This window comes from Bolinopsis microptera, chromosome 8 (genome assembly GCF_026151205.1).
Source record: "Bolinopsis microptera isolate Bmic1 chromosome 8, MBARI_Bmic_1.0, whole genome shotgun sequence".
Taxonomy (NCBI): Eukaryota; Metazoa; Ctenophora; class Tentaculata; order Lobata; family Bolinopsidae; genus Bolinopsis; species Bolinopsis microptera.
The window spans coordinates 9,859,542-10,395,541 of NC_087079.1; the positions used below are offsets into that span (position 1 = coordinate 9,859,542).

A 536,000-nucleotide genomic window follows, 5' to 3' on the forward strand; every position below is an offset into this window, starting at 1 on the left:
TATAAAATTAAACCTACGCGATTGATGTCAGATGTTATGTGATACTGGGCGGCGCTCTAGATCTGCAGCCTGTCATTCCGCCGAATCTCTATGTTTAATGTTTATGAACATAATAGTAATAGCTTCAGGTAAGATCGATGTACGTGAACTTAAATATTGATAATTTTTGGAAAGTACATATTTGTACTGCAGAGCACGAACCTGCCGAATCACGTTACATGACTCGAATGTCGGCATTTTTCTAGAACTAGAAGTCGCGAAATCAACTTGTTCATGCACTTGCAGCATGACGTTTTTCATATTTTTGAACGCTGATTCAGGATCACCAAATAATAATATGATATAGGGTTAAAACTTAAAATGCTTTTGAGTAGTCGATCTTAAGTTGACACTTGACAGTAAAGTTAGGTAGTGCGCCATCGACAGTGAGCCGCGCGTGCCGACTGTAGGATGGTTTTTTAGCGCTAATTTCGGCCAGCACAATTTTCTTCAAACAAATAGATATTAAGTATCTTTCCCGACCTTTGATTCACGATGTCAATCCTTCGCAGCTCGGTGAGGCACAGTGGTGCATCTCGCCGATCTACCGAAGCGAGAAGCAATATTTGATGCGCGCGCGACCCAGTAGTGCATCGCGCTACAATCCCGACCTCTGATTGCAACAAAAATTGGTAAGCTTACTCATAGACTTACAAGGAAGGTGTCCGAAAAGTTTAAAGCATATCCAACCATTAGAGTTAGACATTATGATACAGCTAAAAGCAGCGTATTTTGCCCCATTTTGATCACTATATCAACTCTGATATCCACCAAATTTTTCGGACAGTCGTGAAAGCCCTGTTGGAAGGTTGTCGCCAATTTTCAGAATGATCTCATTCAAGGAACTGAAGATATATCCAAATAATACGACAAAAATCAACGAATTTGGTCAAATTTTGTCAAATTACGCGACTTTTACAGCTAATTTTGCTCCAAAAGCCGCGCACCATCAAATATGGCACCTAGGCGAAACTTACTGATTTTTCCAAAAAGGTATGACAAATTTGGTATTGTGAAAATTCTCACAGTCTCTAGAAAACAATGGTACAAAAATTTTAAAAATCCGAGCAAGTTTATTTTTATGGTGCACCCCCTAGTAAAGTGAGCCCGTATTGGCTAGTGCGACCACAAAAACTAACTTTATTTGGTATGAACAAGCTTTACTCCCAACGGATGCTTCACACTCGTCAATGAAGAATTTCAGAAATGAAAATTTTGTTGTGCAAGTGTAACTGCTTTCGATTACACGATCATGTACTTAAAAGAACAAATAAAACAAATACGTTAAATTTGTATGATTTGACTATTCAATAAAATATACACAGGTTGGTTTGCCTAAGATAACGAAATTTGATCATTTAATCCCATGAGATATATGATAATTGCTGATCAAAATATTCTTCAGAAATTCTCCTGACTATGTCCCATCTTCAACCATTTATTCACTGATCATTTATAAACTGATCATTTGCAGCTCAGCATTTTCAGCTTTAATTTCAATTTGGTACATCATAAGACATAGGTTTAAAACAAACTACTCTGCGGTCCTAAATATACATCAAATGAAGATTTCAAATAAAAATAGGGACCTTCCCCATCTATTTCGAGCCGCAGAGTAGCTAAAATTAAAGACTTTTATACATTTGCTAGATGATTATTAGCTAAAAGTCAGCTTTTACATTCCTTCAAATATATTTCACATGATGCTAAATTGAACACATGCGTTTACAATTCGTGATACAAGATAAGGCCACCGAATGAAGATAAAAACCGTAATTGCAAATAAAGGTTTTCTGTCTAGACTGTAATTAATTGATACAGCAAGTAATCTAGTACAAATAATAGGATATACCACAAAAATACGATTTGTACCCTTGACATTACACCACCCGACATTTCACCCAGATCTGAACAGTAAAGTGATGACAGTTTAATATGACAGTTTATTCGTGGTTTCAAAGGGCTAAGAGTCGGGAGGCGTATTGTGTCAAAAACACCATCTGTATGCCGCGCTGCCTAAGTGCAACATATTAATATTTAATATGCTCGTTTCTTCTCACGAAATTGAAGCTGGTAATAGCAGTGGTACTAACAGTAAAAACTTGGCTCTTACGTCCTCTCCCTCACTTTAAAACTGTAACTGAGCTGCTCACAACTGAGATGCTATATGGTTGTCGTTGTTTCTATCGTTTGAGTTTGGTATAGCTGAGTACCCGTGGGTAAACTTCTCCTCCACTTTTGGAGACTCCTCCTCGCTAATTCTATTGTTCTGGAGGTCTCCCTTAGATCGCTTGAAAGCATATATCACTCCCATGAACATAGGTTTGGCGTATTCCTCCTCGAATTCGCCCTCTTCCAAGGATTTACCCGACTTTTCAAGTTCGTAATAGTAATTAAACCTTGATACAATGATAGGAAACGGTAGTGCAATGACCAAGATTCCCATCAGAGCACAAAATACCCCCACTATTTTCCCCAAAGTCGATACCGGTACATAATCCCCATACCCCACAGTACTCATTGTCACTATACTCCACCAAAACGCTTCTATTATCGAACTAAACTGGGAGCCTGGTTGGTGAAGGTCAGCGAAGTAAACCATGCTACTGAACAGAACCACACATATCGAGAGGAGGAGAAATAGAAGGGCTAACTCTCGACTACCCGCTCGCAGCGCATAAGCCAACGCAAGGAGTCCTGCAAAATGTCGAGACATCTTAAAAATCCTGAAGATTCTGGTAAATCTAATCATACGGATGAAGACCAAGGATTGGAGGTCCTGTTGGTCTCGAGGGACCATCAGACCGATGTAGAAGGGAAGAATAGCAGCGAGATCTATCCAGTTGATGATGGATTTCCAGAATTGTTTCTTGTTGGGACAACAAGCGAATCTGGCTAGAAGCTCTATCGTAAACCAAATGATACAGACGACTTCTATGCCGAAGAATATTTTCTGGTCGAGATGGGGTATCCTCCTAGGGGTGAGATGGAATTGGTAACTTCTAAAAAATAGAATAAAGGTCCTTCTCAACAAAAGAATAAAGGTGTTTATAGTTACCACGATAGTTAACTTTCAATTTGGAGTGACAAGAAATCAATACTGACTCAGTGACAATATAACAATTAGTTAGCATCATGTAATCAAGGAGTTATAAATTTTGAAAGCAGAAATTAGCCTTAGCTAGACAGAGACAAACTAGCTTGTCTACTATTTTCAAAACATTTCCCATGATTTTACCTGGCTTTAAGTTCCGCTGAGTCGTCTTCATGACGGAAGATGGGCAAGGTTTCTACACAAACAGACGTTATGGCAATCATGATCATGGTGATGTCAATATAGGCCACACATTTTGCGAAGATACCGGATTGTGGATCCTCAAATACCTGTAAAAGTTACGATTACTTGATCTAATTTAATCTGCCGGAGGTATCATTAACTTAGAATATATTGCCCCTTTTTGGTAGAATACAAGTCAATATTGTTCAAGGTCCCAAAATCACTTTAAAAGATTAAAATAATAGGACCATCGGTTTAGATTAGCATACAGCCATGAAAGTCTTCTTTTGGATGAAAATGCAACCGGTGAAGATTATTTAATATTTTCGATTAATGTGTTTATCGGGAATTATAGAATATCTTGATCTCATATATGAACAAACCTGCCAAACTCTCTTCTGCATAGGATGGTCAGGTAGGACGATCTGTTTAGTGTTACTCACATCAGGACTTAGCTTTTCTAGAATGTGCTCACCTAGTCTGAAGAACCTGACTTCCTCCATAAAAATATCTGCGTTCAACGTGGCTGGCAAGCAAAGCAGTCCGTCCGATTGATAAAAATACAAGATTGTCTCAAACGATTCTCTGTGACGGTCAAAGAAATACTCTTTAGTTGAACTGTTATAATGTTTTTCCCTGTCGGTTGATCCCAGGAGGGTGGTAGGGAAACGATTTAGGGTTGATTTCCTGGTCTGAAATTTGAGGCCACTGACGTTGATGGTGATGACATCGTCCATGTCCACAATATCCTCGTCAGATTTCATATCAACACTCCGAGCATCGTGCGGGTAACGGCTTCTACTCAGCCTGGAATTAGGATTGTGTAAGAGATTGGTCATATTCTCATATCTCTATTTGTGGAGGTGGAATTGTGGAATGTGTGAATGTGATGTTTAGAAAATAGGTTCCTTGCTTCCATGTTTCAAACAATTAAACCGCACCACAAGAGTCGAGAGATGACACGCACGGCTATTAGAAATCAGACCGTTTATTAAATTAAGGCGATCATATTGTGATGTCTAGTTCAGTTATCGATTCAGATTCCAGGCTCCGGACATATTGGCACCCGGGTCCCGGACCCGGTCAGTGGTTCCCAGTAGAAGTCAAGATCTTGTAAACGGTACATCAGTGGTAGTGGGGGAATATTTTGCTACCAAGTATTTGAAAATCAAGCATATAATTTGATTGTGTACTGTTATGCTGTGAACGAGTTGATTGGTAAGCACTGACCCATATTCAGATTATATTTGACGGGGTTATGGTAAATTTAGCAGGCCTTGACTAGCCACCCTGCCACAGCTATGTCAAATTTCCTCCGATCTTAGTTGTGAATTTTAAGACATCATGAATATTATGCAAATAAAAAGTAAATATATATTAGTATTACCTGACCCACCACAGGTTCTTTAAAGTTTTAAAAAGTTAAAAGTTGAATTATTCATATTTAGTTTTAAACTCATATCTGCTCCTTTGACTTTTTCTGTACTTATTATAATCAAGCATATTATTTATCGAGCTTGTCGTTAATTAAGCATCTTATTATTATTAGTTAAACAACTGTTTATCCGATTAAATATTTGCGTGAATGTTTTTCTGAGGAAAAAAGTTTTTAACATACAAGTTTATTGAATACGATGTTAATAATAGGATGAAAGATCAACACGATATTTTTTTCTACAGATTAGAATACGAAATATCAAACATTAATTAGCTCATGAACAAACATTTCTGTCCAGGATTTTTTCTCGCGTTATATTTTCACGCGAGATAATTAGTTATTTGTTATTAACGTAATTAGCTATAACCAAACAACTTTTTATTGGCTCAGAGTGATAGAAATTTCATAAAAACGAGGACAAAAGTAGTTTTTAGAAAAACTTTTCACTTACAAAATTTTTCGGTACTAACAGTAATTTAGTTTAATTTGTCTAAAAGTATTAATTTTATCTTACTCGGTGGTAGGAGGAGGCTTCCCACTATTAAGTCTTGCTCGCATGATACTCAGCTCACAGTAATCTTCAGCTAAAAACTATAAATAACGGAGGAGCCACGTGTAAAGTGGGAAGATGGGCTAAGGGCTTAACAAACAGCAAATATGAAACAAACTCCAATAAAATGTAAGTTATAACAACACTATTCCGTGGAGCGGTGGAGCCGTAAACAGTTTCACACTTGACAAAATTTTCTGAAATATGAACATGGCAGAGACCTCAAATTCAATTTTACTTGACTTTAATCAGGTTAAATACGCACGATCCTCCTGACTGAGTCAGGACCGAGGATCCTCAATCCAGGCTTAAGTGGAAAATGAACATTGCAATCCAAATCCATACATGAAAGTCACGGTTTGTATTTTTTCACAATGTAACCAAATTGACATTTTTCATTCCAACAAATGGTTCATTCCAATGACCAGGATTTAGCAATTTGATCAGATTTTATCATTATAGTGCCAATCAACGCATCATCCCCGCCAGATAAATATATGTTCGTTCAGTTCCGATAAACTGCAACTGTAGCCCACATAATTAGATTTAGCAGGTCTTTAGACAAATGAGTTTCTGGTTAAAGTCGATTTGTCACCGGGACTTGGAGAGCTAATTAAAAATATGCGGCCTTAAAACGTGGTACCACGTCATGTACCACAAATGCCATGACTTCATGCCGGCTAATCACTAGCTTTTTTCCGAAGAAAAAGGACCACCACAATGTACACACTTTTGTAATCTATCAGTGACGACCATGTACCGACTAGTAGATTCCTTTCGCGATTAATTACCGTCACATTCCATACGGAGTTATTTTTCTGAAGAAAATGTAGACAAAGGTTCGCAGTTGACAGGTCTGGTCTTTAAAATTAAAGACTAAGTCGAAAAATACACAAAAATACACAAAAATACACAAAAATACACAAAAATACACAAAAATACACAAAAATACACAAAAATACACAAAAATACACAACGTACGTTGTATCAAAACGAGAGCTAGAAAAATAATGTCAAGAATTTTACATTAGAAAATGTATTTTCGCATCTTTGATGGAACAGAAATGTGAAGAATAGGTATTTGATGAAAAAAACCATCGTGGTTGAACAGCCAAATTTATAAAACGTTCAAATTACAACTAAAACAGTTCCATTTTTAACAACTCAATACTGAAAGGTTAAATTTTCAATTTTGACCGATGAATTATGTATTAGTAGTTTTGTAATAGCCGTCCAAATATTTCCCAATTTGAATAAGCTTTATTGACATATCTTATTGATCAAATCTAAAACCCTACAAACATGATTTAGTTTAGTTTTGTGAATGTGGTCCTGTATAAATTGTGGAAACCTTATTAGCACTGACGCAATAGAGATTCCCGATGTATATCAGTACTGGAAACCCTGTTACAAGGCAAAAACAAACATATCAAATAACATGAAAACGGAATGAATCAACAGTTATAAAACATAATGATCTCTACATTGCAACACACGATACGCACTGCATCTTCTCTCACCATTCAGATACACTGAGAGGTTTAGGTCTGTCTTCTCCCTCGGCGAAGTGGAGGGAGACCCCCTGAGAGCCAGACCCTCGTGTCTTCATGTTCCGGGCGCCAGAGCCCGCCATTGCCTTCTCTTAAAGTCTTAACGGACTCCAAACACAGCCCCAGATACAATACCCCTTTAAACAACTATAAGAGTGATATTTTGGTGGAAAAGTGTTGTCAAAGAGTTGTCAAGGTGCGAGTGTGGTAACAGACATTAGAGACCACAACACGGCCAAACTGACGACAAGAAACGTAATACGAAAACTGTACGAGTGAGAACTAAAAGTACAGTAAAATGCTACAACAACTCGCAGGAATTTGGATAAAATGTGATGCCTAAAATGTTATACTTGCACCCGTAGTAACCTGCTCATTACTGGAGGGAGGCATTGTGGAACAAATGTCAGAGCTAAAGCAAGAGAAGGTGAACGGATGTCAGAATGTACAGGCCGTGCACATGGCTAAAAAGTTTAAACTATAACATGCAAACATTATACTCAGTAAAGTTGAAATAATAAGTTAACGTTACATAAGGTGACTGAAGGTGTTATGTGGGTACATATCGGCGACGAATATCCGATTAACTTAGTATACGTAACCAACTCCAGCTTTCCTTTCACTGATTTACACTGCATTTACGTACACGATACGTATGTAAAGCGTGACACTGTATAATCACCGATAATCGCACCGAAAACGATCCTTATCCTTATCACTTTATCAAAGCTGGCTATATAATACTATTCAAAGATTCAGCATGTACGCAATCATAATATCAAATATGTAAGTATGACTAATAACTAATGCATATCAGTCTGTAATGGGTGTTGGTGCAATGTGAGCCCCCCGAACTCAGTAATTTACCAATTTACACAGCGCTACACAGGGAAACACCGAACAAGCTGCAATAGAGAGAGACTCTGTACATTCATTACCAAGGCAAACATTGCGCGAACAGGGAAGGTATCTGGTAGGCACAAGTTAAACAGGTTAGTGGCCGAGAGAACGGAATGTGTCTGCAAACTTGATACAGTTGTGTTGGGGAAACCAACCGCAGGAAACTTGGAACAGATGCGTAAGCTGGGAACTAATCAGGAGTAAGGACCGAGGACTGAGAGAGGGAGAGAGAGAGGTGGAAAGAGAGGTGAAGAAGCTGGGGGAACTGCTCTTTCGTCTGGGATACGTATTACGTACATTGTACAAACATTAAACACTGCTGCATATTCAACTGTTTGCTATTACACTGGAAACTAAGACATGATACTGCTCCAGATTTGCTCCTGACTTATTCAATTGTAGGAGCAGAGCAGGAACAGAGTGCATGCTATTGGTTAATGACCATGCTGAGTGGCAGACCAGGCTTCCTACTCTGTGACTAATACGTCCACGTACTGTTTATTTTTCTATCGAAATCTCTGACAAAAGTACTTCGGAATTTGACGAAGGCAATGAACTAATAAACTCTGACAACGTTTCAACCGACTTGACTCAAAAATATTAGCAGTCATAAAATATTAGCATACATAAAACAAGAGAATAAAATCAGACGGTCACGGTAAGTGGGTATAACACTATAAAACTTCCAGCCCTGACACCCGCCTGATCATTCTTTAGAAAGTTATAAATGGATTATTTCGCGGTTACGTGGCAGATTACAATATCCCTAAACAAAGATTAGCATCAGAGAGAGGAGCAGGAGGAATGTTATAATCACAAGCAGACTTTACTCATGAGTATGTTACTAACTTTACAGCAAGCTAAACGCTTTGCAAGCCTCACTAGGTACAACAACGTTGAGCTTTGATATAATCTGGCAGACTCAGTCTGGAAAACAGGCAGACTCAACCTGGCAAACAGGCAGACTCAACCTGGTAACCTGGTTACCTGGCAACCTGGTTACCTGGTTACCTGGCAACCTGGTTACCTGGCAACCTGGTTACCACACATGCTCAGGACTCTTAGACTCTACCTTGTATAATACTACGCAGATTCTGCTGTGTCAGAGGTACACCTAATATTCCCTGGTTACCTGGCAACCTGGTTACCTGGCAACCTGGTTACCACACATGCTCAGGACTCTTAGTCTTACACTCTACTTTGTATAATACTACGCAGATTCTGCTGTGTCAGAGGTACACCTAATATACCCCAAGTTATAATTTTCAGACAGTCTATGCTTAATAGATTGAAGAGACACCCGCCTCGGACTGCTTTTTGGCAACTCACGCCTTGAACTTTGACGAGTTTATTGTTTTTGGCAGCCATTATCAAGTATACCAACGCAGTAAAATCCTAGAGAGAAGATGGAAACATAAGTTAAAGTACAAAAACAAGATAAAGGTCAACACTCAAGAGATAGGTCAACAGTCAGGTAACACTCAAGATAAGTGTCAGTTAAGGGGGGGGGGGGGGGGGGGGGACAATGGATATTTTTTTGTGAAACTTGATTTCGAGATAGCAGTTGACCAACAAACTAAGACCAGTGACCAAACTTTTGAGGGGGTCCCGGACCCCAACCGCCAAACGGTGCCCGCGGGGCAGCCACACCCATATTTGGTCCAAATTAGGCCCAATTTAGCCAAATACCCTGAACATGCCCAAACCCCAGATTTTAGGTGCTCTTCTTGTAGCTAGTGGTCTCCTGAACTCGTATATGAAATTTCATCAAGATTGGACAAAAAATGACTGAGTTATGGGCCAAAAACCATATGCCCATATTTGGGCATACGTACCAAATTTGGTAGATTTCGTCCCATAAATTGAGCAAATATAAATATTTTTGAATGAAACTTACTTTATAACAAAGGTAAGCCTAAACTACATATTCTCTGTAAGTTATAGCTTTATATTTGTTTAAATGTGGATACTAAGGCGAAAAAACCACAAAAAATGAACTAAATTGCCCGTATCTTGGTTCGCGATATTCGCGGAATTGATCTCATTAAAATTGTAACAACTCAATCAGTTTTCAAAATTTTTGCATGACATTTTCGGAATCGACTCGAAATCGCATTTCCACCTTATTTTAAGAACAGATTTTTGATTTAGGCCTCCAAAAAAATTTGGCGGCCAAATTCTGAATTTTTCCGGGAAAATTTTGGAATTTGGCCGCCAAATTTTTTTGGAGGCCTAAATCAAACATTTGTTCTTAAAATAAGGTGGAAATGCGATTTCGAGTCGATTCCGAAAATGTCATGCAAAAATTTTGAAAACTGATTGAGTTGTTACAATTTTAATGAGATCAATTCCGCGAATATCGCGAACCAAGATACGGGCAATTTAGTTCATTTTTTGTGGTTTTTTCGCCTTAGTATCAACATTTAAACAAATACAAAGCTATAACTTACAGAGAATATGTAGTTTAGGCTTACCTTTCTTATAAAGTAAGTTTCATTCAAAAATATTGATATTTGCCCAATTTATGGGACGAAATCTACCAAATTTGGTGCGTATGCCCAAATATGGGCATATGGTTTTTGGCCCATAACTCAGTCATTTTTTGTCCAATCTTGATGAAATTTCATCTACGAGTTCAGGAGACCACTAGCTACAAGTAGAGCACCTAAAATCTGGGTTTTGGGCATGTTCAGGGTATTTGGCTAAATTGGGCCTAATTTGGACCAAATATGGGCGTGGCTGCCCCGCGGGCACCGTTTGGCGGTTGGGGTCCGGGACCCCTCAAAAGTTCGGTCACTGGTCCTAGTTTGTTGGTCAACTGCTATCTCGAAATCAACTTTCACAAAAAAATATCCATTGTCCCCCCCCCCCCCCCCCCCCCCCCTTAAATAGCTCGGTTGCAGATCCCATGGATAAGATTTTCGTGGTTAAAAGGCAATCTAGATAAGCGACTCAGCGACTGGATTAAAAGCCGTCTAGTATCGATACGGCTTGAAGTTCATTAGAACTCGAAGACACCACCAATGATTAACGATCTTGCACATTTGAGCTAATCAAGGTAACGGTGATCTCATTAGCAACTTATTAATGTCGACAGGAACGTCAGGAATATTTATAAAGTACAGGCCTCAAAATCAGACTGGTGGTTCTCCGCTCACTTCTCTTCGCGCGGCTCTTGCCGCCCTCACCACTTGGGGTTGGAGCCAGACACTAGAGCTCACCAAGACGGCTTCTCAAACTAAGACCTGAGATTCTAGTCACATTACTGTTGATGGAAACATCCACAAGATCCTCCTTAGGTCGAGTCTACCAGACATTCCCTGAATGGAACTTCTTCTCCTCTACCTGAACTTTATCCCTCTTCACGGAACTAGGAGACCTTGTGTAACGGGATTTTACCACTTAGTCGGTGGTCGATAACAAAACTACTGGAATGTGCCACATGCACCAGTAATGAGTGGCACAACATCGTGACCTTAATGACGTCACCAAAGCCTCGCTCTGGCTACGAGTTGAGGGCTACAACCGTAAGTATGCTTACACTGGCTAACCAGGTGTAGTCAGATTCTAATCGTGGTTGGACATAAGACTCAACGTCAGGCCTTCAAAATCTGACATTTTGTCTTTACAGTCAACTGGTCAACACTCAAGAGATATGTCAACATTCAGGAGAAAGGTCAAAAACATTGAAAGAGAAAGGTCAACAACACTAGAAAGAAAGGTCAACAACACTAGAGAAAGGTCAACATTCGAGAGAAAGGTCAACACTCAAGAGAAAGGTCAACATTCGAGAGGAAGGTCAACACAGAGCAACGCTTAGCCAGCAATAGAAGAGGAAGTGGTACAGTTTAAGTTTGGAAATTGCGTAAGTACCGGTCCACCCTGGACTCGTCGAGCAAGATCAAACATGGTGCACCAGAAATAGCTTAATTTAGGAAAGCAGCGCTATTTTCATTTGGTAAGTCGGTAATTGTTTTGAGCTACGTGTATTATTTCATAGTCAACTGTTCAATACTGTGTTAAATATCCGTGTTTCAAATTAATTGCTTAAAAACCTGTATTATTTCATATATAATTGCTAAACAACATGTATATTGTATTATTTCACAATTAATTGCAACACCCATTGTTATTTCGTAATTAATTGCTCAGCAGGCTATGCTAGTCCCTTAATCCACAATTAATTGCACATCATAATCGACTATAACATATAGCGGACGTTCTAGGTTAGATTGAAAATAAAAATGAAAATCCCAACTCGTCGGAAAAATAACGGAAACATTTAGCTAATGATGTTCCGGGTAGAGCACCTAACAAGACCGGAGTATTTATAAGAGCCAGCTGAGGGAGGCGACACACTAGATACTACAGACGTCTGTCGAGACAGGGGGACATGAAGCAGACGTCTGATTAATCCTTATCATCTATCAAGGTGATCAAGGTGATTAAGGTGATCAATATCAAGATTCAAGATACGCATGATCATTGATCACCACCAGGTCCTACACGTGAAGTCAGCAGAAATACTATCAATGTTGTATGTAGCAAGTATCCCCCAACCTGTCAGGACTACCTGAAACCCATTGGTCATCACACAAACCCGTCAGAAATTGGCAGGCAGGAGTTGCCCACGTGCCTGACCACGTGCCTGATTACACTGGTAACCTGTCAGTCTACCTCATGGTAGCTGACAACCTGGATCACACCATTATTATCAGGATATGTGTCATTAATAATGCAGCATAACAATATCTGAATAATCAGTCTCAGTACCCACCTAGCGTTCGGATGATGATGAGGAGGAGGAGGATTACTATTAATAAGAAAATGGCATAGTCACCCGGCATCCGGCAACTTGTGTGGCTAGACAAAAGCAGTAGCAAGTTTACTGCGTATGAATGCTATCAGGGTAATCTATTTCTGTGGGGAGAGAGGTGGGTGGGGCCGTATTGAGAGGAGAAATGGGGGGAGAAATGAGTTATATTTATAACGAGTAAACACTCGCTTTAAGTGGCTAATAACGTTGGCTATTGCTTGGCTATCAATAGTCTGTTACCTGCTATAATGTTATGTATAGGGTTGATAAAAATTCTAAAATTAACTGTCCGCAGCCAGGCTGCCAGTGCTCTCAGAATGATGGTTATTAATGAGAAGGGATCCCGCGGGGCTACAACCCTCCCTTTAGACTACATCTGCAATCTGCATTATCTCTGACAGATGAATGTTTGAGGAGAGTGCATGCATTTACCTTGGACTTGGAGTGCTGCTATGGTATGTGGGTCTAAAATCAGGAGCAACAGCTAATCTTCTCATCTTTCACGAGCAATTTCCTCACTCCGCAAGCAGTTTCCTTACTCCGCAAGCAATTTTCTTACTCTGCAAGCAATTTTCTTACTCCGCAAGCAGTTTCCTTACTCCGCAAGCAGTTTTATTACTCCGCAAACAATACTCCTCAAACAATTCAAATAAACGTAACAGGGGTTCTAACAATCCGGCAAGGTGAGTGTATATTTTATTCGAACACGCACAGCTGAATCTGTAGTAGCAACTGCAGTACTGCGTTTATGAAAAGTGTACAAAAGTACCTGCATGGACAAAAATATACCGGAAATTTTGTTGAACAGTTTAAACTTGAGAAAAACCTAATTGCTTGGGCTATTGAGGGGGTAGGATTGTACTAACCGGGCAGTCTTCTGAATTTAAACTTGAATATAGGGAATACAAGGCCACAATTGCCGGGTAATTTAGTCGTAAGTACCGGCTCTCCTCACATGACGAGGTGAGGATTACTAATTTATGTGTCATCAGGGTTGTCACCAAGCCAATTATCTGGGTGTCAGAAGCTGAGTTGATATCGGAAATACAGCAGGTTTATGGGGGAACTAAACCTGAACATCATCAACAATATAAACCTTGACACACACAATCACCAGTATGTGACAACAAATCAATCACGCTGCAGCTGGAAACACTTATTGGCAAGAAAAAGGAATCCTACGCTGCTGCTGCTAGAGTTTGAGTTAAACGAGGAAGTTATGACGAGAACGAGAGAAGAATGCAGGTCATGATAGGATGCTGTTAAAGCTGCGAGACGGGCACCATATATACTCTGACACCTTGGTTATTTAGCTTTATTGAGCTGCAGGTTTATACACCTCCTAGCATGATACCCTCCACTTTCACCTTCCAGCAGGGACATCTAGCATACCTCCCACTTTCAGCATACCTTCCAGCAGGGACATCTAGCATACCTCCCACTTTCAGCATACCTTCCAGCAGGGACATCTAGCATACCTCCCACTTTCAGCATACCTTCCAGCAGGGACATCTAGCATACCTCCCACTTTCAGCATACCTTCCAGCAGGGACATCTAGCATACCTCCCACTTTCAGCATACCTTCCAGCAGGGACATCTAGCATACCTCCCACTTTCAGCATACCTTCCAGCAGGGACATCTAGCATACCTCCCACTTTCAGCATACCTTTTAGCATACATACTTATCACTAACAGATCCTTTATGTTGGTTTGATGGGAAGGTTTCAGTCAATTGGAGGAAATTATGAGTTACATTAGAGCAAATTAAAGTATGACGTGGTTTGCCCACCTTTTGAGAGTATGCATTCGTGGAAAATGAGGACGCACCCTCATTCCCTTCCCCAGACCCATATTCATGGTGCTGGTCGTTCTTAGTGCCATCTTCAACTGTGGCCTTTAAACCTCCCAATATGGAGTACAAACCAAAGAAAAAACAAAGACGAAGGGGTGACAAAGCAAAGATAGAGGCGTGTACCAAGTTTCAATATATCGCTTATAAACGTGAGAATGGTGAGAGAGGAAAAACTTGACAAAGCAATAAAGATTACCGTACACCGCACCAGCACAAGCAGACGGCCATATCTCCTGTGATGTGACAAAAGTGACACACAATAAGACACGCTTAGCAACAAAACCAGCTAAACAGGGATAATTGCGGGGATACAATATAAAATACGTAGTCAGATTAAATGATACATTGACTCCAGATTATCATTAGTCACCGTCGTTATTGGTTCAGTGTTTTTGTAATGGAAGGAAAATAGTTGGTGTATAATTGAAGGAATATGGTATCCGTTCCTTTTCTTCTTCAGCGATGTTGTTGAGGGAAAATAGCATTATAGCATTCTTTTCTCTTCTTTTTCATTCGTCGGTTTGTCTTGAAAATTAATGTCTTTGCTCGACATCATTTAGAGAGGTTTTTGACGCACAATTATACAAAGATATGTGAAATATTAGCAGTCAGATTTGTTCATTATGACACTGATGGAGTGATGAAATGAAGATAGTCTGTGTTATATTGTAAACCACGTTTAGGGGTGAGGTCTTCTTCTAGAAAAGTCGAGAATAGTGGGAATTATCACTAATCTGGGATCTTTTCAACTCTTTCAACAGTTTTTATCTTTGTTCACCAATTACAGATGACTTGCTGAATTCGTATCTTGTGTTGTCCAAGATGGCATGAATTTGAAACATTTGCTTTCGAGTAAGTGGTATCACATTTTTAACAGAAAGAAATGTTTGATGATATCATAGTGCTAAAAACTCCCATTTTACCAAAATTTGAGGAATAAATGGACAAAATGAATAAACTATCAAGACTAAAGTTTGCTTAAATTTGTTCCCTACCCAGGTTAGAATAATAAATAATTAAGTTTGGCTTACTGCAGTTGGCTCCTAACATCAGCGCTATAGGAGTCGGGCGAGTAGCATATAGAAGCTCTCATAGCCATGTTGTAGTTCCAGAGTAGTTGCTACCCAAGATAGCAACTACTATCTATCTTCCAAGATAGCAACTCAATAAGAGTAGTGTTAACTCCCTGTTTCAGTGACAGAAGTGGAGATCTGGAGCGGGCTGTCAATCACAGTATATCACTGTAGAAGAGCTTGCAGACTTTCTCTCTTGAGGGAGGTTCGTCAATAAAAGGTTAAAAGTGAATACAGAAAACAAACGAATACCAGTACAAAATGTCTGGAATTAGCAGAAAAGTAGAAATGGTATTAATATACTATACGTCTGGAACTAGTATTATTAAAGTACAAATGCCAGCTAAAAGTTTAATGCGATAAGCATAATGAGAGGCCACATAGACCAATTTATAATGAAATGTCTGAGAGTTAGAACTTCCAGGTCTATAGAACAAAGGCAACAAATTTTAACAGGACAGTACTAATTGTGTATCATTGCAGCGGGGAAGAAGGGCTCTTAAAAGTGCTGCTGCTAAATTTGTATTATGAGGGTTGGCGGAGCTGGCATAATTTCATTGTCCCCAAGTTTCCCAAGTTTCCGAAAGCGATTATATATTTTTTAATGAAGTACTGTTGTTTATAACATGTTAATATATAAACATGTTGTTTATATATTAAAATGTAATAAACATGTTGTTTATAACAAAGGTGGAGGTAAACAGTACAGTTATTAATTATGTATGGTAATCCTTGCAAACACATAGCATGATTGCTTAATAAACCCCTGAAACGCATAAATGTCTCATTATTGGTTGTTTGAGAGGTCACTGGTCACTGGTTATATTTATGAATATATTCCTGTGCCTTTATAAGTAAACGTTCCACTTACTGGGCTAAATTGCGGGTTATAACCATGGTTCACTCTCAGGTCCTCATTAAACGATCAAATAGTTTACGTCACAGAATCAAAGTTACAGTTAAATTCAACTTCAGGCTGATTTCCGGAGGTTCAAACCGCAGCCAAGTTCGAGGTTAACGCGCTTAAACAAGGCAAACAAGCAAGATCGGCATCACACGCAGGAAACATTAATTGAGCAGCTAAAAATGAAATCTGCTATTTTGAATTTAATTTGTGTAACGAACTTTTTAATTTTCGGGATAATCTGCCGTATATTTATTGAGTGGGATGATTCTTTGCTCGCTAATTTTTATTAAATTAGCTTCAGATGTGGCGCTTCGCTTGGGATGGAAATGGAAATCATGTTCAGCTGATGCTATAAATATTGATTCAGCCATGATTGAAACATGATTCAAACATTACCACATGTAATTTGATCACCGTATATATATATATAAATAATTACCGACAAATAATGAATCTGTGGAAAATATCATCGGCTTACCATGTGAAGGGGAACTAAAACGTAATTTAACGAAATTGTAAAATTTTGTTCAACATTCATGTGGCCCTGCGCTTTTGAAACAGCTCCATGAATATATTTTAAAACGCAAACTCACAAAGTAAAACTGTAGATTTATAAACATATACTGCCTAACCTTAGGAGTTTCCTACTTCACATGAGTTTTCCAGGGTTTCCAGTTAATGTACGAGATTTTAGTACCCTGAAACTACTAAATTTCCAGCATCCAAGGTTCTTAAAACCATAAACCTTTCTATGATGGATCACATAAAACGTGATTTGAATAAAATAGAATTTCTGACAGGACAACTAGACAAGGGTCCAAAACAATTGAATAATGAGCGAAATCTGAGCAAATTAACAGCAGCTTATTAGAAGGACTGTCTACTCACTGGACACGATTAGTGTTCCCGCCAAATCTGGCAAGGGATGAGTTGGACACACTTTTAGCCATCCCTCTTCCTTAAGTCCCAAACAGCGTCACATAATCAACTCCTTTACTTTTATCCTTACTAAACGTATAAAACAAAACGAAGTCAAAGATACGAGTCAAAATGGAGAAAAAGTGTGAATTGGGAAGACATGGTAAGTCGGTAGAAAGTAGAAAGCTGCAAGTGTTAGGGAGAAAGATACGGCACTTTACTTGTTAAATGTTTGTAAACGTGATGTCAATATACGAAAATTAGTTTCCTGCAACTATCACAACAACTGTTAGGTAGCAACATGATTGTGTCTAGAAAGGAATATATTATATTCAGTTGCAACTTTGTAGAATTTGGGCTACAGATGGAGATTATTTTTGGTAACTGATAGGTAATACCAGTATAGTTGATAACTGATTTTATTGCCAAAACCTAAAATATTAAAAACTGCTAATCGATCTAATCTCCTGTTTTTCCCATAATGATTCAAAACGATCAACAGGAACTATTTAATGTACATATGCTGTGCTGCCTGCAAGCCAGACTGCCCCAATTTCCCAGAATTGCTGCTACATGTGCCACGTGATATAAGTTAAATAAGTAAATACAGTACATTAACCTGGTTCAACGTCAATTCATATGGCTTTGTAACTCGATGTTACCAACATAAGTTAAACGGTTGCACATAAATACGGCACCGTAAGAGGAGAACGGTGCAACAGACTTCACTATCATGTTAATGACGTGACTTTTAACTAGAAAAACTAAAATAACTATTTCACAATGCTATTTATGATTGCATGCATTCCCGGTCGACCTCAGATCAAAACGAAAGCAAAACTTGCAGCCGTAATCAGTAAGGTGTAAATATTAGAGGCTTATTTGCTGCCGAACACAAGTTGAGGTTTACACGAAATTAACGAACACAACCACCACAAGACCTAACACACAACTATAACACAACTGTAACACAACAACTGGATCAGCGGAGTAGACAGCCTCACAACAAGGCTAATCACAGCTCTGAGAAAGAGAGGGAGAGAGAGAGAGAGAGAGAGAGAGAGAGAGAGAGAGAGAGAGAGAGAGAGAGAGAGAGAGAGAGAGAGAGAGAGAGAGAGAGAGAGAGAGAGAGAGAGAGAGAGAGAGAGAGAGAGAGAGAGAGAGAGAGAGAGAGAGAGCGAGAGAGAGAGAGAGAGAGAGAGAGAGAGAGAGAGAGAGAGAGAGAGAGAGAGAGAGAGAGATAGAGAGAGAGAAAGAGAGAGAGAGAGAGAGAGAGAGAGAGAGAGAGAGAGAGAGAGAGAGAGAGAGAGAGAGAGAGAGAGAGAGAGAGAGAGAGAGAGAGAGAGAAAGGTTGTGATTACTAGGGCCCTGGTCATGACCCTGGTTTAGACGAGATAATCCGTAATCGTTAATCCTGGCGTGTTTAGTACACAACTTATTATGAAAGGTGGTTCTTAGACCATTAAACACACTGTATAGTACCCAAATGATCTCCTCTATTGTTTACAAAGGGGGGCTTCTCAGAGTAGGACCTTTGTCACATGTGTGTGTACAAAGTCTAGGGCGTCATTTACAAGGGGGAGACAAAGCTAAAGAAGAGTCATGTTAGAGATCCTGGGTAGTTCGAGGTTGGTATAGAGAGAGAAAGGTACTGCAGAATACCCATTACCCAGACGAAGAGCGAGAAAGATTTAGAGAAATCACAAGAGATGAGTAAGGAGAGATGGCGAGTTATAGAAGAGACGAGAAGAGCAGCAGAAGAGCAATAGAAGAGCAGTAGAAGAGCAGTAGAAGAGCAGTAGAAGCGACGAAAAGAGACGGGAAGAGCAGTAGAAGAGCAGTAGAAGAGCAGTAGACGAGCAGTAGAAGCGACGAAAAGAGACGGGAAGAGCAGTAGAAGAGAGGAGAGATGACAGTAGCACCTCGTTACAAACCGACCTGATGATGACCAACTTTGCTACACATCCTGTTATTTGTTACATAACAAAGGCAATCGGTAATATTGGTAATAATCTCGATCATCATTATCGTGAGGAGGGGATGATTATTCGAATAACAAGCATGAACTGGTGTGTGTCATGTAGCTCAATACAACTGTAACCAGACCGAGATAGTAAGATAGTATTATTTATATTCTCTTAACAAATGTGTGTAACAAACAACAAACGCTGGGTAGTCAAGGTAACAAGGCCACATAACATTTATTACACTATACAATATTAAAGTCATGATCATCATGATGTGATAGTACATTAAAGCTGAATTTAAACGGAACTTTGAGCTGCTTCCAAAAACCGTCCTTCTTCCAAGAATTTAGAATGCAATTCCTGGTGTAAAGAAATTGAATTACTGGCTGCTGTGGCGACAACGGTGGAAAATGGTGGAAAACGGTCCCACTAAATTTGACGCAAAGTGCGTTACATCAGTTTCACACAGAAGAATGTCACAGCGGGAAACTTATGAGCAATTGGTTTAAACTTCAAATAGAGTTGAGAGTTGCGAATATATGTACCTGTGCAGTAAGCGTCATAGCATCACTGAATTATTTTTACCCTGGAATGCTTACAGAAAAAAGTGTTGAGACTCGTTTGGGTTATTTTGGGCAACAAATATACTAATATATGCTCCAAAACGTTCTAGAGCCAAATTTCGGGCCGACTGTCGTCAAAATTACTCAACGCGCTAATTGCAGCGTCACTCAGTTATATGAGATATGGGAATATTAGCAAATCGAGAAGTTTCCCTTGCCATTTCCATATTTATCAATAGAATTGCGGCGTTTTACAAACCTGCACTGCGCGTTTCCCGGACTAGCCCCGGACAACTTTATTGGAGCGTAGTGGTCTTTAGTAGAATTGTTTTTGGATCGAGTGCTGCTGCCGCTGCAAGTGTTGCCGGAGACACCCATTGAAGTAACATTGCTTCCCGTTGGCATAACAACACAGAGTGCTGTATAAAAGTTCTTGTTACAAAGTGACTCAGTCTTGTGTCATGACACAGTAACTACTGGTATGCTAACAATAATGAAAATGTATTAGTTACGCAAGCAATACTTATACATACTACCAGAGGGAAAACTGAAAAGTAACGAAATTCTTAGAAAATCGATCGCATTGGACCCGAAAATTACAAGAACTACAATAAAGTCAAGAATTATGCCGTACGGAGAGGTGTGCTTTTCTTGATACATTGGAGCGATTATGGGATATGTGGAATGCGGTATATTGACTGACAAATATAATTTACGGAACGATCAGCGAATAGGTCTTGTAGATTTGTAAGTACGATGTATTATGTTGAACAAGTTATATTATATATATATTACTGTACCGGAACGCTAGTTAGATAAAAACTAATATTAAAAATGCTAATAATTATTGCTGCAGTTACGATCTATCACACAATAACACTATTAAGTTTTAAAGTTTAAAAGCGATTAATTCGTTTAAATCAGATAATATATTAAATTATACTCATTAATTAATATTTCTTCTCATTGCAAAATGCACACTAAATATATTTATAGACACAGAGTCCTTAACCGGGCGAATTCATTTCACGAATTTTCCGTCCCTTCTAATTCACAACCACCTTAGCAGACAAATCAACAGTTAAATGTACCAACTCTGACGAGACCCACAATCAAGCTATCAGTGTTTGATTACCGACAGAGCCCCAAACATCATTAGTCCTGCCTGAGTGGGGGATCATCCCGGGGTGATCAGTCTGTTGAACTTGATATGTAGCCTAGCTACTGATCACAGATATGATGTCACAAAGTGATGTGGTAATTAGAGGTTCTGTAACCTAGTTACTGATCACAGATATGATGTCACAAAGTGGTGTTGTAATTAGAGGTTCTGTACTAGTTATGATCAGATATGATGTCACAAAGTGGTGTGGTAATTAGAGGTTCTGTAACCTAGTTACTGATCACAGATATGATGTCACAAAGTGGTGTGGTAATTAGAGGTTCTGTAACCTAGTTACTGATCACAGATATGATGTCACAAAGTGGTGTGGTAATTAGAGGTTCTGTAACCTAGTACTGATCACAGATATGATGTCACAAAGTGGTGTGGTAATTAGAGGTTCTGTAACCTAGTTACTGATCACAGATATGATGTCACAAAGTGGTGTGGTATTTAGATGTTCTGGCCTAGGTATCGCCTCAATATGGATTCAGCCTAGTGTTTAGAGAACAGACATTGCACGCTATTACCCCAACTAGAACAGACTGGCAATTACCTCAACAAGACTTCTTACGACCTCTGTGCTGGCCTGATAGGGATGTACGATAGAAAGGTACACTCGTGAGATTCAATGGTACACTGGTAGGTACACTGAGTTAGAGTAGATACTTCAATTCGTCGGAGATGAGCACACGGTTAAATAAAACGAGACATGTACTTCATTGTACTTGAGAGGAAACTGTTCTTAACATTACAAATAAATACGCCGATGAAAAAACGCGAGAACAAGCTAACTTATACTTGATTATAACCTGCAAACTTAAATGGCTTTAATAAACATTTACAACTGCATCGCTATGTCATGGGAGCATGGGGCAAGTTTATTTCAGTCCTCAAGAAAAAAAAGAAAATGAACAATATAAGCTAAAAGTTACAAAACGTTTGAGCAGTTTGCCTCATTTGTTAAATTTTGAGCGTCACTCGAAATTTGGAGCTGTAGTTACCATTGCAATTATCATTTCGCCACTCGGAGCGAACTGAGACACCTTAGCTTTGGATTGTGCTTTCGTCACATAGGGATTCCTTTCTTTAAATTCAATTATATCCTCATTAAAGTAATAATGAACGAAATAAAATTGAAAGTGAAAACTAAATTCAAAATTGAATCTGCAAAATCATGCAACATAATTAATCGACATAAATACTACATTTAATCATTCTAATTGTTTTAATTTAGAAGATTATTAAATATTGAAGTGCTAGACATAGACTGAATAAAAAATAAAATCATTAAAATATTTAACTATTCTCAGAGACTCTAGACACAGTACATAACCCTTATTTTTGAAATCAGATCACCTTACCATTCACCTTCTAAACCCTATACTAAAAACAACGATAAGCAATCTACAGTGGTAGATAAAGCAAAATACTATAATTTCTAACCGGTCAAAACAAAAAGGAACGGGGGTTTGTGTTGACGTTTTGATGACAGGAAAACAAAGTTATGTGTATATAATTTTTATGGCATTATGAATAGCTTCAGTACAGTTGTGTAGTGAACAGGTACGGGCGTGATTGAGTGTTTTATGCAGAATCTTCTTCTCGCTTTAAGGCATAATTATACCACAAATTCTGGTGATGTCCATTGTCCTAGTTGATTGTTAGTGGCATTTAATTCATTTTAAGAATCCAAGTTGAACATCATTCAAGTACATTGAGTTTCTATTAGATTATATTTTATAACTGTTGTAACCTGTAGCTAGTCTAATATCATTGAGTTCACGACTCACGTTTGTGATTGATGCTTTCTTTTCCTGCTATTACATTGTACTTGTTATTGTGTTTTACTCCTATGGCTTAATTAATGAAAGCCGGAAAATACTTAATAGAATTTTCGGCATATACAGTAAACACATTATGAAATTCAGAAAACTTTTAAAAAGGAGCACTATAAGCATAAGATCAATAATTATTTAAAATACAAGAGTGTGGTACAGACAGATCCGCCTGATAAAAAATCGATTTACCGACATAACGAGCTTTCAAAGGATTTTTTACAGTAAAAAGTGGCCTTAAGACACGTGAAGAATTTTGGAAAAGTTAGCCAGTCATAAAAATGGGACTCAAAAATCCGTTGAAAGCTCGCTATGTCGGTAAATTGATTTTTTAGGCGGATCTGTCGGCACTAGTGAGAAAATTGGAAGATACTTGATCTGCATCGTGTTTTTCCTTGTCGGTAGGCTGGCGCTTACAAGTCAATCAGGTATCAGATGTATTTACAGGTGACCATAATAACAATATTCGTTGATTCGTGAAGCCTTCCGAGAATAACGTACAAAAGTTGAATTCAAGTTGTAAGCTATCCTGTTAAATTCCTATAACATTCCAATCAAAATTTGTCCAAAAGTATAAGGCAACAAATTACAAAATATCGATCCAAGAACTCAAGAGACACAAAAAAGAAAACAATTCACCAATAAAACAAAAAGGATTTCGTTTGTCAGGCTTCAGCACCTCAGCTGCAACATAATTACTCTGTCCTAATTGGTTATGTGATTAGCAATCAATTATGCGGTGACTTTATATAGATGGTCTTCAGACTTCAGTTTGATTGGGATTTGGGAATATATCTCTGTCAAAATGTATTTGTAAAATGAGATCTGCTTTTGGCACTCTTGTCAGAGGTTTCACGTGATGTAATTAAATTTTATCCCTCTTTATTATAATAATAATAGGCAAAAATTAATTATCCTGGAGGCTTAAATGCAATATGACACTAATTACTAATCGATATATATTATACGAAGTTAGAGGAACTTGGTAGGGCGATGATGACCAGGGTGATGATGACCAGCTATCATCATATTTCCCTCATGGGATCAAACATTTCACTCCTCCACATTTTACTGCTCGACATTTCATCCCTCCACATTTTTTCCGTTCACACCCTTTTGTAAAAAGGCAATAGTGAAAGGTTACGAATGGAGGTTTTTGCAGAAAAACGTGGATTTCGGAGATTGCAGTAGATGGGTCTGAGTATGTCGTGTTCCTTGCTTCCGTTCGTTACCATGCAACGAAAAAGCCGCGCGCGTGCGCGAGGATTGCTTGCGGAGATGTGATGTATAGATAGCCTTTGGTCGATGAATAAGCGGCACGAGTGTATTTTAATGCGCGAAACGTGGCATGCAAGGTATGTATTGATGTGTACACGAGTATAGTTTACTTTTGCTTAAAGTTTCTTGCATTTGAATTGAATTTCAAATGTTTCCCCTATTTAATGCATTATTTATCAGTATTATTATTATGAGGTGAGCTGATTGGAGCTTATACTTAAAGTTATAGTGAATGGAAATCTAGCGTCCGCCAAAACGAAACAACGGGCGCAATTCTTGTTAAAGGTTTTAAGGGTTTGGGCTGGTTCAGGAACTTGTGTTCAGGTAAGCGTTTATGGTTAGGATCTGGGTTAGGAAAACGTTATGACTCATGGTTTGTCGAAGGTGTAAAGAAAAGCTCAAAGTTTAGTATAGCGGGTGTTAAAACACCGTGCAGAGTTGATATTTCCCTCTTAATCATTTCACCTTGAAGAAAGGGAACAGCACCAGGGGAATCTAGTTGACGTCTATAACTGCCTAAGACAAAAGCAACCTCCTTAAGTTAATTAGCAAGGAGAATAAGAGTGAGGGCCCCACCCTCCTTACTTAAGATTGTGCTTCCTGTAAATTAGAAGGAAAAGAGTTGGGTCATCTTGCGAACAAAGACGCAATAACATCGAGAGGATAATATTATCACAATATGCATTCCCGCAAATTCTGTTGCTATAAAAAGTTGTTTGATAATCAACATCAGAGTTGAATAATTTTGCTTGAACTCGTAGTAACTTTGATTTAACTATTTAAGAAAATATTTGACCATCTGAGTCTGTGAAAAGGGCACGATTATAGATAGAGTTTCAGTTATGCAAAGATAACTTATACCATATACTATATAGTATATACTGTCTGAAAGATTCAGGTTCAGAAAGGAACACCATATAACTGATCTTATGTCTGGGTCAACCAATTCAGGGATAAATCAGAGAACAATGAATATTGATTTCATCAAGCGTAAAATATTTGAAATCATGTTGGATATTTGAGAGCTTGGATTACAACCACAGAGCTCAAAATCTGTTTTTAAGTAGCTACATCCACCTTTGATTAGGGTACCTTACTATTTTTAGTGTATGCTGATGATTCAATGTGACCACAATGGATAGTCACAGCATGACCGACCAAAAGCGAACATAAAATCTGCATTTTAGTAGATTTATAGTGCATCGATAAATTTGCAATATTTTAATACTAATATCGGTTAAATACTAAATATAGCCCGTAGAATAACGACTAGTTTATATCGTGATAATACTAATCACGGGTTAAATACCTACTAAATATAGCCTGTAGAATAACGACTGGTTTATAGTGTGATGTGGAGAGCGAATACCTGAATTTAATTCATGCTCAGATAATGGGCCGCACCTTTTAGCAGTGATATGGTACAAAGGTGCTGTACATTACAATTGGAAGAGTAAAGTTATGAGTATCCGCCAAACATTTATAGTTACAGTTGTATATATAGTTATAGTGAGTAGACTGATTGATGGTTTGATCGACCAAAGAGTCTGGATTATCTAAGTCCGCAATATTGAAACCATTAAATTTAATATAAGAAATAAGAGTGAGTTTACAAATTGTATAGATATACAATATACATGTATGATCAGGTTAAGAAAATCATTGTTGACAAAGGACATTAATGAAAACAAGGACGTGCGATTTATGCGAGCTACCCAATGACAAGACCAAGTAACAAAAGCATCAATTAAACAATTAACTTGGCGGTCATAGGAAGGGATGTCTCCATTATGAAGGATCAATCATAACGCATGTACGTTGTAAGATCGAAGATGTTTCGGTTTAATGTTTATCATACAGAGTGGACAAGGATTATTGCTCTGTTGAGCTGTCACGAGGCCCTTCTGCCTGTTTGGGGAACAGTTGAATTCTATAAAACTGCATGTGTCAACAATGCATTAATCTTGGGCCATAAAATAGTGCCCAGAGCGGAACTTAGACTTATTTTTACCAACATTTTACAAAACAAGATAAAGTAGGTACATCTCGATGCAGTAGCCAAGAAATGCTACAAATAAAATTAATGATCTTATGAACATTATACTCAGACACTTAAGCTGCGGAAATAGCCAAAAGATTGATTAAATATAATGAACATCAAATTCTCTGACTCAGATTCAATTAATAATATGAGAACTGGTAAAACCTTGAATAGTGCAGAAAGTGCATCCCTTCCTTAACATTTATCAATCTCGTTAGAGGAAGGACTCTAATGAACCCACTTGTACAGAGAAATATTTTAAAGGGTGGGTATGGTGGTTTATCTTTGTGTTCCATGTGAACAATAGTCAACACGAGAGATTCGCTGGATAATCACTCCAAAAACACCACTGTGGTCTGTGATGATTGATCCATTTTCTTGCATATTTTTGTGAAATTATCTCTGAATTTTTCTTCGATTAATATTAAGATTTTCGCTTTTATTAATTCACTCGGCAGCGCTGTCACGTTACTTGGAATTTACCGTATTGTAACACTAACCGAAAGAAACGATCTCACCTTAACCATAACCATTAACCAAATTGGATAATAAAGTAAATCAATAATAGGTTTAAGATGTTGCGTGAATATAAGTTTTTACGCGCCCTAAGCACTTGGTTGATGGTTTATGAATAACGAGTTGATACAAATACTGGGATTACAAGGCGTACAATAAAGGATGTTAAGAGGTCTGTAGAATAGTAGTGTAGTAGTAGACTGAACCAGCGACACAACGTTAAACATTCTCACGGACGTAGCACCTATAACGGTACGTTAACCGGTCCTAGCTGAACAGCACAAACCCCCGAGTGGGACAGTGAACTGGACACGAGGGTGAAGGACACGAGGGTGGACGACACGAGGGTGGATGACACGAGGGTGGACGACACAAGAGCGGGGGACGCAAGGGTGGATGACACGAGGGCGGAGGACACAAGGGCGGCACTTTCCTAAAAGGGTGGACACGAGGGAGGATCACATGATACTCACTTTAACAATGTTATTGTGCCAGTAAAGTCTTTTCAAATGTAACCGAATTGCCGAATATGGCAATATTTTAAAAGGTATTAATTTATGTGTATAAAAGTAGATGGACTCTTATAAACAAAAGCTAAAATCAAATTGTTTAAGCTGATTACTAGGTACTTTATATTATTCTATTATTATTATAGTAGGTACAGAGAGGATATGTGGAGATATACGTGTGATATTTGCCACACGAAAACATCCTTCAATCGGAAACAGGGTAGTGAAGAATCGACAACTTGGAAATAAGGCTGAATGTCCCCAAAAAACATCACAGAAGTGCTCAGCCCCTGGATGCAAGACTTGCCCGGTATTGTTCGATCTTGACTCTAAGATCATGGTCAACGGCATGGAGCTTAATCTAGACGAATCCCTCACGTGCAAAGATAAGCACATTATTTACGTTGCACAATGCCAGCAGTGTAGGCCTATTGAGGGATCTGAGGACACTTACTTTGGGCAGACGTTGACTCCATTCCACATTAGGCTCAATGGGCACCGGAACAAGTTCAGCATTGACGACCGTGCCCTCTACGAGCACTCAGCCTTATCAATGCATTGTTACGATGTACACAAGGACACTTTCAGTTTTGACTGTTTCAAATTCGGGATTGTGAAAAAGACTAAACCTTCCCTATTAGATAGGGAAGAGGCTAGATTTTGTGCAAAGTTTAGAACTAATGTTTGGGGTTTAAATAGGATGGAAATTAAAAGGTAGTTTTTTTGTGGTTTTTACCAATATCTGTAATTAATTAATTTTAACAATTGTGCCAATTTTGCGTCATTTTTCTTTATAAATTTTATCTACCACGCTATCAGTGAAACAATTTTATCGTATTCCAATTTCTGATCGACTTTCATGATATTCTCTAATCATGACCTTTTTATAAATTTTTGAATCTCTTTGACTGAGTATTATGATTGATTTTATCTGACTAATTTATTTCTTTTTTGTAGGCTCTAGCGATGTAATAAACGAAGTTTCCAAGCCAAATTTGTGTGTTTCCCTTCGTGTCCAAAATCAATCATTTTAAGGTACAGATAGATCTCGACACAACGAGGTTTCAGAGGATTTTTAAGATTTTAGAGTCCCATTAGGAATCCTATATATTATGGCTGAACAACTTTTCCCCGTGTCTTAAGGCCACCTTTTGCCATTTTACCACCTTTCTTGTTTGTCAAATATCTTCAGTTGTGAACATAGTTATTATGCATAATATGCACATTCTACGTCATCATGTTTGGTTTGGATAACATATACTAGTTTTGTTTTCTAACTGCAAAATATTGAATATTGATCGATACCAAATATTTTAGCTATTCCGACCAGAGCGCTGGAAATCTTAATCCTCAAAATCTCTGGTTAGTACATAAACATTTCAATGATCCGATTGCGCTTTAACAGATCACGGCTTTAAGTGAATAAAATGATGATCATAACCCAATGTCTTTTCACTTATTTACTAAAAATAGTTGATGAACAAGAAAGGTGGTAAAAAGTGTCTACAAAACACGTGGAAAATTTAGGAAAAGTTGGTCAGTCATGTCAAAAATCCTTTGAAAGCTCGTTGTATCGGTAAATTGTTTTTTCAAACGGATCTTTCTGCACTATAATTAAAGAATTCATAATAGACAGATGCAGATGTCAGTGCAGTTGATCATAAGATACACTTGAGTCTAAAGTACGTACCCAAGTACGTATTTGGATACGTACTTGGGTACGTATCAAAAAATGATCATAAATTCATCACTAAACGGTTCATGTTCCGAATCGGAATCATTCCTTAATACATACTACATAGTACATACTACATAGTACATACTACATAGTACACTACATAGTACTGAGTACACTACATAGTACACTACATAGTACACTACATAGTACTAAGTACACTACATAGTACACTACATAGTACACTACATAATACACTAGATAGTACACTAGATAGTACACCACATAGTACACTAAATAGTACACTACATAATACACTAGATAGTACACTACATAGTACACTACATAGTACACTAGATAGTGCACTACATAGTACACTACATAGTACACTAGATAGTACACTACATAGTACACTACATAGTACACTACATAGTACACTACATAGTACACTACATAGTACTAAGTACACTACATAGTACACTATATAGTACACTAGATAGTACACTATATAATACACTACATAGTACATACTACATAGTACATACTGCAGAACCTAGTCCTCAATAAACAGTACGTACTCTCAAGGTACTATACTGAGGTGCGCACTCATTACTCCAGTATGTGCCACTAATTTGTGGTTTGAGGTATAATAACTTCAATGGTATCCTTCTAAAGTTCAGCTTTAAGTTCTAATCTCTCACTCCTAATGGTACACTGGTATCTTTCCTACCCCACATTAAAAACAATTAATCCCACGCGATCGCTATATTTTAAACTTTAAATCACGCTCATGATGATTGATGTAGAACCACGACAAAAGCTGATGACGCTAAATGCTTTACACCGTCATGTACATGCCGGTTTCATACAATTCTTCTCGGAAACTGGATATCTTGTATTTGTGGTGTCTAATTAATTGCATTCTATATCATAATGCGCTTGTACGCGATTAAGAACACTTGGAGTGTGAAATTAATAATGTTATCACACTCCAAGCAGTGATGTAACTGCTTAATCTTCAATTTTTTTAAATAGTTCGTTTGAAAATATCGTTCATAGATTTGATCGATATTCAATCTTCATAAAATTCTAGTTCTAATGCCTGTTACAAGATACTACAGTATAACAATGACAATTATGAGGTACTAAAGTACCTCTTTGATGACCTCAATTAGTCAGAACAACAATAAAGAATAAAGTAGTAAAAATACATAGTATAACAGAAGACAGTATCAAAACTGAGATACATAACGTAAAACAAACTTAAATAATACATTGAAAGGAAATTAGCCTTCATCAAAGTCTAAATGGAACGAGTCTGTCACAAAGTGAGATTGTGCGTGAGACTTTCACAATTTTAACTTCATGTTTGTTGAGGACAATTTTCTAATATTGCATTTGTCCAAACCGACTGATATCTTGGACTGTATTCAAAACTGTCAAGACATAAGTTTATCAGGATTCGGCTAGACACCAAACCAATTATTGTGTGATCGGAACGTGGGACTACGGAGCCATGGTTCTAAGCTGAGGTTTGAGTATAGACTCGACTTAAATGTTAACGCCTTAGTAAGGAAAGTCGAGTTAGAAAGGACGGAGTCTGGACCCCAAAATCTTCACCATGTAGTTTGGTTTTCTAAATTTGCCTGATGTTTAATGTTTACCTCCTTCTCTCTTTTGCTATCCCCTTAATCATCATGAAGCCGCAACCCCTTTTCTTAATTTTTCTTTTTCTCTAGTTAGCTTAATAATTTACTGCTATTATCATAGCTTAAAACCCATGGTAGCCTGGTCAGTCCAAGCGAAAAAGTGCGAACAGCAAAGTTAACGGAATGCCAACCACAATGTATCCACTGGATACTTGAGATGATTCTCAAAAAATGAACAGTAACTGCCAGTTTTCCACACGGCACACTTTCCCGAAATCTACTCAGACTGTTGAAAAATGAAATATGTTATAAATGTAGACAAATAAAAAATGTAAAATCAGCACTAATATCCGGGATTCCGGATTGTACTCACCCTGTCGGACGCATTAGGTTACCGCGCGACATACCGTCATCCGATTCCTCCTTCTGAAACAGGTTTCTAGGTCAATTATCAGAACATTGGGAAATTTTAAAACCATTTCAAGTATGGTTATATACTAAAACTGAGAAATTATAGTTGTTAAAGCTCTGTACCTTATCAGATTTTATTTGGATGAAAATTTCGTGAACGGATATAATTCTGGATGGAAATAATTCTGGGCGCAAGGGAGGATCCTAGAAAGTTTCGAAAGAATGAATGTTTTTATGAACGTAGATCGTAGGACGTAGCTGAAACTTCGAAGAGACATTGATTCCAATCCATTAAAAGAGCTGAATAGGTCCGATAAGATAGGTAGTTAATTAAGGGGACATACACCAAAACCTTTTTTGCCGGGACCCGGGATTTGACTTCATATTATGAAAGTATAGATTACAACTGTAAGATTTGAGGCATTGAAAAAATTTTTTGAGAGTACGCACATTCGAAAAAAAAATTATTTTCTTTTTCGAAAGTTTTGGAAATTTTGAGAAGTCTGTCACTGTAATACCGATATTTCAGTCATTTTAAACGTTGTTTGGCTGATTTTTTAACTGAACATTATTTACAATCCGTACAAGAAGCCCTTCAAAGGATTTTATAATTAAAGAATAGATGACGAAGTTACAGACCAAACAAGGTCGAGAGAAGCAGAATTGAAATTTTTGTAAAAATCAAAGTTGTATATTTTACCATTCACCCAGGTCATAAGATATCGCTTCACAAATTCTTGTGAGTGTAGCTGATGATCATATCCAACATTTTGGAACAGGATTTCTCTCAATTTTGAGTTTTAAGGTATGAAATGTGGCCTCAAACGACTTAGTAAAATTCATCGTAAAAAAGGGCCAAACATGGCAGATTTAAGGCTTAAAATGCCTATAACTCAAAAAGCATCAATTTTTTGAAATAATTTATACAGAATCGTAATCAGCTTGAGAAGACGAATCTTTTAGTACCAAATAGGTTATTTTAGAAGACAAATTGTCTTAAATAATTTTCTAGCTTGAACACAAGGGTCCCCCCTTGTATAAATTTTTTACAAATTGTACACATTTTTTTACAAATTTTGTGTCTTAAACTATTATAAATTTGGTACTAAAAGATTCGTCTTCTCAAGCTGATTACGATTCTGTATAAATTATTTCAAAAAAATTGATGCTTTTTGAGTTATAGGCATTTTAAGCCTTAAATCTGCCATGTTTGGCCCTTTTTTACGATGAATTTTACTAAGTCGTTTGAGGCCACATTTCATACCTTAAAACTCAAAATTGAGAGAAATCCTGTTCCAAAATGTTGAATATGATCATCAGCTACACTCACAAGAATTTGTGAAGCGATATCTTATGACCTGGGTGAATGGTAAAATATACAACTTGATTTTTACAAAAATTTCAATTCTGCTCCTATCGACCTTGTTTGGTCTGTAACTTCGTCATCTATTCTTTAATTATAAAATCCTTTGAAGGGCTTCTTGTACGGATTGTAAATAATGTTCAGTTAAAAAATCAGCCAAACAACGTTTAAAATGACTGAAATATCGGTATTACAGTGACAGACTTCTCAAAATTTCCAAAACTTTCGAAAAAGAAAATAATTTTTTTTTCGAATGTGCGTACTCTCAAAAAAAAATTTTCAATGCCTCAAATCTTACAGTTGTAATCTTTACTTTCATAATATGAAGTCAAATCCCGGGTCCCGGCAAAAAAGGTTTTGGTGTATGTCCCCTTAAAGCTGTCTTGGTTTGTTAATTTTTCATGATCGATCTTTGGTTATGTCGACTTAAACAACAACCATTCAATTTGCCTCATAATTATTTAATTGGACAATTCAGGATATTAATCTATTTCTTAAACAGAATCTGCATGAAAATGAAGTACTGGAAGATCATGTTTCCCGGATTAGCATTTAGCAGAGCATTTGTCTTATGACTTTCTGCACCTACTGTTCTTACTGAGGGAGATCACAAAAACATATGACAAACGATGTGCAAAGCTTGTTGAGATTTACCATAACAATTTAACAAAACCATATGCACCGTTTTTTGGGAGTAGTCGATATTATGTATATTAAACTTTTTGCTGGTATTTTGTGTTAGGAGAATGGAGATCTGCTTATGCTTGGGTTAAGGGATGGTTGTTATGGGTTAAGGGATGGTTGCTATGGGTAAAGGGGTGGTTGCTTAATGTCTAGTCAAGTTTACCTGGACCAATAACCTCAAACTCATAGCTAAGTAAAACGTCCATTTTTTAGCGAATTCTTCAATAAGATAGCCTTCGATAAAGGCGCGAGGGCTGCCACATTTTTCATGCACGGATGGTTTTAACAATTCGACCAATGGCAATGGTTTTTGAGTTTAAGTTGACAAAACGTGAAATCCCAAAGGCTCGTAAGCTCGAAGTACAAGCATAATACTTCTGGAGCCGCCCTAAAAAATAGGGTTTTAAACATTGGTTTCGTTGACAACCGAGGTAGTGAATAAGCTAGAAAATTGAGAGGGCAGAGAGTGTCTGTTCAGAAAGTCAAGTTAATATGAATCAGAAAATAATGGTTATATCTGTCTGTTATTTATCTTTCAGTTCATTTTATAAGTTGAATTTATGATCATACGGCCATGCTCGATTTTGGTTGATGATAATTTATGATAAACATAGAAAATCCGGTGAATGTATAGCAAATTGTATGCATCATGTACTTATGTACTTATGTAGATTATGGTATTCACTTGGTCCAGCCTCTAAATATTCACCTTAAAGACCTAAACGACCAATCTAGAGATTGTGATCATTATAAGTAGCAATATGAAATACAAAATATCGCTCACACTCTCCTTTATCAAATTTAACTGTGAAGCAAGCGAGATTCAAGCAAAGGTACACTAAATATAACGATTATAAGGTGGAAATAGTGCTAAATATCCACACCCATCACAATTGTACAAAATCTTGAATTTGAAATAATTACACTCGCAGGCTCCCTACTCGCGTAAAGTTTGCTTGGGGATCATTACCCCTAACCGTTGCACGTGCACTGGCTGGCTGCCAATAGCAACCCCTCTCTCAACTACACGTGACAGGCAACCACCAGTCTAAACAAGCACACGTGGCACGTGACTGCAGGACTGATGAATGGTATTGTTCTCTAAGACCTATTAGACACATGTAACGGTGCGGGATCCCAGCCATTAGAGGCACACCAGGGTTAATCCACCCATGAGTGGTCGGTGAACAGTTGAACACAAAACACCACTCCCACCTGTTGTCAACCCGCATGCCATTTCCTGGAGGGATATCAACGAGGGTGGTACTGAAGATACTAAACCGGCTGTGCGGGATACTAATTTAGTGGAAGTAGTAGGTTAGCAGAGGGATCGTCTCTCTGATCCAGCTTTCTTCCGGCCTAGGTACGATCATTAAAGATCAAACATGCATTATACAGAAGGTAGAGTAGTAGCTTGCTGTTATACAGAGAGAGAGAGAGAGAGAGAGAGAGAGAGAGAGAGAGAGAGAGAGAGAGAGAGAGAGAGAGAGAGAGAGAGAGAGAGAGAGAGAGAGAGAGAGAGAGAGAGAGAGAGAGAGAGAGAGAGAGAGAGAGAGAGAGAGAGAGAGAGAGAGAGAGAGAGAGAGAGAGAGAGAGAGAGAGCGCCACCACAACCCTTTATCCACATGTGAGTGAGCTCAGTAGAACAGGGTGAGAGGGTATAGGAAGATCTCTTTGAGGAAGGAATAATATGCGACCAAAAGTGTAAAACCGAATATCTTCATAGATTATAGCAGACTTTTTGTCAGTATTTGTAACAAAGACTGCAGAAAATTTTCTATTTCGGATTCTATAAAAAGAAGCCATTTAATTAATTTATTAGCTTATTAGGGTTTTAAGATGGGGCAAAATTTGTACGATCAAGGAAATTATAAAAAAGGGCTCAAACCTTTGAAAATGATTCATGTTCTTCAATCCTACAAACTGGAGGCATCCTGCAATTACGACCCGCGTATTCAGTACAAAATTTCAAACTATGTAGAAGACTATACGCAAGTTCACAACATCAGAATTAACACATATAAAAATGGAACAGTAAGAATATTGACTGGTTAACATTACCATTAAACAGGTACAAGGAAGCTCTGGCAAAAAGGTCCAGATATAAATGACAATGACACGTGCAATTAGCAGTTAGCACAATCCGGTATTACTACCAAGACGATAACGCGTAATAACCGTTAGTTCAGATGAGTATGTGCCTCTGGATCCACTTAAATCTTAACACAGTATTTCCGTGCGAGTTATTATATACATGTGTAATGTGTATGGTGTATCCAACAGGGAAAATGCAACTTCAATAGCTTTCATGTACCTATGCTGAAACTTGCATTCCTGGCGCGTCACAGCTGTCTGTGTATCATTGATTAGCGTGGTGATCTAAGAGATACGTTTGTAAAATTTGATTAAGTAAAACAAACAGCTATCTGTTCAAAATCAAACCGCAGACTGGCGCTGGCTGGCAGAAAAACGAGAGAAAAACATCAATAATTGAGTCAATCAACATACATCAATATACAGACTCTTGGCTACAAAGATTTTCCACCTGCGTCTCAGTGTTGACAAGCCGCAGTACTTGTTCGTTAACAAAGTCAAGTGAAATATATAGAGGGTGAAAACAAGCATGGTCATTAAGGGCCACAAATTCTGACAGCTACTGTTACGCATCTACTGTTAGACATCTAGGCCCTTGGTTGGTTTATCTGATGGACTGTTTTTACTAAGAAACAAGCCTGAACCTCTAGCTGCAACACAGTCAAAGTTGAAATATGTAATTGTTGAAAATACCGGAGCTAATAACTTACTTGCAGTAGTTGTCGTCAATTGGCTAGGTGCCAATCACCAAAACATTAACGTTAACGTCCCTAATGGGATTCAGGACAGTTTCTTATTGGCGATAATTTTCATTGGATATCATCTTTCATCGCTCTTAAATCGAACTATTCGGGAATAACACATTATAAAAGTATTCTTATTGCACAACCCTCCAAACCTGCAAAACTCAAAAGTGGCATCTTAATTCTTAAAATCTTAACGACATCGATAGAAATTTAGATTTGATTATGACTGTAATTACTTATTAATCATTGATGATTTGATTTCTGCAAAATGCTTAACTACTATCACGATGAACGTTAACTTGCGGTACAAATTTAACTCATGGAACGTTGAGTTGGGACACGTCAGTTTGACTTGTTACTTACAAATTTGGGCAGTATTATCTAAATTTAAAAAGTTAAAAACTAATTATTTTAAAACAATTCAACTTTAGTGGCCGAGGATAATTTGTCCAAATTGCAAGGTATATGATAAAGTGGCATCTAATTATCAGGTCATCAAAAGATAAGGAGGCAAATGAGTTGTTATATCTTTATATCCAAGATTTTAACTAAAATGTACGGTAAAACGTAGACCTGAACATGTTTTATTAAAGATGTCAAACGAATGTACTGAAATACTCGCCAAAATAGAAAATGTTTTAAACTGTCCAGTGCGATGTGTTTTCACTTTTCTTAAAATCCTGACAGAATATCCGGAGACTAAAGTGCGAGGCTCAAGTGCGAGACTCAAGTGCGAGGCACTTATATTAACATAAACGAGGTGCTGTGTCTTTCCGGCTTGCTTGTAAAAATTGAGAGTCTACACAACAACTAGACTTGTTTTGAGTTAAACGATCATTCCCAAATACATCCTGACCAGGAACAAAAGGATTTCGCGGCATGTACGAAATCGCGAAATTTCCCATTCTCCGCGACAAATTTTATGTATAGTTTAATGTATAGCATGTTAAATTTCGCGGTACCGCGATTTTTGGCCAAAATAATCGCGAAATCCTTTTGTCCCTGATCCTGACTATTTATCAAAACTCTCATCCTTGGAAGATGTCTCGCCCCAGAACCCAGAAAACGTTTTTCCTACGACCTATGCTGATATGAATTTTAGTCATTGAAAAAAATATGGAAGTAATTCAATTAAGTGTTCAACCTTCTTACGCAAAAGTTCGCTTGCACCATTTTTGATCGTATTAATATTATCTATATGAAACAAAACTAGAGAACTCTGATCAGACAAAATAAAAGTAAACGTGACAATTTTATTAGTCACTCTCATTTTAACAAGATAGTGAAAGTGCAATGGATATGTGACAGGCTTCGTTTTAAAGTCTTAAAGTTAATGTTTTGCCACTTACAAGCCTTCGCTGTCACAGATAGCGGCAGTTCAATAAATTTGTCATTTAAGTCTTACGTACATTGGGCCCCCTACATTATATTTATATAATGAATGAGTCATCAACTTTATAATGGGTAATTATTACAAATAAAATAAATGAAATAGCTAAAAATCATACCACGCTGGACCTCCTCCGGTCGAACTCAAAGGTGGGCACATCAAACTCAATAAACCGAGGACACTGACTAGTCCTCCTCTGGTTGGCGTTCCTGTTAGTGCTCATGCTTTGCATGGAGACTGTAGAGCACCGCCTGGAGCCCGGGGGTACCTCAGCAAGGTTGAATACCGTACTCAACCTAGCAGTTGCCATCATGTACCTTCAAAGAGAGGGGGTTAGTGGGATGCAATAATCGAAAGGATGGAGAGCAAATATCATCTTTATATTCCTTATAATATGCGATTTGTAATGTCTGTACCCGCACAGAGTGTTTTTTGATTGAATTGACTCTTGTCGAGATTTGGTAAAACCCATGTAGTCGCTGATCCAATGTAAACATGGAGGGCCCAATTTAATCTGAAATAACGCTATAAAAGTTAAAACATAGCGCATGTATTTCAATGTGGCATGGCAAAACTTTAGGACAGTTTAAGAATCTAGAAATTAAACCCTAAGAACATATTGAAACAAAATGTGAACTATAGCATAGATCTTAACTAATAACCGATATAATTGTATATTTTGATAAATTGTATATCATGCTAACACTTAGAAAATAATAAGAATAACACTAAATTACAGATAAAAAATGTCGTTTTAAATGCATACACCAAATAGTTGATGAAAATATAGGATCGTTTATTTTGTATCCGTATATCAAATAGTTAATGAAACTTGGATCGTTTATTTTATAGACATGAGTAACATGGTAGGTGGCAGTCACTGGCACGCACCACACCTCCCGACAGACACAGATCATTTGGAAAAAGACATTTTGAATTCTGGAACTGTAATTAATGAATAAAAATTTTCCATAATAATTGAGCGGGCTCCCCAAATTGAACTGTTGACTATGTTTTAATGGTATTCATGGGATTTATCCTTGGTTCTTAAAGTTTAAGCAACTATATCATTAGCTCATTAGGAAATAAACAGATATAGCAGTACTTCCAAGAATACCAACAATTTGGGGCACTCTTATTCTATTCTAAGATTCAGATAAGTCTGCCTTAGCACAGAGAATATATAAAACACAAAATTATCAACCAACCGAATTACATTATATTACGATGAACACCAGGCCTTTACAAGTTGTTAACAAGTAGTTAACAAGTAGTTAAGGGGTTAAGGGGTGCGATTATAACGCAATTTAAGACACAGATTGTATCAAGTATAAACATAGGGTGTTGGTACAGGCCATAACTATTAGACGTTTAGCTTATAAGGGTCAAGTGACTTCCTCTAATATAAAGTGGTCGCTATGGGAGCGTAATGGAATTAAAAAGGGGTTTATTCTGTCCATTTTGTTTCAGTGCAGCTACCCGAGGGTTGCCATCGCGTCTAGTAAACTCATTCGATTTTTACTGTGCCGTGAATGCGACCCTGTTCCTTAAATATAGTTTATGAATCTCCTTTCAATCTTATGAATGAAACACCATCTTAGCTTAAATCAAGAACACGTTTCTCACGTACTGAAGTTTATATTTATAACCGTGGCGATTGGAGAACACTACTCGAACTTTTGAGATAAAGTAGCTCAAAGAAAAAAAAATATTAAGCAAAAATATTGGTAGTGATCAAATTAGTCCTTAGCCCTCGGGAAAAGGTTTTGGGGCTGAAACCGGCACATCATCAAAAATCAAGCCATGATCTAGCGGCCACAGAAATTTAATATATTTACGATATATACTGTATTATTATATAACTAGTGTAACCCGGCCTTCGGCCGGGATTTCACTGCCGCAGTTAAAAAGGGTAGGAGTAATTACCCGCTGAGTCAAAACCCGCATTAGGTGACCCAATAGTATCTTAAACAATAATCTCATAATCAGTTCTTTCTTGTGGATAATTAAGTCATTATTAGCCATTAAGCACCACATTCCATGATCGTAAGGTCTGAACACCGACTATTACAACTCATCACTCCCTTCTTGAACCGCTTTCCATTTTTAACAGACCCCCTCCCCTAATAAGCTTATGGTATAACATTACAGCGAATCTTCCCGGGCTAACCCAATTATGACGCTACTTATGCAGCTACATAATATAGTAATGAGAGAGAGCGAGCCCCGTAACTCTTGCCGTTCTGCTCAAGCCATTTTATGTAACATTTGTGGTACAAAACCATCAATTAAACCACTTACCACCTGCCGATTTTTTTAAATTTACCATTTGACTTCCTCATAGTTTTGTCGGCGCTATACCGAAAAAACCGGCCACGTAACTCCTACCGTTTTTTTTATTAAGCCGGTCGGAAATTACACACAGACGAACAGAAAACACACATTCTGGGATTATTAAGTTGATGGTCAGCAGAGAAACGACCGGAGCACCATCAATTTATTAAGATGATATAAGGCATAGGAGGGTGTATAAGATTCTTAGGAGAGGATAACATGTGAGGAAACCTCAACTACAAGTAAGAAACCTCGACTAGTAACCGACTGAAGTGGTCTAGGGATCATTAGCACTTAGCAGCAATATTTTGTCTCCAAAAGTTTTAAGTTGCAGACGCTCGCTTTTATCACATACCATGAACCGCAGAATCAACCACAAAATTCTTTAAACGAAGCTAATCGGAACAAGGACATTGTTCTAGCACTCTAACTCAATAGTTGGAAGTCTCGCTAAAACGACAAACTGGACTCTGGAGATCTTCCAGATTTGCCAAATAAACAGACAGGATTGAAACTTTTAAACTCTTAAACGCAATAAAACATGCCGAAAGTTGTCTATTTGATCGTTGTTTGGGAGCATTTAGATTTTAGATGGCTATAAAATGAAGATTTATAGAATCTTAGCATAAATTATCATTTTAGTGGAACTATGTAAAAGGGGATCGTTGCTAGCGTTAAAACTGTTTTAACCCTGCCATAGTCAGTTGAAAGTCTGATAGCATATGTTCCGTTTGATTTGACCAAACTAATGCCTTTCATTGCTTTATAATTTTGGATACGGTTGTTAACTTCTGCATTCCATTAGGAACGGTCTCAATAACTCAATCCAGAGACTTGTTAAATGCGCGCTCTGAATTACAGTGAACACGCATCACGTCTGAACATTTGAGTACGCCTCTGCAGCCTCGGAATGCATTGAATACGTATCGCGTATTTGTACAGTGAATACGTATTTTTGAGTACTGGAGTACGACTCTGTAGCTTCGGAATGCAGTGAATACGTATCACATATTTGTACAGTGAATACGTATTTTTGAGTACTGGAGTACGACTCTGCAGTAGCCTCGGAATGCAGTGAATACGTATCACGTATTTGTACAGTGAATACGTATTTATGAATAATGGAGTACGACTCTGCAGTAGCCTCGGAATACAGTGAATACGTATCACGTGTTTGTACAGTGTATTTTTTGAGTACTGGAGTACGACTCTGCAGTAGCCTCGGAATGCAGTGAATACGTATCACGTATTTGTACAGTGAATACGTATTTTTGAGTACTGGAGTACGACTCTGTAGCCTCGGAATGCAGTGAATACGTATCACGTATTTGTACAGTGAATACGTATTTTTGAGTACTGGAGTACGACTCTGCAGTAGCCTCGGAATGCAGTGAATACGTATCACGTATTTGTACAGTGAATACGTATTTATGAGTAATGGAGTACGACTCTGCAGTAGCCTCGGAATGCAGTGAATACGTATCACGTATTTGTACAGTGTATTTTTTGAGTACTGGAGTACGACTCTGCAGTAGCCTCGGAATGCAGTGAATACGTATCACGTATTTGTACAGTGAATACGTATTTTTGAGTACTGGAGTACGACTCTGCAGTAGCCTCGGAATGCAGTGAATACGTATCACGTATTTGTACAGTGAATACGTATTTATGAGTAATGGAGTACGACTCTGCAGTAGCCTCGGAATGCAGTGAATACGTATCACGTATTTGTACAGTGTATTTTTTTGAGTACTGGAGTAGGGCTGTGCAGTCTTGGTGCTTCTGTCCGGGGTAATAACTTCGCGAATAATATAATGCTCATTGCTCAGCCAAGTCAGCCAAGTTTCATGGTGCTTATATACGGATACCTTATCCAGGTGCCCATACACATAAAATGTATAAAATTCCTACGTTCCTTCTTATATACAACGGGAAAAAATGCAAAAGTTAAAGTTCATGGTCTTATCGTAATTGAGATAATTGGTCTGCAATTAGCTATAGACGTACCAACAAATTGGTCTGACCCAGCAAGCCTGTAAAAAAGGGGTAATTAGAACAAGTATGCCTGATAGCTGTACATTTGTATAAAAAATGGCGAAGCATTGATGAAACCTAGGTAGCAATTATTTGCGACAGAGACGTAAAAAGAAAGAAATTCCCAAGCACCCTGCACCAACCAACAAAATATCATCTGAAAATTGTAAAATTACGCTACAATTGACACTGTAGCAACAAAATAACAGCACTGCCTAGCAAATAAAGTTCTGCAATAAACTTTAACTGTTGATTGGTGAGAATGGGGGACAATAAATTATCTGATGAGAAAAACACAACACAACTCTATTGATTATGGAGAGGTTTTTTCGTCAGAATTTCCAGACGTGATAACAGTCCCGTTGGTGTTCCTGTGACCTGTCATCAGACTTGGTCTCCCAAATTCTTTCTTTAAACAATTAGGCTCCTACCCTCTATTGATTGGCGGTGGGGTTTTAAACCCTTACTAGACGCTGTTGTGTTAAGTTAAATTATTTAAAAATAGGTCGTTAATGACACTTTCAGCTTTTCTTTGATGGTTGGATTGCGAGATCATGAATGGATTGGTTGTGTTAACAGAGATGAGTGAAGGTTGGTGCTCTCAAATAAGTGAAATAGGGATCAGGATTTGGATCTGAGGAACGGTTTGACCCAAAACTGGTCATGTGATCAGATGGACCACGAAATTCGGGTAAACTGTGCAGAGCAATATAATTGTTGAGAAGGTATTGTCTATAATATTGGGGACACATTGTGCAATAGTAGCAGCTGTATGGCTTGGTGCCTTTGTTCAGTATTATCACTGCAATCTCACCTTCAAGCGATCTGTAACAGTCACCAATAATATGAGCGCAAATGACTGTACACGTGTTCATTGTTCACAATAGAGCAAGTATCAGCTAGGTCCTGCTGCTGCACCCCTCACGTCCGTTTACTATTACATGGGGCACACTTATTAAATCTACATGTACATGGTTAAAGTAGCGACTATTAAACAGCTGGCACCCTCCCAAACTATCTATCAAGTTATGACAAAGATTTGTATCTGGAGAATGAGCTTCAAATACTGCGCGTAGGACGTTAAGCTGTAAGAAATTCTCTAGTTATGGTAACGTTGCAAATTTATGGTCATTTGACAAAGTCAGATTGTTAAAAAATTTTAATTAACAAAATCAGAGCCTTGGTACTTTGGTAATATCCAGAAAGATAGAACCATACTAACCCGAGTCACTTATTTACAAAAACTTTTTCACTTATTTACAAAAAAAGGTCACTTATTAATATTTACAAAAACAGGTCACTTTTTGATCAATTTTACAAGATCTAAACCGGTTGCTGGAATGAGCAACTGCCACTTTACAATCTTATGAAATAGACTTGTTTTGAGTTAATGTTGGAATTTATGCATCTTGGGAAATAAAAAAGAAAAACCAACCTCAACTCGCCTTCATCTAACGAACTTTAAGATTAAAAACCCCCAAATAAAGTTCCCTTATTTTACTAAGAGCCGACTATAATACTACTGATACTAATTAAGTAATTACACGGCTTTAGCAAGGGTATTGAATAATCAGCGGCTTTCGGGTTGTGCTATCATTTGAGCGGTTCGCCCTAATAAATATAAAGGGCCCACCGGCCACCGTACAAATTCAACTAATTTGTCTACGATAAATAACTCTTCATGAATAAACTATATTTCAAAATTTGAAGCCCGAATAGACTCTCTTTGAAACATTAAACAAGCCCGGTGTTCTGAAGTCTACGTTCTAACACGTCTAGAACATAATCCTCTAGGACACGGTTCGCTACAACCAAATGTTCTGGAATCTGGGGGTCCTCCTTCCGCAAAACGATCTTTGCCCAACTTACGAACTAACAAACGAAGATATAATTATAAAGGTATTGCATATTTGTATCCACGAAACACAGTTGTACGGTCAGTTCACTTCCTAAATTTACGAACTTTGGCTTACAGTTACCAACTATAAAAGTATAAAATAGATAAAAATAAATTCTAATATTTATTACACGCTTAGAAAAAAAAAAAGTTTTTGAATACATTAAGCGAGACTAAGTATGGAAATAGCAAGATAATGCACTTCTACCAAAGTTGTTCACCTTAATCCAGTCTACAAGTAAGTGATAAATTTGAAATAATCAGTAATGTGATACTTCTAATGAGTTTATTTCTACTTAACCCTTTACGAATGTTAGTTCGTAACATAGGAGCAATGAAATTAGTTTGTAAGTACGGGTTGGGTGTACTTACTAACAAATATTGAGAAAAGAAAATTTTTTGAGAAAATACAATTCTATCAATTATCACCAATCAATACAATCAATTAATATATTAATTGAGGAGCACTACCCGGAAGTGCAGTAATCAACACTAACGCCTTAAAGTTTAAAAACATAATATCCAAATAACTTTAAGCACTAGATAGTAATTCAGTTCCGTTAGTTGCATAGTGGTTAATGTAAAAAGACATAAATTATTAAAAAACCAGGGCGTATAGCTTAAGTTGCCAGCTGATACACGAATTATATATATACATATCACCGGAGACTCGCGGGCGGAACAAAATATTGCACGCGCACGCGCGTGCAATATTTCATATGTCCCCGAGGGCGCTAGCCCGAGGAGGACATATTTTCGTATAGCACGGAGGGCCCATCGGGCCCGAGTGCTATACGATTTTTACGCCCGCGGGTCGAGGTGATGTGGATTATATCCACCAGCGGGCGTATTACAGTTAATATATAATTTTATAAATAAACAATGGAGCTTGTATAAAAGTTAACTCTAGAAAAGGTCGCCACTAATTGTTGTAACCATGGTAACACGTCACGTGTTCAATGTAAGCCAATCATAAAGGGCTGTGTCGTATATAGGGGCTGGAGATGCACTGCATTCCTGGGCCGTGGGAATATCAATAATGAATGTAATGTCAGTGACGATGAATATCAATAATATAGGGGGATTATAGTGCTGATGTGTATTATGTAGTGTGTTATAATAACTTTGATATAAATCAAAGTATCATGTCATCTGCTCACGAGCTGCATGAGCAGCCCTACCGGACACAAAAATAAAATGTATTATATAGTCAGTGTATTTCACATGGATACGATACAGAAACTGAAAATATTTTAGAGAACTCCGGGCTATATTGCTACTGGTCAAATTAAATGTCACTTGTTAGCGGGCTATATCATGAGCGGGCTGTAGAGATATCGGGCCTTTTGACAGCGGGCTGGTGAGAGCCCGCTATGCGAAAAAGCGCACGCTGGTGGATATATACTACATTTGACCAAAACCCATAATCATGGGTAGAGTGGAGCGCTGCCAGTGTCTCTCTTTCCCGAACAAAAGGCAATGATATCAATTTGAATGACCGTTATCAAATGCAAAATTATACCGAGAATGAAATCGGTCGCTCGCTTTTCCCATTCATTTACAATTGAAATAGATTACATGTTATAAATCGAAACTTATTACAATTCGTAAGCCATGAATGAGTGGGAAAAGCGAGCGACCGATTTCATTCTCGGTATAATTTTGCATTTGATAACGGTCATTCAAATTGATATCATTGCCTTTTGTTCGGGAAAGAGAGACACTGGCAGCGCTCCACTCTACCCATGATTATGGGTTTTGGTCAAATATCATCTCTTTTTGATTATAATGTCAGGGTACTTTACAAAGCCGAAATGTAAACTCATAATTTCATTAATATTAATAGGGAGGTGATTTCAACAATTTCGAAATTTTTCGTTTAAAACCATTTCCTTGTGTTTAGGTAAGTATATCGGTCGATCGGATCACTGACTGAATATGCCATTTTATACTCATTCAAGTTGGCATTAAATTCATATATAATGACATTGAACTGTCGTGGCAAAGCAGAATTTGTTCAAAATCACGAATGAGCAAAATTTTAACCTTTCGCACGTGCAAACCTTAAGCGGACGTTGCGTCCGCATCTAATATTGAATCACCGTCAATTTTGGCGTGATGGTGTTTTATATATAGTTTGATAAGCATGAAAAGTTTCAAAGTATTTCAAGAAGAACTGTTATCACAACGGCACTCCAAAGTTGACAGAAATTGGTGAAAACAGCAATTTTCAGTGATTTTAGCAATTTTCTATCAATTTGGGCGTGGCCCCACGTGTGCAACTTTTCGATTTTCAACTTTAAAACTAGCCTATGACACAATTTAGATCTTTAGGAAGCAAAATTGAGCTCCACAACCCAAGGGATGGTGTAACACCAGAGAATACTAGAACGTAAAATTAGCGTTTTTATAAAATTATTCTTTAAAAAAGCACTAACTTCAATAGCGAATATCTTTATGAAGGAGCAAGCTAGAAACACTTTCCGGTAGATTTTGAGAATGCTTAAACAATTATCTTAGATGAAAATTTCCTCAAATTTTGAATAAAATTACTCCTCAATGGCGTAAAATCGATTTGAAAAATGACTACTTTGTGAAAAATCAAGTTTTAAAAATGGTTAACTTGATGACGTCATCAAGTGGTGATGATGACGTTGAATTACTTTTTAACATAATGTAAACTGAAGTCTAAACAATTATCTTCAAGACCTGTGGTCCGAAATGGCTGTATCTTTTATACTTCAGAATTTACGGACACTTAAATACAGGCTATAATTCACTGGCAAAGCGTCTATCCCTGAATATATATATATATGTATATATGTATGTATATATCACGACAATCTGTCGTAAAACAGGGGTTCTAGAAAACCCATTTTCCGATGCTCCTGAAACTTGAAACTTTTTTTGCAGTCGATTTGGTCAACGTCTAGACGCCCTAAAAAATTTCAGATCTCTAACTAAATTTTAACTTGGTTTTTAAGGCACCTGAATATGGCGATTTTGGGTTTTTTACCGAATTTCGTATAACAGTGCTGGCGAGTATTTTATGCAAATTTCTTAAAAATCTCAGCATAACTATTTTTTATTCCTGTCATCTTTGACATCAAATCAGAATGTTTTGAACTAAAAATAAATCTGCTGAACGACTTCCGATGAGTCTTAATGCCTGAAAAACTCCTGTCGGAGGCGGCGGCCTTCGGCCGCCGCCTCCGGCCGGAGTGCACGCTTCGCGTGCACGAAAGAGGCTTCCGACGTGTACCAAAGGGGGTGTAAAGTGTAAAGGGGGTATAATAGTAAAGGGGGTACAATAGTAAAGGGGGTACATAGTATACCCCCAATAAAGACACCGCTCGTGCTTGCCAGCACTGTGATAATATATTGCATAATATGCATGTTACCTTTTGCGAGAGATATTTCTTTGGTTGTGTCGGAATAGTTTTATTTACGTTAACCATTCTTTCGCAGTTTATTATTAAGCTTTCAAGCAGTAGACTATTTTGTTTTCTATATTCTATCAGACTTGATATTAAAATATAGAAAACTGGTACCTGGTATATTTTCTGGTACCTCTAGCAGTAGCGTCACTCATCGGTGTCAACAAATAATACAAGGACTATAATAAAGCTTTCCAACAATAATCATATTCATTAAGTAACAGCATCAGAATCAAACTAAACTCTAAGTAAACTAAAATGATACAAAACATAATATTGTAACATTGAAACAAGAGAAGACCAATCGTTATATCCACTAACCGAGGTGTGGATAGGCGATAACGTTACGCGGACTCCAATAAACGCAGGTGGAGTTTGGAGACTCGAACAGTGTTCACCGACTGTCTTAGACTGTCGCGGGAAGAACGTCAGTTCATCTTTTGAGGTATTGAATCACGATATTTTATCTATAATTACATTACACCTCTATCATAACGTTAAATGAAAAATATTTAACAAGTCTACTGTTCTTGTAAGATTTCTGGGCACTACTTATTATTTATCAAACGGAAATGATATGAAAAAGGCTTCATTCCCTATCTGCACGTACAGATGTCTTACAGTGCAAGTCTAACGACGTTTACAAGACCCCGTGCAGTTCACGTTCTCATACTCTAATAGCTATCAACTACAGACCACAAGGTTTATTAACAAATCGTCTACCATATCATCCAGGACACACGGGTGCCTAAGGTACAGACATTGGACCATATTTCTCCTCTGATATATAATGCAATAGATCATAAGTCTTGTTTACTACCCCTGAGCACTTGTCCGTGGAGAGAGCAGCTGCTAGTGGCAGTGCTATAAAGAGGGAGCCGAGGGGGGGGGGGGTCAACAGGCAACTTCTAGAGGTCTGTAAGTATAACAGGGTGTTCACGAGACATTGGAACGGTTTAAAATATAAGCGATCCAGGAACAAAGACTTGAACCGAAACAAAGGATATGGAGTGAAACTGTGTGGCATTGTTAATGCGTATATAACAGGGACATTTAGCCCAGGTTAAGTTCTTAATACCAACTACACGAACCTCAAACCTTATGAAACCTGCATGATGATATTCTCGAGAAATGATTTTGTGATAATGTTCCAATATAATTGCTGTGGAGCACAGCATGTAATAAGAAATGAGGACGAATTATAAGAAATATAAGCGTGCGTGACTACTCTACTACTGAACTGAGAAATTAAGGTGAAATAAGCCAGATAGCTATTGTCCTGCAGACGAAATAAGCCAGATAGCTTTTCAAAGGAGCTGTAATCTCCAAAATTGGTGTCTCGTTAAATTAGGATCGTGTTTCTACGGTCGTTTATACTCGAGTTATACACTGTAGAATATACAATATAATCTCAATTGACCAATAGAGTTTATCTGATGTAGGACCAACTTGGTTGTTTCAGTTGAATTTCAGCTTGTTTAGAGCTCAACGGATATTGGTCGTACAGAGATTGAAGTTTCGTTGTAACAACTAGCCAATTGTCTTGCAGTTATGTAATATGTCGTAAGCAGAGAATCTAAATGTAAACAGAGGTTTTTGAAACGTGAATACAGGCATGTATATATTACGTAGCAGAGTGTCGTTGTCCACATAAAAACAACGTACCTTATACAGTGAAGACGCAAGACAATCAGATTGAGAGAGCTTAACCTACGGCCTGAAAGAATCGTTAAACGACTGAGCCTAGAGTTAAACAAAAGAAAGGATCCAGATTCCAGAACTTTGATATCTCATTATTTTATAGTGGCGTGAAATTTTTTGGCGCCCCTACAAAAATCTCAAATATTTTTTTCGCGTCGACCGACCGTTTTCACAAAAAAAACAGCGTATTATACAGTGAAGACTCAAGACAATCAGATTGAGAGAGCTTAACTTGGCTGAAAGAATCATTAAACAGCTGAGCCTATAGTCAAACAAAAGAAATAATGTATAGAACTTTGATATCTCACCAGTGACGTATCGTTGAACCAAAAATACCAAATATTTCTTTTGCGTCGACCAAACGTTCAGTTAACTAGGATATATGGTACAAATCGTACGATTATATTCGTAAAAAAGACCTAAAATTCGGGGGAAAAAGCGTCCCCTCTGATGGTACTCCCTTTGTTACCCACTATCGATCACTGCAGTATGCAGAATAATTGGTAGCGTATACTGTATCGTATTGGCTGAGAACGAGCACAAGCAAAATAATGGTTCAAAGTGTTAAATATAGACAGTACGTTATAACTCCAGTAGTTGAAGTCGCAAATTACTGTATAAACTTTCATAATCGGTTAATAATTTAGTAATAATCTGTTAACTTTGATATTGGCTAGGAGCGGTATACAGCGAAAACAGAGCAGTTATACTTATAGGTATGAAACAAACGTTATAACTATAACAAGATAAAAGTATTATATAGGAAATATATAGGAAATCGTAGAATTAGTCGGAATTCACAGCCTGACACACAAATTGACAAAGGAATTAGCAAACGATATTCATATTCGGAGACAGGTATGAGAGTGAACAAACATAGAAATGATATAAGAAGCGCGCCCTCCCACGGGGCACGTGGGCGCTATTCTAGACTGTTCTATGGGAGAATTCTGGGGATCAGTTACGAATCACTTTCCCAGGATGATGAAGCATGCACAGAAATTAGTACAACATTTCACTTCTCGTTATCTCATCACTTTTGCCACGTTTCAACTCTCTTGGCGTTTTTCGATCCCAGTACCAATTTCGAAACTGTAAGTTTACTGTTTTAGTTTTTACATAGCGTCACACCTTAAATTAACCCTTAACCCAGTCAGGTCTCTCCTTACTCCGACCCTACCTTTTACTCTTTTGATTGTGTATTCACTGGTGTCTGGTACCTGAACTCAAAATAATTAAGGAGCCCTTTCGCCGGGTCCCCAGAGAGGACCTCCTAATAGTTGTATGTACCATAACTCCATGATATGTATTTTTAACAATGGATATCAACCCAACCAAAGGTGATATGATGCTATCTTGACTCGAAGCGAATCTACGTCCACGAGGGTGTCTACTGTCTCCGCGGATATGTGCAGGGGCTTTCGAGCTGGGCACCTGGCACATGCTAATTTCAAAATGAATCAAGGGATACGCCGTGCTGGGTCACGAGGTGAGACAATAAAAAATGTGCCTCAGAAAGAGAAATCTGAAAATAAGGTTGCAAATCCTTGAAGCGAAATACCTAGTACCAAAATGTACCTAGTACCAAAATCTCAAAATGATATCACTATATAAGGCTCTAAAGTCTAAATTGCACAGGGACGGAACACATTTGAATGAGAAGTTCGGAACTGCCGGTACGAGCTCATAAGAGGAGATATTTTCTGTTCGGCACCATGAATGCTGGTTAAAAGAAAACTTCTCCACAGTTGCAACCACCGTATTGCCGTGTTATCTATTATGCCTTATCTTAACGAGCAGTTAACCCGTGTTATCAGTATAAACATCGATTATAAAACATTTATCACCGAAACACTGCGTCTTAATTGAAGAGCTGACGTAGGGTTTAATCAAGAATCCTTGTAACAAGCCTCGCCAGAGATTACAGAGCGAGGACTTGTCCATAACAGCTGTTTACTGCGCAGTTTATTCCCTAATCTCAGCATGCATGACGTCATATTGAGATGTATCCCAAAAATTCGGAGTCCCTGAAATGCTGGTTAACCTAAGTTAAGGAGTTAAGAGAGCTATTTAGTATTTCTTGTCCAACGAAAACGGTTAAGATCAACCTGGTAACAAGCCGAATCGGACTGGCAGGACTTCTCCTTAGTAGAGGGTCTTACGGGTCAGTGAGAACCGTTTTACAGATCCTTATCTCTCAAATCTTATTCAAAATGGTAAGACTAGGTGAAATGCAGGGGGTAAAATATTATAACAAACGCAGAACGTACCAAATGCAGAAAGTAACAAGCTATCATATCGATAATATGTTACCAGAACTACATATAACCATTAACCATCTACGTTACTAATACAGTAATACGTTACTAATACGTACAATCAACCTTCAAATACTATAATTAAAGCGGCAGAACATAATAGAATGGCTACCTCATTCGTTCTCAGCCAGCACTAAATATGCCTTGTCATTAAATCAACCTTGTCACAATATTAATATAGTGCTGTCACTAAATAGCAATCAGGCCAATAACCAACCCCGCAGTAAAAAGTCCGGGTGTGTTTTTATCCTGGCTGTCTCTCCTGGATCCTGGAGCATTTTCAATCGGTTTTACATTATATAGGTGACCCAAGAAAAAACGATTGTCATAAACAATAAACTAAGTTAAAGGTCTGAGGTTAGTTAATAGATCAGGCGATAACTTCACTTAAAGCTAGGAGATCGTTATCCTCCGCTGGCGACTCTTCGACCGTGTACCAATTATTACCAGGTCATCAGCATACAGCGAAGAAAATCCTTTCTGATCAATTAATCGTAATTCTCGTTTTTTTGTTTTGTTCCAATAAATAACAAAAAGTCCTTCAGGTAAAAAGACGGCAATTTTGCAGATAAGCAAAAGTATGAATAACGGGTGGGTTATTGTCAAATATTTTATTTATAGCCATTTTGTGGCCACTTAGCCACTTAGCTTCAACTGTTACCTTTTACCGTGAATACAGGACGGTATAATACGATTAGGCCGTTTGGACAATATATTTTCCGTAACACGTACAATTTGGACGGATAGAGATTAGAGATATGATATAAATACGAATGGTGCTTTTATTTTAAGCGATCATTATATTTGCTAAAATAAATCAAATATGTTTATTTCCTTACAGCCTCTCTATTTTCAACCATGTAAACTATCACCAAAATAGTGCCGATTACTATAATGTAATTGTCAATTCATACACCTGGAGAGTTGATTTTTAGATTGCTGTAGATTCTTGACAAAGACTTGTCAGCTTTGGTTAATAAAAACCACCTTTCTCCCTCCAAAGTTTTTGCATACACGCAGTTATATAACTAGCTTTCTAGTCTATTTACGAGGTGCACCCTGGTGACGTGCCATATTCCAAAGATACCACTGTCTTTGACGATATTATCGGCCGAAATATCTCTATATTTGAGCAAATGGTCTGTGATATAGCATTAGCAAAGTGGGGACATATGTCAAGTCTAATGTAGCTAACATGTCATCTTCTGCTAGACGGGTGGAGGTATCACGTGAGAGAAATGCTTTTAGAAGCTCGGTAATGTAAATAACTTGCCGCAGCTCGCAGACCGTACTTTCAAGGTTGTGTCAAGTTTGTCAGGTTAGTCTCCTCTCAGTTGATGTAGAGCTTTGGGTTTGGACCAAGTTTCTGGCAGCTTATCCGTTGTCACCGTGGGGATCTAGTTGTGTGCTTCATTTGTAATTTGTATGAGTGGTTCTGTGGTGTTAACTTATTTGGTAAATATGATCTGATTTCATGATTGAGAAGGTCTTCTTGAGAATTTATAGTTATGATATTTCCTTAATAGACAACAAACAATCCCAGGAAACACTAGTCTTCCAAAATGTATGGGTTCATCTTCAACGCCATCAAGTTAGGGTTCTACAGCGACTTTGAGAAGAGGTCATGGTACATCATCTGCACAGGGGCGTCAGTTCCTGAGGACTATGACGATTACATCGACTATGAAGACCAACTTTTTCTAGAGCTTGCTGTTGGTGAGATATTGGGAACTTTAAAATTAATATTGGTGGGTATGCACTATGCAGGGCCATAAAATGGCCATACGATCGTATTTTATGCAGGGTATTGCTAACCGTCTGCAATATTGATGTCACTAACCAAGGATATCAGCCATTCCGTGAGATATCTGTATTTTTTGTGAATGATGTTATTTTCTACTCAGGAGTCAGTAAGCATGTAAAAAAAGATGTGAATGAAGTGGTTGCTCTGTTTGGGGAATGGTTCATCAAAGTCACTATTAAAGAATGGAACATGAAAGTAATTTGTCTTTAAATTTTAAATTTTACCCGCTCAAATTATCATTGCAGAACACATTTCAGAAATTCATACGTTATTGCTTTATTAATTAGTGCTCGATGATTTCCCGGATCAAAATTATATGCAACCAGAAGTCTTTGGATTTGATATATTCTCTCGTGAAAATCAGATTAGAAATTTAACAAAACAGTTATTATCTAACTCCTGAGTTTTAATCAATGTCATCTTCAGCTTCTCGGTCGAACCCCTGGAGACTTTTTCCGTTCCTGGAATGATTTCTTTGACTACAAGTCATACGAATATGCAGGTCAACTTTTCAACTCGTCGTTCATTCAAACATTTAGTTTTAAGAGTTAAAAATTTTATTTATCACATTTACAGAATATATTATTATATATCTTTTGTTTAAAACATTGTACAGTAAAACCACGATTTACCGCAAACCCCGATTTACCGCGGCCATCTTCTTTCCCCCAAATAAAGCTCAACAATCAACATGTATAAATATGTATAATGTCAACAAACAAAACCCAGATTTACCGCGGACGCGGATGTTTCTTATCCCCCAAACTATGCGGTAAATCGGGATTCGGGGTATGACTGTATATTTATTAACATAATTCCCTTTTTTTGAGAAGTGGCTGTAGCATTTTATCATACAGGTCTGATGTACGAGTCCTACACAGTCAGTCAGGAAGACGACCAAGGATTTGACCTGGCTATGAGATGCTGGGCTCCTAACATGGCCTTCTTTGGACTGGGTTAGATTTAAACATACGAGCTCTTTTGCTTTCATTACATTTCACAGATTTTATATCTTTAAGCCATACATTTTTGTTTGATCAGCTTTCCTCTCCGATCAGGATTAATCAAGTTCATTTTGAAGAACCTCTATCAAGTTCCAGAAGATGACATCCAGATCGTAGCCGAACCTCAGCAAATAGATGGGTATATATTCCAGACAAACTTCCGTCTCCAGTTTGACAATTCCCGGTTCTACGATAACCCGGACGACGAGGATGCTTCTGAGAGGGAAATGGATGAGATAATGCCTCTGACGTCACTTAGTATTCTTAATCTGTTCCCTTTCTTCATATACTTTGACAGGTAGGCTTCGCAAGAACCATCACAATTCCATTACATCATCATTTCGTTCCAGATCATCAGAATTACAGAAATTAAGAAAAAAGAAATACGAATTAACGATTTGATAAAAATCTAACAAAGTGTGATACCTCCCTCCAGGTTTAACGAAATCCACTCTGTGGGCAGCACCTTGGACCAGATCATGCCCAAATTGGTCCGCTCCAAACTCAACAAAAACTTTGCTCTGCGCAAACCAAGGTACATGCAGACGAAGCTATTGGTGCTCTTGACTTCTTATCTTAACTATAAAGTTATACCTAAATAAGTGCATTTTCCACCTTCTATCCGCCATGCCCGAAAGATGACAGTTGTTTGCACTAATTCATGTATTTTTCCAGCAACAAGCTACAGGGTATCAACTGATTTCAGTATAAATATTAGTGCCATGATTTCAGATATGGTACGATGACTTGGAACTACATTCGGAGTAATACTCACATGGTGTTTGAGTTGTGTAGTAAGGGAAGCGAGGGGGTCACTCAACTAATGAAGAACGAAGAGACAGAGATTGATCTGCACTTCCGCTTACAGGTGACCTGTTGTGTTGTTGATGTTTTGTAGTTGTGTTCTTGTTGTATTATTGTTGAGTTCTTGTTGAGTTCTTCCTGTAATCTTGTTGTGCTCACTTGATTTTTTATAATGTAAAATCACGGTAATTGCGTTTCATCTAAGCTTAGTTGCTTCATTCTAAACTGATATTTAATCAGATGCCTTAGGTAAGTAAAACTAAAATCAAATTCGTATTCAGGGTCAGATACTAGTGTTTGAAGAGACTGGTGATGCCATCTTCCTTTGTTCCCCACGTTTGGAGTCCATGTCGGCATGCAAGTCGGTGTTCCTAGGGGATCTGGAAGCTCACGACAATACTAAAAACCAACTAGTCTCCTCCTCACTTAGGTAGGAGTATTTTAACCAATCAGAGAGCTCAGAGCTGTATCATGATAGTCACGTGACACAAATAAACCAATCTAGTCAAGTGAAACTTTTGCACCACTTTATCTAAACAACCTCAGTTGTTTTTGGATTGGGCCTGCTATCGAAATCATAATTTAATATCTATCATTCGACCTAATTGATTACAAATCACTTGGTGATGAGGTAATGTCCCCAGGCTGCATTTGATCCGACGTCTGCTAGACGAGGAGCGGGAACAGAGCATGGTCCAGAGCCAATACCTCTCCGTCCTTAACACCGAGATGAGAATAACTGAGGGCCTCATTAAACAGATCATGCCGAAAGATGTTGCTCTGCAGGTTCGGTTATTTTTTATCTTATTCTACTTAGCAGATTCCGGCAAGAGGAGGACATTTTTACCAATATAGAAACAGTTTCACGAGGATTCTTCATATTCATTATTCATGTTGATATAAATATTTATGAGCGGAAATTCAAAACCTTTAACTGGAACCTTTAATTTAATTAAAAAATATTTGATAGATTAGGGAAGGGACCCCGTTTGTTAACACCTGTGAAGAGTATAGTGAAGCAACAGTTCTCTTTAGTGACCTGGTCGGGTTTACTGAAATTTGCAGTGGTCTCTCTCCTATGCAGGTTTGCATATTTTTACCTTGTATGTTATAGTTGAGGCCCTATTCAACTCAAACAACCCGACATATTTGGGTACTTTGTCAGTGATCATGATTTTATAACGATTTAAGATTTGAGCTACTCGTATGATCAGACTTCTAAGTTGACTAAAATAGATGGTCGAAACACGAATGTCGTTCAAAGCTTTCATCCGCTTCGAATCTTCCTAAATTGCCGTGTTCTGAAAGAATCTTAATACTCTACTTACCTCGTCAAATAACCAAGGTGGCAGGCTTGCTGAACAGGATGTACATGACATTTGACACGCTCACAGATGCCAACCCTAACGTCTACAAGGTAATGATAAATCACTCTGTGAAATATTCGAGGAACTATATTTATAGCGGGAATTTGTTTCGAGAGATTAAAATGTCGTAAATAACAACTGGGAACGTCAAATAAAGAGTATATTGCAATCGCCATGATCCTAACACTATCTTGGAAGTTCTAATTTTGGCGAGAAGTTATCGGGCTTGATTCACTGACCTCCGGGGTACTGAAGCTCGAGGTCGTCAGAGCCGAAATTCCGGACACACAGAGTACTGTGTTCTAGGGTTGAATGTGTTTCTACATATCAAACCATGAAACTGAACTATTAATATTTGTAGGTTGAAACAATTGGTGATGCGTACATGTTAGTAAGCGGCTTACCGGACCGCACGGAGCACCATGCCAAGCATGCTGCTGACATTGCCATGGATATGGTTCAGGCAATCCAGAAAGTCAAGATAACTTTCCTTAAAGAACCCCTAACAGTCAAACTAGGAATGCACTCTGGAGCAGTTGTCGCAGGTATAAAAACTAATTATTCAGGAGTCTCTTAGGATTTTTCCAGTATTCGACTGGATGTTTTTCAATGAAATTCGTGAAGAAGGGTCAACTCGGTGACCAACAAAATGTTAGCAATCTTTAAATCCAGCTACAGCAACACAATATACTGAATATTATGCGTTGGCATTTCTATAAACACATTCTATTACTCCAGGAGTTGTAGGTTGGAAGGTTCCAAGGTATTGTTTGTTCGGTGACACAGTAAACACAGCCTCGAGAATGGAAACCGCGAGTGAGGCCCTTAAAATACACATCAGTGACTCAACTAACGAGCATCTCAAGCGATACGGTTTGTCATGAAAGCAATTCATTAATTCATAGAAAATAATTTTGTATTTTTGTACTGAAACGAATCTTTTTCCATAACAGTCTAAGTTTATACAGCTATATAATATATATATAAGAAGCTTGCTTTCGGTATCATTTTTGCAACAAGCTGCTTGGCAAAAGCGAGCACTCCCCCGGTAGCACTTTCACAGAAGCACAACTCCCTGCAGGAAACTACATTACCCGTCAGCGAGGCTGGCATTCCCACAAAGGCAAGGGCCAGTTACCCACGTATTGGCTGTGCGGTCAGGGGGACAACATCCTACCCTCCTACACACAGACGGAGATGATGGAGGAGGAAGCGAAGAAACAGGTCAACCAGGTTCTGGAACAGGTACGTGGGATTGATCATCGGAATCATGAGCTACTAACATAAACTAGACATGATGACTTCGGCAATTTAAACAGTTTTCAGTTTTCCGAGGGTTTAATTTGCCATGCATGGCAGGGTTCAAAGATTTGTCTAAAAATTCCATTCAAATTTCTAGCAAGATGGTTTCCAGAGCATATGAATTAAATCACAAATGTTGATACATTTTCTCTTTGGTTAAGGAATAATTCTTTCTCAAACTTGAGTATCATTAATAAAAATCTTCTAGGTGAACGAAGGAGCTCAACTAAGTGCGGAAGTTCTAAACCAGTTGGGTAACAACCCAGCGATGCAACGACAGATAAATCCACTGCAGAAAGTGGCTGAACTAGTGGCGGATGGCAAAGTAGACGCCAATAAGAACTTAAAACAAAACTACCTAAAAGATAAACCCAAGTTCCATATTCGAAACATCAGTACAGTATGCACAATTATATGAATTTAGAGCTTATCATTTAACCAGAGACAGCAATGAGTCATGTAGTTATCAGTTATACTTATCCGAACAATGGGGGTAAAATTAGAGATGGTAAAAAAATAATACAATACTTTATAAGCGTAATTTTTATTTTTATTTCTTATATATACGATCACCCAACTATCAAAATATGTAATAGTAATATCATTATCAATCACAAATTGAGTTAATTGTAGTAGTAATTACAAAATCATTTCATATTTATGATACTGGTACGTGCATATTTTGTATTGTTATACTTATTGGTTGCAAATGTTGTAATAGTAATACTACAGTAATACCTATTTACAACGTGCACCCCTACGTTTTTAACCAAAATAAAACCAAATAAAATTCGCATTATTTCGGTGCGTGTCCGCGTCGCGTCAAAGCGCAAAGTTTGATTTGGGGGTCACGTGCTGCATAAGTTTATTTTTAGCGTTGCATAAATGCATATGTTGCGCAAGTTGTTAAAACTAAAAGTAATTTTCGTTCTGAATTAATTTGTAGGGAGTAAAATAGTCAAATGGGAAGTGCAGTGGCTCCCGCAGAAACTTTTACGGTTTACAATTACCGGGCCTAGAAAATGCACTCCACAGCTAGCTCTGTCATGTATGTGTAATGTGACAATTGACATGTAAGTGTATATTATGTAAATGTCCTGGCCCCACCGGCATCAGCCATCAGTATTTATTACAAGTCTCTGCACTTGCAGTGAATATTCTCTAAATTGAAGCAGTGTTTACGCTGTTTACGCTAAGCTCAGCTAGTGAGATTGGAGATCGTGCGCGGCAGATCTAGTTGCTAGTGTCTACAATGTCAACGTGTGACTATATATATAGTTTAAATTTACACATATTGCATATGACGAGGCAATTACTTTGTACCTTTTTGCTTTTGGTACCAAATTTAACAATGTTAGCAAAAAAATTTTAATTAAAAAAATATTTTTTTGGAATTGCGCCGGTTAGCGGACGCTAAATTTCCATCAACCGTAGGGATCTCCGTGTCTTTTACAATTTATTATTACAATTAACGATCGTTTCATACAATTACATGCTACATGAAGAGGTCTCCTCCTAGTCGTTGGAGTGGCCTGCATCACACACATCTCTTCTACGGCGTAACATGTTCCAGGTTCCTCCATTCCACTCGCTATTTACTTTTAGAGACAACTGTTTTACTGCATCTCTGCTGATGTTATCGACACCTGTAAATTCAGCCGCATCCTCGAGTACACAGGCCATCCAGCCTTTGCGGGGTCGACCTCTCAGTCTCTTTCAATAGTTTGGTTTCCAATCCATATCCAGTAAGAAATAAGGAAACCGCGTCTCTGGCATTCTGACAACATGTCCGTACCACCTTGTCCTTAGTCTAGCCGCACCGTTAATTGACGATGTCAATAATTCATGGCAGCTCGGCGCGGCACAGTAGCGCATCTCGCCGATCTAGCCATTATGTCGCTGTGAGAAGCCTCATTGAGTGCGCGGCGCGGCACAGTAACGCATCGCGCTACAAGCCGCACCGATGAAAGTTTCGATAGACTTAATTCCAGCACGCCTGAGAACTTTTTCATTGGAGACACGGGAAGAACCACTTTATTTTCAAGATTCTTCTCAGGGAGGTCAGATGGAAGACCTCAAACCGTTTCATTTGCTTCTTTGTTGTGTTCCAGACTTCAGCTCCATATAACAGAATGGTAATATCAGCATCCTTGTAGATACGGATCTTGGTGGGCGTTGGTGGAATTTGGGTTTTGTAAAACCTTTAAAAACCAAAGTCACGTGAAATTTTTGGGCGACAGAGGCACATATTAGGTGCGGTAAAAAATAAAAGAAATTATGCGGTACCGCACCCGACTATAAAGGTAAAATGTGCGGTAAGGTGCGGTAAATTTTTACCAATTATGCGGCAAATTTGCGACGATTTTTTCGAAATTTGTGCGGGAATTGTGCGGTTTTCTTTTGCATTTTCTGAAGGACTTTGGAAATTCTAAACGTATAACCGCCGCTCTTATCAAAAATAGGTCTGTTTATGTATTACTGAGGGTGTAGATCTTTACTAATAAGACCATAAGACCATGATTGAACCTATATTGAGATTCAGTTATCTGAGAACAATGACTTGATCTGGTAGAGATCAGGAGACAGTTATTTGAAGACGCCTCTTGATAGAGTCGATCACTCGATCAGATCCCATGCGTTATCGCAAATATGTGACACGCTTGATCGTCAGTACTTGTAAACCATTTGATCCAAGATCCATTAAAGCCCACTATAAAGCCAACGCTACAACGAATATATAGAGCTCATTACCCGATAAAAAGGGCTGCAGGTATGATCGAAGTACGGTAACGACAAGGGTTCCATAACGGCCTGGGTCACGGTCCCGAAAGGGCCTGGGTCACGGTCCCGAAAGGGCTTGGGTCACGGTCCCGAAAGGGCCTGGGTAACGGTCCCGAAAGGGCCTGGGTCATGGTCCCGAAAGGGCCTGGGTCACGTGGTAACCGGGTCACGTGGCCTAGGCATGAGTTCCAAAAGGGCCTGGGTCACGGTCCCGAAAGGGCCTGGGTCAGGGTCCCGAAAGGGCCTGGGTCACGTGGTAACTGGGTCACGTGGCCTATAGGTATGAGTTCCAAAAGGGCAGCTGGGTCACGGTCCCGAAAGGGCCTGAGTCACGGTCCTAAAAGGGCCTGAGTCTCGGTCCTAAAAGTGCCCGACTTTTAACATATTTTGGTTTTTACACTCAAAAATCTTAACGCGAAAATTTCAAAATTATGCGAAATTTAGCGGAAAATGCAAGATTATGCGTAAATATTCAGAAAATTACAAAATGTGCGGAAGTATGCGGAAAACAATAAATTATGCGGAAATGTGCGGAAAACAGTAAATTGTGCGATCCCGCACCCATGGCCCATCGCACCTAATATGTGCCTCTGTTGGGCGAGCGAATTTATTAGTAAGAGCCGGTAAAAATATCAAATTATGGTTCTTTATTCATCATTCTTGGGGCGCTACGGAGCATGACAAAATGAAGGAGTTGCCATATTGTCAATTATTCAATTAATTTTAAAAGTTAAATTGTAAATGACTGGACATACACCGTTATTGCGCCTGTGTAATGATATGCAGTTAAAAGTATAAAAAACAAAAGCCATGTCAAGGAATGGTTCTTTACAAGTTTATATATAATTTGTTAGATTAAATAAAATGGTAGTCGTGAAATCCGAAGTAGGTAATGTAACTTATAATAACATTTATGGTCCATTTTTGGAGGACTTCACCGATTCGACGCGCCGCGCAAACTAGCATTCTTGCTTCGTCGATCGTTGCTCTGCTTCGCAGAACAACGATCTCGATGTATTCAAGCTTGTATTCAAGCTTCATGATCATATTTGCATGAATCGTTCAATTTTAGTCGTTGAACACCAACTTATATTATTATTTTATTACGTTGTTGGTTGTGACCCCCACGGTCGTTTCACTATTATATTATATATGGTGTATTGTCCCGCTCCTACTAAATCGCTCGCCCAAATTTTAAGAAAATTCTTGTGAAAAGGCCCTTTGGGCATGAAAGTAAACTAGATCGGTGTATTTTTGGACGCTGATTCCGAATCACCCCCCATGACGTAGGGTTAAAATGCTTCCCTGGAGAGTTATGGGCAAAAAACCGTTTTGGTCACGTGACATGCTAGTAAAATACAAATTCGATTGTTTAGGGCCCGGGTTAGAGTTAGGGTTGTGGTAAGGGTTATGGTCAGCTTCGGGGTTATGGTTAGGGTTAGGGTTGGGATTAGGGTTTATGTAAAACCGTTTTGTACGGTGTTAAGGACGTAGGTAGTAGCTGAGAAGTCAAGTTGGTCCCAAGTGATGCCGTTCATTTGTAATTCATGTGTTAAATATGTGGATTAAAATGGTAAATGAACCATGTAAATTTGCAAATATTCTTCGTAACATAAGGTTTCATAAAGATGAATTAGGTGTTAACTTATATGATTAAGATGAATTAAGTGATCATTTATATGATTAAGATCTGATAGGAGAGATCTGCAGAGCACTGCAGCCATTGGTCAGAAAGGCCATTTAGTGTTATTAGAATTATTTATAACGAAATTATTGGATTAACAGAGTTATTGAATTCGTCAATTAGTGGAACGGTATTTTAACCAGCTTTAAAAACCGGGATTTGTATCAATAACCTGTTGTAATAACCTGTTTGTTGCTACCTGGATAACGCGCTATACCGCCTCATCCACAACTCCCCTTCCACGGAACACTCTAGGACTACAAAAGGATGGAAGACAAGTTTATCACTGCCTTTTTCTTCTGCCATCGCTCTTCTTCAGCAACTCCGGCCCGGGGTGGTTTAGTGTGCTGTCTCTCTCTCCCATGTCACTAGTCCATTAAGAAGGTTGGTAGCCCTTGTTTTAATCATTGACCTTATTGTTTGTATCCTTAAAGATCGTTTTAATTTAGTGAGGTTAGAATTAAGTTCATTGATCCAAAAGCCTTAGTATATTATGCGACTAAAATACTTATCCTTTCATCCCCACCAGAAGTCACCAGAACATTGCAATTGGTTCCCGTCACTTCCGTAAATTCCAGCTAAGCTAGGAAGTTTGTTGCTCGAGGTATTGTTCTATTATTATGTAACCCATTCATTAGATGTTGTTCATTGCAATGTTATTCCCAAATTATTGTTTCACATTGTTCGTAATACTAAGGTCATTCCCGATTGGTTATTAATTAGTCCCTAATAGTTTATCATTTCCTAGGTAATATTGTGGGTGAGCCCTATCCTAACCTGCCTGCTTGTCCCAACCTTAGCACCACCTACCTTATTATCTCGTAAGTCATTGAGCATTAATTGATACGTTCTACATATTTCGTATTCTACAGAATACTCTATTTAACTTTATCTTGTTTAATTTTATCCTAGTTAGTATATTATTGTCATTAATTAATCTGTCACTTGCTTTAATTTGTCCCTTTTCAGGACAAACCCCTCCCGCGGATTGTGCCTCGTTCCCAGCCGTTATAAAGAATGTAGGACTAGGAGAGAACGAGGTCAATCACGGTCAGTCAATTATAGATTTAATTTACATTGTGTATTCAATTATTGGTTATCGTTGTATTTACGTATTGTTTTATTATATGTTGATTTATCCAACCTAACGTGTCATTAGATTCTTAATTAATTATATGTCCCCTTTACGTCCTCTTACCAATTCCATTTCGCAGTGATCCTAGAAGCGACCTGTGATCCTAGAAGCTATCTGTCCATCGTCCAGAGAGAGAGAGTCAGCCAGCCCCGTTATAAATACACACTGCAGTTCCCATTGATCACCCAGCTACCCAACTGATTTAGGGTAACGGACTTTACCATGAGATTGAACACTTATTTTATGTACTATTGGATTGGTCTTGCATTATTTTACAATCCATATTCCCTTGTTTTAATTGGTTATCTTCCAGATATAAATTCATCTAAAAGTTCGAAGTTAAAACTCTAGACATAAATTAACCTAAAAGTTCAAAGTCCATAGTTATACATAAATTATTGTCATAATCTACACTTGTACACATGAGAGTTTGGGTTTTAACTGTGCCCTGAGTGAGTCTCAAGCCGGGAGGTATTCCATAATATCGGAACTTGAATTTCCATACTCTAGTTAAAAGGAGCCCATTATACGTAGTTAAATTAATAATTCCAATTTAATGAAATATAATACATAAATAATCTCTAGTAGTCATGGGAATTTGGAGCAGTAATTAGGCCGTTAAGTAAAGTTGTCGTGCTGAAACCCGAGTACGCATCTTAACATACGGCTGAGCTGCAAAACCATAAAAACCAAAGTCACGTAAAAATTTTGGGCGAGCGATTTAGTAAGAGCCGTATTGTCCTGACGATACAGGGGAGCCGCGCACGAAGTGCGCGGCGGGTCATACAGCGTATGACAAGCCCAACGGCGCTACGTTGATGACAAAAGTCTGCTCCTTCGTAATATAGACCACTTTCCTATAATTATGTGTATATGACGCGTCTGTTATGCTGCGCGTGACGCTAGTCATGTGTTAAGTGAAGTTCCTCCTTCACAAAGTTATTTTCCGCAATTTTCTGGATTGATTTATTATTGAATGATAGGATTGGTGACCATGCCTTTATATTCACCTTCACGTCAATTCCTACCGAAAACAGTACTGAAAAACTTAAACATGTTCGCTACTATGATTATTCAAGTTCCAAACTTACTAATTTTGTTAATGAACTCGAGGTGAAGGTGAATGACTTGACTCCCTCGGTAAACTTCAATGAGTTCTTGGACTGCTTCAATGAAACACTTGATAAACACTGTAAGCTTGATGTACCAAAAGTTACCAAAAGGACTCCCAAACTCAACCCGTGGATTACCGATGGAATCATTGTCTCAGTTGAAAGAAAACATGAACTCTGTAGAGACTGGTCAAGCACTGTAACAAATAGAAACCCTGAGGGTAATGTACTGCTCTATCAAGTCTTCAGTGACTACCGAAGAATGCTTAAAAGTATTATCAAGGTCGCCAAACGATCGTACTACTGCAATGAAATCCATAAAAATATAGAAAACAGCAAAAAAACGTGGCAGATAATCAATGAGCTCAGGGGCAAGAAAAAGAAGCAAACTAAGCCTCCCTTTATCATAAACAACGAACGAATCATGAATCGTAGAGTCATAGCCAATGGATTCAACTCTTACTTTGTTTCTATTGCCCCTAAGCTCAATGAAACACTTAGTAGCAGTGAGGCCTCTGGTTTACCAATTCTCCCTATAAAAACATTCTATGATTTCCTTGGAAAGACTAATGAAAAATCGATTATGTTAGAAGACTGTACACCTTATGAGATAACGGAAATAATAAAAGGATTTGAAAATGGAAAAGCAAGTGATATTCCTGTTAGTGTAATCAAAAGATCATCTCACGTAATTACACCGATCCTTAGTCGATACATCAACATCTTAATGTGTAATGGCACGTTCCCCGACGTTCTAAAGACTGGTAGAATAACTCCTGTACTTAAGAAGGGAAACCCTGAAGAGATAGAAAACTACCGCCCAATCTCTACTCTCTCTATATTTGGTAAAATCTTTGAAAAGATCATTTACTCAAGAATATATTCGTTTGCTAGCTCACAGGGTATAATATCTAAAACACAATTTGGCTTCAGGCAGTCACACTCTACTTCACATGCAGTTAATCACTCAGTAAACCTTATAACTGAATCTCTAAAACTTAAGCATCATGTCTTAGGCATATTCATAGACCTTAGCAAAGCTTTTGATACAATAGATCATGGTACATTACTTGTCAAATTACAGGGCTATGGGATACGTGGGGTGGCAAATGATCTTATAAAAAGTTACTTAACAAATAGATCACAATATACTGAAGTTGTTGGTGAGAAATCTGACGCCTTGAAAATACAGTTTGGAGTCCCTCAGGGTTCGATTCTTGGACCTCTCTTATTTCTCCTATATATTAATGATATCGCCAACAGCTCCAGTTTGGGATCATTTGTCACCTTCGCTGATGACACCAATATATTTGTGACTGGGAAATCTAAAAAGGAGGCATATATGCGTGGTAATTCTCTTTTAGCTAGTTTATATTCCTACATGCGAGCAAACAAACTCCATGTCAACTTGTCTAAATGCTGTTTCATTCACTTTAAACCAGCATCGTCCTCCCAGACTGACAATAATTCTGAATATACTCTAACCATTGATAACTTTCCAATAAAACAAGTTGCATCCCTCCATGAAAATTTCACCTGCTCAAGTAGGAAACCCACCCTTATACTAAGCCAAGCAGACCCCCCTGACAACTTCAATAGCAGAACGACTCGTATTTGGAACGTAATTGTGCCTAAGCTTGGTATACGTGACTACTGTCTAAGTGTGGCCTGCCTGAAGTCTAGGATGAAGCAATCACTGCTCGTCAACCAGCATAATTATGCATAACCATGCTGATCTTGATTGGACAAACAAAGATTTCGAATGCTCTAATCTAAATTTTGACATTAAGTCTACCCTAGGGTCCACACATCCAAAATGATTATCTTGAAATTGAAAATTAGCTGGGTGTGCATTTTCCTTTGTCTTACTAACGTGTGTGAGCGCAGTGTAGTGAGAAAGTGTTTTTAACAGATTTATTATTAGACTTAGGATTATGATTTTTAATATATTACATTGATATAAGATTTATTTTTGATAGGTACTTTTAATAAAGTTGATGAATTTCCCTCCCTATTAAAATTTTAAACCCATTTAGTGAAAATTGATAAACGAAGATCTAGATATTGATACATATTATAACCAACATTGCTTATATTCTGCCTTGTAAACAAAGAGCAAATCTTCTTAATGCCTTCTTCCTGTCCTAAAACTAAAACTTCATCCTATTAAAGTAAAGGCCAGTTGTTACCACAAGCTATTATACCGTCCCTCTCAAAAACATGCCTCAGCCTCCATAAAAAACAATTTTAGTTTTCAGTCCTTCTAGTTTCCAAAAATCTACCGAGCTAGTGTTCTGGTGTGCACAAAAGCCCCTAAGCCCGTGCATTCCTTGCCCCGCTAGCTGCCAGTCCTTGACAAACTTCCAATAGCAAAGATCAACTAGTCATTTACAAATTGAGCACTATACAATTTTAATTGTTTTAAATATTTGACTTTGTAAAATGAGCTAAAACATTGATTTATTAGTTTCATTGATTTATTAGTTTCATTGATTGATGCGCTGCACTACATTGCAATTGGTCAAATAAATCGTCAATTTTTACCATACACGAATCCCACTCATTTATAAAAAACATAGTATGCAAATAAGTTGCACTTTTTTCCAGTCACAGTTTTCACTCAAAATAATTAATGGTACAAGTACATCGTAGGGAAAATTGATTGTGCGTGGTTTAACCGCGGCGAAATTCTTGTTGACCTGGCACTTAGCTTCTTAATTGTGGTCAGTTATCATCTCAGAGACACTATCTACGATTACAGTGCATATGAGTGGTCCCATACGTACCTCCAGATGTTGTAAAGACAAGTGGGACAAAGGACCCTTTCTCTGACTGAAGTAAATTCTCCTGTAAGGCTAAAAACATCTAAAAGAAGCAATTCTCAAGCAGGTAGACAACTACACAGAAGACTGGAAACACAGCAAAGGAGTGAAAACCGAAATAACGACCGAACAGAATCTCTTCTATCTACAAAAACAAGCAGTAATACGCCAGGAGCTTGAGTCAATACCACTGGCAAAGTTGATGTTCCAACTAGCTGCGGAGAAAGGGGCAAGTGCTTGGTTAACAGCACTACCTTTAAAAGAGTATGGATATCTGATGAATAAACAACAGTTCTCAGACGCAATAGCACTCAGATATAACCTAAACTTAAAGGATAGCCCTAAGACATGTACGTGTGGCCAGTAATACTCGGCAAACCATGCGCTCATCTGCAAACTCTGTGGGTATGTGTCACTGCGGCACAACTCGTTGAGAGACACCTTTGCAGAACTAATGAGAACTGTGAAATGCAAGGATGTGCAGACTGAGCCAGTTCTTCTTCCAGTTGATGGCCTAGAGTTACCAAAGGGAACAGTCGTAGGAGACCAAGCTAGGCTGGACATTTCTGCAAGATCGATTTGGAATGCTTCAGAGAGGGCATATTTTGATGTAAGGGTATTCCATGCCCCAGCCCCCTCCAATGCAAGCAAATCGATCCCAGCAATGTACCAGTCCCATGAAAATGAGAAGAAAAGATGTTACAATGCAAGGGTTCTGGAAGTAGAGAAAGGAAGCTTCACGCCGTTAGTTTTCTCAACATCTGGTGGAATGGGTGGTGAAGCTGAAAGACTAGTAAAGAAGCTTGCTAGCAAGATGGAATACCACACAGGGCAAAGGTATTCAGATGCTGTTGGATACATAAGAAAGCGCCTTCGTTTCGAAATCCTAAGAACAACAGTGATTTCTCTACGGGGGGACAGAGGTGCGAGAAAGAACTTTGTTGATATAAACAGTTTAGATTTGAATTTGGAGCCACAAGGCAAAGGTTGATATTCAAATTTTTCTCCCAATATTTGAGATAGGGAATATATTGATTTTTTGAAGGGTTGTTTTTATATAGGGTCATTGTGACAATTATGTGCATGTGTATATTGTTTGAATAATTTTATAAGTACTCTCTCTTCAGAGAGATCTTTCTCATCTTTCTCATGCGTCTCAAAAACTTAAAGAATGCAAAAGAAAGTGGGGATTAATAACAAAATCAACTAACCGCAACTATGGTCTAAACGTTTACAGCCTCACTCTCCTCCTTAAGACAATGGTCCTCACTAAACTGTTCTACGCAGCACCTATTTGGCTTCACAAGTGTCTCAATCAATTTAAAAGCTTCTGGAATAAAATAATTCTAAAAATATCTGGATCAGTCCTGAACCCACAAAGGGAATTAACCGAACTTGCTCTCCACCTACCACCACTGGATGTGCAACTCAAAGCTCTCTCGGTTAAATTCATGTGCAAAATACTCACACAAGGTGACAATCTTTCAGCTACCCTCTACCAAGTTGATGAAAGCAGAATACCAAGTTTTCATGTCTTAACAATGTCACTGAAAAAGTACTTCCTTTGGAAAGAAAATAAGTCACACGGAACCAGAATGATAGACCTAACGCAGCAACATTTCAAGGATCTGGCCTATTACACTCAGGCAGACATAATGAGCTACAAAAATAAGATCTGGATTGACAGCATCGAAACAAATCTGCGATGCAGAACTGTCAGTAACAACAAGGAGACCAAAATACTCGGTGTGATCACAAAGATCAAAAACAGTGGGCTGCTCCTAGACAAAAACAACTTTTTATTCGGGCACAACACGAGTAAAAATCTGGACAGCCGAATAATGGACTACATTCACGGCAGCTCACCACTCTTTGCGAATATCCAAAAGATCATGGGTGGTGGCAGTGGTGAGGGCTGTCGTTTCTGTAACAGCTTCATTGATTCTCCCGTACACCAGCTCTTATTGTGTCTGGAGGTGCAAGACACCAGTTACCTGCAACTGAAAGAAGAGCTGGGTGGAGCAGACTCACATTCCTATCTAGATGAAGTGTTAACAAAAAGCAGCACACAAAAAGCATTCATTAGGAGAGTCGAATTTCTTTGGGGACAAAATGATGCTCTCCAGGATTTATCCGACTAGAAAGATCATGAAATAAAGACTCTGCAAACATCTCAGAGAAATATTACCACCATAAAGAACAAAGAGGGAGTATCCTGGACCCCGAAATCCACCACTTTTCTGTACTTTCAGAGGTACCAATGTGGCAGGAAACCAGGGCTCATGCTGCCGCTGAGCTAAAGCAGTAGAGGGGATGGCGGCTTCTCTAGGATCGAACACGTCCTGAAGCAGACCAACACTATGTCCCAACGCACTGGTGTTGGGATGTCTGCCCCCGGTGCCTTCCGGGTCAATAAAGCAGTCAAGCATCATGTATGTTATGTTGAGTATTCTCAACCAACAAATGTGGGAACACCCACGAAAGACCAAAACAGATCTAAAGAGACACTTAACAACATTGGAAAATAGACTTCAATTTGTTTATATAATCTATAAAGCGTATATTATTGCCCACGTTAAGGGGCCTGTTAATAATTTATTAAATTATTAGCTATTTTAGATTTAATAATAATCTCATGGGTACTGTAGATTTTATCTAGTGGCTTAAACGTATTTGAGTCGCAATTAGGATGAGTGACCCTGATGTCAAGAAATGTTCTTTCCAATGGTGCTTGGTTTAATTGGTTCTTATGAGGATGATCTTACCCATTATAAAGCATCTTGAACCTTTGGGATAGAAACTCTTCTTTCTGTTTCCTCAGTTCTTCTTTCTTTTCTTTCATCTTGCCCATATCCAGCTTGGTGATATCAGTGGCGTAACGTTGCCTTTTGGCGTCCCCGCCAAGAAAGCGCCCCCCTGTTGGCGCCCCCTCCACTTTTTGGGCCCCTCCCTAAAATTGAACAAATTAGGTGATTCGTTACAGCGGGGCCCTTCGTTACGCCACTGGGTGATATCCTGGTCTTGTTGGTTGATTAAACTCACAAGATTTTTAGAGAGTGCCACCAGTGGCGTAACCTTGCCTGTTGGCGCCCCGCCAAAAAAGCGGGGTCGGCGGACGGCGGGGCCCTTCGTTACACCACTGAGTGCCACTGAGTATGCATATTCACGAGATGCTATCCTGACGGGATTGGTGATACCTAGGCCTCCACATCGAATAGGGAGTTCAAGGATTTCTCTCTCATGCTGGTTGACAGGGCGACCAAGGAGGGCTGGAGTGAGCACATGCATGACCTTGCTCTCTAGTGGGACAAAGTGCTCTCCAATGTCTGGTATAATACGCATGTAGTATCTCCATCTGTGGCATATTCCTTTAATAAAGGCCAAATAAGCCAGTTGTGGTTCTTTGGTTGCTACATCTACAAGTTGATCAATATCAACTACCCATTTTTCGACATTTTCTTTGATGTAATCTTCCCTGAATTCTTTTGAGCTTACAAGATGGCGTTCCCCGAATGTCGTGATCTTAACTCCCAGGTGTTTAAATAGGGTCTCTGCTTCGTTTAGGTCTTCAGGATTTTTGACAATCAGAATTGTCTTTTTAGCGTTGGCCATTGGGGCGGTACCCATATCTTGGGCATATTTCACAGAGTCTATTCCACCGATGGAGCAGTTGGATGAAGCTTGCACATGCAGAGCTGTTGACTGCATGCCACACCATAATTGCTTCTACATAGGCTTTGAGATCATCTATTATAGGTCTGGTAGCTATGGAATAAAATTGCATTGCTGCAATTATATTAGAATATTCTAATATATTTATAAACATAATAACCTGGTGTCCCCAGGTAAATTAAAGCTTGACACGATTGAGGTTCTATTCTCAAAAAAAGCTTGGATAAACAGAAAATCATCAGAATATTATATAAAAAGAGATTTTTGAATTTTTTGAAGAGAAGCTTTTCTGCTGTCCCCTTGACCAAAATTTTGTGGTTTTGACCAGTGACCAATCAGTGAGGTCGGTGGGAGAGACACGAGTCGAGAAAACTTTTATGCTATGAAAATATTGAATATGTCCATTTGAAAACATTCCCCTTCAACAAATTTAATCCAGTGTTCTCGGCCCACAGGTTCCTCCTATTAAAAAATTTTGATTTTGGTAAATGTGTGCTGACTCCACCACCTATGTATTTAACCTAATATTTAGTGTATTACAGGTAGACATTGACTTAGGTAGGTATTTTTCTCTTAAGGTAGATATTAAGAATTTGGTAAATTTTTTAATTGTATGACTATTTCCATTATTGAAACGTTTTTAATATTTAATTTAAGAGGGTTTTTTTTATATAGGGCTGGTTCACAGTGTGAACAGATTCCAGATTTATGTATTTTTAAAGTGATATTTAATAAATGATTAAAAGAACCAATTTTAAAGCTGTCATAGTAAAGCCTTTAGGTCCAAAAATATACCCATTATGCTCACTTAAAAACAACTCTAAATCAGTAGGCTGTCACTATTAATGCACCACACCGCTCCCTCCACTGCACTAAAATTTGCACTACCATTTACAGGTCAAACCATGACCTGTAAATGGTAGTGGCTTTCGTTAGAGCTGCGAAAATAACTGCAGTTTGGGCTTTGCATTTTAAATTATGTGTTAACGTTCTCAAAGCACATCAGTGTACAGCTATGTAATGAACTTTGCTAATAGAGTTATAAAGCTCAACCAAACCCCCTACATCTGATGAATTAGTTATTATAATTATATTATAATTTCCAACTGAATAGTTTGATATTTTGTTGCTAATAAAATAAAAACTAAACTTATTATCCAGGATGAACTGATGTTGACAATGGAAAGCAGTGTGGCCTTTATCAGCATCATTCAACCTCCATCTCCCCAGGGTACTTGGACACCAATTGTTCCCCCGCCCAAATCAGATATCAACTTCAATTCTGTGGATAAACCTGTTACCACTTACATCAGACCTAGAGATGACAGAAAAATGAAAGCTTTTCCTTGCAAAGAAAAGCTGTTGAAATGTGTACTCTGTGATTACTCTTGCAGGTTTCAGCACGGCATGGATTACCACATGAAGAAACAACACGATAAAGGGGAGAAATTCGAGTGCTTCGAGTGTGGGTACATCTGTAGTTTAAAACAGAACTTGACGCAGCACATGCGCCAGCACACCGGTGAGAAACCGTTTGCCTGCGAGTTTTGTCAGTTTTGCTCCGCATCTAAATCCGGACTCAGATATCACATCAGGACTGTACATGATCAGAAATCCCTTATATCGTGTTCAATTTGTGGTTACAGAGCTTATAATACACACATTCTAACTCAGCATCTTAGAAAACATTCAGGACTCAAACCTTTCAGTTGTGAAATTTGTAGTGCTGCATATGGCAACAAAACTTCTTTGAGATATCATATGAAAAAGAAACATTTGAATGGTGTTGAGGAAAAGAGTGCACTCTTTTTTGAGTCATCCCAAGGCGAGAAGATTAAAATCAGAATACCTAGTTTGAATTTACCAAGCCCTTCAGATTTTCCTAGCAATTCAGATTCGCCTAGCTTTTCAGATCTAACTGGTTTGTCAAATTCAAATTTAAGCTCAGTTAGGGATGATTTAGGTTAAAGGTCAGAAGATATTAACCCGACATAAATCAGAATTAAATTATAGAATTAGGTTTTTGTAATATACAGTAATACCCCGATTTACCGCACCCCTATTTACTGCAAACCCTGATTTACTGCAGCAATTTTTTTTACCCAAATTAGGAATTACCATATTAGTGTGAACAATAAAAACCCCGATTTACTGTGGACCCCGATTCACTGCGGCTTAAATACCTTTCCCCAAACTCCGTGGTAAATCTGGGTTTTGTATGTATCTGGATAGAAGGTGAACCATAAACTTGAAACGTGACAGTGATTCTCCTTTTTATTGTTCACTACTGGAAACTGACTGGTCAATCTCTATCAAGTGATTCACTTCTCCACCAGTATCCAGATTCCAGATATTATATCAATTTCGATCATTATTAAACACGTATTTTCTGCTTATTCTGTAAATTTTACAATTTGTTGCAATAGTTGGCTTCTTGAAGTGTTATAACAGTTATAAAAATGCACATTTAACCAATAAGATCAGTATACCGGCTGCATCACTGTGGCAATTGAGGTATTGGATATTGGTAGCCCTCGTGATCAGTGGCGTAACGTTGGCTGTTGGCCCCCCCCCCCCCCCCCCCACTGAAAAAGCGCCCCCCCTGTCATGTTGGTGCCCCCTCCCTTTTGGCACCCCTCCCTAAAATTGAACAAATTAGATGATTTTAGATAAACTCTCTAAAAAAGTATGTTTCTAGATCAAAACGCGCAGTTTTGCTAGTACCGTAGTTAAGTTCTTCCAAATTGTCCCACATTCAAACGACGATTTGCCCCCCCCCCCCCCCGCACAGCTGGGTCGGCAGGGCCCTTTGTTACGCCACTGCTCGTCACGAGCAGCTCGTGATCCAAGAATCCCATCACTTATTATTTGTGTGCAATCTATAATCACTGTGGAAAATCTGTCACATTTAAAAAATCTCCTTTAATGACTGATACGGTTTTGTTCTCAGCGCCCCCTCCCATTATGGAAATATGTGTAATGTTTATAATCGAATTTCTTACATTTTTTCTTGATCACTGGAATATTTTAGGAATTATGACGAAACTCTACTGATAAGGTAAGTACAAAATCAAAATTTGATCAAATTTCTATGTTGAGCTTTGTAATCTACGAAAAATAACGAGGAGTTTATTAGCTCACAATTATTTGCTGTTATAATGTGACATTTTTGTAATGTTTTTACAATCCCCAGAAATCTATGCGCTGTTGTTCATTTTGATAGATTGTGTCAACGCTGATTGGAGTTGCTCCCAAATCATAACAATACTGTCGAATCTTTCATTTAACCATTTTCTAATGGGCTTTGTACAAATCAAATCAAATCAAATCAAAATATAATGACACAAACATCATCACACATCATCAAAAATATATCTACTAAAGTTTTAAAAATATCTTAAATCTATTGGCCTAAACAACCAAGATAAAATGAATCTAATTTACATACTTTCCACTACTATGTAAGTTAATAAAGCGTTTCTTAGCAACATGAGGATGACACACAAGATATTCATTGTGCTTCTCTTTATTAGTAGCATAATTTAATCCCTCAATCTTTCCTAATACTTCGTCCGAAACATACCAAAAATGAATATCATTTACGGATCCGTTTAAAATAGTCTCTTTTTTGAAAGCCTCTAATCTTATTTTAAAACTTAACACAGTCCCACAATTCTTGACATCCGAGGGGAGTTTGTTCCAATATGGTCTCACCCTCTCCGGAAGAAAAGAACTGTGGACTTTCTTCATTTTACTGCTACTTTTACTGCATCTACTGTTTGATACCAAATTAAGACCAGATCTGCTCATACTGAACAAACCAGCTCCGTAATTGGCCAAACCACTTATCATTTTAAAAGATTCAATGAGGTCCCCACGTATTCGCCGCTCTGCCAGCGTTGTCAAATTGAGGATTTCCAGTCGACGACTGTATGGAAGAGTACCCACCTCGTCAATCAGACGGGTAAACCGCCTCTGGACGCTCTCCAGCTGCAAGATGATCCCCCAACTTCCATGAGCCGCAACTGGACTCCACAATTGAACAAAATTCTCTAAATGGGGTCTTATTAAAGCTTTGTAAATGGATATCATCACAGATTTTTCCCTGATAATCAGATTTCTAACAATCCAACATATCATTCTGTTGGCTTTAGATATTGAAGCCTTAATCTGTTCATTCCAAAGCAGAGAGTTATGGGTTATAACTCCCAAGTCTTTTTCCTGTACAGATTCTGCCAATGTAACTCCATTAAGAGAATAACTTGATCTTGGGTTATCGTTAACATCTAAATGCATTACTGAACACTTAGTAGGATTAAACTTTAAAAGCCATTTACTCTCCCACATCTCTAGTTCGTTCAGATCATTAGCTATAGTTTCATGCTCGGAGGCATTAGCTATAAGCTTAAGATCATCAGCAAATATTTTAACTTTACTTTTAATGTTATCTGGTAAATCATTAATAAATAACACAAATAGTAATGGTCCAAGGACTGATCCCTGGGGAACTCCTGACCATACAATCTTCCACTCTTTACTACTCCTCCTAGTTATAGTGGGCACAGTCAGTTATTAAAATCTTACATCTGGACATAACTCCGGCCATTTTACACATCAGTCTCGATATTATGATTCCTCATATTTGGAGACATTTTGGAGACATTGTCTCCATGGGAATTTCATGGGAATTGGAGGGGAATTAGAGGGGAATTACGTATTATTGATATTTAAGCACTTAAATTAGCTGTATATGGCTTAACTGAGTTCTGGTCTGTCCCTCAAACAAACTAAGACCTTTCACATGCGAAAAGAAGACAAAAAGGGGGGTGGGGAACCATATTTGCCAAAAAAATATGTCAAAATTTTGTTTTCCATAATTCGCCCTAAAACGTCTCCAATGAGTTTGGTTGGCACCCTGGTTGACCTGGAAGTACGTTACCAGTTATTTGGGGCCTTCAGGGGGGAAAATGGGCCGAAAAATGGGCCGAAAAGGGGCATTTTCGGGTGTTTTCAAATTTGAGATTTCAAAGCCAGATTTTCGGCTTTAATTGGCTGGGACATGCCCAAATTGGTGTGGGTGAGTTGCATAGAGGTAGTACAAGTGTGATCCGTTGCAGAAATCCGGGTTCCCAAGATTCAAAATGACTTGAAAAGATTTTGTAAAAAATTGGAGACATTTTGGAATCCATGGGAATTTTTTGGAGACATCCATATTTCGCCCTAAAACGTCTCCAATGAGTTTGGTTGGCACCCTGGTTGACCTGGAAGTACGTTACCAGTTATTTGGGGCCTTCAGGGGGGAAAATGGGCCGAAAAATGGGCCGAAAAGGGGCATTTTCGGGTGTTTTCAAATTTGAGATTTCAAAGCCAGATTTTCGGCTTTAATTGGCTGGGACATGCCCAAATTGGTGTGGGTGAGTTGCATAGAGGTAGTACAAGTGTGATCCGTTGCAGAAATCCGGGTTCCCAAGATTCAAAATGACTTGAAAAGATTTTGTAAAAAATTGGAGACATTTTGGAATCCATGGGAATTTTTTGGAGACATCCATATTTCGCCCTAAAACGTCTCCAATGAGTTTGGTTGGCACCCTGGTTGACCTGGAAGTACGTTACCAGTTATTTGGGGCCTTCAGGGGGGAAAATGGGCCGAAAAATGGGCCGAAAAGGGGCATTTTCGGGTGTTTTCAAATTTGAGATTTCAAAGCCAGATTTTCGGCTTTAATTGGCTGGGACATGCCCAAATTGGTGTGGGTGAGTTGCATAGAGGTAGTACAAGTGTGATCCGTTGCAGAAATCCGGGTTCCCAACATTCAAAATGACCTGAAAAGATTTTGTAAAAAATTGGAGACATTTTGGAATCCATGGGAATTTTTTGGAGACATCCATATTTCGCCCTAAAACGTCTCCAATGAGTTTGGTTGGCACCCTGGTTGATCTGGAAGTACGTTACCAGTTATTTGGGGCCTTCAGGGGGGAAAATGGGCCGAAAAATGGGCCGAAAAGGGGCATTTTCGGGTGTTTTCAAATTTGAGATTTCAAAGCCAGATTTTCGGCTTTAGTTGGCTGGGACATGCCCAAATTGGTCTGGGTGAGTTGCATAGAGGTAGTACAAGTGTGATCCGTTGCAGAAATCCGGGTTCCCAACATTCAAAATGACTTGAAAAGATTTTGTAAAAAATTGGAGACATTTTGGAATCCATGGGAATTTTTTGGAGACATCCATATTTCGCCCTAAAACGTCTCCAATGAGTTTGGTTGGCACCCTGGTTGATCTGGAAGTACGTTACCAGTTATTTGGGGCCTTCAGGGGGGAAAATGGGCCGAAAAATGGGCCGAAAAGGGGCATTTTCGGGTGTTTTCAAATTTGAGATTTCAAAGCCAGATTTTCGGCTTTAGTTGGCTGGGACATGCCCAAATTGGTGTGGGTGAGTTGCATAGAGGTAGTACAAGTGTGATCCGTTGCAGAAATCCGGGTTCCCAACATTCAAAATGACTTGAAAAGATTTTGTAAAAAATTGGAGACATTTTGGAATCCATGGGAATTTTTTGGAGACATCCATATTTCGCCCTAAAACGTCTCCAATGAGTTTGGTTGGCACCCTGGTTGATCTGGAAGTACGTTACCAGTTATTTGGGGCCTTCAGGGGGGAAAATGGGCCGAAAAATGGGCCGAAAAGGGGCATTTTCGGGTGTTTTCAAATTTGAGATTTCAAAGCCAGATTTTCGGCTTTAGTTGGCTGGGACATGCCCAAATTGGTGTGAGTGAGTTGCATAGAGGTAGTACAAGTGTGATCCGTTGCAGAAATCCGGGTTCCCAACATTCAAAATGACTTGAAAAGATTTTGTAAAAAATTGGAGACATTTTGGAATCCATGGGAATTTTTTGGAGACATCCATATTTCGCCCTAAAACGTCTCCAATGAGTTTGGTTGGCACCCTGGTTGATCTGGAAGTACGTTACCAGTTATTTGGGGCCTTCAGGGGGGAAAATGGGCCGAAAAATGGGCCGAAAAGGGGCATTTTCGGGTGTTTTCAAATTTGAGATTTCAAAGCCAGATTTTCGGCTTTAGTTGGCTGGGACATGCCCAAATTGGTGTGGGTGAGTTGCATAGAGGTAGTACAAGTGTGATCCGTTGCAGAAATCCGGGTTCCCAACATTCAAAATGACTTGAAAAGATTTTGTAAAAAATTGGAGACATTTTGGAATCCATGGGAATTTTTTGGAGACATCCATATTTCGCCCTAAAACGTCTCCAATGAGTTTGGTTGGCACCCTGGTTGATCTGGAAGTACGTTACCAGTTATTTGGGGCCTTCAGGGGGGAAAAGCCAACTTAAGCCGAAAATCTGGCTTTGAAATATGGATGTCTCCAAAAAATTCCCATGGATTCCAAAATGTCTCCAATTTTTTACAAAATCTTTTCAAGTCATTTTGAATGTTGGGAACCCGGATTTCTGCAACGGATCGCACTTGTACTACCTCTATGCAACTCACCCACACCAATTTGGGCATGTCCCAGCCAACTAAAGCCGAAAATCTGGCTTTGAAATCTCAAATTTGAAAACACCCGAAAATGCCCCTTTTCGGCCCATTTTTTGGCCCATTTTCCCCCCTGAAGGCCCCAAATAACTGGTAACGTACTTCCAGGTCAACCAGGGTGCCAACCAAACTCATTGGAGACGTTTTAGGGCGAAATATGGATGTCTCCAAAAAATTCCCATGGATTCCAAAATGTCTCCAATTTTTTACAAAATCTTTTCAAGTCATTTTGAATGTTGGGAAACCGGATTTCTGCAACGGATCACACTTGTACTACCTCTATGCAACTCACCCACACCAATTTGGGCATGTCCCAGCCAATTAAAGCCGAAAATCTGGCTTTGAAATCTCAAATTTGAAAACACCCGAAAATGCCCCTTTTCGGCCCATTTTTCGGCCCATTTTCCCCCCTGAAGGCCCCAAATAACTGGTAACGTACTTCCAGGTCAACCAGGGTGCCAACCAAACTCATTGGAGACGTTTTAGGGCGAAATATGGATGTCTCCAAAAAATTCCCATGGATTCCAAAATGTCTCCAATTTTTTACAAAATCTTTTCAAGTCATTTTGAATGTTGGGAACCCGGATTTCTGCAACGGATCACACTTGTACTACCTCTATGCAACTCACCCACACCAATTTGGGCATGTCCCAGCCAACTAAAGCCGAAAATCTGGCTTTGAAATCTCAAATTTGAAAACACCCGAAAATGCCCCTTTTCGGCCCATTTTCCCCCCTGAAGGCCCCAAATAACTGGTAACGTACTTCCAGATCAACCAGGGTGCCAACCAAACTCATTGGAGACGTTTTAGGGCGAAATATGGATGTCTCCAAAAAATTCCCATGGATTCCAAAATGTCTCCAATTTTTTACAAAATCTTTTCAAGTCATTTTGAATGTTGGGAACCCGGATTTCTGCAACGGATCACACTTGTACTACCTCTATGCAACTCACCCACACCAATTTGGGCATGTCCCAGCCAACTAAAGCCGAAAATCTGGCTTTGAAATCTCAAATTTGAAAACACCCGAAAATGCCCCTTTTCGGCCCATTTTTCGGCCCATTTTCCCCCTGAAGGCCCCAAATAACTGGTAACGTACTTCCAGATCAACCAGGGTGCCAACCAAACTCATTGGAGACGTTTTAGGGCGAAATATGGATGTCTCCAAAAAATTCCCATGGATTCCAAAATGTCTCCAATTTTTTATAAAATCTTTTCAAGTCATTTTGAATGTTGGGAACCCGGATTTCTGCAACGGATCACACTTGTACTACCTCTATGCAACTCACCCACACCAATTTGGGCATGTCCCAGCCAATTAAAGCCGAAAATCTGGCTTTGAAATCTCAAATTTGAAAACACCCGAAAATGCCCCTTTTCGGCCCATTTTTCGGCCCATTTTCCCCCCTGAAGGCCCCAAATAACTGGTAACGTACTTTCAGATCTACCAGGGTGGCAACTTTAAATGTCCTCCCTGGTGTATTAGCACAGTTACAATTTCTTTTTATCTTGGAAATCCGGTTCCCAACTATGTTTTTCGATGAATTTAAGAATTAAAATTTTTGGCATATTTCACCTTCACTATCCTTTTTCACCGGTTCAAAACACTTTCCTGTCATATTAGAACTAATAATTGTAAGATATATCAGTTTTAGGCTGTTTTGGGCGAAATCTGAAATTGAGAAAATGTCTCCATTTTGAGGAATCATTATATGTCAGTCTCCCGCGCGCGAACGCCGCGTGCATCAAGAATGAGTAAAGTTTACATTGCGCTACACCACGCGTGTTTTTAATTTAAAAAAGGAGAAATTATACTGGCGGGAAGTTTTTCGTCCACCTCTAACCCACTACTTCCGTCAGATAGCTGATAAGGGGAAATCCGACTACTGGGCTAGCAAACTCGTAAGTTTGGTGTATGCTAGTTAGTTTTTGTAGAAACGGAGTCAAATCAATCTCAAGACAAGGATTTCATTTCAAACCTTTCAAGGTACCCTACAACGTACTACTCATTAGTTTTGCTTGTAAACTTGTTGGATCCTTGATTGCCTAACATGTTGAAACATTCTCCGAGATATCTTCAGTGTAATATATTTGTAAACTGTAACAAAATCCAGGCGGAAGTTCGAGCAATGTCGTCATCTGATGAAGCAGCTTCGGCGGCTCCCAAGGGCAAGGCCAAACCCGGGAACAAACGCATGAGCATCGAGCGTATATATCAGAAGAAAACCCAGCTGGAACACATTTTGCTGAGACCGGACACTTATATTGGGTCCTCTGAGTCTTACAATCAGGTTCGTTTCAAATTCACATTTGTAGTAGTAGTGCAGTAAAAATAGCAGAATTAGATATAAATTTGGAGCCAGTTCTTTAAACTGGCTTACTTATACTACTTAAAGGGTGTTCAAGGGTTTTCTATTGAATTTCTATTGAATTTTATATAGGGTAATTGTTATATTATGTGTATATTGTTTGAATAATTTTTTAATTTCAAATTCACATAATTTCAATAGTTAGTAAGGATACTGGGATAATGGATGTCTAGTAGTCACTTCTGCCAGCTGCCTAATTATATAATATGCCAAAAGCATATTATATAATTAAAATAACTAATTCACAGCAAATGTGGGTCTACGATGAGGGTATCGGTTTTAACTTTCGTGATGTAAGCTACGTCCCTGGACTCTACAAGATATTTGATGAGATTCTTGTCAATGCGTCTGACAACAAACAGAGAGACCCTAATATGAAGCGGATCAAGATTGACATATCACCGTAAGTTTCTCATTACTTACTTCTTACTTATTTAGCTTCCATTCTTGATTCTTGGATAGAATTATTTAACAGTTATCCGGTAGCCGCGACAACAAAAACAGTTGTCATAACAATGATTTAAACAAGTATCTGACTTAACTCGAAAATCTTTACAGGGAAGATGGCAAGATCTGTATTATGAATGACGGCAAAGGAATCCCGGTTGAAATGCACAAGGAGCACGAAATGTTTGTACCAACCTTAATATTTGGACATCTTCTCACCTCGTCGAACTACGACGATTCTCAGAAGAAGGTAAATTAATCGTAAAACTGGCTCTGATTTAGATCAGACATGTCAACACCCGCGGCTAATCCGGTAACTTTAAACTCAAAGGATATGTTTTAGAACTCTCGTACTGAAAGTTTCTTAAGAATATTTGAACCTAAATAAGACAGAATAAATAAGGGTTTACAAAATTAGAAAACAAATATCCATTATTTAAGGTAACAAGTGAAGAAGCTCTAAACCCGAATTTATGTGTCTCTCATTAACTCTTATCAGTTTAATTAACCTTCAGGTGACTGGCGGAAGGAACGGTTTTGGAGCTAAACTGTGTAACGTTTTCAGTAAGAGCTTTCTGGTAGAAACATCTAGTAAAAGTAGTGGAAAGTAAGTTATTTTATAACCTTGTTGTATTTTGAACATCAAGTTTTTAATTATTATCAACATTATTATTAGACATTTGCAAAGTATCGAGTATGATTATTATCATTGAATACAATTTAATTATTCGAACCGGACTTCAGGTATTTTAAACAAGAGTGGAAGGATAATATGAGTAAAGCTGGTAAAATCACCACAGCCACCAATAAAGCTACCGACTTTACAAGGGTGAGAATGAGCAACATTTGGGGGTGCAGGGGAGAGAAGTTTACCTAAATGGCAGATTATACAAAACTTGACTTAGTAAGTCACAGTCTTAACTTAGTCCCAGGTGTCAATGAATGGCAGATTTCTAAGTCATAAGTAAACCCAAAGTAATTATCACTTTATTCCCTCAGATAACGTTTTATCCTGATTTGGCGAAGTTTGGTATGACCATGCTTGAGCGGGACACAGTGGCCCTGATGAAACGTAGAGCTTACGACATTGCTGCTACTAGCCCTGGTGTCACGGTGGGTTCACGGCTGGTTTTGTTAGTTAGTTTGAATGTTAAATGAGACTGATAACTAAATCGTCAGATGATAATTATGTTAGCTTAAATCGACTTCACTTTTCCTCTTTTTAGTATTATTAGCTAACGTTATTCGTTAATTAAACCTTCGCAAAAGAGCAAAAGCTGTCCACGCAAACGCTTAACTAATTCTACAATCTCAAAGGTTGAATTGAACGGGGAGAAGCTTCCTATCAAGACATTCAGGGACTATTGTAACTTGTACATAAACGCGAGCAAGACTGACGAGGCGGACGAAGAGAATAAGAAATTGAGTCTAGTGTACGAGAAAGTCAACCCTCGGTGGGAGGTTAGTTATTTTTATCCTACTCTCGCTACATCTCCCCTACATCTTCCCTACATATTCCCTACATATTCCCTACATCCTCCCTAAATCTTCCCCACATCTTCCCTACATCTTCCTTAAATTTCTAACACTATAATCTGTTCGTCTGGCTGCGGGGAGAAAAAAATACTTTCGAGGAAATAATAATTTGAAATATCTCAGATTGCACTGGGTACAAGTCAAAAAGGGTTCCAACAAGTCTCCTTCGTCAACTCCATTGCAACCACCAAGGGTGGCACCCACGTCGACTACGTTTCTCAACAAGTCGTCACTAAAATCCTGGCTGCTTGCCAGAAGAAGGTCCAGTTTTTGATGTTTACCGTTCAAATTTTACATCGTTTACTACGACTGCAGTTCGTGGTGATGCGCTCATTTATTCGACCATGAATTTAATTTTTGACCACAGAATGTCACCGAGATTCCACTCACTCTTCATAAGTTCAGAAGTAGGAACTACGACTGAAGTAGGAACTATGACAGAAGTAGGAACTATGACTGAAGTAGGAACTATGACAGAAGTAGGAACTATGACTGAAGTAGGAACTATGACATAAGTAGGAACTATGACTGAAGTAGGAACTCTGACTGAAGTAGGAACTATGACAGAAGTAGGAACTATGACAGAAGTAGGAACTATGACTGAAGTAGGAACTATGACTGAAGTAGGAACTATGACTGAAGTAGGAACTATGACTGAAGTAGGAACTATGACAGAAGTAGGAACTATGACTGAAGTAGGAACTATGACAGAAGTAGGAACTATGACTGAAGTAGGAACTATGACTGAAGTAGGAACTATGACTGAAGTAGGAACTATGACTGAAGTAGGAACTATGACTGAAGTAGGAACTATGACTGAAGTAGGAACTATGACAGAAGTAGGAACTATGACAGAAATAGGAACTATGACTGAAGTAGGAACTATGACAGAAGTAGGAACTATGACTGAAGTAGGAACTATGACTGAAGGAGGAACTATGACCGAATATCTGACAGTTCTTGTTCCAGGTACCTAAAGGTGGGGTGGAGATAAAGCCTGCTCAGGTTAAACAACACGTGTTTCTCTTTATTAACTCTCTTGTGGAGAACCCGGCTTTCGACTCTCAGACTAAGGAGAACATGACCCTCAAAAAAAGTAAGCACCGATTTATTCTTATTAGGAGAAAAGATTCCACGGTAGTGGGACCTGGCAGTTTAAAGGTACAAAATAATAACAACGTTTGATCGATGATAATAAAAATCAAATTAGACAATTATACGACATTCAAACAAGAACCCTATTTAAAAAAACTTCTTTACAAAACGTCATTACAAATTGAACCCTTTATTAATTTAAAATGTGTTATTAAAATCTTAATTGAACATTCCATTTGGTAATCCCAAGTAATATATATATATTATATATAATAATAGTTGTATAAACTTGATCCTTGATGACAGTTAGGTTGGTAATGGTTGATCACAGGGCGCTTGAACCTGTGAATAGGATGCCTCCCATTCAGTCCTGTCAGGTGGATTGGAGAGGAGGGAATCAAATGTGTATAAATCTCCAGTGTTGTTAGCCGGCTTGATGCCGAGCAGAGAACAGAACAGATTGTAAAGCTCCGTGTTCATCTTAAGAGGTCTGTCTTCAACTCCAGGCACCTCTCTAAACCCCGGACCAGACACCCTCGCGTGAGCGTACATTTTGGGGAATGTGTTGTCATATCCGTGGCCGCCAGCAAGATAGTCCCAGGATGATATCACCACACCATCATCCCCAATAAAGATAATATCCGGTAATCCCTCTTCCTCCAACCCACACATCTGAAACCTGTTGTCAAGAGCAGCCGTTTCAACAGCCGATAAACCAGTCATCCCACTACTTTGCAGGAACCGGTTCAAATCTCTAACGTCCTCGGCTACACTTCTGTTTTGTTTCGAGTACCACCAAGGAACTTCCCCTTGGTAAAACAACTTAGCTTTGTCTCTGATCAACTTTGGAAGTTGGTATCTCCGTTTGTGGCTAGTCATCCCATGATCAGATGTTATAATCAGGTTGTACTTCCTGTTGCCTAATGCTGATTTCAGTAGACTGATCCTTCTCTCCGCAAGGTCTATTATCTCCTGAACAGTTTCATTATCAGTGTTATCATTCCTGTGGAGCGAGTGATCCGGTTCGTTCGAGTATAACATGTACAAATCACACCTCGTCCTGTAATCTCCATCCATGTTCTCAACCAGTCCCTGAACTGTCTGCTCAAAAGTATGAACACGATACCCGAACTCTATGTCCGGGATTAGTCCGCCGTAGTCAGCGCCCGATCCTACCCACGTGTCGATGTAAGACCTTAAACCAGCTTTTTTGGCAGTGACCCAAATCGGTTCTCCTTTGAACCAATCAAAGTCCTCGTTTTGATTATCCTCGTACCGAAACTTGAGGTTCCTTTTTTGGTTGTAAAACCCGTTGTTGACAATTCCATGCTGGGTGGGGTACAGACCCGTGGCTATTGACATGAAGTTAGGAAAGGTTTTTGTAGGGAAAACTGGTTGAATAGGGAATATGTTGGAATCTCCCGAAGTTTTATTACCATACTGTAGATAATGTTGGTGGGAGTAGCCATCTACACCAAAGATGATAAGAGGAACTCTTTCGTCGACCACGCTTTTCGCTAACACATTTTTTATCAGGAGAACATAAAAGATGAGTCCTAACATCTTTTTAAACAAACAAGGATCAAATTGTTTAACGTTACAAGAAAAGAGAAAAAATTCTAATCGATTATTTCCTTATATTATTTCTTTATTCATGATTAGCCAATAATTGAAATATTGAATTAAGTGATAAGGGGTCATTCACATGTACTTCGTAATCACTGAGAAAGGGGGTTTCCAACGCTTATGAAATTTTATCAAAATAGATATTAGATATGTGTAATACTGATTATGGAGGGAGAGGGGGTTACAAATTAGCCAAAAATTTATTACGTAATAATATAGGAACAACCCGCTTTTGGTCGATATTTTTAAGGATCCCGTGAAAGATTAGCTGATAATTAAATTGTCCACTGAACTGGAAACAAGAAGTAGAAAGTTTTTTCGTCGAATACTTTCAAAATGTTCCCCATCTGAAAAAGTCCGTGTTGAGAATTCGAAAACAAAATTGACACCAGAATGTGAAGCATCACCATTCCGGAAAGTACTAGAACCGGTAGGAACCCTCTCAGCTGCTTCCCCGGTAGACACGATCCTTGTAGAGCAGGCAGTCCAAAGAAATAGCGGACAGATCTGGACTTGGTGATGAGGTAGGACTTGGTGATGGAGAAGAAGGAAGTGATGATCAGCATGACTGGAAAGGTTCGGAGGTAAGGGATCCACATCGCAGCCGCACCGAACATCACATTAAACTGTTGGTGAATTAGGTATAAGGGCATGGCCATCATTCTGTATCTTGAGTGCCAGTCTTGTGGTAACGTGAACGTCTTCCTTGTCCATGCTGTAGATCCCATCAGAAAGAGCCAGGACCCTATCCCTCGAAGGAACCCCATGGCTAGTGGCTACATCCCGCAATGAACTGGCGAGCACCGTAAAGTAGCACATTCACAACGCACAAAACAGTCCCAATCAAGATACAAGTCCGAGACCAAACTTTGCCGTCCTGTCTTATCTGTTTGTCTGCTGCTCTTGTTACATAACCAAGTACAAAAAAAGCCATCTAGGGAAAGAAAGGGAACGATCGAAAGACCCAAGCGTATTCTGGAAAGGGGATCACTCGCTCAAAGGGGATGAGTAAGAAGGAGCGAAGAAAGCCAGGCTGTAAGGGAACTGAAGAACTGCAGACATGAACAGAGTGGGCACCAGGAGACGGTGCAGCCTCTCTGTTCTAAACTGAGTCTCCGTTCTTCGCAGCAGAGCCGAGTACACGTTCTGTCCGGATAGGTAGAAGAACATTGGCATGATTTAGGTATGCATAAATGCAGCAAACCAAAGTATATAATGGGGGGGGGGGGGGGGGTCAACCTCATTTTACCTCATGAGGCCAGCCAAAAAAGGCAAAATTGGGATGAGGTAAAATGAGGTAAAATGAGGTAAATAAATCTAGTTTTCTAAGCCTTTTTTTAGAGACAAAAAAGGTTTATTCGAAGTCATTATACTATAATTCGAGGCTGTGCATGGTCTCCCATGATATTTAATGGTTTATTAGGGGTGATGTGGTCCCTGGGAAGAGGCATTCCCAGTTTAACCTACTTACTCTCCAAACTTGGGGTAAATAAAACTTCGCATTATAATTATTATTTATGAAAAGAAAATTGAACATTTCAATTTCCATGATCCATTAGGATATTGTTTATAGCACTTGCTAAGTTTTGTAAAGGAATTAGCAATAACTTTATTGTCACTTTGGCAGTTGCCAATTTATGGGGATATTTCCGCATTGCATGACATGGACCATTTAAATAATATCTTAATTTGATATTGCGATTATCGAGTCACTCTGAAACAAATTGTGTCTAACTAGACCAAATGTAAACAACAGTTGTGCATGGAACTGGATTGGATATCTACATGAATTTAGTCGAAATTGCATAGTGAAAGGTCATTTCATAATAAATTTCTCATATAAACTCATACTTCATACAATTCTAAGTTCTTATGTACATGTTCAATGTTCATGATTCGCTGTAGAATATAGGGCGGTTCACAAAACCACTTTTCGTTCAAATAATTAGATATCACCTCCAATTAGTTGCTCCATAGGGTCAGGAACAACCAAAAAAATGTTTGTGTCTCTACGGTTTCGTATAATACTGACTTGGGCCACGCCCATATTTTTCACCAATTTTTAACAGGTAAAATTGTCTAAATCGTCAATTTAGTCACGAAGGAGTATGGAAGGAGATCTAAATGTGTGCTCCTCTAATATAAACAGTAGCAAATGGTTAACTTTAGTCGAGGTTTCAGGTCTCTACAATGTCGGGAAGTTCCTGCAGGAATTTTTGCATTGCGCTGAAGCGCAAGATCCACAGCGCTAAAAGCGAAGGTCGTAGAGACATGAGACCTTGACTAAAGTTAACCATTTCATACCATTGCTATGAGAGTATGCCACTTTCAGAGTCCTGAACACACTCCCATTATATCTCTTAATCGTCAATTATATGAATTTTACCTGTTAAAATATATCATCTTTAACTGATATCAATTTAGTTTAACACTGTTAGTTTTAAAAAAGAACATAATACTTCACACCAAACTAACGCACAATATGGTAATATAAAAAAGGAAGGTTTTCCTTGGATTCCAAATTCAACTTTGATTATAATATCCTGGCACTGATTATCATTTCTCGATTGTAATCCATTTTCCAATGCAGTCAGCAAGTTCCAATTTAGGTAGACTAGGTTTTCGCATCTTCATATTATGTTCAGAAGCAGGCCAGAAGGGGTTGTTACCAGAGGAATATCTTCTTGGAACAAGGGAATTAATGAGGTCTTCATTTATTTGGGAAGTTGGTCGTTTAGCTCCGGACAGTCTATGCACGGTCCCTGCACGGTCCATGCAACAACAAGAGAACACTCCATGCACGGTTCCTGCACAATGAACACTTGATGCACGGTCCCTGCACGGTCAGTCCCTGCACACTCCCTGCACGGTATATGCACGGTCCCTGCACGGTCCCTGCACAGTAACATATGAACACTAGCCGGCTAGTAGCCACTTTTGTAACAACAGCTCCTCAACTTCACATTACCAAACCGGCTACTAACCGGCACTTAAAAAGTGGTCACTACTAGCCGGCTAGTGACCACAAAGTGGCTACTAACCGGCTACTAGGCGGTCACTAGCCGGCGATTAGCTGAGCTCTAAAGCAGACCTACCGGCTACTAACCTACTAAGCAGACCTACTACGTAGGTCTACTTTAGAGCCAAGCTAATAGCCGGCTAGTGACCGGTTAGTAGCCGCAGGGAGTGTGCAGGGACTGACCGTGCAGAGACTGTGCATGGAGTGTTCTCTTGTTGTTGTATGGACCGTGCAGGGACCGTGCATAGACTGTCCGGAGCTAAACGACCAACTTGCCATTTATTTCTTCATAACTCGTCACTGACAGTCCGGACAGGATGAGCATTGACGAGATCCACTGATTACTTCATAGCTCGTCATTGAAAGGATCAGTATTAAATGAGGTCGAATGATTACTTCATAGCTCGTCACTAACTGGATCAGCATAACATGACTAACAACTAACGAGGTCCAGTGATCTTTTGCTGATACGTCAAGACAATATCAGTAAATAGCTATAAATATCGAAAAAAATTAGCTTAGAAATTACAGAGTACAAATGCCTTCTTTACAACTAACTCTTTGGCCTCATCTTTTTAAATCACTCATTCCCTCTGAAACAAGATAATGCTTAGGACTAGGAGGAACTTAGTTAACTTCTTGTATGATTCAGTAACAGGAAAATTCCTTAGTAAGCTAACATTCTTTTGCAGGATGTTACCACTTATCATATCTGTTATCCAGCATAATCCCACAACTAGACTCTCTTATTCTTGAGTCTTGACAATGACAGCAGCAATGTACACTATTTTGATGCTCGGTCCAGGTCTCCAAGAAAACCTTCCTTTTTATATTCTCATATTGTGTGTTAGTTTGGTGTGAAGTATTATTTTCTTTTTTTAAACTAACAGTGTTAAACTAAATTTATATCAGTTAAAGATGATATATTTTAACAGGTAAAATTCATATAATTGACGATTAAGAGATATGGGAGTGTGTTCAGGACTCTGAAAGTGGCATACTCTCATAGCAATGGTATGAAATGGTTAACTTTAGTCAAGGTCTCATGTCTCTACGACCTTCGCTTTTGGCGCTGTGAATCTTGCGCTTCAAGAGCAATACGCAAATTCCTGCAGGAACTTCCCGACATTGTAGAGACTTGAGACCTCGAATAAAGTTAACCATTTCCTACTGTTTATATTAGAGGAGCACACATTTAGATCTCCTTCCATACTCCTTCGTGACTAAATTGACGATTTAGAGAATTTTACCTGTTAAAAATTTGTGCCGAGATTTACCTCATTTTACCTCATGAGGCCAGCCAAAAAAGGCAAAATTGGGATGAGGTAAAATGAGGTAAAATGAGGTTGACCCCCCCCCCCCCTATAATAGTGAGAATTCCTAAGTTGTTATTCTCTGTCAAAGGAATCCAGGCATGTAAAAAATCTGGGACAAAGCGTAGAATATAACTAGGAGAGATGACAGTGAATTGGTTTTCATCCGGCCCTTTATCTGTCTCCAAATCTTTATATGGAAACTTGAACCAATAATTTCCGAAAGGTATGTAGATCATACAGATGTGGGTAAAATAAACACAGTACGTTAAAAATATCATGATTTCATCAATATACAATATCAGCTCTACTTCCTAGATCAATATCCACAGGCTGTTTCTCTGACGTGGTCGTCTTGTCCGAATCTAGCGTGGCTTCTTCAGCGATGTTCTTGGGCGAACTTGGGTTGTTGCTTTCTTCCAGACATAATCTTCTGGACATATTCTATAACTGCATGACATGTTATTTACTTTATTTGAAATATAGTTGAAATATAGACCACACCCGGGACTCCACTGTCACAACAATTAAACCGCGTATCAGTTATCGCTGGTCGATCTAAAAAACCTTTAACTACATTATTTCGTCAGAGTTTTGTCGACACTATAAAAACACGAATTCAAATGTTTTTTACTCTCCAAACGACACTAAACTAAAAACAGCAACTAAACAGTCACACAAACGTGTCGAAGGAAGTAATGCAATAAAATACAATGATTAGTTATAGAGCGCGCTGATCTAGAGCCACTTAAGAACTAGTAAGTAGTATGAGTAGTAGACTATCTAAGTGGCGATATTATGTAAAGTTAGCTTTTGCTATTATCGTATTACAGTGTTCAAATCTGAAGAAAGACTGTATGAAATATATGATACTTAAAATATCCCGTGGCTATTGAATTTAATTTCAATGAAAATTAAATAATCTTACACACGAAAATATGAACATAAGCCGTGAATAACGGCTGAGTGGAGAGAGCTATTCAGATTTGTAAGATCTGAAACCCTCCCAGATAAATTCGGTTCGACCTGCGAACCCTCGGACAGGTTCATGAAGGACATCTTAAAAACAGGCGTGTTAGACTATGTCATGGACTGGGCTACTACAAAATCTCAGAGGCAACTCCAGCAGAAATCAGCGGGGAAGAAGGGCTCCAAGATAAAAGGGGAGGCTAAACTGTCGGACGCTAAGGATGCTGGTACTGCTCGTAGTAAGGTACACTGTTTTAAGAGATAGGATTTCTGATCCTGTCAGTTGCTTGTTTTCTTTCTTGAAATTAAGAAATGGTGTGCTGTTATACATAATCTAGTTGTATTGCAGAATGCAGATAATTACAACATTGTATGATATAATTAGAATTGCAACTTTTCGAATCTTTTAAATATTATATACATTAGCAAATATTTCAGTTATAATTTTAACAGATTTTTGACATTTTCTGTTTACCAGGACTGTACATTGATCCTAACCGAGGGAGATTCAGCTAAAACCCTAGCAATTGCCGGGTTAGGTGTGATTGGTAAGGACAAGTTCGGTGTCTTTCCACTCCGGGGCAAACTCCTTAACGTTAGGGAGGCTTCTCACAAACAGGTTTGTCGGAGGGTTACTTAATTCATTAATTTATTTATTTATCTGATAATTAATTTATTAATTCAATTTTTTTGTTCACATTTTATTTTCCGTGCAAGACTAAAAGTCTTTGAGATTTAAAATTGATTTTGACATGCAGGCAGCGAACTTTTTTTTGATTTATCACGTTGTCAGACTACTGAAATTGGGGTGCAGTTCTTTAATTAAAATATTATTTGTATATAACTTTATTTGTAAATTTGTCATTAGAACTACCGGCACCGTCCGGACAACAAACAAATATTAGACCAAATCATGAGTGAAAAAAAAAGATGATATGTACCAATAACTATTAAAAGTTTATAAACACAATTTACGGCCATGAAACTGAAAGAAAAACTATTGAAATCGAAATTATCAGACACTCACTTATTTTATGAATTTCACATAGGGCCATTATCAAATAAACACTAAAACACTAAAAGACCCAATATCATCATCTCAAAAGTTTCTCTCGCCTAGACACCTTCCACACAACCCCTTCCTAACGAGTCCAACAAATACCACTCTGATAGAGTTGGTAGTGAGGATGTAAGCTAGCGGGGATATCCCCACCACAACCTGCAGAGTAGCGTAGAACAAATCAAACACCAGGGTCAGACTGTTGTTCTGTTCTAAACTCTCTGTCAGCTCCGTGCTGTACAACATCACAAAGGCCCAGGGGAGAGTGGTAGTTACAGTGATCAGGAGTGTGACTAGGATGGACCAGGGGATGGTTGATCTCTCTGTTGCCTCCGTGTGATTTCCAGACTTCTCTGTCTTGATCTCTGAGGTGGAGGTGAGACATGACTCGGTGAGGCGTCTGTGAGACTTCCTGGCCCGCACTGCTATCTGGTAAATGTAGACGTAGAGCCCCACAGTTCCCATGATGGGAACACCGAACCCAACACAGAGGAGAACCCCGCTAAACACCCTACAAGAGGGTGTCTTCAGATCTCCGTAGCTGCAATACTCGTACTTATAAGTGGACCTCATCCTGGTCCCACACACTCCTATACTGGGTAAACAAGCTATAAGACCAGCTATCACCACGGATATCACCAGTCCTATCACCTGGTTACGCATCTTCAGGTAGTGCATGTAACTTAGCGGTACCGTCACAAAGATACTCCTCACAACAGTGATGATCAGGATACAATACCCTGGCAGAACCATCGCGAACGTTTGAAACACCAGTTTTACCGCACATCTCCGTTCAGACTCCCCCTGTCGGACTATCTCCAGCAACCAGGAAGAGGTAATGACGAGGAGGAGGAGGAGTTGGCAGACCAGGTAGAAGATAACTGAGAGGTAAAGGTCGGAGAGTTTCCTGAAGTGTTGGCTGGTAATGTGGAGGATTGTTGTGCTGAATAATATTAGGGAAATGTAGCTGGGGATGCAGACGCTGGAGCTGATCCAGAGGCCCATTTTAAATGGATTTGGGTAATCGTAGATCATGGGTGTCTCCATCATTATAGGCGTCTCACTCTCCATCATATGTGTCTCCATTCTGAAGAGTTAGCGACTTTTACCGCGTATTGAACTTCACATATCAAACATCTTTAAGAAACGTAAATGTTAATAACTAATCTACGAGACAAGTATGTAATGGCAGGAGAGGAAGTATCATGTTATAATGGTGTGTAATACAGTGCTACTCTGATAGTACGGTTAAATGTCTTCTGGCGAGAACCAAAGCCGCCCAAGACGTAAACGCAACTAGTAAGGACTCCTCGAATCCTCTCAAGATATGAAGTCACATAATGTGTAGGAAAACAAGGTGCTGATTATGGTGTTTTACTCCTTTTATCTGACCCGCCATAGTTGTGAGACTGGTCACCGGTCAGTGAGGTTACTGGTAATGGCGGGTCGTTAAGAAATTGCTGATAATTGCAGGCATTATATATTTAACCGAACATGGTATTCAGAGCAAAGCGTTCCTACAGCTCATCTGTAAGGATGCTAATGATTTGGTGTGATAATATGTTCGAGAAATTAAATCACGTGTCTTTATTCATTTATTTGGGATAAAATATCTTATATATGTAGTTATGTTGCGCAAAACTATCAAAGATAAAAAGGTCTGAATAAGAAGCCTGAAATAAAGTCTCAACAGTATTTAAACTTACATTAAATCAGCTCTACTGTCGTTGTACAGCATTGGACGGGTAAAATATAAAACATGGACTGTTATTAAATGTGATTCTCAAAACGAATTGTAGCCCTCCAAGGAATGGGGACTAGTGACTTGTCCACTTATTGGTTTCTCTGTTTCTGATATAACCCCTAAATTATGCTCGCTCGTGCAGTAAATAACCCGTGGCAGGTGAACTTGTTTTTATATTAGTTGATATCATATTGTCGTATCCTCAGAAACGTGCACCGCAAAATAAAATCACCCTGCACCCACCCAGGCAACCTCACCTCCTCAGTTGAACACTCTCTTCCCTTTCAGATAATGGAGAACGCGGAGCTAACAAGTATGGTGAAGATACTGGGACTGAAGTACGGAAAGAAATACGAAACATCTGCTGATATCGCTACTATGAGATACGGCAAGATCATGATTATGGCGGATCAGGATGTGGTAAGATGACGTGCAGATTTTATTTAATCAGCAAAACGATGCTATATTAATTTTCTTCTTCTAAAGCGAATTTGAATAAGCGTTTGAATTTATAGACAAATCTAGCTTGATCTTAAGCGTAATATCTATTGTCTGTTATCTATAGTTACAGCTTAACTGACTTAGCTACATATTTACTGACTTAAAAACTACCGAAAGCTCATCACCAATTCTTAGAAAAAGTAACAAAATGAACTTGGCAGGACGGTTCCCACATCAAGGGTCTAATAATTAACTTTGTTCACCACAACTGGCCCAGTCTGCTGAAGATGAACTTTATTACTCAGTTCATCACTCCCATCATTAGGGCGTCTTGTAAAGGTAACTTGCAATTTAGTAAAATATAGCTGTTTAGTTTCCTAATATTCTATTCATAGCAACTATCTTCCCGGGTCGTCTCAAAGTGTTTATTCGCTGCGTTGTCCTGCTTGGGTGTTTTTGAAATCACAATTTTCCTTGGCGACTGGAAATGGTATAAATTAAGATATCAGATTTGTAATCGGAAATGTTTCAGGCAAACCCACTCATTCATTCTACTCCCTGCCCGAATTCAAAGAATGGAAAGATGAACAGACTAATATCAAACAGTGGAACATTAAATACTACAAAGGTTTTTATTTTTCATCTTTACAGAAAGATGCAAATTATCATTATTATTTAAAACCACGAATCGCTACTCTTCAGAGAATTCTTGGAAAATTTGGAACTGACAAATATTTTCTTTATCTTCTTTCAATCCAGGTCTCGGAACTTCAACTGGTCCTGAAGCGAAAGAATACTTTTCTGATATGGGTAGACATAAGATAAGATTCAGGTAATTTGTGACCTGCTGCAGTACTCTTGCCTATGTCTAGTTTAATGGGGGGGGGGGGGGATTTTTTTTGTGAAACTTGGTTTCGAGATAGCAGTTGACTAACAAACTAGGACCGGTGACCGAACTTTTGAGGGGGTCCCAGACCCCAACCGCCAAACGGTGCCCGCGGGGCAGCCACGCCCATATTTGGTCCAAATTAGGCCCAATTCAGCCAAATACCCTGAACATGCCCAAAATCCAGATTTTAGGTGCTCTACTTGTAGCTAGTGGTCCCCTGAACTCGTATATGAATTTTCGTCAAGATTGGACAAAAAATGACTGAGTTATGAGCCAAAAACCATATGACCATATTTGGGCATACGCACCAAATTTGATCGATTTTGGCCCATAAATTGGTCAAATATCAATATTTTTGAATGAAACCAACTTTATATAGAAGGTAAGCCTATACTACACATTATTTATGATTATCAGCTCAGTATCTACCTAACTGTGGATTCTGTGTTCAAATAATCGCAAAAAAATGAATAAAATCGCCGATATCTCAGTTCACGATATTTGCAAATCTGATTTCGCTCAAAACAATAGAACTCAATAGGGTTTCAATATTTTTTCATGAAATTTTCATAATCAACGTAGAATGGCATTTCAACCTTAAGTTTTGGACAGAATTTTGAGTTAGGCCTTTTTGCATTGCAAATTTTGGAATTTGGCCGCCAAATGCAATTCTACGTTGATTCTGAAAATTTCATGTAAAAATATTGAAGTATTTGGTTAAATTGGGCCTAATTTGGACCAAATATGGGCTTGGCTGCCCCGCGGGCACCGTTTGGCGGTTGGGGTCCGGGACCCCCTCAAAAGTTCGGTCACCGGTCCTAGTTTGTTGGTCAACTGTTATCTCGAAACCAAGTTTCACAAAACTTGGTTTAATGCTTCCATTTAAGCTATTCATTTTAAAGGTTCCATCATAGAATCTCAGGTTTAAGTATTTGATTTAAAGATTTTACTCACTAGATAAGACTCGTTTAATCTGAAAATGACTGCAAATATTCTCTCCCGTCAGGTATGTTGGAATGGAAGACGATCAGAAGATTCAGATGGCTTTTACTAAGAAGCAGGTTGAAGCTCGTAAGGATTGGCTTACTCAGGGAATGTTGGAGAGGAGAGAGCGGAGAGCAGCTGGTGAGTTTCTTAGTTAGTAACTCTAGTTACCAGCATGGTTACTAGCCTAGTTACTAACACAATTAGTAACCAAGTTACTGACTTAGTTGTTAACTTAATCACGTTGCTACCAACCAATACACTAACTTAACTATTAACTTAATGATTAACCTAGTTGCAAATAACTTATCAGAAGCTGATATAGTTCAACCCACTAAGTAACTAGACAACTAGCATACTACCCAGAACCCTTCCAACTACCAACTAATATACTAATTCCTAGGTGAGAGTGAACTGTATCTCTACCACAAAACTCAAACTGCTGTAACCTACACAGAGTTCATTGACAGAGAGTTGATTCTCTTCAGTAACTATGACAACGAGCGCAGTATTCCCTGTATTATGGACGGATTTAAACCTGCCCAGAGGAAGGTCATGTTTACCTGCTTTAAGAGGTGAGTTTTATTGATATCTCAAGATTATAGGTCAATTGTCGTACTAAGCTCTAGATTTCGCGACAATTGACCCCAGTGTAATTACATAGGGGGTCAATTGTCGGGGGTCAATTGTCGCGGTACCATGTCAGACATTGTTGGTTGCTGTGAATTGTGATGACAGTGAATCTTTCTAACAATGTTTTGTGTTTCAGGAATCTCAAGAAGGAGATAAAAGTAGCGCAGTTGGTAGGAAGTGCCTCTGAAATATCAGGGTACCATCACGGTGAACAGAGTCTTGCTGGCACTATTGTCAACCTCGCTCAAAACTTTGTGGGCTCTAACAATCTCAACCTTCTCGAACCAAATGGTACGTTTGATTTTAAACAAAAATCTTATGAAATGATTTTAGTTCAATATTACTGGTTTTTCTTTACTCCGTTGACCGTTTACCCGATGGTTGAAGTTTAGTTTGATAATGTATAGTATACATATATTATATAATAATTGAAATATTGTATACAATATTACTTTATGGAAACTTGAGACGTATACATTGTATACGTCTCAAGTTTCCATAAAGTAATATTGTCAAAACTGCTGTCCTACAGATGTTGAGTATATTGGTCAGAATGTTGCAGTTTAACATGTTTGTAACTTTATTAGTCCGTACATAATAATAAACTATTCCAGGGCAGTTTGGTACGCGACTAAGTGGAGGTAGCGATAGCGCGGCCCCTCGTTACATCTTTACGTGCTTATCTCCCCTTGCGCGGCTCTGCTTCCCCACAGTAGATGACAACATCCTCCAGTCCATCTGGGATGATAACAAGAAGGTGGAACCTGTCTGGTAGGTTGTTTTCCGTTAGTCTTATCAATCCCTTTTTTTATTTCTGCCTCAGATTTTATGCTCCTGCTTATAGTATTACTATCGGACCTGAAGGTAGCAGACGTATGAATGATTAAGCTTGTGAATTTCAATATTACATAAAAACAAAATTAACAAGAATAATATTGATTTTATATTTCTATACTACTCCCACACTATTCTCATTTCTCAAACTAACTTTGTTCCAGGTACGCCCCTATAATCCCCATGTGTCTAGTAAACGGTGGTCAAGGTATCGGTACTGGCTACTCCACCTTCATCCCCAACTTCTCCGTCAAGGAAATCATCGAGAACACCAAGCGGCTCATCAAGGGACAGGAGTACCAGGAGATGTATCCTTCATACCGGAATCATACCGGTCAAATGGTGAAAGTAGACGAGCAGAAGTATCTGAGCGTGGGTAAGATAATGAGGACAGCTAACTCCAAATTCCAGATCCTTGAACTGCCTGTTGGGACTTGGACTCAGAATTATATAGAGAAGCACATGATGCTGTTTGCGGAGGGGAACGAGAAGCTTCAGCCGATTTTCAAGGATTATTCGGATGATAACACGGATGAGATTGTTAAGTTCAACATTACAGGTAACTTGTAATGTTACACACTTGTTTACACTTAGTGCCGAGATCTTGTAATTGATGCTGACACATACTCGTGAAAACGGAGTACTTCTAAGCACACTTTGTTCTGACCGATTGCAGGGCACAATAAATTGATATCCTGCTATTAACAGCGGAACCAAGTGACATCAACAAATGGGAGAGAGAAGGAATTCACACCAAACTAAAGTTGACATCGGCCATTAATCTGACCAACATGGTCATGCACGATCAGCACGGTGTTTTAAGAAAGTACGAATCTCCTAAAGAGGTCATGGAAGACTTCTATCCAGCCAGGTTATATTTTAAACTGTTTTACACCGGAACTTCTGAAGGTTCAAATTTGTGATTTAGTGAACACGACAGAAGTTCTATATCTAAGATATTTTCAATAGGTAATAGGTATACTAATGTGAACGAAAAAGATTACCGGGGTCAAGACTTGAACTTGCACACCTTGCGGCGTCTGACCCTTAATCAGAATTGTTAACGATGATATCTTGACATAATTAAACTATGACGACTTGATCCGTTTAAAGCTATATTAATATTTCGTTTGATATCTAGTTATATCTTGCCTCGATATCGATGATGGCATCCTTTGATAAACTCTGTTATTGGTAATAAGAGGAGATGATGTCAGGATCTTTTCGTTAAAAAGATAAACTCACCCCAAAACTCACTCCCATACTAACATCTCGGGAAGATATAGACAGCATCTCAACCTGGGATTATTGATCGTTAACAAGATAGAAAATCCAATTATCTTCACTAAACCTGAGACCTGGGGTATATATAATATAAGGATCTAGATAGTATCCAAAACTTCCCCGGGGTGGCGGAATTGGTAGACGCATCTGATTAAGGGTCAGGCGCCGCAAGGAATGCAAGTTCAAGTCTTGTCCCCGGTAATCTTTTTCGTTCACATTAGTATACCTATTACCTATTGAAAATATCTTAGATAAAGTGTTCCACTGCTTTTACTGAAAGAAAGCTGGGGTTATGGTCAAACATGCAACTTTTAGTTTTAGTAGGTTAAGCTGTTATTTGCAGGTACCCGATTAACAAACTGCATTTTCTGTAATACATGTTTGTAATACTGTAATTTCATTTCAGGTTGGCAATTTATGTTAAAAGGAAAGATTTCCTGGTCGGGAAATTCGAGGCCGAAGCTAACCAACTTCTAAACAAAGCGAGGTTCATCGTCGAAAAAATAGAGGGTAAAATCAAAGTTGAGAACGTAAAGCACAGAGACCTGATTGCTGTTTTGTTAAAGCGAGGGTTTGACAGCGACCCGATGAAGAAATGGCAAACTGCCCACGATAAGCTCATGAACTCGAACCCCGAGGAAGTACCAGTGGAAGGTGATGAAGAGGAGAACTCCGAAGAGGAGAGTCCAGAAGAAAACCTCTCTCAACCAGGCGACCCTAACTACGACTACCTGATCGACATGTCCATCAGAACTCTGACTCTAGAGCGAAAGAATGCACTTGAGAAGAAACGTGACGAGAAATTGGCCGAGTTAGAGGAACTGAAGAACACTCCAGTTTCAAAACTGTGGTTGAACGATATCAAGGAGCTGGAGGAGGGATTGAAGAAGTATGCAATTGACCTGGCGAAGAAGCAAGCCCAGTCTGCAAAGCGGATGAAGCAGACAAGTACAAAGAAATACGTTAACAACTATGCTGATGATTTGGGTAAATTTATTTTACATTTCTGACTGAACTGACGATGTTCTAAATTTGAATCATCTTAATGTTTGGGAATTACCATATGATGGTCATAATCACCCGTTGTTTATAAGTTGACAGTGAATTTCGCAGTAAATTTAATGCGAGTTTAGACTTATAACCTGGTACATTTCAGGAGAAGAGGTCAGATTTAAGGTACCTATTGAAACAGTGAAAGTGAAACGAGAGCCTAAAGTCAAGAAAGAACCCACTGAACCGAAAGCACCAAAAGCACCAGCAGTGAAGAAAGAAAAGAAGGAAGCAAATGGTGAACCTCAACCTATGTCTCTAGCGGATAGGATGAAGAAAAAGCGCAAGAGCTCACCGATGAAGCCTAAGAAGAATCCATGGGAGACAGACAGCGAAGAGGATGATGATATATCAGACTTCAGTGGCGTATCAGGCGAGGAATCTGATGAAGATTTCAGACCAGTTACAAAGAAAGCTAAGTCAGCCACCAACGGGGCTGCTCTCAAGCTTGAGCCTGATATTAGCTTAGGTAAATCAATTTAACATTTTACACTTTTAAATTTTGTCACGTTCTTTTTTCTTCAGATTCGAGGGGATCGAGGTTACATTTATTTATTCATTTTATTTCTGAAACAATTTTTCTCAATTTTAGATTCGACTATGGACGACACGGAAGACTCCTTTTCTCTAAACGATAATAAGAGTGCACCTGTTAAAAAAGAAACTATTTCTCTGGGTTAGTAACAGCGTGGGCTAATACTTTATTTCAAACTTAAGATATAGACTAGAATAGATGTTCTTCTCCCCTTTACTTCTGGGAGAGCATATTTTTATTAGCCCTGAATACCTGAATGTCTGACGTCTGTATTGAAACTTCTGACAAAGCTACAAATTATAAAGCTCGTTTACATGTTTACTGTTAAAACTCCAACAATCTTATGTTTACGATCTGCTAATTACTGATCGTTAAGTTTACATATTTACGTCATAGTTAACGGGTGATTCTCGTAAAATATTTGTTTTAAATACAAGACCGTCGACGAGTCCAGCTCGGGGCGCGTCTTGGTAGGTTATAAACCTACAACGTCATAGCTAATTTTGATACTTCTTCAGACGACACAGTTTCACCAGCTAAACCACCCCCACCTCCACTTAAGAAAGCGCCCGAAAATAAAGCTCCCGCAAATAAAGCTCCCGCAAATAAAGCTCCTGCCAAGAAGCCAGTTGCTAAGACCACCTCCAAGAAGATCACTGATTTTCTTTCCGGAGACTCAGATCAGGAACTGAAGAAGAAAGCTGCCCCAAAGAAGAAGCTAGGTCCCAGTACCTTGGGCGCTAAGAAACCCGCGGCTAAAGCCGCTCCCGCTAAGAAAGCCAAAAGTCCGTGGAGTGATTCAGACGATGAATCCCCGCAAACCAGCAAGAAATCTAAGGTAATCTGTCGGCAAACTTGTTAGGGATTGGCAATAGAAAATCAAAATTTTAATTAGTATTATTCGATCCAGCTTGAACGTCTTTATTTTTCCTTTAGAAGTTTACAGTTATTTTGTTCAGAGGGACTTCATTAAAGGCTTCACATTAATCACTCTCGGTAAACTATCATGCGGGAAAATTGTGGGAGTAATTCCATCTCAATAAGAATTAAGATTAGAGAAATAATGAATTAGACCTTCATTGGATATCACTCACCAATTATTCCATTTCAGAAGAAGATGTCTGACAGTGATGGAAGTGACTTCGACCTTGGTGAGTAATTATTATTTCTCGCTCTGTTCATAGGTGCAGATTTCGTTTTGAGGTGAACTTTTAAGTTCCCGAGAAATTTTCTTAAGTTTGCTTTTTTTTCCTCCTCGGGCACATTCGTAACCTACGGGCCAGGTAAACCTAAACTACATATTGACCGTTATGTACGTCGGTATCTGTTGAGGAGCCAAATCATCTGAAAAGCCCTAAACCTACAGGGTGGGCCAAAAGTCAGTACCCATACGTTGGCCTTAATAGCTCCGCCGTGTTTTATATTTGAGAGCTGTTGCTTTGCAGATGGCATACTGTACTTACTGGTTCGAGGATTCCGTCGTCAAAATTTGAAAATTCGAATATTTTAGACCACGCCCATTCAATATTAAAACACCTATATTGTTTTCTCTGAACATGCTGAACGCCTAATTTTTTCAGAGACGGTAGATTATCAAATGTTGCATATGATCTGAAAACATGAGGCAAAACGGATTAGAAATGACAAAGTTATCAAGCATTTTCTGTATCTCGTTAACAATATTGACTGGGTGATTATGTGACACCGTGACACGACACCTTAATTGGGCACCCTTAACAATTCCCATAATGTTTAACGGGGTAGTTAACGGGGGCACCTTATTACGTGATTAGGTAAACCAATCACCTGATCACACGTAATGAATAAACTCGTTATGCTTCATATCTCGGTCATCTGAGAAGCTACAGTTCTAATTCTTTCAGGACAAACGTAATTCGAATGGCCAAACACAATTCAATAACATTTAGCTTGATCCGACTATCCAAACTATCAAATAAATGTGAAAATGAACCTCCATTTGAAAAAAATGAAAGCGAATATTTTTCGAGTTGACAATGCAAATTCCTCGAACCAGTGGTGGTACTAAGTCATACCAGAAAGAAGTATTTAAATTGGGCACTCAGTGACTGAGCTATAAAGGCCAACGTATGGGTACTTTTGGCCCACCCTGTATATTTTGCTCAGGCACGTAGCCAGGATTTTTCTTTGGGGGGGGGGGGGGGGGCTGTCGGCGAGTGAAGCTGCAAGCTGTGGCAGGGGTCTGGGGGCGCGGACCCATTGGCGGGGGCTAGGGGGGCGCAGCCCCCCGGAAAATTTTTGCAAAATAGGGTGTTTTAGGCTAAATTGAAAGTTTAATGAATTTACAAAAATGTATGGTTTGGCATAATCATTGCCTACAATCCTGACCTGAGTAATTTACCCCTTTGAGACTTTATTTTGGGTTGAAAATTGAGTTTATCGAGAGGAAAAGAAAAATCTCTGGTTCAAATTTGGATTTGAAGCCATGTTTAATTTTTTCTGTTTAGGTCAATTTTTTGCGCAGAAAGCGTTCGATTTTAGGGGAAAAAATTTATGTTTGCTTATAATTTTTATGGTGCCGACGGCACCTGAAATCGACGAAATCTGCAGGGGTGGCTCTGTTAGTCATTTCAAAGTTCTGAGGGAAGGGTCGATGCTCACATTGTTTAAATGTTCGGGCTTTCACATCATTCTCATTTCTTAAGCCATTTAATTTAAAGGCTTAATTAGAAATCTTGAACGATAACCTTTTCTCATCTGAATATTTCTGAATATTTTCTAATATTCCCAGATGATAAGCCAGTGGTCCACAGAAACTCGGGAGGAAGGAGCAGGAAAACTGTCAAGTACACCTTTGGGGACTCGGATGAGTCCGATTGAGTCCAGCCGGTCGCGGTCTGGTATGACGAGATTGTAAAGTTCCTTTCAAAGAAGTGGTCTGGACTCCCGATTGATATTTAATAATTTGGACAATTTTGTTTGAATGTTGAAAGTGTTAAAAAGAATCGAGCATTTTGTTATGAAACGCTTCCTTATCATGCTACTTATTTAAGTTTTGTTCAGCGGGCTGAGCTGCTGTATAACTATAAATATCTAACTATTACCACTGTAATTTCTCCTTAAACGTTTACTTGTTGACTATTTGTTGCAAGTTTATTTATCTTGAGGCTGATTCGCTTAAGTAATACCATTTTTGCTCCTTAGAATTAAGTTTAATAATGTTAAAATGTTGAACATTCTGACTTCTTGTAGAAGATACCAGCAAAGATTTATTTTGTATTCGTTTCAAACCTCGAGAGACCTGTCACGGTATTTTCAATTTCTAACACAACTTGTGTCGCTAAAATGGTGCCACTTGCCAGACAATTTTTTAAATTATATAATTTATAGCATTATTTTCATTTTCAAATTTATTTGTCCCACCTTCTAACAACTGTGTTTTACTGATTCCTTAACTGAACTTGAAGGACTGTTCACAGATTAAATATTTCAACGTTAAGAAGCGAAATAACGTCATATTTAATTAAATACTTTATGAGACTGAGAGATTCTCAAAATCCCGTCCAACAAATGCAAAATGCATACTACTCATCCTCAAAAGTAACGAATTCAAAATTGATCAACGATTTCAGAATTTCAAAAAATACCATAAATGTTTCCGATTCAAAAAAACCAAGCCTCCACAGTTGACTGTTTTTAATTGTGTTTTAAACATGACAGGGACGAACAAGTTCGGACCTTGACCATGAAGACGATACCGACTGTAGGACCTGGCGGGAGTTTCAGCTCGTTCATAAGCTCGTCCAATTCTCCGTTACAGATGAAGTCTTTTCCTTCCGCGACAAGCTGAGACGAAAAAAGGTTAGACTTCAATCAGAATTGAGCTAATTTTCAATTTAATGTCCAAGTGATGTTTATTATAATAGAGTATAATCAAATTTTATACGGCAAAACACAATAAAAAATTGTAAACAAAATTACTCAACGATCGCTTTAAGTTTAAGGTAACTCACCGCTCCTGTGACATCTTCTGTAGTTGAAGAAGGATCCTTCAATACTTCTGCTAAATGTTTAAAACATGTAAAGGACGAACAAGTTCGGACCTTGACCATGTAGACGATACCGACTGTAGGACCTGGCGGGAGTTTCAGCTCGTTCATAAGCTTGTCTAATTCTCCGTTACAGATGAAGTCTTTTCCTTCCGCGACAAGCTGAGACGAAAAAAGGTTAGACTAGATCCTTCAATCAGTTAATTTCCATGACCAATTTTATGTTCAAGTGCAATGTTTAATAGAATAGAGTAGAATCAAATGTTATACGCGGCAAAACACAATTTGTTGATCGCTTTAAGGTAACTGAAACTCACCGCTCCTGTGATATCGTCTGTAGTTGAAGAAGGATCCTTCAATACTTCTGCTAAATGTTTTTCAGAAATGCTGAAGACAGACATTTTAGTTGCAAAATCTGTCAGCTATCATGTATCAGAATTTCAATTTCTTTAATTCTAAGATTCTTTAAACATTATTAGCAAGATTTTCCTCAGCGATAAACTTTCGCCGAGGAAAAAATGTTATAAATTTAGTACAACTACAATGAAGTTGGTGACCGAGTGTGCACCTGTGCTTACAGGAGGATGAACAAGTCTGAATCTTGACCATGAAGACGACCCCTACAGTGGGACCAGGGTGCAGGTTCAGTTCAAGCATCAGCCTGTCCAACTCTCCGTTGCATATGAAGTCTTTTCCTTCTGCTTGGAGCTGAAGCGATTGAATAATTATTAAAGTTAAGTTACTATAGAAGTGAAATTTTAATTTGAGGCAGGGAATTGAGACTTGAGACTAAATTACATAAACAGTTCACTAACTGCTCCAATTATATCCTCTTGAGTTGAAGATGGGTCTTTTAATACGTCTGCTATGTCTCTCTGTGATAATCTGAAGAGTAAAGATTTCAATTAGTGAACGCAATAGACTAGTAGAGGAGCATTATCACTTTTATGAGTTATAGTCACTACTCCGCCAAAGCAACGCGTGACTACTCCGCCATTAAGCAACACGTCACTACTCCGCCAAAGCAACGCGTCACTACTCCGCCATTAAGCAACACGTCACTACTCCGCCATTAAGCAACACGTCACTACTCCGCCAAAGCAACACGTGGCTACTCCGCCATTAAGCAACACGTGACTACTCCGCCAAAGCAACGCGTGACTACTCCGCCATTAAGCAACACGTCACTACTCCGCCATTAAGCAACACGTCACTACTCCGCCATTAAGCAACACGTCACTACTCCGCCAAAGCAACACGTGACTACTCCGCCATTAAGCAACACGTGACTACTCCGCCAAAGCAACGCGTGACTACTCCGCCATTAAGCAACGCGTGACTACTCCGCCATTAAGCAACGCGTGACTACTCCGCCAAAGTAACGCGTGACTACTCCGCCAAAGCAACGCGTGACTACTCCGCCAAAGCAACGCGTGACTACTCCGCCAAAGCAACGCGTGACTACTCCGCCAAAGCAACGCGTGACTACTCCGCCAAAGCAACGCGTGACTACTCCGCCAAAGCAACGCGTGACTACTCCGCCATTAAGCAACACGTGACTATTTGGGATACAGTTTACACATGTTCTTCCTAAGATAGCCAATATGAATACGGCAATACTTACGGGCCTGACGCGACGAAAGCGATGATCGCAAAAATCACAACAAAAGCCTTCATATTACAACTGAAGAAGAGAACGATTTAGACGAAGTAAAAATGGTAACTTCCTAGAAAATGTTAGTTGATAACTGACCCTAGCCTCGGACCGTTCCTCTTTTTAAGGGATTTGGATGGTAGCCAGAAGGTTCTAAATCATTTACCATACCAAATTAAATGTAATAGTAAAGTCAGACACCGGTCTTACTAAAGTCAGACCGGTGTAGCTGACTCTGCACCTGTGCTTATGGATGATCCGATGATTAAATCTTGTAATTAGTTTAACTTCAAGATTTGATTTTATTGTTCAGATCTTAGCAATTAAATTTAATCCTTTGAAATTTCCTTAATTCTGCGGAATTGAAAATGGACATTTTGAGCTGAGAACATTTAATAGAAATGTAACCTGAAGTATTTAAATTTCATTTGTTAAAACATGATCAATAATGAGAGATAAAAATTATCTCCCGGCCTGCAAACATTTAATTGACTAAAGGAAATTTCATAAAATATGTTAAATCATTCTAGAAAAAACCAAAGACATCTGTGTATATTGTAAAACGGTGAATTTTAATAGTTGCATTAGCATTATACGCATGGTTACTGTGTCATGAGGTCACAGTAGACATGTGCACTAGTGCTAATTCAACTACGTGACAACCTGGTTACCATGACAAACAGGTTATTAGGGATCACGTGTTGAGGCTGGAACTGGCAGTGTCACTTCTGAAGCTGAGATGTTGCTCCACTGTAACGATCGCCTGATTTTGATCAGAGGTTGTGCAACAATTTTAGACTATGTGCTTAGTGTATCCGTAGATACATGACAGCAGTATTATGGGGTAAAACTAAAAACCATATATTTTACAACTGACCGCTTGGTCACTCAACACATCGCATAGTGGACATAACCACACACAATCTCAGCCTGGCAACATCTAAGACTAAGAGTAAGGGGACGTACATTACCAATCTGGGAGCTGTTAATTAAACATATATAATATTGGGGTACTATTCAATTTGACGGAAACATTTCCAATAATAAATACAACTTGAGTTCCTCTAGTCTGTATGCTATCCTCCATTTCCTCAAATTACCCTTTGATAATCCCAGTAAGTAGGAGATTTCATATTACCAATATGTTATTACTATTAGCTATAAAACATGCTGTCGGAATGTAAGCCATTCTTGCATATTTCCCCGAAAAGCTTCAAATGATTGCAAATAGATGTTATAAATTCATAAATTGCCTTCTTTTTTAATCCAAACCTCTATAAAACTGACAAAATTACATATTTTCAGATACCCCTTATCATTACTGACTAAGCGTCAATCTGAATCCCCAACCACGATGAAATGTCACCACACACCATGGGTACGTTGCTTGTGTTCAAGACACAACCGAGTAGAGCAACTGATAATGTTTACTGAATCTTGAGGTTGGTTTACACTTTACTGTACGTACACTAATGTTAACTCTGCTGCTGGAATGTTGTGTTCCACTCTCACTTACTTTACATACTTTTTATTGCTATATCATTTTTATCAGGTTTATTTGCTATTATGTCCCTGCGATAAGGTTTATTTGCCGTCATTTTTGCTCAACTTTTCTATATATTTGTCATGGTTTGAACATCGCCTTCCTAAGTTCAGTTTTGTTTTGTTTTCTTTCTTTTCTGCTACTTCAACCTTTGTTCAGGATACAGGCAATGGCCAATGGGAATATTATGTAATTAAATGTGGAGAATAAAATAGGAATCAATCAAACTGCAGGACAAATCTTTCCGCACCTCTTGAAGAATAAACAAGTCAGCTGTGAAATAAGGTTAACAGCGGACTCCAGAAAACTATTGGTTTTACCTTCCTCCTCATTGAAAGAATAACTCTTGATCTAACTGAAAGTTCGTGATCTGACTAAATTATCGTGATCTGATCAACAGTCACGTGACCTCACCCGAAGATGTGGTTATGGGGTACGACTATCGACCGGGCGGTCAGTGCTGCCTCTCAAGGCTCCATGTACGCCAAGTTTGAGGAGTCCGAGAAGGAGAAAGCCGCCAAACCTAAGCCAAGTCCGTGGGTAACCATTGGTAATGTAGCCGCTGAAGTTCCCATGAGTTCTGCAGGTAAGTTCGACCCGATACAATCTTATAAAATCATAATTATTCCCGTCATTCAATTTTTTGAAAGGTGAGATAAGATGCGTCTCCCTCGTTGAAATACAGTGGGTGACTGTTACCGAGTTATTGAATAATTGGCGTTCTTTCTTCAATTTGTTATCTATGATTTGCAGGGTTTCAAATCTGTCTGGTCCACAAATTATTGATTATATTTGACATAATAAGGGTAATTGATGCACATTTGTTCGGCCCAGACTTCAGCTGTTGCTCTTATGTTGTAACTTTATAAGATTAGGAAGTGGTCGAACAAATCAATGATGTTATAATTTGATGATCGCAGCTGTTGTCATTGGAAACTGCAAAATGTGGAAATTATAATGATTATTAAAGTAGTCATCAGTCGAGTCGTCCAACATCAACTTGAACACTTATTGGCCCACAATTTACATGAACATCTATTTACTATCACTAACCTGTTAAAAAGAGACAAAACTTCTCGAGGTATAATCCTTTCATCATCGAATATATGAACGATGTTTGAAACACCACCCTCAGCCCCTCCAGGCTCCAACCCCTCCCTTAACCCCCTCGGCCCTTACCTCCCACTCCCTTTCCCAGTAACCCCTCCTTCTACCCCTATCTCGCCCCTCCTCAGTGAGTCCTCCTCCTCCTCTCTTGATCCTCGCCCTCAACATCTCTCAATACCCCAGGTTTGCCTGTCACTGGAGCAGCTGCAAATGCGGAAGGAATACCGGGGTTCGACTTCGACGTCATGACTCAAAAACCATTCAGAAGAAACGATCTCGTAGACGATGATAAGGAAAAGAAAATATCTGAGGTTCGACCAATCTTAATATCTTGATTTGTGCACTTTCTATCTACCGCTTGAAACTCCTTTTTACAAGATTCTTAACGAATTTAATAGCGATTTATCTGATCAATAGCCAACTGTTTAGGATAGGCCAATGTGGACGAATCGTCTGGAGTTTATTTTGGCATCAATGGCTGCTATTTGGGGTATAGGAAACATGGGCAGCTTTATATACGCTATGCAGGAATTCGGAGGAGGTACTTACGTAGCTATAACTGCGTTTCACGTGCTTTTCTCATAATTTTCAACTGTTCAAATGTACTGAATTAAATTGCTAGCTGCAAATAATTTTGAAACATGGCTGTGAAAATATTGCCTCTTAAAGGACCAGTTAACTGAAAAAAAAGTTATCCTCATATTTTGACAGATTGTGACAAATAGCAAACTAAGCAACGAGTCGAAATTCCTAAAATCTCTAACTGCTCTCTAACGCGTGTAAATAGCGTTTGTATTATTTTGGCGATGACGTCATAAAGTCCCTTGCGCGCGCAGAAGAGCTCGTGAGACTGTATTTTACAGGTAGAAAATGGACATAATACAATCTTTTCCCCCGAATAACTCGAAAAGTAAGTAATTTAGGGTACATGTTGCTTCATAAGTTGTATATAAACATGGCCATTCTGCACAATTTGCGCACATTTAACAAATTTTCAGGCCTTCATAGCCCAATTTACCAGATACCCATATGTTTTGCATGATTTCTGGAACCGAAAATCAGTTTTTCGCCAATAACTGAAAAAGTAAGCACTTTAAGGCATATGTTTGTTCGTAAGTCATATATTAATATGCTAATTGCGGTTCTTTTGCACCCTGTCTCAAGACTCTATCACGATCCTATCGAAAATGGGCTCAGCACCACGCCCAAAATGGTTTTTGGCGAATTTCTCGAAAAGTAAGGATTTTAGGCCATGTGTTGCTCAATAACTCCTATATAAACATGCATATGCGGCTTCGTTTAAGCCTATTTTGAAGTCTCTACGACCTTCAGAAGCAAGGGGTCGGTTACGTTATTGGGTCAATATGGGCGTGGCCCTCCTGGGTTTTCTCCACGGTAAAAAAATGTCTCCAAACGAAAATCGTTTATTCATAACTTCGGGAAGGTTTGTGCAAAGTTTCGTGAGTATTTGAACATTTGCAGGTTCATTTCCATAAATGTCTATAAATGACTACACAACTTTAGAGTTAACTTTAGAGAAACTCATAAGTCATTTATCCTTTTATCTCAAATTAAGCTGTTAGTGTCCATGATCAACCTGTGGCGACAATGTTTTACGTGAAATGTAAAAATCAGGAGTAATATAAAAAGTGTATTTTTAGATTAAAGTGCTAGCTCATAGTTTTAGAATTGTATAGATTAACGTTGGTCGTTTACATCTAACAATCGATCGTGCCGTAATATATGGCCAGAGAATAATAGGGTCTTGGAAATTCTATAGTTGTTCAGTGGGTCGATTGACTGAACACGTTTGCACTTGGTATTCAAACTTACCAGTAGTTTATTTATGTTATGTACCGATGATAATGCAATTAGGATAACAACTAGGTAAGCCGTAAGTCTAATTCAAAACACACCTCACACCGTACACTCCAATCAGTATTACTATTTGGTAGACCGGGTATTTTGGCGGGAATTCTGTTCCCACGGCACTGTTCTGATAGAAGCTACTTCTATTAATGGTCCCAGAGGAACGGCCGTAAAGTAGCCAGACTTCTTGTCTCCTGTACTGGCTTACACATGCGGATTAAAATAAGAAATTTCGCTATGCTATAAATATAATTGCTCTCGGAATTGAACAAACTCCTACTTATCTGGATCCTTTCTAAATTCGTTAGAGTTTCATGGACTGGGGAAAAATAATCGGTACAGTCCCCCTGCTTGTGTAATTAAGCAATGAAAACAATCCAAAATTATCACATATGACATAAGTTGTAATAGCAGAAACTTTCTAACCGTACATTCACCCGCCACTGTTCAAGAACCTATATCACTGTTTAAAATCATGACGTGAGCACTGTACATCCAATCAACTATTCCTTTAGTTAGGATGATAGCCAAAACTATAAGGATTTTGGAGAACTAGGGTAATAGTCATAATTCTAAAATTTGAGAGAGTTACACGTGTTTTATTGACGATGATAAACATTTGCAATGTATTAAACGCTATGCAAGCGCGCACTGAGGGACTTTATGACGTCACGATCAGGCCACAGCTTATTATTGCAATAACACGCGTTACACGTACGCTAGAGAGTTGGTTCTTTCGGCGATACGATTCTTTACCAGTTTGTCACAGCTGATTTAAATCTTAGCCAAATTGGAGACTACAAATTTTTCAGTTAACTGGTCCTTTAAATATGTTATTGTTAATAATTTATAAACATATTCGAGAATAATCATCGTTACTTTTCAGGAGCGTTTTTGATCCCCTACTTTATATTCTACATGATGTTTTCTCTCCCTACCCTAATCATGGAGATGTTAATTGGTCAGGTGTACCGCAGGGGAGTGATTGTTACCATGGAGCGGATACACAAGTACTTCTCTGGCGTCGGAAAATGTTTGTGAATATCATTTATTTGGGGAATTATTTCACAGTCTTGATTATTAATGTTAAAAGCGAAAATTGATCGGCTTCAATAGATTATGACAATTAATTCAAAATCGTTGTCTTACAATCATTAATCTCTTCATGTGGCCCCCTCGTGAGCTAGATATTTTTGATACCTGGAGGTTTATAACCATATTTTGAACAGCCATTGCCATCCGAAAAATCGAATGCCAGCAACATATAAACTACTTATCACGTGAAGCCCTCGCCATTTTGAAAGGCTAGTTTTCAAATAACCACTAACCACCAGTAACCACTAACCACCTCTCAGCTATACTGTTTGTCACGATAATCTACAACATCTACTTTAACACCACCACCGCTTGGACCCTCTACTTCGCCTTTAAGGGTATGTGGGCAGCTATAGATGTTAGTGGAAGCTACCCGGGACATGGTACTTGCGAGGAGAAGGGCTGGACTGGTAGTGAGCTCAGTTGCTGCAAGGTTTTTGTTTTAATTGAAGTCGAAGAGACACATTTTTGTCATGTTGCAATATTTTGTATCTGTTTGACTGCTTGAAAGTCTAACAAGAACTTTACAAGAAAAATATATGTAATGTCCGAAATTTTGTATAGAACCTTTATTAACAAGATAATTTTCAGAGTTCAAATACTTTATTCCACTGGTATTATGAGTTCCTGCACATATCAAAGGGACCCTTGGACCTTGGGGATTTTAAATGGTATACGACGTATGACAAGTTTTGGCCATTTATCGTCATCATCTTCGCTTGGTTCCTCATTGGAGCCTTCATGTGTAGTGGACTCTGGGTGAAAGGAAAGGTAAGCAGTCAATAAGTTTAAGATTCTGTAGGTAATATAACGCTGTGACTTATAGTTATAGTTACTGAATTATAGTTATAGTATACTGTTATAGTTATAGAAAAACTTTTCTTTTCATAACAACTGTACTCGCGCGTTTCTCTTTAATTCATTTCCATAATCAATAACTTAAAACTTAGTTAGAATATGTCGTTTTTAAAGTTAAGTTGCAAGTTTCATCCCTGACTCTTCACCAGTTCCCTTACATCTCTCTGGTAATACCTCTGGTGGTGTTCCTGGGACTGTTTGCTAAGTCCCTCGCCACCTGGAACCTTGATGCCAATAATGTAGACGAGCCTGTTGCAAAGTTACTGGAGATATTTCAACCAGATGTAAGTTAACACAAGTCTGGAATTTTTAGCCGGGTTAGTTTGATTAGATGTCACCTAACATTTTATTTTGGTTGTTTCCCTTGACATTTTGCAAAGCCTGTAGCTACCCTAAAGTAGCTCACTATATCCCCTCCAGTTTGCCAAGTTACTGGACGCTTCAACGTGGATGAACGCCGCGACCCAGGCGTTCCGTGTGTCCCTGTGTGGTCTGGGCGTGTTCAGTACTTACTCTGGGTACGCTAATCCTCAATACAACCTCGTTAAGGATGGCATCCTCATATCAGTTTGGGGTAAGAGTTTTTTTGGTTTATCACTTAATTTCTATAAGCAAATTTATTGTGATCTTATCAATTTAATGATAATCTTGATGATTGCGAGGAAAAGGGTTGCCAGGTGTGCCCATCGGCGTCTCGCTGAAAAAAAATTGTTAAAAGAACCGGCTCCGGTTCCAAAATTCGGGCCGGCTGAAAAAAGTTCATCCGGTCGGTTGTTTCCATCCAAGATTTAACTCTCTTCTCCCTAGGAATGTTGGCTCCCCTTGTGACCACCCTCCTCCTTATCCCTGTTGCTAGTTACTACACTGTCGCCGACGATTTGAAGTCCCTTAAAGAGGTTACTTTTATTAGTTTTATAACTTTGATAAAATTGTAGTGGAATGTAGTAAATTTAATTTGTCGTTAAATGTTCATACATAATAAGGTTTTATTAGGTTTTATTTATTGAGGTTTATCTTAAGTTTTAATGATTTTTTCAGTTGCCGACAGATTTCAGTTTGGTATTCGTGATCATACCCACTGTTATTCAAAATCTGGAGGACGAAGTCACTGGAAAAACCTTCGGCAGCGTAAGTTTTCATTATCACCAAAATTAGTATATTTATCCGAAAATTCAAAGATCTCTTTGTCTGTATTCCCTTGCTCTAGTCGAAGATTTGAAAAAGATAAACCGAGAATTATATGATTTGTCCTGCAGATAGCGGTTGCAGTATACTTTGTGACCCTGTTGACACTGACTATGGTCACTGCTCTTGCTATTGGTGAAGTAGTTCTAACCACCCTGATGGATATTGAGTTCCCCAACAAGTTCTTCCCTTACGAGATACCAGCTAAACGTATCACCCTTTCAAGTGAGCAACACTAGACTCTCTAAACTCTGACTAACAAACTTTACACCGTTTATGAAAATCCTTAATTCGTCATGAAACTGATTTTCAACACTACTCGCACTGTATAGTAGAAAATGATCTTACGTAAAGTGCTCGTGTTCAAAATAACTGTGATCAGTGATACGACTGATCTTGTCTAGATTCGGGGAGAAGTTTCTATGATAAAAACTTGAATCTGTGTTTTAATGCCCCTTTACTTTCAGTTGTGTATTCCGTGCTGTCCTGTATTATCGGACTACTGTTTGGGCTACAGAACGGAGCCTATCTGTTTGAAGTTCTGGATCAGGTTATCTACCCCATACCTTCCATGTTCATAGCCTGTGCAGAGGTCTTCGCTATTGCCTGGATTTACAGTATATACAGGTATTACACTGGAGAGAGTGTAATGATTTTTTGGAGTTCCGAGTCCTAATTCCTAAATGATCGTGAAATGGTCGTTATGTTATGGAATTTGCGTGAAATGTAAAGTAGTAGACATTGACGGTATATCAACTGATACAGTTTGATAAAGTAACGTGTGACACTGTTCCATGGATCACCTCCCCATCAAAACCCAACATTTAACAAAATTATTCAAAATCTCAATAAATTATCTTTTCCTCCAGGTTTAATGACGATGTTTGGTTAAAGTGTGGTTATCAGATACCCATTCTGTGGCAACAATACTTCTCCTGGGTGCTTCCTCCAGGACTTTTTGCTACCTTTATATCAGAAGTGTATCTACAGGTCGGTACTGAATTTATTTGTGGGGAGCACCTTTTCCTACATTAGTCCCAGTGTTTTTGCTCGTTCCGCGATCTCAATTATTTTATGAGATTGAGAGAGAGGGGTGGGGAGGAGAGAAATATAGGTCCTCTTATTTTTCACTTTTTTGTGATAACTAAACACCCTCAGTTTAACAAGAGTATAGTATATCCGGAGTATACTACCGGCAATGGTACCCAGGTAACGTTGAAACTTAAGTCAACCAAAATAAATAATTTTTGTCTCTTTCAAAAAAAGGCTTTTTTTATAGAACTTGAGGATACCCCCTATCCTGATTGGTGAAATATTTTCCTAAATAAATTCAGTAAAAACAATACTCACACAATTGCAGAGTAAACAGTTTGTTAACTACGGTTATCCCGCACTGGTTGACTGCAATGTTTCTCCGGTAAGTTACAGCTGTTATAGACATATTATGTTCTTTTTGTGATCATCATGAATTGTTTCAGCTGCTGATACTCTGGTATTATCATAACTTACATATTCGAATTTTGGAATCGTTTTAGACAAAATGGAAGCAAAACTCATAGTCATAATGATATCCTTGTTTCGTGTCACTCTAAATTATACAAAATATACCTTTCCTCCAGGATTTCAGACAGCGAACAGAATGGCCTGCTTTCATCCTCTTCATACAATGGGCCCTCATTATATTCTGCGCCTTGTGGCCGATATGGTCCAGTCTGACATACAATGCTCAAACGAGGGAAAATTGGAGGGTCTACAAACACAAGTAATGATTTCAGTAGGAGAGGGAAAGGGGGTCATACAGTCATTGTTGTTAATGTTCGACAATTGTACAGGAGATTATAGCTTTTTATTTGTAGAACATTTTATATGACTGCGTATTCTTTACAACATTTCGACATTCGAGAATTCACAAATTTCCCAAGTTTTTCATTGGGAAATTCATTTATTAGATTTAGGTTGCAACAACGAAATTGAAACTTCTTAAAATAGTAAGTTCGTGTCAAAATAAATAGCTCTCTAACGTATCCTCAATTTACAGACGAAAATATCCTCTGGGAATAATCTACCCAGTAGATAACAGGGGTGAGTGGGCGTTTCCTCAAGCCTACGTCATAGCCCAATCTGGAGCGGCTATCGGAGTGGGAATTATAACAAGATTCGCTTACAAGTACTACGCCTTCGGAAAATGTAAGATTATATAACTAATGATTCTCACAAACTGGATTTTTATTTTGCATCCAACCTGCTAGGCTGTGTCTCTGTGATTAAAACTTATTATATAAATTATTCGATTTAATTTAATTACTTTTAAACGGGTTTTAACTGAGATTAAAGTGCCTGCCAAATGACACGATCAGTCTCCTTTAACATTTTACACTTCTAGTACAGTTAATAACTTTACACTAGACACTATTTTCAGATGTGTTCGTGATACAATGCTTTATAGTGCATTTGTTAATGTCCCTACCAGCCTTTATCCTGGAGATAGATCTTGGTCAGGTGTTCCGGTCGGGTCCCATCTCTGTGTGGAAGAAAGTTCATCCGTCCTTCGCCGGGGTGGGGTGGTGTAAGTAATTAGGATTTTTAAATGTCTCGATTAATAATTAATGTTGTTATTTTGGAAAATTATCAACAATATGTTTATTTGTCATGTACTTTATTTTGACAATGACACAGCAACAATTTGTTGATTTAAGTTAATTTGTTAACTGATGAATTTCAAAACAGAAGGAAAGTGGAAACTGCTCAGTCAGTTTATTCTATTTTTGTATAACAACAGATTTAATACAATATTGGGGGGGGGGGGGGTGTCACGTCCGTCTATGTCCGCTTGTCTCATAGAATCCAAAAAGGACAGGACATAGGCGGACATAGGCGGACATAGACGGACATAGGCGGACATAGGCGGACATAGGCGGACATAGATGGACATATGCGGACATAGGCGGACATTAATGGACACCTAAATTGCTAAATAAAATGTTTAATTTTTGCTGTTATAGGGGGATCATGTTTTTTGTCCGTTCGGTACCCTATATTTTCAAAACGGACAAAAAATAGAGCGGACAAAAACGGACAAAAATGGACAAAAACGGACAAAAATAGAAATAACATTTAGATGCTTCCTCCTACTCTTCCTCCTCCTCCCCCTGGGTCTTCCTGATCTTCCTCAGTCCTCTTCCTCCTCCCCTCCTCAGACCTCCTCCTACTCCTCCTCCTCGTCCTCAGTCCTCCTCATCAGTCCTCAACAGTCCTCCTCCTTCTCCTCCTCCTATTCAGTCCTCCTCCTCCTCCTCCTCCTCAGTTCTCCTCAGTCCTCCTTCTCATTTCTCCTAAGTCCTCCTCCTGAGTCCTCCTCTTCCTTCTGAGTCCTCCTCCTGAGTCCTCCTCCTCCTCCTCCCTCTCAGTCATCCTCCTCAGTCATCCTCCTCAGCCATCCTCCCCAGCCATCCTCCTCAGCCATCCTCCTCAGTACTCCTCAGTCCTTCTCAGTCATCGTCAGTCCTCCTCCTCAGTCCTCCTCAGTCCTCCTCAGTCCTCCTCCTCCTCCTGGGTCCTCCTCCTCCTCCTCCTCCTCGTCCTCCTGGGTCTTCCTGATCCTCCCCAGTTCCCTTCCTCCTCCCCTCCTCAGTCCTCCTCCTACTCTTCCTCCTCGTCCTCAGTCCTCCTCATCAGTCCTCAACAGTTCTCCTCCTCCCCAGTCCTCCTCCTGGGTCCTCCTCCTCATCCTTCTCATCAGTCCTCCTCCTCCCCAGTCCTCTCCCAGTCCCCCTCCTTCTCCTCCTCCTATTCAGTCCTCCTCCTCCTCCTCCTCAGTTCTCCTCAGTCCTCCTTCTCATTTCTCCTAAGTCCTCCTCCTGAGTCCTCCTCCTGAGTCCTCCTCCTCTTCCTTCTGAGTCCTCCTCCTGAGTCCTCCTCCTCCTCCCTCTCAGTCATCCTCCTGAGTCATCCTCCTCAGCCATCCTCCCCAGCCATCCTCCTCAGCCATCCTCCTCAATACTCCTCAGTCCTCCTCCTTCTCAGTCATCGTCAGTCCTCCTCCTCAGTCCTCCTCAGTCCTCCTCAGTCCTCCTCCTCCTCCTGGGTCCTCCTCCTCCTCCTCCTCCTCGTCCTCCTGGGTCTTCCTGATCCTCCCCAGTTCCCTTCCTCCTCCCCTCCTCAGTCCTCCTCCTACTCTTCCTCCTCGTCCTCAGTCCTCCTCATCAGTCCTCAACAGTTCTCCTCCTCCCCAGTCCTCCTCCTCCTCCTCCTCCTCAGTTCTCCTCAGTCCTCCTTCTCATTTCTCCTAAGTCCTCCTCCTGAGTCCTCCTCCTGAGTCCTCTTCCTCTTCCTTCTGAGTCCTCCTCCTGAGTCCTCCTCCTCCTCCCTCTCAGTCATCCTCCTCAGTCATCCTCCTCAGCCATCCTCCCCAGCCATCCTCCTCAGCCATCCTCCTCAGTACTCCTCAGTCCTCCTCCTTCTCAGTCATCGTCAGTCCTCCTCCTCAGTCCTCCTCAGTCCTCCTCCTCCTCCTGGGTCCTCCTCCTCCTCCTCCTCCTGGGTCCTCCTGGGTCTTCCTGATCCTCCCCAGTCCTCTTCCTCCTCCCCTCCTCAGTCCTCCTCCTACTCTTCCTCCTCGTCCTCAGTCCTCCTCATCAGTCCTCAACAGTTCTCCTCCTCCCCAGTCCTCCTCCTCCTCCTGGGGCCTTTTCCTGGGTCCTCCTCCTGGGTCCTCCTTCTCCTCCTCAGTCCTTCTCTTCCTCCTCCTCAGTCCTCTTCCTCCTCTTCCTCCTCCTCCTCCCTCTCAGTCATCCTCCTCAGCCATCCTCCTCAGCCATCCTCCTCAGTCCTCCTCCTTCTCAGTCCTCCTGAGTCCTCCTCCTGAGTCCTCCTCCTCCTGATTCATCCTCCTCAGTTCTCCTCCTCCTCCTCCTAGGTCCTCCTTCTGGGTCCTCCTCCTCCTCCTCCTCCTCCTCCTGGGTCTTCCTGATCCTTCTCCTCCCTCTCAGTCATCCTCCTCAGTCATCCTTCTCAGTCATCCTCCTCAGCCATCCTCCCCAGCCATCCTTCTCAGCCATCCTCCTCAGTACTCTTCAGTACTCTTCAGTCCTCAAAATGTTTGTCCGCTAATGTCCACCAATGTCCGCTAATGTCCACCAATGTCCATCCAAGTCCGCCAATGTCCGTCCGGGTCCGCCAATGTCCGTCCGAGTCCGCCAATGTCCGTCCGAGTCCGCCAATGTCCGTCCGAGTCCGCCAATGTCCGTCCGTGTCCGCCAATGTCCCAAAAAACACGTCCGTTGTCTCATAGAATCCAAAAAGGACAGGACATAGGCGGACATAGACGGACATGACACCCCCCCCCCCCCCCCCCCCCCCAATATTTGTTTTCCCTTCAGGTTGTTTGTTTATAAACTTGTTTCAAGCGGTGAACTACATGTATCCAACAATACAGATCATTGATTATATATTGCAATTAATAAACAAGATGTTCCTTGGAAAATATAGTGGACTCAGTGAGTATCTTACAGCTTTGTACATGATTTTATAGATGATCACAATATTTATTTATATTATATATATTTATATTTAGTATTTTTGATGCGTCTCGTCTCTCTTTTTTACAGGCAATTTCAATGTACATATCTTCAGATTATTTAGTCTCCACAGCAATCTCTGACTACGGTAGCGACCCCGTGGCTAATCCTCTACCATCCTTCATAGCTCTTGAAGCTCAAAACAAGTACGTGACTTTCACAAATTGTTGTCTTCCTTATCCGTTACAATCTAAGATTTATTATAACCATCCTGATAAGGAATCTTAGTAGACTGAAGCTGAACGCTTCCTTATGTCCAAATATTATCAACTAACAGCAAATGTGTTGAAATTCCTATCAATTAATTAACTATTTAAATAACACCTACAGTTTCCCTTGGAACAACTGTCTCTACCAGTTGTGCGACATGACTATACTCCCTAAACTCAACATAGACTGTGGAACCTCCAGTGACTCTGTTATAAACCTGGCTAACGGTTCTTATGAGATTACTGATCTGAATGTTTTGTGGGAAATGGTACCGGACATGTGCAAATATGCTCCTCCAATATACCAGTTCCAGGCTGTCAAACTTAACTACACAGGTATTATATCTCATCATTATACAATCAATACATAGTCACGTGGTTAGTGATTAGTGAGTATACAATATATATTAATATTGTATAGACTTGGATAACGTTCACTTGCGAGTACTGAGTCTGAAATAAGATAATAATTTTAAAGGATTTTTGTATGCATATAGTTTGAAAATCATGCGACTGTTCAAATAAACAGACAGCACCAAACTGATACGTGAAATACTGTCCAACATTTTGTTAGTATCTTTATTGCTGGTATGTAATTGTAACACTATTACAAATCAAACGACAATTGCTAAAGTGTTTATTCTCAGGATCCCTCAATGAAACTGAGTTATACAACTCGTTCAGCAAGGATTATGAAAGTGCTACTGATGTCTTCAAAGAGATTAAAAGACTCTTCATTGATGATGCTGACTCCCAGAACAGATACTTTTGCATCGGAACCTTCGTCTTCATTGGTTAGTTTAATTCCGATGTTTTGTTATTCTGTTCAATTGAAGCACTATTATATATATACTAGTTGTCAATAACTATTTACCGATTCAGACATTTTGATAAATATAGTTGATTAATTTAAATATTTAATTTAGGTAATCAATTTAAGTAATTAATTTAAGTAATTAATTTAAGTGATTAATGTTTCAGCGTGCATCACCGCCATCAAGCCATCTCTCCGTCATATCTTGTTCGGAATCCAGTACATCATACCACTATTTGGAATCGTCATTGGCAGTGTTTACATTGGTGAGTTTTTATTTTTATTTCCAGACAGATATCGTTAAATTGGAGCTTGAGGTTGCTGAGGTTCTTTGACGAATTATGAAGGCTGTTAGATAGATTGAGGGCCCATCTGTCCGAGCTATAGATCCCGGAGTCTCGTAAGAGCTCCCCGTAGTCCTTCTTAACAGGATCTAATCACATGATCGGTAACATGGTTTGATCGTGCTTCTGAAATCATTCGCTATCACTTAGAAAGAACCTGGTACGATCCACGTGATCAGCACCATGATCTGGTCATATCTACCATGAGTGCCCTACCGGCATTGTTGGGGGAAAAGTACTCGGACTCCAACAACGTTTAGCGAAATATTAGAGAAACACCACAAAAATGAAAATAATTGTCCATATCTCGGTTCGCGATAATCGCGAAAGTGATTACATCAAAATTGAAGTACCTCAATCAATTTTTAATATTTTTGCATGAAATGTTTTGAATCGCATTTCAGTTTTATTGTGCGCGGTGATTTTTTGATTTAGGGCTCCAAAAATCTGGTTATATATGTACTATATTAACGTATATTAAAGTTTAAGTATATCCCCGGGCGAAATTGGCAAAAGACCTCCATTTAAATATACTTTAATATGGTGTCGGTGAACCGGCGCACTACCGGCAGCTCTACCGGCGTCCGACCAGCATAGTTGGGAAAAACGCACTCCACGAACTTTTAAAAGCAATTACCGATCTTTTAAGTTTTACCCAACTCATTAACCGCATTTATATTTTCACAGCAGTTTACAGTTAGGCTATTTGGTTACATGTTTACCCAGTTATGCCGACCGGTGCCCTACAGGCAGCGGTATCCGCTCGTACCGCCGTATGAGGATATGAAATATAATTACGTTCTCAATTCAGTAATATTGGTGCGGCAGAATAGGAGAGACGTTCTGTATGGTCGATTGCGTACAGAAAGACAATTTATTGTTTAGGCAACTTAATAAAATTACTGTGATGCAGAAAATTAATTCAAATGATTGAGAATAATTATGAATCCGGATCATATCAGTGATCTCGCGTTTATTTTCTCTGCAGTGTTTAGCTTGATGGTATGTTCGACTTTATCTTAATAAAGATAAATAAATAAAAATTGCAGTTTATTGAGGCTTTGTGATTAATTTTGAAGACTGTATGATAAATTATGAAATTTTACATATCATTTGGGGACACTTCCGCTAGCCCGTATGGTTGTACTTGTGGTTACTAACAAACTTTCATGAAAATCTCAAATTTTTTCTTACTGAATTTTTTTCTTATTAATTTGGCATTTAGGATGTATTTGCAAAGCGTTTCCCGGTAATAAATATTTGTAAAATTTGAATTCAAGTCAATTCGATTATTGGCCTAGTATTTTAAAAATAAGTAGATTATGGTCGTTGGTCAAGTTACTTAATACTTTAAAAACAGCATTATTGTGCAGAAAATGAGCTCGGAAATATGAGAATGATCTCTAATAATTTGACTCTCAAATCATTTTAAAACCGAATATTTACTCTGCTAAGGAGCCGGTGCCTCAACACATCATGGGTCGACATACCTTAGTTCCCAAAAATTTGTGTGCCATTATATTGAGCACAATTTATTTGAGCCCGAAAAATTTGGGCAGAAAATTTGAACTCATTTGGGCGACCGAAAATTTGGGCACAAATTCTTCGAAAAATGAACGATTTTCCACTAAAATTTCAGTTAGATATTTGCCTTAGTTCATTATTATTCCTTATTATTCCAGTCATTTTGCTTTCCATTTTAAGCATGTAGGTGGTAGTCTGAGTTGTTTCACATTGTGAAATTTACGATCTAATCTGCCCAGTAACTACTAAAAAATACAGTGATGATGGCACAGTACAAAATGATAGATATACAATAGTGATATTTAGTCTCTCACTCAGCATATCTTATCATACCCCTTTCACATACAATTATCATTATGACGCCTCACCAGATGGTCGAAAGGTTTGGAAGAAAATTAGAAGGTTTACATCATGATCTATCAAACTAAGCGGCACATACGCTTAGCTTTGGGGGAAACAAAGGTGTACATAATTGTGTGTAGCGAACTACTGTAAACCCGGACCAAAGGTCTTGAAGTCTAATTCCAGTTATTTCTATTCATTTAAAATATAAGCCTTTTTACTTGGTCAAGCCATGAATGACAGATTAGAAAACTAAAATTTCAAATATTATTTCACTTGGATTATATAAAGAAAAATCCACCTTTCTATAGATTTCAGGGCCACAGGCCAAATGCCAAAATTTTGGTTAGCAAAAAATTTAGCAGACGGAAAAGATTTATGCAATTAATTTGGTCTGCAAAAAATTTGGGCGAGAGGCCCGCTCAAATTTTTGGGAATTAAGGTAACTTGTTTTTATTTTATTTGAATAATACACCGACCCCTTATAAACATATTCCTGCAATCCTACACTCGTTTGTTTGTTTATCTTCTTGTCTAAACTCTAAATTTTACCCTTAAAATCACTTCATGCTTCTTAAACTTAAGAGATTTTTTCTTCTTCAGAACACTTTCTTATTTATTGGTAACGATTCCGTCCCTAGCAATTACTAAATTTTCTACCCAGGCTGTGCGATATTTTTTAAAGAGAAAACTTAACTCGAACATTTTATACTGTCTTTCTAGACTTCCTGCAATAAAATTTCTCTTAAGCTCTTACACCGTTACCAATACTTTTATTTTGTCATACTTAAAGATTGAGGGATTTGAATAGACGAAACACGGCTCTTCCCCGAATCAATGCCGACTGATTTGACTGAAATGATATGGGTTGAATTGTTAATCGGTTGAAACCGTATCTGTAGCAGTGCACATTACGTCGATCACGCCACCGTCTACCATATTAGTCATTTGTATCGTGTATTTCTCATCTCTCGGAAGGTCAACACTGTCTACAAACAGTATTGGGAAACTTCCGTTATATCTGATAATATAAGGCTGCTCACTCAAATAAATAAAGCAAACTGTTGTTTGGCTTGCCTGCAGTTGGGCTCACAAGATCCTTGTGCGAACAGGTACGGTCATGTATTATCAATTATCATCATATTATTTTAGTCGGTACTTGCAATCTGTCAACAAATCTCGAACATGCGTGAACATTCGGACTGGGTCAGGTTTGATGTTCTCTATAGTGTGTCACATTGGAACTGACAGCCTAAAAACCGCGCCAACTAACAGTATTCCGTAGTTCTTCGTTCGTTCGGCACGTATGTCAAGTTATATCCTGTTTCACCAATAAAACCTGGCCTGAAAAACGATGTTTCTGTCATCGGTAGTCGGTACTAAATAAAGGTAAATTGTAAGATAGTATCATGATATTGAAGCCTTAGTTCGTTGAATTATGTTCTTAATTTTTATGGTAGCTGCGCTACTAACTTCTGATCGGGTATTCGTTAACCAGTAAATAAAAAGTTTATCTAAGAAATTGTAACCAATCAAATTACGCTTCATGTTTTCGAGTCATTTCCATTGTCCTAATAAATGTTATTTACTCCTACAGGGGTAAAACTGATTCTATCAGCGGATCAGGGGTAAAACTTTCATGCGTCATCAGAAATCATAATTTGACTCTATTACTATATGATAACTGCACTGTTCTGACTTCCTTGAGATGTATTCAGATTTCGGTACTGCTCAATGCTTATCAGTCATCAGACCAATAAATCAGGACAGCTGATACAAGTTCAAAAATCACAGAATAACTTTTTTTTAAGCAGCCACTATCATGATCATTATCCATTTCACTTGGTATGCCAGAAGTTCACTAATCATGGTAATTACCAATACTATAGAAACGTAGATATTCATTTTGGTTAAGGTTTAACATTGAGGGAATTACTGGAAGACCTGACGAACCTGTTATAATCGGACATTGCTTTTTTTCAAACTAAAGTAAATTTTCTATAAGTGTCTCTGACAATTTTATTTTAAAGTGTGAAAAAAATGGCAAGTATTTAAAAACAGTAAATCGAGGATAGATATTTCATCACCTTGTTAACGTGATTTCAGTATCACTGAGAAGTGAGATAATCCAATTCCATTTTCCACTCGAGACTGACTGAGTCTTTTTAGTCGATTTTAAATCGATTTAGACGAGTTATAGGCAGCAGAAAATTGATCACTTTTCTAAATTTCTGATTCTTGCGACTTGCGAGCACATTTTGTTTTTTATTATGGATTATCTCAATTTATAAGTAATTATAAGTAATTCATTACATATTTTGTATTTTACCAGGTTTTCCGTTCTATTTCATACTATTATGGTATTTTTTGTAAATTATTATTTCAACCGCAGAAACAACCCTATTTTTTAAAGACACTTATTTTACTCCGGAGTACAACAGCCACATTGTTACACAAGTGCAACCAGCCAATTACAGGAAGCCGAAGGATTTGTTTTGGCCAGTGACGGTTAAGGTAGTGTGTAGGTACCATACTTTCTTCGCCCGAGACTTTTGCTGCAATGTGCAGCTCCTCATTTAACCCTCACGCCCGATTTCTCGAGTATTCGGCTGAGTAGACCGGGGGCTGCATAGACCACTCAGGGTCCTTAGCTGAACGTCAACGACGCTCACCCCACGACCAGGCAGACAATGGGATTCGAACTCGCAACCTCACTATAAACAACAACAAATGAGTGTTCCATTAAAAATGGATGGCCCCTGGCGGGGCTGGGAGCAGTGGTAATTATAAGTAGTTTATAGAATACGTGATTCAATCTAGTTAAACATTGATATTTACCTTATTAGGTAAATTAGGTCAATTCATTGAACATTGCAAACATTGAAGACGTAAGGATCCACATTCCACACTATGTAATCTAATTTTAAGAACAAACCAATATCTTATAATGTGGATTACTTTACTTAACCTAATCATAAACCAACGTCACATTTATGTGTTATAACGCTTTGAAGTCTCAACTTGATAAAAAATTCTTTCAATTGGGATTTGCATCATTTAAATTCCAACGGAAGCCAATTCCGTCAGTCAGTATACTTAACGCCCCAAAAAACCAGCATCTGATAAAGTGATAAGATCAGTCGGCGTTCGGGTACCATAGCGACGTATTATGTCATTATGAGGCTTCACTAATAATTGTAACGTCAAAAATTGTCTCTCTGCGAAATTTTATTGTAATAAAACTTTCCGTTAGTAATTTTATCTTTGATTATGCTTTTATGGTAATAAAACTTTCCGTCAATAATTTTGTCTCTAATTATCTCATTCTCATATTATACGATAACAAGGACTATGATCGTGATAATGATCGTTCTATAATAAGATGATAAGATTATCTGTAATCTACACTTTAGACATGATATGTAATTATTACTTTATTACAGATTGAATGGAATGTGTTGGTATTCGGTACCTGGTTATAATTATACAGAGGTGGTACTACTAATTATATTACTAATAATACTAGTCAGAGTTTTAAATTTCATTGTAGAATTATCACCCCTGTTATTTCGTAGCCAAATATTTGGTTGCATTTTTAAATGTTTGGCACCAACTTTTGACCTGTTAAATCAATTGTTATATTGGGTCTATATTATGGCTGTTCCTTAACTGATTTGGGATAATTTAGCGTTCGATATTTGCGAGGCAGTTACCTAATATTTTTACAGCATGAAGCCTGAAGAATATTTTCATTTTAGAAATATTCATTTTAGAAATATTCATTTTAGAAATATTCATTTTAGAAATATTCATTTTAGAAATATATGCGAAATTTAGAAATATGCGACAGAGGGAAAATACTCTTCTCAGGAAAAGGAAATTGTCCAACGTTTCAGTCAGCTGGCGATTGTAATTGGTGTTGATACTATAATTTGTACGTCCAGGTTAATTGTGCAAATTGTTATTGTTGGAATGTTCCTCTGCTTTCCTTGGGATGTTCCTTTTTCCTCCACTACAAGCTAGTTCTGTAATCCCTCTATAATATTGCTTGATAATTGGAATTGTGTGCTTACTTATACCTGCTAAGAAACTGTTTTAATACATGGTGTAGTGTTGCAGGGCGGTATACTATCTCCATTAGCAATTTATCCACGAAATTTCCTGTTTTCGTCATAGAAAAATGTTGTATGAGTATCTTCACGAAATTGGTGCGAATATATCTGCCATCGATAGAAAGAATAAGAAAATATTTTCTCTGTCGAGTTGAATGTTCAAATTATTTAAATTTTCGCTATTTTCCAAGCAATCTGATTGCGTGATGGTAATGACACAACTTCGCCCCTCCATTCCCGCTCTAAGCTACATACGGGATAGGGCCTTTCGTGATATCGTGGATCAAATTAGATCTACTGAGATCTTGTTGTACTGATCGTCCTATAACGGTCTCTATGTAATTGCAACGGCTACGTTCAGACTTGATGCAGGGGAGTCCTTCAAATATCAGCTGGGTTGCAATAGTTGCACCTGAAATGTGTCAAAGTTTCAATATGCTGACTATAAAATCACGTTTATACAGATTCTGCAACACCCTGTGACGCATGATTAACAAACTTAGGTTGTGTTTTAAAAGTATCGCATTAGGTTCTCGATTACCGAATTAGTTAGAGAATCTCCTCTTTGTCTGATGCTAATTACATAAGCTTGATGTTCTGTCCGCAGTCCGTACAATATTTGTTATCCAGCAGTTATTGGCCGTGGAAAACTTTAAAATGTTCTCCAAGTCCATCGTTACTTTTTGTTAAATTTAATTCCAATACTCCAGAGTCCAGCACATCTCTCCAATGAACAGTTAGTACCTGTAGCGGTTATGTAACTTGTAATATTCTCCCTGACAGTTCACATCCCTGGTTTAAAACGTGTTTAAAGTTTCTAGACTGGAGCCATGAATTGTCATCGAGTGTGAAGCAACTTAGAATTATGACTAATAAATGACATGATCTGTACAGGAAATAAGCCCCAGAATAGCAAATATCCTGCACCTCTATCAGGTCACCGTGACAGCTCCCCTAAATTTTATTTTTACACCTCGCTTTTTACACCCTTCACCTTCAATATTTTTCATAATCTGATATTTTTTCTGGTTATCCCACCAGTTACTGTTAATGTACAAATTCTACTATCTTCAATCTTGGCGTAGGAGGATGATATGTTTGACAGATTGGGCGATATCGCTAGGTTTCCGCCTTGGAAAGCATAATATGCTGCATATTATGTCTGCAGACTTTGCACTTAACTTGCACTTAACTGGTTAATATCTGATTCTAATTTAAGGAATTCTAATTTGGGTACTGGTAGATCTCTGCAGTCTGAACGAAGTTCTTACTATCAATTGTGAACGGGTCAACTTATTACTTATCAAAGTCTTCATTCGTTGGGTAATTTTCGTGTACTCATACATGTATTATTCCAAATCAATATTTTAGTTTTTAATAAAAAGTAGATTTTCCGTATTAGAATACCTAGAAGAGTGAGTGCTTGGAGACAAAGTGTCGTCGACGAGGTAGTCTTGACTCTGTTTTAGGATTTCTCAGCTTTATTCGGCTCAACTCCACGATTTTCTTCTTTTAATACTGTGCGATTTAGGGTCAGCGTTAAATTTGCTCAAGTTTCTTCTCCTAATTTGTCCATTTCCTTGGACAATTCTTTACCATTACCTAATTTACAAGTCCTTACCGTCACGGATATCAAATATCACACGCTAGTACGCTACGTGGAACGATTAGAGGATTAGTGATAACGTGTATTACAACAAGCTCACCAGCCGACAACTGTCGGTCAGTCGGCCACAGTCCGTTGTTACAACACCACCACGTCACTAACACGTACCTTAGTCGCTACTGCATATTCGTATGAGATACTACATATGTAGTAGACCAGAACAGGTTTCCTCTCCAACTGTGGCTTCTTAGAGTAGTTGTGATCTGTACTTCCGCCCACTTCAGGGCGTGGGAGATATTTAAGGAACAGGTCGGGGTTATATCATGCAGTTCATGCATAGTTTGAAGAGTTGTAACATTCTTTTTTCCTAATTAATTCCTCGTCATAAGTTCAGTGGCTGTCAGCTTCAGATTAAATCATTGTTATATGTTGAAATTTTGTCGTTAGTTGTCTGCCTTAAATTCGAATTTTCCTTGGGGATTTTCGCGGCTTTGTGGAATCTTTTCTTCGGTAGATGAATGATTTTAGAAATAAATCGATTTATTACGTAAAACTTAAAGCTCGCTAGTTTTCGTGTTTCATTCGTATATCGTAGTCGAGCAGTTTGCACTGTAACTCTGTAAAATTATCTGGACGAATATTGTGATTTTTGAAGTTTGCGTTCTCAATGATTCTGTAACCTGACAAATAATAGTGTACCATATTTTTTCAAAACCACTGATCGAACCATTGACAAATGACACTTGAAACTTAAACAATCTTGTTCAGGAATATGATTGTCCTAGCTGTACTGGCTCTATTCAGCTGCGCTCTCTCCGCAGAACTGGACCCCTCGCTCACTGAGTGGAGGCTCATCGAATCTGACGTGGAAAAAGTCATGTTCCCGCTCAGAGACTACATCTTGGAGGTGAAAACAATCCTTCCTGACGAATACGACACCAACCCACCTTACGGTGAACTCTTCAGAACGGACAAGTCCACTACTATGATGGCTATGCTGCACGCTGGAGGATGGAATGGCAGGAGTAAGGTGGGTCGTCTGGTGTGGAACACCATCAAGTACGATAGAGGATTTGATGTGAGTATCGAGGAGTGTAATGCTAATTACAAAGCATACCGGAGCTTCCCTGGTAATGGAGAGAATGAGCAGATCTGGGCGTGGAACTTTTTTGACGATCTAGTTCTGCTTACGTGTAATGATGATTTGCAGTATTCTCAGCTTTGGGATAAAGCTGATGTTAATCCTCGCAAACCTGATCTGCCGGAGAATTGTGCAGCACTTGGTGCAGCTGACGTTGACAGGATCATCTTCAGACACATGTCTGGAGAGTATATCAGAGCAGTACCTAAAGAACAACCAGATGAGATAAGAGCACCCACCACTCCACCAGCCACCACCCCTGCTTCCACACGTCCATTAGCAACTACGCATGCTGCTTCCACACCAGTGCCTGATATCTTCCCCAAATACTACCCGACATGCAACTGTTGGACTAGGGAGTGTGGGTACTGCTCTAAGATGGAGTGCACTGTAAAACACGATCTCATCGGATCCGAACAAGGAGTCAAAGTCAGCTCGGTTCTGAACAGGAAGGAACTGAACACCATCGTCCTCTACGACGAAGAAGGTGAACAAGTTGGCAAGTTTAAGTGGAACATGAAGGGAATTTACCTGGACGGCTGCATCGCTTGCCGCACACCATGGCGCTTAAGAAGAGCTAAGGCAGCAGAGGGGGCAACAGAGTGGGAATTTACCCTGACAGACGGGATTGTGAGGATAAAGATAGACGGAGAGGTGCTGTACGAGAGTATATTGAGAGCAGAATGTGCAGGTGTGTACCGCAGAGCAACCAGGTTCGCTTTCTATAACATGGCCTGTGAGAACACCTTCACTCTTATAGAAGAGATGGAGCCTGGATCCAGTGTCACCGCTGACTGCGCCGGAGCTTGTCCTCTGGATCAGTGATGTTTCAGAAACATAGACTCAACTTTTAATGACCCGGGAGGGAAAAGAGGCTTAGAGGGGATGTTCCTACTCCAATAGAAGAACTGAACGTTTAGAGCCAGGATCTTTTATTGAATTAATGAAGTTACTTTTATTGTCTGGGAGTTGTTATAATATTTCATTAATTTTGAACGGTATTTTATTTTACTTGTGGGATAACTTAAAGATTTGATGTTGTACACTTCTTTATAGTCTTTATAATTATAACATTAACAACGAATTACTGATGCTCAAATTCGTTTTCTAATAGTAATAGTTGATTAATGTAAAAAGGTGCTTTTACTGAATTATAAGAACTGTTAAAATTGAGGATCACTTTATATTCAGCTTCAAGATCTGAGAAATTATGCCCTGTTACAATAAATGCTACTGTTCGCAAGAATCATAATATTTCATTTCATCAGAAGTTTGTGTTTTTAAGCGTAACTTAACTTGAATTTTTAAATATCTTTAAAACTGTTGTGTCACTCTAAAACCTTCAACGCTAAAAAGGATGGTTTTTGCAAGGAATTTTTAAAACAAATGCCAAGAAATGTTATTGTTTGGACTGAGTAGTTGCTAATAGGTTGGATCAGACATGATCCGGCGACAGCCTGGAGCCGTTTTTCAGCTTTAAGATCTGAGAAATCACGTCCTGTTACAATAAATGTGTTTTTGAGCGTAACTTAACTTGAATTTTTAAAGATCTTTAAAACTGTTGTGTCGCTCTAAAACCTTCAACGCTAAAAATGATGGTTTTTGCAAGGAATTGTTAAAAACAAATGCCAACCGGAATGTTATTGTTTGGACTGAGTAGTTGCCGATAGGGTGGATCAGACATGATCTGGCGGCAGCCTGGAGCCGTTTTTTGCTCGACGGCAGCGTGGACTAAATTTGAGCCAGCCTTGCATAGCTTGATTTTTGCGGAGCTTTTCAACTCCTTATATGTATCAATTAACATACGCCTTTTCATACAAATTTACGTTTAAATGATCGGGGACGAACCAATCTTCAGTGTCATAAATGAAAAAAATTTTCAAAATCTAAAAAAGGCGCCCTCTTTTAAAATTTGACGGTGGTGTGGCAAATTGGCGGTGGCGCCCATGTCTGCGGTGGATAGAGTGGACAAATTATTAGTCAGCTGTGTAGCCATAAGACAATGTATTTGTATCTCTTCAAAGTGAAAGAATATGTGCACAGAGAAAAAAAAGCTCTTGCTCTTAACCTGTCTATCTATACAGATATTTATATTTCATTGTATATTTATATTTCAATTTCGCTATTTTCGCATATTTAATTTTGTTCATTCGTTCTCCCCTCTCCTTCCCGACCGTAACTTCATTAATAAAGTACTTAAAACCGGCAGCGGGCAGTAATCAGTATCATGTCTCATTTTGTGTAGCAATAAGGGGTATTTTATGTTCTAGTAAACTTAAAGCTGTCATGGTGACGATCTTCACTCTCTCTACCACCACGCCTCAAAGCCTGCTGTACAATTCTAAGGTCTTAAGTTGAATATGGGTTTGAGCATATCTTCCAGACTGGGAAGTGTTTTGGGTTTGAGTTGGGTATTAGGCAGGAAGTCTGGGATAAAAGCTATGAAATACGGGTTCAGGGCGCACTCTACAGTCTACATGTGTGTTCAAACTTTAACACTGAACTTCACTCCAAATTTACTGGTCATGATAATTGTAGTACACCGCACATTGCACATTTATAATAATATCGGCATCACGAAACAATATCTTACAAATCACTTCAGATAATCAGATAACCAGTTGACACCTTATTACTTTATTAAAATTCCTTTGACTCGAGATAATATCTGAGGAATTTGACCCTGATTTTAACCTAATTTCAGCTCTTAGAGGTGGTGCTAATCAGAAGCTGGTGGACATGTTGTTCAAGTTGAACATTCCTGAGGGTGAGACTTTCTCAGATCACGTGACACACCTCTTATCTGAACCGTCCAACTGGGCTGAAGCAGGTATTATTCTATTAAGTTGTGACTTGTGTGTTAAAGAGAATTAAAATTATTTGAGAAGAGAATTGAAGACGTGAATTAGTTCTATTTTTGTTGAACTTGAAGACATAAATGTGTTCAAGTTCAACATTGTATTCTTATTTGTGAGAGCTGAGAATTAATGACTTGCGGAGAAATGAAACTGCAAACAAGATATTTTATTGCAATTGATACTTAATTGAAAATATTTCAAATATTATCGTAGTCGATAGTATGGCTATAAACGGAACAATGTTGACCTGACATATTTAGCACGGCTTGTAGCTGGGCATGTTAAACTTAAAAGTTAAATATTAATGGTACAGAAATTTCTTGGCTGGAATTACCCTGGCGCTGAGTATCCCGGCAATAATATTTACAACATTTTTTCCTTTTCACCCTTTTGAAAAAAGGCAATAGTGAAAGGTTACGATCATGGAGGTTTTTGCTGAAAAACGTGGATTTTGGAGAACGAGATAGGTGGGTCTGAATATTATTATATGTCGTGTGTCCTTCCTTCCGTTCGTTACCATGCAACGAAAAAGTTGGGCGCGCGCGAGGATTGCTTGCGGAGATGTGATGTATAGATAGCCTGTGATCTATGAATGCGCGGCGCGACTGTGTTTTAATGTATATGATGCATGTAATGTATAATATTACTATTAGGTAATACGCCCAATTTGTACGTGGCACGCGTAGTGTATTGATGTGTACACGAGTATAGTTTACCTTTGCTGATAATTTTTTGAATTACAGATACAAGTTAAGTTCTACGGCAATTGAACTGAATTTCAAGTGTTTCCCGTATTTGATGCATAATTTATCAATATTATTATCATGAAGATTGAAGTGAGCTGATTGGAGCTTATACTTAAATTTATAGTAAATGTGAAATGGAAATCTAGCGTCCGCCAAAACGAAACAACGGGCGCAATTCTTGTTAAACCTTGCTGTGACATGTAAATGGGTTTGCTTGTATAATTAATCCCCAGGCAAAGTTTACCAAACCTCCTATATGCTTATATAACGAATACTAAAAACAATAAAATAACGAGAGAATGATCCATAATCGGAGTTATAACCCCTCGCTCTAAAATCAGGTGTGGTGACGATGACCTTCCACGCGATTGGGACCGGTGTCAACATTGCTTTCTCTTCCTATAATCCACGGGACAACTGGGTTAACTTGCAAGGTAAAGTCAACTTTTCCTAAATTAAGATTTCTTAAAATCACCCTCATTTCAAGATTTTGTTTTATAAGCCACTAAAAGTGCAGTGAGTGTAGCACTTTAACCAGGGTTGTGAAAAACGTAAATGGTAAACTCAAAAAACGTTCAAAACGTGCTTTTTTCTATTTTTTTCAAAAAACGAGAAAAAACGTTCTCATAATATAATCAAGCAGACTCACTTGAAAATTCAAAATGTAGTGGTATGACCAATCAAACTTGCCAGTTTCGTTGCAACCAGGCATGGCTCCAGCCGATTATTCTGGGGGGGGTGCAACTTGTTGCGAAGCACCAAGGAGATTCACATACAGCGCCGAAGGCGCTGCGGCAGGGGTCTGGGGGCGCAGCCCCCTTTCTGAGGGGGGTCTAGGGGGGCGAAGCTAATAACCTTACCAGAAAGTGTCTGAATTAACTTGAAGAGTTCAATAAAACATAATGTTTTGAATGTGAAAATAAAGGTAAAAATATTTTAATAACAATTAAAACATAATTGACACTGAGACTGTTCAAATTCAATTCAACACAACTCTGCGGTTACTCTCAGCAAACTTGTCAATAATGACAGCAATGTCTATAGCTTTGACAAGCTCCTTTTCGTGACTGAGAAGGGTAAGGTCGCTTATCCTCTCGTCACTGAAGACTGTAATTTGCTTATATGTGATTGTGGCCCAGGCCTCAGTGTTCGTACTTCGGCTGGTTCGTTTACTGGTAGTCAGTGACCGTCAAAACATTGTGAATTTCCGTATAAATCACAACGTTTTTAAAATAAATACGCTAAAACTTGTTAAAAAAACGTAAAAACGCTCCAATTCAAAAAAACGTAAAACACGTATTTCACAACCCTGACTTTAACATTTCGGTGCTCGTGGAAGCTTTCAACCACCTAATCCCGAATAACAACCACATTCTTCAGGGATGGTGATCACGTGCTACGCGTGGTTAGGGAACTTCATGTTCATGTTGTTCTACTTCTTAAATGTAGTTTACATGGCGGAGAAAACTTCAGATCCCGTCCAACGGAAGATCTACGGTCTGGAAGGAAGACTGGTATCCAATATAGACAATATCATGGATAGGTAAATTCGTACTTTTTGTTCGTTCTGTGACTGTCAAGAATAAGTTAAGATTCTAAACGAATCGGAGATTGAGAAACTGTCAAAAGTCCACTTATTTAATGGTGGATCTACAAATCATATGATGAATAATTTCATAACGTCTGTTAACGCCCGCCCAACCCCCCCCCCCCCCCCCCCCCTGGCCCCCCATATTTTTTAACCGATTAATCTCAGGGGTCACGGAGGTTCGTATCTGTTCATGGCAACGTTAGCAGACTCTCTGTCTTACCACAAACACACAATGTTTGTCCTCCCTCTAATGCTCCTGTGTGTACTCCTCAACAGTATCGGCTCTATCCAGGTAGTCTAGGATCCTATCTTGAAACATGGGGTACAATGTACACATTACATACCAATACTCTTACTTAAAACTCCGTAGTTAACGAGGTACTTGTCACGTGTGCTCGTGACTGACCTCACTAAGCCACTATTGAGACTTACTCCCCCTTCACCAGGCAATTGTTGAAACTATGGCAACCTCCGTTTACGGTGCCGGATTCTTCCCCTTCTCCAGAATACCCTCCTGTTTCCTTGTTGCTGCCCTCTGTGCTCTCCTATCTCAGGTAATTTTCATATTCATACTCTTTTCAAAGGGAATCGGTACTATAAAAACTTATCATTTACAATTTCACCAGTGGTTGAGAGACAAATATACTAATATATAGTACCATATTTGCCGGCATTCTCGTAATAATCCACCATCATTTACAGTAACTCCTTTAACGCCATAATTGTTCAACAATTTATTTAACATTCCATACTTTGAGGAAAGTGAGGAACTTTCATTAAGTATAACTGATTATCTATAACAGGTGTACGCTCTGAACTCTGGATTTGGATTCTTCATGTACCAGATATTTGAGAGATTTGTGTACGGCTGGCCTGTACCTATCTTATCTGCGATCATGGTCAGTATTTTTATATAGGTCAATTTAAATATCCAAACACAGGGAATATTTCCTCCTAGCATGCTCCTAAAACCGCTAGGATCCATTTGGATTTTGGCGGGTCCTCATCAAAACGCCGGTCGCTGTCACAAACCTTCATTAGAGAAGCGTGTTTAACACAGGAATATTTCCCTTACCGTCCTCTGATCTAACTGTAATTTTCTGACTGTAACTTTATTATCAGGTGATAGCAGGAACGTGGGTATACAGCATGTACCGGCTAAATAACGCCATGTTTATGTACAGCATGCACCATCTCCACTACTACTGGATGTTTGTGTGGCCTTTCATCACTCCCATGGGTTAGTTAACATCATGTGAACTGGTGGGGAAGTAATTTGTTTTTGTACGTGACAGCGAACACGTGACAACTGACAGCGAATAACAAATTTGCGCGCAGCAGCCCTTGTCACGTGTCAAAACAAAATCGCAACATCCAACCAGCTGGTTTTGAGACAAAATCATGACCACTTTCTCAGTGGGTTGAACTATTTTGTTTGCAATCAATGAAATATTACACACTAAATTCAGCAATCTCCTGCAGGAATGATTGGAATGGCAGGGTTCAGAGGGTATCTAGAATACAGCAAGCTGCTAGATAACAAGTTACCTTACCTAGGATCACAATCTAGGGATTACACTGTCTCCCCAGCAGACGCTAATAACACCGGTGAGTTTACTTTCTAGAAATACTACAACACTTTCTAAAGATGTGTCACATCTTGACGTAGAGGTACAATATTTGGTGATCTAAGTAATAAGTTTCTATGTTATTTGGTAAGTAATTAGTAAATAATTATTAGGTAATAAGTAAGTTATTAGTATGTAATTGGTTAGTAATTAATAATTAATTTCACCTCCAGTGTGCTAAACAATTTCCCCTCAGAGGTGATGAAGTTATATCTAGTAGAGGCGTACTGGCCAGAGCCCATCCTTTATGTTTCCTGTGCAATCTACATCATGTACCTTGCTCCATTCATCTTTACTTTCACTCTTGTGGGTATTGTGAACTGTATCAGAGACTTCCCTTGTAAACCTATGTGCTATGACTTCTACGTGGAACCAGAGGAGGAAGTGGAAGAGGTGGGAAATCCTTGGTTATTTAACAGATTAAATAGTTTAAAATGCGACTTTTTAATTTGTACAGTCCTCTTTCTGCACGCATTTCGAAGGTCAACAACCCCTTTACTTCAAACTTGTATAAGTTTATGCCAATTGTAATTTTATTGTTAAAAGTAAATGTTAAGCTTTAAACTCAGTGAATGTTTAAACAGTCGCTAGGTTCCAGTGTTGTTGTTCTTAAACTTATTACAGGAGAATACTGTAACAGTAGATAAAGTGTTTTCCTAAATAAGAGCCAGGAGAATACTGTAATAGTAGATAAAGTGTTTTCCTAAATAAGAGCCAAGAGAATACTGTAATAGTAGATAAAGTGTTTTCCTAAATAAGAGCCATGGTGAAGGTACCATTTACCAAACAAGATAAACTGAAAATAATATTAAATATGTACTTCACCAAATCTTCGGTCTCATGGATGCTGATTGATTACTCCTTGTTTGAAATTTAATGTTACCAGGAAGGGTTGGTGATATCAAACATTGTACAAACACCTCGACAAGCTCTGGAAGCTAATGATGATGATAATGTCAGTATCGGGGGAATGTCAGTAAAGTTCTCCGATATTGACTCTGAACTTACCCCATCTGAATCGGAGGTGAGTTGTACTATTATAATACACTTTATGAGTGATTAACTTTATGATTAATCACTACGGTCAATGTTAGTAGTTCAGGGAAGTCTTGATTGAAATTGTCGGTTCATCAGCATTTAATAGGACTAATTACCACAAAATAAACTAATTAGTTAATTAAATAATTAACATTTTACAGGCGAGTGTGTATTCAGACTACACATCCGCCTCATCGGATGAGAACCCAGATGATCCGTTTAGCGTAAAACGTAAAGCAGCAAGGCGAGGTGAGAAGGCACTGATAGCGGAAGAGAAGGAAAGGAGGAGGTTGGAGGAGGAAGAGGAGGCGAGGAAAGAGGAAGAGGAGATAATGAGGAGACTAAGGGAGGAGAGGGTTGCTGAGGGGAGACGAGGTAAGTGGTTAAGCGAGTTGTTTTATGATGAGTTAAATTGTTTACTGTCGATAACATTTGATGTTAATTTGTTTTTTAGTCACTCAAATATAAATAATTTATATAATCAATAATTGTGACTAGCTCTGTCTAACTCTAAGTGTGTCTGATGTTTACTAAATTCCAAAATATTTCAGCTACACCAACACCTGAGCCCACCCCTGAACCGACTGTGATAGAAGATAAGGATGCTGAGGCAGATGATGAGGGTGACAAATCTTGAGATCCTCTTTTCGTGCTCAATCAGTGATTGGACCTTAATCAACCAAGACTCAAATCAGTTTGCAATGGCTCGATCAACCGACATAGTTTTCAATTTGTTTGCATTGTTATTTGATATAATATTATGTGATCGGGAAGTAGAGTGATGATTTATTTTCAGGATGTAAATTTTAAAACTATTTAGTTTCTTCGCTACAAAATTACAACAAATTGAGCCATCCATGGCCCCCATTTGAATTAATTGTATCTATAATTTTAGGATCAGCAGTTGATACGAATTTATGCGATTATCAAGTATTAATTGTTCGTGTTTTAAATATATTTCTGTTTTTGGAAAACGATTGTTTTCATTTTAGATAGGGACTGTTGCAAACTAAGGAAACTAAGATAGCTAAAGTGATTAAAACCTAAAAGACTGGCCTATCCAGCTCGCCATTTTTGAGATTCGAGCAAATGGAAGATGTTCAAAGGGCGCAGGATGTTCAGCTCGACATAATACCGGTGGAACTGGAAATTATTTCATAGGTCCTAAAATGACTCCTCCAGATCGAGTCTTAACCTTAAAAGCTTAAATTTGACATAACTCACTAGTTAAAGTGGCTTTGATACGTCGGGTTAGAACCTGTAAGAGTCTTAAGACTGGCATCCCCTTGTCATACGTTGTATGACCCGCCGCGCACGAAGTGCGCGGCTCCCCCTGTAGCGTCGAAGGGGTGGGGGCCGTAGGGGTCACCACGTGATACAAGCATCCCCGCGGCCGCCAATGCCATCCAGCTCGCCATTATTGAGATTCGAGCAAATCGAGGATGTTCAAAGCACAAAGTTAAGGGTGCAGGATGTTCAGCTCGACATAATACCGGTGGAAATTATTAATATTTCGTAGGTCCTAAAATGGGCTCTTACTAATTCGCTCGCCCAGAAATTATCACGCGACTTTGGTTTTTACGGTTTTGCAGGCTGCAGCAGAACAAAACGGTTTTACATAAACCCTAATCCCATGCATTTGCAACCCAAAGTACCCTAACTGTAAGTGTAACCCCGAAGCTATCCGCATAACTGATAATCATAATCCTAACTACAACCCGAGCCCTAAACAATCGAATTCGTGTTTTACTAGCCTGCCACGTGACCAAAACAGTTTTTTGTCTTTTCACAATGCCTTTTCACAATTCACAAGAATCTTCTTAAAATTTAAGGGCGAGCGATTTAGTCGAAGCGCATAAAATGACTCCTCCAAATCCAGTCTTAAAGTTAACCTTAAATTAGAGATAACTCACTAGCTGAAGTAACTCTGATAGTGATATGTTGGTATTTAGGATTAGGACCTGTATAATAAGCGGTAGGCCTCAAGGTCACCATTCTTGAGATTCGAGCAAGTCGAGGATGTTCAAAAGTTGTATACCTCTGGCTCTTTTCAATTTTTGGATTTTAGAAACCGAAGAAATTAAGGTACGATCATAAATCGGGTGGGCGACAGTTGACCCCCGACAATATAATTTAATACAATTAACCCTAACCCTAACAGTAACTCTATAAACCCAAACCCTAACAGTAACCTTAACCCTAACCTTACCTGGGGACCTCAGGCTATCATCATCATGTTCATAAACATAGCCGAATAGAGATTCGGCGGAATGACAGACTGAGCGCCACCCAGTAAACCCTAACCATAACCCTAACGGCCTAACCCTAATCCTAACCCACCCTAACACTAACGACGGGGGGGGGGGGGCAATGGCATAAAATGGCATAAAATGGAGACTTTTTCTATGGAGAAAATGGAAAAACCCATGAGTAATTGTCCATTTTCTCCATTTTATGCCATGAATTTTGTCTTCGAAATTTCATCTTTAACACAATTTAACACCTAAATTGGACATCACAACATGTTTATTTACGCTTACTAGGGCGTAACAAGCTTATGAAAGCTCATAGTACTATAGTAGGCTACTAGATGCTTATACTAGGTTAGTAGAGGCACACTTCAGGCAAACTCATAATTACTCAAGCCTAGTGTTAAGTTATTTCTACAGGCTTCAGCAGGAGTGAGTAATAGGGGAGAGTAATATGCACTGAGAAGTGAGACCTACATCCTCGAAAGTCGAAACAAGCTCGCACTGCAAAGGGGAGGCCTACCTTCCGAGATCGCATCACCAGGGGGAAACCAAATTTGTGTATCGAGGGGTAGGTGTAGACTTCGATAAACCGAAAAACCAAAAAAATATTTTCGGCTAATAATGAAGAGGGTAGCATGAAACGTAGAGAAAAGTGGTTTTTAGAAAAACTTTGAAAAATTTTGACTTATAAAATTTTCGGCCCGAGTCATTCTCGATACGTACCTCTCGTATCGAGAGCTCCCGATTCCGAGCTCGTGTTGCAAAGGGGAGGCCTGCCTTCCGAGATCGCATTACCAGGGGGAAGAGTCGAGTCCAAAATTGTGTACCGAGCGGTAATTTTCTAAGTCAAAATTTTTCAAAGTTTTTCTGAAAAAAACTTTTCTCCACGTTTATGCTACCTTCCTTGGTAATGTTGCCTTTAGTAAATTTCAGAAAGTTTGGATGAAGAGCAAGATTTCAGTCCAAAAGAAGATCAAAATCTACAACGCACAAGTAGTCTCTATTCTACTCTACAACTGCAACTCCTGGGCTGCACCACTAGCTTCGTTGAATGAACTTGATATTGCTCATCGCAAACACCTCCGAAGAATCCTCAACATCAGATGGCCTACTGGGGTTATTTCTAATGAGGCACTCTATGCTCGTTGTTATGTCACTCCCTTGTCTGTGAGAGTCTCTAAGTTTCGATGGAGAATGTTAGGACATATCTTAAGAGGACAGGAAGACTCACCAGCATACACCTCTATGTTATTTGCTATAAATTCTGATATTTTTATGGAAGGGAGACGGGGTAGACCATGTTTAAACTTATTAGATGTTATTAGAAAAGACTTGACTAGTAGAAATCTTGATATTAGACTTAAGAATTTGACTGATTTCGAAGACCTTAGATTTTTGGCTTTAGATAGGGAGGAATGGAAGAAGTTAGAAGATGGTTGATGTTTTTGTTTTCTTTTTTATGCGTTTTGATATCTATAAGGTGCCTAGGATGCTCTTTTAAAGAGATATTTCGTACTTTGAAAGATTTACTACTACTACTACTACTACTTATGCTACCTTGTTCATTATAAGCCGAAAATATTTTTTCGGTCAAAATTTTTCAAATTGTTTCTGAAAACCGCTTTTCTCCACGTTTCATGCTACCCTGTTCATTATTTGCCGAAAATATTTTTTCGGTTTTTCGAAGTCCACACCTTCCCCTCGATTCACAATTTTGGACTAGAGGTAATGCAATCTCGGAAGGCAGGCCTCCCCTTTGCAACACGAGCTCGGAATCGGGAGCTCTCGATACAGGAGGCACGTATCGAAAATGACTCGGACCGAACATTTTCTAAGTCAACTTTTTTCAAAATTTTTCAAAGTTTTTCTAAAAACCACTTTTCTCCATGTTTCATTATTGGCCGAAAATATCTTTTTTTTAAATAATTTTTCTCGAAATTCTAAATTTTTCAGGTTTTCAATGGCATAAAATGGCATAAAATGGCATAAAATGGAGACTATTTCTATGGAGAAAATGGAAAAACCTATGAGTAATTCTCCATTTTCTCCATTTATGCCATTGGCCCCCCCCCCCCCACACTAACCCTAACCCTAACCCGATCAATTGACCTCAGTGTAATTACATGTAATGGGGGGTCAATTGTCGTACTAAGTCCTAGATTTCGCGACAATTGACCCCAGTGTAATTAAATAGGGGGTCGGTTGTCGGGGGGTCAATTGTCCGGGGGGTCAATTTTCGATGGCCGGTCAATTGTCGTACTAAACCCTAGATTTCGAGACAATTGGCCCCAGTGTAATTACATAGGGCCAGGGGGGCCGGGGGGGTCAATTGTTGCGGTACCGATAAATAAATCACACTGCCAACTGCTGGCAAGCATGACCGTCAACCAGATTATTTTTAATTTTATTGATTTCTTATAATATAGTTATTGAAATTTAAATGTGTCAGCACATCGGAACGTAGGCTAATTATATTCCCTGAGTTAGCTGTGCCAAAAATCATTGGCTTACTTTTTAGTTATCAATTAACAGATTCCGATCAAACAATCAGCCAAACTTTAGTACTTGTTATGTTCCGTAATCTCTATAATAAATACTGCTGTGGATACGATCGTCTTGAAGAGGAAGTGATACCACTCAAGAGGATGTCTCGGCACTGTCCCCCACCAACAACACAACCTTTCAGGACTAACCGATGGTACGCTTCATTGGAGACACCACCACCTGGCGTCGTGACACCATCACCAATGCCACCTCTAGGTGGTGAAGTGAGCGTCCTAACCCAGGCCTGCTTCCCTCAACCACCTGCCCCAACTTGGAATCCAATACCGGCGAATCAAGGAAGTTTCGTCTGTTTCACTCAGCAACAAAACGGGGGTTTGTCCAGTAACACCCTCCATTACAACACACCGTACCAGTATTACTACCAGCAGAGTACTTTGAGAGCAGCTGGATACTCAGAGCAAGGACGGGTTATTGGTAATCCTCTCGTCGGAGGAGGAGCACAAACACACAGACATGCAAACACACAAACATCTCTCAGTCCTGCAGCACAGCAGTTCGTGCCTAACAGTAACAGAGGGGGTATTCCTTATAACAACCCCTACTTTGATATGAATAACATGAGGTATCAGATGTCAGGGCTAGGAGGGTATGGAGGTGGCTGTCCTGGCAACCCTTTCCTTACTCCTAACCACTTCACTCAGCCTTATAATACCAACACGTTCAACCCGTATCAGAGGCAAGACAAGAAGAATAACGTACACACCAACACTACACTACACCTCACTAACAGTACTAATATGTCACGTGACCATAACAACAAGTCACGTGACCATGGCAACAAGTCACGTGACCAGGGGACGGAAACTACACTAGTGCTGGGGTCTAAGAAGAGGAATAGAGCTCAGAAACTTCCTGTTAAACGACCTACAGAACACCTGGCAGCTCCTGGAGCGGAGAGAACTGAGGAGGTAAAGCAGAGAGAAGGTACTGAGAGACAGCAGAGTGAGGGAGCTGTGGAGACTGGACAGGGAGAGGACGGGACACTGCAGCTCAATGTGGAAGAGCAGCTTGTTCTGGAGATTAAAGTTCAAAACTCAGGCGAAATGATCTTGGATTCCATGAGAGAAGGTCCAGCTGAAATGATATCTCAGGAGCAAGTGAAAAGTGACTCATCTGATAACAGTTCAACACGGAGCATATCACGAGATCTTACAAAACAGCCTACATTCGCTCAGGTCTTGTCCATGTCGATTGATCAAGCAGTGGATTCGCCCATCAGAACAACAAGCATCGAGGAAATCTTCACAGAACAACAAAACAAACCAAAAGAATCTGACGAACATGAAACCAAGGGATCACCCACAACTAAGCAAGCACAGAAACCCCTAACACCTCTGTCACCCGGACCCCTAACACCTCTAACACCTCTGTCACCTGGGTTTGAGTGGTGCGAGGAGTATGAATATGAACTTGTTGATCATATCGAGCATGAGATGGTCGAGGAGGAGGACGCTTTGGAGATTGATCTGAATTTTGAGTTAGACAGCCCTCAGTCGGTCAACTCACCTGTTTCTACCGAGTAAATGTTTTCTGGGTATTTCTTGTAGGGGTTTCAGGAATTTATTTAATTATATAGTGGCTATTCATACATTGTTTCCTAAAAATGTTTTTTAGTCGATTAAAATTTTGACACATTGTTTGAGTATTGTAAAAATAATAGTTCATGACAAACATGATTAAATAATCTAATCTTGACAGAAAATCCATCAAACCTATTTCCCGATAAAACTATAAAAAGTTAAAACAATTTTAATAAGTTAAATAAAAATCACCTATAACGCTATCACGCAGCTAAAAACAAACGAAAGATGTGCGCTACACTTCTGTTTTCAAATTTAGAGCTAACTTTTAGTCCAACATTCTATTAAGATAGCAGACATGATTAAGAGATAAGAAGTTTACTTTTTTCCCTTAGACTTAAGTCTAATTTCCAGTCTTTGCAAGCAATCTTGATAATTTTCAGATAACTCAGCTATAGAGTCATCAGAAATCTTCATCTCGCTGGCTCTAGTGTTTCCTGCTTTCTTCAGCAGTTGATGGAAATGTCGAATCTGAAAATGAAAATTAGTAGTTTTTCAGTTAACATTCTTATCTGATAACTGTTCAAAAATTCTGCTGTGATTGTATGAAAATGAGCTAACATTTTTTATGTAGGCGAGCTATTTGCCGTTACATTTCTGGTCTGAAAGGCTTCTCTCTAGAGAGAGAGAGAGAGCATGAACAATTATGTACAAACTGATAAGTTAATGACACTAATGTGCTCATATTACCTCTTCATATCTGACGAGCGTGTAAGCGTAACCCACTTTTCCTGCACGTGCAGTTCGTCCCACGCGGTGCACATAAGTCTGCACGTGCGCAGGCACATCGTAGTTGATCACATGATCTACCAAACTAATGTCCATACCACGTGCCAAGGAGTCTGAACACACTAATCTGGAAAATGGAGGTTTTGGTGATAATTAGCTGCAACACGTTTTAAGAAAATGGTAACAGCATTCTTAATCTTTAAAATTTCCTAACTTACTAAATTTTTTAAATGCAGTTATTTTTCTGTTACTCACAGTTGAATATTGCCGAGAGAAAAGTCCCTCATAACTTTATTTCTCTGTTGGACTGAGAGAGTAGATGAGTACTCTGCAACTTTAATTCCACCAAATTCCTCTGTAATTAAATGATGTAAATTATACAATTAGTTAAGTAATACAAATAAGTTTAATTTAATGAATCCACCACAGTTTAAAGGACCAGTTAACTGAAAAAAAAGTTATCCTCATATTTTGACAGATTGTGACAAATAGCAAACTAAGCAACGAGTCGAAATTCCTAAATCTCTAACTGCTGTCTAACGCGTGTAAATAGCGTTTGTATTATTTTGGCGATGACGTCACGAAGTCCCTTGCGCGCACAGAGGAGCTCGTGAGAATGTATTTTATAGGTAGAAAATGGACATAATACAATGTTTTTCCCCGAATAACTCGAAAAGTAAGTAATTTAGGGTACATGTTGCTTCATAAGTTGTATATAAACATGGCCATTCTGCACAATTTACACACATTCAAAAACCTTTAGGGCCTTCATAGCCCAATTTACCAGATATCCATAGTTTTGCATGATTTCTGGAACCGAAAATCAGTTTTTCGCCAATAACTGAAAAAGTAAGCCCTTTCAGGCATATGTTTGTTCGTAAGTCATATATTAATATGCTAATTGCGGTTCTTTTGCACCCTGTCTAAAGACTCTATCACAATCCTATCGAAAATGGGCTCAGCATCACGCCCAAAATGGTTTTTGGCGAATTTCTCGAAAAGTAACGATTTTAGGCCATGTGTTGCTCAATAACTCCTATATAAACATGCATATGCGGCTTCGTTTAAGCTTATTTTGAAGTCTCTACGACCTTCAGAAGCAAGGGGTCGGTTACCTTGGGTCAATATGGGCGTGGCCCTCCTGGGTTTTCTCCACTGTCAAAAAAATGTCTCCAAACGAAAATCGTTTATTCATACCTTCGGAAAGGTCTGTGCAAAGTTTCGTGATTATCTGAACATTTACAGGTTCATAAATGTCCATAAATGACTAGACTACACAACTTTAGAGTTAACTTTAGAGAAACTCATAAGTCATTTATCTCAAATTAAGCTGTTAGTGTCCATGATCAACCTATGGCGACAATGTTTTACGTGAAATGTAAAAATCAGGAGTAATATAAAAAGTGTATTTTTAGATTAAAGTGCTAGCTCATAGTTTTAGAATTGTATAGATTAACGTATAGGCAACACCGTAGTGCGCAATAGAAAACTCAGTTCGTGCTCCGAAACGGATTCTTTCACCGTCAGCCAAAACTGTGGCGGGAGAGGCTGTGCAACCTGTCCCCAACTGTTCAACTCCAACGAAGTTATCACTGTCAATGGTTTGGATTTAACTCTGGATTTCCGGTTGACATGTAAGGACAGCAATATAATTTATGTCGCCCAATGCCAAATTTGTAATAAACTTCCCCAGAGCCTAAAAGACGACACCTATTTCGGCCAAACGGTTTCTCCATTTCATATCAGAATGAATGGACACAGAAACAAGTTTAAAATTGATAATGAATTGTCATTTGAGAAGTCGGCACTTGCCATGCATTGTTTTCTAGCGCATAAATCTGATTTCACTATGGGAGTTTTTAAATTAGGTGTAGTAAGAAAAGTCCGACCAACAGCACTTGATAGAGAAGAGAGCATTCTTATTTCAAAATTTAGAACTAATATTTTTGGGTTAAATAGGATTGTAGTTACTCGCTGAATAATCTGTTATGCTCTGTTGTCCATTCTACCTAGCACATTGAGCTCTTTAGTAAAGTTTCAGATTAAAATCTGTTTGAATTTTCAAGTTGTTAACTTTTAAATTGCTTTCATTAGTCTAACCTAATTTTATTTTTATAGGCTAGTGATGTAAATATACGAAGAATTCACCTATATTTGTGCTGTCTTACTATGTGTCCAAACCAAATTGATAGATTAACGTTGGTCGTTTAACCATCTAACAATCGATCGTGCCGTAATATATGGCCAAAGAATAATAGGGTCTTGGAAATTCTATAGTTGTTCAGTGGGTCGATTGACTGAACACGTTTGCACTTGGTATTTAAACTTACCAGTAGTTTATTTATGTTATGTACCGACGATAATGCAATTAGGATAACAACTAGGTAAGCCGTAAGTCTAATTCAAAACACACCGCACACCGTACACTCAAATCAGTATTTGTATTTGGTAGACCGGGTACTTTGGCGGGAATTCTGTTCCCACGGCACAGTTCTGATAGAAGCTACTTCTACTAATGGTCCCAGAGGAACGGCTGTAAAGTAGCCAGACTTCTTGTCTCCTGTACTGGCTGACAGATTCGGATTAAGGGGGGGGGCCAATGGATATTTTTTTGTGAAACTTGATTTCGAGATAGTAGTTGACCAACAAACAAAGACCAGTGACCGAACTTTTGAGGGGGTCCCGGACCCCAACCGCCAAACGGTGCGCACAGGGCAGCCACGCCCATATTTGGTCCAAATTAGGCCCAATTTAGCCAAATACCCTGAACATGCCCAAAACCAAGGTTTATGGTGCTCTACTCGTAGCTAGTGGTCTCCTGAACTCGTATATGAAATTTCATCAAGATTGGACGAAAAATGACTGAGTTATGAGCCAAAAACCATATGCCCATATTTGGGCATACGCACCAAATTTGGTAGATTTCGGCCCATAAATTGGCCAAATATCAATATTTTTGAATGAAACTTACTTTATATGAAAGGTAAGCATAAACTACATATTATCTGTAAGTTATAGCTTAATATCTGTTTAAATGTGGATACTAAGGCGAAAAAACCACAAAAAATGAACTAAATTGCCCATATCTCGGTTCGCGATATTTGCGGAATTGATCTCATTAAAATTGTAACAACTCAATCAGTTTTCAAAATTTTTGCATGAAATTTTCGTAATCGACTCGAAATTGCATTTCCACCTTATTTTAAATACGGATTTTTGATTTAGGCCTCCAAAAAAATTTGGCGGCCAAATTCCAAAATTATCTCACAAAAATTCAGAATTTGGCCGCCAAATTTTTTTGGAGGCCTTAATCAAAAATCCGTATTTAAAATAAGGTGGAAATGCGATTTCGAGTCGATTCCGAAAATTTCATGCAAAAATTTTGAAATCTGATTGAGTTGTTACAATTTTAATGAGATCAATTCCGCAAATATCGCGAACCGAGATATGGGCAATTTAGTTCATTTTTTGTGGTTTTTTCGCCTTAGTATCCACATTTAAACAGATATAAAGCTATAACTTACAGATAATATGTAGTTTAGGCTTACCTTTCATATAAAGTAAGTTTCATTCAAAAATATTGATATTTGACCAATTTATGGGACGAAATCTACCAAATTTGGTGCGTATGCCCAAATATGGGCATATGGTTTTTGGCTCATAACTCAGTCATTTTTTGTCCAATCTTGATGAAATTTCATATACGAGTTCAGGAGACCACTAGCTACAAGTAGAGCACCATAAACCTTGGTTTTGGGCATGTTCAGGGTGTTTGGCTAAATTGGGCCTAATTTGGACCAAATATGGGCGTGGCTGCCATGCGCGCACCGTTTGGCGGTTGGGGTCCGGGACCCCCTCAAAAGTTCGGTCACTGGTCTTAGTTTGTTGGTCAATTGCTATCTCGAAATCAAGTTTCACAAAAAATACCCATTGGCCCCCCCCCTTAAAGTTAGAAATTTCGCTATGCTATAAATATAATTGCTCTCGGAATTGAACAAACTCGTACTTATCTAGATCCTTTCTAAATTCGTTATTATTATTAGAGTTCGTTATTATTATTAGAGTTTCATGGATTGGGGAAAAATAATCGGTACAGTCTCCCTGCTTGTGTAATTAAGCAATGAAAACAATCCAAAATTATCACATATGACATAAGTTGTAATAGCAGAAACTTTCTAACCGTACATTCACCCGCCACTGTCCAAGAACCTATATCACTGTTTAAAATCATGACGTGAGCACTGTACATCCAATCAGCTATTCCTTTAGTTAGGATGATAGCCAAAACTATAAGGATTTTGGAGAACTAGGGTAATAGTCATAATTCTAAAATTTGAGTGTTTTAATGACAACAATAAACATTTGCAACGTATTACGCTATGCCAGCGCGCACTGAGGGACTTCGTGACGTCACGAGGCCACAGCTTATTATTGCAATAACACGCGTTACACGTACGCTAGAGAGTTGGTTCTTTCGGCGATACGATTCTTTACCAGTTTGTCACAGCTGATTTAAATCTTAGCCAAATTGGAGACTACAAATTTTTCAGTTAACTGGTCCTTTAAAATAGAAAGTCATGAGACCTTTGCAACTGTTATGATGGTCTAGAATTAATGTAATGTTAATTTGTCCCTGTATTTAATAAGTGTTCCTTTACTAACCAGTTAGAATAGCAAGGCGGTGGGAAGTATCAACAGAACTTGCAAAACACAGTACGTGTTTTAGCTTATTGACAAGGTGGATTAGTACTAGGGCTTTGTCCTCTAGCTGACATCGTATCTGGTTTTGCTGTAAAAATAAATTGTAAGAAACGAGAATTTAAACTATGGTTTAAGTGCGACAAAATATTCAATCTTTCAGTAGAAAGTAGTTGCAGCAGAAAATAACTTTAAAAAATTTTAGGAGATTCCAGATTACTAACCACGAGTGTGCTAGGTAACGTGTATTTGCCCCCACAACTATACAATTTAGGTTTATACATCTGTAAAGGTGCCAGTTTGGAGGGGTCGTGAGTAACAGTAGCTGAGAATAACAACTTCTGTAAGGGCAGGGCAGGTTCAGAGAGTTGTGAGACACTGAGGGGAGTGTTGGGAGTGTAGCGGCGTGTTCGTACTACTGGCTGCATTGGGTGTCCTGGAGAGAGGATCAGGATTGTTTCATGGTCAACTGCATGACTAACTCATGCATGTTTATAAGAACATTTTCATAACTTTAAGTTTGCCTTGCCAAAATTTCAATTTTAAAAATTATGACCTTGAGTAAGATAAATAATAATATAAGAAAGAAGGGTAACTTACTGTTCGGGTCAGGGTTGTACACAGTTTTATAAAGTGAAGGTAGCCAATCTTGGTAAGTTTGATTCAACAAGGTGTCCATTTCGTCAATAACCTGGGAGGGAGCGTTAATAAAAACTGCAGTCCAACATTTATAATTGCTTTGAGGTGATATTATAAAACAGCATAAATTATAATTACGAATAAACTCTTTTTGGTTTGCATAATATGATGAAAAAGTTTAAAGAATGAGAACCTATCTAAGAAATTAGCCCACCCTTTTGGCTTCTCCCTGTAAAATACTGGTGCTTAGAAATTAAAATCTGAATAAAACATCAATAAATCACATTTCTCGGAAAGACAAACAGCGCATTTACCAAGAATCGAAGGTTTTGTAGAGTAAAGAGTTTGGTGTCCCTAAGATGATTAACGAGTCGACCAGGGGTTGTGACCGCTACATGAGCAAGACATGAACCCTGGTCTGTGAACATGTTCTTCTGTTCCGTTGGGAATGTGTCCTTTCCGGACAGCAGCACAACCTGAACATATGATCATTTGTTCAGTCTAGGAATGTTTAAATTAGATGTAATTTACTAGTATTTCACGTCCTAAAGAGTTGTTTGTTTGGACAGCTTACTGCTTACATAATATGCGCTCTTGAATTCTCAGAATTGCTCAATCTGAAGTCATAATATCATGCCGTCAGATCAATAGAACCACGTTTGCGCGCGAAATATGCGCGTGCGTATTGCTAACTTAATACAGAATAATACTGAAAACTAGCAATCATCAAGACCTCTTTCCTGCTTCTTTAGAAAGTGTACGTACGCGTAGTTTACCGGAATCGAAATAGTCACAGTTTAGCGATTAACATAAATCATTAGATTCGAGAATGATATGATTACGAGACGAAACTGAATTAAGAATGTTATCATAATCGACGAAGTTAAATCAGAACCCTCAGAATGTTCGTAGACTGACCTTAATTAGTTTGTTGAAGTTGTTAAAAACTTGTTTCACTTGATTCGCCAGATTCTTTGTAGGTACCACGACTATAGCTTGTAGCATTGGTGGTAACTTGTATAGACACTGCGTATAAATAGCAACTTTTAGAGCGTTGATAATGAAGTTTGAAGGCTTCCGATTCTACAAAAATTGTCAAATTTTGTAGGAAAGCCTTTGATTTGATATATTCAAGAGTCAAGACACTGACTTAACAAACCGAACTTCCCTACAAATATCAATTATCAGCAGTACACGTCTCCACGGGGCAAGAAGAATTATGGCAGATAAAGGAAATAGAACTAAGTTGTGTACTCAACAAACCTGAACAAGAGACAGTACATACACTAGAGTTTTACCAGAGCCCGTGGGAGCAGACACACAGATATCAGTTGGAGGAGTAAGATGTCGAGTTAGCAGGGTGGTTTTCTGACATCCAGATAGTATGTCTGGGATTATCTGACTCTGTACTGAAATAATTCACATTTTATTTCTCAATATGTCATGGAGTGCTGTTATTGTACACGCAATGAACTTATTTTGGTGTTTCATTGGTTAAAACTTTCTGAGATAAGAACTATATTACCAACCAGGGAATAAAGCGTTGATTTCCATAGACGCTAGTACATCGACAAGGGATTCATCCAGCAAACCAAAGTCTGCTAAAGTGCAAACGTTTTCAAACTCTGGGTCCACGATCTCACAATTAACAATCCAATCAGGCAGATCACGTTTAACGTGTTTCGCTTTCTGTAGAGTCTTGTGTCTACCCAAAATGGTCCATTCTTCTTCTTCTTCTTCTTTCTCTACATTTGCTTCTTCTGTTTCTTCTTCTACCTTTGATTCAACTGTATCCTCCTCAATGGTTTCGGGATAATCAGTTACAACGGCACCATTCGTTTCTTCACACACTTGTTCAGAGACAACTCCAGAACTTGTTTCTTCACTTACTTCCTTCTCCAAAACTTCGACAACACGTTCTCTCTTCTTTTTCTTTCTCTTCTTTTTAGGTGAAGTTTCGTTATCAGCAACGTCACCACTTTCTGGTTTTTCGTTTAAAGTATCGACAACAGAATTAATCATCTCCTGAGGTTTACTGATGTCCAATGATATTTCATTATCTTTATCAGCTACTTCAATATCATGTTTCTTCTTTTTCTTCTTTCGCTTCTTTTTTGGCTCAGATTCTTCACTCTCGCCATTTATGGTTCCAATTTCCTCTTCTTCCATTCTCGAACATCCTTGTTGGATAGAACTATCTTCAGCAACTTTCTTCTTTTTTCTCTTGGGTTTAACAGCTTCATTTTCGCCTGCCCCGCTTACTTTTCTTCTTTTCTTAGGATGCTTTTTAGTACCATTTGACGACAACACATCTGATAACTCGGCCACATTTTTGGTAGGCTGTTTCTGTTTGGCAGCTATTTTCTGTTTTAATGCCTCTAATCTCTGTTGTGATGTTGTCTCATTCTGTTCGACAGTGTCCTCGAATCTAGCAAAGAACATTCTGGAAAAAGCACTGATTATATCTACTGTGAATGTAACTTGTAATTTTATATGATCAATTTCTAAGATCTTATTGATAGAATTTTAAAAGGATCGCATTATCAGAGTGCAAGTGTAAGGTAATTAATGTCGCTAGAAGAAGATAACAATGATAATTTAATTACGGTTTATAATTATCCAATCTATTTGATATTTAAATCTGAGCAGTAAAAGTCACATTTATGAAAACGAACAATTATCTATCCACGGATCTAGATTACAATTTACACCAAAACACTAAAGCCAAGCAGTTAAGAGATATTCAAGACTTGATGCAACCATTTAACATTATGTTTTTAAACTCCGCTTAATTTAACTTGAAATTTGAAATCAGTATATTTTTACTTCTCATCTACTCATTTAAAATAAACTTCATGGCACAGGACGTATCACGTGACAGTAGTAATATCTGTAACAATATCCAGTTTACATTTTATCTAACTGAAATGAGAGACACTAAAGCAGAAGCAATAGAATAGAAGATCCCAGATTATGAAATATGAATTCTAAGGCATTGGTACAGTACCACAAATACATTTTCACGGGTCACAGATTCATGCATTACATTAAAGATTCATGCACCTTTAAACAAAGAATTTAAACTGTTCAATAATGTCTGCAAATTTTTTCACTTTTGAGTATGCGCACTGCACAATGTGTATGGAAAACTGTTTGTTGTTGATTTTTTTCGGCAACGATAAATTTTAACAATTCAGTATTTATCAAGAAGTAATATCTTTTAATCCTGTACACTAAAAAAGTAAATTGGGAAATCTAAATCTTTTGGGAGTTCAAACTGTAAATTTGTTGGTTAATTTCTGGATCAATTTCTAATTACACCTAATCAAATTCACGACAATTACACACATATATGAATAAATTAAATGACTAATTATAAAACAATCAAAGCATAATAAACTTTCGAGTAATGTCAGTACAAAATCTCCAAGAATTTATGAGAAAATTAAAACTTTATATTTCCCCCGATTTATCACCACGTGATTGCAGTTTTTACATTTAAACTGTTGCCGAGCACATTTCAAAAAATTCTCAATCCAAGTTCTTTTTTCCCGCTTTTTTTTCTTACAACAGAAATATTTCGTCTGAAGAGCTGGCCGGTAGTTCGTCATCCGTGTAGAAGTCGCGTCGTCCGCGTTTGTAGCGGGTTCGCACGGCCGTTCTAGAGCCGTGTGGTCCAGGCTCGACGATACTCACTGTCGAGGCAGATCTGAGGGAGAGTTGTGAGTTAGGTCACGTGATATATCAAGGTTGTTTGTTGGATTGGTGAGGTCACGTGATATTACATGTGGCAGTAAGAGGCGTACCAATAACTTTCAATAAGGGAATGAGTGAAGCAGTGAATTAAGGGACCACCCTCAGGGCTCAGGCCTCAATAGGTGCTGATCCCTGGTGAGGCAGGGTTGGGTAAAATATAAGGTAATTCTGTAGACTTATAAGAGCCCCCACCCCCTTAGAGAAACTCAGGTACGTATTCAATGTCAGAGTGTGTATGTGCTGGTGGACTGTTCTATTTTTACACTTTTCAAATTATATTAGCGTATCTTGATGACAACATTACGCAATAAATGTGGAATACAATACTGTATCTAACCCCTTATATAATATGTGATTTACCTGATTGCTTTCATGCACAAGTTAACTGTTAAGTCTAAAAGAATACATTACATAACAGGATCAAAAATGATCACATTAATCAAAAAAGTACTTTATCTGCCCCAGGAGCTGAAGCTATCATGCAAATAACGAGATAACTATTAGAAATCTGTTAACTGTCTGTACGTATTATATGTATCATGTATGTTAGTAATATTATAACTGACATTTTAAGATGACATATGCTGTAAATCATGGCGAAATAATCTGAACTAAAAGACTAAAACTCATTAAAATTTAGTAGAAATTGATACTATTCAAGACTGTGATCAAATTTGATATAATCTGTGTTTTAGGTGTATAAAGTAAGCAAGTGTAACACACTATGTTGAATTAGCTGAAACTTATGACGTTTGATACTGGACACCATTTTACAGGTCGCAGAAACATGTACATTACGATGGAGAGTTTGTATTTAATACATCACATAGATAGTGTGAAGTTCACAACATATCACTACATGCACAAGTGTCAAATAACGTTAAAACAACAAACATTCCCTGGCCCTTGCACCTTGCAAATTTCAATTAAATGTTGATCGGAGAAATTTACTTCTAAAATCAAAAACGAGATTTTATCTTATTAGCGTATTTTAGTGTAAAATCCGGATTGGATCCGGATTTAGTGATGAAGAACTAGCGAATCACAAGATCACAAGATCACAAAGTCATCGAATTTGAGACGGCAGTACGAATCCCAGGGTCAGGCTAGCACTAGATTGAATCAATATAACTAAATTAGTTATATTGTTATTAATTAACTAGCGTCCCTTGGAATTCAACTGGCAGTCTTAACCTGATCAGAGATACACAAACATGTAGTACAAGACACATACACGTCTTTTACTATACCTCAAAACTACAAGAGGTGGAACACATTTAGTTTATACACTGAAAAGGGAGAGTTGGTGTTAAAGACTTTGGTTATTGACATTGTTATTTAAAATGCTATAATATTATATTATTAATAGAATGCAAGTATACTTTACTGACCAGTTATCTTTTCAAAGAATAATATAACAATTTCATTTTATAGATTAGTCAAAGAATAATAATATAAGGTTATACGAAGAATGGGAAGTACACATTTTACGCACAAATATTTTGTAAGACACGGATTAGGTTCACAATCATGCAGTGACAGAATGAAATTGTGATTACGGAAAAATAAATTACTGAAGTTCATTGATTAGTTAATTAATATGGATTCCTTTAATTAATTGAATAAAGACAAGAGTAAGCTACTATAATAATATACTAGGTATAATAAGGTTACAAATTATCGAAATTTAAAAAAACTTAGGTATTTGCTTCATATCAATAGAACCAACGTATAAAAGATGAAACTTGTATTATTATATTTTGCTCCGAAAATCATCTTCGTGCAAGTTACACTTTCCAGTCAAATACATTTTGTGATCAGTCATGAAGCAAGTTTTGAACCAAGTACGATGTTTTATTTCAGATCAAGTGTTTTGATGATTTTATTAAAACAAGTTTGATCACCCTCTTAAAAAACAGTAAGTTTCGTAGTACTGTGAGATATGCAATCAGGCATATTACAAATCTACAGATAAATCATAAAAATTCCATCTTCTCCCACCGTGCTTCTTGTGCTATTATAGTTCACACTTCACATCAAATACCCAAAGACAATGCAATCACTGCTGCACGCACATCAGTGACCTATAGGACCTGCAGCTCCAGCTTCCTGCGTGAAAGAAACGCCTTATCTACACCTCTTACTGAGATGCCTATCACTCCTGTACTTGCGAACCTGTACTCACGAACTGTACTTGCCCCCAAGTCTACAGCTGAACCAGTAAGCTCCCCGTCGCTGCACAACATACGTAGATCTTCTCTGTCACTATCTGGCCTCTCGCAACTCAACAGCATGGACAGCTCCCCAGTTGGATCTCCTCTGGCATCAAGCTCCCCCTCCGTGACCAGCAGTAAAACTTCAGTGTCTGATAGTGAGACATTCCCTCTCAGTTTGGAAGCCATGTTAGAAGCCATTGACTCATTGAAAGAAAAAACGGTGAAAAACGAACTTTCTCGTCATGGCAGCTCAAACTCAGGGTCCCTCATTGACTGTAAGAAACGACTCAAGAAAGCTGTGAAAGCATGCCACAAACGCCTTAGCGTGCTTCTTCTTGAGCCTCCTTCCACCTCAGCTGAGCCTGATTGCGTCACCCACTCCCTCCAAACCATGGAAAACTCTGTTATTGATCTTCAAGCTAAAATTAGTCTGCAACACACCACCCTGCAAACTCTTGTATTGTGTTCTGACGATAAATCCAGTCAAAAAGGTAGTACCAGCTCCCCTAATTTGTCCAACGAACTGAACACTGTGGACAAGAGACTCGAGAAGCTTGAAGAAATCATGAGCAGCATCAACTCAAAACAGCAAGACACTGCTACCTCCCTCAAAGCCTTTGAAGTTAATATCACTGCTATTAAGAGCGAGGTTGAGGACTCTAAGGCCTGCCTGCAGTCTCTCCAGCTCAAAGACCATACAAATCCCTCAAACAAAAGGCCCTTGCCCCACTCTGCTCAAAACCAGAACCGTGGAAGGTCAAATGGCACACTCCCTGACTCTCGTAGAAAAACCAGAAAACCAAGAAAAGTTCTCCTCCTTCATGACTCCCAGATGAACGGATTTATAGCAGAGTCTTTCTCCTCTGGGTTTAAGGTTGAAAAAAAGAAAGTAGGTTCCTATTCTGACCTAAACGGAACACACATGAGAGATGTGATTAAACAACCAGAGGTTGACTGTTACATTCTTCAGCTTGGAGTAAATGATTACAGATATAAAGACCGTCCTGTAAATAAAGCAGTCGAGGATGCAAAAAAAGCCATTGACACACTCCTCTCTAGCTCCAGTGCTAAGATTGTCGTCTCCCTGCCCACTCCAACTCCTGGCCCATTAAGTGATTTAACAAAACAATTTGTCTCGGAAATCACCCAATTTGTCTCCACGCAAAGAGAACTAAGTGACTTACACCGGCGCCTCTTCACTGTAAACAACACTGGAAACTTTTCCCGTGCCATCTCTGCTGCCGGGTCATCCCAAGACTCTCCTAACCCACTGAAGGAAGACCAACTTCATGTCTCAGAGTATGGTCTAAAAAAACTTTGTGTTAACATAAAACTTGGCCTTTATCGTGCCTTTGGTATGAGATCCCATAGAATGCAGCCCTCTACTGCAGAGCGCTAGAATAACCCTAAAATTCAAAAACAAACAAGCCTCACGAGATCAAGTCGCTGTAATGTCCTGGAACATTCAGGACAGTACAGGAGACGGATCTAACAAATTTGAAAATAACGAATTTCTGACAATCCTCAAACAAGCAAACATTCTATGTCTCCAAGAAACTAAGAAGCAGGTTAAAATCGAAGGATACCTTTCCTTTAATAGCAACCGCAAAAATTCTCGCTCAGGAGGGGTCTGCATTCTTGCTGAAAATGATTTAAGAAAAGGTGTTTCCTGTGTTCCTTGTAGTGAATCTGACGATATTATTGTTGTTAAACTTGACAAAAACTTTTTTAAGCTTGATTTTGATCTATTTTTAGTATGTTATTATATTAGCCCTGCATATTCGTCCTATGTCAAGAAATATCCAGACTATACTGCTAAGACCTTCTCTGCTCTTGACACCCTCTGTATTAGACTACGTCAAAAAGGAGAAGTTATCATGTGTGGCGATGCAAATGCAAGAACTGGAAAACTCCCAGACTATATCCTCTCTTGTAATGCACCTGCCATGCATGACATCTATAATGATATTGGACTTGAACATGACATTGAAGAACCCAGAAACAACTCTGACCTGACTATATCTGAACCCCACTGCCAACATTTTCTTGACATGGTTATTAATAACCAACTGAAAATTCTTAATGGGCGTACCCTCGGGGACACCACTGGAAAAATGACCTGTCACAAATATAATGGAAGCAGTGTGGTCGATTATTTTGTAATCACCTCGTGGGCAAGAGATCATGTAAACTCTCTTCAAGTTAAAGAGTTTACATCATACTCTGACCACTGTCCCTTAGTCTTGAAACTCACCACATTCGAACCATTTGTTGCCAACTTCCAGCTCCCAGACTTTTCTAATTTACCGTGTGGCTATAAGTGGGACAACAACAACTCCCACTTACTATTTAAAGCAGCCCTCAACTCGCCCGAAATTGTCCATAACCTGGAAAACATTGTAGCAAACGAATTTAGCGGCACCTTGGAGGGCAATAATGAACTGAACGATGCAATTACTAACTGTCTCCACAGTGCTGCTGATATAGCATTAAAAGTGAAAAAACCTCCTAAAAATTCTGCCCAAAAGAAATGGTTTGATCCACAAGTCAACTCCTCGAGACGCAACCTAAATAGGCTAGCAAACCGGCTAGGTAGTAAACACTGCAACAACATTCTCAGACGAGAATATTATAAGCAACGCAATAAGCACAGCAATCTTGTTAACAGTAAGAAATTATCCTTTCTTAGGAAGCTAAATGAAGCTATTGAAGAGGGTCATATTCTTGACTGGAAAAAATTTAAAAGGCTAAAACAAGAACATGACACTAGTCCCCTACTAGACAAATTCGATCTGGCTAGCTTTCATGATTTCTTTGCTTCCCTCTATAATAAACCAGACCAGGAACCAGATCTCACTCACCACAATCACAGACATTACCCTGAACCACCAGATCTGGACATCCTAAACAAGCCCATATCTGATTCTGAACTTACTTCCGCAATCAAAAAGCTCAAAAAGGGTAAAAGTTGCTCAAATGACTTGATCTCAAACGAGATGCTTCAGAGCCTAACTCCGCTTTGTTTCCAAGTCATCCTCAAAACATTCAACCACTCTCTGGTCTCAGGCTACTATCCATGGCATACCAGTATTATCACTCCTATCTATAAATCAGGCAACCCCTTCAGCCCAGACAATTACAGAGCAATAGCAGTTGGCAGTTGTATGGGTAAGCTGTTCTCTAGCATCTTACTTGAACGTCTGTTACACTTCAAAAAGCTCTACTGTCCTGACCCAAAAGAACAGCTTGGATTTTCGAAAGGTGCCCAAACTAACGATCACGTTTTCACCCTCAAGACAGTAATTGACAAATACACAAAAGCTAAAAAGGCTCGTCTTTATGCATGCTTTGTTGATCTAAGAAAGGCCTTTGACACTGTATGTAGGGACCTCCTTCTGCACAAAATTACATGCCTTGGAATAACCGGTAACTTCTTCAACTGCCTAAGTGATATGTACAAAAACTCTATTGCCCATATAAAAATTTCCAAACTCTTGTCGCCTAAAATTGATATTGGCAAAGGAACGGAGCAAGGACACCCCCTATCGCCAGACCTCTTTAAAATCTACATTAATGACTTTTCATCTCTCCTGAAATCTGTTGGTGACTATCCAGTTCTTGCTGACGTTCTGATATCACATCTGCTGTGGGCTGACGATCTTGTCCTTCTTGCTCTAAGTCCCGAGGCCTTGCAAGTCAATATCAACATTCTATTTGATTTCTGTAACTCCATGGGCCTTGAAGTAAATATTAAGAAAACTAAGATTGTAATATTCAGCCCTCCCAAACGAAAGCAGTCCTATGAAACATTCACATTGGGAGGTCAGCCCATCCAGCACACCGATAAATACTGCTATCTTGGCATAATATTCCACAGAAATGGATCGTTTACAGCAGCAAATACTGAGCTGAGGGCCAAGGCTCTCCGTGCTCTCTATGGCCTCAAAGGCAAAATAGTTAAGGATGCCCTCTCACACCGTGCCCTTAATATTCTATTTGACTCCTTAATAAAACCAATCCTGCTTTATGGCTGTCAAGTCTTATGCCCCCACTCAAAAACCATGAGATACCTTTCAAAAATAGATGACAAAGCCAACCCCCAGCATACCTTGAAGTACATTGCACAAGACCACTATGAAAAATTCCACCTAAAGTTTATCAAGTGGTCTTTGTCTGTACATTCAAAAGCATCAAATATAGGTTGCTGGGGCGAAAGCGGGCGCCACCCTCTATTCTTTGAAGCCTGCAAACTTGCAATAGATTACTATAGTCGCCTTGAAAACACTGAAAACGAACTACTCTGTGCTGCATTTCACGAACAAATCATGTTGGGACTTCCTTGGTATACCAACATCTCAAAGCTTCTCACCAAATACAACTTCACCCCCTCATCTTCCTCAAAATCTAAGCTCTCCACCCAAATCAGTCATAACATGAGGGAAGAATTCGTGAATACCTGGAAAGCTGCCAAGGCCTCCTCGCCAAAACTAGAATTCTATAACTTAATTAAACATGATTTCGAACCAGAGGCATACCTACGAATTATCAAAATACCGGATGTTCGAAAAAGTCTGACAAGGTTTCGTATCAGCTGCCACAACCTCTACATCGAAAGGGGCAGATACGAAACCCCCCTTGTACCAAGAGAAGAACGTTGGTGCACCTACTGCTTTTTCAGCAAAGGGCTCAAGCCTATTGAGGACGAAAGTCACGTATTGATTGACTGTTTGCTCTACTCCTCAGTTAGGGAAAAATTCAATTTCCATCCCCTAAACATTACTGACCTAGTCGGTTTGCTCTCCAACAAAACTCTAGATCCTACCACACTCACTGCCACAGCAAGAGCAATCCATTCAATTCTCTCTGTGAACGAAAATTATACAGCCTACTATAAGAGCCCAGATTTCCACTCAAATACTGGCAAGTGCATAATGCTATAGGACCTTAAAATAAGATTGAACCATACAAACTCGATTTATCTATTTTTCTAAAACTAGCATTATATAACATTTCTAAATTATCCCTACACACTTGTAAATAATTAGAATTGTGTAACTTAAATTATTTCAGAATTACAACTATTGTGTACTCAATAAAGTAATTATCACTTTTGTATCCTTGTATCCTTGTATCCTTGTATCCATCATACACCTCACTGTACACATGCAGTGATCACACAGGTATTAATCACACGTTTATCACACATCTATTACAATCACACCTTGTTGATCACACATCTCACTTACCAGTAAAACAAGTGTCAGGTATAACCGCAGCACTTTGTCACATCATGTGTGTGATGTTAACATGAAAGGAGCGTGTGAGTGATTGTGTGACTCGGAGTGAAATGTAGTTAATTTAAAATTATTAATCACATAATTTCATTATTTTATTTAGCGTATTATTTTATTTAGCGTATTATTTATATTTATATTATTATGTAGGGTGATGTTAAAAGTATGTTGATAGCAAGAGATATCATCATGAGGTTGATCATGCCTTTAAAGTAAGATCAGATATGGGCAATTCCACGTAGTGTAATTCACACTTTGCACAAAATTTAGCTTTTAATTGCATGCTAATTGTAGGCTAACATTAGCAGCATGATAATATAAAGTCAGAATGAAGTTTAAACGTTTGTGATGATGTGGCAACAAAAGTTTAATGTCTATCTCTTATACTTTTTATGTGAGCAGCATTTTAAAAAGTAGGCGTTATTCACAGGCATAATTTGGTGTTTTAGAAATCTTGCCTTAAAATTGCAATTTGTGCCCCAGTGTAATAGCAGAAGTTACAATAAGGCTTGATCACAATAAAGTACACATTTTTTCAACTTCCTATGTCCTTCCTAACATAAATTTGTGGAATGTGTGTAGTACAGGGACAATATAGGAAGTAAACGTTATTCACATTTGGACGTAGTGTAACTCACACTCTGCCCAGATGCTCTGTTTGTGCGTTGTATTGATGTTTGCTTGTTCTTAATTTGGTTGCTGCTATTGTAAAATGGTGAAGTAGACTGACTATTACTGATTTTAAATTAAATTGACTACTAATTGGTCCAATGAGATACTGGTAATGGTGTAGATTACACCCTACTGCCATACCACAGTGGTCCGGGCGCCCATGCGAGGTAGACATAAGACATAGGCATGACTAAGGGGTATGATATACCACATAACATGTATTCTAGGAGTATCTTGCCCCCAAATAACGTTTAAAAAGGTTTTTTATTTTAGAGTGATTAAATGGATATTTGACCTCAAATATTAATTTTACCTCATTTTTTGTCAAAAATTGCATTTTTTGGCAATTTTTTGCCATTTTTTAGGACAAACTACAAAAATAAGTTGCAAATTAACTTTGGTAAGCATCTATAAGTTGATCTATCTGTAAGTATAGGACATTTAGAGTAATCCTAGAAAAATGTACAGTGTAATATTGTGGCATGATTTTTTTATGAGCTCTCAAAGGTTCATGATTAGACAGAAATTGGGTGAAATTTATAACTTTTTGAATCCATTTTTAGACCATTTTATCACTTATATCAATTCTAAACTACTTCTTTGTGTTTTTAATGTGGAGAGGTCATCAAGAGCTTTAATTTGATGCCTCTATACATGGTTTTTGATGAAAATTAGAATTTTTTGGGGCAAAAACACTGCTCTTTTGAGCAAAATTTAGTTACGTGACAAGAAAATAAGGTAATTTTAGCCCCAAATTGCTGATATTTTCTGAAAATAAGCCTTTAAATTACTCAAATAAGTGTTCCCAGACCTAACAATGACTATAAAATACTTTCAAATCAATTTTGATGTCCTAATCCATTTAAAAATCATTATTTTTGCGATTTAAGGTCTAAAAGTGGCACATTTTGCCCTGGCGGAACCCTAATTTCGATTAAATTACCAACACTTTCAGGCAGTTGTTGAAAATAGGTCCCTGGAATTGCCCTGGAAGTATTGAAAGTACAATTTATTTCACAACAAAGCATTTAAACCACTTGTATTATTAATTTTCCGCTGTGTAAATTACACTACCAAGCTGTGAATTACGCTACCTGTGAATCACACTACCCCTACTTTTTGCACTTCCAGTGTGACAAAACGAATGAAATTTTCTGACCTTTATAGATGACTAAAGTTGCCGTTAGAGAGAGAGTTACGAATCAAACAGACTTATAGTGTAGCCACAGTAAAACATTTTTCACTATTTGGTAGCGTTATTCACACGCGAAGAGGAAAAATTTGATCATAAGACACTCAAAAAGTAAAGAAATTTGGCCCTCAAAATTAGGCTGGCCTTCTATCTGAAGCCCACTAGGTTTATATACAGGATAAAATATTGAATTCTACGATTAATAAAGCTCCCTAAAATCTTTCGGAAAATAACTGGATATTCACACTAAAGATACACTAAATTTAAGCCAACTTTGACGCGCTACAGTTTTTAAACTAGGCTAGATATCAACAAACGGTTTTTTGCCCCTGAAAATATGGTCAAATATCTTTAAGATTTTCTATCTCTCCCAAACCACCTCCAAACTTTATTATTTTGTTACTGGTTACCGTTATCGTGGAATTGCCCATATAGTAACTTAAGATGTGTAGAGATTAGCAGAGGAGATGTTTGTGAGATGCAATACTGTCTGAATCATTCAAATAAAATGAGGCGTGAAAAGTTGGAATACAGCAATAACAATAAGAATATATTGAGAGTATTAAAACTTTAAAACGCTTGCCTGGTAAGATTGGTAACGTTAGCGAGCTGAGGCGAGAAGTCTAGATTAGAGTTTGATCTGAGTTTGGTGGTGGACTCACGCGTGGCCTGCATCACGTGATCAAACCGTGAGAAGAGACTGTCAAGCTGTTTGTCTTCGTCGGGGGACGTGCACGCCGCGCGGGATATGGGACTAGGGTCGGAGGCTGGGGATGTTAGGTTAATCTGGAGATATTTTTTTTTTATCTCACACTTATTTTACTTCGGAGTATTCCAACAGCCACATTGTTACACAAGTGTAACTAGCCAATTACAGGAAGCCGAAGGAAAAAATATATCAGATAAGAAAATGTAATATTATAGGATAGATATTATATTTGAGTATTTTGAATACTGTTCATGGCACTCAGCCAGCTGGATTCAAACAAGAATTCAAGAATCAATAAAATACTTTTCGTTCTTTTATCAATTTCAGTGTTCACAAGCTTGGAACATGATAAAGGAAGTTTTAAAGCTTTTTCAGATGATAAGCCGCAAAATTGTAATCTTATCTAATTCTACATAATGTTATTTAAATATAAAGTTGCTCTACAAATTCTAAGATAACCCCGGCTCCCTCACGTACAACTTACCAGTTGGGGTAGTAGCGTCAATAGAAGCGGCTACTTGTGATCCTCTGTCATTATTAGGTATGGGATGAGTCACGTGATTAGGTGAAGTCACGTGGTTTGATGACGGACTCACGTGATGACCATTACGCTGTTTTGAGGGAATGTTTGGTACTGGTATCAGCAGCATGTCTCTGAGGAGATTGTTGAGATTAATTGAGTTTGATAAGATATATTTTAAGAATGAAACAGTTCAGTTCAGGCAAGATGAGTTTGCAGTCTGAATAGTTTGCAACATACATATTATATACGACTCTAGAAATTTTAATATTATTGGATCACGCCCCACTGTGACATTGTCAGCTGCATCATTATTTATCCTAATTAATCCCATATGTATAGTAATTAACCCCAGCTGACATATATAATGACTTACAGTATTAAAAGCAGCCTAAAAAAGGATATCAAATTTAATATGAAAGTCATTATATATTTTTTCTTTTTGTACGTGTCTTCAAAGTACATTTAAATTACACTCCAATTTTGGTAGAAGACAGTAACCCCCACTTCTGAATGAAATGGTAGTACAGTCACAGAGGCCACTAAACAGGTAATAAATTAAGTAATTAAGTAATTATGTAATTAAGTAATTACCTGAGGAATAGTTGATCCTGGTACCACATCTTATTAACTGTTTTAATGAGTTCCGTGGGCACTGAATATTTTACTGAAATACCTGAAAAAGTTTTTATTAATTTACTACTCATCATTGCGTCACATTAGTGCGTCACATCATTTTTCGTACACCCCCCCCCCCCCCCCCTCCTGCACCTCGACATTACCCTCATCGCTAGCAGGGGTTAACCATCTTAATTATAAAGTTTGAATTGCTAAGCAAAACTAAACAAAAAGTAAGTTATCGGACTCAGCACCCGAAGGTCTACAAGTTAAAGTGTAATGTATTTATAATCACTATAAATAGCCTTTATAAACACTATAAATACTTCAATTTATATCTTAGAGATTTAACTTAACCACTTTGTGGCGTCGTATATAAAATATATAATATAGATAGATCTCAGATGTATAAATTGTACGAAACATAGTACGCTAAAGATAAAACAGTTCTGAGAGTACTGATCGGTCACTAATCGGTCACTAATCGGTCACTACTCGGTTAGTCACTATCATAAACCCAAGATCAATTACACTGTATATTTGCACTTCAAAGCCTTTTATCGCGTGAGTTTGATCCACTATCCTAGTAATACTCACCCACAATTACACATACTATGTAAATAACATCCAAACTCACAATAACCAATTAACTAATTATGTAATTATAATTACCACCAGTAAGTACCTTGAAGTGTGTCAGTGGGGGATATCTTGTGTTGTAAGCACTTCTCTGGACTAGTTAGCCACTTTGTGTCTACTGTGTTAACTGCTCCGTACCTGTGGTTGGGTTTAGCTGCTCTCAGCTCGTTACTTTCTGAAGCTGAAATTAGTGTAGACTGTTATAGTGGTGTAGTGTGGACTGTAATGTATTGTGGACTGTAATGTATTATATAATAGTAATATACAATCTACATTACATTAGGCGCTCAGTGCTGTACAGACATAATACATTTCTGCAGACATAATGTTCAAAAAAATTACAGAAAAAGGTCACCGCTTTTGAATTTGGATTGAAACTGGACAATGAGTATGAAATTGATGTAGTGACAGTGTCAAAACTTCAGAGTTCAAATAAACGGGTTTCAAGACATTTAAATATTTCTGGTCATCGCAACTGCGACGTTAAGTCACGAGATAAAACAATCGTAGTTTGTTTTTAATATCAAGCGAGATCACCATAGTAACGAACCTCCAAAGAGAGATCTGGACTCCTCCGCCACGCTCCCGAACAGTGAGTCAGATGTTGTGGAGAACATTCTGGAACCGGTATTTAATGTGGAATACAGTAACAAGACTCTGCTAACAATCCTTCAAGTGTAGATCTGCTGTACAGAGGGAGGCGGCGTTTAGCGTGTGTTGCTGAGATAACTTGTTCTCAGTTAGCAGGACTGTATCAAACAGACTTCTTCATTTGCTATGAAGAGAAGGGTTAGACGTTATGATCACACAGTTATAGGAAACAATGTTTGAAAATTGTTTATTGAAAACCAAACTGAAATAAAAACTACAAATGTGCGATCTCTGATCAAATGTAGTATTATTAAACCTGTATTATTGAACCTGTAAAAACAAGACACAGATGTGAACTTGAACAGATAATAAAATACCAGGAGCACAATATCCTTGCTAGGATAAGAGAATACACACATGCTGTGACTGATTAAGTTAATTGGATCTAGCATCTGGCTCGGAAACCGCACGATAGTAATTCGAGACACTTTCTCAATCCCGGTAATCATGATGCGGAAGGACAACAGGGGAGGGTGATAACATATTATCTGTAATTTGTATGTGGGGTACAAACTGCTTGGCTAGGGGCTTATCTTATCTTATTTCACAAATATGCAGACTTATATAATATAATATTATATAAATATTATGTTATCGTAAATGTGACAATTTTTTGGAAATGCAGACGTTTAATGATAAATATGGGACTCAAGAATTAAAAAAAGAAAACTGGTAACAGAAACTAAGTACTAGAGTAAAACGAATAGGTGAGAGTCTGTAAGAATTTGTATATAATATAAACCAAATAACAACTTAACTTTTGATAGACATCAAATTTATTAAATTGTAATTAGTGCAGGCTTTGTGCCCAACCCAAAAACATTGCAGACCCAAAGTGTGAGAATCCCATATAATTATAACTCTTTTTTAAGTGTTTCGCCCATTTAAAAACTAACAATACCACACGTGCCACCAGTGAATCCAGATAAACAATTCAGGTATATCATTTCCTTCATTTCTAAATACATACTGTCTGCAACGTGGTTGTAATTAGGAGTCATTACCAGTGACGAGTTAATTGGCCCAGCTATACCAAAAATACACCGATTACATAGCCAAGCGACTGTACTGTGTACACAGAATTTTTGTACTGTGAGCACAGATTTTTGTAAGGATATTTTTATATCTGAGAGCGATAACTTCAGAAAAAAAGGACATAGGCGGAGAATTCGAAATTTAATTTCTATTGAATCAACAACCAGGAAGTCACTATCCAGATGTTAGATAACGTTACCAAACTTCCTAACACGACCGTGAAGATAAAGAACACATTGTTGTTTACAAATATTCAGGAAATTTGGTGTGTGTTTGCAGACAGTACATCCTTGTTCTTTGTTTAGATAGTGAAACACATCAGATTGTGAATAATGACGGCATTCGTGTAGTTTCTCTTCAAAGCTTTATTATATACCCCAAGCAATAAACCCAAATAAAATAGGAGCTTTTACAAATAGCGTTTTAACCTTTTGAACACCCACTTCTATATTCTATAACTACAACTTCCTTTTTAAAAAGCCTTCAAACCACTAATGATTTGATCTACAATTCATGACCAGATGAATTTTTATCAAAAAAGCATCTGAAAATTTATCAAACAAATTTACAAATACAACATAAATTAATAGAATCTATCATTTATAAATATATGCATTACTCAACCCAGCACCCCTGAGTGCCCCTAGCTCTTCCGTTGCACAATACAAGCATTAAGCAGTCCTGCGTCCGCGATACTGGAGCCCTCTTCAGACAGTACTTTGTTGGGAAATGTAGTCATGAGAGCGTACGCGGTGGGCGCGCCCGGGCGAGACAGGTTGATAAAGTTCCTGATGTCCCCGACCGTGTGTGTGTGGTTAAACTTTGAGACTAGTCGCGTACCGTCTGATAGTCGAATCTGGGAAATGAGGTCGGGGTTTTAGAATTATATTATGTACGGGTATATGCCTCACAGAATGGCCAAAAAAAAGAAAGGTCTCTCAAAATCACAAAACACACTTTATTCCAGTTTTTATCTCATAAGAAGCTAAGTTGACACTCATATTTTTCTTCCCGGGGGTTGATTTAATCTCATAACCATTTTTTCTTTGAGAAAAATTGGCCGGAGAATCTTCCTCCAAAAAAACATGCCTCACAGAATGGCCAAATCTGAACTTCTATAATTTTTTGATGGAGATACTTTTTAAATTTCTATCACCACACGTTGTTAGAAAACCTATTAAGGAATGGGGTAATAACCTAAAACTCACAAAAAAACTGAGCTGTGAAAAATTATTTCACAAACAAAAAAAAATGCCTCACAAAATGGCCAAAAAAAAATGAAAACGAGAAAATTTTATTTTTCTAAAACCTTTGGCTCTTGTTTCAGGCATGCTGCTGGTATAAATATGCCTTGTTAACACCCCCATATAGGTGAAATTTCTTAGAACTGAATAAAAAGGGCATAATTTCCTACACCAAAAATGGCCATTTTGTTCATATTCCCTGATTTCATGATTTATAACCTTCATTCGGCTGTAAAAACACTCCATCTGGGGTGTTATTGTATGATAAATAGCTTGTGAATACTTTAGACCATCAAAACTAACATGTCTACATCAATAAAAGGAGTTTTAAATTTTGGCCATTTTGTGAGGCATATTTTGGCCATTTTGTGAGGTGTGTAGCCATTTTAGCGTTTTTTTCTTCCTATATTGAACAATGTTCGTTTTTTTTTGATGAATACTATTCTTTAAACATCTTCTGTCATACTGGTGCCAGAAGTTCTCACCAAAATGCAAACTTAGTTCAAAAATTTGAGAACAAATTTTGTGAGGCATATTTTGGCCATTTTGTGAGGCGTGTATCCATTTTAGCATTTTTTTCTTCCGACATTGAACAATGTTCGTTTTGTTTGATGAATACTATTCTTTGAACATCTTCTGTCATACTGGTGCCAGAAGTTCTCACCAAAATGCAAACTTAGTTCAAAAATTTGAAAACAAATTTTCAGTGCTCAAAATTTCTACATAAACAGTAATATTTATGCCAGAAAATGTGGTCCTAGTTAATGATTTCACCACAGGAAGTGTTGCCAGAAGACTTTTGTTTCATATGGTATCCACAAAACCTACCGGTCTTATACAAAAAATTAGTTACAAAAACATTTACAAATTTGGCCATTCTGTGAGGCTAGCCATTCTGTGAGGCATATACCCGTAGGTGGATATCTTGCTGATTGGTAGAAAATCTCCAAATCAAGATGTGTCACCTCTAACAGTGCAGAGACACCATGATGGTACGTATGAAAAGGATTGTATTCACCAAGGACTGTAACTGTTACAGTGTTATAGAAACAAGTTTCCGATTTGTACTAAAGAATGAACCTGTATGGAAGTAACGGGGGCAGATTGGTCCACATCAACAGAAGCAGCAGTGGGTGGGTTAGTGGGAGCGCGTGGGGAGGGGCCCGAGTTTGTTACCACTTCAGGAACTGGACTTCCTAACTTGAATCCACTTCCTGAGAAGAGGGGGTTTTATTAAGATAAGGACAGCTTTATGTTTAAATTATCAACTTATCATTATTATATTACATATAGTTTTGTTACGTGTTGAAAAACAGAGCTCCCTTATCTCTGTTTAATCGGAAATTTTAACTGCCACTGCACTGCTACTGCACGGTGTTTGTACTTTACCTTTGTACATCTATACAAGTACAAATACACAATTGCAATGGAAAAGTCTGCTCATAACTCTGCAAAGAATCTTCTCGTCAACGGTTTATGTAAAGCTTGTTCGAATGATGAGGTTGTCAAAAGTACCGACATTGTACAGTGTTTTTGGTGTAAGGACAGTTTTCATGCTATCAACTGTGATGAAACTTGCAATGTCAGTGCGCCCACGGTTTTTACTGCTCACCTGTCTCATGCTGTGAACAACACTTCATCTTATGCTAAACGATTTGGTCGCTTTCTATTTATCTGTAATGATTGTAGTACTGCTGAGGAGGAAAAGAGGGCTGCTACTACCGTAGATCGGGTAGGATTGTTAGATAATAAAATAGATGCCATAAATTTGGAGTTCAGGGAAGAGATGTCTGAACTTAAAACCTTGCTGAAGGAACAACTGTCCCAGAAACCTGAGAGAGCTCAAGAGCGATCCTCAGATCAGGTTGATTTTATGAAACAATTTGCTGAACAGTTTTCATCTTTAAAAGAAGACCTCACGAAAAATATCAATGATGTTATTGACAATAAAGTAAACACTGTTGTAACAAAATCCGGTACTGTTTCTCATACAAAGGACGTTCTCTATTCCAGTTTGTTTACCGACTCAAACAGTTCCACACCATCTGCTCAACCACCACATGTTCCAATTGCTCCAACACGTACACAACCTTCATCACCCGAGATTCTAATTCTGTCCCCGAAAGAAGAACAATCGGTAAATGCTGCAACAATGACGAATGTGAAAAAATTTGCTACTGATAAATTAAAGAGCAGTCAAGTAGTATTTCTCAGATGTAATGAAAACAACAAGAAAGTTTCAATTGGCTTCCCTAATGCTGAAATTCGTGATAAGGCTACTTCACTTCTCAATGATGGAAATACCTTAGATTCGTATGGATATCAGTCTAAGAATGGCAACAAAATGCTGCCAAAAGTTACTATTTATGGTGTTTCTTCTGAAGTTCTTGACGATATAGACACTACAGCTGTAGGGAATGATGCCGATAAACTTAGGGATCTTGAAAAGAACCACTTAGTCGCCCAAATTGTGGAGAAAAACTCGTCCATCAAAGATTTGTATGAAGCAGGGCACACTATCAGTATTGTCTATCTCAATAAGATAAAACGTTTCACCAACGATAAGCAGGAACGCATAGAGCTCACTATTGGAATCAAACTATCACCATCTGTCTATAGAGTCCTCTTTAACCAACAACAAGGATCTCTCTATTTAGGTAGTCGCAGATACAAGGTAACTGATCGCTTCTACATCAAACAGTGTTATCATTGTCAAATGATTGGACACACTTCTGTTGACTGTAATGAAGTCAAAACAAATAAACATCCTACCTGCATGTACTGTATGGGAAGTCACCGGTCTTCAGCATGTCAATTTAAGCAGAAGAAGGACAAACATGCCTGTGCTCGATGTTTGGCTTCAACACACACTAATGATGCCGAGAATTCAAGAACACATAATGCGGCAGCTTACGATTGTCCTGTGTTGGTAAGAGAAACTAAACGTATTTCTGCTAACACTGACTTTATTTCAAAAAACGTAATGTGAAATTAGGTGCTAATCGACAGAAATCACAGCTTTCTATTGGTTGTTTCAACGCAAGGTCTCTATGCAACAAAACTTGTGGCGTACTAGAAATGCTTAAAGATAACTCGATTTCTATCTGTTGTATCACGGAAACTTGGCTAAAAACTAATGATCGGGCAAAGTTTGCCGAAATCCGTGATTTTGGGTTCGATATTATCAGTGCCCCTCGAAGAGGTAGGGGAGGTGGTGTTGGTTTTCTCTTCAACCCCAAAATGATATCGCCTGTACGCAATGATGTTACTAAATATTCATCTTTTGAAGTACTTGAATGTGTCATTAAAACTGCTGATGAGATTATCAGGCTATGTGTAGTTTATCGCAGCACTCAGGCCAAAGCGAAATATGATGAAACAAAAATATCTAAGTTTATGGATGACTTTGATGGATACCTGGACAATCTTCTGCTTAAAACTGGATCTCCAATTATTTGTGGTGACTTTAATTTCCATGTTGAAGACATATACAATAATGTTGCCCAGAACTTTATTGCTCTTTGTGAGAGTAAAGGCTTCCTTCAGCATGTCGACTCTCCTACTCACATCTCCGGCGGGACACTGGACTTGTTATTTACTCTAGGCTGTGTAAGTGACTCATTGTCTGTAACAGATATGATGGTAGAGACAAGCACTGGTACCAGCTCTGATCACTATCTAGTAAGTTTTCAGGTCCCAGTCACATTCGATCTTCATAAAGCTCGTACATATGAAGAAAAAGATGTCAGAGAGCTAAGCAAAATTGACATCGATAAGTTCAGGGAAGATCTGTTTTGTTCAGAGCTTAACCTTTCTGAATATCAATCCTTAGACGAGGCTGTGAACCTTTATCAAAATGTCCTTGAACAGGTGCTAGACAAACATGCCCCACTTATTACGAAACGATTTACTGCTGAAAAGTCTGATTTTTGGGATAATAAATGTCAAATTGCTGTCAGAGAGAGGAGAAGGGCAAAACGAAAAGCCAAAAAGTATCCAGAGAATGATGAGTTTAAAACTACTCATTTTGAAAAATGTGTTGACGCAGAAATCACTATCAATCGAGCTAGGGATGGCTACTATGATAAACAGCTCAGTTCTTGCAAAGGAGACTCGAAAGGGACCTATTAAGTCATAAATAAACTTTTAGATAAGGAATATGGCTCCAACAAATTGCCAAATGGTGAAGATATCGAAGTGGCTGCCAAACTCAAGACTTTCTTCGATCAAAAAGTAAAGACCATTTACTCTAATATTGAGAAGGAAATTCAAAATACTTCCCTAAACGGTCAAGGTACCAAAGACTCTACTTCGATAGATAATGCAAAGTGTAGACTTAATCAGTTTAAGGAAGTCTCATTATCAGACCTTGAAACCTTAATTAAGAGTCTTCCCAATAAATCAAGCGTACTCGATGTCATACCAATGTGGCTCTTCAAGAACTGCTTACCCGAGCTTCTCCCAATCATCCATTACATCGTGAATGAATCACTAAGAGTCGGAAAGTTTCCATCTGCCCTAAAAGAAGCATCTATTAGGCCTGGACTCAAGAACCTACCTTAGATGTTGATGAGCTGAAAAACTATCGACCGATTAGCAATCTAACTTATCTGTCCAAAATACTAGAAAAAGTAGTTCATTGCCAATTAAATGAATATGCTGATGTCAACAACCTGTTTTCCCCATATCAATCAGGCTATAGAAAATTCCATAGTTGTGAAACTGCAGTTACCAAAATACATAATGATATTCTAATGATGATTGACAGCAAATCGAATGTTGTGCTTCTACTCTTAGATCTATCAGCTGCTTTCGACACCATAAACCATAACCTTCTTCTTACGAAACTCAAGAATGCGTATGGTATTACAGAACTAGCACTCAGCTGGTTACAGTGTTACCTTAATAATCGCACATTCAAGGTTAAAGTAAAAAAAAGCCACATCTTCTGAAGGCTATCTGGATATTGGTGTACCTCAAGGATCCATTTTAGGACCACTACTGTTCATATTGTATACCAGAGATCTTGAAGAAATTGTCACAAAATATGGTTTCTCGATACATTTGTATGCAGATGACACACAGGTGTACTTTACTTTTGATGTTCACAGTTCTAATCCTGATTTAACGGCTGTGAAAAATTGCTTTCTGGAGATAAAGCAATGGATGACAGTTAACTTCCTAAAACTAAATGATGAAAAAACAGAGTTCATTGATATAGGACCATATGTCAGCCCAATCCAGACAATGGATTTAGGAGACCTCTCAATCTGCCCTGTTAGCAAGGCCAAGAACCTGGGATTCCTTTTCGATCACCAAATGAATCTGGACTCTCAAATAAATGCTGTCTCCAAAGTATGTTATTTGAATCAAAGGGACTTAGCAAGAATCGGTTCGAAGCTTTCCCATGACCTAAAAGTTCAGTTAGTTCACTCCAATATCCTCTGTTTCATAGACTACTGCAACTCAGTCTATTATGGAATAACAGAAAAGAATCTTCATAAGCTACAAAAGATACAGAACAATGCTGCTAGATTTATCTTTGGTCTTTACGGAAAAAAGATACGTGAACCTATCATGCCTTACCTCAAAAAGCTCCACTTTCTGCCTGTTCGGTTCAGAATTAAGTTCAAAATATCACTTCTGGTCTTCAAGTGTCTTAATAACATAGCCCCTCAGTACTTACAAGGACACGTCAATCTAAGGGAAGTACGAAGACAAAGTTCCAGACTAGATGATGACTTTTATTTGTTGAAAGTTCCTCCTGCTCCTCATTTCAGACGAACAGATGCTGCATTTATGTTTTGTGGACCAAAAATTTGGAATGAACTACCCTACTCAGTGAGATCATTATCATCTGTAGAATGTTTTTAAAATGCCCTAAAGACGTTTTATTTCCAACTAGCTTTTGATAATATTTCTAATATTTGTCCATAATGTCTGAACTGATATGAAAGTGCATAATTTTGGTAACTTCATACAAATATTTGTTCATAAAATCTGAACTGTTTAAAAAGTCCATAATCTTGCTATTTCAACACTAAGTCTCGCTTGAATGACTTTAATGTACATCTTTGTTGGGTATATTTTAATGTCGAAGCGTGTAATAAATGTTAGAATTTATTTATTTATTATTTACATAAACTAATAACCATCACTGCCACTGTCCTGAGGAAATGTGATGGATAATATATTCACATTGTGCGTCCTGAGTCTCGGACTGTGGTTCTGAATTACGTGTTCAGATAGTGTAACGAACTTAAGATAATCTTCAATAATTATTAATAATCTACCCAACCCACAGTAACTACACATTGATTGGAGCAGCAATTACTTACCATCAACTGCCTGTGCCTCGCCTGTTTGTTTGTTAGATTAATAGATAGGCAAGGGAACAGATAAATTTAAGTCAGTCCTTGACCTACTATTATATTGGAGTCCACTAAATTCACACAAATCACAACCAAAATTAAATAAAAATACCAGAGAAAGGTCTAAGGATGGGTTTAGGAGGAACAAACTCCTCAGTTCTCTTGTCCACCATGTTAACATGGACTTCAGCTCCTTGTGCCTGTCTCACTAACTCTTGTGGGATTTCACTGAGATTGTACACATGTTACGAAGGTTCCAACGAAAGTAGGGAAGTTGTAATAGAAGAGTACATTGTCGTGGAGTTTGGGAGATTGAGTTAAAAGTTACAACATTTACCCCTCGTAAACATATCAAAAATATATAAAAGTTTATAAGCCATGCAAATGAAATTACGGAAGCTTCAACAAAATAGTCGAATGTGCGAGATTAACGATTTAGTTAATATTGTTAACAATATTTACCCCCTCATGACAGCACTAAGAAACTCCTTGTTAGCAGGATCCTCCATCTTGCGGAGAGGACCATCGTCCACAGTGAAGCCTCCTTTCCAAAACGTTATAGTGCTTGTTTGTTCCTGAGCTGGAGCTGCTCTTCGCGCTGGGGATGACTTTGTGAAACTGCTGCTAAAGTGAATCACACAACTTTTAACTAAAAATGTTTTGTCTGGCTGGTCTGGCAAATCATGGTAAGAAAGGTCAACAAGCAGTGAATATAATATTATGGTGTTTGTTTGAGAACTGCAAAATGTTCAACAAAATGAACTATTAGGGACAGAACTGAATTGTACTGTGGCATCTAAATCTTACCAGAAGGTATGGGTTCTGAAGTTGAAGAAGAGTCGCCAAGTTTAAAACCACCCCCACCAAACGCTCCAAAGTTCTGCCCACGACTCGGTTTTCCTTGATCTTCTACAACTTCTGCACCATGCCTGTGATAGTTATAATTTTTAGTGAATATTGGACTAAACTGGGAGGAAGCTCTGAAGACTCATTTTTTTTGCCTGATGATCTTTATAATTAGCTATACTTACTCTTTGGCAGAGTTAAAAACATCTGTAACTTTGATTTTGTCTTTGTTCCCTTTAATGAGTTGTCCACTGTGTTCACTACCTCCCGCGTAATGTTTGTTAGTTTCATCATCTGAAGAGTCATCATCTCCAGTGTTTAATGATGCTATTGTGCCAAACCTGGATAAATAAGAGATTAACCTTTTTAATAATTTAAACAAAAAAACAATTGATTGGTGTTTTAAAATAATAAAATTATCCTTTCTCATCACTAACATACACCGAATTGATTAAAAATTGGAGCAAATTCATATAATATTCATTTATGAATAATTTGTGCAGAGATAAAAATAAAAATACCTTGGTGGATCTCGTGATGAGGGTTGACCTCCAGAGGCAATTTCTCTCAAAGTAGGAGGTTGACTACCAGTGCTAGTACCGGTAGTTACAGGAGGCTGACTAGCAGTGGTTGTTGGGGGAGCAGGTATTTCTTGGACCTCATCTTGAGCATCCATACCAGATGGATCCAAAAACGTGTTCAATGCAGACTGAAATTGTAGACTTTCTTGCAACAAAAGATGGAAAACTTTAGAATGATACACATTAGCATGTAAAAATTTACAAAAGTATTGACGATGAATCAATAATTAATTAGAAAATTTTACATCACCACCATTTGAAACACTAACCTCAAGCTCCCAATTAGATGCAGCAAGGAAGAATTTTGCTCTTTCAGGGTCACAGTCAGCAATGCCACAGAACGTTGATACCAACTCGTCTTGATCCATCACAAACTAAATTGAATGGGCAATAAAAAACAGTTTGAAAAAATGAAAATATTTTTACTAGAAACAAAATAGTATACAATATAATGTAGATTTATAAATGTCTGATTTTTTTATAAATAGAATGACGTGTTGCATCCTCATTACAACATTGTCATCACTGGATATGTTCATGAAAATTCATAAATTTCCATTTAAAAGAATGATCTGTAGTATTTGTACAGCAATACTAAGGTAATGGGACCACTGCGGACCCTCTACCGGCCAAACCTTGTTAACTAAGCCGCAGTCAAGGTTTGTAGTGGACATGATGTCGGAGAAGATAAAGGCCTTGCTCAGCAATGGGTAGGGTTTGCAGTTTAGCTAGCCATGTGGCACGCTGCAACTAAATTATTCTCTAATAATTTTCAAGACTTGATGTCAATTTATAATCGGAGAATAAGACGATCTATGAAGGAGCAACCTTACATTCTACTACATTACATTCTACTACCTATTACTCATTTCTCAAGATGTCCACTACATGATGTTGCTCTACCACTTTGACTTATGTCCCTTAAGCGCTTTTAACTACCGTTCACCAAACCTTGACTGCGGCTTTGTTAACAAGGTTTGGCCGGTAGAGGGTCTGCAGTAGTCCCATTACCTTAGTATTGCTGTACAACTACTACAGAAGTAATCCCGATAACACTCAACCTCTGCCTGATCCAGAGGATGTCATCATTTTACCTTCACACAGACATTGAACGCTGTAAGAAGATGACGTTTGCTTTTTCTCAGGTAAGGGCGCCAACATGCAACGTTACACCACTGCAGCTGCACTGGTAACACTCAATTTTGAGAGAAATATTGATATTCTTTCATATATGTTATCAGAAGGTTATGGTTTCAAGTCCTGCTTGAGCATTCAATTCTAAAGTGCGCTAAAGACGTCATTAGATCTAAACCTAATGTCTAGAATCAGGTAGCCCTGTCAGTTCTAGGATGTTGTAGGTGCATCTTTCAGTAAAAATTCAAGGGGAACAACAGCCAAGTATTAATTCAATAAGTGTGCTAGCAAATTTTTGAAACTGTTAAATATCATAATCGCTTTCGAAACAATCCATCTGATCAAGCTGCCCTTTTTAACGAATATTTTTATGAGCAGTTTTCTCAAGAGAGCGATTATGGCATTGACATAGATTTTCGTGATGATTGTTTTTCCAGTCTTGTGTTTAATAGAGAAGATGTTCTGTTTCGATACTTAAAAAGTTAAATCCTAACAAGGCCCCTGGCCCTGATGGGATTCATGGGAAAGTCCTCAAAAACTGTGCCCAAAGCCTTGCATACCCACTTAGTGTTTTATTTAACCTGTCTTTCTCAAGCGGATGCATACCCCCTGATTGGAAGCTGGCACTTGTAGTACCAGTGCACAAAAGGGGTGATAAGTCTTCGGTTGAGAACTACAGGCCTATCTCGTTAACATCTCTTGTAATGAAAGTCTTTGAAAGGTGCATAAAGACTGCATTATACGCTGCATGTTCTGATCTGTTGGATGACCGACAACACGGTTTTGTTAATGAACGTTCATGCACAACCCAAATGATACCTTTCACAGACAATCTTGCACTTGCACTGAACAACAGGTCCAGGACTGATATAATATATTTTGATTTTGCGAAAGCTTTTGATAGCGTTTCGCATGACCTCATTTTAAGTAAATTAAAGAATATTTTTAAAGTCGATGGACTAATGCTTAAATTTATCAAGTCCTATCTTGAGGGGCGACAACAACAAGTAGTGATAGGAGGCCAAACGTCTTCCTCTCTACCAGTTCGGTCTGGTGTCCCTCAAGGTTCTATACTTGGCCCTCTATTGTTTGTAATATTTATAAATGACATGTTCTCCTGTGTCTCTGAAGGCACCAATATCGCCCTTTATGCAGATGACACTAAAATTTGGAGGGAGATTCTTGGTTACCCTGACCATCACATAATCCAAAATGACATCAATAGATTGTATGATTGGTCAGTGAGAAATCGAATGAAGTTCCATCCACAAAAGTGCAAAGCCCTCTCTGTGTCCCTGCAAAGAAACGTGCTGGATAACTTGCCATTCAATACCTTCTTCTATAAACTTTCTGGAAGTGATATTGACTTTGTGCCCTCTCAGTCAGATTTAGGAGTCGCAATAAACTCCAGGTTTAATTGGGGTGCACAATGTAAAGCGCTTGTTTCCAAAGCTAACTCCAGACTTGGACTACTTAAGAGAACATGTCATTTCACTACTGATAAAAGGCAGAAAAGATCGTTCTATTTGGCGTTAATTAGGTCTATATTTGAACATTGTTCTGTCATATGGTCCCCTCAATCTGCAACTCATCTTCAACAGTTTGTTGCTATCCAAAAGAGGGCTATTAAATGGATCAATGGTGAACCCTACTCCAGTTATAATGACGATAAACTTGCTACAGAGCAAAAGAAGCTAAATATTCTCCCTGTCATGCAGAAGTTTATTTATAACGATCTTATGACCTTCTATAAAATAGTGAATAGCATAATCCCAGTTTCGCTTCCTACCTATATAGTCCTATGCCGTCCAGAGGGCACCCGATACACTAGGCACAATGCTCAAATAATTGATAGGTCGGATACTTCAACTTACATGAGTACCACTGTGCCCTGCTCGGATGCCTTCCGAAATAGCTTCTTTCATAGATCTATGCTGAAATGGAATAGTCTACCAGTATGTATCCGGCAGTCAGAGCGGATTTCTACTTTTAAGGCCAATCTGATCAAGTACCTCTGGGCTGCCGATACAGTCTGGCCAGACTAGCTCATCAGTCTTATGTTTCTCTGAAATGTGTTTTTGTTGGTTACAATTCTGCCGTCCAATTTCCTATCCGCTTGACCTATTCTTTTTTCTTCTATCAGTTGTGACGGAATTGTAATGAACAAAACCCATATATAATTATTTAGGATATGTTTGATTTTTTTGTTATTGTATGTAATTCAAATTTGGTAGACGGCCCCAACGTTAATGTGGCTCTTGCTATGTGTTGGTTCAGCCGAATTAATTATTATGTAATCAAGTTTATTTTTTTCTTTTAGTTAGTTGTCATCCGGCCAAACATTAAGCAACTTATATTGCAGTTCCATTTATCAATTAGTATACCAAAATATGTGATATGTCATTGTAATTTTGCATGGCTGAAATGTAACGCTTGATTTATATATATAATAATTAATTGAATTTTCAAATAAAAAAAAAGAATTGTGAACAAAGTATAACCAGAATATCATGGCTGAAGGTTAAATAAGGGGCAGCCCACAAATCAATGATAAATGTGTAGGATACAAGGATACAAGGATACAAGGATACAAAAGTGATAATTATTTTATTGAATTCACAATAGTTATAATTCTGAAATAATTTAAGGTTACACAATTCTAGTTATTTACAAATGTGTAGGGATAAAATAGAAATGTTTTATAATACTATTTTTGAGGTCCTATAGCATTATGCATTGGCCAGTATTTGAGTGGAAATCTGGGCTCTTATAGTAGGCTGTAAAATTTTCGTTCACAGAGAGAATTGAATGGATTGCTCTTGCTGTGGCAGTAAATTTTGTAGGGTCTAGTGTTTTATCGGATAGCAAACCGGCTAGGTCAGTAATATTTTTGGGATGGAAGTTAAATTTTTCTCTAACTGAGGAGTAGAGTAAACAGTCAGTTAGAACATGAATTTCGTCCTCAATAGGCCTAAGCCCCTTGCTGAAAAAGCAAAAAGTGCACCATCGATGTTCTCTTGGTACTAGGGGGGTTTCGTAACGGCCCCTCTCAATGTAAAGATTGTGGCAGCTAATACGAAACCTTGTTAAGCTTTTCCGAGCATCGGGGATCTTGACCACTCCTAAGTATGTTTCTGGTTCAAAATCATGTTTAATTTGATTGTAGAATTCTAATTTAGGTGAGGATGCCTTGGCAGATTTCCAGGTATCCACAAATTCTTCCCTCATGTTGTGACTGATTTGGGTAGAGCTTGGATTTTGAAGAGGATGAGTGGGGGAAGTTATATTTGGTGAGAAGATTAGAGATGTTGGTGTACCAAGGAAGGCCCAGCATAATCTGCTCGTGAAATGCAGCGGAGAGAAGTTCATTTTCAGTGCTTTCAAGGCGACTATAGAAATCTATTGCAAGTTTGCAGGCTTCAAAGAAGAGGGGGTGGCGCCCACTTTCGCCCCAGCAGCCTATATTTGATGCTTTTGAATGGACAGACAAGGACCACTTGATAAACTTAAGGTGGAATCTTTCATAGTGGTCTTGTGAGATGTACCTGAGAGTATGCTGGGGGTTGGCTTTGCTATCTGTTTTGGAGAGGTATCTCATGGTTTTTGAGTGAGGACATAAGATTTGGCAGCCATAGAGCAGTATCGGTTTTATTAGAGAGTCAAATAGAATGTTTAGGGAACGGTGAGAGAGGGCATCTTTGACGATATTGCCTTTGAGGCCATAGAAAGCACGGAGAGCCTTGGCCCTCAGTTCAGTATTTGCTGCTGTAAAAGATCCATTTCTGTGGAATATAATGCCAAGATAGCAGTATTTTTCGGTGTGTTGGATGGGCTGGCCTCCCAAAATGAATGTTTCATAGGATTGTTTTCTTTTAGGAGGGCAGAATATGATAATCTTGGTTTTTTTAATGTTTACTTCAAGGCCCATAGAGTTACAGAAGTCGAATAGGATGTTTATATTGTCTTGCAAGGCCTTGGGACTTAGGGCAAGTAGGACAAGATCGTCAGCCCAGAGCAGATGTGATATTAGGACGTCAGCTAGAATAGGATAATCACCAACAGATTTCAGGAGAGATGACAAGTCGTTGATATAGATTTTAAAAAGGTCCGGTGATAGGGGGTGTCCCTGCTCTGTTCCTTTTCCAATGTCAATATTAGGGGACAAGAGTTTGGAGATTTTTATATGAGCTATTGAGTTTCTATACATATCACTTAGGCAATTGAAGAAGTTTCCAGTTATTCCAAGGCATGTGATTTTGTGCAGAAGGAGGTCCCTACATACAGTGTCAAGTATAGAAACCTCAGTATATATTGTAAAATTTACAGAAAATCTATTCAAACTAAGATTAATGCTTTTAATTAAATGATTCTGCTTTACTGTTTACGATCGGCAATTATCCAATATATCGATGGGTGCAATTCAAAAAAAATAAGACAAATGTATTTTAATCCCAAAACGAATAGTTTTAAAATTGCGCGAACAATATTTTTATGAGTTTGCCTTCTTGCATGGCTCTTTTAAGTACTTGGTGAGGTATAAAACGTGTGTCAACGTATCAAAATTGTTTAATTAAAAAAATTACAAATTTGTCGCAAAAAAATGCGTGTTTGTGCTTGGTGCTGCGTGGCCATTTTAAAAATATTTTGGTACATTTGTATATTTGTTGCAAAAATTTATAAAAAATCGGACAAAAATGTTTAAAAACTTTTTTCGAAACAAAACTAGTAAGTTTACAACGTACCAGGACGCGCGCCGAGTTGGACTCAGATATGGAACAAATATTTTACAAGTATTACCCGTTAACAAATACAATATATTTATTTAAAATTTATCAAAACATTTTATTATTTTAAAAACCTAATCAAACTTCTCGCAGTGAAATAAAAATTCGCTTTTTGCCACATATGCATGAGGATGGCAAAAGCCACAATATGGCCGCGCGGCGGGCCCACACCTCGGTGCAAAATAAATATGATTTAATTTGTTTAATAAAATATTGACTATCAAATTGAAACTTTTTGAGAGTTTGAATTACATGCCATAGTAAAATGATTGAGTAAAATGAATATTTATTTGTAAATCAGTCATTTTAAAACTTTTTGAGTTTAATTATACCACATCGTTTTAGCGTTTCCGAGATTTTAAGAACTATAAATTTAATCATTGTCCATTGTTAATGGACTAGCCCGGCGCGCGCTACTTCGTAGCACTTGGCTCGAGAAGAAAGCGGCGCGCGCAACTTCGAAGAAATGTATACGAGTTACATCCGTCAATATAAATCATAAATTAACATATTTGTTGTGCTTTTGTGCTTTTTATTTGTGCCAGCAAAATAAAGATAATCAGTAGTGAATTTTTTTGAAACCCATATAATATTGACAATTTATCAGCATAACTTTTTCAAATTCAACTTTGCTTTGGAATAACTATTTTAAAGTTACGACTGCATACCTTGATGATACGAATCGTAAATTTATGTTGTTTACAGTGCACTCCAAGTTCTGGAGTCCAATGTATGTGTGATGAAGGGGAACCTTCACATTTAATAATATATCTCAGTTTTCCTGACTATGCTGAGTTGAATGGTGGGGCTGCATAGACCTAGTGTAGTGGAGTCTTTAGCTAATAGCTTACCATTGCGATCGATGGCACAAGCGACTCTAACCTGCACTCATACGCCTCTAATGGCAAATTATCAATGCCACTGAACTACCAGACCCTGTTATGGTATATTTAAGTACAATATAGTGTAGATATATTGGAGGGGTATCTAAGAATGATTCTTGATCTTAGGGCTGGCCCCTCTTGATTTTACATTCAATCACCTTCTTCTGATCATTCGAGTCAACGAACAAAACATCGCATAATTACACAAATGTGCAACCCCATATTGGTCAAACAGATCCTTAGCTATCTCCCTAGGCTAGGTGGCGAAAGGATTCGAACCCTGGACCTTCTGCACAGAAAGCTGAAGCAGTGGTGTAACGAAGGTCCCGCTGACCCTGCTGTGCGCCATTTTAGGGGGGGGGGGGGGGGCATGCAAATCTATGATTTAAACCAATAGAAACTAGCCATTTTGATTGATTTTCCTTTAACAGGGAGCTGGTTATGCTAAACAGCTAAGGAATATTAGAACTTAGCCATCACTCTGATCAATATGTTTCACTGTTCATTACTTCAGATGAAAATGGTTTAACATAGTAATTGGTAGTAACTTCGATGCGTCAGTGGGAGAAGAACCCAATACCTTGACTTCATTAAGCAACAATAAGGGCATTGTATTTCCTCAATCAAACACAAAATTCCAGCCAATTTAGTATTTATGGAAGGTAAGTTAGCAAGAGCTCAAGAGATGCCCATTTTTTTCACAAGGTGGTTTAGTGCCCTCACTGCTACTGAGCAGTAGTGTGGCCTGAGCATTGTCTTCCTCAACTTATTGGGATTAAATTATGCATACTAACTCACGGGTCCGTATTGCCTGATTTAAGTTACAGAAAAGCCAGCGGATGGCTAGCGGGCGCCTAACGGAGATGCACTAAAATGCAGCATTCTGTTACTGTTACTGTTTAGTCCTGGACGGCTTTAATCCGTAACCGGGTTTCTCCTCCGGAGTAGGACCTCAAAATTTCTTACTGGTAGAGGTTCGCCGTTCGGCCTCCCTTCTAAGGGAATCCACGGAGATAGGTGCGAATAATGGGCTATCTGGATAAGCCTTCAAGCCCTCGCGGATCCTTAAGTATCGTCCTTTCTGTACTGGCTGTGCACATGAGGACTTCCCAGCGACCTGTGGGGCAATATGTCTGCCACTGAAATCAAAGCAACAGAGCAGAATTATTATTATAAGACATAATCGTCCCGAGAATTAATGGCCAGATGTACGGGCAGCCAACTGACCATTTTCCTCGTGAGAGTCATTCCATACTAATCATGAGTTGGGACAGTGAAAGACCCTCAGAAATTCTGTCCCACCTCCTAAAGTTTCTGCGAGGAATTGTTTGGGTTTAGTTTTGTGGTTATTATTTGATCGAGTTATAATTGGACGTGCTTGTGAGAGGTTCACAGGATTTCAGTGTCGTGGGGAGGCTGGAAGATCTCTCTTTTTGGATAGGGTTTCAGATTTTGTGAAGAATTTGATTATGTTTTTAGTAATGTGTTTTTTTGTGTCTTTATTTTTTAGTAGTTCTTCTAATGTGAGAATGGGTTTTCCAAAGGTGTATTGTCTTTCTTTTGTGAAGGCTGCACAGTCTAGTAGGATGTGCATAGCAGTTTCATTTTCCTCAGCGTCTTTACAGTAGTCACATTTTGGGCTGTCTGCAAGTTTTGCTCGGAAGGCATGGTTGTTGAGGTTGTTGTGTCCAGTTAAGATTTTAGTGAGAATTGCTGTGTCTTGTTTGTCTAGATGTTTAATTGCCTTTGTTAGCCAATTGTGTAAGGTTTTCATGGCAAGTTTTGATTGTAATGTGTTTAATGATCGTTTTGTCAAGTGCTTTGATAGCGGCTTGAGAGTCGGAGTAAATGATTATGTTTTTGTTTTGTGTGTCTTTATCTAGTAAGTTAAGGGCCAGTCTGTTAATGGCAAAGGTTTCTGCTTGGAATACAGAGTTTGAGTTATTCAGCTTGCCGTGTTTCCGAATAACCTGAGCCTTCCCTTGGGTCAATGATATGAAAGTCAAATCCTGTGTTGTCTTTTTCATCCTTGGAGCCATCTGTGTATCCTATTATGACATCCTGGTTTTGTGTTACTTTAAAGTTAGATCTAGTTTGGCTTTGCAGATCATAAAAAATCACATTTTCTCCCATAACTTCAAAGGGAAGCATTTTAGGGTGTTTTGTTGTTCATAACTCATATATGAATGTGCTAGTTGCGGTTATTTTGCGTCCTTCAAAAAGTCGCTAGCACATTCCTATCAAAATTTTAGAAAAATCAGTAAATATGAAAAACGAAAAATGTGCCTAAATTTGTTGTTTGGCTTTGAAGTCCAATAGATCTGAAGATAAATGAGGAAAAACATTTTTGAGGTTATCAAAAACTGTGCCAGAATTCAGAGAACAAGTTCATGTTAACCATCAAATCAATCCGATCTTCACTGACTGACTTTTTGGTTAAAATAAGTCTGAAAAGGACAATTTCAACTTTTTGACTTTTTTAAACTTTAAAACTTTATAACACACCAGCCTTTTTAGATACGATATCAAGATTTTACACACACCTTGAAATAGATGTGAATAGACGGCGAGCAAAATTTCAACCCGATACCGCAAGAAATGATTAACTTATATATATAGCCTCTCCACGAAACAAATTGTGTTTTTCCGAAAATTCCACTCTAACCAGGAAGTGCTCGATTACAAAAATGGGTATTCTCAAAATAATTTTATTTGATGTGGAAACAGTGCGCTAGATGGTCACTGAACTGCCTATGAGGTCATTTGGGTTGGACGGCACAAACCACTGTTTTGGTGTATGCCCCCTTAAGGCACTTGAAGACCAGAAGAGCTATTTTGAACTTGATTCTGAACTAGACTGAGTTGCAGTAATCTAAGAAACAGAGTTGGAGCGAACTGAACTTTAAGGTCATGGCAAAATATCATATTATAATTTGTTACATGATATATTGATAAGTTGTTGAAACCATTTTAAGTAACAATCTAAGTGAATTGGTGATTGCCTATATTACGTTATTACAGGGAAGGATGGCTTTCTTACGGATGAAGATACTGTCTGTAGAGGTCGACCAGGCCACCAAAGCATCCTACAGTGACTTTGAGCCTTATTGTATGGTAAACATCAAGGAAAAAGTTGAGGCATCGGTTTCTTCTGCTCATGGAAAACTTTTCACGTGAGTTTTAAACCGTTTGATTATCTAGCCTTGAAATATTTTGAATGACCCTTTCCGAAAAAACATTTAACAATCATTTCACTTTTTTTGGGTGCTATTTATTACAATCTAACCCAAACTAGAATAAAAAATGTTAAATCTAATATCGTAAGAAGGCTTTTGATGCCTTCTGTTATTGCCACTGCACTCTTAAAATTATTTAGAAGAAAGTTAGATTTTAATGATTCGACTGATACCACATACATCAAAGTACTATCTATATTATATATATATAATATTATAGTACATGTCAAGTTTTAATTCAAGCAACGAGACATTTAATATTTGGTACCTATGCAAGCCCTTTAAAGACCTTTCATATTATTTATAATGGAGATATTATAAATCGAACTCTTTCAGCCAAAGAAAACCGTCCTTTTATCCCGAGCACAATGAGTTCGATTCTCATTTACACAAAGGAAGGCTGATGCAGGTATTAATACCTACCTATATTGATAAATAGATAAAGTAGCATTTTATGATATAAAATACCATCACAATGGTGGCTAATGTCACTATGATATCAGAATCCTTTGATAAATAAGAGTTAAATATATTTTTCAATTCTCCATTATAGATTAGTCCTTATTAGATAATCTGTTTTGAGAGCGGCTCTTACATACAAAACAGTTATTAATACTTCTAAATATGTCCCCCGTAGTCTCGTACAAGCTAAATTTTAAACTTGTTCACTTCAAACTTTCATATCTGATATGATTATAGAAAATTACCACCTAACTATAATCAACACAAGGTAATCGTGCTGAACAGTAATGATGGGTATATGATCGGCGAGACCCAAACTTTGCTTCGTAACCTGGCCAAGGAGACCAACAATGGACTCGAACCTGCTATATTATCAGTAAGTTGAGCCGTTTGCTTTATAAATTTTAAAGATTATTAGTTAATACTAGTCAGATTTTCCTTTTACAAAAGGAAAATCTGACTACTAAAAAAACCTGGTGCACTACTATTTGTGTGTCTCATTGAAGGAGATATGATCTCGAAAGTTCGAAAATCTGATCTCGAAAGTTTGAAGATCTGATCTCGAAAGATTGAAGATCTGATCTCGAAAGTGGGAAGGTTTTCAATGAGTCTTGATTAGATTCGAATGAGCATAAACGTTGTTTAAACATGCATTACTAACCAACATTTAACGAGAGGCCTACTCTGAATTTAAATCTCACTCAAAATTTATTCGGATTAACCGAGTTGACCAAACTTGTGTGCAAACTTCGTATTTTTTCTTATCATTATGACGTCATAAGTATCATGTTACATCACAATTCTTACATTTTTAACATTCTTTACCTACAAGTGGGTTGGGTGTGTTTTTCAAACAGCTCCCAACAGCGTTAACATATTTGTTCCAGTTCACTGCAATTTAATTTACGAAGTTCGAACAAGTTTTAAATTAACTGCCAGTGTTTAGCGTTGACTTCGACAACAATTTAGTTGTTTGCAACATTCTTGAGAGTTTTTATTTCAGTATAATAACATCGTTTTACGTTGGAACTTAAATTCCCATTGTATTTGTGTTTCATTTGAGTCTGATCAGGAAAAATTAGTGACTCAAAATTTAATTGAGTACTATTAATGATGAGAACCTTGACGTGGCAAAAAGACTAATTTATTTTTTCTGTTGTTTAAAAGTACTAAAACCACATCTCGGAAAATAACAAAAATTTGACAGCCACTTACTCAACAATTTGTCATAATTACTCATGCTGCAATGTGCTTGATCATTTAGAAAAAAGTTCTGCAGATGTACATTCTTGTACATTCAACATTGTACGATGTGTGACTCACACAAAATTGAATTAAGGACAAAGTCAGTAAATTGCTTTTAAATTTCTATACATAACATTTCTACAAGGACTAACTCCATTTTAACACCAGTGTAAAGCTTTAAAGGTAGCCAATGTAGAATTTATAATTTAGAATGCAGAATGTAGAATGTAGAGTTTTAAATGTAGTAAACCAGTGAATTAAAACTTAACAGTATTTCCCAGTTGCCTCTAAGCATTGGAACTGATATAAAAGGCAGTGTCAAGCTACAAGTGGTCCAGTACGGCCAACAAACAGGTTTGTAAATTTCAGTTATTTATTGCTTGTCACTTTTTCACGACCTTTTTTCGCGACCTTTTCTTCTAGTTTTCATTGGTGATTTAGATAACCTACCAAGCCTACTAATGTGCGCTTTACAGAGGAGGCAATGGCAGATATACCAGACGAGCAGCTCCCAACTGAAATGACGCAGTTCAGACCCCGTCGTAATGCTCTCCGTCAACAGAAAGTACACAAGAACAAAGGACATCACTTTATTGCCCGGTGGTTCCACCAACCTACTTACTGTGCTCTTTGTACTGACTTTTTGTGGGGACTTACCAATAAACAGGGTTACCAGTGCAAAAGTATGTTTTTAACTTCTTCTTTTGAGAATGATTATGTTATTATGATTAGTCATAATATATGATTTAATCCTTAATCTTCGAACAAGGCTATAATTCAGATCATTCTGAGATCATTCTGAGATCATTCTGAGGTATTTCTGAGGTATTTCTATACTTCTTATACTGATCGAGTTAGGGGTTGATTGATGATTTCACCAATTTAATAAAAGTAGACATACCTCTTCCAATATTCAAACACTCCTACCCTATTATAATAAAGAATAATATATTGTTAAAGAACGCTTGGTTATCCCAATGTGCTAGAATATCATTTAAAACTTTCTTCTGCAGCGAGAAATATCAGGGAAGAAAGCTCATTATATGTGTTGAGATTTTAAAATATCTCTATTCCTATTAAATAAAAGTAAAGTTTGTTATTAATAGTTTCATTACCTGTTACATCCCTCAGTGTGCTCTATGGTGACACACAAGAAATGTCACCACAAGGTTATGACAACCTGTAAAGGAGCGACTTCTGTCTCTGATTCTATGGAGAATACTCTTCTAGCTAAGAACAGATTTAGTCTTAATGTACCTCATAGGTTGGTCTTCATTACTGTTTAAATAGTTATTAATTAATGATAAATAGATTTCCAAAACCGAAAACGTTGTGTATATTATTATTATATTAAGTACAGGTATCTCCTGATATTTAACTGTTATTATGACGATTTCATCCACATTATCCATTCTGTGTTATATAATCCATAAAGATTCCCAGTTATTTAAACAGTTATTTTAGTGTTTCCCTAAACTATAAACAAGCTTCATTTACTTAGCTTAATTTGTGCTGTATAAAACTTAATTTAATTTAAATCTATATTTACCTATCTAAAAAGTCACTACCAGGTTCAAGGTACATACTTACTACAAGTTCACATTCTGTGATCACTGTGGAATGTTGCTAGTAGGTCTGAGGAGACAAGGAATGCGGTGCTCCGACTGTAAGATGAACTGTCACATGCGATGTCAGGATAGCGTGAGTTTTGAAAACATTTCCTCGTGTTTCACATCCAAGAAATGTGTTTATCTGTTTTGAAGATTTTACCTTTTGCTGTATTATTCACAGTATGACATGGTAATGTCTCCTAAGCTATCTTGACTAGATACGATTTAAGATACAATTGATTTTAGAAACAATTAGGCGCACAATGAGTACCACTGTCTCTAGCTCATGCTTATATAGTCACTGTACAGCTCCCATTGTATTCAAGACACAATACCAAACACTAATCCCCAGTTCTATGAGGTTTGTATTATCGTGTTATGGGCAATGTGAAATTCTCATCTCAATAAGATGGAGCGGTAACTAATGTGATCGTGTTCTAAAGCGTTCGCGTTGTTACGTTACAGTTACAGTTACAGTGTTACTGTAACGTAACAACGCTTTAGAACACGTTACATGACACCATTACTTACAGTAACTTGTGTTACATTATATTATATATTATATAATTACAGGTGCCCAACTTATGCGGCCTTGATCCCAAGTTGATGGCAGACGCCCTTGAAGATCTACAGAAAGGGAAGTTAAAGTCAGTTCAGAGCGTACGACCTTCTAGTCACCACGGAGATGGTGCTCCCGCTGGTAATTAATCTAATTAGTCTAATTAGTTACATTTGCATTCATAAATATTAAATTGGTTAATGATAATATGCACTAAGGAAAAGTAAGAACATACATAGTTTTACCTATTATCACAAAGAAGACTTTTCTCAAATACTTCTGAGATATGAATAAAGTATCAATAATTCATGATTCTAATCGAAATCTGCGACAGAGTTGAGTATTAGCTAAATTATCACATGCGATGATGCGCATTTTAGACCTTTCCATCTAGATTTGAAACAAATTATTCATACTATGGAGCTCTAGGGTATGGAGTGTGGACTAGCTACACCTGGTTAAAAAGTTGTCATCCCATTAAATAATACTCAAATTATTTGTTATAATAGCAGTGTTGAAAGTATTAAAATATAAGCATATATTTTCAAGATACTATGATACAATTGTCTGAGGTCAACTAAGTAGAAGTGGAGATTGTAGGTGTTTATTGTAGCCAGGTATAAAAGCCTCAGCCAGACTTAAAGTTGGCAGAACCCCAAACAACTTGGCGGGGGCCACTCCCGAAAGTTGACACTTCAATTTAGTAATTAGTTATTAAACTTGACGTATTAAGTCCTCATTAGGGAAGCAGTCCCGAGGGATTATTATCTCTAATTACAGTTTAAGTGTTAACCTGAAGTGCAGGCTGAACAACGTCCAGAACTTCGCAGCTAGTATAGTATAATATAATAATACAATATAATGCACTGATGTAGAGGATGGTAACTATGGGGGAAGTGGTTCAAAATTTTGTTGTAAGGACTGAAGGGATTATCAAAATTATAACTTTTGTTTTCGAGCATTTATCCATTAGATTTGATCTCGCTTTGGCCTTTCTTATCGAACGAAATTTGTAGATTTTTCATTATTATATCTATTTAACGCGTTATTCATAACCTGTGGGTGATGTTACCTCTTAATTCATGTAATTGAATTAATATTAAATAATATGATTGATATTCATATCACAAACAATACAAGTTGTAAATACAATGAGGAACTTAATAACACTGTCCTCAGCTGCCCACCGTTCAGTAAGCGTACCGTTGGATATAGGAAAATCTGGAGTTTACGACGACACTATAGAGCTAGCAGGTAATTATCTTTATCGTGTTATTTTTAGTAAGTTTTATCTTGGGGCGGGGGATGAGGCTACCTGGTATCACAGGATGGTTATTTATATTAAGTACTGATTCAGGATGTCCATCTCACGTGATATCAGGATGTGGGATCTTTTAGTATTCATCATCCTGAGGTCTATTATAAGAATCGTCATATTGCATAATATGAGCTGGCCAAGTTTCCAATCTCGTCGTTTCAGACTGGGTTAACAAGGTGTCGAACAAGGTCACCTCGAGATCAGGTGATTGGGTACAAGGTCACGTGATTGGGTTCAAAGTCACGTGATTCTTGACTTCATTGCAGCCCTATTTCCCGTAATCGGCCAAAACTTTCAACCGTCCACTACTACTGTAAGGCATCATGTAGCCGGTGGGCCCGACTTGATACGACACACCTCGACACGTCGGGGTTTTGTCGGGGTTTGTCAGGGTTTGTCGGGGTTTGTCGGGGTTTGTCGGGGTTTGTCGGGGTTTGTCAGGGTTTGTCGGGGTTTGTCGGGGTGTGTCGGGGTTTGTCGGGGTTTGTCGGGGTTTGTCAGGATTCGTTAATAATGGATGAAAAGTGATTGGAAGTTGCCTAAAGAAGATTGATCAATGGCAGTATAATGGCGCAGGAGGGTCAACCTGAAAAAAACAGTGCTTGACCCTCCTGCCCCACACATGGATCAGGAGGCTCATTCCAGAAAAAGAGTGCTTGACCCTCCTGCCCCGCACATGGATTACAGGGGTCATTGGAAGCCACAAGACCATGTGCACGTATTACTACAGCGCGCGATAAGTACGCGCGTGATTACATAAAATCTTACCGCGCCCTACGCCAAGTAGACGAAAAAGCTTGGACGAAGAGCGAGAGTTGGTACAATGTGGCACACGAGTCACGTCGGGCAGTAGTTGATAAAGTTTTTAAAGTTGTTTTTAAAATATTGAATTATTTAGTACATTGAATTATGTAGTAGTGTCAAATTACCTGGGAACTGTTTGATACTTTGATGCTGAAATATTGTTATTTTATTTCTAAAAACATCAAGTTCTTGTTTTGGGAACTAAGATTTCTCTCGAATTGATCTTTTTTGGACATTGATTCATTGTACTTTAGAAGGCATTGTGATTGATTTGGAGAGTTTTGTAAGGTTTCATAATTTTCATGTAAGTTTTGTTTTGAAATTTTTTGAACGATGGATCCCAAAAGTTCCAAACTTGTCTTAACTGTCCAATCTCCACTCCTTCCCGCCCTTTACTCCTTTACCGCGCTCTCTGATTACGACGATCAACGGTGCTTAGTGAATGTTCACTTCGGTACGTAATGAGCGGATCTATGTTAATATACTGGCCAGTACATTACCAATTATCATATTTTGATATCATTATAATTGTGATGCTATATAATAGATATTACATTGTTTTTTATTATTTTAACAATAACAAAAGGCTACACGTTAAATCTTCTTACAATGGGTTGTAGTTTTTAGAGTTCGACACATGTAGAAAATTATCAATGATAATTAAGAATATTTGTTTAAATTTTACAAATTGCATGATATTTTGGCCTTTGGGATACGTGTACTTCTAAGTTGTATAATGCCTTGTAAAGTACATTTTAAAAGTTACTCTTAGTATTAGTAATACTTTTGAAACTTTCAATAACTTTTATACGTATGTATGTTATTTAAAATACATGATACAAATTTTGTTGTTTTTATTCAGCATCGCTTGTTTCATTGAATTGGATTTAGGCAAGTATTGGTAAGTATATATAAGTATATATTAGGGTAGTATATACTGCTGCAATAATAGGGGTATAACTCTTAGGGCAACGTCTTCTAAGGTTCTTCAAATGGTTCTTCTTAAGAGGCTGGATGTTGGAATGGAGTGTCTTCTTAGGGAAAATCAGTGTGGGTTCAGACGGAACCGCTCATGTATTGATCAGATTTATTCCATCCGCACCATTATTCACAACTGCATTGAGTTTAACATTCCACTTTATGTTAATTTCATTGATTTTAAGGCAGCGTTTGATTCCATCAGAAGAGAGTTTATTTGGTCAAGCATGAGACACTATGGACTTCCTGAGAAATATGTTAGAATCTTTCAGGCATTCTTCAACGGAACCATGAGTGCTGTCAGGGTTAATGGTGAAATGTCTGATTGGTTCTCTGTTAATTCGGGCACTGGACAGGGTGATATCCAGGGCCCTCCTGTATTTAATTTCTGTCTGAACTTTGGAATCTTTTTGGCCGAGGTTCACAAGGCAATCAGTCATGGTGCTGTACTGCAAAAGGAACTAAAGGGTGCAGATGAAAAAGTTATCATGGATAGTGACTACGCTGATGATCTGGCAGTGATGGACAATACTGAAGAAGGGCTGCAAGAGTCCACTGATCTTATAGCTTATTACACCTCTTATGCTGGGTTGAAGATCAACGCTAAAAAGACACAATGCATGGCGATCAGCAAGTGTGCGTCCCAGCGACCTTACACCGAAAGAGACAGTATAAAGCTAACAGTGGAGGGAGAACCTGTTGAACAGGTCAGCAACTTTGTTTATCTTGGTGCCAACATCAGTGGGGATGGTACCATTGACCGAGATCTTGACATCAGGATCCAGCGTGCTAATGGTGCGTTCCATCAGCTTTGGAAGATATGGAACAGTCGAACTATAGGAACGCCCACCAAGATCCGTATCTACAAGGCTGCTGTTATTACTATTCTGTTATACCGAGCTGAAGTGTGGAACACAACAAAGAAGCAGATGAAACGGTTTGAGGTCTTCCATCTGACCTCCCTGAGAAGAATCTTGAAGATAAAGTGGTTCTTCCATGTCTCCAATGAAGAAGTTCTCAGGCGTGCTGGAATTAAGTCTATCGAAACTTTCATCGGTGCGGCTAGACTAAGGTGGTACCGGTACGGACATGTTGTCACAATGCCAGAGACGCGGTTCCCCAATTTCTTACTGGATTGGAAACCAAACTATGGAAAGAGACTGAGAGGACGACCCCGCAAAGGCTGGATGGCCTGTGTACTCGAGGATGCGGCTGAATTTACAGGTGTCGATAACATCAGCAGAGATGCAGTAAAACAGTTGGCTCTAAAGCGAGTGGAATGGAGGAACATGTTACGCCGTAGAAGAGATGTGTGTGATGCAGGCCACTCCAACGACTAGGAGGAGACCTCTTCATGTAGCATGTATGTATTGGTAAGGAAGTGAACCGATGCGGCGAAGCAAAGCCTGACGCAACACTCCTTTCTTTTCATCCTGTGGCTCTTACTGTCTCCCACTCTTGCTCTTTTGGTCTCTTGCGCTGCGCTCTTGCTTTCTCACAATCTTGCAGTCCCGTCCGGTATAGTACTCTTCTCTCGTGCTCATAGCTTCATAGTGCGTATTAGATTATTATTATACTGAGTGCACAGTTTTAACAAGAATTGCGCCCGTTGTTTCGTTTTGGCGGACGCTAGATTTCCATTCACTATAACTATAAATATAAGCTCTAATCAGCTCACTTTATAATAATAATATACACAGAGTACATTATACTACGCATGCCATGTACAAATTGGGCTTATTACCTAATACTGTACATAACATAGCATACATTAAAATACACTCGCGCCGCGCATTCATTGACATGCTAGCTATATAATATACATTAAATCTCCGCAAGCAATACTCGCGCGCTGCACTGCGCGCTAGTTGTCATGGTAACTTACGGAAGGAAGGAAGGACTGACGACATATTTATAGCCACTTACCTCGTTCTCCAAAATCCACGTTTTTCTGCTAAAACGTCCATTCGTAACCTTTCACTATTGTCTTTCTACAAAAGAGTGCGAACGGAAAAAATTGTATTATGAGAGCTCCAGAGTATTATTTTCGTCAATTTGATACCGAAATTATTGGGCAAACTGACATAATCCGACATACCCTGACATATCTCGACACGTCGGGATATGTCGGGGTTTGTCGGGGTTTGTCGGGATATGTCGGGGTTTGTCGGGGTCTGTCGGGGTTTGTCGGGGTTTGTCAGGATATGTCGGGGTTTGTCGGGGTTTGTCGGGGTCTGTCGGGGTTTGTCGGGGTTTGTCGAGCCTGGAGGCTACATGATGCCTTACTGTACTGCTATCAAACAAAATTGGGATTTTTATAAAATTTGATTTTTGTCAAAAAGGATACACCACGAGCACATGCATTAAACATTTAATCTGAAACCATAATTATTGCATACCTAGATTATAATGTCTATTGTATGATGTGTTCTATGAAGTGTGTTGCAAGTAGTAAAACTCAGGTACTGAAGAACTGTAAACAAAAAAACACGCTTGTCTTTGAAACTTGATATTTCTTATCTTTTGATAATAACTCCTGCAAAATGCTAGGATGTAAATTACGTAAATGTTATATAATATGATGGATGTTGCAGTTGAGCAAAAAATACAAATTCTTGACAGTTTATAATTCAGATTGAAGGAACATATATTATGTCCCACATTCAGATAGTACACTGTAATCTTGCCCTAATCAGACACCTTTACCGTGTATAATTGTATTAGCATGTTTTCCAGTGTCTTGTGTGTATTTTGTCATTATATGGTCCACTATGTATAGTGCTATGTATAATGTATATTGTATGATATGTACGCTAATGTCGTGTTACGTGAAATGCTACAATGCTAATTTTGAATGTAGAAATATTTTCGCTAAGAAATATTTCAGATAATAGTAAAGTCAAATGTTCTAACTTATTAAAACTAGTCAGATAGCAACGCTTGTGATCTTCAATCTTCATGACTTATAACTTCCAAGGGATCGAAATATGAACCCTTAAAGCAATGTGAACATTCTGAGATGAAATTGTAGTTTTATAGCGGCCACATTGTTTTGCGACCGCAACTATTCAGTACACACTACACAGTGTATATGTGTTATTCACAGGATGTCTGTGTATACATTGCATCGGTCATGGTATGTGTGTGTGTACCGTGTGTGTGTACCCACACACAGCGCACACATCTTGTCCAATATATTCCATGTAATATTTATTAATTATAACATGACAGATCAGACAAGGTTACTCTTCTAGTGACCGTCACTCTTATTCTATGTGAGCATTTCAAGGGACCAGCTTCTGAGCTTCTGTTGCTCCAGAAGGCCAGGTATATATGATAGTATTTTAGAGTTGCAAATATATTAGTTATTCTTTCTTTGTGGACCAGGACTAAGAGACAAATACAAATATTATTTATATTTAGAATCGTTGTTAGCATTGAAACATGATGCAGGATACAATGTCTGTACGTCTCCCTTTTCAGGGTATATTATATAACACTAGGGGTGCAAGTACAGTCAACTATTTATCGTTCTATTTATAACTCTGGCATTCTTTAGTTCTCGACTCCACCTGAACGGCTCTTAGGACTGATACGGAACTTTACTTGCTATAATAATAATATTCAACACTCAGACTTTTGGCTGAATTTTGGCATTTTCTGTGCACTATGTGTCAATGGGTTCCTGAAATTTGACGAAATAATAATCGTATACTCACGATCAAATGGTCCCTGTCCATAATATACCAACTTTTTTCATCGGACTTTTTCTCGGCCATTAAGCTTAAAATAAACATGTCAAACATGTTAAATATGTTGAATATATTGAATATATATGTTGAATATGTTGAATATGTTGAATTGTAAAAGGTCGAGTCAAACTTTGTAGCTATCATAAAACCAAACCCACAGAATAATTCGAATCTTAAATAAAATATCTCCTGTATCCAAATTAAAATTATAATGATCTGCACATGATTATTGACGTGGTGGTAATGGTTTAGTACGTGGCTAATGGGTTCGTACTGTGCACTGAAACTCCCGGAAATATGTCTGCTATGTGTTTCGTGACAAGTTAAAACAGTACCCGCTGCTTGTGTCAAGAAAGGGTTTATTGTTTAATTTGTTAACATGTACGTATCGCATAATATGATGTATTTACTAGGGATATTCATGCACCGTTCTAGAATGCATAATTCGTGCATAATTTATGCTTCCTGTATCCGAAATGATGCAAATAGTATACGAATGGTCGTCTCGGTCATTCGCATTCCTCATCTGCATTCCTCATACAATAGAAATAATTCATATGGTATCTGAATACCTCTCTATTATATGATGATCTGTAACGGACCTTGTGCGATTTCATCGGGAAATTGGAACTCAAATATGTTCCTACATCGAGTGTGCCGCGGAGCGTATTCCTCGTGCTGTACTAGGTTTTATGTCATACATCTGGTTGGTATTGACCACCTTTCAGTGGAATTAATGGAGGAAACTACACGTACACAGTTAAAAATATCATTCTAAGAAATAAAGAAGCCATAGCATATAATGACAAGATTAGGTATTTTCCATAAATTTAGACTAATGTACGTTTTTAACATTTCGTAATCTCTGCAGGAGCGAGACCAGGCACTCCAGATCTGGACAGTTTAGCTGTTAAAAAGGAGGGATCTCACTTGAGATACACTATTGACGACTTCAGCCTGTTGAAGGTCCTTGGTAAAGGTAGTTTTGGAAAGGTATGTTATATATTTATCTTATCAATCTTTCTTTGTTCCTAAAAATGTTATTGAGCTATGCGTTACCCCTGTTCCAATGACTGTCGTGATTTGTGACACCACGTATCAACATTTTCATATCACAATACCTGATACACACTCTGTTAAATTTTAATACTATTACGAAGGAATTCCTTCCGTGAGCCCTGATATCTAAATACCATCTAAAGGAACACTCTAAATTAAATTCTCTTCTCCGGTTACGTTGTACTGTCTAGTTCATGCGAGTTTCAAACGGTTACAGTGTCTCATGACCTAGCTCACTACTTTCTACTTTTGATTGTAGATAGAATCAACATAATGCAATTAAAACAAGAAATGCGGAAGAATTTCTTATCGGCTTATTTGGGCGACAGCTAAATTTCCCGATCCATAAAGGTGTCTTATATCATATTCCATATCGATTATGCAAATCATTTCTATGTCTCTACAACCCTATGCTTATGGCTTGATTGACGACATCCATCTTGTAGCTTTGTTACGATCTCGTGGTTCCAAGAAGCCTAATAGTGCATCGTGCTACAAGCTTGTTGCTAATGCAAGCTTACACGGATCTGGGCATAATACTAATTAAATTCCATGATATAAATTGCAAAATATTTATACATCCGCCGTTAGACCATATCTTCCATAAATGAGTGGGATCCAATTTATATGACCAGTTTAGTTACTAACAACAGTAACTCAATCCAGAATATCGCGCAAAAATAACTTTTCGAGTATAACCATAGCAACTAAACGGGCCAGCGGCAACCATGAGGAATGAGAAATCGCGCGGACACAAGCTACCATATACGCAAAAAAACATCGTTCGCTAATCCTAGTCCTGACTATTTTGTGGCTAACGGCACAAGAATCATGGATCGGGAAAAATCTAACACTAAAATAGCCTGCATAATATTTAGGTTGGACAGGAATGCACAGCAGCAAGATCTACTAGAATAAATTGTCTGGGATGATATATATATAACACTTGCACATGGACATGTTCTATATCATCACTTAATATTGAAAAATACCCACGCTCTGCAGTCTGCGTTGCTGTCATTGGCAATCATTGGCAAGCAATATCTGTTTGTGGCAAATCGTACCCTTAAACCCGGGTTTGGTCAGCGCGCGCTGAAAATAAAATCTTGACCGTTGCCGCGCGAATAACCGATCACACGCGCCAACGTATCACGTGATCATGTAGAATTAAGAAAGCCCCTTCAGATGACCTCACTTAAACTCGATCCAGGTTTTGCTAGCGGAGCTGAAAGGCTCCGGTAAGGTGTTTGCGGTAAAAGCGCTTAAGAAGGACGTGGTTGTGGAGGATGACGATATCGAGTGCACGCTGACAGAGAAACGAGTGCTGGCACTCGCCTGCCACCATCCCTACCTTACTCAGCTACACTCCTGCTTCCAAACGGATGTAAGTTTATTGATGATCTCATGCACACTCACTGTGCTATATAATGTAGTGAAGTTATAGGAAAGTCGGATCCTACGTCGAAAGTGATTCTATTAAAATATCAGGATGTACATGATGTATGGGTAGGAATTACAAAGTCTTCACAACTAGGGTTACGTAATTTATTAACAAACCTCATTAATGCCACTTTTTGTTTCGGGTTTTGGCACCTTGAATCTACGATACAAAAGAATGGAAAGTGCAATAACGTGTCATTTCTCACCTGAAATCGATTCGACTAGCAAACCATAAAATTCGATTATCCGTCATCCGTATACGGTCCAAATTAAATTTTGTATGGTTACGTCGCTGTGTGAATCAAACTAAACACTGTATTACATACACAAATTATATTGCCTTATTACGCTCCATGTAACAGGAATGTTGCACAAATTCTAGAAATTGGAAGTGGAAGTTTGTTTTGGTTACCTATTTCCTAATTAGATTGCCCAACGTGATCTCCAAAGATATGACGTCACACATTATGACGTCACACATTCCCCCAGGACCACCTGTTCTTTGTAATGGAATACCTAAACGGAGGAGATCTGATGTTCCACATCCAGACAACCGGTAAATTCAGCGAGGAGCGCACTAGGTTCTACACCGCTCAAATAATAAGTGCTCTCCAATTCCTTCATTCCAAGGGAATAGTCTACAGGTAAGTTTTCCACGTGGAAATATATTATGATTTATGATGGAATTATATATGATTTAAACCAGATGTTAATAAATGAGTTGCTACAAATAACTGTATCGTATTGTCTGCGTTTTTAGTGTCTGAACCAAAGCTGTCTACACCTGTCTATTAGTAACTAAGCTATCATCGTGTTGCCTAGTAACGAGTTATCCAATACCCCCCGCCGTGCCAAGCAGCCAGCTCACTGCACTTTTATGGTTTAGTAATGACCACTCATTTGCTTAAGTGGCGGATATTGACAGAGTGGTAACTAAATTTAACAGTATTTGTACTGTTATGGGTGTGCTGGTGGTGGTGACCAGCATATTCTCACCTTCATTCCACTTCAGGGATCTAAAGTTGGATAACATATTGCTGGATAGCAAAGGGCACGTGAAGATAGCTGACTTTGGTATGTGTAAAGAGAACATGGACGAGGGAGTAACGACTAACACTTTCTGTGGGACACCCGACTATATCGCTCCAGAGGTATTTTACCCGTTAGTACTATGGTTTCTTACTCGTTACCATGGTTACTTCACTGTTATCATGGTAACTGTTCTCGTTACCAGGGTTACCTTAGGGGGTTCACCATGATATTGTTATAGCAGTGACCAACAAACTAGGGCAGGGCACGGGACCGAACTTTTGAGGTGGTCCCGGGCGCCCACTGGTGCTGCTGGAGAGAGATCGTTCTAGGATATACTTTGCAGTTCATAGTACAAAATCCCACGCTTACGTCTGTAATTGCAGGGTACATAAACATGTACTAACAAGGAACCGTTTCAGATTTTGAAAGAGTTGCCGTACGACAGATCTTGTGACTTCTGGTCGCTGGGAGTGTTGGTGTACGAGATGTTAACAGGGACCTCCCCATTTGTTGGGGATCTAGAGGAGGATCTCTTCAGGAGCATTCTCAACAGCAGAATTACATTCCCCAAATACCTCAGTAAAGATGCCATGGCTTTCCTCAAGGGGGTCAGTTGATGCTATACAATTTGAGGGAAATTTTCAGATTGATTATTCGACTTTGTTATCTTATTTTGTGATGTTACATTGAACCCTATACATCACAGCCAACTGGTAATGAACCAAGCTATAAGAACTGACCACCCCCCCCCCCCCCTCCCGCCCCCCCCCTCCCCCCCCCTCCCGGCCCCTTCAACTTACCAGCCCCACCTCAGGTCTTAGAAAGAGTAGTTGGCAACAGACTAGGATACTGCACCCGAACTAACATTAGAGAGCACCGCTTCTTCAGACCCATTGACTGGGAAGCTCTGGAACGGAAAGAATTAGAAGCTCCCTTCGTTCCTAATGTGGTAAGTTAGGGAGATAATATTTTTGTTAGGATTTTTAATCGCATCTAGTAACGAGTTTAGTGAGAAATAACGTATAACGTGTTCTAGATCGATAATATAATCGATATATCTACTTACAACAGGTTGTACAGATTAGTGTGGGATGAGACACAATTATTTACGGTTTCGATACATAATTTACATATTATATGAAATTGTAGAGTGACAAGTGTACTGTAAGATGAAGGCCACTATTGTCCGCTGATACCCGCACTACTACTACTGCAATTGTACATATAATATGTTACATGACATGTACATATTGTCTTTTGACATGAATGTACGTAAGTAATTTATAAAGGTTAAAAAAGCTTCGCCCTACACACTTCACTTATAATTTCAGAAATCAGCAGTAGATACAGACAACTTCGACCCTGAGTTTACCATGGAGCACGCTCAGCTGTCACCAGTTGAGACAGCGCTTATACAAACCATCAACCAGGAGGAGTTTGCCGGATTTTCATTCGTCAACACCGACTTTGGGAGCTTCAATTGGTGAGCACCACGTGTAAAGCTTTGAGCACGTGGAGTCGCTGAAATTGTGCACGTGTGAAAGATTTTGCGCGGCGCATATCGTGCATGTGTGATTACAGTGCGCGGCGCTACGACGAGTTTAGTCTTAACGGAAGAATAGAAGGAGTACTTAGATTAAGATATTATCGATTGTACAGAAAGTTTGTTTCTGTCGTGTATTCTGCAGTCTGGTAGCCAGCAAGTATTCGGCTACTGTATGTCCGTGTGTAAGTTTGTATGATACCTGTTTTTGTTGATTTTGCTAATAGTTTGATTAACGGTTTTTTTGGTCATTTAATTATTACTGGATTAGATTTAAGTTTGAACTGTTTAGCACCTAATTTGGGCGTTTTGAGGACTATTTCATGAGACATCGTTCTTAGGAAATCATGTATTATTATAGTATCGATTGGTATAATATTCTGTAATTACGTTTGTTATTTTCACCTGGCATATGAATTAATTTTAACAACTTCAAAATATTCCGTGGGCTCATTGTTATATTGATTATCAGTTTCATTAATTTTAATTCAGAGTTCAGTTTTTTTGCAATCGTCTGATAAAGTCGTGACTGTGTAGATCTGTAATTAGTATTATTAAGTAAATATTAAAATTAGTATACTCTATCATAGTTGGATATATACGTACATAGTTTTGTCACATACCACCAAGTAATAGTAACAGTTTCGATGAATGTAAAAACGACTGGTTTTGATTTTTGATGTTTTATGGTGAAATTTTCATGCGCTTAATCGTACTTCTTCAAGGACTTCTGACAAATACAGTACTTAAAGTACTACTATGGGTGTTATTGATAAATCTCATTCAAATATCGACAACAACAGTATCATTATGATTAATAAATGTATGATATAGATATTTTAATAAAAGCTTACATTTACTCTGTGTATGATCTGGAAGTTGATTATCATAAGAATAGACGGGTTTAGATAACGTTTTATCTGATCCCTGCTCAATAACTATAGTCGAGGAGCTCCATTTCAACTTCATCCCTCGCTGTCATGGCGATCAAATAATTTCAATTAAGTTAACAGTTAGGGGTCGTTCACATATTACGTAATCAGCCGAGGGGGAGGGGGCTTTCCGAATGATTACTTTAGTGTAATTTTGACACAATAGCTATGTGTAAAAATTATTACGGAGGGGGAGGGGGGGTTAAAAATTGGTCAAAAAGTGATTACTTAATATTATGTGAACGACCCCTCATGATGTACTCGATTTAAGGTCCAGTTTGTTAAAAGTTATTTCGATCACTTTTACCCAGATTCCTTTCTCTGATAGTATTATAATTACAGTCACAATTATGGAGTCACGTTTTTGAGCTGTTTTTGTACAATACACTTACGTAGTTTAATGACGATTCAATAATTATATAATATGATACAGCATCTCTCCAGTTTGGGAAGATGATGTATGAAATGAAATGCGGGCTTCTCGACAAAACATAATTTTTATGGTATCAATGATAACTTTTTACTATTGTTTACTAAACATGTTTCCTGATCAAATTTGTTTAGCTTAGTTAAAATTATGTAAATATCGCGGTACTGTAAATATCAAGAGACCTCGCTCGGTGGCTCTGCTTTTACACGCCCCGCCCCAGTGAGATATTACTGGGCAGCACTCAGCTTGTCAGTGTCATTCCGCCATATCTATGAACACTATTAGTCTAGAGTCAGAACGTGCTAAATCACTCTACATTATAACTTCGAAATGTTTCGAAAAGACAATTGAAACCAACCTGAATCGATTATTTTTGAACGTTGATTCACGATGTCAATCCTTCGCATCTCGCCGATCTGCATACGTGGTTATCTGCATATGTGGTTGCGAGAAGCATTATTGGATGCGCGCGCGACCCAGTAGTGCATCGCGCTACAATTTTGAACGCTAATTCCGAATCACCCTACTCCCTTGTCATACGTTGTATGACTCGCCGCGCACGAGTGCGCGGCTCCCCTTCACTATAGTGAAGCGACAGTGGGGGTCACCACGTGATCTGATACAACTACTCCCTAAGCACTAAGCCAATGGCATAAAAGTAAGAATTACTCAAGGGTTTTTCCATTTTCTCCACAAAAAAGCTAGGATTCCTGATTCCGGGGATCACACTATACTACACATTTGATACCAATTACTTTAAAGTTGGAATTTCAGATTCTTTATGCCACTGGGTCCGCTCCTACTAAATCGCTCGCCCAAATTTTAAGAAAATTCTTGTGAAAAGGCGCCCTTTGGGCATGAAAGTGATCTAAATCGGTGTATTTTTGGACGCTGATTCCGAATCACCCCCCATGACGTAGGGTTAAAATGCTTCCCTGGAGAGTTATGGGCAAAAAACCATTTTGGTCACGTGACAGGCTAGTAAAATACGAATTTGATTGTTTAGGACTCGGGTTAGGGTTAGGGTTGTGGTAAGGGTTATGGTTAGCTTCGAGGTTATGGTTAGGGTTAGGGTTGGGATTAGGGTATATGTAAAACCGTTTTGTATGGCTGCAAAACCATAGAAACCAAAGTCACGTGAAATTTTTGGGCGAGCGAATTAGTAAAAGCCCACTGGGTAGTGGTAGGAGGTGCACCATAAAAATAAACTTGCTCGGATTTTAAAAATTTTTGTACCATTGTTTTCTAGAGACTGTGAGAATTTTCACAATACCAAATTTGTCATACCTTTTTGGAAAGATCGGTGAGTTTCGCCTAGGTGCCATAATTGATGGTGCGCGGCTTTTGGAGCAAAATTAGCTGTAAAAGTCGCGTAATTTGACCAAATTTGACCAAATTCGTTGATTTTTGTCGTATTATTTGGATATATCTTCAGTTCCTTGAATGAGATCATTCTGAAAATTGGCGACGACCTTCCAATAGGGCTTTCACAACTGTCCGAAAAATTTGGTGGATATCGGAGTTGATATAGTGATCAAAATGGTGCAAAATACGCTGCTTTTAGCTGTAACATAATGTTTAATGGTTGGATATGCTTTAAACTTTTCGGACACCTTCTTTGTAAGTCTATGAGTAAGCTTACCAATTTTTGTTGCAATCGGAGGTCGGGAAGGATACTTAATATCTATTTGTTTGAAGAAAATTGTGCTGGCCGAAATTAGCGCTAAAAAACCATCCACCAGTCGGCACGCGCGGCTCACTGTCGATGTTGACCATTGTTAATGGTCTGGCCCGGCGCGCGCTACTTCGTAGCACTTGCCGTCGGGCCAGAGAAGAAAGCGGCGCGCGCTACTTCGAAGAAATTTAGACGAGTAACATCCGTCAATGTCGATGGCGCACTACCTAGTAGTGGGTCAGTCCTTTTGCTTTCTGTTCCACTCCATCCACAAATACAGCTACAGTCATCACATTGTCCATGTCCGGTTTCACTAATTCACTCGCCATGGATTATTTAACGGGTGATACTCGTAAAATATTTGATTCATATACAGCTAGGACCGTCGACGAGTCCAACTCGGCGCGCGTCCTGGTAGGTTGTAAACCTACAATGGATTATGGGAAAAGCGCGCTATTTTGTATTTCGCGCGCATTGGATATAAAGATGCATGACCAATGATATTGCAGTGTTTAAGTCACGTGCACGTGATATAGCTGATGAAAAACTGAAAACAATTCGATATTGTTTTATTATACTGCTTATATTTTACTCTTACTGGGTCGCGCTCAGCCTGTCATTCCGCCGAATCTTTATGTTTATGAACATAATAGCCTGAGGTCCCAAAGTAAATTTTACCCTTGACCAACAAGATCTATAAAACCTTTTATAAAACCTACACAGTCGCTTCACTGTAGAGTTTCGATCGTTGTCATGTGCGCGGCTCCCCCTGTATCGTCGACGATACAGGGGGAGCCGCGCACATGACAACGTGTAACAATGAACACGTTGGATAGTGATTCTGCGAACAGAATTAAATTATAATTTGATCCATAAATTGCGAGTCGTAGCCGGCCCCCAATTATTAATAATACATTTTGCTCTAGTATGAACACTAAAAAATAAAACTAAGTTTTTATTTGGGTTTGACTCGGATGATATAAAACGAGTCTAAATTTTTTCAAAGTATTGCTTGGCCTTCACCTAACTATGTCACATGTGCCACTGCGGGCGCGCTTGTTTCACATGAAGTAAAGACAGCGCCTGGCGCCAGGGCTCTGGATAGAGCAATGCTTGGCCCGTTGTTACGAAGTAGCGTGTGTCGGATTAATTCATTAACAATGGACAACCTTGTATCACGTGGTGACCCCCACGGTCGCTTCACGATACAGGGGGAGCCGCGCACTTCGTGCGCGGCGGGTCATAGAATCAAGAATGTATGACAAGGACAACCGACCCGAGGTCCCCAGGAAGATTTGAAATATGCTAAACAAGGTCTTATTCAATTACAACACTTAATCGCTTTTCCAGCAATTTGTCAACAGATTAGTGGACCTTATAGCCAGAGCCCAGAAATAAAGAGGAAGGAGAGGTATTTTGTCATAAGTTGTATGACCCGCCGCGCAACAAGGGCGCGGCTCACCCTGTATCGTCGAAGTGGGGGTCACCACGTGATACAAGATGCAAGAGGTATTGTGATGTGGTAAGGTATGTAAGAACGAGGATAAGACTAGATTTGCAATGCTAAGAATAACACTTATTGATATATGTGGGTACAGAGGAAAGAAGATGGACAGCAAACATGAGACCCCTCTATCAGAAGTCTCATGCAACATCATCCCTGCAGCTGCCCTATGATGGAGTAAAATTATGTTTTTCAAAATTTTGTGTACATATTTGATTGTTTCAAGTTCAAAAATATTGGTTACAATGGCAAATGGACCATTTCCGTTTCCTATGTATTGTGCTCTGCCAATTGCATCACTTCGTTTAATTGAATGTATATATTGTTTGAATGACCTTTTCATTTCGGCAATTATCAATTAATTCATAAGATTTATAAAATTTTCTATTTATAAAATGTTTAGCTATACTAGACGCAGGGAGACTACAGTGCAAAGAAACTGCTGCAAACTGCTGCTAACTGCTGCTAACTGCTGCTGTCGCGTGCGCGCCATTTGCAGCAGTTAGCAGCAGTTGCGTGTGGGTGCGCTGCGCAGTTAAGACACGCATAAACCTGCTGCTAACTGCTGCTGACTAGCAGCAGTAACAGCAGTTAGCAGCAGTTTCTTTGGGGGGGGGGGGGGGGGGGGGGCAGAGTTGAAGTCCATGCTGTATTGTTGGGAGCATATTGCATCTTTAGGAGTTCCTTTTTAGGAAGATTTTATAGGAGTACTATGGTGCTCCAGATCTTGGGAAATCTTGATATAAAATCTCTAGATTGGAATTAAGCAACGAGGGGGGGGGGGGGGGGGGTAGGGGTAATGGATATTATGCCTTTACTACAATCAATTTATTATAGTAAAATGGAATCTTACCTTCTTTCTTCTTCCTTTCTCCTCACTCTTCTACGTTTTCGTCCTCTACGACTTCGTTATCATTGTCCACTTCATTGTCTTCATTGTTGTTAGTGTCACGTACTAAATTGAGGTCCAGGTCGTCAACAGGGATCGCTTTATGATAGTACCGTCCTCGGTATCCTTTTACATGGATAAGTACGGTCTTAACCCATATAATACCAACAACTCTAAACGTTCGAATTTTTTGGCGAAATTTTGTTTCCTAAGCACTGAGGTACCAACTCCGACGGTGCAATAATTATTTTGAAAAAATTTATATTTTTTATAGCTTTTTCGACCCGTACTTTTAAAAGTTCATTGTTGGAGCTTGCTTTTTTGGAACATTGCATCGTACTTTTAAAAGTACATCATATTTGAATGATGTACTTTTAAAAGTACGGGTTTAATAAATAATGTACTTTTAAAAGTACGGGTTTAATGAATAGTGTACTTCTGGAGGTACGTTAGTTAATTAAACAGAAACTCAGGGTCAGATAATAAAACTAAAAGCCCTTGTCAGAATCGCTGAATAAAATTTAAACAATACATACAAAATTTAAGTGGTACACTAAACAAATCATGATGGTGGGAACAGCTATATACTTATAAACTACTATCATAATTCCATTTACCAATTTACTAGAATTTTACGAAAATTTTCGGGTTTTGTGCTTTTTACTCTAACTGATGATAAGGCTAAGGATAAACAAAGCACGCAAAGTGCAACGTCACACACTTCACACTTAGCCAGACGCTTTTCACAACTTAAAGAATACCGAAAATGGTGAGAATGAGAAGAGAGTAGCAGAGGCTGAGACAATTCTAGAGGAACAGAAGAAAGTAGCAGAAGCTGAGAGAGTTCTAGAGTAACAGAAGAGAGTAGCAGAAGCTGAGAGAGTTCTAGAGGAGCAGGAGAAAGTAGCAGAAGCTGAGCGTATTCTAGAGGAACAGAAGAGAGTAGCAGAAGCTGAGCGTATTCTAGAGGAACAGAAGAGAGTAGCAGAAGCTGAGCGTATTCTAGAGGAACAGAAGAGAGTAGCAGAAGCTGAGAAAGTTCTAGAGGAGCAGGAGAAGGTAGCAGAAGCTGAGCGTATTCTAGAGGAGCAGAAGATAGTAGCAGAAGCTGAGCGTATTCTAGAGGAGCAGAAGATAGTAGCAGAAGCTGAGAGAGTTCTAGAGGAGCAGGAGAAGGTAGCAGAAGCTGAGAGAGTTCTATAGGAACAGAAGAGAGTAGCAGAAGCTGAGCGAGTTCTAGAGGAGCAGGAGAAGGTAGCAGAAGCTGAGCGTATTCTAGAGGAACAGAAGAGAGTAGCAGAAGCTGAGCGAGTTCTGGAGGAACAGAAGAGAGTAGCAGAAGCTGAGCGAGTTCTAGAGGAACAGAAGAGAGTAGCAGAAGCTGAGCGTATTCTAGAGGAACAGAAGAGAGTAGCAGAAGCTGAGAGAGTTCTAGAGGAGCAGGAGAAGGTAGCAGAAGCTGAGCGTATTCTAGAGGAACAGAAGAGAGTAGCAGAAGCTGAGAGAGTTCTAGAGGAACAGAAGAAGGTAGCAGAAGCTGAGAGAGTTCTAGAGGAGCAGGAGAAGGTAGCAGAAGCTGAGCGTATTCTAGAGGAACAGAAGAGAGTAGCAGAAGCTGAGAGAGTTCTAGAGGAACAGAAGAGAGTAGCAGAAGCTGAGCGTATTCTAGAGGAACAGAAGAGAGTAGCAGAAGCTGAGAGGGTTCTAGAGGAACAGAAGAGAGTAGCAGAAGCTGAGCGTATTCTAGAGGAACAGAAGAGAGTAGCAGAAGCTGAGAGAGTTCTAGAGGAACAGAAGAGAGTAGCAGAAGCTGAGCGTATTCTAGAGGAACAGAAGAGAGTAGCAGAAGCTGAGAGGGTTCTAGAGGAACAGAAGAGAGTAGCAGAAGCTGAGCGTATTCTAGAGGAACAGAAGAGAGTAGCAGAAGCTGAGAGAGTTCTAGAGGAGCAGGAGAAGGTAGCAGAAGCTGAGCGTATTCTAGAGGAGCAGAAGAGAGTAGCAGAAGCTGAGAGAGTTCTAGAGGAGCAGAAGAGAGTAGCAGAAGCTGAGAGTGTTCTAGAGGAGCAGAAGAGAGGAGCAGAAGCTGAGAGAGTTCTAGAGGAGCAGAAGAGAGTAGCAGAAGCTGAGAGAGTTCTAGAAGAGCAGGAGAAGGTAGCAGAAGCTGAGGGGGGGGGGGGGGGGGGATCAGGTACCAAGTGCTGTACGTGACGTCGACTAAGTGCAACTTTGGAATTTACAAAAAAGACCCACCCACCCCCTTCGCGGTACTAACTTTTTTTTTTCGGATAATATTTAGGACACCCACCCTTTTTGCGGTACTAACTGTTGAGTAATCACGGTACTGACGTCTGACTGTGTTTTGGTATACAAAATAAGATACCCACCCATAAATTGCTTTAAACAGCTCATTAAACATTGGGAATGGACAAAGTATACCCACTATTTAATAGGGGTTTTGTTTTCAATGCAGTCGAATTAAATAAAAAGTTACAAAAAAAGGAAACAAAATAAAAAAACCCAAAAAAAAGGAAAAAAACCTCAAAACCAAATAAAATATGACCCACCCCCCGCATTAAGTAAGAGTATACTGAAGGCCGCTCTGGAAGACGTGGAATAACCGGGTGAAAACGTGGATCCTTCAAGATCGACTAAATCCCAGAAGTCACAACAGAAAGTTTCTGTTGTGACTTCCGTTCTGATTCAGAACAATTTACCTGCCATTACAGTCTTACCGACATTAATCATGCCAGCACACATTGTGTAGTCTATATAGATTATAAACCTGTACTTTTAAAAGTACATTTTTCGTGAAACCTGTCCTTTTAAAAGTACAATATTCGAAGATAATGCACTTTTAAAAGTACGTACTTTTAAAAGTACATCATTGTCTAGAATGATGTACTTTTAAAAGTACACCCAATTAACATCTCAATTAGAGGCAATTTATGATTTTTATGTCGCCCCACATTATTGCCTATTTATTGCACAATCGTTTAGGCAATATTAAAAAACCAAATTTGGGATCCATCAAAGTTGGAGAATTGGCTGGTGGTACCGAGAATTTACCATTTTTCAAAGTACCATTTTTGACCACCTTTGCCAACATCCTATAAATTTCTTGCTTTTTTAGACCATCTGGCCAGGGTGTTGAAATCATCAGCAGACTTTTTCTTACCTAATGCAAAAAACTGTATCAAAAAATATTTGTCACGAGACAAGTTAGGTCACTGTTTATGAACCGTACTTTTAAAAGTACCGTGGAAGAATATGGGTTAAGCAAATCAAACCCCAAACGACATCTGAGATTTGCCATATTGAGGCCTAACACGCAATTTTACACCACTGCTTACTACATGCCTTGCTCCAGACCAATCTGACAGGGGGTGATCAGATGATTTGTTTCATGTCAGGACCTTCCAGGAAACTAGTATTTGCCTGGAGACATCTTTTCGATGAACAGGCATTTACCTGTTGCCAATGTCATAATTTGCATGAAATAGTAATGATTTGAAAATCTTTAAATCTCATCATAACAATATTATACAGTCGAATGTAAAAAAGCAAGAATGATTAGAGGACTCAGGAACTTACATCATGCCAAGAACCTTCAACAGATATCTGTATCTTTCAAGTACTTTTCAGCTAAGGTAAACATTACGATACAACATGAACATGTTTAATGTTTTACACAGGCTGTTCTATATAATTGTCATCAATCAATGTGATTAAATATGTTACATCAAACTCTAACGATGCTATATAACAGTACTGACACTGAATAGTATCATACTTCATTCAGACAGAGGGGAGGAAGATTTCAAAGTTGCTGATAGCAAATAGAGGAGAGATTGCGATACGAGTGACCAGAGCTGCACATGAGCTTTCTCTAAAGTCTGTTGCCATTTATGGCACCGAGGACAGATATTCTATGCATAGAGCTGGGGTTAGCTCATCACTTTCTTGTATAATTCCTTTACCTCACATATCTTAATCAATATTTTTATCATTCCATTAATCCAATACTATCTCACTATATAATTCATTTGCTTTCATTCCATATTATGGTTGTTAATTATGAAATCGTATCAATAATTAACACTACGATTTTTTGACTACAGGCAACAGAGTCGTACGAGATCCCGGGATATAAAGATAGTCCGGTGAGAGCATACCTTGACCAGGATGCTATTATAAAGATAGCCCTTCAAGCTGGAGCTGAGGCGATACATCCTGGTTATGGGTTTCTATCAGAAAATGCTGAATTTATTAAAAAGTGTGAGGACAGTGGGATTATATTTGTGGGACCGCCTTCTCATGTGGTGCAAGGTATGTTGCTTTGTTGGCACTATTTGTAAGGGAATCAAGTCTTGTGTCATCAACTTATTGATTAGCTGATAAAACCGATGAATAAGTTGGTACTAAATTGGTGGTACTAAATTTTTATAGAAAACCGACAGGATGAAAGATGTTTAGAATTCTCTAGATGTCTATGATTATTAAGACTACATTTCAATGTTCATGGTTTTGTGACAGAACTGTTTTATGCAGGTTTGGGAGACAAGACTGCTGCACGTGACACAGCAATAGCTGCGGGACTTCCGGTCATTCCTGGATCTGATAACACGGTTAGCTCCCTGTTACTACAGTATATTTCTGATCGACTTATCGAGCTTATAAGAAACGAAATTTTAATAATTTTAAAACCTTACCAGATTTTAATCCAATACTATGATATCATAGTGAAATTAAACTATTAGTTTATGGTCCATACAGGTGGCAAATCAACCTTTAGTACGGACGTTGTGAGTAGTGAAAGTAATATATAGTTTATTAGGTTCCTATTGGGTAAATTATTTGAAGAAACTGTGAAAATTTCGGATAAGGCAAGAGGTAAGAAACATAAAACTATTATCTGCTTCTTGATCTATTTAATTTAATTCTATTTCAAACAAAGAGAAACACTCACTTGGCGGGCAAACGATCCGTTTCATGATATTATATAGAAAACAATACCAATTGCACTGAGGATTGGTATTGTTTTCTACATAATATCATATAATATAACGGATCGTTTGCCCGCCAATTTGAGTCATTCTGTTTGTTTGAAATATAATGCTCCTGCTTGATTGCAGTTGAGCATTCTTTAGGAAACCAAGCAACAACTTATCATTAATTTAATTCTATATAGATACATAAGGTGAAGCTCATTCAAGTTTCTCGCTTTAGATAATTTGTAAAATTTGATTACAAACACTTCCAAAAATTATTATTATTTAATTAAAGAATTTAACAAATATTCTAATTCCCGCTAACTCCCACTAATAACTAAGTGTTTGAAAAAGGAAGTCCCTCTCTACACAGGCACGTATCTGCAGTACACAGTCGTTTTGATTTTGTGGTCTTTGGTCCAAATCCAGGATGCTTCCCTTGAGATATCTCCTACAAAACCTCTCCAGGGTTTAACTCCGTCGTGTTTTCTTATCATATCTCCTTCTTCCCAAGCCTCAAAATCAACTTCAAATCCAGGTTTTGCCCAGTCTTCTTCTTCCTCTTGAGTACATAACCACGTGTCGTCAGTTAACACTACAATCTCTCCGCTCTCATCATGTAGTGAAGCAAGGATTCCGGCGACTACTCCATTGTCAACACATTTGATACCAATAACTTCAAAGTTGGACGGGACAGGAATTTTAGATTCTTTATGCCACTGGGTCAGTCCTTCTGCTTTCTGTTCCACACCATCCACAAATACAGTCATCAAATTGTCACACGTAGCTCTGAGGGTGTAGGTTTGCACCTGCACATGCACTGGTTCGTAGCGACAGTAAACAGTTGTTCGGATCTTGTGGTCTTTGGTCCAGATCCAATTTGCGTTCCTAGAGATTTGCCCTATGAACGTCCAAGGACTAGCCCCATGCTTACCAATGACGTCTCCTTCCTCCCATACTACAGAATCAGAAGCAAATCCAGGTTCTACCCACCCTTTCTCTGCCTCTTGTGTACAGGTCCAGGACTCGTCTGTGACCAATATCTCGTCTCCTGCTTCATCGTGTACAGAAGCTAGGATTCCGGGGATTACTCCTACGTCTACACATTTGATACCAATTACTTTAAAGTTGGACGGGACAGGGATTTTAGATTCTTTATGCCACTGGGTCAGTCCTTCTGCTTTCTGTTCCACTCCATCCACAAATACAGTCATCAAATTGTCACACGTAGCTCTCAGAGTATAGGTCTCATCGCTTGCTGCCAGAAGTGCAATAGCTGCCAAAGAAAAGAGTACTAGCCACGTCATCATTACCAAGTGAGGAGGATCAAGAAATAAGATGAGGATTTTACTGAAGTGTTTATAAGAGAATCAATAGATATACTTCCAGAAGAGTAATCTATTTTCAGGCCTAGCCACTGACCAGATGGTTGGTAAGTTGTCAGTGCTTCAGTGTGATTGTATTAACTTCAAAGTAAATGATCAAAGCGGTCTATCATTGGGAAACTCGAGGATAATTACTGTAATGTTAATTTCCGGGGATTTGTAAAGAAGGCTAATGAAATTGATTGCTAGGTGTGGCAGTAAAGTATGATGTTTTTGCCTTTGAAGAAGTGGTTTTATTGTATAACATATGGTGAGTTAAGATCGATTGATCCATAAGTGAGCTCCGCCAAACAACTGTTACTCAACCCCTGGAAGGGTGTCAGACCGAGGCTATGTGTTTTAGAAGTGTTTAGAGTTTCTGAGTGCTCAATGTTTGTTTGTCAGAACAATAACATCAAACATTTATAAACTGTTGGAATATATAAAATTATTTCGAATTGAGATTGTTTTGAATAAAATTGTTTCATATAAATTATAAAAGAAACAATTTCCATTTCAGGTGACGTTGTCAGAAGGCCGGGAGTTTGCAGAGAAGTATGGGTTACCTGTCATGTTGAAAGCAGTACACGGTGGAGGTGGCAGGGGTATGAGGGTTGTCAAGGAAATGTCTCAATTTAATGACAGTTTTCAGGTATCATTCACTTCAGACATTGTTCCGATCTTTTCAAATCTTTTAAGCTTTAACTTTCGATTTACCAATAGATTTGATCCATGGAAGGAGTTCATACAACTACAGCCAAATTGCCACAAATTTATGACACTTAAGGTACGGTTACCATAGTTTCTTCAACATCTAACAACTGTTGCTATAGTAACGGTTACTCTGATTTTTATTGAAAGAAGGCGTTATTACCAGGCGTGTGTGAGAGAAGCTGAGCAAGCATTTGGTAACGGAGACATGTTCATTGAGAAGTTCCTGGATAGACCCAGACATATAGAGGTTCAAATACTGGGTATGTTTTTAACTTTCTTACAGTCATCATAGTTATCACACACTACACAGCCATAGTTACTAAGTTACTAGTCAATCGAAATTCGGGCCGATTGTCTCTCTCGAATAGCTTTTCGCCCCAACTGTGCCCCAGGAAATTCAATTTTGTGCCCCAAGTGTACCCCAAGTGTTCCTAGCTTTATTACCAAATTGCCTAACGGACGTTGTTCATCAACTGGAGACTCTATCATGTTTTGAAAACCGGTTGTAATATCCAGGTGACAAACACGGCAACATAATACATTTGTTCGAGAGGGACTGTTCAGTGCAGAGACGACATCAGAAGGTTGTAGAGATTGCTCCCTCTGTTAATCTTGGTACGTCTTTTCTATCCTCTAAATTCTAGTAGATAGTTCTTATCTCCTTTTACTTAGAATTTTATCATTTACTATGTTAAAGATACAGACTTGATTACTAGTAAGTGTACCTGTTTGGTAAGTAGAGGCATATCTGGCTCATAGCCAATGCCCAAATATGGTATACTACATATTATCTCACCAGAGTCCCACTAACAGATCCAGTGCTAAGAGAAAAGATGCTGAGTGACGCGGTGAAGCTGGCAGAACATATCGGGTATATAAACGCGGGTACTGTGGAGTTTCTAGTAGATAACATTGGTAACCACTATTTCATGGAGGTGAACCCTCGTATTCAGGTTAGATTTTTAGATTATTTTTGTAGCTTATTATCATAATTCAATATTGTTTTAGTTTAAGAGAACACTTGGTAATCACCATTTGAGCTGGTGCTTGTTTGTCTGGCACGACTTTTATTTAAGGGATCTTTCAAAATATCTTGTCCAAAAAAAGTGAGACTTTATAGTGTATGTCCAAATATTTATTGATCAACAATCATTACAGATATATTTGTAAGAAGTACTAGCACTATAATTTCACTTTGCTCCAATAAGTTTGCTCTTAAATTCAGATTTTATTAGCACCGTTAGACCAAGATTAAAGGTATCCAAACCACGTACCAGAAGAGGAACTTTGATATCTTTCAAATCTCAAACGAACACGTACACTAGACGGAGGTTCTAAGATTAAATATTCACGTTTGGGAGGTGTTATCTTTATTCCATTATTCAATATGTAGGTTATTTTTATTTCACCCCGTGTTCAAAGTTATTGTAGCCGGTGTTATACTAATGGTAAAGGAATGGAGTCAGAATTAAGTTTAGACCAGCGTGACAGATTCATACGTAAAACTGTGAAATGTTATATATATCTTACTATATATATAAAGCGAGAAGATATATATGTGTTTATCCGTACCATTTTACTGACACCACGGCATCAACTTTAACACGAATTTCCGCAAAAAACCGTAAAAGATATAAAACTTAAACTTTTTTGACTGAGTCAGATGCTTTAATGGCCTTCAAATCAGCATGAAAAAATAAAAAATAAATATTATATACATAATGTAACATAATGTACATATAATATGTAATAAAACACCTTCGACTAAATTCATCAAATAGTCCAAATATTGCTGTAGTATTACCGTGGACAATAAATATGTTTGATCTTCGAGTTTTTAAGTATAAGAGTTCTGTATTACCGCGAGAGAACCGCATCTTATTTCACCTAGTACTTCACACGAAGTATTTCACTCTTGTAACACTACTTCAGGTTGAACACACTGTAACAGAGGAGGTGACAGGTGTAGATATCGTATGTTCCCAGCTTGAAGTTGCTATGGGAACGTCTCTACCTGAACTTGGTCTTTCTCAGGTCAGATTCTAGAACTTTTATAATATAGTAACCATGGTAACTTTGTATGTTCAATTATTAGATTCCGGATCAGAACTTACAAACATATCTGAATGTAATTTTACTTTCGCTGTATTTCCCCGAGGCAATGTGATAGATAACTGCAGTACATTTGCAGGACAAAGTAGAATGTGTAGGCTCGTCTATTCAATGTAGGATAACGACAGAGGATCCAGAGAACGGGTTTATCCCTGACAATGGCCGAATAATCACCTATCGGTAAATATGACTCTATGATAATATTTTTCTCAACTATTAAACTTTGTTTATATATCTTGTCGCCTCTTACAACTAAATTGATTCGTGAAACAAGTAAAAAACGCTATGCCTTCTTGCTGACAAAACTATGCCTTCTTGCCGCCATCACAACATAACACTATCCGGATATTACTTATACATAATATGTATTATAATTCATATCCTATATATCGTAACCGGGTGTTACACAACATACCACCTTATACATACCTAATACCTACTTACTATATACCTAATACATACCTACTACATACCTAATACATACCTAATACATACCTAATACATACCTAATACATACCTAATACATACCTAATACATACCTAATACATACCTAATACATACCTAATACATACCTAATACATACCTAATACATACTTTATATATACCTAATACAGTACATACTATATACCTAATACATACCTAATACATACCTAATACATACCTAATACATACCTAATACATACCTAATACATACCTAATACATACATACTATATACCTAATACATACCTAATACGTACCTAATACATACCTAATACATACATACTATATACCTAATACATACCTAATACGTACCTAATACATACCTAATACATACCTAATACATACTTTATATATACCTAATACATACCTATTACCTAATACATACCTAATACATACCTAATACATACCTAATACATACCTAATACATACCTAATACATAACTTACATAACACCTAACTAATAATACCTGCAGGAGTCCAGGCGGGTACGGAGTGAGACTAGACAGAGGGAGTGGGTACAGTGGATCTGTTATCACACCCTACTACGATTCTCTGCTCGCTAAGTGTATCACTACTTCCTCCTCATTTGACAGTTAGTTATGTTCTTGTTTGATTGAAGTTAAAAGAAGATAAAAAAGGGCAGGTTAAGCTTTTACCAGGGAATAAGGATATTTGATATGTTTCTTGGCCGATGAAGCATATCAAACGCTACCTTTTTTCAGTACTGAAGCTCGGTTATAAAATGCTATAAGCTGTATCCCTCCACTAGGCTATAATTTCAATTTCCCTAGGGTATTTTTTGTAAGGTTTTTCGAAAACGACGTACTTAATAAGGCAGTTATTGTAGGAGTTCTACCTTTAACAATGTTTCACTCTATCAGGAGCTGTTGCCAAGATGGTACAGGCCCTGTCAGATTTCAGAGTGAGAGGTGTAAAGACTAACATTGCATTCTTGGAGCGAGTAATGCATCACCCTGACTTCATATCTGGAAACAGTCAGTTTGTTTATTTGTTTATTTGTTAATTCTATAGATACGATAGATATTTTCCTGATGGGCTTATCAGTGGCGTAACGTTGCCTGTTGGCGCCCCCTGCCGAAAAAGCGCCCCCCTGTTGGCGCCCCCTCCCCTTTTGGTGCCCCTCCCTAAAATTGAACAAAATAGGTGATTTTAGAGAATACGCCGGTAAAATCTCTAAAAAAGTGTGTATCTAGAGCAAAACGCGCAGTTTTGCTAGTACTTTAGTTAAGTTTTCGAAATTGTCCCACATTCAAACGACGATTTGGCGCCCCCCTAAGACGGCGCCCCCCTGCACAGCGGGGTCAGCAGGGCCTTTCGTTACGCCACTGGGGCTTATCTATCTATTTTACAACAACTTGTTGCCCGAGAATTAAGTAAATCTAACCTTATCCATTCCTTCAGTCGACACCTCGTTTATCGAGAAAGAGAGCGACTACTTGCTCGCTCCCTGGGACGACAAGTCAGGAATGTTAAACACCTTGAGATACCTGAGTGAGGTAATGGTGAACGGCACTGACATTCCGGGTCTCCAAGGAAAACCAGGAGCAAACCCAATACCTTTAGCTCCTGTGGAGGAGGTGTATCAGAGGGGGTACAAACAGGTGCGAAATAGGGTTGCCATTATCGGTACAAAATTTTTTATCGCGATAATCGATAATTTTTTCAAAATTATCGCGATAATATCGGTTATCGGCGATAAATTTGGCAATATAATTGAAGTAATATTTATATGCACTCTGCATACTTGAATTATGCTCATATGCTATGTTACATCTTGTGCTGATTGCTTTGTTAAAGAATCAGTTGCAATATTGCCCTTTTATTTAACAAGCCCAAATTTCATAGACAAAATATGTTATTGCTTTTAGCAAACAATTTTTAAAAAGAAATCAGCACATGCACGACGTATTTCTTTGATAGTGTCAGTTTCCTGCCTGTTAGCAGTGAACAGACCTATCTCCCGAGCAAGGGTATCTGTCCTTGCTACCGTAGTCAAATCACTGCCCTAATGTAGGTCTGATAATTCTTTTGTCAGCGGGATAGGATTGGAATCTGGTATCTGAAATTGTGGGAGTCGCCTGTGAGTCCTGAGGAACAATCGTCGAACTACATGCGAAGCTCAATCGCTGTTTGTCTCTTTCTGCTTAAACAACCGCTGGTGCAGAGACTTAGAGTTACGTATCAAGGTTGACTTTGTGATAACTCTGTATTCTTGTCCTACATCTTCATCTAGAATACCGGGGTCCGAGTAGAACTTTACCAGCGATACGAAGTGAAGGCCCTTTCTCTTGGCATATCGTGTACGTAGCCTATCGAGAAGGGTTCGAGAAAGTGGCGAGTCTATCTCAGATCTCTTCTAGCTTGCTGTCAATAAACTAAATAATCACTTCTGCTTGAGCGAGCATGCTGTCTCTTTTACACAAAAACTCAGTTACAATCTTGAACGGTGCGAGAGTCTTGGTAATGTCTTTTAAAGCTAACTCAGTCTCTTCTACATCCAGTTTTAGATTGCCTAGCTCCAAGTCATCTAAAATTCCGTGCACTGCATCAGTTATCCGGTCATATCTCTCCAACATACTGCACAGCGAGCTCCAACGGGTTTAGTAGTCTCGTTGCAGTCTGCAAGTACCTTTTCGTGCTTCAACAAACAACAATAACGAGGTCTACAACCTCCAAGTAGACTGCAAATTATGCTAGCACTGGGTTTTAACTTTACAAACAGAGAAATGGATTCGAAAAATATGTTAAATGTTGGCCATCTTACCCTAATAAAAATTTGTTGATTATCGCGATAATTCTCGAAAATTATCGCGATAATCGATAACGATTTTTGGGAAATTATCGCCGATAATTATCGGCCGATAATATCGGTTGGCAACCCTAGTGCGAAACATGTCCTCTAAATTCGGGCTTATTGTGCGGACATTTAATCTGTGATTTTACATGTATCTCTATATGGAATAATAATCCTTACAACGGTTTCTACAGATTACAGACTGCACATTTCTGTGCTGCATGTCATCTTGCGATGTACATTGTATGTGTATTTCTCGAGCTTGATTAATTACCAGGTTGTAGTGTTGGCAGCTAGGAATCCGGCAATAATGATTACAAAATATGCTTGGCTTATTTTTAATTTTACAAGAATCGCTTTGGATAGAATGAGGCTTTAGCTGACTACAATTGATTAAAAGTAGAGTAGAGCAGTTTTGAACAGCTATATAAGATAAGTGTAGAGTTTAACCTGTACTCTATCAGGTGTTAAATAAGAGTAGAGTTTAAGCCCGTACTCTATCAGGTGCTAGATAAGTGTAGAGTTTGACCCGTACACTATCAGGTGCTAGATAAGTGTAGAGTTTGACCCGTACTCTATCAGGTGCTAGATAAGTGTAGAGTTTAAGCCCTTACTCTATCAGGTGCTAGATAAGAGTAGAGTTTAAGCCCGTACTCTATCAGGTGCTAGATAAGTGTAGAGTTTAACCCGTACTCTATCAGGTGCTAGATAAGTGTAGAGTTTGACTCGTACTCTATCAGGTGCTAGATAAGTGTAGAGTTTGACCCGTACTCTATCAGGTGCTAGATAAGTGTAGAGTTTGACCCGTACTCTATCAGGTGCTAGATAAGTGTAGAGTTTGACCCGTACTCTATCAGGTGCTAGATAAGTGTAGAGTTTGACCCGTACTTTATCAGTTGCTAGATAAGTGTAGAGTTTGACCCGTACTCTATCAGGTGCTAGATAAATGTAGAGTTTAACCCGTACTCTATCAGGTGCTAGATAAGTGTAGAGTTTGACCCGTACTCTATCAGGTGCTAGATAAGTGTAGAGTTTAACCCGTACTCTATCAGGTGCTAGATAAGTGTAGAGTTTGACTCGTACTCTATCAGGTGCTAGATAAGTGTAGAGTTTGACCCGTACTCTATCAGGTGCTAGATAAGAGTAGAGTTTAAGCCCGTACTCTATCAGGTGCTAGATAAGTGTAGAGTTTGACCCGTACTCTATCAGGTGCTAGATAAGAGTAGAGTTTGACCCGTACTCTATCAGGTGCTAGATAAGAGTAGAGTTTGACCCGTACTCTATCAGGTGCTAGATAAGTGTAGAGTTTGACCCGTACTCTACCAGGTGCTAGATAAGGGTAGAGTTTAAGCCCGTACTCTATCAGGTGCTAGATAAGTGTAGAGTTTGACCCGTACTCTATCAGGTGCTAGATAAGAGTAGAGTTTGACCCGTACTCTATCAGGTGCTAGATAAGTGTAGAGTTTAACCCGTACTCTATCAGGTGCTAGATAAGTGTAGAGTTTGACTCGTACTCTATCAGGTGCTAGATAAGTGTAGAGTTTGACCCGTACTCTATCAGGTGCTAGATAGGTGTAGAGTTTGACCCGTACTCTATCAGGTGCTAGATAAGTGTAGAGTTTGACCCGTACTCTATCAGGTGCTAGATAAGAGTAGAGTTTAAGCCCGTACTCTATCAGGTGCTAGATAAGTGTAGAGTTTGACCCGTACTCTATCAGGTGCTAGATAAGAGTAGAGTTTGACCCGTACTCTATCAGGTGCTAGATAAGTGTAGAGTTTGACCCGTACTCTATCAGGTGCTAGATAAGAGTAGAGTTTAAGCCCGTACTCTATCAGGTGCTAGATAAGTGTAGAGTTTGACCCGTACTCTATCAGGTGCTAGATAAGTGTAGAGTTTGACCCGTACTCTATCAGGTGCTAGATAAGAGTAGAGTTTGACCCGTACTCTATCAGGTGCTAGATAAGAGTAGAGTTTGACCCGTACTCTATCAGGTGCTAGATAAGTGTAGAGTTTAACCCGTACTCTATCAGGTGCTAGATAAGTGTAGAGTTTGACTCGTACTCTATCAGGTGCTAGATAAGTGTAGAGTTTGACCCGTACTCTATCAGGTGCTAGATAGGTGTAGAGTTTGACCCGTACTCTATCAGGTGCTAGATAAGTGTAGAGTTTGACTCGTATTCTATCAGGTGCTAGATAAGTGTAGAGTTTGACCCGTACTCTATTAGGTGCTAGATAGGTGTAGAGTTTGACCCGTACTCTATCAGGTGCTACATAAGTGTAGAGTTTGACCCGTACTCTATCAGGTGCTAGATAAGTGTAGAGTTTGACCCGTACTCTATCAGGTGCTAGATAAGAGTAGAGTTTGACCCGTACTCTATCAGGTGCTAGATAAGAGTAGAGTTTGACCCGTACTCTATCAGGTGCTAGATAAGTGTAGAGTTTGACCCGTACTCTATCAGGTGCTAGATAAGAGTAGAGTTTAAGCCCGTACTCTATCAGGTGCTAGATAAGTGTAGAGTTTGACCCGTACTCTATCAGGTGCTAGATAAGAGTAGAGTTTGACCCGTACTCTATCAGGTGCTAGATGAGTGTAGAGTTTGACCCGTACTCTATCAGGTGCTAGATAGGTGTAGAGTTTGACCCGTACTCTATCAGGTGCTAGATAAGTGTAGAGTTTGACCCGTACTCTATCAGGTGCTAGATAAGTGTAGAGTTTGACCCGTACTCTATCAGGTGCTAGATAAGTGTAGAGTTTGACCCGTACTCTATCAGGTGCTAGATAAGAGTAGAGTTTAAGCCCGTACTCTATCAGGTGCTAGATAAGTGTAGAGTTTGACCCGTACTCTATCAGGTGCTAGATAAGAGTAGAGTTTGACCCGTACTCTATCAGGTGCTAGATAAGAGTAGAGTTTGACCCGTACTCTATCAGGTGCTAGATAAGTGTAGAGTTTGACCCGTACTCTACCAGGTGCTAGATAAGGGTAGAGTTTAAGCCCGTACTCTATCAGGTGCTAGATAAGTGTAGAGTTTGACCCGTACTCTATCAGGTGCTAGATAAGAGTAGAGTTTGACCCGTACTCTATCAGGTGCTAGATAAGTGTAGAGTTTAACCCGTACTCTATCAGGTGCTAGATAAGTGTAGAGTTTGACTCGTACTCTATCAGGTGCTAGATAAGTGTAGAGTTTGACCCGTACTCTATCAGGTGCTAGATAGGTGTAGAGTTTGACCCGTACTCTATCAGGTGATAGATAAGTGTAGAGTTTGACCCGTACTCTATCAGGTGCTAGATGAGTGTAGAGGTTGACCCGTACTCTATCAGGTGCTGGATAAGTGTAGAGTTTGACCCGTATTCTATCAGGTGCTAGATAAGAGTAGAGTTTGACCCGTACTCTATCAGCTGCTAGATAAGAGTAGAGTTTGACCCGTACTCTATCAGGTGCTAGATAAGTGTAGAGTTTGACCCGTACTCTATCAGGTGCTAGATAAGAGTAGAGTTTAAGCCCGTACTCTATCAGGTGCTAGATAAGTGTAGAGTTTGACCCGTACTCTATCAGGTGCTAGATAAGAGTAGAGTTTGACCCGTACTCTATCAGGTGCTAGATAAGAGTAGAGTTTAAGCCCGTACTCTATCAGGTGCTAGATAAGAGTAGAGTTTGACCCGTACTCTATCAGGTGCTAGATAAGAGTAGAGTTTGACCCGTACTCTATCAGGTGCTAGATAAGTGTAGAGTTTGACCCGTACTCTATCAGGTGCTAGATAAGAGTAGAGTTTAAGCCCGTACTCTATCAGGTGCTAGATAAGTGTAGAGTTTGACCCGTACTCTATCAGGTGCTAGATAAGAGTAGAGTTTGACCCGTACTCTATCAGGTGCTAGATAAATGTAGAGTTTAACCCGTACTCTATCAGGTGCTAGATAAGTGTAGAGTTTGACTCGTACTCTATCAGGTGCTAAATAAGTGTAGAGTTTGACCCGTACTCTATCAGGTGCTAGATAGGTGTAGAGTTTGACCCGTACTCTATTAGGTGCTAGATAAGTGTAGAGTTTGACTCGTACTCTATCAGGTGCTAAATAAGTGTAGAGTTTGACCCGTACTCTATCAGGTGCTAGATAGGTGTAGAGTTTGACCCGTACTCTATCAGGTGCTGGATAAGTGTAGAGTTTGACCCGTACTCTATCAGGTGCTAGATAAGTGTAGAGTTTGACCCGTACTCTATCAGGTGCTAGATAAGAGTAGAGTTTAAGCCCGTACTCTATCAGGTGCTAGATAAGTGTAGAGTTTGACCCGTACTCTACCAGGTGCTAGATAAGTGTAGAGTTTAACCCGTACTCTATCAGGTGCTAGATAAGTCTAGAGTTTGACCTGTACTCTATCAGGTGCTGGATGAAGGAGGACCGGACGCACTGGCTCGCGCAGTCCGACAGAAAAGCGGTCTGCTACTGACGGACACGACGTGGCGAGACGCGCATCAGAGTTCACTCATGACCCGCATGAGAACACACGACCTCTGCAAGGTTTGTTAGATTATTTATAAATAAACTATTTGTAAACAGTATAAACAGTGATAAGCAGGTGTAGAAGTTGAGAATAAGCTTCCGTGTAGAGGAATAATAATAGGAATAGCAGAGAATCAGAGAACATCCGAGAGTTTACTATACCAGCAAATTTCAAGAGATAAAAGCAACAGCGTAGAATTGAGAGTCAACTAGCAAATTTCAAAAAATAAAAATTATAGCGTAGAATTGGATAACTTTCGACATGCTATTTGCTACTACATGATCTCAATAATTAAAATGATTGGAGAATGGTCGAGAATGTACTACCAACGTAGCGGTATGGTTAATTTGTGATTTTCATTGACAAATGTGCCTTACAATGTAGTCAGGGTTATATTAAGTAATTTATCCTCGAATTAGCCTAATTATGCTGTTGTACTATAATTATAATGAAAACACTAATGCTTCAAAGTTCAATGGACCATTGGTGCTTTTATTAATTTATTATGAAACCAACAAATTATCATAAGATTTACAATCGTGTGATGTCGTCTTATGTGATATTTAATATTATCATACGATGCATGGTGTGATAGTGAATATTTATCTAAGAAGGTGGTTTGAAGTGCTGGTCCTTGTGCTGAAAGGTTACGTAGTACTCACTACTCAACCTACTCGACAGATAAAAGGCCGGTATTGGCAGTTCTACTATTAGAAGTATATACAGTTTTATCAATATTATAATCAGAATATATACAGTTTTATCAATATCATCCACTTTTCACTGGTATTTCTAATATGTTGACATAATTTTCTGATGAAGTTAGATGATTTAATCATGCTAGTGCCTTGAATCTGTAGAATGCTGATTGCTGGTTCGTAATCTCACTAAATTGTACCTGATTCGGACGGGTTATAAACAAGTCAGAAGTTGAACTACCGTTTCCACAATAATTATCACGATGCATAACACGTTTAACTTCTGCAAATAATGCCATTATATTATGGGGTATGTAATCCGAACACGAACTACCGCTCCCACAATATAGCAGTTATGATCACCAAATCACGAATAACCTCTACAAAATGCTGATGTTGTGTGTGCGTGTGGCAAGGGGAGTCTTGATTATATTATGGTGAACATTTCCGGATTACTAGAGAATAAAGATCCGTTATGTAAACAAAAGTAATGTTAACAAAAGTCACATACTAACTACGTGTATTCGTAACCTGTTTGTAGCCCAAAATATGTCCTAGAAAATGGAGATTTTTTCATGATCAAGAATGTGCCAGATCTTCCATATTCTGTTGGAAACAACTAAACCTGTATATAACTTTTTAGTTATATAAGAGCTATGGTTTGGGCACAGACAATATTTGTATCATGTTCTCGTATTTTGAAAGACTCGCTAAATTTGCCATCATGAACTACTACAGGCATATCCTATGTCAAACGTATTTAAAAAATCACATTACCAATACCAGCCACAGAATATAATGTAGGATAATAAGATGATGCCACAGGACACGATCCTGTGGCAAGATGGGGTACAGTTTGAAATGCTCTGTTTCAATCTCATTATCAATCTCATTATCAGGTACATATCTCATTAAGTGTTTCAGGTGAAGACTGTACTACCATGTTTCAATCTGACAATGTGTTTCAGGCTGCTCCTATGACTGCTAAGTACATGAACAATCTCTTCTCTATCGAGATGTGGGGAGGCGCTACATTCGACGTGGCTTTAAGGTTTGTCTTCAAATTATTATGTACACTATCATATATAATTACCATAATCAATAATATACAGTGAAATATCAATTTCCGGACTCAGGACCTGTTGATTCCGGACATTACTGGACCATCTTTTAGTTGTCTGGCTAATCAGATAACCACACATCAGGTTTCTACACGAATGCCCTTGGAGGAGATTAGAAAGACTAAGAGAGGCTGTACCCAACATTCCTTTCCAGATGTTGCTGAGAGGAGCAAATGGAGTTGGATACACTTCATACCCTGACAACGTGGTAGGTTACTGACAAGTTACCATGACAACGTAGTAGGTTACTGACAAGTTACCCTGACAAAATGGTAGGTTACTGACAAGTTACCCTGACAACGTAGTAGGTTACTGACAAGTTACCCTGACAACGTAGTAGGTTACTGACAAGTTACCCTGACAAAATGGTAGGTTACTGACAAGTTACCCTGACAACGTGGTAAGTTACTGACAAGTTACCCTGACAACGTGGTTGATTTACTAACGCAATGTCTTCCAAATTTCATGTAGTTTGTTGAGCCATATCGTGCTGTGTCATCTTGTAAGTTTAAATCAATTTTTTTATCCTTATCTTGTTTTATCCTTTTAGGTGTACGAGTTTGTAAAGCAGTCCTCGGAGGCCGGAGTTGATATCTTCAGAGTGTTTGACTCCCTCAACTTCGTGGACAATATGCTGCTAGGTAGACTTTCAACTTCAGACCTTGTTATATTGCCCAGAATCACGTGATATTTCTAATTGAACCTCCAGTATAAGACAGTATGTTCTTCTTCCTCCAGTTTTTTAAACGGGATAATGGACCTATCCATTTTAATCATAGTATTGTACTGCTATTGTAACATAAACCATGGTATTGTAACATAAACCATGGTATTGTAACATAAACCATGGTATTGTAACATAAACCATGGTATTGTACCACTAATAATAGTACATTTAACCAGGGATAGATGCAGTGAGACAAACTAAAGGAGTAGCAGAGGCTGCTATCTGTTACACAGGGGACCTATCAGCTACTAATGGTGGAGGCAAATACAACATTGATTACTATCTTAACTTAGCAAAGGTACAACATTGATTACTATCTTAACTTGGCTAAGGTATGGTCACAGTTGTGCAGCTTAATAGTTAATATTGCTGTGTGACAGCAAGGTCCTCTTTAACAATCGTGAAATCGTAATGATATATTGTTGGAGACTTTGGAATCTGTCTGACGAATTAAAATCTAGTCAAATGCTTTTATCGTCGTTGTACAATATCTTTGCATATCTATTCCTCTGTAGATTAAGTATATCTTACTAACTACTGCCTACTCAATATCTCAGGTATTTGTTGAAGCAGGAGCCCACATTCTCTGTGTAAAAGATATGGCAGGGTTACTGAAACCGGCTGCGGCGACTACACTAATCTCAGCGCTTCGAGCGGAGTTCCCGGATACGCCGATACACGTGCACACACACGACACTGCAGGTATACATTATACATTGTACATCCTGTATACACTATACATCCTGTTCAGGGTCATAGTTAATTGTATTTGTATACACGGTGGTTATGTCAATAAGCTCAGACTAAACTGAATTATAAAAAGGTTTCAGGTTAAATTTCCTTGTTATGTTCGTTCTAGTTATTAAAGTTTGTCGCAAGTTTAATTGTAGATATTACATGCACATGTTGATGTAAGATCAGGCGATTATTTATGATAGATATTTTCAAGTTCAACAGTTATTCTCAGTCCGATTATATGCATAATAATATGGTAATGTTTGTAATCCAGAATATCCATACATTCAACAAAGACTCTCTTTTAACCTGGAACAATTTTACTTGCAAGGATCACGATTCTTCCAGTTCGCCTGTCATAGACTAAATTTGAATTTCTGTGGTGATATTTATCGAATTTTCGTTACAAAGAAATCAATTTATTAATTAACAGCATTTTATCAAATTAAGGAAACGACTAAATCACACTATAGTGTCACCAATAAAACGAAGGGGAAATATGAACTAGAAAACTCCAATTTTGGTAGATCTATAAACGGTTTTAAATCGGTAATAAAAATTCATCATTCTTTCGCAACTACTTGTGGTCACTGTACTGAAAGTTTTCTGTTTTATAGGATTGATGATATGACGATGAATAATATTTATTTAGGAACTCCCGCGCCTTGGGCTGATTACGACAATTGTAATTTGTATGTAAAAAGGTGGGCATCGACAATACTTCCGCGCGCGCGCGATTGGACGTGACGCGCGATGCAATGCTTCATTATAATATAATTTATATTATGATATTTTCGGCGACATATCAGATCAGCTGTTCAATCTTTCAGTCCGTTCTTGCAAACTTGTTAAGGCAGATTCGTCCGAGTGCCGATGTTTTACCTGATGTCTCCACAGATATACAGTTGTATTTAATTGAGTCTATAGCCACCACTGTACCAAAGTATCGGCCATCTCCAGATATAAATCTATGTATTTACTATTTCTCGCTTCCTTGTGTTATTTTTCTCAGATTATTAAAGTTGAAGTCTCAGTTCACTGATTCTAAAAATGTAAGGCCCTATTATGCATTTTATCACTCATCTTGATCTTATACCACGATAAGTCAGCACAACGTCGTTTAGTAATGTTAAATCCCAAACTTTTGTGAAGAGTCAAGAGTGAACAACTCCCGAGATTCGAGAATAACATACACTGAGCGAATTTTCTGAGAACTGGCATGAAAGCAAATTTATAATTCGTGATTCATTTCGGTATTAATCAACTTGAAATTATCATGTTAACATCTAAAATCCCAAATATTTCAATGTGCTTTCTATCGAATTAATGCAATTTTACGTTATATCACGAATTGTCGTGGATACTGGATATCCTCGAATTTGTATTTTTATAATTCATCGCAAGGATTCACCTTAGTATAGGTCACTGTGAGGCTGTCTGATTTGAAGGACTATCAAAGAATTCACAACGCTGACAACAATTTTTATCAGCTCTCAAAAACTTAAACAAAAATCCCTCCACTATTAAAAGAGATGCAGCTTTAAATTGTTTGATCACAAAATTTAATCATAACGTGGGGGCTTTCAATTGAATTGCAGATCTTCAAATATCACTTGTTCATGCTGAATAGTTCCAAATGTATTTTGTTGAATGTTACACTCGTCCTTATGTTAGTAAAGTCCCGGCATGTGTCCAAAGCGTACCTCGCATATTTCCTCTCTCTTTTACTCCTCTAGGTCCTCATCAATTGCCCTTAACTTGGTGTCTCCTCTCTTAAAAGAAACGTTTTTAGAAGTTGTGGTCGGATAAGTGATGTAGGCCGACGTCGATTGCTTCATCTCAGAAAAAAGTTGCTTTTTCTCATTGATCGACTTTCTGATACTTTCTGTGGCCTCATCTTGGAAAATTATCATGGCTATGAATAAAAGAGGACCCTGCATGCCCGATAGAACGATGAACAGATATTGCACGAAGGCTCTGAAAGCTACAGGGCCCACAGCTAGCCCAATAACGATCCAAGGTAGCCCTACTGACACTGCAACTACCATCATAGCCCTCGCTGCCTTTATTACATTTGTATTTCCTTTACCAAGTCTCGCTGATTTGATAATCACTCTCGCCACCATACCAAAGCACACGCAATTGAACAGTAAGATCAGGTATCCAGGTGCTAGGAACCCGATGTATCTCCATGGATTTTCAACCCAACAGCTTGTTCCGTTTTCTTTGCTTGCTCCGACGTAAGGCATGGTGTATCCGTCCTTGTTCTGGACTTTGAACAGAAGTAATGCTGCAACTGGGAAAACTGCTGGACAAACCCAACTGATTACAGCGCACTTGTGAAAGTAATATTTATCCGTATTTCCAAAAGTCTTGATTGCGTTCGCGATCTTTTTGAAGAAGGTCCAAGCAATGCAACCCATCCAGAAGAAAGCGGAGAGAAAGAAGTACTGAGTCAGGGTTACTCCTGCCACACATCCGGTGTTTAAAGACAAAAGAGGATCTCCCGATGCGTCCACAGTTATTCGGGCGGAAGCGGAAAGTGAGGCGAAGGATACGTGCCCAAGTATCAGAGTTAAGATTAAGCTGAGTTGGATTGCCACCAGCTGTTTATTCCTCAGCTTCTTGAAAGGAGCTACCAGGCAGAATGTCAGCGAGAGGAACATTATATTTATCAATCCTACGATATAGCTGACCAGCTCTTGTGTATCAGTATCGGTTATTTTTGTTGGGCTCATCAGAATAGCAAAGCTTGTTGTGTGAGAACAGTTGCAGGTGCAGGTTTCGTCTTTGTTGATAATGGTTGTGCAACCGTTAGTCATCCATTCGTCAGTTGTAGTGTTTAAATAGACACACTGACTTTCCATAGTGTATCCTTCGTGCTCTGGGTATTGCTTTAGCTGGAATGTCAGTGAGAATGAGGATTTGGGTACTTTTTGAGTGTTCATGAAGTTTACTGACACGATCGGAGAACCGATAGTGTCGTTGATACCTTGAGGTTTTGGCAGAATGTCTTTGAAAGATTCATCCATTACAACCACGTTAGCCCTCTGTCCTTCTTGGGTCCCAAAGTTAATTCTTACAGGAAGATTCACTTTTGGTACGGCTTTCGGAGCATCTAACTTTACCCCTTCTCTCTGTGAAACGATTGACTTTGCCAACATTGAAGCTGTCGTGATATTACTGCCCTCTTTTAACGTCATTGACACGGCTTCGATAATCTCTATAATTTCAGAATTCTTTTTCTCGTTGCTAAATTCGGGTTTACTGTTTTTAACGATTTCAATTATCTCCATAATTGCTGTACTAAGTCCCTCAATGTTTGTTGAAGCATTTTTCAAGAGATGTTTGATGGATGACAATAATTGTATTAATTGTTGGGCATTTTCTGGTGACAGGGAAACATCTGAATTCACGATAACATTGAACCCATTTATAACACCTTGGATATTGCCAGATTTGAATGCCCCGTTTAAAATGTCCATGTATTCAGATGTTTTGGACTGACAGCTGTCCAAACGTTCACATCTTCTGCAGGGCGGCCGATCTCCGTTAGTAGAATGCCATCCAAGTGTACAACCTGAAAAATACAACAATTCACTGCTTCAAGACTTCTACTTCTATACTTTTTAATGTTTTGTTGTGACAATCATTCTGACTAAAATTACACCTAAAAAGGGTAATATTCCCTGCTACTTAATTTAAAGGTAAAGTATAAAAAGTAACTTACTACAACTAGTAAAGTTAGCATTAGCTTCGGAACCAGCCGGGCAGGTAGTGCACTCTGTTGAACCGACTTCACTGACAGTGTTTACTCTGCAGTTTGCACATGTAGTCATATTATAGCTTCTGTACTGACCGGCAGGGCATTCTTCTGAAACATACAATATTTTGAAAATATGTATGTTATACAAGGAAACGATGTAAAAACTCGTAATCTCGTGAATCAAATAAAATCTGAATGAATGCAGTTTTTGATCAGTTCTCATCAGAATAATTACAAAAGAAATGAAATATCAAACATTTTAAATTCCTTTGTGAAAAGAATGGTGCTAACAAAAGCAAGTGACAATATCCAAACTTATAATTTAATCCATTTTTACCAAAGAAACAATCATCTGATGTAGATCCAGCTTCAGAAACCATGCCCTCAGGACAACTCGTACAAGAAGAAGCTCCATCAGCACTGAAAGTGTTCTCTCCACATTGTTGACATCCAATGTCTGTCATGTAGTTTCCAGCCGAGCATGGTGCTGCAAAAAGCGTACAAGTAGAGACCAGAAAAATGAGTTCATAATCTTACTAAATCGAAGATATTAATTTGAACTGTCAAATAATACAAATTTAATCACTCTTATTCTTACCAAAGAAACAATCCTCCTCTGATCTAGATCCAGCAGTAGACACCATATCCTCAGGACAACTTGTACAAGAAGAATCATTATCAGTACTGAACGTATTCTCTCCACACTGTTGACACCCATTGTCTGTCATGTAGCTTCCAGCCAAGCATGGAGCTGAGGAACAGTGATCAAGACCAGAAAAATGACAGTTTTTTAAAGAATTAAAGATACAATTTTGAATAGATTTAATATCGTTTACTTAGCTCTTAGTGATCAGCGGTCAAATGGGACAAATTTAGTTAGTCTTACCGAAGGAACAGTCGTCCTCTGATGTAGATTCTGTTGCTGAAACCATGTGCTCTGAACAATTTGTACAAGAAGAAGCCCCCTCAGCACTGAAAGTGTTCTCTCCACATTGCTGACATCCAATGTCTGTCATGTAGTTTCCAGCCGAGCATGGTGCTGCAAAAAGCGTACAAGTAGAGACCAGAAAAATGAGTTGACAATCTTATTAAATAATTAAATCGAAGATTTTATTTTGAACTGTCAAATAATACAAATTCAATCACTCTTATTCTTACCAAAGAAACAATCCTCATCTGATGTAGATCCAGCTGCAGAAACCATGCCCTCACGACAACCGGAACAAAAAGAAGCTCCAGCAGCACTGAAGGTGTCGTCTCCACATTGTTGACATCCATTATCCGTCATGTAGTTTCCGGCCGAGCATGGTGCTGCAAAAAAAGCTTAAAAGTAGAGACCAGAAGAATTAACAGAAATTTTTGTAAATTGGAGATATGTTTTTGAACTGTCAAATAGTAAAAATTCAATCACTCTTACCGAAGGAACAGTCGTCCTCTGATGTAGATCCAGCTGCAGAAACCATGTGCTCTGAACAATTTGTACAAGAAGAAGCTCCAGCAGCACTGAAAGTGTTCTCTCCGCATTGCTGACATCCACTATCCGTCATGTAGTTTCCAGCCAAGCATGAGAATGTAAGAGCAGCCAGAGATTCTGATGGTTTTTGTGAAAAAAAGAGAACGATTTATCGTAATATAGTTAATGAATTTGTTGTAAATTTTTGTTCCCTATTTCATTTAAACTATTCGAACAGTCTTCACCGAAGTGGGATACATATTATTTTAGCACCTGTTGTCGTTGATCCTTGATCCAACACTGCTGATGTTGTTGATTGTGGTTTAGTCTCTGAACTCTCGGTACTTCCTGAACAAAACGAATAACTGAATTCTTATAGGTACAAATATTTTCGATTTTCGGAACGAGATTCATCAATAAATGATTTGTATCATTTTGATAGATTAACAACTTGGAAACCAATTATATCTTACCAACAATTAGCACATCAGTAGTTGCTGTCGTAGGCGGGGGCGTAATTGTGGGAAGAATTTGATCTTCTGAAAGATTTTTCATTTTGAAAAAATGGCAGCCAACTACCAAAAGTGCATGAACTTTGATAGGGAGTCGCCAATTGATTTACTTATTACTTGCAAAAATAATTGAGCTGGGAATGATGAGGACTACTTTAATATGTTGACTTTAATGATTTGTTTACTTCATATATATACTAATAAGTTCTAAATAACGGATAGTGTAAACACAACGCTGCTATCTAATCTTTCTCTAAAGAAACACAATTATAAAACTTGCATTCTGCGCCGATTTGCTCTGTAAAAAAAATATTCCTAATCTAAACATTCCCATGTTGGAACTACATGTTCTTACCTTTTCTTAGTCCTATAACAGCAATCTCGCGAACTGGCAGTACCCAAGCACTGCTCTTCACATTAATGGTGATAATGTCTCCGTATATACATTCCGGACGAATCAGTTCTGATGACACATGAGCTTGCTCAGTAGCGGTACTGACTGTTGCGGTGTAAAGACGGCAGAAAGTGTAAGAACCCTTACACTCGCATGTCCTGCCCGAGCATGTCCATGTCCCTACATATGGGCTCCTTGTGAAGAACAAAACCTGCTGAATACAGTGCACCTGATCAAAGAATACCTTAAACCAAGGGTTGGTACCTCCGCCTGCTATTAGTACAGGTATGGCATTGGTCTCCGGGTCCAAGTCAATAGCGTTGGAAGCCCCGTGCTGCTCCTGTTTAGCCCACGCAGCTCCGGACTGTTCAGCGCGTACTGGTACAATCTCACCAGCTAGTCTTTCTCTTTCTAAAACAACAAATATTTCAATGAAACCCAGACCGGTCTTAACCCAACAAAAAGCAATAAATATTTTGGATATGCCAATGTTTTTAATATTTCATAAAATTAAAATCAGCACGATAGGTGTGGATACTCGTGAGGTAACCCATATTTGTTCTGACTCGTGATCAAAAGCTGGCAGTCATCCAATGTAATTATGCCATTAGCTGAAACCACGTGCTCTATAAAATTGGTTTCACCAACTAAAAACTTTCAGCTTTTGGTGACATTGAAACAGAAGACACTGATATCAGAGAACAATTGCAAATTTGTGTGATCATAGTCTAGACGTCCAGTGAGCTCGTGGTGAACAAAAGAGTATTGCATTTTGATTTTTAGCACGTGAGTTTAAAATCAGGGTCAACCCCAATTCGGAAAGAGCCCGAATGGACGAGCATTAACTAAAATGCTCGTTCGGCTTGACCCCCAATCAAAATTCTTTGGGTTGCACTGACTACTTTATACTTCATTGAACAAGTCAAGACAACAATTTGTATACTTAAAATGTTAAAAACGTGTCCAAATGTGTGATCTTACCTTGAGTAGCGAGGAGTGGAAGATAAATGATATTGAAAATCACAAAGTGTATAACAAAGTAGCAAGCCATGTTATTGATCATAGATCCAATCATGTTGGCAGATCATGAGTTATAATCAAAGTTCCTTTCAACAACACGACCATTTAGCAATCGCAGCTGAAATTGAAACAATAGGGAATGATTGAGAAATAAACATTATCCATACGACTTTATATTACTACCTCATACTACGAGGCGTTAGCGGAGTCGTTGGATTGCATTATCATATCATTTTGTCATTACCAAAATATCATTCTGCGCTATTACTTTTGCCTAACAAAAGCGTCGTTCCTCACGAGGAATAGCATCAATTAGCACAACAGACAATTACTATTTTAGTGAAGTAAGCTTGTAATATTGTACCACAAGTGTAGTCGGCTGCCTCCTTTCTGCTTGAGAAGAATAAGCTTAGTAATACTTAATAGTAAACATTTGACAAATGGCACTAATGATCAACAAATGGGTAATGAAAGGAAAAAACATACTTTTTCTCAGATACCTATTGACTGACTAAAAGGTGAACACAAGCAAGAGAAACTGATTTAAGTTTTAAGATTTTTTTTTCGCCACCACTTTAAAGCATGACCGTCAGCCTTTGTACCCCCTTAAATATATAATGTTTAGTTTAGATTCATCAGAAGTCGTTTGGCAGGTTTATTTATAGAATTTCATAGTTCAAAATATTATAATTTGATGTTGAAGATGACAGGAATACATAATACCTATAAAGAGATTTTTACGCAATTTGCACAAAAAAGCGCTTGCACTGATAAATTAAATTCGGTTAAAAAACCCAAATTCGTCGATTTCGTGCGACCGATTTCATTCTCGGCATCATTTCGCGTTTGAATACGGTAATTCAAATTGATATCATTTCCTTTTGTTTGAAAAAAGGAGACATTGTGCATTGGTGACAGTCCACTATAACCAATATATAATATTCTGGTTTTAGAATAGTGAATAACAATTCGGCACATAAAAGAAGAATTTGTATAGATAAACAGGCAAAAGGAACGTTTCTATTTCAGATAGAAACTGCAGTGCGGGATTAATCCGATAGACAGACCCGAGTTCGCAGTGTTATCACGTGACAGTGCCGTCACAAACAATTGAATAAATCATTAGTGAAAAAAGTGTATCTATTTTAGATGAGTCGGCCTGCAGTATGAGTCATGTGAATAAAATTACTAATTAATGGTGTAAAATCGATTTAAAAAGTTGTCACTTTGTCAAAAAACAAGTTTTAAAACGGTTAACTTGATGACGTCATCCATTGGCAATGATAGTGTCAAATCATTTTTATAGATAAAGTAAACTGAAGTCTAAATAATTATCTTCAAGATCTGTGGCCGGAAATGGCTGTATCTTTTATACTTATATATGCACAATTTCAGATCTCTAACTCAATTTTAACATGGTTTTCAAGGCACCTGAATATGGAGATTTTTGGTTTTATACCGAATTTCGTATAACAGTGCTGGCGCGTATTTTACGCAAATTTCTTGAAAACCTCTAAATAACTATTTCTTATTCCTGTCAAAGCTTGTTATTTGTCTGATATTAGCTGGCTTTAACTTGGTATCTTCACTCATAATCCCGGAGAGATATATAAAGCAAAGGGCTTGACATGTTGTAAATCGTAAAATTCATACCCAACAAAATAAAATGATAAGCGTTCAATAAAAATCTGCTTCCCAAGAGAACGTCCAATACATCAACAATCAACATATAAAAAAAGTAAAAACACGTGTCTATATGCAAAAGGAAATCTATAATTGAAAAAAGGGAAATCAACCTGGCGGCTTCTTTCTAATCCGCGACAGTCCTGCCAACAATGATCATTGTGATTGAGCACGTACTACAAATTCGGCTGGTCCAATTTAATCAAAACTAATTGTAATGATCTTTTCTATTAATAATCTTCATTGTAAAGCACCGAACATCATCTGAGCAATAAAGCATGGTCTGAATACGATATAACATCCGGTGAAATTGTAGCTTAACTTCCATCTGTGCACGTGTTCATCCAACGATGGCCAATATTTGTCAATAATCAAGAAACAAAGCTTGAAGTTAAACTACACGTACCGCAGGCATGCCACCGGAATATACGGGTAACTGTCACTTGTCAGCCAAGATCTGCCACAAATTATTTTGGTGGAAGCCATCAAATTCAATCATGGTTTGAAATCATTATTGCAGTTTTCTACACAGAAGTGTCCAGAAAAAGGTGGTTTAAATAGTCAAAGTGGTAAAGGTGGTTAACACAACATTATCACCCAGGTACCGGAGTTGCGAGTATGGTGGCATGTTATCAGGCTGGAGCTGATATAGTCGACGTCGCAACGGATGCTATGTCTGGGGTAACCTCGCAACCTAGCATGGGGGCTGTGCTTAACTCCCTGCCTGCCATAAACTCTGACTTTGACCAGGAGAGACTGTTCGAGATTAATAATTATTGGGAACAGGTGGGTTCTACTTTGTGAAAGTTACATTTTAGTGTCATAATTATTTTATAAGCTGTTGTAACGACGATTGATTATTTAGTTGGGTTAGTTGGATAGAGTCTGTTGTGTTTTATCATTTCAGTTGTATATCTGTATCAGCTGTAATGATTCCAAAAACGACCGTAACATAAGCCCCCTACAAGAAGTTTTATCAAACGTTTTACCGAACCTGTTTTATCTTGTAACGGAAGAATTCTTTGCTTTCAGATAAACCTGCACAGATTTGTTGTAACCCAGAATAACCTAGAATAACCCAGAATAACCCAGAATTACCCAGAATTACCCAGAATAACCCAGATTTTATCTCAGGTTCGACAGCTTTACAGGTGCTTTGACCCAGGCACCCAGGCTACCAACACTGAGGTCTATAAACACGAGATTCCGGGGGGCCAGTATACCAACATGCTCTTCCAGGTAATTATATTTGTTTGTTTGTTTGTTTGTTTATAGAACCCGTCCCCAATCTCGTATCGGAAAATGACTAAACTCAGGTCTGAGTGTGAATACGGGTGGTACCTGCAAGAGTGTTCATTAAGCATTTAGAGTTCTGTAAAACTGCAGTTACAATTGTGCTAGAGTATTTTTAGTTTATACGATTGGTATCAGATATATATCCCTACATGCTTCCAAAATTTGTAAAGCCGTAGTACATACATATCACATTACACCGGAGCCTACACAGTGCAATCTCCTCCAGTCGATCTGCGCCGCGTATGTTTATATAAGCGCGCGGCGCAGACTGGAGGAAACCACACTCTGCAAGTTCGATCCAGTGCAATGCTACATGTACGTACTACGGCTTCATCTCCAACTTTCTGCACAATGTACTGGAATGTTTTGAAGGAAAAGAAAGAACCAAAAAAAAAAGATATATATAAATAAAATCAGCGATTTAATGTTAGCCTTAGGAGGGTAACTTTAATTGAAATTCCCTGGTTTCTAAAATCATCTTTTAAAAAAAAAAATAATAAAGTATGTAACGTCGATACCAAACCGATTATTGAGCGATAATAACTGAATAGTGGATTCCTGGGTTGCAGAGTCATTCAGATGTTTCAGTCTTCGAATGTGGTTCTTTGTTCAGTTTTGTCCATGTTTCCTCGTGTTATGTTCAAAGTTTTAGGTGCCATGTTGTCCTGTGATGATAATTTCTAAAGCGTGTTATTTATGGGCTAACGTGTTTTAGCGAGTGTAGAGTAGCGTAGCTTGAAGATATTTATTTTGATTTTTATTTTTATTTGATTTTTTTTAAATGAAGAAGAAGTACATTGAGTAAAAGAAGTGTATGATGGAATATTAATTGCAATGTATCATAAGTGAATATAAGTAATGTATCTTGAGTGAAGTGAAAAAATCCTAAATTGTAAAAACGGAAGGCTACAGGATAATGTAGTTACGGTATGAAAAATATTTAATCGGACCCTCAAGAATTAGCAATAGAAATAATTGTATAGTAATGTAAATCATTGTACGTATTGTCTAAGGAAAATTTCGCTTTTTTTAATGAATGATAATAATTTAAAGGATTTTATTTTGAAAAGGTCATTTATTTTAAGAACTGGAAAACCAAAGGTAGCGCTTCGTAAGGTGAATAAAAATGGGCAATTACAAAGAAAATGGACATTGTCTTCTGGTTCTAGATGGCATCGAGGACAGATATCTGTAGGTTTCTTTTTTATTTTAAACAAAAATGAGTATAGAGGTGCTCTGTTAGAAAGTATGTTGGTAAGTTTATGAAGGTCCGCTGTTGTCATTTCTGTGATGGTGGATAATGATTCTTTCTTATGGAGGGAGACAACTAGCTTATGAAGCTTATTAGTGGAGGGTGATGCTTCTAAAGATGATTTGCTTTGCGCGAAAGACCAACTTTTGAGTTTGGCTTTGAAGCTGGAGTACGGATAATATATATATCATTACTTTAATTTATTATTATATATGCATGTTACCTCGTCCGTGATCTATTCACTTCTCCCTTTGATCGTTTCGGAACAGTTTTATATCACGTTAACTATTCTTTGGCAGTTTATTATTATCAAGCTTTCTAGCAGTATATATTTTGTTTTCTATATTCTTTCAGACTTTTATTTAAGTCTAGTTATACATTACTTTATCATATTTTATCGAACTAAGGTGTAGTATTGCCAGATCCCAGTTCATTTTGTAACGGAGTTTTATATTAACAGGAAACGGTGTAACAGAGTCGATATATTTTAATGCTGCCATGGGGTGGCAAGTCCCCATACATCGTGGTCCGGTAGTTTCATTGCGTCCTAATTTATATATATAATAATAAATTAAAGTTTAATAACACCACTTTTAAGATAAAACTTATACATAGTAATCTATATATACTATCAGGTCGGTAGAAATCCAAGTATTTTGTTAGCACGCACTGTACAGGCCACAGGGATTTTTTTAGATAAGCTAGGTGTGGCAGCGAAATATTTAAAAACCACGGCGACTGCAAAATATAAATGCTTAATCGGATTCTTATAATATTTAATTACACTAACTTTTGAGCTATAAGACTCGCATTCTTAGACCTGTTATATATCTTTTATTATCTGTTTATAATTATGAACCGTATTTAGCATAAAATAATTGTCGAAGATATAATAGCTTTTATGTTACATTTTTCTTTGTCGTAGAAATATTTGTGATGCCTATTTTATAATTATTTTATTATAAGTAGCGCGAATAGCGTTAGCAAATTAGCGTAAAGATTTAGTGCCTCAAACAGAAGTCCGATAATATTAATACAAGTGCAATTGAATTAAGCTGTCGTTTAGCATCTTTTGCACTTTGTTTGGAATGGAACTTTTAAGTTTTTGGCATTATACCAGAATTTATAGATATTTTGATTTAAGCTGTTCGTTGCGTAGACTCCAACTAAGTTTTGAGCCAATTATGACGCCTAAAAACTGTTGATGTTCACTTTCCATTAATAGTTGTCCTTCTATACTGGTATTTATGTATCCTCCGGTGATCTGTTAGTGTCAACTCCTCTACACTGAGGCCCTGGCAGACAGGATTGACGAAGACAACGCGGAGAAACACGCCGACGTTCTCCGTATCTCTAAGGACCTCCTGTCTATGAACGGGACCAGATCAGAGCAGCTTCGAGGCCTTCACGCAGATAACCCTTCCGGAGTCCTGAAGCCTCTTCTTAGATATGATTGATTCGTTACTTTTTTGATTTACAGTGTGTTTGTATTACAATATTAGCTTATACATTCCAGATTAGTTGAATTCCCAACCTTATAGCCGGCTTATAACCACTTTTGATACCTAAACGGCTTATAGCCGGTTTCCCTGAATTTCTTATAGCCGGCTCCTGACTATCGTTCAGTACGATGTGGTTGAATTAATATCTTATAGCCGGCTTATAACCACTTTTGATACCTAAACGGCTTATAGCCGGCTAATAGACGGCTTATAACCGGCTAATAGCCGGTTTCCCTGAATTTCTTATAGCCGGCTCCTGACTATCGTTCAGTACGATGTGGTTGAGTTAATATCTTATAGCCGGCTTATAGCCGGCTTATAGCCGGCTTATAACCACTTTCGATACCTAAACGGCTAATAGCCGGCTAATAGCCGTTTTCGCTGAATTTCTTATAGCCGGCTCCTGACTATCGTTCAGTACGATGTGGTTGAGTTAATATCTTATAGCCGGCTTATAGCCGGCTTATAACCACTTTCAATACCAAAACGGCTAATAGCCGGCTTATAACCGGCTAATAGCCGTCGCTCAACAACAAATGTAAGCGGCTATAAGCCGGCTATAAAAATTGTAGCCGGCTATAAGCCGGCTTATAGCCGGCTTATAACCGGCTTATAGCCGGTCGGTGATCTACCAATTTCCCTTGACGTGAACATATTATCGTCTCCGTTAATTGTTAGATATGACTCGAACCAAAACAGGCTGAGGCGCCCTTACACCAGTGTTCCAGCTTCTGAAGAAGTATCTCGCTGTCAACTAGATCAAATACCTTGGAAAAGTCTACAAGCATTATAATGCTTATTGACTGTTAAAAACACGACCGATTTTAACAGGCCCAACTCATGCAGGCGCTGATATAATCCAAATATTAAACTGATCTATCATTAGTGTCGACAGTTGACGCAGAAATTATTCCGTAAACCGTTAAACGATCAGCCTCTAGTTCATCTTACTATTAGTAGGTGCTGGTGCCAGTATTTATAGATATGCCAGTATTTGTTTTTGTTGTCAGCCAGTATTTTTGTTGTTGTTGGACGTTCAGAAAATCGCTCTAACCTAATCTATCCTCTCAAAGGTTAGCTGACACGATACGATCATCGCAAAACGACCTCTAATTTGTCGGCCTGCTCGTTACTAAAAGTCCTTGTTGATATTCCTATCACGATCAAAATCTTATTGGGGTTCCTGAGCTTGTACTTCTAATATGATCATAGCAGACGGTGTGGTAGTTATCAATATCATTATTGATCCAGATCATAATCAGGTCATGCAACACATTAACGACTAAACGACTCATTGTTGGAGAGGGATGAATATGGAGTGAGGGTTCTGTAGGGAGCTGCTAATTTATTATTAAAGTGGGCAGTTGTATTGGTCTCCTAATTTAAATTACTATTGTGGTTAAACCATTAGTCAAGAAAATTACCGGAGATAACACAGACGTCGACATACATGTAATGCTCGGTAGTTATAATTTCGCCGTTGGGGGGTTCTAATCGTCTTATCGTCTGGTAGATTCTGAGATAGCAGTTGAGGTCCGTGAGCGAAGTCGATATAATTATGACTATGATGATTGATGTACGAGTGGGCGGGAACACCATCGTATCGGCAGGCACGTAGACAGGGGGGGGGGGGGGCTAGGGGGGCGGCAGCCCCCCCGGAAAAAATCGAACCCCAGAAAAAATATAAGCCCCCTAGTCCCCATGGTCGCCTGGTAACTGGGCTGTGTTTATGACTGCAGTCAGTCAAAGATTTGAACTGTGGATTATAGTAAATATCTGTCATAAAGTAAATATCTGTCATAAAATCTGTCATAAAATCCAAGCAAACATTCTAGAAGACTTCTATAAATAGTCAATAGTGTCCCCTAGACCGTAGGAAATGTAAAAATCTTAAGACGATGAGGCCTGAGTAAGTCGTAAATTCTGATTGGAGAATGCAGATTGCTGTTGTGAAGTTACCAAATTTACGTGAGTACTTGATTCTTTTCAATCCCAGTTTATTGCTGTCCTACAATTTTCTTTAGTGCCAAATGTCGTCTAAAACACCCTGTTTCGCAAAAAAATTCCGGGCAGTCCGTTAATTATCTTTTTAAAGAAGCGTTGAGATGTGGAGTAGGTTATTAACAAGTTAAAATAAATATTCTACCTTTCTTATTGCTACCTATTTCATTTTTCTGCTCAGCAGCCGCCCGAATTATTGCTTAAAATTTGATAAATTTTTTGCAGGAACGGCATCATACAATGTACAATTGTCTTCTGTATATTTTTACTGTTACAAACGCTAAGTGGTGTTGCAGTGAGCACTATACCGACCCGAGCTCGAGGCGTACTGGTCCTAAAACAAGCCTTGATAGATGATTCGCCACCCCAATGCCCTTGTTTAGGTCATGTTAAGGCAGCACGATAATTTGTGTGTGTGTGTGTGTGTGTGTGTGTGTGTGTGTGTGTGTGTGTTTGTGTTTGTGTTTGTGTCTGTGTCTGTGTTTGTGTTTGTGTTTGTGTCTGTGTCTGTGTCTATGTCTGTGTTTGTGTCTGTGTTTGTGTTTGTGTTTGTGTCTGTGTCTGTGTCTGTGTCTGTGTTTGTGTTTGTGTTTGTGTCTGTGTCTGTGTCTGTGTCTGTGTCTGTGTCTGTGTCTGTGTCTGTGTTTGTGTCTGTGTTTGTGTTTGTGTTTGTGTTTTTGTTTTTGTTTGTGTTTGTGTTTGTGTTTGTGTCTGTGTCTGTGTCTGTGTCTGTGTCTGTGTCTGTGTCTGTGTCTGTGTCTGTGTCTGTGTCTGTGTCTGTGTCTGTGTCTGTGTCTGTGTTTGTGTTTGTGTTTGTGTCTGTGTCTGTGTTTGTGTTTGTGTTTGTGTTTGTGTTTTTGTTTGTGTCATGATGATATTGATATTGTTAGTCCCAGTATCATTTTGGCTACATCTGGTTCATATGCGTATATAATCTTATCGGGTTCCTTATTAAACTGAATCTAAATATTTGGTCTTTGGGGCTCGTTGTAGCAGCAACAATCATTGGTTAGTTGTGTTTAGCAATGTGTAACCCGGTATTTAAGGTTACTAGCAGGAACCCGTCTAACCCTAAAGTGGTGTCAAGACTCGAGAGACTAAAATGATTATTACCTATTTAATTCGCGTTTTTGACACCACTTGGGAGTCCAAATTTTGGGCACTAAAATTATTATTCCTTGGCCAATTTTTTATTTTTTCATGCTGATTTGAAGGCCATTAAAGCATTTGACCCAGTCAAAAAAGTTTCAGTTGTATATCTTTTACGGTTTTTGCGGAAAGTTGCGTTAAAGTTGATGCCGTGGTGTCAGTAAAATGGCACGGATATATACATACATATATATCGTCTCGCTTTATATATAGTAAGATATCCATTGAAGCTGTTGATTTAATCAGTTTTTGTTTCCTATATCGAGTAACTTGTCGTTACATATCTTTTTGAGAAGGGATTTGCCTTGACAGGATGCTGTGTATGAAGATCATTATTTAATTTAATTTATTAAATTAACTTATTTTAATTGCAGGTGGTAGACTCCAAAATCCAATTGAAGCTGTTAAACTTACCCGGTACCTTGTATAGAGGGCATACCGCAGTTTCTGTCAAGAATCAAGTTTGCGACCATTTGCATTTTTACCACCTGTCAATGGTCACACTCACATGCGAACAGACAACAGTCTGAACGAACGCCAAGACATTGAAATTTAATAGACATTAGACAATGAACTTAATTAATTCGTGCAAGTGCATTAAGATTATAATTAAGTTCATTATGATTGTAATTAAGATTGTATTTTGTAATTAGGGAGCGCTTGTCGCTTGTGCCTGATATGACCTTTACATTAAGTCTGTTATTGTGCTGCGTTATTATAGTATGGAGTATGGTGTATAAATTATTTAAGATAACTTATGCGCCATAAATTGTGTATTAGCTCCCAGGACATACATGGGTATCTGTCAAGACTCTGTCAAGACTCTGTCAAGACTAAAAGCTGATGGGGGAGGGGGGATGAACCAGCACAGCTGTGAAATCATTGGACACCTGAATGTTTAAAGTATCTCCAGAGGTTCTTAGTTGTCGGAGCTGATTGGATTTCCCAAGCTAGCATGTTAATTAGTTAACTAGGTAAAATTGACAGGTTCTTAGTTGTGCGTCAGCCGTTTTAATGCGTAGATTCTGACATATCAAAAATGTCCAGAACATAACATAGCGATGATCTGAATAAATTGAATCGTTGACAATTTGCACACACATACGATTGTCGTACCGCTAAATTGGCATGTCACAAATTGTTTAGATAGGTAATGTCGAATGCATATGTTATCAGTCACAATTATACTTAATGACCTATGATTTAATTGGTCTGCGGAGCAATTTTCACTCAAGGCACTTCATTGATCAAACACAACACATGAATATTTCATATTATTTCTGTCCGATTGATTGACTGATTAATTGAGGAGCAATAACCGGAAGCACTGAAACAGTACTCGGTGCTAACCAATGATCTTCATCATATGCCTATCACATAGTAATTCTTGAGTCGTGTAACTTTGTAAATGACATTTCTGTCATTCGAGAAATCTGTTGCATAACTATAGTGACCGATCTTTAGATTGAAATTGCTTATTTTGTAATTGTTTAGCAATTGTTTAAAACCATTTGGTTAATTTTGCATTCTTGAAAAAACAGCTAAATTTATTCAAGAATGTAAAATCAATATCGAATCTATTAAGCTCGATTCGATAATTTTGAGACTATTGTAAACTTAAAGACTTCGATTAAAACCAATTATAAACTAGTATACTAAATGTGTGAGTAAAGATATATTATAAGCTACGTCAGTGAGCACCTCGTGAAATAAAAATGTTGTTAAATAACAGATTGTTTCCAATTATATAGTTTATAAACATAGAAATATATTGAAGTAAACTTACGGCGAATTCGGTCGGATTAGTTGCCCCCTTGAGTTGTTGCCGCAATTTGACATCTGCCAGCAGAGTCGAATATGTTCGAGAAACTTCGATTGCACACTTGATCTTTTTCTCTTTAAGAGGGCTCAACACCAGGGCGATAAAATGGATCTCCTCTGCTCCGGGACCCAGGTTAATAGTGTTGTGGAGCAAACACATAACCACGTGATTCTCTGTGACCTCATTGCTGCTACACAAGATTGTAATTATATTTAATTGATTAGTTAATTGAGTAATTTTTATTCAATATTTCTACATAATTGAGACCATAAATTTTTTTGATAGATAAATGTCCAATTTACATGCTCATCACAGAAGTAAAGATTAATATCAACTGATATTTACAACATATTAGTTAGAGGCGGTCCGTGTAGGCCTTACACTGTGCTTTCAGCAATACTCATATAATAAAAACTAATAACTGATAATCCCTCATATGAAATAACATTTTCTTTAAAATGCTGCAATTCACGGCTACTAAGAATCTTATCTAAATAATTAAATCCTGCGACTTTGCGAGTGAAATTGTCTTTCATAAATAATAATAATATAATAAATCAAAACTCGTCCACTGATCTCTAGACTCTAACCAAGATTATTTTTCTCCAAATTCACCAATGATAATAATACAAGGATTCACATAAATATTCTGGCTGCTACGAGTGGAATAGTTTGTGAAAGATTCCTCCTGAAATACGATGATATAATAAAGTTATTCATTGTTTGATGTATGACTATGGGCTCAACAGAGAGCTATTAATTATTAAATTAATCACAACGTCCCATGCCCGCAGCTATATTCAATATTTAAACATGAACAACCACGTTCAAATGAAAAATTACCGTGATGATGATGATGATGATGATGATGGGTGACTTGCACTTTTTGGTGCTTTTTTATTTTAGGTACTGTATTTCCTGTTGCATCAATGATGGGTAGCACTATTACCAAGAGAAGTAGCAGGAGGTATATCGTTTTCATTTCTTGCCTGTACTAGTTAATTTATTTTAATTTATAGGATGGTGTGTGACTGTAACGGGTCCGCATGACTGCAAAAGTCAGTACGTTTAACGCCTCGAGGAAGATCGCAGGATTCCTAGTCTACGCTACTCTTTTCATCATGGCTACGACACTCAATTTTGGGACATGGAATGTTTGCGGTCTATCGACCACATACAGGCAACACTTCGTTGCAGAGGACATTGACAGATATAACTTAGACATTTTAGCACTTCAGGAGACCAAGACACGTGAATACTTGGAAACAACACTCCCCGGACATCATCGATTGTTTTTGTTTGATCAGAGACACGATAGACACGGTGGACTTGGGTTTATTGTTAACAAGCGTTTTTTGGAATGTATAGTATCTCATCATCAGATCAGTGACAGAGTTGTTTATATGGACTTTAAATTAAGTGCTAAAAGGGTGGATCAACCACCTTGTCATATCAGAATTGTTAATTGTTACAGCCCTACGAATCCCAAATCAGTTCAGAATCCCCGATTAGCGACCCAATTTTATGATGAGCTACTCGAGGCTATCAGTGTTCCTGCTAGATTTGAAGTATGGATGTTAGGTGACTTTAATGCCAAACTTGGCAAAAGAAGCCCTGTTGATGTAGAAAATGGTTTACAAGTGAATATTGGTAGACATGGTGTTGGGAGGAGGAATGAAAACGGTGAAAGGTTGCTACACTTTCTCACTGCTAATGGCCTGTTTGCTGCCAACACTTCATTCTCCCATAGCAGCAGACACATTACCACACGGACTGGTTGGGTTCGGGATCGAGCAACCTGGAAAAGTAAATCTTATTTCCAACAGATTGACTTCATACTCTGCAAGTCCAGAAGCAAGGCACTGCTAACTGATGCCAGGTCATATGCAGGTACAAAGCACCGCAGTGACCACAAACTTGTTGTTGCCAAGGCAGATTTTTCGCAGCGCTTCAATTTGTACAGGGAGAGCAGAGCATTTCAGAAGAGTTATAACACAACAACCTTGATTGGAAGCAAACAAGCTCAACAAGAATATCAGCAAGAACTTCATCAGAAACTTGAGCAAACTGTATCAGATCCTGACTTTACCTCCAACAACACGGAACAGCAATTTGATATGCTTTTTGGTGTAGTTAAAGAAGCTGCTGTTTCCACTGTGGGTTTTCGCGAGCCACAGCGAAAGAGGAATCATTCCTCTGACAGTCAAGTTGTTAGCATGTCTGAAGAAAGGAAACAACTTTTACAACAACTGAACAACAACGAATACAGAGACAGGACAGCTCTCAGAGCTAAAATCAACAGGCTCTCTAATGACATTACTAAACGGTTGAAAACATTGAGAGTTGAGTTAGCAAACAGCCTAGCTGACTCTATAGCCACCATAGACGAAGGACGGAGAATGTTTGAAGCTGCTCGTCAACTATCAGGCAAACAGAAAACGGGTGCAGGCTCTGTGTCTGTTTTCAACACTGACAACCAACTGGTAGATAATGAACGAGACAAGGCTGAAATCATTCGCCAGTACTTTGAAGAACACTACACTGGACCTGACAGTGAACCACCACTACAACCGTTCACAGGTAACCCTAGGCCCCTTCAAAACCCCATTACAGCGTTTGAAGTTGAGCTTGCGGCCAAGAAACTCAAGAACGGTAAAGCTGTTGGACCAGATGGGATCCCAAACGAGTTCCTCAAACACTCTCCTGAAATCTTTTATTCCACATTTGCACAACTTACTAATCGATCTTTTGAGCTCCATGAACATGTACCTTCTTTCACAGAGGGATACCTTACTCCGCTCCAAAAACCTGGAAAGCCACTAGGCCCCCCTAAGAGTTTGCGCCCACTTTGCCTACTTAACGGTACTAGAAAGATATTGTCCATGATAGTCTTAAAGCGCATCCAAAGGCAAGTATCTCAGTACACTGGTCCTTGGCAGAATGCCTATAAACCTGGCCATAGTTGTGCAAATATCGTTTGGACCCAGCGAATACTAGTATCAGTTGTCAAGGAAAAACGCTGGTCTCTTCATAAGATGGGCATTGACATGTCCTCTGCTTTTGATACCATAAAGAGGTCGGTATTACTTGACATTTTAGCTGATGCTGGTTGTAGTGAGGAGGGGGGGGGGGGGGCCAATGGCATAAAATGGCATAAAATGGCATAAAATGGAGACTTTTTCTATGGAGAAAATGGAAAAACCCATGAGTAATTCTCCATTTTCTCCATTTTATGCCATGAATTTTGTCTTCGAAATTTCATCTTTAACACCATTTAACACCTAAATTGGACATCCTAACATGTTTATTTACGCTTACTAGGGGCGTAACAAGCTTATGAAAGCTCACAGTAGGCTACTAGATGCTTATACTAGGTTAGTAGAGGCACACTTCAGGCAAACTCATAATTACTCAAGCCTAGTGTAAAGTTATTTCTACAGGCTACAGCAGGAGTGAGTAATAGGGGAGAGTAATAGACACTGAGAAGTGAGACCTACATCCTCGACAGTCGAAACAAGCTCGCACTGCAAAGGGGAGGCCTGCCCTCCGAGATCGCATTACCAGGGGGAAGCCTCGAGTCCAAATTTGTGTATCGAGGGGTAAGTGCAGACCTCGATAAACCGAAAAACCAAAAAAATATTTTCGGCTAACAACGAAGAGGGCAGCATGAAACGCGGAGAAAAGCGGTCCCCAGAAAAACCTTGAAAAATTTTGACTTAGAAAATTTTCGGCCCGAGTCATTCTCGATACGTACCTCTCGTATCGAGAGCTCCCGATTCCGAGCTCGTGTTGCAAAGGGGAGGCCTGCCTTCCGAGATCGCATTACCAGGGGGAAGCCTTGAGTCCAAAATTGTGTACCGAGGGGTAATTTCTAAGTCAACATTTTTCAAAGTTTTTCTGAAAAACACTTTTCTCCACGTTTCATGCTACCTTGTTCATTTTAAGCCGAAAATATTTTTTCGGTCAAAACTTTTCAAATTTTTTCCGAAAACCGCCCCCCTCCACGCCTCATGCTACTCTGTTCACCATTTGCCGAAAATATTTTTTCGAAGTCCACACCCTCCCCCCGATACACAACCCCGGACTCGAGGCAATGCGATCTCGGAAGGCAGGCCTCCCCTTTGCAACACGAGCTCGGAATCGGGAGCTCTCGATACGGGAGGTACGTATCGTAAATGACTCGGACCGAACATTTTCTAAGTCAACATTTTTCAAAGTTTTTCTGAAAACCACTTTTCTCCATGTTTCATGATTCTCTGTTCATTATTGGCCGAAAATATCTTTTTTTAAAATAATTTTTCTCGAAATTCTAAATTTTTCAGGTTTTCAATGGCATAAAATGGCATAAAATGGAGACTATTTCTATGGAGAAAATGGAAAAACCCATGAGTAATTCTCCACTTTCTCCATTTATGCCATTGGCCCCCCCCCCCCCCCCCCCCCCCAGTGAGGATGACATTCGACTGGTAAGGTATTTGCTCGCAAATACTAAACTGAAGATCAAAGTGAACTCAACAATATCGGGAGAGTTTATTGTCACGATTGGAGCTTTTCAAGGCGACAGTTTGTCTGGAAACTTGTTCACTCTATATCTGGCAGCAGCACTTTACCACCTGCGTGCTGTTATGTCCTATCTAAGACCTAACCCTCCCATAGCTGAGAATCTATTACCCCTCGAGTGGGAGTACGCAGATGATGTTGATTTTACTGATGAGGATAAAAGCAATTTGGAGTCTTTGTTGCCAATATGTAAAGAGATATTGGAAGAGTGGAATCTTTTTGTCAATGAGTCAAAAACCGAGTTCACCCATTTCTATCTGGCCGGCAAGATCGAGGTTGATAACAAAGGAGAAACACTCAGAGGTAGAGAACCTTGGAGGTCATCTATCTCTTTAGGCTCTAAGTTGTGTAGCATCGAAGATGTCAAGAGACGATGTATACTTGCTAACATTGCTTTTCAGAACTACAAAAAAGTCTGGGAACAATGTAGACGTATACCCTTGAAGATTCGACTCAAGATATATGAAGCACAAGTTGTTTCAATACTGATGTATAATTGCAACAGTTGGGCAACATCTAAACAACTCCTTCAAAAACTTGATGTCTGCCACAGGAATCATCTCCGTACGATCATCGGCATGACCTACCCTAATGTCATACGAAATGTGACTCTATACAAACGCTGCGAAGTTGTACCACTAAGTGAGCGTGTTGCTCGTGCACGGTGGAGAATGCTCGGTCACATCCTCCGCAGTGATAATAACTCACCTGCCCAGCTTGCCTTACATTTTGCTGTAGAGAGTCAGAGTTTGATGAGAGGTAGAGTCGGACGACACCAGTCAAACTTGTTAAAAACTATTTTGAACGATTTAAGTGATAGAAACTTTAGACTTGTAAATACAGACGATTTATACCATTTAAGATTTTTAGCGACAAATAGAAAAGCATGGAGAGAGTTAAGCATGATTTAGTTTATTCTGTGTTATTTTTCTCTTGGTGACTTATCAGGTCATCAAGATGTTCTTTATGTTCTATTTTTGATTTGAATAAAGTTATATAATAATAAATATAATACTAGTTAATTAGAGATCTTTTTGAATCAATAAAAACTCAGAGGTTTGCACACTACAGTTATCATAAAATCAGGAATTTAATTCTTTGATAGAGAACTGATAAGATTGTCCGGCTTGGAAAACTGCGAAAGGTTAGCCGAAAAATCTCGAAACAAAATATCGAACATCATATCAAACATCATAGCTAATAGTCAAAGGCAGGAATTTTCTGAACAACTTTTTATACATGGTTCGCAAGATAGAAAATTTGAAAACCACTAATTCTAATCAGTGTTATTTAGCAGTACGAAACTTATTTTCCGGCCACTAAAAGTTAATAAATAGAGTTCAATCCCACACCAGCATTGGCTATTAACGCGTCACGTGACAGAAGTTATGCGATCTGATTGGGCAATATACTCATCAGTATTCAGTATTATCACTGACTTTAGTTCTTTTGTTTTGAAAGATTCTTTACAATCTGTCATTACATCAGGTCTTTAGTTATTAGCGATAGCACTGGTATTAGACTCTGTGTATTGTGCTTCTCTGGACACTAACTTGAGAATCCTTTCAATGCCATGTCATTGTCTTCTCAGTCTCTCACTAATTAATTTCAGTAATTATCAAGCGATTGTTTATCTGGAGACTGGATTTATACTTCTACAATCTACAGCTAATATCTTTAGATCTTGAGTCTCGACTACTAAATTTGACGTTACGTGTTGATTTAGAATTAAGAATGTATGATAAACACAAAGACTCTTTATCAGGCACAGTCTTTGGGACTGGGAAGTGAATGGAAGCGCGTAAAGCAAGCCTACACTGAAGCTAACCAGATTCTAGGAGACATCGTTAAAGTCACCCCATCCTCCAAGGTAAGAATCTGATTGAAGAGCACATTATATCCTGAAATGTTTTGATATTGATGCAGTTTTTAACTGAGTCATTGTGAAACTGTGAATTGTAGTCTCACTCTAAATGTAATATTAATGTACAGGTAGTGGGTGACATGGCTCAAGTTATGGTATCTAACAAACTCTCTAAAGAGGATGTCCTCAGAGACGCAGGTTCTCTAAATCTACCAACATCAGTCATACAGTACCTTCAGGTATTAATAATAACTAAACTTCGTTGTTGGTAATTTCTTTACAGTAGTGATGGGGATATAAATTTATACATTACACCTGCTTGAGTCAGGAGAACGGCCCTTAGGTACACAAAATCCTGATTAACTAATAACTTGCAAAGTGATAGGGATGTGGTGAAAGCTTGTATAAAAACATGTCGGAAAAATGAGATTTGATTGCATGTTACTGTGAGTAAGAGTTTATCAGCTGCAGACAAGTAAAACGCCCTCCACAGTGCACATCTCCCCAACATTCTCGTACATTATTACAAAACTTAAGACTGAAGAAACACGAAGGTGATTTAACTCAGAATACGTATTACGTATCACTAAAGAGATATTTACCAGGGTTACTTAGGAGAACCAGAAGGTGGTTTCCCAGAGCCGTTTAGAACCACAGCGCTGAAAGGCAAACCAATGGTTACTGGTCGACCTGGGGCCGCACTACAACCACTTGATTTGGAGCAGATTAAAAAGGATCTGACAGAGAAATACGGTTCATGGATAACAGACAGGTACATTAAAACTGGTTATTGTTATACACTCTGAATTCTGATTGCAGCGTTTATACAAATAAGTCTGATTGATCGAGTGCTTGAATCTCAACACTGTTTTAAGTAATTTTACTACAAAATTATGCGTGGGTAGTTGACATATCTGAGATACCTGACCTGCTATCTGACAGGAATGTTACAATGATTTCAGGGATGTTATGAGCTACGCGATGTATCCTGCTGTATTTGAAGAGTTCGCTCAACACTTCAATATGTACGGGGACGTCAGCAAACTCACATCTGACATGGTTTGTCACGTGACCAATACAGTTTATTGCCCATAACTCCCCGTTCCCCAAGGACCCGTTTTTTACCCTCATGATTCATGGGCGGTGATTCGGATTCGTACGAGAGTCTAGAATACCGTATTGTACCGAACTCTACCGTAGTTTCTAATTCTAACTACAGAGTACCATACTGATCCTTCAAAACAGAAAGTTTTAGAGCTAGTTCCAACTTGCGATTATAGTCTGTTGGATAACGCACTTGGTTATAAATATAATTATTACTTTGCAGGTGTTTAAGCCTCTGGAAGTGGGTAAGGAGTATATATATGATCCATCGAAAGGAAAGCGGGCCTACATCATGCCCATAGCTCTGGGACAAGTAGACCCTAAAACTGCCGAACAGGATGTCTTCTTCGAGCTGAATGGAGCACCTAAACGAATAACGGTTGCCAATAAGAGCAGCGCTGCTACTGTAATTACACGCAAAAAGGCAGATCCTGCCATGAAAAACCAGGTACGATTTTAGGTTCTATTAATATTATATATAGGCACTATAACGTAACATTATTAGTAATCTTAATCTATCACACTTGCACTCTATTGGTATACAACTATGAGACAACTATAAGACCCCAGTATGATCACTTAGTCACAATTATTAGTATGACTTGGTTTTATCCCTAATTTGTACATATTATATCCAGCGCTAAATAGCTGTCAAGTCCGACACCCTGGGCTTCAAAGTGACTATGCTTACCTGGCTCGCCAATCTCTGTGCGCGGCGCTCTTTTCACTAGCTTCCTGAACAGGAAGCTTGAAGCTATGCCTATGGCTATACGCGAGCAATAGACTAGCAAGCTAAGTAAGGCTTACGTTCGGTAAAACTACCTACCAAGTTTCCCCTGACAGCTGTTTTATACCCAGGTTGGAGCACCCATGTCAGCTAACATCCTAGAAGTACGAGTAACGGAAGGAGTGAAGGTAGCAGCAGGAGATCCCCTCTGTTTGCTAAGTGCTATGAAGATGGAGACGGTTATTAGCAGCCCCATATCCGGTACTGTTACTTCTGTTGAGGTGTCATCTGGGGAGAGCATAGGAGCACAGGACCTTATGTTCGTTATTACTCCCAACTAACAGAACTTAGAGTTAAATCTTACATTAAATTTGAGCTTAAGAAATTTTATTATGGGCGTTATTTAATTTCAAATTACCTCTGGATAAAGCTGAGAATAATTATAATTACTTTCTAGCTCACATATTATACCAGTACAACAATAATAACGCGTTATATAATTATAAATATATAATAACGTTATACTTATAGGGTATTATGTAAACTAGTTGTATGAATTTGTTTCTACTTGAGAAAAGTACATATTTTCTGAAGTAGTTCAGCACTCAGCAGGCTGAAGTGCAGCTCATAATTAACGTGTATTTAAGTATTTTGTTAGGACTAAGATAAAATACCCCGCAACAATTATTCGGCTATTTTATGTGCGAAGTAGATATGTATCGTTTTTTATCGTTTTTTATAACATTTCTTCGGCTATCTGGCAGAATGACAATTATATTTATAACCTATAAGAAGATATATTTGTTTTACAGAATTATTGGATGTTTTTATGTCGAGGGGTAGTTATGAGCTAAAGGGATTTTCAGGTGGTTCAATATTCAATAACCATAGGAATGGATGTTAGTTTAATTGTTAATGGAAGATAAAAGATTATCAAAAACTTTGAAATTGTACAAATTCGATTTCATGATCGAACGCCTGAAGATCCGACCCCAATTTGACAGAAAATGCAGCGTATTATAAGATTTGTTAGTGTTGAGATATAGATGTTTATATGTTAAATTTAAACTTGTTTATAAATATATAAGATTAGTGGTTGTTATAAATTTTATTTTATTTTTATTGATTATACATCGTGTGGTATTACTTTTATTTGACTGATCTTTAAAACTTAACTATGTGCAAAATACACAGCTCCCGGGAGTGACATGTCGTACTGAAGTGCACGTTAAGAGTCACCACTCCTTTCTAGAGGAATTTTATATTTTCCTGCGCTTGAATGCAGATTGATCATTCTATCCTCAAAATAATTTTCTAGATAATCAAAAAGAAACACGAAATTGTTCGAAAGAATTCACACATAAAATCAAATGCAAGGAAAAGTGCAATAAAAGAAGGGCGGTTATAATATCTTACTATTTACTACCATCTTTTTGTATATTAATATTTTAATCAAATTACTAAAACAGTGAATACTCAAGATACCAGCAAATAAACACCATGGAGTTATGTAAACTATCAAGGTTTAAAATGGCAATAAATGACAAAATTATTTCCGGTCAAGAGAAAAGGTTGTGTTACTTTCTTGCTAGCTCGCCGAGTGAAATAAAGTTAATATCACGATAAATACTAACTCTGGTATTCATTAACCCCAATGTGCAAAAATGATAAACAAAATAAACAATTCAAATAAACAAAATACAGCTAATTATCATGGATCGCATCTGGGCTGAAAAGTTATGATAAAGTTATTTTGATCTAATTCTAAGTCTTAGTTGAAATTTGAATAAAAAACGCAGTCATGCAGGGTGCCTATCTCTAACAATCGCAGATTTACAATTGCGCTAATTTAAATCATACATTCGACTAATTGGTGAACACAATTTTTTCATATTCACAATAAAACATTAAATGCCATGCTGTAGTTAATGAATGATGTATTTAGTATTAACTTTACACTTATAGTATTCACAAGATTAGGAAATACCAGTAATTATAATTCAAATATTAAATCAATCAAGCAAAAACGCGAAAAGATAATATGGGATCGTCAACAACATCATTCTTGAATTTTAAATAGCTAAAGATTTTGAATAGTTAAGCGAAGTTTCTTAATCGTTCTCTTCATTTCTAACACCATAAATCGATTGGAAATATTGGTTAAATACGCAGCATATCTGGCCATTAAGTTTGCTCATAGCTCACGCTTCTGAAGCTGAAATTAAATTTAGTGGCATTGACTCCATTGAGTAGCTGTATGAGCTAATATGTGTACACTCTTTGATGCTCAAACTTCCTACCAACAAATACTCGTCTGATTGAAAAATGCGGAAAACACCATGAAAATAGTGGGATTAAACAGCGATATCAGAGTGGTCATATCAAAGAAACACAAACTGTACCCCTGGCCATATATCTCCGAAACTTCTTATAAGCAGTACTCTTTGCTTACCAGTATGAGCAAAATTGTAGCAAAAAAATAGTGAAATAGGGCTGCCTGATAAATCAATGTGAATTCTTCAGTTCACCAGTTGAAGTGTTTCGCCAAACTAAAATTAACTTTAATACGGTCAAATTGTGTACTTATTAAACAAGCTCTTCCATATGCTCATAAACTGTCAAAATTGCTTTATTTGTTGCAATCTCTAGTAACTATGCGAATGTTGTTGTAACTAAGCTCGTTGTCATGGTAACTACTAAATAAGCTTTATGTCATGGCAATTTTAAGCTTGGGTGAAGTTGGAAGGAACATCTGGACAGTTTTCATCAGTTGGTTCTTCGTAGTCACTTTCACCTTCGGGGTCGTACAATCTGAGGAGGTTACCATGGTTACTAACTGCTCTTACAGTAACTCATAGACATACTGGTTACAATAAAACCCCGCGCACTCTGATTTACAGCGGCCATTTTTCTTTCTCTCAATTGGGGCTTAACACTAACAGTTAACAATAACATACATAACGTGAACATTGAACAATCAAAACCCCGATTTACCGCTAGACCCGTGGGTGTTTCCTTTCCCACAAACTCTGCGTTATATCGCACTATATAGGTACTAATACAGTATAACCTCTCTATACCGGGCTTCTCGGGAGAAACGAAAAGTGCGCGCTATAAGTATAGAAGAAAGAAAACGCTATAGAGGTTCAGGTAATCCCAATCACAAGTACTCAGTATCTGTAACCTCTGCAGAGCTGTCGTTCAGAGCTCTGTAAGGACATACCATCTCATTATGTGCCTTGCATTATGTCGGTGGAATCATTGCGATGGAATTCAGCTCGATATGTACTCATAACACCAAAAAATGTAATGTAAGCACTAAAAAATTACATTTCTTCTCTTTCTTGCACGGAGTGGCCAAACACGGGCTAATCGACTCAAACTTTGGGAGAGAAGAATATACCCGGCAATCGGCATGCCGAGGTTTTACTGCAGTAACATATAACAACAGTTATATGGAAACAGACAGTAACCGTAGTTACTATCTCCCTCAGGGTAGTATAATCTGAGCAAGTAACCTCGGTTACTAACAAGCAACTCCAAGACAAACTGGTTACTAATAGTTAGTAGTTACATTACCAGATGTACTTAGTAAAACCTAACTAGCCGGGAGAACTGTGGAATCTTCTGGATAACCCTGTACTAGACACAAGGGGTGTTGTGCAACTAGGAAACTCTCAGTAAATGTGGTTGAATTAAATAAGAGGTTTTGTTGAATTATTAGAATGTTATAAATCTCAATACCTATGAAGCTGAGTGACGATGAATTTATAGAAAGCTTTGTAACCCCTCCAGTAGTAATGATCGTAGCTGGAACCGGGCCTGAAAATACAGTCGTTACTATGGTTACCAAGTCGTTACTATGGAAATACAGTCGTAACTATGAGGGTAACACTGTAACAGTAAGGAGTGGGTTTTCGAAACATTGATCAAAATTATTTCGAAAATAACAAGCTTTATAACTTATTAATATTCTCCAATCTTTACCACGAACACGAGGATTTAGAATTAATGTATGTTTTTGCAATCTTAATCAAGTCCAAAACCCTTGCACGTGGATATATGCAGATTGGTGCGGATATCTGACACGTGGGTAGCATGAAAGTGGCACGTGTGCAGTATGGTAGTGGCACGTGTGCAGTATGGAAGTGGCACGTGTGCAGTATGGTAGTGGCACGTGTGCAGTATGAAAGTGGCACGTGTGCAGTATGGTAGTGGCACGTGTGCAGTATGGTAGTGGCACGTGTGCAGTATGAAAGTGGCACGTGCAGTGGGCAGTATGAAGTGAGGGTATTACTTACATGCAGATATTGACAGCCCCAGAGTCGTTTATCAGATATTTGCAGATGGGGGCGGGGTTAGAGGTGTTTACTACATTCACATTCAGGGGCCGAGTCCTTTGAGCCTCGTCCACATACTTATCTATTGTACCTGAGTAGATGATAAATTTAACACACTAGCCTGAACCTTTTGTAGATTTGTAGATTGAGAAGGCCCAGCTACTCAACAAAATTGAAAAGATAGGCAATGCCTGGTTTAAGACGAATCTAAATACTGTAAAAAAGTGAATAAAAATAGCAAATAATAAATAGTATTCCCTGGTATAGGGAGGAGTTTTACCTAAGTCAGCTGGTTTGACTTTGTTACTGTCTACAGCAAGTGTGTTCTTTGGTTCCAGACTAATCTCACTAAACTCTATAGCAGTAGCCTCCACTCCGTCCTTTCCTACTGATGGTACAGGTTAAATATAATACTAGAGTCACATTGAGGCAGAACCTTACGCTCACACTCACACTCACAGTTCACACTCACACTCACTCACACTCACACTCACACTCACACTCACTCACACTCACACTCACACTCACACTCACACTCACACTCACACTCACACTCACACTCACACTCACACTCACACTCACACTCACACTCACGCTCACACTCACACTCACACTCACACTCCACTCACACCCCACCCAATCACCCATTCTCTCCATCTTTCTCTCTCTTTCTCTTACATTCACACATACATTCAGAAAAACTGAAAACAAATATTCCGATAGATTACAATAGTTCACAAATTACGCACCTGCTTCACCCAGCTGTGGCTGGAGAACAATGATTGTGTCGTAAGCGTCCAGTAGGATAAAGGAGTTTTGCACTGACTTAACTGTAATAGGGCTCAGAGGTAGAGAGAGCCTGAAAAGTGGTTGGGTTACTATAGCTACATGCATTTCTTTAATGTCGCCCACCACTGACCACATCTTTCAGCACCTGTATTTTATTTTAAACAAAGAAACCAGTTCGTGCTCTCTTTATCTCCATTCTCAAAAGCATTAGCAGAAATGTGCACAAACTATAGAATTGGTGTACTGTGTTGTCTTCTTAGAGCGAGCTGAGAGGTCAGATTCGGCTGAGAAGATATATAATTGCTTATTGCAGGTGTGGTAAGCCTTTATAGTTGTTGCAGCGGCCTCATCTGACCAACAATGTATTTCTACCTGCACGCACGAGCAACAACATCTGTCATGTATTAATTATTATATTCATGCACGCGCGCCTGCACTAGAGCTTCGTATATACGAACGATCGTTACGTTCATTGATGTCGAAGAAAATGCGTTAGGCGATGCAGTGTATGCACCGCAAACCTTTTCGCGCGTTCCATTTAAGACAACAATAATTAATCATTTCCTAAAAGTAGACGCTAAGTCCCACATAGGACAAGCTGGACAGCTTCTTGCAAGTTTGTGGCAAATAATACAGCGATCATGCAGCAATAGCTGGATTAACACCTTCTAAGAGTACTAGCAAACCCGAGCTGAGCTGTACACTAAACCGAGCATGGATTATCAGGAATGTTGCGCAAGTTTGTTTTGAACGGCAGCTTGCAGAATCGACCGACAGCATTCCAAAATCTTGGTCCAGATAAGAAGGAGCAATTTTAAAACATAACTAGAACAAACCCGGGTGATTGATGTGGATCCTCGAAACTCATGAGATGAGGGTAGAACAGGAGGGCGAGGTGTTCCGGGTTGGCTGATCTGAAATTAGGGTGGTTTTATTGCAAAGAATGTGCATTCTTCTGCGTTATCTTTACTCTTCCTATTCCACCAAAAAGATTATTCTAACTATTCTAGCTTTTCCAACTGCAGGTGAACTTGGAACTGCAAGACCAGTTACAAATAAATCGTAACATTTATTACACGCTTCTACATTAAAATATAACCCACCGAAGATTTACATTTTAGTCATTCAAGTGAGACTTAGTATGGAAATATCAAGATTCTATATAAGTTCAGACCAATACCAGCTACATATTTTTATTTCTGGGAATAGCTAAAGTGTCTGGTCAAAGAACGACGCAAAATAGCGAACAAAGTTGACTTTTATGACATGTCATAACGTCTATAGAATGTTAATATCTTTGGACAGAGATTGAAGATTTCTTATTTGTGTGAAACTGTATTCTGAAGTGTCACTGAAACATAATCTTCTCTCGAAAATCCACATCTAATCAAAAAAATATTATTACAGGGAAAATGTGTAATGTTTTGTTGCCATGGTAACACTCACATGCACTTTGATTGGAATGCTACCAATTGATCCAGGGAAATATCGGGTCTACATGACATGAAGGGGCAGATGAACATTCCGTATACCAATGCTGCCATGATCTGAAAATATTATGTTTATCTTTCAACAATTTCAATTTATCTACATTTGACGATCTGCATCGTAACACTTTAAGTTATTAAAATTAAATGTGACAGATTCAGAAATATAAAGTAGACCCTGGTCATTAGAAACACCCCTAAAAGTTCGTTTTTGAAAAAAAATTTAAAACATCCTTAATTTCATTTCTGTTTTAGTTACGCATTCAATTTTTTGTATGCGTATAGAAAATCAATACGGCTTAAAAATGAGATGTCCGGCGACCTCCTAGCTCACTCACAAAACTCAGTAGGAGTGATTGAACTGCGAGGGACAATTGAGGCTAACAAATTTACTCATTATTTTCAAAAAAGAACATTCTCGTGTTACGTCCATGATATCCAAGTTGCAAGTATAATCCATAGTGATTATACTTGATCGAGATCTAAGCTTTAATTCTTCGAGGTGAAAATGAGGCTAACCACCTTTTGAGAGGGTGAAATGAGGCTAACAAGTATACTTTTGTGTATATTTTTGAGCAGGTTCGGTATTGTGACTATTTAATATGTCAACAATAAAAATGTATTCATCCTCTTCAAGCTCAACATTTCAGAAATCGCCGAGTCTACTTGTAGGAGGCCAAAATGAGGCTAATAAAGAATTTGACCGCATTTTAACTTTAATGTACGGAAACAGGTTATGGACCCACTAATAAACTTGTTATTGAAGCCCGAAGGTTATTGAGACTTTATCGATATCTAAGCTTCAAATATTCGAGGTGAAAATGAGGCTAACCACCTTTTGAGAGGGTAAAATGAGGCTAACAAGTATACTTTTTTGTATATTTTTGAGCAGGTTCGGTATTGTGACTATCTAATGTGTCAACAATACAAATTTATTCATCCTCTTCAAGCTCAACATTTCAGAAATCGCCGAGCCTACTTGTAGGAGGCCAAAATGAGGCTAATAAAGAATTTGACCGCATTTTAACTTTAATGTACGGTAACAGGTTAACAACTCACAAGTTACTTGATATCTATGTTGCACATTAAATTCCTTGGGATTATAGCTTCAAATATTCGAGGTGAAAATGAGGCTAACTACCTTTTGAGAGGGTGAAATGAGGCTAACAAGTATACTGTTGTGTATATTTTCGAGTAGGTTCGGTATCGTGACTATAATCTAATATGTCAACAATAAAAATTGATTCATCCTCTTCAAGCTCAACAGTTCAGAAATCGCCGAGTCTACTTGTAGGAGGCCAAAATGAGGCTAATAAAGAATTTGACCGCATTTTAAGGGGGCCGGGGGGTCTTCATCAAAATTCTCTCGAAATTGATTTTATAGTTGTTTCTGATAGAGGGGAGTGATATCTATCAGCTGCTTTTGGTCCCATGGAAAAATATTGTTCCTAGCCAAAATTATCGCCAGTCAAAGGTCAGCGCTTATGTGTAATTGTATTGCGCGAGCGATTTTCAATCGCGCGCCCTGAAAATCGAGTCTAAAAATCTATCTTCTCCTACATTTTTTGAGCAATCACCCTGAAACTTTCAGGATATGTTCTATGGATCATTTAGAAGATATCTGTCGAGCCGAATTTTGAGATAGGCCTTAGAAGATTTTTTATTCAATTTTGAAAATCTTGGACCTCATTTTTTTACGATTTTTCCAGGTCCAAGATTTTCAAAATTGAATAAAAAATCTTCTAAGGCCTATCTCAAAATTCGGCTCGACAGATATCTTCTAAATGATCCCTAGAACATATCCTAAAAGTTTCAGGGTGATTGCTCAAAAAATGTAGGAGAAGATAGATTTTTAGACTCGATTTTCAGGGCGCGCGATTGAAAATCGCTCGCGCAATACAATTACACATGAGCGCTGACCTTTGACTGGCGATAATTTTGGCTAGGAACAATATTTTTCCATGGGACCAAAAGCAGCTGATAGATATCACTCCCCTCTATCAGAAACAACTATAAAATCAATTTCGAGAGAATTTTGATGAAGACCCCCCCCCCCCCCGGCCCCCTTAACTTTAATGTACGGTAACAGGTTAACAACTCACAAGTTACTTGATATCTATGTTGCACATTAAATTCCTTGGGATTATAGCTTCAAATATTCGAGGTGAAAATGAGGCTAACTACCTTTTGAGAGGGTGAAATGAGGCTAACAAGTATACTGTTGTGTATATATTCGAGTAGGTTCGGTATCGTGACTATCTAATATGTCGACTTTACTACAGTAGTACAGTGGTGAACTAGATGTAACTAAATGCACCAATATCGAATATTTATCAGATGGAGTCGGGCTCTGAGATCGATACTATAATAGTAATATGTGAAGTTTACCAATTTTGTTTGTCAACTCTATAATTTTTGTAGTTCCATCAATGATCAAGCGTATAATATAATATATTCTTGAAGCGAGTTTGTGACACTTGAGTTTAAATGTAACAACATAAACAGCGCTGGTTACTTGGGATTCGAGTTATTGTGCCAGTTCACGATCTTACGACTGTCGACTATATAATGACCTGATGTCATTTCCATTCTAAAATGGTTATACAGTTCTGAAAATGTATACTGTAAATAACTGTAAATGTACCTGTAAGTGAGGATAAACGGAGAACTCGACATCAAACTCCTGAGAATCGTAGGGTAGCGTCTCGTTGTAGTGGGATAGCAGGTACACGTACGTGTCTAGCACGTTAACCCGACCTTCATTTACCCCCCACCTGTAGCAGGCGTCCAGACTCTGGAACAGTTTATGTTACAGTTATGAAATATTAGTATTATATTTAAATAAATAATAAATAAATTCTAACATTTATTACACGCTTCGACATTAAAATATACCCAACAAAGATGTACATTAAAGTCATTCAAGCGAGACTTAGTGTTGAAATAGCAAGATTATGGACTTTTTAAACAGTTCAGATTTTATGAACAAATATTTGTATGAAGTTACCAAAATTATGCACTTTCATATCAGTTCAGACATTATGGACAAATATTAGAAATATTATCAAAAGCTAGTTGGAAATAAAACGTCTTTAGGGCATTTTTAAAACATTCTACAGATGATAATGATCTCACTGAGTAGGGTAGTTCATTCCAAATTTTTGGTCCACAAAACATAAATGCAGCATCTGTTCGTCTGAAATGAGGAGCAGGAGGAACTTTCAACAAATAAAAGTCATCATCTAGTCTGGAACTTCGTCTTCGTACTTCCCTTAGATTGACGTGTCCTTGTAAGTACTGAGGGGCTATGTTATTAAGACACTTGAAGACCAGAAGTGATATTTTGAACTTAATTCTGAACCGAACAGGCAGAAAGTGGAGCTTTTTGAGGTAAGGCATGATAGGTTCACGTATCTTTTTTCCGTAAAGACCAAAGATAAATCTAGCAGCATTGTTCTGTATCTTTTGTAGCTTATGGAGATTCTTTTCTGTTATACCATAATAGACTGAGTTGCAGTAGTCTATGAAACAGAGGATATTGGAGTGAACTAACTGAACTTTTAGGTCATGGGAAAGCTTCGAACCGATTCTTGCTAAGTCCCTTTGATTCAAATAACATACTTTGGAGACAGCATTTATTTGAGAGTCCAGATTCATTTGGTGATCGAAAAGGAATCCCAGGTTCTTGGCCTTGCTAACAGGGCAGATTGAGAGGTCTCCTAAATCCATTGTCTGGATTGGGCTGACATATGGACCTATATCAATGAACTCTGTTTTTTCATCATTCAGTTTTAGGAAGTTAACTGTCATCCATTGCTTTATCTCCAGAAAGCAATTTTTCACAGCTGTTAAATCAGGATTAGAACTGTGAACATCAAAAGTAAAGTACACCTGTGTGTCATCTGCATACAAATGTATCGAGAAACCATATTTTGTGACAATTTCTTCAAGATCTCTGGTATACAATATGAACAGTAGTGGTCCTAAAATGGATCCTTGAGGTACACCAATATCCAGATAGCCTTCAGAAGATGTGGCTTTTTTTACTTTAACCTTGAATGTGCGATTATTAAGGTAACATTGTAACCAGCTGAGTGCTAGTTCTGTAATACCATACGCATTCTTGAGTTTCGTAAGAAGGAGGTTATGGTTTATGGTGTCGAAAGCAGCTGATAGATCTAAGAGTAGAAGCACAACATTCGATTTGCTGTCAATCATCATTAGAATATCATTATGTATTTTGGTAACTGCAGTTTCACAACTATGGAATTTTCTATAGCCTGATTGATATGGGGAAAACAGGTTGTTGACATCAGCATATTCATTTAATTGGCAATGAACTACTTTTTCTAGTATTTTGGACAGATAAGTTAGATTGCTAATCGGTCGATAGTTTTTCAGCTCATCAACATCTAAGGTAGGTTTCTTGAGTCCAGGCCTAATAGATGCTTCTTTTAGGGCAGATGGAAACTTTCCGACTCTTAGTGATTCATTCACGATGTAATGGATGATTGGGAGAAGCTCGGGTAAGCAGTTCTTGAAGAGCCACATTGGTATGACATCGAGTACGCTTGATTTATTGGGAAGACTCTTAATTAAGGTTTCAAGATCTGATAATGAGACTTCCTTAAACTGATTAAGTCTACACTTTGCATTATCTATCGAAGTAGAGTCCTTGGTACCTTGACCGTTTAGGGAAGTGTTTTGAATTTCCTTCTCAATATTAGAGTAAATGGTCTTTACTTTTTGATCGAAGAAAGTCTTGAGTTTGGCAGCCACTTCGATATCTTCACCATTTGGCAATTTGTTGGAGCCATATTCCTTATCTAAAAGTTTATTTATGACTTTATAGGTCCCTTTCGAGTCTCCTTTGCAAGAACTGAGCTGTTTATCATAGTAGCCATCCCTAGCTCGATTGATAGTGATTTCTGCGTCAACACATTTTTCAAAATGAGTAGTTTTAAACTCATCATTCTCTGGATACTTTTTGGCTTTTCGTTTTGCCCTTCTCCTCTCTCTGACAGCAATTTGACATTTATTATCCCAAAAATCAGACTTTTCAGCAGTAAATCGTTTCGTAATAAGTGGGGCATGTTTGTCTAGCACCTGTTCAAGGACATTTTGATAAAGGTTCACAGCCTCGTCTAAGGATTGATATTCAGAAAGGTTAAGCTCTGAACAAAACAGATCTTCCCTGAACTTATCGATGTCAATTTTGCTTAGCTCTCTGACATCTTTTTCTTCATATGTACGAGCTTTATGAAGATCGAATGTGACTGGGACCTGAAAACTTAATAGATAGTGATCAGAGCTGGTTCCAGTGCTTGTCTCTACCATCATATCTGTTACAGACAATGAGTCACTTACACAGCCTAGAGTAAATAACAAGTCCAGTGTCCCGCCGGAGATGTGAGTAGGAGAGTCGACATGCTGAAGGAAGCCTTTGCTCTCACAAAGAGCAATAAAGTTCTGGGCAGCATTATTGTATATGTCTTCAACATGGAAATTAAAGTCACCACAAATAATTGGAGATCCAGTTTTAAGCAGAAGATTGTCCAGGTATCCATCAAAGTCATCCATAAACTTAGATATTTTTGTTTCATCATATTTCGCTTTGGCCTGAGTGCTGCGATAAACTACACATAGCCTGATAATCTCACCAGCAGTTTTAATGACACATTCAAGTACTTCAAAAGATGAATATTTAGTAACATCATTGCGTACAGGCGATATCATTTTTGGGTTGAAGATAAAACCAACACCACCTCCCCTACCTCTTCGAGGGGCACTGATAATATCGAACCCAAAATCACGGATTTCGGCAAACTTTGCCCGATCATTAGTTTTTAGCCAAGTTTCCGTGATACAACAGATAGAAATCGAGTTATCTTTAAGCATTTCTAGTACGCCACAAGTTTTGTTGCATAGAGACCTTGCGTTGAAACAACCAATAGAAAGCTGTGATTTCTGTCGATTAGCACCTAATTTCACATTACGTTTTTTGAAATAAAGTCAGTGTTAGCAGCAATACGTTTAGTTTCTCTTACCAACACAGGACAATCGTAAGCTGCCGCATTATGTGTTCTTGAATTCTCGGCATCATTAGTGTGTGTTGAAGCCAGACATCGAGCACAGGCATGTTTGTCCTTCTTCTGCTTAAATTGGCATGCTGAAGACCGGTGACTTCCCATACAGTACATGCAGGTAGGATGTTTATTTGTTTTGACTTCATTACAGTCAACAGAAGTGTGTCCAATCATTTGACAATGATAACACTGTTTGATGTAGAAGCGATCAGTTACTTTGTATCTGCGACTACCTAAATAGAGAGATCCTTGTTGTTGGTTAAAGAGGACTCTATAGACAGATGGTGATAGTTTGATTCCAATAGTGAGCTCTGTGCGTTCCTGCTTATCGTTGGTCAAACGTTTTATCTTATTGAGATAGACAATACTGATAGTGTGCCCTGCTTCATACAAATCTTTGTTGGACGAGTTTTTCTCCACAATTTGGGCGACTAAGTGGTTCTTTTCAAGATCCCTAAGTTTATCGGCATCATTCCCTACAGCTGTAGTGTCTATATCGTCAAGAACTTCAGAAGAAACACCATAAATAGTAACTTTTGGCAGCATTTTGTTGCCATTCTTAGACTGATATCCATACGAATCTAAGGTATTTCCATCATTGAGAAGTGAAGTAGCCTTATCACGAATTTCAGCATTAGGGAAGCCAATTGAAACTTTCTTGTTGTTTTCATTACATCTGAGAAATACTACTTGACTGCTCTTTAATTTATCAGTAGCAAATTTTTTCACATTCGTCATTGTTGCAGCATTTACCGATTGTTCTTCTTTCGGGGACAGAATTAGAATCTCGGGTGATGAAGGTTGTGTACGTGTTGGAGCAATTGGAACATGTGGTGGTTGAGCAGATGGTGTGGAACTGTTTGAGTCGGTAAACAAGCTGGAATAGAGAACGTCCTTTTTATGAGAATCAGTACCGGATTTTGTTACAACAGTGTTTACTTTATTGTCAATAACATCATTGATATTTTTCGTGAGGTCTTCTTTTAAAGATGAAAACTGTTCAGCAAATTGTTTCATAAAATCAACCTGATCTGAGGATCGCTCTTGAGCTCTCTCAGGTTTCTGGGACAGTTGTTCCTTCAGCAAGGTTTTAAGTTCAGACATCTCTTCCCTGAACTCCAAATTTATGGCATCTATTTTATTATCTAACAATCCTACCCGATCTACGGTAGTAGCAGCCCTCTTTTCCTCCTCAGCAGTACTACAATCATTACAGATAAATAGAAAGCGACCAAATCGTTTAGCATAAGATGAAGTGTTGTTCACAGCATGAGACAGGTGAGCAGTAAAAACCGTGGGCGCACTGACATTGCAAGTTTCATCACAGTTGATAGCATGAAAACTGTCCTTACACCTAAAACACTGTACAATGTCGGTACTTTTGACAACAGTTTGTAGGTTAAAAGTACTACCTTGGTAAATCATATTATATACATATTATATTATATGTATTATATGACCATATAGTTTTATAGTTATACTGGAGCCTGTCAAGACGACAAGTTTATATCCGTCTAATATCTCGACAAGGCTGCCGAGTTACAGATTCAGGTAATAATCACAAAAATCAAGATCTAGGCTTAACCACTATTAGTATTACTCAACTAAGCTACAGTTGGGGTGGTTAAAATGTTTTCAAATTCATCCTCAACACCTCACGTGTTAGATACATCATCTAACGTTAAGACCAGAGTATAATGACTGACTTTAGGTATTACTGTCAGAGAACGCTCCGATCTTGTCATTTTAGAGAGATAGAGAGAGAGAGAGAGAGAGAGAGAGAGAGAGAGAGAGAGAGAGAGAGAGAGAGAGAGAGAGAGAGAGAGAGAGAGAGAGAGAGAGAGAGAGAGAGAGAGAGAGAGAGAGAGAGAGAGGAGAGAGAGAGAGAGAGAGAGAGAGAGGGGGAGAGGGAGAGGGAGAGGGAGAGGGAGAGGGAGAGGGAGAGGGAGAGGGAGAGGGAGAGGGAGAGGGAGAGGGAGAGGGAGAGGGAGAGGGAGGGAGCACCGCGACCGTTTGATCACTTTTTTAATCATCGGCTAGTTTCAGTGACATTTTGACAGATATCGAAGATAGCTAGTGGCTTCCAATTTTAGGAACGTAACGTACTCTGGACCTAAATCACACTTTAACCTAATTTGATGTACATTCCAAAATGTGACGTTTTTTGCACATATTTTACGCTCCATGATCACTGATCAGTTGCTGATCATGAAGCGCATCTAATGAGTTAAAAGCTCTATCTATTTTCTCTGGACTTTATTGAGTTTAAGAGAGTGTTTGGCCATTTTCCATCAACTGACTCATTTCAAAGATTCCAATAATGAAAGTTCTAACAAAACACCCGCCGGGAATCCAGAGACATAAAAATAGAACTAGAAGGGGGCCGGGGGCGACAGCTACTCTGACTATCATTTAAAAGGTGACATCTAATTATGCTCTATAAACTGCAGTAGCTGTAGAAAGACGAAGGGAATCTGAGAGGGGCACAGAGGACCTGATATTATAAACGCTGTATTAATTGGAGTGACAGTGGTTCTCTTTATCCTGTAAGTAGTCCCGCTAATGGCTTTATAGGGCATGAAACCAGGCGAGTCATATGATAATTTGTTTATAATAAATATTATGAGAGGTGGAACGATTCCTTATATTTAAATGAACTGCGTAAGATTTCACGTGGGAGTCTTTTGATCTTGTGGCGATTTGAGTAGTTGAGGCTCAGTGTCTCCCAAATAGGGCAAATAACAAATATCTAATTTCTACGTTTATTTTGCGATTTATTGAGAACAAAGCAAAGTGTCATGCAGATAATTGCTTTCTTACATTCTCATTAATAGATTAATAGGGAGATAATAATATGTAACTACAATATATTATGTAGGAAAGTGAGAGGTATCCAAGTAAATTGTCAACTAATTTATTTATTCATTTAACGTACCCTGTAGACGAAAAGTTTTGTGATGACTTCTGGATCAGCATTATCAAACATGTTCTCAATGTACTCAACCGTTGAAATCTTCAGCGTCTGTATTCTGTGATAATTGTTCTTAAATTACAGCTTTACAGACCTTATCGAAATTTTAGGAAGTAAGTGGCCCGAAGATTAGAAAGATAGGACCCCGGCCCGGGTTACTCCATCTACTAGAATACTGCTCTATAATTCGGTTTTGTCTATATTCGGTGTTAATTCAATAATTCGCTATAAATAGCGAATTAGAGAAATGTATTACCGATATGGAAAATACGAGGTATAATGTGAACTCTAGGTTCCGATACGTAAACATTTAAACACTTTGTAAATAGTACATGTAGACTTAAAAAACACAATATTTAAGTTTTTAAGTCAAAAATTTACCTGAGTTTTCGTTGTCCCAGTTCGTTAGTGTAAGCGAAAGTTAGTTGTACAATTGCTGGTCTCTGCTCTTCGAATGCATTAACTGAGCCGCGGTAAAACGCAAACTCTGCAGCAAACGCCTGGACGAATATTCATTATTCAATTATTCATTTAATATTAAATTATTATATTATTCAATTATATAAGTTCGATAATCCATATGATTTTTCTCACTATTGTAACTAATAAATATTTAGAAATTGTAAAATTTTGTTCTACTAATAAAGTAATTCGATAGCTAGTTTCTTAATCATAAGGTAGTTGTAGCAATATGAGTACTAACACTACCACTCATAACCTATCATGCATCGACTGGCTGTCAAATTAACATTTTTCTTTATCAAATTCTGTTTCATTAAAACAGCAAATTGAATATAATTAAATGTCAATGCCCGGGCAGTGTCACTTCAAGTGACATGTAAATGCAATATCACGAACAGTGTCACGCTCGTTGTACCTGATGTAAGTCCAGCCCAGCTGCATGCAGAACGTCGTCTCTGTAGGGATCTGGCGCGCAGGGTCCCCGCACTTTAGAGACACGGAACTGAGCGGAGGTGCGGATACGTAACATGCCCCGACCTGCCCCGTAAAGCTTGGCTAAAGTTGCACTGAAATCAGTTAGCTGTTATTTTATACGGTATTATCGTGTTGTATGTGGTAGATTATTTATATATGATACAAAGAAAACTCCATTCACGGACGTGAGGAGAGTTAGGACTCCTCCATAAAGATCCTCATAAAGATCAGGGTCACGAGACGACTATTTAAATTTTAATAGTTCTAGTTTCTACTTTCTATAGAAACTAGTCTAGTCAACTATTCGCGTCGTCTAGTCAAAGATTCGACAGAAATTAGAACTAGCCAATACAATTGAAATTGGCACAACTTCAATACGAAGAGTGGTTGATGTCGTCAAACTGACAGGAGCCAATCAATCAATAGAGAATCAGATACTCAACTACAAAATTATAAACGTTATTGGGAATATGCGCAGTTCTGATAGGATATAAGGATCTTAGATCATGACAGCAGTTTAGCTAGTTGTTATGTGACCTGCCATTGTCTCCGAGCCCAGAGGATGACGCAAGCATGAGGGGGATCTTAACAGGTTAACAAGTTAGCAGTACCACAACCGGTATGGTCATTTAACAGTTAAAACACCACAAATTCCTATTCCCTTGCTGACTCGGCATGACACCACCATGCCGACCGAGTCAGCAATATGATAATGTGCCCTTACAAAACTATACGGCTATTGCAATTGGGCCAGTCGTTTGAGATTTCACCTCTCATAAAATACAATAAAACTAAGAGACTTTACAGGGTAGGAAAATTAGGAAACTCTACTTCAAATGAACTATTTAACAACACAACTATTTGGATTATGGAGGGAAGTTTAAACCGTATATTTTCTCAGCAAAAAGTGACTGGGTTTAAGCAACCAGCTTCCAGAAATGACCAATCAGCTTCCAGCATTGACCAATCACCTTCCAGCATTGACCAATCACAGCCCAGAATAACTGTAACGTGTCAGTCTGATATAATCAGAGAGATACTAACCAGTCTTTAGAGAGGCTGCACTCCACTGGGTCGGTGTAGTGGACCAGACGCCCACCAGTAAGTTCACACACAGATCTGATACTGGCAAGATCCACCCACTCACTGGATACCACGTACACGTCAACACTGACTCCGCGGGAGGAGGCTAGCATACCCTGTGTGAGGTTAAAAGTGAGGTTAATATTCCTTGTGTGAGGTTAACAGTGAGGCTAGCATACCCTGTGTGAGGTTAACAGTGAGGCTAGCATACCCTGTGTGAGGTTAAAAGTGAGGCTAGCATACCCTGTGTGAGGTTAACAGTGAGGCTAGCATACCCTGTGTGAGGTTAACAGTGAGGTTAATATTCCTTGTGTGAGGTTAAAAGTGAGGTTAATATTCCTTGTGTGAGGTTAAAAGTGAGGTTAATATTCCTTGTGTGAGGTTAACAGTGAGGTTAAGGAGGTCTTCATGAAAATTCTCTTGAAATTGACTTTACAATCGTTTTTGATTATAGACTAGAGGGGAGTGATGCGATATCCATCGGCTGCTTTTGATCCCATGGAAAAATTGTTCCTAGCCGAAGTTATTGCTGGTCAAAGGTCAGCGCTCATGTGTAATTATTGTAGTGTGTGGGCGATTTTCAATCACGATCCTTGGAAATACATGGTTATTTTGCAACATTATGCATTTTATGCTATTGTGTAGTCTAATGGATATTTGTTAATAATAAAGTCCAGCTGGCAGCCGGGCAGCCAAGGTGTTACTAATTTCAGCAAAACTACACGGATTTTGTTGTTCGATTAACTAGCTGCACGGCGGTTTTTAATAATGATTCTCAGCAATCCAAGTTTTCCAAGAGTTATGGTCGTGTGTTCTGAGATCGCATTTCTGAGAATTACAATGATACCAAAAATTCGAGAAAATAGACATTTTTTACCACCATCAGAGACAACTATAAAGTCAATTTTGAAGACCCAAGCCCCCTTAATGTTTCTTGTTTGAGGTCGACAGTAAGGTTACTATTTCTTGTGTGAGGTTAACAATTAGCAAAGGTTTAATCTACTCAATAAATTTGAATATATTTCTCTCGACTTTAAAAGGAATTTACAATCTCTCTAGAGCTCTAGTAATAGCTGATTCTAGTAAATATTAATAACTATAAATTGCCACACCCAAGTATTTATCGTTATCACAACAGTTCAGGACACATTTTAAAGAGCAATGGCAGCAAACCTAAAAGATCTTTAAAAAAGGTTGGATAATTTAAATAGTATAGGCGGCAAACTTACCAGATCTTTATAGAAGTTGGATTGAGCTTGGAAAACTTTCTTGTGTACTCCCTCATTGTAAACATCTTTACTCCTGGTGGTGAGTAAATACATAACACTTGATTAAATACATAACACGTGATTAAATACACATGACTTTGAATTTTGATCACAGCCGCATAATTACATATTAACATAATATTTGAAATATTTCAGTAATGGAAAATATCGAACGCACTTAAAGGACAATTTATGTGGAGATCATGTTAAATATCTAAGATATTTCTTGACTTACTTGAATATGCCCTGTTTGTAAGTGTTACTTCGTCTTTGTGTTAGAGCCTCGACACCAAATGTACAGGGGCCACTTAGGAACGTTAGCAGTCGAGCTGAAAGTCGTAAGAAAATAATTACAAAAACTAATAAACAAAAAAGTTTATGCACTTTCAGCCCACTTACGAAATTCTAGCCATTTTGAGTGAAATTATATATTTTTCGTAACATTTGGGTACAAATAGATGAAGATTAGGATATTTGAATACAAACAATAAGATTGATGAAGGGGGTACCTAATTGAAGGGCCAGCCTTTCATGCGTAGGGTAATTGTAAACCCTGGATGTAGTAACTACGTTTACAGAAATATTTAGGTCCTAGAGTACATTAATAGTTGAAAGGGTAAAAGCATGGTCTTCACTGCACGTGGGGGCTGGGTATTACATTAGCTCTGCCAAACAAATAATTATGACGTTACGTTGTACCAACATACAGTTTTTAACTGTAATGTAATGTATACATTAAAACACAATTGTATCTGATGCGAAGCATGTGCACACGCACACAGTACACACCACCTGTTACTGCTCTATAGTTATATAACATAATGTAGATTATACAGTAGTTTATAATATGTTATAATATATAACTGTGAGATCAGTATTTAAATCCAGATCCAGCTCAGGTGTATTAAAACAATTAATATTAACATATTATCATTGTTTGCATAGAGCCGGAGTGGCAATGCCAGGTACGTGCCTTTAAACATTAAATAGTACAAAAGCTGTATTTTGTTTGATAAATATAAGCTGGGAAATATTATTTTCAGCTGGCTAGATCTCTAGCCTAGCCCTACTACATGTTATGTGACAGTTGCAGTTGTTCTTTTTTAGATCATTGATTCATTATAACAGTGTTTTATTTGTTGTATTACCCATCTAACACGTGTCAAATAAAACCTAGTTTTGTAAAACTCAGACCTCTCGGGTTACATGCTACAGCTTTAGGGAGCCGGGGCCGGGGGGGGGGGGGGGGGGGGGGGGGGGGTGGGGGGGGCGTGGGTCTTCAACCTGTACAACCCACGTACCCAAACTAAAAACTTCCGGAAATGAAACATAAGATAACATAATTATAAATATGACAAACCTCTAAAAGTAGTGTGTCCCTGGTAGACGGAGAAGAACTCTACCAAACTTTGTACGGCCGCCCCAAAACAGCGATTACCTCCTTGCTGGGCTATTTGGGAGATATTATCTATTGCTGCGTAGATACTCTTCCTCATATCACCCACCTGATAAAATATAGCGTTATTTAAAATAAACCAGAGACAACCCAGAGTTATATCTATATCCTTTTAAGGTCAAGATATTAACCTATTAAACATGGATATATTAAAACAGTAAATGACATCATTTATTAGATATTATATTATCAAAGACTGGCTATACTCCGAAATTGACAACAATAGGGTAAGATTACAAACGAAATGTTGCAAAGAAAACGCCTACCCTAACAAGAGTGTCATCATGTTGTATCATTTCCTGCAGATTTATGGGACAGGAGCCGTTGGCTATGCGCACGTGTCGCACGTGCGGTTTCGCGCAGTACAGATTGTAAACTCCTATCCTTTCATCGTACACAACAAGCCCGAATAGAGAATCTGAATAATATAATTTAAATTATCATTTAAATGGTTAATTCTAGGATAGACTATATGTAATCCTATTAAATCATAGCCTTATTAAGGCTCTTCTGCAGTTTGCCGCACTGGAGATTGCAAGTGACACGACTGTGTTTAAGTTCTTTAATGCTATTAATAAATCTGCAGTTAGCAGTGACCAGTGAAATACGCAAATACCGCTCACGTACCACAGCCTCCACCTCTTCATATGAATTTAATCTAGAAATTAAAAATAGAAAAGGTGTGGTTATCCATATAATAAGGTAGGCTTACCGTCAGCTAAGTTGTCAATGATGGAGTAGAGGGATTTCTGGACAGTTTTAATGAAGTCTGGGCACCCGGTTACATCAACTACACCAATATAGATAGGCAACATAGGAGGATCCTGAATATAGAACGCTTTATATAACTTTATAATTAAACATGTAACCGGGATTACATGTTCCGGTTTCAGCTTAAACTATAATCAAGTCAGGATTATGTGAAAATGTTTGAGCGATTCCAACATAAATTCCCAGCAGGAATTTAAAACTAACCGGGCAGAGAGCGTTATCCTCAGCATCTGGGCTGATATCGAGTTCTATTAAAGTCTGACTGAGTTCAGGTTGAGGGGTAGCATTAGCGTACCTCGGTATAACCTCGTTCTCAGAGTGGCACATCATACAGTGCCAGTGGGTCTTGTTTACTACAGTAAAACAGTTTATGTAACTGTAGCAGTTGTGGCATCGTGCCAGTTTTGAGCATGATTCAGGAACTATACACTCTGGTGGAATTTGTGTAAGTGGTTCTAACGAGCAACCCCAAGGTATTCCTGTGGCATCTTCCAGTTCCTCTGAAATAGTTGGTTTATTAGTAAACTTGACAATTACTAATAATTGTGGAATTGGATTTTAGACATGATACATGGTAAGACCAAAGACTGATAAAATTGATAATAGATTGAAGTTTAATGACAGCACTTTTAATATAAAAGTTATACTCAGCAGTATTATTGTTATTAAACATTAGGTAAGCACTGAAAACTTATGCTTGAAAAGATATATACATAATGCAAAAAACAAAGTTTGTAAACTTACTGTTCAATGGAAATTTTCGCAAAGATAACCGGATCATCCCTCTACCTATAATGATAGGATAAGAATCTGAGTAAAAATATCATTTAGGAGGCTTGTATATCAATATCAAATCAAAGCTGAACTCCATTAAACATTTAACGCGAAAATTACATGTCACAGGTAAGTGGGCATGGTTAGTGGGTTACCATCAAACCTCTGGGAATTTTCAAAAGGTGCCAAAACGTTAATGGTTTAATTCCTTGGAATAAAATGCCAATCTTAAAATCTGTCACCAGACTTTAGAAGCCTGGCTCAAACGAAAGTGTGTATAAAAGTCACTCTTTAGTGGGCCTGTGACAACGTGGTATGTATGTAACGTAGTTTTTTGTGTGTCAATAAGTTTCTGCAACTAAATATTCAGCATGCGCATGGCAGCAATCATTAACATCAATTAATGACGCATTATATATAACTGTTTAAGCCTCAAATCATTAATATAAGTAAGAGCTGTCATGGGTTTTAAATATCACCAAGGAACACGTAACAGGGCAATCCAAAGTAATATAGGGATTTAAATGGCTATTTCATGGGGAAATATAAACATTAAACTCATGACCCTATACCGCTGAGAATCTTTCGTCAAAATTTGACGGTCAAGTACAACTTTTATTTAAAAGCTTCTAAACACATATAATATTTAATAGTAAACCTAAGTCTTGTTACAGGCATAATGCGGGAAAGCTGCAAGATTGCTAAAGTAACCCACATTCATAAAGGAAGAGATACAAAAGATCCAAATAAATATTCCCCCGTCTCAATCCTACCCATACTAGGAAAGTCCATAGAATTCTTTGTAAACTCTCAACTACCCAATATCTAGATGATAATGGAATGATATCTCATCAGTACTGGTTTCGTAAACAATACTCTAGTTCTTCCACTTATCTTATGTTAGATCTGTTTGATAATATAGTATATACTCACTGCAAAAAGGTGATAAAAAATCCTGCAATCATCTTCTTCTAGATATTAAGAAGGCTTTTTATCACAGTCAACCATGATATCCTAGAGCAAAATCTGAAACACCATGGTATCAAAGGAACAACTTTTTAAATGGCTCATTTCTTTATCAACGAATTAAGCCAACAAACTACAATTTGATGTAAAACTAGTGACATCCATATCATGACCTCTGGAGTGCCACAAGAAAGCATACTTAGAGTTCGGACCAATCCTGGAAAGTTTTGAAATCTTTGACCTCTGGTACAACTTTTATAAAAAGCGTAGAAATATCTGATCTCTGATTTTTTTCTGAAAAGTTTTGAAACTTCCTATTAGACCCCAAGGTCACCAGCATGTAACTTGATTGCCTGACATGACATTTTATCTAAGGACTCACCATGTTACATAATAACCAGCCTTCCAACCATTTCAAAAATAAAAACCGTGAAAATGAAGGTTCATTCAGAATAAATTAACACCATTGGAATAAGCTGCCTCTTGAAATTAAGAAATGCATGTTGTTGGACTTTTCTAAATTGTATGATCTAAAAATGTTTCTTTTCAAGCGTGCATATGATATTCCTGAATAGTTTCTTAAGCTACTACCTCTTTTAATCTATAATGGTTTATAATCTAAACCTGTGAATTTTAAGTTGTTGTGCCACTATCATAATATAAAAGTTTAAATTATTATTATTTATTTGAATTGATATTGATAATAGCAAGTCATACCAGAAAAAATTATTTGAATCATGCGCTCAGTGACTGAGAAATAAGCCCCAGCGTATGTGTATTGACATAAAGTTTGTAACAGTTTAGCTGACTCCACATAGCTAAATTCGGCTGGAAACATAGGCTACAACACACCAGTTTTCCCTAATCAATGAACATCTTCAAATGCTACGAGGATACTATTACATAACCATACTTCTATACTAGAAGTTGCACACTTGCAATAGATTACTATAGTCGCCTTGAAAACACTGAAAACGAACTACTCTGTGCTGCATTTCACGAACAAATCATGTTGGAACTTCCTTGGTATACCAACATCTCAAACCTTCTCACCAAATACAACTTCACCCCCTCATCTTCCTCAAAATCTAAGCTCTCCACCCAAATCAGTCATAACATGAGGGAAGAATTCGTGAATACATGGAAAGCTGCTAAGGCCTCCTTGCCAAAACTAGAATTCTATAACTTAATTAAACATGATTTCGAACCAGAGGCATATCTACGAATTATCAAAATACCTGATGTTCGAAAAAGTCTGACAAGGTTTCGTATCAGCTGCCACAACCTCTACATTGAAAGGGGCAGATACGAAACCCCCCTTGTACCAAGAGAAGAACGTTGGTGCACCTACTGCTTTTTCAGCAAAGGGCTCAAGCCTATTGAGGACGAAAGTCACGTATTGATTGACTGTTTGCTCTACTCCTCAGTTAGGGAAAAATTCAATTTCCATCCCCTCAACATTACTGACCTAGTCGGTTTGCTCTCCAACAAAACTCTAGATCCTACCACACTCACTGCCACAGCAAGAGCAATCCATTCAATTCTCTCTGTGAACGAAAATCATACAGCCTATTATAAGAGCCCAGATTTCCACTCAAATACTGGCAAGTGCTTAATGCTATAGGACCTTAAAATAAGATTGAACCATACAAACTCGATTTATCTATTTTTCTAAAAATAGCATTATATAACATTTCTAAATTATCCCTACACACCTGTAAATAATTAGAATTGTGTAACTTAAATTATTTCAGAATTACAACTATTGTGTACTCAATAAAGTAATTATCACTTTTGTATCCTTGTATCCTTGTATCCTTGTATCCTATACTACTAACTACTGGAAAGTGCATAGTACACATTAACGTTTTATATAGTGTATCAAGTTTTAATGATCTTGCATGGTTTATAATATTAAGTCATAAGTGGATTGCTGTTCAGGTTTTAATGCATCTTAAACTATTTTGGTAGCACACTTGTCAATTTTAACTTGTTTTGCCACTATTATAAAAAAGTTTAAATTATTATTATTCTATAGCTATATAGCCACAACTTTTATTGTGGCTTGTTTACTGCACACTTCAGTCCAGGATCAAAAATTAATCTGAATATTCAGTCAAGGTTGCAACTCAACGAGTTGTAATAGGGTAGCTTATTAACATTCATGATTTAAAGAAAATCAAACTGACTGTATTGAATGATCAAATGGGTACATTCAGGAAAGAGTGACTTTTAATAATTTTGTTTCTCTAATTCCGTCGAATTATACTTCTCTAACAGGGTTATTGTGGAGGAACCATGAAAACCAATTCAGTTCCAACCATGAATCACGATGAAGCATGGTGAAGATAAAACAGTATGCCACATAAAGACGAAAGAATTAACTTTTGAGGGATATTATTTTTATTAAATCTTAGATAGCTAATAATTTAATTAATTTGAGGGATAAAGCTAAAGCATATCATAATAATAACATGGGGAATTAGTGTAGATGAGGACTCCGCATCAGTAAGGATACATAAAAACATAGTTAATAATCAAATAACACATCGAAACCATTGTTTATTATACATAAAGGCTAAGGATATTCTGAAATACAACATTAACACTGAACTCCAAAGAAATTCTTGTAAAAATATAACAGTCTTCACTTCAGCGCTCGATTTTCATTCTACTATGAAGTAAATTGGCAAAAATATGCGCGGCGTACAAAAATGTTTCGTTTTAAAATGATTATTTTTTATTTAACGTACGATGATGACTATTTTTTTACTGGGCCGCGCTCAGCCTGTTATTCCGCCTAATCTCTATGTTTATGAATAACATAATAGCCTGAGGTCCCCAGGTAAACTATTTGACACACCGCCTGTACTGTGTGTGAAACTGATTACGCAAACAGAAAAGGGGGAAAAAGTTAACAATTAATAAATAAAATTATGAACGTAATTGGTAATATGCGAACTTGATAATTTGTTTTTTTGATTGACGATGTCAACCCTTCCAGATCGTTGTTTTATAAAACAACGATCTAGTCAATGCGAAGCAAGAATGCTAGTTTGCGCGGCGCGTCGAAGCGGCGAAGTCCTCCAATTTGTTTTTATGTCGGTATAAATCAACAAAAACAAAAAACAGGAAACGTTTCCAGTTTCAACAGTATCAATTCCTGCCTGTGCGAAAATTTTGAAAAGCTAAAGAGTGCCGTGCCGTGAATACTAAAAACGTATTAAAAATATATTTTCTTTAATGCGAGAAAATATACTTTTACAACATGAATATTTTACGTTGCCTTAATGCTAAATGAAGTATTTACTGCTACTGCACTAGCTGTAGGCATGAGTTCAGCTTTTAAAGTTTTTTTTGTGATGTCAAACTAACTGAAGGATTTAAATTTATTTATTTTTCGAATAAGAAAATGTACAGCTGATTGTATATTTTGAAATTTAAGAAACATCCTTTATTTTTTTTTTTAAATTAAATACTTTTCAAATTTTACAGAGTACAGCAATAGATGAATATAAAATAGAATCGTTCAAAATATCGCCCCCATCTGTAAAATATGATGGGCACCCAAACACGGTAAACACATAGTGAACTATGTCCGCAGTAACTTGGACCCATTACATCGAATTAATCTAAATCCAAAAATTTATGAAAAACTATTTAATAACAAACAAATCCATGGTGAATAACTGTGGATATAGAGTCAAAATTGGAATTTCAATACGTCAAATTCCAGATACATTAGATACAGGTCTGAAATGGTCATTAATGTGTGAGAAGGTGTGCGGGTGAAGTGTGATATGATGTTGAAAGTATAGGAAGGTAGATGAAAAAATTAATAAAACAAAAATAATAATAATATGGGGAGCAAAGAGACTAGGCTAGACTGTTGTTTCACTATCCAATAAACATTTCCATAGATGCTTAGTGACCTCAGCTTTGAAAAGACTAGTAGACACAATCTGTCTTACCTGTAAAGGGAGTCCATTCCACAGTATATGGGTTCTATAGAAAAATGATTTTGCCAGTGGGCTATTTGAGGTACATGTGGTGTGTGAATTCTGACTTAACTTAGGTAAAATTGATGACACAATAGACAGACTGTCGAGGTGGCAACGTCTTAGTCGAGAAGTGCCCTGATATAAAGAGAGATAGTGAGGCAGCGATACAGGAATTAAATTGTTAAGAACTTTGTGGAAAAAAATAAGATCATTCAAGTCAAACTTTAATTGAAAAAGTGACAGGAAAATGATCAGATTTGCACACGGAATGAGGATCACAGACATTCAAGTTATCGATTGTGTTATCATAATTACTGAGAAGAATGTCTAATGTATTACCACTTTTATGGGTGGGTGATGTGATCAACTGGGAGAGAGAAAGATCACTGAAAGAATCTATGAAGGATTGCTCAATATGTACGGTACTGGATGAAGATAGCCAGTCTGTATGGGGGAGATTAAAATCACCAATAACATAGATTTTAGGGGGATTCTTTTTGGAAACTAGCTTGCGAATATAGCTAACTATGACATCATGATTAGGTAACCCAAGAGTTCCTACTCTATAACAAGTACAGATTACAATACTCTCTTTGTTAGGAAAAGCAATTTTAACGGCAAGCATTTCTGCACCTAGGCTAACTGGTAGTCGGGTTGTAGTGGCATCGAGATCAGACCGAACAACCAAAAAAACACCACCTCCATTTTCCCTAAACTTTTTAGGGTTATTAGGATCTTGAGGATGAGTCTTTCTCGTGCGGTCATTGCGGAAGATTTCATATTGAGAAGAAGGAAAGATTTCGTTGCTAGAAATAGACTTTTTGAGCCAAGTCTCATTTAGGGCAATTATGTCAGGCTGCTCTATGTTAGCAAAGGATTGAAGTTCGGAAATCTTATTACCATCAAGAAGGGGATGGGAGGAGCTTAGGTTACTGAAAGGAATAAGACCTTGTACATTTTGGTAGAGTACAGATAGGGAGTTGGGACCTGGATTAAGCATAGAAGGATTAACAAGAGTTATCAAAAGAAAGTTAAGAGAGAAAACCCAAAGAATGAATAAAGAGACTAGACGCCTGAGGCGGCTGGAATACTTGACTCTATTCATCTTACCAGGGAGAAGAACATTTCTTATAAACCATGAGGAGATAATTACAAAGAAAAGTTTGATGTGGGAGCAAGCAAGAAATGGTATAAGATAACGTGAGCTGTCAAGGAGTAGAGAGGAATAAATATTAGAATCTAGGGGAAATACGGTGTTTATGGACCTAGTCGTGGAGAGAAGAATTGGGAGAAAGTAAGTCATGATGAGAGAATAGAAGAGAAACATATGATTATGACAATTGTAGTTGATGTGTGGGGTGTATGGAGAATTAAATGTGTAAATTTTGTTAGGTATAAACGTGTTGATATGTATATGTGAATTTCTTGACTGAGTACGAGGCCTTTTGCATGCAAAAAGACCTATTCTAAGTCTAAACGATTCATTGTCTAACATATGGGAAAATGGTCAGTGACCGAATGTACCTGAAATAGGAGGCATAAAATTTAGAAAAAGATTAAATCAGAGATTTGTTTGAGTTTTAATTTTAGGTGCAACGTCTTAATCAAAATATTAAATGAAAGAAAAGATCAAAGATTTAAATTCCCAGAAGATTATTTACAACCCTGTCAAAACTGTGTTTGTTTACAACAAACTTAAGCCAAGTGGAAAGTAAACCTACTCCTCTCATGTTGAGATGAAGCCAATCATGGTATAGAAGTTCATTACATGATCTAAAGTCTCGAGTTAAGAAGTCTGAGAAACAGTCTAAGAACACGCAATTACTATTTAGGCATAAGTCTTTAAGTAGATTATTAAAATCTAGAACATTCTTCGCTATGTAGGAATATAAACACTTAATAGGAAGACAACATTGGATTATTATAATTGCAGCGGGAAATAACTGCTTAGTGGTGTCAATTAAGTCATTAAGATACTTCCTAAGGAACTGAACCCCATACTTAGAATGTTTTATGTCATTTGTACCAACACTCAATATAATTTTTTCAATATCGTCAGCTTCTGCAGCTGCACGAGTTTTATGAAAATGCTCAATGTTTTCAGTGATGTCTCTAATTTTTGCACTACTTTGGGACACATTGATTACTTTCCTTCCCCGGAATCCCAACTTATTTGTCCGTACGAATTTTGTCATTGACGTACCAAACAGGACAGTGGTTTTCCTGCTCTTCGGTTTTCTTGGAGCATTTCGGTAGTAAAGGATTGGTGTTGAGGTGGTGGTAGGCGGCATAGGAATTGTAGGAAGGACAATCTGCTCCCTGACTACATTTTTATCTGTCTTCGGTATCTGACAGCGAAAAGATAAGCTATACCGAGTCTCCTTAGCTGATCTCTCTGCACGAACCTTGTGAAGACAATATTCCTGACACCCCGGTTTCATAATATACAAACTACAGTCCTTTGGGGTGATATGGCATTTACTGTTACATCGCTTATCCCCATTTTCTGGAATTATGTCGATGGTCCTCTCAGCTCCAAATGAAACTACATAGATACCTTGCGACTGGTCAAGAGACACCTCGTCGTCGTTGTGGTACCTAGTTGCACAAGAACCAGACTTGTACATGCTTGCTAGGCATGAGTTTAGCTTGCAGCCAAACTTGGAGTTGATATCATGCATAAGCTCTGATATCCCAGGATAATTTAAAATATCGATTGGCTCCTTAGTCGTGGTGTGTCCATTTGAGGAAGACCATACATATTCTTCTCCAGTGGAAGTGACCCACTTTGTGGCAGTTTTCTCAGCAGTTTGCTTGGCCATAAGTGTTTCAAGTTCAGACATCAACGTGCCATGTTGAACACTCTTGTTCTGAACAAAATCTGAATGCAACTCCAAGAAGTCCTCGCATTTAACAGAATTTCTCTTAAGTTTCATGACATTATCAACACTGGCCTTAAGAGCTTTCAGCTCATTTAATGAAAACGAGTTTAAAACATTGGTAACAGAATTCAGATCCATAGTGATGAGAGGAAGAGGGAGGAGAAGATGGCGAAGTCAATACTGTAGCCCAGGAAGTAGATGCGTTGCTTAGGATACAAACGGTCACGTCATAGTCTCTTCTATCGCTTTGACATTGGGACCTAAATAAATGTATTTAATTGTAGTTGTGAAAATAGTTTAAAACTGGGGCACCTAAAAAAAATAGTGTGATAAGAATTGCAATTGCTTGTAGTTGTGTAATCGAACGGAGATGGGCAGATGGCCACATGTTTTTTCAAGCTTGTGCACTGTTTTATTATTCACTTTTATGATTAATACTCATTCTCATAAATTTGTGTATCAATTACTCAATACAAAACAGCAACTTAACAAATTCCACAGAACAGTTAACGTTTTAAAATAAAAATCTCTTCTTTAGTTCCTTTATGATTATTTTATATCAAATCTGTCAAGTGTCAAAAGCTCCTTTAATAATTTCCCCGCCTGTATTATACGAAAGCAACATTTAATTGCGTTGATCGAGCGTGCTAAATCACTCTACAGTCGATCTATGAGATCAAAGATCGTTCTAAAAGGGCTCCAGACATTTAAAACCGACTTCAATCGATGTATTTTCGGACGTTTATTATAGTTTTAATACTTTCAACACTACTATATAACAAATAATTTGAGGTTTTTACTGCGTTTTAAACGACGACCAACAGCTTTTAGTGGGTTTATCAAGTACTTTTCAGCACTTACCACTATATTTATTTGGTTTGAGTTAAAGTAGAGAGGTCTCAAATCCTTTACAGCAATGGTTATCACTGATGTCTATGACAAGATGGAAAAGGAGTTAGAAACGTTAAACGACAGTTTAAAAGGTAAGAAGAAGTTGGATACTATAATTGCAGATTCTTTAGACTTACCCACAGGGAATAGCAAGCCGGATATGTTTGAAGTTATAAAGGAACTATACAGTTTCAGTAAGAGGGCCCTGTCACTACTGAAGACCAAGTCTATACTAGACACACCTGCACCACAGGAAGGGACAGCTACCGAGGCACTAGATATAGTGAGAAAGGAGCTAGCACAATTTAGACAAATTCTCATTGAGAACAATAAAGGTGGTCCATATATTATACCTGAGATTAAGACCAATCTCGGACCCAGTGAGACTCATACTTTAACTCTGGAAGGGCAGAATGAGGCAGATAAGATAACAGAAGAACTCTGGTCCTCAAAGGTGAAGAAACATGTCGCATCAATACTGCCCAGCATCCCTATTAAGGGGGTCTCAGGTGTCAAAGAAGGCACAGCAAGGTTAATATTCAAGAACAAGGAACTTATGGAGAAAGCTAAAGATGCTCTTAGTGTGGACTACAAAGTGTCTGCAAAATCCCACACCGTGACAATGCTTGAACCTAATCTCAAGGGAGATTTTGAGTCATCTGAAGAATTGCGCCAGAGCATCCTTGATAAGAACAGTTCCATTAAGAGTTTAGTTGAAGATGAGAACAACACTTTCAAGGTTATTTTCCTGGAGAAAAACAAGACCTGGGCATGCCTACAAGTGTCAGTGAAAATCAGGCAGTCTATAAGGGAGTCAGGTGACTTTGTACACGCTGATCTTGGACAGTATAAAGTTAAGGATAGGTATCATGTAATCCAGTGCTTTGACTGTCAGAGCTTCGGACACATGAGTGGCAGTGATTACTGTAAGTGTAAGAAGTATAATGCCGACCCAGTGTGCTTCTACTGTGCAGGTGCCCACAAATCGAAAGATTGTGAGAAGAAAACGGCGGGCCGAAGATCTAGTATCAAGTGTACGAACTGTAGCAACAGTAAAGACAAGAATGTCAAAGATAAATGCAAGACACATTCTGCAGCTGACAGATTATGCCCATCTTATGTGAGAGAGCAGAGTTATATCATGGCCAGAACGAGCGGATGTGAAACATCAAAAAACTCTTATCTCCAGTGGGCAAAGATTCGACAAAGAGAGCTTGGGATAAACTAGTCTTAGCCACGTTTAATGTTAATCGTCTAGTGAACAAGACAGTAGAGGTTCTTGAGCACCTAACTGATGAGGGGGTTGATATCTGTTTTCTTCAAGAGACTTTTCTTAAGGAAGCAGATACTGCAAAGCTACAAGAGATACGAGATTTTGGTTGGGGTATTTTATCCAACCCAAGGAAGCATCGTAGTGGCGGAGGTATAGGCATGATTTTCAATAAGAACCTTAAGTTGAAAAGCAACGGTAGAGTCAAGAAGTACAAGTCTTACCAAGTCATGGAAGTTGTACTTGAAACAAATAGTGGGATAATCAGACTTATTGATGTGTATAGACCGCCTTACACCAAAAAGGCCAGGTACACTGAGTGCCACTTCTTGGAAGAATTCAGTGAATACCTGTGTGATTTAAATCAAGAGGCTTGCATATAATGAACATATTGACACGGGTGCAGAGTTGAGTCTGTACGGAACCTAGTAGTTTCAGATCCTTGTTTAACTTGCCGTACAGCAAGGTCATCCACTACTTTAGCCCGGCGAGGCACATAACTCCCTCTACAACTCCATATCAAATGTTTCATATATACTAGCCAAGTTCACAAGATATATCCTTGTGTTTGAGAAGAGCTCGTTAGAACTGCTTCCTTTCCCTTCAGTATCCCACAGTCTCTCGAGTTTCGTAACTACCAGAGAACTCTCTTAAACAATTTGTCCGGTAAGCCAGGAACCCCGGTGATTGCAGGGGATTTTAATTTACATGTTGAAAGACCTAAAGATCTTTACCCCGCAAAGTTTCTTTCCCTTCTTGATCAGCTTGGTTTCATCCAATGTGTACCACTAGAAAGAACTCACAATCAAGCAGGAACTCTTGACTTCGTGATAACGACCAAAGTCTTTAAAGACTCTATAACTTCTATCAACATTGTGGAATCTGGGACTAGATCAGATCATTTTCTTGTTAAATTTGTAGTGTCTGTGAGCCTGAAGACCTCTTTGAATGATACTAGGGTGATGAACTACCGTGATTTTAAAAGTATTGTGGTTGAGGATTTTAAAGCAGATATTTTGGTTTCTGATCTCTGTAAAAGAGATGCTTGGTGCTCTGAGAGTCTTGATGAGTCAGTTAAGATGTACAATAGTATTCTATTGGAACTTATGGACAAGCATTGCCCTGTGATCAGTAAGGAGATGAAGAGTGAAGACAAAGGTAAACCTTGGATGAATCAGGATCTGAAAGCTTTACAGAGGCAGAGGAGAGCAGCTGAGAGAGCCTGGAGGAAAGGCAAGGGACAGAAGGATATTTTTGTCTACCTCAGGAACAAATTTATTGTCATTGAGCGACAGAAGAGGATTACTTACAATAGAAAAGCCCTCTTAGCCTCTGCGGGAGATACGAAGGCTCTGTACAAGAAAGTTTATAGACTCACGGGTGAAACTACCCAAGAAAGGCCACATGGTAATGACACTAAAAAACTTGCAGAAAGTTTTAAAGTTTTCTTTGCGGATAAAGTGAATGATATCAGACTTGGGATAGAAGAAGAAGGAAGTCATATCGGAGGGAACTTGTCATCGTCAGAGAATCTTGAAAGCACCTATTCAGGGCCATCATTTGATAAATTTCACTCCATCACTAGGCAGCACCTGTTACACACCATTTCTAAGATGTCTAACAAGTTTTGTAGTCTTGACCCTATTCCAACTTTCATGTTGAAGAAATGCTCTCAGGAGTTGGCACCGATCCTCCTGCACATAATAAACAGTTCTATGTTGAAAGGTGTGTTTCCAGCCGAGATGAAGACTGCACTGGTCAAGCCCACTATCAAGAAGAAGAATGCTGATCCAGATATTCTGAAGAATTACAGACCAGTCTCAAATCTTGCAGTTATGTCTAAACTGATTGAAAAGATTGTACTTGAGCAGTTAAACAATCACTTACATTTAAACAGTCTGCATTGCCCAGTTCAGTCTGGATACAGAGCGAACCACAGTTATGAAACCCTGATGGTCAGGATGGCAGACGATATTCTTAAGGAAGTGCAGAAGAACAACATTGTGATTGTAGTCTTACTTGATCTCTCTCTGCTTTCGACACGATTGATCATACAATCCTTCTTAAGAATTAGCTGGCAAAAAATTTTGGTATTAAGGACTCTGCATTGAAATGGTTTAGTTCATACCTCTCAGGCAGGTTTTTCAAGGTTAAGGTAGATGACTCATTATCTGACTTCCTGTGTCTGTTGTTTGGGGTACCCCAGGGCTCTCTATTGGGACCTATCCTGTTCATCTTATACATTAAGCTGCTCCAGGAAATAGCTAGAAAGTATGGTCTCGATATTCAGCTTTATGCAGATGACTCACAACTTTATATAGCTTTCCACCCGATGAGACCCATGGAGCTGCAGAATGTCACTAGTAGGATCAATGACTGTCTGTCTGAAATCAAAGTATGGATGGTTAATAATTTCATGAAACTGAATGAGAGCAAGACAGAATTGTTAGTCATTGGAAAGCCTTTGGTACTGAAGAAGTTTGACCTTGAAATAACAATAAAGTTTGGTGACACCATTATTACACCAACTGTATGTAAAAACGATACCTGGAAGAGTCTTGGAGTGTTACTAGATGAATCTCTCAACACGGAAAGGCAGATTAACAACGTTAGGAAGAACTGTTGCTGGACAATGCACAATCTTAGAACTATCAGAAAGTATCTAGATGAGAGAGTTAAGCTCATGCTGGTCAAACAACTGATCATATCAAAGCTGGACTATTGTAATGCCCTTTACATGAATCTTTCAAAGACTAGAGTGAAGAAGCTGCAATCTGTTCTAAATGCAGGGATACGTTTCATTTACGACATCTATGACAGAAATACTGACTTGTCTCCTTTCTACAAGAAAGCTCATATTCTCCCTGTTGAAAAGAAGATATTTTTCAAAGTGTGTCTCATCTGTTTTAAAGTGACCCATGGATTGGCACCAATGTACCTCCAAGAGTTGGTTCAAATGAACAGAGATGATAAGGCTGTCAAAGAAACCAGAACAAAAACAGCATGCAACCTTCTTATGAAGATACCTAAGTTCTCTAAATTGAAGGCAACTAGCAGGCGGTTCAGCAACTATGCACCTGAATCATGGTATTCTCTCCCTCTTAATGTCCGTAACATCGACAATATTGTCTCTTTTAAGGGTAAGTTAAAGAACTATATGTATGATCAGCTATAGCCTGGTTAAGCTATTTTTTGTGGCTTCTAGTCTTTTTTGTGTTATTTTTTGTTTTCCGAGTATCCACTTCTTGTTTTTCTGGTTTTTATCGGTGTGTCAATAAAATCAATTATGTAATATGTATACTTTAACCATTTTTTGCGACAGTTAATCTGATATTATCTCTTTAACATTATTTAGTATTTTTTGATTTATGAGACCCGTGTTTTGTTTTTAACTTTCTGCTCCGAGGAGGAGAGAAAGTTATTTGATGAGAGCCGCTCAGACATGGGCACCGTATTGTGTAAATTATTTAGTTATCTTTATACAATATCTTTGTCGCATAGTAGCGGGGTAGTAAATACAGTGTTTCGTTTCGTTTCGTTTCGTATTCCGAATCACCCCCATGACATAGGGTTAAAATGCTCCCCTGACGAGATATTGGCGAAAAACTGTCTCTATCACGTGATATAAGGAAGTTAGTATAATTTCTCGTTAGGGTTAGGGTTTCAGTATAATATGATTTTGTTAAGGATTGGGTTAGGGTTAGGGTTGGGATCAGATTAGAGGGTTAGGGTTTCGAATAGTCGTTCAGGACCAGCTAGAGAACGAGTTGAAAAAGTCACGTGACAGTCGAGTTTAAAGTGATTAATCATCATCCAATTGCATTGGGTAAGGTTAATGCAATATTGACATAATATCGAACATTTTTGTACTATCGGCTGTTATTCATTCTATCATATATTATGATGCAGTTAAACTATCAGACTACGATGTATGGGGACTTGCCACCCCATGGCAACATTAAAATATATTAGGAAAACAAATTTTTTTTTTTTTTACAAATTTAAATTTTGGTATTTATTAATAACAATCAAAACATATCATATCATAAAAATAAAGCCGCGCGTTGGTTGACTGCCTCAGTAAGGTGAATAATTTAAGCTTGAAGGTGCCCTGCGCATTTACAGAACCTTATGCGGCGATCACATATTCACGAGGACCTGTGAGCGACAAAATTAATTTAAAGTTTCTAGAAATCATACATCACTACGAGTTACTCATGCTTTTGGATTATAAGAGTGCGGATTGTCAGGTATTTCATTCATTCATACTTAATCGGTTTAAAGCTGTATATTTAGAACTCACTATTGTTTAAACTAGAAAGCAGAACGTAGATAATGGACAATATACCGACGACAATATTGACTCTTGTTACATTGTTTCCTGTTAATATGAAAATATGTATGTACTTGGTACTGCTCTGTACAATGAGCTGGGATCGACATACCCATAACTATGTTTACAGTTGAACATTGTTCATTACCTAACATCAAAAACATCGAAAGAAAGAAAATATCAAAGCATTTTCGGATATATAGTTTTCAGTACCTCAATGGTGATTTGTTTTACTCACACTGACCCAGTGGCGTAACGTTGCCTGTTGGCGCCCCCCCCCCCCCCCCTGTTGGCACCCCCTCCCCTTTTGGCGCTCCTACGCTACCTAAGATTGAACAAAATTAGGTGGTTTTAGAGGATATATGCTGGTAAAATCTCTAAAAAAGTGTGCTCCTAGAGCAGTTTTGCTAGTACCTCAGTTAAGTTTTTCAAAATTGTCCCACATTCAAACGACGATTTGGGCCCCCTAAGGTGACGCCCCACCCCCCCCCCCTCTGCACAGCAGGGTCAGCGGGGCCCTTCATTACACCACTGCACTGACCTCAATGATTGGTCACTGGCAAAAAATTCAGTCAAAATTGTATAATTTCAATCAAGGAAACGGAAAAAAAGCTTTTATTCAAAAATATCTCCTTTTATTCTGGTTGTTATCTGTTTATCAGAGCTTTCAAGTTGGTAATCTAACTTTCAGTACCTCAATCGTGTCTTTTGCCATACACAGTAAACTCATTAATTCGTCATTGAGGAAAATTCAGTCAAACTTGACTGAAATTTGGGTTGCGGAAAGCTGAAAATGTCCTACCGCGGTAGGACATTTTCAGAATTCTCCTTTCATCAAAGATTTCTCGGATACACAGCTTCCAGTACCTCGGTGGTGAAATGTGTCACTCATGTTACCACTACACCACCCAGCCGAAATTCCTATTGCATTGATCATTTTACCACATCTTGGTAAAAGGTTATCATATGACCACAAATTCTCATGATGATATTATGTTGCAATAGATAACTTTTGCATCTCAGAAATATTCAGACTGCTTATGTTTGTTATACACTATACAGACAGCTGTCAGACACTGACACAAAATAATCCAGGTATGACTTTTCCTCAGTGACAAAGATTTTATGGATTCCATGGATACTACTTTCAAAACTTCCACGCTTTTGCTACTTACTTTAGAACATTTGTCAGAACATTTGTCAGACTGTAAACGTTTGCATTAAAGTGATTAAAGGAAATCTATTTCAAACAAAACCATTGCTGAAAACACGATCAAAACCTCACTCATTGGGTTGACATGGGTGATATTTTTATGGCCTGTAAACAAGGGGATCTGACAAGGATTAAAATACTGGTTGAAGAAATGATGTGCGATGTGAATGTGACAGACAAATGGAATTCTACTCCGCTGTGCGTTTTGTAACTGCATGGAAATTTAAATCAAAATTTCATTTTTGTTCCGGCTATTTACAATAAATTTCTTCTTAAATGATATTCTATTATGATTATCTTCAGCTGAGTTTTCACTGATTTTTTATTGGCTGTACCTTTCACTGAAATTTTTTTTCAGATAAATTTGTTTCAGTGGTCCATGGGATGCAACCTGTCAATTATTTTGAAATGAACGATGATTTTAATAAGCAAATATTTGTTTCAGATATTACGCTTGCCTTTCGGGTTATGAAGATATTGTTGTCTACTTACTGCAGTCCGGTGCTACCTATGATCATTGCAAGTTTTCTGGGGAGCGATGCATGAACTGTGCTTTAACTGACAAGACCCGCCGCATTCTACGCAATCCCCCTGAGCAGAAAACCTCCCAAAGCGCCCATTTCAGAGACACTATGGAATTGTAAGTTAAACCATTACAGTATCTTTCAAAATAAACAAGGTCAACGATAAGACTCAGTAGAATCTTCTTACAGAATAAATGTTAAACATTAATTTTGAATTTAAAGACGATATTGAAAATAATGATTGCTTCAGAATGTTTAGTGATGCATATCAGAATTACAGCGATGTTTGCTTGGTTATTGGACCGGAAAATCACAAGATCTACGCCCACAAACTTGTCCTCTTCAAACAGAGTCCATACTTTTCTCACTCCTTACTGGGACCTAACAGAGGCAAAGACTTTATCTACTTCAAAAATTACAAGGTCAGTAGCGTCAGTTGGTTAGTGTAACTTATGGATAACTTCTGGATACAATAGCATCTTCCTGGGATCAAACAATTTCGATCTTTCCTACCATCTAGCTGTAATGTAGACTTTAGTGTTGTGAAACAGTTATTATAGTTTGTCATGTGCATGTCTCCACGTCTGTTGGCTGACGTGATGGAGAGAGGAAAATGTTTTGTGATTTATATTAGTAATTGGGCGAGTTATTACCATGTTTATTTTGTGTTTAAACCCTTACTAGCTCGCTTCTTATTTCACCATCAAATATATTTCCTGTAATTTTTTATTGTCACGTACAGAACGATGTATCTGGAAGATGCTATTAATGTTTTTAAGTAGCTTCAATGAGGGGTGAAAGAATTTGAAATATGTGGTAAGATACACGAAGTGTACCTCATTGCTTTCTTTACCGTTTATATTGAAGCGTGTATTAAAGTAAGAAATAAGTCTAAGTGTAGATCTTATGAAATCGCAACGCTGCGTCTTACCTATAATTCATGTCAGATTCATTGTGATCATAGTTAGCACGTGTTCTGAGGTATAAAACGTAATATCCTGAAGAAGGCGAGTGACTGCTTCTTTAAGTAACCTTTGAGTAGCACTTTCTCTCCGGTTTGGTCACTTTATATTGTGTAACAAAATCGCATTAAAATTCATCTGATGATCAGTGAAATGTTTGATCTAAGTTTTCTATTAGTTTGTAGTAATAAAAAAAATCATCACAAGTGCACCACTTTTACTTTTGACTGTCTGCAGGGAGACAGTATTTCTGTACTACTGTAATAATAGAATCTGTTTCCTACACTAGTTAGCTGTTGTAGTCACGTGATATACTCACCTCGCTAATATATTATGACTATATGTAGACTGTAGAGCCACATATTGGCACAGATAATATCGAATACTACAGCGTGCTGCAGCAGGCACACGCACAACATCATGTCTTATTTATAATGTATTATATTATGTCAGATTACAGTGTACATACCACACAATTATGTGTGTAATTGTAATGGGATTTAGACATTTTCATTGATCTAATCTATCAGCCATGTATAACCATTAACCAATTATATGTTTTAGCTAAATCAATATTGTTGAAAATTAAATCTAAAACGTCGATTATGGGAGCTATCCCTATATTTGTCTATATTTGTATAACAAGTATATTGACGTAGTGGATGGTTGAGGGGGTTTCAAGCACAGGTCACTCTCAAATCCTAAAGATAAGCAGTGGCCTTCGGCACTTGAAACCTCTTCAAACCTCCCCTGATTTATTTATTATTGATATTGTTTGATTGTGCCGTAAAAATAAATATTTGTTTTATTAAAATATTTGTTTTATTTACAATTTAACAAATATTGCTCCTTCATAAACACTTTTATATTCAGGAGAGTTCGGTTGAAGCATGGGTACAAGTGCTAAAGTACATGTACACACAACGACTCAGTATTGGGAAATACAAGCACCTTTACAAAAACATACTTCATCTATCCAGACGACTTGGGCTGCAGGAACTGACCTCGAACTTGCGTGCTGTTTGCAATAAACGTAAGCCATTCAGTATGGTTGCAATTATCATTAACTGTGATTTACTGGGAGTTTCTTAGTTTCTAAAAAGATTTTTTTGCATAAAATATAAAACCCCTATTACCAGGGATTGTAAAAGTTTATTTAAACGGGATTTGATGATTGATAGAGGAGATCACAGTTACCACATTCTCTCTCGAATTGCTTTCTTGAATTGATTAGATAGCTTGTTATTGTATCTGATAATTAAGTTTAGTTGCTTAAATAATAAATACAACAAACGCGCTTCCCTGTGGAATGTTTGCTGATTCTGAACACCGTACTAAGTTGAAGTACCGTGTTGTACAGTAATAACTTAGTCAGTTTACTTACTTGGCACAGTAACAGGAAGCTTGTGGTGAGCCTGCCAAAACAAGCCCACAAAGCGAAGCTGTACAGTGTAAATATATCTCTTAGTTATTACTTATAACATTGAAGAATATATTATAAATATGATAAGTAAGTTACATATATGTTTAATAACCTGAATGTTAAAACTTCAAAAATTTTGGTTACATTAACTTCTGAAAATTTTTATACAACTACAAGCCTATTACTCTATTAATAACCGGAAAGAATTGTTAAATTGTTGAATTGTTTACATGACGATCAATGAATTATAATATAGAATTTTCTAGAATACTTAATAGTTTTCACACTTAAACTAAGTTTTACCGAGTAAGGTTTAAAGTACTGCCAATTTTAAAACTATGAGTTCTCTAATAAGCTAATATCATAATAGCACAAATATAATGCTAGCCAAGCATTATAATACCAACATATCATTATAACTTTAAACGTTTAAGCAGATATTGACATTTCAATGTAAGATATGGCAACTTTCCAGGAATTTGTTTGTTGTAAAATTGAATCTGTGAGAAATATCAAATACTTAGACCCTACTCCCAAGTATGAAGTTCAAAAAATGATTTAACTTTTAAAGAGTTAAAATCCTTATTAATCATGCATGGCATGCACTGTGTTTTATTTTTCACTATTTTTGACTCTTGACTATCATCTCCACTTTCAGTTCACAAAAAATACCCTGAGAAGATAATGATCGAAACAGAAACTTGTACCTACCCCGACATAGCCGAGATAGCTATATCTGATCTTAGATCTGAGGTATTGCTATCTTGTTTTTATAATTTTAAATCTAAAGATATCATACATTTCGATTGTTAAATGAAGTCATTGACATTACTAGATAGATTCTTAATTATATTAATTTACAGGGCAGAATAGAACGACAATACTATTCGGATCTATGTTTCATCGTGCAGACAAATCGCTTCTATTGCCACAAGGTAAGGAAATTCATGGCAGTTGAATTTTCATTGCATTTGCATGTTACTTTTTAAACTAAGAAATAGTGCACATTCTGAATACCATAGTTTATTTGTTGTTCACTTCAAACGTCGAACTCTTCATTCGATCTGCCTGATTGTAAATCTGTATTGCATCTCATAATTATAAACGTACCGGCTATCATTGTCATGGGCCAATTTGTCGTTTAATGTTGACATGCTAATCGTTATCTTATATGGTATACTTTTTTTCTTGGAGCATCACAGAAATCTGATTTTCACGTGCTCCCAGGAGTTGTTTTCTATTTTTAGCCAAACATTTTTTAATAATTTGATATCTAAAGTTGTGCGCGCTCAACGTTAGCAGCTAGTAATTGAGAGTTTGAGCCGCGCATTATTATTCATCTTTTGGAAATTCGCCAACTTTGAATTTGCTATTCCATCTAACTTGGAGCATTCCATTTAAAACTCAATTTTCATTATTCTTGAGTAGCACACCTGATCTAATGCGGTTTCAGGGGTTTGTGGTGGCACACAGTCCTTATTTTGCAGCATTGTTGGATACCAACCAGTTCAGAGAGGTTACAACATCAAACAGAGGGAAATTAACCTTCATAACGCTGAGTAACGTTTTAGCTGAAACGTTCGCATTACTCCTCAAATTTATCTACACTGGCTCTACAGAGGTGTGTATACATCTTACCGACTTAATAAGTTGTTCCATCCGCGGATATTCCGCCTAAATGATACTATTGTCCCACACGGCACACCTGGAGGCTGGACCAATATTAGCATGTTCATTAGACAGATCAGGGAGGTCTGATATAACTATAACCAAAATCTGGATACGGTAATACGTGAGTCGTGAACGATCGCAAGTTCACTGAACTTGAAGTTCAGATAGATCCGATTTGGACGATTTATTTGACAATTAATCACCATTTATTATTACAGATAGTTCCAGAGACATTACAAGACCTGCTATTCTACTCAGATCATTACATGATACACGGGTTAAAGTTAGGTTGTGGTGATCTCTTAGCTACACAGCTGAACACTGTAAATGCGGTGCAGACTCTGTCTCTCGCCAGATTGCTCATGATGTCCAAACTCCAGCATGCTGCCCTCAAGTTTATTGCTTATAACTTCGAGAATGTAAGTTCAATAATCAGTTTCCGGATGTGGAACAAACGCGTACATTTAACATGCACAACGGAAATACTTCATCAAAAAGTTTTAACTCTTCCAGTTTCATTTTCTTTATGTATTTTACTTTCTGTATAGATTTTTAAAGAAACAAATTTAGAAAAATTAATAAATAAACCGAATTGTGTGGTCCTTCCAATCTACATTCTTTTGTTTCATAAACATGCAAGTGATTAATGTAGGGAAGATCATGGGTAATTTTTCAAGCAACGTAATTATCCACGGTCAAATTTTACTGGTCGGGTATTTAATAAAAATATATGCATATGTATTCTAGTTACCCGTCAAATCAAATTTCATGATAGTACTATGTACCAAACATAGCCTCATAATCATGCGATATATCACTGGTATGTTTTGCTTAATAAGTGACCGGTGTGGTGGTAGAGCTCAGTAAGTAGAGCAATGGTGGGAACAAGCCCGGACTCCGGTTAACAAGATCAGCATATAGATTAAAATGCAAACTCAATACTTCAAACTACTATTTCAAACTACTAAACTGAGTATTTCAAACTGAGTATCTGTAAAAACACGTCAGATAGTGGAGAAGGAGGAGCTGTCTAAGATCATGGTGCTGGACGAGCAGACAAACCGGACAAACAGACTGGTAAGAATCAGTGAGAGCTCCGTTGACAGTCTGGATGAGGTGGAGAATGAACTTGATGAGGAACAACCCAGTGATTACAAGGTATTTTACCGCTGATCACGTGTGATTACAAGGTATTTTACCGCTCACGTGTGATTACAAGGTATTTTACCGCTCACGTGTGATTACAAGGTATTTTACCGCTCACGCGTGATCACAAGGTATTTTACCGCTCACGTGTGATTACAAGGTATTTTACCGCTCACTTGTGATTACAAGGTATTTTACCGCTCACGTGTGATTACAAGGTATTTTACCGCTAACGTGTGATTACAAGGTATTTTACCGCTCACTTGTGATTACAGTCACGGTATTTTACTGCTCACGTGTGTATTTTATTGCAAATTAACTTAACTTATTCAGATATACTTGTCTCCGGTATTTTTATCTGCTTCATCTCTGATTTAATTTAATCCGTTAGGATCTCAATATCTAACTTATTGTAAAGGAGTGTGTCCTTCAGGATGCAGGAGTTGACGTACAGTTGGATCTACGTTTGTACTTCAGGGAAATTACCAACAAACAGAGACACTCAGTTGAGGCCCAGAATAGGGAAGAGAAATGCGTCAGAGAACTCCAGGTCATGCTTTGTAGTCATGGAAACGCAATGTAACGATAGCAACACCTGATGGCGGTGTAAACTGTAAACTGGTTGTCAGACATCTGTGGGCAGATAGAATGCTACCCGTATCTTTTTTTGTGATTTATAACAAGAATCAGTGTTGTTATCTATTATCTAACTTTTTCCTAAGACTTTGATCTTTTACTCTTAACAAGGCGAGGATTGGTGACAATAATTTCATCTGACTGTCACAAGGGGAAAGATTATTAAAACTGAAATATTTTGCTGTGTTAAATAAATAATGATTTGAAAGCAATTGTATGGTGTATTTATTTTAAAAGCAAACATTTTTTCAATAACCCTTGTCACGTGTGTCAATTTTGGCGACATTATGTATGTCGATGATCAAAACAGATTTTAATTTCGTGAAACTATTTTAATTTTGTTAAATATATCTTTATCAGTTTATTCTTTTCTACCAAACAGCATTTCGATCTGTAAATTTTCTGTAAATAAGATTTCAGAATATCAGGATATTATTGATATTATTGATATTTATTTCTACAATTTCTTTCGATACTATTAACATTTTTGTGATTCCTTTGTAAGTAAGCCGGTAAGCGAGCGCGGATTTCTTTTCAGTTCCTAAGGTTACAGCATGACATTGATAAAGCAGGAAAATGTTAATATATTCAACAACAATCACATCGTTACATTACATGCTGCAGATTATACCGAATATCCTACTGCATATTCTTAAATATGAGCATGTCACGTGATAGTTAAGGCAATAATTTTAACTCCATATCAGCATGCAACCGTGAACCGACCAGAGTGACTGATACTGATATTTCGATCTCGCCGATCTAAAGTGGTTGCGAGAAGCGGTGATGCTCAGTCTAGTTGCTTCTCGTATTGCGGTCATTCCAAAGTCGTGGAAAAGTGAAAAGGAGATAAACTCATTTAAGTTTAACGTATTTAATATGCAATTCGTTTGTTCTTCGTTATAACATTACTTCTGTTCACAAAGTTGCAATAAGCAGAGGATGACTTTCATGACTTTCATTCACTCTTTTTCAGGATTGTTCACATATTATGTAAGCCATCTTTTGGTAATTTTAGGTAACCCTCTCCCCTCCGTATTGCTACACGTTAATTGTATTTGTATACCTCTTAATATCTTATGAATGGCCTCGCAAAAAGGGGTTTACAACGTGTATCAACCTCTGTAAACCACTTTACTCTCAGCTACTGTGTAGAAATTACACGTAACATTTTCCGAATCTGATCACTCTATATACGCCTGTAGTATGAATATAAGTAAACGAGGTCGTGACCTAAACGAATTTACCCAAACATCTGCTAAAATCCTGATCTCAGAGTGGAAATATTCAACTTTCTTATATGGGCATTTCACGTGATCGAAATTTCACAGCATCCCGAGGAAAATCAATGTAGCGCTGTGGAGACTCCTGAATCCTGATACTCGATTAACAAATCTAAATTAACAATCTAGGTAATTGCAAGATTGATCTTTGTGAGATTAGATTAGCCTCTCGGGAACTAGCAAGAACCTTAACGCCTTAAAACCATATCCAATACCGTTCCACTTCAAGTCCGGGCTAGTTTTTTCGCTTTTATAATTTGTTGGGTATTTCCTTTGAAGTTATCTGGGTTGATAAGACTTGGTGAATGATGAAGTGGGATGATTTTAAATTTAATTAAAGGTGTCTAATCGATTAATTACCATATTTAACTTGTACTTGTCTTTTGGCAAGCCACAAACATCATGGGCTATCTCATTCTCATGGTCGATAAAGTAAACTTTTAAAGGTTTTAAAGATCTCGCGACAAGTTCACATATGGTAAATTTTGAATTTAGATAAAGATCAAATTCCTGAGTTGCACCAATGTTAAAGTAATCTAAAACAAATGTCGAAGTCTTTGTGGTGGCGAAAAGTTTCGAGTAAAACTCCGTGTCCTGTCATGTCAAAAATAATTGATCACTCTATTTAGAACCTTTCACAAACCACAATTTTATATTGGAACATTCTAGAAACCACTGCGCTGGAGTTAGCTGTGAAACTAGACAGCTAAGCTTTATACAGTGGTTAAGCTATGAGTATTGAGTATATATCGGTGACTCACAACCTTCGAATTTCAGAACCTTCCATGTCAAACTTGCTACTAATAAACTCGGCTTATAGTTATACTCTTTCTATATTTGGTGCACACAATTAGTTTGTTTTAATTATTTATACATATAAATTGTATAAACTTTATTAAATTTCCGGTTATGGGAATTAAACATTTCGAGGAATTACTAATGAATTTACCGATAGAAACGCATGATCAATAATTGCAATAGTCTTAATTTAATCAAATGTAGATTAAATGGTGTAATCATACAAGTTTATTACTGGTTCATCTCGTGTCCATGGCCATGTTAAGTGAGTATCACTATCATGTGATCCGCCCTCGTGTCCACAATTTTATTTTAGGAAAATATCGCCCTTTTGTCCAGGTGTCCTACGCCCTCGTGTCCTCTGCCCTTGTTTCCACCGCTTTTGTATCCTCCACCCTTGTGTCTGATTCCCGTGACAATTCAAAATAGTTTAAATAATGTTAATTTGATTCAGATTGTTTTATTTGGTCTGGACTCCTAGGTGTTCGTTTTGTTTTCGAATTCTGCCTATGCCTACATTCTTTCTGTAGTAAACCTTAGTAGCCGAAACCTTAGAAACAACTTGAAGTTGACACAGTACGACAGTACGTTGCAACCCTTTTCGCGCGCACGAGAGAGGTATACAACGAGTAGCAAGAAACAATTGCATCTCACAAACCAATCTCGCGATTTATTATTGGATTTGGATGCTAGTAAGCTAATGTACGTGTAATTATTCAATAATTGTGAAGGAATATTCTTCGTTTTACAGCGTCAATTACCCCCTTATCTTTTTCCTAATTGTGCGGACCAATTTTCGCTCTCTCGCGTAACACTCATTGTTTTGTTTTTTTCGTTAACGTTGGTTTTGGATGGTTGCACCTTAAAATAAAAAATGATATTCGAACAAGCGCAATTCACGTGTCTGTCGTCTGATATGGTCCCACTCATCTTAATCGGCCTATTACTAATACTATTATTAGTTGGTTGTACAACAGAGATAACAATAATATTGCATTGCAGTTATTATCAGTGCCTTTAATGGCGGCAAATTCATCGATACTAGTTATATCAATCAATATCGATAAAATTGATAACTGGGTATGTGGTAGGTAACTTAGGGAAGTATTATATTTATATTAAAGTCATTACAATTGGCGCCAGCATTGAATCTAGACCCATTTTGAACGAATACCATCGACCCCAGCCAATAGCCATAATAATTCAATAATTTAAGTACAGTGGAACAGCTTTTAAAACATTGACGTTCATTCTCTGCATGTCAAATTCTCAAAGTATTGTTCTAGAAACGACTGAATCTCACAAGCCGAACCTCGCGGTTTATTAACAAGATCATGCCGTCTCTTGGAGACTAGTTATAGGATAAATGATAATGTACGTGTTTAATTATTCAATAATTTTGAAGGAATCTTTTTCGTTTTACAGCGTCAATTACCTCCTTATCTTCTTCCTAAGTGCGGACCACACTTTCGCTGTACCGGTATTGCTATTGGATGTTATCCGGTGATGGCTCCAATCATCTGCCGTCAATGGAAGTCCAAGGGTGTAGGAAGAAGGGGGGGAGGGGGCGACCCTTTGGGCTATCCTGTCTAACTACAGTCTAACAGCACGATAGTTGCCCTTTGTAGTCTAAATTAACATTCCTTAATTTTCCCATATTTTTTGCCCAATCTTACAGTTCTGTTGGTGAATCGGGAGATTTGCTGTAGAACATTGTGGGACATTCTGCTAATATGCAATGTAAGTTAATTGATTGCTTTGGCAGGTAACTAATTGACTTAATTAAGAAACGTAAAGTCTTGCAGTCGCATATTAAGTGATGTAACTTGTAATACTTGTAATACTTTCATATTTGATATAAGCATTAAGAAGTGAGTAAAGTAGTGCGATTAGTTTATCAGCGAATTTAATCCCAATTTTAGGTGGATAAGAATACTATTGCATTATCAAGTGTGGGAATTTATTGATAACTTTACTTAATTAAAGTTGGTCTTGAAATATGTCATTTTTATTTGGAGAAAATACTGGATTTATCATTTCACATCGCTAGATTTCAGTTCTGGAAGCAAATTTCCTGAAATGTTTTTCGAGAGAATACAATATGCATCCCTTTTTCGAACTACACTTATTATAATTATATCAATATGAGACAGCTAATTACGTCAAAATTTCTTTTAATAATTTAAGTACAGTGGAACAGCGTTTAAAACATTGACGAGATCCTCTGAGCGTACGTGCTAAATCACTTTACAGTCGAATTTCAAAACTTCCTCTAAAACGGGTCCTCTGCGTGTCAAATTCTAAAAAGATTATTCAAGAAACAACTGAATCTCACAAACCAAACCTCCCGGTGCTTAACAAAAACACAGTTTATTAACAAGGCGGCCTGAGGCCTGGAGACTAATAGGCTTATGTACGGATAATTATTCAATACTGATAATTATGATTCCGAAGGAATCATCTTCATCTTACAGCGTCAATTAGTATTACCTCCTTATCTTCTTCCTAAGTGCGGACCAGTGGCCGACCAGTGCAGCCGACCAAGCTCTTCCGTTCTTTCGCGTAACACTCATTAATCTTTTAGTCCGGCGTGTTGTTGTTGCTCGTTCTGTTGCTCGCGCGTTTCTGTCGTTATTTGTTCTAAAATGACAGCTAATTACCACGCTATTTCTTCTCCTGATAAGAAGACAATGTTGGGGCGGTTCTCCCTACCAATATTTGGATACGTCGCTTTTGTAAGTTTAAACTTTATTAGTTGATCAATAATTTAAAACTTTACCTTTACAATTCCAAAATCAAAATTTAAGTTCAATTGAGTGCTGATCGGTTGTCTCCAATGAGTGGATACATTATAGCGCCATTGCCCATTAATGACATCATTGGTGATAGAGCTGATAAAGCTAAACATGTTTTTATTCTTACTTGTTTCAACCCGCAGCCAATATTATATTTATTTATTCTCGGGAATTAATATTTAATCTGGATTCCCTGCAGGCGTTGGTTCTGATCCTGTTTGGAGTATGTACGACTCTGGACGGAAACAGTGTTCTGAAACTGGGCGAGGGAGCCAATAACAGGACCAGGATTATTATACCTGCTGGAGCTAATGCTATGATGGGGTCTTACGGAAGTTAGTACTGTTTAGTTGGACTTTTAACCGGGTTAAAAACCTGGCCCGGGTTTCGCCTTTTAGGGGTGGTGAGCTGGGGTTTTTGTACCTTAATGTTATTTGGACAACTGAACGTCAGTTTTATCTTCTCTCACTAATTTGAAACAGTTGACCGTGCTGCTGCACAATCTGTATGGGTACCTTAACCAGTTAAGTGTAATTAGGTAATTAAATACAGTACGACCGAGTTCTTGATCTGGAGATACTAATTTTACTAAAGTTTGTATCTCCAAATATTAACTTAGAGTTAGAGTAATTAGTGTCCAGACCAGCCGAGGTTTTTGAAATAACCGGGTTAGTTCAATGTAACCTTAGACACTAAGTCTAAATTCCATCCAATAAAATCTTCTCAGTCATATATATGTATGATCTCTGGCAATATAAAAGACAAATCATACCGTTTTAACTTGTATGAATGAAAAGCATTAATAACCTAAAGTTAAACTTTAGGTTAACTTAATTCAGCATCAATCTATTTTTAGAAATTCTTTATATTATTTAAACTTCTATCTTTCACCAATTCGCCAGGAAGAATATATTCCGGAAATTATTTGTCTTTTTTATTGCCAGAGATCATATAAGACTGGGAAAATTTTATTGGATGGAATTTAGACTTAGTGTCTAAGGTTACAGAGAACTAACCCGGTTATCTCAAAAACCTCGGCTGTTCAAGACACTAATTAAGTAATTACTCTAATTTTATATGTTAAACCCTTTTTTACGGAACTTTGTAATTAAAGGCACGTCCAATTTTTATTAAACCGTACCCACGTACTGTTTTACTTTTACCCATATTGATGGACAGCAGTATAATTTTAAGGAGACGTTCAAACAAAATTGACATCAAATATTATAGTTTTCTCGCTGAGCTGCGAAGAATTGACATCGTCGATCAAGCAAGTCTTCAATTTAAAACTCGTCTTAAAATTTGCATGGCTTGTTAAATCAAGCGTTATACGCTTGATTATCTTATCAAGCTTGAAAGCAATAAAAAGCCCATGAATTGAAAGGAAAAGCGGCAGAATTTTTAAATGTTCGTATTTAAGACCTCACAGTATACACTGCTCAGATACAGAGAGTTTAGTCATAAACGAAATATAAAAAGACTTGCACAATAATTATTAATGCAGTTGAAGAATTAAACATCTTATGCGTATGGTTTAAAATGATGCACGTAGGACTAGGCACACTGGAAGTGGGTGGTATATTTTTACCAACAAATTCTCATTTCAGTGATGATGGACGCAACAGCTATGTGTGTCATGGGTTTTGGATTCCTCTACGCTTTTTGTAGGTTTGTGTGTATGTCTATGCAGACCGGTTCAGAATATCGTCAAAATTTGGTGAATTTCCAGCGGTGTGAAAATTGTGTCACACCACAACAAAATTAAAATTAATTCAGGTTAATAAAAAATAAATCTACGGTACCGTAACAATAACAGTAACAAGAAAATAAAGCTGTAAAAGTTGCAATTGCAACGGATCGACTTAATGAAAGTAACTGAAATACTGAATAACATAATTATAATGATTAAATTAATCGATTATCACACTTTAATTTCTATCCGGCCAGGAAATATACCTGGGGAGGCATTGCATTCAACTACTTGATCTGTGGAATGTGCTTCTTATGGTGCCATGTTTGCACGTGCATCATCCACGCTATTTTCAACGGAGAGTTCGTCAAAACTGAAATAAACCTTGCAGCGTGAGTAATTATTTTATTTCAACTCGCTCAGAACATGTTTTTTAAGCTTTATCGGTTTTTGGGGATTCCAGGAATAAAGTATATAATCGGGAACTATCCGGGAACTATACGGGAACTATCCAATAAGCTCTACCTCCATTCTACAGGATGATAAGCGCTGATCTGGTAACAGCAGCAGTTCTCATCACATTCGGAGTGATTTACGGCTTCGTGTCTCCTTGCCAGCTCATCGTCATCTGTCTCTTGGAACCCCTGGCTATGAAATTCAACGAGCACATCGTCGTTCATTACCTTAACGTTAGTTGAACGAGTCTTAGCAAAACGAGCTATTTTTCGTTATGACTTATTTTTAATGTTTATCGGTATTATAGTCTTCATATTCCTAAAAGCATAAAGTGTTTCGCAAAGTCTCAGTTAGGTCTCACGACTTAATTTGTCATTCCAATCTAAATTTAATTTAACGAATTTATTTGTACTCATGGATCATATTCATACTGAAAATTGAATTTGCAAACTACCTGTCCCAGTACATCAAGACCAAACAATTTTACAAATATTTTAGTTTTTAAATATAACTTGCCCCTGCAACACCACGGTTGGCAACATTTCAATATTTGATATTTCAGACTTCAGACGCGGGAGGCTCGATCCTAACTCACGCATTCGGTGCTTTCTTCGGACTGGGCTTAACCCTGGGACTTGGAGTAAAACCCAAACACATTCCAGAGGAGAACAGGCTCACAAACTACGTGTCTGACACCTTCTCTCTGGTGGGAACTATCGTCCTCTGGATGTTCTGGCCTAGTTTTAACGGTGGGTAATCACGGATCCCTCTTAGAGATGCCGGTTTAGGGGGTTTTCCAGCCTATTTTTAGCCAAGGGTAATTTTAAACCACTCTTTTAACTGGAGGTTCCAATGGTTGGGACGTTGTGAGCCGGGCTCCGGAGTGGCTGAGGGGCAACATTTGTAGCCGTTAAAACATTTAGGGATTGGGATGCAATCATACAGTTGCATGATGAATATTAGACTTTTAACTGCTGAGACCTATCACGATCAGCGATTTTGAAATATTATCATTAGGCTTTCCATCCTTAAATAAATAAGTTATAACTTATCTTGTATTGCATAAGTATAACCGTCAAAGTATTTTTATTATGCTAAATCGTCATTATTAAGCAGAAATGTCGAAGAGACGGCTTTCTAGATTTTAGAGAAATATAATTATAAATGCACAGTCACCTAAATCGGGCTAAATCACCGTGATAGAAACTGAGTATACAATTTGCATAATCAGTGAATACAATTTGATCATTGTAGCTGAGAAAATTAACTAGACAATGCGATGGTAAGGGAATTTGCTAGACATTTTTTATGAAAGCTGTCAAATCTCTTTTTCGAACCAAATTATCTCACAGTTCCCTCAAAGTACCAAGAAGTTCCTCTTATCACTCTAATGATTATTTATTAGTTTGGGTGTAATATTATGAAAGATATAGCACAAAATAACTGTTAATAAATGAGTAATGAAGTACGAACTAACTATTTTGTTCAAAGAATTCCGATTTAAAACAGATCTAACATCACCTCCCTCAGGATCTTTGTTGTTTGACGACGCTTCAGTTCAACACAGAGTGGTGGTTAACACCTACCTGGCTATTTGTGCCTCTTGTGTGACCGCCATGGTCACCAGTCACCTTGTTCACGGCGGTAAAATCAACATGGTGAGTAGTAAGTATCATGGGTATTGAACAGTCAACATATGTTCCACATTGTGAACGCCTGATTAAACAACATAGATGTTTATTGGAATTTGATCTCGATGTCAGTTAAATTAGTGGGCCTGTTTAGTTATAATTCTCCCACGAAGTCATTTATTTGGAGTGGCCGGCATATGGACACGGTACAACCGGAATTTCAGGAATTTCAATTAATTGGCATCTTAGTACCATCCGTTACTTGTTCGTGGTACAAATTTTAACTCGGAAACTTAACCCAACTAACACCCCATCCCTCAGTATACCCGACTAAACCCAATTCAACTAACACCCCGTCCCTCAGTATACCCGACTAACACCCTACTAACACCCCGTCCCTCAGTATACCCGACTAACACCCCGTCCCTCAGTATACCCGACTAACACCCAACTAACACCCCGTCCCTCAGTATACCCGACTAACACCCCGTCCCTCAGTATACCCGACTAAAACCCAGTCCCTTAGTATAGTGTATACCCGACTAAAACCCCGTCCTTCAGTATACCCGACTAAACCCCCGTCCTTCAGTATACCCGACTAAACTCAATTAACACCCCGTCCCTCAGTATACCCGACTAAAACCCCGTCCTTCAGTATACCCGACTAACACCCAACTAACACTCCGTCCCTCAGTATACCCGACTAACACCCAACTAACACCCCTTCCTTCAGTATACCCGACTAACACCCAACTAACACCCCTTCCTTCAGTATACCCGACTAACACCCAACTAACACCCCTTCCTTCAGTATACCCGACTAACACCCAACTAACACTCCGTCACTCAGTAAACCCGACTAAAACCCAACTAACACCCCTTCCTTCAGTAAACCCGACTAACACCCGACTAACACTCCGTCCCTCAGTATACCCGACTAACACCCAACTAACACCCCGTCCCTCAGTATACCCGACTAACACCCAACTAACACCCCGTCCTTCAGTAAACCCGACTAAAACCCAACTAACACCCCGTCCCTCAGTATACCCGACTAACACCCCGTCCCTCAGAATACCCGACTAAACCCAACTAACACCCCTTCCTTCAGTATACCCGACTAACACCCCGTCCCTCAGAATACCCGACTAAACCCAACTAACACCCCGTCCCTCAGTATACCCGACTAACACCCCGTCCCTCAGAATACCCGACTAAACCCACCTAACACCCCGTCCCTCAGTATACCCGACTAACACCCCGTCCCTCAGTATACCCGACTAACACCCCGTCCCTCAAAATACCCGACTAAACCCAACTTACACCCCGTCCCTCAGTATACCCGACAAACACCCCGTCCGTCAGTAAACCCGACTAAACCCAACTAACACCCCGTCCCTCAGTATACCCGACTAACACCCCGTCCCTCAGAATACCCGACTAAACCCAACTAACACCCCTTCCTTCAGTATACCCGACTAACACCCCGTCCCTCAGAATACCCGACTAAACCCAATTAACACCCCGTCCCTCAGTATACCCGACTAAAACCCCGTCCCTCAGAATACCCGACTAAACCCAACTAACACCCCTTCCCTCAGTATACCCGACTAACACCCAACTAACACCCCGTCCCTCAGTAAACCCGACTAACACCCAACTAACACCCCGTCCCTCAGTATACCCGACTAACACGCCGTCCGTCAGTAAACCCGACTAAACCCAACTAACACCCCGTCCCTCAGTATACCCGACTAACACCCCGTCCCTCAGTATACCCGACTAACACCCCGTCACTCAGTATACCCGACTAACACCCAACTAACACCCTTATCTCCTCAGTTGGAAGTTCAGAACGCCACTCTAGCAGGGGGTGTCTCTATCGGTATGAGCTGCAGCTACAACGTTGAACCTTGGGTGCCCGTCCTCATTGGTGGTCTAGCTGGTGCTTTGTCCAGTGTTGGGTACGGACACATTTCCGGCTGTATGGAGGTGAGAGTTTAACTTTGTAACATTTCATCTGATTGAAATGAATGTTTGAGTTATTAACTCCCCGAGTTATTTGTTATTAGAGTTATTTACTCCCTGGCAGAACCTGGGAGCAATGGACAGTGCTGGAGCCACTCAGTTACATGGAATACCGGGAATATTTGGAGCTCTGGCAGCAGGGATTGTAGTCCTCGCAACCACCAACAACCAGTAAATTACCATGTCACATATTTTATATGAAGATATCAGAACTTTATTATATGTAAAAATGTTCCCACATTACGTTAAAACTTAAAACTTAATCATTGCTTGTAGTTTGTACGTGACTTTCAGTTTTAACAGGTCACTCATTTAAATTTAATTTCTTCAGATACTTCGCCGCCGATACAGTATGGACAGAAATGGATGACAACACAAATGGGAAGCAGTTTGGGATGATAATAGCTTCGATACTCGCTACTGTAGCTATAGCCGTAGCAACTGGAATTCTCAATGGTAAATTATATTGTTTTTAAAAAGTTTTATTTACATTTTATACATATTTCCTATTATGTAATGTTTAAGGCAGCCACTATTAAATCGGTTCAAATACTTTCGATTTTGAAAATATTAAAAACATTATTATAAATAACATATTTATATATTCTGTGATTAAATTTATTTTGTTGATTATAATGTTGTGATTGCATATTTATTGTAAACATATTATATTTCAATATTATTTATAAACGCGATGGAAATATTTTAAGCGGATAATATCCTGTCCAAACCCAGGATACATAACATGAAAAATTTGTTGTAACTTTGTATGAAAAGTATTCTGCATTAATATGTTTAATTATTCAAATAATCTAACCATTATGAGTATAAAACTTATCCTTACAGGACTGTTGATCCGTGTGCCAATTTGTGAGAAAGTGGAGAGGAAAATGTACATCAACGAGGCACCATACTTCGAGGTAACTTACTTCTTGGTTTGATAATGCTACAATTATTACAAGACTTTTAATATAGACGGCAAATAAATTTGTGCCGCAAATTCGTTTGCCAAACGAAAAAACTCCGTACGCTTTCTTGCCATTTTTCTATTTCACCTAATGTTAATAGTTACCGGATGATGAAGACACCACTATAAAAGTCTCAAGTGCTTAATTTTCAAGCGTGTAGTGAGTCTCCTTGTTAAGCTGTTCCAATAATTTCATCGTCAGCATGTTTTAGAGAAAAAATAATTTATAGTATCAGTAAACACGTGATTGATGTGTCGTCATAATACGTGGTGTGACGTCATAATACTTGGTGTGACGTCATAATACGTGGTGTGACGTCACATAGATAAATGTTTTTCATTGTGTAACTGTAAAGCATTTTAAATGAATAAAAAATAATTGTGATATTCAGGTTTTAACCTGCATTTTTTAGTGCCGAGTAATGCCTCCTGGTAGTGTTCCTCAATCAATCAATAAATTAGCTTGAAAATTATTTGTATTTTCACTGTTGATCATCGATTCGTGGATTGATAAAGCTCTAGCTGAAGTAATCGATAGCACAATTTTCATGTTCGTTTATTTATTTTCTAACAATTTACCCGACTGTGAAGTGTATTACATCAGCCATAATCAACTGGTATTGGAAATGGAAAGTTTGAGATATTTGATATGTCCACCTATCGTGATTAAAATTACTTCGCCTTGAGCCTTGGGGATACTGCGGAGTGATGAAACTCCATTTGTGTTTCACTATTCAATTCTTAACAGTTGATATAACAATTATTGTCCTATCATATTTTGTGATTTAGGATAGTTATTTAAAATTTTAAAGACCCATGGCTGGATTGTCAAATTGTACATTTATTCTGACACCGAATTTCATGTTTCAGTTATCTCAAAGGGTCGTGTATCAATGTGAAACTCACAACAACGGTGAAGATAAACTACAAGTACAGAGTGGGCCACGAATTACAGACCTTTTCTAAACTGCTCTAGTTTGGTCATTTCAAGTCCAATCTTTACAAATTTGGTCTTTTCTTGAAGCTTCGATAAAGAATTTTTATTTATTATCATGATTTTTAGGGTCACAGTTTTGAGGGTCACGGACTATACCCCTTGAGGAAAGTCTCCCCTGAATGGCGTGCTAACTAGTGGCTTTCTATCAACAATATTCCAAAAAGTATTCATCTAAGCATCAAGATAAGACCAAGTTTGTGAAGATTGAACTTGAAATGACCAAACTAAAGCAGTCTAGAGAAGGTCTGTAATTTGTGGCCCATCCTGTAGAAATTTGTCATACGTTGTATGACCCGCCGCGCACGAAGTGCGCGGCTCCCCCTGTATCGTCAGGACGATAAACCATAGTGAAACGACCGTGGGGGTCGCAACGTGATACAAGTAGAAATGCAATAAACAGTCAGCTGTTAATAGTACTATGTTTTCTAGAACTATTAAAACTGCTACTTATGTATTAAACAGGTAGGGATGTTATACCGATTGTTTGGTCTGTGGTAGTAGATTTTACAATTTTGTATCATTATTCTTTATTCCATAATGAATAATATATCGTCAATACAGGAGGGTTATGATTATAGAGAATATGTCTGAATATGTTTCATTTATTTAATGTATCTGCAAATAAAATTTCAAGCCATTTTAATGTACCAAAACTAACCAAAATTTATGAATATAAGTATCTTTAAAGTATCAAATCTATTTAAGAAACTGTGCTACATTTTCATGTCCAATTTGTTCATATACTGTTTTATACTTTTATAGTACTAATACGCTACGTATCTTAATCTACTCAATGAGTATAAGTTTATTATTAACTATTATCTCTATCATAGTTATTGATTATGATATTTAGTCGTTTTCTTGTAATACTTGAAGTGTTCATGATTTAATGAAACTGTGTTATTAGCATGGTTACGCGGTTAATTATTGTTTATTATTTTCGGTTATTAGGATTACCTTAATATCTTATAAATGTCTAATAAAAAGTTTATAATGTTTAATACTTTAATATATTAAAGTATTAAACAGTATAAACTTTTTGAAGTTTGTATACAATTCATATTGTATACAATTCATATTGTATACAATTCATATTGATTAGAATAATTTCATCCCATAATAAAACTTGTGGTTGGTCTTTATAGTTTCAATCTTATAAAATACAGAAAATACCCGAAATACCGAAAGTACCTTCCAAAATCCTGACTGCAATTATTCTCTCTTAATTATTTCTACTTGCTATTTCTAGTTTCTACTTCCGTCTTTTATCAAGTGCTAAAAATCTCTTAACTGTAGGACCACTCTTTTGCTCTAACCAGAGCGCTTGTTAAGTAGCGCGCGCCCGCCGCGCCGAAGGCTCATTACATGGTTATGTGAATTGTGAAACCACTCATTAACTTATTAAAACCTGTTGATAAAGTTCAGTCTAAAAAACCAAGGTTTCAATATTTCTCCCAACCCATCAGGGTATTCAAGAGATTTGCAATTTTTCTCAAACGTAATAAAAAGGCTCCTGATAACTGAAATTAACTTTATTTGAAATTAGAAGTTATATTATCGTACAAAACATGTATTGTCAAACAAAATCAGAAAACATATCATACAATTTCAATTAGCATTGTAGTAGTTAACAATCAAGGAATCAAGGAAAACACCGCCACGTTCATAGGAATTCCATACATCATAATATATCCAAAATATATGCAAAATCACGCAATTTCAAACCAAAAGCTGATTAATTTTCAAAAGTTTCTGATTCGAGCCTAAATGTTTCTCCATATCAATCCTACAATCTCTCTTAATAAGTGCCATTCCAATTCTATACCATGTCATCTGTGTATCCCTAATTGAAGAAGTCCAAAGCTAAATTCATAATTACATATTAACAGTCATATGATGATGGAGGTCATGCAATTCGTATTTTAATAACTCTGATAATATCATTTCGTCATTGATTTGGTCAAATTTCCAGGTAAATGATAAGAAATTCATGCACTTCCATAGCCCTAGTGTTGTCATAAAAAGATATACATATAAAAATATCATGCAGAATACACCCTAGGTGATTTGTCGCTATAAAATATTGTTGAATTAATTAATATTATCAAAAGTTTAAAGCAAATAATGAATCTTCCCCTGTTATGTCATGTGATATATGCATCTGAAAGTGAAATAAAACAAAATAAACTCTCTATAAGGTCCCTCGCGCAGCTAAACAGCTAATTAAAAGCAGTCGGCTGATCCCTGTATCTGATAAACCTTATATTATCTCTATCAGTAATCTACTTGAAGTCTACTAACTCCTCCACGTAGGAAGCAGGGAAGAGGCCTCTGTTAGTTCGGATCCTCCCGTAGATCCATCCGTTGTTCTGATCTTCTAGACGAAATATCACCTGAATATGAGAAATATATGAGAAATGTAAGTCAGAACTAAAATTACAAGTGCGAGAATAAAATTGTATTTTAATCTAATAGTAAAAAATTAACATTAAAGAGAAATAGAAAGTACCTGTCGGCTGTCCAGCAGATATGGTGATATTAAAGAGAAAGAGAAATAGAAAGTACCTGCCCAGCAGATATGGTGATATTAAAGAGAAAGAGAAATAGAAAGTACCTGTCCAGCAGATATGGTGATATTAAAGAGAAATAGAAATAGAAAGTACCTGTCCAGCAGATATGGTGATATTAAAGAGAAAGAGAAATAGAAAGTACCTGTCCAGCAGATATGGTGATATTAAAGAGAAAGAGAAAGACGCAGTACCTGTCCAGCAGATATTGAGATATTAAAGATAAAAAGAAAGAGAAAGTACCTGTCCAGCAGATATGAAGATATTAAAGATAAAGATAAAGAGAAAGAGAAAGTACCTGTCCAGCAGATATGGTGATATTAAAGAGAAAGAGAAAGACGCAGTACCTGTCCAGCAGATATTGAGATATTAAAGATAAAAAGAAAGAGAAAATACCTGTCCAGCAGATATGAAGATATTAAAGATAAAGAGAAAGAGAAAGAGACAGTACCTATCCAGCAGATATTGAGATATTAAAGATAAAGAGAAAGAGACAGTACCTATCCAGCAGATATGGTGATATTAAAGAGAAAGAGAAGGACGCAGTACCTGTCCAGCAGATATGGAGATATTAAAGAGAAAGAGAAAGAGAAAGTACCTGTCCAGCAGATATGGTGATATTAAAGAGAAGGAGAAAGACGCAGTACCTGTCCAGCAGATATGAAGATATTAAAGATAAAGAGAAAGAGAAAGTACCTGTCCAGCAGATATGGTGATATTAAAGAGAAAGAGAAAGACGCAGTACCTGTCCAGCAGATATGGAGATATTAAAGAGAAAGAGAAAGAGAAAGTACCTGTCCAGCAGATATGGTGAGCTCATCAGGACGTTGGGCCTGGTAGTCATACAAACAGCGCAACACAGCCCCTCTCTCTGGAATCTTCTCTAAATAGTTGCTGGGGAAATATCCCGTCTGCCCGTTGCACACCCCCTGATAGGAACAAATATATTTAATGTTTAAACATTTCAGAACATTTTCAGAACAAGACACTAGTATATAAATCAAAATCTCGCTCTGCAGAAAAAGAATGAGATTTCAGATACAGAGAATCTCAACTATGGTAATATCTACGGAATGGTAATATAATACTAGTGTAACCCGGCCTTCGGCCGGGATTTCACTGCCGCAGTTTAAAAGGGTAGGAGCATTTACCCGTTGAGTCAAAACCCGCATTAGGTGAGCAATTCTATTCGGAGTGCCCTCACGTATCCAATGGTATCTTAAACAATAGTAATAGTATCTTAAACAATAATCAATAGAAATTAACCCTTAACACCACACCCGCCTATCATATTTGTGAACACGCATAACATTGTCGTATGAAAGTATGAACTCTTTCTCTGCAGTCCAAACAGTGCCCCTCCCCTAATGAGATTATAGTATAGACAGCGAATCTTACCCGGGTAACTCAATTACACTAATTATGCAGCTACATATGCGAGCCCCGTAACTCTTACCGTTCTGCTCAAGGCATTTTATGTAACATTTGTGGTACAAAACCATCAATTAAACCACTTACCAACGACCGATTTAAAAAACCTTTATCATTTAACTTCGTCAGAGTTTTGTCGGCACTTTACCGAAAAAATCAGTCCCGCAACTCTTACCGTTTTCTTGATTAAGCCGCTCAGAAATTACAAACAGACAGACAGACAGACAGACAGACAGACAGACAGACAGACAGACAGACAGACAGACAGACAGAAAACACACATTCTGGGATTATTAGTTAGATAATCAACTTTAAATGATTGGTACCTTGTGCCAGTCCTCATTCGTCTCCTCTACAACATCTACTCTAAACCCGGGCGCGCACCACGCTTCACTGCTGTGTTCCAGGTCTTTATACTCGTACAGTGCCACACACACGTACAACGAACCTGAGTGTGGTCATGGTTACTGGGGTTGTTATGGTTACTGGGGTTGTCATGGTTACTGGGGTTGTCGTGGTTACTGGGGTTGTCATGGTTACTGGGGTTGTCATGGTTATTGGGGTTGTCATGGTTACTGGGTGTTGTCATGGTTACTGGGTGTTGTCATAGTTACTGGAGGTTGTCATGGTTACTGGAGGTTGTCATGGTTACTGGGGGTTGTCATGGTTACTGGGGGTTGTCATGGTTACTGGGGGTTGTCATGGTTACTGGGGGTTGTCATGGTTACTGGGGGTTGTCAAGGTTACTGGGTGTTGTCATGGTTACTGGGGGTTGTCATGGTTACTGGGTGTTGTCATGGTTACTGGGGGTTGTCATGGTTACTGGCATGGGGGTTGTCATGGTTACTGGCATGGGGGTTGTCATGGTTACTGGCATGGGGGTTGTCATGGTTACTGGGGGTTGTCATGGTAACTGGGGGTTGTCATGGTTACTGGGTGTTGTAGTGATAACGTGATAGCACTATTATCTCCAGGAGTAAGAGAAAGTATTTGATTTCAAAGTTTACCTTCAACTATAGGATTCTGCACTAGTAAGTTCACTTCTTCAGGAGGAAAGTCTGGTCGCACTATCTCTGGAAGGATAATTGAAGGTCAGCTACACGAAGGGATACAATCCAATTTAGTAATATAAGACTGAAAGCCGTTTCAATTGACGAAGGTCCTCAATAATGCTTTTATCATCCGATAATCGATATCCATATATTATTATATGTACAGAGTACCCACATTGAGCTATAAAATTGAATCACAGTTAAAGCGCTGGAGTACTGTACATACCTGAGTACACTAAAATAAGCCGAGAATCTTAATAACATCCAGCCCAATGCTCCAATGACTAACAATGGAATTAAGTGTGCTAGAAAAGTAGAAACTTGTGAATCTTTAGACATAAAACATCAATTTCAGCAGATCTACCCTAACACAGCGACCACTGACAGGTGTAACCACAGTTAGTGAGTAGTGACCACAATAACCACAGTTAGTGACCACAATGACCACACTTAGTGAGTAGTGACCACAATAACCACAGTTAGTGAGTAGTGACCACAATGACCACACTTAGTGAGTAGTGACCACAATAACCACAGTTAGTGAGTAGTGACCACAATAACCACACTTAGTGAGTAGTGACCACAATAACCACAGTTAGTGAGTAGTAACCACAATAACCACAGTTAGTGAGTAGTGACCACAAATCACAATGACCACCATAAATGACGAATACAATGACCAGCATTGTGTGTGCCACGACAACGCACCGTCATACTCATTACAAGGACTGGTAGGAGTACTGCGAACACGTGTTAATGATGTTTTGTGAGAGCAGAGTTTTGGGAGTTCCAACTTGTCGTGAGACTGAGACTTCGTGTACTTTGCTCTATCTGCAACCACGGTTACCATGGTTACCATGGTAAAAAATAACCTGTTGCTTTGAAACCTTATATAATTGTAACTCCATAAACTCAGGGGGTAGTATCACCCTTAAACTTTAAATATAGTAGAATATGTAATTTTTCTGTCCTACTAACCAGGAGGTTTGGGAGGAGCTAGGGGTGGTCTCCTCTGGTGCTGATCTGACTGTCTGATTATCATGGGAGCTTTTATCTCTTCCTCCCTGTGAAGAGGAAGGTTTTATTTGTTATTCATTTACACATTACGGTCAGTATGTTATTGTCAAGATCAGTCGCTAAGTCAGTAATATGTATTAACACGACCAAGATCTAACGGTTTATAAATTGGGTATTGTTAGATATACGATCAGGTACAGATTCTGACACTTAAACGTTTGGTAGGAAAGCAGGGGTGTTAACCACTACACTGTAACCTGGTAGGTTTGGGAGGGGGTTTAGGAGGCAGGATGACACTGAGATCTGGTTTAGGAGGAACAGTTGGTGAAGTACTCTTTGTTCTGAGTGGAGCGCGCCCCTTCCTCTCAGGTAGGAGTGGGGGAGTGGCCCGCTCTACCACCTCACTCCCATCCTCAAATATGGAAGCTTGTATTGTAAAGTCTGAGTCCAACATTGTTCCGAATGTGTTAGGGGTAACGGAGCGGGTGATGGTGACCTCAGATTCACTGTCGTTATCTGTGATTGTCGGTAAGTCTGTCTGATTGTCTGTATGTTTGTCTGTATGATTGTCTGTTTGTTTGTCTGACTGTTTGTCTGTCAGTGCCTTATAGTCTGCTATGTTTAGGTACGTGTCCATTTCCACATATTGACTGATATAATACCTCATTATAAAACAATACTCTAACAGATCCAGCTCAATAAACTGCCGGTAACTATCTTGATATTACCAACTGTTCCGTTTAAAACACAACTGATAATGAGAAAGATAATGTAATTTAAGTAAGTGTTAGTTGACTTTACTTACTCTTCTGACTCGTCAGATGGAATGCTCTCTTTGTTGATTTCTTCTATATTATCGTACACATCTTCTACATCATCGTCATCTAACCAAGTAGGTTTTAATAATAATTTATAAAGCTATTAGAATTTATGCGGTTGAAAAGATGCCACAAGGTCTAAAAGGAGCCAACATATTTGTTATTGTCAACGTCGAAAACGAAAATATTATTATCAAAAACGATCGTTTGATAAGTTCCGAGCGAAACTAACCACTGGCGAAGTCCGCGAGGTTTGGAGCCTGAGCACCTTTCTGCAAAGTCCACCATTCTGCGCTAAGGGTCTGGTCTCTTCCGTCACTTATACCAGAGTCTGGAGCTGTAAGGAATTTGGGGTTAGCGTTATGTTTATAATTTGAACATTGAAGTACAGGGTGTACCGCATATTAAATTTGACTTTTTTCCACTTCTATAATTGACAAAGTCAAACTTCATTGTTATTATTCACATTTTTATGAGACCCCTTAATTACAGTAAGCTTAAGTTCCTGAAGTACCACCATAACAGAACAGCAATTTGTGAGAAATCAAGTAATGATATAGACTTGAAACTTGGTGTGCACAAATTTCATACATTGTGATGAAAAGTTTCGGCAATTGCTCTTTCATTAAATTATTTATTATTTTTCCAAATAAGTCACACTTTATGGGGTACACCCTGTATTTAATTTATAACAAAACGGGGCTAGTGTTCATTAGTGCGATGTAAGCTAACATGAGGTGAACAAAAAATGTGGCTTCAATTGAATGCTTTAGCTATTGTGCAGCCTTGAACACACAATTCACACCATCCCTGGAAATTATCAGGGATTTAGGTTATAATTATCATTGCGGTCAGCGGTCAGGAGTAAAGTTCTTGTTAAGCTAAGACTGAGGCTCACCAGCGAGTAACCTTATTAGTAATAACCTGGCAGTTACTATAGTGCTTAGTAATCAGTCATATAATGTTTGTACCGTCAGTCCAGTTTTTAAAGTCAGGTTTAGTTCCTGGAGCCAATGTCCACCACTCTTTGCCGAGCGTGTCGTTTTTATTCAGTCTGCTGTCAAATGTCGGAGTCTCGAGCTCCGGCGAGCTACCTGCAGTCAACACATGACGTCATAGCATGTGATTTTATAACACTTTAAAATAACACGTGGTAATATGAAACGTGAGTGGTATGGTGTGACTCAGTCATTCAGGTATGGTGTGACTCAGTCATTCAGCATGATAGTATCTGCACATGCCTTATTGGACAACTTCGCCTTTAATTTGAAGTAATAAAACCACTAAATAGTAAATATTGATGTCAAATCCGAAAACTGATTAAAACGAATCAATTTCGATCCAACGCATAACTGTCGTGCAAATTATCTAATGATTATTGGAAACAGAAAAGATTAAAAGTATATATTTAAATCACAGCACCGCAAACAAACACAGCACCAAAAAAATCACGTGACGTCATCAGAATTACATCACGCATCATACAATCACATAAAACCATCGTAAAAATCACGTGACGTCACCGAAAAATCACGCGACTTGAAAATTAACCACCACAAATCACACTTTTCTTACTGTCAACGTCGATACACTCATATATGTCAGAATCCGAGCCCTTATCATTGACTGAACACTCTTCTGGGAGGGATTTTGTAACACTTTTTAGTCTGACTGTTACGTAACTTTTCATAAGTAACACATTTTGTTTTCTTTCTAGAATACACAACTTTTTCCAATTTTCCGAATATACCAAATAAAATATAGCTGTTAAATTATAAATCGTTCGAAATTCGGACTATTTTCTCGTTGAGACACCACTAGCTTGCTTGTTTGTATGTGGGGCACGTGCTCTACCGGGGCTCTACCTCAATACCTAAGTAGGGAGGCTACCTCCGCCATTTATAATTCACATGAGAGATCTGACATTAGTCTCGAGGTTACACGAGGCTCATAAATGGGTGCTGCTCAATACCATTTAAACATTAGCCAGGGTCCAGCTCGAGTCTCAAGGAAGTGGCCAGGGTCTAGCTTGCCGACCTATCTCTTTAGCCTACACGGCTAGCAGTAGCAGGCGGTGTTGTTTTGTTTGTCATTGCTTGCCTTTTTGATGTCTATAGCATTTATCACAGTAAGCAAATTTGATAAGGAATTATTTTTTGTTGTGATGTAATCGTCGCGTAGTTCGTAAATGTTCAAAAATTTGCATTGCAAAAAACCTGTATATAGATGTTCGGGAATTTTGCCGTTTTCCTCACCTTTTTAATTTTATGAGAAACCAGCATTTGACCGGGACCGGGACCGGGAATAGCTCAAAATTGTCAATCCCGGTACCGGGATTCCCGGTACCGGGAATCCCGGTCGATTACTGGTGCATGCAACTGGCCAGGTTTAGGTATCAGGTGATTTTTCCTGCAATTTGGTAGTTGTGAAACATCACCTTGGATTTCTGTTGTCACAAAACGTACCTTTTTAGACCTTTTCTCAAAGCATATAATAGCATATAATAGCATATAATCGCATATAATAGCATATAATAGCATATAATAGCATATAATAGCATATAATAGCATATAATAGCATATAATAGCATATAATAGCATATAATCGCATATAATCGCATGTAATATCATTCGATCACATATATAATCCATTGGGTGGGCGAAAATTGTCCCCCCGACAATTGACCCCCGATAATTGACCCCCCGACAATGTAACTCAATACAACATCACCTCATACCATACTCCTCACGGTTCTCTTGATCTAGGAAGAATGCACCTTTGTTGTGGTGTGCCACACTCCACATGAATAGATTCTTGGAAAATTCAGATGCTCTCCCCATAGCTAGTGGCACAGACGGGAATCGAACCCGGGACCCTGTGAATGCGAGACATTTCACAAGCAGGCAGACTAACGAACTGTGCCACATAGCCATTTATAACTATAATGTATTATTTTAAACTGACTTGAAGCTCGTAAATGAAATGTCAAGGTTACGTGACAAGTTAATTGACCAATAAGAAGCAAGTACGTTATAATATCATCCGTCACGTGATATTCGTAACGATCTTGTTAAACATGTTCATATTTTCATTTTAACAGCGGTCCATCTGGAGCCTCAGGTTAGTGAGTTAACGGCAACTTTCCTATGCAGGACAATGCGGGTTCAAATCCCGCCTAGCCTACTTCTCCAGATGGATCGCTCTTTTAAAACATTTAATTTTATCTATTTAAACGTAACGACCATTGGTATTCATTTAAATGCGATTATAAAATATTATATGCTATTATATGCGATTATATGAATATATGTTGGAGATGGAACTATAACTCTTGAGTCTACCGAATGCGATTATATATGCTATTATATGCTATTATAAGCTATCATATGCGATTATATGATATTATATAATGCTATTATATGCGATTATATGATATTATGTGCTATTACATGCAATTATATGCTGGCGATTGAACTGTAATTCTTGAGTCTACCGAATGCGATTGTATGTTATTATTATATGCTATTATATGCAATTATATGCTATTATATGCTATTATATGCTATTATATGATATTATATGCTATTATTTGCGATTATTTTCAGTATTCATTCAGTATTCATTCAGTATTCATTCAGTAATCATTCAGTATTCATTCAGTATTCATTCAGTATTCATTCAGTATTCATTCAGTATTCATTCAGTATTCATTCAGTATTCATTCAGTATCCATTCAGTATTCATTTAGTATTCATTCAGTATTCATTCAGTATTCGGCATTTATTCAGTATTTAGCGGATTTGTTCATGTGGAGTGTGGCACATCACAACAAAAGTACCTCCTTCCTAGATCAAGAGTATCGTGAGATTTGTCCATGTGGAGTGCGGCACACCACAACAAAGGTGCATTCTTCCTAGATCAAGAGAACCGTGAGGAGTATGGTATGAGGTGATGTTGTATTGAGTTACATTGTCGGGGGGTCAATTATCGGGGGTCAATTGTCGGGGGGACAATTTTCGCCCACCCAATGGATTATATATGTGATCGAATGATATTACATGCGATTATATGCGATTATATGCTATTATATGCTATTATATGCTATTATATGCTATTATATGCTATTATATGCTATTATATGCTATTATATGCGATTATATGCTATTATATGCTATTATATGCTTTGAGAAAAGGTCTAAAAAGGTACGTTTTGTGACAACAGAAATCCAAGGTGATGTTTCACAACTACCAAATTGCAGGAAAAATCACCTGATACCTAAACCTGGCCAGTTGCATGCACCAGTAATCGACCGGGATTCCCGGTACCGGGAATCCCGGTACCGGGATTGACAATTTTGAGCTATTCCCGGTCCCGGTCCCGGTCAAATGCTGGTTTCTGAGCAATAAAATCGACAAGAGTATTAGCAGTTATCATTTGAAAGCAGAAATCAATGGTGCGCCGACTACTGGTTATGAATGATAATCCAGAAAGTGATAGATCTCGAAGATGATCTCCGTCTGACTAGTTGACGTAGAATTTACCATGATCTCCTTGTCCTGTCTGGTGTGGTCCTTTAAAGTCCCCACTAGGAAGTATTCCTACATGTTGGGTGCAGTCTTTGGTAGACTCAAGAGTTACAGTTCCATCTCCAGGATGATGCTTGGCAATCAGCATGAAAATAAATCTTTGAAAAGATCTTTAATAGGTTGAATGCATACGTTGGATCATATTCACCCTGCTACTATATGCGATTATTTGCAATTATATGCCAATTATTTGCGAGTATAAATAATAAAATGTGATTTTAAGAGATAATATACGTGATTATATATGTGATTAAATGCGATTATATGCTATTATATGCTATTTTGCGGAATTATTTTGCAATTATATGCGATTATTTGCAATTTTATGCCATTATATGCTATTATATGCTATTATATGCGATTATATGCGATTATTTTGCGATTATTTGCGATTTTATGCGATATTGCTATATAATGGTTGTTGCATAGCATTATAAAACGTTTGTACTGCAGCTATGAATTCTGTAACCTGCTCATTCTGTGACAAGTCTTTTGCCAATAAATATAGTCTGTCCTCACACATTAGTAGGTATCATCGAGAGAACCGAGAGTCAGATGAAAGTTCTGCAATTCTACTGCCGCTGTCAAAAGCTAACTCAGATGTGACTGATGTCAAAATGGAGGGTCCTGATTCTGTATGTTTCAGATGCTGATACAATAGTTTTCTGAAGAATCTCAGCAAGGTGGTTCTAACTCTGATGTACCAGGTAGTGGTGATGATGAATTTAGTGGTGTAACAAGTAGCGATGTATGAGTCCAACAAAGAATATAGTGCTAAAGAGTTAGAATCTGATACTGACTGGGCAACACGTAGGCAAGGGAAAAGGAGTACCAATCAAACAACCAAACAGTAAAAAGATATCGAGTTTACTTAAATCTCTAGACGTCCTGTTACAAGTAAAATTGTGTAAAGAGCAAAATAAATGTTTTGACATTTTATCTCATACATGATGAAAACCGAATTGTTTGTTGTCTTGATGTCAAATCCGAAAACTGATTAAAACGAATCAATTTCGATCCAACGCATAACTGTCGTGCAAATTATCTAATGATTATTGGAAACAGAAAAGATTAAAAGTATATATTTAAATCACAGCACCGCAAACAAACACAGCACCAAAAAAATCACGTGACGTCATCAGAATTACATCACGCATCATACAATCACATAAAACCATCGTAAAAATCACGTGACGTCACCGAAAAATCACGCGACTTGAAAATTAACCACCACAAATCACACTTTTCTTACTGTCAACGTCGATACACTCATATATGTCAGAATCCGAGCCCTTATCATTGACTGAACACTCTTCTGGGAGGGATTTTGTAACACTTTTTAGTCTGACTGTTACGTAACTTTTCATAAGTAACACATTTTGTTTTCTTTCTAGAATACACAACTTTTTCCAATTTTCCGAATATACCAAATAAAATATAGCTGTTAAATTATAAATCGTTCGAAATTCGGACTATTTTCTCGTTGAGACACCACTAGCTTGCTTGTTTGTATGTGGGGCACGTGCTCTACCGGGGCTCTACCTCAATACCTAAGTAGGGAGGCTACCTCCGCCATTTATAATTCACATGAGAGATCTGACATTAGTCTCGAGGTTACACGAGGCTCATAAATGGGTGCTGCTCAATACCATTTAAACATTAGCCAGGGTCCAGCTCGAGTCTCAAGGAAGTGGCCAGGGTCTAGCTTGCCGACCTATCTCTTTAGCCTACACGGCTAGCAGTAGCAGGCGGTGTTGTTTTGTTTGTCATTGCTTGCCTTTTTGATGTCTATAGCATTTATCACAGTAAGCAAATTTGATAAGGAATTATTTTTTGTTGTGATGTAATCGTCGCGTAGTTCGTAAATGTTCAAAAATTTGCATTGCAAAAAACCTGTATATAGATGTTCGGGAATTTTGCCGTTTTCTCACCTTTTTTAATGATTACAGAAAGAAACAGTGTCAGTAAGGATTTCCAAATTTTACTAGGGAAAGATTGAAGGCCGATACCATCAATATTAGACATAAAACATTATTTCGCAATTATTGGTAGGATTTTGTTCAGCAAATCGGAACTCAAGTTTAACAATTCTGAGTTTAATTTTACTAAGTTACCGAAATGTGACGAAATTCACTTTTCCTGGCATGGGTTTCTATATTTCCTGTATAAATCCATTCCAACTATAATAAGGACTGTTGATGTGAAAGAAAATCTATCTAACTAATATGCAATGACTGATGTGACGAAATTTACATTTCTTGCCCCTATTTTGAAGAATCATACCTTGATTAGGATATAATGTTTCTTTATCGCCATACATATGTCGATAAACTAGTTATTTCTCCAACAAAGAGCAAATAAAGTTGTGATATTTTTTTGTGACGAAATTTACATTTTTTACCATGTTCAGGTGTTAGAATTTTGCCAATGTTAACATATTACTGCCTTGTAATAATTTATATGACCGGTGTGTGGTTGAAATATTGTTTATTGATCCATAGTACGTAATATAGGGTGTTTAACTTTAAGTTGGTATACTAATATTTGCTCAATTTCACACATGTTGAGATATCATACAAATATATGTGACAAAGTTTACCTATTTCTGCCTTCTGTATTTTTATTTGCTTATAACAATGAGATATGTTAACAATTTCCAACACATTCAGCTCACAAAATAATGCTAGATTATTCGGCATTTCTTGTCAGGATGTCATAAACATCCCTCATATATAAATTCCTTAAATGTGTGACGGAGTTTACATGGTGCTACCATATAACGAAAAAAGTCGCTAAATATGTAGTTAATAGTCCTATGCAACTATCCTATGAACTGGAAATTCGAAAATTAGGTCAAACACGGCAGCAAGGGGCCATGTAAACTCTGTCACGTTTTTATAGTGTGACAAAGTTTACAACTCACTGCCGGCCAAATTTTAACGACATCTTATCATCTGATAAAGATATCGTTATGTGATAAAGTTTGCCTAGAGGATGAGACGATTATCCTAGCCATTGAGGGTTTCTATGGTTTCATAGTGTGACAAATTTTACCTCATCATGCCATTTAATCAGAGGTGGGCGCCGCCGAAAATGCTGCAGCGGCGGCGTGAGGCCGTATTTCACTCGGCGGCGGCGGCGTATCGGCGGCTGGAACCAATTTTTTGGCAACATAGTCATTGTACCACTGACTGACATCTTATAAGCTAATGTACACTTTGTGTGCTAAGGTTCATTTCAAAATTGAATGACGATTTGAAAGAGCAACTATTTATACTCTGTTCAGCAACAAGCAGATAGTTGGCTACGATAACGGCACAACTGATGTTACGAAATGTAGTTTCAAATTCTTTTGTAACACCCGAATGTCAAGACTTGGAGGCTGGCCAAATTAAATTATCCGTTGCGTAATTCGATGTACGTGATTAATTCATTTTTTTAACTGTTTAGGCAAAAATTTGACATTCGGCGCGCCGATCGAAATTTATCGGCGGCGGCGGCGTGTCGAATTTATCGGCGGCGGCGGCGTACCGGCGGCGGCGCCCACGTCTGCATTTAATAGGGTCACTAATATGTACCAATATCCTCAAACTTCAATGAACGTGTCCATATACATATATTAATATATTACAGGTAATATGTAATGACCTTCTTCTTGTAAGAATAAACACCACTCCTCAACTTTAAATGAACTAATTACAACAGCGTGATCGTTCACCCTCTGTTCACCCTTTTGGGAGAGTCACTTTGGATTTACATTGAGACATCTCTTTGTGTGTATTCCGTGTAAAATTATCTTTATCCCGGTTGTTGCGACAAGTGAAAATGCTCTTATTAGGGAAAGGAGTTTACTCGACGTTTCAATGTAACTACATCGTATTCATGATCTAAAAACAAGTGTTAAAAATTCAAAACGTAAAAAACATATATCTGAGGCAAAATTTGTGTACATTAATTTATTTTTAATCAATCAACTTTATCCAAAAATTCGATACAAAAAAGTCATAACAAAATTCTCTTTAACAAAAATCTCTTTGTGTGGAACACAGCGGTATTGTCTGCCTCGTACGATTGTAGAATTTACCATGATTTATACAACATTTTATAATTGTAGACTCTTGGTCTTCGACCTTTGGGTGGTGTGGTTAAGTGAGCTTTAGATCCGAATGAAATGAGTTACGTGGGGTTTATATCCGAATGAACTAAGTAACAAGTCTAAGCCTTCGTGTCTTTCAAACCCGTGTCAGTCGTGGTAATTAATTCATAATTTTCGACAGCTATAAGTATAACCTTATCCAACTACTATCCAATCTTGAAGATTAATCTTCAGTGATTTAAAAAGCTTTGAATCTAAACTTTTGTGCTAAGTTGATAGCTTATTAGCAACTTGGGCTTGACATTGAAGTTAATGAATGTGCTTTAGCCCGTACATTGCACCTTGCTGTTTACACTGATCTTCTTCTTCTTCTTCTTCTTCTTCAAACGACTTGTTATTCAAATTTCGTAGAAAACTCAGCTTGATTGACCCTACTCACAAGTTAGATGGCGTAAAATTATTTATTTAGGGTGTGATGAGCAGGATTACTTAACGTAATTAGGAAAAATTGATTCTGATTAAATTATAATAAAGTTCGTTTAACTGGTTTATGCAAAGTAAAACTGTCTTACCTTGTCCACCTTTCTTGTTCTGAAATGGAATGATTGATTAGTCAATTAAGTGATATTCGGAACTGCAATCAATTCATTTGCTGTTATAGAGTTTTCCATTTTTCAGCTTATTGCACGAATTTGTCGAATTATACTTAAAGATCCACGTTCACAACGATTTTAACAAAAACCATGCTATTTCGAATAAGGAACTTAAACTCTGGTCTAAACAACGGTGAACCACCTGACTGTCCACAAAAAAGTAAAAAATAAGAATATAATTAGGTAGTTATTAAGTTGAATAACATATGATATTCAATTTTTGTCGAAGTGACGACCCAATAACGACCCAATAAAATCATTTTAAAAACAATTGATACTATAGAAGTTACAGGTTTAAAAGTGGAAAACAGCAAATTTCACGGTGAAATTATGTTATTTACATTTTTAGACAATTTTTTCCCCTACTCTTGCCGAAGGCAAAAAGATCGTAGGGAATAAGTAATCGGATTTGGGTATATCATATAAGAGGTGGCCCGACGGACCTACGGTGATGACAAACGTCTGCTCCTTCGCAATATAGACCACTCCCCTATAATTATGTGTATAAAAGGAGTCTATTTTGCAAACGCGACGCCAGTTATGTGTTAATTAATTACAGGCATAGCAACCAGTTTTTGGTGTTTGACGACTGTTACATAGGTTTCCATCTGGTTACAATTTACTCTCATAACTAATTCATCAATTTAGCGTACTAGTCCTCTGAGCGGATCAATCATCAATTCGAGTGTTATTTTTATGAAACAAGCTTAATGAATTACCAAGTGATAAAATTCAAAACAAATACAATTATGATATCAGCTGATATAATAAACTTGCGTCTGATTATTTAATAGTTCGACACTGAATGGTAAACAGCAAATACATAGTTGAAAAGAGATGTTACTTTGCATTTACATTCAATGGGCAAATAAGATTGCGGAATGCTGACCAAAGAGGAGCGAAAAGAAAGAAATATCGTGCATCAAAAGCCGCCAAAAAGGTTGAGTGGATGAAAAACCATGTGGAACGGAACATCAAGGGTAAATTGGTTATAAACCTTTCTTCACAAGAAGTACCGGACATCGCGTACATGTATTTAGCAAAAGGTCTCAACTTTGTTGAGAGTAGACCAGTAGCAAAAGAAGATTTACTCTTTGACGTTAAAGAGTTCCTGCGAAAGATGGAATGGAAAGCATACTTCCACCAAACCCAAACAGATACAGCCGGTGATACTGAAGATATCCACAAGGATTTGCGACTACGGTCTAGAAGGCATCCGCAAGACTACAGTCATCCCCTGTTCGATGAAATCAAAACAAGATTGACGGGATTCGTCACAAACCCAAATCCTGACGACCCACATTCAAACCTTACTGATGCCGAACAGAGAGGAAAGGGCTGGGTCTTGAAATCAATAGAGGATCAAAGTATATTCGTCACGAGTGCGGACAAAGGTGGAGCTACGCTGCTTTTGGACTATAGGACCGTGATGGATACAGTTAAATCTGAACTGGAGAAGGAGACAAAATTTACAAAATTGGAGATAAGTGTAGGAGTGAAAATGGAGCAGACTCAATTGAAAGTGAAGGAAGCAGTCCTCAAACATCATCATCTGAACATCATCTCTGAGGAGGTAAAGAAGCGAATCACAGGTATAAATGACAAGGGGAACATGGTCCACGCACCTGAAATCCGCCCTGAAATACCATATGCGTACCCTTTATACAAGGTTCACAAACTATCTCAAGAACAAATCGAGGCAAAGACTATACCACCTGTCAGATTAGTTCACGCAACTAAAGGAGGGCCCCTTTATCGTTTAGAGAAGTTTGTGAGCCCGTACGTCACTCAGATCAGCAGAAAATACTGTGAGGAGGAGTTCATCTTGGATACCCCAGACATTATTTCTCAGATCAACAGCTACAACAAGGAGACGCTAAAGGGCGCTTCTAGAAACTTGCAGCTCTTTACTCTAGACGTGGCAGCATTATATCCTAGCATCAGGCCTGAACTAGCGCTTACTGCTCTTGAGGATGCCCTCAATAGTGATACCAACTTCTCACAAGAGCTAAAAGCGGCTTTGCATGAGTTCACTGACCTGATTTTCCGGGAGTCCTTTGTCACTTATCAGGGAGAGGGATACATTAACAAGGAGGGTATCCCGACGGGAAATTGTATCTCAAGACAAGTGGCAGATGTGACGATGCATTGGCTATTGTTTAAACAGATCAAAGGAAAGATGAAAAACTGGAGTTTGGTAGACCTCTGGAGGAGATTTATTGATGATGTACTTGGGGTGTGGTTAGGAACAGTCCGACAGTTCAATCTATTCGTGGAGCAACTGAACAAACTGGCAGAACCATTTGGAATCAGATTTGCTGACCAACAAATCGGTAAAACTGTTAATTTCCTTGACATCACTCTAACCTTGGATACTTACAACCAGATCCAATATAGACTCTACAGAAAGGAGACAGATGCTAGGAATTACTTGCGAACGGATAGCTTTCATCCTCACCATGTATTCGAATCTGTGGCGTTTTCCCAGATGATACGAATCATAGAAAGGAACTCGCAAGACTCAACCTGTGTAGAAGACTTAATGGAGCTGAAAGCAGATTTATCTAAAAGCGGACATAACAGCGTTAAGTTAGAGGAGATCGAGCCGAGAGCAGTTGTCAGAGTACTGGAGAACACCCACGGAGCCAACAGGTCTAAGGAGAGTGAGAACGCTGATAACTTAGTCTTTTCAGTACAACACTCTTCGGACAACATTCAGCTGAAGAAGTTGATTCACGAACTTGGACCGGACATCAGGAGGATATGTGGAGATATACGTGTGATATTTGCCACACGAAAACATCCTTCAATCGGAAACAGGGTAGTGAAGAATCGACAACTTGGAAATAAGGCTGAATGTCCCCAAAAAACATCACAGAAGTGCTCAGCCCCTGGATGCAAGACTTGCCCGGTATTGTTCGATCTTGACTCTAAGATCATGGTCAACGGCATGGAGCTTAATCTAGACGAATCCCTCACGTGCAAAGATAAGCACATTATTTACGTTGCACAATGCCAGCAGTGTAGGGCTATTGAGGGATCTGAGGACACTTACTTTGGGCAGACGTTGACTCCATTCCACATTAGGCTCAATGGGCACCGGAACAAGTTCAACATTGACGACCGTGCCCTCTACGAGCACTCAGCCTTATCAATGCATTGTTACGATGTACACAAGGACACTTTCAGTTTTGACTGTTTCAAATTCGGGATTGTGAAAAAGACTAAACCTTCCCTATTAGATAGGGAAGAGGCTAGATTTTGTGCAAAGTTTAGAACTAATGTTTGGGGTTTAAATAGGATGGAAATTAAAAGGTAGTTTTTTTGTGGTTTTTACCAATATCTGTAATTAATTAATTTTAACAATTTTGTGCCAATTTTGCGTCATTTTTCTTTATAAATTTTATCTACCACGCTATCAGTGAAACAATTTTATCGTATTCCAATTTCTGATCGACTTTCATGATATTCTCTAATCATGACCTTTTTATAAATTTTTGAATCTCTTTGACTGAGTATTATGATTGATTTTATCTGACTAATTTATTTCTTTTTTGTAGGCTCTAGCGATGTAATAAACGAAGTTTCCAAGCCAAATTTGTGTGTTTCCCTTCGTGTCCAAAATCAATCATAAAGTATCTTATATCAAATCAAAGGCTCGATAGTCGATGGTGCTGTAGCCTGTAGATGTGTCGAGTAAGCATCAAAATGTATTAGTTTATGTTTAAAGATACAATCAATAACTAAGATGAGACAGAATATTATATAACAGTCAATAAGGTTGGCATACGATACAATAATTATAGGACGTGACAATAGCATGATGTGTGCATTGTTTATACGAAACAAAACCGCGACTGCGCAAAATATGAAGTGTTTTTAAGTTTTGCACGCCTAATAATTAATAAAACGATCTGGGATGCAATATAACTATAAGTAAAACAATTACATTGTAGGGAAATTTGATCGTGCGTGGTGTAACCGCGGCGAAATTTTTGTTTGTACCAAATTTATTAAAATCGCGATAGGAGAGAAAAACATTAAGTGCCATCTTTTGGCGCTTATTACCAGTGCAGAAGATATTTTTATGTTCTGATATAAGTGGTCACCGGACCTGCATAGGATGTTTATTTGTTGTTCTTATATCCCCATTGGACACCTTGTTAACTGTGTGGATAAGCCAAGCAAGAGTTTTCCACATGAAATAGCTTTGCCTAAAATTGACAAGATAAAAATGAATCTGACTAACACCATTCTATAGATATGACTACGTCAAAAGGGCCTCAGTTGGATGTTCCTAAAATGAAGCTGACCATGAAGATGATACTCGTCCTCCTGTTTCAACTACATATTTCTCAAGAGAGTGCTGTCGAGATACCTGAAGAGATGACACCAAAAGCAGTCTCCATCTGGGCTGTTCAAGAGCGAAACCATTTTGCGAAGAGGGAAGCCATCACCAACGAATGTCCCAGGTGTTATCCGTACGCATACTATTACGGAGGCTATTGCTGTAAGACAAACAAGGAAAATAATGGTGTAAGTGGAGCAGGGTGCGATGGGAGTGAGCTAGGAAAAAAAAAAGCACGTGTTGTGAAGGAAATATTTTTATCCAGTGTACAGGAGGGAACTGTGTCAACAACCAGCAAATACATAGGCAACCGAATCGATGCACAATAACCCATCCTTATGCTTACTTTAACGGAGGTTATTGCTGCCAGACGAACAAGGAAAAGAATGATGGGAGTGGAGCTGGGTGCGATGGGAGTGAGCTAGAAAAAGATAGCACGTGTTGTGAAGGAGATGTGTTTACCCAGTGTCCTTGTGGGACGTGTGATGACTACCAGAAAGCAGAAGGTAGGTAAATAAGAGTCTTCCTGGCTCAGAGCAATAGTTCGCGGCTCAGAGCAATAATGCACGGCTCAGAGCAATAATGCACGGCTCAGAGCAATAGTTCGCGGCTCAGAGCAATTATGCACGGCTCAGAGCAATAATGCACGGCTCAGAGCAATAGTTCGCGGCTCAGAGCAGTAATTCGTGGCTCAGAGCAATAGTTCGTGGCTCAGAGCAATAGTTCGTGGCTCAGAGCAATAGTTCGTGGCTCAGATCAATAGTTCGTGGCTCAGAGCAATAGTTCGTGGCTCAGAGCAACAGTTCGTGGCTCAGAGCAACAGTTCGTGGCTCAGAGCAATAGTTCGTAAGTTGGTGGTTCAGAGCAATAGTTCGTGGCTGAGAGCAATAGTTCGTGGCTGAGAGCAATAGTTCGTGGCTCAGAGCAATAGTTCGTGGCTCAGAGCAACCTGCAACAGTTCGCGACTCAGAGCAATAGTTCGAGGCTCAGGGCAATAGTTCGTGGCTCAGAGCAATGGTTCGTGGCTCAGAGCAACAGTTCGCGGCCCAGAGCAATAGTTCGAGGCTCAGGGCAATAGTTCGTGGCTCAGAGCAATGGTTCGTGGCTCAGAGCAACAGTTCGCGGCTCAGAGCAATAGTTTGAGGCTCAGGGCAATAGTTCGTGGCTCAGAGCAATGGTTCGTGGCTCAGAGCAATAGTGCACGGCTCAGAGCAAAAGTGCGCGGCACTATCAGTAGGCAAAACGTTTACCTTATCACGTATTATCCCTATTATAAGCGTATTTGTCGAAATCGCCGGGTTTTCGCCGGATCTTCCGGTCTTCGTTGAGCCTTCGCCAAATAAAATGTTTACCTTACTTCAGATATCAATTTCAGCTGCCTGGTGATACAGGTTGAAAACAATAAGCGGAAAAGAATTTAAATATATAGTTCAAGGGGGCTATATTTATGAGTCGCATTTGAACTTGATTTCTCTTGGAGAATTTCTCTTTAGACTCTTAACTCTAAAGTTTCTAGCCTAAAATTTGTTCGCAAGTTAAGAGTCTAAAGAGAAATTCTCCAAGAGAAATCAAGTTCGAATTTAAATATGATTATAAAAACTAAATTAATATAGCTGAGGACACGTAAAGTTTATTATTTATAATTATAGTTTATACAAAATTCAGCCAAGTGTTTAATAATTGATAACAAAACTAAACACGAAATGTGCATCACTACATAACATACGGCACAATAACAATGCTCATGTCACCACAGTTATAATAAATACGGTTACTAGAAAATGAAATCTACAGTTGCTGGGATAACCACGGTTGCTGTAGACTCACGAAGGAATTTCTTGCTCGGCTCAGGGCGTCAAATAATCCATATGTCTGTGAACCGGACTCTCCATCAATCTTCAGACGTTATTATGGTTACTACAATTCACCCAATTACAATTGACCTTGATAAATAACGATATAATAACATCTAAGTCTAATTTGGTGACCTAAGTCTAAAAACTGATAAAAACAAAAAACTGTTTCATTCAGAACTTAGGAAGGGTCTACAATATGAAATATGTCCCAGTCGACTGTATAAAACAATGTACAGTAAAACCCCGATTTACCGCGCCCCGATTTACTATTTTCTCTTTCTCAAAATTCACTTAAAAGATTTTTTGAAAGATTTTTTGAAAGATTTTTTGAAAGATTTTTTGAAAGATTTTTTTTGACAATTTTGATCCTTTTTTTTTACAGTTTGGTCAGAATGCTTCGACAATTTGAATTTTTGGTTCTAACACCATTTACGAGCTGAAATTGACTACAAATAAGGGTCATTTTTTTGGTCAATTTTCCCGGTTGCTGGGGAGATTTCGTCAAGTTTAAAATATAGTATAGATAATTACTATTTGAAAACATTTAAAAGGTACCACCAAATTGTTACCATAATAAGGTACAATTATTGTTATTATAATAAAGAAGCTACGACTACTAGTTATATAAACAATATTTGAATATGTCCCATAATAATTATTAAAATCGTTCCTTTATCTCCTTAATACGCAGATGACGACGAGCTCGACGCACACTATCACTAAGGTGATCAATATTGCAGCAAAAGGATCGAGGAATGCAGCTAGAGATGTGCCCACCACGGCTCCAATCACTCCTGAGGCTAAAGTCACAGCACTTCCCAACTCAAATCCAGAATTTCCGTAGTAGTCGTAATCATATAAAAGTATTCTATTTTCTGTAGACTGCATGGAGTAACATAATTTTGCCAATCCGAGAAGGATCACTGAAGCTACGATACCAGGTTTTGCCAGTACAAAACCGTAACTCAGAGCCATCATGGCTGTGATTGTAGATTGCAGGGTCAAGAACTTTACACGACTCCATAGAAAATACCCTAGTGGTCGCCCTACGAGGTTGGTTGCACCAGTTACTGCCGCTAGAATCAGGAAATCGTCACCTTGCACCACTTCCTCGCAGTTTCCATTTTCGGTATCGTGAACAAGATCTTTCTTATAGCTTCTCATCAACCACGGAACAAGAATAATGCATCCGAACCCAGAGCACATGCTGGAAAAAATAAATAGACTTGCTTTGAAGACTCTTATGGTATAATTAGAATTCGGTATATTTTGTGGCATTTTGTCGACGAGTCCGTCAGATTCGGTTGGAACAGTATAAATCTCTACCACAGACTCGTTATCTCCTTCTTCTACTTCATCGGGCTTTTCATTGAGAAACAAGTGAAGAATGATGATTGGAGGAACAAAAAGTGGGATAGAAGTCAGCAGAACGAAGACTCTCCAGTTCACGATGTCTAGAATCATCCATCCTAGTAACGACACCCAAGTTCCTCCAACTGCGAAACCAAGTGTTGAAAGAAAACAGCTTTGAGTATGAACTTCTTTAGAAGAAACGAGCTTGGCGAGGGATATCCCGATTGCACAAAAGTTCAATCCAACGCAGATACCGATCAGAGCTCTAGAGAGGAGGAGGGTGTAATAGTTGGGAACCACTGCACATAAGATAGCAAAGCCAATGGACAGATAGAGTGACAAGAGCATTGTAAATCTTTCTCCTAATTTTTTTGAAATCGGGACTGAAATCATAGTTGCGATTGCCCAAAACAGAAACATAATCACAGCTAGGATTCCCTCTTGAAAGTCCGATAGACCAAGTTCACATGATACTGTCTGAGTAATGACTCCAGGGAGAAAAGCCTCAACACCATCACCAATATTTATCAGCACTGCCAGCGAGGCTAGAAGGTAATCCTGTTTAGTCCATAAGTGGGACCTTGAGGAATCACAAGCGGAGGTGGAAAAAGATTCCATGGCTATATCCTTTACGTCGGACATTATATTACAGGATGCTTCTTTCCTAAATAATATTTCTGAGTGAAAAAGCATTAATTGCTTGAACCGGTTTATTAAAGATATTATGGCCGTTTATTAAAGATATTATGGCCGATATAAAGCATACAAGCGAATAGAAAGGACAAATCATCTTTAACAACATTTACATGAATAATCAATATAACTGATCAGCTGATATTAAATTAGCGTGTACGCTGTATTAAACAAGCGAATTAGTAGCTCCATGAGGATCGAGGCTTATTTTGCTTATAAGTATTAAGACAATAGTGTTTAGGCGTCGTGAACAGTATTTAACAGGAGATATACTCAATCTACTGCAGACTAAATAGCTCTCTTCAAAACGTGTCACTCCTCCAGATGAATAGTCCTCAATGTCAGCTTATATGAACGAATATTAATAATCATTGAGAAAGAATGATGTTTAAGATCATCAGTTGAGTTTCACTAAATTATCATCCAAGCTTGTTAAGGTCTGAGGAGGTAATAACCTGTGTTGATCTGCTAATAATGGCTAAAAGCAACGAGCTGGCATTGAGGACTATTCATCTGGAGGGGTGATACTTTTTGAATAGAGCTGTTTAGTCTGCAGTAGAGGAGGTATTTAGCTCTCATGGAAGACATTTTTAGTCCAGAATAGGAGCGTTTGGACTGGCGAGTTAACTACAGAGGCATTCTTGTAATCTTATTATCGGAGCTTTCATTGCGAAATTATTATGTCTCAGATAACCAGTTTAGTTTGACTAAACTATCGTCCATTATCTTACTATATATAAAGCGAGACGATATATATGTATATATCGATGGATGGATCCGTGCCATTTTACTGACACCACGGCATCAACTTTAACGCGACTTTCCGCAAAAACCGTAAAAGATATACAACTGAAACTTTTTTGACTGGGTCAAATGCTTTAATGGCCTTCAAATCAGCATGAAAAATAAAAATTGGCCAAGGAATAAGAATTTTAGTGCCCAAAATTTGGACCCCTAAGTGGTGTCAAAAACGAGATTTAAATAGGTAATAATTATTTTAGTCTCTCGAGGCTTGACACCACTTAAATAATTAAATTTGCAGGTAATCAGCACTGTTGTGCCGTGTGGTCGGTCAGCAGACTTTATAATTCGATAGAGAATAAATGTTAACAACTTAAACATCCTGCACAGTAAAAAGTAAAGCTATTAACCTGAAAAATTAAACTATGCCGCAATATAAATTATGGAGTGGGTATAATTGTGGAGAGAGTTAGAAGATGAAGTTTAGCACGGAGCTGAGTAAAAATAATTATGACTATTAGCTTGGAACCATGTCTCAACAGACGGGTCACACACAAGGTCACGCACAGACTCAGGTAGCGGGGCTGGTTATATCATCACCACTGACAACAACAACACTACCCTAGAGAAAAAATCATTCAAGCTTCCTGATTATTGCACTGTTTATCAAACAGAGCTCATTGCCATCATCGAAGCTTGTAAATATCTCTCAACTTATACCAACACACACACACACACACACATCATCATATGGTCAGACAGTCTCTCCTCTATTCAAGCTATATCCTCAATCTCAACGAGAAGTAGAACTACTAGAGACTGTTACGACACCCTCAATACACTCGGATCCACTAACACCTTCCCACATCCAGAAACACGCCATCTTGCCAGGCAGCCTGGGAGGACATTTTTTTGGGAGGAAAAAACGGGAGGAAAAAGAGGAAATTTGTAAAAAAATCAAAGAGGAACATCCTGTCAGTTTTGGAATACAGTGAAATATTCTGATTTGAGAATGCAGATTGCTGTTGTGAAGTTACCAAATTTACGTGAACTTCAGATTCTTTTCAATCCCAGTTTATTGCTGTCCTACAAATTTCTTTAATGCCAAATGTCGTCTAAAACACCCTATTTCGCAAACATTTTCCGGGGGGCTGTGCCCCCTACCCCCCGCCAAGGGGCTCCGCCCCTGGACCCCGCTGGGGGCTGCGCCCCCAGACCCCTGCCACAGCTTGCTCGCTTCGCTTGCTGCGCAGCTGGATAGTTTCAAGTTACAGGAGTATCAGGAAGTGGGTTTTCTGGAACCCCTGTAATTCTATTAGAATTAGAACACACTTTATTAAAATCATTTTGGACGCTGATTCCATATGACGGGTAAAAATGCTTCCCTGGAGAGTTATGGGCAACAAAACTTTTTGGGCACGTACGTGACAGGCTAGTAAAACACGAATTTGATTATTTAGGACTCGGGTTAGGGTTAGGGTTGTGGTTAGGGTTATTCATAGCTTTGGGTTTATGGTTAAGGTTAGGGTTGGGATTAGGGTTTATGTAAAACCGTTTTGTTCGGCTGCAAAACCATAAAAACCAATGTCATGTGATAATTTTTGGGCGAGTGAATTTAAGCAAGACTAAGATTTGTCTAGAAAGAGACTCTTTTGTTAAGGGAATCCTCAGGTGGAGTATATTGTGTTCAAGATGAAATATTACCTCTTGCTTCTGCAAGATGCAGGGACGCGAGACTCACAACCACTAATAAAAGAAACATAATGTAACATAATAGAAAGAAATGTGATTGATGATCATAACACCGTTGCTCCAATCAGCACGTCTTGGAAAGATGTCTGTTTATTACAATCGCAAACTTTGTACATTTACTATCACGTGGACCGTGGCTACTGTATACTAATCCATTATATCACGAGGTCCGGCCGTATGTGTTATATAATATATTGAACAACATACTGAGCAATATTCTACAACTTAAGGGGATTAACCCTAAATTTGTTGTGAAACTTGTTTTCGGATTGTAGTTGATTGTCGTATGCCCAAATATGGATATATGGTTTTGTTGTATACAAGTTCAGGAAACCTCTTCCTAAAAGTAAAGCGCTTAAATTCTGGGATTTTGGGCAAGTTGGGGTAATTTAGGCTGGGACCCCCTCGAAAGTTGAGACACTAGTTTGTTGGTCAACTACTACCAAGTGTATAAGAAAGATGTAAAAGGATGACGTGACCCCCCCCGCCCCCCCCCCCCCCCCCCCCCCCCCCCCCCCGTGACTCGTTCTCTGTTTTATAGATCTGGTACATTGTTCGCTCGGAATGTTGTTCAATATAACACATACGGGGTGATGAAGTGATCACTGTGGATTAGTCTACCCAGCGGTCTCCAGTACTCTGTCTCTATCGGGTCCTTCAACGTTAAGCTGTTAAGCTGATGTTGTCGTTCTATTGTTTATATTGTGTAAATATAGTGTGGATACATGCGAATATATATTCTAAATAACTGAATTGTTTATATTATCTCTATAATAGACGAAATAACGTGCGCTCATTGGTCAGATATTTAATTGATGAACCAATGGACGTGGCGATCTGAACAGCGAGTCTCTTAACTTTATTTCTGCACTATAACCATGCTTGTATAGAAGAGAATTTATCACTACAAGTTGACCTTTAATTGTTTGTTAACACAATTGGAAACTATGGGAAGATGTAAAGGGATGACGTGTTCCCCTTATAGATCTAGATTGTAGAATATGCTATTTAGATATTGACCACATTTGATATAATATTAATCGCAAACGGTCGGATATCGATTTTAAACCGAGTGGCAAATAGGATTAGGATAATTTAAATTTTCGAAATTTTCGACCGCCAGTTGCTAGAAATTTTCAAAAAATTATTCAGTATCCAGGAGAAACCCGACCAGTCCGTGGACTACTTATGACATGCTGGTAAGCAGATCATACCAGCTCAAAAGGTAGGTCTGTCTTCCGAGATGATCGCATTGCAAAGGGTAACCTCAATTCCGAACATTTATTGAAAACGGTTGATTACAGAAGGGAGGAGGGGATAAGAATTACCAACAAATTAATTCCGTAATAAGTATGTGAACGACCCCTTACTATCATGTCAAAAGTAGTCCGCCGACTAGGTCGGGCTTCTTTGATACTGCCCTAGGATCTGTTATTTGTCTTGATTGATATGTCATTGTACGGTTCTTTTGCGATAGTCAAAACGCAACAACTAGCGCTGGATGGCGACAATTAGCGCTATCCAGCGCTAGTTGTCGCCACCCAGCGCTAGTTGTCGCTATCCAGCGCTAGTTGTCGCTGGCTATGCGACACTGTCGCACCCAATAGTTTGGGATGGCCAGCGCAACTGGCCATCGCAGAAAACAGTTCGATAACTAGCGCTGGATAGCGACAACTAGCGCTGGATAGCGACAACTAGCGCTGGATAGCGACAACCAGCGCTGGTCCAGCAGGGGCCCTGTTTTACGACAGATTGTCGCCCACATCCAGAAACACGCCATCTTGCCAGGCAGCCTGGGAGGAAATTTTTTTTGGGAGGAAAAAACGGGAGGAAAAAGAGGAAATTTGTAAAAAAATCAAAGAGGAACATCCTGTCAGTTTTGGAATACAGTGAAATATTCTGATTGGAGAATGCAGATTGCTGTTGTGAAGTTACCAAATTTACGTGAACTTCAGATTCTTTTCAATCCCAGTTTATTGCTGTCCTACAAATTTCTTTAATGCCAAATGTCGTCTAAAACACCCTATTTCGCAAACATTTTCCGGGGGGCTGTGCCCCCTACCCCCCGCCAAGGGGCTCCGCCCCTGGACCCCGCTGGTGGCTGCGCCCCCAGACCCCTGCCACAGCTTGCTCGCTTCGTTTGCTGCGCAGCTGGATAGGACACGTCGGCTCGCTTCGCTCGCCAACAGCCTCCCCCAAAGAAAAATCCTGGCTACGTCCCTGCTCGTGAATTGGTCCAGTGTTAAAAATTTGCGAGCGAAACGAGCGGGCCACAGAAAAAAGGCAAACTTGCGAGCGAAGCGAGTGGGCCACAGAATTAAGAAAAAACCGCATCTGGGAGGAAATATAAAACTTTCTGGATGTGGGAACACCTTAGAAATCAGATGGATAGCTGCTCACTTCGGATTGTGGGGTAATGAAAAAGCAGACGAGCTGGCCAAAATTGTAACAATAGTACATGCGTGGGAAATGGTTAATGGATATATTATAAGCCTCAAAATATGTTTAATTTATTCCGGCTATCTCTAAGCTGACCTAATAAAAATTTATAAAATAACTGATAAAATTAAAACTAAAAGGCCTTATCAAGAAACTTACAGGATGCCCTCGACTGAAAATACCTCCAGCTCCTTTCATAATTGTATCTCTGATTTTAGATACTTTGTCAGCAGTCTGTTCAACTAGCGGCTGAAAGAAATTTCTAGGTCAAATTTAATACTCAAACCCGAATTTGGGATTCCTCCATGAATCATGCTTAATGTAAGAAGAACAGTTTGATGAGTTGAGTTAAAAGTTCAGATTACATCGAATCTATGTAAAGAGAAGCTAGAGGTACTGGTCACAGAACCAGTACTGTCACATCGCTCTAGGGTGCTTAGTTTGTCTGTCAGTTTGTCTGTCAGTTTGTCTGTCAGTTTGTCTGTCAGTTTGTCTGTCAGTTTGTCTGTCAGTTTGTCTGTCAGTTTGTCTGTCAGTTTGTCAGTTTTGGTTTTGTCCGTAGTATTCCTTTCTCGCAAACTTTCGGTGAAACTCTGTAGTGATCAATATAAAGCTTTGATATGAAAGGAAAAAGCGTTAATAATAGTACTGGCAACTATTGTGAGTATAACCCTTAACCATGGCCTTGTAACACTGTAACTATGTTATTAACTATAACAGTATAACACCTGTAACCATGTTAGCATCTGTAACCATGGTGATACATGTAACTATGGTGACACTCACCTGTCCGACGCAGTCAAATACTTTAGTTCTGCAGCCGTTGTGTACGTTAACTTTACATTTGTTGCACTGGTAAACCCGCTGTAACATCGTGGCTGAAAAAAATTCAGATTAAAAAGATTAGGCGAATTTAAAAAGATAAGGCGAATTTCTAGAACTGGAGATTCGACGAGATTTGTATCATCCTCCCTCCTCCTGACTCAAGAAGTCGTATGAAATAAGAGTTATTGAATTTTTCAGTAAACTCACTGTCTGTAAGATAACCTACACTGTCTGTAATAACCTACGTTTTTGACAATGATCACATGACTTCATCTCCGTCATGCTGAGTTGAACCCACTCATGTTCACCTTGTTCTGAAGTGTTAATATCGTCACTATTGGTAACGGGTTTTTACTGAGCTGTAATAACATGTTGTTCATATGAATAAATAATCTATCAGCTTGTAAAATAACAATGGTGAAACAGTCCTTTTATGGACTGAGAACAAGATCAACACACGCAAATAATGGTTCCTGAGTGAAACTGACCTATAATGCTGTTGATACTTTTATTGTCCTCGTCATCAGAAAGTGAGCCACTGTTCACAACCCCAGACTCCTCCAGCAGTCTTAACTGAAATAAAATACAGTTCAGAGAAAACGTATTAAGTATTTCTAGAGAAGATTCCGTAGATGATAACTTACTGCGATTGAAAATATTTTGAGACGTGTAAATTTAAGACGATTGAACAGACAGTCACATTTATAGATTATTAACCTATAGTTCCCCAGCTGTTGTAGTCAAATGAACCGTAATAATTAGAATCTGAACCTTGTGGGCATGGAATAAACTGGTTTTATTTGTATTCTCGAAAAATTGCCTACAACATTGACTAAAAATGTAGCCTGTGAAGAGGGATCGAAGACTTTTTTAATGATTTTATTATCATCCATCATATTTTTCGATCCAACAAAAAATATTAAGTAAAACCGCTTGAATTTTCTTTTAAAACGGATTAGGTTATAAACAGAAGTTATACACATTACACAGGACGATCAATATAATACAAATATATAACAAACCAAAAAAACCGTCATTTACATAAAACGATAATAATATCTCTTAATTCAAAATTCGACATTCCCCATTTTCTATCCTTATATAACCCTTTGTTATAGCTAATAAAGGAGCTGTTCTTCTCTAATGTTTTAGAGCTAGTCATTACCTTACATTTATCATTCCTGCATTTTCGTGATGGTGATCTTCGTGATGGTGATCTTCGTGATGGTGATCTTCGTGATGGTGATCTTCGTGATGGTGATCTTTGTGATGGTGATCTTCTTGATGGTGATCTTCGTGATGGTGATCTTCTTGATGGTGATTTTCGTGATCGTGATCTTCGTGATCTTGATCTTCGTGGTCGTGATCTTCGTGATCGTGATCTTCGTGATCGTGATCTACGTGATCATGGTCTTCGTGATCTTCGTGATGGTGATCTTCGTGATGATGATCTTCTTGATCGTGATCTTCGTGATCGTGATCTTCGTGATCGTGATCTTCGTGATCGTGATCGTGATCTTCGTGGTCGTGGTCTATATGATCTTCGTGATCTTCGTGGCATGTTTTGCATTGTTTTGCGCACATAACTGTGAGAGGGTTTTTCTTCATGGGGCACCGAGAATTGCAGAAGTTGCCGAATTCTGTGCAATATTCCCAGTTATCATCACAAGATCCAGCTGAAAAACAATAGGTTTTTAAGATATAAGAATAATGTAGCTATTTGTTAACTCATCTGTTGTTCTCAGTTTGAAAGCATGGCTGACTGAATATATAATTTATTACGAACTGTACGAGTACAATAATTGAACTTATTTTTACAATTAGTTACAGAATTACAGGAACATCGATCATGGGACATAGCAATGAATGTGATATTCGGAAAATATCCTCACCTGGGCTTTCTAGCAGCATATCCCTGGTAGCACCGAACATGTACATTTTCCTAACCAACTCCCCACTCTTAGCAAGAACACACTCCATGTTACTGATCTGTGTGCACTCAGTGAGGAAGGCTCCTACACAGGCCTGGTCAGCTAAACACTTCTCCTGACACTCCTTTACTGTTGTAAACTTGGAGCGGGACAGAACATCTGACTCCTCGTACCCGTGGTAGTATTTCCAAGCTGGAGGTCCGCTCATCAGATCAGATGTGGTGAGAGGTGAGTCCTCAGAGATGCACAAACCACAAGTTTCAGGACAGTTCTCCGTCATCCACTCAGAGTAAAGCCCGTCATCACAGAGTTCACTACAGTTGGTGCACTGGGCTGATGTGTCTTTACACTCTCCTGACTGGAACATCTCCTCTCCAGTTCCCCAGGGCAGCTGGGTGTTGTCTTTAGCTGGACAGGAGCCACTCTGAGCTGCATTTAAGCTAAGGGTTAGAGCGAGGAGGAGGAATCTTAGTGAACAGTGAGAGGAAGACATATTCCAGGTTGCACAATCAGAAGAGAAGTGGTGAGATAATGAGGAGTTGAGATTAGAGCACGGGTTTTATATGATAATTGTCAATTAAGCTGGCCTTTTGTTCTAAATTCCTTGCTTTATTCAGGTTTCAAAACTATTGTGTTGTTATATGTTTTCAAAGCTTTATAATATTTAACAAGCTCTGAATTGAGTTAGGAAGAAGAAAGAACATCAAATTAATTTTAAGCGAATCAGTATTAACAAATAACAATATATAAACATTAAACAATCACAAAAGTTTTAACTAGCCGTTTCTTTGTGTTAAATCCTGCGTGATCTTTGACGAAGTCGAGGTCTTTGTTGCGTAGGGAGTTTCACCATGTAGATGAACTCAGATATCTTCGTTTTGAGAAAATGTCTAAAACTTCGCAAGGTGAGAGAGTACACGAAGAAATTAGACATGATATTGAGATATGTAAGGTATATTGCAGCTCGGTATGCTGTATTGCTGTGCTCCATTCCCAATGACGATGACACTATCACCACCATCGAAGGTATATAGGAGACAAGGAAAACTCCCAAAGTTAGAAGCACTGTCATCACACCCTCCCATCTCAGAATCTCTCCGTGGCGGGAACCAGCTCTCTTTGCCACGATCAGGAGAATAAGTGATGTTGCTGCCAGAGTGACATATGACAAGATACTGACCGCAAGAAATATGATTGAAAAAGACGACATATACCACGAAGGAAGGCTGGACGAGAAGTAGTCATAGTTACAAGTATATACACAGTAACTAAAATGTATTGTGTCCCTGTCGTAGAATATGTTGACCACTAGAGTTGGACAATACAAGCCCAACTCAAGGAGCCACATAGCAGTACAGATACTATGTCCAAACCTCATGGACCAAGCTCCCGTTTTCAGGGGAAACTTAACGATTATCAACTTCAGTGTACACAAAGTACATGTCAGGTATGTGGTCACACCTCCACAGATATACGTCATGTTTTCAGTCGCGTGACAGAGCAGCTCACCCCATATCCAGCGATCTGCGATAAAAGCCAGAATGATGGGGAAGACTCTGAATACAGTCTGCAGGATATCACTTCCAGCCATGTGCTGTATCACTGTCACTATTACCTTGTGTTATTTGATAGCGTCATGTTTGATAGTCGCTACAAGAATGATACTGTCTCCTATTAAAGATGCTAGCAAAACAGTCAAGCTCCACAAAATCAAAATGTATCGCTCTCTCTCATCAACTATCTCATTCAGAGTCTTGTTGTCAGTCTGCATATTTTTATGGAGTCTTCCTGGTCATTGGGAGACGGTTACATAACATATTACAATACCTCTCAATGACAATATGTTGCATATATGTGCATTTAACAACTCCTGCTTCAAGATACAACAATAATAATAATACCAACAAATGTCCAGTATTGTTTTGCAACAGAGAACAGAGAGACATCAGATCGGTTAAAGTACTCAATGCGACTCATACAAAACGTTGGGATGGCAGTGAATTAATGAACCTCATCCTTTTATTAAAGAGTACCAGAAAAGCAGAGCCTGCTAAAATATTCGGTGAAATTTTGATTTTCGATTATCTTAGACTTAGATTTGCGATAACTATGCACGTGATCTAAAATGTAAAATACCATTGGTTGTGGGAGTTGATAGATGAATACACGGCATGAAATTTGTTCTTTAGTAGATACAGCTTCTCCTAGAGGATAAAGCATCATACAGTCTTCCTCATGAATCCAACTTCATCATATTAAAAGGTGATCACACCTCACGGATTCTGACTTGAATCTTCATTTGAAAAAAATTAACACGAATATTTTTCGAGTTGACAAATTCCTCGAACCAGTGGTGGTACTAAGTTATACCAGAAAGAATTATTTCAATCGGGCACTCAGTGACTGAGCTATAAAAGTATAAAGGCCAACGTATGGGTACTGACTTTTGGCTTACCCTGTAATAATCTGGATACTTCGGCGATGAAATAATAAACTCGATGACAAAAACAGCAGGCGATGCTCTGGTAATTGCTATTGCTCTTATTTAAGATTACTGAGGCTGCAAGTGTGAAGGGATAAGATCTACAAATGGTTCCCAATCCACACATCATTCGAGTCTTTCACTACATTATAACTGCGCTGTCTCTGTTGTTATCGCCTACTGTCATGACGTGTTTGTACAGGGTGGGCCAAAAGTCAGTACCCATACGTTGGCCTTTATAGCTCAGTCACTGAGTGCCCAATTTAAATACTTCTTTCTGGTATGACTTAGTACCACCACTGGTTCGAGGAATTTGTCAACTCGAAAAATATTCGCGTTCATTTTTTTCAAATGGAGGTTCATTTTCACATTTATTTGATAGTTTGGATAGTCGGATCAAGCTAAATGTTATTGAATTGTGTTTGGCCATTCGAATTACGTTTGTCCTGAAAGAATTAGAACTGTAGCTTCTCAGATGACCGAGATATGAAGCATAACGAGTTTATTCATTACGTGTGATCAGGTGATTGGTTTACCTAATCACGTGATAAGGTGCCCCCGCTAACTACCCCGTTAAACATTATGGGAATTGTTAAGGGTGCCCAATGAAGGTGTCGTGTCACGGTGTCACATAATAACCCAGTCAATATTGTTAACGAGATACAGAAAATGCTTGATAACTTCGTCATTTCTAATCCGTTTTGCCTCATGTTTTCAGATCATATGCAACATTTGATAATCTACCGTCTCTGAAAAAAATTAGGCGTTCAGTATGTTTAGAGAAAACAATATAGGTGTTTTAATATTGTAGGGGCGTGGTCTAAAATATTCGAATTTTCAAATTTTGACGACGGAATCCTCGAACCAGTAAGTACAGTATGCCATCTGCAAAGCAACAGCTCTCAAATATAAAACACGGCGGAGCTATTAAGGCCAACGAATGGGTACTGACTTTTGGCCCACCCTGTACTTTGTAGGCATTTTGATATTGAGCGACGGTGATGGTGCAATTTGTAAATCATACTGATCAATCTTCTGAAATGAAGGAATCAATTTTCCGGAAGAGTTGTTTCTCAAGTCCAGTATGTAATATAATTACTATCCCGGCCCATGCAGTCAGATCGTGAGATCACATCCTTTTACAATCTACAATCTCCATGTGCATGATCGATCGATTAGATCATGTATGTGACTTATTATATGCGCGTAAGTAAACTGCGCGTTTAGTTCGCGCGCTAACTTCTGGAGAAAACTTTTACGCGCGTGACGTTTACCGATTTCAGAAGACGTTTCCCTGAAATGTGTAGTGGATTTTGTAGTGGATTTTGCGCGCCGCACGTACGTTACAATATTTATTATTGTAGAATCTACGACGGTAGCCGTCAGAGTTCTCAATAGACTGCTCGTATTTTTAGACAATAAGATATGAATAACGTAATAACACATCCAACCCCATTCAGCTGAATGGATCAGGCCGTCCATCCCAAAATAGCTGAAGTCCCCTAAAATACAGACTGAGAATCTTGACCCCCGTAGTGCATTTATGTTCCGGGGTAGGTGGAACATGTTTTGGTGGTTAAATAGTTAGTACTTGTCCCAAACCATCAGAAAAACCGAGTTTCGACCTCCCAACCCACTCAGGCCACTCCCAGGGGCCACGCCCATCCCAAAATTACTGAAATCCAGGTAAAATCAAGACCGAAAATCTTTACCCCCGTAGTGCATTTATGTTCCGGGGTAGGTGAAACATGTTTTGGTGGTTAAATAGTTAGTACTTGTCCCAAACCATCAGAAAAACCGAGTTTCGACCTCCCAACCCACTCAGGCCACTCCCAGGGGCCACGCCCATCCCAAAATTACTGAAATCACTGAAATTACTGAAATTACTGAAATTACTGAAATCCAAGTAAAATCAAGACCGAAAATCTTTACCCCCGTAGTGCATTTATGTTCCGGGGTAGATGGAACATGTTTTGGTGGTTAAATAGTTAGTACTTGTCCCAAACCATCATAAAAACCGAGTTTCGACCTCCCAACCCACTCAGGCCACTCCCAGGGGCCACGCCCATCCCAAAATTACTGAAATCCAGGTAAAATCAAGACCGAAAATCTTTACCCCCGTAGTGCATTTATGTTCCGGGGTAGGTGGAACATGTTTTGGTGGTTAAATAGTTAGTACTTGTCCCAAACCATCAGAAAAACCGAGTTTCGACCCCCCAACCCACTCAGGCCACTCCCAGGGGCCACGCCCATCCCAAAATTACTGAAAATTAGGTAAAATCAAGACCGAAAATCTTTACCCCCGTAGTGCATTTATGTTCCGGGGTAGGTGGAACATGTTTTGGTGGTAAAATAGTTAGTACTTGTCCCAAACCATCAGAAAAACCGAGTTTCGACCCCCCAGCCCACTCAGGCCACTCCCAGGGGCCACGCCCATCCCAAAATTCCTGAAATCACTGAAATTACTGAAAATTAGGTAAAATCAAGACCGAAAATCTTTACCCCCGTAGTGCATTTATGTTCCGGGGTAGGTGGAACATGTTTTGGTGGTTAAATAGTTAGTACTTGTCCCAAACCATCAGAAAAACCGAGTTTCGACCTCCCAACCCACTCAGGCCACTCCCAGGGGCCACGCCCATCCCAAAATTACGGAAAATTAGGTAAAATCAAGACCGAAAATCGTTACCCCCGTAGTGGATTTATGTTCCGGGGTAGGTGGAACATGTTTTGGTGGTTAAATAGTTAGTACTTGTCCAAAACCATCAGAAAAACCGAGTTTCGACCTCCCAACCCACTCAGGCCACTCCCAGGGGCCACGCCCATCCCAAAAATACTGAAATCACTGAAATTACTGAAAATTAGGTAAAATCAAGACAAAAAATCTTTACCCCCGTAGTGCATTTATGTTCCGGGGTAGGTGGAACATGTTTTGGTGGTTAAATAGTTAGTACTTGTCCCAAACCATCATAAAAACCGAGTTTCGACCTCCCAACCCACTCAGGCCACTCCCAGGGGCCACGCCCATCCCAAAATTACTGAAAATTAGGCAAAATCAAGACCGAAAATCTTTACCCCCGTAGTGCATTTATGTTCCGGGGTAGGTGGAACATGTTTTGGTGGTTAAATAGTTAGTACTTGTCCCAAACCATCAGAAAAACCGAGTTTCGACCTCCCAACCCACTCAGGCCACTCCCAGGGGCCACGCCCATCCCAAAATTAATTGAAAATTAGGTAAAATCAAGACCGAAAATCTTTACCCCCGTAGTGCATTTATGTTCCGGGGTAGGTGGAACATGTTTTGGTGGTTTAATAGTTAGTACTTGTCCCAAACCATCAGAAAAACCGAGTTTCGACCTCCCAACCCACTCAGGACACTCCCAGGGGCCACGCCCATCCCAAAATTACTAAAAATTATGTAAAATCAAGACCGAAAATCTTTACCCCCGTAGTGCATTTATGTTCCGGGGTAGGTGGAACATGTTTTGGTGGTTAAATAGTTAGTACTTGTCAACCAAATCAGTCACGAAAGGGAGCACTTCAGGGTATGATTTTATTCGAATTAGTATTACATACTGCAGAAGTCCGCAAAGGGATTAAAAATGACGAAGTTATCAAGCAACCTGTTTATCTTGGTATCGAATTGGGTGAATAATCATGTGATAGCGTGCTAAGGCCTAAGATACCGTAATTGGGCTTTCTGCACGATTCCCATAGGGCGGATCAAGTCTCAACCCAATAAACTGATCGCACGTATGCGTAAGGGGTCGTTCACATATCATATAATCGATATTTTGTCAATCATCCTCGATACGTACCTCTGAAGGCAGGGCTCCCGCTCCCGAGCTCGCACTGCAAAAGGGAGGGCTGCACTCCTTGAGTAATTCTTACTTTTTATGCCATTAAGGGGTCGTTCACATATCATATAATCGATATTTTGTCAATCATCCTCGATACGTACCTCTGAAGGCAGGGCTCCCGCTCCCGAGCTCGCACTGCAAAAGGGAGGGCTGCACTCCTTGAGTAATTCTTACTTTTTATGCCATTGTCCCCCCCCCCCACACCATACTACACTGATCGTTTATATTGTATATGATATGAGCCAAAAATATTTTGTCTGGGCCAAGAGGTGTAGGAAGCGGGGGGAGGGGCATCGCTTCCCCCATGAAATCCGGGCAAGGGGCCAAAAAGGGCCAACTTTTTAATTTAGGTTCCTAAAAATTTTTCCCTGAAAATTTTCAAAGTCAAAAATTTTCAAATTTTTCTTGGAAACTACTTTTGTTCATGTTTCATGCTACTCTGATCATTCTGAGCCAAAAATATTTTTTTCGGTTTTCGAAGTTCGATATACGATTTTGGAATCAAGGGTTCCCCTTTGTAATGCGATCTCGGAAGGCAGGACTCCCCTTCGCAATACGAGCTCGGAAGCGGGAGCTCTGCTTTCAGAGGTACGTATCGAGAATGACTCGGACCGAAAATTTTCTAAGTCAAAAATTTTCAAAGTTTTCTTGGAAACTACTTTTGTTCATGTTTCATGCTACTCTGATCATTCTGAGCCAAAAATATTTTTTTCGGTTTTCGAAGTTCGATATACGATTTTGGAATCAAGGGTTCCCCTTTGTAATGCGATCTCGGAAGGCAGGACTCCCCTTCGCAATACGAGCTCGGAAGCGGGAGCTCTGCTTTCAGAGGTACGTATCGAGAATGACTCGGACCGAAAATTTTCTAAGTCAAAAATTTTCAAAGTTTTCTTGGAAACTACTTTTGTTCATGTTTCATGCTACTCTGATCATTCTGAGCCAAAAATATTTTTTTCGGTTTTCGAAGTTCGATATACGATTTTGGAATCAAGGGTTCCCCTTTGTAATGCGATCTCGGAAGGCAGGACTCCCCTTCGCAATACGAGCTCGGAAGCGGGAGCTCTGCTTTCAGAGGTACGTATCGAGAATGACTCGGACCGAAAATTTTCTAAGTCAAAAATTTTCAAAGTTTTCTTGGAAACTACTTTTGTTCATGTTTCATGCTACTCTGATCATTCTGAGCCAAAAATATTTTTTTCGGTTTTCGAAGTCCGCACCTACCCTTCGATATACGATTTTGGACTCGAGGGTTACCCTTTGTAATGCGATATCGGAAGGCAGGCCTCCCCTTCGCAATACCGAAAATTTAACCACCAAAACATGTTCCACCTACCCCGGAACATAAATGCACTACGGGGGTAAAGATTTTCGGTCTTGATTTTACCTAATTTTCAGTAATTTTGGGATGGGCGTGGCCCCTGGGAGTGGCCTGAGTGGGTTGGGAGGTCGAAACTCGGTTTTTCTGATTGTTTGGGACAAGTACTAACTATTTAACCACCAAAACATGTTCCACCTACCCCGGAACATAAATGCACTACGGGGGTAACGATTTTCGGTCTTGATTTTACCTAATTTTCAGTAATTTTGGGATGGGCGTGGCCCCTGGGAGTGGCCTAAGTGGGTTGGGAGGTCGAAACTCGGTTTATCTGATGGTTTGAGACAAGTACTAACTATTTAACCACCAAAACATGTTTCACCTACCCCGGAACATAAATGCACTACGGGGGTAAAGATTTTCGGTCTTGATTTTACCTTTTTACCTAATTTTCAGTAAATTCAGTAATTTCAGTAATTTTGGGATGGGCGTGGCCCCTGAGTGGGTTGGGAGGTCGAAACTCGGTTTTTCTGATGGTTTGGGACAAGTACTAACTATTAAACCACCAAAACATGTTCCACCTACCCCGGAACATAAATGCACTACGGGGGTAAAGATTTTCGGTCTTGATTTTACCTGGATTTCAGTAATTTTGGGATGGGCAAGGCCCCTGGGAGTGGCCTGAGTGGGTTGGGAGGTCGAAACTCGGTTTTTCTGATGGTTTGGGACAAGTACTAACTATTAAACCACCAAAACATGTTCCACCTACCCCGGAACATAAATGCACTACGGGGGTAAAGATTTTCGGTCATGATTTTACCTAATTTTTAGTAATTTTGGGATGGGCGTGGCCGCTGGGAGTGGCCTGAGTGGGTTGGGAGGTCGAAACTCGGTTTTTCTGATGGTTTGGGACAAGTACTAACTATTAAACCACCAAAACAGGTTCCACCTACCCCGAAACATAAATGCACTACGGGGGTAAAGATTTTCGGTCTTGATTTTACCTGGATTTCAGTAATTTTGGGATAGGCGTGGCCCCTGGGAGTGGCCTGAGTGGGTTGGGAGGTCGAAACTCGGTTTTTCTGATGGTTTGGGACAAGTACTAACTATTTAACCACCAAAACAGGTTCCACCTACCCCGGAACATAAATGCACTACGGGGGTAAAGATTTTCGGTCTTGATTTTACCTGGATTTCAGTAATTTTGGGATGGGCGTGGCCCCTGGGAGTGGCCTGAGTGGGTTGGGAGGTCGAAACTCGGTTTTTCTGATGGTTTGGGACAAGTACTAACTATTAAACCACCAAAACATGTTCCACCTACCCCGGAACATAAATGCACTACGGGGGTAAAGATTTTCGGTCTTGATTTTACCTGGATTTCAGTAATTTTGGGATGGGCGTGGCCCCTGGGAGTGGCCTGAGTGGGTTGGGAGGTCGAAACTCGGTTTTTATGATGGTTTGGGACAAGTACTAACTATTTAACCACCAAAACATGTTCCATCTACCCCGGAACATAAATGCACTACGGGGGTAAAGATTTTCGGTCTTGATTTTACCTTTTTACCTAATTTTCAGTAAATTCAGTAATTTCAGTAATTTTGGGATGGGCGTGGCCCCTGAGTGGGTTGGGAGGTCGAAACTCGGTTTTTCTGATGGTTTGGGACAAGTACTAACTATTAAACCACCAAAACATGTTCCACCTACCCCGGAACATAAATGCACTACGGGGGTAAAGATTTTCGGTCTTGATTTTACCTGGATTTCAGTAATTTTGGGATGGGCAAGGCCCCTGGGAGTGGCCTGAGTGGGTTGGGAGGTCGAAACTCGGTTTTTCTGATGGTTTGGGACAAGTACTAACTATTAAACCACCAAAACATGTTCCACCTACCCCGGAACATAAATGCACTACGGGGGTAAAGATTTTCGGTCATGATTTTACCTAATTTTTAGTAATTTTGGGATGGGCGTGGCCGCTGGGAGTGGCCTGAGTGGGTTGGGAGGTCGAAACTCGGTTTTTCTGATGGTTTGGGACAAGTACTAACTATTAAACCACCAAAACAGGTTCCACCTACCCCGAAACATAAATGCACTACGGGGGTAAAGATTTTCGGTCTTGATTTTACCTGGATTTCAGTAATTTTGGGATGGGCGTGGCCCCTGGGAGTGGCCTGAGTGGGTTGGGAGGTCGAAACTCGGTTTTTCTGATGGTTTGGGACAAGTACTAACTATTTAACCACCAAAACAGGTTCCACCTACCCCGGAACATAAATGCACTACGGGGGTAAAGATTTTCGGTCTTGATTTTACCTGGATTTCAGTAATTTTGGGATGGGCGTGGCCCCTGGGAGTGGCCTGAGTGGGTTGGGAGGTCGAAACTCGGTTTTTCTGATGGTTTGGGACAAGTACTAACTATTAAACCACCAAAACATGTTCCACCTACCCCGGAACATAAATGCACTACGGGGGTAAAGATTTTCGGTCTTGATTTTACCTGGATTTCAGTAATTTTGGGATGGGCGTGGCCCCTGGGAGTGGCCTGAGTGGGTTGGGAGGTCGAAACTCGGTTTTTCTGATGGTTTGGGACAAGTACTAACTATTAAACCACCAAAACATGTTCCACCTACCCCGGAACATAAATGCACTACGGGGGTAAAGATTTTCGGTCTTGATTTTACCTGGATTTTAGTAATTTTGGGATGGGCGTGGCCCCTGGGAGTGGCCTGAGTGGGTTGGGAGGTCGAAACTCGGTTTTTCTGATGGTTTGGGACAAGTACTAACTATTAAACCACCAAAACAGGTTCCACCTACCCCGGAACATAAATGCACTACGGGGGTAAAGATTTTCGGTCTTGATTTTACCTGGATTTCGGTAATTTTGGGATGGGCGTGGCCCCTGGGAGTGGCCTGAGTGGGTTGGGAGGTCGAAACTCGGTTTTTCTGATGGTTTGGGACAAGTACTAACTATTAAACCACCAAAACATGTTCCACCTACCCCGGAACATAAATGCACTACGGGGGTAAAGATTTTCGGTCTTGATTTTACCTAATTTTTAGTAATTTTGGGATGGGCGTGGCCCCTGGGAGTGGCCTGAGTGGGTTGTGAGGTCGAAACTCGGTTTTTCTGATGGTTTGGGACAAGTACTAACTATTAAACCACCAAAACATGTTCCACCTACCCCGGAACATAAATGCACTACGGGGGTAAAGATTTTCGGTCTTGATTTTACCTAATTTTCAATTAATATTGGGATGGGCGTGGCCCCTGGGAGTGGCCTGAGTGGGTTGGGAGGTCGAAACTCGGTTTTTCTGATGGTTTGGGACAAGTACTAACTATTAAACCACCAAAACATGTTCCACCTACCCCGGAACATAAATGCACTACGGGGGTAAAGATTTTCGGTCTTGATTTTACCTGGATTTCAGTAATTTTGGGATGGGCGTGGCCCCTGGGAGTGGCCTGAGTGGGTTGGGAGGTCGAAACTCGGTTTTTCTGATGGTTTGGGACAAGTACTAACTATTAAACCACCAAAACATGTTCCACCTACCCCGGAACATAAATGCACTACGGGGGTAAAGATTTTCGGTCTTGATTTTACCTGGATTTCAGTAATTTTGAGATGGGCGTGGCCCCTGGGAGTGGCCTGAGTGGGTTGGGAGGTCGGAACTCGGTTTTTCTGATGGTTTGGGACAAGTACTAACTATTAAACCACCAAAACAGGTTCCACCTACCCCGGAACATAAATGCACTACGGGGGTAAAGATTTTCGGTCTTGATTTTGCCTAATTTTCAGTAATTTTGGGATGGGCGTGGCCCCTGGGAGTGGCCTGAGTGGGTTGTGAGGTCGAAACTCGGTTTTTCTGATGGTTTGGTACAAGTACTAACTATTTAACCACCAAAACATGTTCCACCTACCCCGGAACATAAATGCACTACGGGGGTAAAGATTTTCGGTCTTGATTTTACCTAATTTTCAGTAATTTTGGGATGGGCGTGGCCCCTGGGAGTGGCCTGAGTGGGTTGGGAGATCGAAACTCGGTTTTTATGATCGTTTGGGTCACGTACTACCTATTTAACCACCAAAACATGTTCCACCTACCCCGGAACACAAATCCACTACACCTGTGAAATCCACTACAAATCCACTACACAAATCAAGGAAACGTGCTCTCACCGATTTTAGTAGACCTTTTGATAGCGTAGAAATGGAATGCAGTAGAACCGTAGAAATGGAATGCCGTCGTATTTCCGATCTTATTACAGCGTAAACAAACCAGATGATATTTTTGATTACTGATGATATGTAGCTCATGACAGCTGGGCTAATTCGGCAGATGTGTCACCCAAATTTATTTAGTAACGATTTCAACTTTCAAGTTTACAATTGGACCATGTGGCTACTGCAACAGTACAATAAAAAAAGGTTCATGTAGCCATTTTTTCTGCCTTTTTACCTGAGAAGACAAACCGAATCTCGACATCTCCAGCATTCTTAACTCGTTCCTTAAAGTTGACATTTGCACTTCTATGTCAGACGCCTTACCGTAGGTGGGATTTTCTTGATACCTGAGATACATAAGGATTAGGGAATACCAATTAATAATACGAAGACATACTTACTTTGCAAATACCGTAAAAAACTTGATATTACAAAGTTACAACGGATAAAGCATGGGGTGGGAAAAGGAATTTGCACCCCAAAAGAATAACGGGGTGTATGGGTGTGGAAAATTGGAAATGAGCCAATTTCTCCCAACTTTGTTTAAAGATTATCGCATTGAATTCAGATACCGGACATTTTTAAAGGTCTCACATTCTTACATTGGTATGAAGACTGCAAATTTGAAACAAATCAACATGATGATCAAACACTTGATGACAGATAAGGGAAGAAGTAACAGAAACAGTAACAATATTATTTAATAGTTAAACAAATGATTCAATTCTTACGTAGACAGAAGTTTACTTAAAGCGTCCAAATCCTTGTTCCTTTTTTTAACTTCCACATCCAAGTTACTCAAATCTTTCTTTGTTCTCTTGTACTTTTTACCTATTAATGGATTAGAGATTTTTTAAATGTGCAAAAAGAATTTGACCTTGATATTCTTATGGCTTCATACTATGTTTCAGCAATTTAACTTAAATGATAAATGCACTGAGACAACATAATCATTAGAAGATACTGATATACTAACTTAGTGTATGGGCAGTGTATTCTTCTTTAGCCAGATACCCGTTACTGATGTCCTGAGAAGAAAGGTTTTGAAGAAATTAAAAAGTAATAAACGAGGTGTGGGGAGGCGGCATTGGTCTGTAGTTATGCTGAGTGTATATCAGGTAACATTAAGCTTGGAGATGAGTTGCATGTTTATTATTTACATGAGTAAGTTAACTCTAGCCAGCCCTGCTGTAATCTAGATACAAGTAGTGACTAGTGATAACACTAATTGTGAATGGTGAAGAATAAAGATTAGAATTTGCTAGTGAGTACCACTAGAAGCGGCCGCACCTTTACTTTATTGTCTACAACTATGTACTAATTGTTATAACGTCATTATTATACATATTAAGGGAAGTCGGTTACGGTAAATCTTATTCTGAGACTATCATAAGACTTGAGTCTTGACCCACTTAAGCTTGGTCACGTGACGAAAACAGGAAATAAAATCTCTCTAGGCTCATGTTAAGAATCTAAATGATGGTAAATCAGGTGCACCTTTCCCAGTCCACAAAGTATACCTACACCTAACCTCTCTAATACAGTATACACTGTAGCTAACTATTTAAACTTCATAATCACCTTAGGAATTCCTGAATCTTCAGTATCAGCCGGAATGAACTCCTTGTCCAGATAGATGGGGTGTACTTCTGGGGGTAACACTAGACTCTCTCCTAACTTAGCTACGTCCCTGAAAGTCAAATAGTTAATAACTAAGCATAAATTTTAACCAAGGCTCCACCGGAACCGCTTTTTTGGGCGGGACCAGGACTGGAAAAAAAGGGGCGGTAGCGGGATTAAGACGATTTTTTTAAAAAAAATATTTTACTCAGAATAGTAATTTAGACCGATTTTGACTGGGACCGGGATTAAGTTGGGATTCCGGTCGAACAACGGACACAATATGTGAACATTTTTCACATATTGTGTCCACTATCCATTATCAACCATGACAGTTTCATCTTATATGGCATAATACGTAACTTGAACAGAAATCGTTTGTTAATACACACAAAGTAATGTTACTTACAAGGCAGGGTCGATGTTCTGAATGGTGTTAGAGGAGTTACTGACAATATCTCTACACTCGTTAAAATGGTGGTCCTGTCTGCTGAATGTGTAGCTCAGTACTGACACAAGGAAATTGTGAAGGTTGTGTTCCACTGCTTCAAGCTCCTGAAATGTTACACTTTAGAATTACAGCTGGAACAATCAACAATGACGCTAAAACATTTCTCTCTCACTAAATACACTATTACATTTAATACTTGCTGCAGTACATTAATTACGAATAGCAGTTAACACAAATAAATTGCAAAAGCAGGACTTTCAATCAGAGCTCTGAATTTGATAGTTGAGTTTCAATGTACGTGATTGAACATTGTGCTCAACTGCATACAAACGCACCATTATTCCATAATATGTTATATTATCATTTGAGCAAATAGTAATATATTATATTGGGTTCTTAAATAACACTATTTTTCATGCATTCTATTGTATTTGACTCCTCAAATATATGTTCTAAAGAAATACGAGCGCTCGCCTGAATCTATTAGAATTTTTGAACACATCTCATGCTCAATAAAATAATCTGAAAAAGAACCTGAAAGTAAAAAGAACTTACAAATTAATAACACTGTACCTGCATTAGATTAGGTAACTGTACATCAAGTGCACTTTTGTTCATCCCGTTAGAGTAGGTTAGTTGCAGTAGATAGCTGTTGTAAGCTGTGTATGTCGGCATTATTGAGCCTTTCTTTGTCGTTCCACTATTCAACTTAAATGGAATTATTATTACTTATTGATAGAGATTAAACAGTCGAAATCAGATATAAATAGCATCAAATATAATCATAATGATAATGGGATTTACAAGAATAAAATTAATCTCAAAGTGAAAGTGAAACTCTCTTAAAAACACACCTGAGCTGTGTACTCTCAAAGTGAAAGTGAAAGTGAAATTGTCTACATAACAGTTAACTCACCTGAGCCTTGTACTTGCCCCACAAACCAGAGTAGTCTTTCTGGCCCTTGTCCCTCTGCTCTGCCTCCCTGACAGATGACGCACTGATACCGTCTCTAAACCCGTATATCTGAGAATAGTGGCAGGTTGAAAGGTGAACTGTGTCTAACTGATGATGCTCCTTCAGCTATGTGAAGTATTTTCTTATTATCACTTTCTAACCACATGTCAAACGTTGTTATGAAGTGTCTTATCTTGAAATATCTAATAATAACAGCGTACTGTTATGCTCTGTACAATGCACACAGTATAGTAGACAGCTTGTATAGCATAGTATGGCAGTGTTACATAATACAGATATATAATAGGGGCTATATATAATACATTCCGTGTTACACAATGCAGATCTTAGCCGTTTCAGATAGTGTAAAGCTAATGATAGTGGACCTTATTACGTGTCTGACTTAGTGAAACATAGAACAACAACAAAAAGATGAAAATGTGTGAACGAATCGTTGGGGTATAACCTAAAACTAATTCTTTAAGAGTTTACAAGCTTTTCAAACAAAGACTTCATGACAAAGAAACTAAGAAAGCTACCATTTCTTTGCTATTATAATAAGTTCTAACCGATATAATAGCGCTATATTTCTAGAATACAAAGTCAAATATCCAAGTGAAAGTGAAATTACCCTCTTAACAGACTCTTTAACATGGTTTCTCTGTTCTTGAAGAGTCACCACAGTCTCATTCTTTATATCCCCCGCAAACTTGCTGTGTAAGGTTCCCTCCTCTTTGAAGTTCTCTAATAGTCCTAACCAAGCCGTCAGTGTTGTGTTCGGATATTGTAAACTGAAAAAAAGTGACTTGTTAGATTTGTAATATGTGAGATATTTATGTTAAACTAGGCGTTGAGTACGCCTAGTTTAACATAAATATCTTTAATAAAGGCGTAGGTATTTTTTCTATTGTTTAATTCTTGTGTACATGTCCCAGAGTCACTAATAATGGCAAGAGTTGAACCTTTAGATTATGAATTCTAATGTTTGCTACAAAGTGATAAATGAGTGTTAAACTATATTGCATATTTAGAATTACTAGAATTAAGAATAAAATTAACATCTATATAACGCTAGTTAGAGTATGATGATGTAGACAGCTAGTAATATTAAACTCTCTCAGATGCCCTACAAGAAGCGTGAACACACTACACACTTCAACAGGATTGTGCTTAAAATAGCATCAATCTAAAATCTAGAATACCGTGAGTATTGGGGTCACTGCTGACAATATGCCCTTTTCGATCAGCAATTTAGGAAATTCACATAATGGAAGATTCGCACCGTAATGGAATCCTATGTGAGATGTTTGAATGCTCTGGGTGTTACTATAAATAGCGCACATACTTTTCTCGAGTGACCTCTGCTATTTTCTTCTTGTTCTCTTCGACAAGCTTGACAATGCTTGTCCCAGCAGTGTCATAAATACTGCTTAGTGAATTCAGGAAATCGTGGACTGAAACGGATAAGTGTTTTAAATAATTGTTTTGAATAACTGATCTTATTTAAAATATAAGATTAACAAGTAGACTTAAAATAAAAAGCTGGACGTAAAAGTAGAACCGATAGCAATTGATGCAACTTTCAGAATAAAGAAAAGTTATCTACAGAAACGAAAACGTTACTTTACTAATTCATTTTAAATAAATTAAACAACAACAAAAAAACTAACTTATTTTGGTGAAGTCTGTTAGTTTAGTGCACTCGTTTTTCAAGGTCTGCTGAGCTAGCGGGTGCACTATCTGTCTGTAAACACTCTCATCTTCTCCCATGCTAATTATAGTGTAACGATTAATTAATTAACTAGGCAAATACTTAAATCATTGACTAAATACTTAAATCATTAACTGAATACTTAAATCATTAACTGAATACTTAAATCATTAACTTAATACTTAAATCATTAACTGAATACTTAAATCATTAACTGAATACTTAAATCATTAACTGAATACTTAGATCATTAACTGAATACTTAAATCATTAACTGAATATTTAAATAATCATTCAATTATTTTGAACATATCAAATTACAAATGCAGAGAATTCATAATTTGAAATGATGTAACATTTCATTCCCCGCTAAAAATGAAGATCTGGTTAACTGAAAATTAAGAAGTCTGTTGTGTTATCTTGAGGTAGGGTCAAGAGAGGGATCGGGTTCTAAAAAGTAATTATAATAATGATGCGAAGATAATGTGTTCATACGAGAGATATGACTTATAATAAGGGTGAGAATGCCAAATCTCAGACAATCTCGGATGACTGAGGTATGTGCCAGGTATGTGCCAGGTTGTAGTCGTTCCTTCTGTCTAGTATGAGTTGTAATATTGCAATCTTTTCGGTTTCGTATCTGTCATATTTTAGTGATCTTATCCTTGCTTATTGTGATTTTATATTTTCAACACCAGTCTATAAAGCAAATCATTTTAGCGAGCCGACTGTTTTTAGTCGAATGATCTAGTTCTAGCTTCAGACACAATAATTATCGTGATTACTTCTTCACCTTAAGTCACTGACAACTCATAACATGTGATATAAATGATAAGTTCTTTACAACATATTAAAATGTACCCGCTTGTAAAATCAATATAAGTTATTTTAAGTTATTTTAAGAATGCGTATGAAATTCTTTTTGTAGAAGAAAGAATTGTTTATACATTATAGTTTATATAATCTATTGTTTACTATATATATTATGCTGCATACTGCATAGTAACACTGGTGGTTTCAGTAGACGTGCTTGTTATCTAAAGATGTGTGCAGGTTTTAACACCAACAAGCCAGACTACTATCTGTACTATTTAACAATTAATTAGTTTAATAATTAATTAGAGTTTAGACAGAACCTCAGCTGAACAGCCGCTGTTTCGTCTACGGTTTATCCAAGAATTCTCGCTATTAATTTATATCACGCGATAGATTTAGCGGCTTCACAACTGGTCATCTACGTTAAAGTACTACGACATTACCTCCTACATACATAGTACAAACAAGAGAGCATTCAGTTTTACTTAATCGCGTGACTTGAAATGTACCACGTGGTTAACACGTGACACGCACGTGGGCTGAAGTGAGGAGGTATGAGCAGGCTTGTAGCATGCTCTAAACACAAACAAGGCTAACCAGTGCCACTCAGCCAGCTACTGACCGAGTGGTGGTCAAAAACGGTTCACTTTCTGCACGGAGCTGCGGGCTATCTTCTAACTGAACGAAGTCTGATGTTATTGTTTCCGGCAAAATTAATTCTTTAGTAAAGACAGACTCCAGGAGCTTGTAGTGAGTAGTCTGCATTGTTAAGCACGGCACTATGTAACGTATTACCTTAATCGGTACACAGTTCGCTTTGTCTCCTCTTAATTTGTTTGATCTTAGTTTATTGATCCGTTTTCACGAATCATGCATACAATGTCGGCTCTGATTTTATTTTAAACTTTACAGCGTCATCAATGTCTTGTAGTAAGTTTTGTGTTTTTGCAGTTGTTTGTCCAACAATAAATTTTGCAGCGAACTGAAAGCTGCAACTTTAGTTAACCTATCATAACTTCGTTAAAAGATATCGTTTTATTATTTTATGTCTGTCCGCAAAACGTCCTCTCAATTTGAAATCATCTTTTAAAACATAGAATATGCCGCTGTTGAATTCTTAACTTGCAAAACATCCGCTCAAAAACTTTAAAATAACACGAATATTTGTCGAGGTCCCCTGCAAAGCCACTAGTAAACAAATAATCAATTTAAATAGCACGATATAATCGAACACCTTCCCTCGTAGGAACACCTTGGCACAATAGAAATGATTAAATTGCTAGACCAACGAGACGACCCTCTCTCTTTTATGAACAACGTTGAAAAGCGTAAGTTTTTTTATCTTTCTTTCATCATTTTTTAGAGATTTATTTAATAACGTGTTAGGTGGCTGCTGAACTATCATTTTTAAAGTCAGTAGCTGGAGTCAGTTGTTATAGTCACTTTAAAATCTCTAGTTTTCTGTAGTCACTAGGTTTCTGTAGTAACTTGTCGTCATGATAAGCTCCGTGATAGTAAGTTCTGTGGTGTTCCCAGGTTGGCAGATGAGTCAACTAGCCTCGATACCAGAGAACGGGGACCCTTTCTACGGGCTCACAGACTCATGTCCTGTTACCACGCCCCCACACTCTACTGGCACTCTGCCAGCAGAGTCGCTCCCTAACATCCTTCTAGCACCCGCCACACCCAGCGCTATAACACCCAGTGCTGCACCTAGCGCTACAAAGCGCAGAAGGTACAGTGTAGATCCGCACATAAAGATCCTGGCTAACCAACTAGTCCCACCCTCCACCAAACCCACCCGAGTACAGGAGCTTGGCAGGAGTATCAAAGATATCTGGCAGAAGAGATTCACTCCTAAACGAATCCTGAACGAATTGTACATGCCGGGGGTGCTGTACGCGACGCGAGCGCGCTTTGTAAGAACAGAGCAAGATTATTGGGCAGTCTCTCAGGGTGCTCTACACAGTAATGCAGGTTTAGTGTTATTTTTACACGGTTGAGATCACGTCATGATTACACACAAGATCTTGTGTGCGGTATGAAGTGGTTAATGTGATTGTTCAGATAATTGCGGTTATAGTTTAACATATTTCGTGATCTATTCCTCCTTAAACAGATTTTATATTATCAGTCGAGGATAAAATAGATACTTATTTCCATAAATATAATCGTCCCAACAGAGCTCTTGAAATATCCTTGAGATAAACACTTGCAAGACTATCTATTTGGGTTGATGAGGCTATTACAGCATTATGAATTATGTGCAAGCCCAGTGTCTCAAGATTAATGCTGTCTACCAAACACAAATTACCTACGTTAGATTAGATATTACACACCACAGACTAGACAATATTCAAGTATACAAGCAAAAAAAACAAATGATTGCATACCACAATAACACATAACAACATGTTCTAACTTCTAACAGTACTATCTCTCTATCATGTACTTCCTAAACAAAAAACACGCTCAACACTAGTTTCTCGTGCACACATCTGTGACAAACGAATTCAACGTTTAAGGACAATATATAGGAACAAGTATATCACATTACCATCGTATCAAGTTGCTCCCAAGCTATAGTATCACATTACAATCTTGCTATCAAGTTGTTCAGGCTATAGGAAGGTCTCCCATGACCCCCTTGCGGAGTTAAGCGGCTACAATTTTGACGCTTTCTCAGTGTACTTAAGAAGAGACAGTCACATGTCCGCAGCTAGCTCTTCCAAATCTAGCTTCTCTAAAACGAGGTATTTTATTTTACACTGTTACTTTAAGGTTTGACACTGCAATTCTTGTTTTGTTTCAAAGACGGAAATTTCTGCAAATTTGCAAAATCTAAATTTCAATATTCATTAACACGAGAGTAACAATGATAATTAAACTTTTAATTAACTTTTAATTAACGGCCTACTTCTGTCAGGTCACTAGATGGGACAGAGAAAAACAAGTCGAAGACAAGTCAGGAAGCGATGCTAAGAGTAAGTTCAAAGTTGTTTAAAACACAAGTTTTACCGTTTTCATGCTTGAAATAGCGACATCAAAAATTATTTTGACCTTAATACCAGTATCATATTTCAATTGTACGTTCTTATCGACGATTTCTGAAAATTGAGATTCAAGACGTCCCTAAAAATTAGGACATTTGTAGTAACTGAATTATGGTAATTATACGTTATATTCACAAAATAGAGCAGGTTTTAAATCAAGAATCTCTCACAGGGGCACAGCAACTCTGCTCACGACGAAAATTTAATGTAAGTTATCCATTATTATTATTCCATTAGTTTTATATAAAAATAATGACATTGTAGTTTGACATGGATGAAATTGAAAAAATCAAAACGATGCACAATTACAACGGATGTTCAATGATGATGAAATATCATATCGTCATTTACAATATTCAATGTTTCAAGAACTATGATGGAGTCCTAAAAGCAGATACATAGTGCAATGAGTAGCACTAGAAATAGCAAGTAAAGCATGTACCGTGTGTATTGTGTACTGTGTAAACTACCAGAGCTGGACCACACAATCTGATGAAAGTATTGTATTAAATGTCACAGAACACATTAATCCTCTTCTCTTGTAGATTGTTCGGAGGACTTGCAAAAGATGATCCAGGTACAGTAAAGCATGACAAGAAAAGAAAAATAGCACCAAAAAGTGTTAAAAAGTAAGTTTCATGATTAATTTTAAATGTAACTTTTACAAATGGCCACTGAAAGATCTATATTATTTACTATTTGATAGTAAGAATGTGGTTATAATAATTGAAACGATGACCTGTAATATACATCATAAGTAACGACAATAAGTAAAGAATACTAGAATACTATTGTGGTCTTGGGTAGATATACTGCTCTTATATATTGTATATGAACATATAATAATATAATGTCATGCATTGTCATATTGTTCTCATATTGCAATCCTATTTAGGGAGGTTTGCAGGAAATTGTACAATTAAAAGTAACTGCTGCATCACTCCTGTATCAAAGATATTTGTCAAAATGTACCTACTTGAATCAAATTTTAAATATAACATTGTATGACATATTATATTTATTTTATGTCATGGTACATATATTTTCAGATTCCAGATGTCACCAGGTAAGACTGTCCAAACGTTTGAGAGAAGAAAGACACGGCCTGAAGACAGCATGTACGAGAGTATTGATCCACCTGTTCTGAACAAAACAAAATTGTCAAAAGCATTCTGTGATAGCTGAAAGAGAGAGAAACAACAAAATTCAGAATTTAAATATTTTAAAGAATGTTGCACCTGAGACCAAATGATTTATCTGTTAAACACGTAACAGGGATCTAAGAAATAACAGAGATGACGTAACTGTCACTAATTAATGGTGGAATTATGTATTTTGACTACTGACATGTCTCTGACTTTGATTTGAGCCGCCAATAATGATATTATTGTAAATTGAACTCCAAAGCGCAATTATTGATTAATCAGTTTATTATAAAATAGATAAACCTGTCATTGATTTTCTGCAGTTACTTTCTTCCAGGGGAGGTATCATGGGGGGCAGTAGTGATAAAGACCTAAGGGGGTATTAATTATTTATACGGAAAGTTGACAAGATTTCTGAGTTTATTTACCGTACACTTCATTTTGGAAATTTAGAATCATTTTAATAATACAGTACCCATTTTGTGTCTAATCTTGCATTATGAGCTGATTTGAAATCGTATTGGAGGCAAATGCTTGATGGCCTAGTGGTTGAGCTAAGTCTGCCTTCTGCACAAAACATTCGGGGTTCACCGTTCGAATCCCAGTTTCACCTTGCTAAGGATCCATTGGATCTATGAAAAATTACACTGTGTAATATCAACTCAGTCGACTCAACCGATTGATTGGAACCGTGATTGAGGGTTAAAGGAGGGGCCGGGATCAAACATTTTCTTATGATACCCCTACAGTACATCTACATTGTAGAATACTGTAAAGATAGCACTATATTAAACTATACCAAAGCACAAATGGCCACATTCATCTCCAAAAAGAGTTTAAAGGATGAATCCTTGTCCAGATCTTGCTCAATCCTTGTCCAAACCAAAATATTGAGCAAATATAAATAATTGTTTAAAATCAAATATACGTAGTCACAGATCTAAGTTATCCTTTTTTTTTGATTCCGGCGAGGTTGGTTGCCCAAACACCCCACCAAGCTTACCAAATTTGGCCACAAGACATACCTGGCACAACGAATTTGATCTCAAATTCAAATTCTTTCTTGAACTTGAATTAGCATTGTGTTGTTAAAACATTCTTCAGTACAAAAGATCACAATCCATTATTGAGAGTTCCGATTTTGAAGAGCTCATGATCACCACCCCTCCTTCGTTCAAAGGATCCAAAGTCTAAACATCTAGGAGACACTCTGAAAGACCTTCATTGGATGCCTAATAGTTACAGAATTCAATATAAGTTATTGCTTCTTGTCTATAAATATCTTAATGGTATGGGACCAGATTATTTAAGTAATACGTTTAAATATGCCAATTATAAAATATTGAATAAATTACATTCAATTTTAGCAATGGCCAATTGGCTGACTATTTTTTTATTTTTTTATTTGAAAATTCAATTAATCATTATATATATAAATCAAGCGTTACATTTCAGCCATGCAAAGTTACAATGACATATTTTGATATACTAAATGATAAATGGTACTGCAATATAAGTTGCTTAATATTTGGCCGGATGACAACTAACGAGAAAAATAAACTTGATTATATAATAATTAATTCGGCTGAACCAACACATAGCAAGAGCCACATTAACGTTGGGGCCGTCTACCAAATTTCTATAAGGTCTATAAGGTCATGGCCTGAACAAACAATTTTTTTAAATAGTCAAGTGATGCTAAAGCAGAGCACAAATGTGTAATAAGTTAATAGATTAAAAACTGATTCATGTGATGCATTACGCAGAGCACAGATAAAAATACTGATTCAATGATTAAAATGATAGCTGTGAGTGTCAATAGATTCAGTTAAACAAAAATCAGTTAAACAAAAATTTCAATTTTATGCCATTTATTACAGATTAAACAAGTTTACAATAAATCAATTTGATATTTAACGGAATCCTAATTCAATGTGCAGTATGGTTGTCACTCTTTAAATAGATTAGATATAGGTTGACGGGGCAAAGGAGTGTGCGTGCTGTTCGCTATTGCTCACACCAAACGGCAACCTAGTAAATGTTTTGTATGAACACCGGTCTCCATCACGACACAAAATTAGGATTGTAGAATTTATTGTATAACTATTAGTGCAGTGGAGGTAGCGGTGTGGTGCATTAATAGAGTGACAGCCTACTGATTTAGAGTTGTTTTTAAGTGAGCATAATGGGTGTATTTTTGGATCTAATGGCAACTTTAAAATTTGTTCTTTTAATAATTTATTAAATATCAGTTTATGAAATGAAATGAAATGAAATAATGTGCTTGTATACCGCCCATATGGTTAGCAACTGACACAAGTGCCAGGTACTAACCATGTCAGAGCGGTTCTAAAGGGTGAGGTGAAAATATCCAGCAACAAACAACTAAATCATCTCAAAAACAAATCTATTTAGGAAAAATTAAAACTTTAAATATATCATATAGTAATCATAGGAAGATTTATTGATATATACCACACTACGATTAACAATAAACCACCAAAAAAAACTCTTCAAAAGTAACATAATTTACTTATAGGAATCAAAAGAAGGATTATTAATATGTTAATACACATTGCACTAATAAATAAAGATACACCCTACAACAAATCATAAGACCAAAGAAAAAACAGCACTAATCACATACGGTCATATAAATAATGTTTAAGGGTACCTTTGAAACTGTCTACGTTGCGTAGTGATCGTATCTTCCAGGGAAGTGAGTTCCAAGCAGTTGGTGCGTAGTTGGTGAATCGACGTTGATCAATCTTACTATTTGTAGTTTTAGGAGTCTTTAGTCTGTAACAATCTCCTTCTACTTTTGATCTAGTACTTATACTAGCTATTGTCAATGGGTTTTCAATCACTACAAGATTCTGTATGTAGGCCGGTGCAATCCCATGCACAGCTTTATAAGTTAACAGGCAGACTTTAAAGAAAATCCTTTGGTCAAGAGGAAGGATATGTGCTCTCTTGTAGTAGGGAAGTAGGTCTTCTGATCGGTCTTTGATATTGTAGATGAACCGTATGGCACCATTGAGGGTTGATCGTAGCTTGTTTAGTCGTGTCTTTGGTAGGTTCATGTAAAGAGAATTACAGTAGTCGAGCTTTGATATTACAAGCTGTGTTACCATCATGAGTTTCACTCCTTCATCCAGATAGCGCCCAATCGTCCTTAGATTCATCATTGTCCAGCTGCATTTCTGTTTGACACTATTAATTTGTCTTTCCATGGTAAGAGACTTATCAAACTTTACCCCAAGACTCTTCCAGCTGTCACCTTTACATTCAGTTGGAGTGATAGTTGTGTTTCCGAACTGAATCGTCACCTCCATTTTGCAGTCTTTAAGAACTTTTGATTTGCCTAGGACAAGTAGTTCTGTCTTCGACTCATTGAGTTTCATAAAGTTTCCAACCATCCAATGCTTGATTTCCGAGAGACATCTATTTATCCGATCTTTGACATCTGCAAGTTCGCTTGGGAAGCTTGGATGAAAAGATATGTATAACTGAGAGTCATCCGCATATAGCTGGATGTCTAGTCCAAATTTGGCAGCAATATTCTGAAGGTCTTTAATGTAGAGTATAAACAAGATGGGCCCTAGTAGGGATCCCTGAGGGACTCCAAAGAGGAGTTCAAGAAGAGACGAGATAGTATCGCCAATCTTTACACAGAAATATATGCTCTCAAGGTATGATCTCATCCATTGAAGGGCTTTCCCAGTTACACCATAATGCTTGAAAAGTTTCTCAAGGAGGATTTCGTGATCAATAGTGTCGAAAGCTGCACTGAGATCCAGGAGTACCACAGCCACGATGTTACCTGCTTGAATCTCCTTGTTTATGTCGTCAGTCATCCTGACAAGAAGGGTCTCACAGCTGTGCTGAGGGCGGTATCCAGACTGGACAGGGCAGTGAAGGTTGTTTGTGTCCAGATGGTCATTCAACTGGTTCAGTACAATTCTTTCCAGGAGCTTGGATATAGCAGAAAGGTTCGATACTGGTCTATAGTTACTTAAACTGTCAACATCAGCGTTCTCTTTCTTAAGGGTTGGCTTAATAACCGCTTTCTTCATTTGAGAAGGAAATGATCCTGTCTCAGTAGACGTGTTTAGGATGTGCAGGAGTACAGGTGTTAGCTCATCCACACAGCTCTTCAGTAGGAATGAAGGAATGGGATCCAGACAGCAGAACTTGTTACTCATCATTTTAACCAGTTTTCTGAGGTCTTCAGCACTGATAGGGGAAAACGTGTGAAGAGTTGAAACAAAATCAGGTTCACTTGAAAGAGCAAGTGTTTCCTCCGGGACATTTTTGGATGCATCCAATTCAATGTCTTTCCGTATTTTGTTAACTTTCTCAGCAAAGAAGTCTTTGAAATCCTCTGACAGTTTTACAGGGTCTTGATGTTTGGGGAGATCCTGTGTCTCGTTACCAAGAAGTCTGTTAAGCTTCTTGTAAAGGGCCTTTGAGTCTCCTGATGATGCTCGAAGCGACTCTTTGTTATAAGAACATCTCTTCACAAACTCTAAACTAACAAATCTATCTCTGAGATCTATGTAGTCTTTCCTGGTACCCTTTCCTTTGCGCCATGCACGTTCGGCTGCTCTTCTCTTTTGACGTAGCAAACTAAGGTCTAAGTCAAGCCACGGCATGGGTTTCTTCCGAAATTTCTTCTTTATAACAGGACAGTGCTTATCCATGAGTTGAGTAAGGACAGAGTTATACAGTGAAGTCGCTTCTTCAGCAGTTAAAGTTGGATCAATAGTTGACAGGTTGGAATTCCTTAGATCATCCTTAAAAATTTCAATGTCTATGGATTTGAAATTTCTGTAGCTCAGAAATTTGCCATTATCATTCTTACTAAGTCGAGTGTCAACATCGAAGAGTACTAGAAAATGGTCTGAGGAAGTTCTTGACTGAACAATGTTAAAATTGCTGATCTTGTTCTCAAGAGACTGGGTAGAGATTACTAGGTCCAGGGTACCGCCCTGATTATGAGTTGGGACTATTGGAACATGTTGTCGGAGGTTGTACTGAGCTAGCAAGTCCAGAAACTTCTTTGGATAGTGTTCATCGGGTCTTTCAACATGAAAATTGAAATCCCCAGTCAAGAGAGGGTTTCCTGGCTTTGCACACAGTATTTTAAGGTATTCTTCAAACTCCTTTAGGAAGTCACATTCTGTGTACCTTGCTTTCTTTGTGTAGGGGGGTCGGTAGATGTTTACTAGTCTCAGCAACTCTGATTCAGCACTCAGAAGTGATTCCATCACTTGAAATGACTTAAACTTGGTCACTTTGGTATTAGGCTTCAGTTCAATCGAACTTCTGTAAACCATTGCTATACCACCTCCACTGCGGTGTTTTCTAGGATCAGAAAGTATGCTCCAGCCACTATCTTTTATCTCAGTGAGTTTTGCTTTGTCGCCATCTCGAAGAAATGTTTCTTGCATAAAACAAATGTCACAGTCTGTTTCCCATAAATGTTCTAAAACACCAACAGTCTTGTTTAAAAGAGATCGGACATTGAAAGTTCCACATCTCAACTTCTTCCTAGTCTCATCTTTTGGTCCTTGACCCTCTGGCGATAGGCGTTTTTTATCTGCTCCGTGCATCCTGCAGTTCTAGACATGACTCGTTCTTTTTCTCTTATAAAGAATGGACAAAGATTATCAGCAGCTTTATGCGTCTTTGCAGCATTTTTCTCTGTGGCACTTTTACTATTAAAGCAGTTAGAACACTTTATCCGATCAGTCCTATTTTTTATCCTGTTTTCACAGTCTTTAGAAGTATGTGCTCCAGCACAGTAGAAACATGTAGGAGAGGCATCTTTTAGCTTGCAGTACTGTGACTTTGCCATATGGCCAAATTGCTGGCAGTGGTAACATTGTACTACATGGAGTCGGTCATATACACGATGTCTTTGTAGGCCCAGGTATATATATAATAGTCACCACATTTTCTGATGACTTCTCTAGCCTCTATGGGCAGTTGAATGACAGCAAATTTTTCTTTGATATCATAGTAGACTACTTTGACATTAGCATCCTTCATACCTGTGTTCTTTTCCAATAGTTCATCAAGGATCTTTTCTTTGCTGTCAAAATCAAGGTGAATGTCAGATATTGTTAGTTTGGGATCTAACTTCTTTGGTTCTACTGACTTTGAATTGACTTTAACTGACTTACACTTTTGTGTCAGCGCTCTTTCCGCTTCTTTCATGTCATCTTCAGTAGTAAAACTCAGCACTGTTGTACCATTACTTACCCGTTCATCTTTAACTCGGACACCTTTAAGAGATTTCTTCACGTCCTTACGATAAACTTCGGTCCATTCATGGTTAGTGATAGTAGTCTCTGTATCATCCTCGTTCACTGGTGACTTGGCTATAGTAATCGTGTGCCTTGCTGGCAGGGGCTTCTCTATTGGAAGGTTAGCTTGCAGGGATTCCGCAGGGGAAATGGCAGCCACTGAAATAGCTTCTTTCAGAAGATTAGGTAGGACTTCACTCAATTGTCTCTTAATTATGTTTTCTAGAGTTTGGCTGTCCTGTTCCGGAAGGGGGACAAGTGAGGTCTTTGCAAGATCAATAGCTCTGGTTGCAATGATGTATAGTTCTTTACAAACCTTGAAAATATGTTCTTTGTTGTTGCTGGTGGGTATATCTGTTAAAATCTTTGATTCGTGGAGTGTTTTCTTACCTTGAAAGGACTTTTCGTTGATTAGGTCGAGCTCTTCTTCCAGTTTCTTCAAGTCATCCATATCTGCTAATGAAATCAAGGTCCTATACCCAAGATAAGCTGTAAGTTTTTAGAAAAACTTAAACAGCTACAGTAACGTAGATCTGGGTGTGTATGATAACAACTTAACAATAGAAACCTCAAATAATTTGTTATATAGTAGTGTTGAAAGTATTAAAACTCATTTAAAAATATATAAATCTGGAATCTGTTCACTCTGTGAACCAGTCCTAAAAAAATTCCAAAAACCCTCCTAAATTAAATATTAAAAACGTCTCAGTAATGGAAATAGTCATACAATTAAGAAATTATCCAAATTCTTAATATCTACCTAAGATAAAAATACCTACCTAAGTCAATTTCTACCTGTAATACACTAAATATTAGGTTAAATACATAGGTGGTGGAGTCAGCACACATTTACCAAAATCAAAATTGTTTAATAGGAGGAGCCTGTGGGCCGAGATCACTGAATTAAATTTGATGAAGGGGATTGTTTACAAATGACAGCTGCATTATGTCATAATCGCTTGTGGTCCATGCCGAATCATTATAAGCATGTTGCAGCTTTAGAAGTGCCTTTTTCAGGCGACTTTTAGCAAGGCTAATCTTGTAGGAGTAGTCAAAGAGCTTAAGTTTAGGTGCAATTGTGTTCCAAATTTTGGTGGATCTTGATATAAAGTCATTAGATGGGAGTTGTGAAATGATAGTGGTTTCCTTTCTAGAAGATGACTGATAATAATTACTGTGTCATAGAAAAGGAACGATGTGCACGTGATCTGAGATACCAATATCTCAATATCAAAAGGATAGTGTCTAGAAACATTCATAGTCCATGGTGGCAGGTATCAAGTTAAACGAAGTTACACTTGTATTATAATCATCTTATCTATTTGACTGAACCTAGCATACATACACAGTATGGAGAAATATCGTTTCCGAAAGTTGGCATTATATTATGGAATGAGCTGCCTCTTGAAATTAAGAATTGCATGTCACTGGAATCTTTTAAAGTGTATCTGAAAAAGTTTCTTTTTAAACGTGCTTATGATATTTATTTATTTTTACTTTTTCAATGTTTCTACTGCTAAGTGCATATAATACCCTTTACCTTGTAATTTAGTGTAACAAGTCTATACAATTTTCTATGGTTTGGAACCTAAATGTGGATTGCTTTTCAGGTTTTCTTGTATCCTGACTTGTTTTCGTGGCACACCTGTGCATTTTAAGTTGTTGTATCACTATATTATAATCTATAAGTTTAAATTATCATTATTACTTTACATTCGCATTATTACTTTACATCGCTTATAATTTAAATTCGACAAAAAAACGGAATAAGACATAATATAACTACATTTTAAATCCTCTCTGTATTGTGTAATAGTGACAACAATACAACATTCATGCATGACAGACATAACCACACGAATGAAATTACTGGGCGGCGCTCAGCCTGTCATTCCGACGAATCTCTATTATGAACATAATAGCCTGAGGTCCCCTAGGTAAGGTTTTGTATGGTACTGTTATTCTTACCCAGGTAAGAATGACAGTACCATACAAAAGTCAAACCTTTTATATATACTATATATTAGCGCTCGATTTTACATGTTACCGTGCACATTGCATTGCAGTAATAAATGGAAAGAAAATGCGCAGCTCCACTACAATATTTTGTAATTTTCTTCATGGTTAATGATGTCAACCCTTCCAGATCATTGCTCTACAAATTAATTGTCATATGTTGTCAGTTGTATGACCCGCCGCGCACGAGTGTGCGGCTCCCTCTGTATCGTAAGATACTTGTATCACGTGGTGACCCCCACGGTCGTTTCACTATAGGGGGAGCCGAGCACTTCGTGCGCGGCGGGTCATACAATTAACGTATGACAATAAGATACCACTTAATGAAACGACCGTGGGTGTCACAACATGATACAACATACAACAAATAAACAAAGCAACGATGCGAAGCAATAATGCTAGTTTGCGCTGCGCGTCGAAGCGGCAAAGTCCTTACTGGGCCGCGCTCAGCCTGTCATTCCGCCTAATCTCTATATTTACAACATTAAAGCCTGGGGTCCTCAGGTAACAAAGTCCTCAAATGATTTTTATCGAGAGCCCCTAAAAAATAAAAACATAGCAATATTATTTCATTGTTTTATTTTAAATAATTTTAGCAACGCATTTGTTGAAATAGCAATGGACCATTACATGGTCAATTTATTTAAATGTAAAATTAAACTATTTTTTCGTTTTGGCGGCCGGTTTTAGTTAACGGGTGATACTCGTAAAATATTTTTTCAAATATTAGGAAAGTCAAGATCAAAATCTACGAGGCACAAGTAGTCTCTATTCTACTCTACAACTGCAACTCCTGGGCTGCACCACTAGCTTCGTTGAATGAACTTGATATTGCTCATCGCAAACACCTCCGAAGAATCCTCAACATCAGATGGCCTACTGGGGTTATTTCTAATGAGGCACTCTATGCTCGTTGTTATGTCACTCCCTTGTCTGTGAGAGTCTCTAAGTTTCGATGGAGAATGTTAGGACATATCTTAAGAGGACAGGAAGACTCACCAGCATACACCTCTATGTTATTTGCTATAAATTCTGATATTTTTATGGAAGGGAGACGGGGTAGACCATGTTTAAACTTATTAGATGTTATTAGAAAAGACTTGACTAGTAGAAATCTTGATATTAGACTTAAGAATTTGACTGATTTCGAAGACCTTAGATTTTTGGCTTTAGATAGGGAGGAATGGAAGAAATTAGAAGATGGTTGATGTTTTTGTTTTCTTTTTTATGCGTTTTGATATCTATAAGGTGCCTAGTTGCTCTAACCAGAGCCCTCTCGCTTGCAGTAGCGCGCGACCGCCGGAGGCGGCAAAGAGGCCTATCCTACTTGTTATGTGAAACAAGCGCGTCACGCAGTACGCGTAGGCACATGGCTATGTGAAGGTGCCTAGGATGCTCTTTTAAAGAGATATTTCGTACTTTGAAAGATTTACTACTACTACTACTATTAGGAAAGTCGACGGGTCCAACTGATCGGCGCGCCTCAGTGAATTATAAATCTACAAGCGGCCGCAGACAGTTAAATTGAAAAAACGATGCGATCTCTGAATAAAATTTTGCAGTTAACGTGAGTCAACATTCATTTGGAGCGCAAATTTATATAATATAAGTTGGACGGCGCTTTTTCCGAGTTTCGCGTAAGTGCAAGTGAAATTAAAAAGCGAGCAAGAGATTAGAAAGCTTAGCAATGTTAACATATTTACATTTCGCCTAACCATGTGATTTTGAACCACTGCGGGCGCGCAGCGCATGTTATGTTTCACGAATAAAAAACTGTAAGCGTAATACAATACAATACAAAGGCTGTAGAGTTTGAATAGAGCAAGGGATTGGCGTGCCAAATTGAATTAAAACTTATTCCTATAAAAGCTTAACGAAAAACAGCTAAAATTTCATTTTATACTATTTATTGTTTAATCGTGTTATCTTACTATATATAAAGCGAGACGATATATATATATTTATTTATCCGCACCATTTTACTGACACCACGGCATCAACTTAAACACGGGTTTCCGCAAAAACCGTACAAGATATAAAACTGAAACTTTTTTAACTGATTCAAATGCTTTAATGGCCTTAAAATCAGCATGAAAAAATCGAAAATCGGCCAAGGAATAAGAATTTTAGTACCCAAAATTTGGACCCCCAAGTGGTGTCAAAAACGCGAATTAAATAGGTAATAATTATTTTTACTGGGAGACTTTAGGGTAGGAAACTGATCCGGCCACCAAAGAGCCTTGACACCAGTCTTAAAGGTTTGACGGGTTCCTGCTAGTTTACATAACTCGTAAACAGGTTTTTGCTAACAACTTGCCATGTCACAGTACAGGCGGACTATATTGCAAAGAAACTGCTGCTAACTGCGCGCGCGCGACAGCAGCAGTTAGCAGCAGTCATGCAGCAGTAGTCAGCAGCAGTTGGCAGCAGTTAGCAGCAGTCAGTAGCAGTCAGCAGCAGTCAGCAGCAGTTTCTTTGCAATATAGTCATCTTGTGGTGTGGGAAGATTTGGAAGCTGTGTTTTTTTTTCAAATTTTAACTTCAAGCAATTGCCTAGCAACTTCCATTAACTTGATAAAATTGAGAACCAAAGCACTATTAATACAAGCACAGGCAGCTGACTTAAAAGATCTTATTGCAGCGGCACACACTTACTATTATTATCATGATTGTACTATAGACTGAAAATCTCTCAAATCGATTTTGGGAACCATTTGTTGTAATGTTTTTAATACTAAATATCTAGATTTATAAAATTTTTAATCGGAACGAATTAATTAATATTTGATAATTTATTCGGTAGTTTTGTCTGATATTGATATTGATTATATTGATATTGTTATTATCTTATAAGGCTAATTCTGGACATAAATAATATTACTTCTTTTAACAAAGGGACTTGGAGTATAAACGACCAAGTTTGCATAAATTTCTATCCAACCAAGAATTCAGGAGGCAAAGGTGGGTGAGTAAACATTATGGTCTGCACTCTCCGATCCTGTATCACCCTGGATTCTTTTCCACGTATCTTTGTAAAAGGTATATATAATTTTAGTTATGCTAATAGCAAGCAACATATTTTTGAAGTGGCTGAAGTTAAAGCTAAAGTTAACTATGAAAAGAAGATTACATCTAATTTAAAGCAGAATAGTAAGTCTTTTTACTCATATTTACGTAACAAAAGGCAAGTGAAATCAAGTGTGGTTTCCTTGGATAGAGGAGATGGTACACGCACAGATAGTTCTGCTGAGTCTGCTGAAGTACTTGCAAGTGCCTTCAGCTCAGTGTTTGTGTGTGAGCCACCTGGCCCTCTTCCTAAAAATGACACTTTGGATTATGATAAAGATGTTATTAGTGATTTGCAAGTTAGCAGTGCTGATATTAAGAAGCAACTTTTAAAGCTTAATATTTTTAAGAGTTCAGGTCCGGATGGTGTTCATCCAAAGTTATTAAAATCGTTAGCTTATGATGACAACTTTGTAGAAGCAGTCACTAAATTATTTAAAATGTGTTCAGAAACGGGATCTCTTCCTGAAGTGTGGAAGTCAGCATCCGTTGTAGCATTGTTTAAAAGGGGTGTTAAATCAGATCCCTTAAACTATAGACCAGTTTCCTTAACTTGTATTTTGTGCAAAGTGTACGAAAAGTTGGTGAGGGCACATTTATTGGATTTTTTAGAAGAACGAATATCAAAGCATCAGCATGGATTTGTTAAGGGCAAATCTTGCTTATCTAATCTTTTAGAGACATTTGATAATATTCTTGATATTTTAGATGAAGGTGATCCTGTTGATCTACTGTATTTTGATTTTAGTAAGGCCTTTGACACTGTCCCCCACTTTAGACTTTTATCTAAATTGGAGGGGTTTGGGGTCAAAGGAAAAGTTTTAGATGTTATTAAAGATTTTCTTACAGACAGAACCATGAGGGTTTGTGTAGAAGGACAATGGTCTGAGGTGAAACACGTGTTATCTGGTGTTCCCCAGGGGTCAGTATTGGGTCCTTTGCTATTTATTCTTTATATTAATGATTTACCTGATATAGTCAAGAATAAGATTAAATTATTTGCAGATGACCTCAAGTTGATTGGTAATGCAGCTAACCACAGCAGTGTTGCTGAAGATATTGTAGAACTGGAAGTCTGGGAGAGTATTTGGCTTTTGAAGTTTAATCCTGCTAAATGTAAAGTTGTTCATATTAATCTTAATAGCAACCCTAACTTAAATTATTTAGTAAATGGCGTAGAACTTGAAGTATCTGATCAGGAAAAAGATTTGGGGGTTATTACCCATAGTTCCCTGCTTTGGAATGAACAGATAAAAGCATGTATTTCCAAGGCAAATCGTATGATTTGCTGGATTGTAAGGAATTTGATAATTAGAGAAAAATGTGTAATGATAGCCATCTATAAAGCTTTGATAAGACCTCATCTAGAGTATTGTGTCCAATTGTGGAATCCAGTTGCGGCTCATGGAAGTTGGGGGACTGTTTTGGAGCTGGAGAGCGTCCAGAGGCGGTTTACCCGTCTGATTGATGAGGTGGGTACTCTTCCTTACAGCCGTAGACTGGAAATCCTTAATTTGACAACGCTGGCAGAGCGGCGAATACGTGGGGACCTTATTGAAGCTTTTAAGGTTATTAATGGCTTGACTGATTATGGTTCAGACTTGTTCAGACCAAGCAGATCAGGTCTTAATCTGGTTTCATCCAATAGATGTAGTAAGAGTGTGACAAAGGTCAAGAATCTTCAGTGTTCTTTTCTTCCAGAGCGGGTTGTTCCTTATTGGAACAAACTCCCTTCAGAGGTGAAGAACTGCTTGACAGTTTTGAGTTTTAAAATTGGATTGGAAAGTTTCAAAAAGAATATGTTTTCTAAATGTATTGTAATTGACTTTCATTTTTGGAATGTTTCGAAAGAAGTTTTAACAAGAATTGAAGGTACCAGTTATATCAGTAATAAGGAAAAACACAATGATTATCTGTGGTTCCATCCTTATGTAGCAAAGAAACGTTTTATAAATCTTTACTCAACTGGGAAGTATGAATAAATTAAATTTTGTAATGTTGTTTTTATTCATGATTATATATTTGATAAATTATTACCTTTAAATTTGATGGAGAAATAGTTATTTTTCCATGTAGTGTGATGATACTTTGTAGACATTAGTGATGATGTTATGTCATAATTTTTTTTAAAAACTTTAGTCAATCTCTTGCTACCCCAAGTCCCCTAGGGAATATATTTTTGTCGCTTTAATTGATATTAAATAAAATTGTTGTCTTCTTGAAATTGTTGTTTTCTTAAAAATACATCGATTCACGTTTCGTAGTGTGCAGTATGGTTAAGTGCATGCGATGTCAACTTTATGGTAAAAGTCTTCTCGAATTTTGTTGTTTCTTGAGTACTTAAGTTCTACAGTAAACTACAATTGTGTTATTATTATAAATACTCTTAATAAATACAAAATATTTTTGTTGGGACCCTCGGCCTCCTCATTTAACCATTGGCTCAGTGAAGTCTGTACTAAAGCTGTCATTTGAAAACAATCCCCTTCAACAAATGTAATCCAGTGTTCTCACTTCTCGGCCCACAGGTTCCTCCTATTAAAAAATTTTTGATTTTGGTAAATGTGTGCTGACTCCACCACCTATGTATTTAACCTAATATTTAGTGTATTACAGGTAGACATTGACTTAGGTAGGTATTTTTCTCTTAAGGTAGATATTAAGAATTTGGTAAATTTCTTAATTGTATGACTATTTCCATTATTGAGACGTTTTAAATATTTGATTTAAGAGGTTTTTTTTTATAGGACTGGTTCACAGTGTGAACAGATTCCAGATTTATATATTTTTTAAGTGATATTTAATAAATGATTAAAAGAACCAATTTTAAAGTTGCCATAGTAAAGCCTTTAGGTCCAAAAATATACCCATTATGCTCACGTAAAAACAACTCTAAATCAGTAGGCTGTCAATCTATTAATGCACCACACCGCTTCCTCCACTGCACTAAAAGTTATACAATAAATTCTTCAATCCTAATTTTGTATCGTGATGGAGACCGGTGTCCATACAAAAATTTTACTAGGTTGCCGTTTGGTGTGAGCAATAGCGAACAGCACGAACACTCCTTTGCCCCGTCAACCTATATCTAATCTATTTAAAGAGTGACAACCATACTACACATTGAATTAGGATTCCTTTAAATATCAAATTGATTTATTGTAAACTTGTTTACTCTGTAATAAATGGCATAAAATTGAATTTTTGTTTAACTGAATTTTTGTTTAACTGCATGTAATATGTGATGTTTTAAATGATATTAATTGTTATTTCATTCCTTAGCACCCATGTGAACACTAGGTTAGTGTTATCAGTACAATTGGCTGAGACGTTGAAGTTGCTATGCTGAAAATCTTGGCAAATTTCTCAATGAAAGAAATACAGAGCAGAGGTATGTTGAAATGTCTGAGCAGAATGTTACATATCACAGATTTATATGACTATTGATTATTGGTTTTCTAGATGTATTAACCTTTTTCCCACTCTTGTTGTTTGGGATTCACCCAAACGCTTAAGTTTAGAGTTACAATACAGATGATAGACTTATTATGCTTGGTAAAGTGATACAGATAGATTTTACAAATTATATTCATTACAATAATATGTCCAAGTAATTTCAGTAACCGGGATGAGAACAACACAGCAGTCTTCATGGTCGAAGGAAGAGATATTCTTGGTTCTGTACTGATTTAGATTTTACTCGACCTGGAACTTATCCCAACACTTGTTGCAATGATCAAGCAGTATGTCCGAGAACTGATAATAAGATGATGTTACGGTTTCATGAATTGTTTACAGTCAATGATGAGGAAGAAGGCTTCAGTGGGTAATTTTTGGAAAATAACACTTACTTATGGTGAGTTTCTTGTCTATATTCTGTTAAGGTATGTGAACCAGTAACTACGCCATGTTGTAAGGTATTAAAGGAATCTTATGAAGACCCACAGGATATCACATACGCCTGTCAGCAGGTCAATGGACTTTAAATTGCTTAACTTTACTTTACAATAGAAACAAGTCTGTACCGAATACAGAGAACATCCTGTATGATTAAGTATTAGAAGTTTATATATTAAGTATCACATTAAATATTTTATTACGCAATGATTAATCCTATGATATAAAACGTTAAATTGTCCTTGACACGCCTACAGCAAAGCCCTGAGATATAAGATTGTTTAAAGTCATGAAGGCAACATAACATCCTCTGATCTATCTCATTATTCTTTATCCTATTCGGTTCTTGTTAAACATTTCAGCCCAAGTAAGTGAATACTCCTACATTTATTCTTGATATTTTGAATTTTTGTTTAATTCCTGCGATGATTTCTCTGAGATTTGGCAGTCCCTGTGTAAAGTAGATTAACCTATATTTTGATTGTTACAGCAATATGCAGGTTTGTCTTATTACAGTTATTTTCAAGAATAATCGTCTCTTACAATTACCGGTTTTTTGTTAGTGTTAACTCGGAGAGGTCTTCATACCCTGAAACATAATTTAGATGAGGCAACAATATCCTTGAATAAAGTGTAAATCACAGTTTAAAACTCAACAAGTAGAAACAAGTAAAAACGACTTCAAAACAAATATAGTAAATTATATTGACTCTTTTTCAATCTTACCCGATTCCGGCTCCAACCCAATCCATTCTAGAAAGTAACTTGTCATTATTTTATTGTTCTGAATTTTGATCCTAGTTAGAACTTTAGAATGCACTAATCCCAGACACCGAATTCCCAATTTGTAAACATTTTCCTATTGTTAAAATTGCCTGAAATCAGCTTGATATATTTGCAGGGCACAGTTTGGAAAATGCCCGTTTTTTAGGTTAAAAGTTTGAAATATTATATTATCAGCTGAGTTCAAACCTGCACTTGGCACACAACTGTTGCCTTATAAAAGATCCTGTCTTTAAAAGGGTTGGCCTCGACCGTCACCCCGGTTTTAAATCTTGACCCACTAGCCTACGAGGTTGGCCACATATTAATACGTAAGGTATAATAATATGTTATTATAATAAGAAATCAATCATATTGGTAAACAAAACACTGATGATAAACTGGAACTTAAAAACTCTGGGGGAAAACTACCGTGAGTGTATAGTAAAAAGTAAATAGTAAATACCTAGTGAAACCAGAAAAGAGAAAGAGGAAGCAAGAACTCCTAAACAAAAATACTATACCGTCAAGTCACTTCTCACTACTCTTTCCGCATCACAGATCTGACGTATCTACTGTCGATCGGAATCTGTGAGAACTAAATAAACTGGGACACTCCTCTCTCTTGGGGACCAGTAAATTTTCCATTCCAGTGATAGCATTGATCCATTTCTGTTAGCTGTAACTCTTGCAATTCTAGATGCAGTGTCGGGTTGCACTGCTCATTTAGGTGGTAGCATTTCACAGATTTGTTAGCCATTTGTATACCTTTGATGGTGGCTACAAAGCACCGTTTATCCTTTATTACCAGGACAGGGTCACCTACGTACATAGTGTCTTCCAGTGTACCGCGGGATTCTTCTACATCTACTGTTATGTTCTGTGTTAACTACTGTTCTGTGGTAACTTGGAATATTACCCTCAACATTAGCTTTGCTACTGGTGTGTACGGCCAATGCTTTGGGGAGAAGCCCTGAACCTGTTGCTTCGCTGCCGAAGCCAAACCTGTAACGTTCACTTGTTACCGAACAATTTACAAATCATTTATTCTCTGTATAATGGCCGTGTTATTAATGCTATCAATCATTTTTCTGGATACAATTATTCGATGTTTGTGATTTCATAATTACACAATAGTTCTTCTCTGTAATTCTATCGGAACGAATATCGAACTATTTGATATTCGAAAACCTTAGTCTGGCGGAATGTCTACCACTGTACACAATTTCGAGTTCAATAGCACTAATAATTAAAAGTTTAACTAATACTAAAAATAGGGTTTAGATCTTCACAGATAATTAATTAACTATAGATTACGAACCTGTCATCTTTGCTACTGGTGTGTACGGCGAATGCTTTGGGGAGAAGCCCTGAACCTGTTGCTTCGCTGCCGAAGCCAAACCTGTAACGTTCACTTGTTACCGAACAATTTACAAATCATTTATTCTCTGTAGTGTCGGGTTGCTCTGCTCATTTAGGTGGTAGCATTTCACAGATTTGTTAGCCATTTGTATATCTTTGATGGCAGCTACAAAGCACCGTTTATCCTTTATTACCAGGACAGGATCACCTACGTACGTAGTGTATTCCAGTGTACCGCGGGATTCTTCTACATCTACTGTTCTGTGCTAACTACTGTTCTGTGGTTACTTGGAATATTACCCTCAACATTAGCTTTATCTTTACACATTTTCTTCATAGCGAACTTAAACTTCCCCACAATAGATTCAGCTTGACCATTAGAACTCGGGTGAATAGGAATAGGAATGTGCTGAATTCCGTTTCTCTTACAGAACTCTCCAAACTCGTGTGATTTGACAAGCTGTGTAGTATTGTCGCTAACTAGAATCTTTGGCAAACCAAATCTACTAAAAATGGTCCTCAAATTACGAATGGTTGCGGTAACTTTCTTCTTTTACCGACTGTATTCCAATCTCCCACAAAAATAATTTGGTCGTCTCGTGTACGACTAATTGAAAGAAAAGAGAAAAGACTAAAAGAGAAAAGAGAAAAGAGAAAAGAGAAAAGAGAAAAGAGAAAAGAAAAAAGAAAAGAGAAAAGAAAAAAGAAAAGAAAAAAAAAGAAAAGTAAACGTTAACCAAACACAGTTTTTACGGGAATCGTTCTCAAACTCTAAAAGGATTGCAGGACCTTGACTGAAAGTACGATGGTTGTTGATAGTAAGATTCGAAGTATATTGTTTGACAAGGAAGGCAATACCCGCCGAATTTGATGTACCATGGTTAAAAATAATATCCCCATCCCACAAGTTTTCCAATCTCTTTTCAACTTGTGGAGTTGAGTGTGTTTCCTGTAGACATAAATTTGAGCAGGTTCTCTTTTCAGCCAATTTAAACCATGCTACGTTTGATCGGGTTTCCCGTACCGTTGCAGTTGTGTCAGCAGGTCAAAGGACAAGAGAAACAAGTGTCATACCGAATATAGAAAACCTCCTGTATAATTAAGTATTAATATCATGTTTACACATTAAGTATTATGTTATACAATCATTATTATATGAAACGTCAAAAGTGACGAGTGTCCTTTTAGTAATAGAATATTGAAGTTAATTTAATTCATATACTTTTAAGGATTCCTTCGAAACACTTGCAACGACCAAGTTGAGTGGCGGCTGCCAGGCCCTGGTCGGAGGAGTGGGATCGGGAGTCCGGGATGACCCCGAGCAATTTCTGCCAGCCCTTTTCACAGAAAAGATATTGTAGCTGTTCCATCTCCTCCATTTTTAAAATGTCGGGATCCGAGTGCTTCTAAGGTAGGTCGATTTTGGTACAACATATTAGGGTAACGTCCTAATATTTCTTAGCGCCTGAAAACATATTTTTCGCTTGAAAAATAGTGTGATTTCTTTGTATTCTTTGAATTTATGGTCTGCCATACTTAACTCCTTTTTACAAAAATCATTCTTAAAGTAACTGTTGTACTGCTAAGGTTACAATTGCCGTCATTGATTTCATTTGGGGGTGGGCGAAAAATTTCTTTGCCTCTCAAAAACCAAACCTCTGTTAAGGACTATAATATAGTCAGTGTACGTGTCCGAATTCTCCACATCAAGTATCAACCACTTTCATTCGTATTGATATGAAATGTGCTTAAGTAATCAAACTCCAAATAAGCCGGGAGGGCTTAAGTGGTCTGTCCATGACCTTAAAAATTATGTTATATTAACAATGGGTTTAAAATTGTTGCCTAAAGTTTAATTACAATTGTGGATTTATAACTATAAACATTAATTATATTTAACCACACCAAAGTTTATGCCTTTACATGTTCCTAATATCATAGACTCGAATTTTAGCCCAGGCCAAATACATTTCCCTAACATGACATCTGCTCGGGAGTGGCGTGCTACCTTTAAATCAATTTTAAAATAAGGTTCAGAACTTTCAGTACATTCCAACAAAAGTGATACTTAGAGGATGAGAACTTTCGTCTTGTGGGGTTATTTTTTAATAATATCTCTTTACAAGCCTTAAATAAATTTAATAATCTTTAACGGAATGTCTGGCGCGTGCGGGAAACTCTCGATTTCGATTTCGGTTAAGCCCTCTTTTACGTAACGTTCGATTCCATACTTCATAAGGGTCGAATACATGTTCTGTCAAGTGTTTAGAGCACTGAACATTTAAATACGGGTACATTTTACACTTCCAATTATCTTCTAAATGCTACACGTGTGCTTAACATTTACTTTTCAGCTACGTTTGATCGGGTTTCCCATACCGTTGCAGTTAAAAGAGTTACACCCTATAATTGCTACCTAATATAATACACGAAGTGGACATAGTAGACACCATGCCCATATTTGGATTAATCGTTAATTGTACGGGTAGATGTGAGCAAAAAACTGAGAACAAACATACATGACACACCTTCGATACAGGTGAACTGGTTTGTGCAGCGTTCAATAGACCATATAAACCATTTATTATTTCTTCGGGGTGTATTTCTCCTATCCGGGCGACTCCCTCTATATTTTTGCTTCTCTTTTTGAGCAGAGTCCTGAGATTTCTGTGGCGATTACGGTTAACAATCCTTCTTCTTTGGTACATTTACGGGTGTTGTTCGATGCTGTCGTTTTTTCCTTGGCCAGAGATGACTTTTTTGCACCAACTGCAGTTGGTGCAGTTAACTGCACCTCACTTGAGGCCGAATTATTTTTACAATATCGAGATAAAGATACCATAAATCACCATATATCATATCCTTCAACCTTATCTGAATTTCCTTGTTTAATAATATAAAACAATACGTCTAACTGTATAATAATAATGATTCTACTGTTACCGTACCCGGTTATGTTTTCCTTATTGAATACATTATAACATGCTGCTCATGCTGCTAGCAAGCTCGTTTGTATGAAATACAGTCAACATACACTGACGTATAATCCACATGGCATATCTTTAGCCATACAGCTTTTTTTCGATCATATATGATTTACAAGAACTCTAACCGTAAACCTTATTATCGCTCAATTAATGGTTTACTCACGTTGGGGATGTCCAGGGAGCATTTTTTAATATAGATAACTGCTTCCCAGCTACATAGATTATTCAATAAAAGATACAAATATAATCAAAAGATTAACTTAATTTGCTTTATCTCATAAATTGATTTGTTTTTAGGTTTAAAGACAATAAAAATAAAACATACCTTCTTCGTTATAGTGGAATTTCACGATGACTTGTGTCTCTCCTCGCGGCATCGGCATGTCATACAACTTTTTTCCATAACATGACTTACAAGAACTTAAAATGTTTTTAATTTAGAACCATATTTTATTTTTTACATTTTGTCCTTTTACACCGATCCCTTGGTTAAAAGGGGACAGTTGTAGTATAAAACTGGTGGCATCATGACCATATCCAGTGTGGGTTATCAACGTTCCTGTTCTTTCCAGCAGGATACCTCTCTCCGGTACCGCAACATAGCTCTAATGTGTTCTGACATAAATATACTCAACATATTTGTTGTAAAAAATAGAATAAAATGGTAAAATTTATTAAAATTTGATCATTATAGACTCCTTGATCGTCATATTGCCAATTTTTTGACCGTATGACGAGGCCAACAAAAGTAACCTTCTTTTAGGTTAATCAACCTAGAGGGAGTAGCTCAGATGTGGCCACTTGCATTTATCGGATTCTAAAATACGCCGCGTTAGTTTTTACGACTCACACAAGGTGCATTATCTAATTCCTGAACGTTTTGAGGTCGTGATTTATAATTGCATGAAAGAATCAATTATAGACGGTATTTATGACAAGATAGTAATAAGTAATAAGTTATAATTTTATGATACGTAGGTAATAGAAATAAACCATTTGTTTTGCACTGGGATTGTAAGGAGCGCATCCCTCTTCCCAGTGCAAACACTTTGCATGTCATATCTTAAGCAAGTGTCATAATCGCTGTTTTGTGTTTGTGCCCAGAATCCATTCTGTTTAACGCTTGAATAAGGATAAATCGGGTCTACCCCGAAGTCAGGGTAAGTTATTGGGAAAGTGAATTGCAAATTATCGAAGTCCGCGTTTGCCGTTTAGTATACTTGCCATTGCTGATTGGTACAACATATTTAGGGTAAGGCCCTAATATTTCTTAGCGCTCGAAAACATGTTTTTTGCTTGAAAAATAGCATATGTGATTTCTTTGTATCTCTTCATGGTCTCGTTGAACTTATGGTCTACCATATTTTACTTCCTTTTACAAAAATCATTCTTAAAGTAAAGTAACTGTTATACTGCTAAGGTTATGATTGCCGCCATTAATTTCATTTTGGGGTGGGCGAAAAATGTTCCTTGCCTCTCAAAAACCAAACCTCGGTTAAGGATTACAATATAGTCAGTGTACGTGTCCAAAATCTCCACATCAACGGTCAACCACTTTCATTCGTATTGATATGAAATGTGCTTAAGTAATCAAACTCCAAATAAGCCGCGAGGGCTTAAGTGGTCTGTCCATGCCCTTAAAATTATGTTATATTAACAATGGGTTTAAAATTGTTGCCTAAAGTTTAATTACAATTGTGGATTTATAACTATAAATATTAATTATAAAACACACTCATCATATTTGTTTTAAAGCCTTTTTAAGGTTGTCTGCTGCCTCCAGGTAAAATAAAGCTGCAATATTATTGAAAATAATCAAAGTGAAAGTGCTCTTAACATTATAAAATATAAATTTTACAGCTTACCAACTCTTGTACGTGCGAACCTCAGCAATGTGGATCATGACCATTCGCTGTATTAACTTACTTATTTGTGGAGCAGATAGTGGCCTCAGCTTCGGCTGCAGACATCTTTTTATCTGTATCGCCGCAGGTGCAGGTGGTAAATGTGTAATATATTTCCTGGCCCTTCTTCCGTGCTTCGATCATGTGGTGAATGGTGTCAACGCTCAAAATATTTGAGGTGAACAGTTTTAACTTGAAGAGCTGTTATTATACTTCCTCATTCAAGAAGTGCAGAATTGCTGCAGCGTTTTCTTTGTTCCGGTTCTGACCACCACACGAATCTGCCCAAATGACTACATCTGTATTTACACAGCCTCCCTAAACTTTCTATCGTTCACTATTTTATTTAGAGGCGCCATCGGCGGCGGCACACGCTCAGAGGTCCTCTGTAAACCTTACCCGTCTCCGCTGCTTTTATCTCTACCTGGTTGTCCATATTTTTAGACCAACATATCACCATTGCCTCATCGTGATTCGTGGGTGGAATTCATTACATGCGTTTGCAGGTTCTGTTTCAGCATCTTTTCATTCATCTTTGTTTCCTGTTTCCTGGTTGGATATCAGGCTTATAGACAGCTTGTGAAATTTCCAGGGGTGAGGAGAAGTGCGAGGGTGAGCAAGCCAGTTGTGGGATCTCGTTTGTATAATGTATATAGACGATGATACCTAGCGCAGTGATGTCAAAGGGCGAATTTCTGACGTTATAACTTTATAAGGGGCGGATCATAATCTTATAATCTCTTACCAGCTTCTCGGCGCGGCGGTTCTTCGGGTAGATCCCTAAACGTTATATTTGTCCATTTGGACTTAACCGTGCCATCATATTTAAAAGTTTTCTTCTCCTCTTTCATGATTCTGTAGCCATAACTAAAACATGGCATGACATAATTAATTAATCTGATTGATTCTATTGTGCTTCAAATCACCACATTGTAACTTAACCCTTATATTATTGGAACAGCTCCAGCTGCCAGTCAGCTACCGTCTTGGCAGTTACGAGTGGCTGCATAGGTGTTATTATGTACAGTAATTGAATTTATTTAATCTGCCAATGTACGTTGGCGTCACGGGGTCTGTCTCATTGTATCCTTTAGAAACGTTTCCATTAAACATTATTAACTGCAGCGCGGATGGATCTCTTCTTTTCAAAAAGCTTCTCTTCTTATATATTCTGTTCTGGTTTTGGTAGCAACCAGAACAAACTGTTAATGTTTAAATTATAAAATCATATTGTATTATAGTCCAGTAAAAGTCACGAAATATAAGGTCAGGTTGCAGTGATATAGTGTATTCGAATTGTTCTTATCAATCTGTTAATTAATACAATATCCACAGCAGTTTCAGGTATGGCTCTATGTTTGCCATTTTTACTGAGTCCGACAGTGATGACAGTTCGTAAAATATTTGGTAAAATATTTAAATGTTCTTGTGTCATAGTATGAAAGGTGGCGGCGGGAGGGGCGACAGCAGCTGGATGGTGGTGGTGGAGGGTGCGGGTGGCAGTGGAGGCGGCAGCGCGAGCGGTCGCGGCCCCACAAGTTCGTCCAGGTAAAAACTTTGAAGGTCCTGGATGGTTATCACCACTGTCAGCAAAAGGAGTCACAGCATGATAGGCGGCGGCAGGAGTGGCAGGTGGAGGGGTACGGGTGACAGGGGGAGGAGTGGCGGTGGAGGCGGCACCGGTCGTAGCTCCACAAGTTGCTGGCGAGGCTGGAGGGGCAGGAGCCCGCCATTGTATTATAAGTCCAGTAAAAGTCACGAATTATTAGGTCGGGGACATCCTGTAAGTAATAAAATGATTAATACATAACAGACGTAATAATAGAACCTTGGACTTTTATCTATTTAACGTATGAAATTCAATAATAAATACAACTATTTGCAATCTAGTGAAATTCGAAAATAGCTCTTTACATTCTCCGCCATTCCATTGTTCATCCGTTCCATTGAAGGGCCACTCTTTCTTCTGCTTCCTCGAGTGTATTATATGTATACTGTATAATATGTACTGCCCAGACAGCTAAAATATTGTACTTCTAATAGTAGTAGTAGTAGTAGTAGTAGTAGTAGTTGACGGAAGCTTTCTAAGCTTTCCGTAGTGCCCCCAACCTGCTTTCAGATATGGGGGTCATATAGGCCCTCAGTTTCCACCCGGTGAACCTGGTCGGCGAGCCCCCAGGTTTCAACTGCGCATAATAATATTGCTGTGCGGATAATAAATCCCGGGTTGGCTTCACGTGTATTCAGTAAGTGTGGCCGACCCCACTCCTCTGCTGCGCGTTGCCGTGTTGGGGTGCTATCCCGGAGCTAGCCCCCCTCCCCGGCGTCCGCGCGCTTCGGCTATTTCGCTATATCAGAATTGAACTCTGCGGTCGTTTTCCGTTCTGTGTGTCTGGTAAAATAATTATTGGTAGAGAATCAGGGTTGCCATACCGCTCGCCCGAGCTTGAGCGCTCGGAGTCTTAGGAGCCAGTCCAGACACTTGCCTGGATTGCATCGCAATAGCTCCGTATTGACTCCTTACACCCGAGCAAGTTGTTATATACTCTGTAAGTTTCACGTTAGCGTCTGAGGTACCAGTCCAGACTAAGTGTCTGGTTCGCATTGCGATGGTCCTATAATAACGCTTTGCGCTTAACTCAAGAGATGTGAGTACGATGAGATTGTAATTTTATTGTAGGACTGTTTCTTGGAGAGTATCAATCCGATCTACCTGTGGTTCTATTTGTATTCTGATGACAATTATCCGGGATGGTTCCAAGCAGCTTGCTTGGACCGCATCGCGGTGTTCCCAGATCGGCTGTCGTCAGAATGTTCAGAGATCTGAGTAGTCGACGAAGTCTAGTAGATTTGTTAACTTAAGTGCTTTGGTTTGTGCTATAGATCGAAAAATTAATGTAAAATTCAATAATTTATTTCATGCGACTTCCTCTTGAAACGGTTATGTTAAGGAGGAGATTGAGTAGCAATGTAAAGGGGACGGGGGTGATAGTAAGGGGTGTTTGGTGGTAATTAGTACTATTTGGGTTTAAATTTCGACTGGGATGCTTAGAATAGTTTAGAATTTTACAAATATCAAATGTAAAAGTAACGAGAAATTCAATAATTTAACACTTACAAAATCTTTGAATATAGTTTAAAAAGATGGGTCATACCCATTTAGTTTTACAACGTTTTACAATTTGAGTTTTGATTACAGATTGACAAGGTGGTGCCAAGGAGTGTGATCTTCCAGGCGTTCTTGGCAAAATAAGATTGTGCCGTGTAGTCTAAGGAAGTGTAGTACAGGATCTTCCCGCCGGGGAGAGTCTTGGATGGCTGGTACTGTGAAAAGGATGCGGGATTCAGAGTGGGGTGGTGGAGAATTACTACTCTAATGAATTGATTTGCGTTGAGAAGAGGTTCAAACCATTTCGGGAGCAGGATTTTTACTCTTAGCCCGGGTACGTCGGTCTCGTCTATTACTCTGTATATCTCATTTTTTTTCCGTTATAGTTTTCACCAGTTGAATTGTTTCCCAGTTTTTAGTTTTTATGATGAATTTGTTACCCGAGATATCCGTGATGTTGGCTGTAACGTCGATATTGGTTGTTGATTCACCGTTATCGAGGACGCCCGTGATTAGTTGAAGGCGAATTCTATTTATGTGTTCTTGTGTGAGTACTCCCAAGTTCTGGAGGTAGATGGAAACTTTAAATGTAGGTGATGGAGGGATGTCTTCACCTAGGAGATATGGTGAGAACTTGGTCGGTGAATTGGGGTAAGGAAAAACACGGCAGAACAGGAGAGACAGTAAATCGGGGGACGAAAAGAGAATGAGGAAACATGGGACAGTTCACGATTGCAAGAGGGTTAGCTGCACGCATAATAATAAAAGTACAGCCGATAGAGAGAGTGAGGAACGGATATATACTGCTTAAGTGGGCTTCTAATAACATGTGCAAGGCGCTAGTTTAGTGTTAGAGATAAGAAACACTGTCAGATATGTATATTGCTACGAAGGATTTATAGCTAATGAAATATCTCACCAGGTGATTCAGCTGTCTGGGGAGTTTTCGTACTAGATGGGGTTTGGGGAGACTGTGTGCTGGATGGGGTTATAGAAGACTGTAATCCGGGACCCGGCTGGGGTAGTGTGAAGAGGTTGTGTTCCGGATTGGGTACTTCTAATACATGTGTATCTTTCTATTATGATTGAACGGTTATATATCCGGTACCCGCGCTGTACTACATGCTAGTTTCCTTTGCCACCCTTAGTTATGTTTAATCGAAATAGTAAAAGACGATACGAAGTATCGTTTCACGAATCTGTTAGGGAGTACACCTGATGTGGAAAACGAACATCCTAGAATCGAGACTCAATTTGAAGGACTCAACATCAGTATAGAACCTTTTACTCTAGAGGAGCTCAAAGCTGCTAAACTCAGGATTAAAGAAGGTAAAGCACCAGGTGATGACGGTATACCACCTGAAGTCCTCAAAAGATGCCACCTGGATGAAATCGTGTTGTCCTTCTGCAACAAAGCCCTGACAGATGGTATTGCGCCAGATCAGTGGAGGATAAGCAACATCATTCCGGTCCCCAAAAAGGGAGACTTGACAAACCCTGGAAACTGGAGGGGGATATCTTTGACTTCACTTGTAGCTAAGACTCGCAATAGAATGGTGCTTAATAGGATCCAGCCGGCTATAGAAGGGGTACTTAGGGACACTCAGAATGGTTTAAGGGAAGGACGGTCCACTACTAGTCATATCTTGGCACTCAGAAGGATACTAGAGGGTGCTAGACAGAGAAATCTACCGGTTGATTTTAAGAAGGCCTTTGATTCACTTCACCGGGAAATTTTGATGCAAATACTAAAGGCCTATGGGATACCGGACAGTATTGTGGATATCATTAATCTACTCTATGTAAACACGAAGGGCAAAGTTATTACACCTGATGGGGATACCGAGCTATTTGATATCCTGGCAGGAGTTCTTCAAGGGGATACGTTAGCAGCATACTTGTTCATTATAGCCCTTGACTATTAATTGTATGAGACAAGCCTTAAAGGGTGAGTAAATGCAGTTTTTACGACACATGTTTAGTGCTCTGTACTCCAAAAGTTTAATTACAGCAACATTTTAGTCGAAGTTTGGATTCTCTATCTACTTCCTTCACCCCACTAGCGCTAAAATAAAAAATGACTGAATACGTCACATAGTCCCCTCCATTAGCAAGCACCCTCAATTCTTGCTGTGTTTGTATGTCTGCTACGTTTCTCCAAACTTTTGTTGTTGTTGTTGTAAAGACCCGTATAGAGCCACCTCTAAGGGCTTTGAGACAGTTTATTAAATATAATAATCAATAATATCGAAAGTCGTTTCAAAATATTTTCAAACTCAAAGTTGAAATCACACTCACACTAAAAATCAATTATTTTGTCAAATAGTAAAAATTAAAAAAACTCTCGACACATTACAGTACGTGAGCATGATTCGCATGCCTTTCATTTTATTTGTACCACTTAAGTCCCAGAACTTTTTATCTCTTAATTCTGCTTGCTATAGTTTGTTATAATATACGGCTATTCTAATTTCTAGAAATTTTCAAGAGTGACGATGAAAATTTTATCGCGAGAATTATCTTTAAGATTTTGTGCATTAAAAAGCCGCGCGGAGTGGGGTAAGGCTTGCTGTTATCAGCGCTTTGGCAGTGAAAAATATGCTGAAATATGTCAGTCCATTAAGCGAACGTTGTTTATTACTGCTCGTTTATTGTGTGTTTGCTGTCGTCCTATGTTATGTTATGTTATGATATGATGTCCTGATTTAGCGATTATTGGTCGCTGTATTACTCAATCATCCCTCATCTATTGGACTTCCTCAAACCAGGTACGTTGTGTAGCAGAAATGCTGGCCAGCTGTCCTCTGAGTTAGCTAGTGTTGACTGTTGCTCAAGAAGCACGCGTTTTGCGTTCGATTTGTAAATATTTATTGAAAATAAGCTAGGTAGGGACGTGATGTTCTTGTTGGTGTCTGTTAGAGCTAGTAAAGGTCCTTTAAAAAAGATGGATGCTTTGAAACATCGGTTATTGTACGTATCTAGCCATTCGCTACTGTTCTCATGATTTGAACCATGCGTGGGTATGTTATCTGGAAACAAATTTCTAATTGATACAGGTACTGTGTTAGGAAAGTGCTTCATGCGGTGCATTAATGTAAGCGCATTCTTTACGATGATGCCGTGTATTGTCAAAATCTCAAATTTGCAGAATGCTTCTCTGGTGCGAGCTGGCAATTTGCCGTCTTTGTAAAAGTAATTTACATATCCTGGCATAACCATCCGCATTCCTTGCTTTTGTCTACGGAATAATGTCTCAATGTGACATTTTGCCGCGAATCCCCAGGCTAACGAGCAGTAGTTAACATGTGCCTCAATAAAACTATGGTAGAGTTGTAGTCGCACTTTCAAATTTATTTGAATTCCCTGCCAGCCACTTTGACAGTCAAACGGAGACTTCTCAATATAATCGCTAATGACAACCGCTGGCGCGGCCGCCATTCATTATTTCATAATGTAGAACCAATTCTAAAATTACGGATCATCATTTAATTTGCGCGCCGCGCATTGTTCGATATCAGGCAAACATGTGCTCGTTCGATCGTGTATGCTCGTTTTGAAATTAATATAACACAATATTATACAACCTCAATAGATATATAATAAGTTACACTTTTTTCGGTAAGTTCTGAGAAAATATCTGCTTCCAGTCTAGTGTTTATCTTTAGAGTTACCAGATATGTATGCATTCATATCTGTTTCTTTCTAATATCCGGAATAGTAAAGTAGTGTTGTAAATTTCTTACGATGTTAAATACTTCGCAGGAATCAATTTTTTATCACTTCTTCAATAATACTATTATATTAAAATTTTAAAGTTTTAGAGATTGCTTCTTATAAAGGAATAGTTCTTTTTATGCGCCATTTCAAGAACATGGTTCACGGGTGATTTCTGCCCCGAGTAATTGCTGCTCGAATTCTTTTCATCGAATATATTTCATGTTCAGGTGTAGTTAAAATATAAAACAAATATAAATTAACATATCAACATTGTTCTATCTATCAAACACTATAATGTTGAAACTAAGGTGGTATGTCTTGAAGTAAAGCCGTTTAATTATCTTTATCCTGGCTCTTAGTAGCCTGGCTACGTTTCAAACACTTTTTTCTGTCACTGTACACTTAAAAATAAAATAAAACTGATGGTAGCACAGTTATAATAAATAATTATATAATTTTAAAGTTTAAAACATAGTATTTTAAGAAAAATGCTATGTCAAGAACATGGTTCGCAAGTGATATCCGGTCCGTACTCTTCTACTTAAGTCTTGTATCATTCACTTTTATTTCTACTACAGAGTACAGATGATTTGTTCGACAATCCAGAGTTCCGACTTTATAATTTAATTATTTTATATATATGTATTGTCCATAACTAGGGTGGCCTGCTAACAGAACCATGATCTGCCTTGATTCATCCTTCAGCACAGAGAAAAGCTCCTTTTTTTATACATTATGATTACAGAGGATCTGATATTTAGATATATATTGCTGTGCTGTAAAAATTGACTTTATTTATTTATTTATTTATTTGATACATCTTAAGAAAAATAAAAAAAATAAACGAAAATTCATATCATCCTCTTAAATGAATGGGTTGAATGTACATAAAAAGAAAGGGAAAAAAATAATACCAGAAAGATTAAAGAAAGCAAATGAAAGAAAGTTAAAAAGCCCAAAATATAAAGAAATTGAAAATATCAGTCGTGAACTTCTGGCTAATGATAGTCAGCGGCCAAGAGTCGTTTTCTTCCGAGACTTGTCCTTTTCTTGCATGATAGTTAATAGGAGTAGTTAATAATAATAGTTGCATGAGCAACCAAGATAACAATACACGATACCCGCTGTAACAGGTGCATCTGTTGGCCTGGCAGTTCATTTTGTACAAATGTTATAACTGGTCCTCATGTTCTGATTCGATTGATGAACGCTACCGTATAACAAGTAATTATTAATCTGACCAGTGCAGTCATAAGATGTGGATCACCGTCACGTGATTTCTAGTGCATTCATTGACCAGCAACTTGTAATTACAAATTCTTCTCACTGCCTCAGGTGTTAACACTATTTTGAAAGTCTGTTTTTCAGCTGAAAGTTCATGTAATCTGAGGATTTTTTCCTTTACTGATGGAATAGCAAGGACTAGTGATGAAAGGTTTTTCAGCTTCTTTGAGGTCTCATCTAAGTTATATGGGTTCCCTCTGTCACAGATGAATGTCTTCACATTGCTGACACTCTCATTTATCTCTTTGATCTTGTTCCGTGACAAATCATGATGCACGACTGTTTTGTCATATGACTGAAACTATTCAGGTGCCAACAGACTGTGCGATAGTTATTCATTTATTCTACTTTCCTTTAATATAAATTATAATATAAAAGTTAGGTTATAAGCTACTTCTCCTGTTCAACAATCACATGCTACCCTTACAGTGTTGATTGTACCCATACGCCAACACTAATAATATTTCCATCAGGGCAATATGCTATGATAGTGACAATAACGCCACTTATTCAATATTTCGACTCGTAAAAATCAATTATATTAAATTTTGCTTATTAATTTATTCAACTCCTTCATATTGTCGTTCCTTTTAGAATATCTCCGCAGCACAGCTCAGCCAGGTCCGATTTTATCTATTCTCTACAGTCTACACTTGCAATTATTTCAGTGGCCATTGCTTCATTAAAAGGGAGATAACCAGTTAAAGAAAGGCACCAACCACATATTATAAAAGAAACCTGAGTGTGCAGTTCAAATTATAAAATTCTTATAGCTTTAACTTTATAATTATTAAATACATTTTCAGATTTTTAAGCTTGCTTTGGCAGTGGCGTCCTCGTTCCCTACATAATTTTCTTGAAGACAGTAGCTCAGTCTTAACCTGAGCCACGAACTGTGCGGAATGCTTAGTGATCTGGTGCATGTGTTCCTTTAACTTTCTGTTCTCTGAAGGACTCTTCAGGATCTCATAGAAGTGACCAACTATATGCATTCTTTCTAGGAAGTCGTAATCTGACCAGGCTCTTTTGTCGGTGTTGGGAGTAGGATGAGCAGTGGTAAGGTTCAAGTCGTACCCTTTTCTGACATCGTGGTACTTTTGGATGTATCTTTCGATGAGCGAATTATGTGCTGTCATAGAATTTAACACTATTTCACTTTATTTGATACATCTCAAGAAAAATAAAAAATAAACGAAAATGCATAGCATTACATGCTCTTAAATGAATGGGTTGATTGTACAATAAAAAGAAAGGGAAAAAAGTATACCAGAAAGATTAAAGAAAGCCAAATGAAAGAAAAAAAAGCCCAAAATATAAAGAAATTGAAAATATCAGTCGTGAACTTCTAGCTAATGATAGTCAGCGGCCAAGAGTCGTTTTCTTCCGAGACTTGTCCTTTTCTTGCATGCAAGGGTCGACCGAGTCCTCGGCCTCGGTTTTACCGAGGAATGGCGATTTTTCCTCGGCCTCAGCCTCGGTCAGGAGGACAATTCCTCGGTTCGCCTCGGCCTCGGTCAAAAATAGATTCGAAATTCCTCGGCCTCGGCGAAATTTGACGATTTTGACCGAGGATTTTTGTTGAAATTTTGGGAATTTTTCTTCAGACTTACAGAGGTTAATGTAAACGAATTTGTAAAATTGAAAATAAAACGACCAATTGACCAGGACACAAAACTAAAAATATCATAGTCTAAGATTCATCGTCTGATGAAATGACAATATCTGAGCACTCTGAATCAGAATAATCTTCTGTGCACAGCTCAGCTAAGGGGGACAGTCCTCTTTATTTGGGGCTTCAAATTCATTTGGACAGGGGCCGAAGTCGTCCCCAAATGTTCCGATGTTCTTTTTGAGAAACAAGCACCCCTCAAAGTTTGTTGGCTTAAGGCTGAGGCGATTTAACTTCAGGATGTGCCCTGCTGTAGAAAACAATCTCTCTGGTGCTGCTGAGCTCGCCGGCGCAGATAGATATTTCCTTGAACACTCAGCAAGGTTCGGATAGCTCTGCTTATTAGCTTTCCAGTAAACTCCTGACTCTTGGCGAACTTGCCCCTTCATAATGATTGTAACGTGTGTACACAGTATAGTACACAGTACAATCTGATTAGGCCAGGTACAGTGCGCTTTACCTAATAAACAATGCCCTTTTTCCCAACAATTTTTCTGCCAAAATTCCTCGGCCTCGGTCAAAATTTGCACTCCTCGGCCTCGGTAAAAAAAAAGAAACCTCGGTTGTCCTCGGCCTCGGTCTTAACTAACTGTATTTTCCTCGGCCTCGGTCGAAAATCCTGCCCTCGGTCGACCCCTGCTTGCATGATAGTTAATAGTAATAGTTAATAATAATAGTTGCATGAGCAACCAAGATAACAATACACGATACCCGCTGTAACAGGTGCATCTGTTGGCCTGGAAGTTCATTTTGTACAAATATTATAACCGGTCCTCATGTTCTGATTCTATTGATGAACGCTACCGTATAACAAGTAATTATTAATCTGACTAAGATTTGGATCACCGTCACGTGATTTCTAGTGCATTCATTGACCAGCAACTTGTAATTAAAAATTCTTCTCACTGCCTCAGGTATTAACACTATTTTGAAAGTCTTTGAGTTTTTCAGCTGAAAGTTCATGTAATCTGAGGATTTTTTCCTTTACTGATGGAATAGCAAGGACTAGTGATGATAGGTTTTTCAGCTTCTTTGAGGTCTCATCTAAGTTATATGGGTTCCCTCTGTCACAGATGAATGTCTTCACATTGCTGACACTCTCATTTATGTCTTTGATCTTGTTCCGTGACAAATCATGATGCACAACTGTTTTGTCATATGACTGAAACTATTCAGGAGCCAACAGACTGTGCGATAGTTATTCATTTATTCTACTTTCCTTTAACATAAATTATAATATAAAAATTATAATATAAAAGTTAGTTTATAAACTACTTCTCCTGTTCAAAAATCACATGCTACCCTTACAGTGTTGATTGTACCCATACGCCAACACTAATAATATTTACATCAGGGCAATATGCTATGATGGTGACAATAATGCCACTTATTCAATATTTCGACTTGTAAAAATCAATTATATTAAATTTTGCTTATTAATTTATTCAACTCCTTCATATTGTCGTTCCTTTTAGAATATCTCCGCAGCACAGCTCAGCCAGGTCCGATGTTATCTATTCTCTACACTTGCCATTATTTCAGTGGCCATTGCTTCATTAAAAGGGAGATAACCAGTTAAAGAAAGGCACCAACCACATATTATAAAAGAAGCCTGAGTGTGCAGTTCAAATTATAAAATTCTTATAGCTTTAACTTTATAATTATTAAATACATTTTCAGATTTTTAAGCTTGCTTTGGCAGTGGCCTCCTCGTTCCCTACAGTAGCTCAGTCTTAATTTGAGCCGCGAACTGTACGAAATGCTTAGTGATCTGGTGCATGTGTTCCTTTAACTTTCTGTTCTCTGAAGTGACCAAATCTCATAGAAGTGACCAATTATATGCATTCTTTCTAGGAAGTCGTAATCTGACCAGGCTCTTTTGTCGGTGTTGGGAGTAGGATGAGCAGTGGTAAGGTTCAAGTCGTACCCTTTTCTGACATCGTGGTACTCTTGGATGTATCTTTCGATGAGCGAATTATGTTGTGCTGTCATAAAATTTAACACTATTTCACTTTATTTGATACATCTCAAGAAAAATAGAAAATAAACGAAAATGCATAGCACAACATGCTCTTAATTGAATGGGTTGATTGTACAATAAAAAGAAAGGGAAAAAAAGAATACCAGAAAGATTAATGAAAGCCAAATGAAAGAAAAAAAGCCCAAAATATAAAGAAATTGAAGATATTGGTCGTGAACTTCTGGCTTATGATAGTCAGCGGCCAAGAGTCGTTTTCTTCCGAGACTTGTCCTTTTCTTGCATGATAGTTAATAGTAATAGTTAATAATGATAGTTGCATGAGCAACCAAGATAACAATACACGATACCCGCTGTAACAGGTGCATCTGTTGGCCTGGCAGATCATTTTGTACAAATGTTATAACCAGTCCTCATGTTCTGATTCGATTGATGAACGCTACCGTATAACAAGTAATTATTAATCTGACCAGTCATAAGATGTGGATCACTGTCACGCGATTCCTAGTGCATTCATTGACCAGCAACTTACTTCCTAATAATTCATAATAGCATCTCTCATCGGAACATGACATCTGAGAAATACATACATGAATGAGCGACTTTTCGAACCATGTATATCTTTTTGGTGTAATCCTCATTGAAGCGGTTTCTCCTCATCCGACTTAGATACCGTAGGTCCTCTTACTGCAACTGGAGGTTCGATGCTGCATTTTGTCAGTAAATGTTGTTCCACTATCCTCCTTTCGAAAGCTGAAAAACACGTACGGCAGTGATAATGTTTCTTATATGCCCGTGATTCATTATAACTTTGCATCCATCTTCCGCCTCTCTACATATCTTAATCAAAGATTCAAAAGATCGTTTCTCAGATTTTCTGTTTTCTCCCTCATCATATATGTTGTTTTTGTTATATCTTGTTCAAGATTGCTATTCTTCTTCTGTTTGGGTTTTTAGCGGAATTTTCTGCCCGTAAACTGCCAGCAAGGAACAAAATTTCGGTTTTGATGATTGACAGCGGGGTACGGCAGCAGGGTAGACCAGTCCTCCAATCAATGTAGACTAGACGATTGTTCCGGTTTTGATGATTGACAGCGGGATACGGCAGCGGGGTTAAAAATCAATGTCCAAAAAGGCGTTGAGATCCTGAAATATATAACCGGTTTTAACAATATTATTTGAAATAAGTATACTATAGTTGAATTATAATAAATTCAACTCATTCTGAATAAACGTCAATATAATAGTATTACTTGTGTATATACATATGTGCTTTGTTACAAAGTCATGAAAAAACTAGTTTAGAAAGAAAACAATTAGTTACTCACAAGGGCCTTTCCCTTGCTGGTGGTTGCTGCGGGTACTCGGGGTGCTCGTTTTTTCTTAGCCGGGGCACTAGTGACATGGGCTGCTTCCTTTTCATACACTTTTAAAGTTACGTAGCCGTTTGTTGTGGCAGCGATACCCTCGATCATGTCCCCGTTCTGAAATTTTTTTACTCATGAGAAAACATGTTCTTTTCTCTCAGTTGGATACAACATAGATAACATTTTTCTGACTAAGATGAAGATTTGTTTATTCATTAAAGTATCTTATATTTATTTAAGGATTAATTATTATTATAAATAAAGTCATTTGTGAATCATGTATTAAAAAATATAATAGCCGCTAAGACTTACCACAAACCGATCTTCTTCGTCCGAGAAATATGAAACCACCTCAGTGTGTTCACCAACAACGGCAAACATTTGCATCGGTTTGCCGTTGTTGGTGGACTTGTTGCGGAGGAATTTGACTACCCCTTTTACATAGGTATATCTCTTTTCGCTTGTAGATAGGTATAAAGAAATTGAAAATATCGGTCGTGAACTTCTGGCTAATGATAGTCAGCGGCCCAGAGTCGTTTTCTTCCGAGACTTGTCCTTTTCTTGCATGATAGTTAATAGTAATAGTTAATAATAATAGTTGCATGAGCAACCAAGATAACAATACACGATACCCGCTGTAACAGGTGCATCTGTTGGCCTGGCAGATCATTTTGTACAAATGTTATAACCAGTCCTCATGTTCTGATTCGATTGATGAACGCTACCGTATAACAAGTAATTATTAATCTGACCAGTCATAAGATGTGGATCACCGTCACGTGATTTCTAGTGCATTCATTGACCAGGAACTTACTTCCTAATATCATAATTCATAATAGCATCTCTCATCGGAACATGACATCTGAGAAATACATACATGAATGAGCGACTTTTCGAACCATGTATATCTTTTTGGTGTAATCCTCATCTACACATTGAAGCGGTTTCTCCTCATCCGACTTAGATACCGTAGGTCCTCTTACTGCAACTGGAGGTTCGATGCTGCATTTTGTCAGTAAATGTTGTTCCACTATCCTCCTTTCGAAAGCTGAAAAACACGTACGGCAGTGATAATGTTTCTTATATGCCCGTGATCCATTATTACTTTGCATCCATCTTTCGCCTCTCTACATATCTTAGTCAAAGATTCAAAAGATCGTTTCTCAGATTTTCTGTTTTCTCCATCATCATCTATGTTGTTCTTTTCAAGATTGCTATTCTTCTTCTGTTTGGGTTTTTAGCGGAATTTTTTGCCCGTAAACTGCCAGCAAGACAAAATTTCTTGACTCCATATCCTTTGAAATGGACTTTCAGCAGTTCTTTTTTACGAATTCCCCCTTTGATCAAGTGGAAACAGCTACCGCAACTGTCGCTGTGAAGATCATCAAACGATCTGAAAAGAGCAGTTTCCCTTGGACGCATTGTACGGAAATATCAGAAATTTTGAACTCTAAACATCGGGGGGGGGGGGGGGGGGGGTTATTTTTTGTCCGTTTTTGTCCGTTGATTTTTGTCCGTTTTCAGAAAATAGGGTACCGAACGGACAAAAACGGACAAAAATTGATTTAAATTTTCTCCACAATTTGTAACAGGCTATCTGCAGAAATTGGTAGCCCGGTTAATGACCATGGTCCTTTCTTAAACTTGTAAACCTCAATTAGGTACAAATAATAGTCTACAGATTTTATAATAACATAAAAAGGAATTAAAATCTCTTTATTTGTGAAAAATATCGAGTTATGTAACAACTTTTCCATAGTTCTGGAGAATAAAACTCTGTTAAATACAAATATTCTTGAGCTCAAATGCATTATACAAAATTTCAGTAACAATAAAATGAAAATCCCAAAGTAACGAGGCAATGTTTCCTAATTACTGCACTTTATGACCAATTCAGTCTTTTAAATGTTTACGATGTCAAAACAAATGTAAATGTAGTACGAGAACTGAGAAGGTATCGTACATTTACAGCTCGGCTAGCAGCGCTTCATCGTCATCTGAAAGCTCGTGTTGACCTTTCTCGTCAGAACTGAGAAGTCGTAAAGATTACTAGTACTACATACCCTGCATTATGTCGGTACTGTAATATTTCACGGCTAGGTTTATCAATGATCATATTGGTGAGGACTATACATAGCTGTAGGTTTAATGGGCGTTTTCATAGGTGAGGTGGGAGGAGGAATATTCGCCTTGAAGTAGATCCTGTTTTCTTGAGGTGCAACGTTAATGTGCAGGTTCGTTCTTGATCCTGTAGTCTGTCGTAAAATATATAGTTATATAGAATGTTAATCTTCTGAAAAGCATCAAAACTTATAACAGCTAAGCACTCTTAGTCTTAACCTCACTACTCCACAGTTTTTCATTAGATTTTAGATAATAAGTTCGCAAATCACAAATTGGCTTGGAAACGTGTTAAGTAATTACCTTGCTGATTCCACAACTAAAGCAGGTCTTTCGTTTAGCGAAGTTATTCTTCATACAATGACGACATAACCAGTCCCCTTTCATAACTAACATCGATTCTCCTTCTGACTTAACTCGTCCACATGAGGTGCAGTTTAATGTAGCAAAACTCGCCATGACATTCCCACAGGGATTGGGATACTTCCATGCCATACCTAGTTGGGATAGAATTAAATTTCGAGAATAGAAAGAATCTATTATACAGATAATATCAAAATACGCGATAATATTAAAATACTCGATTCATAGATAATTATCCGATTACGCAATCCAGACACCATTATTATGATTAGAATAAGAATTGAAATTAAATTCATACAGCAATACAATAAGAATGAAAATAATTCAAGGAAGCTTCATCCTGCAGGACATTCAAGTCAGTCGAAAGAATACCCTTATAAGTACATACAATCAAAACATACAATATTTAATAATATATATTAAGTTAATGAATATGTTGTTAATGAATATGTTGTTCATTTGTCATTATGGAGAAAGCTAACTGCCCCGAAGTAAAACCAATGATTCACTGTCTTTCCGATAATTATATAATAACACTGCTCATATCAGGCAATATTATACTCCTTATTAACAAAACGTTACTTTCAACAAAACTAACTCAAGTGTCTCGTGAAGTGGGTTTATACATTTCAGAGGGTACATCTGATATAGCTATGACCAGACCACAACCATATGTTAGCATCTGGTTTGTGATGGCGGCAGGCAAACTTCACCGGAACGAAGTTTCGTGAGATGAATCTAACAGTTCCCTGGAACATCACAATAATGCGACTCCTCAGTAATAATACGTTTTTATTGTCGTAGATTCCATTTTTTGGGTTACTTTCCGTATGCCATCTATAATATGAATTGCTGGATAATACCCACATCTGTGAATTACTAAAATTTTGTTTTACTATTACACACGGAATTTTCCTGATCCAGCCTTTTTAAACTTAGGTTATGTGACACAGCATTACCTAAGTGACGTGACCTTTGTTCTGCTGATAGTTTTCCTTTGGGTCTATGGCTTCTTTTAAACGGTTGATTGTCTTTTCAAGACAAAAAGCCCTGATTAGACCTTCTGGTTTTCCTTCAACTTCGTTCTATTTTTTGTGCTTTTGCGGCAAGGATTCAAGAGCGTTTCAAATCCCTTTGTGATTATGTGCAATTGGTCAAAATTTGTCAACTTGTTCACGAATACCACTTATTGACTTGGGAGGTTGAGTCATACTACCAAGCTTAGCCCAATCTCGGTATTTTTCCTTTTCTCTTCTGCTAACGCCACGCCCCCGGCTTAGGTATCGTATATCTTGACCACATAGATGGTAAATTAGCATAGTAATTTATTCAATACCTGTATTATTATATTATAATCAAGCTTAGGATGGAGTGTTTAAATTATCTGGGAACTGTTAGGATTTAACGAGAAACTATTCAGGTGCCAACAGGCTGCGATAGTTATTCATTTATTCTACTTTCCTTTAAAAGTTAGTTTATAAACTACTTCTGTTCAAAATCACATGCTACCCTTACAGTGTTGATCTGTAGAATCCTGAAGGCAAATAGTGTGCCCAGAACTGAGAACACATCATCAACTTTGCTGAAAGATAGATTAGTGGACTATTTAATATAAGATATGCAATCATAGTTAGCAAGGATTCGAGTGATCATTTGGTCCATTCCTCCCGAAGTAAGAAATAACATTAAATGTTTTGCATTCATTGAGCTTATATCATCTTTCTGAATCAATAATTCTTCTCGTACTATCTTCCCTTTTTCTTCTGCCAATGCCCGTCTAAAGGATCGTTTATTACCATTATTGATAATTATTTGTTCAATAACTGATTTATTATATTATTTAAGTTAACAAACCAATGAGTCTAGCGTCACAGTCTGGCGAAAACCAGATCACGTTGAACATCATTATATTGATCTTGTGTTTAGTTGTCTTTTTCCTTTTGTCTTCTTCTAACAACCGGCTAAAGGATCGTTTATTTAAATAATAATTTATCCAATAACTGTATTATTAAAGTAAAACCAAAGCTTAAGTTGAAGTATTTAAATTATCTGAGGGACTGTTTTGACCTTCTGCTCTCGACAGCTGATCCAATTGCCTGTATTATATTGATGTATAATTCTTCAAAAAGCCTAGACTTTAAAGTTCTCGAAGCTGCAGTAGAAGCTATAATCGTGAACAAAGGAATTTTACAATTAACACGCCCCACTTATATAACAACTTAGGCCAAGTTACGGAATCATGTTATATTATTTCATAATTCATTATTATGTTATATAATCATAAATCATAATATAAAACAAAAATCATTCTTAAATTATATTATAAGCGTCAAAAACTGAGTGTGTATAAAATAAAAAGTAACACACCCTATTTAAGTACTTAGCTACATATGCCAAGTTACAGGATTATAATTATGTTATAAGCGTATTAATAAAACAGTTTATTAAACAAAATAAGCGTTAATGACTGAGTTTGTATAAATTAAAATCAACTGGGCTACGTTAAATCAAAAACTGAGTTTGTATAAATTGAAATCAACTGGGCTAGGTACTTTAAATACATCGTTTACAATTTATAGAAATTTAAAAAAGTGCACGGCTACTTCACAGTAGACGATTGACATTTTAAAACGAAATTAAAAACAACAAAACAATCATAAAATTATAAATCAATCCTACCAAGCTATTAGCCGAAGTCGATGTCAAATTCAGGGAATTCTAGGTCTTCTTCATCATCATTTCCCACACGTCCAGTTGGACTACTGATTCCATCATCATTTCCCACACGTCCAGTTCAGACGTGGGCGCTGCCGAAAATGCTGCAGCGGCGGCGTGAGGCCGTATTTCACGCGGCGGCGTATCGGCGGCTGGAACCAATTTTTTGGCAACATAGTCATTGTACCACTGACTGACATCTTATAAGCTAATGTACACTTTGTATGCTAAGGTTCATTTTAAAATTGTATGACGATTTGAAAGAGCAACTATTTATACTCTGTTCAGCAACAAGCAGATATTTGGCTACGATAACGGCACAACTGATGTTGTAACACCCGAATGTCAAGACTTAGAGGCTGGCCAAATTAAATTATCCGTTGCGTAATTCGATGTACGTGATTAAATTACAGCGCGCAAAATAAAATGCTGTCGCAATAGTGGTTTTAATGGTTTTGGGGGGGGTCCAACTACAAAAAATACGAATACGAATTTCAAATTTTAGGGGTGCGTTCGTATTTTTTCGTATTTTTTCGTATTTTTTACCAACATTTTTTTACTCTAGAAATAAAGAAATATCCCAGAGAAATGGATCTATAAATCCATTGGTTTTCTCCGTTGTATCTTTGTATATTACACTGTATGACATCAGAGAAGATAAATAAGACGCAGCAAAACTGGTGAACAAATGAAAATACAATACTACGATTACCTACATAATTAATAATTGGAGTTTAGCTGCTTGTCAATCTCAAGTAAGCGTATTTATGTCAAAATCACTGGGATATTATCACAATTCAGATATTATGATGTATTAATTGTGATTTATAAAGGTCTTTGAATGCTACATCACAGAATATTATTGCCAAATACGCATTACGCATACTTTTAAAGTCTGTTAAGTTGGGTTCCTAAAACGAAATTTAATCAGCTTCGGCTGAACCCATTATATATTATAACATATAGACTATATATGGCACATTCATATTAATATTCTATCAGATCTTTCCTTAGATAAACTTATTACACAAAGTAGTCATGGTTATAGTAACAGCTTAAATTCCTTAGGATTTAAATAGAGAAAAACTTCAAATTCTCTTAGTGATCTTCAAAACTTCTTTTGATAGATAAATCTTACAATCTACATCAGACTTCACCCAAACATGATAGTTCTGATGGGTAGAACAAAAGGAGTTAGTGGGTACACGGCAGACAGACGACCTGTCAGCCTTGCTGAATATATGCGATGTTGACATGAACAGAGCCTGCCCGCGGAACTTGACAGCTTGCTTGAATTTTTTCTTGTCGAACCAGCCCTTGATACCAACAGATACACGTTTACAGTCTTTTCCAAGCGATTCACATGGCCGAGAAAGTGACACCCTGGCGATACTGTAGCCTTTGATTCTCCTTTGGCGTGTATGACCTGCCATTGATGACCGACCGTCGTTCATGAACTTCTCAGCAGCAGTATCAACATGGTACCAACGGCCGTCGGTTGTGAGAACTCCAGTTGACTGGTTATAAATCTCCATTTCATCATCATCATCATTGGGGGCCTCAAGCTCAGCCTCTTCCCTGTCTTCATCATCAACTAGAGTGTAACAGTCGGGTTCAGTAGGTATATCGAGTTCGCACCCGGACAGCTTTGTGTGAGCACGAATCATATCCTTCCCCATGTCGATGCCTTCCCTGAGTGCTTTCCTAAGTTTCTTGAGGCTGGTGTCTCTGCCCTTGTACACCCGTGTTTGGTTGGGATTGGGAATCGGTGGTCTTCCCCCGAGTGTGTGCAACGTCATTCGCCACAAGATGGCTGCCTTTCGCATCAAGCTCAAGGCACCGATTTTTCCTTGCTCTGGCGTCCTTTGTGGAAGCCAGTGCGAAGGAAAGCAAACAATTGTTCGCAAGAGTCGGAAACAAAATGCCAGGGAGCAATATCACAGTCCTTGTACTTAGTTGCACATTGGACTAGATAATGAACCATCCTTTCAAGGCCAGTTATAAGGTCCTGGAACGTTGGAGCCGTGATAAAGTGTTTACCTTTAGCCTTTCGCTTTTCGCAAACATGATCCCCTGAAGTGGAGGAGGAGGAAAAAGAAGAGGAGGAGGACTGAGGAAGACTGAGGAGGAAGGGGAGGAGGAGGAGAAGGAGGTGAAGGAGGAGGAGGAGGACTGAGAAGGAAGACGACCATGAGGAGGACGACCATGAGGAGGACTGAGGACGAGGACTGAGGAGGGGAGGAGAACTGGGGGGATGACTGAGGAGGAGAAGGACTGAAGAGGACTGAGGAGGAGGAGGAGGAATAAAAAGATGAGGACTAAGGACGAAGAGGACTGATGACTGAAGACGAGAGCGAGGACGACTGATAAGAAGGGGAAGGAGGAGGAGGAGGAGGACTGGGGAAGAACTGATGAGGAGGAGGTCTAAAGACGAGGAGGACTGAGGACGAGGAGGACTGAGAAGGAAGACGAGGACGAGGAGGACGACTATGAGGAGGACTGAGGACGAGGACTGAGGAGGGGAGGAGAACTGGGGGGATGACTGAGGAGGAGAAGTACTGAGGACAACTGAGGAGGAGGAGGAGGAGTAAAAGGATGAGGACTGAGGACGAGGAGGACTGAGGACGAGAGCGAGGACGAGGAGGAGGCCGACTGATAAGAAGGAGAAGGAGGAGGATGAGGAGGACTGGGGAAGGACTGATGAGGAGGAGGTCTGGGGGAGGACTGAGGAGGAGGAGGAGGAGGAGGATGAGGAGGATGATGACTGAGGAGGATGACTGAGGAGGAGGAGGATGACTGATAAAGAGGAGGTCTGGGGGAGGACTGAGGAGGAGGAGTTCAGGAGTAGGAGGAGGAGGAGGACTGAGGAGGATAAGGAGGAGGGGGAGGAGACTTAGGAGGAGGAGGAGGAATACTTAAGAGGAGGAGAAGGAATAATAAAGAGGAGGAGAAGGAGGACTGATGAGAAGGAGGAGGAGGACTCAGGAGGAGGACTCAGAGGACTCAGGAGGAAGAAGACTGAGGAGGAGAAGGACTGAGGAAGGAGGACTGAGGAGGAGGAGGACTGGGGGAGGACTGAGGAGGAGGATGAGGACTGGGGAGGAGGAGGTTGAGGAGGAGGACGACTCAGGAGGAGGAGGAATACTTAAGAGGAGGAGAAGGAGGACTGATGAGAAGGAGTTCAGGAGTAGGAGGAGGAGGAGGACTGAGGAGGAGAAGGAGGAGGGGGAGGAGACTTAGGAGGAGGAGGAGGAATACTTAAGAGGAGGAGAAGGAATAATAAAGAGGAGGAGAAGGAGGACTGATGAGAAGGAGGAGGAGGACTCAGGAGGAGGACTCAGAGGACTCAGGAGGAAGAAGACTTAGGAGGAGAAGAAGGAGGAGGAGGAAGACTCAGGAGGAAGAAGACTTAGGACGAGGAGGAGGAGGAGGACTCAAGCCAATGATAAGCATGTGTCACGATACAAATGTACTTTACTATACATTTAAGGTGCAGTGTACTATAGTGATATTATGGTATGTTTAAAGACCGGACCACAAAATATAACCCGGCACCTAGTGTTGTACTAATACATAATAACAAGTAACAGGGATAAAATCAATGAGCAGAAACAATCGATTTCACAAGAGGCGAAAGCACTCGGGTCTGGGAGTACATGATAACTCCAACTAGTAGTGAGCATACTAGCCCCTGCAGTGGAAAAACACATAAAACATACTAATGAAATGTCCAATTGATTCGTTTTCTCGTCACAATATAATATAGCATACGTATTATGTAGGGGTTCTGGTTGAATTATATCACTTCTGAGAGGTTTTAGAGATCGATTCTGTAAATTTCTCAATTTTCCGATTTTTCCTATTTCGATTTTGGCCTCATCAACCCTCATATCGGAAATCGGGTTGTACCCCCCCCCCCCCCCCCCCCAGTTAAATGGACCAATTTCCAATAAAACATAAAATGGATCAGAATATATCCCAAATTTTAATTTAAAAAACGATAAAAAGGGAGCGACTTTCAAAATTTTGTGTGAGTTCATCGTTTTTGTTGTTGCACCCCCAGGTTTTATGTATGATACATGATGGTTTACATATTATTTTAATGTTTCTTCACTGCTAAGTTGAGCTTAGATCTGATTAATTACGAAGATGTGTGATCTTCTATTTATCAAAATGACGATTTGTAAAAAATACGAAAAAATACGAATACGAATTTGAAATTTTAGGGGTGCGTTCGTATTTTTTGTAGTTGGACCCCCCCCCCCCCTGGTTTTAAAGGAAATAAACGATGACAAATTTTAAACTGTCAAGTGCACTTGTACCTTTCCAGCCAGACGTCTTACGGCTATCGTGCAATCGCAGACCTGCCACTCGAAGAGACCACACTTACCTAACCAAGCTAAGAGTAAGAATATTGTTAGACACATCGGACCAAGGTTACTGCACTGATTAGTTAGTCAGCACTAAGCAGAGTTTTGAAGCATGCACAAGTTCAAATTTCAATTGATAGCGTTCAGTGGAACTAAGACAAGACAAGAGAAACTCTGAAATAGCCATCTCCAGAGGAGTAACGAAATAGTGGAGTACAACTACAGAGGGGTTACAATTGAGTAACGAAATACAATATTGACGAATTGGGGATGATAACTAACTTGTCATAAACCTCATTTACTTTTAGAAGATGAATGGTCGATTAGTTAGAACTCAAAGTTAGAATTTCACACAATCCTTAAAATACTTAAACTTACAATTTGTGAATATCAGATTTCGAAAATTGTTCGCAGACAGGCGGGACCTTTTGGCTGTAATTATCAGTCCACCCTCGGACCAAACTCTTTCAATTGGGGCGGCTGTTGCGGGAACACAAAATAACGCCCTAGCCAACTTGGCTAATACAGGATATATTTTTTGGTTATCCCTCCAAAAGTCTAACGCATCGAACGTGGCTAACTTCTGATCACTGAGTCTAATGCTAAGATAGTTAACAAGTTCATGATCAAGTGCACCGTTAGTAGCAGGGCGTTTGGCGCCCACTTCTTTTAAAAGTTCTAGGCGTCTCTTTTGGCCGGCGCGGTGTTAAGTGACGATTCTGCTGTAACCTCAGGAGTCGACAGGGTCTCTACTTCAAGACGTACTTCTGGCGGTGGCGAGGAAGAACGAGCGTCAACGTCAATATTCACCATCGCTGCGTATTCACGTAGCAGACTCTCAGACGCTGACGGAGGAGCTTGACCGCGATACTACTGAAATTTCGTTACTGTGAAAAATTTGATGTAGTCGATAGTCGAGGGAAAAATTAAACTGTATACTGCACAGTGGAGCAATATCTTAATCTACGAGTCGCACATCTGATAATTTAAACCAACATTGTAATTTAACTTTTTCTTCGCACTAACTGTCGTCTCAGTTCTCATGGCCATAATTACCCAGATTAACAATCTCACAGGATTTAAAACATTTTTCAATGTACATACATGTTATAATGGTTCAGAAATTATCTACTTGCTTAGTCGGATTCCGTTATCACTTATAACTTTATAAAAAAAGAATCATTTTCAGACTAAAATAAGAAAGATAGTCAATTATGAATTAGGTATACGTACCTTTTTCAAATAATCTTCCAGGGATCGTAAATCTTTGAGAGAAGGATCTAGGATTGAAGTTATGTAGTGTATCAGGAGCGATGGAAGTCGTGTGTCCCATTTACCTCGCATAAGCTTCTTCACCTGTTTCAGGATGGCTGAGTCACCCACTCACCCTCTTTATCCTGTATCGCTAGATAAAGTTCTTCACGAACTAGCACTGCTGTAGAAAGCGTAACATAGTTATCTCCCTGCATTTCCATAGTAGACCTTTTGAAGTCATCTAAGAAACGGAGATACCGCATGCACGGAATTATCAGAAATTTTGAACTCTAAACATCACAGCAATGCGACTCCTAAATAATAATACGTTTTCATTGTCCTAGATTACATCTTTTGGGTTACTTTCCGTATACCATCCATAATAAGAATTGCTGGATAATACCCACATCTGTAACACACGGAATTTTCCTGATCCAGCCTTTTTAAACTTACCTTACTCGGGATTATTATAACCGGGATAAAGTGGTGGGTTTTGGAAGATTCCGCCATATTTTTCCCGGTCAAAAATTTTACCAGTCATAAAATAACCCGCCGACTCAGATTATGGGGTTCCAAGGGGGTGGTGATCATCATATTTTACCTGAAGTCTCATATGTGCTAGAGAAGACTTTTGAAGCAGTGGATGGAGGGCTGTAACTTTATTGGCGGTTGCTACCATAATTTCGTTATAAAAATCACAATTTGGTTATAGAAATCAGATTTCAGGGTGGACCGTGATTCTCATTTTTCTTGCCCATGAAGTGAGTAAACTGTGCCACTATTTCATGGTCCACGGTGGATTGATTACTGGAGCAGTTGAAGATGCAAAGCCAAGACGTTCCCCAATACCAAGCGGTGGGCAGGAAATTAAGCTCCGGCTGACCTTCAGAGCAGTAGCCCCATTAGCGGACAAAATGAAAGTCTTGTTAAGACAACAAACCAACTTCGAATTTGACGGTCAGCAGCAGGGGGATATCAATAATGATAATGGAGGGGACATTAGCGATAATGAGAATGAGAATACGCTTTAATGAAGATTTGACTTATTATTGCTATAGATTTATTTTCCTTTAAATACTAGACGTGTCTTTTTTTCTATTTATGAGTAATATCAGTAACTGTAAATTGAAATAACTTCTTTAACAAGTAACAAAAACAGAAATTTCGGTTGAAAATTTGTTGACCTCTGAAATAATTTGGCGGGTTTTGGGAAAGTCCGCCATATTTTTCCCGGTTATTAATTTTCCCAGTCATAAATTAACCCGCTATAATATTCCCGAGTAAGGTAGGTAATGTGACACAGCATTACCTAAGTGACCTTTGTTCAGCTGATAGTTTTCCTTTGGGTCTATGGCTTCTTTTAAATGGTTGATTGTCTCTTCAAGACAAAAAACCCTGATTAGACCTTCTGGTTTTCCTTCGACTTCGTTCTATTTTGTTGTGCTTTTGCGGCAAGGATTCAAGAGCGCTTCAAATCCCTTTGTGATTATGTGCAATTGGTCGAAAATTGTCAACTTGTTCACAAATACCACTTATTGACTTGGGAGGTAGAGTCATACTACCAAGCTTAGCCCAATCTCGGTATTTTTCCTTTTCTCTTCTGCTAACGCCACGCCCCCGGCTGAAGTATCGTATATCTTAACCATATTGATGGTAAATTAGCATAGTAATTTATTCAATAACTGTATTATTATACATGTATATTATAATCAAGCTTAGGATGGAGTGTTTAAATTATCTATTATCTTTTTTCTTCTGCTAATGCCCGGCTAAATGACGTTATTCCTTTTTTTTAAAAAAAGGATTTTTCAAAATTTAAAAAAAAAAATTTTCCCCGGGGGAAAAAAAAACCCCGGGGGGGGCCCAAAAGGGGGCCAAAAAAATTTTTTTAAAAAAAAACCCCTTTTTTTCCCCAAAAAATTTTTTTAAAAAAAAAAAAAAAAAAAAATTTTTTTTTAAAAAAAATTTTTTTTTTTTAACCTTTTTTTTTTTTTTTTGTTTTTTTTTAAAAAGGGGAAAATTTTTTTTTAAATTAAAAAAAAAAAAAAAAAAAAAAACCCAAAAAAGGTTTTTTTTTTTTTGGGGGTTTTAAAAACCCCCGTTTTTTTTAAAAATTTTTTGGTTTTTAAAAAAAAATTTTAAAACCAAAAAAAATTTTTTGGCCCAAAAAAACCCCTTTTTAAAAAAAATTTTTTTTTTTTTTTTTTTTAAAAAAGGGGGTTTTTTCCCCCGGGTTTTCTTTTTTTTTTTTTTTATTTGGTTTTTCCAAAAAAAAAACCCTTTTTTTTTGGGGGGTTTTTTTTTTTGGGGGTTTTTTTTTGGGGGGGCCAAAAAATTAAAATTTTTTTTTTTTTGGTTCCCCCCCAAAAATTTTTTTAAATTTTTTGGGGAAATTCCAGCAAATTTTTCCCCCCTTTTTTTTAAAAAAAAAAAAATTTTTGGGGGTTTTTTTTTTTTTATTTTTTTTTAAAATTTTAAATGGGTTTTTTCCCTTTTTTTTTTTTTTAAAAAACCCTTTTTAAAAATTTTTTTTTTTTAAAAAAAAATTTTTGGGGGGCCCCCCTTTTCCCCCCCCTTTTTTTTAAATTAAAAAAAGGGGGGGAAAAATTTTCCCCAAAAAAAATTAAAAAAATTTTTTTTGGGGAAGGGTTTTTTTTTAAAAAAAAAAAATTTTTTTAAAAAAAATTTTCCCCCCAAAAATTTAAAAAAAATTTTTAAAAAAATTTTTTTTTTAAAAAAAAAAAAATTTTTTTAAAAAAAATTTTTTTTTCCCCCCTTTTTTTAAAAAAAAAATTTTTTTTTTAAAAAAAAAACCCAAAATTTTTTAAAAAAAAAACAAAAGGAAAAAAATTTTTAAAAAATTTTTAAAAACCCCCCCCCCCCCGGGTTTTGAAAAAAATTTTTTTTTTTTAAATTTTGGGGAAAATTTTAATTTTGGGGGAAAAAAAATTTGGTTTTTAAAACCAAAAAGGTTTTTTTTTTTTTTTTGGGGTTTTTTTTTTTAAAAAAAATTTTTAAAAATTTTCCAAAAAAAGGGGGGGCCCCAAAAATTTTTAAAAAATTTTTAATTAAAAATTTAAAAAAATTTTAAAAAAATTGTTTTTAAAAATTTTTTTTTTTTAAAAAAACCTTTTTTGGGAAATTTTTTAAATTTTTTTTTTAAAATTTTTTTTTAAAAAGGGGGGTTTTTTAAAAAATTTTTTTGGGGGTTTTTTTTTAAAAATAAAATTTTTTTTTAAAAAAAAAATTTTGGGGGGGGGGGGGGGTTTTTTAAAAAATTTTTTTTAAAAAAAAAATATTTTTTTAAAGGGGGGGGAAATTTTTGGGGGAAAAAAAAAATTTTTTTGGGGAATTTTTTTTTTTTTTTTTTTTTAAAAAAAAAAAAAAAAGGGAAAAAAAAAAAATTTTTTTTTTTTTGGGTTTTTATTAAAAATTAAAATTTTTTGGGTTTTTTGGGGGGTTTTTTTAAGGGGGAAAAAAAGGGGGGTTTTAAATTTTTTAAATTTTTTTAAAAAATTTTTTTTTTAAATTTTTTTTTTTTTTAAAAAAAAAATTTTTAAAAAAAGGGGTTTTTTTTTTTTTTTTTTTTTAAAAAAATTTTTTTTTTTAAAAAAGGGGAAAAAGGGGTTTTTTTAAAAGAAAAAAGGGGGTTTTTTTTTTTTTTTTTTGGAAAAAAAAAATTTTTTTTAAAAAATTTTTTTTTTGGGGGTTTTTTTTTAATTTTTTTAAAGTTTTTTTAAAATTTAATTTTTTTAAAAAATTTTTTGGTTTTTTTTTTAAAAAATTTTTTAAAATTTTTTTTTTTTTTAAAATTTTTTTTTTTAAAAAAAATTTTTTTAAAAATTTTTTAAAAAATTTTTTTAAGTTTGTTTTTTTTTGGGGAAAAAAAAAGGGGTTTTTTTTTTTAAAAAAATTTTTTTTTTTTTAAATTTTTTTTTGGGGGGGAAAGGAAAATTTTAAAAAAAAGGGGGGGAAAAAAAAAATTTTTTTTTTTAAAAAACCTTTTTTTTTTTTTTTAAAAAAAAAAAAAAAAAAAATTTTTTTTTTTGGGGGGGCCCCGGAAAAATTCTTTTTTTTGGGGGGAAAAACCCTTTTTTTTTTTTAAAAGGGGGGTTTTTGGGGGGTTTATTTTTTTTTTTTTTTTTTTTTTTGGGGGGGGTTTTTTTTAAAAATTTAAAAAAAATTTTTTAAAAAAAAAAGGGGGGGGGTTTTTGGGGGGGTTTTTAAATTTTTTTGGTTTTAAAAAAATTTTTAAAATTTTTTTTTTAAAAAAAAATTTTTTTTTTTTTTAAAGGGGTTTTTTAAAAAAGAAATTTTTTTAAAATTTTTTTGGGGGAAATTTTTTTTTTTTTTTTTCCCCCGGGGGGTTTTTTTTTTTTAAAAAGGGGATTAAATTTGGGGTTTCCCGGTTTTTTTTAAAAATTTTTTTTTTAAAATTTTTTTTTTTTTTAAAAAAAAATTTTTTAATTTAAAATTTTTTGGGTTTTTTTTTTTTAAAAAAAAAAAATTGGGGTTTTTTTAAAATTAAAAAGTTTTAAAAAATTTTTTTTTTTTTTTAAAAAAATTTTTTTGGGGGGAAAAATTTTTTAAAAAAATTTTTTTTTTAAAAAAAAATTTTTTTTTTGTTTTTTTTTTTTTTTTTAAAAGGGGTTTTTTTTTTTTTTTTTTTTTTGGGGCCCCCGGAAATTTAACCCCCCCAATAAAAATCCAAAAGTTTTAAAAAAAAAAAAAAATTTAAAAAAAAAAAAAAAATTTAAAAAAAGAAAAAATTTAAAAAAAAAAAAAAAGGGGGGGGGGGCCTTTTTTTTGGGGGAAAGGTTTTTTTTTTTAAAAAAAAATTTTTTTTAAAAAAAAATTTTTTTTTAAATTTCCGGGGGCCCCCAAAAAAAAAAAAAAGGGCCCCAAAAAAAATTTTTTTTTGGGTTTTTTAAGGGGGTTTCCCCCCCCTTTTTTTTAAAAAAAAAAATCCTTTTTTTTTCCCTTTTTTTTGGGTTTTTTTCCCTTTTTTGGGGGAAAACCCAAAAAAATTTTGAAAATTTTTTAAAAATTTTTAAAAAAAATTTTTGGGGGGTTTTTTTTTAAAATTTTTCCCCTTTTTTAAAAATTTTTTTTAAAAAGGTTTTTTTTTTTTTCCCCCTTTTTTAAATTTAATTTTTTTGGAAAAATTTTTTTTTTTAAAATTTTCCCTTTTTAAAAAAAAAATTTTTTGGGGTTTTTTAAAAAATTTTTAAATTTTTTTTAAAAATTCCCCTTTTTGGGGGGGGAAAAAAGGGTTTAACCCCAAAAATTTTAAATTTTTTTTTCCTTAAAAAAAAACCCCCCCTTTTTTTTTTTTTTTTTTTTTTTTGGGAAATTTTTTTTTTAAAACCAAAATTTGTTTTTTGGTTTGAAAAATTTTCAAAAAAAATTTTGTATAAAAAATTTTTTTTTGGAAAATTTTAAATTAAATTTAAAATTTTTTAAAAAAAGGGAAAAATTTTTTTTTAAAAAAAAAAAATTTTTTTTTAAAAAATTTTTAAAAAAAAAAATTTTTTTTTTTTTTCAAAAAAAAAAAAAAAAATTTGGGTTTTTTTTCCCCCCAAAAATTTTTTTAAAATTTATTTTTTTTTTTAAAAAATTTTTTTAAAAAATTTTAAAAAAAAAAAAATTTTTTTTTGGAAAATTTTTTTTTTTGTGGGGGGCCCGAAAAAAAAAAAATTTTAAAAAAAATTAAAAAAAAAAAAAAAACCCCCCAAAAAAAAATCCCCCCTTTTAAAAACCCCCAAAAATTTTTCAAAAAAAAATTTTTCAAAAAAAGGTTCCCCTTTTGGGTTTTTTTAAAAAATTTTTTTTTGGGGGGGGGGGAAATTTAAATTTTTCCCGGGGTTTTTTTCCCCCCCCCGGAAAAAAAGGGGGGGGGGGGGGGGGGGGGGGGGGGGGGGGGGGGGGGGGGGGGGGGGGGGGGGGGGGGGGGGGGGGGGGGGGGGGGGGGGGGGGGGGGTTTTTTGGGGGGGGGGGGGGGGGGGGGGGGGGGAAATTTTAAAAAAAAGGGGGGGGGGGGGGGGGGGGGGGGGGGGGGGGGGGGGGGGGGGGGGGGGGGGGGGGGGGGTTTTTTTTTTTTTTGGGGGGGGGGGGGGGGGGGGGGGGGGGGGGGGGGGGGGGGGGGGGGGGGGGGGGGGGGGGGGGGGGGGGGGGGGGTTTTTTGGGGGGGGGGGGGGGGGGGGGGGGGGGGGGGGGGGGGGGGGGGGGGGGGGGGGGGGGGGGGGGGGGGGGGGGGGGGGGGGGGAAAAAAAAAAAAAAGGGGGGGGGGGGGGGGGGGGGGGGGGGGGGGGGGCCGGGGGGGGGGGGGGGGGGGGGGGGGGGGGGGGGGGGGGGGGGGGGGGGGGGGGGGGGGGGGGGGGGGGGGGGGGTTTGGGGGGGGGGGGGGGGGGGGGGGGGGGGGGGGGGGGGGGGGGGGGGGGGGGGGGGGGGGGGGGGGGGGGGGGGGAAATTAAAAAATTAAATTCCTTTTTTTTTTTTTTAAAACCCCCTTTGGCCCCCTTTTTTTAAAACCCCCTTTAACCCCTTTTGGGGGTGGGGAAGAAAAAAATTGAAAAAAAAATTGGGTTTTTTTCCGGGGTGGGGGGGGGGAAAAAAGGGGGAAAAAAGGGGGGGTTTTTGGGGGGGGTTTTTTTTTTTAAAGGGGGCCAAATTAAAAAAAGGGGGGGGGAAAAAAAAAGGGGGAAGGGGGGAAAAAGGGGGGGGGGAAAAAAAGGAAAAAATTTTTAAAAAACCAAAAAACCCCCCCAAAAAAAAAAAAACTGGGGGGGGGGAAAAGGAATTTAAAAAAAAAAAAAAGGGGGTTTGGGGTTTTAAAAATTAAAAAAAAAGGGGGAAAGCGGGGGGTTTTCCCAAATTTTTAAAAAAAAAGGGGCTAGAGACTCACTTTGAAAAAAACCCGGGCCCCCAAGGTCTATAGCCTTGATAAAAAACCAAAAATTTAAAAAAATTTTTTTAAAAAATTTTTTTTTAAAAAAGGGGGGGGCCTTTTTTTTAAAATTTTGAAAATTTTTTAAAAAGGGGGGTTTTTTTTTTTTTTTTCCCCACCCCCCCAAAAAAAAACCCCCCCCCCCCTTTTTTAAAAAAGGGAAAACCCCCTTCCCTTTTTTTTTAAAAAAAAAAAAACCCCCCCCCCCCCCCCAAACCCCAAAAAAAATTTTTTTTTTTTTAAATTTCCCTTTTTTTTTCCGGTTTTTTTAAAAATTTTTTTGGGGGGGGGAAAAAAATTTTTAAATTTTTTCCCCCTTTTTTTTTAAAAACCCCAAAAAAAAAAATTTCCCCCCCAAAATTTTTCCCCCAAAAAAACCCAAAAAAATTTTTTTTTTTTTTGCTATTCCCAAATTTTAAAACCCCCCCCCAAACCCCCCCCCCCCCCCCCCCCCCCCCCCCCCCCCCCCCCCCCCCCCCCCCCCCCCCCCCCCCCCCCCCCCCCCCCCCCCCCCCCCCCCCCCCCCCCCCCCCCCCCCCCCCCCCCCCCCCCCCCCCCCCCCCCCCCCCCCCCCCCCCCCCCCCCCCCCCCCCCCCCCCCCCCCCCCCCCCCCCCCCCCCCCCCCCCCCCCCCCCCCCCCCCCCCCCCCCCCCCCCCCCCCCCCCCCCCCCCCCCCCCCCCCCCCCCCCCCCCCCCCCCCCCCCCCCCCCCCCCCCCCCCCCCCCCCCCCCCCCCCCCCCCCCCCCCCCCCCCCCCCCCCCCCCCCCCCCCCCCCCCCCCCCCCCCCCCCCCCCCCCCCCCCTTTTTTTTCCCCCCCCCCCCCCCCCCCCCCCCCCCCCCCCCCCCCCCCCCCCCCCCCCCCCCCCCCCCCCCCCCCCCCCCCCCCCCCCCCCCCCCCCCCCCCCCCCCCCCCCCCCCCCCCCCCCCCCCCCCCCCCCCCCCCCCCCCCCCCCCCCCCCCCCCCCCCCCCCCCCCCCCCCCCCCCCCCCCCCCCCCCCCCCCCCCCCCCCCCCCCCCCCCCCCCCCCCCCCCCCCCCCCCCCCCCCCCCCCCCCCCCCCCCCCCCCCCCCCCCCCCCCCCAAAACCCCCCCCCCCCCCCCCCCCCCCCCCCCCCCCCCCCCCCCCCCCCCCCCCCCCCCCCCCCCCCCCCCCCCCCCCCCCCCCCCCCCCCCCCCCCCCCCCCCCCCCCCCCCCCCCCCCCCCCCCCCCACCCCCCCCCCCCCCCCCCCCCCCCCCCCCCCCCCCCCCCCCCCCTTTTCCCCCCCCCCCCCCCCCCCCCCCCCCCCCCCCCCCCCCCCCCCCCCCAAACCCCCCCCCCCCCCCCCCCCCCCCCCCCCCCCCCAAAAAAAACCCCCCTTTTTAAGGGAAAAAATTCCCCTTTTAAAAAAAATTTTTTTTGCTTTTTGGGGGGGTTTTTTTTTTCCCCCCAAAAATTTTAAAATTTTTTTTTTGGGGTTTTTATTTAAAAAAAAAATTTTTTTTTTTAAAAGGGGAAAGGGGGAAAAAAAAATTTTTTTTTTTTTTTTTTAAGGGGGGAAATTTTTAAAAAAGGTTTTTAATTTGGGGGGGGGGAAAAATTTTTTTTTTAAAATTTTTTAAAATTTTTAAAAATTTTTTTTTGAAAATTAAAAAAATTTTTTAAATTTTTTAAAAATTTTTTAAAAAAAAAAAAAAATTTTTTTTTTTTTTTAAAAAAAAATTTTTTTTTAAAAAAAAAAAAAAAATTTTAAAAAAAAACCTTTTTTTTTTCTTTTAAAAAATTTTTTGGGGGGAAAAATTTTTAAAATTTTTTTAAAAAACCCCCCTTTTTTTTTGGGGGGGGGGGGGTTTTTAAAAAAAAATTTTTTTTTTTTAAAATTTTTAAAAATTTTTTTTTTTAAAAAAAATTTTTTTTAAAAATTTTTCCTTGAAATTTTTTTTTGGTTTTTTTTTTAAAAAAAAAATAAAAATTTTAAAACCCCCTTTTTTTGGGGGAAAAAAAAAATTTTTTTTTTTTTAAAAAAAAAATTTTTTTAAAATTTTTTTGGGGTTTTTCCCCTTTTTTTTAAAAAAAGGGGGAAAAAATCCCGGGAAAATTTTTTTAAAAAAAATTTAAAAAATTTAAAAATTTTTTTAAAAAAAAAAATTTAAAAAAAATTTTTTTTTTTTTTTTTTTTTTTTGGGGGGGGGGAAAAAAGGGGGGGGAAAAAAAAATTTAAATTTTTAAAAAAAATTTTTATTTTGGGGGGGGGTTTTTTTTTTTTTAAAAAACCAAATTTTAAATGCTTTTTAAAAAAAAAAAAATTTTTTTTTTTTAATTTTTGGAAATTTTTCCTTTTTGGTTTTTTTTGGGGGGGGGGAAAAAAAAAATTTTTTGGGGGTTTTTTTAATTTTTTTGGGGGTTTTTTACCTTTTTTTTTAAAATTTCCCCTTTAAAATAAAAAATTTTTTTTAAAAAATTTTTCCGGGGAACCCCTTTTTTGGGGGGGGGGGGGTTTTTTTTTTTTTTTTAATTTTTTGGGGTTTTTTTTTTTTTTTTTTTTTTGGGTTTTTTTTAAAAAAAAAATTTTTTTTTTTGGGGTTAAAAAATTTTAATTTTTTTATTTGGGGGGGCCCCCTTTCCCCCTTTTTTTTTGGGGGGGGGGTAAAAAATTTTTAAAAATTTTTTTAAAAAAATGTTTTTTTTTAAAATTTTTTTTAAAAATTTTTTAAAAAAGGTTTTTTTAACCCAAAAAATTTTTTTTTTTTCCCCAAAAAAAAAATTAAAAAAATTTTTTTTGGGCCCTTTTTTTTTTTTTAAAATTTTCCAAAAACCCCCCCCCTTTTGGGAAAGGGGGGGGTTTTTTAAAAAAAAAGTTTGAAAATGGGGGGGCCCCCCCCCAAAAAAAAAAAATTTTTTTGAAAAAATTTTTTTTTTTTGGGGAAAAAAACCCCCCCCCCCCCCCCCCCCCTTTTAAAAAAATTTTTTTTTTTTTCCCTTTTTTTTTTTTCCTTGAAAAACCAAAACCCCAAAATTTTTTTTTAAAAAAAATTTTTTTTTTCCCCCCTTTTTCCCCCAAAAAAAAATTTTTTTTTTAAAGGGGGAAAAAAAGGGGGTTTCCTTTTTTTTAAAAGGGGTTTTAAATTTTAAAAAAAAACCCCCTTTTTGGGGGTTTTTTTGGAAAATTAGGGTTTTTTTTTGGGGGTTTTTTTTTCCCCCTTTTTTTTTTTTGGGGGTTTTTTAATTTTGGGGGAAATTTTTAAATTTTTTAAAATTTCCGTGGAAAAAAAAAAAAAAACAAAAATTTTTTTTTTAAAAAAATTTTTTTTTTCCCCCAAAAAAAAAATCAAAAAAATTTTTAAATTTTAAAAAAAAATTTTTTTCCCAAAAATTTTTTTAATTTAAAAAATTTTTTTTTAAATTTTTCCCCGGGGGCCCCCCCGGGGGGGAAAAAAAAACCTTTTAAAAAAATTAACCCCAAAAAAATTTTTTTTTTTTCCTTAAATTTTTTTTTAAAATTTTAAAAAAGGGGGAAAAAAGGGGGGGGGGGAAATTTTTTAAAAAAAGGGTTTTAAAAAAATTTTTTAAAAAATTTTTTTTTTTTTTAAAAATTTTTTAAAAAATTTAAAAATTTTAAAAATTTTTTTTTGTTTTTTTTCCTTTTTTTTAATTTTTTTTTTTAAAAAAACTTTTGGGGGGTTTTTTTTTTTAAAAAATTTTTCTTCCTTTTTTTTTTTTTTCCCCGGCCCCCGGGTTATTTTTAATTTTTTAAGGGGCCCCCAAAAAGGGGGGAAAAAAAATTTTTTTTTTGAAAAAACCCGGAAAAAAATTTTTTTTTAAAAAAAAAGGTTTTTTTGGCCCCCAAAAATTTTTTAACCCAAAAAAGGGGGGGGCCCCCCCCAAAAAAAAAAATTAAAAAAAAACCCAAAAAAAAAAATTTTTTTTAAAATTTAAAATTTTTTTTTTTTTTTTAAAAAAAACCCCCCCCCCTTTTTAAAGGGGGAAAATTTTTTAAAAAAATTTTTTTTTTTTAAAAATTTTTTTTTAAAAAAATTTAAAAACCCCCCCCCAATTTTTTTTTTAAAAAATTTTGGTTTGGGGCCCCCCCAATTTTGGGGGGGGGAAAGGAAAAAAAAAAAAATTTTTTTTTTTTTAAAAAAAATTTTTTGGGCCTTTTTTTAAAAAATTTTTAGAACGGGGTTTTTTTTTTTTTTCCCCGGGGGTTTTTTTTTTTTTTTTTAAAAAGGGGGGGAGGGGGGGGCCCCTTTTTTTTTTTGGGGGTTTGAAAGGAAAACCCAAAAAAATTTAAAAAATTTTTTTTTAAATTAAAAACCCGGGGGCCCTTTTTTCCAAAATTTTCCCAAATTTTTTAAAAATTTTAAAAAAAAATTTTTTTTAACCCTTTTTCCCTTTTTGGGTTCCCGGGAAAAATTTTTTTTTGGGTTTTAAAAAAATTTTTTTTTAAAAATTTTTTTTTTTTTTTTTTTTGGTTTTAAAAAAAAAATTTTTTTTTAAATTTAATTTTTAAAAAATTTTTTAAAAGTTTTTTTTTTCCCCCCCTTTAAATTTTTAAAATTTTTTTTAAAAAAAAAAATTTTTCCCTTTTTTAAAAAAAATTTTCCCCCTTTTTTTTTTTTGGGGGAAAAATTTTTTTTTTTGGGGTTTTTTGGGTTAAAAATTTTTTAAAAATCCCGGGGTTTTTAAAAAAAAACCCCCCTTTTAAAGGGGGGGGGGAAAAAAAATGGAAAATTTTTTTTAAAGGGGGGGGGTTTTTTAAAAAGGGGAAAAAAATTTTTTTTTTTTTTTTTAAAAATTTTTTTTTTCCCCCCCCGGGTTTTTGGGGGGAAAAATTTTCCCCGGAACAAATTTGGGTTTTTTTTCCCCCAAAAAAACTTAAAAAAAAAAAAAAATTTTTTAAATTTTTTATTTTTAAAAGGTTAAAATTTTTTTTTTGGGGGGGGCCCCAAAAACCCCTTTTTAAAAAAAGAAGGGGTTTTTTTAAAAAAAATTTTTTTTTTTTTTTTAAAAAAAAAAATTTTTCCCGGGGGGGAAAAAAAAAAAAAAAAAAAATTTCCAAAAATTCCAAAAAAAAATTTTTTTTTGGGGTTTTTTTTTTTTTCAAAAAAAAATTTTTTTTTTTGGGGGGGGCAAATTTAAAAAAATTATTTTCCCCCCTTTTTAAAAAAAAGGGGGGCCAAAAAAAAAATTTAAAAAAACCTTTTGGGGGGTTTTTTAAAAAAAACCCAACCCAAAAAAAATTACCAAAAAAAATTTAAAAAAAAAGATGGTAGGAGTTATTATGATGATCTGGTTGTTTCTCCTCAGTTCCTTCCCACCTTCTGAAGCTATGCGTAAGTAATATATCAAGTAAATAATGTACGCGAATTTATTCTAAAATTAAATCGCATACACTATTTTGTATGTAATAGGGTAAAGCACATAATTTTGTCATTTTTGGTAATTTTCCGACTGCCTGATATAAACCATGGGTTTTAACCTCGTCTGAAATTCCGATTTAGATGAAACCTCCACCATGTTATAGTAGACAGTCTAGGCAAGTTCTAACACAAAAATGATCGAAATTGCTGGGGTTGAAGATGTTCAAAAACATTATTTTGAAAAAAATGACAAAATTAGGTGACTTTACTTAATTTTGTCACCCCGAACCTAATTTTGTCACTTGAAGATTGTGCAAAAAGTAACCGTTTCTCGGTATTTTAGACTACCTGGATGCATCATTCGAGCGCTTTTTTTACCAACATTGACCTCAAAAATCCCAAAGATATGATGTTTTCATAGTTTTGTAGCTTGATGAAAAGATGACACTTTTTGGGTATCTAATCTTAGAAAATAGCCCCCAAATGCCCCTGAAACCACTGGCATCTTGAAAACTTTCTATGAAGCATGAATCAATATTGGTTACTGATTCACGAAACTATATTTACCAATAGCTCTTTAAAACCCAGAATTACAGTATATTTCTCGGCGAAAATATGCTATTATAAGTGTTTAAATGCTATTATAAGTGCCTTATACATATCCTATGGGCAAAAAAACTTCAGAATAGTTGTATAAGGCCATTTTCAACACAATCTGTGATTTACAAGAAATTTGAGAAAGGTCGATTTTTTTGACAAAATTAGGTACTTTTGGCAAAATCGAACCTAATTTTGTCACCCTCTGTAACTCTAACAATAATTGCGCTAGAGACTTGAAAATTTGTACGTATACTTCTGCTGTAGAAGATATTTGAAATATGCAATGGCATGAAGCTAGCTCAATTACTTTTGAAATAGCAATAAATCAAAATTTTGAAAATTCCTTAAGAAAACTTTAAGGATCTTATTTATTTTTCGGGTTAACAGTTTCGCCTTCATTTTTGACACAGATGCAAAAGAGCTAGAAACTTAAACTTTGTAGGAGCAGTTTCAGCAAAGTCTAAGCTTTCTTTTTATACACAAACCTTTTCTTTCAAGCTGAAATTCCGAGCCGAGGCAGTTTTTCAGAGCAAAATGACAAAATTAGGTACCCTGACAAAATTACGTGCCTTACCCTATTTCAAAATCATCTCTTAGTTAGTATTAGTATTAAGTGACATGAAAAATTTGTCCTGTGAAACTGTCAACTCTATTTTTTCACGTATTTAACTTCAGACTACGAGGTTGAAGAAGGCATGATTTTCACGCTACACTGTAATTCCCACGCCTTCCTGGACATCACTTCTGTTAGATATTACTACCCAAACCTTTCATTATTATGCTATGACCCCAGAGCTTACTCTGTTACTGTCAGCCATTGCAACAACAGATTTCACTGTACAATCGACACAACTCCTGGTTCATTTTACCAAAATTCCTGCGATTACTCTTGGTATTCGAATATGCTAGAGGTAGTATTTTTATTAAATTATACATTAGGGTAACACTAACAGTAAGATAACTTAAACTACGCACCGCAGTAGTTTTGTGGAATTTTTCATGTATATGAGATTTTCGGAAGCTTTATTTAGCTATTTAGAGTACCAAAAAGTCCAAATATTACCGATTTAATCGAACATCGTCCATCAGTACAACTTTTTAACTCCTCAGGTGCACTATGATTGCAGCACCTGTGAAGAAGGTCACTACTTTTCACCTGGGTTAGGATGCAGGGTGTGTGAAGAGAGCACTTTCAGTCCCGGTGGGGTTCACTCCAACTGTGCACCCTGTCCTACTGGGAAAACTGTTCAGTCTGGTCTGGGATCTTCCTTGGGTGACTGCACATGGAGTTAGTAGTTTAACAGCTGATATTTCATGTTGAATTAACAATCTTCAAGATGAGCATATCGAGGATAAGACATTATCTGAAGTCAGATTATTTTCACATAATTTCTGTCCTCTTATTTCACAGGTCCTTGCAGTGGTGGTGAATATCTTGACCAACATACTGGGTGCCAGAACTGTGGGGAGTCGACTTACAGTTCCGGAGGAACAGCGACCTCCTGTGTGGGGTGTCCTGAGGGTACGTATGTAGCAGCAGGACAAGGAAGCTTGGAGACAGACTGCTGTAAGTCTATTTAACAGATGTTTTGTCTATTTAACAAAGTGATCAGTTATGGTCTGTAAGAAGCCTGCACTAATTTAAGCTGTTCATAAATTTAAGCCGTTCAGAAATCAGAAATTTAATCGTTCACCATTCAGAATTTTAGAATTTTTGTTGTTTCATTTCTTGAAACTAACCATTTTAAATCTGCAATCTGATAATTTTCCAGTTGATAACAGCGACAGCAGGAAAGAAGGAAGAGACAGACTTTTGCCGCGTACGTTAAATTTTCTAATTTTACGAATGAAAAGGATTCCCAGAAATTTTAAATGCAAAGCAGTCTCGAGGCTGGCTGCTTTGTCTTCATAATTTCTGTCATAACATAATATCAGTATCAAAAAGTTTGACGAAGGACAAAAACCAAGGTTAATTGCTTTTTTGGTGATTTTACGCGGTATATTTAAATTTTTATTCATTTTTGATACGGTAATAATTTATTAATACTGTTGATCGCTGTATTACCGCCAGTACGACATAACTTAATGAAATTTAAAGCTATCCATTGATTTTAAATATGATTTGGGCCAAGATTTTTCTATTCTTACCCCAAATAAGTCACTAAAAAAACAAGTTGAATATTTACAATTCTATTTATTTAAGCAATAACAAATTAAAAAGCGGACATATTTATTTTTATTTATAACAGTTTTGACAGTGTTAATATATTATAATTGCAGTTATTTGAATTGTTAAACTTTGTATAATAGAATTTCAATTTATTTAATTTTAGTTAAAACTGAAGTATTCAATTGTTTACCACCTTCATTCCCACAACATAATGAGAATCTCGCCAAAACATGATCACATGACTATTGTTTTTGCAGCATGGGTAGAAATAAAACTTCCAGCACCTCGATCGTGTCATAATATGCCATCTATAGTTGACTTACTAATTGGTTGCGGGTAAAAAAATCAATTAAAACTGTAAAATATCGGTCCTGAAAATTTCATCTTCAAAAACGGAAAATGGTTCAGGGGCCATCTATTTAGGACGTCCACCAAAATCACGGATTTTCAGACCTCGCCCTGGGTGTGTCCGAATTTTCAAAACCACCCTCCCCCGGAAGTCCGGACTTCCAGCTACTTTTAAGAGTAAAATTAAAACCAACTCAAATCCATTGTTAATAAAATGTGTAGTTACTTAAAATATACAATAATACACTTAGTGTCTAACAAGTTTAGCACAGTTACATTTAAGTACTTAGTCTTAAGTACTCAGTGGCGTAACGTTGCCTGTTGGCGCCCCCCTGCCGAAAAAGCGCCCCCCTGTTGGCGCCCCCTCCCCTTTTGGTGCCCCTCCCTTAAATTGAACAAATTAGGTGATTTTAGAGAATACGCCGGTAAAATCTTTAAAAAAGTGTGTATCTAGAGCAACACGCGCAGTTTTGCTAGTACTTTAGTTAAGTTTTCGAAATTGTCCCACATTCAAACGACGATTTGGCGCCCCCCTAAGACGGCGCCCCCCTGCACAGCGGGGTCAGCAGGGCCTTTCGTTACGCCACTGTAAGTACTAGTAGCAATCCAATCGAATAAGTTTTAAGGCAGTAGGAGAATATGCGAGATGTGTCTCGGCTCTCATGAGCTGCTCCATGGTGCATGGGAATCGACTTCTCGTTCAAAATACAGGGATCTAAACTTACAGAGTAATTAGTGTCAAAGAGTTGAATAAATGGGACTTTTTCGTTAATTCTGCAAAATTTCCGAACGTCCGCATTCTCAGAAACCACCCCCTCCCCCTGTCTGCATTTGTCCGATATTCCAAAACCACCCCCTCTCCCTATTTCAATTTGCCGGACGTCCTAAGTAGATCATAGATGGACCCCACAGAGATTGGGACAATATGATTTTGCGATTTTATTCGGGATTTTGACTCCCAGTACCCAGTACCTCAATTAAGTTGTATACCATCATCAATTAACTGACTAATTGGTTTCTGGGCCAAAATTTCATCCAATCTGTCAAATTTGTGTTCAAAAAATTTCATATTTGAAAATGAGACAGAATTTTGAAAATACATCTTTTTTAAGCTTTCTGCTGTGGGCTTTCTCCGACCGAAATCAAACTTCCATCACCTCAATCGTGTCATATGCCATTGTATCTATATTCTATAGATGACTTACTAACTGCAAACTGGTTGCGGGTAAGAAAATCAGTTAAAACTGTAAAATTTCTGTCCTGAAAATTTCATCTTCAAAAACTGAAAATGGGACAATATGATTTTGCAATTTTATTCGGGATTTTGACTCCCTGTACCTCAATTTTTGGTTTTACACCATCATCAATTAACTGACTAGTTGGTTTCTGGGCCAAAATTTCACCCAATCTGTCAAATTTGTGTTCAGAAAATTTCGTATTTGAAAATAATGGCATGGGACAGAGTTTTGAAAATGCAACTTTTCGTTTTGTTAAGCTTTCTGCTGTTGGCTTCCTCCGACCGAAAACAAACTTCCAGCACCTCGATCGTGTCATATGCCATCTATAGATGACTTACTATTTGGTTGCGGGTGAGAAAATCAGTTGAAACTGTAAAATTTCGGAAAATTCATCTTCAAAAACTGAAAATGGGACAGTGGACAGAGATTGAGACAATATGATTTTGCAATTTTATTCGGGATTTTGACTCCCATGCCAGTAGCTAAATTTGGTTTCATACCATTATCAATTAACTGACAAAAATTTCATCCAATCTGTCAAATTTGTGTTCAGAAAATGTCATGTTTGAAAATGGGACAGAATTTTGAAATACGCATTTTACCTTGATTGACGGTGTCAACCCATCGAGATCCAAGATCGTTGCTCTGCGATCGACGATGCTAGTTTGCGCAGCGCGTCGAAGCCCTCCAACATTTTACCCTATACTAGGTTATGGGATTCAGAATCAGCTTCCAAAACTACACTGATTACGATTACTTTCATACATTCAGGGCCTTTTTCACAAGAATTTTCTTAAAATTTGGGCGAGCGTTTTAGTGGGACTTGGAGCGCCTTATTACAGTGGAGTTCCCACCTACGAGTGGTGGCTGAGATGGCGCGGTGTATGCAGAGTATAATTATGTCAGGCGGGAACTCCACTGTAACCCAGGTAGGAAAATGAGGATTTGGGGGGGGGGGGGGGGGCAACCATATTAAAGTATATTAAAATGTAGGATTTTTCCCGATTTTGACCCGGGGATATACTTTAATATACTTTAATATACCTACAACATACTTTAATATATCCCTATCTCCTTGGAGGCCTACATCAAAAATTGTTGCCCAAAATAAGCTTGAAATGCAATCGATTCCAAAAAGTTCTTGAAAAAATATTGAAAACTGATGGAGCTATTTCAATTTTTATGAAGTCATTTTGGCTAGTCTTCCGAACCGAGATATTATGTGCAATTTTCCAAATTTTGTTCATGGAGGTCTTTTTACTTAGTATCCACTATATTCAACAAACACTGAGTTATATCTTTCACATAGAGTTAGTCTCATTAAAAAATATTGAAATTTTATCGAATTTGGGCAAAAGCGTATGCCCAAATATGGGCATATTTTTTTAAGCTCATAGCTCAGCCAATTTTTGACCAATCTGGATGGAAATTCATGTACTAGTCCTAAAACAGGCTTATCTTGCGAATCTGAGTGAAAAATATAGTTCATCATGTAAATCTTAACGAAGAATATAAATCTTCTAATTGTAGGTATATTAAAGTATATTAAAATGTAGGATTTTTTCCGATTTTGACCCGGGGATATACTTTAATATGGTTGCCCCCCCCCCCCCCCCCCCCCCCCCCCCAGAGCCCCAGGATTTAGTTCTTTTTATTTGGGTTATTTCGAAAAGTATTGTTTTGACTGAATGCGATTGCAATTGGAAAAGAAAAAACTGATAGTCAATTTTAAAATGCAAGCGTTTTGAAGTGTTAAAATGCACAATTTTTAAAATGTACAAAATCGACTACAAATTGATGGGAATGTCAACATTCAAAACGTTGTATTTAGCTTAAATAAATCGGCCAATATTTAGCTCAAACAAAACACATCATTTTGAACTCTCTTCAAAAAGAGCATCAAATTTTCCATAAAAATCTGCGTCAGAGGCAAAAAAGGAATAGTTACCGATTAATTTTGGTCATCAAATCGTAGGGTCCAATACGCAATAATTTACAAAATGCTACGAAAATTAAAATATATCCAATAAAGGAGACAGGTTGTTTAGAAATTTAATCACCACACATTTTATCATATTCAGATAGATTAAAAACTTCCCCCAACCCAACGTCATATTTCCTATTTCTCAAATCCAACTAGTTGTCAATATGTTACCACCCAAGAACATATCCCACCATTCTATACAAAATCCCTTCGTCCTTGCGAGGTAAGAGAGTCACATCTTGAGCTACCTGGATATTAATTAATTAATCAATTTATGACTGTCAACTTAAACAGAAAGGAGCTTGAAGAATGAAAATCAACAGTATACTCCAATCTGTCACGGTTAATTTATGGTTCTCTGTGGACTATAATGATGATCAAACTTGTTCAAGTCGCTGGCATTACACTGTACTAGTAATCAACAACCTAATAATAAGAGTAATAATATCTCGATAACTAACCTCGTGTGGTTTTGCGTGTCGTTTGGGTGTGTGTATTACTGAGGAATTTAAACTTTCCCCCGAACTTTTAATTCTCTGAAATGTGTACTGTTATTTGTGGCAGTCTTGATAATTGAACATCAGCCTACAGTGAGATTATCTACGATCAAAGGAGAAGGTTAACGAGTTAACAAGTCGTGACTCGTGGACCAGATTTGGTCGCAAACACACTTGATTTGCCATATATTATACTGCTGTGTAATATTGTGTGTTGCAATAAACTGATTAATGAGTCTCCCTGTTAGCCATGAAGTCTTCATATTCCCTAGTCTGCGGCAAACGTCCACCCTATGTTGACTAAAGGCCAACTAATTACTATGTTGCAATCGTCCATTTATGACGCTTACATCAATCAGTAATCGAGCAAACAGCCCAATGGTGCTCCAGGGTGACGAAGTGAATATCTGCATTCTTTACCCACTGCCCAGTTATGTGTTGCCCGTTTAGTAATTGTACCTACATGTAGTTATTTGCAGTGCACGATCCTTTCTGAACATGTAGTTACTCGCAGGATTTGATAATATTGCACATGAATCGTGTGATCAGATAACACGGTAGAAGAGTGCATCGCCGAGAATTTGTAGACAATTATTTCGGCTACACAGTTTATAACATGATTCCTTATTAGTTGTTTTGGCTGATTTAATCGCTTTTTGTAGATTAAAAAGTTCATGCTTTTTCTAATAATGACAAGTCATTCGTGAGACACCTCCTACGACAAAGGAAGAAGGTCTAGACAAAATCGCACACCAAGATATTAGATATGTGTCAGTTGTGTCTGGTTTTATAGAAAGGTACTAGTTCAAATTGAAAGCAACAAGCACAATTTACCGGCCGATATTTGAAATTCAAATAGAAACCAGCGCGCAATAAGCGCGCCTGAGAAAATGTGGGCCATGAAAACTGTATGGAAATATTTATTCCGCGCCCTACGTTTTAGTTGAAGTCAGATTAGCTCTGAGAGACCGTCGCTAAGCGTTCTATGTTTATCAGCACAATTTGAACAGATCATGCAAAGAAGATAAAATTTAACAAAAAAGCAGTATCTCGTTCGATTTTGTTAACTTAAGCGATACATCGGTCAAAATTACACAGATGAATTCTACAAATGGAAATTGGAACTACTAAAACAACTATTAACCCATAAGTTACTTACTTAATCACGAAAGAAATAATTACCTGATCAGTACATGGCACTACACCAATCATTATATCTCTGTTGAGAACAGACCCACTTCTACTCAGGGCCTGAAGTGATCATTATAAAAGTGCAGCTTAATCATTGTACAATTTGAAAAGCCTAGCACAGTTGTGGAATGTAGGCACGTAATAAACAAACTGACATCAACTCCCATCAAGTAAAATAATTTCATGGATAACTGTAGACGTGGCTGGGGAGCTGAAGATGGTGCAAGTTTGTTTTGACACGTGACAAAAATACAAGTACTTGATTGATTGCAGCTGCAATCTGATTCTAGCTATGGTTGTTCCATGTCGCAAGCTGATTGGTCTATCGCTGTAACGTGTAAAAACAAGCACACCTTCTTTGTCTATAATCGATATTATACTGACCTTTCTAGCTTGTATTTTAGATTCGAACATGAGATGCAGCCAATTCCCTTGTGATGGCTTTTCGAACTTTGTTATTTTTCCGAACTGCGAGAAATGCTGCAACACAGATTCTGACGAATTTGACGGAAATCTGAAACAATAAAATATGTCAAATCAACAGCTAGGGACCATTAAAACCATATTTTATCTGTCTGTCTGCGGCCTGCCTGCCTGTATTTTTGTCTGCCTGTCTGTTTGTCCCTCTGTTTGTCTGTCTGTTTGTCCCTATGTTATGTAACTTCTGTCTGTAACTTACCCGAACACAGTAACCCAAGTGTCCGGTAACGGTTCCTCGTACATACTCTCTCCAGCTAAAGTTCCTAATCTCCGGGCGGGGGACCTGGACCTGGCTCTGCTTCCTGGGGATTGTTGGAATTTTATAACTAAGAAGGGGAGCACAGCCCTAGGAGTAACAGCTGTTACTAAAATGTGTGATCGTCCACAGTTCCTCGCTAAAATATCATCAGCAAGACATCGAACCTTAAATTACTCACCTAGGGAGTAGCTAAGGATCCATTGGATTCATGCGAAATTACACATCTGTGTAATGTCCCTAGGTCGAGGAACATAATACTATTCAAAAGCCTACGTCTCACGAACATGTGAAATGTTACCACAGACAAACTGTTCCTTCATTATTAGGTACTGAACAGCTAAAAAGTTCAGTCGAAAGTGAGGTGCTTGTTATAATACGATATTATGGAGGTGTGAGTAGAAAAACCCCAGGTGGTAGAAAAACGGAACATTTTTAGAGTCCTTTATCCTACGATTTTTCTGACAGCTTTTACCGGCTTCTGTATCTTTTTTGTTTTTGACAACTGTAGATTCAGATTATAAACTGGTGTTAATCTTTAGTAAACGTCATGATACTGGGTCTGTACTCATATAAATTTGTAAATCTTGACTTGACCTTTCAATCTAAAAAATTCCAAGGATGCAAGGAGTTTCCTTTTCCAAATAAGTTCCCTGATTTAATATAGTACGTATTGTATTATCTTTATTAAAGAGCTGGCACCAAATATTTAAAGCAATGCTATGTTCAATATTCACGGCAGCGAAAATTAGTAATGACCAATTAACATTTACGTATAAATGACGAAAATAGTCATTGTGCGAATTCACAATCCTCAATTCGTGTCTGAGAGTGAACTTTTCATGTTGTTGCTAGTTGATAAAGCCGTACATGAGTACATTGTAACATTGTTCAACTGATTCGGGTACCCGTTACACAGTGCGGTCGAACGTAGTCAAGCCTGGCTTTATTCTATTTTCAAATTTGTTGTCGTTGTTTTCAAGTGTTATTCTTTGCTTTAAAATTAAATGAAATGCGGACTTCACTTGAATTGATTCAGCTTTACCACCAAATAGAATAACAAACTACTGTACTACCCACAATCAGTTCATCAATTAACTAAATTAATCTTATAATTGAATTACCTTGTAATTCAGAACAACATGTAATTCAGAACAGCATGGAACTTGTACGTTCCCTATTAATGTATCTGAACAATGTGCATTGTCAACACTACACGTAGATCTTAAAGATCTATAATCTATTCTTCTACGCTCAACTGTTTCTTAGTTTCTATGCCGTTTGTGTGTCTATGTTAGTGTTTGAGGTTTCAAATTTTTTTAATTTCTAGTCAATTCGGTCACGGTTGTTAGTGACATGCTATTTTTACTGGTGTCTGGTATTCAGTATTCACGTGTAGAAATTGTACAGGAAATGAATTGGTCCAATATTAATTGCTTATAGTAATCACCTAAAATCACCTAATTTGTCCAATTTAAGGGAGGGGCGCCAAAAGGGGAGGGGGCGCCAACAGGCAACGTTACGCCACTGTACTAAGTTACTAGACAATTCACTCCTACAATCTTTGAAGGGGGGGGGGGGGGATCATACACATAGTACCGTACGTGACGTTGGGGGGGGGGGGGTGGGTCATTTTTTCTTCCAAAACACAGTTCGTACATGGTACATTTCCCAGAAAAACAGTTAGTACATGGTACTAAGGGGGGTGTCCAACCCCAAAAAAACACATTTTACCTTTTTTGAGTTTCTTTTTGGGGTTTTTTGAATTTTTTTCCTCTTTTTGTAACTTTTTATCTAATTAGACTACATTGAAAACAAAACCATTACTAAATAGTGGTTACAATTTGTCCATTTTCCAATGTTTAATGAGCTGTTTAAAGCAATTTATGGGTGGGTATCTTATTTTATATACCAAGACACTTTAGTACCGTGATTTCTCAACAGTTAGTACCACAACAGTTAGTTTGACAAAATTCCAGAATCACACTTAGTCGACGTCACGTACAGAACTTAGAACCTGACCCCCCCCCCCCCCCCCCCCCCCCCCCCCCCCCCCCCCCCCCCGACTATCTTTGCACAATGCACATACAAAAGCACTTAGCCAAGTTCACAGTATCATTAACATTTGAATTGAACTATTAGCTCATATTTCTCATGTTCCGTATAGAATTGGAGAAGTCACTGAATCTACTAATATTATTATGTACTTGCGGGAAATTGGTAGATCACCGACCGGCTATAAGCCGGTTATAAGCCGGCTATAAACCGGCTTATAGCCGGCTACAATTTTTATAGCCGGCTATAAGCCGGCTTATAGCCGGTTAGTAGCCGCTTACATTTGTTGTTGAGCGACGGCTATTAGCCGGTTATAAGCCGGCTATTAGCCGTTTAGGTATCGGCTATAAGAAATTCAGTGAAAACGGCTATTAGCCGGTTATAAGCCGGCTATTAGCCGTTTGGGTATCGAAAGTGGTTATAAGCCGGTTATAAGCCGGTTATAAGATATTAACTCAACTTCATCGTACTGAACGATAGTCAGGAGCCGGCTATAAGAAATTCAGCGAAAACGGCTATTAGCCGGTTATAAGCCGGCTATTAGCCGTTTAGGTATCGAAAGTGGTTATAAGCCGGATATAAGCCGGCTATAAGATATTAACTTAACTTCATCGTACTGAACTGAGTTAATATCTTATAACCGGCTTATAGCCGGCTTATAACCACTTTCGATACCTAAACGGCTAATAGCCGGCTTATAACCGGCTAATAGCCGTTTTCACTGAATTTCTTATAGCCGGCTCCTGACTATCGTTCAGTACGATGTAGTTGAGTTAATATCTTATAACCGGCTTATAGCCGGCTTATAGCCGGCTCATAACCACTTTTAATACCAAAACGGCTAATAGCAGGCTTATAGCCGGCTAATAGCCGTCGCTCAACAACAAATGTAAGCGGCTACTAACCGGCTATAAGCCGGCTTATAGCCGGCTATAAAAATTGTAGCCGGCTATAAGCCGGCTTATAGCCGGTTAGTAGCCGGCTTATAGCCGGTCGGTGATCTACCAACTGGCCAAATTTTGTTTACTTTTAAGTTATGTAAACCTTCTAACTAATGTAAAGAACTAACGTCACGTAAAGTATCTAAGTAAAGTAACAACAAACCAGGAGTGATGATAGTAGCTAAGTTAAGTAAGTATCTTACTATATATAAAGCGAGACGATATATATATATATATATATATATCTGTGCCATTTTACTGACACCACGGCATCAACTTTAACGCGACTTTCCGCAAAAACCGTAAAAGATATACAACTGAAACTTTTTTGACTGGGTCAAATGCTTTTATGCTTTTCAAATCAGCATGAAAAAATAAAAAATTGGCCAAGGAATAAGAGTTTTAGAGCCCAAAATTTGGACCCCCGAGTGGTGTCAAAAACGCGAATTAAATAGGTAATAATTATTTTAGTCTCTTGAGTCTTGACACCATTTTAGGGTTATACCGCCGAACAACAACAAAAGGAAGCAAGCAGGTTTTCATCGAGGAAGAACAATTTGTTATCGAGGGAATAGGATCTAAAAGTGAAGTCATCGAGGAGTCTGCGTACATGATCCCTCCTGAGGATGAGGTTGAAGTGCAGAGTATACCTATTCCTAGTATCCCTGGTTCCTCCGCTAGATTTGAAAACAACCAGCTGTACTCCCCTCGGCGCCTTAGAGCTCATCTAGCTCCTACTAGAGGCAAGTCAGGAGGTCCACCTAAACATGACAACTCGACAAGAGATCATAACCAGACCTCAAGCAATCACTGCAGTGACAGAACAAAAAAACAACAGAATATCAAGGTTCTAGGAAGCCATGACACGAGGCTTTCATGTGAGACAGCCCCATCACCACTGGGTACTAAACGACCTAGGAAACCATCAAACAAGAAGGAGGACCGGGAAGAAGCCACAACTTCAACAGCCAACGATACCAATGGCCAATGCCGACAACATGAACCAGAAGGAAGTAGTCGATCACAGCCCCCCTCCGAGAAAACCGATCTTGATAAGGATAAGACTCCAGGAATAGATCAAACTGAAAATACAGGAGATTCTATCCCAACTAGCCATGTGGCAACAGTAAATAGCACTCATGGAGAAACCGTATCTGCTAACAACCTAAGCCACAAGGAGCCAGCACAAAAATCACCAAAGGAGAATGCCCAGACCAGCCCAGAAACACCAAGAGGAAGATCACATCCGACCCAGCGGTCGAACCGAAAATGTCTCCTTGTTCACGATGATTTTTTCAACAAATTTGACGGGACCAAATTTAGCAGTCGTTTTGAGATCAGCACATATCGAGCCTTCTCGGTCGACGATATCATTTCGAAAGGAGGCCTCGTATCAAAAGTGCGAAACACAAAACCAGATGTCGTGTTCGTGCATACAGGATTTCAAGACCTATTCTGGCTCAAACTTTCTGCTGACGATCTTTTCGGTAAATATAAACAGATGGTCTACAACATCCTCGAATCGACAACGGCTAAACTCTGCCTATCAGCGATCATCCCAATCCCTGGCTACCCTCGTCTGACCGAGGAGATTGAATCCTTTAATGGCTTGCTGTCAACTTTTGTGAGCAACCTCAGATCAGGACAAAAATACCGAAACCGTGTCTTTACATCGTGTAATCGTAATCTCGGTGGATTCATAAACAAAGGGACAGGAAAAAATGGCGTAGAACTGTTCCTCTCAGAAAGAGGCCAACGGAAAACCTGGCTGAAGTTTCGTGATTCTCTTTATAGAACTGTAGACATGGAGACCAGTCACGGGAATTACGAGGACGAAACTGGATACAAACCGAAAAGGAAGCGCAATGATTAATTCTATACCTGATAGGACTACGAGCCACCAACAAGACCTTATGAGGATCTTGTCGTGGAACATTCATGACGCAATGTCCTTCAAAGAGGGCCCCAAGGCCGATGATGAGGACTTCGTCAAACTTCTCATTGGGTGTAACATATTCTGCCTGCAGGAAACGAAGGCTGAGTTCCACCTTCCAAACTTCAAATGCTACAATAGCCTTAGAACCGGTTCGCGCTCCGGCGGGCTATGTGTGGGGGTCCATCGATCCCTGTCAGGAGACTTCAAGCCCGTAAAAAGCTCCCATCCAGATATCCAAGCGGTGACTTTTTGCCCCGCCACTGATGATACTCTTAAGTTCACAATAATCAACGTATACGACTCCCCAGAGCAGTCATCCTACAAAAAGAGACTGAAAAACAGCAATGGTGGACCATCCCAGTCAACACTCGAATCCATTATTGACTTTGTTGCTGAAAACACAGATCTCGGCGAGAAACTGGTTCTAGGAGACTTCAATGCAAGAACAGGGGACCTCAACTTTAACTTTGATGATGAACCTCCAGCTGACATCGAGGCTTTCTCAACAATCGCAAGCTTTCCAGAAAAATCAACAAGATCAAGCAAAGACTCTGTGATAAACCCAAGGGGAAAACTCTTTCTGGACTTCATATCCAGTCTGAACCTTAGCATTCTTAATGGTGATACACTAGGAGACATCTTTGGGGAACCCACCTCAATTAATTACAATGGACACAGCGTTGTAGACTACGTAACAGCATCCCCCATGCTAAGGGAATCGGTGCAAAGTCTTAAGGTCTTAGATCTTACGAAATTCTCAGACCACCGCCCATGCTTATGCACACTGAAACTGAGTCATAATTATATAATTGATCCGGACGAAATTCTATCCTCACTCCAGCCAGCCCCAATAAAACACAAATGGGACGAGAATGCTTCAGAGAATAAACAGCAGTTCCTAGATGTCCAAAAAGAACCCCAGTTTGCAAGCAGAATCGCGGAACTGGTTGAAGCTGTTTGCGTAAAAAAGGAGGATGTCATTAAGCTCAATGAAAACATCGTCGGCATTTATCGTGATATGGCTGATCAGGCCCTACCAAGACCTAGAAAACATAAACAAAAACCCCTCAATAGGAAAACTCGGGGATACAAAAGGGCAAAACCGAAGTCTCCATGGTTTGATATTGCCTGCATCATCGAAAAACGTGAACTAAATCGATTAGCTAAAACATACGGTAAAAGTCCTCTTGATAAAGAACTGAGAGACAGCTACTACAACAAACGCCGCGAATACCGAAAGCTCGTGAGACAGAAGAAGGCCAAGTTCGTGGAATCTCTTTGTCGTGATGTTGACGAGGGGCGCGACATAAACTGGAGTCGCTTTAAGAAACTTAAAAGCTTCTCCTCAAATGGCTCAAAGCTGGACGTTTTCGATATGATGAACTTCTGTAAATTCTTCAAAGAGCTGTACTCAAAACCTTCCATCCCGAATGAAGAAACTGCTGACTTCACGGAACGCAGAAAGACTGAACTTCGTGTTCATGAACTCGTGGAAGTTCTGGACAAAGATATCGAAATAGAGGAACTTCGGACCGCCATCAAAGGCCTTAAGAAAGGGAAAGCCATCGCCGAAGATAAAATCCTGAATGAGTTCCTCATTTCGTCAGATGAACCAATGCTGTCAGCTGTTCTCAACCTGTTCAACCACTGTTTGAAACTCGGAGAGTATCCATGGACGACCTCTCTAGTTACCCCCTTGCACAAAAAGGGGAGTGTATACGATCCGAACAACTACCGGGCGATAGCCGTGGCGAGCAATGTTGGGAAGCTGTTTTCAACTATCTTATTACAGCGCCTACTCACATTCCGGTCACTGAACTGTCCAGACACTATAAACCAGCTAGGGTTCTGTAAAAAAGCACAGACGAGTGACCACATACTAACACTCTCAACTTGCATCCAAAAGTATGTAACGCAACGGAAAAAGAGGCTATATGGATGCTTCGTCGACTACGCGAAGGCGTTCGACTCTGTGTGCCGAGATGCCATGCTCTATAAACTCTGGGAGCTAGGAGTAAGAGGTCGATACTTTCAATGTATCGAGCAGATGTATTCACATTCCTCAGCAAAAATCAAACTGTTGAACAGATTGTCAGAGACAATCGACATTCACTGTGGGACTGAGCAAGGTCACCCGATGTCTCCTGAGCTGTTCAAGTGTTTCATCCACCAACTCTCCCTAGATCTGGATAACGCTGAGGAAGTCAACGTCCCTGAACTGAATAATGTTAATATCACTCATCTCCTCTGGGCTGATGATCTTATACTTCTTGCCCTTGACCATACTGGACTACAGAAACTTCTAAACGTTTTACACAGTTACTGTATCGAATGGGGACTAACCGTTAACATCGGAAAAACGGCAGTGATGGTGTTCAACCGTTCCGGGAGGCTCCTTAAAGAGAGTCTGACATTCCAACTCGGCGAAACCAACATCACATCAGTTCGAGAATATTGCTACCTCGGGATAACCTTTACCCTCAACGGTTCTTCAGCAGTAGCACAGAACAAACTGAAGCAAAAAGGTCTCAGAAGCTACTTCGCGCTAAAAAGCAGTATTGACTTAAGACACTTCAGGCGAACAATCGTATTCAAGCTATTCGACGCGCTTGTGGTACCGATTGTGACATACGGATGTCAGGTGTGGCTCCCAGAGACTCTCTTTGTCAGAAACTATCAAGATAATATCAACACCAAATCTCTCCTGAAGGAGACTGCAAGAGATCCTCTCGAAAAGCTTCATCTCTCATTCCTCAAGTGGACCTTAGGAGTGGGCAGAAAAACCTCAAATGCGAGTGTATGGGGTGATACAGGCCGCTGCCCCCTAGTGATAAAGGCATCAAAGCAAGTATTTGGGTATTTCAACCGACTTGAGCAAATGGACAGAGCTGGTTGCACAAGTCTAGCCAGACAGGCGTTCATAGAACAACGCACACTCAATCTGCCATGGTACAAAGGTATAGAAGATCTCCGACAAAGCCTTCAGTCAGTATCATCTCGCAGGTTGACCTACCCCAACCAATTCAAAACAGCACTACGTAGTACTTTTATTAACTGTTGGAACGATGAGCGGCAAAACAACCGGAAGCTCAGTTTCTACAACACTATCAAAAGTGAATTTACAGCTGAAGCGTACCTGAACCTGCAGCTCAGTGGAGAAGAGGTGAAGCGGCTGGCGCAGTTCAGAATGAGTGCTCATAAGTTCAACATCGAGACCGGTAGATACGCCATCAACCGTGAAAATCCGCTCAGTCGCATTTGTAAGCACTGTTCTTCATCAGACCTTGAAGCTGTCGGTATACTGGCCGAACTACCAATGTTTGAGCCGATCATTGAAGATGAGAAACACGTTCTCACGGATTGTTCGCTTTACGACGACCTGAGGCGAAACATAGGTCAGCAGGCGAGAACCATGATCACCTCTGGAGCGGAGACCTTTGCCGACCTCTTCAAGGATATCCTATTGATCAGAGAAACTGCCAGATTCTTGAGTAAAGTGAACAAGCGGAGGTTCCCCCCGAGTGACAGAAAAGAAAAGGAAGGACCTACAACATGACTCACGGACTCAACATGCGAAACGTGGATCCGACAGTGTGTTATTTTTCGTGTGCGTTTCACACTTTTGATTTAGTGTGGAATTTATGTGTGGATCTTAGGCATGGACACAAAGGACTGGTTGTTCGCGTCATGAACATTCCTTTTTAGAATAGCTCGGTTTTTAAACTCTTTAGACTATAACCGTCAACCGTGCATTTTTCAGGACAGGTTTCGGTTTTTTCGTTTTTGACTTTCATTTATCTTTATTTTTTAAAATTTAGATCCGACACAATGTTTATTGTAATGATCATTTTATTTTGAAATCCTTTTTTTTTGAAATCCTTGAAATCCTTGAAATCCTTTTTGAAATCCTTTTTTGAAATCCTACGGGTTCCTGCTAGTATAATTAAAGTAACAACTAACCAGGAGTGATGGGAGTAGCTAAGTTAAGTAAGTATTTAAATAAAGTAACAACTAACCAGGAGTGATGCAATGGTAGTAGCTAAGTTAAGTAAGTATCTAAGTAAAGTAACAACTAACCAGGAGTGATGGGAGTAGCTAAGTTAAGTAAGTATCTAAGTAAAGTAACAACTAACCAGGAGTGATGGGAGTAGCTAAGTTAAGTAAGTATCTAAGTAAAGTAACAACTAACCAGGAGTGATGGGAGTAGCTAAGTTAAGTAAGTATTTAAGTAAAGTAACAACTAACCAGTAACCAGGAGTGATGGGAGTAGCTAAGTTAAGTAAGTATCTAAGTAAAGTAACAATTAACCAGGAGTGATGGGAGTAGCTAAGTTAAGTAAGTATCTAAGTAAAGTAACAACTAACCAGGAGTGATGGGAGTAGCTAAGTTAAGTAAGTATCTAAGTAAAGTAACAACTAACCAGGAGTGATGGGAGTAGCTAAGTTAAGTAAGTATTTAAGTAAAGTAACAACTAACCAGGAGTGATGGGAGTAGCTAAGTTAAGTAAGTATTTAAGTAAAGTAACAACTAACCAGGAGTGATGGGAGTAGCTAAGTTAAGTAAGTATCTAAGTAAAGTAACAACTAACCAGGAGTGATGGGAGTAGCTAAGTTAAGTAAGTATCTAAGTAAAGTAACAACTAACCAGGAGTGATGGGAGTAGCTAAGTTAAGTAAGTATCTAAGTAAAGTAACAACTAACCAGGAGTGATGGGAGTAGCTAAGTTAAGTAAGTATTTAAGTAAAGTAACAACTAACCAGGAGTGATGGGAGTAGCTAAGTTAAGTAAGTATTTAAGTAAAGTAACAACTAACCAGGAGTGATGGGAGTAGCTAAGTTAAGTAAGTATCTAAGTAAAGTAACAACTAACCAGGAGTGATGGGAGTAGCTAAGTTAAGTAAGTATTTAAGTAAAGTAACAACTAACCAGGAGTGATGGGAGTAGCTAAGTTAAGTAAGTATTTAAGTAAAGTAACAACTAACCAGGAGTGATGGGAGTAGCTAAGTTAAGTAAGTATTTAAGTAAAGTAACAACTAACCAGGAGTGATGGGAGTAGCTAAGTTAAGTAAGTATTTAAGTAAAGTAACAACTAACCAGGAGTGATGGGAGTAGCTAAGTTAAGTAAGTATCTAAGTAAAGTAACAACTAACCAGGAGTGATGGGAGTAGCTAAGTTAAGTAAGTATTTAAGTAAAGTAACAACTAACCAGGAGTGATGGGAGTAGCCACCACACTTTGTCTACTTTGTCTCTCAGGTGTCCTGTGAAGCACACTCTTATCTGTTATCAGTACACTGTCGTACAGTGATTCTGTAGGTAAACAGTTCTCTTTGTTCGCTGAACTCGTCGATCTACCGTTTTTTTAGGTTAGGATATTTTTGTAAGTTTCTAAAGTTAACGGACAAAATTACCGTTGGCGGTTGGACACTGTATGAGTTTAACCGAAGTGCACTTCGGTTAAACTCATACAGTGTACTTAAAGCACTTAAGTGCTTTAAGTGGATGATGTTAATAGCAAATCATATGCTATGAACATGCTTAATAAGCATATGGTCATTGTTAAGTGTCCACTGAACGCCTTAAGTTCTGGTTATATGTTGAACTCTCCATGTAAATATGATAATAAACTTGTTCTGCTTTTCAAGACAAAATCCCTAAGTTTAAAGAAGTCCTCGACATTTCGTAAGCTTAAATCTCTTGGATTAACGTCGGGTATAAAGAATTTAAATAAATCATTTCGATGTCGACCTTTTCTACTCATTCGTCAAGGCAAATCGTAACATATGACAAAAAATTATCCAGCCTTAGTTTATTAGAGTATTAGGTTTGACTCTTTTAGAAAATGTGTTTGTTTCACAGCTATTATACAGTTCGTTGATCAATCCAGTAGGCCAATGAATCTTGGGAATGTGTCGGAGGTGCTTTCTGTGGGTAATATCTAGCTGTACTAGTTTTACTAGAGGAGCAGCCTAACTGTTGCTATTGCAGAGCAGTTATCAACTACGTTGATAGAATTAATATTGTTCTTAGTTATACTCTTTATAAGTACATGCACTACTGCACTGCATTCTAAAGCATACACTTTCTATAATCTATATTCACATTTTACATGCTTGTTACAACTAGTGCTAGCTAGATCGAGCTTTTGTTGTGGAGCAACTTATTGTCAGAGCTTTAATAAACTGAAAAGAACGACGCACGGGCCCCCCCCCCCCCCCCCCCCCCGACGCACAGATATTTTCCTTTATGTTTATTATTGATGGCGACAAAAAGCTTATAGTTATTATAAAAGTAAATCTGCGCTGAAAGGTTAAGTATAAGAAATTTAAAATTTAAGAACCCCGACAAACCGTTTAGGAGCAAAGCGGGAGGGGGAGGTTGATCTGATATGTTCTGGAGTAGGATTGTAGCTGACATTGCTGGCTGGGTAGTTGTAGTTACAGACCGGTGTACGCTGGAATAATGATCATAGTTAGTCACGTGATCATAGTTAGCCACGTGATCATAGTTAGTCACGTGAGAAGTGTAAAAAGAGTAAAGCCGCTTTTTTCCCATTTTGTGAATGCCGAACTGTGGAATTTACCGAAGCTGAAGTGCGAGATTCACATCAAAACCAAAGGTCGTAAAGATATGACAGTGTCATACCTCTACGTTCTTTGGTTTTGATGATAGTTTGACAATAGTTAACCAATTCCTATCATTAACATTAGAACTTATAGATTTGCGGAGCCCTGAACACACTCCTTCATCCCTAAGTGGACAATTACACGAGTTTCACCCACCTGCTCAAGGTTATAATTCTACTCTGAGTAGCAAATTGCGGCTAAACGGCTAATCAGTGACCCACGTGAATATTGAAACATTGTCCATTGTTTGAAGTAAATTACTCAATGTTACAGTCTCGTGTGATTTGTTGCTATGACTTTTGATAATTTGACAGTGAAAATGTCTCTACCCGGTGTATTTTTCAGTGATCGATTTACACTTCGAACAAATGCGTACAATCTTCTTGCTTCTATCTTCACGAGCCATGACGATATAACAGACACACAATCATCGATACAATACTAAGATAAAACAGCGAAATGAGATTCATCCCAAATATTAAGTAACTGATAAAAAGTAAGATGGCTAACCGATGGTGATTTAGGAGTTCCGAGAAGAATGCCAGGTAGGGAGGTTGCAGTACCTTGTTGAGGGGTAGTACTCGGACTTCGTAATAATTCTGACATTGTACCACCTTGTATACTGAGTTAGTGTGGTTAGTGAGATGGTGATGATGGTGACAAAGCAATATCACTATAAAATCACAAACGTGTAACATAGTCTTACGATACAGTTGTGAACTGATTTCTTAATAGTTCATCACAAATTTTCCTCGTAAGTATAATATTCATGAAATTGACAAAACTTAATTATAAATGCTTTCTTTGAAATGCTTGCCTTGAACAGATCCCAAAGATGGCATCGAACTTTCAAGAGTGATATTTTCATGCAGACGAGAATAAAACTATTGACTGTTGTGTTTCTGTCATAGTAAAAGTTAGATCTGTTGGACAGAAGAAATGCAATATATCTCATGAATAGAATATGATATAAACTTCAATAATCAATATAACAAAAACATGACAACATTATAAAATCTTTCAGAGTCAAGTAGAGTCGTTCGATGTTCAGTCATGTAAAGGATACATTCTTAAAACAGAAGTCAAACAATTCAACATAATGGACAATATCATGAAGGTTTAAATAACTTATGGGTCAAAAGTGCGACATCATAAAAATACAAGAAAATTTCAGCGGATCAATCAATCATATAATGTATAATCTCAAATAAAACTATAAATTTTGAATCATAAACTATCGAATTTTATAAAATGCATTTAATCTAAAATATTATCTCTGCTTCAAATACAACAGGTATGGTATCAATGTTTGATATAGTCTCTTAGGAGTTTTTAAGAGCTGATGCTTGGGAGGCCGTGCGTTTGCTTGTGATTCTTGATAGCTTGAGCGTACCAAGTAGTTTCAGCAACCATCCGGTCTATGTAGTCAACCATATTCTTGTCGATACAGGACCCTGGAATAGGTATGATTTATAATATTCAATCAGTTAATCTCGTACCTTAGCCAGCTCTCACCCACTTGCCATAGTAGGGCTTGACAACAAGATTCGGACGCGCCCCAAAGACTAAATATTTCCCGATTCTAGCCAAAGCTACATTCTGAAGTATGTCTCCTCTCCGTAGTACAGGATGGAAAAGATTTAAACAATCAGTAGCTTTAGAATATACAACCAGTGGTCTAATTTGAGTGGTAAGGAGCAGTTTATTCACTTTGTTGTTTATTAATGAACCAGTTCTGTACGAGCTGTTTAGCTAGATGGCGTTTACTAGTGAGATAAGGGTATTATATTCAGTTAATATTTACTTTTAATTATACAAAGCAAATAATAAATTAGGGTATTATATTCAGTATTAATTCGGATATCATCTCTATGTAATCAAGACCGACCTAGTTTAAATAAATCCTAGCCACAATTATATTCGCTTTATTGTTTAAATACACGTGCACAGTAAAATGATCAGAGTTCATTTGGATATCGTCTGTTTAAATCACGAACTGATCCCTACAATAGGTGCTGTCCACTAATCACCACCTAATGTACACGTGACTAGTCACTAGGTTGGTACTTGTAATATGGAGCACTTAAAAGGATCCACAAAATATGGTCACTTGATGGGGATACAGCTTTTTTAACGGACACTATCGCAGAGGTCTTGCCTTGTTGCTTCAAATATGCTGTTTAGTATTCCATAAAAAATCAGACGTGTTGATAGTTGCCATGACTACTGCGGTAAAAGTGATTTTTGTTATATTAGCATGTATTAGTAATTGCTACGATATAATTTGTCGTTGAAAAATGTATTGAAGGCTACCATTACAGGCTACAGCAGAACGGTGTTTAAAAGCATACTGTATATTTTGAAAAAATTAGAAAAATTAAACCCAAGCTGTCCAATTTTAACATACTGCATTCAAGGAGCCAGCATAACACAGAATACCATAATTACCACTATAATGTTCGTTAATGACCCCGACTTGACGACGGCAGCTTTCTCACTATTGTTAACTTTAACACTTAACTTTACTGAGACATTGTTAAACTTGCTTCAGGTGGAGGAAATTGGATTATAAATCAGATGATTATAAATTCATATCCTGAACTTCATGATACAATGCATGCTCCACAGTAAGGACGAAGGGTGTATAACCTTTCAGTACCTTGAGTGTGCATTTAATTAAAGTAAAGTCGCTCTATATAGCAGGCCAGAGGTAACCTGTCTCTACTATATGTAGATTATCTGGTAGGGTTAATATAGCCTTTTGGAACTTATAACTGTCAAGAACTAATAACTGTCAAGAGCAACCTTATCTTTGCGTCAGTTTTGTAATTCAGCTCTGTAATTCATCTGCCTAATTTTCATGCAGAATATCGACTACGTGGGCCAAGCTTGATGGATTCTGTAAATGTTTAATTGATTCGGTAATTGATTCATTTCCGTTATGGACAGAGAATGATTGATCAAATTTATAATTTAGTATGTTTTGTTGTAAAAATGGCTTTAAAATGTTTTTCGGTGATCGCACTATCGCAGGTTAAGATTTACTATATAGTCATAGTTGAAAGCATTTCTGCGTTAAGAACCTTTTTTGATCGGATCGATTTTTATGTGAATTTTGATTGGCTGACCTCAATGATAATATCTAAAAAACCGCTTATGATTGATAAAATGTATTTAGTATTTTTTGTTGTAAAAACGGCTTTAAAACTTTTTTCAGTGATCGCACTATCGCAGGTTAAAATTTATTATAGTCATAGTTGAAAGCATTTCTGCGCTAGGATCCTTTTTTTACCATAGAATCGATCGAATCGATTTTTATGTGGATTTTGATTGGCTGACCTCAATGATAATATCTAAAAAACCGCTTATTTTAAATCGGCGCACTTTCATTAGCCACAAATAAAAGTAAGTTACTTATTTAAAGCATACGTCTGCTCCAAAATGAGCATATATAATCGTAATTATTTTTTAACATACTACAGTTATTTTATGCCTGGTCTGTGGTCTCCACTCTCCATACAATTCTTAGCTAAACCATCAGACTTATTCCCAAAAGAATACTAGAGTTCGTTTAATAAGTTAGAAAGGTCGAGAGTATCCAGCGCCACAGAAGATTTAAACCGTCACGTTCAAAAGCCCGCTATCTGTTTGACTATCACTCAATAATAGGTCCTGAAATTCCAGTAATCTGTACACTGTAGCACTGAACTCTGGTCACAACCAGCACCCTGACAGGCTGACATACAACTATAGTAAACACAGCCTAATATCGTGGTGCTTAAATATAATGGTTTAAGTTACAAAGCACTGAACTCCCTACAATTTCATTGGCTTATTTACTAAGATCGTTCAATGAAACTAATCAAATCTGGCTCCTCGCAGGTTCATAGAAACTTCATTCATTATAACTTCAATCTTAATGAGCTCTGAACTTTGCACAAAAATCCTTTAAGTACGAGATGAGATCATGACAGACCATCATTTGCCACGCGTTTTTAGCAATTCCACGCGTTTCTCCGCTACCCATAGCTTGTAATACTGCGACTCAGAGAGCATGGATTAGCCTGTTCAATGCCTTATTTTAGTTTAGTGAAAATGACAGTCGACTGCACTAATTTGACTATCATGGTAACTGACAAAGTCACTGGGTGGGCCGCGGGATTTGGCGGCCACCCAACAAGGCACATACTTTGGGCTGGGTGGTTGTTATTAGTTTATTACTTTTCATTTGTCACTTGTTATCACACTCTTCAGCGGTTTACGTCTAATTTCAAGTCTAGGAATATGAGTACGTTGATAACTTGGTGTGTGTTACAAGCGGTAATTAGTTATTCACGGGTCGGTATCTTTCACTTGAATGTGTTAACAGCTTCCCCGATTTTACGCATTATTCGAATTTTTTCATTGAATTTGCGTCCCGGATTTTCGTAATCTCGTTGGCAAAACATTAAAGTATTTATTCCATAAGTTGTTTAGACTGCAAGCTTTGCTGTATTTAGAGCATCTAGGACATCAGTTGTAACCGTTTATCGTGTTGATCATTATCCTAATTGTTGTAATTTATTATCAATACTTTCAAGTCAAGCACGTGATAAATCACTGAACTTGATTCTAAGATTTTCAGCTCATTGTCCATGCAAAGGGGAACGATGACAAATAACCACATTTAAACAGCTCACTATGAGCGATAACCACAGCTGCTTCTCTGTTATTAATAGCGTCACAATTTATAATCGGACTGCATATTTTCTGTGATTTTATTGTTGCCAAACATATTCTGCTTAATCAGTCGAAACAGAGTACATCTTTTTAGTCTCTAGTTCAAATAATTGCCGGGGCTGAAAGATCAGAGTTTTATGATTTATGATCGGTCGACGATTTTACGATGATCATTCAATTTGTCGCGGTCCCAAACCTCCAAAATATGACCTACCTCGCAAGTCTCAAGAGAACGGCAAAATTGCTCCAACTATAATAAATTCTGTAGAGTCAGACGGATACTAATGATTTTTGAAATGTCAAGTCACTAGTAAAACTAGTAATTAAAGTACGGAACCATTATTAAAAGAAAATGTATCATTTCTTTCAATGAGGGTTCCAGGTCGTTGGTGAGACTATAATCTGAAAACTTTACCCAAACTTGCTAAATTATAGAGAGTATTTGGCACTGTATATTGTTTAGTGTTATAGTGGCCTCATGTAACCTCATTTATCTTTTGACATAAGCTCATCTAATACTGGCCAAAAATACGTTTTTATGCTTCATCAGTTTCGTAGATCTTACTTGAAGATATTCTCATCACTGTCACCACATCGGCACTAGAAAGGAAAGTGCCCGCTAATAATACCAAGAGGTGCTGGAACCAGGTGCTGATGCGCTGGTATTTCTAAATTGTCATTTAGCACTTATAATGACGATAGCGCTGTATCATGATGCCCGATATTGATAGGAACGTGACTCTTCTCGTAAAATTAGTTATAATACAAATTGTAAAGTTACATCAATTTGGGGTTGCTGTTTTGTCTTTGACTTCTGCACTTGAGTTCTTTTACTGAACATTTTGACTCGTAATTTTATAACTTTTTCTAACCTATTTTCATTGTATTTTACTGTGTATGATCCAAATGACCCACCCACCCAAATGTTGGACAAGGTAAACGTGGGAACTGCTGTTTTTTCTTTTTCATATTAGTATCACCTTTTTCACCTTCCCTCACACAAATGCAGCTGGACTGTGAAAACATTGTACGAGCTCATTTTAATTGATTTAGCTGACCAAATAAACCAACTGATCCATGTCAAAACAAATGGGTTCGGCCGCTTGATATCTTTTGTCGCATAATGCATATACAGGATTAATAACAGAGATACCCGGGCTTTTGTACTGGAACGGTGGGCCGTGGGAACATATTTATATTTGTCTCACCAGTCACTGTGTAACCCCACGATAAGCAGCGATCTTTGGTACTTGTCACCTCTTCAAACCCTCGATGATTCAAATATTTCTGATAAAGATCTACTACGTGTATTGAATCTAATATTCCTATTGTCTTAATGTAGCGTGAAATATTTGATTCTTTTATTGAATATAATCCAACCAAATTTGATGACAATATCAAAATGCATATAAGAGATCTTGAATCTTTTGATATTTGATTAGAATATTTCTCAGGAGAAGATTTTGCATTGGATCTAAAGTATCCATTCTTAACAGTACCTCTTGCACGATTACAAAAGATCATAAGAATTCGATTATTAGTAACTTATTAGTACAAAGCGCCGCGAAAAACTGACTACTCCTAATTTTCAAAGGAATTGGAACGCAGTATGTGGATCTGTTTAAACCCATCGCAGTTTGCAGTAAATAGTTTTGTTTTCGCACCAGTTTTTAACTTCGTTAGTGTAGTTAGAACTAAATCAGTGTAGTTGCCTGCAATTATTGTACTCTGACTGTATACAATGGATTTCTCGGTTAACTTACTTCACACCATGGAAAAGGATATGAAGTTTGGGATTCTACAAGTGTTGAAGGCTGCTAACGTGTCTTCCACGATGGAACTCGATAAAAGCATTCTGATGAAGGTGGACAAGGACCCGCTTATAATATTTGTTAACAGTCTAGTGAATTTAGTTGAAAAGAATTTGGAACTATGCAAATTAGCCGCGAATAAAATAGATCAAATGAAATCAGAACTGATTGAGAATCAGAAAGAGCTCCTGAAAAAACAGCAGGATCAGATTGATTCAGTGCAGAAAACAGTTAAAACTGAAATCAAAAGCTGGGCGGATGTTGTAAAGAAGAACATAAATCAGACCAAACTGTTGACAACAAAAACAGTCAAGGAAGCCGTCAGAGCGGTTAACAATGAGGAAGAAAGATCCAGAAACTTCATAATCTATGGCTTGGAAGAAAGCGCAGAAGAAGAAGAGGAAGATTTACCAGCGATTGTTTGCGGAGTATACGACAGGACTGGGTTTTCTTGTCCTGCAGGCACCACAGATATTTACAGACTAGGAAAAAAGACACCCGACAAAACGCGTCCTATCAAGGTTGAGATGGAAACACTGGGAGATGTGCAGTTCATGCTGAAGAATGCCTACAAACTGAGAGCAGATGAGCATTTCAAATTAGTTTATTTAGCCCCGGACCGGACAAAAGAAGAAAGAAAAGCACATGGTAAACTTATCAGTGAGATGAAAGAACTGATCAAACGGGACTCAAGCAAGCACTACTTCATTCGTGATAATAAAGTGAAGTCTGTTGATAAGACCTTATCTACAGGCTGAATATGTTTTGTGTATTAAAAGTGTGTTTGGTTAATGATCAACCAGCATTTTTAATTCGATGCCAGATGTAGATATCTGCAGCTCATAATAAGTTTTCATATTATAGTACTAGTCTTGTCAACAAACTGAACAGCAAGGTCCTTTCATGACAAGTGAATTTTATTCTTTGTTATTGTAATATTATTATATATTATGACTGCTATACAATTTTTTTACTGACTGAAGTAAATTGTCAGTCAAACCCAAAAATAAAAGCGTCATTTTGTTCACAGCCGCACTGGCCCCTGATATCTAGAGCAATTTTACTGGGTGCTCCATTCGTGTGCTCCTATCCTGCGACAAAGATGTAATAATGCCAATGAATATATTAGAGCAATTTTCATTCTCATGCCAATTAATTGCATAAAGGTTAGAACAATCATACAGAGTATTATTGTCGAAGGATCTTTGTCGCATGATAGATCATACAAATTGCAGACGAATACAAAGTGCTTTTTCATGCTAATTTGATTAAGAATTGAACAAGAAAAGCAATATCAGCAAAGGTTGCGTTTGCACTAATCCCGACAATACGTATCACACATACGAATTTTGAGATGTGATCTAACTTAATCATTGTCACAATGATTCATTGTGGTGTTATTTTGTCGGAGAATGAATTCCTTTTCCTATTCATATGATGTTCCTGATTTGATGGTAAAAATGAACTGTTCATATCGGGGGGGGGGGGGGGGGCATACCAGTCCTATTGTCGACTATATAAGCAGTGAAATGAGGTTCAGATAGCTACATGTGTGATCGCTACCTGGTAAATATCTGTAAATACCTGTAATTTGATGACACCTGATACGTGCGAATAAAGGAGGAACCTTCTAGCTTTAACACGATTCGTTATGACCTTTACTTTGACAACGTAGTTAACAATGTTCCGATAATTTTCCGGTGGTAAGCGTAATTACAAATTAGGGTATTTAATATTCATGCCACTTAATGTTAACTTACAGCTCCAACGGTAATGTAACTTGCTAAGCTAGTAACGACTGCTATAAGGATAAAAGGTTAACTAAGTTTGATTATTTTCGTGTGCTTATTTCATCAAGTGGTAAGGTACTAAATCGAAAGTGAAAGTAATTTGAGTTCCTTGGCTCGTCACAACTCACGTCACCATTTCTTTACCTACTCGAGATTTCTGTTCTGTAAACCTTACTTACGGTCTTGGTGTCTTGTGAATTCACACATTCTAACAGCTAACTCAATAAAGTGCATGCTTCAAAATATCTAAAAGGGTCGCGTCGCGATCCTTAGTCCTCAAGAATAGCTAATAAGCTTCCCATTTATTTTAGCAGATCATGTTTCTGAAAAACCAATGTAAATGGTGAATATAATGTATATCCATCATCTAGTTCTCAGTTTTGACAATTTAGTCTCGAATATTCGTGTAGCAGGATATTGTTAATTTTTGCACGTGGACGATTAACTCTGATATTTTAAAATTTATTGCACCACGTGCAAGAATTAACAATATCCTGCTATACGAATATACGAGACTAAATTGATATATATCCAATCTTTCTGTGCTATTGCTGGGTTCCGAAACTTTTATTGGTTCCTTTCCCGGCTTACATGTCCAGGGTTTGAGCTTCTATTTTGTTGATACAATTGTTTAACTGGTATTTATTTGTATACGATGCCGTATGTCATTAAACAGATGATACTGGTATAGCATAAGTATTGAGTTACGCAGGATCAGTTTTTAACCTTAGATTGCCAAGATGTCAAGTAGATTCTTGATTATGCTCGAATTTGTAATGAGTACTAATATAAGCACTCATAAGTAATATAAGCACTCATGAGTACTAATATAAGCACTCATTAGTAAGGGCATTGTAAGGGTTCATGTTTTTTTAATAATACTATCCGATACAAAATTATATGTTATCTGCAAGAGTATAATATCATACTGTAACTGTAAGCAGGTGAGATTGGATGGCTGATCCATTTGATATCAAGGAAAATGTCTGTTTCAACGAGACGGAAGTGTGCTCTTTTCGTATCATTAACGTGAGTAGTAAAAACTGCTGAATTTGTATTTCAGATTAGGATGGTAAAAAATCACAAGCTCCTTAGCACTTTATTGTACAAGCAGAAAAAGCAGTGCTCCTGATTTCCTAACACAGTACATATATCTCATTACAGGGTTCGATACTAACGGTGATCGGTATTCTTGGTTTCTCAATGTCCAGCACAGTGCTCTATCTCTTAGTTTTCAATGTCATAAGACTTCCAGGCAATAAGGTAAGTCTGTTACAAATTACATTCTTTTCACGAATTTGTTAGATTTTTCTTAAATCTGGTATAAATTTGTATTATTATAACTCTGACCTGTCCCTGTTTCAGAACATATTTATAATAAACGTGTCCATGTTTGATGCGATGTTAGCTATAATTGGTACAATCAGAGGATTGGGTATCATATCTAAATCAGTTCTTGGAGTCGGAGATGACTTGGAGGCCTCGTCCTGGTGTCGCATCTTCACTATCATAGCTGCGCCGTTATGGTGAGTCATTAACTTTTGGTACGTTCCATCAGAAAATCTTAAAACCATTAATGTTTCTCAAGCTTAAGAGAAGCGTGAACTGAAGCTATTCTAAAGAAATTTGAGTTCACTTCAATGAGGATAGTTTATAAAGAGAATCATGATGACGTTTACAACCAGTAACACATAATTGAAATGTATTCAACAATATTTATAGGGAAAGTTTAATAATCTCGCTTCTCCCGCTCACTCTGGACCGCTTTGTGGCGATAGTCTTCCCCACAAGATACAAGAGGTTAATGACAGATCGATCAAGCCTTGCTCTGGTTGTTGCTTCCTGGGTGCCACTGATCATTTTAAATCTTCACGATATCCTTTCCTTCAGATTAGGAAAATTACAGGTAAGTTACTGTTATTGTTAATCTCAGAATACCTTGTCACATGATAGACCTTTGACAGTTGTTTTTGTCTTACAGCACTAAATCAAAACTTAATAAACCACATCAATCATGATTATAACCATCACGATCGTTCTACCTAAAAGTCGCAAGTCGGAGTCAAAAGACACAATCTATATTTCAATAATTAATAATTAAATTAATGATAAAGATAAAAATAAAGAATTAAATTAATAATTAAATAAATGCCATCTCATATTTCAGATTGACTATTTCCACCCCTACAACCGCTGCGCGTACTACAACCCCTGGAAACAACAGCAATCCCTCTTTCTGGGCCTGCCCTTCCTTCTTATCTTAGTGATGTATATCATCATGGTAACTGTTATCATCAAGAACAAAATCAAAGCTACCAAACTAATCCTCACCACCTCTGTCATCATTGTAACTAGTCTCCTTACCACCCAACCCTTCTTGTTGATGTCAAGTTTTGGAGTTCAGATGTCGTATGAAACTTCTCAGATACTCACTGTAACTTGTTATTATTTGAATGGTATTGTCAATCCAATAATTTACTTGTGCTGTAATACGAGAGTTCAGAAACAGTTTGTTGCTAAAGCTTCAAGGCACAGATCAGAGGAGTCCAGTGGCAATGTTATGAGCTTCAGTTTGTCTTTTAAAAACAAGACAAACAGTTGAATTGAGTTGTTACAATAGAATTGTCACTTATAAGTTAGGTCGTATTGTTCTATCATTTTTATTAGGTTCTAAATTCTTTGCTTCTTGGATCGCATCAGTTGTGGGCACGTTTTAATTCTAGCTCATTTCGAGATCGAATGTCAAATGATTATTATATTCGTACGCTAGCAGAAGAGTTATTCCATGCCATGGTTAAGTTAGTTCCGTTATCTATGAATCATTGTCATATTCTGTTGATTTCAATATCTATTATCTAAGATATGAATTTCAATACGCTATAATTTATATATAATGAAATGCATGGTTAAAGGGAAAAAAATAGTTTGTTAAATAAATAATTCTCTCCGCCTCGTAAAGAATAACAAACTTACCGTTCTCATCAAACTTCTTGTTAACAAAGTCTACTTTGACGGAGGCCGGAACAGTAAACATACCAATGTCCGTGACCATGGCTTTTAAAGGTGTTTGTACTCTTAGTCCACCTCCAGAGCCCATACTGTACGTGACTAACCCTATCATTAGAATTAGTATTAGAATTAATTTAAACTATTTACCAGAGACTGTTATCAGACTGTGCATGTGGGTGATGTACATAATCAAAACCATTTGCGTGGAACACACTGAGATTTTAATATTGAATTATATGTTATGCTTTTAACATTACATAACTTCCGCACATACCGATAGGTCTGTGTTTGAACGAAGCAGGTGGAAAGTGATCGAGCATGTTGGCCAAAGCAGGCGGTATAGCACAGTTGTATTCTGCTGAACATGCTATGAAACCATCAGCTTGCTCAATTTCCTTTTTCCGGTCCATCATCCATTGTGGTACAGTACTCTAAATCAGATACCTGTGTTTAGTGGTGGGCTACATTCGTGTGCAGTAAAATTTTAGTTGTAAAAACAGATTATGAATGAAAACTAAGTCTGTCTTTCATTAAAAACACGAAATTTTCGCTAAAATTGATTACATATTTCGTGGGAAAGGAGTGGTCACGGTAGAGGTATGTATGAGATTTTACCGTACCTTGTCTTTTATCATCTGAATAGGTTGTTGTAATAAAGGGAAGTTGAGAACTTTAGGATCCCACATTGACACCTCGTGACCTGCACTCTCCACACGTGACTTTATCACTGCTCCAACTCTAGGTACCATTATAATTTATAGGATACTTGTAGCAAACTTACAGTGGGATATGTCAGGTAAGAATTAAATGCTGATTCGAAAGCTAGATCATGACAAATTCGTAAGAAACAAGAATTTCCCCGGGCCGCGGTTATACCAAACCCTATCGAATTTCTATATTTTCTCTCTCCTAAATCAAGATATTCAATAAATGATACTGACCTGTCACCCCAAGATCCATTACCAGTGAAGCTGGGACCAATTCTAGTAGAAGACAAGAACACTATAAATCTCATCCTAGGGAGTGGCGATTAGTGTGGTAGTTTAATTGATTGATTAATCTAATTGAAAATAATTTTTGAAATGTTGTTAAATTAAAATATCGATTGACACAATTCCAGCAAATCAATATTTCAGTAAATCAATATTTCAAGCTTTAAAATACCATAGTGCAGTGTTATGATCGTAATCTCTTCGATCAATATTTAAGCTCAAACCAATATATTCGTAATCAATGAAACAGCATTAATAATAAGGGTTTGATAAATTAATGAATGATTAAACTTAAATAAGTATATATGATAAGCATATGTACATCTGTAAATATCTTTATACACTTTACAATGTGATAAACTGATTTAATAAAAATATCTGATCTGACCAAACTTGAAATCAACTGAATAAATATTTTAAGCCGAAAGAAAGTATTACCGTATTAATTAACAGTTCGAACAAACTATGCACTTAAAGTACTAACGTACACACAACACTTGTATCCTGTGAACACTTCAACACATCACTATGTAATTTACACAGGAGATTTGTCCAGGGCAGTGTTAAGCCCATGGTACTCGTAGTTGCCCGCAGCAGCCATGTGCGATGTAAACTTGTTACCTCGGCCGTGGAACTGGTTAGGCATGGTGTGGATTGAGGGAGCTGTTCCTCCGTAGGTGCTGGTAATAAGAGGAAATAGTTAGCATGTTTTATTATAAATACCTTGAAGTTCTGATAAAAATTTCCGTTTTAAGCCTAGGTCCATGTTTTTAGCTACGTCACTTTCATATAATACGGATCTAGTGCTAACAATTAGTTCTGCCAACCTGCTAGAAGTACGGTAGACAGGATGAAGAGGCTTCTCTTCGTAACCTTTTAGAACCGAGGGATCATTAAACCTGTGAAATTGTAACAGTTAATTATTACTTTTAATTAGTTAAATGGTTAATTAGTTAATTAGTTAATTAGTTAGTTTCCAGTTAGTTATTCCTTTTAAGTTTTATCTTCAGGTCAAAGACTCTTTATTAGTTTTAACATGATCTTACAGGCTGCAATTTAAGGATAAAATCTCATTTTAAGCATTTGTATGCTGTTATTATATTATCCTGTCCATGAAGCCATGATAAACATGTTGATATTGTTTTAGATGGGCACTGATTACCTTTCAGGAAGTTTGGTCAAAGTCTTGTACACGTCAGACGTTTTTGCCTGAAAAGTAAACTTCATGTAGGAATTGATCACAATGATTCTCATTATTTTTGAATGATTTTTCAAAATTCAGGATCAAGTATAGGCTTGGGGTTATTAGGGAGGTGATTTTGGATTCTACTCGATTGGTCCCTGGTAAAGCTAATTGAAATCGCCTGTTAGATTACAGTATACTTTTTGATTATAAAAAACGATGATTGCATTGGTTAATATTCCGTAATGCTTGAACTCACATTGTCGGTTTTGGGTGCCTCAGCCATGCTTGCTTGTATCCTAGAGCGATACAATTAGATTTATGAATTTAGCATTGATTGAATAGACTAAAAGTTCGAAAATAGTATCAGACAAAATAAGGGAAATCAATTTTAGATATGAAAGCAATGAAACAAGTAGAAACCAACAGTTAAGTATTGAGTAAAATCATAAAAAGCAGTAAAAGAAGTAAGAAAACATTCATTGATTTTTGAAACACAGTAAAAATCAAATGGAATATGTTAAATTAACACTGTTGAGTGAATGTGTGCTGTGGAATCAGAATATTATTTGTTTAGTGTCCACAATCCCTTGTAAGTCATTAATCGTTTTTGCAGATTTCAGATTTTGTCTTGCATGTCAAACATTGCATAATTTTACGAAAGTTTAAATTTAACCAGTTAGATTCTAAAAGCCGCTGTCTACCGATGAGCAACACATGTGTTACTGTTTGTGTGTAGCACATCTAAAATAAAAATGGCTTAAAGCCTCTTTTATATCACAAATGTTTTTTATTAATTAAGAAACACAGCTGCGATAAATTTTCAGCAATAGAAAGAGAATCAGTTTTGTAATTTAAAATTTGATGACTCGACTTAATATCATAAGAGGGCTCTGCACTATAGACTAAGGGTTGAATCGTTTTTATTGGCTTTGTAATTTCTTTCCCTTTTCCTGTAAATATATGTCATTATAAACAATTATTGACAATTATAAAAATTTTCTTTGCGTGTGCCTTTCAGCCACCTACTTTGCTGTTCTTGCTTATGCACTCACCCACTCCTCAGTGGGGTGTTTAATTGCAATGTTCCAAATTATTTTTATAAATGTTCCAATGTTGTGGTGACATATGAAACTTAATGCTAGAACAAAGAACTAAAAGGGGGATTTTCAATGAACCTACCTTCTTCTGGGGGTAACTGAATCACTCTAAGGTGAGGTATCAATCTCTGTTCTTCCTCCTGCAAAAATTGTCCAAAATATAAATAATCATGCGCTTATACTTATGACTCTGTTGAAAATATTTGAAATACCAACCTAATTATGTCATAACTCTAAATAAAATTATCGAGAAAAGACACTATGACTGTTATAACCTGCTCTTGAAGAAGAATAAAAATGTTTTCATTCTCTCTGAATTTCTCAGGAGGATCTCCTCTGATTTTACACACATTGTGACATATGTCGTCTATCCAGTTAAAAAACTCATATGATGAGTCCTCTTTTCTGAAATCATGGTCATTGGCATCAACAAAAATGTAGATTACATAATACGAAAGTCAGAGAAATAAGTTAATAAACAACAGTTGCAGTGCTCAAACAGAAATATTCACTTAAAAATAAGAAAAACCTAAAAATATGAACTAGATATTATCATTTTAACACTTACTGGAAACGAAAAGTAATTGAAGACTTCAAAAGATTAACCTCCAACCTCCTGAACGGCGGATAAACGTTTTGCCATCTATACTGGCCAAACCTTTTATGTTCAGGTTTAGAGACTAATTTATAATGAAGATTCAGCAGTGTCTCCATCATCAATTCAACCCAAAATTCAGACTGTTCGTTATTGATAGCAAGAATAACCTTATCATTGCCATTTGGATGACTTGTGAACTCGGTCACATCAGAAATGACGTCAAATATCCTTAGTTTTGCAAAGAGCTCTTTTGTACTGTATGCAAACTTTACTTCCATTCTAAAAGAGGTTTAAAATAAGTTTGTGTTAGATACCCAGTTTGTGTTAGATACGATACCCAGTTTGTGTTAGATACGACATTATTGTCGTATGTACAAAACCTGTAAAACAAGTTTAATTATGGTTAGGGCACAGCCTGTCAAAAACCCTTTTCGCGACACCGCCTGAAGGTGACTTCATAATAACGGATCAACGTGGAATCAAACGTTAATAAGCTTGCAGCTTCCGATGTCAATGTATCCATCCTAGTGTCGCATGCTTGAACTGGTTTTGGACCTCTTCATGCTTTCAATTAATTTATTATTGTTATTTAGTATTATGAGCTGATGTGTACATATACATACGGTATCTAAAAATTAAGCGTATAGCGAGCATATTTAAACAATTTTCAAGCAATAATGTATTGCAAGCAGCTTCAACTTAAATAACGCATAAAAATCATTTAACTTAAAACTAAAATTTTATTGGAATATAGGGAAAACTAAAATAAAATTAATGTCAGACCCGTCGCCACTCTCAGCAGTCAACCAGGGCTCATAAAAGCTTAACAGCGCCTGGGTCCGTTCACCAACTGTGCTAATGTGAGTGGCGGTGTGGTAAGACCCATTTTTAACAGCGTGAATATTTATTAAATACAAGCGCGCTAGCTGCTAGCATACTTGTTTCATTTAATTTTAAATCAAATTTATTCGGATATATATTTATTGATTATGTATTCAATTGGTGATAAATAATAAAATTGTCTTTTCTCAAAAAAAATTGTCTTTTCTCAAAATACTTTATTACATAACAAAATAACTTTGAATTCAACCAATTCCAAATAAATACCTAATGAATAACGATTATAAATACCTACCGATTGGACGGTAGTCTGCTGCCACTAATCCGCAACTCTCCGCTCCAATCGGTTAATCCACCATTTTTTTTGACGGAGGAGGAGCCTAGTTAATCCGTCTGCATCGCTTAATCGAGTTAAAAATTTAGCCAATAACAAACTAAATTACATGTTATACTGATATCAGACGTAGAGTTTATAACATACAAATTCTAAATTTTTGACGGCTGACGATGGTAAGTCGCTACGTTTAACTCGGGACTTTTATAGTTTTAAGTCTTGGAGCTCAAAATGTCTCGTGCTGTGGGCCGTATAAACGGCGCACACCACCGCCCCGCCTTACTGCTTACATTACTTCATGGTTGCAGGGCGGAGCCGGTGCCGTTTGTCTCGGCCTCGAGTGGCGAGTGCTTGCCCATCGAATACACGATTGAAACACTAATTATTTACTGGCATTCTACAGTTTCCAAAACGAAGTACGAAGGTATATTAACTTTGAGCTTTGTTTTGGCGACTGCTTCATCGATGGGCGAGTAGGTATTTGTTGTTTAGCAGTGTTGAATATTGGAGCAATTATATGATGTATATCTCCATCATAATATAGGCTAGTGTAAACATATATAATCAATAATACAAACAAATAGTATTATATTATTGGTAACTCGCTAGATTATAAATGTTATTTAAACACATATGTTTACGTCAATTATTACTAAAATTAATATTCTTTTTGCTTTAATATAATTACATGTCACATAATTGATTAGTTGAATGAAACGTGTGCTACAAATGTCTACGCCTCACGCAGAACTGCGTACCGCTTAGTACTTCATGCTTGAGCGGTACTGCTGTTCACAGAGTTTTAATACTTTCAACACTACTATATAACAAATAATTTGAGCAATGGTTATGTTAACAATGAACTAGAGACCTTGTTTGGACGATGGGGGGCTCAAGGAGGATGGATCACTGCTCCTAGAAAATGAGTTGAGTTGTCAGTTCGGTTCGTCATGTGTTCACATACCACTAGTCACTACACCTAATAAAAACCATTGCTAGTCCAAAAAATTATATAGTAGTGTTGAAGTATTCCAAGATAGGCATTCTCTGAATACCTGTCTCAACAAATTTTTTGCCCTGAATTTATTTATTTTTACTCTGAAAATTCTGCTCAAACAATTTTACCTACACACTTAACAATTTCAAACCAAATCACCCCATCCAAACCCAGTTTGTCCTGTTGTTGTTAGTGTGTCTGACCTTTGAATGATTTACATATTTTTGAATACTTCAATCACTCTTTTGAAAGTTCTTGAAAAAATTCTATTCAATCATATTCCCACTTAACCCACCTCATATCACTCACAATGAACCGGCTGATGCTCTTCTCCTTTCAGGTGCAGGGGTCTGTCCAAGCTGGCCCCCTGGACTCCGGACATATCTCTGATATCATATCATCATGGCTACTACCTCAAGTGCTAGTACCCAAAGGCGTTCCCCTAGACACACTCCTCCTCCTACCAACCCAGGATCCAGAGCTAGCATGTCACCATCCGGCAGAGGAGCTTCCTCCCAAAAGAAGAAACCTCTAGCAGACAACAAAGCCCTGCGCAGGAACAGCCCTAGTGCAATGGCCCAGAAAGCTGTGCTGGGTAAACGTCCATCAAAGTCACCCCAAGAACAACCAGAGACATCTGTTCTTAAACCTCCAGGTAATCTGGTTATTGAAAAGATCAGCCCAAACCTGATATCAGCTTTAGAATCATCGAACCTCAGAGAGAGCCCCAGCAGTCCAATGAGCCCTCTGTACAAGTCCTTTCCTCCATTCTCCCGTGCTGAAGAGTCTGCTGAAGAACTTGAAATCCAGGATAAACCTACAGTAAAACAACGGTGAACGTGTTAAAGCCAACAAGGTCAGTGCAATAGACCCTAAGCTCTGCATTGGTTATAGCAACGTCATCTTAGTTTGTGGGACCAACGATCTACGAGTTGAAAATGTGCAGTCACCTGGTGATATACACCAGCTGGTAGACGTTCTCCACCTGAAAATCCAGCAGATCCAGAAACTGTGCCCTAAGGCGAAGTTGTTTGTCACAGCAGTTTTACCGTCTAGACTCCCTAAGATGAATAAAAACATTATGGCATTCAACAGCTTGGTTGATGAAATGTTGTACTCTAGCTTTAACCAGACTGTATGGCACCTTGGTGTTGGCCACTTTTTAGACGGTAAAGGGTTGCTTGCTATGAAACTCACGAGAAATGGTGATGAAATCCATCTCGGAGAGCTTGGTATTGCTAAATTTGTGAGATGTCTGAAACAGTGGGTGTATGTGAGGGAGAGACAGGAGAGAGTAAGACAAAGGAAGGGCACCCGACCAGTGGGAGTTTATCCCACTTAGTTTATCATGATTATGAAACTTATTAAAGATGTGTGCGACCCCTGTAGTAAATACATTAATATTGGCCAGCCACTCTTAGAATGTGAAAATTGCAGCAAAGTTGTTCATACTAAGTGCTTCAGATCCGCGAAATTTACAAGCAAAAACGGTCTATGGATGTGCAGTGATTGCTGTAGTACAATAGAAGATAGGTATTGCCCATTTCCAAGCAGCCAAAGATATGATGATTCAGATAAATTCTATGATACAAACAACCAGGAAGATGTCACCATAGCTAAATTCTCTTCAATACTTGAAGACTGTAAGCGTTACACAAAACAAGAACTAGCAAACTCAATCAGCAAACTTTTTCCTGAGAAAAATAAAAATTCTGCTTATCTGCCCGCTCTGTTTTGCAATATAGATGGGTTTGCTAGTAATTTTGACAGCTTTTTAATAGAACATAAGACCCTCCCGTGTAATTTTGATGTCATTGGATTGGCTGAGACCAACATCGATCCAAGCCAACAAGGCTTATACCAAATCCCCTCCTATACAACATTTTGTCAAGTACCATTCCCTGATAAGAAAAAAGGAACAGGAGTATCCTTATATGTCTCTGATCGCCTGAATGCTGTAGTAATCGAAAATCTATCTCACTGTACAAAAGATATTGAGTGCTTATTTGTTGAAATTACTCTTAGCTCGGGTGATAAACTGACATATGGGGTTGCTTATCGTCCTCCAAATGGCTGTAGTGAGACCTTTTGTCAAACTCTTGAGGATATATCTAAGCAGTTGGCTGGTAAAAAGTTCCATATTCTTGGCGATTTTAACTCTAACCTCCTCAATGTACAAACCTCCAGCCAGCTATTTGAGGACACGTTACTTCGTAACAATATGTATCCTACTATATCACTTGCTACCCACTTCCGTCCTAACTGTAAAAACTCATGTATTGACAATATCCTCACATCAGAGATAGATCATGTACTTCTCTCCGGTGTATTGAATGATAGGATTGGTGACCATGCCTTTATATTCACCTTCACGTCAATTCCTACCGAAAACAGTACTGAAAAACTTAAACATGTTCGCTACTATGATTATTCAAGTTCCAAACTCACTAATTTTGTTAATGAACTCGAGGTGAAGGTGAATGACTTGACTCCCTCGGTAAACTTCAATGAGTTCTTGGACTGCTTCAATGAAACACTTGATAAACACTGTAAGCTTGATGTACCAAAAGTTACCAAAAGGACACCCAAACTCAACCCGTGGATTACCGATGGAATCATTGTCTCAGTTGAAAGAAAACATGAACTCTGTAGAGACTGGTCAAGCACTGTAACAAATAGAAACCCTGAGGGTAATGTACTGCTCTATAAAGTCTTCAGTGACTACCGAAGAATGCTTAAAAGTATTATCAAGGTCGCCAAACGATCGTACTACTGCAATGAAATCCATAAAAATATAGAAAACAGCAAAAAAACGTGGCAGATAATCAATGAGCTCAGGGGCAAGAAAAAGAAGCAAACTAAGCCTCCCTTTATCATAAACAACGAACGAATCATGAATCGTAGAGTCATAGCCAATGGATTCAACTCTTACTTTGTTTCTATTGCCCCTAAGCTCAATGAAACACTTAGTAGCAGTGAGGCCTCTGGTTTACCAATTCTCCCTATAAAAACATTCTATGATTTCCTTGGAAAGACTAATGAAAAATCGATTATGTTAGAAGACTGTACACCTTATGAGATAACGGAAATAATAAAAGGATTTGAAAATGGAAAAGCAAGTGATATTCCTGTTAGTGTAATCAAAAGATCATCTCACGTAATTAAACCGATCCTTAGTCGATACATCAACATCTTAATGTCTAATGGCACGTTCCCCGACGTTCTAAAGACTGGTAGAATAACTCCTGTATTTAAGAAGGGAAACCCTGAAGAGATAGAAAACTACCGCCCAATCTCTACTCTCTCTATATTTGGTAAAATCTTTGAAAAGATCATTTACTCAAGAATATATTCGTTTGCTAGCTCACAGGGTATAATATCTAAAACACAATTTGGCTTCAGGCAGTCACACTCTACTTCACATGCAGTTAATCACTCAGTAAACCTTATAACTGAATCTCTAAAACTTAAGCATCATGTCTTAGGCATATTCATAGACCTTAGCAAAGCTTTTGATACAATAGATCATGGTACATTACTTGTCAAATTACAGGGCTATGGGATACGTGGGGTGGCAAATGATCTTATAAAAAGTTACTTAACAAATAGATCACAATATACTGAAGTTGTTGGTGAGAAATCTGACGCCTTGAAAATACAGTTTGGAGTCCCTCAGGGTTCGATTCTTGGACCTCTCTTATTTCTCCTATATATTAATGATATCGCCAACAGCTCCAGTTTGGGATCATTTGTCACCTTCGCTGATGACACCAATATATTTGTGACTGGGAAATCTAAAAAGGAGGCATATATGCGTGGTAATTCTCTTTTAGCTAGTTTATATTCCTACATGCGAGCAAACAAACTCCATGTCAACTTGTCTAAATGCTGTTTCATTCACTTTAAACCAGCATCGTCCTCCCAGACTGACAATAATTCTGAATATACTCTAACCATTGATAACTTTCCAATAAAACAAGTTGCATCTGCTAAGTTTCTGGGAGTCGTCATCGATGAAAAGCTAACCTGGGAAGAACATATAAAATCACTTAGGCGTTCTCTCAGCCATGCAACATCAACTCTCTGCCGCCTACGCTGCTCCCTCCCAGATTTCTTACACCGCCAGTTGTATTACACTCTATTTGAATCACACCTCTCCTATTGTATCACGGTTTGGGGTGGGGCAGCCAAAACTCGTATAAGTTCTGTATTCAAAGCACAAAAATATTGTCTCAGGGTACTGTTTGGCGACAGGGAGGCATACCTAGATAAATTTAAGACCTGTGCTCGTGCTCGACCGTTTGGCAACCAAAATCTGAACAAAAAATTTTTCTTGAAAGAGCACACAAAACCTTTGTTCAAGGAACACGGAATACTTGCCGTCCAAAACCTGTACACTTACCATTGTTTCCTTGAGCTCTATAAAATCATGAAATTCCGTGCTCCGATTTCCCTCCATGAAAATTTCACCTGCTCAAGTAGGAAACCCACCCTTATACTAAGCCAAGCAGACCCCCCTGACAACTTCAATAGCAGAACGACTCGTATTTGGAACGTAATTGTGCCTAAGCTTGGTATACGTGACTACTGTCTAAGTGTGGCCTGCCTGAAGTCTAGGATGAAGCAATCACTGCTCGTCAACCAGCATAACCATGCTGATCTTGATTGGACAAACAAAGATTTCGAATGCTCTAATCTAAATTTTGACATTAAGTCTACCCTAGGGTCCACACATCCAAAATGATTATCTTGAAATTGAAAATTAGCTGGGTGTGCATTTTCCTTTGTCTTACTAACGTGTGTGAGCGCAGTGTAGTGAGAAAGTGTTTTTAACAGATTTATTATTAGACTTAGGATTATGATTTTTAATATATTACATTGATATAAGATTTATTTTTGATAGGTACTTAATAAAGTTGATGAATTTCCCTCCCTATTAAAATTTTAAACCCATTTAGTGAAATTTGATAAACGAAGATCTAGATATTGATACATATTATAACCAACATTGCTTATATTCTGCCTTGTAAACAAAGAGCAAATCTTCTTAATGCCTTCTTCCTGTCCTAAAACTAAAACTTCATCCTATTAAAGTAAAGGCCAGTTGTTACCACAAGCTATTATACCGTCCCTCTCAAAAACATGCCTCAGCCTCCATCAAAAACAATTTTAGTTTTCAGTCCTTCTAGTTTCCAAAAATCTACCGAGCTAGTGTTCTGGTGTGCACAAAAGCCCCTAAGCCCGTGCATTCCTTGCCCCGCTAGCTGCCAGTCCTTGACAAACTTCCAATAGCAAAGATCAACTAGTCATTTACAAATTGAGCACTATACAATTTTAATTGTTTTAAATATTTGACTTTGTAAAATGAGCTAAAACATTGATTTATTAGTTTCATTGATTAGTTTCATTGAGAGGCGCGCACTCAATTTAATCACAAATAACGAGCGCGCGGTTTTTGGAATTTCTCCATTATTATTACTCGATCTATTAATTAGATCGCAGTGCTCACGGCCTGTACTGCGTGAACGACAGAAATATGTTTTAAATTATTTTGCTTCTGAAATTTTGGCTCTAGTAATTAAGAAATGCGACATGTAATTGTAAGATAACAATTAAATAAATACTGTGCGCGGCGCCTACAGCTGACCTACGAATTTCTGAACAATTGAAAATTGTGGCTGTGTGCGCGGCGTACTGTATATGTGTTTGAAATTGAAATTTGAATTTATTTATGAATATAACATTATGTATTGATTGTTTTGTGGTAAATAAAAATTTTTTCTTTCCTAAAATTTTTTCTTTCCTGCTAGAAAGGGTAAACCCGGTTAAATGTAGTCTGTCACAAAAGGTAAATAAACATGTGATCAGAACTAACATTCCCCGGTTTTCCTTTTCCGGCAATGCTAGCCCCATTTTCTCTCAGGGTTGCACACTTTTTACCCAAATCTACTCTCAATGACCCTGCCTGAGAGATCAGCTGTCTTGTTTCTCATCGAAGAGCGATAACGGTGGTTTATTACCACATTTTATCGTTGGCCAGATTTTTGGATAATTTATCGGATGATGATTAATCACTCTACACTCGACTGTCACGTGACTTTTTTAATAGTTCCTCTAGGTGGCTCTGAATGACTATTCGATATCTCGCTAGGGAAGCATTTTAACCTTATTTCATGTGGGTGATTCGGAATCAGCGTTCGAAAATATATCGAATCAAGTAGATCATTTCAACCATTTCAGGGGCCCTTTTAGAAAAATCTCGAAGATCGACTGTAAAGTGATTTATCACGCTCGTAATTTATCAGCTTACTGGACAACAAGCTTTTTAAAAAGGGGCTTGCCTGTTTTCATTCCATCTGATGCTGCATCCTATATAATCTTAATCCCCTTTAAGGTTACTTTAACTGCTAAATATGCATTTATTGTGTAAGTTATGGAATATGGATGCGTGATTTTCTTTATGATCGTTATAATTACGAATAATCAATAATAATATACGTCATAGGTATTAAATTTTTTTCATTCCGCTAGATGTAAAATGCTATGATCTAGTTTAAATCCTATGTAATGGTGTTAATGATTCATTTATATATCCAAAGAAAGTATAGTGAAGTTCAGTTTTCTGTCATCATAAAAAATTAATTATAAAAAGTGTAAATCCACAAAAACGTGCGCGGCGCGCTTAAAATTTAAAAATATGTGTTTTTAAATTTTAAAAAAAGATTTTTATTACAATTGCATTTGCAATGTCAACTGTGCTTCTCAAATAAAAAGTGTGATCTGATTAAATAATATAAATTTGGCAAATATTGTTTTATGCACCAGCCGGCCTGTTCTGTGTTCCATTTTGGATTGTTGGGCCTGTTGACTACTGCGTTCACAATATTTGCTCTATCCTGAGCCCTTGCGCTTGCAGTAGCGCGCGCCCGCCTCACGGCGGTAAAACTTGTGAAACAAGCGCGCCCAAAGTGGCGCGAAAGCACATGGTTAGGTGAACGTTCACATAGCCATGTGTATACGCGCGTACTGCACAGGGGGAGCTGAAACCAGGTTTTCGATCAAACGCTGCCATGTGTAGTCAAACGTCGCCAAGAGTTGCTCTCGTCCAATGAAATCGCTGCATTATGTAAGCCAAGCTCCGCATATGAATATATGTAATTCAATTATGCATACTAACTTGCAAAATGCAGCGATTTCATTGGACGAGAGCAACTGTTGGCGACGTTTGACTACAAATGGCAGCATTTGATCGAAAACCTGGTTTCAGACCCCCCTGTGACTGCATGACGCGCTTGTTTCACCTTCGGCGGTCGCGCGCTACTAGCTGCAAGCGAGAGGGCTCTGGTTAGAGCAAACTACTGCGTATTGGATCATGTCGCGCATCAAACATCAAATTATTTTCTTGCCACCAGTAAATCTGGGGAAAAAATAAAACGTATTTTTGTTTGTTGTTTAAAAAATGACACGCCAAGTAAATATATTTTTGGATCTTGAGGTAAAAATTGTACTAAATTGTGCTATTGGGCCGCACTGCGCAAATTATTTTTCTTGTTTAGCTACCGTCTGTTGTCGTCAGATTTATGTAAAAGACTTATTTGAATGTATCGAATAAAAATATTTAGGCGCGCCGCGCATATTTTCGCATATTAATACCGTAGTATAAAAATCGAGCGCTACAGCGAGTATTTCATATTATTTTACATAACTATCATAGGAGTTGTTCCATCTTATTGAATCTCATATATTGGAATACCTAATATCTATATGTGAACTTTGCCTGGTTTCTAACATTGTTTTCATATATCCTTACTGATGAGAAAAGGGGGATTCCCATTGTCTCCAGTGCATTTTATCCTCCAGTAACTTTAAAACGCGACCATGAAACATCGTACTTCGATGTCAACAATTCATCTTTGTTGCTTGTTACTGAAGCTACATCTAAATGAATCCTCTAAGTATCTACTCTTTTTTGTCTTTCTATGTGACTATAATAAAACAAATATTTTAATTAAAAAAATATTTATTAGATATTTTGAACATGCGACAGTTCTGTAAGATCACATTGTAACAAGTTTAAGCCGAGAAGATTTAAATTAGTCCGTCTTTATTTTGAAAGGGGTCTTGGTAGAAGAGAACAACACGGAATTTTGTACAACAACAAGATACAAAAACAAGGGCAGGTCTCTCCTACAAGTTGGGATGACCTGAGGTGCTATCCCCTTTTCGGTAACCCTAAGCTACTCTGTGCTGAGGCACTATACGATACTAGCTGTAGGGGGTTAGTCCTTCGAGCCAGAGAGTGTGTATCACCAGCCGAAGCTGTACCAAATCACAGCTTGGTAACTGGCCGACTTGCATCTGACCGGATTTGAACCCGGGCCTTCTGCATGGGAGGTGATCGTTGTACAACTCTCGATCTTATTTTTTAAAAAAGTACATTTCGTATGTGGTCCCAATTCAGTTAAACAAAAGTTCAGTTAAACAAAAATTCAATTTTATGCCATTTATTACAGAGTAAAAAAGTTTACAATAAATCGATTTGATATTTAAAGGAATCCTAATCAGCAAACGACCGGGGCTAGGATTTGGCCGGGCCGGGGCCGGGGCCGGGAATGTCCAAATTTTGCTGGGGCCGGGAATTGGCCGTTCTGGAATTTGGCCGGGGCCGTGAATTTAATAAATCCACGGCCAAGTTAGAACTTTTCAGGACTTAGGATCTGAACTTATTTTTACATGACAATATAATGTTCGTATCAATTGAACAGTTTAGAAGGTAATTAGATTTCATATATATTTTGGTAAAATAAATAAAAGTTGGCACTCTGGACATCATCCTTTCAAAATTGAAAATCCATTTTAAGATTTATATGAAAGTTTTAGGCCGATTTCGATCAAAAATTCCCGGCCAAATTCCCGGCAAAAATTGAAAATCGGCCGGGGCCGGGGCCGGGAAGAAATAGCTCCCCCGGCGCCGGGATTTCACGGCGCCGGGAATCCCGGTCGATTACTGATCCTAATTCAATGTGTAGTATGGTTGTCACTCTTTAAATAGATTAGATATAGGTTGACGGGGCAAAGGAGTGTGCGTGCTGTTCGCTATTGCTCACACCAAACGGCAACCTAGTAAATGTTTTGTATGGACACCAGTCTTCATCACGATACAAAATTAGGATTGGGGGGGGGGGGGGGGGGGGGGGGGGCAACCATATTAAAGTATATTAAAGTATATCCCCGGGTCAAAATCGGGAAAAATCCTACATTTTAATATACTTTAATATGGTGGGGCCCCCCCCCCCCCCAGGATTGTAGAATTTATTGTATAACTTTTAGTGCAGTGGAGGGAGCGGTGTGGTGCATTAATAGAGTGACAGCCTACTGATTTAGAGTTGTTTTTAAGTGAGCATAATGGGTATATTTTTGGACCTAAAGGCTTTACTATGGCAACTTTAAAATTGGTTCTGTTAATCATTTATTAAATATCACTTTAAAAATATATAAATCTGGAATCTGTTCACACTGTGAACCAGTCCTATAAAAAAACCCTCTTAAATTAAATATTAAAAACGTCTCAATAATGGAAATAGTCATACAATTAAGAAATTTTCCAAATTCTTAATATCTACCTTAAGAGAAAAATACCTACCTAAGTCAATGTCTACCTGTAATACACTAAATATTAGGTTAAATACATAGGTGGTGGAGTCAGCACACATTTACCAAAATCAAAATTTTTTAATAGGAGGAACCTGTGGGCCGAGAACACTGGATTAAATTTGTTGAAGGGGATTGTTTTCAAATGACAGCTGCATTATGTCATAATCGCTTGAAGTCCATGCTGAATCATTATAAGCATGTTGCAGCTTTATAAGCAATTTACATCTGTTCAAGTGGTTCAGTCAATATTTTAGATTGGAAATATTCTGCATTTTCAGGGTTTGATTTTATATAGGGTCATTGTATTGCCGATATTATGTGTATATTGTTTAAATACTTTACTTAGTTGTTTACAAAATAAAAATACATCTGTTCTGTTGTTCAAAAAGAAAACAACTAATTTTTAATTGTTATATTGCTATTATCTATATTTACATCTGCTCATCTCCAATGGAGCTCCACTGTTCCTCACAATAAATAGACTAATAAATTCGTCAATATTCAGTAGCCATGCTTGCAAGGCGCTTAGTCGCTATTGGATATGTCTGTTCCCGTAACCTCAGTTTTTATGACACCCGGAGTAAAGGTCCTGATATGTCAAAAGATACCTTGTTTGATGAAAACTTTGAGGTGCGGGAAGAGCTCTACTTGAAAAAAGTTAATCCAGTTCTTGAGTTCACAGTTTCACGGTGGTGGAAATTCAAAATGCATGTAAGTTTGTTTTGCATATAATGTCAACTCATAGTTTCAACGTCATTTAACTTGAGTTCTAGTGACAAATAGGTAACAGAAATAGAACTGTGTGGTAATTAAGTTTTAGCAGTTTTGGTGTTTGTTTTTGATATGAATTGTCTGCTAAAAAAATGTTGTTTCTGCAGATTCAAATACTTTTCGGGGGCAAGGTTCCAGAGATTAAATCACCTCAAGAAGTCAAAGAATGGAATGAGCTGATGTATCGACTAGAAGAAGTTTACTTAGAGATACCTCAAAAAATGCCAGATCAACAATGGTTTCACGATCTTATAGATCACTACACCAAGTACAATGATTATGAAGGGGCACTAGACTGTTTTAAATGGTTTGACGCTCATGATATTTGGATAAACATGGATCAGGATGTTATGGATAAATTTGAACTGTTCTTTGAAATGAACGATCCAAAATCTTTGACTCAGTTATCAGACCATCAGCAACAGCTTAGGGAGGAGCTACAATTGAAATTCAAAGATATGGACAATAATCCAGAGAGGTGGTATAAAAAGAGACAGGTTGCTATCGATAATGGCCGCAAGCGAGGTGATTTGTTACCTGAAGGTGACAGAATCTACAGTGGAGGAGGGTATTAACTTGTTTACTGATCATTTTAATTTCCTTGCTTGCAACCTTTGAACATATATACTGATCATGTTAGAGAGATAAAATTAAACCAATTGCATCCAGCTTTTTAAGACATTGCCCAATGCCCAATCTTTGTAAATTATAAATACTGATTATAAATTAAGTTTACGTTTTTTTACTTCGAGATCGTTTTTATGATTTGCAATTTAATTGTGTTGATGATAAATCTGAAATTTATAACCTCACATTTTGACGAGATTTATCTTAATTCATTAATACTGAATTTACATATAATATATATATAATGATCTAGATCATTTCTCATCTTCACACAACTTTAGTTAACGCTATCTATGTAACACACTGCTAAGAGGAGATGTCGCTGCTAAGGACACTAGTGAAAACAGTGCGACCAGGGCTTGCATGTGTTCCAGTGAGGACTATAAGAGCTAAACCCAAGTATTACCACCCTGCTGACCCTGATGCTGATGAGGAACAGAAGTTCAATGAGGAGTTTGGGTTAGCAGAGCCCATTCCAGACACCTGGGGTGTTAGTAAGAACGAACCGTGGTGCTGGATGTTTGATCCTTTCTATAAAGCTAAAACTAGGGTAAGTCATCATTCTCATTACTTTATGGACAAAGCTTAGAAATTTCATGAGATTCTACATCAGTGATTGGTGTTTATTGATTTCTTTTAAATAAAACCGGGGATCAGCTGTAATGAGAAGTTACTTTCAGTTTTGGAGTTTGTTTGGATCGCCACTTTACTTAAGACAGTCTGATCAAGAGAAAGCTGACTCAGCCGTTCTGACGGACAGATTGCAGGAGTTTTACAAGTCAATACCTCAGAGTTACCCTGACCGAGATTGGTGGCATGATTGTATTGATCATTACGTCCGGTACGTGTTCATAGGTTATAAGTTTTGAGATCAATCAATTGAAATATATCATGACTCCATATATCGGTATCTACTAGACCCAAAAAAAATAATGATCATGTTGATTTAAAGTTAGTAAGCCAGCTAACCATTAGTACAAATCAGGTACAACGATTTTGACGGAGCTGTAAGAATGTGGCACTGGCTTAAGGAATACGAACTTGACGTTGATCAGGCAGTACTGGATAAATTCGACAGGTTCTTCATCGAGAACGATCCTATTGGTTTCATGACGAAAAGTATTCCTGCGCAACTTCGAGAAGAAGATGAATACATGCCCAAGTATCCTGAGTTGATAAATGACAATCTTATGAGAATAGGAGAGTATGGCATTGAACCAGAGGCTTGAATAAGTTACTTAAACTATTTCAGTTGCAGTGGTTCAATGAAGCTTTTCATAAGACTCTTTAAATACGCCTTTACTGAAATGTGCCAATCTAGTTCGCTACACGGAAGTTTTAATTAATGCATTTAACTAGTGAATTATCAAAATTCATTAATCACGGTTAATTAACTTATTCCACTAATCGTTTCGGTTTTAAAATATTGATAACTTTTTCAAATTGTTCTTTATCTGAGACTTGGGAAGTTAACATCCGGAATAATTTAGAGTCTGGACAGTGAGTGGACACTAATAAATATCATCATATTGATTTAAGTTATTGATGAGTTTCTACATAAAACTTGACTATTATTATCCGTACTTGTTGTAAATTTACTCAACCCTTAAAGACTGACTACCAACCAATGATCTTGGTTTAAAATCAAACTAATTATACAACTTACTGCCACTTTCTATCACTGCTTAATTAACACAATACCACTATAATGTAGATGTAAGATGATGAGTGCCAGTGCATTACGTACCCTAGCCCGGCCTGTAGCAGGTCTCCTTGCTAGACGGACTCTTACTCCTACTGTATCCAGGTTCCTTTCTGATAATGCTCCTAATGATTTTTACAAGGTAACTAATCTGCTGGATATTACACACTACATTTACATTGTTGTACTTTTAGGGTTGTAACTTGAAGTTGGCCCCGGAGATAACTGTGAATTACATTAATTAATTATATTATTAATTAATAATTATACCATCTTTTAGTTTTATATGTGTATTTTGAATGTTTAATCTAAGATATTTGCACCTTAGTCAGATAAAACTTTATCGTTTATTTCTTTCCCATGAATATCCTATTCTATTCCTGATAACTTCAAGTAACACGTCATACTGAAGAGTGATTCATATTATAGTACATTCAGACGTGTTTTAAAATTAATAGCGTGCATGATCAAGAAGTTTAAACAACACTCTATAACACAGTCAGTCACATGTTTATAACAGAATCACACGTTTATAACACATAGTACTGCAGACCCACAAAGCGAGAGATGTTATAATACGACGTGAGGATGATGAGGCCGAGTGTAAAACTTACCCAGATGTTGACAGACTTGAGAAGTTTGGTTAGTTTCCTTGTTGAACTTACTTTGTGACTTTCTTATTTTTTGAGTAGCACTTGCAAATTGTTTCTTTCATTCTTGGTACCTTTCGTTAGTTGCCACGGTTAGAATTTATATCACAATTGTGAACAGGATTTCGACTCCACAGTATTTGTTCATCAAATTGAGCAGAGCATTTACACACTTTCTATTCCTCCAGGTCAATATGTCGCATCAATTCTTCCCAAATACGTACAGGATGTACGGATGACCTCTATCAATGAGCTAGAAATCCTAATTCACCCAGAAGGTTAGAGTTTGTCAAGTGTAAAATAATGAATTCTTTTACCGTTATTATTTTGTCATAAAATTTAGAAACTCAAGGTACTAGGTAGCCTGAAAATTACCAATTACAAACTGTCTACTCTGTAGCAATATGTCGTATTATTCTGCTGCAATATTATTGTGTTGTAATACAGTACAAGAGGCAGTAAAACTACCGGACTGCAATGAATGGGGACTTGCCACCCCATAACAACATTAAATATTAATATTTACATAGCTTAACTTACTGAAATTATTTGTAATTATAATACTAGTAGTATTGAAAGTATTAAAAGTTTCACTAACTTTATTTCATAGTCAATAGTTATATCGAGTTGTTGCTCTTGTTTATTTCTACGTTTGACAGTTATGAGTTATTCTCTCGCAGGTATAGTACCAGTAATGGGAATGTTAAAAGACCACACCAACGCTCAATTTAAAGCGCTGATGGAGATAACGGCAGTGGACGTACCGTCGCGGCCTTACCGGTTTGAACTGGTATACTGTCTGTTGTCGCACCACTACAACGCGCGCTGTATTGTCAAGTCATACACGGATGAGCTGACGCCGGTAGATTCGGTCACTGCGCTCTACAAATCTGCTGACTTCGGGGAACGGGAGGTTTGTTTTATTTTGTGAGAACTTTGTTGATTACTTTATTATCTAATACTTATGGAAACAATAAATCTATTAGATACAGGTTGTCACAGCATCACAACATGACAAAACCAGACAATTATTATAACTGTTTTCGTGGTGATCATGTGTTAAAGAGGAGACAATTCTGTAATTTGTAAAATTTCAGTGCTTTAGAATGTTACTATCCAATATTAATAGCCACTTTATTGTCAGGTGTGGGATATGTTTGGCATTTTCTTCTCTGGACATCCTGACCTCCGAAGGATTCTCACTGATTACGGGTTTGAAGGACATCCTTTTAGGAAAGACTTCCCTCTTACCGGTTATACTGAGGTACGTAGTTCTCTTCTGTGTCCACTATTATCAACTATATCCACTATTATTCACTGTTATTCACTATTATAATATACACTATTATATCCACTATTATACCATTATGACCACTACTATTACGTGTAATTTATCAAGTACATAATGTGCGAGAGCAGTGAAATGCAACTTGTGTCAAAATGAATATATTGTCAAATTATCTTCCCTTAAAATAATGATTCTCTCAGATACCCATTAGTATTTAATAAATCGAAGTTTAGTTTCCATCATCCTGATATTAATTAAGGTACGGTACGATAACGAATTAGCGCGTGTTGTCTACGAACCAGTCGAAGTAGCCCAAGAATTTAGAAAGTTCGAGATGGACACTCCGTGGGAACTATTCCCAAACTACCGGGAAGCTCCCGAGCATTTGTTGGAAGCAGCGGCACAGAAGGCAGCCGAAGCTGCAGAGAATGATGAAAAGAAATGAAATTAGGGTTTTTCTAGTTATCATAATGATTGATTATAATTTATTTTGAGCTGGTTGCTACATGTGGTTTGACTTGAGCTCCTGATCACGACCCTGATATAAAGCCTGTCCTTTTTGGAATTAATATGTACATACGGTATAGTGCTAAGATATGAGTAGTAGTACGTATAGTGTATAGTGCAAGTGATGAACTACATTTTTGTAGAACTTTATGCCACTTTTGTATGGTTTCATCACATTTTCTGAACTAATGTTGATATGATACAACACAATGACGACTTTTATTGCTCTTCTGTTGTAGTTTGTCCCTCCAACTATTCTACCGAGAGTACTATACGTTTCTTTTTACCTGACAATTTCAGTTTTAATTGAAAATTCTGCCAATGAAATGATATAACCATGTTCATACCTGATACCAAACTTAATATTTTTAACTTTTGAAAATCACTACTTGAATAAAAGTTTTCTAAAATAAGTTCAATATCTTAGTCATGAGTTTTACACAGATAGACTCAGATTGTAAGCTAGCAAGAGAGTACGCTTTGCTTGGTAACTATGATACCGCCATGGTTTACTACCAGGGCGTCCTACAAGAGGTTCGTTTATTTTCAATATATGATACGATCCGTCTTTTAATTTTGAACCCACACGATTGTTCATTTCTTAAATTGTTGATGCACTGCATCACAATATCGATTTTCAGATTTAAAGAAAATCTATTTTTAATATAATCCCTCAAATTGTCCCAGATCCAGAAGCTGCTCACATCAGTACATGAGAATGATCGGAAACAGAAGTGGTCCCAAGTCCGGACCCAGATAAACGTAGAGTACGAGCACGTTAAGGACATCTCCGCAGTTCTCGCCAGTTTCAAGATGTCAGATCCGGTGCCGTCTGCGCGACCTCTTGGTGGACCACGTGATGGACCACGTGATGACTTCATCATGCCCCAGGACGATAACGGATATGATCCAGATGTGTGGCCTCCACCAACACCTGCAGAGAGCAACAGGAACAGAGCTCCTGTTCACAGAGATGTTAGACAGAACAAGAGAAATGATCCTCCTCCTGCGCGAAGAGGTGAGGTTTTGTTTTTGAAGCTCAGGATTCAGAAACTACTTTCGTCCACCTTAATGTGGATTTTTATTTATATACTGCGAACTAAGTCTAATTCTTACTCCGACTGAATTTTGAATCGTAAAATTGAGTTACCTCAATTAATTCTAACTATTAATTTCACTAGGAGCGGGTAATGCAGGTGGACGAGGAAACTACCTAGACCGTGGTAAAGTAGGAAACAAGGCAGCAGCTAAGAAGGAGCCCGCTAAAGATTACCCTGGTAGACCACCTAAAGTTGAGCGTCCTGTCAAGAATAACGAGGAGCCAAAGTTCGACGGATCTGGTTCGTAGAACTTCTAGAATGTAACTTGCCATTATCAAGAGCCAGTAATATTACTACTGATTCTACTGATCAACCTTAGTATCTTGATTTACAAACATCTCATTCTCAAACATACCAACCACATTCCAGGACACGATAAGGACCTGGTGGAGCAGCTAGATCGAGATATTATCGTACGTAACCCTGATGTTCACTGGGCGGATATAGCTGGTTTGTCTGACGCTAAACGACTCCTCGAGGAGGCTGTCGTCCTGCCCATGATGATTCCTGACTTCTTTACTGGCATTAGGTTAATTTATATTACTTTTTAAGTGTATTATATGCTATGTGAGATGATGTGCGTTGCAATATACTGAAATATGACAAACTATGATTTGATGTGTTGTGCGTAGATTTAGTTCGAGGTAATCTATTAAATTAAATCCAATACAAAACAAAATATTCTCCCCTCTAAAAGTTATCAACATGGCTCATTCACTTTAGATATTATACGATGATTTAAAATCGAAACCCCAATTTTCAGGCGTCCTTGGAAGGGAGTAATGATGGTGGGCCCTCCAGGAACTGGTAAAACTCTCCTAGCTAAAGCGGTAGCTACGGAATGTGGCACTACATTCTTCAACGTCTCCTCATCTACCCTAACCTCAAAGTACCGGGGTGACTCTGAAAAACTTGTCAAACTTCTCTTTGAAATGGCCCGATTTTACGCACCCTCCACAATATTCATCGACGAGATAGACTCGATTTGTTCAAAACGTGGTTCTGATTCAGAGCACGAGGCTAGTAGACGTGTAAAGTCAGAGTTGTTGATACAAATGGACGGTGTTGGAGCTTGTACCACTGACGGGCCCACCAAGAGTGTTATTGTTTTAGCTGCCACAAATTTCCCCTGGGATATTGACGAGGCGTTGCGTAGACGTCTTGAGAAGAGGATTTACATTCCTCTACCTTGTCCAGAGGGTAGAAAGTCCCTTCTTGACATAAACCTCAAACAGCTGCCTATAGAGGCTGATATCGATAAGGATAAGATCGCTGACGGACTGATTGGTTACTCTGGTGCTGACATAACTAACGTTTGTAGGGATGCTAGTATGATGTCCATGAGACGCCGAATCCAGGGCCTTACCCCGGAGCAAATCAAAGCTATTCCTAAAGATGAACTTAACATGCCGATAACAGCTCAAGATTTTCAGGAGGCGCTAGCCAAGGTCTCCAAATCTGTTTCCGAAGAAGACATAGAGAAATATGTTAAATGGATGGATGAGTTTGGAGCTGTGTAGGATATCGTTACGGAAGCTCTAAATTTGTGGAACACAACAAATATGTTATTCAATTTAGTGATGTTTAAATGCATTCAAAATATATGTACAAAATTTATTAAGTATATTTAAGATCTTTTAATTTAACTTGAATAATGTTTAATTTTTGTTAATCGTCAGGGGGATAAATGTAATAATCGTATGGGCCTGGCCTAACTAATTAAATGGGCGGACTCAAAGCCGGCTCCGAGCCGCGCAATATTAGTGCTGACAGTAGCGTCTTTTGCATATTTCACCTAAATTTAGTGATGAAAGTATACATTGACATCGTTTTGTTGTGCCCCGCGCAAGTTACGCTACGCGCGCAGCTCAATAAGTCCATAATCTGTACAGTACATGTGGGCTCTTACTAATTCGCTCGCCACAAAATTTCACGTGACTTTGGTTTTTATGGTTTTGCAGCCGTACAAAACCGTTTTACATAAACCCTAATCCTAACCCCGAAGCTATCCATAACCCTTACCACAGCCCTAACCCTTGACGCGGACGGATGTTACTCGTCTAAATTTTTTCGAAGTAGCGCGCGCAGCTTTCTTCTCGATGGCACGAGCTACGAAGTAGCGCGCGCCGGGCCAAATCATTAACAATGGTCAACCCTAACCCGAGCCCTAAACAATCGAATTCATGTTTTACCTGCCTGTCACGTGACCAAAACGGTTTTTTGCCCATAACTCTCCAGGGAAGCATTTTTACCCTACGTCATGGGGGGGGGGGGGGGGGGGGGGTGATTTGGAATCAGCGTCCAAAATACACCGAACCAGATCAATTTCCTAACCAAAGGGCCTTTTCACAAGAATTTTTTTAAATTTGGGCGAGCGATTTAGTAGGAGTGGATATAAACTGCGCCTTTTGTATGTATCTATTTCGTAGTAATATCTTCACATCTTAATACTATAATTGGAGACCTTCGCCGCTTTGACGCGCCGCGCGAACTAGCATTCTTGCTTCGTCGATCGTTGCTCTGCTTCGCAGAGCAACGATCTCGATGGGTTGACGCGTACATCGTCAACCTTGATACATGTTTCGTATCCCAATATCAGAAATAATATGACATACGTTGCATGCCACTTTTCGCGCGCGAAGCGCGCGCCGCCGAAGGCGGAAAAAGGGGCATACCATAAAGGAAATCGGACTTTTTGGAGGGACGCATATTTTGCGTCCCTATTATCCCATTTGACCAAATATGGGGGTAATTGACTGAGATGGTGCGCGCGCGCCACCAAAACAGTTAAATGCATTGTTTTTAACTAAGTTGCAATATTTGTGAGTTTATTTGGTATCTTTGTACTACTTTTATTATTTAAACGACTTTATTAAATCATTGGAACCTTCATACGAACAAAAATGTAAATATTTTAATATTTGTGTAAACCAAAAACTTGTAATTTTGTTCCAAACTGCTTAATTTTTGTACGGCGCTACTAATTCATGAACATCGCGCTATATTTATATTTCGCATTGGATATATTGATGACCAATGATATCGCAGTATTAAAGTCATGTGATACCGCGATGAGCTAGCTGGCTGGCGTCTGCCCAAGATCATATGTATGCTTTCTCCTCATTTATCACTTGATAGCGGTAACTCTTTACATATGCTTTGTGCTTATACTTTTTTGTTCAACCTTTTGTTCAATTTGTTTAACATTTCTTTGGTTATTTCAAACCACTTCAATCCCCAAATTTATACATTTAACCATCTCTGGTTGCTTCCATCTCGTTAAAGCCAAGGCTCGACCGGGACCGCTTTTTTGGCTGGGACTGGGGAAAAGTTTATATATATATTATCTCTGATATTGGGATACGAAACATGTATGCAACGTATGTCAACGCGCGCGAAAAGTGGCATGCAACGTATGTCAACGTCAACCAATACTATAATAAATTACAATAGGGTATATGTTTTGAGAAAGAAAGGTTGGTCCGATTATTAACAAAAGTAAACTTCCAGTCCGAACAAGTATACAACATATTCACATAGCCATGTGCCTACGCGTACTGCGTGACGCGCTTGTTTCACAATTGCAATTGTGTATCACGTCGTGACCCCCACGTGACCCCCACATGTTGATGTAGGATACTGCAAGCGAGAGGGCTCTGGTTAGAGCAATACAACATACAAGTTGGGATACTTGTTCGGACTGGAAGATTGTTGTTGTCATACGGCTCCCCCTGTATCGACACCTAGTGAAACGACCGTGGGGGTCACGTGGGGGTCACGACGTGATACAAAATTGTTGTTACTGGGCCGCGCTCAGCCTGTTATTCCGCCTAATCTCTATGTTTATGAACATGATAGCCTGAGGTCCCCAGGTAAGATTGTTGAAGGTCGAATTAGTACGATAAAAGGGCAAACATTTTATTTTATATGTTCAAAATGATATTTAGATTCTAGATGAATATTTGATGTAAATTATTTCGTTCTTCACTAGGTCGATTTTTTTTGAAATGGGTTTTTAAATTCTTAAATGTTTAAATGGCATAATCAATAATATTTTCCATTTTATGCCATTTCTCCCTTGTTTAATCCTGCTGCTAAAGAAAGTAGTTTTGAGTTTGAAAGGTGATTGGCCGGATATAATTATTAACCATTACATTCAATATTAGTCCAGTCATTTAAGGACAGCTGCCTGCAAATATTCAGATACTCACGAAACTTTGCACAGACCTTCCCAAAGGTACGAATAAACAATTTTCGGTTGGAGACATTTTTTTTACCGTGGGGAAAACCCAGGAGGGCCACGCCCATATTGACCCAATAACGTAACTGACCCCTTGCTTCTGAAGGTCGTAGAGACTTCAAAATAGGCTTAAACGAAGCCGCATATGCATGTTTATATTATAAGAGTTATTGATCAACACATGGCCTAAAATCCTTACTTTTCGAGAAATTCGCCAAAAACCATTTTGGGCGTGGCGCTGAGCCCATTTTACTTACTTTTAATAGGATTGTGATAGAGTCTTTGAATAGAGTGCAAAAGAACCGCAATTGGCATATTAGTATATGACTTACGAAGAAACATATGCCTTAAAGTGCTTACTTTTTCAGTTATTGGCGAAAAACTGATTTTCGGTTCCAGAAATCATGCAAAAATATGGGTATCTGGTAAATTGGGCTATAAAGGCCCTAGAGATTTTTGAATGAGTGCAAATTGTGCAAAATGGTCATGTTTATGTACAACTTATGAAGCAACATGCACCCTAAAATGCTTACATACCTTTGGGAAGGTCTGTGCAAAGTTTCGTGAGTATCTGAAGATTTGCAGGTTCATTTCCATAAATGTCCATAAATGACTGGACTATATTACCGTCTAAAAAAATTATTGTAAAAAGTTAAATTTATGAAGGAGTAATATAGTATATATATAATAATATAGTATTATATATATAATAAGTTGTCAGTGGATGCGAATTATATAACCAATTTTGCTCTATTTTGTGCAAATCTTCTCTGTTTTTTCCCCAAATAACTCGAAAAGTAAGCATTTTAGGGTGCATATTGCTGTATAAGTTGTATATAAACATGGCCATTCTGCACAATTTGCACTCATTCAAAAATCTCTAGGGCCTTTATAGCCCAATTTACCAGATACCCATATTTTTGCATGATTTCTGGAACCGAAAATCAGTTTTTCGCCAATAACTGAAAAAGTAAGCACTTTAAGGCATATGTTTCTTCGTAAGTCATATACTAATATGCCAATTGCGGTTCTTTTGCACTCTATTCAAAGACTCTATCACAATCCTATCAAAAGTAAGTAAAATGGGCTCAGCGCCACGCCCAAAATGGTTTTTGGTGAATTTCTCGAAAAGTAAGGATTTTAGGCCATGTGTTGATCAATAACTCTTATAATATAAACATGCATATGCGGCTTCGTTTAAGCCTATTTTGAAGTCTCTACGACCTTCAGAAGCAAGGGGTCAGTTACGTTATTGGGTCAATATGGGCGTGGCCCTCCTGGGTTTTCCCCACGGTAAAAAAATGTCTCCAACCGAAAATTGTTTATTCATACCTTTGGGAAGGTCTGTGCAAAGTTTCGTGAGTATCTGAAGATTTGCAGGTTCATTTCCATAAATGTCCATAAATGACTGGACTATATTAACGTCTAAAAAAATTATTGTAAAAAGTTAAATTTATGAAGGAGTAATATAGTATATATATAATAATATAGTATTATATATATAATAAGTTGTCAGTGGATGCGAATTTGTACATTCATTTATTGCTTGTTTAATTTGATTTTGTGTTCAATTTACGATTATTTGTATCTGAGATTCTGCGATTAGATTTATTTTGTTGATTGTAATGTTGTGATATTGCATAATTTATTGTAAATATAATATGTGTTTCAGAATTATGTAATGTAACTTGATGGAAATATTTTAAGTGGGCATATCCTGTCAAGCCCGGGATGCATGACATGAAGAATTCGTTATAAGTTTGTATGAAAAGCATTAATAACAATGATTTCAGCTCATCATGATCAGGGTAGCATGAAGCGTAAAGAAAAATGATTAAAAAGGGGGGGGGGGGGGGTGTTTTATTGGTTAGACGGTGCAATGATAGGCAGTAATTGTAGTGTAAAAACAGCCCCACCACTCCTATGGAGATAGATGGTTAGTCATCTTAATAAATAAATAAATGAATATAAATACAAATACAATCCATAATAGAAATAGAAACACTGCAGCGATGTGGCCCTCGCAGCTCAGTGAGAATACTAACATCTTACCCCAATTTCTAAAACAGATTAAAACTTTTCCAAAAACTATCATCATCACTTTTCCAAAAACTATCATCACATTCTCAATTCTTTCTTCCTTCCTTTTTTAAAATTCATAATAATACTGTTCATTTCAATTCTTTCAGTCCTTTCAATTTCTTACACTGTACTAATCATAGTCTGTATCCCGTTCTCACAACGGCCATAGATAGTAGGAGAAAGTAAGTAGTCTGTCACGTTGAGAGCAAGGTGAGAGTAGGTACTAGCCAAGAGGAGAGCCACACTACCACAGAGAGATCACAAGATCCCAAAACAAAGCAGAGATGCACAGGTACCAATTCCTTGTGAAACCCTGTAAATATTGTTAGTTTTTTTTTTTTTTTTTTTTTTTTTTTTTTTTTTTGATGGGCTGATTCTTGACAAAGTGTCACCGGGACTTCGGATTGTCTTTTTTTTTATTAAGCTGTTCTTGACAAAGTGTCACCGGGACTTCGGATTGTTGTTTTTTTTTTTTTTTTTTTTTTTTTTTTTTTTTTTTTTTTTTTTTTTGTTAAAGGTTAATTATACATTAAAGTCATCGTCACTCGTAATTATAAACAAATTATAAACAATTAAAAAAACAATTGCACACTGTTTCATTGGCGTCAAAACCTACTACTAATTTAAAAACCATTAAATAACAATTAAATTGAAACAATTTCTCCTTTATTTAGCATCACTAAAAGTTTATCACTGTTACTGGTTATTTTAGTAAAGGGATCCGCAAGCTGTTTAGCTCCCTCTTCCCATTTTACTTCAATCTCATCTTTCTGCTGCATTTGTCTGATGGTAGCCAGATCAACGTTCAACCTCTTTTCTTCAACATGTTTACTTGATCGCAAAGCTTTATCTAATGATTGATTGTCTGTAAAGCCTATTACTGGAACCATTGACTTATCAAATTGATCGAAGTAGATCTCACTTATCAGATGAGAGACATACACTCCATGATCTAATGTATCTTTGAATGCCAAAGTCTCTGCGCTCAAAGTGCTGCTTACAACTCGTTTACATTTATGACTTCCCCATGATAACGGTGATATCTTTCCTTCCTCATTCATTAGGACTATTAGATGACCTTTTCCTGTGGACACCTTGTCACCGAGGTTCATAGATGATGCATCAGAGTAGATCACTATCTTTAGTGTAGAAATGTCTCCTAACTTTGAGAACTTTGTGTTGTAACAACCGTTGAGCTCTTTCATCCGTCTGAATGCTTTATTGGCCTTCTTAACAGCTTCTACTGGATCTACACTCTTTGTTACATTTAAATCATACGTCATGAATGACAAATCTGGGCGTGATTGAGCAGCTACCCAGTTCAACTGACCACATATTGTTCTAAGCTTCCTGTCAGTCGACAGATGATATATCTCATGTTCTTTATCATTGATGACATCTGCTAGATCTCGGATATATTCATGTTGGTTCACTAGGATACCGTCTTCTGTCTGCTCAACTGATAGACCAATGTAATTGAACTTTGATTTGCATATTTTACCAGCTTCAAAGTTTGATGTCAGTTCTTTTACAACTCTATCAAAGAACGACTTTGTACCAGCTACTAAGAAATCATCAACGTGAAGCACAAGTATTCCTTCGAATCCAGTACTAGTTCTCCATATGAACAAAGCAGGATCTAACACTGATTGAGTACAGCCAAGGTTGATAAGAAGTCCCTTCACACTGATAAACCAAGCTCTTGCCGCATCATTTAAACCATACACTGTCTTTCTCAATCTCCACAAATAACCTTTTTCTACATGAGCTTCCTTGGGTGGTATGACATAAACATTTCTTTCAATTTTATTTCCTTGCAGAAAGGCAGCTTTGATATCAATCGTTGTTAGTTGCCACTGCTGGTTTGCAGCTATAGCAAGTACAACCTTGAGAGTGTTTTTGAATACTGTAGGTGACTCCACTTCAATCGACTGATTTTGCTCTTGAAATCCACGGACTACTAACCGGGCTTTAACTCCAAGTTCAGTGCTGGGTTTTTCTGTTATTACCCAAGTTGTTGTAATGACATTTTGATCACAATCCTTGACTTCATCATATACTTCTCTCTGCTTCCAGTTAGTCAATTCAATAACTTTTGCCTTAATAACCACATCTTCACTGTGTCTGGAAGTGGGAATTGTCACAACATTACATTCTTCGTGATCGTCTCCAGGTTCTGCATCAATAGCAGCATCAGCTTTGTACATAGCCGTCTTTGTACAATCTATCAGCTTTTCTTCACCTTGGGTTGTCATAAGTTTCACCCAGTGATCTTTTCTGCCAAGCCGTTTTCCTTTTTGAGTCACGGTACATGTCTCCCATTCATTCTCTTTTCCTTCTTTAACAAGTTTCACCGTATCTCCGACCGAAACATCGTTTTTCTGAAGTCTAGTTTCCAAATACTTAATCTTGAGTTGTTGTTTTTGTTCATTGGAAATTATCTTAGAGTCTATTTCAAGTATTGGAGAGGAGCTCATAATTTCTTGTCCTGTTGGTATTTCCTCTGTTTCCACTGGCACTTGAAATTGAATAGGCATTTCTTCTATGTTTTCAGCAGCTTCATCAAACTGATCATCGTTAAGATTGACTGCTTCATCATGTTGGCTATTCTCTGTTTCCAAGATATCATCATTGTTTTGGTTATGCTCGTCACTCACTATATATTCTCGTTTCACAATTCTACAGCTTGCTGCTTTGATAAGCAGTCCTCCATGCCTCAGTATAAGAGTCTTTCCTTCCTTGCCGACTATCTTGGCAGGTCCTTTCCAGCGTTCAATATTAGGTCTTTTGTAGAATACAACATCACCAATCATAAAGTCTTGGTTGATATCTCGCAAGGGTCTTTTCAAAGCTCGTTTAACTCTTTCTGAATTCTCTGCCTCTAGATATGCTTTTCTGCTTAGATACATTGCATTAAGATTCCTTTGAATGTCGCTTGATAATGATTCATCTGCTCCTTCATTAGCAGGTAGCAAGTTGTAAGATACCCCAGGAAAGTTTGGATTCTGACCTGTCACTATCTGCACTGGAGAAAATCCACTGACATTGTACAGTGTGTTCTTGGCATTGATTGACCATGCAAGTGCTATCTTCAATGGAAACCCGTCATACATCATTTTAAGCACTGATTTGTCAACCACAGCATGGTTTCTTTCACATAAGCCATTTGACCAAGGTGAGTAGGCACTGGTAACACAAATTTCAAAGTTGAGTTGTTCACTGAGATCATTAAGTTCATTGTTTGCGAATTCTCCTCCATTGTCCACTAATATTTTTCCTGGAGGTCCCATACCTGCTGCAATCCATTCCATAGTAAAGGCTTTTATTACTGTCTCTGGCTTTTTGTTGGATATCACCCTAGCTTTGCAGAATCTAGAGAACATATCAACAATGTAAATCACATAACCATTGATTCCAGTAAATTGTTTCAAATCAAGAGCTACTACCTCATTGAACTTCGTTGCCATAGGTAATCCAACGACTGGTGTGGAGGGTGTTCTTTTATATCTTGCACAGGCATCACATTCTTTTATCACTTGATCAATCACCTTGTTCACATTTTCACCTTGTACGTTTGCATTTTTGGTAATCTTTTTCAGATTCTCTGCTGAACAATGACCCAGCTGCTTATGAAGTTTGGTAATACTGCTGACTGTGTCATCTAGATTGACTAGATTACATTGCTCTTCTATAGCAACTTCATTATAATCCCATAGAGATATGCCAATCAGACCTGACTCGGTTGTTATAACAGGGATCACATCTCCATCTACTTCAATCGTACTTGTACCAAGGTCTAATTTAAACCCTCGCTTTGCCATCTCTTCTTTGGAGATCAGAAATGGAATATTCCTTTGCACTATATCAGCCCAAAGGAATGTCTTCTTTCCGGCAATTATACAAGGTACTCTCACCGCATCTGCGGCAGCAATAGGGTCACTACCTCCAAAACTGTATTTTGAACGGGCGTCTGACACTTTCAGGAGTGCTTTGTCCTCTTCTGTCAGGTTATCTATGTACTCACGAATCCATTCTTCGCCAACTACATTTTTCGAGCAAGCAGAGTCTAAAAGTGCTACCTGATGGCATTCTGCTGTCTCCATCTCTGAAATCTCTCTACATTCATTAACATTTTCTGATCTATCTGAATGAGGACAATCTTTAATCAAATGCATTACTGATTCGCATCTATTACATCTCAACCGGGGGTTAAACTTCTGAGTTGCCCTAGAGTCATCAGCTGTCTTATATGTCTTAGAGTACTCTTTTTTGAAACTTCTAGAGTTATCTCTTCTTCGATCATTATCTGAATATCTCTTTGGCTTGTATTCTCCTTTGCCATTATCCCTTTTGTCACGATTAAATCTTGATATGTGATTGTTGTATGATCTGTTATTATCTGTTCTTCTCCAAGCCTTTCCTCTATTTCTCCAATTGGTGTAGTAGGCTTCCTCTTCTTCAGACATGTTATCAGGATCTGATGATGAACGTGTAGATTCCGACGATTCAGAAAAAAGTCTCTCACCATTGAATACTGGCTCTTCTTTGATGGGCGTATCACATTGTGGTCTCTTTTCAATCTCACGGATTCCTTCACCAAAGTATTTTTTGATTGAATTCATCATATCTTCAACAACAGACTCTGTTTTAACTAACTCAACTCCAGTCATTACCAGCTTTTTGTCATTTGCTGATAAACCGGATCTTTCTAGCATGTGTAATGCTAACACCGTTCCAGGAAGAGTTATCTTGCTAATTTTCAAGTTGGTGTTGGCTTGATCAAAGTTATTGAGAAAGCTTGACATATCTTGACTGTCCTTTCTCCTAAGATTGATAAAATCCGACCAGGATTTCATCATCTTACTGGTATCATCTTTCCTGTATGTTCTATCTAATAGCTTAATGATGTTTTGTACTCCTTCCCCGTCAAGAACATCGATGTCTTTGTTTTTTACTGCTGAGTTGAGCTTTGATACGATATTATGATCAGTGTGTTGAGATACTAGGTTGAACAAGGCATACCCTTGTTCTGCGGGGTCTACTTTTCTGACTGCACATAATTTGTCCCACATCTCAACTTGTAGTCTCCATTCCTCATAACTCATAGATGCTTTCCATTGCGGTGGGGCTGTAAGGCGGGCTGCTGGCTGTTGGTACTGCACTTGTATTGGCTCTGGTTGCAGCACTGCTCCTTGAACATTTGATGATGTTGCTGTATCAGGTGGTGGATTACTTTCTTTTTCATCTTCACTGTTTACCATGTTTTATTGGTTAGACGGTGCAATGATAGGCAGTAATTGTAGTGTAAAAACAGCCCCACCACTCCTATGGAGATAGATGGTTAGTCATCTTAATAAATAAATAAATGAATATAAATACAAATACAATCCATAATAGAAATAGAAACACTGCAGCGATGTGGCCCTCGCAGCTCAGTGAGAATACTAACAGGGGGGGGGGGGGGGGGTAAAAATTGCTTAAATATTGAAATATTGATTACGTAATATCTAATATGTGAACGACCCCTCATGAAGATTTCAGTTTGGTGATAAATACCAACGATTCGTCTTTACCTGGTGACCATTGGTTGGTCACTAGCTTTGCCTCTTATGCTGCGCAAAAGAGACAAAGATGTACTTTATAGATTGCTATGGACGAAATTTAGTAATTATAATGATCCTAATTTCGAAGCCGATTTCCAATTTCACCAGAACAATAAAAAAATTTTTAAAAATTGAAATCTTTCAATTATTATCATCAGAATTTATTACAATATCAATGTTGTATAGAATTTCTAAAAATGGACTAGAGAAACCAAAAAATTATATAACAGGCCTAGTGACGTAGGCCTCTTTAAGCACTACTACCATCACTTCTCACTTAGTTAATTTCGCTGTGTTCATATCATCAGCTTCAAGTACCCATATTTTTACCGCTCTTACTTGATTTTTTACCTGGTACCCCATGGTATCATGTTCATAAACATAATAGAGATTTGGCGGAATGATAGGCTGAGAACCGCCCAGTAACAGTTTTTGAAATGTCTAACTTGTTAAAATTAACTTAATTGTTTATGAAGTTATAATTTAAATAATGAAAATATAATTTGTATAAAATTTTTGATGCCATCTTCTCAATATAATCATAATATAACTACACGATTACACGATTAGAAAATTTATTTGTTATACTGGAATAAATAACAATTTTAAAATATAAAATAAATCACTTCCCTCTGAAGTAGAACAGATGATGGGAGAGCTTCAAACATGGCGATGGAGGGAAGCGGTGTCTCACCGCTGGGAGGTAAATTAATACCCGTATCGCGATGGTAAAATTTTATGATATGAGATCTCAAGTAAAAAATAACACAAAAAATAAAAAGTGAATGTTGTCAGTGTAGTGAAATCGGAGGCAACATTAATAAAGACGTATACACTTAAACCGTTACAATTATAGTCCCTATCTTGTTTTAAATACTCACAATAAAATACACACAAAAAACACACAAACGTCCCCAAAACATTAACTTCAATTTATATTTCCCTAGTTGAAATTAACTTATTTTATGAAATTGATACATTCGAGAAGATATCGTGATTACATGGTAGCCATCCATGATCCCCATTTAGCCCTAGGTTTTGTATATGAAGCAAATGGTTCTTAAATCTCTTTTTAAATAGTGAAATTGACAAAATATGATACGGTACATCATGATCAAGGAGATAATTCAAAATTTTGGATGCATTAAAAACAAAATTACTATTCTTGGTCTTAGACATTGAGAATTTAGGATATAGCAGTCTGCATGATCTACTTGACTTGCTAAACCGGCGATAAACATCAATGGGAATTTGTTCTTTAAGTAGCCTCATTGCAATACATCCAGTAAGTATGTAAATAAGTTAAACAAGGTTAATAATTTCAAACGAAAGAACATTGGTTTAGTATTTTGAAACTTGTGATCAATCTTTATTGTTTTTCTACTCACAATACGAATACATTTTTTCTGCAACACAAACAGTTTTTGCAGCAAAGGATGGTGAAAAACAGCACCCCACAGTGGTATACAATACATTAAATATGGTTGAACAAGTGAAATATATACTTGTCTTAACACTTTGGCTGGTACTATAGAACTTATTGAGTAGAGTGATCCGCACTCTAGGAAAAACCAGTAATCTGTTTGATCTCTTCCTACCTAGCAAACCGTTTATCAGTTTCCAAGTCTTTTTCAAATCATGTTGATTTGCTTTAAAACATTTATCAAAATACTCAAATTTTTCTTTACTTCTAATAGCATCAAACACTCGTTTGTAATCAACATATTTGTTCCAATTAACTCTAGTTTTATTCATAACCCAAATATCATTGAGTTTGTTTTTAGTGTCACTACTCTTGGCCACTCCTATTGAAATCCAATCAGAGCGAAGAAGAGAATTATTACCACTAGACTTCTGACTTTTAATAAACTCTGGCTTGAATTAGATTTCCTCGCCAAAAGAGTAGGATTCTTACATAAGGCATCCTGCAACACATTATAAACACCATTTTATATATTATTATATCCAAATTATTGAATATTCATTTGTGTTGCAAAATTTTATAATTGAATTTTTTTTTTTTTTTTGGGTTGGGGCACCCACTTTACCTTCCTCTCGGAAGGCTACGTCCGTCTGGTGACTAACGTCTATTGGGGTCCCTCCAGTTGTAGGTGTCACAGGGTACGGGCACTTGGCATGGGCTAGTGCTCCTTACCCTCCGGAGGATAAAGCCTGGTGAGCGACGTTTTCCCGAAGGAAAACTGTCATAATGCTCGTTCTTGGGAGAGCACCACCCATGCCTAGGTGATCTCCCGGGCGCTCTTTTAGAACAGGCTGCCCCCTGTCTTTTCTAGTGAGCAGACAGGAACCTACCGGGCAAACCTGAGCATCTAGTATCTCTTGCCCAAATCTATGATTTCTTTATTTGCGCGCGTCTTTGCGACGCGCGTGCGCGGTATAATGTTGACAATAAGAAGCTACCAAGCAAATTTGTGTTTTGTGAAGACCCTTTTTTTGTTTTATTTGAAATTTTGGGCCGCGTGTGACTTTTCTTTGTTTGTGTGTTTGTGTTGCTTCCGTTTACCGGAGTTTTTCTGGGTGCTAATTATCCACTAGCTGGAAAAGGAGTAAGTGCTAGATATCCACTAGCTGGAGCGGCCCGGGGGGCGGCGTGTGAGTGAGTGAGTGAGTGGGGGTGGGTACGCCTGGAAATGAGACTGGTGTGATCTGATCCAGTCAGAATGGTACACTGTTGCCAGCTGACTCACCAGCAACAATGCAAGTCCAAGAAGAAAGAAGGAGAGACACTGTCCGTTATCTGGGTGAGCCACCACCGACATTGCTCCCACTTCTGTGGGGCTGAGGGTGTTGGCTCCAAGAACCAGCCGTGAGCGAACAGCGCCTGACCCCCTCTATGGTTAACTTAAGAATAACAGGACTATGCCTTTCTCCAGGCCAATCCGTTCAGTAACCAGCTGACCCAGCACCACCTCCGATGGAAGATGTGGTTCGGATTGGACTTCGCTAGGATTTGTCAGTTTTTCTGTAGACACTAATGCTCGCGCTCCCTCGAGGAAAGACATGAGCCCCGGCGAAACTGACCAAAAACGTGGCAGGGATTCTCACCCTGTTTATAATTGAATTGAATAACCCCCATTAGGTTGTCATGCATGTACATAAATAAATAGACAAAGATGACAGCAATAAAGGTTACACCAGACCTGGAAAAGAATGGAAGCAGTGGACACTTGCTTCCCGGTTCGAAGTTTATTTGCATTTAATTAAGGGTTTAGACAATGGAAACGAGCGTGATAACAAAGGGTACACAATATTAAACTATATAATAACACAGTGAATAATCCGACTACCTCTACTTCAAATCCTAATTAACCTGACTCGCATAGCTTTACCTATCTGAGTCAACCATCGCTGACTATTCCTCCCGGACTCCTATCCTTAATCTAGCGTTACCTATCTGAGTCAACCATTGCTGACTATTCCTCCCGGACTCTTACCCTTAATCTAGCTTTACCTGTCTAAGTCAACCAGTGCTGACTATTCCTCTCGGACTCTTACCCTTAATCTAGCTTTACCTACATCTAATTCAACCAGTGCTGACTATTCCTCTCGGACTCTTACCCTTAATCTAGCTTTACCTGTCTAAGTCAACCAGCGCTGACTATTCCTCTCGGACTCTCACCCGTAATCTAGCTGTACCTGTCTAAGTCAACCAGTGCTGATTCTCGCTCTGCCAGAGCCCAGTGTTGTTTTGACACCTGACCCCTGGGTGTCGGACCAACCATTGTTGACCCCGGCCACAACCAAGCCTGATAATAGTAACTACGTAATGCTCCACTATGATACGACCAATATTATACTGACCACTATAACCATCTACCTAACTAAACGACCTAAGCTTAACAGGTTCTAGCTCCAGAACCTGCCTGGTATCAAAATGACCCCCCTCTCGATCGGGTAAACTGGCACTGAGCTATCCCCAAAAGCTAACCCTCGCTCCACTATTCTGTTGATAGTCCCGCCCTTGTAACCTTAGTATTCTCTAAACACTCCATAACTCAACCTCGTACAAACCCAAACATACTTCGTGTTGACCTAAACTTATGTTAAACCTCTTACTACAGTGCTTGCCCCGGCTAAACAATCCCTAGCTATCCTGTCGATAGTTTCAACAGAGTAACCCTAGTCATCTATAAACACTCCATAAACTACCCTTGTGTTGACCTAAACTTATGTTAAACCTCTTGCTCCCGTACCTCGTACTATCCCCAAAATACTACCGTCACATACTGGACCCCACGGCCGCCTTATTATAATTACTACACTACCTACATAGTACACAATATTACCCTGAATTCATCTCAATTAATCACGGCTTACACAACTATACAAAATCTGATCTTTCTTAGAACCCTACTATACTGGTACAATAATTTAATGGGAAATCCCGCAAAATCTTGCCCGATCACAGCTTACACAACTCTACAAAATCTAATCTTTTTCAGAACCCTATCATACTGCTATCAAGCCTCAATTACGCAGCTGCAGAACATTCAGAACCGAGCATGCCGTCTGGTTTTTGGATTAAAGAAGAGAGACTCAGTCGAGGAGAAGCTCAAATCCCTTCATTGGGTCAAGGTGAAGGAGAGGATTGAGTTTAAGTTATGCTTACTGATTTTCAAAGCAGTCAATGGTGTTGCTCCTGCATATCTGTGTGATCTAGTAACATTTGTTAGTTCGAGTAGCAGAAGAACTTCCTCCTTACACCTACCCGTCGGATCTACAAGATCGCACCCAAGAGCGTTTCAGACTGTTGCTCCGAAAATCTGGAACCAACTACCAATTGAAATTAAGACTTGTTCCGATGTTGATCTGTTCAAAACATTATTAAAAACTCACCTGTTTAAGAAAAGTTATGGCATAAGCGATTAATTGACAATATAACTTTATGTTATTTGCTTAAACTGTTTAGGATGCAACCTAATGTCATGATCTTTTTGAACTTATTAGCAATTAGACTGTTAGCTCGCTTCACAAGCATGTCATCTTCGTTCCAAAACTTTTTATGTCCTATGCATACACTCCTTGATAGTTATCTTGATCTAGTATCTTTGTTTCGCACAATAGAGCATAAGTTTTGTGGTTTATCCACTGGGCTTAGAGTTTGTGTTTAAGCTACCAAATTTTATTATTATAAAGGGTCTCAATAAGAGGTCTCGACTGCCTAGGCGTCAGACCTTGGCAGTCGGTAGTTTTCCTCTGGCCCGGGATCAGCTGACCCTAGGGACCAGAGGATAAAGGTGTAGAAACTATATGTATCTACAAAACTTTCAAGGTTGTTTTTACAAGAGACAGGGCTTGCTGCGCAAGGGAAGAAAAGCGGGAGAAACACTCACAAATTATACAAATAAATATTATAAAACAAAGCAAAAAGAAATTCAAACAATCCTACACTACTACAAATGTTTATTACATACTACAATGTGATACATGATAATTATATGCTGTATAGACAAGAAACAGGGCTTGCAGGGCAAGAGATGGATCAAAGGGACTAGTCACAGAGTGTAATATACAGTGATTCAGCAAGAACCCATTGCTGAATCTGGCACACAAAATACCACAATCAATACAAAAATATACAATATTATATCAAACAATATGTTTATACAAGAATCAGGGCTTGCAGAGCAAGAGAAGAAAAATAAGAGAAAACTACCATCAACTATATTATTATTATTATTAACTGCTGGCACACTAACTGAATGGAAAATCTCGTAAAAATCCTGTAATCCTGTAATCCTGTAATCCTGTAAAAAATCCTGTAATCCTGTAATCCTGTAAATCCTTAATCCTGTAATCCTGTAATCCTGTAAGGTTGTCATGCATGTACATAAATAAATAGACAAAGATGACAGCAATAAAGGTTACACCAGACCTGGAAAAGAATGGAGATGTAATTGAAAATGGTGTCAGCAATGATACAGCCATTGACTTAAGGTAATAATTTCTTCAGGAGTTCTATTATATTAAGAGGGTGAGAAAATTTACCTCACATTTTGCTTTCTGTGAAACTACGCCTAAGCTATGTCCTATATCGTTATCAACTGACTGTTGAAATAATGTTACAATTATACTGTAAATTTTAAATGTGTTTTTCAGTGATGATGGTGATAAGAAAGGTAAGAAGGGGAAGAAGGTGAAAAAAGGAAAAGATGAAGAAGAAAAAAAGCCAGAGATGGTTCCATTTGGCCAATATGTGAGTCAAATGAATCATCATTAATCATTACACTACTGCAAGTCCTGCTGTGTCTCTTACTTAAGATGCTTTATTATTACAAATTAATAGAATTCAATATTTTTCAGTATCGATATGCCACTAAGTTAGACGTGCTCTATATCATAGTTGCCATATTCTTTTCTGCTATAAAAGGGTTTGCTTGGCCTTCTATCATGATCGTTTTTGGTAAGTTCAATATAATTTGAATGAGTAAAATTCTGGTGATAACTATTTTCTTAATATTCAGAATTTCCATTTAAAATTTATCAATTTGTTCTCGAATTATCGTAAGTCCCAAAATCTAATCTCTGTAAAAAAATACTTCATGCTCCAGGAAAAATGATAGATGATCTAGTTGGATCAGATAAACAAACGGTTCAGGGATCACAAATGGCTTTGTTTGCTTACATTTACATTGGAATGGGCTTTTGTAAGTAAAAAATATGAATAATTTAAATTCATATATATTTCATATTTAAGATAAATATCTGCCACTTTCAACTCCGGATTATTTGCAGTTTGGAAAATTAGACTGTATTACTTCTAATTAACCAATCAGCTCGCAAGGGCATCCAACATCGGTTTTCCAGTGACCATCATCAATACTTAGCCACCTCTTCTGATCTTATTCACACATGTTTATTTCGATGTAAGGTCTGACTGTGTATACTACATTACAGTGAACATATTAGCTGGATACCTCTCGACCACGCTCATGCTGCTGTCAGCGGAACGACAGTCCAGCAAGGCAAGGAACGAGTACTTCAGGGCTATCATGAGGCAGGAGATAGGATGGTTTGACGAAACCTCCAGCGGAGAACTCACAACTAGGCTGACTAGGTTAAAATCTCAAAATTTTAATCTTATTAGGAGGGTTTGAGATTGCAAATTTCAGTGTTAATCCATAAATTGTTTGGTAGTTTGACTCATGCTGTGAAACATGCATGTAATCTTATAATACAGGGTCGTTTGTTTGCAAACTTGCAATGTCACCTTGACTATTTCGGTAGTTGAACCTCACAAAGTCACAATTAGTTACATTACATCAACCCCACAATAATATGTGCTTTCGACCTTAAATCGTCTAAATCGTGTAACTTTATGTGCCCAGAAAAAGAAAATACTAATTTTTAGAGAACAGCTGCCTTAATAACCGAGTAAACTGCTGGCCATTAGTAACAGGAGTATCATTTCTCTGTAATTTCTAACTGTGTCATTTACCTCGTCTCATATAATGACTTTACTCTTGCCAACAATTTATAGAATTTTCTAGCGAAAATAAAGTGATATGTCAGAATCAGAGTTATTGAGTTCGTATTCTCAGCTCTTCATTTATTACAAAATAGGACAAAATCAAATTACCAAAAATGTTGTTAAAAAAGTTCTGTCGCGCAGTATCTCAGTTAACTAGGTCTTGAATGTAAATTCCTCCGCATCAAAATGGGGGCCAAAATATGTAATTAATATTTTAATGCTTTTGGACACAAAGGGAAACACACGACGTAAGGCTTGAAATCTTCGTAAAACTACATCATTGGAGCCTGTAAAAACATTACTCTATCAAGTAAAATTAATTAATATTATGTCTTGACACGAAGCAACATAACAGTGAACATATTTCAGTGATATCAACAAGCTGAAAGATGGAATGTCGGACAAAGTATCTATGGCAGTTCAGTGGATAACAGCCTTCTTGGCCGGCTTTATCATTGCCTTCTTTTACGAGTGGAGATTATCTCTCGTCATCATGTCTACTTCACCCCTACTAGCTATTTCTGGATATCTCTTTAGTAAGGTTAGCTGACAGTCCTCAAGTTAATGATATGATATGATGAGTATTTAGTCTGAAAATTTTAATATCTCAAACTCTATTTTTAAAGAAACCACCGATTTATTTAATTACTGAGAGTTGTTATTTAATCGAAAGTATAGAAAGTTGTAGCCATGACAATCAATAATAATAGAGGGGGGTTCCAACCTCATTCTGCCTCATTCGGGCAGCGAACCCTCCAATAGATTAAGTAAAATCAACATGTTATTTTGAATTGATTCAAACGAATTTAAGATCATTTGATGTTTGAAGAGTCTTCTGACTCGACTGCATATTTTGATTGTTATAATGATCACTTATCACATAACTTTGCAGTTCATGGCGGAATTTTCCGAAAAAGAGCAGAGTGCGTACGCAGATGCGGGAGGTATCGCAGAAGAAGTTATAGGTGCAATGAGGACAGTGGTATCATTTGGGGCAGAAAATCACGAGTCAAAACGTTACAATAAGAAGTTAGAATCTTCAGAGGCAAACGGAGTAAAGAACGGGCTGTTTTCAGGAATTTCCATCGGTATGACTATGTTGATCATGTTCATGACATACGGCCTGGCTTTCTGGTGAGTTTTTGGATTGTTAATATTATTTTATGATTTTATCGATTTCAAACGAGGTATAATCCTGTCAAATTTCCTATGTATACCATAGTGTAACAGTGTAACAGTGTAGCAGTTATAGTGTAGCAATATATTAGTGTAACAGTGTAACAGTAGTGTACCATTGTAATAGTGTAACAGTGTACCAGTGTACCAGTGTACCAGTGTAACAGTGTAACAGTGTAACAGTGTAACAGTGTAACAATGTAACAGTGTAACAGTGTAACAGTTATAGTGTAGCAATATATTAGTGTGACAGTGTATCAGTGTAACAGCTGTAGTGTACCAGTGTAACAGTGTACCATTGTAACAGTGTACCAGTGTAACAATGTAACAGTGTAACAGTGTAACAGTGTAACAGTATTAATATCAGTATTGGTCAGGTATGGCGCTAAATTATGCGGTGAAGGTAAAGCTCTCCCTGGTGATATTCTCATTGCTTTCTTCAACATCCTGATTGGTTCCTTTGCAATGGGCCACGCAGCCCCTCATTTCCAAACCATGGCAGAGGGTCGAGGTGCAGCTTTTACTGTCTTCAAAACCATTGACAGGGTGAGTTGAGAAATATTATAGCTAGGACATGTTTAATAAACATTGTTACTGTATTGTTTAGTATGTATCATGGTTACACGTGCGTCGTGCATAACACCCGTACTTAGTAGCATATTCATCAAATTCTCAAAGATATCTTTGAGGTATAAGTCTACTCTATTAAACACTATACAGTATACACGCGATAGTTTCTTGCTGAAAAGACTGCACAGTGAACCGCAACTTTTTATGTAGCTGATAGTCAACAGATATAATTAGCCCTGGGACAGCAAATGTGTCATCTGAACCACAATATTTGGGACAATCGCTGTTTATTTCTTTCTAATAATTAATGATTGATGAGCTCTAGTCCATAAGATGAGCTCTAGATCCAAAAAATCAGCATATGTCAGTGCAATCAAGACTCTTGATTGAACTGAAATATGCTGATTTTTTGTAGTTAATCAGTCGGATAGGATCACGGATTGTTTGATTGATATTCAACTGGGCACTGGCCACTGATTGACTAATAATGCTGATGTCATCACCATGAATAGTGAATAGTTCAGCTATCATAGCATGTTATTTACCATTAATAACTAGGCTTGCACTGCAACACATACACAATGTGTAAACCAAATAGTTAACCATTCCTGTAATTTACACCATGATTTACACTAAACACGCGCGAACAAAATCAGAAATTTACGTAAAAACTTGCGGTTGGACACATACACGGCGAAAGAGTCAAGACTTGTTATTTTTATGTATAAGACGTATACTATCTTCTTTTTGGTTCGACAGAAGATAAGATTTTACTGTGACCAAGTTCTGATACAAGTTAAATGTGAGATTATGTCAAATGATTGTCAGGAATCTAAAATAAACTACGAGAATGACAGGGGAATGATTCCCCCGTCATGCGCTGGGAAGATTGAGTTTAAGAATGTCGATTTCTGCTACCCTTCAAGAAAAGATGTTCAAATCATGAAAGGTTTGGCTCAAAATTTTGTTTTTAAAATACAACTTTCTGATAGAAATGGAGTAAATTGCAAAACTTCTATGAAATGTTGCGAAACTAAAATCTAAATCCACGCTCTTAACGAAATGTTGTGAAACTATATTAACACTCAGTGAGAGATGAAGGAGTGAAAGAAAGTGTCTAATTCTCGTCACTCACTCAGGGTTCAATTTAACACTGGAGACTGGTGAAACACACGCTCTGGTAGGACCCAGTGGTTGTGGTAAAAGCACCGCTGTAGGGCTCATCGAGAGGTTCTATGACGCTGATCAAGGAGAGGTATTACAACTCCAAGTTTTCCAACATGACCACTTGTTGAACTGCTCAACGTCTCCGACAGTACATCAAGAAATTTAAAATAAAAAACACTTAAACTTGCTCCTCCTTCTGAGTAAGCACAACCAACTCACCAACAGTGCACTGAACTGATTGACTACTCCCTTCATCCCAGGTATTACTGGACGGAGTGAACATCAAAGATCTCAACCTAGAGTGGTTGCGTAATCAGATCGGTCTGGTTGGCCAGGAGCCACTTTTATTTGCTACTACTATCGAGGAGAACATCAGATATGGCAGGAGTGACGTCACTCAGACACAGATTGAGGAGGCTTGTAAGAAAGCTTTCGCTCACGATTTCATTATGGAACTGCCAAATGTAAGTTTACTTTTATCTACATAGATTATTTCTTTGGGACTGTAGATGCTGCAAAGTTTCGGGTAAAGCAATGTTAATAACCGATTTAGTCTTAGATCAAGTATGTACTAGTAACTAAGTTCTAAAAGTCTGTTTTAAAACTTATCACAAACATGTACTCTTATCTTCACTCTTATCAGAAATACCAAACTCTATGTGGAGATCGCGGATCCAAATTGTCAGGGGGTCAGAAACAGCGTGTTGCCATTGCACGTGCTCTGGTGCGCAACCCTAAGATCCTGCTCCTGGACGAGGCGACGAGCGCGCTGGATAACAAGAGCGAGGATATTGTACAGCGGGCACTGGATGTCGCTGCGGAGGGCAGAACTACTCTCATCATCGCTCATCGGCTCTCTACTATCATCAACGCTAACACCATTTCTGCTATTGGTATGTTTTGTATTATATTTTTATAATTTTTATTTAACTTTCTCAGAGAAGCTAATTCGTTAGTTTTACATCAGTAGACTAACGAATCATATTGTAACCAAGTATTTAACCCCGAACCCTCTGCTCCTTTACTAATTACTAAGTGTTTAATTTGACTCTAATTTCAGGAGAATACAAGTGCATAGCAGAGGAAGGAACGCATGAGGAATTGTTAGCAAAGGAGGGACTTTACCACACACTTGTCATGTACCAGCAACAAGTCCAGGTATAGTAAACTTGCCGAGCATGTATATCCGTTACAGTTTCTCCAGGCCATAATAATATGATGAATTTAGTTGAATATCAGTCTCCATCATAGCTACTAGAAATACGGACGGATGGTTCTTAGTCTGTACCATCAAAGTGCAGAAAGATTACCTTCTCCACACAGTTTTACACAACAGCTCCGGTTTACACTGAAGAAATACAAAATTACCCAGCTTGTTTCACTTTGTCTGGCAAGAGCCGTGAATCGTCGTGGTCCATACAATAATCTTATTACAAGCAAAATGATGTGGAACTTCTTGTTCCTTACTAAACATTCTGGAATATTCTTTGTTATATCCCGTGAGTCACAGGATATAACAAAGAATATTCCGTGACTCCCTTGTCCTTATTACACAAAATTTATGTAAACATGAAAACGACGTATCTCGAGGCGACCTGCTTGTGACTCAAGATGTTTCGATTTCATGGGTTCATGACTACTATCAAGGTATGTAATATGTATCACTCAAATAAGTTGCCATGATTTTACAAACAACTTAATTTTAACGTAACGTAGGCATCCTACCTTAATTTATGCATTTTCATAAAAATAACAATTACTAATTTTAAATTTATAAGTAAAATTGTCAGTAACTTTATTTCGTGTCATATCTCACAGCGGCTTAGGTTGTGGTGAGTACCTAATGACTTAATGAAAGCCTCACCATCTTATGAGAAGAAAAGATTCGGTATATAATATCGTCTCGATTACACCTGTCATAAAATATTTGTAGTGCAATTGTAATTAGTTTAAAACCAATTTTTATGAAGTAATGGCCTCGTATGGATATTGGAATCACGAGTGGTTGAAATTAATGTTCAAATTTTAGAGGAACAGAATGTTTCACCTCGTCATTTTTCATCCTGAATTGCAGGGTTTCAAAAGGATTACCGATTATGGTATGTTGTGGCATGGTATGTGGTGAGTCCAGAGATAAATCCAGGGTGGTAAAATCCATTGTTCCAACTTTCTCGTTAAAGGTTGTGAATTGTGTTCGTGTATATAAACTGGAAGTTCTTAATACGGCCGCATTCCGACACTCTACGTAGAATCATGGATATAATACTTAATATTGGAGATTGCTTTCGTCGGATATGATGACGTACTAAATTGTTATGTCAGACGATAGATTAATTATGTGTCCGTCGAATAATTTTGAATGATGGATAGAAATACCAACAAATGCTAATATACCCTAGTTTATTGTACGTCAATCCGGTTAAAAAAAATACATATTTTAGCAGTTAAAGATTGTGTAGCCCTCCAGCCGATCTGCATTATAGTTCTTCCTACTATAATTATACACCTGTGTTAAATACTTGATAAATGAATATTCATTAACTTAAAACAAGAAATCTACCAAACTATAACCTTCAATAAAGCAATTAAAATGTCAGGGAGTCTGTGAAGGAGATGAAGTGGACTCAAACCTTTTGGTAAACTATACCGTCTGCTACCTAGCTACATCTAGCACTTGTCATTACTTGATTAATCAATTAGTAATTACTTAATTGATTATCACTCACATTCATATGCGTTTTCAAAATTTGTTTGCTGAGCTGAGTGTTCTTGATTGTACTCACACATTATCCCAAGTTCTCTACAACAGATCACATACAACCAGTTCGATATGTATATTGTACTTACTTGATCGTTAGTTACATGCTATGTTACACAGTTTAAAACTAAAGTTAAACACTTCACATATATAATCACATTATTAGCCACGATAATTTGTGTACATTTAATTTTCTAAAATATGGTCCCAATTATTGGGGAATGTTCAATGTCCATGCTGAGAATATACTTAGTCAAAGTTCAGTTCAAAGAATTTAAGAAACGTTCATGTTCCTTAAATGACTATATTAATTAATACTATAGCTGCACTGATTGATATATACATATTGTGTTTCTCATAATTATAGTTCTTCTAAAATTTGGGTTTGAGTCATATTGCCACATTGATTAATTACAATTATATTGAAATAATTAATAACTATTAGTGTCTTCGTGTTTTGCCCGGCTGATATTCTCTGTTCTAAATGTTTAACTCAATTTGAATTGGTTGTCTAAGGACATCGTATATATTATACAGGGCGAGTTGAAAATAGTGTGTAAAATGTAAATGGCTCTAATTTTTTTCATGAAGGAGCAAATTTTGAAAGGTGAATTGCTATCAGTTCATAAACGTTACAAATTTCATTCTTGCCCCTCATTTGATTCTAACTCATAATTTGGTTGATTTTTGGCAGTTTTCCAAAAAATCGTAAATTCGTCCTAATGGGGATCTCAAATCGCGTGCCCTGAAAATCGAGTCTAAAAAGCTATCTTCTCCTATACTACATTATTTGAGCTATAACCCTGAAAATTTCAGGATATGTTTTAGAAATCATTTAAAGAAGAGATGAGCCTGATAAAATTTGAGATAGGCCTTTAAAAATTTTTCATCAAAAAAACTCATCACGGCACGCAATCAAAAATCGCTCGCGCAATTATACAATTACCACACACGCGCTGACCTTTGACCGACAATAATTTCGGCTAGGAACGATATTTTTCCACGGGATCAAAAGCATTTGATTTATTAAAAAAATTATTAATTATTAAGTATTTTTATTGTACTATTATAATATTTATATATTCTCATTACCTAAATATGCAAACATTTCATGGAAAATTTCATTTGTCAAAAAAATTAGAGTCATTTACATTTTACACACTATTTTCAACACACCCTGTATTATACATTTATCACATGCCTTCTCATGCGATATCAAAACTTTCGCCCACGAGGCTTGCCGAGTTAGCGAAAGTTTCGATATTTCCCGAGGCTTGCCGAGGGTTATATCGACATTTTCAATCACGAGGCTTGCCGAGTTTTGAAAATGTTGATATCGCATGAGAAGGCATGTGATTAATGTTTTATCACACTTTCTTTGGAGCCAAATTTGGCCGGGAAAGCAGAATTTGATCAAACGTTAGTTATAAATCTCACCAAAGCAAAACTAGACATGTCGAACGTTTATAATGTCCAAGCTATATGTATAGCTCTCGATGAGTTAGTATTTCAGATATCGAAGATACAATACGTAAAATTAGGATCTCACGTTTTCACATTTATGACACAGTGAATGCTGTACGACGCGCCCAATTTGCTTTCTTATACTGATACGTAGTGCATGTAATATTAAATATATTCACGCCTATGGGTCTCGTACTTATTGCAGTCTAGAATATTCCACCACAAGCGCGTCTTTGAATCATAAATTATATCCTAGATATCAATCAATGTGAGGTGATTCTTATACTTTATTTCTATTAGATATATTTTGAGTCATTAAAACTGAAGATGTATAATGTATAGAACATCTGTTTTAGTGTTGATTACATCCTAGTCCTTATCATGTAATACTAATCTGCGATAAGGTGATAGTATTTCCTGGTTGTTATATTTGAATTGGGCTGTGGCGCCATGATTGTCTATTCATAAGTCCACATTATACACTGCACACCCTAATTTACACCAACAATATTATCGTCCGTCTTGATTCTTGATTGTCTGTTATTTCAGAATGATTTAATCAATGCAACTTGTAATCGTTGACTTAGAATTTTATCAAGTATTCTGCTTAGTTCTTAGTCAGTATTCATCTTTACTTGCCATTATTTGCCATTATCTGCTTCGAGCTAGAAATTATCTGAACTGGAAATTATCAGAACATTTGTAATATTCAAATGTATCTCTTCAACATTTTAGAACGCAGTAGTCCACCAGCCTATAACCACCCTGGTCATGGCCAGGTAGTTCACCCGTACTGTTACCAATATTGAATTGGTCTAATGAATGGCAGCACATTAATCATCGGACCTGTTTGCCCCAGTGCCCAGACTAATTTATAACCAGATTAGCTGATTAAGTTACGTCATTCGTCCCTTGATATATTTATATAAATAATATATTTTATAGGATGTTTTTATTGCACTCATTTGCACTAACTAAAATTCAGTTAAAACTAGTCCTGGGATAGAATTTCCGCTCTTTATTGTACAGAATCTACATATAAGTCTCTTTATCAGTCTGTTTATAGATCAGCCACGAATTTCGCAAGCTAATCTAGGCGAAACCGGTTTGGAAAAGCCAAGCATAATTTCTGCACAATTTCTATATGGAATATGGCTCAAAGAAGGGATCAGAGGGGGTTAAAATTGAGGTCTGAAATGGCTGAAATCTGGCTTTGTTTTGTGTGTTTTCTTCGTTCGAATTAATCAAACATCGTCTAGTGTTTACTATTTTTTGTGAGGGTGACTGTAGTTTGTTCTGACACTTCCTTTTTAATTTCAAGTAAGCGATTAAGGAAATTAATTATCCTGATTGATTGTATCGCTGACAAGTACCAAAACTTTGTTAAACTTTCAAGTCTGCTTGTAAACTTTGATCTCGTTTTCAATAACCTTAAGTCACTTAAAGCTCGTACAAGCCAGGGAGTTTTTACTTTGTTTCATCATCCGAAGCCTAATTAAGCTTTGAACTATAAAGTGCAATAAAAAGGGAACAGCTTGAAAAAGTTTTACAACAAAAAATTTTATTTTGCTTGACGCATCTCAAACACAAGGAAATATTTTCAAAACCATTTATAAATATAAATTTTTCCTTATCCTGGAAAGTTCATCTGATCATTGCATTAACGGTCATAGACTACTTCGGGTTGTTGATTTAAATCTTTATTTAAATCAGTACCTCACAGTAGTAGAACAGTTGTTGAGAGTGGGCTCCTTGTTCCTATGGGAATATCGGGCTCTCTCTGAGCAACTGATTGATATTTCATGCCCCCGGGTGAGAGCCAGTGCTCCCCATTGGGGCATGTAATATCAATTCTGCTTTCCTGCCAAATTTGGCTCGAAAGTGTGATAATATATTGTATTATATATTGTTGTTATTGATATTCCCTTCTGGATAGACACCAGACAGACCCACATTTTCAGTACTTAGAGGAACAAATCATATATCGTGTCTTGAGACTTATGTCTACATTATACATTGTACGTGACGTTAGAGTAAAATGCACACAGTGTACACAGTAGTAGTACACACTAAACATCAACTATCCGTAGTCACATCAATGATACTGAAATACTAATACCTCCTAGACGAGGCAATCTTTCAGTAATGTACGCGGTGGTCTTTCTCAAGCAAATAATCTAGCAAGCTGGACATCACGCAATCAAATACGATCAAATGATAAACTTTAAAGACACATGATATGCTGTGTTGGCTATAATTCATCATTTAAAATATGTTCACATACTGGTCACATACTGGTCACATACTGGTCACATACTGGCCATTCAAATGGTACTCTCATACATATTTTAGTAAATTTTCACCACAAACATGGTTGCGTTACAAAAGCTGTACTGTTAAAATAATTAGTAAAATATAAGTAGAGTTAAACTAAGTAGAGTTAAACAAAGTAAAGTTTTTTTATTTGGCAGAAAGTTCATGCTGGTTTTATATTCACAAGCTTTCTGATATTACAATAATTGTACGAGGTTAAGATTGGCTAATTTTACTGTTAAGTAAAGTTCAACATTAACAAGCAAGTTACCGCCTATTTTTCTGTCAGTCTGGATTGAAATGTAATAGCTCTAACTTCTTAACTGAAACTGTAAGTATGCTAATTGCTACAAAAAGCGCAACAAGTTCCAAGCTAGATATTTAAAGGGTTGGGCAAATTTTACTTAACGTAAGCACAGTTAAGCAGTACGGGATGAACCCCATTTTGCTGTGCAGTACATACATCTACATTGTGTTTATTATGGCCCACCTTGTAGCTAAATTTGCGCTAACAAAATCTATGAATGTTTGCTAAATTTCATTATGTATACCGAAAGGTGAGGTTTATTAACGATTTGTTGTCCACTTGATGAGATCAATAGAGCCAAGGGAATCTGAAAATGTAAGGCATTACAAAGTAAGCGTGCGTTTTTGTGATCTAAATTCGATTCTGAGACCTAGATATATCACATATAACTTATCTTGTACACTTACACTGCAATAAACTCCACAAATCTACATGAACATTCCTGTCTGAAGGGTATCTTTTACTTTTTAACTAAGTTTTCTTCGTGTTATAAACTGATTTTTAAAAAGTTGGTAATAGTAGTACTATTATAAGTTATTTTTCTTACTCAGTTGATTGTATCAGTAATATGTTATTAAATACTAAAATAGCACAGTTCAATAAATGGAAGATTCAGATGAATAATAAAAATAAAAATGACTTAGTAGATCCGTATAATAATATAATATTTGAGCTATTTTTAGTCATCCACTTTGTGTGTATCAGAGGAAGAGAAGTACATTGCAATTGTTCTAGACTATTGTTTGTTTATACACAATATTCATTGTGTATCATATTGTGTCATATTGATATTGAGCTCTCAAAATAAACATCATTCCAGCAATATCTCATAACAAAACGCATTATCTCAGAACGAAGGTGGAGAAGATCTACCAGCCCTACCCAGCTATGAGGACGTCCAGAGAAAGGTATGTGGACTGTGTATTTAAAAAATACTTACAGTAACTTACAGCTTTACAGTACAATGACATTCAATGACTTACAATTACTAATATAATTATAAAAACAACTTTCAATGGCCTGAAATAGATACAATGCAACTTTCAGTAACTTATAGTACAATAACTTAAAATTGCTTACAATAGTCAACAGTAACATTATCTGATTGTTAGGGGGTCAGGATGAAGCCCCCGCCCCCCTCTTCGACACGACATCGACATAAAATACCCCGTCAGCAGATTGCTGCTATCAAAAACTCTTCACAGCAAACAATTTCTCCTGTTTTTATAACATTTAATTACCATACGCTCAACACTGGTATCTGAAATCCCTTCATCACTAATTTGTACACTAATCAGTATGCCCGCTACTTCAGAATTGTATTGTTTATCATTGTGTCGCGTGGAGCAACAGCCATGAGAAGGTTACAACAATTTCTCACCATAGCAACCTGGCAACTCTCTATAATATAAACTTTGAACACGGTCCTCCATCACGTACAAACTAATACTGGCTCACATTCTATCAGATCTAAGTGTACTTCTTTTCATAACTTCGCACAGAGTGGGTCCGTTGACAACAACAGCAACAACCCTCGGCCTCAGCTATGGTTATCCAACGAACGAAAATAGATGAGGGGGGGGGGGGGGGGGGGGGGGGGGGGGGTGGCCAACCCTTTTGTCAATTTCTTTTCCAACTTTTGGAAAATAAATTAAAAATGGGCATGGGCATTGATTTTTTTAAAGCCTTAAAAACAGCTAAAACCTGATTTATGATTAAAAATAAACATCACCGACGGGTTCACCGTCCTTTAATTAATAAGTACAGCTATATTTCAGCTCAGTAAAGTATGGTATATCAGAAATATTTATTTTTTGACTTTTTCGAATTCGACCGGATTTTGACCAAAAATTTGTAAAGATGATCCCCATTTTGCCCATTTATTCCTCAACTTTTGGTCAAAAAGGCATGGGCATTGATGAGGTTGGCCCCTCCCAATATCATTCTTATTGATGCCAGCTCAAAAACAAATATTTTGTACGTGATCGATATTTTATAAACTTCCTGGAATCGAATGAGTTGCATTGAAGCAAATTGAAAGTTATCAATATCATGATAAACATTCTTTGTTATCAAGACCTCAAGACCCGAACAAAAGTTTGAAAGTTCGTATTGGGGGGGGGGGGGGGGGAGGGCATTAGATCACACTGTATCTTGATGACATAATCCTGGTTCAAATTAGATTACAGTTACAGAAGGCAGCGCCAGCATATTGTAATGTGATGATCTCATTCAAAACTGGTACTGGTAGTTTTCAGCACTGCCAGATAATATGCGAGAGGAGCCAGTGTTTTTAGACCAAACTCTATCGAATTTTGCTCCGCCGAAATATGAAGAAACTGTTATAGCATATGGTGAAGAGAATGTACCAAGCTATGAAGACGTAATTTGATATGGTGATGGTGATGGTGGTTATGATTGTGGTGGTGGTTATGGTGGTGGTGATGGTGGTGACTGATGAAAATAAATGAACAATCCATTTGGGGGGGGGGAGGGCATTAGATCACACTGCATTAGATCACACTGTATCTTGATGACATAATCCTGGTTCAAATTAGATTATAGTTACAGAAGGCAGCGCCAGCATGTTGTAATGTGATGATCTCATTCAAAACTGGTACTGGTACTGGCATGCTTGATGGCGTGGAGACGTGATGTAAATTACATAGATTTCGAATGAGCAGGAGAGGATACTTATAGTTGTATCATTACAAGTTTAACCCACAAGGCTAGAATGATAAATGCCATTATATGATGACAAATTTATTTTACAAATTTATTTTACAAATTTCGTGGATGAGATTGATTACGGTATCTAGCGTATCAGTACTATATAAAGCATTAGGCAATGGCAGCGTGCCAACTAAATTTAACGTGCCAATACAATTGTGTGGACCTCTTCTAGAAACGAGGTACATCCTAATTTGTAAAGTCTTATCTATCAAAAATTTAAATCTAGAAGTTCTAGAAATGTCTTGTCGACCACATGACAGTTACCACTCATAAAATGACGCCGAAGCCTACTGCCCATTTTCCAGAAAAAACAGTTAGTACATCTTACTATATATAAAGCGAGACGATATATATCCTTACCATTTTACTGACACCAGGCATCAACTTTAACACGATTTTCCGCAAAAACCGTAAAAGATATAAAACTGAAACTTTTTTGACTGGGTCAAATGTCTTATTGGCCTTCAAATCAGCATGAAAAAATAAAAAATTGGCCAAGAAATAAAAATTTTAGTGCCCAAAATTTGGACCCCCAGTGGTGTCAAAAACGCGAATTAAATAGGTAATAATTTATTTAAGTATCTTGAGTCTTGACACCACTTAAGGGTTAGACAGGTTCCTGCTAGTGGTACTAAAGGGGGTGTCTAACCCCAAAAAAACCCATTTTACCTCTAATTTCAATTTTGGGAATGGGTTTTGAGGTTTTTTTAGTTTTTTAAAGGGTTTTTTTTTATTTTTAAAATTTTGTAAAGTCTTCCTTTAAAGTTTAAATGAGCTCTTAAAAAAAAGCAATTTCTGGGTGGGTATCTTATTCTATATACCAAAAAACAGTTAGTACCACGATTTTTCAACAGTTAGTACCGCAAAAGGCGCAAAAAAACAGTTAGTACCGCAAAAAAACAGTTAGTACCGCAAAGGGGGTGGGTGTGTCTAGTGAAAAATATCCAAAACTACACTTAGTCGACGTGATGTCCGACACTTGGTACCCGATCTCTTAAATATTTGAGAAAAGTATTTAAAATAAATATTGACAGATTGATTGATATATCCGTTCAAAATTCTGACCAATATAATAATACAAAAATGGAAAAAATGTCCCCTGGCATAGTACGGGTTAACAATAAAACTTATTACTGTAGGTATAGAAAGCGAAGCTGCAGTAGATTATATAATATATAGCAGTACTTGTATATAAATGTTCACCTTTCAGTCTCCGATATTCGCTATGGGTCAAAGCCATTATTAAAGACGAAAAACCTAACTTAAAATTAGCGGGGGGGGTGTCACGTCCGTCTATGTCCGCTTGTCTCATAGAATCCAAAAAGGACAGGACATAGGCGGACATAGGCGGACATAGGCGGACATAGACGGACATAGGCGGACATAGACGGACATAGGCGGACATAGGCGGACATAGGCGGACATTAATGGACACCTAAATTGCTAAATAAAATGTTCAATTTTTGCTGTTATAGGGGGGATCATGTTTTTTGTCCGTTCGGTAGTACCCTATATTTTCAAAACGGACAAAAAATAGAGCGGACAAAAACGGACAAAAATGGACAAAAACGGACAAAAATGGAAATAACATTTAGATGCTTCCTCCTCCTACTCTTCCTCCTCCTCCCCCTGGGTCTTCCTGATCTTCCTCAGTCCTCTTCCTCCTCCCCTCCTCAGTCCTCCTCCTACTCCTCCTCCTCGTCCTCAGTCCTCCTCATCAGTCCTCAACAGTCCTCCTCCTCCCCAGTCCTCCTCCTCCTCCTGAGTCCTCCTCCTGGGTCCTCCTCCTGGGTCCTCCTCCTCCTCTTCATCCTCCTCCTCTTCCTCCTCCTCGTCCTCAGTCCTCCTCATCAGTCCTCAACAGTCCTCCTCCTCCCCAGTCCTCCTCCTCCTCCTGAGTCCTCCTCCTGGGTCCTCCTCCTGGGTCCTCCTCCTCCTCTTCATCCTCCTCCTCTTCCTCCTCAGTCCTCAGTCCTCCTCATCAGTCCTCAACAGTCCTCCTCCTCCCCAGTCCTCCTCCTCCTCCTGAGTCCTCCTCCTGGGTCCTCCTCCTCCTCTTCATCCTCCTCCTCTTCCTCCTCGGTCCTCAGTCCTCCTCCTCCTGGGTCCTCCTCCTCATCCTTCTCATCAGTCCTCCTCCTCCCCAGTCCTCTCCCAGTCCCCCTCCTTCTCCTCCTCCTATTCAGTCCTCCTCCTCCTCCTCCTCCTCAGTTCTCCTCAGTCCTCCTTCTCATTTCTCCTAAGTCCTCCTCCTGAGTCCTCCTCCTCTTCCTTCTGAGTCCTCCTCCTGAGTCCTCCTCCTCCTCCCTCTCAGTCATCCTCCTCAGTCATCCTCCTCAGCCATCCTCCTCAGCCATCCTCCTCAGTACTCCTCAGTCCTCCTCCTTCTCAGTCATCGTCAGTCCTCCTCCTCAGTCCTCCTCAGTCCTCCTCCTCCTCCTGGGTCCTCCTCCTCCTCCTCCTGGGTCCTCCTGGGTCTTCCTGATCCTCCCCAGTCCTCTTCCTCCTCCCCTCCTCAGTCCTCCTCCTACTCTTCCTCCTCGTCCTCAGTCCTCCTCATCAGTCCTCAACAGTTCTCCTCCTCCCCAGTCCTCCTCCTCCTCCTGGGGCCTTTTCCTGGGTCCTCCTCCTGGGTCCTCCTCCTCCTGGGTCCTCCTGGGTCCTCCTTCTCCTCCTCAGTCCTTCTCCTCCTGCTCCTCAGTCCTCTTCCTCCTCTTCCTCCTCCTCCTCCCTCTCAGTCATCCTCCTCAGCCATCCTCCTCAGCCATCCTCCTCAGTCCTCCTCCTTCTCAGTCCTCCTGAGTCCTCCTCCTGAGTCCTCCTCCTCCTCAGTCATTCTCCTCAGTTCTCCTCCTCCTCCTCCTAGGTCCTCCTTCTGGGTCCTCCTCCTCCTCCTCCTCCTGGGTCTTCCTGATCCTTCTCCTCCCTCTCAGTCATCCTCCTCAGTCATCCTCCTCAGTCATCCTCCTCAGCCATCCTCCTCAGCCATCCTTCTCAGCCATCCTCCTCAGTACTCTTCAGTACTCTTCAGTACTCTTCAGTCCTCAAAATGTTTGTCCGCTAATGTCCACCAATGTCTGCTAATGTCCACCAATGTCCATCCAAGTCCGCCAATGTCCGTCCGGGTCCGCCAATGTCCGTCCGAGTCCGCCAATGTCCGTCCGAGTCCGCCAATGTCCGTCCGAGTCCGCCAATGTCCGTCCGTGTCCGCCAATGTCCCAAAAAACACGTCCGTTGTCTCATAGAATCCAAAAAGGACAGGACATAGGCGGACATAGACGGACATGACACCCCCCCCATTAGCGGTTAAAACAAAATATGTCCTGGCTCAGAAGTATCTATCTAAGTTATCTGGAGACGAAGCTAATAAGAAACTTAACACTAACAGTATGCAGCAATTATCAAATGCAACTGTGATATAACTTTTATCAGAATCATGGCTAGGTCAAATTATCTCAACCAAAAATTGGTTGTCATGCAAAATTAAAGATTGTTCACGTTAATTTGAATATTGTTTTATTTCCACATAGTTAAGTGGTTTAGTGTCTCTTACTCATGTCAGATAATCATATCAGTCTCATACAGTAGAACTATGTTTCGTAGCGACTGGTCCTGTAAATCTGCAGAGAGAAATGTTTAGAATAACATTCTTTACCTCTTTCGAAACCATTGAAATGCACTCAGAAAATGTGTTTAAACCTGAGCTAAATTAAGATGTTTGCTTAGCTAAACAGTATAAAGTTCCATACATACCTAGAATCATTCTGCAGTACAGGTACAATGATGTTTCTGCAGGTGAGCAATCAAACCATCATCCATAACGTGTCCTTCAAACTCAGCTAGGAGCTCCCATCTTCCCCTCAAATCTTTAATGAGATCAGTTGTAACTTCCTGAAATACCCCTGTTAAATGGCGCTTGATCTTATTCATCTGAACGACTCTCTACAGATCTGTTAGTCAGAATATAAATAGATTCTTTAATATCCAATTAAAAAACAGTATATAAGATCATGGTACGTTAAAATAACGTGCTTTAAAACACCCGATCCAATTACTTGAACTGCCAAACTTTAACCTCAGTCTTCAAGTTCTTACATTATCAAAGAAATCAGAAGACCGAAGGATGGCCCAGCGGTTATCGCAACCATCAGTTTCCTCCTTCTCAGTAGTTGTTGGTGTCTCGGCCTCGGTACCACAGTGATGTTTAATGAGGTGAGCTATAAGGGCCTCGTCTATTTGATGTCCAATAAACTCGGCAAGCAGTTCCCATATGTCCCTCAAGTCTTGTAGTAGTTCCGTTTCGATTTTCTAAAATGATGTGACTATACATAATTAAGTTAATATATAAGATCTTAACTTACAATCGTTGTCACGAACTATTGTTGTTAATATTTAAATAAAATAAAAGAAGTTTTCTAAAATAACTGTAAAAGAATTAAAGACCCTGTCACGACGTTCCTTAAATGTTATCCTCACCTGGTTATAGAAATCAGGTAGACGTAGAACTGCCCAGCGGTTGTTGCAGCCCCCCTCAGACTCTTCTGTTGGTTCAGCAGCAGTTGGTTTGGCAGTAGTTGGTTCAGCAGTAGTTGGTTTGGCAGTAGTTGGTTTGGCAGTGTGTGTGGGCAGGACAAGTCAAGCTTAACTTTGCAATATTATCATGTTTTTCTGTATCGTCCGATAGTAGTGTATCCCACGAGAGATGGATGTCATCTTTTAGTGATTCTTCATAGCTGGAACAGATCCCCGACTTGTACATCTCAGCTACCTCTTGGTTGGTCAGTTCTCGTTTCAGGATATTAAGTTTTGTCATTTCACCTCCGAATGAGCCAGATTGCCGAAAGAATGTCTCCATATTGTAGGTTCTATGATGTTGTCCGAAGACAAGACAACCGGTTGTTGAGAATTTCCGGCCAGAGCTCCAGAGGGTGTGGTGGCAGTCCCTATCTGCACGCCATCATAATATAGTGTCTTTTTGCCGCTGCTATATGCCCAAGTAAGACAAACATGGTACCACTGTGAATGTACTTGGGTCTGGCTGTGCGGAGTGTTGCTATACATGAGATAACTATAGACAAGGTTATCAGAGAGAATTATCTCATCAGATAGTCCCTCAGTGTTGTAGTGTATCCACATTCCATTACGAGATGTGGGACTGAGTTGTTTGATCCAGGAGCAGATCGACAGCTCCTCCTCCAGGGGTGACATATCTGGGGCTATCATAATGTAGCTTGAGCGATCGTCTCCAAACTTTAGAGCAATATGAGGTTTATCACCGAGCACAGACGTCAGGAAGGGAAGCAAGAGGAGCAGGATATTGTACGCAAACATTTTGTTGGTTCTTGGCGGACGGTGGTGGTTACTTGTATCGGTCAGGAAGATTTCAGACTTGCTTCCTTGAGAATTTGCTGTCGTTATAATATTTCTTAAGATATTTTCTCTGTCCGGAATAATTTTATCATGTGATAATGTGATGTGTGAGTTACTTATAATCATTACCCTCTCACTATGACCATTGTCCACATTTACCCCCGAAATCATGTCCTTGACGTCAATAAGTGAATTTTACCATGAAAACAGTGATATTATCAACATCAAAAAAGTGCAAAGACTATTTGATGTCATCGAGTAGTTAAATCAACAATTGCAAAAAGATCATGATGAAAGCGTTCCAGATCAGCTACATTCCATGTCTTACTCTTAGTTTAAATCTATGTATCATTTTGGTAATCACGAAAGAGCATAAAATTTAAGGTTAAATTTTCCTAAAATTGTTCTAGCAATAGTCCTGGTTTGGTCCCGACCTGATTGCCGAATTTTTACCGTTACCAGGACTTCAAAAATAGTAGCTGAACAAGCAATTAGTGGGTGTTCCGTGTTGGTGCAAGCTAGATAGAGCAGGAAGCAGCATTTAGAGGTTGCTAGAAATAACAGGTTTCCAATTCCTTAATGACCTGGAAATTGTTGGATGCAGCGGAGGCAGCCGGAAAGAGCCAGAATAAAATGTTGCTGATGGTTGCTAAACTGGGCAAGAGGTAGCCTACTAGCCTAAGCTAAGGTTGCTAGAAATACAGAAGTCGGAAGAACCGAAGTAGGCGAACACAGCTGGAATTGGTGGTTTCTGCCTGCAGATGGTAGCTGGAGAGAGCAGGAAGTAGTAATTAGAGGTTGCTAGAAAAATTAAAGCAATGATGTTAAATACGTTTCGTACCCTACAAACGTACGGCGAAAACGAATACGTATTCCTCAAGGGTGAACGATGTACTTCGAAATCGAATATGGGATATATATTTTTTACATATTTTTCATTAAAACGCTTAGGAAAGCTTCTGCAAGTACAAAGTAGACATTGTTACGTAGGAACTGTGCTGATTATACGAGTTAACGTCCCACGAGTGACAAATAATTTAGTAACCGGGTAATGGTTACTCGAAAGTGATGCCTTCCTCTGATTCTCCTTGATATTTATAAACGCAGTAAACAGGTTAGCATCAGATGACTGTATTCCGAGTTTTGTATTGATGTGATGCAGATACGGGCACTTATCTACTCACAAACATGTTTCAACCTACCAGGCAATGCAATATTGTCTCCTTATTTGGATGTAAAAAACCGATACACGAGAATTCCGGCTCTATAGTTGAAGCTTCATTTTTACTTCTTGACTCTGCACGTGTCTTACCAAGATATTGTACGGCGGAATATTGTAAGTTACTATTTCTATATTACACTAATGAGTAATGTAGAAGTGTTTCACAGTGAAAAGCATAAACTGTGTTTAGAGAATGTCCACATAATTTTACACGATGAAGTGTTATTATTATTATAATTATTATCATATTGATATTTCAATGTAATTAAGTTTGTATCTTGTTTTTATAAAGTAATGTGAAACGAAATATGAAACATATCATATAATAATATGTCATTTCTATGACGTAATGATGAATATAATGTTCGAAATTTTTAAATTAGACACAATGTTCCACCCAGGGCTCCTATTCCGTGCGCGCATAATATTTTTGCTTTCAGCAAAAATAAAATCAAGAAAAATATCATGTCTCTTTATCAGGAGAGTTCGGATGTTCCAGAAAGTATAAGTTGTGGCACAAAAGCAGGGAATAAAGCATGTAGCCACAAGAACTGTAGATACTACATTATATAATACACAGATTCCACACTTACATAACACGACAAATACGTTACTTTGTCTTTTATTTTATCAATAAATTAAGAAACGTTATAATTACGTCAGCCTCCCTACAATTCGAGTCAAACAGTAATCCCACGGTAGAAACCAATTAGAATTTAGAAGCTTTATCAATTAAGAAGGGTTTGAAATTATAACATTGGTACTACTATAATAGTACTATCATGCAATCGTGTATACTACATACTACATACTACGTACTACGTACTACATACTACATACTACATACTACATACTACATACTACATACTACATACTACATAATACATACTATTATAACCGTTGTATTAATTGTGCATGATTACATGATAGTAGTACTACACGTCATCATGTAGTGCTTTATTGTAGTACTCACACATACTATATTATAGCTGTCTGCTTAAAACCAGGAACTACGAACAGTATGTTAATTGTGTAACGACTCATAAATACACACTATAGCTTTAACTTACAGAGCCGTTTCTCTGTGAGTAGACTCGACTCTACACTCTACACTCTACACTCTACACTCTACACTCTACACTCTACACTCTACACTCTACACTCTACACTCTACACTCTACACTCTACACTCTACACTCTACACTCACTGAGTTACTGCTGGGTGGTATTATAATAGGTACAGTGGTTATTGTTCTGTCTACTAAATGTAAACATGATAACAACCTCATTGCTTATCTAATAACTTGTTTTTCGATTTTAGAGCTAAGCAGTTACATTCACAATGTACACTCAGAACGTCATATTGAGAGTTCTTTCGGAAAAAAAGTCTGAGGTCATGGTTTTTAATTCTCCAAGTATGAAACACCAAGTAACGCGAACGAATTTTAAATTTAGGAAAAGCATAATCATAAAACATTCAGAAGCAGCATAAGCTATTTTAAAATCAAGTTATGCCTTTAGAACAACGAATGCAGACTACAGACCATTACTTTTGGCTCTAATTCTCAAGACTAATATTACCACTACTATTATTACTTATACTACTAAACCTGATCAATACTTGCATTAACACTATATTTACACTATATTTACACTATATTTACACTATGTTTACACTATATTTACACTATATTTACACTATATTTACACTATATTTACACTATATATTTACACTATATATTTACACTATATTTACACTATATTTACACCATATTTACACTATATTTACACTATATTTACACTATATTTACACTATATATTTACACTATATTTACACTATATTTACACTATATTTACACTTTATTTACACTTTATTTACACTATATATTTGCACTATATTTACACTATATTTACACTATATTTACACTATATTTACACTATATTTACACTATATTTACACTATATATTTGCACTATATTGACACTATATTTGCACTATATTTGCACTATATTTACACTATATTTACACTATATTTACACTATATTTACACTATATTTACACTATATTTACACTATATTTACACTATATTTACACTATATTTACACTATATTTACGAACGGACGGCCTGATTAGAGACTGACTGACCACTAACTTCAGCTTCTGTCCCCGACAAATGATCAGGAAACATTACAGGCTTCAGTAAAACGAATGGTGTCCGAGAAATCAATTCAACAGGCTGTATCTGAGAAGGAGAAAAAACTCGAGGTGAGATATTGTCAATTGATTTTAAAGCGAAAATTTGATAAAATCTACTTTAAAATTTGATTTCATAGAGTTTCATCTATGTTTTTCAACATGAAACTAATCTTACCAAAACATGCTTGCAATTTTTGCACATTCTTGCAATTTTATCAGGTAGTAATTGAAGACCCAAAAAGTAAAGAAAAGGAAGGTCCACAGGAGATGGTAAGCTTCCTTGAGATAATGCAGGAGAACAATGCGTACGAGAACGCGTGTATCGTCGTGGGTATGCCAGCTTTTCATATTTTATCTGAATTCTCATTGGAAACCTTAAATGTCAGATGAAGATTCGTTTGATGTGTCACATGATGCACGTATGTTTTATGCTACACCTTGTTATTAAAAGTTCTGATATTTTAAAGATGTCATCAAATAAATGATGGTTAAATTCTAACTGGATGGTTTTCCTTAGGTGCTTTTGGTGCTGCCGCTAACGGTGCAACCATGCCAGTCTTCGCAGTCCTCTTCGCGGAAGTTATTCAGGTTAACATTATCTTTTTACATTTCTTAATTTCTACTGTTTGTTAAACGTTTATTCTAGATTATAGATATTATCAGTTTCCCCTTGGCCGAGTTATCGCACCGGGTCTGGATCTAATTAGTCTAGTGAATCAAGCCAGATTGAATAATCGATCATTGAATTTACCTGCAACGTAGATTGAAAGAAGTGCGACTACACCCCACGCTATGATATTCTAATGGATGTTACGCTTTATATTAAAATATTAGCGACAAGATAAACACTATTTTTGGACGTGAGGAGAGTTAGTACTCGGAGTCCTCACTCTCGGAGTCCTGGACTCCTCAAACTACATTATATTAGTATTTAAACTATGGGGTACATTATATCCTAACATTTAACCTCTCAGGCCCTGGCTTTAGTGTTGCCGGATCCACTTGACCCGGACAAAGAACCTGACTACAGCAAAACCAACGAGTGGTCTTTATTCTTTGTAATTGTCGGCCTTGTCGCTGGTCTTGCCAACTTTTTACAGGTATGTAGGATTTTGTATGTACTATCTCAGTTTCAAATCTTTTGATTACAGTTTAAAGGAATATGTTCAAGTTCTTTATGTAACTTCTGTGTTTTCAGATAAGTTCGGCAACAAAAATAAAACAAATTATTACGTTTCTGAATCTGGAAATTATCGTTAATATGACAACCTTAACCCTTATGAATGTGATTCTAAAACTGTGCACCATTATTCAGATTCATTTCATGAGCCTCAGTGGTTTAAGCTTCACAACGAGAATGCGACGGAAAGCTTTCAAAGCTCTGCTCCGAAAGGTAGGTTCCTTTGTGAAAACCTTTTTCACGGCGGAAGAACTTGACACGTGCTATTTTGAAATACCCGAGAAATTAGAAAATTCTCAAAATTTAAATAAGTTTAATCAAAGTATCGTGCGGTTATAATAAAAAAGCATCCAATTCCCTTGAATCAAATTTGAAGTTTTGTGCGGATATGATATAAACGCCTCTATTTTCCAGAACATGGGCTTCTTTGACCTACCAGAGAACTCGATTGGAGCACTTACTACTCGCTTATCAGAAGATGCGGCTGCTATCAAAGGGGCTACTGGTTTGTTTTCTAGTTAATACATTCAGCTAGTTACCAGGCTTGTTGCTTATAAACAAGCTTTTATTTAGATGAATTGCGGTTTACGGTTTATACCAGGAGAAATCGGGTCCTGTTCTGCACCGGATCGTTTTGGTCGGGCACGGAAAAGCCTGATCTGGTCAGTGGTCGGCTAGTTCAAATTCTTTAAATTTCCCTCAGGAGTTAGGATTGGTACGATATTACAAAACTTAGTTGGATTGGGAGTTGGTATTGGGATAGCCTTCTCTGCAAGTTGGCGTCTTTCTTTGCTCACTCTCGCTTGCATACCTTTCGTAGCTGCTGCAGGTAATAATTGTATATCATCTTCATTATTGTAAAGTCATTTATCATTCATCCCAGGGAAATTTTCCCAACAAATGGATAACAAAAGGCACTGACCCTGGCCCCTCCCCTCCACATTACTTTGTTTTTCCAGGGAGTGTCCAAATGATGCAACTGGCTGGAACTATGAAAACCATGACAAGGCTTTACGAACAAGCTGGCCAAGTTGCTGCTGAAGCTGTCGAAAACATGAGGACTGTTTCTTCGCTGTGTATCGAGCGACTGTTCTTAAAGAAATACGCTGCCTCCCTTAAACAACCTTCCCAGTAAGTTTGGATAACTTAAATTCTATTTCATGTCAGTTCTGTATAATGTTACTTTTCAAAAAGAAGATATTTCATACATTCCGATTGCCAAATAATAAGAATTGCAAATCTCAGGAAGTTTAAGAAGCAAGCCCATTTGACAGGAATATCCATGGGGCTGGCTGAAGCGGTCATATTTTTCACCTATGCTGCTGTATTTACGTATGGCAACTATCTCATGAATCTACCAGAGGGACACAGTGGTAAACTGACTTTTACTCAGCTCATGAAGTAAGCCTTATGTTCATAATTAGGTCTGTTCAATTAACATGCATGTATTTATTGTATTTCTGTTTTTTTTAATTAAATACTTTTCAAATTTTACAGTGATATGATGTTGGGAGTATAAAGGTATAAGGTAGATAGAGAACAAAAAAATATATATGGGGAGCAAAGAGATAATTAGGCTAGACTGTTCTTTCACTATCCAATAAACATTTCCATAGATGCTTAGTGACCTCAGATTTGAAAAGACTAGTAGACACAATCTGTCACAATTCTGACTTAACTTAGGTAAAATTGATGACACAATAGACAGACTGTCGGCCAAATTGCAAGTGAACTGTCCTATTCAAGTATGAGTCTGATACACTTTAAACAAAATGCCGTGAATAATGGAAAATACTTCTTACAGGGTATTTTCTGGGATAGTCTTCTCAGCCATGACAATTGGTCAGACAATGTCATTGTTACCGGACTACGGAAAGGCGAAAGCAAGTGCTTTCAAGCTTTTCAAACTCATAAGAGAACCTCCCATAATCGACGCCTACACCGATAAAGGAAAGAAGGTGAGAAGTTTATTAGACTTTGGTTGAATCTGAAAAGTATGTATTCAGGTATTCAGGGGAACCTTCGAGATGTTCTAGTAGTTCTAGATGTTCTAGATGTTCTAGATGTTCTAGATGTTCTAGATGTTCTAGATGTTCTTTTAACGGATTATGATGTAAACAATAAATTAGTCCATTGGAGAATTCAGAATGGAGATGCTCCCCTTACGAGGGGCTTTCAATAAATATTTGTGGCAAATTTATGGCATGCTTGCCAATGATATTAGAACGTAAAGTAACCCATCTTGGGATGTTTTAGGCTTAGCTTTTACTAAAATTGTGGCATAGCTTGCTCCTATTTGTGACACCTTCATAACAACTACTGTTACTTACTTGGGTTACTTGGGTTGGGATCCGAGCTAGAGTGCTACCAGGCCAAGAATGTCTTGCATCTCCACCGCCATGTAGTAGCGTGTCAGAGACACGTGCCACCGGCCCACTCCAGCATTGAGTTCCTGTTCTGTCCAGTGTACCCAGGTGTTGGTGGAGTGTCAGGGAATTCATTGAGGAAAGCATCAAGAGCGGGTTTGAAAGTGGTCAAGGTCAGGAGGGACTTGATGGCGGGAGGGACCACGTTGTACAGTGCAGAGGCTCTAGAGGCAAAGGAGTTGAACCTCAGGTTATTGACACTTGTGTACTTGGAGGACCCTAGTGGTCGTATACACGTAGTTCCGTATCGTGAGGTCTCGCGGAAGTTGATGTTCGTGCTGTTTGGAGCGAGATTGTTATAGATCTTCCAAACTAGGATGATAGTGTATCTCTCACGCCGCCTTTGAAGGGAGTACATAGACAGGCGACGGAGGCGTTCCCAGTAGTTGAGATTTCCAAGACCCTGGATTTTAGCAGTGAAGGATCGTTGAACTGCTTCGAGTTTAATAATTTCGCACTGCATGTGAGGAGACCACAGAGGACAGCAGTATTCAAGATGAGATCGTACGTAGGACTTGTACAGGAGCATCATGGTCGCTACATCCCTGGAGATGAAGGTGCGTAGCACCCAACTAGCCATGTTTCTGGCTTTGGCAGACTTCATCGCTATGTGAGTGCGCCAGTTGAGGTCTGGGTCGATATAGACACCCAGGTCCTTCACGTGGTCAGAGCCCTTAAGAGTCTCTCCAGATGGTAAGATGTAGGGCTGCTTCAAGTCCGGTAGTTTGCCGTGTTGTAGAAGCTGGAACTTTTCCTCGTTAAGCTCCATGTTGTTAGCATCAGCCCAATTCACAACCGAGAGAAGATCTTCTTGGAGAAGGATGCGATCGATATGGGAAGATATATCTTTGTGGAGCTTCGAGTCATCTGCAAACACTGTAATAATTGTATACCAAAAATATACACTGAATCAATCTAAAATGTTCAGATATACAGCAGGGTGTCATAATTATTGGCGCGTAGACAATTTTGCGTAAAATTTTAGCTTACCCAAGCTTTTAGAAACGATCATTACTTGACTTCTGAGGGTCAGTTTCCTATGGAGTCTTGATCATCCGAGAGATAACCCTTCATACTACAGTTCAGTTTAAAAACGAAGTCCGAAAGAAGTTAAATTACGTCGATAATCACGACGAAAGAGAAAAATTTGGATTATTGGACTTGAAGCCTTCGGCTGCTTCCCCTGAATTCCGGGATGAGTCCGCCTGATATTTTATTGCGTCAGTTAGAGGAGAAAGAGAGCTTTGATAAAATCTATAGTTTTCTATATGTTTCGCTATCGCCTGAAGAGCTGTGCACTTTAGTCTAAAGAATAATTTCAGAAAAATTTCACCGAAAAAAAAATACACAAAAATCCCTTATTACTCCTTCGTAAATCTAACCAAGTATGGAATTGACCCTTTGAATAACGGCCTAAATTACGGGTTTTGAGGTACATCAACACAAAATTCTGAAATTAAGAAAAATTTCAGACGATTTTCTACAGACCAGTTTTCGAATTTTGTAATTTAGATATTCAGAATTAGTAAAGTTATGACCCGTCGAAAAATATTGATTCCATCATAAATTTCAAACACGCCAATAATTGTGACACCCTGCTGTTTATTTATTTATGGCATGCTTGGCGCTTGCCAATGATATTAGATCGTAAAGTAACCCATCTTGGGATGTTTTAGCTTTTACTAAAATTGTGGCACAGCTTGCTCCTATTTGTGACACCTTCATAACAACTACTGTAATAATTTTATACCAAAAATATACACTGAATCAATCTAAAATGTTCAGATATACAGCAGGGTGTCATAATTATTGGCGCGTAGACAATTTTGCGTAAAATTTTAGCTTACCCAAGCTTTTAGAAACGATCATTACTTGACTTCTGAGGGTCAGTTTCCTATGGAGTCTTGATCATTCGAGAGATAACCCTTCATACTACAGTTCAGTTTAAAAACGAAGTCCGAAAGAAGTTAAATTACGTCGATAATCACGACGAAAGAGAAAAATTTGGATTATTGGACTTGAAGCCTTCGGCTGCTTCCCCTGAATTCCGGGATGAGTCCGCCTGATATTTTATTGCGTCAGTTAGAGGAGAAAGAGAGCTTTTATAAAATCTATAGTTTTCTATATGTTTCGCTATCGCCTGAAGAGCTGTGCACTTTAGTCTAAAGAATAATTTCAGAAAAATTTCACCGAAAAAAAAATTACACAAAAATCCCTTATTACTCCTTCGTAAATCTAACCAAGTATGGAATTGACCCTTTGAATAACGGCCTAAATTACGGGTTTTGAGGTACATCAACACAAAATTCTGAAATTAAGAAAAATTTCAGACGATTTTCTACAGACCAGTTTTCGAATTTTGTAATTTAGATATTCAGAATTAGTAAAGTTATGACCCGTCGAAAAATATTGATTCCATCATAAATTTCAAACACGCCAATAATTGTGACACCCTGCTGTTTATTTATTTATGGCATGCTTGGCGCTTGCCAATGATATTAGATCGTAAAGTAACCCATCTTGGGATGTTTTAGCTTTTACTAAAATTGTGGCACAGCTTGCTCCTATTTGTGACACCTTCATAACAACTACTGTAATAATTTTATACCAAAAATATACACTGAATCAATCTAAAACGTTCAGATATAGATGGGGGCAAGCGTGCCACAAATTGTGGCTAGAAATGGGCCCGTCTGCCTCAAATGTGGTACATATTTTGAGAGCACGTTTCCTTGATTTTTGTAGGGGATTTGTAGGGGATTTGACGCTTGTAGGGGATTTATGTTCCGGGGTATTTGGAACAGGTTTAGGGATTTAAATAGTTAGTACCTGTCCCAAACCATCAGAAAAATCAAGTTTTGACCTCCCAACCCACTCAGGCCACTCCCAGGGGCCACGCCCATCCCAAAATAGCTGAAATCCAGGTAAAATCAAGATCGAAAATCTTTACCCCTGTAGGGGATTTATGTTCCGGGGTATTTGGAACAGGTTTAGGGGTTTAAATAGTTAGTACCTGTCCCAAACCATCAGAAAAATCAAGTTTCGACCTCCCAACCCACTCAGGCCACTCCCAGGGGCCACGCCCATCCCAAAATAGCTGAAATCCAGGTAAAATCAAGATCGAAAATCTTTACCCCTGTAGGGGATTTATGTTCCGGGGTATTTGGAACAGGTTTAGGGGTTTAAATAGATAGTACCTGTCCCAAACCATCAGAAAAATCAAGTTTTGACCTCCCAACCCACTCAGGCCACTCCCAGGGGCCACGCCCATCCCAAAATAGCTGAAATCCAGGTAAAATCAAGATCGAAAATCTTTACCCCTGTAGGGGATTTATGTTCCGGGGTATTTGGAACAGGTTTAGGGGTTTAAATAGTTAGTACCTGTCCCAAACCATCAGAAAAATCAAGTTTTGACCTCCCAACCCACTCAGGCCACTCCCAGGGGCCACGCCCATCCCAAAATAGCTGAAATCCAGGTAAAATCAAGATCAAAAATCTTTACCCCTGTAGGGGATTTATGTTCCAGGGTATTTGGAACATGTTTAGGTGGTTTAATAGGTAGTACCTGGCTCAAACAATCATAAAAACCAAGTTTCGACCTCTTGACCCACTCAGGCCAATCCCAGGAACAATGCGCAACTATTTGTAGGGGATTTGAAAACCGTGTTAAATCCCCTACAAATCCAGACTGAGAATCTTTACCCCTGTAGGGGATTTATGTTCCGGGGTATTTGGAACAGGTTTAAGGGTTTAAATAGTTAGTACCTGTCCCAAACCATCAGAAAAATCAAGTTTCGACCTCCCAACCCACTCAGGCCACTCCCAGGGGCCACGCCAATCCCAAAATAGCTGAAATCCAGGTAAAATCAAGATCGAAAATCTTTTCCCCTGTAGGGGATCTATGTTCCGGGGTATTTGGAACAGGTTTAGGGGTTTAAATAGATAGTACCTGTCCCAAACCATCAGAAAAATCAAGTTTTGACCTCCCAACCCACTCAGGCCACTCCCAGGGGCCACGCCCATCCCAAAATAGCTGAAATCCAGGTAAAATCAAGATCGAAAATCTTTACCCCTGTAGGGGATTTATGTTCCAGGGTATTTGGAACAGTTTTAGGGGTTTAAATAGTTAGTACCTGTCCCAAACCATCAGAAAAATCAAGTTTTGACCTCCCAACCCACTCAGGCCACTCCCAGGGGCCACGCCCATCCCAAAATAGCTGAAATCCAGGTAAAATCAAGATCGAAAATCTTTACCCCTGTAGGGGATTTATGTTCCAGGGTATTTGGAACATGTTTAGGTGGTTTAATAGGTAGTACCTGGATCAAACAATCATAAAAACCAAGTTTCGACCTCTTGACCCACTCAGGCCACTCCCAGGAACAATGCGCAACTATTTGTAGGGGATTTGAAAACCGTGTCAAATCCCCTACAAATCCAGACTGAGAATCTTTACCCCTGTAGGGGATTTATGTTCCGGGATATTTGGAACAGGTTTAGGGGTTTAAATAGTTAGTACCTGTCCCAAACCACCAGAAAAATCAAGTTTCGACCTCCCAACCCACTCAGGCCACTCCCAGGGGCCACGCCCATCCCAAAATATCTGAAAAGCCCATAAAACCCAGACTGAGAATCTTTACCACCGTATGCGATTTGTGTTCCGGGGTATTCTTTTTGGTATGACTTACTATCACCACTCATTCAAGGAATATGTTAAATCAAATAATATTCATGCTAATTTTTTTCGAATGAAGGTTCATTATCGCATTTATTTGATAGTTTTGATTATCAGATCAAGCCAAACTTTATGGAATTGTATTTGGCCATTCAAATTACGTTCGATCTGAAAAAATGAGAGTTGTAGCTTCTCATTTGACCGAGATACGAGGCATAACGAGTTTATTAATTACGTGTGATCAGGTGATTGGATTACCTGTTCAAGTGATTAGGCGACCCCGTTAAATTGCAAGGGAACCCAATTAAGGTGTCCTATCACATAATCACCCAATCAATTTTGTTAACGAGATAGGAGTGTTATAAAGTTGTTGTACTCTATAAGTGTATATTCACCTACAAGCATAACTGCTTGGCGTGATGAGGTACATCTTTGATTGGTCGAAGGTCTTTCAACAACACAGCATCATCACTTTCATAGTAGTCCCCGGCTTATGACGGGTTCATAGCGGTATTAAACATGTTTTTCTGGGCCCAAACATTCTACGCTCCTACTATGCTATTACTGGTCTCTTGACTAACTCCCAATCATCTGTCCATATGGTATTGTTTCTTGACAAATAGATGGTATACGATGCCCTCAGGCTGATCTCAGCGATCTTCATGCAGGCCTTCTTCTTCTCTTTGTTGTTTACGTTCAGGTGGTTCATAAAGGTTGGGAGGCTATAGTTGTAAATGCCTCGAGCTCCCACTTCTACTGTCTGGAGCTTGCAAGCCCATCCATTGGCTTCTATCTCTTCTGTCAGCTGCTGATATCTCTTCATCTTTCGCTTCTCTTGATCAGCAAAGTTCTGCTCATTTCCACAAGTCAGCTCCATTAGATAAACCTTCTTTGCTTTATCTGAATAGATCACTACATCAGGTCTTAGTGGTGTAGCTGCAATGTGCTGCGGGAAGTTCCTCTGTCTCTCATCCTCATCAAATATTATCTTCCAGTCGTTGGCATCTGAAAAGAAATATCTTTGGGTCTTATGATGAGTTGGGTCAGCTAAGGTAACCTTCTCGCGCTTATTGCCTGCCTTGTGAAAGACCGACGGTGCCCTCTTCGATTCCTTGGCGATGTCGGAATTAAACTCTTCAATCTGTGATGAAACGGTCTTCATAATTTCACGTAGGACCTGATCATGGCGCCAGTTGAAACGTCCCTGTCTTAGTGCAACCTTGCAGAACGTCAGGATATGATTGAGTGTCCCTTGTTTGCTGCAGAGTTTACAGTTTCCTGAAACGGCTTTATTCCAAAGCTTTAGGTTGCTAGGTGTTGACGCAGTGTCATGAATAGCATTGACATGAAACTTTAACAGTTCCGGACTAAGTTGATAGATCAAGTTATTCCACGTGGTGTCAAATGTCATTGTATTTTCCCATGTGAGAAAGAGGTTTTGCCGCTTTTTGTCAAAAAGTGAACAAATAAGTGTCTCTTCATCAAAGGTCCTCACCATGTTGGTAAGCAGTTTCCTCTCTGATGTGTCCTCATATCTTGTCCCATACCCGAGGCCAGTTGTACCAACTGCAGGTTTTCCAACTAACTCTTGGAAGTAAAGTTGGCGCTGACGGTCTTTCAGCTCTTTGGGATAAGACCACATCTTCTGTGTGTCTGCAATAGCCTTATGGTTACAGTACACTTTTTTGATGTAGGGGTCACTTGAGTTACAAAGTTGGTGTCCCTTAATAAGTTGGATGACTTTGTACTCAGTGCAGATGTTTTTCAGCTGCAATCCTTTCTGGTCTCTACTCCTGTAGAGGACGGTGGTGGTACAAGGATGCGCAATCCCTAGCCACTTCTTAAGGTATCTGTTACACAGTGCCTCAAGCTCTCTCACAAATGTGATGGGTAGGTTATAAACAGTAAACCCCCATGACATCTTACTAATGATGAGGTGGTTATACACCCACGCCTTCATTGGACCGGTGATTTCATCAGTAGACGTTGTTTCCAAAAGGTCCTCTAACTTCTTCTTGATCATGGACCGAATTTCCTTTACCTCAAGATCTACATACATGTACATTCCTAGGAACTTCATTGGTGCTTGGATAATGGACGGCACCTGTTGTTCGCTTAGTAAAAACTCTGCATCATAAAATGCTTGATAACTTCGTCATTTCAAATCCGTTTGGCCTCAATTTTTTAGATCAGATGCACCAATTAACTATCTACAGTAATCTGAAATAAATGGGCGTCTAGCATGTCCGGAAAGAACAATATAGGTGATTTAATATTATATGCATATGGACGTAATAGTTACAGCATGCCATCTGCAAATTTACAGGTCCATAATATGAAACACGGTGGTGGTATAAACTATAAAACACAACGTATGTAACGTTACTTTTGCCCCACCCCCCCCCCCCCCCCCCCTGTAACTTTTCTGGGTTAGGCGTGGCCCCTGGGAGCGGCCTGAGTGGGTCAAGATGTTGAAACTCGGTTTTTCTGATGGTTTGGGTCAGGTACTACCCATTTTTACATAAAAACATGTTCCAAATACCCTGGAACATAAATCCCCTACTGGGGTAAAGATTTTCAATCTTGATTTTACCTGGATTTCAGCTATTTTGGGATGGGCGTGGCCCCTGGGAGTGGCCTGAGTAGGTTGGGAGGTCAAAACTTGATTTTTCTGATGGTTTGGGACAGGTACTAACTATTTAAAACCCTAAACTTGTTCCAAATACCCCGGAACATAAATCCCCTACAGGGTTAAGATTTTCGATCTTTATTTTACCTGGATTTTAGCTATTTTGGGATGGGCGTGGCCCCTGGGAGTGGCCTGAGTGGGTTGGGAGGTCGAAACTTGATTTTTCTGATGGTTTGGGACAGGTACTAACTATTTAAACCCATAAACCTGTTCCAAATACCCCGGAACATAAATCCCCTACAGGGGTAAAGATTTTCAATCTTGATTTTACCTGGATTTCAGCTATTTTGGGATGGGCGTGGCCCCTGGGAGTGGCCTGAGTGGGTTGGGAAGTCGAAACTTGATTTTTCTGATGGTTTGGGACAGGTACTACCCATTTTTACACAAAAACATGTTCCAAATACCCCGGAACATAAATCTCCTACAGGAGTAAAGATTATCAATCTTGATTTGTCCTGGATTTAAGTTGTTTTGGGATGGGCGTGGCCCCTGGGAGCGGCCTGAGTAGGTTGGGAAGTCGAAACTTGATTTTTCTGATGGTTTGGGACAGGTACTACCCATTTTTACACAAAAACATGTTCCAAATACCCCGGAACATAAATCTCCTACAGGAGTAAAGATTATCAATCTTGATTTGTCCTGGATTTAAGTTGTTTTGGGATGGGCGTGGCCCCTGGGAGCGGCCTGAGTAGGTTGGGAGGTCGAAACTTGATTTTTCTGATGGTTTGGGACAGGTACTAACTATTTAAACCCCTAAACCTGTTCCAAATACCCCGGAACATAAATCCCCTACAGGGGTAAAGATTTTCGATCTTGATTTTACCTGGATTTCAGCTATTTTGGGATTGGCGTGGCCCCTGGGAGTGGCCTGAGTGGGTTGGTGAGTGGCCTGAGTGGGTTGGGAGGTCGAAACTAGATTTTTCTGATGGTTTGGGACAGGTACTAACTATTTAAACCCATAAACCTGTTCCAAATACCCCGGAACATAAATCCCCTACAGGGGTAAAGATTCTCAGTCTGGATTTGTAGGGGATTTGACACGGTTTTCAAATCCCCTACAAATAGTTGCGCATTGTTCCTTGGAGTGGCCTGAGTAGGTTGGGAGGTCGAAACTTGATTTTTCTGATGGTTTGGGACAGGTAATAACTATTTAACCAACTAAACTTGTTCCAAATACCCCGGAACATAAATCCCCTACAGGGGTAAAGATTTTCAATCTTGATTTTACCTGGATTTCAGCTATTTTGGGATGGGCGTGGCCCCTGGGAGTGGCCTGAGTGGGTTGGGAAGTCGAATCTTGATTTTTCTGATGGTTTGGGACAGGTACTACCCATTTTTACACAAAAACATGTTCCAAATACCCCGGAACATAAATCCCCTACAGGGGTTAAGATTTTCAATATTGATTTGTCCTGGATTTAAGTTGTTTTGGGATGGGCGTGGCCCCTGGGAGCGGCCTGAGTAGGTTGGGAGGTCGAAATTTGATTTTTCTGATGGTTTGGGACAGGTACTAACTATTTAAAACCCTAAACCTGTTCCAAATACCCCGGAACATAAATCCCCTACAGGGGTAAAGATTTTCAATATTGATTTGTCCTGGATTTAAGTTGTTTTGGGATGGGCGTGGCCCCTGGGAGCGGCCTGAGTAGGTTGGGAGGTCGAAACTTGATTTTTCTGATGGTTTGGGACAGGTACTAACTATTTAAAACCCTAAACCTGTTCCAAATACCCCGGAAGATAAATCCCCTGCAGGGGTAAAGATTTTCAATCTTGATTTTACCTGGATTTCAGCTATTTTAGGATGGGCGTGGCCCCTGGGAGTGGCCTGAGTAGGTTGGGAGGTCAAAACTTGATTTTTCTGATGGTTTGGGACAGGTACTAACTATTTAAAACCCTAAACATGTTCCAAATACCCCGGAACATAAATCCTCTACAGGGGTAAAGATTTTCGATCTTTATTTTACCTGGATTTCAGCTATTTTGGGATGGGCGTGGCCCCTGGGAGTGGCCTGAGTAGATTGGGAGGTCAAAACTTGATTTTTCTGATGGTTTGGGACAGGTACTAACTATTTAAAACCCTAAACTTGTTCCAAATACCCCGGAACATAAATCCCCTACAGGGGTAAAGATTTTCGATCTTTATTTTACCTGGATTTTAGCTATTTTGGGATGGGCGTGGCCCCTGGGAGTGGCCTGAGTGGGTTGGGAGGTCGAAACTTGATTTTTCTGATGGTTTGGGACAGGTACTAACTATTTAAACCCATAAACCTGTTCCAAATACCCCGGAACATAAATCCCCTACAGGGGTAAAGATTTTCAATCTTGATTTTACCTGGATTTCAGCTATTTTGGGATGGGCGTGGCCCCTGGGAGTGGCCTGAGTGGGTTGGGAAGTCGAAACTTGATTTTTCTGATGGTTTGGGACAGGTACTACCCATTTTTACACAAAAACATGTTCCAAATACCCCGGAACATAAATCTCCTACAGGGGTAAAGATTATCAATCTTGATTTGTCCTGGATTTAAGTTGTTTTGGGATGGGCGTGGCCCCTGGGAGCGGCCTGAGTAGGTTGGGAGGTCGAAACTTGATTTTTCTGATGGTTTGGGACAGGTACTAACTATTTAAACCCATAAACCTGTTCCAAATACCCCGGAACATAAATCCCCTACAGGGGTAAAGATTTTCGATCTTGATTTTACCTGGATTTCAGCTATTTTGGGATTGGCGTGGCCCCTGGGAGTGGCCTGAGTGGGTTGGTGAGTGGCCTGAGTGGGTTGGGAGGTCGAAACTTGATTTTTCTGATGGTTTGGGACAGGTACTAACTATTTAAACCCATAAACCTGTTCCAAATACCCTGGAACATAAATCCCCTACAGGGGTAAAGATTCTCAGTCTGGATTTGTAGGGGATTTGACACGGTTTTCAAATCCCCTACAAATAGTTGCGCATTGTTCCTTGGAGTGGCCTGAGTAGGTTGGGAGGTCGAAACTTGATTTTTCTGATGGTTTGGGACAGGTAATAACTATTTAACCACCTAAACTTGTTCCAAATACCCCGGAACATAAATCCCCTACAGGGGTAAAGATTTTCAATCTTGATTTTACCTGGATTTCAGCTATTTTGGGATGGGCGTGGCCCCTGGGAGTAGCCTGAGTGGGTTGGGAAGTCGAAACTTGATTTTTCTGATGGTTTGGGACAGGTACTACCCATTTTTACACAAAAACATGTTCCAAATACCCCGGAACATAAATCCCCTACAGGGGTAAAGATTTTCAATATTGATTTGTCCTGGATTTAAGTTGTTTTGGGATGGGCGTGCCCCTGGGAGCGGCCTGAGTAAGTTGGGAGGTCGAAATTTGATTTTTCTGATGGTTTGGGACAGGTACTAACTATTTAAAACCCTAAACCTGTTCCAAATACCCCGGAAAATAAATCCCCTACAGGGGTAAAGATTTTCAATATTGATTTGTCCTGGATTTAAGTTGTTTTGGGATGGGCGTGGCCCCTGGGAGCGGCCTGAGTAGGTTGGGAGGTCGAAACTTGATTTTTCTGATGGTTTGGGACAGGTACTAACTATTTAAAACCCTAAACCTGTTTCAAATACCCCGGAACATAAATCCCCTACAGGGGTAAAGATTTTCAATCTTGATTTTACCTGGATTTCAGCTATTTTAGGATGGGCGTGGCCCCTGGGAGTGGCCTGAGTAGGTTGGGAGGTCGAAACTTGATTTTTCTGATGGTTTGGGACAGGTACTAACTATTTAAAACCCTAAACATGTTCCAAATACCCCGGAACATTTAAAATCCTCTACAGGGGTAAAGATTTTCGATCTTTATTTTACCTGGATTTCAGCTATTTTGGGATGGGCGTGGCCCCTGGGTGTGGCCTGAGTGGGTTGGGAGGTCGAAACTTGATTTTTCTGATGGTTTGGTACAGGTAATAACTATTTAACCACCTAAACATGTTCCAAATACCCCGGAACATAAATCCCCTACAGGGGTAAAGATTCTCAGTCTGGATTTGTAGGGGATTTGACACGGCTTCCAAATCCCCCACAAATAGTTGCGCATTGTTCCTGGGAGTTGCCTGAGTGGGTCAAGAGGTCGAAACTTGGTTTTTATGAATGTTTGGGTCAGGTTCTTCATATCTAATCACCAAATCATGTTCCAAATACCACGGAACTTAAATCCCCTATAGGGGTAAAGATTCTCAGTCTGTATTTTAGGGGACTTCAGCTATTTTGGGATGGGCGGCCTGAGTGGGGTTGGATGTGTTATTTAGTTATCGGTTATATTTATATCTTATTGTGTCTAAATACGAGCAGTTTAGTGAGACCTCTAAAATCTTATCCTCGTAAATGCTACAATTATAAATATTGTAACGTACGTGCGACGCGCAAAATCCCCTACAAAATCCCCTACATAATTCAGGGAAACGTCTTCTGCATATTTTGAGAATACATCCCTCACTGTACTAACTCGTAGTAGCGCGCGGTCTTTTCAGTCTTGATAAACATGGCGCTGAGAAGATGCATGCAATAACTGTATAATATAATATATATATATATATATTATATATCAACATGCACGCAGCGCGCGCGTTAAATTATACATCGGTCACGTACGCTATATAATACTCCGCTAGCCATCCGCTAGGTATAAATGCAGCATTTTAGCGCGTCTCCGCTACATGGCTAGGCGCACGCCAGTCGCCATCTTCCGCTAGTTTCCGATATATATCCGCTATAATCCGATAGCTGACCGCTGGCTTTTCCGTAACTTAAATCCGGCTATACGGACCTGTGGTACATAACAACAATCTTCAGACTAATTGTTTTACGAGCTGTTGTTTAAGTTTTTCGTCAATTATATTCCGAATTCAAAATCTGTTTTGGTTTATTTGTTCAAACAAGCTTTAACCTAACACCCCTGTGTATCATCGTTATAATAATTACCGTATTTCAGCCTGAAGTTAAAGGACTTCTCCGGTTCGACAACGTCAAATTCGACTACCCCTCACGACCTGACCTGCCTGTTCTGAAAGGTATAAATTCGATGAATATTCTGAATATTTTATTTATTGCAATTATAATAGAGAGTGGCTAAAAGTTAGTGTGCGAACTTTTTCAGTCCGTTCACAGTTCGCCTATGATTATAGGCGTACCACTGCATATCGTATTTTTTCAGGTCTCTCGTTCAAGGTGGACAAAGGCAAGACAATCGCCTTGGTCGGGCAAAGTGGCTGTGGAAAATCCACCTCAGTGCAACTTTCAGAACGGTTCTATGATGTCCTCGACGGCAATGTGGTTAGTTACAGTGGATATCACACCTTAGTAAATTAAATATCTAGAGCGGAATCACATAAAATTTTGGTGATATTTTATAATTGGCGAAAATACCGAATTCGGCGAAATTAGGCTTGGGTTAGCAGATAAGTATACTTAAGAAACGGTAGCAAAGCTCGTATTTCATGTTGGCTGTACGATCACCATTAAATATTGTCCATTTCTGTGGATGGCATTTTAAAGCTGGGCAGTTAATCCGGCGCTTCTGGTGACCCGGTTAATGAGTTAAATGCGGTGAATAGAAACAATAAACTGAAACAAATCCGCACTTGGAAGTAACCTTTGCGCTCGTGAACACAACCATATTTTCATTACCATGTCACTCGATTTAGTAATAGCTTGATTTTGTTAAAATGATCTGACACAGGGACTTGATAGGGTAATTTTAACCGTCTAGTGCTAAGCTTGGCTCATATTTCAAGGTTATTTCAAGGTTATTTCGAGGAAAACAATGGAATTATAAACTTGATTTTTTCATAATAAACAATTTCCACTCTCAGACGATCGATGACATTGACATCAGAGAGATTAACGTAGCGCATCTGAGACAACAGATGGGGCTTGTTTCTCAGGAACCTATCTTGTTCGACTACTCCATTGAGGGTCAGTACAGTTTGTAGTTGAACATATCCGTTGAAATCACAGGTCAATGAGCAGGATTACATTATGAAGATGGGTGAGTTCATTGCCACATATCTTTCATTTACGTAACAAAATTGCTAGCTGTTAACTGAGGTTTTTTCAGAGAACATAAAGTACGGAGCTCTCTTCAGAACGGTGACAGAGGATGAAGTCCGGAGAGCTGCTATCGCTGCTAACATCAACAACTTCATCCTGTCTCTTCCTGATGTGAATCACACAGAATTACTCTTGTATTCATAGTACTAGTATTCATAGTATTAGTTGGTGTCTGTGTTTTTAGTACTTGGGTATTTGAATCAAATTAAATCTAAACTTTAAATTTAATATTCCAACTCACTGTTCACCATATCAGGGGTATAATACACGTGTCGGTGAAAAGGGAACGCAACTCTCAGGAGGACAGAAGCAGAGAATAGCCATTGCTCGGGCTTTAGTTAGGAACCCCAAGATATTGCTCCTAGACGAGGCAACCAGTGCACTAGATAACGAGAGCGAGAAGGTAAGATGATGATCAAGTGATTTTCTGATAAAACATGCTGCGGAATTGTTACAGTTTTATCTAATATAAAAAAGAAGAAATAAAGAAGCACTATTTTCAAATTGAGCAGATCTACAGCTCCTAAATTAGTATCACAATGTTTGTATTGAGAACAAGTCTGTAGCCCTGATTATCCCCAGGTCGTACAAGAAGCTCTGGACAGAGCACGTGAAGGCAGAACATGTCTGGTGATTGCCCACAGACTCTCAACCATCCAGACAGCAGATCTCATCTGTGTCATCCAAGAGGGTTCAGTTGTGGAGAGTGGGACTCATGCGGAACTGATAGCCATGAGGGGGGTTTACTACAACCTTAACAAATCCGCTGACAAACATTAGGTTGAGACTTTCCGGTTGAGACTTTCCGATTGACTGGTTGAGACTTTTCCTGAGTATTAATAGAGACTTTTTGGCCAGATGTGGTGATTTCAAGCTCGTATGGTAATAACATTGTGTTTGGCTGCGGTTTATAACTGAGATTTTAAACCAAAATACAGAAATTTTGTAGGTATAGGAGCTGTTTAAAACTTAAACTTGTATTCAATTAAAACTTAATTTTATGATGGTCTGAACTTATTTTTATGATGGTCTGAACTTAATTGTTGATGGTTTTTTGTCGCTTGTCATTTCCTTCACACTATTTCCACTCTATTTGCTAATTTCAAGTTGAAACTTCTGTACACATTTTCTTTGGCCCTTTTCTTGTAAACCAATCGCTGGATGAAATGTTATCAAACTCACCAAACCTATAGCATTATTTTTTACGACTTATCTAATACTGTTAAATATTCTGTGTTTATGTCAAATTAACATAATATGTAATGTGCAATGTGCAAGTATCAATACTATAACTAATTCTTTTGTACACTCTTTGCTTGTTAGTTAATTCTTTTCCTTGTGTATAATATTTTTATCAGATAGTTCAAAACATGTTTTAATGAAAAGATGTATTTTTAATTGTCACCACTGGCTTACAATTTTAAATTAGACTTAATCGAATGTAAATAATCTTTAATCTAGGCTTCAACATTCAACTAGCGCATCGCTCGACCTGAAGATAAGCGGACTTTTTTTCCTATAATTTATAACCACAATATCATCAGTATCCAACAATTTAGACCTACTCGAATTTTACTTTTGTTACATTGATGCAAATTTTGCCGGCCGATTGCTGAAATGTAGGGCAAAAAATAGCGATCGAGCAAATTTCGGTTCTCTTAAAAGTTCGTTTCCATCGCACGGATAAAAAACAATAAAACTCTGGTTTACTAGTACTAGCACTTAAATAAAATATAAATAAACCAATATCGGCAATCAAAGTAAATAAACATTAAATTTCAAGCGGTACCCCAATTCAAATTAAATAATTTGTACAACCATCTCCAAAAAAAAGTAAAAAAGTTTAGCCGTAACGCACTGTTAGAATGACGTTACGATAAAATGCTGCTCCAAGTTATTTTGGTTAAAATCCAACGCTCGGGGTCGGGAGAAAAGTTAATCGGCATGCTAATATACTTTTACTGTGACCATATATTAAAATTTATGGAAATTTTGATAATTATTATTTTGACCATATTAAATTTTGACCATATTAAATATTTGTCGATTTTAGTTGACCTGAACGACAATTTTATCTAGTAGGTGGTTAAACTAGTCCCTATTTACATTCATATTTTACAAAATAGCGTTAGTATCGAAATTAAGTTTAAAAACATACTCCAATTTTGCGTTAACAGTTAACTAATCGAATCAACAAAAACATAAAATTTGTATCAAATTCTATGATTTGGCTGTCGCAATCATTATTATGACATGTTTTGACAAAGAACACATGATTTTTATCACATATCTTATGATCACTGAGCGAATAGTTTAACCAATTATACTCGTAATAAAT

At 38.1% G+C, this 536,000-nt stretch overlaps 23 protein-coding genes and 2 long non-coding RNA genes across 41 annotated transcripts; 13 read left to right on the forward strand and 12 right to left on the reverse strand.

The window, feature by feature from the left end:
- Positions 1–1,317: 1,317 nt before the first annotated feature.
- Positions 1,318–37,366, reverse strand: LOC134819229 (potassium voltage-gated channel subfamily A member 2-like). Of its 7 annotated transcripts, none has more exons than XM_063829048.1 (5): positions 37,327–37,366; positions 30,894–30,946; positions 3,700–4,123; positions 3,278–3,423; positions 1,318–3,014 (listed from the first exon to the last, which is right to left on the reverse strand). In XM_063829048.1, exons 2-5 carry the CDS (start codon positions 30,923–30,925, stop codon positions 2,189–2,191), a joined length of 1,428 nt encoding a protein of 475 aa, XP_063685118.1. In that variant the 5' UTR covers positions 30,926–30,946; positions 37,327–37,366; the 3' UTR covers positions 1,318–2,188. The 7 variants fall into 7 exon arrangements, with proteins under 7 accessions (XP_063685118.1, XP_063685114.1, XP_063685112.1 ...); XM_063829044.1 differs by lacking the exon at positions 37,327–37,366 and adding an exon at positions 34,867–34,915; XM_063829042.1 differs by lacking the exons at positions 30,894–30,946; positions 37,327–37,366 and adding an exon at positions 20,112–20,261.
- Positions 37,367–52,491: 15,125 nt separating this feature from the next.
- On the forward strand, positions 52,492–57,628 carry LOC134820144 (soluble guanylate cyclase 88E-like). The gene is made up of 15 exons (XM_063830366.1): positions 52,492–52,645; positions 52,834–52,928; positions 53,160–53,235; positions 53,591–53,689; positions 53,792–54,035; positions 54,174–54,272; positions 54,470–54,605; positions 54,823–54,971; positions 55,186–55,327; positions 55,512–55,625; positions 55,887–55,958; positions 56,270–56,453; positions 56,647–56,781; positions 56,990–57,153; positions 57,419–57,628. Exons 1-15 carry the CDS (start codon positions 52,492–52,494, stop codon positions 57,626–57,628), a joined length of 2,073 nt encoding a protein of 690 aa, XP_063686436.1.
- A 4,283-nt stretch (positions 57,629–61,911) lies between these two features.
- LOC134820090 (uncharacterized) lies at positions 61,912–62,725 on the forward strand. Its single transcript, XR_010160851.1, has 4 exons — positions 61,912–62,059; positions 62,205–62,279; positions 62,424–62,496; positions 62,645–62,725. It is a non-coding gene; the product is annotated as an uncharacterized LOC134820090 (long non-coding RNA).
- Positions 62,726–73,435: 10,710 nt separating this feature from the next.
- On the forward strand, positions 73,436–103,196 carry LOC134819317 (DNA topoisomerase 2-alpha-like). Of its 2 annotated transcripts, none has more exons than XM_063829212.1 (29): positions 73,436–73,474; positions 79,817–79,858; positions 80,071–80,247; positions 80,574–80,728; positions 80,884–81,022; positions 81,288–81,379; positions 81,517–81,601; positions 81,772–81,885; positions 82,090–82,233; positions 82,432–82,569; positions 83,278–83,404; positions 90,372–90,574; positions 90,809–90,949; positions 93,423–93,554; positions 93,797–93,914; positions 94,108–94,203; positions 94,335–94,407; positions 95,471–95,589; positions 95,852–96,023; positions 96,218–96,372; positions 96,696–96,852; positions 97,080–97,474; positions 97,624–97,786; positions 98,606–99,186; positions 99,356–99,718; positions 99,842–99,925; positions 100,303–100,622; positions 100,896–100,935; positions 102,555–103,196. In XM_063829212.1, exons 3-29 carry the CDS (start codon positions 80,086–80,088, stop codon positions 102,641–102,643), a joined length of 4,557 nt encoding a protein of 1,518 aa, XP_063685282.1. In that variant the 5' UTR covers positions 73,436–73,474; positions 79,817–79,858; positions 80,071–80,085; the 3' UTR covers positions 102,644–103,196. The 2 variants fall into 2 exon arrangements, with proteins under 2 accessions (XP_063685282.1, XP_063685281.1); XM_063829211.1 differs by having other exon boundaries at positions 73,441–73,474; positions 79,817–79,943.
- LOC134819318 (ectonucleotide pyrophosphatase/phosphodiesterase family member 1-like) lies at positions 83,620–85,026 on the reverse strand. Its single transcript, XM_063829213.1, has one exon. The coding sequence runs from the start codon at positions 84,964–84,966 to the stop codon at positions 83,710–83,712; it is 1,257 nt and encodes a 418-aa protein (XP_063685283.1). The 5' UTR covers positions 84,967–85,026; the 3' UTR covers positions 83,620–83,709.
- Positions 103,197–103,356: 160 nt separating the features above from the next.
- LOC134819319 (uncharacterized) lies at positions 103,357–105,567 on the reverse strand. The gene is made up of 6 exons (XM_063829214.1): positions 105,437–105,567; positions 104,628–104,697; positions 104,381–104,520; positions 104,130–104,199; positions 103,777–103,974; positions 103,357–103,609 (listed from the first exon to the last, which is right to left on the reverse strand). The coding sequence occupies exons 1-6, from the start codon at positions 105,487–105,489 to the stop codon at positions 103,460–103,462; spliced, it is 681 nt and encodes a 226-aa protein (XP_063685284.1). The 5' UTR covers positions 105,490–105,567; the 3' UTR covers positions 103,357–103,459.
- Positions 105,568–107,159: 1,592 nt separating this feature from the next.
- LOC134819430 (uncharacterized) lies at positions 107,160–137,622 on the forward strand. The gene is made up of 35 exons (XM_063829378.1): positions 107,160–107,595; positions 108,300–108,427; positions 108,546–108,657; positions 110,872–111,018; positions 111,341–111,513; positions 111,672–111,851; positions 112,088–112,222; positions 112,359–112,512; positions 112,746–112,834; positions 112,977–113,066; positions 113,195–113,348; positions 113,591–113,750; positions 113,993–114,113; positions 114,282–114,332; positions 114,484–114,540; positions 114,743–114,885; positions 115,162–115,310; positions 115,543–115,689; positions 118,502–118,618; positions 118,755–118,845; positions 119,030–119,244; positions 119,556–119,702; positions 119,890–119,988; positions 131,496–131,621; positions 132,737–132,829; positions 133,776–133,938; positions 134,152–134,278; positions 134,433–134,540; positions 134,790–134,885; positions 135,109–135,226; positions 135,469–135,594; positions 135,811–136,007; positions 136,501–136,638; positions 136,814–137,027; positions 137,204–137,622. The coding sequence occupies exons 1-35, from the start codon at positions 107,430–107,432 to the stop codon at positions 137,287–137,289; spliced, it is 4,617 nt and encodes a 1,538-aa protein (XP_063685448.1). The 5' UTR covers positions 107,160–107,429; the 3' UTR covers positions 137,290–137,622.
- Positions 137,623–143,065: 5,443 nt separating this feature from the next.
- LOC134819619 (ATP-dependent RNA helicase DDX51-like) lies at positions 143,066–151,649 on the reverse strand. The gene is made up of 10 exons (XM_063829643.1): positions 150,645–151,649; positions 150,379–150,524; positions 150,034–150,141; positions 149,430–149,591; positions 149,077–149,167; positions 148,701–148,912; positions 148,441–148,567; positions 144,034–144,133; positions 143,740–143,905; positions 143,066–143,520 (listed from the first exon to the last, which is right to left on the reverse strand). The coding sequence occupies exons 1-10, from the start codon at positions 151,555–151,557 to the stop codon at positions 143,368–143,370; spliced, it is 2,178 nt and encodes a 725-aa protein (XP_063685713.1). The 5' UTR covers positions 151,558–151,649; the 3' UTR covers positions 143,066–143,367.
- A 126-nt stretch (positions 151,650–151,775) lies between these two features.
- LOC134819624 (lysM and putative peptidoglycan-binding domain-containing protein 2-like) lies at positions 151,776–165,508 on the reverse strand. 2 transcript variants are annotated; one of them, XM_063829650.1, is made up of 7 exons: positions 165,282–165,508; positions 164,778–164,912; positions 164,069–164,150; positions 163,439–163,608; positions 162,829–163,012; positions 154,122–154,160; positions 151,776–152,824 (listed from the first exon to the last, which is right to left on the reverse strand). In XM_063829650.1, the coding sequence occupies exons 1-6, from the start codon at positions 165,346–165,348 to the stop codon at positions 154,154–154,156; spliced, it is 645 nt and encodes a 214-aa protein (XP_063685720.1). In that variant the 5' UTR covers positions 165,349–165,508; the 3' UTR covers positions 151,776–152,824; positions 154,122–154,153. The 2 variants fall into 2 exon arrangements, with proteins under 2 accessions (XP_063685720.1, XP_063685719.1); XM_063829649.1 differs by lacking the exon at positions 154,122–154,160.
- A 584-nt stretch (positions 165,509–166,092) lies between these two features.
- Positions 166,093–175,840, reverse strand: LOC134819623 (NSFL1 cofactor p47-like). The gene is made up of 8 exons (XM_063829647.1): positions 175,729–175,840; positions 175,400–175,587; positions 175,064–175,219; positions 174,840–174,961; positions 174,495–174,630; positions 174,145–174,260; positions 168,742–168,875; positions 166,093–167,273 (listed from the first exon to the last, which is right to left on the reverse strand). The coding sequence occupies exons 1-8, from the start codon at positions 175,825–175,827 to the stop codon at positions 167,061–167,063; spliced, it is 1,164 nt and encodes a 387-aa protein (XP_063685717.1). The 5' UTR covers positions 175,828–175,840; the 3' UTR covers positions 166,093–167,060.
- A 9,430-nt stretch (positions 175,841–185,270) lies between these two features.
- On the forward strand, positions 185,271–202,780 carry LOC134819275 (protein kinase C beta type-like). 2 transcript variants are annotated; one of them, XM_063829119.1, is made up of 16 exons: positions 185,271–185,434; positions 185,834–185,906; positions 186,228–186,335; positions 187,486–187,558; positions 187,681–187,887; positions 188,336–188,468; positions 188,776–188,905; positions 189,388–189,514; positions 190,553–190,627; positions 197,097–197,218; positions 198,495–198,668; positions 199,214–199,368; positions 199,737–199,875; positions 200,176–200,364; positions 200,571–200,705; positions 201,088–202,780. In XM_063829119.1, the coding sequence occupies exons 1-16, from the start codon at positions 185,289–185,291 to the stop codon at positions 201,241–201,243; spliced, it is 2,142 nt and encodes a 713-aa protein (XP_063685189.1). In that variant the 5' UTR covers positions 185,271–185,288; the 3' UTR covers positions 201,244–202,780. The 2 variants fall into 2 exon arrangements, with proteins under 2 accessions (XP_063685189.1, XP_063685190.1); XM_063829120.1 differs by having other exon boundaries at positions 190,568–190,627; positions 201,088–202,158.
- A 7,484-nt stretch (positions 202,781–210,264) lies between these two features.
- On the forward strand, positions 210,265–254,220 carry LOC134819615 (uncharacterized). The gene is made up of 27 exons (XM_063829634.1): positions 210,265–210,376; positions 210,529–210,672; positions 210,848–211,055; positions 211,278–211,354; positions 213,602–213,733; positions 213,959–214,055; positions 214,312–214,410; positions 214,609–214,748; positions 215,728–215,829; positions 215,987–216,087; positions 216,861–216,979; positions 217,269–217,382; positions 217,810–218,009; positions 223,581–223,718; positions 225,368–225,450; positions 225,605–225,728; positions 226,071–226,161; positions 226,424–226,545; positions 226,805–226,949; positions 236,412–236,596; positions 236,945–237,049; positions 251,158–251,262; positions 251,385–251,495; positions 251,862–252,028; positions 252,219–252,315; positions 252,584–252,808; positions 253,219–254,220. Exons 1-27 carry the CDS (start codon positions 210,296–210,298, stop codon positions 253,426–253,428), a joined length of 3,522 nt encoding a protein of 1,173 aa, XP_063685704.1. The 5' UTR covers positions 210,265–210,295; the 3' UTR covers positions 253,429–254,220.
- LOC134819616 (adhesion G protein-coupled receptor E2-like) lies at positions 228,618–234,277 on the reverse strand. Of its 2 annotated transcripts, XM_063829635.1 has the most exons (11): positions 234,089–234,277; positions 233,069–233,518; positions 232,675–232,740; positions 232,475–232,549; positions 232,166–232,339; positions 231,907–232,059; positions 231,635–231,787; positions 231,347–231,499; positions 231,086–231,235; positions 230,713–230,856; positions 228,618–230,562 (listed from the first exon to the last, which is right to left on the reverse strand). In XM_063829635.1, the coding sequence occupies exons 1-11, from the start codon at positions 234,180–234,182 to the stop codon at positions 228,707–228,709; spliced, it is 3,468 nt and encodes a 1,155-aa protein (XP_063685705.1). In that variant the 5' UTR covers positions 234,183–234,277; the 3' UTR covers positions 228,618–228,706. The 2 variants fall into 2 exon arrangements, with proteins under 2 accessions (XP_063685705.1, XP_063685706.1); XM_063829636.1 differs by lacking the exon at positions 231,347–231,499.
- Positions 254,221–255,149: 929 nt separating the features above from the next.
- On the reverse strand, positions 255,150–283,202 carry LOC134819618 (uncharacterized). Of its 3 annotated transcripts, none has more exons than XM_063829642.1 (20): positions 283,158–283,202; positions 275,019–275,063; positions 274,479–274,774; positions 274,216–274,327; positions 273,770–273,921; positions 273,408–273,552; positions 272,283–272,376; positions 272,009–272,081; positions 270,741–270,895; positions 269,638–269,788; positions 269,142–269,260; positions 268,725–268,818; positions 262,348–262,497; positions 259,663–259,763; positions 259,053–259,130; positions 258,177–258,286; positions 257,708–257,812; positions 257,389–257,518; positions 256,832–256,909; positions 255,150–255,898 (listed from the first exon to the last, which is right to left on the reverse strand). In XM_063829642.1, exons 2-20 carry the CDS (start codon positions 275,053–275,055, stop codon positions 255,811–255,813), a joined length of 2,268 nt encoding a protein of 755 aa, XP_063685712.1. In that variant the 5' UTR covers positions 275,056–275,063; positions 283,158–283,202; the 3' UTR covers positions 255,150–255,810. The 3 variants fall into 3 exon arrangements, with proteins under 3 accessions (XP_063685712.1, XP_063685710.1, XP_063685711.1); XM_063829640.1 differs by having other exon boundaries at positions 257,708–257,815; XM_063829641.1 differs by lacking the exon at positions 283,158–283,202 and having other exon boundaries at positions 257,708–257,815; positions 275,019–275,067.
- Positions 283,203–283,657: 455 nt separating this feature from the next.
- On the forward strand, positions 283,658–309,567 carry LOC134819622 (ammonium transporter Rh type A-like). 2 transcript variants are annotated; one of them, XM_063829646.1, is made up of 14 exons: positions 283,658–283,689; positions 301,732–301,782; positions 302,042–302,177; positions 303,450–303,510; positions 303,790–303,924; positions 304,071–304,221; positions 304,551–304,737; positions 305,519–305,646; positions 307,462–307,611; positions 307,712–307,818; positions 307,979–308,103; positions 308,494–308,567; positions 308,716–308,774; positions 309,485–309,567. In XM_063829646.1, the coding sequence occupies exons 2-13, from the start codon at positions 301,738–301,740 to the stop codon at positions 308,758–308,760; spliced, it is 1,344 nt and encodes a 447-aa protein (XP_063685716.1). In that variant the 5' UTR covers positions 283,658–283,689; positions 301,732–301,737; the 3' UTR covers positions 308,761–308,774; positions 309,485–309,567. The 2 variants fall into 2 exon arrangements, with proteins under 2 accessions (XP_063685716.1, XP_063685715.1); XM_063829645.1 differs by lacking the exon at positions 283,658–283,689 and having other exon boundaries at positions 301,599–301,782.
- Positions 290,487–297,748, forward strand: LOC134819620 (ankyrin repeat and BTB/POZ domain-containing protein 1-like). Its single transcript, XM_063829644.1, has 10 exons — positions 290,487–290,802; positions 291,050–291,244; positions 291,379–291,550; positions 292,964–293,123; positions 294,172–294,266; positions 294,377–294,448; positions 294,967–295,134; positions 295,403–295,603; positions 296,193–296,342; positions 296,764–297,748. Exons 1-10 carry the CDS (start codon positions 290,690–290,692, stop codon positions 296,911–296,913), a joined length of 1,476 nt encoding a protein of 491 aa, XP_063685714.1. The 5' UTR covers positions 290,487–290,689; the 3' UTR covers positions 296,914–297,748.
- A 1,561-nt stretch (positions 309,568–311,128) lies between the features above and the next one.
- On the reverse strand, positions 311,129–370,315 carry LOC134819617 (uncharacterized). 3 transcript variants are annotated; one of them, XM_063829638.1, is made up of 24 exons: positions 370,272–370,315; positions 358,338–358,438; positions 358,013–358,121; positions 357,299–357,458; positions 356,629–356,736; positions 356,286–356,420; positions 355,671–355,816; positions 355,223–355,331; positions 354,618–354,669; positions 354,373–354,472; positions 353,877–353,988; positions 340,328–340,412; positions 340,085–340,153; positions 339,801–339,892; positions 339,174–339,263; positions 325,752–325,770; positions 322,336–322,398; positions 316,729–316,833; positions 316,484–316,562; positions 315,640–315,725; positions 314,617–314,682; positions 313,936–314,057; positions 312,973–313,107; positions 311,129–312,004 (listed from the first exon to the last, which is right to left on the reverse strand). In XM_063829638.1, exons 2-24 carry the CDS (start codon positions 358,435–358,437, stop codon positions 311,894–311,896), a joined length of 2,253 nt encoding a protein of 750 aa, XP_063685708.1. In that variant the 5' UTR covers position 358,438; positions 370,272–370,315; the 3' UTR covers positions 311,129–311,893. The 3 variants fall into 3 exon arrangements, with proteins under 3 accessions (XP_063685708.1, XP_063685707.1, XP_063685709.1); XM_063829637.1 differs by lacking the exon at positions 322,336–322,398 and adding an exon at positions 325,521–325,610; XM_063829639.1 differs by lacking the exon at positions 322,336–322,398.
- Positions 370,316–422,191: 51,876 nt separating this feature from the next.
- On the forward strand, positions 422,192–424,775 carry LOC134819777 (uncharacterized). Its single transcript, XR_010160804.1, has 3 exons — positions 422,192–423,815; positions 423,939–424,094; positions 424,300–424,775. It is a non-coding gene; the product is annotated as an uncharacterized LOC134819777 (long non-coding RNA).
- A 3,260-nt stretch (positions 424,776–428,035) lies between these two features.
- Positions 428,036–442,873, reverse strand: LOC134819236 (nucleoporin NUP35-like). Of its 2 annotated transcripts, none has more exons than XM_063829055.1 (8): positions 442,756–442,873; positions 441,970–442,073; positions 440,828–440,970; positions 430,635–430,737; positions 430,340–430,469; positions 429,947–430,015; positions 428,729–428,803; positions 428,036–428,515 (listed from the first exon to the last, which is right to left on the reverse strand). In XM_063829055.1, exons 1-8 carry the CDS (start codon positions 442,849–442,851, stop codon positions 428,435–428,437), a joined length of 801 nt encoding a protein of 266 aa, XP_063685125.1. In that variant the 5' UTR covers positions 442,852–442,873; the 3' UTR covers positions 428,036–428,434. The 2 variants fall into 2 exon arrangements, with proteins under 2 accessions (XP_063685125.1, XP_063685126.1); XM_063829056.1 differs by having other exon boundaries at positions 428,341–428,511; positions 428,725–428,803.
- Positions 442,874–443,136: 263 nt separating this feature from the next.
- On the reverse strand, positions 443,137–454,586 carry LOC134819625 (NADPH azoreductase-like). The gene is made up of 5 exons (XM_063829651.1): positions 454,516–454,586; positions 454,195–454,312; positions 453,849–454,005; positions 453,539–453,679; positions 443,137–443,699 (listed from the first exon to the last, which is right to left on the reverse strand). The coding sequence occupies exons 2-5, from the start codon at positions 454,258–454,260 to the stop codon at positions 443,578–443,580; spliced, it is 486 nt and encodes a 161-aa protein (XP_063685721.1). The 5' UTR covers positions 454,261–454,312; positions 454,516–454,586; the 3' UTR covers positions 443,137–443,577.
- Positions 451,514–453,366, forward strand: LOC134820020 (allatostatin-A receptor-like). The gene is made up of 5 exons (XM_063830197.1): positions 451,514–451,594; positions 451,730–451,828; positions 451,931–452,091; positions 452,288–452,471; positions 452,733–453,366. The coding sequence occupies exons 1-5, from the start codon at positions 451,520–451,522 to the stop codon at positions 453,165–453,167; spliced, it is 954 nt and encodes a 317-aa protein (XP_063686267.1). The 5' UTR covers positions 451,514–451,519; the 3' UTR covers positions 453,168–453,366.
- Positions 454,587–454,822: 236 nt separating the features above from the next.
- Positions 454,823–456,842, reverse strand: LOC134819259 (piercer of microtubule wall 1 protein-like). Its single transcript, XM_063829084.1, has 5 exons — positions 456,839–456,842; positions 456,009–456,050; positions 455,729–455,775; positions 455,394–455,465; positions 454,823–455,246 (listed from the first exon to the last, which is right to left on the reverse strand). Exons 2-5 carry the CDS (start codon positions 456,033–456,035, stop codon positions 455,102–455,104), a joined length of 291 nt encoding a protein of 96 aa, XP_063685154.1. The 5' UTR covers positions 456,036–456,050; positions 456,839–456,842; the 3' UTR covers positions 454,823–455,101.
- Positions 456,843–459,424: 2,582 nt separating this feature from the next.
- Positions 459,425–477,558, forward strand: LOC134819260 (katanin p60 ATPase-containing subunit A-like 1). The gene is made up of 6 exons (XM_063829085.1): positions 459,425–459,460; positions 475,243–475,351; positions 475,505–475,835; positions 475,999–476,157; positions 476,287–476,446; positions 476,681–477,558. Exons 2-6 carry the CDS (start codon positions 475,247–475,249, stop codon positions 477,435–477,437), a joined length of 1,512 nt encoding a protein of 503 aa, XP_063685155.1. The 5' UTR covers positions 459,425–459,460; positions 475,243–475,246; the 3' UTR covers positions 477,438–477,558.
- On the forward strand, positions 459,431–475,027 carry LOC134819261 (NADH dehydrogenase [ubiquinone] iron-sulfur protein 3, mitochondrial-like). Its single transcript, XM_063829086.1, has 10 exons — positions 459,431–459,472; positions 469,781–469,983; positions 470,151–471,220; positions 471,351–471,511; positions 471,656–472,514; positions 472,924–473,014; positions 473,211–473,300; positions 473,703–473,935; positions 474,167–474,286; positions 474,570–475,027. Exons 5-10 carry the CDS (start codon positions 472,392–472,394, stop codon positions 474,753–474,755), a joined length of 843 nt encoding a protein of 280 aa, XP_063685156.1. The 5' UTR covers positions 459,431–459,472; positions 469,781–469,983; positions 470,151–471,220; positions 471,351–471,511; positions 471,656–472,391; the 3' UTR covers positions 474,756–475,027.
- Positions 477,559–493,681: 16,123 nt separating the features above from the next.
- LOC134819909 (ATP-dependent translocase ABCB1-like) lies at positions 493,682–535,047 on the forward strand. The gene is made up of 30 exons (XM_063830061.1): positions 493,682–493,800; positions 493,963–494,059; positions 494,167–494,266; positions 494,415–494,510; positions 494,761–494,920; positions 495,704–495,875; positions 496,227–496,468; positions 496,888–497,056; positions 497,909–498,029; positions 498,220–498,335; positions 498,508–498,711; positions 498,891–499,140; positions 499,308–499,405; positions 505,941–505,997; positions 516,608–516,679; positions 516,830–516,941; positions 517,128–517,198; positions 517,585–517,710; positions 517,926–518,003; positions 518,205–518,295; positions 518,494–518,619; positions 518,750–518,921; positions 519,036–519,191; positions 519,595–519,748; positions 532,545–532,623; positions 532,767–532,885; positions 533,425–533,527; positions 533,670–533,773; positions 533,919–534,065; positions 534,245–535,047. The coding sequence occupies exons 1-30, from the start codon at positions 493,712–493,714 to the stop codon at positions 534,440–534,442; spliced, it is 3,879 nt and encodes a 1,292-aa protein (XP_063686131.1). The 5' UTR covers positions 493,682–493,711; the 3' UTR covers positions 534,443–535,047.
- The last annotated feature ends 953 nt before the right edge of the window (positions 535,048–536,000 follow it).

Excerpts from the sequence above, each read along its gene's own strand:
- LOC134819622 (XM_063829645.1), top strand. The coding sequence starts at position 301,693 with ATGACAGCTAATTACCACGCTATTTCTTCTCCTGATAAGAAGACAATG. Across the intron at positions 307,612-307,711 it reads ACATTTCCGGCTGTATGGAG|AACCTGGGAGCAATGGACAG; the intron begins GTGAGAGTTTAA and ends ACTCCCTGGCAG. Across the intron at positions 307,819-307,978 it reads CTCGCAACCACCAACAACCA|ATACTTCGCCGCCGATACAG; the intron begins GTAAATTACCAT and ends TAATTTCTTCAG.
- LOC134819909 (XM_063830061.1), top strand. The coding sequence starts at position 493,712 with ATGACAGCAATAAAGGTTACACCAGACCTGGAAAAGAATGGAGATGTA. Across the intron at positions 494,921-495,703 it reads CTCACAACTAGGCTGACTAG|TGATATCAACAAGCTGAAAG; the intron begins GTTAAAATCTCA and ends AACATATTTCAG. Across the intron at positions 533,774-533,918 it reads TCATCCTGTCTCTTCCTGAT|GGGTATAATACACGTGTCGG; the intron begins GTGAATCACACA and ends TCACCATATCAG.
- LOC134819620 (XM_063829644.1), top strand. The coding sequence starts at position 290,690 with ATGGGTGATATTTTTATGGCCTGTAAACAAGGGGATCTGACAAGGATT. Across the intron at positions 295,135-295,402 it reads TCTACACTGGCTCTACAGAG|ATAGTTCCAGAGACATTACA; the intron begins GTGTGTATACAT and ends TTATTATTACAG. Across the intron at positions 295,604-296,192 it reads TTGCTTATAACTTCGAGAAT|ATAGTGGAGAAGGAGGAGCT; the intron begins GTAAGTTCAATA and ends AAAACACGTCAG.
- LOC134819229 (XM_063829042.1), bottom strand. The coding sequence starts at position 20,257 with ATGCCAACGGGAAGCAATGTTACTTCAATGGGTGTCTCCGGCAACACT. Across the intron at positions 4,124-20,111 it reads CCGGGAAACGCGCAGTGCAG|GCTGAGTAGAAGCCGTTACC; the intron begins GTTTGTAAAACG and ends TCCTAATTCCAG. Across the intron at positions 3,424-3,699 it reads TGCAGAAGAGAGTTTGGCAG|GTATTTGAGGATCCACAATC; the intron begins GTTTGTTCATAT and ends TAACTTTTACAG.
- LOC134819430 (XM_063829378.1), top strand. The coding sequence starts at position 107,430 with ATGTGGTTATGGGGTACGACTATCGACCGGGCGGTCAGTGCTGCCTCT. Across the intron at positions 134,279-134,432 it reads ACAGTATCGGCTCTATCCAG|GCAATTGTTGAAACTATGGC; the intron begins GTAGTCTAGGAT and ends CCCCTTCACCAG. Across the intron at positions 136,639-136,813 it reads TTACCCCATCTGAATCGGAG|GCGAGTGTGTATTCAGACTA; the intron begins GTGAGTTGTACT and ends AACATTTTACAG.
- LOC134819624 (XM_063829649.1), bottom strand. The coding sequence starts at position 165,348 with ATGTTCTCCACAACATCTGACTCACTGTTCGGGAGCGTGGCGGAGGAG. Across the intron at positions 164,151-164,777 it reads CCCCACTGACACACTTCAAG|GTATTTCAGTAAAATATTCA; the intron begins GTACTTACTGGT and ends AAACTTTTTCAG. Across the intron at positions 152,825-162,828 it reads AACGTTACCAATCTTACCAG|ATCTGCCTCGACAGTGAGTA; the intron begins GCAAGCGTTTTA and ends ACTCTCCCTCAG.
- LOC134819618 (XM_063829640.1), bottom strand. The coding sequence starts at position 275,055 with ATGATCCGGTTATCTTTGCGAAAATTTCCATTGAACA. Across the intron at positions 274,775-275,018 it reads GCGAAAATTTCCATTGAACA|AGGAACTGGAAGATGCCACA; the intron begins GTAAGTTTACAA and ends CAACTATTTCAG. Across the intron at positions 273,922-274,215 it reads CATTGACAACTTAGCTGACG|ATTCTCTATTCGGGCTTGTT; the intron begins GTAAGCCTACCT and ends TATATTATTCAG.
- LOC134819619 (XM_063829643.1), bottom strand. The coding sequence starts at position 151,557 with ATGTTCTTTGCTAGATTCGAGGACACTGTCGAACAGAATGAGACAACA. Across the intron at positions 150,142-150,378 it reads ATGTACTGTCTCTTGTTCAG|TGTCTATACAAGTTACCACC; the intron begins GTTTGTTGAGTA and ends ATTTATACGCAG. Across the intron at positions 144,134-148,440 it reads CCGCCTTGCTATTCTAACTG|AGGAATTTGGTGGAATTAAA; the intron begins GTTAGTAAAGGA and ends ATTTAATTACAG.
- LOC134819236 (XM_063829055.1), bottom strand. The coding sequence starts at position 442,851 with ATGTCAGAATTATTACGAAGTCCGAGTACTACCCCTCAACAAGGTACT. Across the intron at positions 430,016-430,339 it reads CTAAAATACAAGCTAGAAAG|GCCCTGAGTAGAAGTGGGTC; the intron begins GTCAGTATAATA and ends TGATCACTTCAG. Across the intron at positions 428,516-428,728 it reads GACACGCAAAACCACACGAG|GTAGCTCAAGATGTGACTCT; the intron begins GTTAGTTATCGA and ends ATTAATATCCAG.
- LOC134820144 (XM_063830366.1), top strand. The coding sequence starts at position 52,492 with ATGTATGGGTTCATCTTCAACGCCATCAAGTTAGGGTTCTACAGCGAC. Across the intron at positions 53,236-53,590 it reads CAAGTCATACGAATATGCAG|GTCTGATGTACGAGTCCTAC; the intron begins GTCAACTTTTCA and ends TTTATCATACAG. Across the intron at positions 55,959-56,269 it reads CCAACCCTAACGTCTACAAG|GTTGAAACAATTGGTGATGC; the intron begins GTAATGATAAAT and ends TAATATTTGTAG.
- LOC134820020 (XM_063830197.1), top strand. The coding sequence starts at position 451,520 with ATGGCTGATCCATTTGATATCAAGGAAAATGTCTGTTTCAACGAGACG. Across the intron at positions 452,092-452,287 it reads ATCATAGCTGCGCCGTTATG|GGAAAGTTTAATAATCTCGC; the intron begins GTGAGTCATTAA and ends CAATATTTATAG. Across the intron at positions 452,472-452,732 it reads TCAGATTAGGAAAATTACAG|ATTGACTATTTCCACCCCTA; the intron begins GTAAGTTACTGT and ends CTCATATTTCAG.
- LOC134819275 (XM_063829119.1), top strand. The coding sequence starts at position 185,289 with ATGGCTTTCTTACGGATGAAGATACTGTCTGTAGAGGTCGACCAGGCC. Across the intron at positions 187,559-187,680 it reads CCAGTACGGCCAACAAACAG|AGGAGGCAATGGCAGATATA; the intron begins GTTTGTAAATTT and ends TGCGCTTTACAG. Across the intron at positions 200,365-200,570 it reads CCATGGCTTTCCTCAAGGGG|GTCTTAGAAAGAGTAGTTGG; the intron begins GTCAGTTGATGC and ends GCCCCACCTCAG.
- LOC134819625 (XM_063829651.1), bottom strand. The coding sequence starts at position 454,260 with ATGTGGGATCCTAAAGTTCTCAACTTCCCTTTATTACAACAACCTATT. Across the intron at positions 454,006-454,194 it reads TTCAGATGATAAAAGACAAG|AGTACTGTACCACAATGGAT; the intron begins GTACGGTAAAAT and ends TATCTGATTTAG. Across the intron at positions 453,680-453,848 it reads GTTCAAACACAGACCTATCG|GGTTAGTCACGTACAGTATG; the intron begins GTATGTGCGGAA and ends TTCTAATGATAG.
- LOC134819623 (XM_063829647.1), bottom strand. The coding sequence starts at position 175,827 with ATGGATCAAGACGAGTTGGTATCAACGTTCTGTGGCATTGCTGACTGT. Across the intron at positions 174,962-175,063 it reads GTTTTTAACTCTGCCAAAGA|GCATGGTGCAGAAGTTGTAG; the intron begins GTAAGTATAGCT and ends TAACTATCACAG. Across the intron at positions 167,274-168,741 it reads CCCCCGTTACTTCCATACAG|ATTCGACTATCAGACGGTAC; the intron begins GTTCATTCTTTA and ends CTCATTTCCCAG.
- LOC134819617 (XM_063829637.1), bottom strand. The coding sequence starts at position 358,437 with ATGGGAGAAGATGAGAGTGTTTACAGACAGATAGTGCACCCGCTAGCT. Across the intron at positions 315,726-316,483 it reads CCATCTGACGAGTCAGAAGA|GGAGGAAGAGATAAAAGCTC; the intron begins GTAAGTAAAGTC and ends TCCTCTTCACAG. Across the intron at positions 314,683-315,639 it reads AGCTCCTCCCAAACCTCCTG|AGATAGTGCGACCAGACTTT; the intron begins GTTAGTAGGACA and ends TTATCCTTCCAG.
- LOC134819615 (XM_063829634.1), top strand. The coding sequence starts at position 210,296 with ATGATTAGAGGACTCAGGAACTTACATCATGCCAAGAACCTTCAACAG. Across the intron at positions 210,377-210,528 it reads TCAAGTACTTTTCAGCTAAG|ACAGAGGGGAGGAAGATTTC; the intron begins GTAAACATTACG and ends TACTTCATTCAG. Across the intron at positions 226,950-236,411 it reads GCACACACACGACACTGCAG|GTACCGGAGTTGCGAGTATG; the intron begins GTATACATTATA and ends ATTATCACCCAG.
- LOC134819259 (XM_063829084.1), bottom strand. The coding sequence starts at position 456,035 with ATGGCTGAGGCACCCAAAACCGACAAT. Across the intron at positions 455,776-456,008 it reads AGGCACCCAAAACCGACAAT|GCAAAAACGTCTGACGTGTA; the intron begins GTGAGTTCAAGC and ends TTTACTTTTCAG. Across the intron at positions 455,466-455,728 it reads TTGACCAAACTTCCTGAAAG|GTTTAATGATCCCTCGGTTC; the intron begins GTAATCAGTGCC and ends ACAATTTCACAG.
- LOC134819317 (XM_063829211.1), top strand. The coding sequence starts at position 79,872 with ATGCTAGTTAGTTTTTGTAGAAACGGAGTCAAATCAATCTCAAGACAA. Across the intron at positions 80,248-80,573 it reads CCTCTGAGTCTTACAATCAG|CAAATGTGGGTCTACGATGA; the intron begins GTTCGTTTCAAA and ends ACTAATTCACAG. Across the intron at positions 99,719-99,841 it reads TGAGCCTGATATTAGCTTAG|ATTCGACTATGGACGACACG; the intron begins GTAAATCAATTT and ends TCTCAATTTTAG.
- LOC134819318 (XM_063829213.1), bottom strand. The coding sequence starts at position 84,966 with ATGTTAGGACTCATCTTTTATGTTCTCCTGATAAAAAATGTGTTAGCG.
- LOC134819260 (XM_063829085.1), top strand. The coding sequence starts at position 475,247 with ATGAGTTTTACACAGATAGACTCAGATTGTAAGCTAGCAAGAGAGTAC. Across the intron at positions 475,352-475,504 it reads ACCAGGGCGTCCTACAAGAG|ATCCAGAAGCTGCTCACATC; the intron begins GTTCGTTTATTT and ends AAATTGTCCCAG. Across the intron at positions 476,158-476,286 it reads GCCAAAGTTCGACGGATCTG|GACACGATAAGGACCTGGTG; the intron begins GTTCGTAGAACT and ends ACCACATTCCAG.
- LOC134819261 (XM_063829086.1), top strand. The coding sequence starts at position 472,392 with ATGATGAGTGCCAGTGCATTACGTACCCTAGCCCGGCCTGTAGCAGGT. Across the intron at positions 473,015-473,210 it reads TGACAGACTTGAGAAGTTTG|GTCAATATGTCGCATCAATT; the intron begins GTTAGTTTCCTT and ends CTATTCCTCCAG. Across the intron at positions 474,287-474,569 it reads CTCTTACCGGTTATACTGAG|GTACGGTACGATAACGAATT; the intron begins GTACGTAGTTCT and ends ATATTAATTAAG.
- LOC134819319 (XM_063829214.1), bottom strand. The coding sequence starts at position 105,489 with ATGAAGGCTTTTGTTGTGATTTTTGCGATCATCGCTTTCGTCGCGTCA. Across the intron at positions 104,200-104,380 it reads TCATCCTCCTGTAAGCACAG|CATTTCTGAAAAACATTTAG; the intron begins GTGCACACTCGG and ends GTCTGTCTTCAG. Across the intron at positions 103,610-103,776 it reads CAGAAGATGTCACAGGAGCG|CTTGTCGCGGAAGGAAAAGA; the intron begins GTGAGTTACCTT and ends TTTTCGTCTCAG.
- LOC134819616 (XM_063829635.1), bottom strand. The coding sequence starts at position 234,182 with ATGATTGGATCTATGATCAATAACATGGCTTGCTACTTTGTTATACAC. Across the intron at positions 231,788-231,906 it reads AGATGAGGATTGTTTCTTTG|CACCATGCTCGGCTGGAAAC; the intron begins GTAAGAATAAGA and ends CGCTTTTTGCAG. Across the intron at positions 230,563-230,712 it reads TGCTAACTTTACTAGTTGTA|GTTGTACACTTGGATGGCAT; the intron begins GTAAGTTACTTT and ends TGTATTTTTCAG.